The sequence below is a fragment of the Leopardus geoffroyi genome, chromosome B4 (genome assembly GCF_018350155.1).
Source record: "Leopardus geoffroyi isolate Oge1 chromosome B4, O.geoffroyi_Oge1_pat1.0, whole genome shotgun sequence".
Lineage (NCBI taxonomy): Eukaryota > Metazoa > Chordata > Mammalia > Carnivora > Felidae > Leopardus > Leopardus geoffroyi.
The window spans coordinates 132,165,372-132,718,065 of record NC_059341.1 but is presented as its reverse complement, the minus strand read 5'-3'; the positions used below and the strand labels follow the sequence as shown (position 1 = coordinate 132,718,065).

Here is a 552,694-nt window from a genome sequence, read left to right as displayed (position 1 = left end):
TTTCCTCTTTTTTAAAGATTTTTGAAATATTGGTTACTTTTCCTCTGACAGTTGGCCAGCTATGTGTATCCATGGAGACAAGAGTCAACCGGAAAGAGATTGGGTGCTTAATGGTGAGTTCAAAACTAAATATTGTCCGTACTGTTTCCGAGATGGGCACGCTTTCTGTAAAGGACCAGGTAGTAAAGATTTTCTGCTTTGCAGACTCTATGGGGGTTTGTGTCATAGTCGTTCAGGTGTTATGTTACAGCAAAAAGATGGTCAAGAACCATATGAAAAAAATGGTCTGGCTGTGTTGCAGTAAAAGTAAAAATAGATATTGCCAGATTTGATCCATAGGCCAGCGTTTGCCAAACTCTGCTCTTGTTTATTGAATATTAGGGGCATTTTGGCATATCTCTACTGTCCTTTAAAGTCAATAATGCGGGCTGTTTACACTTTTTCATAACTTACACCACATTTTCTTTCATAAGGTCTTTTTTTTTTTTTTTTTTTTTTTTTTTTTAAAGCTTATTTTGAGAGAGTGAGAACGCCAGCAGGGAAGAGGGAAAGAGAGGGGGAGAGAGTGTGGGGCTCCAACTCACTGTGAGATCATGACCTGAGGCAAAACCAAGAGTTGGACACTTAACTGACTGAGCCACCCAGGCGCCCCTAAGGTCTTATCTTTAAAATACATACGTTCACCAGCCTGTAAAGCTCCCCAAACCCTGTACTTCTGGAATTTTTATGGAGGCTTTATAACCTAGGCCTAATTGATTATTAACTCGATCTCCATCCTCTCCTCTGAGGATGAGGGGTAGGGCTGAAAGTTCCAAGCTCTTATAATCATGGCTTGGTCTTCCTGGTGACCAGCCCCCATCCTGAAGCTTTCCAGGATTCCACCAAGCATTGCCTCAGCACAAAAGATACTTCCGTCACCCAGGATCTTCTGAGAGACCTTGGGGTCTGTGTGTCAGGACCTAAGGTCAAAGACTAAGAATAAAAGACTCTCCTAGCATTTCTGTTTACAAGCGTTTTAGGAGCTGAGTGCCAGGAGTTGGGGGCAGAGACGAATACACGTATTTTCTGTTATTTCACAGAGGAAAGTAGGGTTCCTCCTTTCATTTCACATCTTTTAAAGTTGTTTCCTTCTCCTTCCCCTTACTTTTGGTTTTATTTCATGTGAAAGGTAACTTCAGTGTCATAATTTAAGGGCAAAAAATTCTAGCTCATTTAAGTTTTGTTACAAATTGCTCCATAGTTTTAACAGTCCTTTTCAGTAGAGGTAGCTTTTGGTCTGTTGCCTCTCTGCTAAAAGTGAGGAGAGTGAAGATTTTCAAAGAATCACTGTTTTCCTTTGAATTTAAAAGAGCTTGGCATGTTCTTGACACCATCACTTGAAATTTAACATGGTAGAGTGAAAAGGCCAGATAGCTAGGAATGCCTGTGTGTGGTCATTTTTAAAGATAATCATTTGGCCTTGATTGTATAACTTGGCTTTCGTGGTACTATTCTTGTCTTGCAGAGTTCCGTTCAGGAAAGGCTCCCATCCTCATTGCCACAGATGTAGCCTCCCGTGGGCTAGGTTTGTATAGATAGGCGTCTCTGTCAATGGTATATGTATCTTTTGGTTTAAAGATTTCTTTGTCATTTTAAATTAGAGTCGTGTATACATGTGTTTAGATAAATACCTAAAAGAGAAGAACACAAAGTGTGATAATTTCCCTTCCCCCCCACAACTTTTTTTTAACCTTGGTGTTTTTTGTTTTTTGTTTTCTTTTATTTTCAAAGTCTCTTCCTGCTCCTGACAAACAGGCTTTGGTCTGCAGCAAGGCCTAGGCATGACTATTCAAATGGTTAGAGGGGACAGGAGACATTCAGTTGAACAGCTCAGCTTTTTCCTGGTTTTATTCTGTTTTCTGGCTGGATAGGATGAGTCTGATTGAACCTAACTTATTAGAAGCTAGTTTCGGCAGATACTCCCCTCCCTCCCTCCCTCCTTTCTCTCTCTCTCTCTCTCTCCCCCCCCTCCCTCTCTCCCTCCCTCCCTCCCTCCTTCCCTCCCTCCTTCCCTCCCCCTTTCGCTCTCTCTCCCTCCCTCCCTCCTCCTCCCCTGCCCCTCTCCCTCTCTCCCTCCCTCTCTCTCCCCCCTCCCCCCATCTCTCTCTCTGTATATGCATATACATATATATATATACGCGTGTATATATACATATATGTGTATGTGGAGTTCCGATTCCATGAATGCTAACATAATCTTGGTATTTAATGAGTCCATAAATATGTTATCATTCAGTAATTAAATCTGCATTGCCCAATTTTATTTACGGAAGTAAGATAATTGTGTACGCTCAGTTGTCCCCTTCTCCCACCTATGCTCCTATCATCAGTGTGCTGTCTTCCAATTTAAGAACTTAACTTGAAGCTCATGTTCTTTTGGAGGTTTCCACCCATTGTGATTTAAATTGATAGAACTATTTTGCGGTACTTGATCCCATTATTTTCTGAGGTACACAGGTACATCTCGAAATTTTTATGTTAAAAAAGATGACATTATGTCTGTCACAAAGATATTTTTAAATTACTGACAGGTGTTTAATTTCTTGCCCAGTAAGGTGAGAAGTACCATATTCCCTTGTAATGCGTAGCGTAAAGAGAAAGTGTTCAACCGGAATACAAGAGAATGAAGGCTTTTTATACGTTGCATTCATCATTCCCTCCTTCAGAGGTGGTGGCCTGCAGCCATGACTGAAAATTGTCTCTGCCCTCAGAGGTCATGTCTGGATCTGTGCGGTTAGAACTTGGGCCTGTTGGGAGAAGAGGCTGAGGCCTGAAAGCAGTTTACACAAAAGCTTTCAGTGATGGTGGTTTTTAAACAGGCTTGCTATGTGCTGGTAGCTTCTTTGTGCATCTTGCCTAGACAATTAAAAATACTTCCTCCCTTTCCCCTTGCATTTCTAAACGAAATCAATTGGCTACCATTAGAATAACTTAGACTCTTCATCCCACCCCCACTCATCCAAGTGAGGGGAGAGGGAAGGTACCTGAGTCTGTTTCTTGTTACTCAACATCAGTGCTTGTTTTGGGCCCCTTTGTTTGCTGCCTTGTAAAAATCAAAAGGAGGGGGAAAACCCACCAAAATGGCAGAATGCTGACCAAGGTCCTACAAGATCCTGGAAAGTGAAGGCTTCTACCTCATAGACAGGGGTGCAATTTTCAGCTGAGTCACCAGGCCTTTTTTCACTTCCTGTCCAGCGATGGCCTCTTAAATGTTCCCTTCAGGTAAGTTCTTCAATTCCCATAGTTTTATGATAGTCATCCTCAGGAAACCACTATTCCCTTTGCACTGGGATATTTTTAATTTTTCTTTTTCTTTTTTTTTCGTTTAAACTACACACTGTTAAACTAAAAGTATTGAATTGATTTTGTTTTGTTTTTTAACAGAAGCTTTGATATCAGCTGCAGATCACTCAGTACATGGCCGAGGCAAATCTACATTGGCCCGAAGCAGCTCTAGATGAGCCTGTTGGCTAGTCTCAGTCCCTCCCGATTAGTGATTGGGAGGGGTTTGTCAGACAAAAAGTTGTTATCCCGGGCAGCTGGCCAAAACATTAACTTTTCAGTGTCTTACCCTGCTACAGCACCTCCTCTAAAGGCAGCAAGATCATATTGTGGCAGTGCGCAGATCAGATCAGGGCAGGCCTGACTGGAGAAAACCAAATTCTGCGCTTGCTCTTTGGTGCCCTCAGCCAGCTCTGTGTGCACGCACACAGGACCCCTTTCTAGGGTGAAGAACTTGCAACATGTCCGTCCCCTATCGAGCCCCTCCAGAAATACTCCCGACTAAACATTTCTGAACGGTTGACTCCAGTCCCCAGTGCTTTCTGCTAGGAAAGCACACGTCTGTGCCTCCAGTGCAGTAATTCAACTTGCTCTGCTGCCCACGGTCCTACACCGTGGGATTGACTCTGAGGAGCATTACCATAGGTCTGAAGATGTGGTCCTGGAGCGTAATTTCCCAGCCCTTCAGCCCACATCCATCCTAGCCCTGGCAATTTTTAATTTTTCCTTTGTTGCATCAACGACCCTAGCCGGAGACTCACGCTGCCCCCTGTGTGATAACTGCCTTCTCGTCTTTCTGGTGTGATTTCAGGACTTTAGGGGTCAGTAAAGACTGAGGAGCCTTTATCGTAATAAGAAACAGACATAATGCCCCTTTCTTCACAGGCCCTTTAACAACAGCTGAATTTTTTTTTTTTTTTTTTTTTAATCATCTCCCCTTTCCCCTGAAATTGATCCAGTCTGGGCAATAGATGCAGTCTGACCCTTTGGATGTAACTTACATTTTTTAATTAATTATTTTTTTCTACAATCACCCCAATTATCCTTGGGGGAGGCGTTGGAGGACCTGAAATTTTTACCCGAACCCAGGTTCTCCGGCGCTTGGCAACCAAATGGGGCTACAGAGAAGCATCTAAGCCAGTTCACAGAGCGAGCGTGTGTGGGGACTTCTCACTGCCACGGACCCTTGATGCATGCTCCCCGCGCTCCAGTGGTCCCGTGTCAGAAGGCGGAGTTTTCGAAAGGAGGCCGCCAAAAATAAAAGGCAAAGAGACGGGATCGGCTGCAGCGGTTTCCCAAAGGAGGAGGGAGTGTGCATCGGTCTGGTAACAAACAGAGAATGTTTTTTAATTATTTATATCACAAAAATCTGTGTTTTATCTAGGATATTTTCTGAATATTCTTTGTAAAATGCAGATTTTTTTCCACAAAACATTAGGATTCTTTGTTATATTAGACTTGTTTGTTTAAGTAGGTAAAAATCTACATTTAGCTGAAAGCATTACACTAACATTTACATACTTGAAGCATTAGGAGGTTATTCAACCCAATTCCCAGCAGTGGATAGAACATTAAACTTGTGTCTCAAGGTTTCATGGTTTTTCCCACCCTCTTTGGCTATTTTAATTTCCCAGGTTATGTAGACAATCTTTGACAATTGAAGCAAGTACTGAGTTGAAATAACCTTGAGTTGAGCAAAAAAAACCTCATTTGGCAGAGCTGGGCTTGGTAGTACAGTGAAATTTTAGTGTAATGTGCTCTTGTGGTAATTGAACGGGGAAAGATAATTCGGATATTTCTGCAAAGGAAAATAGGTGCGTACTGTACTTTGGCTCTGATCAGTTTTTTAAATAATGAGAGCAAAAGTTCTTTTAATCTATTCTGATTGAGTCTCCTTGAAAATGTAGTAAAGTATATATGAAGTTTCTTTTTTCATTTTGCTCTGTGACTGGTTTAAAGGTAAGTTTGTTATATTACTGGTAGATTTTGCCAGGCTTCTCCCAACAGAGTAGAAGTAATTTGATCTTGCAGCTTATCGGTGGTACCACTTTTTTTCTACATTTCCGGTTTTGAAAAGGAGCTGGAATTCGCTACAACTCCTGCCAGTACATTGGTTAAAATAAAGAGGCAAGAGTTCGGGTGGTTGAATGGGATTCCATTAGGATTTCATAGCTGATAAAGATGCCGCTTCCTGTGCATGTCCCAAGAATCAGTAATCCTCTTTTACTCTGTTGGGATGAGTCTTTTTTTGTTCCTGTTCAGAATGGTTACTAACTTGATCTTCTTTCCTCTTGCTGTCATCTGCATTCGTGCTTCCCACCTGTTGTTGGCATGTCCTTTACCTTCTCTTTCCCTGCCACATCAACCTACACACCGATTCATCGTTGGCCTTGAAGATGTGGAAGATGTCAAGTTTGTGATCAACTATGACTATCCAAACAGCTCTGAGGATTATGTGCACCGTATTGGCCGAACAGCCCGTAGCACCAACAAGGGCACTGCCTACACCTTCTTCACCCCAGGGAACCTAAAGCAGGCCAGAGAGCTGATCAAAGTGCTGGAAGAGGCTAATCAGGCTATCAATCCAAAACTGATGCAGCTGGTGGACCACAGAGGAGGCGGCGGAGGAGGGGGTAAGGGTAAGTCCTGGAGTTTTCCAGGTACTGCCAAGGTATCTTTTTGGGCTCATTGGGCCTTTTTTTGGTTTGTTTAAGTCCTGTGAAGACTTTTAAGTGTTACTGAATAACAGAGGATAGTGATTAATAGGTTTTCATAATTGTTTTCTAAGTAAGACCATGTGATTGGGGCGGGGTGGGGGGGAAGCTGTCATGTTTGGCCTCCTAGCAGCATGGTATTTCCATAGACAGTAGTATAAAACTGACTTTTGTGTTGTGAAGTATATGGTGCATGTTCAAAATTGAGGTGAATTACGGTTATTTTTAATACCTTCAAAAACTTTAGTGTATTAGGCTTTCAGTTTCTCATGTGAAGAGATCAGTAATTTTATATCGTTTTGTGGCAGTAGAAACAGGTATCGTTAACGAATATAAAAATTGGATAGTTCTGGGACACCTGCGTGGCTCAGTTGGTTAAGCATCCCAACTCTTGATCTCAGCTCAGGTCTTGATCTCAGGGGCATGAGGTCGAGCTCCGCCTTGGGCTCCTCACTAGGCATGAAGCCTACTTAAAAAAAAAATTGGATAGTTGCAAAATAGGCTAGGGTCATAGCTCCTGAACTACTACTATTTTGGTATTCTTTTGTCCCAAACTTACTGCATGCTAAAGCTCTGTGTCTGAATTACCTGAACGGTTTTTAAAATACAAGGTTTTTGGTTTATTTGTAAGTGGGTTTGGAATTGAGCCTAGGAACTTCAAGTTTGTGAGATAACTTTGACGCGGCTAGGCCCACGGAGCAACGTCCGAGAGCTGGTGTGCGCTAGTAGACGGTCCTCGTAGGGTCGTACCAACTTGGCTGCTTATCTTTTTGTTTTTAATGTTTGTTTATTTTTGAAGGAGAGACAGAGCGTGAGCAGGGGTGGGGCAGAGAGAGGGAGAAACAGAATATCTGAAGCACGCTCCAGGCGCTGAGCTGTCAGCACAGAGCCCAGTGCAGGACTTAAACTCACGAGCTGTGAGATCATGACCTGAGCCCAAGTCAGACGCTTAACTGACTGAGCCACCCAGGCGCCCCACTGTCTTTTTATTTTTAATCTATGGTAAGTCACCTCAACTTCTTTACCATTGTTGCTACATTTGTGAGATTGTGTCTCTTAATAATCCTCAAAGAAAAGGATTTACAATGGTGAGAAGTTGAATGTCTTTTCGTGTTTACCATTCTTTTGAATATGTCCTATTAAAGAATCAAATGATGGGTATATTTTAAAGTAACGGATTTGGAGGCTGGCCTGGGTAAAAATCAGATCAAGAAAGAACGTTGACTGCTTTTGTACCTGGTAGAAGTTTTTACACGTGGTCGTGTGTGGACTGTATTTCTGGCATTAAAAACTCCTCGTGTCCTCCCATCAGGAGGTCGTTCTCGATACCGGACCACTTCTTCTGCCAACAATCCCAATCTGATGTATCAGGATGAGTGTGACCGGAGGCTTCGAGGAGTCAAGGATGGTGGCCGGAGAGACTCTGCGAGCTATCGGGATCGTAGTGAAACCGATAGAGCCGGTTATGCTAACGGCAGTGGCTATGGAAGTCCAAATTCTGCCTTTGGAGCGCAAGCAGGCCAATACACCTATGGTCAAGGCACCTATGGGGCAGCTGCTTATGGCACCAGTGGCTATACAGCCCAGGAATATGGCGCTGGCACTTACGGGGCTGGTAGCACCACCTCAACTGGGAGAAGTTCACAGAGCTCTAGCCAGCAGTTTAGTGGGATAGGCCGGTCTGGGCAGCAGCCACAGCCACTGATGTCACAACAGTTCGCACAGCCTCCGGGAGCTACCAATATGATAGGTTACATGGGGCAGACGGCCTATCAATACCCCCCTCCCCCTCCTCCCCCTCCCCCTTCACGTAAATGAAACCACTCGAGTGGTAGTGACTTGAGTGGTAGTGACTTGCGCAGACTTAACTACATTTAAAGGAACGCTGTCTTTCCCTTTTATTTCTCTTCCCCTTTTCTTTCTTTTTTTTTATTTTTCCCCCAACCATTGTGATTTGTCTTTCATGCAGATTAGTTAGAATTCACTGCCAGGTTTCTTCTGTCCGCCAAAATGATCCAGTCTGAAATAACAGATTTTGTAAAAACATATATATAGCCGACTGGAAGAGGTTCTTTTTTTTTTCCCCAACTTCTTGCATGTTGAGGATACTTGAGCTATTTTTCATCTTAAAAGAAAAAGTAAGGTATTAGGCCCTTTTGTGGGAGCCCATTTTTGTTGTCCTGAGTTGGGGGTAGGGGGGGAGGGTAGAGGGTTGAATTCTGCAGAAGAAGGTGGCATCTGTGCTTTAGATTGCTCTCATTACTGGGTTAGAAAACCAAGAGGGAATTCCCTGCACATTCTGTAATACTTTTTAATGTTCCTTGGGCCTGATGAGTATTTAAGACAATGCATTGGCCATTGTCATTTTGGCTGATTGCTCGTTAAGTGCATTTGACAGTTAAAAAAATTCCTAATTGGTTTTGTCTCCCTTATATTTCTGCCTTGCCCCTTCCCAATTACTGAAAAATAACCATTTTAGTCAGGTTAGACATTGAATTGCTGAGTCTTGAGTTTCTTAAGTGTGTCTTTTAAAAACCCCAAGTGTTTATTGAAATGGTTAAACGTAGCATCTCGGCGTCTGGGTGGAAGCTGCCTCGTTTTCTTCCCCACATAACCAGGGACCATCTGTGAAATTCATTTTCCAACTACATAGTTGCTTGGGGCAGAATGAACGTAAATGCTCACTGAAAATTTATTAACCAGTTAAATAATTTAACCAGTTACATATGCGTTCACCTGCAGTGTAAAAACCACTTTTAATTATAAACAATATACTCAGTGGCAAAGTTTCTTTTTAAACTCCGTATCTATAAAGCTAGAATAAAAGCAACTCTTGCCGGCTACTCTGCCCTTTCGGCCAAATTCTCTTGAATAAAGAACCTTCGGGGTCTGTTAAGAAAGAACTCTTAATTCTCTTCATACTCTTCTCTGCAGTGCTTTGTTGTAACAGCTTTGGGATGCACATTTTCTTCAGCATCCTTTTGCACTCAGCTTTTTACAGGTAGGTAGTGCTTAAGAGAAGTTACAGAGGACTAAAGCCTAAGTCCTTTCACTTTTCCTCCTTCCGAAGGTAGGTGAGTTTGTCCCCTTTAGAATGATACTGTTTAACTGAGACTTCCTGTAGCACACGGGCCTAGAAAGAATTCTCTGCTCTTGTCACCGTAACAGGACAGGGAAACCAGACAGCCCCAGAAACCTCTTCCATATCCAGTGTTGGACTATTAATTTTTTTATGCTATTGGTATCGTTCATTAACAACGTAGTTAAAGGGGGAAGGCTCCACTGCGTCCTTTGGCTAAGGCCTGAGGGTGCTTGCTGGTTTGTAATATCTAAATACTTGAGGTTCTTTTGTTTTTTTCTTTTCTTTTTAAAATTCTTCAGGGAGAGAGAAGGGATGGTTTCTGAGGGGTTCTGAAAAGTATGGTTGAATGTGCAACATACAGGTAGGTTGTCAGCATAAGCTGAAATCTGTGCATGTGAGAACTTTGACATGTCGTCTCCCCCCAGTCCCCCCACACTTTCTTCTTCCTTTACTTCTCATTTTTCCCCCCTTATAGAAGTTGAGGCCGAGGGAGGATGGCAGGCACAGGAAAACTTGGGCAGAACTGCTCTGTGCTTTCAAACCAAAGTGCCCCCCGCCACAGAAAAATTTTGTCTGAGCACTGACCAGTCCATTGTAGACATTTCTTTCTACATCAGACTTGTGACTATTTTTAAACAGAGGTGCCACTGTAAGGGGTGCCATTTACTCTCTCGCAGGTCTTAAAGCCTCCCTTGGTGGTGAAGGCCTCTGGGCCCGCAAACGGCATTTGGTCTGCCGCTCGCTTCCCTTTTTCCACCAGGGATATTGTGGTCATAAAGTCAAAATAACAGCATATCCCGAATCTCAAAAGCTATCGTGGCCTGAGCGCAGCTGAGATCGAGCAGAGTTTTTCCTAAACGGCTTTAGAGTAACTCTTCTGCCTCTGCGTCTGTCCCTCATAATTCAGGCTCTGCCTTTGCTTCAGAACATGAGCAGAAGAGTCCTCGTGTGAGGCTAGTTACTGCAGTCACGGTTGAAACTCATTTAGGGAAAGGATTTCAATATTAAGCTCTGGGGCTGCTTCTCCCCAGTTCCTCCCTAACCATTCGTTGTGTGGACTTCTCTCATCTAAAAGGTTGGTGGCTTTTGCTTGGGATCAGTGCTCTATTCATGTTCTTGCTGGTCTCTGAACACATTCCTGTTGCATTAAGACTTGAAAGATTTGTAGATGTGTGATGTTCAGGCACAGGATTCTAAGAGCTATGTTACTATTCTTAGTTTGTCAATTGTCCTTTTGATACCATCTTGTTTTCTTTTGTAGGTATAAATAAAACACTGTTGACAATAAGGTGTGAGCTTTTTATTGCTTAAAACTTCTCTGACCACAGGACAGTGGTAGTGGCCTTACAGTTTTTATTCGCTTCAAGACCAAGTTTGGGGCGTGTTGGGTTGAGTAGTAACCTTAGCACCTAAAAACGTGGAAGGGAGGTGGGGTTGATGGGTATTACTGGGAAGATTTGAATCCCAAAGCAACGAGGCAGGACACCTAGTAGGTTAAGGCTTCAGCATTGGTTTCCTCACTGATAGAATGGTCCTCATGGTAGCAGTACCCACCTAGGTTATTGCTTGGATTTAAGTACTCCGTGTGGAGCTGCCGTAGCCGTGGCAAGACGCAAGGCCATTTTAGAGCTGAGGCACACAACTACTGAAGTCTGGCCGAAGCTGATCTATTTGGCTTTTGTCTGGCTTTTGGAGGTGGGTTAGAAGTGAAGTGACACTTCATCCCTGTGAGACTATCAGCTTTGTGTCCCTGCCTAAACTTGGTCTCCTGTCTGGGAAGTGAAAATCGCCACAGCAAGCAGCCTGCTTTTCTTGAAGTCTGGTCTTTGGGGGCATTTGTCTTCTACACAGAGAGACATCTTTCCAGGTGGGACTGACTGTTCCTTAGTGGGAGGCTCACACTAGGGCCATAGAGAGCAAGGTTATTTCACCCGTATATGGGTTAAGCACCTAAGATTTCTTGATGTCCAGCTGACAGGCACCATGCTCGTATAATTGGCCTGGGTTTCTCACTGCAGCTATAATTTAAGGGAGAGATTGGTGAGAACGTCTTCTACGTAGATCAGTGCTCTGCTGAGATATCCCCACTAAGCATTTTTCTGACTGACATTAGGCCTGAGTCCTGTAGAAGTCGTCCAGGAGACTATTTCAAAGAGTTTATTCTGTGTCCTCGTGAAGGCGTAGAACCATCTGTGGGGCCCTCAAATTGGCATTGGAAGACTTAACTTCTTTCCTTTAAGGACTAGGAGAAAATAGAGACGAAATGAGAATTCACCACACTGATAACTCCCTTTTAACTACATAACCTTAGGATCTCTAATGCCCAGGCCACAGTAGCTGCATGTTACAGCCAAGGGAGAAGCTTCATCACGGATTGCCTACAGACTCCCTCACCTCTAAGCCCCACCTATGTTCCTGATCCCACTCTCCCTTAGGCCACAAATGCAGTTGGCCTCCACTTCGGTTTCACATCTATCCAGTTCCTCTCCGCTCAAGGTTGCCCACCCACTGGTGACCTCTTCAACAACCACACCTGCCCCATAACAAGTCTCCCTGCTTCGGCCGCCTTTCACTCTGCCCAGCAGCTGCTGGCTCTGTAAATGAGCCCTCCGGTGGCTGCCCTGTGCGACGCAAACCCATTATTACCCTCTGATCTCTCCAGGTTCATAGATTCTAAACACGCTAGCCTTTCTGTCTTTTAGCACACCAAGCTGGTTCCTGCCTTAGGGCTCCTGCACAAGCTATTCTTTTGGAATGTTCCTTGTATATCTTTCTAACAAGCATTCTGTCCGATGTCCTCTCACAGTCGACCTCTCTATGTATATCGTGTGTCCGTGTCCTGGTCTGTAGTTCTTCATGGTGCTTGTTTCTTTATTTTATTTTTTTTTTCAACGTTTATTTATTTTTGGGACAGAGAGAGACAGAGCATGAACGGGGGAGGGGCAGAGAGAGAGGGAGACACAGAATCGGAAACAGGCTCCAGGCCCTGAGCCATCAGCCCAGAGCCCGACGCGGGGCTCGAACTCACAGACCATGAGATCGTGACCTGGCTGAAGTCGGACGCTTAACCGACTGCGCCACCCAGGCACCCCTATGGTGCTTGTTTCTTAACAACACTTGTTTGTCTCTTCCCACTGAAACAAAAGCACCACGAGGGGCAGAGACTTGGAGCTATGTTCACTTCCCAAGTTCCCTCAACTAGTGAACGGGTGACACCTGCCAGTGCCAGCAACACTGCTATGGCCGCGCACCTACCTTTGGTCACATACAAGTAGAAGAAGTCACAGTAGAAGATGGTTTGTACTACTCCAGACACCACTGCGATTTGGTCGTAGAAGTTCTCAGTCTGGTACCTCCTGATCCAGTTAGCCAGGTAGAGTGCCCGGTACAGCCCGAGAAAGAACAGGTAGTGAGTAGTGATGGTCTCAGCCTCTCCGGTTTTACTGATCATGAAAAGCTGGGGCAGGATGGCCACGGATTCCAGGTAGATTGAGAAAGTCCAGAGGATCTGAGCCAAAGAGGGAAGAGGCCGGAGGAGGCTGATCAAGACCAAGAAGGGGGCCATCTCTTCAGAAGAAGGTAACTACTAAAATGTTCACGGGACAGAATATAACGAAACAAAAAAGTTCCCGAAATGTAATCCATTCCACCCCCTTTTCTCTGTAAATAGGAAATACTTGAAAAGTTCCAAGTAAACTGCTTTTTTTTCACATCACATGGACGTTTTCGAACATAATTTTTTAATCGGAGCAGAACTTTATTGTATAAACTCGCCTTGGTGGAGGCCATAGTTTCTCACAATGCACGAGCATCGCAAGTTCATGTTTGTTGGTCCACAGCCCAGACTTGCTGAGTTACGTTCTCGGCCTGGACTGTGCTCAGGTGTCCACCTTTGGGACAGAAGTTCTCAATAACCATAAGTGGTGCTGTGATGCCTGCTCTGTTTATCCACAGGACTATTTGGATGCGCCCATTTCCAAATGGAGTCGTGTGAATAGCTTATTACCGATTTCTCAACTAACAACAATATACGAGCGATGGTCACGGTTGTACCAAAACACAAGCCCAGACCTTACAAAAGATCAGAGGGAAGGATGTTCGGCAATGTGTTTACCCTTAGCAATTGGTATTCCACGTCCCTTCACTTACCTCCAAGGGAGTGAAACTGTAGTTCTCAAGGAAGGAGAGACCAATGACAGGGACCAGAAGAAATTCCAGGCGGAACGTGTCATTCTCACTGTCAAATGTTTTCCGAAATTTCCCATAGATCATGTACACTGTGACGTAGGCACAGAGGAGAAAAACCACCTAACAAGGGAAAGAGCCACAGGGGAATCCATAATGAAGTCATTTCCCACTCTATTGGCTGGGCTTCCAAGCTACCTTGAGTTGGGACCAGCCTAACTAAAGGGCCAGTGCTCTTGCCCCAAGGGGGAAGAAGTGAAATGTGTACAATTTCTCCGGAGTCATTGCCCTTGATTCCGAAACTAATGACCCTTTTGCTAAGTAACTCCTTGCTTCTAATTAGGACCACTGGCACTACCTGTGTGAGGACCCAAAGGTGCCTGGGCATCTCCTTACTGGAGAGCCTCAGGCAGGAGATGGGGGGGGGGGGTTGGTCTCTGTCGGGGGACTTAGCAGTGGCATTCCAGGGCTCTTAAATGTCAAATTCCTAGATCTGCATCAGTGACCTGTGAGCATTCTTCCACTAGAACTAACGTCCTTTGAATCATTTGGTCATTGCTCCTGCGGAAAAGCACTCTCTTTAAAAAAAAATTTTTTTTTTTAATATTTACTTTTCAGAGAGAGAGAGAGCACAAGCAGGAGACGGGCAGAGAGAGACAGAGACACAGAATCTGAAGCAGGCTGCAGGCTCTGAGCTGTCAGCACAGAGCCCGACGCGGGGCTCGAACCCACGGACCGCGAGATCATGACCTGAGCCGAAGTCAGACACTTACCGATTGAGCCACCCTGGCACTGCTCTTTTTTAATTTATTTTGAAAGAGAGAGAGAGCAAGCGGAGGATGGGCAGAGAAGAGAGGGAGACAGAATCCCAAGCAGGTGCCACACTGTCAGTGCAGAACCCGATGCAGGGCTCAAACTCACGAACCGTGAGATCATGACCTGAGCCGAAGTCAAGAGTCGGACACTTAACTGACCGAGCCACCCAAGCACCCCAGAAAAGCTCTAATTGCAGTAGCCGTCCTCCAGCATGTGACGTTATGGTTTGGCCTCTAACTTTCTAGGCCAGAGGTTCTCAACTTTGTGCATCAGAATCACATAAGTAGCCACCTTTTTTCCCCTCCTGCCCCCAGAGTTACTGATTTAGTAGGTCTGAGTAGGCCTGTTGTATTTCTAGCAGGTTCCTATGTGATGCTGATGCTGCTGGTCCAGGAACTCACTGGCCTAGAGAACTCCTATGTGAACTTCAAAACTCAGTTTCTCACCAGAATGAGGCGAATACACTTGGTGTCACCATAGCTCCACGGGAACATATACGATGTCCCCCATAATCACATGCTCTGGAAATGTCTGTGTACCCGGTCTCTTTCCCCCATTTTCTGTAAGCGGGTCCTGACTGTCCTGTCCACCTCTGAACACCCAGCCCCTAACTCAGGGCCCGGCACAAAACATCCCAGAATGAATGAATGAATCAATGAAGTGGTGATCACTTCCTCACTTCACCAATGCAGAAACTGGCCTCTCTGAGGTTTCTACAACTAACTCATGCTGCCATGCCAAGCGCTGGGTCCTCGGCCCCTCCCAGGACCGTTCGAGTCCGACCCTCAGGCAGAAAAATGAACCGAGCAGGTGGTGGTTGCTATTTCCGTGTTGAATTTAAGCAGACTGTGATTTCAGGACCTCAGACAAGTTCACACAGTTTGACGCCCCACAGGCAACAACATCTTCCATTCCAGCAAGATGCCTGGAATCCCAAAGTCACATCCCTGATGTGGAGGAGAAAGTACCTTCTGGGTGCTAGGCGCTTTACCTAAATCATCTCATACAGTCTTCACCATAGCCCCACGAGATCGGTAGAGTTCCCCATTATGTAGCCTTCCTTCCTTAAAAAGGGAACTGTTAGTGGGGCGCCTGGGTGGCTCAGTTAAGCATCCAGCTCTTGATCGCAGCTCGGGTCATGAGCTCACAGTTCATGAGCTCGAGGCCTGCATCGGGCTCTGCGCCGGGAGTGTGGAGCCTGCCTGGGATGTTCTCTCTCTGTCCCTCCCCTGCTCATGATTGCTTGTGCTCGCTCAGAAATAAACTTCAGGAAAAAAAAAAAAAAAAAAAAGGAACTATTAGATGATGTGCCCAACTGAAAACTACATTTCTCAGCCTCCTTTGCAGATAAGGATGGTCAGTGACGCGCAGTCACTGGCTAGGGTTAGGGAAAGCTCTTTACAAAGGGCTTACCCAGATGGCAGGTACACTGTTGCTCTTTTTTCCTTTCCTCTTCCTTCCTGCCCAGAATGTGATGTGATGGTAGGAGCCCTGGCATCCATTTTGTGACCCTGAGGCAACCTTGAGGCTAGATGCCACATTAGGACTTGCTATCTAACTTGCAGGGCCTCTTTAAAAATTAAAAATTTCAAGGGGCGCCTGGGTGGCCCGGTTGGTTGAGCATCTGGCTTCGGCTCAGGTCATGATCTCACAGTTCGTGGGTTTGAGCCCCGCGTAGGGGTCTGTGCTGACAGCTCAGGGCCTGGAGCCTGATTTGGATTCTGTGTCTCCCTCTCTCTCTGCCCCTCCGCTGCTCGCACGCTATCTCTCAAAATAAATAAACTTAAACAAACAAAAGGAGCTGCCATCCCAGCCCTGGATGGCCCACGTCCAGATTCCACATTATGAGTAAAGAAAAAATAAACCTTCATCTTACTAAAATCACTCTTTTTTTTATTTTTAATGTCTTTATTTATTTTTGAGACAGAGACAGAGCATGAATGGGGGAGGGTCAGAGAGAGAGGGACACACAGAATCTGAAACAGGATCCAGGCTCTGAGCTGTTAGCACAGAGCCTGACGCGGGGCTCGAACTCACAGACCGCGAGATCGTGACCTGAGCCGAAGTCAGACGCTTAACCAACGGAGCCACCCAGGTGCCCCTACTGGGACCACTCTTCTGTTAAGTCTCTGTTACCAGCATCCAAGCAGGAACATTCCACTTCCCTGACTCTGAAACCCGGCCTCCTTCCACTAACCTGTGTTGCCTTAAAGAGTTAAGATGGCTGAGGGAGATGTTCCTGGCGTGACTCTCGATCTGGGGGTCGCGAGTGCAAGCCCCACGTTGGGTGCGGAGTTTAAAAAGACGTGGGATGGCTAATTTGGAAAAAGCTCACCCCAGCGTAACCTCCAACGGTTGTGGCCCGGGGCCCAAGACGTCAGAATGGGACCAAGACATTCTCAGTTTCCCCTGTGAAACAGGACCATGCTTCAAAGCAACAGTTTCCCATCACAAAGTTAAGTCCGAGTTAACCTGCACCCTCCCCCAGCCCTCGGCGGCAGAGCCCCTGCCTGTCCCCTGAATACAGCAGGCTTGATCCCATCTGGGTGGTTTCTGAACCAGCTCTTCTCTCTGCTTGGAACGCTCTTCCTCTGATCGCCTCGTGGCTGGTTCCTTGTGTCACACAGACCTTGGCTTACGTGTCACCTCCTCAGAGAGGCCCCTCCTGGTCACACCCCCTGAACATTTTCCTGTTCCTTCTCTATCACGTAACCCAGGCATTAAAACTTCTTTTATTATAACCAAAGGAGGGGCACCTGCGGGGGGCTCAGTCGGTGAAGCGTCTTGACTTCAGCTCCGGTCATGATCTCGCGGTCCGTGGGTTCCAGCCCCGCGTCGGGCTCTGTGCTGACGGCTCAGAGCCTGGCGCCTGCTTCGGGTTCTGTGTCTCCTGCTCTCTGTGCCCCCTCCCCCGCTTGCATTCTGTCTCTCAAAATAAACAAACATTAAAAAACAGAATGAAAGCCCACGTCACCCTATTTTAATAATATCTGCATAACCTCACCCCTAACCAAAGTTTTGCTGGCCGTTTTATTATCTGTCTCCCCAGTGAGAATGTAGGTTCCGTGAGAACAGGAGCCTCACGGGTCTTCTTCAAGTACCTGGCTCCCAGGAGGTGCTCAAGAAATACGGGTATTTGTCAAATGCATGTCGGACGAATAACCTCTCTGCAAGCTCAGGGAACCAGGTTGGATTTTTGGCTCATTTTTTGGAACCGGCATAATAAAGCGACCCTTTATCGAATATTTGATATACGATGGCTGTGATGTATTTGCATCCATTACCTCATTTCGTGTTCACAACAGAACCCGCCGAGGCGAGTACTGGCTCTGTCTTCAGTCTGAAGGTGAAGTGCACAGGGCCCAGGGCCTCGCCCAAGCCCAGGGCCCCCAGCGGCTGTCAACACAGTCAGGATTCCCATCCAGGTCTGCCCGGCTCCACAGCCCGTGTTCCCGAGGGCACGGTCTCGGTCTGCGGGGCTCAGGGGACCCCGCCACCACGGCCACCCCCCCCACCGCCCTCACCTTCATCACTGTGTTGTAGACGGAGATGAAGTTGGTGAACAGGTCCAGGTACCTGGTGGTGAAGACGAGAGCAAAAAGGATCTGGCTCTTCCCAGAGATGCCTGTGGCCAAACGAGAAGAGGGGAAAATGAGACCCGGACTCCTAGGCCCCACGACACTCAAGAAGCCCAGTGCCCGGGGTCGCCCCCGGGGGGGGCGGGGGGGCTCCGTCCTGTAAGCGTCCAACTCTTGAGCTCAGGTCTCGATCTCAGGGATCCCGGTGTCCCTGCGTGTGCCTGCCCGGATTTCAGCTCTGGAGAGGGTGTGTGTAGTGGTGGGGGTAGGGGGGGTCCGGGCTTCTCTTCGCTCCACCCTCACACTTCCACTGAGTCCCCAAAGTTCTGCCTTTTAGACGGCAACTCACTGAGAGTTGATTCATCAGGGAGACCAGAGCGGGCAGAGGAAGAAGCAGGGCCAGAGGACCATCCTATTTTATTTTCCAAATTTTAAACATTCAAAACGCGGGGTGCCTGGGTGGCTCAGTCGGTTAAGCGTCCGACTTCGGCTCGGGTCATGATCTCATGGTGCGTGGGTTCGAGCCCCGCGTCGGGCTCTGGGCTGACAGCTCGGAGCCCGGAACCTGCTTTGGATTCTGTCTCTCCCGCTCTCTCTCTGCCCCTCCCCCACTCATGCTCTGTTTCTGTCTCAAAAATAAACGTAAGAGGGGCGCCTGGGTGGCACAGTCGGTTAAGCGTCCGACTTCAGCCAGGTCACGATCTCGCGGTCCGTGAGTTCGAGCCCCGCGTCGGGCTCTGGGCTGATGGCTCAGAGCCTGGAGCCTGTTTCCGATTCTGTGTCTCCCTCTCTCTCTGCCCCTCCCCCGTTCATGCTCTGTCTCTCTCTCTGTCCTAAAAATAAATAAACGTTGAAAAAAAAAAAATGGCAGGACTTCCTCCTTTAAAAAAAAAAAATAATAATAAATAAATAAATAAACGTAAGAAATTTTTAAAAAGAAAATCAATTAAGAAAACAAAGATTCAAAATGCTTTTTTTTTCAGCGATAAAAGGAGTGACTATTTTTGCTCTTTGTAAGACAAAAAGCAGCTGATCATAAAGACAGTGCAGAGGGTTCCCATATACCCATCACCCAGCTTCCTCCCGCAGAACATTTACCAAAACTAAGACATTCACCCTCGTATGGCACTATTGACCGAACTCCAGGCTTCAGTCAGGTTTCATCCATTTTCCCACTGACACCCTCCTCCTGTCCCGCGAGCCAATCCAGGGATCGATGCTGCATTTAGCGGTCACGTTCCTTAGCCGCCCTTCGGCCACTTCTGCTACGTCGAGGAGGTGGGGGAGGCAAGGACAGTCTGGACACCTCACCAAACCATCCCCATCGACGATGCCCGCGTGTCTGATCCACAGGTCAACTCACCCAACCTCCCCAGAGGCGGCTGAGGACTGCGTTCAGAACCACATCCTTCCCCGGGCTTCTGCGACTGTCCTCATGGCTAGCTCACCGCCCCTGGCCGCTCCCGTCCTCACCACCTAATCGTTGAGGGCTCCCCGGGCTTCTCCCTGGCCCCGTGCCGTCTCAGGGACGCCCCAGCTCCGGACTCTCCTCCGAGTTCTGACCCCTATATTCCAGCCTGACCAGACTCACCATCTCCCCGCGAGCCCCGCTCGTGTCTCCCCTCCTTCGAGAATGCCACCACGGCCCCCTCCAAGCTCACGCCAGGAAAGCAAGAGCCATCCACCTCCACCGCCCCCACTCCCGTGCCCCTCGCCGGCCCAGCACCCTACCTCAGGGCTCCCACCCGTCTCCCCAAGTCCGTCCTTGCTGCCCCCCCCACCCCCATTCCACTTGCCTACCAATGGGCTATTTTTAAAATAAAATTCCACTTAGAGCCCTTAAGTGGCTCCCAAATGCCCTTTAAAATAGAGACTCATATCCTCCTCGTGGCTCCTGAGGTCCCGCCCAACCTTTCCTGGCAGCCTGCCTGGCCCCATATCTCATCACTGTCCCCCTCAGTCCCTCCCTCCAGTCACGATGATAACATCTGGGTTTTACTCTACGTGTAACCGAGTGACTGGGGACTTTGGCACCCAGAAGTGACATTACCTGATTAAGGGCCCGCTTCCTTTATACGCCTGAGTTGTGCCTTATCTATTTCTCTGGTGCTGCACATTTTGGGGAGGGAGACAACTGCTGACGCCCCCCAATGCTCTGGGGGGCACCGGGCCCCCGTGCCGGCTCTCCTGCCAGTGTGGCGAGCCTGAGCCCCACACTCCTCATCTGTAAGATGAATGCCCCCCCCCCCACGGGTGGGACAGCACTGACGTGAGGCCTACGCAGGATTCAGTGAGGGTGTGAGTGCCCCCTGGGGGGGTCTGGGACTTGGACTTGAGGCGGTGGGGCTGGCTGTGGTGACGGAGCCCACTGCTGGGAGTGGCGCCTGGGGTCCAGGCAGCAATGCCGACCCGAGGCCAGCTCCGGGCCATGCCTGTGGCCACCCCATCTCACTGAGCCCTCCCAGAGGCCTCTCCAGGGAGGTCCTCGGCGCCATTTAGGAGGGTCCAGGAGGCGGCAACCCCGGGGGGGCACAGCTACCCTCTCGGCACATGGCCTTCCTCCCCCCGCTCCCCTCTGCATCCTCAGCCTGCTGGGTTCCTGGGCTTCACTCACACCTCAGTGCTCCAGAGCCCGACAGTCAGGAGCACAAAGGTTTTCATGCTCCTTTGAAAGCAGTGAAACATTTCCACCGAAGGGAGCCAGGCACAGAGACCCGGGACAAGGAAGGGAATGCGAGCCAGTACCTGGCCAGAGTCCCCCCCCCACCCCTCGCCCCGGGGATCCACTGAGCACAACAGCAGCCCTCCTTCCATTTGACGGATGGCAAAACTGAGGCCCGAGGTGACACAGGGAGTCGGTGGCTGGGCGAGACCTAAGCCCCAGTCTCCTACCTTTTGGGGTGGGTCAGTGAGGGTCACACCAGGCTCCGCGTCTCGGGGCAGACGGGGCTGGCGTCCAGGCACCTCACCTCCTCAGATCCCCGCCAGGCGTGTGCCAATCCCCCTGAGTGCGCGCGCGCGCGCGCACACACACACACACACACACACACACACACACGCTTCACCGCCCAGCTGCCCTTTTTCTTTCCCCGTAGCACTTAGCACCTCTAAGAAACCGTATCATTTGCTTGGCTGCTACGACTGTTGCTGGCTGGCACGTCTCCACTGCTAGAAAGTCCCCTCCACCAGGCGCGGGGCCCCAAGTTGTCGGTGTTCCGTCTGGGGGGCCAAGGGCCGGGCGGGGCAGCGTGGGTTGGGGAACAGCGCCCCCTCCCGGTCATGGTTGCTCACTCCCGCCTAGGGCCCTCCGCGGAAGCGCAGGGACAGGTCCGAGCTAGACTCCCCCACACACCCCCACCCCCACACCGGAGCCCCTGCAGGGCTCCTGCCTCACTTCCCCAAGTGGGAACTTGAGGGGCCCAGAGTGCCCATCTCTCCAGAGACTGGAAATCGGAAAGGCCTGCAGGTCCAGGACCACACCCTCTTGTAATGCCTCTCGCGCCAGCACCCAGCCCCTCCTCCGTGGCCAGTACACGAGGGAGTGACCTGCTTCACGTCCCTTCCGAGCCCCCCTCCCCTGCTCCCCACACTTCCGCCGCTCCCCAGTCCCGACTCCCTAGCCTGATCGACAAGGCGCTTTCACATTTGGACCCCCCACCCCTCTGCCACTCATCTCCCTTGTGGACCTCCCCCACATCGGGCTGCTAGCTCTCCCTGGGACTATCCCTGTGGGCTTTGGCACCCCCAGCACCCTCCATACAGCACACCCTTCCTGGTGACAGCCCTCCCATCCTCCAGGACCCAGCACAGAGCTGCTCCCTCCACCAATACTTCAGGGGTCTGCTCTCTGCCTCCTCGGGCCCCCACTCCGCCTGCATTCATCTCTGTATCCCCTGACCCCAGTGCCAAGCACAGGGTGGGCCCCTCCAGGACACCAGCGGGGCAAAGATGGCTGCAGGAGGCCTGAGCAGCCTTTTTGACGCACCGGGTCCTTTTGGCCACCAGCAGTCCCACCCTGAAACGTCTCCAAACCCCCCAGGGAGGGCAGCCAGACTGCTGGGCAAAAGGGGGACTTTTCCTGCCCTCCCGGGGCTTCTGCTACAGGGGCAGGTCCGGGCTCGCCAGGGCCCAGCCTGGTGTCCTTCCTGCCACATCACAGCCTTGTGTGCCACGCGCAGGGAGAGGAGGGAAGAGGGCCCAGCCTGAGGGGATGTCTGGAAGGGGCCGTGGAGAGTGGTGAGGGGAGGAAAGAGAAGCCCCTGAGAACTGGAGGCCAGTCCTGGGTGCAGACCCCCCCTCCACCTTCGGATCCCACTCTGGGCCTGAGTGAGGGTACACAGAGTCACAGGCCGCCAGCTCCTGAGAAGCAGAGAGAGCAAACTGTCCAACAAGCCAGACTAGCGGAAGCAAGAGGGTATCACCTCCTGCACACCCCCTCCTCTTCCCACTGGCAGGGGTGGGGCAGGGGTAAATCACCCTCCCTCCAGAATCTCCGAGGGTCCTCCTTCTTTGATGGGGTGCACCTTTCCATGTTCTCTGGAAGCTGAGCTGTGCGAAGACAGTCTCAAGCACCCCCAGGCCGAAGTCCCCACCCTGAACGGAAATTCAGCAGCCCCCCACCCAGGGCTTGCAGGCAGGCGGCACCGGCTGGGGCCCAGGCGGCCCAGGCCCTCCCTCCCCCACCCCACCCCCCACCCGTCGCACACCTCCGCCCGGGCGACCCTCACCGGAGCAGCACTTGGACCTCCAGATCTTCCCCAGGAGCAAGATCATGGCCAGGAGGTGGCTCAGGTCGCCGAGGATCCGGAACACGTTCATGGTTCCCCGGGCGGGCGGCCCCCACCCCCGCCCCCGCACCGCGCGCGGCCAACTCCTGGGAAACTTTCTGGCGGGAGAGGCGGCTGCCACGTCCCCGGGCCGGGCTCTGGGTCCCGCGCTCCGAGCCCCGCGCTCCCCGCCGGCGCCGCCGCCGCTCCGCCAGCGCACCCTCGGCCGGGCGGTGACGTGGCCAGGCCGGCAGCCGTGCCGGGCGAGCCAGGAAGCGCCGCCGCCCGAGATCCCGCCTCCCTCCCGTCCCAGCGCCGCGGCCCCGGGGCCTCCCGCACGTGACCTTGGGCGGGCCACCGCGCCCCTCCCGCCGCCGGGGGCCCCCTCATCCGCCTCCAGGGTTTATAACTCGGGGGCCAGGGTGGATGGGGGGGGGGGCGGGGCGCGCGCCAGCGTTTGGCCTAAGCCTAGAGGGTTGGCAGCGCCCCGTGAATGTGACCCACTGCCGCTGTCAGCATCCGCCTGGGGTTCAAGGCCTCCCTCCTTTCCCGCGCTCCTACCGGTCCACTGCCAGAGCCCCCTTGTCCTGACCCGCCCAGTCGGGGCGGTGAAGCTGGTGAAAGATGGCCCTCAGGTTTGGGGTCAGGCTGACCTCTGTTCCGGCCTGAGTGCTGTGGGCCTCCCTCTCCCGCTCTTGGCCTCAGGGGTTTCATCTGTGAAAGGAGGTTGCTGTGAGTATGAAAGATGTCCGTCAGGGAGACCGGGGGCCGCGACGAGTGTCTCCCTCTTCTTGGTGTGACAGGATGTAAACCGGGAACACAGGCCGGGAGACTCCGGGGGGCTGCGGGCTGGAGGCTGGGAGGCAGGGAGGGTGAAGGGCCCGCAGGGGTCTTTCCAGTGCCGTGCCACCCTCGCTGGGCCTTGGTCTCTGCATCTGTAAGAGCGGACGGCATGAGCTAAGGCCCCTCGTTACCACCCTCCTTTTGACCCCAGGATCTTCTCTCCCAAACACCGGCCTCCTCCCAGCCTCATCCCTGCCCCGGCCAGAGAGGCTCTGCTACCATGGAATCTGTCTCGCCCCTACTCATCACCCTTCCGTGGCTCCCTCACCATGACTCCTAGGGCAAGGCAGCCCTTTGAGACTCAAAATGCGGTCCGCCGGCCAGCAACATTTGTATCACCTGCTGGGAATGCAGAATCTCAAGCCCCCCGGGGCTCCTCGGGGGCTCAGTCGGTTAAGCATCTGACTTCAGCTGAGCTCACGATCTCATGGTTTGTGGGTTCGAGCCCCGCACGGGGCTCCGTCCTGACAGCGCGAAGCCTGCTCAGGATTCTCTCTCGAGCCCTCTCTCTGCCCCTCCCCCACTTTCTCTCTTTCCAAAATAAATAAATAAACTTAAAAAAAAGAAAAAGGGGGATCTTGAGTCCTACCTCAGGCCCACTGGATCTGCATCTGTGGTTAAACAAGATCCCTGGCTGATTCATGGGCCCACGGGAGTTTGAGAGGCACTGATATAAGCAATACTATGAGGAAGGTACTGATATTACTCCCATTTTACACCCAGGAAACTGAGGCACAGAGAGGTTAGGTGATGTGCTTCCAGTCACGCAGACCCTAAGTCTGGAGCCTGGATTCCAGCACAGTCTGGCTCCAGGGTTTATGTGATTCGTGGCTTTAAAAAAAAAAAAAAATTTGCGTTTAAGTAATCTCTACACCCAACGTGGGGCTCAAACTCACGACCCTGAGATCAAGAGTCGCGTGCTTCTCTTACCGAGCCAGCCAGGCACCCCCCGGGTTTATGCAATTCAATGAATGTACGACACTGTGGGTTGTCAATAGGGGATGATGAGATAGATCCCTGTCACCAGAGGTGGGTGAACAGAGAGTGGGTGTCCATTTGTCAAGGATGCCGCAGGGGGGACTTCTGCCCTGGCAGGGGGGTTGGAGTAACAACAGCCGCCAAGTATTGAGCAGTGACCGGGTGCCTTGCGTGCGTCGGGCATGTTAGTTGCTTCTATCCGTTCAGCCTCCACAGACACCCTCCGAAGCAGGCTTGACATCCTCGTTTTGCAGGTGACAGCTGTGGAGGTCCAGGGAGGTGAGGTGCGGAAGCCAAGTCTTTCTGGAAGGAGGAGCCAGGCACTCCTCTCGGGGCTGTGACAGGTTCTGAATGGGCTGCTCTGCTCTCTCCTCCCCCCCAACCCCGCCACCGCCCCCCCCCCCCCCCGCCAGTCCTGCCCAGATGCCTCTCTTCCAGCGTCGCCCAGAGAAGGCGGTGGTTATTTAAACCCCTCAGGTGTGGCTACGGTTCTCTGCCCTACCAGCTGGCATCTCCTTCTCAGCGCCCACCTCCTCCCCAAGCCAGGGAAAAGCACGTGCATTTGCCATTTGGTGAAACATCTGTCCTCCCGAGAAGCAGCCCCAACTGCCAGCGGGGGCTGGAACAAGGCTAGAATTCTCCTCTTCCCTCTCTTTCTCCAAGCCCCCTCCCCGTCCCAGGGGAACTGGCTGAGACCAGGGTAGGTTTGAGGAATGGCCACCGTGGTGGTGGAGGGGAGAGATCCCAGGCTGGGTGGCCCCTGTGGCCTTGAGCCTCCCAGGGCCCCTCCTTGGGCCTCGCTTTCCCACCTGTTAATGGGGACAATGAAGGGAAAAATATTGCTGACGGGGGACGTGGTCCTCCCTGCCTCTAGTCTCCAGCGTCCCCAGGAAACTGGTACTCCCTAGGTCTCAAGACAGGGAGCTCATCACACCCATTTTACAGATGAGGAAACTGAGGCTCAAACTTGTCTCTTGCTCCCCCAGGTCACGTACACGGCTCTCTCCAAAGTTCTACCACTCTGTTCTTAGTGACCCGCCCTGCCTTTCTCATACTCACCCCATCTTTAAGCTGGAACACTTTTCTTTTTATTTATTTTTTTTTTTTAAATTTTTTTTTTCAACGTTTATTCATTTTTGGGACAGAGAGAGACAGAGCATGAATGGGGGAGGTGCAGAGAGAGAGGGAGACACAGAATCGGAAACAGGCTCCAGGCTCCGAGCCATCAGCCCAGAGCCCGACGCGGGGCTCGAACTCACGGACCGAGAGATCGTGACCTGGCTGAAGTCGGACGCCCAACCGACTGCGCCACCCAGGCGCCCCAAGCTGGAACACTTTTCAAAGCTCCTCGTGGAGAAGAGGGAAAGCCCTTGGCTCTGGCTCATGCCAGCGCTTAGGCCACCTGCACCAGCTGACACTGTCCTTCCCTGATGCTGGGTGGTTCTGGGCACATCCCTCATCCCGGCAAGCCTCACTTTCCCGACACCCAACATGTGTCTGCGGTCGGTGGGTCGGTGCGTCGGGGATGCAGTGGGGGGGGGGGGGCGCCAGGAGGGAAATGTCCTTCAACTCAAAGGGCAAGGGTTCGGTTTTCCTCATTAACAATGCAAATTGGACATTCAGAGTCAAAGGAGAGAGGATGGGGGAGTTACTGAGTTATAGGGGGAAAAGAAAATGGGTGTAACAATCTCTTTTCCTCCCTGGTGCTCGCCCTTTGTTACACTTTGTTACACGCCCAATTGAATAGCCTGCCACCTGCCTCAAATTCTGTGTGGAAGGAAAGTGCGGCTATCAAGTGAAAAGCACTGTCCCGAGGATACCCACCAGTGAATTGGCTGCCTCTCGCTGGGCAGGGCCCTGGAAACACTGGGGAGCTATGGGCCCCAGCTCCTGGGACTCCCTTAGGCATCCGCTATGGCATCCTCTGGCCTACACGAGTGGGCGCCCCCCAGTAGGAGGAATGAAGTCTTCCCAGGCAGCCCCCGGGGCGTCATTCGGGAGGGGCGGACAAGTCCATTCCCTCACCTAATCTGGGTGGGCTTCGGGCAGCCTTTCTCCTCCTGCAGTTCTGCCCAGGGGTGTTCTGGAAGCTTCCCACCCCCCAGTATCTCTTGAGCGACGTTCCGCAGAGCGAGTGCGGCCCTATTTTTAACACAGTGGGAAACCAAGGCTCCAAAACCTCTGCTTTTAGCTCCAAGCACGTTTGTTGAAGACCAGCTGTGTGCTGGTGCCCTGTAGGGTGAACAAAAAGGAAGCCTCAAGGAGCCCCTGGGGCACCGTGGGAGGCGGGGTCCGTGCAAGAGTTAAATATGACACAGGGGAGAGACTAATTACCCTTGGTTGTGGGGGGGAGCCGTGAGGGAGGACTGCAGTTAGAAAGGCTTCAGACGATGCCCCAGTGGGTTTTGCAGCATGAGTAGGAGCTTGCCTGAAGGACAAAACCTGGGAGAAAAGAGTAGGAGTCCCAAATAGAAGGAACGATGTGCCCCAAGGCACAGAAATGGGATACGACCCGCTCTCCCAGCGTATTTTATTTGCATAGATCTTTAAAAGAGGCCAATAAATGGGGGAAAGGGGAGGGGGGTGAAGAATGACCATCAAGGTTAGACAGATCTTTGTTCAAGTCTCAAGTTTCACCACTTACTGAGGAGCTGTCCGAATCTGGGCAATTCGTTTTCTCTTTCCAAGTCACACGGTTCTCATGGGTAACCTGGGTGTAAACCGAGTACTGACTTCATAGGTTAGTTATCGGAGTCAAAGTTAGCTAAGTCTCTAAAGCGCTTTGCAAGCAGGAAACCGCTCAACAAGGGGAACCAGTCCCTGGCTTCCATGAGGGGACACCAAGGCCCAAAGAGGGCCAGGCGAAGCAGAGCCGGGAGAAAAGAAGACAATTCCGAAAATTCCGTGTTCTCAGAAGGCGATCATCCCCTCGCCGGTTTATTCCAGGAGAAGTGCAAAAAAGACAATTAAAAATAACCTCTGGGCCCGAGGAAGCCTTCTGGGGCGCTAGAAGCGTTGTGTGTTTTGATCCGGGCGGTGATCACAGGTTTTATGCACACGTAAAAATCCACTGAGCTGGACCCTTTAAGAGGTAAGTATTACGGCTTGTAAGTTACACCTCAATTAATAGAAAAAGGAAACATACCAAACCTTGCGACACCCCCTCCCTTGGCTCCCGGCGACAGGTGTCCTTCTGAGACATCAAAGGCCACACTCCGCGCGCGCGGTGCAGGCCCCGCGCCCCGCGCTCCGAGAGTCGTGCGCCGCGCGCCTGGGCCGCCGCGAGGTTCCCAAGGCAACCGGGAGCCGCTCGCCGCGTCTCCCGAGTGACGAGGCGTCAGCGAAGACCCGGAACCCGGATCGATGAACCGGAGCCACGGAGCGCGTGGTGCGCGGGGGCGGGGAGGGGGGCGGGGGGGTGGGGAAGGGGTGGCTGGCCAAGTGCGGAGGCGAGCGACCGGTGCCCTTCCTCCTTGCGGTGCCGTTCTGAGGGCATCCGGTAGGCACCTCTCTCTAGCCCTGTGGCTACAAACTACTGAGCGTATACACCCCCGGGGTCCGCTCTCAGCTTTCCCGGCGGGGAGATGGAGGGCTTGGCTGCTCCCCAATATCACAGGGCGAATCAGGGGCCAAGGCAAGCCCTGCACCCCGCTGGCCTGCTTTCCAGCTCGTGCAGTGCAGCCGAGTGGCAGGCGCGTGGAGCTGGGTGCTGGCACCTGCTTGGGCTCCGGCTTCGCCGCGTGGTCTTCCAGTCCCCTCTCCCTCCTGTGCCGCAGAGATGGGACAGCACCACGGATAACTCAGAGTAGCCGCTACCAACTATGTGAAATGACAAGTGTCAGGTGGCTTGTAAACTGCAAAGCGCTGTGCGCATGTTAAGGACCATCACTGCTGCCACTCCAGTGTCCTCTTGTCTTCATCCTCACCCCGCCCCCCCCCCCCCCAGCTGCAGGCCTGGTGACATCCAGATGCCCGGTGAACCTGGGGCTCCCAACTCTCCAGGCCCGGAGGTTTCTGGTCTGCAGTTCCCTCCCGGAATTGCCCCGTTCCCAAGAAGTGGACCCAGGTTAGTTCTCCCAGGCACCAGGGATCCTCTGGTCCCCCCACCGCCTACTCGAGGGATTCGCAGAGACATCGACCTCTACTCACGCTCCTGTACACCTCCTCCTAATCCTCTACTCCGTGGCCGCATCACAGGAGTTCTCCACTAAGTGAGGATGTCTGGAGAGCCCGGGGCGCGCGTGGCTTCTGCACAGAACCCGACGGTAACACCACTCGGGGCTCTCTGAACGCCACGTGCTGGGCACGTGTTTGTCCACTTGTATATTCACGGGCTGTGAGACTGTATATACATCGGGGTGTGTGTGTGTGTGTGTGTGTGTGTGCGCGTGTGCCAGGCATGCGTGCATGCACTGGTGTTTGTGTGTACTTGGGATTCATATTTGAGTATGTGTATGTCAATGTGCGTATTTATGGCTGTGGGTATGTTCTTGCAGGTGTGTGTTGTGTATTTGAGGCATATGTGTTTACCCGTGCATCTATTTGTGTCTTGGGTGGTGAATAGGCATATCTGGGGAGGGGGGGCATTTGTGCGTTTGTACTTGTGTGCACAAGTGGATGTGTAAAACGGTGAGGTCTGTGATGGTGCACGTAGAGGAGTGTGCCGGGGGGGGGGTTGGGGTGCAGCGGCTCTTTTCTCCCCCACCTCCCCTCATCTGGGTGACCTTCCTCCAGCCGAGGACTGTGGTCGAGGCCCCGGGCCAGCCCTTGCCCCCTCTGCAGACCTGTGGCTGCCCAGGTCGTTGGCTTGCCCCAGTGTTGGGGCAGCGTGGCAGCAGGAGCAAGGGTGGGTGGGTGAAGCTGGGTCCAGGGTTCGTGTGCCACCCCCTCCCCTCCTGGCCTCCTCCCCTCCCCACAGCAGGAGCAGCAGCGGGAAAGGTTGGCGGAGGGGGGCTATTTTGGGAGCGTTTCCTTAGCAACAGCTGCCACAGGCCGTCTGTGGCGGTTTTTCTATAGGTGCTAAAATATTCCACCCTGGTGACTACTGAGTGCTGGGGGGTGGGCGAGGGTGGGAGTGGAGGGCGGGAGAGACCCCTTCGGTCCTCCATACCCAGGGCACAGCCTGCTGGGCTGGGTCTTGGCCCGCTGGACCCCCGTGGCCCCTTTCCCCACCGTGGGTCCTCACCCCCTCGGGGCTGCTGGGACTTTAGAGTTCTGAGGCAGGCCAGCTGTGTCCTGGTCTGATTACCAAGCTAAGGGGCTGGGCTGCCTCAGTTTGTCCCATCTGTAGAATGGGCTGGCCAGATGTTAAGGAACTCTCTAAGCCCCAAACCCCTGGGCTCTGTGACTCCGGCATTTTGAAACGGCCCTTCCCGTCCACCTCCCCCATTCTAGGTGTCCAACCTGCTTGGCCCAAGCCCCCTCACCTCCAGTCCTCCCTGCCCTCTGCACAGGCTCTCAAGGCCCCCGTGGGACCAGGGAGGCCTGACTGGGCTCCCAGAGCGAAACAACCAGTGAGCGCCCTGCTGGCCTGGAACGACCTTTCCAGAAACTGGGAATCGGTTCCATTCTAGCTCAGACACTTGCTTACTCTCTGAGTGAGCCTGGGCACTTCCCTCTCTCTGTGTCTTAGTTCAGTTTTCTCACCTGTGCACTAGGGACGCTCGTAGACTCTCCCTCATAAAGACATTGAGAGGATCAAATCTGAGAGTGGGAAACGGGCAGGGGGGCTTTGGCAAAACGTCCAGGCGGACGAAGGTTTCGCCGTCATTACCCGTCCAACTTCAGAGCAAGTCTCGCCCTTCCAGAGAGCTGTCCCTGGCCGCCCGGGGCCCCGCCGCTCACAACAAGATGACCCGTGCCTCAGTTTCCCCGTTGGTAACAAGCGCCTGCACCATAGAGTTCTTGCAAGGATTAAATGGGACAGGGCCCCCGAAGGCCTGTAATATAGTGCTGGGCTAATGGAACCACTCGAGGGGGACCGTTCTACTCGCTCCTTCTGGGACGTGCTTCTGTGCTAGTGAAGTCAAAGCCTACTCACCCTCCGGGGACCCAGTCCAGACTGTCCCACCACAGGTGAGGCTCCCGAGGTCCAGAGATGACAAGCCACGTGCCGGGGGTCACCCAGGTTCTGACATCTAAGCCTCTCTCCCCTGCCCCTTCAGGCCTCTGCGCTCCTGTCTCACATCCCTCCCCCCGCCCCCTCCCCACCCCTGCCCTTCCCAAATATAGCGAATTCTCCCTCTAGTCTCAACAGTGGGGGTATTGTCCTATGATATGATAGGGTATCATACATATGAGGAAACTGAGGCACAGAGAGGAGAGGAGAGCCGCCCAGAGGCGCTCAGGCTTGGGTGTGGGGAGGGGACTCTTTTTCCTGGGGTCCCTGAACCTCTCTCTGGCTGGAGCTGCCCTGTCTGCCTCCTCTCAGTCTGCACCTCCTCTCAGTCCACCGTCGGCCTCCACCAGACCCTCCTTACAGGAGATGAGCCAGAGGGGTCCCAGAACTAGCAAGGTGGCCATGACCAAACGTTTCCTCTCAACCCTATGGTGTCACAGCCACCAGGCCTCCCTCTCCTGTCTCCCAAACGTCACTGTCCCCGAGCCTCTACCTTTTCCTTAAACTTGTGCCCAGTGACCTAGCATCAGGACTGATCCCACAGGAACAGAGGCTCTGGGTCTACAGACACCTCTGTCCCCCCCCCCCTTCTTGCCCCTCCCTTCTTCCCTGGCACCCCGCATTCCCAGGGCAGCCACCAGGCCAGGCCTCTGGCTGGGTGAAGGGACCACACAGGCCATCTGCCTCCCCTGAAATCCTTCCAGTTTCCCTGGAAAGGTGTGACAGTGACCAGGCACTTCTCTGCCACCGACCCAGGATTCCGATTGCTTAAGTTCCCCCAGCGGTTCACACGAAAGACTCACGCGAACCCCAGTCCTGGTTGCCTGCCGGTGAGGCCACCGCAGAGTCATGAGGGAGGGGGCATGGAGTGCTCCCTGGGGCTCTGCACAGTGTGGAAGGGAGGATTGAGAAAGGGCCGGTCGCGTTTATTGAACACCTACTATGAGCCGTGCATTCCTTGTGCAACTACCTCCCTTAATCTGCCCCTGTGAGGGGGCGGGACTGTTAGGGACCCCGTGTTACAAACAGGTTAAATGAAAAATCGGGGCACCAGGGCTGGATGAATGAATGAGTGGGTAATGAAGACTTCTGCTTCGGGCGTCAGGAGGCCCTCCCAGGGGAAGTGGCGGGGAGACTGGGCTCGGAGGGCCCCAGGAATTCTCTGGGCAGAGGAGGAGGCAGGGCACTTCAGGCAGGAAAAACAGCACGGGCAAAGGCAGAGAGGTGCGGAAGCATCTGGTATGTTCTGGAATCTGTGGGAATCAGGGCGTATGTGTGGGTATATAGGGTGCTGGGTAAGGTGGGGCCTGACTGTACATCATGCTGAGGAGTTGGGACTGGATCCCGACTGGAGGTGGGGACGAGGCACGGGGAAGGGAGGCTGTCATGGTGGTTAGTGTGCGGGACACATGCTCCGGGATCAGCTTGGAGGAGAAGCTGGAGGAAATTTCACCTTCAATAAATTCTCAATCCGGCTTTGGGGTGCCTCAGTCTGTCCGCCTCTTAACTGAGACTAGCCACAGATGGCCAGGCTCTCGGGGAAGTTCTTCTGGCTGTCTAACTATAGGTATTCTCTCCTCCCACCACCGGTGGAGGAGCACTTCCCCTCCTCAGAGGGTCGGGGTGGCCAGGGGCGGTGAGGGGCCGGGGGTGTACTCCCCGCAGCCCAGAGTGTGGGGCCCAGACCTGGGGGGACGCCGGGGCGGGGATCCTCCCCTGCAAAGACAGTTCGGAGTAATGCGGGCGCAGAGAACCGGAGACTGGGTTTGGGTCCGGCTCTGCCACCTCTCCGTGACCTTGGGCAAGCTCAGGACCCTCTCTGGCACTCAGTCTCCCAGTCTGTAAAATGAGGCGCCGCTGTCTAGGCGGCCGTGAGGGTCCCTCCAGCCAGGCCACCTCCGTCTCCCCGAGCACGGTGCGTAGGGTCTTTAAGTGCGGGTACTCCTGGAAGGGGAAGGGGAGCGCTGAGCCGCGAGGCCGGGAGCCACGGAACCCAGGACAGACCCTCTCCCACCCACCCCCTTCCCGGCTCGGAGGAACCCTACCGACCTGTCCCTGGGGGCCCGGAAACCCGGGAGCGGATTCTCGGAATGGGTTCTGGGAGGAGCGCTCCGGGAGGGAGGAGGAAAACCCGGGCAGGATCGGGGGCAGGAGCGGGGCCACGCAGCCCCCCGCCCCCGGCCCTGCCCCGCGCGGCCGGCCGACGGAAGGGGGCTGGAAGACCCGCCGGGCTGCGGGGAGGGGGCCGGGCCGGGGGCCCGCGGGCCGCCGGGGGCCCGGGCCCTGGGGGGGGGGGGCGCGCGGCCTCCGCACTGGGGCGCGGGTCACGTGTGAGGAGGGGCGAAAGTCTCGCAAAGCGGGGCGGCGTGCCGCGAGTTGGGAGTTCTCGGCACGCCGCGGGCGGCGGGAGCTCGGGCTCCCGGGCGAGCCGGGGACGCGGCGGAGGCGCGGGCCCGGGTCCGAGACAGCGGGGGCCGCACCGAGAGTGGGAGGGGGAGAGAGACGGCGACGGACAGACGGGGACCGGGAGGAGGACAGATAGAGACGCGCAGGGGAGAGAGACAGGGCAGAGGCGGAGGCAGGCAGGGGAGACACCGGGAGGGCGACGGAGACGAAGGGACCCCGCAGGGAGACACGGAGAGAGCGGCAGCGGGAAGGAGGAGACCCACCGAGCGACAGAGATCCGGGGAGGCGGGCGGGCGGGGGGGGGGGCAGCCGGGGGAGGTGGCGGCGGATCCCGGGCCGGCCGGCCGAGGAGGAAGGTGGGGGGGGGGACAGTGCAGCGGGGCAGGGAGCGGAGCGCAGGGCGGGGGACGGCGCGGAGTGACGGCGCGAGAACAGCAGGGGGGGCGGCGGAGGGCAGGCGGCTGCGGCGGGGGCGGGGGGCGCGAGCGCGGGCGGCCGAGCGCCATGGGCCCCCGGACCCCCGCGCTCTGAGCCGGGGCCCGGCCCGACGATGCTGACGCCCAGGCGGCGCCGGGGGCGCGGCGCGGGGCAGCGCTGAAAGTTGGGCGGCCCGCGGGGAGCGGCGCGGGACGGCCCGGAGGCGCGGAGACCCGGAGACCGACGGACACGTCCACCTGCAGCCGGGGAGGGGGGCGGGGCCGGCCCGCCGAGTTCGCGGGGAGGGGGCGCCGGGACTCCCCTCTCCCCGCCCGGGACGCCGCCCGCCCGACCGCGCCGGGGGATGTAGAGCCCGCTCACCGCCTCCTGGACCTTCGTCGGAACCTCCGCCCCGCGGTAAGCCGGGCCCACGCCCACCGCTGGCGTCGTCCGTCTGTCCGTCCGGCCGCGTGCGTGTCTGTGTGTCCCGGCTGGGCTCCGTGGGCCCCGCCCGCTGAGCCCCTTATCCCCGCGGGTCTCGGGTTCCAGGCGCGCGTTCAGCGCGGTCCGGCGACTCCCCGGGAGCTGGCAAGCTCTGTCGCTCGGTCGGTCGGTCGGTCGGTGGGGAGCGTGAAGGTCTGGGTTGTGGCCGGAAAAGGCCGAGAGAGGTGGGTGGAAGAGGCCTTGACCTCCTGCCCCGGCCACGACCTTTCCCTGCCTCCACCCACCCCCGGTTGTCAGCCCGTTCTGAGGAGCTTCAAGGCAGGTGACTTGTGGCAAAGGAGGGGGGGGGGTCCCCTTTCCGCTTCCCCAGCTGCAACCTGTTTGCAAAGGGCCCTGGTCCTCTGATCTGACAGAAGACGACAACGTCCCACTTCTCATGCTCTGAGCACCTACTTTGGGCCAGGTGAGCCCAGGGTGCGGTCCAGTAAATGAGGTAGAGGCTGTGGAGAGAGGCAAGGGCTGCTTTTCCCTCTCTGGAGGAGAGCCCCAAGGAAAGAGGTCTGAATGAACCCCTGAGCAGGGAAACTTCCCTGCCTCCCCACCGGCATCAACACCACACTTCTGCTGTGGGTGCCTAGGCTGTGAGATGGGGAGAGAATACAGGGAGGTGGTAGGTGGGAGTGTGATGGAGGCACCGGAGGCAGGGCAGCCTGGCTAAGCTGGCAGGTGAGGCCCTCAAGGCCAGTAGGATGCTTAGCAGCGGCTTGGGGGAACCGGGAACTGAGGGACGGAGGTCCCAGGGCCACGCGTACGAGACCCAGAGAGGAGCCAGACCCGTGTGTGTGTGTGTGTGTGTGTGTGTGTGTGCGCGCGTGTGTGTGTGTGTGTGTGTGTGTGTAAAATGTCTGTTCCGCTTCTCCCCACATACAGTCCTGTGACCTCCAGGGCTTCGGCAGTTTGGGGAGCTGTTGGCAGGACTCTGGGGGCCCTGCGAGCCACGCAAGCCCTGCCTTGGCCTGGGATGGGAGGAGCCAAAGCTAGAAGAGGTGGTGGGATAAGGTCTGGGTTGCAACATGGCAGGAGCACGGGCTGCTGGCCGTCGAGCTGACCCATATCCAAGTTGGAGCCTGGAGGGGTGAGCCTAGAACATTCGACCGTTTTCCACAGGGAGGCGGGCTCTTTTGGGGGCTTTCCACGCTGGGCAGGGGGCTTCACATACCCTACATTCAGGCTCCTGGAAATCAGCTCACTAGCTGAGGGACCAGCACCCTGAGGCAGTCACTCTCCTCCCCGACCCTCAACTTCCATAGCCGTGGAATGAGGACACAGCTCCCTGCCCCACTGACCTCCAAGGGCTCAGATGAGCAGAGGGCTGTTCACAGACTCAAGAAAGTGCTGGGCAGACGGCAGTAAGGATTCCTTTTACCTTCAGGAAGGTGAACAGCTAACGGGGAGGGAGTATATGGCCTCCAAGAGAGGATTGACCAAGGAGGGGAATGTCCAGGAGTTAGAGGGGCATCTGGGGCTTGGGCGCTATTCCTCAGGAACCTTTGGGGATCCTGGAAAAGGAAGCTCCTCTCCCCATGAAAGCCTTTGGGGTGACTGGGAACAGGCAGAGCCGGCCTTGAGTATCTGCTGGGTGACCTTGGGCCGCTGGCTCGACTTCTCTGGGCCTCAGTGTCTTCAACCGGAGAATGGGGACGTTGGTACTGACTCCACTGGGTTGCCGAGCGATTTGCCGACTATTTCAGGCCTCTGAAAGCAGCTTGCAAAAGCCTGGAGCATAGTAGGTTCTCAGACATTTGCAGAAACCAGGATGAAGTAGCTCTAGAGGCTGTGGAAAGATTTCTTTGCTTCGGATAAGAAGGAAGGGGAGGAGGAACAGTGTAGGCTTACAGGGCGGGTTGGTTCTTAATGTGGATCTGGGGGAGGCGGGGGCGAGTGCCGAGGGGGGTGTGAGGAGGAGGGGCCCCCTCTGCGGGGACCACTGAGTCACGAGGACATGGAAGCGACATGACAACCAGCAACATGGTAACCAGGAGACTCGTGGCGGTGGGAAACGGAGCTGGAGCCGTGTGTCGGGGAGGGGTGGGGGGTGGCAGTACCGGGGCTGGAGGGTCCGGGGAAGAAGAACCGGGCTGGTCTCCCAGAGTGAGTAGCGGGGAGCCCCTGAGGTCAGGTGGGCTAGGGTGGAGAGAAGGCGAGGGCAGAAGGAGAGGCGACTGTAGGGGCCGCTGGGCAGGGGGCTTCTCCCGCACCTCCCCAGGCTCCTCGCTCCTCTCCTCCACATCTCCACTTTTCATGCCTCTCCCCCTAGGATGCCAAATTTGGCTCACGCAATCTGTCGTCTCTCTTCTGAGATTGGCACCGGGACCAAAGCCGAGTGCATTACATCACCGCCGCTCCCCCTGCACGAGGAGAGGGAGGGACAGAGGGCCGGGGGGCAAGTGGCCAAGCCTCAACTTTCATTCCTGTCTTCCTGCTCACTCTTGCTGCCTCGGTCCCAGGCGTTGGGGGCTTCCGGGGAGCAGGCAAGCAGGGCCTGTAGGCAGGACGAGGGCTCCCATCTTGGAGAGATCCCAGGGCCAGGGCCGGAGGTCAGACCGCGTCGCTGTCCCCCTGGCTAGGTGGCGCCTGGGAGGCAGGGAGCCTAAGTGCAGCACATTCTGTCATCGCCTTGCTGTGTGTGACCTTGGGCAGGTCCCCCCGCCCCCCACCCCCGCCCTGTGCAGTGTCTACATCTGTGTGGAGAACAGTTGGCCACTCGAGAGCTTGGGGACTCTCCTGAAAAAAGATGCCCTTGGGTCCTGCTGCGCTCCTGGGCACAGAGGAGGAGTGCTGCATTTTCAGTGGCTCACTGTGACTTTTAGCAAGACCTTAGACCTGCGTCTCTTCACCTGTCAAACGGGGTCGACAGAGCCCTCAAAGGCGCTAAATGTGAAAGAGGTTCGAGACACACAGGTGAGAGACAGGGGAAGAGACAGGGGGGTCTCTGGCCCTGAAACCACAGACCCTCGGGGAGCCTGTGGCTCCCGGCAGGCTGGGCTGGAGGCGACGGGGGCAGTAGACCAGTATCTCAATACAGACAGAAGGCTTGGCCCTTAAATCACTGGGCTGACGTCCTTGTTTTAAAAAACGGAAACCGAAGCCCAAAGAGGGAAGTGGACCCCCACCCCGAGGCCACAGTGGTGGTTTGCGGGGGAGAGGCAGTAGAGGTGGGGCCTGAACCCAGGGCTCCTAGTTCCCAGCCCTGCCTAGAAGCAGATAGGCAGGCAGGAAGATACCTACCCCGTGGAACACTGTGGCAAGACTGGACAGGACCCAGGAGTTTGAGGGCCCCGTTCTCACTGTCGCCTCCTCTGTTCTCCCTTCCTGCTCCTTGGCTCCCATCATCTCCACCATCCCTGGGCATTAATCCCTCCTTCATTTGGTCTGTTTCAAGAGCTCCCTTTTGGGCTTTTTTTTTTTTTTTTTTAATATGTATTTTTTTAAAGTTTATTTATTTTTGGGGGGGGAGGAGGGGCAGAGAGAACGAGAGAGAGAAAATCCCAAGCAGGCTCCAAGCTGTCAGCACTGAGCCTGACACGGGACTCAATCCCACGAACTGTGAGATCGTGATCTGAGCTGAAATCAAGAGTCGGCCGCTTACTGGACTGAGCCACCCAGGTGCCCCTTGGGCTCATTAAAAAGATTTTTTTAATGTTTATTTATTTTTGGGAGAGAGAGAGAGCACGCAAGCAGGGGGAGGGCAGAGAGAGAGGGAGACCCAGAATCCAAAGCGGGCCCCGGGCTCCAAGCTATTAGCACAGAGCCTGACACGGGGCTCGAACCCACGAACTGCGAGATCATGACCTGAGCTGAAGTCGGGCGCTTAACCGACTGAGCCACCCAGACACCCCACCTTGGGTTCATTTTAAAGTGAGTTTCAAGCCGTCTCAGGCAGCGACAGGCTCGATTTGGAGTTAAGCTAGAAGATCATGGCCCCTTCTAGAAGATTCTCAGAGCTGGAGGTAGAGAAAGATGGGGAGCCTCTGGATGGTTTGTGAAGTAGTGAGCTCCTCATTCCCAGAGCTATTTAAGCAGAACCAGATGAGTACCTGCCAAGACCCAGGGAGTCCTACTTTATGGGTGAGTTTGAATGACAGCCCCGCCTCCCAAATCCCAGGAGCCTTTCCTATCCCAGGAGGGGCTGGGACGCAGCAGCCGTTGCTTGCCCGCTTTCCAGCAAGGAAACTCACTGTTACGCCGGGCATCGGGCTGGGAGCTCTTTGCAAAGACTTTCTCTTGCAATCCTCCCATCAACCCCGCAATGTCGATTTGATGTCCCTGTGTCACAGATGGGGGAGCCATGGCTCAGAGAATCTATGTGATCTGCCCAAGGTCACCCAGCAGGGAAGTGAATGAGTCTGGATTTGAGTCCTGGCCAGTCTGATTCTCGGGGGCTGTCCCTGGGACTTCCTTGAGAAAAGAGCGGAAAAAAGTCCCTCCCCTGGGCCGGGGCTTGGCAAGAGATGATGTGTCGCCCCCACAGCATGACACCCCCTCAAGGATCCTCTGGGGGCTCCATTCTGGAGACATAGTTATAGACGTGCACCCAAGGGAGGACTCACTTTACAAATGGGAAGACTGAGGCACAGAGACGAAGAGTGACCTGCCCAAAGGTGCCCAGAGAGTCAGATTTGGGCCAGGGGTCTTTCCCTGCGCTGGTGAGGCAGGAGGCTCCTTTGGGCCGATGACGGTGTTAGGTCTGGGATTGGAGGTGCAGGCGGCTCAGTGGTTTGGCAGAGGGCTGAGAGAGTGCTGGCTCTAGGCTGGGGCCGTGGGGAGCGAAGTCGGCCTCCAGAACGCGGGAACGCGGAGAAGGGGGCAGGAAGAGAAATCGGCAGGGACAGCGGGTTCACTTCTGTCCTCCCCGGTCCTGGTCCCGCCCGCAGATGTCCATGTCAGACCCCCGGTGAGGTCAGGGGAAACTGTGGGTGGGACCTGCCTGGCAAGAGCGGAGGCTCTTGGAGCTAGCCTTGGGTGTGGCTCCCTGTGTGACCTTAGGTTAGTTCCTCACCCTCTCTGAGCTTGGTGTGCTCACCCGTGTGACCAAGAATCTGGACCGAATGATCCGTTTCCCAACGAACATAGCAGCCGCTGGGCTGTCATCCCAAAGTGCTCCTCCCATCCCCACGAGGACCCTGGGCCCCGGGAAGGGGCAGGCAGGAATCCTGGAGGTTGGCATAACCTTTAAGCCTCCTCGGCGACTCAGCCCTCCTTGCGGTGTGGGGGGAATCTCCGGGCGCAGCCCTTCTCCTTTTCATCTTTATTTTTCTCCTGCTCCCTCTTCCCCTTGCTACGTGGGCTGATCGCTGCTCAAACTTTTAATTCAGATGGTAATTGAAATAATAATATGGGCTGAGGCCCCTCTGCTTGTGACGCTGCAGCTGGTGGAGCTCAGCTATGAATAGACCCTGAGTCACACACGCGCGCGCGCGCGCGCGCGCGCCCGCTCCTGGCGGCGCGCACACGGGGCTCACGGGGTGGTGGGTGGGGTGCAGCGTGGGGGGGGGGCAGGGTGGGCTCATGCCCCAGCTGGCTCTGGGTCTCAGCCCCCCAACTCTCAAAGGCCTGGGACCCTTCTGCCCCCCGCCACCCACTCCCTGGTCCCTGTGGCACACCGGCAAGACTTGGGACATCGGTGGTCCTGATTACCGGAGGGGAAACTGAGGTCCCAGCAAGGGGGAGTGGCTGGCGGGACACAAATAGAAAGGGGCCCGGACTAGGTTTGAGCTGGTGGGTTTTGCCCGGCTCTTAGACCACTGTTCTGCCTTCCGGCGCACAGGCAAATGCGGGAGAGGAGTACAGGGGTGTGGCGCTGTCTCCCTTTGGTGTCCCCCCTGCCTCAGTCTTCCCAGCGCACGCTCGCACCCCCTCTCACACCTTCCCTCGGACGCACACCCAGACGCTCAGCTGCTCCCAGACGCGGTGCTGTTGCTTCCTGGCTGGGCTGCAGGGAGGTTTTCTTGGGGGGTCCTGCTGTAGGAACGGGGACAGACCCCCAAGTGCCAGGCTCTAGGCGAGGCTTTTGTGTTCATGATTTTACTTAATCCTCCTTGTCACCCTCCGTTGAGGAAACTGAGGCTCAGCTAGAAGCGAGAGTTTGCCCAAGGCCCGGCGGGGTGGACTCAGCCGTATACCATCATCCTGCCGAGATGTTCCCAGGTCTAGCCATTCTGGGACCCTCCATTTGGCCTGCTGCAGGAGGAAGTGTGTGTCTCTTCCAGCCTGGGGCTCCCCTCTTCTCCCCTTGCATTCCTCCCTGTGGCTACCTGGCCAGTTGTTGACCAGTTCTCATGCCAGCAGCAGGAAATCCAGTCTCGGTGGGCAGGGGGAGGGGACGCGTCCATGCGGGGCATTGCCAGGCCAAAGAGAGAAGCTACCAAGACAGGCAGTCCTTGGTGTTCCAGACCCCAGCTGGAGCTGTGCAGGGAGAGGGCCTTGTGGTACCCTGTCAGCTGGGAGATTCGGTCTGGGCCTGCTGGGTGTGCCCAGCAGGGGCCTCCGGAAGGGCAGAGGGGAGATGGGGCTGGGCACGGGGAGTGCTGTCGAGCAGAGTTACCCCTGGGCCTGGGACGATGGAGAAAATTCTCCCCAACGTTTTCTGGTGGCCCCGTCGTCTCCTGTATCTGCTCTTTCTCCAGTACTCTGCTAGGACACGGAGCCGCTGAGCCCAGAGACCGCAGTGAACTGCCCAGGGCCCCTTGTGACTCCCCTGCCTCCTGACTCCCCTGACGACACCTGCTCTCTGATTTAATCCCAGTTTAGCCACTCACTTACCCCTTGTGACCTTGACTGGGACGAGGACCTTTGCTCCTCCGTGAAGCAGAGGCAACCTGCGGCGATGGGGGGCTGTGCTTGGCTTTCCCCTTCTGTTCCCCGTCTGCCCTCAGAGCACAGCCCGGCTCCACCTGGGCAGCGAGATGGGAGGGGACCCGCTAGGCCAGGGAGGAGAGGGTGCATGACTGTGCGGGACTCATCCCATTTTACTGATGGGGAGACTGAGGCCTTGGGGAGGGAGTTTGGCCAACCCTGACTTGGTGGCAGAATTGGTACCAGGTTTTACCATCTGGCCTCTGGGATACCCCGCCCCGCCCTCGGCAAAGTCTCTCCCCCACCCCGCCCTGCCGCTCCCCTCCCAACCTCTACCTCTACTCCAAACCCCCACTGTAGGCCTGGAAAGAAGTCCCAGCCCCCTGCCCTGGAATGGGGGCCAGCAATTTGGAAACTCCATGGGGCCATATAGGGGAGGTGGCAGGCACAGAACTGGAGGTGACCTGGCTGTGGGTGGTGAGGTGGGGGAGGGCAGGAGGGGCTCAGTCACTCTGGCACGTGACCCCTCTTGTTAAAAAAATTTCTTTAATGTTTATTTATTTTTTGAGAGAGAGACACACACGCAAAGTGTGAGTGGGGGAGGGGCAGAGAGCGAGGGAGACAGAGAGTCTGAAGCAGGTTTCAGGCCCCGAGCTGTCAGCACAGAGCCCCACACGTGGCTCAAACCTTCGAACCGTGAGATCATGACCTGAGCCGAAGTCGGACGCTTCACCGACCGAACCACCCAGGCGCCCCAACGCCTCTTGCTAGGGAGCTCACCATCTCTTGGGGCAGCCCACTGGGTCTGGAAGGTTCTGCTAATGGGTACCTGCCTCCCTCTTTGGCTTTCGCTCGGAGGGCCCCAGCCTCTTCCCTATAGGAGAGGTGGCCCGCTATCCCGTGCCCCCGAGGCTTCTCTCCTCTGGCCTCCCTGGTCCCAGCGGAGGCCTGTGGATGGGAGACAGATCTGGGTTGAAGTTCACCTCCACCCCTGAGTGGCTGTGTGGCCTCGGGCAGCCTATTCACTTCTCTGAGCCTCTACCCCTGACCTATGGGGTGGGGTGGGCTTGTTGATGGGAAGATCCATGAGCTTTGACTGTAACACGGCCTCTTGTTGCCTGAGCTGCTGTGTGGCCCGAACCGGTCGGTGGCGACTCCTCGCAGGTTTCCAGGCCCCAGGCCCCACGCCTTCACTGGCCGTCACCTTCCGATACTGCCTGTCTAGTTATCTCGGGTGTCAGCGCCTGAACTCTCTGCCGAACCCTCCAGACCTGCCCGGGTGGGGGTAGGGCTGGCTGAGTACCAGCGCCGGGCCGAACAGCTGCAGACCCTCAGGCCGCCTGACCTTGGAAAGAGCCTCTCTGGCTGGGTTTCAGAGCCATCCCCCCCGACACTGGGCAAGAGCTGGGCAACAAGGAGGGGAAGGAACCAGGTGGGGCGGAGAGCAGGCTTGGCCTCGTGCTGGAGCTGGCCTGGGTCCCTGAGGTGACAGGCCAGGAGACAGGAGAATGAACTGCCAGCTATGGGAGGGGGGTTACAATTATCAGCTGCATTAATAGCACGGCAGAGCCTCCCCACGCTCTAGTGGTTGCCTAAAGAGGGGGTGAGCTCCCTGTCACGGGAGGTGTGCAAGCAGCTGCTGAATGACATCTGTTAGGAGGACAGCAGCAGGTTCTCATACAGGGCCAGGGGAAGGGATTAGACCCAGAGCCCAGAGTCCTTGTTGTCTGGGCCTCAGTGCGGAGGCCCCGTGACCCTAAGGGCCTAACAGACCGTCCCAAGTATTCCCTCGCGACCTTCACCAACTCTCCCCACGGTTGTGCCCTCCAAAAGCCCACGGTCAGTATACGGTATGTTTGTTTTTACTCTGGGTCTTGGTCCGAAAGTTTAAAAGCTACTGCCCTGTATAGAAATCCTGGAGGCAGCTCTGGGAGACGCTCTGTGGGCAGATTCCTCTTTCTCCAGGATGCTCAGTTCCTAGGAATGTAAGTGCCAGGAATTGCAGGATGTCACTATTCTGTCCTCAGACCTCCCTTCCCTGGCCCAGCAGCCCGCTTGGCTCCAGGCCGTCCAGTCCCCGCCCCCCCCCCCCCACAACCACCCCCCTCTCCAGGGCCTCCATCCCACTCTCTGCCCAGCCCAGCCCTGGCCCAGCCCTGCTTTTTCTTCTCACTTCCTGCTTGCCCCACATCTTCCTGGGGACCTCTCTCTAAGCCCTCTGGCCTTGCAGACCCTTTGTCCCCAGGGCCTCACCTGTTTCCCCGGGGACCTGGGCAAAGCACGAGGTGTGTCTTACCCGCTTCTCTTCCCCGAGCACGTGGCAGGGGCTCAGTAAATGCTCGCTCCTTCCACAGCGGTTTATAGAGAGCACCGTCCGAGGCCAGGCTCTGTGCTGAGTCGGAGACACACGGGGCAGGAGGGCGGAGGTCCCTGCAGCTCAGCGGACGTTTAGGGTGAGGAATGAATGAATGAATGAATGAATGAATAAACGAATGAATGGAGTCTGCGAGTCTCTGGCCTCAGGAGCCAGCTGGGCGGACGGTCAGAATGGGAAGCACATAGCGCTCTGCCTGTGTGTTAGGCATCCTGCTAGGGACAGTCACTTGTGTCTGTGGATGAGCAGGAGTGTTGGGGTAGAAGCAGGGGCTGGGTGTTCCTGCCGCCGTCTCTTGGCCCTTCTGAGACCTGTCCGCCTGCCCCAGCCTCCCCGCCCTCCTCCTCCGGTCCTTGGAGCTTCTCTTCTGGGCCTGGAGCCCTTGTTGTGAATCGGGGACACCCAGGGGCCCCCCAGGGGACACGTCAGAGAAGCCTATGCTCTGTGGGAGGGTGAGGCGAAGGCCTGAGGCCTCAGACGTCCTGCGCTCCCTCTGGTGCCACAGAAGGTCTCCATCTGGCTCCACTCAGAGACCACCTCCGCCTGAGAGGTTCTCCCTGACTACGGGGACAGGAATAACTCCTCCTTGGTCACATTCTGTCATATCCCCTGCTTGGATCCTTCGCGGGAATTATGGACGAGCTGGAATTAGCTTGTTTCTCGGTCGGTCGTCAGAGGTTTGTTAAGGGTCTGCTCTGTGCCGGGCACCGGAGGTCGGGGGTGAGGCAGAGAGCAGAGGTTCGAGTTCCCTGCACTTAAGGAGGTTGTACATGAGGTGGGCCCGGATCGGATAAATGCCATGAGGATCGGGACTACGAGCATGGGGGGCGGGGGGGAGGGGGCTCTTGTACCTTCGCAAGGTGTGAGCAGTGGCGTCTTGGCGCATTTCAGCCCGAAGGAACGGCCAGAGTAAAGACCGGAGGGGAATACGTTCGCCGCGTTCGAGGAACGGGAAGGAAGGCTGGGCAGGGGTGGGGTGGAGAGGAGAGGCCCAGGGCCGCGTCGAGGGAAGTCCGGAGGGCTCCAAGCCAAGGGGCAATGTGGGACCGCAGCGGGGGAGGCCCTGGAGTCGTCTGGCCACGACGTGGCGTGGAACAGGGAGGACGCTGCAGGCTGGACGGACAGAGCGTGGGGCCATCCACCTTCTTGGGGGAGCTCCCGAAACCCAGGTGAGGTTGAGCGTAACGGCACCCACCTCCGGGGTGAGGGTCAAAGTTGTGGCCAGGGTCTGGCCCACAGCTAACGATGTTAGTCGCTACACCATCATTAGCATCATGGCGATGATGGCGTTGGGGGGGGGGGGGTTGAAGGGTGATGCCCCAGTGTTAGCTGAGCAACCCTCTGGGCCGGGGGTGGGGGTCACAGACTGCGCTGGGGAAGGCTGGGGAGGGGTCGTTGGTCGTCTCGGCAGCGCTGGGTCGGCAGTGCCCCGTTTTAGCAGACGCCGCTGGGGAGCAGGAGGTCACTCTGCCCGTCGCTGCTCCCAAGGACGGGGGGGGGGGGGGGGGGGGGGCGCCGGTGGTATTTTAGGCCAAGGCGGAGCCTGGGAGCTGCAAGAGGTGTGCATGTAAGAGGCTGCAGGAGGGAGAGTGAGGGGGCCATCCGGAGAGGGGCCTTCAGGCCCGGAGCACTCAAGGAGGAAGGCAGGGGTGAGCCAGGGCCTCCCTCAGAGCTGCCGAGCCCTGGAGGGGAACCCTGGAGGGCAACGTGGATGCTGGTAGAGTCACCCCCTTCGAGAAGGGCTTCTGCGCCTTACGGTTTATAAACTCTTCCTGTCCACCACTACTGTTCATCTTCACAGCATGCCTAGGAGGTGGGCGTCATTCCTCCCCATTTTACGGACGTGACTCAGAGAAGTTAAGGCATTTCCCCAAGGCCACACAGCACAGAAGTTAAGGAGTCTCAGGCTTTCTGGGATCCCGGGCCCTTTTGAGGACCTTATGAACGCTCTAAGCCTTCTCAGAAAAATACACATATGTGTGCACTAATTTTAAAACTTTCTATGTGTCTTTTTTTCTGTAGGTAATACATTCATATGGTTCTAAAATTAACAAGACATAAACAGGAATACAGTGAGAATTCTTCCTCCCACCCCATCCCCAGCCACCTGCTTCCCCTCCCCGGAGACAGCCAGTGTCACCAGTTTCCTGGGTCTCCATCCACAGACAAGCCGAGGCAAGCAAATATGTGTGTCTATAAATTTCTTTCTCTCCTTTTTTACACAAATGGTAGATACTACGCTCAACGTTCGTCGCTGCTGCCTTTTTTTTTTTTTTTTTTCCTTAAAAACACATCTTGAAGACCCACATCGCTCCTTCCCAGGCTCCCTTCTCCTTTCCCCGCCGCCCCCCCTCCCGGCTGTGCGATGTGCCGTTCATGGGTGGGCATTGGCTTCTTCCAGGCCAGGCTGGGCATACAGGGCACCTGGCTCCCCATGCGCGTGACTGTCTGTGGGCTGAGGTCCCAGGGGTGCCCCCAAGCGCCCCAGCCAGTCCATCCCGTGCCTCTTCCGAAGCCACCCAGGGCCATGCAGAGCAAGACAGGAAGCAAGCCTGGGACTTGGCTCAGACTCCCCTTCCCTGACCCTCCCTTCTTCCCGACACCTCTTCTTAGGTGTGGCCTGTGGGCCCATCGGAGAATCCAGAGAATCCTGCGCCGGTGTGAGCGAGGGACAACAGCCCCCATGCCCCACAGCTTCAGGGGACCTCCTCCCCCCGCCGTCAGCCCCAGCTCCTGGAGTCTGGTTTGCTGAGAAACCAAGGTTGGGGTGGTGGTCTCCAAGCCTGCCCTCTGCTCCTGCCCCCTGGCCCACCACAGCCGCTGTCCCCACACCTTGCCTTCTCCTGTTGCCCATGTCCTCACTTCACCCCTTGTGGCCAAGGGAGGGACAGCATCCAAGTGGAGAAGGGACATGGGGCCGCTGGCCTTGTGTGGTCTGGGCTGGTCAGGGCCAACTGGGCGGCCCTGCTAAAACCCCTCTTCTGGCTTTGGGGACCCCGCTGTCCTTCTGCTCCTCTGGTCTTCTGCCGTGCTGGGTCCGGGTCCTCTTTCGTGGGCAGGAGATGCCCAGCGGCCCCGGGGCCCTTCCCTCTTCTTCCCGGCATTCTTGCCCCAGGCGGCTGCATCCGGTCTGCACAACTTAAAACACCGCCCCGGGGCGGTCAGCACCTAACGTCTGAGCCCGGACCTCGGGGTCTGACATGCTGTGGATTTCTCTACCTGGACCCCCACAGCCACCGCACGCTGGAAACAGTCACTCCTTAAATCTGGTCCTCTTTCAGCGTCTCGTTACCTGCTCCCAGCACCCCTCTTCCCAGTCGCCCCGCGCAACCTGCCACCAAGGCCCTGCATGGAAATTTAAACGGTCAAACCAGGCAAACCCCAACCACCTGCCCACCTGTATCCTGTGGCCATGAGGATGAACCCCATGATTCTTCCCCCCACCTCTGGGGCCTCATCCCCCTCATCTTGCTCACTTCACTCCCATTACCCGGCCTGCTGCAGATTCTCGAGTCACCAAACTCTTTTCTGGAATGTTCTACACACCCCCTTTCGCACAGACACACGATTCTCCTCACCGGCTGGACTCCCCAGTCACTCCTCAGGTTTCAGTTTCCATGTCACTTTCTCAAAGAGGCCCCAGGGGACCCCCAGCCAACCAGAGGCTCCTGTCCTCTCATGTCCTGCCGAACTTCTCCTTCAGGCAGCTTGCCACAATTTCTGACCCCCCGTCTATGCAGATGCTGTTATGTGTATGGCATCTCTCCGCAGCTGATCCAGAAGGCTGGGTGGGTCCACGGCCTGGGTCTGACCGGCAGCAAGGGTGCAATAAATAGTAATTGAGCAACTTTGGAGGAGGAATAAGCAGCAGACCAGGCTCCTAGAGGCCCCAGTAAGGCCGTGGGGGATCGAATCCCACCACCAATGAGAGAGCTGAGGATGTTCTAGAAACAAGAAGCCTTCAGGGGTCTGCTCTCGCCTTCTAATCCCTGTATAGAAGGAGGGCACAGGTGTTTGGGGACAGTCCCTTTGGTGGGACTGTCTGGCCAATAGAGGGGGCTCCTGCAGGGGTGGGGAGCATTCCGGCAGGGCAGGGGCCGGGCGCTGGTGGTGCAGTAAAGGGCACGTCTGCAGGTGGGAGCAGTGACCCTTGGGTCCTCCAGCCACCAGCTCCTGCTATGTGACCATGACCAGAAGGTAGGAGGCCTCTCTGGACATTCTAGGAAACTAATTTTCTTTCTTGCTTTCTTTCTTGCTTGCTTGCTTTCTTGCTTTCTTTCTTCTTTCTTTTCTTTCTTTCTTTTCTTTCTTTCTTTCTTTCTCTCTTTCTTTCTTCTTCCTCTCTTTCTTTTCTTTCTTTCTTTTCTTTTCTTTCTTCTTTCTTTCTTTTCTTTCTTTTCTTTCTTCTTTCTTTCTCTTCTTTCTTTCTTTCTTTTTTTCTTTCTTTTCTTTCTTTCTTTCTCTCTTTCTTTTCTTTCTTTCTCTCTTTCTCTCTCTTTCTCTTTCTTCTTCTTCTTCTTCCTCTTCTTTTTAAGTGTTTATTTATTTATTTTGAGAGAGAGAGAGAGAGAGAGAGAGAGGCAGAGAGAGCGGGAAAAAGAGAGAATCCCAAGCAGGCTCCGTGCTGCCAGCGCAGAGCCTGATGCAGGGCTGGAACTCACGAACCATGAGATCATGACCTGAGCCGAAACGAAGAGTCGCATGCTCGACCGACTGAGCTACTTGGGCGCTCTGCCGGGGAACTTGCTTTCTAAGCCTGCTCACCTGTTGGCTGAGTGGCCGGGAGGGGGAGCTGGGAGTTGAGGTGCAGAACTGGAGGAATGAACCAGTTCACGTCAACACTGCTCAGAGCCCCTCGGGGAGCCCAGCGTCTCCCGTGTGTCTGGCTCTAAAATCAGGGACCAGGTCCTGGCTCCAACTCGCCCTATGACCCAGCTTCTCCTTTCCCCAAAGGGCTGACTTCACAGAGTCAGACTTGATAAATGTTTACCAACTGGAAGAAATAATGTGACAGTGTTCCTTTGGGGCGGGAGCCTAGGGTGCCTAATGAACGTGCTCTGGCGCCCACTGCCTGGATCCAAAACCTGGCTCTACCGCTAATGAGCTGTGTGACCTTGGACGAGTTGCCGGACCTCTCTCTGCCTTAGTTTTCTTCTCAAGTAGGGATAATAATGGTAACTTCCTCTGAGGTCATGGTGAGGATGGCAAGAATTGATCAGCATAAAGCACTCAGAACAGCGCCGGCCCAGAGGAAGCGCGTGTTAAATGCTCCGCGTGGATTTTGCAATGTCACACCGTTGGCCAGTGGGGGAGGGGGTGCGTGTGCAGTGGGATTTCGGGGTATAGAAGGTGCGAGGGAGGAGCGGCGTTCGCTGGGCACCCCCTGTGGGGCCTGCACGTCTGTGACCGTTGGCAGCCTGCGTCCGGCCCTCACGACCCCCCTGCAAGGTAGGCATCACCACGCTCCTTTGCCAGTGAGGACACCAAGGCCCAGAGAGAGGTCAAGGAGTCTGCTGGAGCGAGGCGGGACCCGTCCCACTTCCGGGTCAGCCTGGGGAGAGTCCGAGGCCACGGCCCTCACTCAGCTCCTCCCTGTGCTGGTGTCAGAAAACGAACCGGGCGGGGCCGTGTGATGGGTGCAGGGCCGGCTCTGGGGAGCTGCGGCTGAAATGCAGGGGAGGAGGTCAAGGGAAGGACTGGGCAGCCCCGGGGAGTGATTTGTACCCACTTAGCAATCATTTACTCCGCGCGGGGCACGTGAAGGGCACGATCCCATTTGTTCCTCATTACAGTTTTATGAGGTAAGGACTATTGTTAGCCCTACCCAGGGATGCGGAGGGCAGGGACCAGAGAGGCTAAGTAATTTGCCCAAGGTCACGCAGGCGGAAACTGGTGCAGAGAGTCCAGAGCTGAAGCCGTGGCAGGGGGATGATGAGGGCTCTTGAGACTCATGACGAGGACATGGTCAGACCTCCTGGGGCCTGAGCAGCAGGTCAGAGCTGAATGAGCCCTCCCCCCCAACCAGGCCGGCCAGGCCGGAGAAGCCTCAGTCAGAGCGGGAGAAGGGGCAGGCCCCGTGCTCCTCGCGGGGCTGGGAAAGGGGGACAAGGGCGTTCATTCCTTCCACGGCCCCCAGGGAAATCCTCCCACCCTCTAGAACCCGTCCTGGGTGCCCTTGAGTCAGGAACCCCTCGGCCCTGCCTCGTCTCTATTGCCCTGTGTCTGCCCCCTCTGGTAGAAGAAAAGAGTCAGCCTCCCTGTCCAAACCCCAGAGGGGTTCAGGGATGAACGGGGCTGAAGAGACTCGGGAGCACCCACCAGATCCCCCGCCTTATTTCGGACTCCGTGCTGGGCGCCTCGTTTCATTATATCTTCCCACTCTCCTGCCAGGGAGCAAACATGGTCCCCCATTCTGCAGGTGGAGGGAAGGAGCGCCTGGCCGGAGCAGCTTAGTGGTGAAGCCAGGGCTTGAAGCTGGGTTTCCCGACTCCCTGTCTCGTCATCACCACCATCTTGGTCAGCAGCACCGCCACCATCGTCCCCTGCATATTCTTCGCATTTTGCCGGCCCGGCGTTTCTGTTCCCAGTAGTTATATCACATTGGTCTCAACAAAGGGCCGGGTGAGGTAGGTACTATCGGCATCCTCTCCGCTTTGCAGATGAGGACACTGAGGTCCGAAGGGGACATGCTGGGAGGTGACAGAGCTGAGACTGACAGCCAGGTTCACCACCCAAACGCGAGGGCTTAGCCAACACGTTATTTTTCTGAAGTCGAAAAGGAGTCGGGTGGTGCAGACAGGCGGTGAGGGCCAAGGGGCTCTGAGAAAGCAGGGCTGCGGCTGGTGGGACAGCCAGGGAAGATTCAGAGACTGGGGCCTGGGGGGGGGGGCGGTGCTGGGCCTGGGGGGCTGGGGGGAGGGGTGCTGGGAAGAGACACAAGGGATCCGCGTTGGTTGCGCAGGGTGTTGTGGAAAGTGAGGGGAGCCGGAAGCCAGACTGGGGACCTGGAACCAGCCGGACCTGAGTCAGAATCCCAGCTCTGCCGCTTCTGCTGTGACCCCGGTCCTCGTCCCCACTCCCCCCACCCCCAGCCTGTGATCCTTCAGCTCGGAAGAGAAATAATAACCCTGCTTGTTGCTGTGATAGGTGCTTAATAAATACTTGCTAAATAAACACAGGGTTGCAGTGACGCTTCGGGGAGATAGACCAGGCAGTGCCTGGCAGGGAGCTGACACTTCCAGAGGGTTCCTTGCCTGGAAGCAGCCACAAAGAAGGAGACAGTGTCAGCTGGGCCCCAGGGCTGAGCAGTAGGACCTCGGGCAAGTCACTCCACCTCCCCTCTTGTCCCATCCAATAACAATTAGATGCATAAAGGCCCTGCGGGCCAGCCTGTCCCTAAGCCGTCTGCCCCCTATGAGAGCCTGCCTGCCTCAGAGGTCTCTGGAGGGGCCGCTGCTGAGGGCTCGAGGGTGGGCTGAGATGTACCCGCAGCCCTCAGTAACTCTCCCGTGAGTGGGGTGGGTGCACGCAGGGAGATTTGCCCTCGTAGCCTGCCGGGGTTGCGGGAATCCACCTGGCCGGCTGTCACTTTAGCAGCTTTTCTTTCTTTCTTTTTAAAGTCTATCTATTTATTTAGAGAGGGAGCGGATGAGGAAGGGGCAGAGAGAGAGGGAGAGAGAGAGAATCCGGAGCAGGCTCCACTCTGTCAACACAGAGCCCAACACGGGGCTCGAACCCACGAGCCGTGCCATCCCGACCTGAGCCGACACCCGGAGCCCGACGCTTAACCCGCTGTGAACCACCCAGGGCCCCCTAGGAGCTTTTCTTTTGCAAAGGAAGTTGTGGGCCAGGAGGGGGGGCATATGGTGTCATAAAATCAGAGGGAAAACAGAGTGATGGGCGTGGGGTCCTCTGGACCCCTGGCAGGCAGGGTGCCCAGCCCTCTTCCGGAAGGAGCAGGCTAGCAATAGCTCCAGTGAGCCGACAGCTCTGGGCCTCACTGTGCCACAGCCCTGCTCTTGGCCTCAGTTTCTCTAATTGTCCAGTGAGGTCTGGTCTAGGGGCTCCAGATTTTGGATGTTTGCAGCACAATCAAATTGAATGGAAAAACGTTTTTTTGGTAACGGATACAACATTGCCAATCCTTCATTTTGCCAAGAAGGGGCGCTAAGTTGCTTTTTTTTTTAATTTATTTTAAAAAATATTTACTTTTGAGGGGCGCCTGGGTGGCTCAGTCGGTTGAGCGTCCAACTTCGGCTCGGGTCATGATCTCACGGTTTGTGGGTTCAAGCCCCGCGTCGGGCTCTGTGCGGAGAGCTCAGAGTCGGGAGCCTGCTTCGGATTCTCTCTCTCTGCCCCTCCGCCACACACACTCTGTCTCTCTCTCCTTCAAAAATAAACATTAAAAAAAAAATTTACTTTTGAGAGAGAGAGAGAGAGTGAGCGGAGCAGGGGCAGAGAGAGAAGGAGACACAGAATCCGAAGCAGGCTCCAGGCTCTGAGCTGCCAGCACAGAGCCCGATGCGGGGCTCGAACGCACAAACCGTGAGATCATGACCCGAGCCGAAATCGGACGCTCAACCGACTGAGCCCCCCAGGCGCCCTGAGACGTTAAGTTTTTAAAGGCAGCCAGCATCTTCCAAAGAAAGAAAGTTTACCATGAAAGGGGTCCCAGGATGCACTCAGAATAAAGGACAGTGACCAGCAGGCGAAGCTGGCCAGGAAGGGGAAGGACTTGTCCAAGGTCACCCTGCGCGGCAGGGAGAGGGGCCCGGCCTCCCAGAGCCTCCGCCCTAGAAAATGTGCTGAGACCGTGTTCTTCCACGTGTGTTCGTTTCGTGGCACCCTTGTTGCAAGAGAATTAGACCAGCTCCCTGCCTTCCAGAAAAGTACGGTTTAATTGGAGACACGATCCAGGCACCTGCACAACCAGGGCGTGCGCTCTGATAAAACGTGTATTCAGAGGAGGGTTGCCCAACTGTCGATGCCTCTCGCTCCTCTTCGACGATCTGTGCCCTTTCTCTTTCGCGCTTTCCCCGTGGGCCCCTGGGCCTTCGCCAGGAAGCCCTGTGTGACAAACAAGGGAAAGAAAACCTGGCCGTCTCCCGGTGGTCGTCACCCGAAAGCACCGTGCCAGGCTGGCACTTCGCACGTTTTGGTCGGGCGTTGTGCGGGGGCAGCCCCCACGTTGACAGGTGAGCCTGTCACTCCTGCCGAGGAGTTAGCGGTGACGGGAGTGTTCGCATCTTTGAGCGGGTCACCGCAGACAGGGCCCTCACCACCCGAGCGTCTTCAGGGGGGCAGGCTCCTCCGTGGTGGAGGGTGGACGGGTCTGGGGGTAGCTTTCCCAACAGCCCCGAGCGGACATTCCCGAGCGTGGCTGAGCGGAGCAAGCAGCGATGGGCGCAGGGTCTGGATCACCGCAGGGGTGGGGGACAGGCTGGGCCCCCACCGGGCTGAGGCGTGAGGCTGGCGGGGATGGGGTGATGGAAAGGTAGGGGCTGGGGCTGAGGGTTGAAGTTGGGGGTGGGGGAGGGTCAGGTGGGGACATGCGGAGCCTCGGGGCTGACCCCAGAGCATGGGGCTGGGCTGATTCCTGCCACTTCCGCTCAGGAAAGGGGGGCGGGGGGAAGTGGGCAGTGCTGGTGAGGGAGGACCGAGAGCTGAGAGCATGCAGAGATCTTCTCCCTCACCCTCACCCCCAGGGCCCTCCTAGAGAGTGAAAGCCCCATAAAGAGCCTTCTCCTACGGCACAAGTCCCCTTGGGCAGAGAGCCAGGGGTCCCCAGCACCCTGGGTTTGGGCTTGGCCTTGGGTAGGCCCTTCACCCTGTCTGGGCCTTAGTGTCATCGGTCAAAGGCCAGGTCACCACACTTTGTCCCCTCTGCCCCTCTTCCTGAGGCATGCGGCCGGTGGGTCCAGGGCATGCTGGGGCCAAGCGGGTTCCCCCTCTTCTCTAGCCCCAAACCGCACTCCAAGTACTCCAGGGAGGACGCCCTTCTTTCCAGGGGCACCCTAACCTTCCAGGAGCTCTGGAGCGGGAGTGAGGAGCCCTGGGTCAGGGCTGGCCCACCCCGCCTCACTCTGGCACCCTTAGCAAATCTGGGCCTCAGATAGAAAATGAGGGTCTTGAAATCAGTGATCGCCCGTTCCTTCTGGTTCTGGTTCCTTCTGTGGTGCTAACGGAGGCATTCAAGACAGTGGGGGCAGAGCAGAGGGAGATGTTTAGTGAAGGAAGACCTCCCTAAAAACTAGAAGGTGCTCCTGATCCCCGAGTTTCTTCAGGGCTACCACTGGGAGCCCTGGCTGTTAGGGTTCTGGGGGAGGTGACAGAGAGGGTCTGGGACTCCCGGCTAAAGTTATGACCTCTTAAGGGCCGGCATTGCACACCCATATTGTCTGTTAGGTCTTTGGACTGGTGGGTCTCACCGGTCCCATTTTCCAGAAGAAGAAACTGAGGCTCACAGCAGCCAAGTAACTTGCCCGTGTTATGCGGTGGATGAAGGACTTCAGTGCATGACTGTGGGACCCAGGGAGCGCCTTCGAGGTGGGGAAAGAAGAAGAACCCAGAGTGGGGGGTGATCGCGGGGGAGGTGGGGGGCAGGGCTCACTCTCCCCAGGCCTGGCCGAGGGAGGGAGTTTCTCCCGGGAAGAGGCGCAGGCAGGCACCAGGCTGTTGATCTCTAAATTATAGCGTTGGCGCGCACTGGTTGCTGCGGCAACCGAGTTGTCCTGAACGGGGAAGTGTATAAACATTGCCACAGATGCACAATTAGATCAGGAAGAAGAATAGAACAGAAAATAGAAACTTCCAGCCTTATATAATTCTGGGCCAAAACGTTACCGGGAGCTCGGGCCCAGGCCCAGCCCTGCCAGCGGCTGCCCTCCCCACCCCCACAGCACCCTGTCTCTGCCGGGGCCCCAGTGGAAGGGAGGGGTGAGGGGAGGGTCTGCCCTCGGTGCTCCCGGCTGGTGCGCCTGCCCCCCGGTGTGGTAAGGGCCGTCCGCCTCCACTAAAACAGCTGAGGACGCTGACAGGTGACTCCTGCCTCTCGCCGGCTTCCTCCCGCTCTGGAGAAGCGGGAAGGAGGACAGCAGGGTGACCCGTTTTAACCGAGCACCTACTATCTCCTTCGGTCCTGTGAGGTAGGGTTCGGATACCCATTTCGCGGGTGAGGAGACCGAGGCTCAGAGACGGGACACGAGTTATCTGAGGCGTCACGGCGAGGCAGTGGGTGTGCCTGCCTCCCTGCCTCTGGGTCTCCACAACCGTGAGCTCGAAGACGCTGACGGCCCCCCGGGGAACTGAAGGTTAGACACACCTGAGTTTGGATTTACGCATCAGCTGTGTGGCCTCGGGCAGGTCACGTCCCCTCTCTGAGCCCTGTTCCCCCCACCTGTGACTTGTAGAAACGTTCTCTGTCCACTCTGTCTGCGAATGGCAGCCAGTAGCCGCAAGCGGCCGCCGAGCACTCGAAATGCGGGCAACTGAACTTACAACTGTATTTAAGTAAATGTCAAAAGCCCCAGGTGGCCTTTGGCTGCTGTACTGGACCGCGTGGGAGGATGTCCAGCCCCAGAGAGAGACCCAAGAGGGCAGAGGCTGGACCCAGGGAGGTGAGCGGGGGGTGGGTGTGCCAGCGCATTCACAGCTCCCTCTGCTCAGGGCGCCTGGGACAGACGGCATGAGGAAGCTCCCCGGCCGGGGTGGGGGCCAAGGAGGGTTGGAGGGGGCAGCGTGAGGGGCTGTCCTGGTGGCCTCAGCTTCTGATCCCCGGAGGCACTGGCGCTGGTCCCGATACTCCCTGCCTGTCTGCAGAAGAGCCTGATGTGCCACATTCTGCGGCGCAGGGAGAGGGGGGCCTGGACCCTGGGCCCTGGGCCAGGCCCCTCCCCTTGTGAGCATCTCTGGGGGGGGGGGGGCCGGGGGGCGGGGACAGGGGAGGGGGAGGGGGAGGTCCCGGGCCACCAGCGTCTCACACCTCTCGGGCTTCTCCTCCCCAGGCCCTGCGTCTTCCCAGGTGACCACGCCGGCTTCAGGACATGCACGGGCACAGCCGCAACGGGCAGGCCCACGTGCCCCGGCGGAAACGCCGCAACCGCTTCGTCAAGAAGAACGGCCAATGCAACGTCTACTTCGCCAACCTGAGCAACAAGTCGCAGCGCTACATGGCGGACATCTTCACCACGTGCGTGGACACGCGCTGGCGCTACATGCTCATGATCTTCTCCGCGGCCTTCCTCGTCTCCTGGCTCTTCTTCGGCCTCCTCTTCTGGTGTATCGCCTTCTTCCACGGCGACCTGGAGGCCGGCCCGGCGGCGGCGGCGGCGGGGGCGGCGGCGGCGGCGGCGGCGGCGGGGGGGGCCCCGCCGGGCGGTGGCGCGGCGGCCCCGGCGGCCCCCAAGCCCTGCATCATGCACGTGAACGGCTTCCTGGGCGCCTTCCTGTTCTCGGTGGAGACGCAGACGACCATCGGCTACGGGTTCCGGTGCGTGACGGAGGAGTGCCCGCTGGCGGTCATCGCCGTGGTGGTCCAGTCCATCGTGGGCTGCGTCATCGACTCCTTCATGATCGGCACCATCATGGCCAAGATGGCCCGGCCCAAGAAGCGGGCGCAGACGCTGCTGTTCAGCCACCACGCGGTCATCTCGGTGCGCGACGGCAAGCTGTGCCTGATGTGGCGCGTGGGCAACCTGCGCAAGAGCCACATCGTGGAGGCCCACGTGCGGGCCCAGCTCATCAAGCCCTACATGACCCAGGAGGGCGAGTACCTGCCGCTGGACCAGCGGGACCTCAACGTGGGCTACGACATCGGCCTGGACCGCATCTTCCTGGTGTCGCCCATCATCATCGTCCACGAGATCGACGAGGACAGCCCGCTCTACGGCATGGGCAAGGAGGAGCTGGAGTCGGAGGACTTTGAGATCGTGGTCATCCTCGAGGGCATGGTGGAGGCCACCGCCATGACCACCCAGGCCCGCAGCTCCTACCTGGCCAGCGAGATCCTGTGGGGCCACCGCTTCGAGCCCGTGGTCTTCGAGGAGAAGAGCCACTACAAGGTGGACTACTCGCGCTTCCACAAGACCTACGAGGTGGCCGGCACGCCCTGCTGCTCGGCCCGGGAGCTGCAGGAGAGCAAGATCACCGTGCTGCCTGCCCCGCCGCCCCCGCCCAGTGCCTTCTGCTACGAGAACGAGCTGGCCCTCATGAGCCAGGAGGAGGAGGTGATGGAGGAGGAGGCCGCGGCCGCCGCGGCCGTGGCCGCAGGCCTGGGCCTGGAGGCGGGCTCCAAGGAGGAGGCGGGCATCATCCGAATGCTGGAGTTTGGCAGCCACCTGGATCTGGAACGCATGCAAGCCACCCTCCCGCTGGACAACATCTCCTACCGCAGGGAGTCCGCCATCTGACCTCCAGGCCCCGCCCTCGTCACGTCCCACAGGAGCCTCTGCCCCGCCCCCCCCGGGGGGGGGGAGGGGGGGACGCCAGGACACGCCCCTCCACGCTCAGGATAGAGCCGACCCTGGCTCCGTGGACCTTCTGGAGGGAGGTGGGGGCTTCAAAGACTGGGGAACCCCTCCCTATTGACTCCAGAGCCCAGGCCTGGGAAGGGCCCAGGACACCCTCTGCCCTGTCAGCCGACCCGCTGGCGTCTCGGGGACCCCAGACCCACCACCCTTTTCCCACTGACACTTCAAGGACGTGCCCCCTTTGCTCTCAGAACCTTGGGGAAGGCGGCTGGACTGCTGGGGGGTGGGCATCATGGGGTTCTGGGGTGGGCAGGGGTTAGTGCAGGGGGGAGGGAGGGCGGGGGTGCGATTCTTTTGCATGACTGTGACCTGTTGTCTTGCCTTTCTTTTGTAAATACCTATAAATGCAGAGTTGGAGGCACCGAATCCACCTTCTGCCATTTGTACCTGCAGGACAAGGAGGTGCGGTCCCTCTCGGTGAACCCCTCTCCCACCCCTCCCTGCCCGTCAAGCCTAGCCCCTTCCCCCTGCCCCGCTAGCTGGCTGGTCCCCAGAGCCAGCCATCTTGGCCCCTGGATGGTGTTGGGTTTGGGTGCAGAGGTGGGACCCCAAGGGGCAGGATGAGGACCGTCCCCACCCCCACCCCCGTGGTCCCTCCAGGTCCCCGGGGTCCGGCCCAGATTGACAATGGAGTTTGTAACTATATATTTTTAATAAAGTATATGGTCCACTAGGGGTAGGCTGGCTGGAGATGGAAAGCTGGGAAGAAGAGTTAGAGAAAGAGAGACCGAAATGATGTGAGTGTGTCTGTGTGTGGTACGTGTGTCCCTTTCTGAGACACTGACCCCTGGAGGGAACTGTATCACCTGCCATTCTCCTTCCTGGGAGCCAATGGGAAAGATCCCGCGAGGGCTTCAGAGGACCTGGGCTTGGGTCGGAGCTTCGCTGCCTCCTAGCTGTGTGGCGGCTAGCAAGTTACCCGGATGCTCTTGGCCTCGGTTTCATCATCTGCAGCATGGGACGAACCATCGCTCCCTCCCAAGAGATGACGGGCAGGAAAGCCCTGTGTGGATGTCAGCTAACCCTTTGCAGCTCGGGGAAGAGCCTGCATCGACACAGCACACACACGCACACACCCCAGGCTGGGCTGGTGAATTTGGCCTCGGGACCCTGGTGGGAAGGGCTCTAGGGGGCAGCTGGGAAACCCGGTCTTAGTCCGACTCAGTCTCTGTCTCACTGTGGGTGGGACCTTGGGTAAGTTCCTTCCTTTCTCCGGGCTTCAGTTAGCCTGAGCTCTACAGCGAGCCACCCCTCAAACCTAGACGACGGTGCTTTATTCTTTCTCGAGGTTCTGCGGGTGGGCTGGGTGCTGCCTTGTCTGGTTTCTCTGGGCTCACTCCAGCAGCAGGGCTCAGCTGGAGCGCCACCTAGGCGGCCAGGCCCAAGCGGGCTGTCCCCCCACGTCAGGTGGTTGGTCTGGCTGTTAGCTGGGGCCTCTCTTCCTCCAGATTCCTTCGTGGCCTCTCAGGACAGCAACCTAAGACGGTGAAGGCAGGAGCTACCAGGTCTCTGGGGCCTAGCCTTGAACTTGGATAACATTTCTACCCCATTCGATCGGCCAGTCGGGTCACGAGGCCAACCCAGAGCCGAAGGATGGGAGATCGGGCTCCAGCTTTCGGGAGCGCGGTGACGTCGCACGGCCAAGGGTGGGACTGTGGCCGTACTTGGTAGTCTATCGCAGAACCCTTCAGTCTGAGCGCTCCTTCCAGCCCTGCCTCTAAGCTACATGCCAACTGTATACCCACGGCGTATAAGGAGGCAGAGGGACCCTCCCTGTTCCCAGGAATCTTCTGGGTCAGGGTGCCCCCACCTCCGGAAACACAAGGAACCAGCAGGCAAGGTCACCTACTGCGAAGTGCGATGAACTCCTTCGTGAACGATCGCCTCCCACCAGTGCTGGCAACATGGGTGCCATTTGGGTAAAACGCCGTGCACCCCACGTGCTCGAACAGCTTAACAAGCGAACCCGGGATCCAAGCCCCTCAACAAATCACTGGTCCTAATGCCTCCCGTTAACATGACACCCTTCACATTCCTTCGTCCGCTGAGTCCTTACCAAATATCAAGAGGCGGGGAGGTAAGGATTGTGGTCTCACTTTACACGTGAGGAAATGGAGGCCGAGGAACTAAGGCGCTGGCCTGAACCCAGGTGAGGACCGTCAGAGGCCAAGAGGCCTGTGTCCCTTTCGCTTCCCCTCTCCCCAGCAGGGACTGGGTGAGGGGGACGGGCTGCCCCATCCAGATTTCCCAGAGTGCACCTGTGGCCTTTGGGGGCCTGGGGTGGGTGGGGGGGGCCTACGGGGGACCACTCAGCAAGACAAAAGGGCAACTTCCCAGTTGCCCGATGCTCTCAGAAGGCCCCTTGGTGCCCTTCTGCCAGGCGGGAGCACCCCGGGGTCCTCACCTCCCACCCAGCTCATCAGAGATGTGCCTCTAGTCTCCCCTGCAGGCTCCTGGGTGGGCCTCACCAATCTCATCCTCTCCTGCCGACCTCACTCCCAGTATGCTTTGGTGCCTGGGTAACCAGCAGTCCCTAAGGAGGACCTCAGACTCAGGCACTCTGAGCCCCCAGAACATATCTTAGAGGTTAACATAAGGGCACGATCTAGAGGACACAGGGTTGGAAAAGCAAGGCCTGTCTGGGGTGTCAAAGAGGAGTGCCGTGCCCGCGGGCAGGGGGCAGGGCCACAGAGCTGCAGGGAGGCTCCCAGGCCACTCGGGCTGCTTGCAAACCCCTGCTTGCTCGGCTTGGTGCTGACTCACCTTCCCTCTCCCACCTGCTCCCCTCTCACAGCCCTCCCACCTGCCCTCCCTCCTGCTGCTGGCAGGCAACTCCTCTGATCTGTCTCACTTCACTTGGGGCTCCTCCGGTAGCAGCACTGAAATGGGGGGGTCGCTGTCTCTGGGGTGGAGGAACCTCAGGTATCATGAAGCCTGGAGTCACAGAAACGGGCTGGCTGAAGGGGGGGGGGCGCTAAGCCCCTCCTCGCTGCACCCCCATCTTCCAGGCCTTCACCTCCCCTGCCCTGCCCTCCCCCTTCAGTCACAGCAGGGGCAGTGGTGGGCGGCTGGGAGGGAAGGAATGGAGAAGGGGATAGCAGGTGGGAGAAGGAGAGGAAGAGAAGGGGGGGCAGGGCGCGAGAGAGGGTGTGGTCTGATGGAGCTGAAAAACACCCCCTCATCTTGCCTCAAATCCCACCTTTCAGGCATAATTCCTGTAAATGCATCTTTGCCAGCTTCTGAAAAACTTACTCCTTGTGAACTCCGCTGTCTCACCTGGTCAAAGCCCCTCCTTATCTTTGCTGGCCCTTCGTTAGGTCACCGGCCGCGATCTGGGGCCCCTTCTTCCTGGATCAGGCTTTTCTCACCGTAGTTTGTCATGGGTGGTGCCTTTTCTCCGTATCGATGGAGTTGACGTATTTCCAATTTTGAATTTTTTTTTTTTAACGTTTATTTATTTTTGGGACAGAGACAGAGCATGAACGGGGGAGGGTCAGAGAGAGGGAGACACAGAATCGGAAGCAGGCTCCAGGCTCCGAGCTGTCGGCACAGAGCCCGATGCGGGGCTCGAACTCACGGACGGCGAGATCGTGACCTGAGCCGAAGTCGGCCGCTCAACCCACTGAGCCCCCCAGGCGCCCCGACGTTATTTCCAATTTTGAACGACTGCATACTGTTCATAGAATCTTAGAGCTAAGCGGAACAGCCCCTCGCCTATAGGTGGGGAAACTGAGGCCTAGAGGGGAGTAGCCCTGAACCCCGCTGTCCTGGATCCCGGCCCAGGGCCCTTGCCACGACGACACACAGAACCGGCTACACAACTGCGGGGTCCCCTGCACCGCGAAAATACGTGTCCCTTGTTCCAAAGTTGGGGAAACCGCCACTAAGGGCACACCCAAAACGTAAAGCTTCTTCCTGTCTTTAGATTACTTGCCTTCTCTGCTCACGTGCCTGCCACGGTGTCTCTTTGGACTTCACTTACGAAGCACAAGTTCAAGGAGAAAATTAAGACTTTTAAGACAGAGACTACGGGGATTAAACCGAGCTCGGGTCCCTCCCGTGAAGCCAGCCTTCAGATGAGCTCTGCTGAGCGAACCCGCCCCTGCGGGATCACCGTGAACGCCAGCTTTTCTCCACGAGAAAAGCTCCGACCAACACCTTTGTACAGCTTTTTGTTATGTTGTTGTTTCTTGTTTGCCTTCATGTGGTTGTTTGCTCAGGCTGAGTATTTTTTTTTTTTTTTCAACGTTTATTTATTTTTGGGACAGAGAGAGACAGAGCATGAACGGGGGAGGGGCAGAGAGAGAGGGAGACACAGAATCGGAAACAGGCTCCAGCCTCTGAGCCATCCGCCCAGAGCCCGACGCGGGACTCGAACTCCCGGACCGCGAGATCGTGACCTGGCTGAAGTCGGACGCTTAACCGACTGCGCCACCAAGGCGCCCCTCAGGCTGAGTATTAACAGAATTCTGGGCTACATTGGCCAGATTGTGTCAAAGTGCAACCCCAGCGTCTCAATCTTTCCACAAGGACAGTACAAACCTGAGTTCTAAGTAAGGATGGCGAAGGGGAGAAGGTTTAAAGCCAAGCTCCCCTTCCACAGCTTCTCTGGGGGCCGTGTGTTGAGACGGGGCGGTCGGGGGGGTGGGGGTACAGAAATGGCCCCGTGGGTGGGAGCTGAGAGCAGAGAGTGGCACCCTTGTGTGTATTTGCCCAGAAGAGAGGCTGTGGGTGTGAGAGCCAGAGGGCCTCAGGCTTGAATTCTCCCCTCTACCACCTACCAGCTATGGGACTTTGGGTCACTTATGTCTCCGGACCTGTGTCCTCGTCTGTGAAAAAGCACCATTCCTACCTCTCTCACATGCTCGTGTGGACCAAATGAGATCTCACGTGGGACCAGGCACGGCATGATGTTGGGCACATTAGGGGGCCCGAGTGAATGTGAGTTGCCTTCCAGAAAAGATTTTGATGGGCTTGCTTTAGGAGACACAGACAGTTTGAAAACTGACCCCTGAGCTTCCTGGCAGCCATGCGAAAAGGGAAACCAGATAGATCACTTAGCTCTCAGTATATGAGGCGTGGGAGGCTAGGGCAAGAACTGGGGTTCTGACTTCCTGTGTGATCCTGGGTGCTCTCTTCCCTTCGCCGGACCTCATTTTCTCCATCTTTGAAGTTAGGGGGTTGGACCTAATGACCTTCAGGATCCACTTTTAACTCCAACCACTGACTGCCTCACGTCTGATATAAAAGTCCCTACGCCAGCCGCAGCGGGAACTCCCCAAGCAGAGGCATTTGCCTGCACCCTGACTGTCAGCTCGCACATCAGCATCACTCTTACAGATTCCCAAGGGCTTCTGTGTCATTCATTCATTCAACAAATACTTGTTGAGCACCTACTATGAGGAAGTAAGGCCCCTGGTCTAGGAGCAGGGGTTCAGCACTGAGCCAAACAAGCACAGATGTAGCTGGGGCCTGGGCCCCCAGACCCCCAACCCCGGACTTTGGGGCTGGGCTGGCAGCCCTGAGGCCTCTGGCCTGGGTCCTGCTGCCCACTCCAGGTGGCACCGTGGGCAGTCGCTGCCCCTCCTCGCTTACGCTTAGGACAGTGAGCAGGATTCCCTGGTCTCCGCCTCCGTAACTGTCCACTGCGGTGACAGGTGCCAGAGCAGTGGGGCAGGTGGGCCGGAGCCCCCACCGGACAGAAGCCATTGCCAGCACTCACCGTGCCTACAGTGGGAGGAAGGCCAGGAGGGGACCCCTGGGTACCTCAGGGACGGGGTATAGACGGGCTCAGGGAGACATCACACAGAGGGGCAGGTGCAGAGCCCAATCCGGGACCGGGCTCCTGACCCCCGACCTGCCCCTAAGATCACCTGCCCTGGAAGTGGCCACTTGGAATGAGGGCCCAGAGGCCAGCACCTGTCCCTCATGCTTCTGGAACCTTCCCTGCCAAGCAGAGCAGAGGCTCAGCTCACCGTCCTCCCTTTTCAGCTCCAGGACTTTTTGAGGCCTGTCTGAGCCCCCCCCTCTGGCCTCCCCTCCTCCGGGGCCTCCCTGTCAACAGGGGCTCAGGGTGAGTCCACAGAGGCGACAGAGGGTTCCAGGGGCGGTGCCCATGCTGTGAGGGATGAAGGGGATATTACACACCGATATGAGAGAAGGTGACAGGGACAGAGCGGCTGCGACAGAGGTGGAGGAGGGCGAGAGAACACAAAGACACAAAGAGACCGAGAGACAGTGAGAGAGCCAGAGACGGGAAGACGAGAGACAGTGGCAGAGACAGAGGCCCGCAGGACAGACAGGGAGAGAGAGCCGGCCAGAGGGAGGCAGAGGGAAACTTCATGGAAGAGAAGAGCTGCCCCGAGAGGAGTCTGAGGAGGAGGTGCAGGGGCGGAGAGAAGAGGTGGGTTGGGTTGGGGATGTGGATGTGGCCTCCCAGCCCTGTGTTCGAGGCCCTGTGGGGCAGCCCCACCCTGTCCCACGCATCCCGCGGGGCCTCTGGTTACAGCGCGAGGTAAGTCTCCCCAGTCCTTCACGGGACAACTGCAACGATGAAATGTCTGCACTTTATAGATTACAAAGCTTTTAAAAAAAATTTTTTTTTTATCTTTATTTTTGAGAGAAAGAGAGAGACAGTGCAAGCAGGGGGGAGAAACTGAGAGAGAGGGAGACACAGACTCAGAAGCAGGCTCCGGGCTCTGAGCTGTCGGCACAGAGCCCGCTGCGGGTCTTGCACTCACGAACTGGGAGATCATGACCCGAGCTGAAGTCGGACACTTACCCAACTAAGCCACCCAGGCGCCCCTACAAAGCCTTAACCTTTGATTTCTCATTTGACATTCCCGTCAGCCCTCTGAGGAGGGACCCTGTTCAGATCCCCACTGCACAGGCAGAGGTTCTGAGAGGCGGTGCCCCCCCTTCCCCAAGGTCTCACAGCAACGTGGCGCTTTCCCCGGGCCTACTGGTGACGGGCTCTCAGTCCCTGAGCCACAGCAGAGGCTGGCTGACAGGAGAGCGGGGCCGGAAGGGGGTGTGTGTGGGAGAAGACAGTTGCCAGGCGAGAGGTGAAGATCTGGGCCTTTCCCTGCAGGCCGTGGGAGCCCTGGACGGTCTTGGAGCAGGGGAGTGAGTGATGGGGGAGGCACTCAGGAAGCCGCGCTCGGGCTGAGTGGGCTGGAGCGGGGAGTGGGCAGGGACGGAAGCTGGCTGTCCAGGGCAGGCGGAGTGGCAGCCCCGAGGGGGTCCGGACTGAGATGTTGCCAGAGGAGCCTCGGCAGGGGGCGGCGGGGGGGGGGGGCCGGGTGGGGGTGGGGGGAATGGAAGGGGTGGGATGGCTCCTGTCTTCGCCATGACAGGTGAAGGGAGGGAGGACACGGGCAATTGAGCCTGGCGAGCAGCAAAGGTGGAAACCTACCTCGAGGATGGACAAGGCTATTTAGGGCCCAGACCCTGCAGGGAAGGGGTGGGTGAGGAGGAGGCCACAAATGACCTCCCCGCCCCAGGGACCGCCAAGAACCCAGGCTGGGGAGGTAGGGGGGTGCGGAGGGGGGGGTGGTGGCTAGAAATCAGTCTTGTTGCTTCAGGAAGGAGGCAGCAGAAAGGGCAGGGTTCTCGAGCCCACAGCCTCCCTGAGCGTCGCAGTCACGTCCCTCCCTTTCTGAGTCGTCCTGTGGGATCTGTCTTCCTCTCGGGGCTTCACCGGTAAGAACGGTAAGAACGACACGGTAACAGCGGCTCTTTCATGGGGACGAGGACATACAGACTAGAGTGACACAGTGTCAGGCAGGTTCTGGGCTAAGCAAATGAGCATTCCCTCTCTGCCCTCGGGGATGGGTAGGCCTCGGTTGAAGACCTGGAGAATGGGTTTGTTGGAGGCAGGGCAGGGAAGGCAGGCTCCGAACGCTCCCTCAGTCGTCCCGGCCCCCTCCCCTCCCCGCCCCTAGCCCTCTGTCAGTCTCCCGGCGACACGTCTCAGAGTACCAGAGCTGGCCAGGCCCGCTGGGACCGGGCCTCATCTCCTTGAATTACAGATGGGGACACAGGGGCCCAGAAGGGGAAAGGACGTGACCGTGGTTGTGTGGTGACTTGGATAGAGGCAGGAACACCCCAGGCCTGACCCTTCTTGGCCTCAGGCCCGTCTGTGGAAAGGGGATGATGGTGGCTTCCCGCCGGGACGGGGCCTGGGCTCCCAGAACTAACGTGTGCAAAGGGCCCCCCACGTAGTAGGTGCTCAGGAAAGGGCTGAGCCTTCTGCTTATCGCGGTCATGCTCACGCACACAGCTGTGGTTAGGAGCGCAGTCTCCGGAGCCACCCAGCCGAATTCCCGGCTCTGCCACTGCTGCTGTGTGACCTTGGGTGAGTGGCTTGGTGTCTCTGAACGTGGGTCTGTTCTGTGAAGTAGGGAAAGCCCCAGCTCCTACTGCCCAGGGCTGCTGGGAGTGTGGAGGGAGGTAATGACTGTGGCATCAGGCTGCCCCCTCGGCAGCTGTCGTCCTCAACCGCTTGCCAGCCTGTGCCCCTCGCCCCACACCCTGCTATCCGTGCCCACACCCTGCCCCTCCTGCCAAGCTGTGGCCTTGGCCTCTCCTGCCTCCTGGTGACGGCCTAGGCCCCCAGGGCCCTTCACCGAGCCGAGGCTGTCTGTTCCTCCTGGCTCAGTTCCAATTCCAATGGAGGGTCTCAGTTCCACTTGGACACCGTGTCTCCCCTAGAGCCCAGGACCATCACGCTGGTCAGGGGCCCCGCGGTCTCCATTGCATTATTCAAACGAGGCCCCCTGCATGTTTCCACAGCCCCATCAGAAGTCCTCCTGGGGGCAGAAGGAAGGAGACAGGACTGCGAGGTTAGGAGTGCCACCATACACCTTAATCATTCAGCCCACAGAACCTTCTCCCCAGGGCGAGGCGCCATTTTCTAACCTCAGTGTCCCTGCACCTGTAGTTTCCCTGCCTGGGACGCCCTTCTCCTTTAGCTCCAACTGGGACTGGAGAGCGGGCGGCCTAGGTCCGCGCCCTGAACCACTCCAGGATCCCTCTGGAAGAACATGCATGCAAAGGGACGGCATGGGCTGAGCAGAGCCTTAGGGAAGAGAGGTCGGCTCTCATGGGGCGGAACATTTTTGGTCTCTGGAGACACCGGGGGACTTGCCTCTTTCCCCCGTTTTCCGGATAAGAAACAGGCACAGAGAGAAGTGCCAAGGTTATACATTCGTGAGTGCAAGAGCCTGGAATGAGAGCCCGGGGTGGGGGGGGGGGGTCTGTCTCCAGAGCCCATACTCTGCGCCCTTTAAGCCTCACATCTGGTGAGTGGGCAGGGAGAGGGGTGGAGATGAGGAGGAGGTGGACGGTGGGGGAGGCTGCCTCCCATTCCTTAATCCTGGGGTGGGGTCAGTCAGCTCCGCTCCATTGAAGGTAAAGGCTGAGGCTCAAACAACATTCCCAGGCCCCACCTCGTCCCCCACCTGGGCTCCAGGCTCCTGGCTGCTCAGCTCCTCGGCAGAAAAAGGAGTCTCAACAGTTCCATCAGAGTCCCAGAATCCTGCCCCATCGGCCAGGCTTGAGTCACCTGCAACCCTGAGCCCACCACGGCCGTCAGGGGCATGGGCACCTGACTGGCCAGGCCTGAGTTGTGGACAGGAAGAGGCGCTTGTCTTAATGGGGGGAAAGACAGCCTCAGCGGGGCGGGGAGGCTGGGGAGGCTGAGAAGAAAGCCGAAGGGAGGAAGGAAGCCAGGCACCAGGGATGGGAGAGGGAGGCGGGGCAGGAAAAGATCCGTCCCCTTCAACCCCAGCCAACTTCTACTCAGGCACGAGCACAGAAACCGGATGTCAGGGGACAGACGCTGCTGGGCTGTGTGACCTCAGGTAAGTCACACCATGTCCCCGAGGCTCAGCTTTCTCATCTGTAAGATGGGGGCAATAGTGGCACCGAACCCTTGCGCTGTTACGGGAGAGTTAAGGGGCTTAAGCCCTTAGTTAAGGGCAGTTGATATTTTTATCCTCGTCCTTCCAAGTTCACCTTTCAATCCCTGCGCGCCGGGTGACCCTGGCTCAGCACCAGACAGGTGGCAAAACCCCTTTCTAGCCATCATCCGCGGGGGAGCCCCCAGGCCCTGGGAGGCACCGCAAACCCCGTCTCGCAAGGCGACAGAAAAGGCCGGGCTGCTGGACCGCCTGCCCGAGGCCCCCAGCTGGTCACAACCCGAGTCCTTTCCATCACAGCAGCTGTTGGTGGAATTGGATAAAGATGGGGAGGGAACAGCTCCTTGCCTGTTTCCCCTCCAGCCGCAGAAGACACCAGAACGATCGCTCCCCAGGGAAGTCCGCGCCAGAGAAGCTGTTAAGAGTAATTCTCACCTCGCCCCCCGCGGGGCCTGTATTTCCCCCCCCCCACCCCCCACCCCGGGGACCCTGCGCGGTTTGCGGGGTCCCTGTCCCACACCGCCGCCCCGTGGCGGCCTCGGGGACTGCAGGCGGCGGGCGCCCAGCCGACGTGGCCCCGGGCGGAGCACCGGCACCCCCTCCCCGCCGGGCGCCGCGGCCGCCGGTCCGCTGGGTCTCCGAGGCTTGAGTCCCGCTCTCCGCCTTCTCTGCGCCACCAAACCTCCCCGCAGTCGTCCTGCCGCCCTGCCACCAACACCCAGCGGGCGCCTGCACGAGGTCTCGGGTGCTCCTCCACCGCCGCGGGGCAGGGCTCGTCCGCCGGTTCCACCCGGGCGCGCACATCCAAGCTCCGGAGGTGAAGGCAACATCCAAGGTCTCGGAGCGGCACGGGGCGCGGAGGGGACGCAGTCAGGATCTGAGCCCAGGTGTGACTTTGTCCCCGTATTTTGTGTGGGGTACCAGAGTTTGCAAAGTGCTTTCCAGAGGGACACTCTCCAGCCCAGCGTCGCCCCCACTGTGCCCCCCCCCACCCCACCCCACCCCCACCCCCCCGCCGCCCAGCCGTCCGGATCAGACTCGCGGGCTGTGCTTTCCAGAACCGCACCCCGGACCCCGCAAAGACCACTCGACGCGTGGCTCATCATCGGAGTTGAGACGGCTGTAAATGTAAAACACGCGCCTGATTTCAAGGACTTAGTGTGTTAAAAAAAAAAAAAAAAAAATTAAAATAAATAAATTTTAAAAAAGCATGCAAGGGGCCCAACTCCTGATTTCGGCCCAGGTCCTCGCTGAGCCCAGAGCCTGCCAAGATTCTCTCTCTCCGGCCCCCTCTCCACCCCCCCGCCCCCCTGCGTCTGCCCCTCTTCCTGCTTAAGCTCTTTCTCTCTCTTAAAGAATAAGTAAATAAATACTCCAAAACATGTGTCTTGGAAAGGGTCTCATTCTTCTCGAAAAAAAAAAAAGCGAAATATCTCCAGTAACTTTTTATTACCGATTACATGTTGAAAATGATATTTTGGATACCTCGGGTTAAATACAATACATAACTAAAGTATTTTAATGTATGTATTAAGTATATTTATTGACTATATTTTGCTCTTAGGGGCACCTGGGTGTCTCGGTGAAGCTTCCGACTTCCGCTCAGGTCATGACCGTGGGGCTTGATCTCACGAAGCATGAGATCATGACCTGAGCCGAAACCAAGAGTCAGGTGCTCAACAGACTGAGCCAGCCAGGCGCCCTTCTTTCTACTTTTTTTTTATGTAATAGGTAGAAAGTTTAAAAGGACAAATGCAGGTCCTGTTTGAGGTCACATATTTCCACAAGATAGCTCTGGAATAGCTAGACAAAAAGTGCCCATTTCCGGCACCCCCCCCCCCCCCCCAGGCCTCTGGCAGCCCTGAATTGTAACAAATCTTTCAAGGGATGCTGCAGACCACCAAAGTCTGAGTTTAAGCTCCAGGATGGCCTCTGGCGTGTTCACCGTGATATTTCTCAGACTCTTGTATGGGGCTTGGCACTAAGTAAGGGCTCGCTAAATATTTGCTGAATTCTCATCGAATCCTCCTAGTAAGTAAAGGAGATAAGACACTTTACCAAATAGTAATTATGGGGTTCTGTGCACCAGCCAGAAACCCAGCATTGACTTCTATGTACTAAGAGGAAAGATGGCCCATATATATTGCTAAAGAACATTATCTATGGAATCCCATCAAACAAGCTATTTTTTTAAGTTTATATATTTATTTTGAGAGAGAAAGAGCGTGAGCAGGGGAGGGACAGAGAAAGAGGGAGAGAGAGAATCCCAACCAGGGTCCCCTCTGTCAGCACACAGCCCAATGACGTGGGGCTCGATCCCACGAACCATCGTGAGATCATGGCCTGTGCCAAAATCAAGAGTCAGCCACTCAACCCACTGAGCCACCCACAGGCGTCCCCAAAATATTTTTATATGAAGGAGAGATGACCTGATCTCTTCCACAAAGTGCAAAGAAAATGAGATACAGTAGGAACCTACAGATGGAGACTTAATTGACCAATTACACCCTGACAGGTTTTGTTAAGATTCCTGACTTAAACAAATGGAAAAAAAAAATGACATTTGATAATGTTAGGGAATTGTCATTATAGGATGGTAATGGGGTTTGGATTTTTTTTTTTTTTTTAAGTTCTTTTAGAGATACATCTTCAGGGGCTCCTGGGTGGCTCAGTCGGTTAAGCGTCCGACTTCCGGCTCAGGTCATGATCTCGCCGTTGGTGGGTTCGAGCCCCACATTGGGCTCCGTGCTGACAGCACGGAGCCTGCTTGGGATTCCCTCTCTCCTTCTCTCTCTGGCCCTCTCCTGCTCACATTCTCTCTCTCTCTCTCAAAATAAATAAATAAACTTAAAAAAATTTTTTAAAAAGAGAGATACATCTTCAAATGTTTAGGGGTTGATTTATATGTATGTGGGATTTGCCTCAAAATAATATGGGATGGGAGAGCTAAAATCGTTTGATTTGGTATGTGTCTAAGCAGGTCGGTGGGTACAAGGAGGCTCACTTTATGTGACTGTGTACTTCTGTAGATGTTGAAAAGTTTCTATAATATAAATACTTATAAAGAAAAGAAAGAAATCGGGTCACCTCTCACTAAGCCAACTAGTCGTAGTTTGTTTGGAGGCAAATAAATTGTCCTTCTTTGGAAAAAGATCACAATCAAAAGACTTTTCACTATATTAATAACAGACAAATGCGGCTTCAAGGCAAAAGCATAATTATTTTTTAATGTTTATTTATTTTGAGGCAGAGAGAGAGAGGGCTCATGCATGAGGGAGGGAGGGAGGGACAGAGAGAGAGGAAGAGAGAATCCCAAGCAGGCTCCAGGCTGACAGCAAGCCTATCACACAGGGCTCGATCTCATGACCTGTGAGATCGTGACCTGAGCCGAAATCAAGAGTCAGATGCTTACCTGACTGAGCCACCCAGGCGCCCCAAGGCAAAGGCATTATTAGAAACAAAGAAGGAATATATAACTCCAAGAAGATCGAACAGTTCTAAACTCATACACCTGGCAACATAACCTCCAAACACATAAAGCAAAACAAGGAGAAATTGGCAAGCCCACTATTCACAATTAGTGATTTTATCTCAACACTTTCGATGACTGATCTATCAAAAAGAGAAAAGAATCACTAAGGATACAAAAGATATAAACAAGACAGACAGCCAGTATCATTAGTAATCAGGGAAACATAAATTAAAGCCACAATGAGTTGGAATTTTACTCCCACTAGCTTGGCAAAAATTATAAAGTCAACCAGTTCCGCATTTGGCAAAGGCATGGCTCAGTGAGGACGCTCACCCACTTTGGGTAGGAGTCAAAACTGGTTCAATCTCCTTGGAAAATAGGTTAGCCTTGCAGAGGGGCAGAGAGAGAGAGAGAGAGAGGGAGAGAGAGAGAATCTCAAGCAGGCTCTGAGCTGTCAGTGCAGAGCCCTACACGGGGGCTCGAGCTCACGCACCCACGAGATGGCGCCCTGAGCCGAAATCAAGAGTCAGACACTTAACCAACTGAGCCACCCAGGCGCGCCTGGATTGTTCTTTAAATTGTTTACCTTTTGCATGCGTGTCTTACCATAAAAACGCTACGCCTGTATATTTGCATATACTACATCTGTATGTAAGGGCACAAGAGGTTGGAAGGAGACCCCAGACTGTTCACAGTAGCTTTGCCTATAGAGTGTTGGGGGGGGGGGGGGGGGGGAGATGGGCAAGCAGAGAATTTATGCTTGCTTCAAATATTTCTGGATCGTTTGCATGTTTTTTCCAGAAAGCAATTGTAAAGACACAATTAAAGCAAACGAAGCAAAAGAAAACCCAGATAACGTTACCACGAGGTGGCAGAAAACGGGCACTGGGGCATTTTAGGAGGCTGACTGGTGGGTTGGGAAGGGCTCGCCGCTGTCTGGCGAGCCACGTGATTTCCTGAAGGCTCCGTTTCCTCCTCTGTAAAATGGGCCTCCTGCGGTCCCGTCTCATGGGTCATGGGGTCTCTGAGGGACTGGATGCGATGGAATGGGTGTAGGGCTGGGCTCAGCCCTGGGCACAGGAAACGTTCCTAAGCCGGGGGGGGGGGGGGGGGGGGGGGTGGCGGGGGGGGGCGGGGCAGGCGTGTTTGGGAGTCTAGCAGAGGGGATGGAGGGCAGGACTGGGAACGCACTTTCAGCTGGGAGGTGCGGAAGGCTTCTGAGGGAGGTGATGTGTGTGTGCCAGGCCCTGGGGACCCGGGAGAACGTGCAGATGGGACGCGAGAATAGTGTATCTGGCGGGAGGACGGGGGTGGGGGGTGGGGTGGGGGGGGGTGGGAGTGAGGAGGAGGGGCTTATACAGGTCCGGGGATGGGGGCAGGGCTGGGGGATGAGGTGGGAGGGGAGAAGCTTTCCTTAGGCCCAGGCAGAAAGGAGCGTGAGGGCTAACGGAGGCTTCCTGGGGAACCAGAGAAATCATGCAAATATATGCAAAAGACCCTGCACGTGAGCCCGGCTGGTGGCTGGTGGGAAGAGGCCCCAGCTGGTGATTTTGTTCCCGAAGTGTGGTCCAGGGCCACCTGTGACAGAATCACCTGGGGAACGCATCCTGGTCCCCTGCCACCCCCAGACCTACCGCTTCCATCCCCCCGGGGGGGGGGGGGCTGCAGCCCAGGAGCCCACGTGTCTAAGGAGCTCCCCAGGTGATTATTTACTTTCGCATTCATTTATTGAGCAAGCACATGGTCATGCATTATAATTATAGCCTCTCGGAATATATGCGCCTCGTAATGCATGATGTAAACATTCAAACAGAAAAGTGAGTCTCCTCATTCTCCGCCCCCGTGCCCCAGAGGCAAGCACCAGGACTGTTCCCCTGTGTCCTTCTGGAGGCTACTCTTCACACTCCCATTTGATCCCCTCCCTGAGCCCCCATTTCCTCATCTGTATCGGATGGCCGTGGCTCCCGGATCTCAGGGCAGCAATGCTGTGGGGTCAGGAGTCTCGCGCAATGGAGCAGATCAGACTCTTCAATACGCGCTGGTTTCCTTCCCGAAGAAAAGGCTGTATCTGGAGCAGAGGCGATGAGAACAGGGAGATTTTTTCAACATAAGCTGGCCAGGCTTGGGGCCAATGGGTGTGAGTTCAGGGTGGGAAGGGGGGCTTGTTATCTCTCCCTGCTCTCAGGCAGAGATCTCTCTCCGCTGGGGTTTTGGGTGCTCTGGGGCCTGGGAGGGCAGCTGTGACCCCCGGCAAAGACCCACCCACTCCCCTTTGGCATTCAGGGCCCCCCAAGGTGGGAGGGGAGCCCAGTAACATCTCCACGTTCACTCTGGGTCTCTCTGAATCAGCCTTCACTTTCTTTTTCTTTTCTTTTCTTTTTTTTTTTTTTTAACGTTTATTTTTGAGAGAGAGTGAGAGACAGAGCACCAGGGGGAGAGGAGCAGAGAGAGAGACACACACACACACACACACACACACACACAGAATTCGAAGCAGGCTCCAGGCTCTGAACTGTCAGCACAGAGCCCAACGCGGGGCTTGAACCCACAAACCGTGAGATCATGACCTGAGCCGAAGTCGGACGCTTCACCGACCGAGCCACCCGGGTGCCCCTAAGCAAATTTATTTTAAGAGGAAACTCTCTTGGGGTGCCTGGGTGGCTCAGCAAAGCCTCGCTACTTTAGTCCAGCACATAATCCAGCCGGCGCCTGCACCTCTCCAAGGCGGGGCGCTCACCAACCCTCAGGGCCACCTGTTCGAGTGACACGACGCCCCAGAAGCATTCCTGGTTTCCCTACTCTAAGTGACCCCGTTCAAGGCACTTCTAGGGGTCGCAGGCTCAGGCCCGAAGGTTTCGGACAGTCAGGGCTCGTCTTCTCTCAGTGAGCTGCCCCGCGTCCGCGGGAAGGTTGGCACCGAGGAGTGCCCCAGCCCCCCCCCTCCGCGTGACCCCGACCGGGAGGCACCGCGGCATCCCGGATGCAGCACCCGAAGCGGCCACACGGGGGCAGCAGGCGAGCGCCCTCCACGCCGCCCGCCGCCTGAGTTCTAGACCAGGGCCTTTGCCTGGACTCTTCAGAGAGCAAAAGCCTCAGGGAGAGGACTTGGGCCTGGGTCTGGCTGTTACTACCTGCTCTGGGCAGGTCACCTCATCCGGGGAGCCTCAGTTTCCCCATCTATCAAATGGACTAGGCTGCCTACAGGGGGCTTTTTTTGACCCTGGCAATCCCTGAGTGAACGTTAGTAACAAACGGAGAGGGGCTCTGTGCCTTGGTGTCCGGGCTCAGACGGTGGGGTCCTGCCTCCAACTGACAGAAGCCTCTTATCCCCAGGTGGAGAAAAGCTGGGAGACGGAGGGAAGTCCCTTGAGGTCACACCTGACCCGAAGCCCAGCCCGGGGCCTGTGGGAATCCCCAGGTACAGATGAGGAACCCGAGCCCCCAAAGGGGAAGCGATGTGCCTGTGCTCTCACACTGAGGACAGGGCAGAGGTGTGCCTCTGTCTCTGACCAGTGCTCCCTGGACCTTTAAGGGACGTTTAAGTCCATTCTGCACACAGAGGGACGAGGGAGAGGCTCCAGAGGCCCCGTGGGAGGTCCTGGACTCAGGGGACAGCCCCCCTTCACAACCTCTGCAGTGTCGGCCCTGCTGCCCAGCACCTGCCTCCCACCTGGTCCCCTTCCAGCTGCCTCCTCATGGCCAGCCTAACACAAGCCCCTTCCATCCCCCGCAAGAGGGAGGACAAAGCTGGGGGCGCCTTTCGAAGCCCCTAGGCATGGCCCCTCTCACGCGCACAGCACAGCAGCTACAGGAGGCAAACGAAGATACTAAGGCTCAGAGTAGCTCAGAGGCAGGCCAGGACTTGAACCTCCCTGTCTGCAGGCCTGTCTACACCATCCAGCTGTCATACCTCAGGGCAGGAAAGAAAAGGCAGAGGGGATATTTGCCGAGCCCCTAACCACGAGCCTGGCCCTGCCCTGGAGTGCTTGCCTTACTGGGTGCTCCGGTCCCTGTGGGACACAACACCAGCACCTGTCCCACTTACAGACGAGGATGGGGCCATGGCCACTACGAGTGAGCAGGCTGGAACCATATGACCCGGGTCAGCCTGGCTGACACCTGGCACTGAGCCTAGGGTCTGCCCCGTCTCCTGGGCAGGGCCCAGCGGGCTGCTTCCCCATGTGGCCTCAGATGGGGCACAGTAGGGGAACAGGTTTCTAGAGTGGCCTGGGTGAGTCAGAACACCTCCCCGTGCCTCAGTTTCCCCAGGCCTACCCACTCACAATGCAAAAAAGTACCGAAGAGAGCCTCCCAGCTGACCCGGGTAGCGTGTTCCAGACAGTGCCAGGGTTGGGGGAGAGCATCAAGGGCCAACCCTCCAGTACCCCCCCAGGTTATGGGGCGGGGGGAGGGAAGGCCACAGAGGGGACAGCCAGGGCCACCAGCATCAAGGACCATGGGGAGGGGCGCAGAGGATGAGAGGCTGGTGGCATGGTGGCGACAGCTGCAGTCCTCCCCCGCCACCCTGCCCTCAGACCCAGGCAGTGCCCAGCCTTGGCAGAGGTGGTAAAAGATGTGATCCTGGTCTGCAGGGACCGCCCTGGTCAGAGAAATGTGTCAGCGGGAAGGCTAGAGATTCCTCCCCCTCTTCATCATCACCGCCATCATCATCATCATCATGGACTTCCAAGAAGTTCAAAGAATTTCCTCCCCTGGCCCCAGTTCAAGGCCACACTATGGAAGCAGGAGTGCTGGGTGAGAAGCCCTCTGGAGGGCTCCACCCGCTGCGGTGGGTGGAGCAGGGGGGATCCTGAAGCTCATTGTGTGATTCTCTGCTGGGAGCCAGGGAGACTTCTCAGAGGGAGTGGCTTGTCCCCCGAGCTTTTTTTTTTTTTTTTTTTTTTAACGTTTATTTATTTTTGAGACAGAGAGAGACAGAGCATGAACAGGGGAGGAGCAGAGAGAGAGGGAGACACAGAATCTGAAACAGGCTCCAGGCTCTGAGCTGTCAGCACAGAGCCCACGCGGGGCTCGAACTCACGGACCGTGAGATCATGACCTGAGCGAGCCACCCAGGCGCCCCCCGCCCCCCGGAGCTTTTTTTAATGTTTATTTATTTTCAGGACCGGGGGGGGGGGGGGGGGGTGGAGATAGAGAATCAGAATGGGGGAGGGGCAGAGAGAGAGGGAGACACAGAATCGGAAGCAGGCTCCGGGCTCCGAGCCGTCGGCCCAGAGCCCGATGCGGGGCTCGAACCCACGAAGCACGGGATCATGACCTGGGCTGCAGTCAGACGCGCAACCGACTGAGCCACACCCAGGCGGCCCCTCTGGGCTTTTAGAAACAGGTCGTATGGTTGTACTCACATGTGGTACCCAGAGGAGTCAAATTTGTACCCAGGGGCCACCACCCTCTGGCTGGGGGGACGGGTTAGTGTTCGGTGGGCACGGAGTTTCAGTACGGGCAGATGGTGGTGGTGACAGGGGCACGGCAGAGTGAATGAATGTATTTAGTGCCACTCAAAAATGGCTAAAATAGGGGCGCCTGGGTGTCTCAGTCGGTTAAGCATCCGACTTCCGCTCAGGTCATGATCTCACGGTCCGTGGGTTTGAGCCCTGAATCCGGCACTGTGCTGACAGCTCGGAGCCTGGAGCCTGCTTCGGATTCTGGGTCTCCCTCTCTCTCTGCCCCTACCCTGCTTGCACTCTCTCTCTCTCTCTCTTTCTCAAAAATGAATAAACATTCAAAAAAAATTTTTAAATGGCTAAAATGACAACTTCACTTTTAAAAAATTTTTTTGATGTTTATTTTTGAGAGAGACAGAGGTGAATAGGGGAGGGGCGGAGAGAGAGGGAGACACTGAATCTAAAACAGGCTCCAAGCTCTGAGCTGTCCGCACAGAGCCCGACGCAAGGCTCGAACTCCCGACCCGTGAGATCATGGCCTGAGCAGAAGTCAGACACTCAACCGACTGAGCCACCCAGGCACCCCAAATTGTTTTCATTTAAAAAAAAAATAAACAAACTGCAGGAAATCAGGCAGGCAGAGCAGAGCAGTTTTGAGCAACTTCTCAAAGTTGTAGAAGAGGAGGGAGAGTGTGTCCCCAAGAGGCAAGGAGACTGAATTGGAAGCACAGAGTGCAAAAGGGGAAGGAAATGGGGCGCTGACGGGGGACAGGCAGGCAGGGCACGGCTAGCACACTCACGACTCCCTTGTCACTGTCATGCAATGTCCCAACACCTCCCAACCCATCCGAGACCCCGACCATCCCAACACAGAGTCACGCTGGGCAAGACACTCCATGCTCCCAAGAGCACGGTCATGGTAACTCAGGGAGTCTTAGAGTCCTCCTGCCCCTACCCCAGCTGTCACGCACACCCTTGGCCTCTGGGAAAACCCTCGGTCATGTCCTCTGCTAAAAACCTTCTGGGACCCCCCATAGTCTGCAAGATATGACCCAGAGGCTTTGTTCTGGCATTTAAGGCTCCTGGCCCCTGGCCGCAGCTGACCTCTCCCGCCACCCCGTGAGGGCCAATGGGCCCCACCACGCGCAGGACCCTATGCTCGCCCTGTGGGCATCCACAACCACCTCGAGGAGCAGCAGCCTCACGGGAGCCCACGTCCTGCCGTTCCTTCCCTCCCTCCTTTGACTCTGGCCTTCCCGCCTCTAGGAATGGCCCCTCCCACCCTCCAAGGCCGACCTTGCCCCCACTTCTGGGTGCCTCCTTCGTCTTCCCCCAAGGCCCTGCGACCTTCCACTGGGCAGAGCCGGCTCCCCACAAACTCCAGGCTCTTCCTGGTGCCAGCGCCCAGTAGGGGCTCCGGCACAATCTGCCGAGAGGTTTGTTTAAAGCGGGCTCCCTGTCCACCCTCTTAACTCAGTGGGAGCAAGTGGGGCTGGCAGAGACTTAAGAGTCTGGAACCCTGGGTTCCTGCCCTGTCCAGATTTGCTGTGTGACCTCAGGCAAGTGTCTCCCTTCTCTGGGCTTTGGTTACAACCTTCTAGGAAACGTAGCCTCCCAAGTAGTCAGTGCCAGGGAACACGTTTGGTCACAGAGTAGTAGAGGTGGGGCCGAGGGCGTCATCAGAGCCATGATCTGAGGGTGGGGCTCAGATGGTGAGACAGCCAAAGTCACCACCGCCACAGGGGGGTTTTCTGGGTGCTCACCCCCACCCCCCAACCCAGAGCTATGCTCGGCACTTAGCTGAGGCTGCCCTGCCCTGCCGGAATGTCAGGGAGGGGCCAGAGCTTTGTCCCTACCACCAACACCACCTTCATCGTCATCATGCCCAACTCCATCATCATCAAGAAGTTCAAAGAATTTCCTTCTCTTCAGGGCATCTCTGGCCAGAGATGAGCCAGCTCTCTGTATACATAGAGGGCTGGACAAGAAGACCTTCCTAGGCCGCTGGAATTGGGGCTGAAGGGAAGCGCCTGTGTCCCTGTCCTCCTCAGGCATGCGAGCGAAGGAGGGGACCCCGCTTTACTGACCAGGTGCTGGGCTTTCTCTCCATAAGCTTCCAGGAAGGATTCTCTGCCCATCTTACGGACGGGAAAACTGAGGCTCGGAGAGGTCAAGCTTGCACAGTTGTGAGTGCACGAGGTGGGGCTTAAACCCAAGCCCTCTTGCCTTCTGTTCGCTCACCGCGATGCTGCTGGGAATGTAGAAAAAGCGAGAAAACCTGCCTCTGAGAGCTGCTCCTTCCACATCCCCGAGCGTCCATTCCCCCTGCCCGTGACCCGGTGTGCTGGGAGGCCGGGGCAGTGCGGCAAAGAGCCAGGCTCTGGGGCCTCCCTGCCCGGGTTCACATCTAGCTCTGCCTCTTACCCGCCCGGTGAACTTGAGCCCCAGCCCCCAGGCTGGCCTCAGGGCTAAGCGGGTCAGTGTGTGGAGAACGATTAGTACAGAGCCAGGTACACAGCGGGCCCTTGAGACGCATCAGCTGGCAGAATTCTCTTTTTCCAGCCGGGCAAACACCTCCTCGTCCTTCAGTATCTTCCTGACCACCCTCCGGGGCCCAGCCCAGAGCTAGCCCCTGCACGCCCTCAGATCTGCTGCTGGTTGAATAGGTGACTCCACGTCAGTTTCCTCCTCCCACTACTGCTGGCCATCTCCTCACCTCCCAGGACTTTGTGGAATCTTCCCTGACCTCCTGCTGCCCCATCTCACAACTCCCTGAACCTAGATTCTCCCCAGTCCGCATCCCTCTACCCTTCAAGCACAGGGTGAGGCTCCTCCTATAATCTCTCCACCACCCTGCACACCTCCTGGCCTCAGTCCTGCTCTCCAGGAGCCTGGAGTCCTGACCTGCCCCGCCCACCGGCTCTGTGATGTTGGGCAAGACTCTGCCCCTCTCTGAGCCCCGGGGGGACGTCAGCTGTACGAGGGGGAAGAGAACCCACACCTCAGTGGATGGCTCTGGGTATTAAAGAGAGAGGGTGGGGAACTCTTCGTAAACTGTAGAGGCCGGTGCACTTTGGAGATCTGTATTAGGGGGTGCTAGATGCTAGATTAGGGGGGTGCTGGGATATCATTCCACCATGGGTTAGTTAGAAACCCACCCCCCCTCAGAAGAACTAAGCTGAATGTCCCAGCTGAGTGGGAGGGAGGCTTGTGTCCCGTGGCCTGGGACCCAGAAGGCCTGGGGTGAATTCATTCCGCCCCTGGCCTGAGTCCTTGCTCTGGGCCAAGACATGTGCCAAGCATTGGGACCAGGTGAAGCCACAGTCTGCGTCCCACAAGAGCAGAGAGCCTTATAGGTCAACAGTTCTGGAAACCCTTCCCTACCAGCCAGTGTGAACCGGGAAGCCGGGGCAGGGAGGCATGACTGCTGTGGAGGGCAGAGTGTGGGGGATCCTAGAGGACTTCCCAGAGGAAGTGGCCCCAGGACCAGACTTGGCAGGAAGCCCCTGCTACACAGAGTGAACCTGACTGGTAGGAGCCTCCAATGCCCCTGGCACTCCTTGGTAAACTCTAGAAAAGCTTCAGAAGGAGGCAAATTAAGTCTTGAAAGAAACTGCCATGATTCAATCGGAAAATAATTTCGTTAATTTAGTTAAAGAACCACTTAAGTTGAGTCAAGCCCCTGGTAAACCTAGCCCAGAATCATTCCAGTCCTATGACTGCTCATTCAATCAGCTTATCCTTTTTTTTTTTTTTTTTTTTTTTTTTTTTAAATAAAGTATCATTCAGGCAAACAATAGTACACTTCGGTCAAATAACCAGAAAGTTCAGGATGAAGCATGGCCGGCACCAGTTGAATGAGAAATCCGTCACGCCTGCTGGCCAGCTGGGGCTGGCACTGTGTGGTGACAGGGCCGATAGGAAGGTCATGAGCCATGAATGTGAGCTAGACGTTGGCTCCCCACCGCACCCCAGCCTTGTAAGCTCAGGGTGTCATTCTCCGGCTCTGAGTCTCAGTGGCCATATCTGAAAAATGGGGAGGCTGCCATGAGGATTAAATCAGGAGACCAAGAAGGATGCCCTACCAGAGGACAACCCTTCTCTCCTGCCCTCCTCCACCCTGGGCCGCCTATGAGAGGCACTTACAGACTGGACACCCACAGAGCCGCTCTCTGTAAGACGGACCCTTAAACTTTGAATTGCATATAATTTTTTGGAATGGAAAATCTTTGCACGTGGATCAAAGTCTGAAAGTTACCAAAAGGGGTACGGTAAAAGTTTCCGTCCCGGGCCTTGCCCCCAGCCCCCCACTTCCTCTCCTGGAGGAGACGGCCACTCAACAGCTTCTGACACGGCCGGCCAGAGATGCACGCGTATGATAGAAACAGAAGAAACTGATGTGCGTTCTTTCTTCTCCCTGCCTTTTTCCATAAAGAGACACCGACGCAGCACAATACTTTGTGTAGCCCTTTCCCCATTTGTAAACAAAGAGCTTCCTCGTTTATGTGACTTCCTTATGGTCCCTTGGATTAATGTTCTATGATTTACTTTCTCAGCCCTTTTACTGATGGACAAAAGGTCCATCAGACACACACACACACACACACACACACACACACACACACAGACTCTGCTATGAATAACGCTTTCGATAGGCCATTTCCCTCCTCCGTGATTATACCTGTAAGATAAATACCTAGATTTGGAATTCCGAGGGCAAAGGAAATGTGCAGTTGTCAATTTGGTAGATGTTACCCTCCTTAGGGGCTGTTCTCATTTACTCTCCCACAGATGAAGGTGCCAGTTCCCCCCGAGACTTGCCGTCAGTGTGTTCCCAAAATGTTGTAACTTTCCTCACCTGCCGGCTGAGTGTGGAATCTCTGTGTAAATTTTAATTTGCGTTTTTCCTATTTTGAATGAGGCAGCAGTCTTGACCTGGGTTTCGGAGACCTTTGTATTTCCTTTTCTGCAAATAGTCTGTTTGTATTCTTATTTTCTTATTGATTTCTAGGTGTTCTTTGTATATGAAGGACAGCATGATTTGCGCACTTTTTTCCCCTTGTGGAGGACTGGACTAGGTGATCTTTCTCCTTTCTAGGGCAAGAGCTAATGACCCCCAGGTCTATCTCCATCCGTTTTTCTTAGGCATTTGAGGGTAGGGACCATACCTGGGTGCAACATCCAGGCCTCACGGTGCGCTGAACGCTAATCTCCAGACTCCTATCCCAGTGTTGTCTGTACTCCTCACTCTGTAATAAGCCTGCATATTCTAAGTATGTGATGGGCCAAACCACACCCTCTCTTCCTCCTTCCCAAAGACACACATTTGTGAGAGTATGACCATGGTGAGGAATGGAGTCTTCGACCACAGCCCAAGTCACACCTCAGGCCTTATTCGTACGGTGGGCTCATTCCACTGCCTTTAGTCCCCGTGGCAAACTCCTACACATACTTGAAGGCCCAGATCCAGTGACGCTTCCTCTGGGAAGACTTCCATGACTCCCATATCTTTTTCTCTTATGGTTCTATACACCTTGTTTGTGTCTATATTTAGCAGAGCAAGAACTGTGTTTTCTCCCCTTATCTGTCGTCTCAAATCTCCTGACATGGATTACCAAGTGACTCATCAAAGACAGGCAGGTTTCTTCACCATTTTGGGCCTTAGTTTTCCTCATTTGAAAAGGGAGATCAGCGGCACCTGGCTCAGTTGGTTAAGCACCTGACTTGGGCTCAGGTCATGATCTCATGGTTCGTGAGTTGAGCCTGCATTAGGCGCTTCGAAGCCTGCTTGGGATTCTCTCTCTCCTCTCTCTCTCCCCCTCCCCCTGCTTGCTTGTGCGCTTTCTGTCTCTCTCTCTCAAAAATAAATAAAGTTGGGGCGCCTGGGTGGCGCAGTCGGTTAAGCGTCCGACTTCAGCCAGGTCACGATCTCGCGGTCCGTGAGTTCGAGCCCCGCGTCGGGCTCTGGGCTGATGGCTCAGAGCCTGGAGCCTGTTTCCGATTCTGTGTCTCCCTCTCTCTCTGCCCCTCCCCCGTTCATGCTCTGTCTCTCTCTGTCCCAAAAATAAATAAACGTTGAAAAAATAAATAAATAAATAAATAAATGTTAAAAAAAAAAAAGAGCAGACTTAGGCTGTGATTATCAATGGATGTTAAAATCACTGGGTCAGATGTGGATGGGTAACTTTATAAGAGACAACGAGGCTAACAACACCTAAAGCCGCCGATCAACGTTACCATCCCTAGAAAGTAGAAGAAAGAGCCTGACAGCAGAGCTCTTATGCACCAGGAAGAAGATGACGTCATCTGTGGAATATTCTTGATAAAATAATTGTATCCAAATCCAATCAAGCCTCCAGCCTCTAGAGTCCACATTTCAATGACCGGTTTCTAGGAAATATGGGGGATAGTGGAACACGTTGAAAGACACCACAGGGATGCAATCAAGCAACTCCAGACTGGGAAACTCAGTCTGGAATATTATTCAGCCACGAAGAGGAAGGATGTACAGACAACATGCTATGTGGTTGAAACTTGACAACATGATGCTAAGGGAAGCCAGACACAAAAGGTCTCATATTGTATGATCTCATTTATAGGAACTATTTCCCACAGGCAAAAGACAAAAGTAGATCAGTGGTCCCCGGGGACTAGGGGAGGGCAGAAATGGGGAGTGACTACCAGTGGGTAAGGGGGTTTCTCTTTGGGGTGATAAAAATGTTAGAGAATTAGGTGGTGGTCATGGCTGCAAACCATGTGACTCTACAAAAAGCCACCAAATTGTACGCTTTAAAATGGTTCATTTTGGGGCGCCTGGGTGGCTCAGTTGGTTAAGCATCCAACTTTAGCTCCGGTCATGATCTCACGGTTCGTGGGTTCGAGCCCCGCGTCGGGCTCTGTGCCGACAGCTCGGAGCCTGGAGCCTGCTTCGGATTCTGCGTCTCCCTCTCTCTCTGCCCCTCCCCCACTCACGTTCTGTCTCTCTCTGTCTCAAAAATAAATAAAAACATTGGGGCGCCTGGGTGGCGCAGTCGGTTAAGCGTCCGACTTCAGCCAGGTCACAATCTCGCGGTCCGTGAGTTCGAGCCCCGCGTCAGGCTCTGGGCTGATGGCTCAGAGCCTGGAGCCTGTTTCCGATTCTGTGTCTCCCTCTCTCTCTGCCCCTCCCCCGTTCATGCTCTGTCTCTCTCTGTCCCAAAAATAAATAAACTTTGAAAAAAAAAAAACATTAAAAAAATTTTAAAAAAAATTAAAATGGTTCATTTTATGGTATGTAAATTATAGTGCAATGAAAGAGAGAGAGAAAGAGGAATGTAAGAGATATATCAACCAGATATAATAGGTAGTAGGCCTTCGGTGGCTCGTGATTCAAACAAACCAACTGGAAAAAGACTTTTTTCTTAAAGTGTTTCGTATTTATTGTGGGGGAGGGGAGGGGAGGGGGGGGGAGGGGCAGAGAGAGGAAATCCCAAGCGGGCTCCACGTGGTCAGTACGGAGCCCAACAGGACACGGGGCTCAAACTCATGGACCATGAGGTTATGACCTGAGCCAAGATCAAGAATCGGGCACTTAACCAACTGAGCCGCCCAGGCGCCCCAGGAAAAAGACGTTTTGGAGGCAAATTAGGGAATTTGAACAGGGACTGCCTCTTAAATAATTTGATGAAAAAAACGGTGTTACTGTTGCTAGGTGTAAGGATGGTATTGTGTGTGTGTGTTGTTGTTTTACAAACTCTTCATCTGTTAGAGGTAATTACTGAAGTATTTATAGGTGAAATAATACATCTGGAATTCCCTTTAACAAAATGTAGGTGAGGGATGGATGAAACCAGAATGGAAAATATTGATGTTTGTTGAAAACGAGTGCTGGGTGCGTGGGTTTGTTACACTATATTCCCTCTACTGTTCAGTATTATTTAAAATATCTAGGGGTTGGGGCGCCTGGGTGGCGCAGTCGGTTAAGCGTCCGACTTCAGCCAGGTCACGATCTCACGGTCCGTGAGTTCGAGCCCCGCATCAGGCTCTGGGCTGATGGCTCAGAGCCTGGAGCCTGTTTCTGATTCTGTGTCTCCCTCTCTCTCTGCCCCTCCCCCGTTCATGCTCTGTCTCTCTCTGTCCCAAAAATAAATAAACGTTGAAAAAAAAAATTAAAAAAAAAAAAAATAAAATAAAATATCTAGGGGCGCCTGGCTGGCAGTGAGGCATGAGACTCTTGATCTCAGGGTCATGAGTTCGAGCCCCATATTGGATGCAGAGATTACTTAAAAATAAATAAATAAACAAACTTTAAAGAAATAAAATAAAATACCTATAATAAAAGGTAAAGCAATAGAGGGGTCGGCTTTTGCTTTCTTCTTTATGTTTTATGGGTCTCTCCAATTTTCTGTAATAACTATATATTGCCTTTATAATCAGAAAAATATATTAAGGCTACAACTAATCAACGAGGCTGAGTTAGCTGACCTCTCAACTTTGGAGCTTGGTCTCTGGAAAGCTCTATCTTCCCTGGGTCCCACCAGTGTGAGTCAGCCTCAAAGTCTCCCAGGCAGGAGGGAAGGACCCACCCCCAGGGAGGAAGGAGGGCATGCTGAGACTCTATGGTTCCCTCTCACAGTGTTTCTCCTCTTTTTTTTTTTTTTTTTAATTTTTTTTTCAACGTTTATTTATTTTTGGGACAGAGAGAGACAGAGCATGAATGGGGGAGGGGCAGAGAGAGAGGGAGACACAGAATCCGAAACAGGCTCCAGGCTCTGAGCCGTCAGCCCAGAGCCCGACGCGGGGCTCGAACTCACGGACCGCGAGATCGTGACCTGGCTGAAGTCGGACGCTTAACCGACTGCGCCACCCAGGCGCCCCTGTTTCTCCTCTTAAAGCCCAAGGATGGACAAGCCCTCTCCGTGGCTCCCTCTAGCCCAAGTGAAGCTAGTAGCCCTTTTAGCCTGGTGGCTAATCAGGAGGGTGCTTAAAAGTGCCCCTTGGCCTTGAAAGAGAGAAAGCATTTCTGACCTTGAGAAACAACCTCTCAGACCTTGGTTTCCTCATCTTGTATCATGAGGAAAATAGTAATTCCTATTATTCAGCGCTATTGCAAGGATTACGTGAAAGGGGCTTATCCTAGATTCTAGTAAGAGCTCAATTAATGAGAACGTTTTATGAAATAAAGGAGCTTTGGGGAACCTGGGTGGCTCCGTTGGTTAAGCGTCCGACTTTGGCTCAGGTCATTAGCGCACGGTTTGTGGGCTCGAGCCCCGCATCGGGCTCTGCGCTGACAGCTTAGAGCCTGGAGCCTGCTTCGGATTCTGTGTCTCCCTCTCTCTGCTCCTCTCCTGCTCATACTCTGTCTCTGTCTCAAAAATAAATAATAAACGCTAAAATAAAGGAGCTTTATAAAAGTGATATAAGCCCATTAGAAGAAAATGCAGGAAAATAGAAGGATGAAAAAGAAGCCTCATAGTGCCCCCACCCAGAGAGAACCACAGCGAGAATTTCTTTCCAGGCTCTTTCCTGTGCGTGAGACTGTGTTCTGCTTTTAAGCGCAACTGTAAGCCTGCTGTCAACACATTTACATCCTGCTTTTCTTCTTGTAATAGTATAACACATTTCCTCATATTATTATAAGCTGTTTGTAAACATCCCTTTTAATGGCTGTGTAATAGTCCACTGTGTGTTTGTGCTGGTCACCCCTGCCCTGGGGTTTTGGACACCTACGCTTACCTCCAATTTTCACCATTATAAAGAACACCACAATAAATAAATAAAGCAAGCAAGCAAGCTATAGGAACACCTCAATGAACATGTATTCTGAATGACTTCCTTAGGTAGATTTTCAGAAACAGAATTGCTCAGGGTGCCTGGGTGGCTCAGGTCGTGATCTCACGGTTGGTGGGTTCAAATCCCCCACGACGGGCAGCTCACAGCCTGGAGCTTGCTTTAGATTCTGTGTCTCCCCCTCTCTGCCCCTCCCCCACTCTCTCTTTCTCTCTCTCAAAAGATAGTACACATTTAAAAAAAATTTTTTTTAATGTGAAAAGAAAAAAGAAAAGAAAAGAAATGGGATTGCTGGGTCCAAAGGTGAGCACATTTTTAAAGCTCTGGATAGGCGAGGCTGGATCGCCTTTTCAAAGAAGCGGTGCCCTTTCTTTTCGCCACAGCCGGCAGGTTGGCGTTTCCAATACAGAACTTTGCCAAATATAAGCAATCTCGCATGATATAAAGTAGATGAAAATAGTTTTCTGACCACAGGTGTCAGATGCCCGATTACCTTTTTCCTAACCCCCAAGGGCTGGAACCACATTTCTTGGTTACTCACCATACACCCCCCATTCTGGTTTCCTTGGCGGAAAGGGTCGGAGGAAGGGTCCTGGGGAAGCACCCAGAGGGGGGTACAAAGAGAAGAAAACACTCGGGGGGGGGGGGGGGCGGGCAGAGACTCCCTCTGTCCCTCGGACGTCACGCCTTACTTCCAGTGATTTGAACCTGGAACCTGCGGACCTAACAGTCCCTGTAAACCCGGGGTGGTGGTGGAGGGGTGGGGGTTGGGGGGGGGCAGTAGGGATCCCCGCTCTTTCCAGGCTTCTCAAAGGGACCCTCGCTTTGGAAAAGTAGTACCTCCCCTTTCAGCCCGCCCACCCCCGGGGGAGCACTCGGAGGCTCCCTTTGGTCGGTGCGGCTGGTGGCTGGGGGCTCCGCCCACGTGGGGCGTGCGGGGCGGGAGGAGTGTCCCCGGCAGCTCACCCCGCAAGCACGACAATCACCACCGCCTGGGGCCGGGAAGCCGGGGCGGGGCCGGGAAGCCGGGGGCGGGGCTGGGAGGCTGGCGTCACGGCCCCGCCCCCGGCCGGCTCCCTCCTTCCTGCGAGGCGCCGCCGCCGAGTCCTCACCTGGAGGGACAGGTGTGCTCATCTCGCGTCTCGGGAGGCCGGCCAGCGAGTGTCAGGTGAGCGTTAGCAGGAGCCCCGGCTGGGGGCTGGGAGGAGGGTCCGGGGCGGGGGGGTCCTCACCGGACGCAGAGGAGAGCCTGGTCAAAGCAGGCTGGTCAGAGAGACTGAGCTGTGCGTGGGTCTGGGGAGGCGCCGGTTGCCCCCAAACTCCTGCGATGCCTCTTGGCTAGAGTCACGTTGTACTGAAAATGTAGGCTTTGGAGGGATTGGAAGGAGAGGAAGTTGAAGTGGAAAACAGCAGGTTTCCAAGTATTTCAGCCACAAAGCTATCATTTTTTTGGACCTGGTATCTTTTCTTCATTTGAAAAGTAATGCGCATGGATTGACTGTTGGGCAAATGGAGCAAAGTAGGAAAGAAATCAGCCGTGGTCCTAACACACGCACGAAACGACTGTGGATGTTGCGGTGTGTTTTCTTCCAGCGTCCTGTTGGTGTGCACGATCGTGTTGACTATCATTTTATCATACTGTATTTACAATTTTTGTGTCTGGCTTTTCTCCTCTTTACATTGTGTCATGAGCATTTTCTCGTGTTGTTATTAGTCATCTGTGTGTGTGTAATCATTATTTTTAATGGCTGCATAATGTTACATTTGAGGGAGGGGCCGTGGCTGGGTGCTCCTCTGAACCCTTGCAGGAAGGATTTGAGGGGGAGACGGGGAAGTGTCAGAGGAAAACACGGGCTCTGGCTCAGGCCAACCTCCACCTCCAACACTGGGATCTCGAGAATGATCTTTGCATCAGTTTCCACATCGGGGAACTGGATCCATAAAGCTACTTCCCCAGAATGTTGTAAGGATTAAGTGAGCTAATTTATGTAGAAAGCCTCCCACATCATCCCCATGGTTCTGGAAGAAAAAGGGTCCACATGTTTGTGAGTTTGGAGGAGGGATTTGGGCCAGCCAGAGCTGCTGAGGGAGTAGACGAAGAGCTGAGGACAGGCTCCCCAGAATGGAGATGTGTCTGGGTCTGGGGCCGATGGGCTCATATCTGCTGTGTGGGGGCCAGGCACAGACAGGACCCTAAGGCAGGGCTGTGACCTCCAGGCTCCTAGAAGGGTTCAACCCCTTGGGATAAGCTTCCGGAAGGGCTTTGAAGTGAGAGGACTGGAAGAAAAGTAGGAGGGGAGGGTGAAGGTGGAGCTTAGGAATCAACCCCTCGTACAGATAAAGAAACTGAAGTTCAGAGAACAGGGGATCTGTTCAGGATGCACACAGGAAGCAGTAACAGAGTAGGTGTAGACCCAGGGCTCCTAACCCCCCCCTCCCCCCCCCCCCCCCCCCCCCCCGCCCCAGGGATCTCTGCAACAGAGACTACGGGATGCTGGGGGAAGGAGGAGGTCAGGGTTGAGTCATCACTGCACTTGGACTAGGCTAAGGTATGCCTAGAGAAAACAGAAGTCTGTTCTTTGGCCTCCGTTTCCTCATCTGTGAAATGGGATAATAACTCCCCCCCACCCCCCACCCCCCCTAGTACCCACTGCCAAGCTTGTCCATTGACGGGTAGCCAGGGCCTCCTTCCATTTTTAGGGCCTGTTCGATCTCTGGTCATATACCCCCACCATGACCCCCTCATCTTCATGGCCCCCTGGCCATCTTCAGAGAGGGATCTGGGTACCTGTCAGCTGAATCTGGTGAGTACCTGTGGCCACATCTTGGTTAGGATGAGAAATTCCATACCTCATCTGTTTCTAGGCCCGAGAGATTTTGCTCTGTGTTTCTAATTTGGCCTTCCTGGAATGTCCCCCTACAGCATGCGACTGCATGGTGGGAGTTTCCCAAGTGCTAAAAAAATCTTGTAGTGAGGGTCCCTGACCCTCTGAAGCCACCTCTTTCTGCCCAGCCTGTCACTCTAGGACAGTAATAAGGCTGTCAGCCTTCCCTAGCAATTTTAGCAGTCTCCGTCTTAACCCTGGTCACACTGATTTCTAATGACTTCTTCTGGGTTCTGGGTCTCCTACAGTAGATGCACTTCCCTAGGGCACAGCCCATCCCAAGGCCCAGGCCAGGCCCAGCTCTGTTCCCTGTGACTGCATTAGTAATAACTGTAGCTGTCACTCAGGTGCCAGACTCCGGGCTGCAGGCTTTATGCATCAACTTTATGCATCAACTCTCGTAATCCAATGGACCTTCCATGTCTTTCTTTTCTTTCTTTTTTTTTTTTTTAAAGTTTATTTATTTTTGAGAGACCGACGGAGCAAGTGGGGGAGGGGCAGAGAGAGAGGGAGACACAGAATCCGAAGCAGAATCCAGGCTCCGAGCCATCAGCACGGAGCCCAAGGCGGGCCGAGCTCAAGAACTGTGAGATCATGACCTGAGCCGAAGTCAGCCGCTTAACCGACTGAACCACTCAGGTGCCCCTCATGTGCGCATTGTAAAACATACATGAAAATAGAATATTTGGAAAGCTAAGATTGGAAACTTAAATAAGAACACAAATTCTGATCTTTCTACCCCAGTAGATTGCCTAGGGAACTTCCTGGGCACTGGCATCTACTTTGGAGACAGCTCCGTTAGTGGTCACCAGAATCCCCTGGATGCTTTTCAGCGTAGGTGAGCAGACTCACGGTGTCCTGAAGAGGAAGGGGACCCATTCATCGGGGCCTCAGATCCATGCAGGTTCCTGTTGGCGTGCCCCGTGGGAAACGAAGGCTGAGTGGGGTACAATCCCTAAGGCAGGGTGAGGCCCCGGGGTGGGTCCGAAGGGTAAATTGGAGTCCTTCCTAACCTTTGTGAATATTAAATCACGTTCTGGGGGCGCCTGGGTGGCTCAGTCGGTTGAGTGTCCGACTTCGGCTCAGGTCATGATCTCACAATCTGTGGGTTCGAGCCCTGCATCGGGCTCCGTGCTGACAGCCCAGAGCCTGGAGCCTGTTTTGGATTCTGTGTCTCCCTCTCTCTCTGACCCTCCCTCGTTCATGCTCTGTCTCTCTCTGTCTCAAAATAAATAAACGTTAATTAAAAAAAATTTTTTTAAATCACGTTCTGGTACATTCTCTCAGTCTCAGGTTTCTATCTGTCAAACAGGTGGGGTGATCTCCCGCTCATAGGCTGGCTGTAGAATTAAGCACGAGCCAATGAAAAGTGCCTATTGTGGTGCCTCATGGTCCAGCAAATTCGAGTTCTCTCACTCTGTCCCCCTTCTTCCTTTCTGTGTGCAGAACTCCAAGCTGTTCTGAGCAAAACCAGTGGATAAATCCCATCTTTAGCTGCTTGCGATTAAAGACCCTTCGTGCCTCCATCTCCCTCGTCAGCCTTCTCCCCCCAGGGAGGGGGATCCTGGGTGCCATTTGACTGGTCTCCCTACGGTGGGCCCCCCCAGCTTCAAATGTCTGAGATTCCTACCGTAGTGTTGGGTTGGCTCGGGCTGTTCCTCTCCACCCTCCAAATCTCCCCACCTTCGAGCCCCTCCTCCTTCTCCCTTCCCCAGGGGCAACTCCCCAATTTCTCCAGGGAAGGGGCTTGGTGGGCAATCTGGTTAGAAGAGGCCTCAGGGACTTATCTGGATGCTCATCCATGTAGCACTTCGCATAAAGTTAGAAACTCCCCCGTTGTGCATTTCACAGGATGCCCTCCCCGGGTGCAGGGTGAGAGGGGCGGCCGGCCACCCCGTGGTGCCACTCCCCCCCACTGACCCCAGGCCACGTGGACGTGACCTGTGGCGCTCACTATTTAGCAGGGCCTCTCCGGGATCCTTCATCCATCTTTTTTCCTGTGTATACCCAGCTGCCCCAGGATTGTCAATTGGAGGCGAGCAGGACTCGGTGTGGATCTCTCAGGCCCCGTGAGGAGTAGGCATCAGGAAATGTTTGTGGACAGACGTGTGACATGGTGAGATGATGAGTCGCCCCAGCTATGCTGAGTCGAGAAGTGTTGCTGTGGGAATTGGGATCATTAGCCGTGGCAATCATCGTAATTCCCGTGGCCCAGTTAATGAGTGGTTGTGCGTCCCAGAGATGGGATTCCTTGGATTCCCAGAGGATGGAAGGAGCGCGTTTTGGAAAGAACTGGCCGCAGTGTGAACGGGGAGGTCGTGTTGAGCCGAGGGGCAGCGAGGCGACAGGCCGAGTTGAAGGAAGGATATAGACAGAGGCGGGAGAGCGGGGGTGGGGAGAGGTGAAGCCGGCGGCCCTTTGGTGATGCTGGGGTGCCTGTGCCTATAGCGACCGGCGTTCCCAGCTCCTCTGGGAGTTGATTCCCCCAACAAAGACCAGTAGCACAGGGAACACTGAGAGAGGCTTTGCCCCGGCGGAGGGGGGGCGGGAACAAGAGCCCACCCCAAGAAGGGGTGGACGGGGTGGGGAGGAACCACAGGATAAGTAAGGCCTGTCCCTAAGGGAAGGCTGTCGGGCATCGGCTGGCCCAGGGATGGAAAGTGCCAGGCCCTCGCCTCCACTCCTACAACCACACACCCGCAGCAGAATTTGCTCATTGTACAAGTATTTACGGGGCACCCATTACCAATTGGACACCCACAGGAGCATATAAGAGGATTTCTCTCTCCTGGAGCTTATGTGTAAGGGCATTCAAAATCAACAAGTTAATGTTTTCAGCCTGTGGTAAGTGCCATAAAGAAAATAAGATGGGGGGGCGCCTGGGTGGCGCAGTCGGTTAGGCGTCCGACTTCAGCCAGGTCACGATCTCGCGGTCCGTGAGTTCGAGCCCCGCGTCGGGCTCTGGGCTGATGGCTCAGAGCCTGGAGCCTGTTTCTGATTCTGTGTCTCCCTCTCTCTCTGCCCCTCCCCCGTTCATGCTCTGTCTCTCTCTGTCCCAAAAATGAATAAACGTTGAAAAAAAAAAAAAAATTAAAAAAAAAAAAAAAAAAAAAAAGAAAATAAGATGGGGACGCCTGGGTGGCTCAGGCGGTTGAGAGTACGACTTGGGCTCAGGTCATGATCTCGCAGTTAATGAGTTCGAGGCCCGCGTCGGGCTCCGAGCGTCAGCTCGGAGCCCTGAAGCCCACTTCGGATTCTGTGTCTCCCTCTCTCCCCGCCCTCCCCCGCTCACACTCTGTGTCTGTCTCTCAAAATAAATAAATAAATAAACATAAAAAATTAATAAACAAACAAAAAAAAAAAAAAAAGAAAAGAAAAGAAAGCAGGATGATCCAGTAGGAAGAGGCAGAGGGGAAGGAGGCCTGCTTAAGATTGTGTGTTCGGGGCACCTGGCTGGCTCACCCGGTAGAGCATGTGAGTCTTGATCTCGGGTTGTGAGTTCAAGCCCCTTGTTGGGTGTGGAACCTACTAAAAGACTGTGTAGGGGCGCCTGGGTGGCGCAGTCAGTTAAGCGTCCGACTTCAGCCAGGTCACAATCTCGCGGTCCGGGAGTTCGAGCCCCGCGTCAGGCTCTGGGCTGATGGCTCAGAGCCTGGAGCCTGTTTCCGATTCTGTGTCTCCCTCTCTCTCTGCCCCTCCCCCGTTCATGCTCTGTCTCTCTCTGTCCCAAAAATAAATAAACATTGAAAAAAAAAAATTAAAAAAAAAAAAAAAAAAAAAAGACTGTGTAGTCAAAGAAGGCCTCTCCGAGGAGGTTACTTTTGAGTTGTGACTTGAACACCAGTCATTGCGTTCAAGCCATTGAAGATCTGGGGGGAGATAATTCTAGGCAGGAGGAATGGCAAATGCAAAGGCCCTGAGGCCTTTGAAATGCAAGAAGAAATGAAAAAAGATAGTTTGAGATGAGGTCCGAGAGGCAGGCTGGGGGCCAGATCATAGCAGGCCTGGGAAAGAACATGAATCGCACGCTAAGGACAGAAACTACTGGTGTATTTTCGGTAGCCGAGGGGTGTGATCTCCCAGGTAACAGACCACTGTAGTAGCCGAGTGAAGGATGTAGACAGTGAGAGGTGACTGGGTTCAGAGTACAGTTGGGAGGTGTTGCTGATGGGATGTGTGCGATGTTTTAAATATGGGAGTGGTGGGGGGAGAAAACCCTTTCCCTCTGAGCCCACATGTGTGTGACCTCGGGATCTCAACAGAGTGCCCCAGATGTGGAATGTGTAGGCCTTCCCCCTCCAGTCCAGCCCTTAGTTTATAGATGGGGAGACTGAAGAAAGGGCCTTAGAGCTCTCCTTGTCCAGCCCCTCAGAGAGGGGCTGCGAATTCTCCAAATTCCTGCTGAAATCCGGTGGCTGAGCTGGGACTCAAATGTGGGCTTCCTGGCCCCTCTACCGTACCCGGCTGCCTCACCACTGAAGCTGGAGGAGGAGGAGGAGGGAGGAACCACTGCCGGAGAAAGACCAGGCATGGCGATGTGGTGAGATCACCAGGAGAAGCATCTAGAGCCAGTGGAGTCTGGAGAGGCCCGGGCCAAGTCCCTTGCAGCTGCCCTGAGAGCAGTCAGAGGTGGGTGGAACATCATGGAAGAGTCTGGGGGCAAGCTGCCAAGGCCTCACTGGGCGAGAAGAATGCAACAGGGCAGCATTTTCAGGCTGGCAAGCTGGAGGAGGACCCCTTGGAGCCTGTGGTGGGTCATTGACCCTCGGGGGTCTTGGGAGAGGCACGAGTAGCAGCTAAGAAGAGGAAGACTCAGAAAACGCCCTGTAGGGGCATCCGAGAGCCAAGGCCATAGGTGAAGACGCAGGGTGGGCAAGGCCAGTGGCTCTCCTGGGCCCCCCTGCATGTGCATACCTCCGCCCACCTCCACTCAAGGGGACGGGGAGGGCAAGGGAAGAAGAAGCCGGAGGTGATGCAGCCTGTGTGCTAGAAGTCCGAGTCAGGTGGTCTGGATATCCCTCCCTGCCCACTCCTCACAACATTTTCAACATCTTCCTCTCCCTCAGGGCCTCTTCTGGGCTAACTTGCCTGTGCATCATCATCTGTATTATCCCCATTTTACAAACGAGACTCAGAGGTTAAGGAACTTTCCTAGGGTCACACGGTTCAAAAGGAGCGAAGGCAGCATTCGAGGCCAGCTTCTTAACCCAGTGGGCTTCCGTCTTGGGCTACCTTTGTGACTTTGAGTGAGGCTCCCTGGGGCTCATTTTCCGCCTGAAGAATGATCGAGCTGGAATCAAGGAGCCCCCTCGGGCTCCTGTGGCTCTTGGTGGGGCCCAGAATTGCTTTTCTAGGAGAGGGGCTCAAGAGTCTGATGGAGGGGCCGGGGACTCGTCTCTGCCCTGTGTTCTCCACCAGCTTGGGAGAAGTGGTTAGGGGCACAGATTCTGTTGGTCTACTTCCTCTGCTGAGGATGGACGTGTAGGTTGGATGTCTCAATGCGGGTAATGTGTCCTATAGAGTGCCTGGCACACAGTAGGTGCTCAATATGTGTAGCTCTTGTTTTGTCAGAGAGAGTGAAGGCTGTCTCTTCACAGACTATTCATTCGCTCATTCAGCAAATATTCATTCACACCTCCTGTGTGCCAGACGCTATTCTTTTTTTTTTTTTAATTTTTTTTTAATGTTTTATTTTATTTTTGAAAGAGACAGAGTGTGAGCCAGGGAGGGGCAGAGAGCGAGGGAGACACAGAATCGGAAGCAAGCTCCAGGCTCTGAACTGTCAGCATAGAGCCTGATGTGGGGCTTGAACTCACAAACTATCAGATCATGACCTGAGCTGAAGTCGGCCGCTTAACCGACTGAGCCACCCAGGCGCCCCGCCAGAGACACTATTCTTGATACTGGTGACCAGCGGTGTCCCCAAAATAGCAATAATGCCCTGCCTTCATGTAGCTTTTATTCTAGAAGGAGACTCAGACCCCCCAAAAAAAAAAATCCAAGTAAGTATCATATAGAATACGTTATAGAGAGATACGTTATATAGAGAATATGTTAGAGAAATGATACATAGAGAATGTATTATAGAGAGATAAATGCCAGGAAAAAATGAAGTGGAGAAAGGGGGAAGTAGTGCCCTAGTGGGGTCAGGATCTTCAGTTAGGAGGACTGGAAGATCTCTCTGTGAAGGGGGTGAAAGCCAAGACCTCAGGGAGGTGAGGGAATGAGCCATGTGGGTGTCTGAGGGAAAAGCATCCCAGGCAGCAGGAACAGCCAGGGCTAAGGCCTCTGCACAGATTGCATAGGGCCATTTGAAGGACCTTCCCTAATGTTTAGTAAACCCCAGGGTGCCCACAGTCAAGACTCAGATTACAGATCCCTTTGGTAGGACTGAAAACTTCCCCCCCCCCCCCCCATCTCTGGTTTCTTCTGCAATATTGTTTTGTGGTCTGGCAGTTCCAGGGCATTCCTTGAGATCCCCAGCCCGGTGCTCCAGGGTGCCAAGGAAACAGTAGGGTCAGATTGGGAGAGTGTTGGGGAGTCTCTCCTCCTGACCCCAGTGCAGAGCAGCCAGACTCCAGGGTGGGGCCCATGTGAGCTGCGACCTATTGTTCAAGGTTGATTGCATCTTCTGGGTGAGTGAGTGGGTGTGCAGGGAGCGGACTGGGGTGAACTCAAGCGGGCCACACCTTGGGTGTTACGTCCCAGGAGGAATCATTGAGAACCTAGTATGAAGACAGAAGTCAGGCCCAGAGGCTGCTAGAACTCTGTAAGCTTTCTCCCCCCCCCCCCCCCCCCCCTTGGAACTGCCTCCATTCCTCCACTCAGTTTTGTGTCACATCTCAGTCTCTCCTTAGAGCTGAGCTGCAAAGCTCTTTAGAAGGACCCTGGGGGGCTAGTCTTCTAGGAGTTTAGGAAAGAGGAGAACTGGGGCCCACACATAGGTAATCAGAGTCTGGGTGTGGGCGGTGGGTGGAGACAGCAGGAGAAAGCCTTGGAGCAGGCCTTAGGGGACAAGTAGATCTTAAGACTGGGTGGCCCAGGAAACTGACCAGGATCCTTCCGTGGGGGGTGGGGGTGTGACAAGATTGGACAGGGAAACCGGGACTTTGTGGTTAATGCGTGCCCTTAGGCAAGCACTGTTAAGAGCCTCAGATGCGGGCTCTGTGCTCTGTGCTGTGTAAACTCAGGGAAAGAATAGAGTAGGATTTAATCTGTTGTTGTCTGAGAGGTTAACCACCTCCCCCAGGGCCAGGTGCTTCGTGGATGCTAAAGCTGGACCAGTCCCTTCCTGGAGAGGGAGGCCATAATTGGGAAGCAGAGCCCAGGTCGGAGGGGTGGGCGGTGACACAGGGGTGCATTCCACCCTTGCTCAGTACTTCCAAGGGCCCTCTGCCTGGGGCCCCAGGCCTGGGCACCTTGTGTCACTTTAGGAGAACATGCAGCCCCATGGAGGGCTGGCATCCTTGGACACTGGAAACAGAGCCTCTGGATTCAGGGTTGGTGAGATTGAGATGAGAACAGATGACAAAGGGCATTGGTATGTATCACAGGGTGGTGGCTGGCCTCTAGGACAGGGTCACACTTGGGGACTTCTAGGGGATGAAGGAAGTCATAAAAATGGATACAACAGACTCACGTGAGGAAACGAGATGGGGGGCTGCTGCCTCGGCCAGCTGAGTGTGGTCACAGCCCGGTGTGAGTTTGGACCCAGAGTTGCCCGTTTTCCCAGGCCTTCAAGAGAAATAGGGAATATGGATCTGTAACATGAAATCGGCCTGTTTACAATACTGGTTATCAATGAACAAAACAGTATAAATAACAAAGAAACGCCCACCACCTTCCCTGGTGACCCCTGCTCTGGCAAAGGGTGTGCTGAGGTCAGGTCCCCAGCTGACTGCTGATCTCCCCTGGGAGAAGGTTTGTTGTCACTTTCCTGCTCTTGGAAATGACCTCATGATAGACTCAGTCTTCCAGGGACATCGGGAGAACAGAGCTATCTCTTTGGCTGTGCTGTGTGGTCCTGAGCAAACCCCTCCCCTCTCTGGGTCCCATTTCCTGCTGTGTGATAGAGAAGAGCCTGGTCTGCCGGGCTCCCACCAGTTTGGACAGTGTGTGACTAAGTCCCTCAGGCTTGAGGGAAGATGCAGTTATTATAGAAGTGACTCTTCCCGGGAACCATGCTTCCGGGATTGGATACAGTGCACTCTGGCATTTTGTGTGTCCGCAATCACAGTTGTGCCTGTGAATGGATGTGTGTCATAATTTGGAGCTGTGCATGGCGCAGTGTCAATATCGTCTTAATAACTTTGCCCTAGAACCTTTCATTGGCTACCCTGGAAGCTGGTGAGAAGCCTTAATTAATTCTCCCAGTGACCTGGGGAGCAGGGTCTTCTTCCTGATTTGCAGATATGGAACCCCAAGCCCAGAGTTGGGAGGTGCCTTAGCTAACCTTGCACCACTGGCGCTCCTGACTCAAGTGTTAGTTCCATGGCAGTGTGTGGGGTTCCTCATGAAACCAGTGAGACCAGGATTAGGGTTTGGGGGTCTGTTTTGTACCCATCACAGTTTGAGCTGCTGGAAAAGCAGGGAGGGAGACGGAAAAGGTCTTTGCCTTTGATCTTTCTATGGGGGGTGGTGGTGGTGGTGAGGATAGCTGAGCCCTGGCTACCTCCCTGGGTCTTTTGTCAACATCCCTATCTCTTGCTGTCCTGCCAAATCATTGACCCCTGAATTAACCTGGACTGTGTCCTCTGCAGTCCTCAGAGCCCCCGAAACATTCTCCTCTGGTTTGAGAGGAGAGAGAACCGAGCAGGTGGAAGAGGAGGCTCTGGGTCTAGAAAACCCCAGCTTTTCGTGCGCCCGCCTCCTCCCCACCCCCACCCAGCGTTTTCCACCTGTGCCCCAGACTGGATCAGGGTGTCGGTGTCTGTGTGTTCCCCGGCCCCACACGTAAGACCGCCTTCCCGCAACGCGCTCCTCGCCAGGCTGGGGGACTGTGTTTCCCTGCCGCGCCCCCCTCCCCCCACCAGCGTCCCCGGGAGCCGAGGGCGCGGGCCCTTTAAATCCTCCGGGGCGGCGGCGGCGGGCCGGGGATGACATCAGCGGTCGGGCCCGGGGCTCAATGGGAGCCGGCGGGCGCGCGCCGGGCGGGAGCGCGCGAGCCGGCGGCGGGGGCGGGCGGGCAGGAGGGCCCGGAGGAGGGAGGTGGCGGCGGCGGCGGCGAGAACCTAGAGCCAGAGCCCGGCCGGGGCCGAGCGGAGCGGAGCGCGGCGGCGGCGGCGGCGGCGGCGGCGGCGGCTGGGCCGGGAGAGGCTGGCGCGCCGGGCGGCTCCGCGAATCCTCCGGCATCCGCCCCGGCGGGCCGCCCCCGCCCGCGGCAGCCCCCAGAGCAGCGGCCCGGTACCGGCGCCTTCCCGGCGGGGTAAATATTGGGGGGCCGCGGGCCCGCGGAGGGGCGCAAACCCGGGGGGAAACGGGGCTCCCTCCGCCTCTTTGTTTTTGCGCGAGAGGGAGGGGAGGGGAGGGCGGACACACGCGCGTTCGCACTCGGGTACGGGGAGGGGGGGCAGCCCGGGCGCCGCCCGCTCGGCCCGGCGAGGACAAAGGCGCGGCTGGGGACGAGGAGGAGGAGGGTGACTATTATTTTGCAGGCTTAACCGGGGGAGGCCCCCCCAGTCTGGCCCGCCTCCCCCTCCCCCAGCTGGACCCTTCAAGGCCCCAGCCGGCCGAGAGGCCACCCCGGGCTGGGATTGGGGGGGACGCTGCGGGGGGGAGGGGGAGGTCCGGGACTAGGGTGCTGGGGCCACCCTAGACTGTTGATACTGTTGATTCGGGCTTCTCGGCCAAACCCTGGGCTTCTGTGTGTTTCACTGGACAATCAGCAGCGCCTCCCCCCTTCTCTCCCGGCTCGGGGCTCCGGACCTGGGGTCAGCAAGGCTGCGCTCCCGTGTGTTGGATGGGGGTGCTCGGGGGGCGCCTGGGGGCCCTGAGGTGATGGGGTGTGTGGTCACTCAGCCACAGATTCTGTTTTCCTTTGTGGAGAGAAAGAAAGGGGTGGGGGTTATTTATCAGATCGCATTCTTCCGTTTCTGCTGGGAGAAATACATGTTTTGCGAGTCTCCGTGGACACAAACTATGTTTTGTCCGGGTCTCTCTAGGGAGAGGATTCCCAAGCTCCTCTTCACGCCCAAACTCAAAGTGGGGTGAGCCCCCTCCCCAACTTTTCCCTTAGTTCTCTTGCTTGTGTTCTCAGCACAACCCTCCTGGGCACAGCCTTCCTCAGGGAGAAGGATTTGGGGAGAAGGGGATCCAGAGTGTCTGAAGTTACGCCCAGCGAATGCCTGTTTGGGGGCTCCTTTGCCTTACTGTCTAGAGCGTCCTTCCAATTTTTATTTTAATGGTCCAGTGATAAGGGCTCTGGCTGGGGGGTGAGGGGGTATCAGAGAGTAAGAAAACTGTCCATGTGCTCTGCTGCTTGGTAGTTTGTGTAATTTTTTTTTAACCAGCTGAAACTCCGGATTTGCGTCTGCCTTTTTTTTTTTTTTTCTTTTTCACTTCGTTTTTTTCCACCCCCCCTCCCACCCCCTACCCCCCCCCCCCATGGGAGAATCGGCAAAGAACTGGAAAGCTTCTCCTTTTCCTGACTCTATCCTTTCTCCTTTCCTCTGGGTGGCTTTTTTGGGGACAGTGCTGGGACAGTCTAGGCTCTCTCTGGGGCCCTGCCCCCCGCCCCGGGTCTGGGTGGCTAGCGCCCAGCCGTGGTTTCCTGCAGGGCTGTTGTTTGCACCCTCTTTTCTTTCCTTCTCTGCCCACAGCCCGGTGAGTGGGGAGGGGCTGGGGGGTCATGTGCAGTGTATTTATGTAATTTATGTAAGACACCCAGACGGAGGGCGCGGGTATTTATATAACCTGGCGTGGGTATTTATGTAATATAGGATGCGGGTATATTTATGTTTCTCTCCTAACCTGCGGCTTTCCTGGCTGCCATGTGTGGTCTCTGAATTGGCGTTGGCAGAAAACGGACTGGGGGGGCAGTGTTTGTGTATGTACACACCCGTGACCCCCCCCCCCCCCGTCCCCTCCCCCTCTGTGCGGCTCACGGTGTGCGTCTGCTTTTCTTTCTTCCTTTGGTGGGTACACACAGGTCGGTGTGTATGTGAAATGTGAGTTTTCTGCAAATGTGGAGAGTGTTCCGCTGGCAGCCGCGGCACCTCAGCCGGGACTGGCCAGGCGTGTGGGCAGAGGCCCTTGGTTGAGAGCCCAGAGTTTGGCTGGCATGGGGTGGAGGCTACTTCCTTGTGGCCACCGGGGGAAGGGCCAGTGGCGGCTCCCTGGGGTTAGGTGCCAGGGCTGGATGTGTGTCCTGGGCAGGAGCTGTTGGCTTCTGGCCTCTGCGGGGCCAGAGAGCTCCAGCCTGGCCATCTGTGAACTAGATCTCGCCCATCTCCCCTCCCAGGTGGGTCTGGCTTTGGGGATAGCGTTTGGCATAGGAAAGAGGCAGGGCTGCTGTGCCTGGTACAGCTGCTTTTCCGTCTTCCTGCTTTGCTTCCCAGGCCTGGCAGGACATCAGTCCTGATTGTGTCAGGTGGGGCAGCGGGAACCCCGTCTGGGTCCGAGGTGAGGAGACTGCCACCAAGTTGCTGCTGGGGAGTGTGGGGCAGGTGATGTGGCCTCCCTAGTTCCCTGTCTGCAAAGGGAGACCCCCCCCCATATGAACACTCTGAGACGTTAGGGATCCCCCGTCTTTCTCCCCATTTGATAGTTCACCATCCCCTCTCCCCTGACTGTAGAAACCATCTCCTGGCCTTTTGAGTTTCTTCTTCTGCAGGCCAGGATCCTGGAGGGCGCAGGGATCCCCACCGGGGTGGCCCCTGATGTCTCATGGGCTTGGCCACAGGATGGGGCACAGGAAGGAGGGGAGCTGCTCACATCAGCATCCTTCCCTCAGACCTCTCCTGCCACCCCAGAGGCCAGTGGCTAAAAACCTGGCTTTGGTTGCCTCAGTTGCTCTGTGGGGCCCTCTGGGGAGACCCTCCTTCTAGTCTTGAAGGAAGCCAACCCCAAACTGTCTGTCCCCAAAACTACGTGCAGCGAGACCTGTGTGAGGTGCTTGGTGTTGTGGGAGAGGGAGGTGACTGGGTGTTCTGGTGGCCCCCTTTCCTGGCTGCCCCCTGAGTTGGGGAGGAGGCCCCTCTCCAGCAGGGCACACTGCACACTGGCAAGTTCTGGCTTCTGGAAAGACCAGGCCAGGCCGTGGAGGCCTCGTGTCCAGTTCCTGGCACTAGAAGCAGAGAAGGTTAGGGGTGGGGGCCGGGGTTAGGGTTCACCTTGTCCTTCCGTCCCTGGAGGTTGGAACTTGCCGGTGGTTGCCATGGTAGCACCCCCAGAACGAGCAGCTCCTGTGTCCCCCCCCCCCCCATCACCCCCTTTGTCTTTGATTTTCCTTTCAGGGTCTTGGCCCTTTGTGACTGGCCCGCACCTGAGAGGCTCTTATTGGAGGGTCCCCAGATGAGTGGCCCCCGAGGAGATGCTTGCTTGGCTCTTTCCTCCCGGGCCTTATCTCCAATTCCGCCTTCTGCCCGGCCACCCTGACATGTGTTCTCAGCCCGCCTCCGCTATTGCTCACATGTGGAGGCCATCAGGCCACCTGACACCTGGATGCCCTCGGGCAAAGCCAGGCCAAATCTCTTCCTGTACAGTGGGAGGGAGAATGTTGGTCTCCCGAGTTCCTTGGGTCTTTCCCTGGCCTTTGGGGGGGGATGTGGTGGGGTCTAGCGGCCTAGGCTCCCTTCCCGGCTCCCCGCTTCCCTGACCCGTGTGTCTCTGCTTCCCTCCGCAGCGAGAGTGAGTCATGGAGCTGCGTGTGGGGAACAAGTACCGCCTGGGACGGAAGATCGGGAGTGGGTCCTTTGGAGACATCTACCTGGGTAAGTGTCTCTGGTTCCGGCCTAGTGGTTTTGGGGCCCTGGGGACAGCGCCGGGGACAAGCAGGAGGGAATGTGGCAGGTCTTCAGGCTCTGAAGCCAGAACTTGGCTTCAGGCCTCCCGTGGCATGTTTGGGCCATTTTGTCCCCAGGGCCATCCCAGGTAAGGAGGGAAGCAGCAGGTTGTGGGGGAGGCAGGCCAGGGGGCTCCTCACGCAGTCAGGGTGGGGTGGGGTGCCCACCTGCTGCAGGCTGGGCAGAAGAGGGTATTTTTAGCTCTGGTTTCCAGCTGCAGGTGACCTGAGTCTCCAGCCGGGCGTGGGAAAGGCCAGGCTGGGGTAGCACCCCTGTTTCTTGCCTCCTGGGAGAAGGATGCTAATAGGCAGAGGAAGCCTGGGCCCCCTCCCTCTGCTTGGGGGGCCCCCTGGAATTCAGCCCAGGCGGGCTTCGGAATAACAATGACGCAGGCTCTCCCAGTAACCTCTGGGTGGGGGTGGGGGGTAGGGGTCTGGCCATAGCGTTCTGGATCTTTCTCTCCGGATGTGCTTCCTGTTGAAAGTCTGAGTTTGTTCCCGTGTTGTCATTTGAAACGAATTGCTCACCCCGTTCCCTGACCTGGCAGAAAAGGGTCTGGAGGGGAGATACTGTGTGGGTAACCTTGAATGGGAGTTGTTAGAGCAGGGTGGCCAGCCCCTGGGGTTTATCCTCATTCCTGTCCCTCTTTTCCTCCTTGGAAAAGCAAGGTAAATAATTTCTGTCCCGGGCAGAGAAAAGAAAACATCAAGGCAGCGTGCTGTGCTCATTGGTTCTGAACTTGGGGAGGAGGGGGTTTCTCTCACCCAGTGGTCTGGGTCTCTGCCCTCTTGGGGTACGGACTCCTTCTTGGTGAGCTGCTGCCTCCCCCATCGGAGGGGACAGGGAGGGGACGTTCTCTGAGCATGTAGTTGGTTCTGGGCAGGGTCCTAGTTGAATGTGGTCGCCCCGCACAGCAGCAGCCTCTAGAGCCGTGCTGTCCCTTCCGCACACATCAAGAAGCAGGTGCGGTACCGTCAAATTGGCCACCCAGGGTTTCTCTTGAACACTAGAAAAGGCAGTCTTTATACCCCACATGAGCGAGAGGGTGTGACAGAACATGAGGGGAAGACGTCAGACAGACCCGAGTTCCAGACCTGGCTTTGTGCAGCTGCAGGAAAGTCGTGTGGCTGCTCTGTGCCTCAGTGTCCCCATATGGGAAGTTTGTGTGATGTTGAGGCCTGGCTGACCAAGAGCAAAAGGCATGGGGAGTAGTTTTTGGCACACGTGCACATCTGCTTCTAGGAGGCATCCAATCCAGGGCCTTCTCTTTGCAGAAGGGAACAGAATGGGGAGAGGCAGGCCAAGGTCATTTCAGAAAGCTAGTGTCCCTGGTCCATGTGGTGGGACCTCCCTGGGGGCAGGACTTCCTGTTTATCTAGTTTATTTTAAAAACCAGACCCAGATTTGCTTCTCTTTGGACAGGCCCTGATGTAAATTCTACCAGGGTGCTTCTCGTATGCCCTTGAACAGGCGATGACCTCTGCCAGCCTTGGCTCCCCTGTCAGTAAAACGGGGTCATGAGGCCCGCAGGGTGGTGAGAAGTCACGAGATCAGAGTGTGCACAACGCCCGCACGTGTCGGCCCAGCGGTAGTGTTTTTATGTTGCCACCCCCCCCCCCCCCCCCCCCGCCAGCCCTCCGTCTTTTTTGGGATTTGCTACTGTCCAAAGGATTTGGGTCCCCTTCGGCCTGAGTGGAGGTGGGGAGCCCGTTCTGCCCTGAGCAGCTGCCCTGTCCAGCCTTTGCTGGGTGCTCAGGCCGAGGGGGTCCTGGCATGACGCCGCGTCCTGCTCATTCCTGGGCTCCTGCTAGTGTGGGGACAGTGGCGATTGTAGGGCCTCCCCGGCTGGCCTCGCTGGCTCCCTTTGTTCAGAGCTCTGGCTGCATTCTTGTCGCTGGTGCCTGTGCCAGGGCCTGACTCCAGATGGCCTCTGCAGGTGGGGTTGGGTGCGGCCTCCAGGCCCTGCTTTCCAGGATCACCCGAAGGCGAGTGCTTTGTGGATATGGCTTCGAGGCCTGCAGCTTCTCTTCCGGTCCCGCCTCCAAGTATCATAAGGGGACAACCAGGAGAGTGGGACCAGCTTTGTCAGGGCCTCAGGTCAGCTACACGGGGTCCAGAAGTGGCCGAGACTGTGCCCACTCTACCACCACTGGCTGTGCGCCCTTGAGAACTCCCTATGCCTCTTAGTGTCTGCTCCTCGGTTCTCAATGGCGAGGGGACGGTGCTCCCCAACAGGTGGTTGTGGGGGTGCTTTCTTCTGCACTTCCAGTCCAGCCAGGTCCCTGATTATATATGTGAGTCTGTGCTGGGGAGAATGAGCCCCCACGTGAGGTTGGTCACCCCCTCTCCCCACCCAGGACTTCCCCAGGCCCCAGATCCTAGGGCTGGCCGGCTCCAAGCCCTTCTCCGTGTCCCAAGTTTGTTTTCCAGACTGGCCCATCCCCCAGCAGGGCCACTGTATCCAACCGCTGGGTCACCTCCACCACCCCTGCTCTGGCACTCTTCACTTAGAATTCTCCTCCATTGCCTCCACAGAAGGTGAGCGGTGTTCATCCAGGGCAGGGCTGCCTCAGTGGTCCAGGGCTCACTGTGTTTGTGTCTGTTGATTGAACGACTGAGCTGCTAGACAGGTGGAGTAGAGAAAAAAAAAAGAGTCTTTGGGAACTAACATTTAAATCCTGGCTCTGCCCCCAGCTAGACCTATGACCTTGGGCCAGTTACGTCACCTTACTGAGCCTCAGTAGCCGAACGAAGGGAGCTCAGAGACAAGGCTTGCAGCTTCCTGATAGAACCCAGAGGCAGCAAAAGGGGCCTTGTGGTGGTGGGAGCCTTTGGGGGCAGGCAGCTGTGGTGGCTTTCCAGCACTCTGCAGGGACACGAAGCCTTGGCCTAGGAGTGAGGTCTGTGTCCTGGGGAAGCGAGCGTGGCATTTAGTCTTTGACCTTTGGTGTTTTAGTTTCTGTGGCTGTCAAGGAGAGATACAAACAGTAGTCCTGGCGGGACTGCAGGAGAGTTCAAAGGAATAAAGGGCTCCTTCCCCTCTCCCCCTCTCCCTGCTGCACACATCTGCTGAATCATAAGAGGCCCCACTTCCAAAGTGTCAAGGTCTCTGCCTCCTGCCTGGCTGGGACCACAGTCAGCTCTTGCCTGGACAGTTAGTTGGAGCGGCTCCTTCTGGGGCTCCCTCGCCCCTCACATGCCCTTCCAGTCCTTTCTAATACGGCGGTGGGTCCGAACGAGGCCGGGGGGAGTACAGATTTATTTGTCCCACAGGAGACGTTTGGCAAGATCTGGGGACATTTTTGATCGTTTCAACTCGGGGAAGAGGAGGGTACCGCTGGCAGCTGGTGGGTGGAGGTCAGAGATGCTGCTAACGGCACAGCAATGCACAGGACAGTCCCCACAGCAAAGAACTGCTGGGCCTCAGGTGTCAGTGGGAAGGCCGAGAAAGCCTGTAATAAGGCATTCATACCTGGCCTGCGGAGTCTCAGGCTCATGGCCAGGATCTTAGCCTGGCATTTGAGACCCTTCTGATCTCTCCCTTGCTCACCTCTTCCCATGTCTTCTTCAGCTACCTCAAGCTCTGGCTGCACCAAACGACTCAGAGTTCGCTGCACCCCACTCCCGTCTGGCCTTCGCAGGTGCTGTGACCTCCCTCTGGCACAGTCCTGCTCACGCATCGGGAGCCCTTGCGGCCTTTCCTCCCACTGGCCTGCGCGTGGTTAGGACCTATGTGGGCTCACCTCTGAAGCCCAGGGGCCGGTACTTACCAAACCCAACTTTTGTTGAGCACTTACTGCGTGCCAGGCGCTCAAAACACCCTCTCCCTTGCCACAACCTTACGGTCCCCCAGACACGTGTGTGGCTGTCCCCAGCGATGACTGTTGCTGTGCCAGAAGCGCTTTACAGTTTGCAAAGGACTTTTTCTCCCATGGCTCCCTGGATTTGGTCCTCTGTTTTCTTTTTCATTTTAGTTTCATTTTACGTGGTTCAAAAATGCAACGACACAAAACCAAAAACCAAAACACAAAAGCATGCTAAGTGAAAGAAGCCAGTCACAAAAGGTCGCACGTCGTGTGACTTCACTTACACGAAACGTCCAGAATAGGCACATCCATAGACACAAAGGAGATGAGTGGTTTTGCCCGGAGCTGGGGTTTGGGGGAGATGTGGAGCGAGTACTGAGGGGTCCTGGTGTTCGGGGTGAACTTGTGAATATGCTGAAAAACCACTGCATTGTATACTTCAGAAGTGATTGGAAGTGTGTGAATTCTGTTCCAACACAGGTGTTGGGAAAAAGTGACCACGAGGAACCTGGTGTCCAGTGTGGTGTCCTTCACCCTTCCGGGGCTAGGGGTCGGCGTAGCCCTGTAGCCCTCCCGGGTCCTTACTGGTTTCTCACGCTTCTTTGCAGTGTTCTCTTACGTAGATACAACCAAACACAGATAGGGACGATCTCGCCACCTCTCTGTTTGTTTGTTTTTAAACTGGAAAGAGCAGAGAAGACATACTATTCTGTACTTTGCTTTTTCACTTCCTGTATCTTTGAGATCTGTCGGCTTGGGCACAGAGAGAGCTTCCTCATTCTTTTTCCGTTGTATTCTGGGTTATTGGTGGGCCCTTCTTTCTTTAACCCGGTCGCCAGAATGATGGCCATCTGGGCTGTGTCCACGTTTTGTTGTTGGAAACAGCTCACCACGGACAGCCTCGTCCCGGGCCTCTTTTGCACTCGCCAGGGTGTGGAGTGCAGTCCCGAAGCGGGAGCGGGGATGCACCTGGGGCACAGTGCCCACCGCCCCACAGCTCTGCCGGGACAGCGCACGCGTCTCACTGTGGCATTGCCACCCGTCAGAGGTGGGAGTGCTTTTTCAGGACCGTGTGCGTTTCTCTTATAAGGGGGCTGAGCATCTTTTCATAAGAGTACGCCATTTTTATATGAATGGTTTCCTCCTCTCCAAGTGTGTGTTCAGATTCTTTACACTATTTCCTTTGAGCCTTGAGTCTTTTTCCGACTGATGCGTAGGAGCTCGTTAACGTAGTAGGGCCACCAGCTCTTTGCCGCTGCGAAGAGTTACAAGTATGTATTTCTTAGGACTTTGTTGCTGGTATTTTTGCCACAGAGAAGGGATTCCCTTTCTGGATGGGACAGAGCCCCCCCCCCCTTTTTTTTTTTAATGGCCTTCGGATTTTAAATCAGGGATTAAAAGGCTTGCCTACCCCAAAGTTAGAAGGCAGTTCTCTCTTCTATTCCTCTAACGTCTCATTGTTTTCTTTTTTTTTTTCACTTTTTAAGATTTTTTTTTTTGTTTTTAAGTAATCTCTACAACCGAAGTGGGGCTTGAACTTACAACCCCGAGATCAAGAGTCACATGCTCCACTGACTGAGCCAGCCAGGCGCCCCTCGATGTTTTCTTTCTATTAAGCGTCGAGTAGGCACAAAGGAATACGTACAACAGATATGCATGGTATTGGGCACCCTTCCCCTCGGGGGAGGACGCGCCTGTCATCTTGCAGGCCCCTGGCACCCCACTGTATCCCCTCCTCTGCTTTCCCCTCACAGAGCGAACCACTGACAATTGAAATCGTTCCCTCTTGCTAAAGAGTTTTATCACGTTTGTATCCCTAGACCTGACAGCGCTCAGCACTGCACGTTTTGAACTGTGCCTGCCTTGTTCTGTCTTCCTCTTTTTTCAGCTGAGGTGAAATGCACATAAGAAAGTTAACCGTTTTTAAAGTACACGGTTAAGAAAGTTAACCGTTTTTAAAGTACACAGTTAAGTGGCCCGTGGGACGTTCCCAGTGTCGTGCCGCAACCACCATTCCTACCTAGTCCCGAAACATTTTCATCACCCCAAAAGAAAACCCTGTACCCATTAAGTAGGTACTCCCTCTTTCCCCCTCCCCCGACCCCTGGCAGGCACCAATCTACTTCCTGTCTCCGCAGATTGACCTATTCTGGACATTTCCGATAACGGAATCATGCAATATTTACGCTTTTGCGTCTGGCCTCTTCACGTAGCGTGTTTGTAAGGTTCATTAGCGTTGCAGCGTGAGTCCGGCCTTCGTCCCCTTTTTGGGCGGGTTAACATCCCACCGCGTGGAGAGATGCATTCAGTGTGTCCACGGGTTCGGTGCTGGGCACTGGGTTGTGTTCACCTTGGGTTCCTGTGAATGGTGCCGTCCCTTGTTCTCTTGTACTGAGTGTGAAGATGCCGGGAGCCGCCCGCCAGCCTTTCCTCTGCACTGCCCTGCGGCATTCCTCTCTCTGACTGCGTCCTGGCTTGGCCGTTCGGAGGTTGGACCTTTGGCTGGTTTGGTGGTGTGCACATTCTTGTCCTCCTGGGGGCTCACATGTTTCTGGAGGGCACACACTCAGGAGTGGGCTTGCTTGGGCGAGGGTTTGTGTGTGTTCAGCTTTACTAGATGAAGAAATGTCAACCTGGTTTTCAAAGTGGCTATGCTTGGGTGCCTGGCTGGTTGAGTCGGTAGAGCATACAGCTCTCGATCTCAGGGTCGTGAGTTCAAGCCCCACATTGGGTGTAGAGATTACTTTAAAAAAAAAAAAAATGGGGGGGTGGCGCCTGGGTGGCTCAGTTGGTTAAGCGTCCGACTTTGGCTCAGGTCATGATCTCATGGTTTGTGGGTTCCAGCCCCACGTGGGCTCTGTGCTGATAGCTCAGAGCCTGGAGCCTGCTTCGGATTCTGTGTTTCCCTCTCTCTCTACCCCTCCCCTGCTCACGCTCTGTCTCTATCTCTCAAAAATAAATTAAATGTTTTAAAAAATTAAAAAAAAAAAAAAAAAAAAGGCTGGGGCGCCCTGGTGGTTCAGTCACTTGAGCATCTGGCTCTTGATTTCAGTTCAGACGGTGATCTCATGATTTGTGAGTTCAAGCCCCACGTCAGGCTCTACGCTGACAGCCAGGAGCCTGCTTGGGATTCTCTCGTTCCTCCCCTCTCAAAATAAACTTGAAAACAAAGGCGGGGGGGGGGGGCAAAGTGGCTATGCTCACCTACACCCCCCACCTTTTTCTTTTTTCTACACACTTTTGCTTCACTTGGGCTTTCTCCTGGTGTGCGGTGTGAACTATGGTGACTTTTCTCGGCCGGCCGGCCGGCTGTTCCAAGGACCCTTATTACAGAGCCTCCTCCTTTCCCCTGACTTGAGACTCAGACCTTCCCTCACCCTAAATTCTTCTCGTGGTAGTGTTCTTTCTGCTCTGTTTGTGTGTTAAGACTACACTGTTTTAGTGGGTGCAGCTACAGTTATAGCTGGCCCATCTCTCAAGTCTAGCCCCCAGACCTCTAGCTCAGTCCACTCAGTATTGGAGCTGGGGAAACTGAGGCAAGGCACAATTTGGATTCGGGTCTCTGTTGAGACAGAGCCTTGCCCTGCCCCCTTCTCTCCTTCCCACACCGACATCCCACTGACCTCACTCCTCTCCGGCTCAGTGGCTCCCATTCACCAGGACAAAATTCCTTTTACGCGACACGTCTCCCTTTACGTCTGGCCTTCCCGCTGCGCCGGCCTGTGGCTCTGTGACATGTCTGCGGTTCTTCCCATCCCTCCCCTCACACATGCTGCCCTTCTTGCTCTGCAGTCGCCTGAGCTGGGCTGGTTCCTGCCCTGTGCCCGCAGCCCCTCCACTTCCCTTGGATGCGGTGCTGGGCCCTTTGCCACCATTCCGGCCTCCCCCGAGGGGTGCTGAACTGCTCCGGGGCAAACACGAGTTAGCCCTGGCCCGGGGCCACCTGCCTGGCCCAGCGTGACCCAGGTCCCTCGTGCTCCTCCCCCGCCCCTGGCAGGTGCCAACATCGCCTCTGGTGAAGAAGTTGCCATCAAGCTAGAGTGTGTGAAAACGAAGCACCCGCAGCTGCACATCGAGAGCAAGTTCTACAAGATGATGCAGGGGGGAGGTGAGAGCTGTCGGGCCCTGGGGGCGGAGCGTGAGGAACTGTGCATGAATATGCGCGTGCGTTCACAGGAGGGCCTACCCTGACCCCCCCCCCCCCCCACCCACCCTCTGGCCCTCAGTGGGAATCCCGTCCATCAAGTGGTGCGGAGCCGAAGGTGACTACAACGTGATGGTCATGGAGCTGCTGGGGCCCAGCCTGGAGGACCTCTTCAACTTCTGCTCCCGCAAGTTCAGCCTCAAGACGGTGCTGCTCCTGGCCGACCAGATGGTGAGCCCCCACCTCCCCTCCCAAGCCAGGGACCGTGGGCTCTGCTGGGCTTGCAGCTGCCCGCCCAACCGCTGCGTCCCCACCGTGCCACTGGGCACAGGGTGCCGGCTCTGCCCGCTGCCTCTGGAGGCTGCCACAGCGGGAGACAGTGACAGGGCCATAGGACAGGCTTGGTTCCTGGACCGGGACCAGGGGTCCTTGACCATTGGCTATAGAATGGAGGAAGGGGTTAAATGCAGATTCCCGGTCCCACTCCAGAAATCCTGGGTTGGGCTCTTGGGGTAGGACCTGGGACTCTGCTCTCGGGTGATTCTAAAACTAGTGATCATACAGACCTGGGTCCTGCCCCGCTGTGGTGACTGTAGGAGACCGCTAAGCCTCTCGGCGCCTCAGTCGTCTCAGATGAGAGTCTCCCCTTTGCTGGGTTGTTCGTTGTGGGGTCAAATGGGACTCCACACGGTGCCTGGACCAGAGCAGATGCCTACTGATGAGCTGTCCTTGGGTCCTGACACCCTGTTAAACTCAGGGGAGGAAAACTCTTTAAAAATATAAAAACACAGAATTTTGGACTCTTACTTTATTTTTAAATTAGCTCTGCGCCCAACGTGGGGCTCAAACTCACGACGCTGAGATCAAGAGTCGCACACTCTGCTGAGTAAGCCAGCCAGGTGCCTCAAAAGCGTAGAATGTTGGACCCGGAATGATACACAGACCTCTTATTAGGCAGGGGTCAGGGTCTGCGGCTGACCTACAGAAAGTCTGCAGGCACCTGCAATTTTGGTCTAAATGTGTGTGTGCAGAGGAGAGTCGTCAGGTTCTCACGGGATGTGACACTCAATAAAGGCTTAGGAAGTACTCAGCCATGCCAAGGGAAGCTGTGGATTTTCAGAAGCCTGAGGTCCAGAAAGGGGACTGACTAGCCAGAGGGTGTATCGTACACGTGTAAGTCAACTTACTTTTCTGACCTGATGTTTAAAGGAAGAGAAGAGTCTGTGTGTCTGCCTGACTTGGGTGTCCTTTGCAAGTTGGGGGACAAATCCTGTCTTTTAAATTTTTTTTTTTTTAATTTTTTTTTTTTTTCAACGTTTATTTATTTTGGGGACAGAGAGAGACAGAGCATGAACGGGGGAGGGGCAGAGAAAGAGGGAGACACAGAATCGGAAACAGGCTCCAGGCTCTGAGCCATCCGCCCAGAGCCCGACGCGGGGCTCGAACTCACGGACCGCGAGATCGTGACCTGGCTGAAGTCGGACGCTTAACCGACTGCGCCACCCAGGCGCCCCCAAATCCTGTCTTTTAGACTCCCATCTCTGTCACCATTGTCGAGGCTTCATTGGCTCTTCTCCCTCTCCCCCTTTCCCCCGTAATTTGGTTGCCAGAACACCCTTCGAAATGCTTCTCTGACTCTGGCTTCAGGCAGCAAAGGCTTCCATGGGGGCCCAGATGCCTTTCCAGGTTTCGTTTCCTATCTTGCTGTCTTTCCCCATCTCACAACAACCTCGGTGAACTCCTCTTTCAGAATTTCTGTATCACTTCCTCCAGGAAGCCTTCTCTGACTTGCCCCTGGAAATCGTCTTACATAGTTGCAGACAGATCTTTCTCCCCTACCCGGGGCAGGGACCATGGATGTGTTTTCTGTCCCTGCCACCCCAGTCCTCCGCCCCCAATCCGGGGCCTGGCGCAGAGTGCTTGGTGAAGGCCCTTCCGTGGACCGCTTGCTGAATGATTTGCTGTCCCCTCCCCAGATCAGCCGCATCGAGTACATCCACTCCAAGAACTTCATACACCGCGACGTCAAGCCCGACAACTTCCTCATGGGGTTGGGGAAGAAGGGCAACCTGGTGTACATCATCGACTTTGGCCTGGCCAAGAAATACCGGGACGCCCGCACCCACCAGCATATCCCCTACCGGGAAAACAAGAACTTGACTGGCACTGCCCGCTATGCCTCCATCAACACCCATCTGGGCATCGGTGAGTGTCCGAGGCCCAAGAGCAGTGTGCACCCATGGGCTGCTGGCCGGGACCCTGGCTTTCTGTGGCCTGGATTTACCCCTCACCACCATCCCCTTCCCCCCCCCCCCCCCCCCCCCGGCCTTTTTTTAAGTTTATTTATTTTGAGAGAGAGATTGAATCCCAACTAGGCTCCGTGCCATCAGCGCAGAGCCAGATGCAGGGCTCGAACTCACAGACTGCGGGATCATGACCTGAGCTGAAATAAGAGTTGGACGCTTAACCAACTGAGCCACCCAGGCACCCAGTTCCCCCAATTTTTGCCCCAAAGTCAGATCTTCCCCTTAAGAAGAAGAACTGTGGCGAGCGCCTGAATGTGCCTTTTTCATCCCCACGGCAGCCTTGGAGAACGGGTGGGGACGGTCCCCTTTTACAGTGTGGGGAACGGGGCTCACAGGTGCAGCACAGGTTGCTTTAGGCTGTGCAGCTTGGTGCGAAAGCTGGATTTGACCTCAGCCCTGGGTGATGCCACGCTTGTGCCCTGCCCGCAGAGTGGGCTGGCGGGGAGGCACCAAGGGTACCCGTTATATACAGTTGCTGGCTGAATAAGTACCTGGGCTGGAGAAACTGCCCTTTTCTTTCCTTTTTCTTTTTTCAATGTTTATTTGGATTGGGGGGGAGGGTGTGTGTGAGTTGGGGAGGGACAGAGAGAGAGAGGGAGACAAAGGATCTGAAGCAGGCTGCGTGCCAACAGCAGAGAGCTCAGACCATGAACCGCGAGATCATCGCCCGAGCCGAAGCCAGATGCGCCCCCAAACTGCCCTTTTCTGCAGAAGCGTTAATAACCTGCACCTGTTTGTGTTGGGGTTGCAGCAAGTGAGCGTGAGGGGGTGCGGGGGCAGTGCCCCCCCTGTTGAGGAGGGTGTCCTAGAGGAGGGGATCCCGGCCCAGGCGGACCCTGCCCCTCACCCCGTCCTCGATTCCATGCAGAGCAAAGCCGTCGAGACGACCTGGAGAGTCTGGGCTACGTGCTCATGTACTTCAACCTGGGCTCCCTGCCCTGGCAGGGCCTCAAAGCGGCCACCAAGCGCCAGAAGTACGAGCGCATCAGCGAGAAGAAGATGTCGACGCCCATCGAGGTCCTCTGCAAAGGCTACCCCTGTGAGTAGCCCAGGTGGGGAGGCGGCCAGCCTGGGGACCCCCGAAGGCCTCTTGGAGGGGAAGACAAGGCCACGCAGCCCACACCGGACCGCTGCCGCCCCCCCCCCCCCCCCCCCCCCCCCCCCGCGCCAGAACCGTTAATCGCATGCGCTCTGTCGCTGCTCGGGCCTCCTCTCCGGCCTCTTCTCGCAAGGGCTGCGTGTTAGGAAAAGCTAGTTCGGCCTTACCCCGGGAGCCTCCTTTGCTACCCGCATAGAACATGTCCCTTCTGACGCTTCTCCCCAAACGCCCCTCGAGCAGTTCTGTGCGACACCAGCTGGGTGTCCTCTAGTGTAGCTCCGTTCGGCCGCCGTCCGCCTGGAGGTTCAGGGCTTGATCCCACGGGCTGTCCTCCTCCTCCCACCTCAGATGCCACTGACAAGTCCAGGTTGCCACCTGCGCCGTGTGTCTGAGGTTCCCACGCCCTGCTCTTCGGCTGGGATTAATTTGCTAGGGCGGCTCGTAGGAGCCCGGGAAACTTACCTCGTCTACCACTTTATTAAAGGCTGTGCTGAAGGGTGTGGACGAACAGTCAGAGGAAGGGGTTCATAGGACAAGGTGTGGGAGGGGCCCGAGCACAGGGGCTTCTGTCCCCAGGGAGTCAACGTGTGTCACCCTCCTGTATGTGGATGCGTCCAACTGGAAGCTGCCCAGACCCCACACCGTTGAGGTTTTTACGGAGGCTTCCTCACGTAGGCATAAACAGTCACTGACTCCATTTCCAGCCCCCTCCCTTCCAGAGAAGTGTTTGGGGAGATGGGGCGTGAAAATTCTAAGCTTTCTAATCGTGGCTTGGTCTTCCTGGTGACCAGCTCCCATCCGTCCAGGAGCCGCCGGGAGCCCGCCCAGAGTCGCCTCATCCGGAACAAAAGATTCTCCTAGTGCTCTTAGCGTTTAGGGCTTCCCCGGGGTTTTAGGAATTCTGTGCCAGGAACCGGGGGCAGAGCCCAGTGTGCATTATGTTTTCTGTTCTCTCACGAGGGGCTCTCCCCACCCCTGCTGTGGGCAGGAGGAGATGGAAGTTTTCCCCCTGTGGCTTAGCGCACCTTGGGAGTTCCCATCGATTGGGCTCTTGGCTGTCCGTTGGGCTTGACAGTTCTTGATCTGCTGTCTGCAAGGCTCCCAGAATGGTCGGCAGAAGCAGGTAGAGCGGTGACCTAAGGCCCTGTGGGGCCTGCTCACCGCGGGGGGACGCTCGCCCCTACCTAACACACACCTCCTCGGCTCTCATCGAGTCTTCGGAGGCTCTGCCCGCGGGCAGGGACGGGTCTTAGTGCCACCTGGACGCCCGGAGATCTGCTCTGGCGCCATCTTGTGTGTCCCCTCCCCCCCCCCCACCCCCACCCCCCACCTTAGGTTGAAAGTATTTGTGGGGACGGTGGGTGGGTGGGACGGCACAGGCTGCTGGGCCGCCCGGGAGCCCGGGCCTCACCTTTTCTGTGCCTTGTGACCCCCGCCAGCCGAGTTCTCAACATACCTCAACTTCTGCCGCTCGCTGCGGTTCGACGACAAGCCCGACTACTCCTACCTGCGCCAGCTCTTCCGCAACCTCTTCCACAGGCAGGGCTTCTCCTACGACTACGTCTTCGACTGGAACATGCTCAAATTCGTGAGTCACGTGGAGGCCAAGGCGGGCTTGGGGGACTGGACGGGGAAGGCCCTGACTCACGAGGCCAAAGTGACCCAGTGGCGGGCGGGGCTCCCGAGAAACGGGAGCTATGAGCTGGACAGCGCAAGCGACCTCGCTGGGGTCCTGAAGTCCCCGCGGCCCCCCCGCTCCGGCCTCATCTGTGCTGACGGCACGTGCCGCTGTGGTCAGCAGGGCCCGGGCAGGGCTCCACCGCCCACCAGACCCAAGAGGACCTGGCTGGGCCTCGAGTCCCTCCTGGGTGCTCTCGGTGGGGCGTGGGTGGCGCTGGCGGGCCCCCCCGCTGTCCTCATTGTCGCCTACACCACCCTGCTCTTGTTCTGCACGTCCCAGGCGGCTGCCTTCACCGTGGCCCCTCTGGCCAGCCTGGACCCATTCATTGTGGTTTCTTTCTTCCTGGTCATGGGACCCTGGGTGTTGCTAGGCGGCTGCTCTGTCTCCCTCTCTTAAGGGTCTTGGGGGTAGGGTGGGGAGAAGCGTGCGCCAGCCATGCCCCGGAGCTCCGGAATCTGTGAAATTGTGTGTCTTGTTTCACATCTCTTCTGGAAAAGGGGGCTTCCTCGAGCCAGGCTCAGCCCCGTGACAGCGAAGCTATTGCACTGCCCTGCCCCCGCCCCTGTCCCTGTGCCGGGCCCACGTACCCACCCTCTTACTGGTAAGGACCCTCTGAGGCCTGGCCTTTCCAAGATTTACCGCTTGGCTGGGCAAGCACAAGAGGCTGAGCCTCTGCTGTGCTCTCTGTCCCTTCCAGGTGCCCGGCGCCCCTGGGCACCCAGGGCCCTCCAGATAGGCCCGTGGAGGAGGTGGAGGAGCTGCCCCCCCAAAACTACTGGCCCGTGGTCTGGACTCCAGGGCCCCAGTTCTGACGTCACCAGGTGTGTCTGAGCCCATCGGGGCCAGGCCTGAGGAGGTGTCCCTTGGCGTGGTGGGGTGCGGTGGAGAGGGGGTGGTGGAGAAGGCCCTGCCGGGAGCTTCTTGGGGATGAATCAGCAGCTGCCTGACGAACAGAGCCTGACGGAGGGATGATGTTCACCGCCCCGGAGGGCCTGGTGGGCCCGGGCGCCGGGAGCGGCTTCAGCAAGACCCTGACGGTGGCCTCTGTATCGAACCTGAACTCATTAAACGCCCCCCACCTGTACTGCACTCCATGCTGGTGTGCCTGTCCTTTCGTGGCGGATCCCCTCGGCTCGCTCTGCCAGACGCTCAGGACGCGAGGCCTTATTCTCTTGGACGCTGGGGTCGGCACTGGGTCTCACGCCCCTCTTCTCTCTGGGTCTCAGGCAGTGGCCTGGTACCGTTCCCCGAGGAGTTCGACAGAGGTCGGGCAGAGAACAGCGGTCTCACAGGCCAAGGGACCCGAGGGCTAGGGGTGGGAGATGGGCAGCGGGGCACCTTACAACCCAGACCTTGCAGCCGGGAGTGTGGCCGAGGGCCAGCTCTTCTCGCCGGAGGGCGTTGCTCGAGGCATCTGGACGCTGGGCGCTCACTCATCTTTGTGGAAAGTCATTCCTGGGTCTGGTTCGGGGATGGGCTTGGCCCTTCCTCTCCGTGTAGCTCCAAGAACGGGTTTTACATTGTCTAGGCTTGTGCCGTGCAGTATGGTAGCCCCTGGCTCCGTGTGGCTGATTTTTAATTAATTAAAACTAAAGCTGAAAATGTAGTCCCTCAGTTGCGTTTGCTGCATTTCAAGCCCTCAGGAGCCACAAGTGGCTGGTTAGTGGCTACCAGATCCAGCAAGGTAGACGTGAACCTTTCCGTCATCACAGAAAGCTCTACTCTAGATGGCTCCTCACAGAACCTCTCGTGGGACCATCTGGCTGGCAACATCTCACGTCAAGCCAGGCCAAGAGCACCCTCCCCGCTCACTGCTGCCACTCTGAGCCCTTCCTGGGGTCCCTTTAGAGGCAAGCTCTCGAGTCGGAAGCTGAGCAGAGGTGCCAGCAGCCTTATTCTGCACCGATCTCTGACTTGGCCTGGGCTGGATCAGCGGGCGCCTTTGACCCCGTCACCATGGTGAGCTCGACCGTCTTCACCTGCCCTTTGGCGGAAGCATCTGCAGACCTGTGACGGGGACCTTCCATGCCTTCACCTCAAGGCCAGGCCCCCCGGTGCCGTTACCAGCACCTTCCTGCAGACTGGACACCGTGCTGGGCACAGAGGGCCACGGGAAGGATCTTACCCTTGACTGAGAGCTTCTCTCCCTGAAGTGGCCGCCCCGTTCAGCATCAGGGCCCTGGAGTCCCTGGATACCTGGAGCCTGGGACATTGCTCTCAGCACACAGAGCCGCTGTGTTCCAAGGTCCAACCAGCAGGCCAGGAGGATACTCCATATAGCCAAGGACAGGGGTCCACACGACAGGGCTGGATGCTTGTGTGACTTTGATGTTGACCTTTTGTGTTTTCTGTGGGCAAATAAAAGCCAAGAAACCTCCCCGGTGTGCATTTCTTGAGGCATCACTGGTTAGGTGGAAACGGGGAGAATAGCTCCTCCTGCTTCGGGCCTGGCCTTGACCCGAGACTGCTGGGGTCACAAAGGGCAGGGTCTCCAGCCCTCTGCTCAGTCGGTCGCCCCAAGGCTGTGCCCCTCTGAAGGGACCACTTGACTTCATCAGCCTCAGTTCCCCCAGGCAGGGGATGAACACATCCCTGGCCTGCCCTCAGGAGGTTTCCTGAGCGGTGCTGCGGCTCTTCTCACAGGCTTGCTTTCGTTCTGGCTGAGTTGCTCTCAGCCAGCTTGTCACTGAGTGGGCAGGAGCCCGGGAGTGGAGAGGGGGTGGAGACTGGGAGTCAGGAGGTTGAACCCTGGTGGTTCCAGGCCTGCCTGCACAGGCCTGTGGGCGGGCGGGCTGGGCATGCGCCTCCCTAAAATGTCCTACAAAGTCCTCTGGGGTGCAGATGGGCCTCAGTGCCTCACTAGGATTCAGGGATCATTCTGATCCCTAGTCCCTACCTCTTGGAGTTGCTTCAAGGCCACGGCCATCCCCAGCCGTCATTTCCCAAGGACAGCAGGGCCTTCTCGGCCATTTCCCTGGGAGAGACACAGGGTCGCAGGAGCCTGCGCCCCGTGGCCTGTGAGCAGGCCCCCCCCCCCACTCAGCCTGCAGCTCTCTTCTCCACAGATGCGGCCCCCCTCCTGCCAGCCCCCTGCCCTTCCCTGTGGACGACCCCAGGACCAACTAGGTAACGCGGCCGGGTGCCGCTCCCACGCCGGGCTCCTTTCTCTGGGCCTTTCTCCTTTCCTCCTGCACTGGGCGGGGGCAGCAGCTGGAGGGCAGGCCCTGGGGGCTCATGTCCCCCCTTCTGCCCCAGCCTGCCTGTTGGGCCTCTATTTCTTCTGTTGGGGCATCTAGCCCGTTCTTTCTCGAGCTCCCCCTGAGCTCTTGTCTTGTCCCAGGGCCGGCAGCATCTGTGTGAGTCCCTGGGCCTCCCCCACAGCACCTGCCAAAAGTCACTGCCTGGTCCAGGGACAGGGGAAGAAGAGCCTTTGACAAGATCCCCCGGCTGGCGCCCTGGTCCAAGTGCTGGCCCTGCCTTTAGCTAGCCTGTTACTCCTCTGGGTCTCTGAACACCTGCTCTGCTCTGTTTGGAAACCTGGAGGGGCCAAGGGCTTCTGAACACAGCAGGGGCCCAGGTTGGGAGGGCCAAGGAGTGCCCTTGGTCTTTGTGGGGCATTAGCCCTCTCGGCTCTGCTTCGGCCCCATGAGACCAGGGCAGAGTGACCTCCCTCTGCTTCTCAGACCCAGCTTCCTCCTCCTTCCGGGCGGTCGTGTGGCTTCGTTTCTCTGTACTGTGTGATCGCGGGTCATTCCCAGGCTTCTCGGGCTTCCTGTCTGGTGGGGAGGAGGTTGGACCAGAGGGTTTCTGAGCTGCGTCTCCCCCAGGTGCCCACCTGGCCTCCTTCCCTGTGCTCTGCCCTGCGTGAGTGCCGGATCTCAGAGCACCCTGAGCTCACAGGGGCTGACCAAGTCTCATCTCCTCCCCACAGGGCGCAGCCCGGAACCCCGAGGACGTGGACCGGGAGCGGCGAGAACACGAGCGCGAGGAGAGGATGGGGCAGCTCCGGGGGTCCGCCACCCGGGCCCTGCCCCCTGGCCCGCCCACGGGGGCCACCGCCAACCGGCTCCGCCCTGCTGCCGAGCCTGTGGCTTCCACCCCAGCCTCCCGCATCCAGCAAGCTGGTGAGCGGGGACCTTGTGTGGTGGGCCGGACCCGGGGGGTGCCGGGGGCACCCGGGGACCCGGACACTGAGGGTGGCTTCCCCCCCCCGCCTCACCCTCTAGGCAATACTTCTCCCAGAGCGATCTCACGAGTCGACCGAGAGAGGAAGGTGAGCATGAGGCTACACAGGGGTGCGCCCGCCAACGTCTCCTCCTCCGACCTCACTGGGCGGCAAGAGGTCTCCCGGATTTCAGCCTCACAGGTGAGCCGCCCTCTCTGCAGTCCTCCTGCACCTCACCACTGTGCCACAGGGCCTTGGCCTGGAGGGAGTCTGGGCTCGGGCTTCTGTTCTCCCCCCTCCGATAACCTTGGAGCAGCCCCTTTTGTTGAGCAGGGACTTGGCTTCCTTTAATCACTCCGAGGTCAGCTTAGCCCCACTGACCGAAGTAGACTGAGGCTCAGAGAAGTAGGTCGCCCCAGCAGGTGGTGGAGCTGGGATCCTGCCTTCACTACTGGGGCCCGGCCTGGGTGGGCAGCAGGGGAGCTCACAGAGCAGGGGCTCGTGGTCCCTGCCATCAGGAAGCCTCCCTCAGGTCAGGGTCAGCACAGGAGTGAGAGATGGGCAGATCCCGTCTGGTGGCCTCACTCAGGACCATGTTTGGACTGGGAAGGCTAGGAAGGGGCAGTCCGCGGTGGCCCAGGGAAGGTGTCTTGGCAGAGTGGGGTAGGATACCTGCTCTGGTCCTTTTGTCTGCCGTGGGAGAGGCTCGGTGCGCCACGAGCTGGGAGTCCGGTGCCTTGCCTCTCTAGGCAATGCTCTTGGCTACAAAGCAGCTACATCCTAAGGTTGTTGAGATCACACCAGCCCTGCCCTTGGCTCCGGGGGCAGTGGCCAGGGCCGGGGCCGGGGCCGGGGGTGCGTGGAACTCCACAATGGGAAGAGATTTGCCAGGTTACCATTACTAGCAGCTGATCTCCTCCCCCCGCTGTGCCTCTCCTCCCAAAGACAAGCGTGCCATTTGACCATCTCGGGAAGTGAGGAGGAACCGCCATCCGACCAGTATTTGCTTAGGTGAGTCCATATCTGCCGTGGATGCAGCCCAGCCAGGTCTAGAAACGCCCCTGGCCCCAGGAGGAGACGAGTCTATGTTGTGGGGTATGGCGGGGAGTGGCAGGGACCCCTAAAACCAAGAGCTCTCAAGAGAATTTAAAACCTCGAAGCCACTTGATTCAGGCTTTCAGTAGGCCTGGCCCACACCAGCTAATTTCTGCCAGAAAACTCTTTGCCATTAGGCCGGTCATCCATCTGCCCACCCTGCCTCCCCTGCCCGCCTCTTTGCCCTAAAGTTGTCCGGAAAGTTAGTTCCTAGCAGAGAGAGTCTCCGGACCCAAACCCTGACCTCCCCTGGGGCTTTAGTCCTGCCTGTCCCAGCCCTCGGGCTGTTTTTAAACACTCCTTTCACACAAAGCACTAGAATAGGGACTTAGGAGTACTTAGGAGTCTACGTGCTGGAATAGAAGGCGCTCGGTGGCCTCCACAAGCCCTCTGGCCAGTGTGAACCTCGATGGGAGTTTATGACCATGTGTGGTCTTCAGGTGGTGGACAGCAGGCCTCTGCTCTGGGGCCTGGCTTGGGGAAGGGGAGGTGGAGATTCTTTGGGGGTGAGGGGAAGGTCCCAGCTCCCCGCGGAGTATGTACATTTCAGGGGGCTCCGCCAGCTTGGCCTGACACCAGGACGCCCTGGGCACGATTTGCTTTGCAGAAATTCGTTCCAGAGACCGAGCTGGGACCTAAAACAGGGCTTACCTTCGTCGGATCTCAGGTCCAGGGACCAGTCCTTCCGTGGCAGGGTGGGGCAGATGTGTGGCCACTCAGCAAGAGGACAGAGGAGGGAGAGAGATTGTGTTCTTCCTGTGAAAATGGAGCACCGGCTGTGTGCCCCAAAGAGGGTCCCGTTCAAAGCCTCAGGGCAAGAGCGTAGGAACTGCAGGTGGTCTGGCGGATGGGTGGCCAGAGGCAGACATGTGCCTGACCTGTCTTTTCTCCTCCTTCTAGTGTCTTCACTGTATTTTCTTTTAAAAAACAACAACAACAAAAAGATGGGGGAAAAAACCACTCAAAAGAACAAAAAGGAAAAAAAAAACTCAGCATAAAACCGACGATGGATTTTGTTCCTTTGGTTTTTTTTTTCTTTTCTTTTCTTTCTTTTTTTTTTTTTTTTTTTTTTCCTGCCAACGGCAAGAAGATGGGAAACCTTCAGCACAGCGGATTCTTGTCCCTCCGCATTTGCCACTGTCCACAACCTTCAGGCTCCCGAATGCTCCCCCAGACACTGGGCTCCACGTGCCAGACGCCAAGGCCCCGCCCCAGCCAACACAGACACCAGCCGGGAGGGGAGATCTCTGTGTTGGAGATGCAGACGGTCCTCCGGTGCCATCAAGAGATGGCCTGAGGAGCTGGGGGAACGGTTTGGCTGGTCGGAGGCAGATCCCACTGGGTGCTCTTGAACCTCAGGACCCCAGGAGACATGCACAGCCCCTCCCGCCCTGCAATGACCGTGGCCGAGTTTCTGCGTTGGGCTTTTACCAGCGTCCCCTGAGCGTTTGGGTCCCTTCTTTGCCTCTCCAAGAAGACTTTGAGGAATGGGTCTCAAGGTGGTGGGGGCCGAGATTCCTTGTGTGCGTGTGTGTCTGTGTCTGTAGCTCCCAGGACAGCGGGTGCCCCGCCCCACCTGCCGGGCCAACGTTTTGTTCTCCTCCTAACAAGGACACAGCGACCTCCACGTCCCTCAAGAAGGCCAGCGGGTCCTCGCCACCGCCGACCCCTGAGACTGTCATCAGCCTGGGGCAGCCCCATCCCACTTTCCTGGTCTTAGGGCAGAATCCGTGGAGACTGCTTCCAGAAAGCATCTGGCTCCTGGGTTATAAATGAATTCTCCGGTCCTGACACCCACTGGGGTCCCACCGTCCCTGGGTCCTGCCTCTCTTGAGGAGGAGCCTGGGGTCAGGGCTGGGCGCTGGATTTATCCACTCCTGGTTAACACCTGTTTTTACTTTCTTTTTGTTTGTTTTCTCCATGTGTGTATTTCCTAATTTATTTACCTCTTTTTCCCCTTTTTTCTTTTTCTTTTTTTTTTTAATTAAAGAGCAAAGCTTTTTATTACTTTGTAATTTAAAAAACTGAAAAAAAAATACTGAAGAACTTTGGGGGGAATTTTGTACTTTTTTCCTGTGTAAATATTGGACTTTTTTGAGCTTTATTGTGGTTGTTAATTTGAAGTAATAAAGTAGAAAAGGATAAAGTGACATGGGCAGCCCTCGGTCCACCTCCTTGCTGGGGCGGGGCGAGGGGGGTTCCCCCCCCTCTTTGGCAGCAGACCTGGGAGCGGGTGTGGCTGGCGGTCATAGGTGCCTCCCTGGGGATCTTTTAAATCAATCTGAAAAACCGCAGACACCAGCCTGCCGGGGCCTCATTCAAGTGCAGATTATGACTCCAGAGGGTTGGTGTGTGGGGACTGAGTGTCTGCCTCCTCACAAGGTCCAGATGATGCCTCTGGCCCAGGACCACAACTGCAGAGGAAGGTTGAAAGCTCTCTTCACAACCTGATCTTAACCTACACTAGAATTCTGAGTGAGGTCCTATTAATCTCCCTGCCTTCAGATGGAAAAACAGAGCACAAGTAAAATCCCTTGCCCAAGATCACACAGCCAGCTCTCCAGCAGCAGAAGCAGGATTTGAACTCCACCATCCACCAGGGAGCCCTGGGAGTGGGGATCCTGGGGTCGGGTTCCAGGGCCAACGGTCACCAGTGACCGTGGGAGGCCTGCCTGGGAGAGTCCGTGGCCCCCCAGCTCTCTGTGTGCTCCCCTCAGGACCTTTCAGGCTGCATATCTGACCTCAAACAGTAAGTGTGGTGTTCCCAACTACAGGCCCTGAGGGAAAATCTGAGGAGCTAATATTTTTTTATAAAAAATCTATATCCTGGGGCGCCTGGGTGGCTCAGTCGGTTGAGCGTCTGACTTCGGCTCAGGTCATGATCTTGCGGTTCGTGGGTTCAAGCCCCACATCGGGCTCTGTGCTGACAGCTCGGAGCCTAGAGCCTGCTTTGGATTCTATGTCTCCCTCTCTCTGCCCCTTCCCTGGCTCACAATCTCAAAAAAAAAAAAAAAAAAAAGTTAAAAAAAAAAATATATCTTTTGCAGCAAAAATCCTAATGCTTAGTAACACTAATGTGTTGTTGTATCCTACAATATACGTGAGTTTCAAAATTATAATGAAAATTCTTTTAGGTTTACTTATTTAGAGAGAGGGTGAGAGTGTGCACGGCAGGCAGATGGGGGGTGGGCAGAGAGAGAGAGAGAGGGAGAGAGAGAGAATCTAAGCAGTCCGCTCTGCCGGCACAGAGCCCGACATGGGACTTGAACCCATGAACCGCGAGATCATGACCAGAGCCGAAATCAAGAGTCGAACACTTAACCATCTGAGCCACCCAGGCGCCCCTCAAAATTACAATTTTAATATTACTATTAAATATATACCTGTGGAGTAAAGAGGTGTGTTTACAGTTTTCGGGGGGATTTTATTGTCCTTGGAATGCATTTCACTAAGGATGTATTGTAAGAGCACAGTGCCCAGAAGTAACTTGAAATTATCCTTTTCTCTGTGGTTATTGTATTGATTTAGGAAAAAAAAAAAAATTTATTTTTTAAAATTTGCATCCAAATTAGCATCTAGTGCAACAATGATTTCAGGAGTGGATTCCTTAGTGCCCCTTCCCCATGTAGCCCCTCCCCCCTCCCACAACCCCTCCAGGACCCCTCAGTTTGTTCTCCATATTTATGAGTCTCTTCTGTTTGGTCCCCCTCCCTGTTTTTATATATTTTTTGTTTCCCTTCCCTTATGTGCATCTGTTTTGCCTCTTAAAGTCCTCTTATGAGTGAAGTCATATGATATTTGTCTTTCTCTGACTAATTTCACTTAGCATAATACCCTCCAGTTCCATCCACGTAGTTGCAAATGGCAAGATTTCATTCCTCTTGACTGCCGAGTAATACTCCATTGTATATATATATATACCACATCTTCTTTATCCATTCATCCATCGATGGACATTTGGGCTCTTTCCATACTTTGGCTATTGTCGATAGTGCTGCTATAAACATGGGGGTGCATGTGTCCCTTCGAAACAGCACCCCTGTAGCCCGTGGATAAATGCCTAGTAGTGTGATTGCTGGGTCATAGGGTAGTTCTATTTTTAGTTTTTTGAGGAACCTCCATACTGTTTTCCAGAGCGGCTGCACCAGCTTGCATTCCCATAGAAAAAAAAAAAAATTTGATGTTTATCTACTTTTGAGAGAGAGAGGGAGGGGAGACACGGAATCCAAAGCAGACTCCAGGCTCTGAGCTGTCAGCACAGAGCCCAACGCGGGGCTTGAACCCACAAACCGCGAGATCATGACCTGAGCCAAAGTCGGATGCTCAGCCAACTGAGCCACCCAGGCACCCCTGTATTGATTTTAACAATGAGTTAGCGCTCTTCCCCCACCCTCGTGTTTTCATTTTATTTTGGAGTTGTTACATAGATGAAAGTCAAGCTATATAAAAAGTGAGAATCGCTCCTGTTCCTGTCCCCTCACCCTGTTCCTACCCATGATCCTCGCTGGTTTCTGGCTCATCCTTCCCGTTTCTTATTCTGTGAGCTAATGTAAGAGGGAGCAGGTGGTGCCTGACAGTCTCTGAGGAACTGACATTTAACTGAGACCAGAGGTGACCAGGATGCGTCAACCATGCACACGGTTTATTTTTATTAAGTTCGCCAGATAATCACCCGGAAATTTTGCCCAGACTGGAGGGGGCAAACATGCCACTTGGTGAATCAATTTCATTCATGCAACAAACAAACATTGACTGGGCTTGTGTGGGAGGGAGCCAGGGAAGCCAGGTGCTGAGCTGAAGCAGAGTAGAGTGCTGGGGTGAGGGGTAGGGAGCACAGGGCTGGAGTCCCGAAGGCCAGCTTGGCCCCTCTGTGACCTTGGGCATTGTCTGGGTCCTGGTTTTTCTGTAAAACGGGGGTGATGATACCTGCTTCAGAGGGTGATAGGATGAGGTGAGATGACAGAACAACATACGGGTTCTCCATGCCACGCCATGTTCCCAACCCTTTGCTCCTAACGATCCTATGAGGTTGGTGGGTAAGGATGCCCGTTTTGTAGATGAGAACATTGAGGCTCAGAGAAACCTGCCTGGCTCCGTAGCCCATGCCTTTAGCCTTCACTACAGCCAGGCACTTTATATGTGCTCAGTAATGGTAGCTATACATCTCAAACGTGAGGTGTGACCTTGGCTTCCAGGGGCTCACAGCTTAGGGGAAAGACTCAGACAGACCTAGCAAATGGTTCATCCCAATCCAGAATCCGGCGTGAGATGTTCAGTGTGAACAAGAGACAAAGGAGGGAGGGGAATGTGTCTGGTGTCCTCAAGGAAGGTGTTTCAAAGGTACTTGACCTAAGCCTTGAAATGTAACAGTTTGTTGAGGGCAAGTCATTCCTAGCCGAAGAAATAGCATGTGCAAAGGCCCAGAGGTATGAACTAGCTTGATATTCCAATTCCAAGCACAGGGAGGGGCGCCTGGGTGGCTCAGTCGGTTAAGCCTCCAACTCTTGTTTTAGCTCCGGTCGTGATCTCACCTTTCATGGGATCGGGTCCCGAGTTGAGCTCTGCACTGACAGTGTAGAGCTTGCTTGGGTTTCTCTCTCCCTCTCTCTCTCTCTCTCTCTCCCCCTCGTTCTCTGCCCCTCCCCCACTCATGCTCTGCCTCTCAGTCTCTCAAAAATAAATAAATGTTAAAAAATTAAAAAAAAAAAAATTCCAAGCACAGAGAGGAAGGAGAAGATCCAAAGATCCACTCCACAGCAGCTGATGCTGGAGGACACAGAGGTGATTCTGTAAAAACTTGGGGAGCAGAAAGCTGTTCTTACTTGCAAGCAACTCATTATTCTTGAGTCTTGGTTTTCTTATCTGTAAAATGGGAACGATCATGCCATACAGAAGCTGTAATTCCCCACAGGCCCGACCAATTCAGTGCCTACTCTCCTGCCTGACTTTATCTGCCAGCACCTACAATGTGAGACACGCCTGATTAGGGGAGAGGATCCCCATGGAGGTGAACTTGAGGGATGTGAATCTGGCACCAGTAGACAGGGAGAAGGGTTAGGGAGCCATGCCAACAACCCAGGCAGGAGGCATCCAGAAGGCAAGGATGACTGAACCGTTTCAGAACACGGTCTGTTTTTAGCTCGCTGAGAGAGACAGAGGAGTCAGGAGGCTGTGAGGTTGCCTGCTTGGACGCCTGAGAGCACAGCAGGAACACCGACAGAAAAGCTTGAAAGCAGGTGGAGGAGAGTTCCAAACCCGGGGCGGGGAGGCGGCCAGCGAGGTGGTGGGGGAAGCAGAGCTGGGGGCGGGGCATCAGAAAGGAGGGCGTGGCCAGCAGCCAGCCGCGAAAGAGCAGTTGAATGGGTGAGGCTGCCGAAAAAGAGAACTTCTGGCTGACCATTTTGAGTTCCTTAAAAAAGGAATATAATTTAGAAAAAAAATGCACGTATCTTAAGTTTACAGCTCCATTGTTCTTCCCCTGTCTCTACACACCTGTGAAATCACCACCTGATGAATTGTAGGCGACTGTCAATACTGCAGCGGGCTCCCTCCAGCCCCTTCCCATTCAGTGTCCCCCACTCCCGTACAGACACAGGACGCCACCCTTCCGGATTCCATCAACAGGTGATCTTCTGACTCCAGGAGGTGGGAGGAGGCAGTGCGCGCGCAGGAGCCCCCACGGGAGGAGGAAGGCCTGGGCCCGGCACCTCCTCGGGTGGGTTTTGAGGGTCAGAGACTTGTGCACCTGTTTGGAGGCCGAAGAACCCTTGGGCGGGGGGGAGGCGGTGACGGGCTGCAGAAGGTTTAGAGGAGCGGGGAGAGGAGGGGACAGAGGGAGAACCTGGTCTGGGACAAAAGGAGGGGCAGGGCCTCCACCGGACTCGGTTCGGTCACTTCCCCTGTGTGGCTGGTCACTCGCAAAAAGCACAAGCCCCTGGTGTCACTGCGCTGCTCCCTCCTAGACGGTGGCCTCCCGTCTGCATTCCTACCTACAACCCAGGGCCTCCCACGGGGAGTGGACCCGGCGGACCCCTGTGGCCAGCTCCGGGGGGGGGGGGGGCGACTCCGGCAGGGCTTTAGCGAAGGGAAGAGCCTTCTACTCCAAGATCCTCTCGCCCTCTGCCGCTCCCCCAGCCATGCCCTAGTTGAGAAACAGATGTGGGCAGGGTTGGAGCTAAGAACGCCGAGCCCTGCGTCACATCCTCCCTCCCAGAGCTCACCACACAAGCGCCCGCAGAAACGCGCCAGTCAGTCCGAGGGATGAACACCTTCCGAGCTCCCGCCTCGCCCGGCCCGATCCCCAGCCTGTACGACTCTCTTACTCACGCCACACTTCTCTGGGGCCGTGACCCTGCCGTGGGGGAGAAGGGGTCTGGTGCGCACGATCGATGTTGCCGTGGTGACACCTGTCCCCGCCCCTCCTCCTCTCCCTCCGGCCCCTCCCCGCCTCCTCTTCTTTCAGCCTCTCTCCAGCAGCTTCTGTGCCCTCCCAACGGCGTGAGGCCGCAGCCCCCACAGCCTCCTGAGGTTCAGGAAGCTGCCCTTCGGGGCCTGGCTTCACCCAGGCTGTGCTGCCCCAACAGGAGAGGCTGTCGGGACAGGGGAGCAGCCCAGCCAGCTTCCCCGGGGTGAGCAGAGTGGAGGGCCCAGCCCTGGGGCACAAGGAGGCTCCCCGGGGACCCCTGGGGACTGTAACCTGGCCTCCTGCAGGTCCCGGGGGAGAATAGCACCCGAGGTAATTACACCTCCCAGCTTTTCATCTCAGCACCTTCAAAGCACCCATGATGAAGGGGCGGCCCCTTTGAAGTTGTACCCAGTCACTGTAGCTCCGAGGCTGGCACAGCCCAGCCTCTTGCTTTCTCCTCTCCTCCCTCTCATTAAAGCCTCTCTGAAGAAACCCTGGACCCTGCCTCCCTAGCTCCCCACCTGCAGTGAACCTCTCTTTCCCAATGGCAGCCCTCCAGGGTAGCTGGCCGCAGCCTGGGATTTTGTAGAGAATCTGACCCATGTTCCTAGGAACTCCAAGGAAACTGGCAGTAAATCCTTCTCTCTGGCCTGCTTTCATTTGCTTGTTTGTTCGTTTCAGCTAGGTAAATTAGAAGTGGGACTCGGCCTCACCTACATGGGAGGGACAGGGGTGTGTGTGTGTGTGTGTGTGTGCACGTATGTGTCTCCACTCAGGCTCTTTTCGCAGCAACCTGTAAATCATCACCAGCCACATCCCTGATTTATACACACACACCCCAGATGGCATCCGAGAAACGGCCTGGCTGATGGCCACTGATGCCCTGAATGTCACCACCCCTACAAGAGAGGCTGTGCAAAGTCGGAAGCATTTTCTCTTGCTGCCCGATTTTCCTAGTCCCCTTTGGGCTGGCATGGGTCCCGGGTTCATGTCACAAACATCCTGTGTGCCAGGCTGCTCTGGTGTGACCTTGGCCTCTCTGTGCCTCAGTTTCCTTATGGCAGTCACTGCTGCTTGTTGAGATGACAAAGAGGTTAGTGCATTGCTGGCTCCGAGTAGATGCTCAATAAATAGTAGTTGTGATAAAGGTGATGGAGAGCACACCCCCGTGTGTCAGGTGCTGGGAATGCAAAGATGATTACGATCTGGTCCTTTTTTGCCCTCCATTTATGGGAGCACTATTCTCCTGACTTCCAGAAATTTTCTGTGCATTTTAAATCACACACACACACACACGCATACGCCCCCCCAATACATATGCCCGTATGTATTTGCATTAAATGTGACATCCAGTACTCACTGTCCTTTGTGATATTTTCTTTTTTCCACTTGATGACATATCCAGGGGAACTGATATTTTATCAAGGACCCGAAAGGAGGGGCAGAAGGAAACGGGGCGGAGATAGGAGTCAGGAACATGTTCCCGGTGATGACAACAGCAGCCTCGAGGCCCTGACGCTGCTAGAAATAGAATCACTGATGGCAGATCAGAATCAGCCCCGTAGAGCCTGTTTTTGTTTTCAATTCCAGACAGGAGTTTCAGGAAGGGCCTTCTTACTGTTTCTATTTGTAGCTACTAAAAACAGCACACACTGAGTGCCCTTAACATGCCAGGTCCTGTGCCAACAGCCTGACTTGTGTTGTCTCATTTAATCCTCACATCAGCCCTGCAGGGATGGATGGTACGGTTAGTAGACCCATTTTACAGAGGAAGAAACTGAGGCTCAGAGAAGCTAAGTGATTTGCTCAAAGTCTCGCAACCTATCCGCGGTGGAGCTGGGATTTGAACCCAGTAGTTTGGCCACTGCACAGACCAAAGGCCTCAGAAAGAGCCACCCCCTCCCGATGGCTCTGTCCTAGTTCCCTCCTGATGGCTCTGTCCTAGTGCCTTCGGTGTCTGCTGTTGAAGTCACACGTCCGCCCTTGTCCTTTCTGGGTGACCCTGGGAGAGCCACTTAAACGTTCTGAGCTGCTGAACATCTGAGGGTTTTCCTCCCCAGACATCCCCTTTTCCTTAACAGACCCTTCCTTCCCTCTCAGTACTTTGGGTTCCTTAGCGGCTGACTCCACCCCCTGGCTCTGGGGGAGGGCCATGATCTAGGCCTGGCCAATTGGAGCACTGCATCTCCTGGCTACAATCATTGGCTCAGAGAATGGAACATGACTCAAGATGGGCCAATCAGAGGCAGTCCTGGGACAAAACTTTTTGAGACTTCTTGAGAAAGAGGTCCTCAGCCATCGTCGCTGTGGGGGGTAAGAATGCCCGAGAACGAGGTCAGCGCGTGCGCGCGAACACACACACACAGAGACGCACACGCGACAGAGAAATAGTGTCCCAATGACCCTGCGGGAAGCCTCCGGTCCGGCTCTGCCTTGCACTTCCTAATTGAGCCCATAAATTCACTTTCTTTGTGTAACTTGAACTGGGTTTCAATCTCTTGGCAAACAAAACGGTCTAATTCAGGTAAAAAGTTAGCTGGGTCTTCAGTGTGGACGGCAGCGCGACCATCAGCGGTGTGCACAGTACTGGGCTGACATTTTCACATCTATTTATCAGGACAATTCTGCCAGATGGGCTGTTCTTACATTCCACCTACTTACTGATGGGGAAACTGAGGCTCCAAGAGGCAAAGCCACATGCCTAAGGTGCTTTGCCTGCCACACCATGCTGCCTTTCCAGGGCACCAGGCCAGGTCCCCCACAGCATCCTTGGGGACAAGTTGGAGACACAGAGGCTGCAGGTAACCTGAGTGCTCTGGGCTCTGGGCTGCTCATCAGCTTGCACTGCTGAGGCCTTCGCTCTTCCCGAATCTGTACTCCCCTGCCAAATGCTAGGAGTGGGTTTTGGATGTGGAGATAATCCAACCAGGTCCCTACTATTGAGAGGTTCTCAGATGCACAGTGAGAAGAAAACAGAAGGAAACAGTATATCATTTATGTAAATAACCTTTGTTCTTATTTCGGAAATATTACGTGCTTTTGCCAACAAATTTTGGAAAATACAGGGAAACTAGGTGGCTGGGGAGGGGGAAGGTAAGGTAACCAAACCAATATTTATAACCCTGCCACTTAGAAGGACCCACTGTTGCCCTGCATCCAGCTCTCTGCTGTCAGCATAGAGCCTGCTTCAGATTTCAGATCATCTGTCTCCCCCCACCCCCACCCCGCTCTCTCTGCACCTCCCCGCCTCACGTTCTCTCTCTCAAAAATAAATATTTAATAAAAGGACCCACTGTTGACATTTTGTCATATTTCCTTCCAATCTTTCTTCTAATCTTTTTTTTTTTTTTTTTTTTTTACAGAGTTCAGACCAGGTTGTCATGCAAATGTATTACTTCCTTTTTACTCATTATGATTCCTAATCATTTCCCCACGTTATTAGAAATGTGTAAAGAGGCTATTTTAATACCTACACAATATGCCATTGTATGGATAGGCCGGAATTTACTTCACAATTCTTTGATGACTTTCAGGTTGTTTCCAAACTTTCTGTTGTGGAGAAGCGAATTCGGACAAGGGGGCAAAGGGGGGGGGGGGATCGAGAAGAAACCAAAAGATGACCTCTGGTACGGTCTTTGAGGGAAGAGTAGCTGTTTGCTGGAGGTGGAAAAAGGCATTCTGCCTTCAGTACCCACTGGGCAGGTATAAAGATGACTGGTGGGCGGGGAACTGTTATAATTGTCCAGAGATAAAGGGACCGGAACCAGGGCAGTGACCCCATGCGTGGAGGGGAGAAGGGACCGACATGAGCAGCATCTTTGAGCCTCCGTGGATGGGCAATTGCATGGACTGGGGAGGAGGCAGAGGGGGTGAACACTGATCTTCATTTTGGAAAGCCTGGGAGAGAGAAGGAGGAAAAGCAGAGAGCAAACAACCAGGGTTCCCACTTCCTCCTGCGAACCTGCCGTGTCACCCGGGCCAGGTGACTTTCTGTCTTCAAGCCTAAAAATACCCACGACTTGTCAATGACCCCACCAGCCTAGGGCCTCCGTAAGTTGAGACCCAAAAGTTAAGTAAGTACCCTTGACGAGCAGGGGCTAAGAACCTGAATTTGGGGGCGGTTTGGCCCAAACACTCTGAGGGGGTTGGCGGATGTCGGAATGTGTCTGCTTTGTAAGGTTTCTACGCTAAGCATAAGAAATAGTGAAACCGGGACCAGAACTTTGCCCTGGAGAGCTGGAAAGTCATACACAGATGATTATAACGCAACCAATAAGGCTTGTTCTGTGTGTTGGGATAGCCGCGAGGAACTTCTTACCTGAGGCTGGGAAAGAATTTTTTTATAGGACTCTTTCTAGAAGGTATTCATTAGTGCTACAGATACCTTTTGAGCGTGTTCTCTATGCCAACCCCAGTACGAAGCACTGGGATTAGATCAGGAAACAAAAAGAATGTACATCTTTGTCCTCATGGGGCTTTTGTGCTACTGACAGAAGACAGAAAAACAGGCAAACTATCTATTAAGATTGAAATTAAGTGATAAGGGGAAAAATAGAGCATAGTAAGAGGGAAATCAGGAGTGCATGTGAGGGACTTGGCAATTTTATTGGTGGGGTCAGGGAAGGCCTCAGTGAGTGAGGAACATTTGAACAAATCCTTGAAGAAGATGAGGGAGGGACCATTTGGATATCTGAGGGAACGGTGATCCTAGCAACTGGAACAGCCAGTGCAAAGGATTTGAGGCAGAGTGTGCTTGGCTTGTCCTAGGAACAGAAAGTGGTCAGTGTGGAGAGAAAGAAGAGGTGGCAATGAGGTCGGACAAACCTCGGTGGATAGAATGTCAAATCAAGCAAGGCTTTGTGAGGATTTGTAAGGGCTTTTCTTTTACTCAGAGTAAAATGGGGGAACAATGGGGGTTTTTTGAGCCAAGAACTCCCATGTTCTGACTTAGGTTTTAAAAGAGTCCCTCTAGGGGTGCCTGGCTGGCTCAGTCAGTGAAAAGTGTGACTTTTTGAGCTTATTTATTTATTTTGAGAGACAGAGTGTGTGTGCAAGACCACGTGTGTGGGGGAAGGGCAGAGAGAGGAAGAGAGAGAATCCCAAGCAGGTTCTGCTCTGTCAGCACAGAGCCCCATTTGGGGCCTGATCCCATGACCCATGAGATCATGACCTGAGCCAAAATCAAGAGTCGGACGCTGAAATGACTGAGCCACCCAAGCATCCCTAAAAATAAAATCTTAAAAAAAAATAATAAAACAAAAGAATCCATCTTGCTCCTATACTGATAGAGACAGGGATGAGGTTGGAATCAGACAACAGGTTAGGAGAACATTGTGATAATCTTGGTCAGTTTGGGCTGCTGTAACAAATTACCATAGACTGGGTGGCTTATCAACAACAGAAATTTATTTCTCATAGTTCTGGAGGCTGTAAGTCTGAGATCAGGGTGCCTGCCAGCACGATTGGGTTCTGATGAGAATCCTCTTCTGTGGCAATAGAAAGATTGCCAACCTTTCTATTCTCACATGGCAGGAAGGCTAGAGGACTCCCTGGGATCCTTTTTATAAGGGCACTAATCCGACTCATTAGGGCTCTACCCTCGTGACCTAATGACTTCCCAAAGTCCCCACCTCCAATACCATCATACTGGGAGTTAGGATTTCAGCATTTGAATTTGCGGGAGACACATTCAGTCTATCACAAGAATATTGCTGTGATCCTTGGCAGAAACTGGATGAGGGTGTTAGCAGTGGAGATGGGGTGGAAGAGATTAGAGTCTAGATATATTTTGCAGGTAGAGCCAAGAGGATTTCCCGCTCCAGTGGGTAACGGAGTGGAAGGAGGGATTCGGGGATGACTCCAGGAGTTCTGCCCTGAGCGCTGGAAAGACAGAGTTGCCAACAGAGGCTGCGAGGGTGTGGGTTTGTATGTGTTTGGAAGGCACGCTTTGAGATGTCTACTGGACCTCAAGTATGAGTTTTTTTGTTTACTTATTTATTTACTTATTTTGAGAGAGAGAGAGAGGCAGTGTGAGTAGGGGAGGAACAGAATGGGGGGAGGGAGAGAGTGGGGCGGGGGAGGAGAGAGAGAATCCCAAGCAGTCTCCTCACTGCCAGGGGAAAGCCTGCGGGGGTGGGGGTTGGTGAAACTGAGCCACCCAGGCGCCCCATCAAGCATGGAAGTGTTGAGTAGACAGCTCAGGAGAGGAGTCTGGGCAGGGGATATAAATACATTTGGGGATCTGAGCACACCAACGCCAGAACTCGATTGGATTTTTTTTCAGTTAAGTGGGTAAGGTGTAGACCCGGCAAACAGCAATGGGATAGGCGGCTTGAATGACCTCTGAAAAATTTTGCTGGTTAGGCTGCCTAGAGACAGGCGGGGCAAGAATGAAGCGCCTCTGTGAATTGGCACGGGAAGAAAAAGTCTCGTTCTCTGCTCTGCAATTTCATCTCGCGTGATTGCATATAGGACTTCAGTACACGTTAATTCCGCATTTCCACAAGCATCCTCACTCGACAAATAGCCATTATATATTGTTCCATCTTCAAAACAGGCCCAAATGGAGGTAATTAGGGTTAAGACAAGTGAAGCGCCAGACAGCCTGCGAGGGTCGGGGACAGACCTCGGAGCCCACGACTCTGTCTGTGCACCCTAAGAAGCTCTGTGGTGGGCAGGGTTGGGGGGTCGAATTGAGGTGGGGGAGACGACTCTTGAGGGTTTGTTTGAGAGCGCCAGGAGAACCTAGGTCTGCCGCACCACCCCGCGGAGAGCTGGGGATTCCGGGCGCGGCCCCTTTAAGGCCGGGCGGGTGATCTCAGCGGCGAGTTCGCCGCCCCGCCCTCCCCGGAGGCGTGCTCAGCGCGCAGGCGCGCCGCGGCGGCACTCCGCTGGGCCCGGGACCCGCCGGCGGCGGCGAGACACCGGGGCTGCGGCGCCGCCCGCCCGTCCCGCCAGGAGAGTCCGGCTGCCGCGCGCCGTCCGCACACGCCACCGCCACCGCAGCCATGGGCTCCTGAGGTACCCAGCCTGGCCGGCCTCGCGCCGAGGCCCCGAGGGGGGTGGCTGCGGACTCCCGGGGGCGGGGGCTGCTCGGTCTTGGAGAGGCCCGCGCGGGGAGCGCCCCACGGGTCGCGTTGGTCGCAGGTCCCGGGGGGGGCGGGGAAGGCACGAAGGTGGCCGGCCCGGCCGACGAGGGAGGGGGCGTCCGCCGCCCAGCCCGTCCCGCCCTGCGCCCCCTCCCCTCCCTGCAGGGTCGCCGGGCTGCCCGTGGGTGTGCCTTGGCCCCTTCCTCGCCAACGTGGCAGGCCCTCGCCTGGAGTGTAATCGGACCTGCCTGTGGGGGTGGCGGGGGGAGAGGGAAGGCCGATGGACAGGCCCTTTGCAAGTGGGGTTTGTGTGTGCCCGGTGGGTGTGCTGGCGCCTGGCACCACCGAGCGGGGGAGGCATCCGTGCCCTGTGAGGGTGGCTGTGATCTGGGAGTATGGTTGGCCTGGCCAGGCCTTCGGGGATGCTTGCATGGAGGGTGTACACGCCTTGCATAGGAGCCAGCTGCTTGGAGGGGCACCGAGGCTAACCTAGGGCTCAAAGGATATTTGTTTGGAAAGGGACCCTAGAGGCTGCTTTAGGGTGTATGTATCCATCCCATGGGTTGTACATTTCCTCTCTGGGCACACTGCTCAGGTCTAGTGCTAATTGACTCCAGGCCATGGCAAGGCAAGAGGGTTGAGGGAGGGGCATGGGTATCTGTTCCCAATTCACGTTCTCCCTGGGGTTGTGCCAGGCCAGATAGCATATAGACGTATGCATGGGTGTGCCCGCACGCCCAGGGCACCATGGCGCAAAGCAGGCGTTTGCACGCCTGATACCCGTGTGTGAGGTGAAGCCCATGTATTATTTATCTGACTGCCGGCTGTTTCGTGTAAGGAAAGAAGCAGCAATCTGTGCCCTGGAGGCCTGTGCGCTGCGGAGCCAGCCAGGCAAACAAGTTCACTTGCACCTGCAGAGGAGATGCAGGTCTCAGAGGTGTGACTTCCTTCACGGGAACCATGGGGTGGGAGGGTCCCAGCAGCCCAAGCCGTGTGCCCATCTGGTCAGCCCTTGGACCCAAACTATTGATGCCCTGGGCTTCCGGGAGCTCTCAGGTTGGTGGAGGGAATCAAACTTAGAAACGAGTAATCACAATGAAGTGAAAAATATAAAGCAATAGAGGGAGTGCAGTGTGGGTTCACTGCTGGAAGAGGGGGAACATGGCCAGCAGCAAAGACCCAGCACATGCGGACGGCTGAGCTGAAGCTTGAAGGATGACGAGCATGCGTCTGATGCTTTGGTGTTTACCACATACGTTTTCCCAGTTAATTTTCTCAGTGGCTGTGTGAGCACAGAGCCGCCGTCATCCCTGTGTGCACTTGAGGAAACTGAGACCCAGGGACAGCACATGACTCACTTGTCTGTGGTGCATGGCAGACCTGTGTGGAGTTGTCCTTGAGCCAGGACCTCTCTTGCTGCCAGAATTGGCTGCCTGGTAGCTGATTGAACATCTACGTGCTGGGCACCGTGCTAGGGGCGCAGGTGTCTGAACATGAATGGGGCCTGGGGCCTGGCGTCAGTCCTCCCGGTCTGCTGGGGAGATGGGCATAGACAGTGACCCCCATTCAGACACCAGGGCCCAGTAGCCCATTCGGGTGGAGAAGGCACCGAATTCCCACCCCACCGAGGACCACAGACAACCTGGGGTACCTTCGTGCGACCTCTGGGGTTCTGGGTGTGTTGTAAGTTGCTCCCACGTGGTGGTGGGCTATACAGAGAGCCCCTTCTAAAGCTCTCCAAGTGGGCGGGAAGGAGACCTTGAAGGCCGAATGGGTGCGAGTGAGCTCCTTGTCCCACTTCACTCGTGTCGGCCGACTCCTGTGGAGTTTGCTCCCCGTCTGCCTTTGCGGTTTTGCTCCTGGTTTCTGGCGGGCCAGCCCAGCTCTTGCCCCAAGAGGGGCTCAGTGCTATTTCCAGTCCCTGCTGTGCTCATTTCTCCCCGTACATTCCCTGGAGTGGAAACAGCCTCAGTCGGGCAGAGTACAGCCCTTCATTGTTTTGAAACGGAGTTAACAGCGAATGCCCGTCTCGCTCCGTGGGGCATTTAGGCTGGGAAATTGGTGCGCGAGTTGTGGAAGGCCCGCAGCCGGGCCCTGGGAGAGCTCTGTGTGAGGCCTGCCGTGGGCCTTCACCGTGGCGGTGGTGGTCAGCACTTGCTGAAGTCCTACTGTGTGCGGGGCTCCTTGCTAGGCCTCAGGGGACAGAGGCCTGAATGGTGCCTTCTAAAAGGCTGTGGTTGGCTGAAGGAGTCCAATGTGTAACAAATATGCAAGACAGTGCTCTACTTGTGGTTGAAACAGAGGCCCTAAAGGGGTGAAGAGGACAATAGGAACAACAGCTTGTTTATTAAGCACTTACTGTGTGCCAGGCACAGTTCAGAGTGCTTTGATGAATTACTGTGTTTCATCCCCCCACCACCTGGTGAGGTGGGATCAGTTACCTTCCCGCTCTGCAGAGTCAGCCTAGCGGGTTCAAGCGGTGGTAACCCCACGGGTGTGGGTGTGCCAGAAGTCTTCTAGAAGCCAGAAGGTTGAGGAGCCCCTGGGCAGAGTGTGGAGGCCTGGGATACCTCGCCTCCCAGACCACAGTGGCCACAGTGGGCCTGGGCATGAAGGTCTTTGAAGGCCCCCTGCTAAGGAGTTTGAACTTGCCCCCCCCCGCCCCCCCCCCCCCCCCCCCGCCGTGTGGTCAGCAGGGAGCCCCCCGGAGGTTGCAAAAATGAATTGAGGTCCCCAGCCGTGGGTTACACACGTGAGGGACAGCATTACCATCTTTTCTCCTTCCCTTATTCCTGCAGAGAACTCCGAGAACACCTGACCTCCCTGTCTCCTTTTTTGCTTTTCCTCCGGACGCTTTTCCCACAGGCATCCTTTTTATTTTAGGCCCAGCTGCCTTCTCCTTTTCTTCCAGCAGCTTCTGGTTTTGACGACCCCGTGTGACCCCGGACAGGCTCTGGAGCCCACTGTTGTCTTGGTGTCTGCCCTCCAACTGGCTTCTGGGACCGGCTGTGAAGTGGCTCCACTGGACCAGAACCCGAGTTCTCCCTGGCTGTCCCGGGTCTTGTGGGTCCCCACTGACTTCCCAAGCCGTAGATCTGGAATGAGCGTGGGCAGCTCCCTTTCCCTGTGGAGAGCTATGGTGGGTGTGCCTCCTCCACAGGCCCCCACGCTCAGCAGCGCATAAATACAAGTGGAGGGGAGTGGGGACAGAGCAGGAGCCGGAAAGCTGGGCTTAACTACGGGTCCCATGCGGGAGTTCACTGGGGAGATGCCTGCTCTCCCTGCCTGCTGTGCAGGATGTCCAGGGGCCAGCATTCACGCAGCTTCTCTAGACCCCAGGCCCCGGGGCCGAAAGATGAGGACGCGTGGCGTGAGGCACCCGCATCGCATCGGGCGTGGGAGCTTGGGGTATAGGACATGAAGGGAGGAGTCAGAAGATTTCTGAACTGGGTGCCTTGGGAGAGGCGGCTGAGAATTCAGTAAGGGGACGAATGGGCACTGACAGCAGAGGGGAAAGAAATGCCCCTTTGGGCACAGGGGTGGGGGGTGGGGCGCGGCTGAGCAGTCCTGGTGGCCTGGGAGACCTTCAAATCGGGAGATGTTCAAATCCTCACTCTCTTGTTAGCCCTGCGGGGTCTTGGGCAAGTCGCTTACCAGGTTCTAATTTCTGTCCTTTAAAAGTGGGGGGAAATGACGCAGTTTCCTACGTCTGTAACGCGGGAGTAAAAATAGTGCAGCCATCACGCAGCTGTCGTGACCTCATGTCTGCACGGAGCTCAGCACGGCATGTGGCACATAGTACATGCTCAGTGAACACTGGCTTTTATTGTTACGTTACAGGCTGCTCAATTTATTTACGCAAGAAGTGTTGCTGGGGCGCCTGGCTGGTTCAGCGAGGAGGGCGTACGCCTCTTGATCTCAAGGTCCTGAGTTCAAGCCCCACCTTTGGTGTGGAGCCTATTTAAGAAAAAAAAAAAAAAAGTATCTAAAAAAACCAAAGAACTGTGTGTCAGTGTGTCAGCGCAGGGAGCTGAGTCCTGCTGGGGAGAGAGACGGCAAACAGGAGCCATGACAGTTGTCGTGGGCACTCTGAGGGAACGTCAGGGCATACCTGCCTGGGCGGGCACTTTTCTGATGAGGTGCCATTTAAGCTGCTGTCTCGGGTAAGGAGAGGAGGCGGGTTCCAGGCAGAGGGAACAGCATGTGCAAAGCAGAGGTCTGAGTTCCTGTCTGTAAAGTTATTTGGCATCGGGTCCTAGTACCTGGTGGACCTTCGATCAATGATCATCGAATGTGATCTTCTCAGCCTCAAAGAGGACAGGAAGGAGAAGAAGTAAAGTGGGAGGGCGCTGCGGAGAGAATTGGATGGTCTTGAAGTTTTGGGGTTACTCCCGTTCCCTCCCCTCTGCTTCCACCGGTACCTGAGTGCAGTGCCACTAAGCTACCAGCATCCTCTACAGGGACCCGTTCTCGGACCCTGCTTTGTCTCAGGACTGGGCAGGGGAGGGGGGTGGGGAAGACCTCAGGCAGAGGGAGTTGAGATGCCAGAATTAGGTTGCACACCCAGGCAGCGTTTGTTCACATTTCTGTTGCTCCTGTGCTCGGGCAGAACTTGGAAGGATGATGCGTGGCCTCTGGTTGGTCGTTTCCAGTCTCGGGTGAACGATGGCTCAGTGTCTGCACAACGCCTTGCACAGAGTAGGTGCTGAATAAGTTTTCGGCTGCCCAAATGAACGACTGCGTGGGTTAATGTCATTGCCACTCAGGATAAAGCTGGAATTATTCTCGAGAGGTGACGGACATTGAGGCCAGGATTAATCAGAACAGGATTGTTGATTAGAGCCAAGCTTCCATCAGGAGCCGATGGGGCACATGGGAGGTCTCGGATCCGGGAGGTCTGGGGCCTGTGCTGAGAGGCAGGAAGCCCCGCAGTCACCTCCTTTTCCTTCTTCGCTGGGGCGGAAACCAGAGCGGGAAGATCCCACCCAGAAAACCTTTGTGCCCAACCTGCCTCACTTCCGCCTCTACTATGTTTTACAAAGTCACACGCGAGTCGTTGAGTATTTAACAGAAAGTTTGCAGGGGTGATCTCTGTCTTTCAGCCTTTGAAAACAATAGGCTTCTCTTGGTTTGGACAACAGTATACTTGTTGATTGTAGTGAACTTGGAACACAGAAGATTAGTGGGTAAGAATAAACATCACTGCCAGTTTCATAACCAAGAAATAGTCACTGTTGACGTGGGGGCATATTTTCTTTCTAGGTATAATCCGGAATTATCTCGTTGTTCACATAGTGCCAGCTCATAAGCATTTACCCATGGAATTAATAATAAGTTAGCCATAGATATAAAAAAAAGTTAGAGAAGTTAAAAAACAGAATCCCTGGGGCGCCTGGGTGACTCAGTCAGGTAAGTGTCCAACTTCGGCTCAGGTCATGATCTCAAGGTTTCGTGGGTTCGAGCCCCGCGTCAGGCTCTGTGCTGACGGCTCAGAGCCTGGAGCCTGCTTTGGATTCTGTGTCTTCCCCTCTCTCTGCCCCTCCCCCGCTCATGCTCTGTGTCTTTGTCTCTCAAAGGAAAATAAATGTTAAAACAAAACAGAACCCCTGCTGCTGTATCTGGTATCTGTGGGAAAGATGATGTCCCCACCCTTTTTGCACTAGGATGGCACTATGACTCTAAGTGGCAAGCAGAAAACTGCATGGAAGTCAGAGAACTGGTGACCTTGGGCAAGTCCCTTGCCCTCTGTGGGGGCTATTTGTACCCGCTCTGCTCACCTGCCGTGTGCCGCAAGGCTCAGGTGAGGTCTGTGGTTATAAAGCCTTGAGCTCCCCAAGGGAGGGCCTGATTTAGAGTAAGAGCAGGTCACGTGAAGACCGGTGTGTGTGTGTGTGTGTGTGTGTGTGTGTGTGCGCGCGCGCGCGCGCGCGCGCATGTGGCTTCTTTTCCAACCTGCAGTTTGCTTGGTGATCCTTCTGAAGACTTCGGTCTCCTCGCTGGTGACCTGTGATCTGTGGAGTCTTGTGCCTGCGTCCGTGGGCGGTCCCTGGATAGCAGGGACAGCCTCTACAAGTTACTGCATCTGTCACAGCGAAGGGATTTTCAGATCAGACAGCCTCCCTGCTCTGGAGGTCATGGTGGAGTTTGGTACTTTGGTACTTGATATTTTTCTCCTGCTACAGCTTCTGTGGACGGCCTGCCCCCGGGGAGGCCCTGCCCCGCTGGCAGGTGGCCGAGAACCTGCACTCTGCTGGGCCGTGCTGTTCCCCAAAGCCCTCTGGGTCACCATTTACAGGAAGGCTCTGAGGGAAAGATAGCTAACTCCATGGCTGCTGCTGCTATAGCCACTGGCAGAGCCTCCTGGTCTTTGCCTGTAGCACTTGGGTTTTTCATTCTAGAACAAACAGAACCTGGAATCCCATCAACAGTCATTTTGGGAGCCTGCAAAGCACAACAGTGGGTATTGGTGAAGGGATGTGTGTGAGGGTATTAAGATTAATCAATATTAGCCTCCTTTAGAAAGGTTTCCTTATTTCTGAGAGCGAGAAAGAGAGAGCGTGAGCTGGGGAGGGGCAGAGAGGGAGGGAGACAGAGAATCTGAAGCAGGCTCTGTCTGGGCTGTCAGTGCAGAGCCCGACGTGGGGCTCAGACTGACGAACCGTGAGATCACGACCCGAGCTGAAGTCGGACGCTTAACCAACTGAGAGCCACCCGGGAGCCCCAGCATCTTAATACCAATGTTACTAATCCTCAGCAGAATTTGTGTAGGGCTTTGCAGTTTGCAAATCACGTTCCACATAAATTATTTCTTTTAATCCTCCCGGTGGTCCTGGAGCCTTGGAATTATTGTGCCTATTTTGGAGCTGGATAGACTGAGGCTCAGAAGGGTGAATTTGCCTGAGATCCTGTGGAGGGAAGCTCACAGGTTTTCGATTTTAATCCTGCGCCCTTGCCGCTCTGAGTGGCCCCCCCAGCACAGCTGTGCTGTGAGACCCTAGATTTACCAAAACAGTACGTGTTGGCTCTACAAAGAAAGGTTGATGCGCTGTGCATTTGTTAGAAGAACTTTAGCGGCAGTAACCTCAGTGCATTTGATTTATAGGAGTTCCTGGCCCTCCGGTCCACTGGAGCGGAGCACGGGCCGGAAACAGGAAGGTTGGTGAGGGTTCTTCCTCTCGAATGCTGTCTTTGGTTTGCCAAGAGGTATCTCCTCCCGTGTTGGGGGTAAGAGACCATTTCCTTCCCACTTCTCCGTAGTTGAGCTGGATTTGTTGCAGGGGGGAGGAAACCCTGCCCTGCCCGCTGTGTTTACCCAGCTGTCCTCACAGGGAGGGCACTAGGCATCCAGAGGCCCGCCTCCATCCTCCACCGGCTGCCCACTTGAAAAGGAGGGTTTAGGCGGCCATTTTGGTCAGACACACGTCATGTCACAGGCCCGTGGTAGACACAGCAGTGAATGTCGTAGAGCATGAGCGTGTCTTGTGTGGCTGTGGTGTCCCTGCGGCCTGAACAAGGGAAGCACCAGGCGCTCGTCACTCGTTTGGGATGGCCGGGCTGGAGATGCTTGATCCTCTCGGGCTCTCCACTCCCACCCCTTCCCGCCAGGCCTGCTCTGTGGCCTGCTCCTCCCCTGGGCCCTGGCACCTATGCCCAGGCGGACCATTTAAGTCTGGGTGTTCGTGGTGACTCCGGTCACCGTCCACCCTTCCACCTGCCCTGGGGCCAGGGCATCAGAGCCTGTCTGCGCTGGGAAGGGCCGAGGGGCTGAGCAGCTCTGGCCCTTCACCCACAGGTGAAGAAATACACGGGGAGGAGGGCGTTGGGCGAGCAGAGGCCGATGCGCTCTGTCTGCCGAACGGGGCTTTGCTCTACCGTTTCTTTGTCTGGGCACTCTTAACAACTACACGTCGTCAGTGTTTTTCCTAACAATTAGGCTTATTTCTTGATGAGGATTTAAACGGATCCCGTCTCTCTGGCAACATTTTCAAAGTCACTTGTACGCGTTCACCCAGCCGTTTGGACTTCCAGGAATTCACCCTACAGGTGTTTTAATATGGGGGCGAAGTGATCTATTGGAAGATTAGTCATTGCTGCCTATTTGCACTAGCAAAAGACTAGAAGGAGCCTAGCGTCCATCCACCGAGGGCCGGGAACAAGTTATGCTGTGTCTAAACCATGGAATACTGTGCGGCTGTGGAAGATAAGGTTGAGACTCCCTGCGTGGATACGGAACCGTGGCCGGCATAGTCTGCTGTGAAAGAAACGGGTGCAGGGCAGCATGTCTGGTGTGCCTCCATCTGTGTAAGTAAAGTGCACTTGCTTATGTGCGTACATGAGGTCTCGGGGGGTCTGCACCGAGTCGGTGGTTATGGTGCCTCTGGGTTCGGGCTGGTGCTGGGAGGCTGTTCGCTAGAGACCCTTTGAAGCATTTGCATGCCGAGTCATGGCGATAGACGATTTTTTTCAAAAAATAAATTAAGGAAACAAGAGCCATAAGAAACGTATTCTTACATCTCCCCCGGTGCGGGAAGGTCAAGGGTCTGGCCACTCCCTCAAGGACCTGCCAGCCTCACTCAGGCTCCTACCACCATCTAATCAAAAATGCACGCTTGGAGCCCCGGGGCTGGCTCGGTCTGTAGAGCATGCAACTCTTGATCTCAGGGTCATGAGTTCGAGCCCCGTGTTCGACACAGAGTTTACTTGAAAAACAGACAGGGGCGCCTGGGTGGCTCAGTCAGTTAAGCATCCGACTTCGGCTCAGGTCATGATCTCGCGGTTGGTGAGTTCAAGCCCCATGTTGGGCTCTGTGCGGACAGCTCAGAGCCTGGAGCCTGCTTCGGATTCTGTGTCTCCCTCTCTCTCTGACCCTCCCCCACTCACGCTCTGTCTGTCTCTCTCAAGAATAAGTAAACATTAAACAAACAACAACAAAACAGACAAACAAAAATGCATGCTTGGGTCTCACAGAGGGGACCAGCTGTGAGGGTTTGGATGTTTCTTGGTAAATACGACCCGAGCCCCAGCCCTGGAGAAACTAGTCACCCCCTTCCTCTGAAACACTGCTATTGGCTGGCTTCTCATTTTATTATTATTATTTTTTTATTTTTAATTTTTTAAAAAAATGTTTATTTACTTTGGGGGGTGAGGAGCGGAGAGAGAGAGAGAATCCCAAGCAGGCTTCACGCTATCAGTGCGGAGCCCAACGTGGGGCTCGATCTCACAAACCACGAGATCACGACCTCAGCTGAAATCCAGAGTCAGATGCTTAACTAAGCCACTCGGGCACCCCCGTCTTGTCAGTTTAAATCCTTGCTCCGATACGCTTGCTTCTTAACCTCTGAAACTGGCAGGGGCTTCCCCACTGACAGCAAAATAAAGTTGAACTCAGCCCTGGGCCTTCTAGGCCCTCTTTCCTGGGCCCCTTCTTGAGCCACACTTGACTAGTTACTTTTTCCTCTGGGCGCCTCCCTGACTTCCCACCTCCGCGCCTCTGCCCATGTAGGTCCCTCTCCCTTCCTGCCCTTCCCTCCCTAGCAGTCTCCATGTGCCCGAATCCTGTCTGCCTTTCAAGGCCTGGCTGCTTTTCCACCCCTGTGGGGCCCTCTGACCTCTGTGGCTTCTTTATCTGTTCCTCTCGGCTGGCAGGTAAGCCTCTTGACATTGTGTCGTAGGTATCTGATTCCCTGCCCGGCTGTGGGCTCCTTTAAGGCGAAATCCAGGTGAGATTGGAAGCTGTTTGGGGCAGGGCCTGGTTCACCCCTGCGAACCTCAGTGCAGCCAGGCTGAGCAAAGCAGGGACATCGGTCTCGTCTCGGGCCGGAGTGCCTGCATGAGAGCTTTCCTTGCGTCCTCACGAGAACCCCTGGGGTGCAGCTGCCATGATGCCCCCTTACAGATGAGGAAGCAGGGCAGGCAGCAAGAAGTTGGATTTGGGCACCCATCTGGCCGCCTCCAAGTCCTACATTGCATCAAGTTTTTCTGTCTCCTCCCCCAAATCACGAGTAATACTGATACCCTGGGCTGACTCACAACCTGTCGCCCTGGCCACAGACAGCCTTGTATTATTTGACTATATTTTCTTCCCCACCAGACTATGAACTCTTAAAGGATTAGAGTCTCGTCTGAGATACCCTTTGGACTTAGCACACAGAAGGTGCTCAAAGATAAATATTTTTGTACTTAAAAAAATTTTTTTAATGTTTTTATTTATTTTTGAGAAAGCACAAGCAGGAGAGGGGCAGAGAGAGGGGGAAGGAGGATCCGAAGCGGGCTCTGCGCTGACAGCAGTGAGCCCGATGTGGGGCTTGAACTCACGAACTGTGAGATCATGACCTGAGTTGAAGTCAGATGCCCAACCGACTGAGCCACCCAGGTGCCCCAATATTTTTCTACTTTTAAAGTTTTTAAGGAGGTTAACTTACTACATATAGTAAAATACATTAGTCTGGGCACCTGGGTGGCTCAGTCCGTTAAGCGACTGACTTCGGCTCAGGTCATGATCTTATGGTTTGTGAGTTCGAGTCCCACATCGGGCTCTGTGCTGACAGCATGGAGCCTGCTTTGGATCCTCTGTCTCCCTGTCTCTGCCCTTCCCCACCCCCTCTCTCAAAAATAAATAAACATTTAAAATAAATAAAGAAAATACACTAGTCTTAGACCTGTAGCACAATGAGTTTTTACATCTGTAAATACCCATATAAACCATGTGCAGATCAAAGTTGCAGAACATTCCCAGAGCCCAGAAGCCTCCCAGGGCTTCCTCCCAAGGTAACCACTACTCACACCTCATCGCTAGTGACTCGCTTTGCCTGGCTTTGACCTTTCCAGAAATGGAATCTCATAGAAATACTCTGAGATTCGTCCAGATTGTGACCAGCAGTCCTTTGTTCTTTTTGCCTGCTGTGTGGGGGCCCACCGTTTGAAATTATCACCATTTAGTTATCCACTCCCCTGAGGATGGGCACTGGGCTTGTGTCCCACCTCTTGCTGTGTGCACAGGGCTGCAGTGAAGGTTCTTGTTCTTGTCTGCGGGACACGTGCACTGGTCGGGTGAACCCCCAGGAGGAACGCTGGCTCCCCCAACTTGGCACGAATTTGCAGGAGTGAAATTCAGGTTGGGATTTCTCACGGAGACACCTGGGGCAGGAGCCAGGTTCCTTGCTCAAGGCACCTCCCGGGTCGGGGCAGGTTCAGGGGTCTTGCTTGGACAAGCCTGCTCACACGGGGCAGTAGGACAGTTGAGGTTCGTGTGTGTGTGTGTGTGTGTGTGTGTGTGTGTGCGTGTGCGTGCACGTGGTGCTGAATGGGGTTTAGCTGGCTGGAAAGGTGGTCACACTTAAGGGGACATAGAGTCAGGCTAAAGAGGCAGAGCTCTGGCCCATCTGTTCGCTGTTTGGGAGAAAACTAGAGTGATCCAGATCTGACCTGGTATGTATTCAACAACAATAACAACAACTTAATTACAAGGCTGAATGAAGTCAGCCCTTGCTGACGAATTTTGGATGGCCTTGTTCGCTTATATTTCTGCTCCACATGAAGGATAGCTACATGATTGGAGGATTTTTCTCTCGTGGTTGGGGGGTTCGTGGTAGCTTGGCCCCGGGAGAAGGGGGAGAGATGAGGAGCCATTGGAGTGGCCTGGCTTGTGGGTGTTGATGAAAGGGAGCGGGGCTGAGAGGGGACCCTGCCCCCTCGTGAGGGCACGTGACCCTCTTCCCAAAGGCTGCCCAGACAGAATTGGCCAGCTCCGGCACTCCGTTCCTCTAATCCCCTCTGATGAAGGGCCAGGCTGCGGGCTGCTGACCTGCTCTGATGTGGGTCAGCCTCCCCCGCAGAAGGCAGCCTCCCCAACCCCCCGGAAGTTCACAGAGCCAAACAGCCCCAGGAGGCAGGAGGGCTATTGTCACTGGCAGGTGTTAGAGTGGGGGCAGAGTGGTCAGTTCAGATTAGCAATTCCTAAGTTCTACTAGTGAGCTATGCTAAGATGGAATGTTTCATATATATATATATATATATATATATATATATATGTATATGATTATATATACATATTATATATACGTTTATAAATATATAGGGGCGCCTGGGTGGCTCAGTCAGTTGAGCGTCCGACTCCGGCTCAGGTCATGATCTCACACTCCGTGAGTTCGAGCCCCACGTCGGGCTCTGTGCTGACAGCTCAGAGCCTAGAGCCTGCTTCAGATTCTGTGTCTCCCCCTCTCTCTGCCCCTCCCCTGTTCATGCTCTGTCTCTCTCTGTCTCAAAAATAAATAAAAATATTAAAAAAATTAAAAAAATATATATATATTTTGGTTTTTTGTTTTTAATTTGAGAGAGGGAGAGGGGCAGATGGAGAGAGAGAATCTTAAGCAGGCTCCATGCTGAGCTTCCAACATGGGGCTCAACCCCACAACCCTGGGATCGTGACCTGAGCCTAAATCAAGAGTCAGACTGAGCAATGCAGGTTCCCCTACATGCATATGTGTGTGTGTGTGTGTGTGTGTGTGTGTGTGTGTGTGTGTGTAATATATATAAACATAATATATATAAACTTTATATATATATGTATATATATATATATATATATATAGTTTATTCTGAGCGAGAGCACGTGTGTGCAAGGAGTGGGGAAGGAGGGACAGGGAGAGAGAGAGAGAGAGAGAGAGAGACAGAAAATCCCAAGCAGGCTCCTTGCTGACAGCAGAGAGCCCGATGTGGGGCTCCACCTCATGAACCACGAGATCATGACCTGAGCCGAGCCAGATGCATAACTGTCTGACTCACCCAGGTGCCCCTCCATATATATATTTTTTATTCTATTTGTTTATTAAAAGAATTTTTTTAATGTTTATTTTTGAGGGAGAGAGAGCAAGACAGTGTGAACAGGGGAGGGGCAGAGAGAGAGGGAGACATGAATGCAAAGCAGGCTCCAGGCTCTGAGTTGTCAGTGCAGAGGCCCACACGTGGGGGCTCGAACCCACGAACCGTGAGATCACGGTGTGAGCCGAGGTCGGACGCTTAACCGACTGAGCCAGCCAGGAGCCCCACCCCTATATATTTTTAAAAATGAAATATATTCGGCAAAAATCCCTCTCCCAGGCTGTGTTAACATCCTGGGGACGAGCGTGTGGACAGGTTGCCAGCTTAGCTTGGCCTGTGGGTGTGTGTGGCAACTGCCCGGATGAGTGCTTCACGGCTGCAGCTCAGAAGGGCTTGGGTCTGAACCTGACGAACGAAAATACGATCTCAGGAGGTTTAAAACAGAGCAAACAATCAAAGACAGGAGGACAAGCCTGGGCGTCAGAGACTGCCGGGCATGTGAACCCCCAGCCTGACCGCAGGATAAAGCGGCTCTTAAATAGGAGAGTCCTTGTAAGAGACAACATGATACAGGGCCAGACCCAGCGCTGAGGGCTTTCCCGTATTAACCTGTTTGCTCCTCACGGCTCTCTCTGAGGCGGGGGTGACTGCAAGCCCATTTCACAGCTGAGGAAGCTGAAGCAAGGACGCAGGGCTCAAGTCCAAGTGGCCTGAGTGCAGAGCCCGCAGCTCACGGATGGCACTTGGAAATCTGTGGATCTGATGGTGCGGCAAGGGCAGTGTCTGCAGCCCTTTAGCCGGAAGCTGTGGGCAAACCACCTTGCCCCACTCCCGCCACCCCACCCCGAGCCTTTGTTTCCTCATCTGTAAACCGGGTGCATTACTTGCCTAAGGCTTCTGCAAGAGAATGCCAGAAACTTAGTGACTTAAGATACGAATTTATCATCCTGCAGTTTTGAGGTCAGAAGTCCAAAATGTGTTTCACTGAGCCCACATCAAGGTGCCGGCACAGCCACGTTCCTTCGGGAGACTCTGTTTCCTTGTCTCCTCAAGCTTCTAGAGGCCACTTGCGTTCTTTGGCTCATGGCCTCTTCCTCCATCCTTAAAGCCAGTAGCCTGGCACCTCCCAGTCTGTCCGCTCTGCGTCCACTGTCACACTGTGTCCTTCACACCCTCAGCCTCCTGCCTCCTTCTTGTAAGGGCCCTCGTGATTATATCCCGCCTCCGCAGATAATCCAGGAGAATCTCAGGGTCCTTAATTTAGTCACACCTGCTGAGTCCCTTTTGCTGCGTGAGGCAACATATTCCCAGGCTCAGGGGTTTGAGATGTGACATCTCGGGGCGGGGGCGGGGGGGGGCATTATTCGGTCTTCGGCACAGGAAGTCTGGGGGTGGGGGAGTAACAGCAAGGTGTCCCCTCCAACATGAAGTGAAATACTCTGAGATGGTGAGGTGTTCTCTGAAATCCCTAACTCCCAAGGCAGGTGACTGATCTCACACACAGCTTTGTAGCTTTTCTGGAAGAGGTGGGTATCTTCAGGAGGGAGTTAGCCAGAAGATGTCTTGCTCAGAGAAGGATGGGGGTAGGGGCTGTATCAGGGGAAGTGAGCATGTGTAGCACTCTGGGTGGTTTCCTAAGCAGGCTCCACGCTCAGCTCCGGGGTGGGGGTGGGGGGCTCGATCCCATGACACTGGGATCATGACCTGAGTTGAAATCAAGAGTCGGGGGGCTCGGGGCACCTGGGTGGCTCAGTTGGTTAAGCGTCCGACTTCGGCTCGGGTCACGATCTCACTGTTTGTGAGTTCGAGCCCCGCATCGGGCTCTGTGCTGACAGCTCGGAGCCTGGAGCCTGCTTCAGATTCTGTGTCTCCCTCTCTCTCTGCCCCTCCCCTGCTCACGCTCTGTCTCTCTCTGTCTCTCAATAAATAAACGTTAAAAAAAAATAAAAAGAAAAGAGTCAGGGGGCTCGATCCCGTGACCCTGGGGTCACGACCTGAGTCGAAATCAAGAGTCGGACGCTTAACTGACTGGCGCCCCGAAGCCTGGCTTTCTGACCCACAAGGTGAGTTCCGTCCAGCCCTGTGGCTTGGTGACCCCCCCTCGGGGCTCTGCTTTCTGGAGCCCCCTGTGGCCTCCCGGGGAACTGTACCCCCGCCTGGATGCTCCAACTACACCTCACGCAGCTGTCAGGAAGGCCTTGTCAATCTGGAGAGCCACAGGTGGTCAGTCAGGCACTGCCTGTCCCCCACCTCGCCCCCCCTCCCATCTGTAACAGGGGCTGGATGCAGAGATTCTGCCCCGGGCGTGTTCCTGACCGAGTGCCTGCCCACAAACTGTCCCATGCCTCTGTTCATGTTGTTTCCTCTGCCCCCTAAGCAATCGGTCAGTAAGTACTCTGCCAGCATGGCATGCGGTCCCTGCCCTCATGGAGCCCAACTCACAGGATGTTAAGGGACCAGATTAGAGCAAACTCTAATAGGTTATAGAAGGCAATACCTGTCGAGGCTGGCGGGGACAAAGATCCGTGGGTGGGAGCAAGAGAACGCTCCACGCCCCAGGGCTGGGCATGGTGGTGATGGAGGGCATCACAGAGGTTCAGAGCTGGAACGAGCTGCAAAGGGCAAACACCCATTCAGCTGTTCCCTTATCCATCCCAAGCGTGGGAAGTGTGAACTACGTCCAGGCTCTGAGACCGGTGCCAGGTCACGATTACACGTAAGACATGACCTCTGAGCTCCTGGAGGTTGCAGGCCAGCTGGGGAGAAGACAGGTAAGAGTGAACCACCCAACGGAGGCTCCTCGGTCAGTATTCCTGCCCCAGGGGACTTCTAGCCTCATTTGATTGGGAGCTTCCTTTTTCTAGAAGCAACCGGAACATCGCTAGATTGTTCCAGTTGTAGAAACATCTGCATCTCAGCAGACCCATCTTTTGCTGCTGCCACCAGGTGGACTGGGGGTGTCTCCTGTTGGACCTCATCGAACATGTCCCTTTGCCCTGGTTGGCGGGGCCTCTCCACTTTGGAAGATGGGTATGGGACAGCGTGATGTAGCCTTCATCTTCTGCCCTCACCCGGCCCCGTGCCGAAGGTCCAGGTCCTTCAGCCAGTGTCTGGAGAGTGTCCAAGGTGGGGAGGGGACCTAGTGATGGAAAGCCTGTGTGGTGTGCAGCAGTCAGCTGATTCATGGGTTCTTGTCTTCCACATCCCTACGATGGTGTCTGACACGATGCCAGGCTAGAGACCGATGACCCAGGCGTGGGGAGACAAGAAGTGTCCCCGCTGACCTTTTAGTGCCACGGAGCGAGCGCAGTGTGGCTCAGCAGGCATGGGCTGGCCCTCGGGTGAGGCCGTGATGCTTAGGATGGCTTGTGAGTGAAGAGGCAGCTCTCCTTAAGAGGCCCAGGGCAGAGTGGAAGGCAAGTTGGCACAAAAGCTCAGGCCATGTGTGTGCGGGGACCCTAAGGGAGGAGGCAGGGGGGGTGGGGGCGAGGCTGGGACTCGGCTGCCAGGGTGCCCCGGGCTTCTCTGCAAAGGAGTCGGAGCTGCAGCCCGCCCACGTCACATCCCGACTCGTTCTCAAAGGACCTCAGGTCAGGAGGAGGGACACGGTCACGTTTGAAAATAAGGGAAGAAATAGACCACGCTGATTCCTGCTTCGTCGAACATCAGCCTCCCTGCAGCTCTGGAGGGCAGCCCAGGCCCCCACCTTCCTGGAATCCAGAACACTCAAAATCCCAAAGGTTCTTCCAAGTCTGCAGCAAACTAATTTTGTGGCAAAAATCTGACCTGAATTGATGTGAGACTAATTATGGTCTTTAAAAATATCTCCTGTTTCTCTATGGAAATACTATGTGTTTGATTTTTTGGGTGCTGCCCACACCCCTCTGGGGTGCCATTCTATGCACACCATATCCCGCACTGTAATCCTTTCTAAGTCTGAAAAAACTCTGAATTCCTAAACTCTTTGGGCCCAGGGGCCCCGGCCACAGCATGGTGCACCCAGGAGACAGGTTCAGAGACACCCAGGCACTTGCCCAGTCACAGCTGGGTGGTGGCTCCGGGATTCCAGCTGTTTCCCTGACTCAGAGCCTAGGACAAAGTACAGACCGTGGCCTGGCTGCTTCACAGCCTGGGGGTTGCGTGTCGGTGCGAGGACACAGGCGTGGAGCGACCTGGCCGGCAGGTGGCTGCCGGGAGAAAGGCGGGCCCAAGCCTCGACTTTGCTTTGTGTCTGACTCAGCCTGGGATGGAGGGAACAGGTGCGACCCCGGGAGAGGCCTGAGGACAGAGAAGCAGAGGCATCGGGGAGGAGAGGGAGCCCCGTCGGCGACTGGCTGCACTTTTCAGATTCACGCCTCCCTGTCGGTAGAAAACTTTCTGGTTCTGGATATGCACCCCCAGCGTATGCATATTGCTCTATACATGTATTGCCTCGCTGTGAGACCATGTACGTCCTAAAACCTCCACCAAAAAATAGGAACCAAAGCAGGAGCTAAAGATGGGATACTTAAAAAAAAAAAAAAAAAAAAAAAAAATTTTTTTTTTTTTTTTTTTTGGTGGTACAAAAACCTTCTGGCTTCGTGTGCTTGATTATTTCTGGAAAGTGTGCTTTAATGCTACAGTTGGAAGGTCTGGCTCTGTGTTCAGTTTGTTTAGATGTTTGGTTTTAATGGCTGCCCTCTCTGAAAAAGATCCCTGCCTGAGACATGTAGCTGTGCACAGAGGAAACGCATCACTGGCTCTCCTTCTAAATTGGGTTACTCGTTTTTCCACCCTGTCCACTGCGTATGCGGAGGATTTGTTGAGATTTGGCTGGTACATTTCCATCCTTCCTGATGCCAATCAGATGTTTTTGTAAACTAAATGGAAGGTATTTTATTTTAAAGTCCTTCACACATGAGTCCAAAACGCACTCCAGTGCTTTGGAAATTTTTAAACAGATTAGAAAATTCTGTTACGTAGGTTTTTAGGAGTTCAGGTCCGAGAGTTTTCTAAGTTACAGACTTGCATTGTTTTCAGTAACAAATCTCTATGGCAGTGGGAACATTCCCAACATCTCCGAATATCCTTTTCCAGAAGGCTCCGCCAGCCTAGGTTGCTTCTCAAAGAGTAGTTCTTCTCCCATTTGTTGTGATAACACGCCTTTCCCACAAAGGGATGTGTTAACCATGCTTAAAGATGGTTCAGAAACTTAACTGGGGAGCATATTCCTGATAGCCCGTGGTCACAGAGAAAGAAGGACAAATATGGAAATTTTTTTGTGAACGAAAGATGTGTTGAAGTAGGCGGTTAGGTCTTTTTGATTGCTTTTCTACAAGATAACCAGTAAATCTCTGAAACAGATGATTTCCTGAGTCACTGCCCATCTCATTACAAATTTTGTGGAAAATTCTGTTCTACTGTCTAAAGCGTTTTATTGTGGAAAATTTCAAACACACAGAAGTAGAGCAAATGATAGAATGAATTTCTGCCTGTCAGTCCCTGCGCTTCAACAGTAAGGAATGTCCTGCCGTCTGGTTGCCTCTATCCCTCTCCCCCTTAAAAAAATTATTTTTAACGTTTACTTATTTTTTAGAGATAGAGACAGAGCATGAGCAGGGGAGGAGCAGAGAGAGAGAGAGAGAGAGAGAGAGAGAGAGAAACAGAATCTGAAGCAGCCTCCAGGCTCTGAGCTGTCAGCACAGAGCCTGACGTGGGGCTTGAACTCACGAACCGCGAGATCATGACTTGAGCCGAAGTCAGAGGCTTAACCGACGGAGCCACCCAGATGCCTCTATCCCTCTCCTCCATTCACAGAGCGAATCCCAGAAGTCCTGTCATTTTTTACCCTTTAATAATTCAGTATGTCTGTCTTCTTGATAAAGACTTTTTTTTTTTTTTTAATTTTTTTTTTTTCAACGTTTATTTATTTTTGGGACAGAGAGAGACAGAGCATGAACGGGGGAGGGGCAGAGAGAGAGGGAGACACAGAATCGGAAACAGGCTCCAGGCTCTGAGCCATCAGCCCAGAGCCTGACGCGGGGCTCGAACTCACGGACTGCGAGATCGTGACCCGGCTGAAGTCGGACGCTTAACCGACTGCGCCACCCAGGCGCCCCTAAAGACTTTTTAAAAAGCTTGTTTTATTTGGAAATAATTGTAGGCTCACAGGAAGTTGCAAAAAATAGTATTCAGAGTACCCTGTGTCCTTCTCTCAGTGGTGACATCTTGGATTGCTGTAGGACGGTGTCAAAACCAGAAGTGGACATCAGTACGGTACTATTAACTATACCACAGATCTCAGTCAGTGTTCACTGTTCGTGTGTGTGTGTGTGTGTGTGTGTGTGTGTGTGTGTGTGTGGCTCTGTACAGTTTTATCACCTGCAGACTCATGTAGCCACCACCACTGTCAAGGTAGAAGGGATCTCGTCACCCGCAGAGAGGTTCCTGTGCTGCCCTCTATTTGTGCACACACCTTCCCCATCTGTTCTGCATCTTTATGGATTTGCCATTTTGAGAGTGTTCTATATAACGGATCTAGACAGGATGTGACCTTTTGCGGTTGGCTGTTTTCACGAAACAGAATGCCCTTGAGCTCCATCCAGATCTCTGCCTGTGTCAGTAGTTTGTTGCTTTTTATTGCTGAGTAGTATTCCATGGTCTGGACATACTGGAGTTTAACCTTTTGCCTGTTGAGGGGTATTTTGATTGTTTCCAGGTTTTGGCAATTACAGACACAGCTGCTGCAAACCTAAGTGTGTAGGGTTTTGTGCGAGCATATGGTTTCACTTCTGTAGGAGAAACATCTAAGAGTGATCATTGGGTTGTCTGGTAAATTGCATGTTAGTTTTATAAGAAACTACCTAACTGGTTTCCAGAGTGGCTCTACCATTTTATATTCCTAACAGGAACGTATGTAAGAACGAGTTTCTTCCTCATCCTTGCCAGTGTTTGATGTTGTCTCCCTTTTGTATTAATGTGTGTATAGTGATGTCTTGTGGTTTCAGTTTGCATTTCCCTAATTGCTAACAATGTTGAACAGCTGTTTATGTGTTTATTGTCCATGTATAAGTTTATTTATTCTGAGAGAGACAAAGACAGCACAAGTGGGGAATGGGCAGAGAGGGAGATAGGGAGAGGGAGAGGGAGGGGGGGGAGAGAGAGAGAGAGAGAGAGAGAGAGAGAATCCCAAGCAGTCTCCTTGCTCCCAGCACAAAGCCCACAAAGCTGCAAGATCATGACCTGAGCCAAAACCAAGAGTTGGATGCTCAACCGACTGAGCCACCTGGGCACCCCTCCATGTATCCTTCTTGAGTGAAATGTCCATTCATACCTTTCGCCCATTTTCTAATTTGTTTGTTTGTTTGTTTGTTTTACTGTTGAGCTTGAACATTCTTACTGTATTCTGGATGCTTGCCGTTTGCTAGATATGTATCTTCTAAAAATTTATAGCCTTGCATTTTAGATTTAAATCTGTGATCTATTTTGAATTAATTTTTGTATATGGTATAAAGGCTTAGGTTAGGGTTCATTCTTTTTTTTTTTTTTTTTTGCCTCTGGATGTCTAGTTGTTCCAGTTCTGTTTATTGAAAAGATGATTCTTCTCCCAGTGATAAGGACGTTTTTGTACCTGCCCTCCACGATCTCACCTAAGAACGATCTCACCTAAGAACGATCTCACCTAAGAATTCCTGTGTGTTACCTATTTCAAAGATATCTTTTCTTCATTGGTTTGTTAGCCTCAGGACCTAACAAAGTCCACACGTTGTATTTAATTGTATCTTGAGTCTTTATTCTGTAATAGCCCCTCAAGCACCTTTGATTATAAGCCACCGATTTGTTGGCGAAACCAAATCATCTGACCTATAGACTGTCCTGTAGTCTGGATTTGCCTGCTGCTTCCTCGTGATATCATTTAGTCTGTCCCACTACCCTCTGTATTTCCTAGATACTGGTCGTAGTTCTAGAGGCTTGTGTCAATCCCATTTCACTTTTGGGTAAGGGTCCTTCTTGGGTGGTGCTCTGTGCTCCCTGTGCATCCCATCAGGAAGCTGGAAACTTCTCGCTGCCCCCTTTTGGGGATGCTGATCTTGACTGTGGGTTCAGAGTTGGACTTCCTCCAGCTGCCTGGTGCATCCCTTATCAAGTTCTCCATCAGCCTGTTAGCCAGGGGCTTTATCATCCATTGATGACCCATGTCTACGTCTAGTATTTGTTTTCCAGTTGCAAAATGGTCCTTTTTATTCTGTTATTCTGTCTCTCTTTATTAATGGGCCTGCTCTAGAGAGGACACACCCTTAGCATTCATGTAGTTACCCTGAAGTATTGTGCATAGGGAAACTGAGGTTCTTAGAGATGAAGTCACTTGTCCACACTAGCCGATGGTGGAGTCTGGCAGGAATCCTGTCGGGTGACCTCAAAGCTGAAGCTTGGCTGTGCTCCTTAAACACTCTGCCCCCCAGTCCCTGCCACTTTGAAGCCTTTCCTGACCCTCTCCCCCCAGCCTTGGCCGAGGCAGGTGACGCTGCCCGAGTGTTTACTTCAAAGCTGCTGTGAGAAAAAACACGAGGCGATGCTTGGGAAGATGATTTGTAAACCACGAGCGCTGCCTGGCGTCAAGGAGGTGGCTGGGAAACCCAGAAGCGCGGCGAGCACGGCCGGGCCGGAGAGCCCTGCCAGCATCGGCTGCCCCTTCCTGCCAGGAGGGTCTCGGGCCTGCTGGGAAGGGGCTGTGTCCGGGAAGGAGGCTCTGGAGCCGAGGGGGCTGCTCACGCGGAGCCCCCACCTCCAAAGGCGCGGGGGCCACAATGTATACATAGGACCTGGGTTTGAGTCCTGGCCCTGACGTTGGGGCGAGTCCCCCACCCTGCTGAGCGGATCTCCTCCTCCTGTGAACTGACTGACCGACACGGGGAGGGGAGCGTGAAAGGACTCAGCATGCCGTCTCTCCGGGGTCCGAGAGTGGGGCGCTCGAGCGGCCCTGAGCAAAGCCCTGGGAAGAAGCTGGGCCTGGGGCCTTCGCCTGGCTTGCCCGGCTCCCAAGAGCCGAGGAGCCATCCTGGCGCGTGTCCCCACCCCGTGCGCAGGGTCAGCTCAGCGGTGCCCCTATGCAGGGCCTCTCAACGCTGCCTTTGGTGGTGAACAAAACAGCCTTTGACCCACCCGCCCGCCCTTGCTTGGAAGCCGCAGGTTTAAGAGTATTTGTACTCCCTCTAGGCGCCTCCCCCCACCCAATTCCCAGTGTTTATTCATTTAATTTGGGATGACAGACAAAGATGATGATTTACAACCCAAATCTTCTTTTTTAAAGAAGTATTTCTGGCACCGGTTTCCAATTTTGCAGCCATACTTACAGGAGCTATTCTTAGACTTGTCGCTGTTTCCTTTTCAGAGCTCGCCACTGCCACCGGTCTTTATATAGACACCTTCTCCAGTTTGGAGTTTCTTTATATAGATGCCTTCTCCACTTTTGATTTTTAATCTGGATTCATCTCTTGGTCAGTGTGTTAGAGATCACTTCTTTGCGCAGGAAAGCAGAAATGCAAAGGGCTCTCGTAGGGTAAAAACTCACAGCTAAGAGCAGAGGTGGCGCGTACGGGGGGCGGGGGTTCTGGAGACGTGGGAGAGGGGCCGGGGGCAAGGCCAGGAGCGTGCGGACACAGTAGGCAAAGAGCCTCTTCGTGCAGGGTCAGGCTGTGGGCCTGGGTGCACCCAGGGCGCCTCTGCTGCGGGGAGATGGCGGCTCCAGGGTGGCTCTGACCAGCCCGTCCGCAGCCGGCAGACCCTAAAGGGACGCCTGTCAGGGCCGCGGGGCTCCGATGCCCTTGGCCACTGCTGTGGCCAGCCTCTCGAGAGTGGCTTTACTCTTTGACAGCAGCTTTTCCTTGGGGGCACCTGGGTTAACTTTTTAATGCGAAATTGTTCATTTGTTACCAGGGGTCTTAGAGTTGCCGCTGGGAAGGGCAGCGGACGGAGAGCCTGCGTGGGGTAACCGGATGGGACCCTAGAACGCCAGCCTGTGTCCCATCCGCTCCCGTCTTTATTTTCCCACCCAGAAGCTCCCGTTATGCCAATCTCCTCAGCTGTTTGCTTCTCCGTGAAAGCCTCAAAAATGTTTTTTTTTTTTTGTAATAAGGACTGCAAATCAACAGGCAATTAAATAAATGGCTTTGGTGCTGAGCTTGGTGCTGGGGACTGAATGATGGAAATGTGGTCTTGCCTCAAAGAGTGGACAGCCCCAGGAGGAGAAGCACACGAGCAAGTGACAGGGCTGCATGTTACACAGAAGCCCAAAGGCATGGAAAAGGGATCGACGTCCCTGATGGGGGAAGGAGGGCGGGCAGGCATTTAGGAAGAGTGATCCAGAAAACTGGATTAAAAGAGCAGTTTGAAGGCCCACAAGGTGGGCCGCAGAGTTTCTAAAGCAGCACAGACGGATGATGAACGGGTGTCAGCCATTAGGGAAGTTGGGGAGAAATGGCAAAGAAAAGGCACAGCCCTTTGAAGAGCTAAAGAAACAAAGTGGTCTTGCTAGACTGGGAAGCGTGCAGGTGTGTTTATCGAGCGCCTGCTGTATGACAGATGCTGGAGAGCCCACTTCGAGCAGAAGGAGCAGAACGCAGGCCCTGCCCTCGGGGCGCTTATGTTCTGGGGAAGGAGGCAGAAAGTTAGCAGGTACATGAGCAAATGTACACTTTGTCAGAGGGCGTCAGGTGGGAGTGAGTGCTCTGGAGAGAAATCAAGCAAAGAGGTGAGGAGTGCCTGGGGTTGGGGAGGCGTCACCATGTGTGAGCGGGTGGCCAGGGCAGAGACCTACAGGCAGTGCAGAAGCGAGCAGTGTGGCTGAGCAGAGACAGCCGGTGCAAAGGCCCTGCGGCAGGAGCAGGCTCGGCACAGTGGAGGAGCAGCAGGAGGCCTGTGTGGTTGGAGTGGAGGGTCAGGGTGAGAATTGTAAGGAGGGGAGATGAGAGCCTTGGGGAGCCGTCGGCAGTCTTGTGGACCATTGGACAGATGGCAGCTTCCGCTGTGAAGGAGATGGGACCTACCAGGGAGTTTTGAGCGGGGGGGGGGGGGGGGGGCAGTCTGGCTAACGGCTGAGAAGCCTCATGTGGCCGCCGTGTGTGGGGACTGGACAGTAGGGGCAAAGGCAGAAGCAGAGAGACGGCTCAGGAGTCTGTTTCATGAATCCAGGGGAGACACGGTAGGGGCTGGGACCATCGTAGTGGCCGGGTCAGGGAGACACGTGGTCAGAGTCCAGTTACATTTTGCAGGTGGACAGAAGAGACCCGGAAGATTGTTTGCAACGCTGCCACTCTCCCGGGAAGGAGGCTAACAGTGCGATTTCCTCTCTTTAGGCCAGCTCCTCGCTTCCTGCAAGAGTTTCTCTCAGGGACCCCCTGCTGCCAGGCACCATGACGGTGAGGGGGGCCGCACTGGCCCCGGATCCAGTGTCGCCCACGACCGTGGCAGCCTCGCCCAGTGTCTCTGTGACCCCTGAGGGCAGCCCCACGGCCATGGAGCAGCCTGTGTTCCTGATGACAACTGCCGCGCAGGCCATCTCTGGCTTCTTCGTCTGGACGGCCCTGCTCATCACCTGCCACCAGGTACCCAGGCCGGTCAGGAGCCTTTGAGCCAGAGAGCCTCTGAAGGCCCTCTGGAAGGATCCTAAGAGGTTTTCTAGCCCAACAGAGTATGAGGCCGAGCTCTGCTGCAGTAATAAATAAGCTGAATCTGGGGGTTCCACCAGGTAGAAGTTGATTCTCGTTCATGTCCCGATCGGTGCGGCTCAGGCCCCACTGTATGGCTCCCCCGTCCTGCAGCTTCATGGTGTCGTCCGTCTGACAACTGGTTGTGGCTCTTCAACCGTCTCAGTCCAGAAAGGACACGCGTCACTTCTGCTCACCTTGCGTGGGGCAGAACGTGTGCAGGTTACACGTGCAGCCTGAGCTGTGGGGGGCCCTGCGTGGACACATGGGCGCCAGCGGCCCCTTTGCAGATGAAAAACTTGAGACCTCGAGATGGGAGGGGGTGCTGGCCTACTGCCGCACAAGTTGGTGGCAGCACCGGGAGAGAAGCCAGGTCTCCTGTCCCCCCATACGCGCAATCCCCACAGGAGGCTGATGTGGGCCGAGACCTGGCTCGGCCGTCCAAGGAAGGAGAAGGTTTGAAGAGGGGAGGCTGAGCCCATTCGGGTCCCCGCCCGCTCCTTACCTACTGTCCTGGGTCCCTGTCCGTCCTCGAATGCGTTGGCTTCCAAGGCAGTTGGCTCGTAGCAGATGGGGAATGTTTTGTTCTCTTCCTCCCGAGCCCAGGACTCGGCGGGGCCAAGTGTGAAGTCACGAGAGTTGGGACGGGACTCTGGCTGCTGGGACTGAGGAGGGTGGCCAGAGCAGTTGTTGGCATTTGTGTGTGGCTTCTATTTTCCCCCGCTTTCTAAAAACCACGCTTCATTCTCCCAGCTTCCCAGTGAGGCAGGCAGCGCTGCCTCTGTGTAACAGATGGGAAAGTGAGACGCAGGATGACGTCACTGCAGCCGCTCAGCCAGAAAGCGCTTCCCCCTTCCATGGAAGCGAGGGTCCCGTCTGTCCCACACACGGGGTGGACGCTGCTGCCCTGAACCCCCTGGGACCAGGCCTCAGGGAGGCCGGGGTGGAGGCGAGGAGATGTAAATATCTCTTCTGTGCCACTCGCCTGAGGTTCCCAGCCCGTCCGTGCACACGGGTCCCCAGGGAGCTTATTATGACTCTAGACTCCCCGGCCATCCTTGACTCTGATCAGTGCAGCCTTGGGCATGCTCTCACGGTCCCTGTGTCTGTGAGTCTGGCCTGGGCACCGCTGAATGCGCCCCTGCAAGCTTTATGCGCCGTCTGGTTTGATGTTCAGAACAGCCCTATGGGGAGTTTCATCATCGAGGAGGGCGCTGAGGCTCGGGGTTCAGCAATGTTCACAGAGCTGGCGAGCGGCAGAGCCCGAGGGCAGAGAGGAGGAGGAGGGTGGCGGCGGTGCTGCCGTGATGGTCGGGGGGGGGGGGGGGGGCTGACTGAGCCCGCCCCCTTCCGCCCCCAGATCTACATGCACCTGCGCTGCTACAGCTGCCCCAACGAGCAGCGCTACATCGTCCGCATCCTGTTCATCGTGCCCATCTACGCCTTCGACTCCTGGCTCAGCCTTCTCTTCTTCACCAACGACCAGTACTACGTGTACTTCGGCACCGTGCGGGACTGCTACGAGGGTGAGGAGGGCGTGCGGGGGCGGGGCGGGCCGGCCGCACACCCCTCCCCCCGGACTCCCGGAAGCCCCCCTCCCCGGGTTCCTCCGGGGCCTGCCCCTCGCTTCTCTACCCACTTCAGGGCTTCCAGCCAGGCCCCAGTTGACAGGGGACAGCACACGTCGTAGCACTCTGCCACGGGGCTCCCACAGCCCCTTTACAGGTTACCTGCAAGCAGGGACCACGCCCCTGGGTCTCCTTTCTCAGTCCGGCATCTCTGATAGGGGTGAGCGGTCAACAAGTTGTCCGTTCGTAGATACGGATGGGTCAGGGGTTTAGCCAGGGGCCCATGGCAGGGCAGTGGCAGGGGCGAGCCTCCCTCCCCCACGTGCCTTAATTCTGAGGGCTTTGTCCCGGGAGCAGGCTCTGCTGTGCCACCCAAGAAAGCGACCCGCTGCCTTTCACGGGCCTCGGGTCTCGTGTGTGGTATGGAAGCTCTGGTGCTGAGCTCCAAGCACCGGCCAGGCCCACCTGCTGGCTGCCAGGCCGAGAGGAGGAAAGCCAGCCCCCTCGGTGCCTGCCTGACCGGCCACCGGACAGGGCAGCTCTCTGCGGGGGCCTGGCCACAGGCACAGGGAGCAGAGACTCAGAGCATCCTGGGCAGACAGGAGAGCTCATGCACAGGGCAAGGAGGGAATCCCTACTCTGCGGGCCGGGAGGTGCGGGGAGCCGGGCTGGGGGCTGGCCGCAGCCAGAAGAGATTAGATTAGATTAGATCAGATTCTCTTTTTTACTGTGGATGCACAAAACTATGACACGACTGGAAATTGCAGGTTAGAAAATCTCTCTGTGGAGGATGGGTGAAGGAGGGAGAGGCCAGAGGCCCTGAGACAGGTCACAGGCCCATGATCCCTGGGCCGGCATAGGCCGGCAGGGGTGGCGGGAGGGGGTCCTTGAATTCAGGATCCCCCACTCTGATGCCCTCTGCCCCTCCTGTCAGGGTCGTGCATTTTTCTCTTTCCTCCCGTATCTGCACTGTTGGTCTCAGGCAGAGTGACCAGATGTCAGGGTTCCTCATGTTGAGGCGGGGCAGCGCTGACCACGACCAGTTGTTCACGTCCCTGACTGCGCGAGGGCTTTGCCTCGGGCCCTGGGCTCCGTGGATATTGGAGTGCAGCGTGCTCACCCCCACGGAAGCGGAGTCTCCCTTCCTGTCCCACTTTGAACCTGTGTATCCCTGAGGTCTCGTGGGCCTCAGGAAGTGCCTTCGGACTTGGCAAAGAAGTGCGGGCGCCTGACAGGAGCGCTCTGGGCCCCTCCTGCCCCTCCAGCCACAGACCTCGCCCTCACCTGCCCCTCCAGCCCCACCCTCGTGGCCTGACCATGCGTGCCTGCTTTGCCCTCTTCTCCCTGAGTAGACTCCACTCCTGCGAGAGCAGGAACGGGCAGAGAGCCCAGGTGGTAGGGCCAGGCCAGGTGCTCACTCAGTCTGTATGTTTGGAGTGAATAAGGGACTTTATCAAACACCTGCTGTGTGCCTTGCATTCGCGTGGGGTCTCACCGAATTCCCGGGCTGGGATCCCTGCCTGGCTCTCGCAGCTGAGAATACTGAGGCCGGGTGGGGACCCGCTCCGGGCATAACTGGGGCTCTAATGTCTGATGTCCCTGGAAGCAGCAGAGTCCAGGGAATCCTCTGGGTCCCCGGGGAGCTGCCAAGGCTGGTGTTGAGAATCCTTTTCTGATCACCAATGTGTGCCCGGGGGCAGCCTCTGCCCGCTGGTTCCCTCAGAAGCAAGAAGGTGTTCCCTGCCGCGGGGTCCTCCCCTGTGTGGTCAGGGGGCCGCGTAGTCTCCCTCCTCTATGGGGCCCAGAAGACTAGGCGCCTGGCAGAAGAGGAGCCTCAGTACCACCCTCAGAGACAGATGGTTGGCTGGGTCCCCCCACCCCAGAAGCCTCTTTGTTCGGGCCCCTCCTGTCCCAGCCTTCCTCCTGGTCCACTTAAAGGTCCTGGTAAGAAGTCTGCCTCCCTGCTAAGCATGTCTCCTAGCAACGCTATTATCCCCCCGCCTCTCCACCTCTCCGCCTCTCCCAGGGAGTTTACAAACAGTGAGGCAGCTGCGGGGAAGTCCAGGCCGCCCCAGGGTTCACCAGCTTTAGTGTTTGAGTTGGTGGGCTTGGCCTTTTCTGCACCTCTGCTCAGCGTCTGGGACCCCCTCCCCTTGTCCTTTCATCTGCAAGATCCCCTGCGGAGTTGGCGATAAGAGTAGGTCCCTTAAAATTCAAAAAGAGGCCCCCCCCCATTCATTCCCCTCCCACCCTTCCTTCTCAGTACCTCCCAAACCCGGGAAGGGACAGGGGGGAACAGGAGTAGGGCTCTGCCGGGCGACCCCTATTTCGGAGCCAGGCAGCCCGCACCTCACTGGGCACTGCACAGATATTGGCTTTTCTTTTTACTTTTTTTCTTAAGTTTTTTTTTTTTTTTTTTTTAATTTTTTTTTTTCAACGTCTATTTATTTTTGGGACAGAGAGAGACAGAGCATGAACGGGGGAGGGGCAGAGAGAGAGGGAGACACAGAATCGGAAACAGGCTCCAGGCTCTGAGCCATCAGCCCAGAGCCCGACGCGGGGCTCGAACTCACGGACCGCGAGATCGTGACCTGGCTGAAGTCGGACGCTTAACCGACTGCGCCACCCAGGCGCCCCTTAAGGTTTTTTTTTTATGTTTATTTATTTTTGAGAGTGAGAGAGACAGAGTGCATGCAGGGGAGGGGCAGAGAGAGAGAGAGAGAGAGAGGGAGACACAGAATCTGAAGCAGGCTCCAGGCTCCGAGCTGTCAGCACAGAGCCCGATGCGGGGCTCAAACCCACGAACCGTGAGATCATGGCCTGAGCCAAAGTTGGACGCTTAACCAACTGAGCCACCCAGACACCCCGATTGTCTTTTTAACAAAATTAAAACAACTAAAAATTTTTTTTTTTTCAACGTTTATTTATTTTTGGGACAGAGAGAGACAGAGCATGAATGGGGGAGGGGCAGAGAGAGAGGGAGACACAGAATCGGAAACAGGCTCCAGGCTCTGAGCCATCAGCCCAGAGCCTGACGCGGGGCTCAAACTCCCGGACCGCGAGATCGTGACCTGGCTGAAGTCGGATGCTTAACCGACTGCGCCACCCAGGCGCCCCTAAAACAACTGAAATTTAAACTCTCATAGTGCACACAGTTGAAAGATAAAATGACCCTGACTCCTCCTCACTCCCAAGTTCACTGCATTTTCAACTCTGTAGACTGTTTTTTTTTTTTTTCCTAGAATAACCTAAAAATATGCTTATACTATTGTTTGTTGATCTTTCGGTTTTAGATAGTGCTACATAGTGACCTCCTATTGTACAAGGCTTTGATTTAGGCACCTTATCCCCCGCCCCATCCACATGCACACACACACAGTGCTCTTTTCTTCATTGTGACTAGATCACCGTTTTTTCTAAGTCTCCATTCAGCATTTGCTTTATTACCTGTCTGTAAATATTGATCACAGCTGAGCCTGAGTTCTGAGACTACATATCCCTGTATAACTTTCTATTTTCCTCTGGTTACTGCTTGTCTTGCTTTTTGGTTTGCTCTGCTGTGTATCTATCATTAATTTGTTCCCAAATGCTTCAGCTGAATAACAGAGAGAAACCTCTCCTCCGTGCAGACACAGCAGTGAATCTGTTAGCTCTGGGTTTCCCTTGCTGGCACTCCCCCGGGCCTTGCTTTTTTTGCTCTGGTCTGGACTGGCTCCTGTCTGGCCTCTTACCACTCAGCTTCTGTCCTGGGTCTCTCCATCACCATCATTCTGGAATCCTGCTTGTCTCCTCTGCTGAATCGCCTGTTCCCTGGATGCCATTTTTTCCCTTATTTGTGGTCTACTCCCCCTTTTTTGGTCAGTACATACCTTCCCAGAGCTTCCTGGCAAAAAAAAAAAAAAAAAAAGTGCCTGAAAAGCCTAAAATCTGAAAATTATCTGTAACTATTTTTACTGTATTTGGAGTTTGACGGGAATCCAGTTCTAAGTAGGAAATCATCCTCCCTCTGAATCTTGAAGACGTGTTTCCCCCTGTATTTTAGCTTTCAGTGTTGTCTGGGGAAGGTCTGCTGGATTCTGATCCTTAATGCCTGTATGTGACCTACTTTTTTAAGGCTTGCTTTTGGGACCGTGCCTTTATCCCCCGTGTTTGAGAATCTCCCAGGTAATGGGACGTTCCTCGTGCGGGGCATCTCCGTGTGGAAACCCCTGTCCTGAGGTTCTGGGCAATTTGCTTGTATGTTTCTTGGTAACTTTCCCCCACCACTTTATCCTCCCTTTCTGGAATTCCTGTTTGTAGGATGTTGTGCTTCTGGATTGAACCTCAGAATTTCTTTATAATTTTCGAGCTTTTTTTTTTTTGTTCTGTTTTCAAGGAGCTGTTGTTTTGGTTTGTTTTGTTTTAATCTTTACCCTTGAGCTTTTCTATCAAAGGCTTTATTTATTTATTTATTATTTTCTTTAATGTTTATTCATTTTTTTTTTAAACATTTTTTTTTTTTAACGTTTATTTATTTTTGAGACAGAGCATGAACGGGGGAGGGTCAGAGAGAGGGAGACACAGAATCCGAAACAGGCTCCAGGCTCTGAGCTGTCAGCACAGAGCCCGACGCGGGGCTCGAACTCACGGACTGCGAGGTCATGACCTGAGCGAAGTCGGCCGCTCAACCGACTGAGCCACCCAGGCGCCCCTAATGTTTATTCATTTTTGAGAGAGAGAGAGTGCTGAGTGTGGAACCTGCTTGAGATTCTCTCCCTCTCTCTCCTTCTCTCCCCCTCCCTCTGCCCCTCTTCCCTGCTTATGCTCACTATCTCTCTTTCTCTCTCTCTAAAAAAAAAGAGAAAATGGGGCTTAAAACTGCTGGCCTCCCAGTTGGGTAACGTGATGTGCCCTCTGCCATTTTTATGCAGGGGAGCAGCGCAGGGGGCAGGCACCAAATGAAGACTTTTTGATTCTGGGCCTGTTTCCCCAGAGAACAGTGTTCTCGCTTCCAGCCTGGGAGGCAAAAGCTGGGCAGGCTGAGTTGAGGGCGCAGATGGGGCAAGGGACCTGGCATCTCGCCCGTCGCATTCAGGCGTTGCCCACTTTCTGGCCATCTCGTTGCCCTCCGCTGAGCCATGTTCTCCGAGGACAGAACCGTCTCCACCTGCTCTGAAAGTACAAACCCAGTAGCTCCATGTGGAGACTTGTAGCTGAGTTTCCCGTTTGCACCCTCACCCACAGCCATCAGAACTGCCCAGCGTGTCCAGTTTTAGGGCTTCTCCGGGGTTCTCGTTGGCCTCCCCCCATCTCCGGGTCGGTGACCGCACTGTATCTTCCAGAGCTGTGGGCAGCATCTCTGGTCGGCTGTCTCCTTGTGCGTGAAGGTTTGTACTCTCCCCTCCCCCACCCCCCGACCTGTTCTCACTTCAGTGGCGTTTCACTGGAGGGGGGGGACAGCAAGTAGAACCGAACCCCGCAAATTGATGGCAGTATTGCTGTCTTCCAAGGTGGGGGTTGCATCTCAAAGAAGTAAATGGCTCACCCAGGGTCACATTTCTCCCATCTGGCAAGGGCTGTGATTCACGTGGCGCTAGGTTGTGCCATCGGGGCAGGGAGACAGAGGAGGGCAGAACGAGCCCCCTGCGTGTATGTAGTGCTCGTGCTCAGGGCGAGGGTAACCCCTAATGATGACTCTGAGACCGCCCTGGGGAGCTCTGTGATGAGGGGTGCAGAGGGGCCAGAGCTCAGAGGAGGGAGACCTGACTTCTCCCATCGCTTTATGCAAGCACTGTTTCCTTTCTTTTTTGTTCCTTTACTTTTTTTTATGTTTATTTATTTTTGAGAGACGGAGAGACACCGCACAAGCAGGGGAGGAGCAGAGAGAAGGGGGACGCAAAATCTGAAGCAGGCTCCAGGCTGTCCGCACAGAGTCCGACGCAGGGCTCGAACTCATGAACCATGAGTTTGTGACCTGAGCCGAAGTCGGATGCTCAACCTAAGGAGTCACCCAGGCGCCCCAAGCACTGTTTTCTTTTTTTTTTTTTTTTTTTTTTCAACGTTTATTTATTTTTGGGACAGAGAGAGACAGAGCATGAACGGGGGAGGGGCAGAGAGAGAGGGAGACACAGAATCGGAAACAGGCTCCAGGCTCTGAGCCATCAGCCCAGAGCCTGACGCGGGGCTCGAACTCCCGGACCGCGAGATCGTGACCTGGCTGAAGTCGGACGCTTAACCGACTGCGCCACCCAGGCGCCCCAAGCACTGTTTTCTTAATCCTGTTTGTGTAGCATTTCAGTTTTACCACCTGTTTTTCGGTACTGTTAGCTCATTCTCCCCTCCCAGTTACCTGGTGGATCTACAATCATCCCCATTTTACACGTGCGGAGAAAAGAATTTGAGTCAGTGAAGAAACTTACGATTACCTAGAGAGTAATTGCCAGAGGCCAGACTCACCCCAGGGTCTCTGGTCCCCAGAATTGCCCTGCGTGTCAGCCTGGGTGGAGGAGTGCAAGATGGGTTTCTCTGGTGGAAAATCATGAGCTCTGGTGAGGAGAGGAGATTTTACGTGCCTGGAAAGACACAGTTCAAGAATGATGCTTCATCCACCCTGTTTCAGATTTTGGACAAACGTTGCTTCCTGGAATCCGGCCCAAAGTGAAATGTCTTCCTAGGCAGAGAGAGTACAGCAGGGTCACCCGAACCCAGCCGAGGGCCACACACGCAGGTGTCACAAGAGACTCACCGGCCAGGGTGCTGCCAGGCACTCGCTGGCTGTGGTGGACCAGGGGTGGCTGTCCAGGGTGCTGCCAGAGCCAGCAATTACAGGAGCTGTCGATCAGAATGAAGAAAGGTATTGAGAGGAAACCAGTCAGAAGAGGCATCAGAAACGGTGATCTGGATGGCAGGAAGCAGCCGTAAGCAGAATTGAAAGGACAGAAAAGCCACAAGGGAGCTGGAGAGAGCTGCTGTTGGAGCAGCTCGGGGCAAACCCCCGGCCCACCATGGCTGCAGCGAGTGGCATCCATTCCTGTCCATGGTGATCGTTGAAAAAGAGGGGGAAGCATGTTCTGAAGCTCCTATTTCCTGAGCACAGAAGATTCTGGCCCAAAGTGGTCAGAATTAAGTTTTCCAGGGGCGCCTGGGTGGCTCAGTCGGTTGAGCATCCGACTCTTGATTTTGACTCAGGTCGTGATCCCAGGGTCTTGGGATCAAGCCCCGCATCTGGTTCCATGCTGAGCACGGAACCTGCTTAAGATTCTCTCTTTCTCCCTCTACCCCTGTGTCCCACTTGTATTCTCTCTCTCTCTAATTGAAAACACATATATTTTTTTTTTCAGTTTTTTTATTTATTTGAGAGCGAGAGAGCGAGAGCTTGTGAGCAAGTGGGGAAGAGGCAGAGAGAATCCCAGGCAGGTTCCGTACTGTCGGCGCAGAGCCCAACGTGGGGCGGCGAAGAAGGCTGGGCCACAGGGCCAGCCGCAGGTGCTGCAGGTGCGTGGAGGCGGCGAGTTTGGAACAGCAGTAGGTTGCCCCCAGGGTCACCGAGGTTCCGCACACGGAGCGTGGCACATCGGAGGTGTCTAGTGAGTGGTTACTGAACGGACAGACAGATGTGCCCGTTTTGACCTGTAGCGGGGAGCTTGTGAGGACTCCTGTCCAGGCAGCTGTGGGTTAGAGAAGCCTCCAGTGAGGAAAGAAGGGCCCGAGTCTCAGGGACAGAAGGGACCTGTAAAGACTAGGTCTCTTAGGAGTCCTTCATAATGTCTGCTAAGAGACTCCCCAGCCTCTGATGGCTAGCTTCCACTGGCACAGAGCTCACGACCTTTCATCTCTGACGATGGCCTGTTGGCGGTTGTTTCTTACATGAGGCCGAAAGCCTAGGATCTGCCCCCTGTCAGACAGGCGGGTCCCGTCCGACTCTCTGGACCACGTCATGTCCTTTATATGAAGAGAGTGACCGTCTCTTCATACGGTCTTTTCTCCGGGCCTCAAGGCTCTAGTATGATCTTGATTTCATCTCCATCTCCATCTCCTTTGCTCCTGCCTGTGTACCTTTGCTCCAGTCCATTTAAGATTTCATAGCTAGAATGGAGCGGAAAGTTCCAGGTGCCTGATGGTCCAGGGCAGGACAGAGAGAAGCACCATCCCTTCCCTCATGCCGGATGCTCCCCCTCTAGACCGGAGGGCCTGGTTTGTGGGTCCCTTGGTCGCTTATGTGTCCGCAGGGCCGAGCACAGAGCCTGGCACCAAGCTGTCGTTGGTATTTAGGGAGGCATAGAGTCACTTTGTGTCTCTGGGGCAGAACCGGAGCTGTGGTCAGAAGGGCAGGCGGGCAACAGCCTGTTGCCTGAGAACTGCACTGCTGACCCCCAACTCAGCAGTTTTGCTCTTCTCAGGCCCAGGGCCGGCATGTTTTCATGTTTGTTCGGGGGAGGGGGGCAGGCGGGGGGGGTGGCGGTAGTAAAGTTGTCCACTGCAGACACCCTTGCTGGGGTGGGGGTAGTGTTTTGCCTAGCTCTGTAATTTCCTAGGAGGGGGTTGATTTGTGCAGATGGTCAATGGGTGCTGATGTGGGCTGTTTGAGTCATCTCGAGGAGATTCTATCTCGTCTCCCTTCTCTAAGAGTGCATTATTGACTCACTGATGATTCTTGAAAGGAAACCGTCAGCGAATTGGTATTTTACAGACAAGCTGGCCCTAGAGCACTGGTAAAAGGTCAAGAACCTTGCACTGAGAGAGAGAGAGATGGATGAAATTTGATGATTCGAGCCAGTCGAACGCAGGGCTGGCTGTGGATAGACAGCTCAGCCACGTTAACTCAGGAGGGTGCTGACGTGTGTTGTGACACAGGAAAGGATGTGAGCTCAGACACCAAGGTCCTCTCAGGAGTGGGTTACAAGACGGCCTGGCTTTGGAGGGTGGTTCCGGGCAAGGGGGCTGATGAGCCTCTGCCCCCGTGGCTTCTCTCGAGGGTTTTTGTCTTTGGGAACCAGAGTCTGATTGCCTGGCGCGGGCGCAGCTGCGCAGCCCAGGAGGGGTGAGCTCCGTGGGTGCAGAACGGGGTGCAGGCCCTGTGCCGGCCCCGCCTGCCCACCTCTCCGAGCTTCACCCCAAGTTGAGGCCCACGTCTGTCTGTTTCTTCTTTCTGTGCTGATTGAGTGTGAGTGCCAGGCCCTCTGGTAGTCAGGGGTAGGCCGCAGTTCCTGCCTGCAAGGACTTTACAGTCTCGAAAGAGCAGTAGGTAACACACTGTGGATTGCTCAGTGTGAGCTCAGCCTTACCAGAGGAGTCACACTCGGCCCTTTCCTCACAGCAGCCCCACAAGGAGGGAGCTGCTGTTTTCCATGGCTTACAGATGACGAAAGCAAGGCACAGAGCACTTAAGAAACTGCCTGAGGTCACACAGCTCATAGGCGGTGGAACCGCCGTCTGTACCCTGGTAGCCTGGCCCCAGGGTCCACGGCTGTCCTGCTTCATTATGCTGCCCCTGAACAGGAAGGATCGGACGGATCAATAGGGAGACTGTGGTGTGCGGAGCGAGCCGGGCAATGGACAGAGGGCTGCCAAGGGAGAGGTGGCACCTCAGGGCCTGCCCCTGGGAGTTAGCAGAGGCATCAGAACAGGCTGCCACAGAGGTGTGAGAGCCCATTCCACATCCTGGCAATTCCAGGACTGGTTTTATATCTCACACACACACACACACACACACACACACACACACACAGGCATGCATGTACATACACACATATGTAACTATATGCACACTTACATGTGTATGTACATGCACACATGTATGCACACACCCACATACATATATGCACACACATATAATACACATATGCACACATGCACATATTGTGTGCACATATATGCACATGTGTACACATGCACAAACATGTGCACGCACGCACACATGTATACACATATGTGCCCACATTATACACACGCACACATATACATATATGCACACACATATACATACATGCATATACACAAATATACACACATTTATGTATATGCATATACACAAAAGCACATGTATACACACATACATACACGTAAATACACATACACACGCGTATATACGTGTACACATGTATATTATATACCCCCATATACAAATATGTATACACATATATGCCCACGCATTATACGCATGTATGCATATTTTTACAACACACACACGTATATACATATATATACACACATACATATATACACACACATATGTATATGTATACATTTACTATGGCTGCATAAATAATCACCCCAGACAGACTAGTGTAAAACAACCATTTCTTTTGTTCATGGACAGTGCAGTTCAGTAATTTGAAAAGGGCAGAGTGGGGATGGTCTGTCCCTGTGCCTTGCTATCTGGGCTTCCACTGGGGGACCTTCAGCTGGGGTGGGATCCGAAGTCCGGTTCACTCATGTGTCTGGCAGTCGATGCTGGCATCGGCTGGTCCTCAGTTCCTCCTGCGTGAGCCACCCTGGGTAGTCTCACCACGTGGGCTGGCTTGGCCTTCCTTGAAACGTGGTGGCTGTGTCCAAGGGCAGGCATCTCCAGAGAAAGAACCAGACGACAGAGGCCTCCTCTAAACCCCAGCGTCAGACGTCTTGGAGTATCGCCTCTGCTGTAGTCACCGCAGTCCCCCAGATGCAGACAGAGGGAGGAAGACCCTGTCTCCCCACAGAGGGGTGTCAGTGTCCCAGGGTGTGGCCATCTTTGGGAAGTACCATTGGCCACAATGTAGCTGGACCCAGCTTGGAATGGACACATCCAGTCTACTTGGCCTTGTGTGGTTTTGGACATTAGCAGACTGCTGTCAGATTTGGCTTGACGCCCACCCTCTTTTAGCCCCAAAGTTCTTGTCACTGAAGAGTGCTTTGGGGCTCGGTGGAGATTTCTGCGGTCCCCACATATCCGGAGCTGCTCCCATGCCAGGCAGGCAGCTTACAGCGCCCTCCGCCCCATCCAGGGATGCTAGCCCTCACGGAAGACAAGCAGGTAAACAGTACTGGCCACCTAGTGAGCACTGCTGACTGCCAACCCCTCTTCTGAGTCCTTGGCGTACTCAGACCACCTGGCAAGGCAGGTACCTTTACTGTCCCCATTTAACAGATGAGGAGACAGAGGCACAGAGAGGCCCACAGCTAACCGGTGGCAAACCCGTGTTGCAAACCCTCTGCGGTGTGTCCATAGAGGGACGGTCACAGCACAGTGTGGTGGGTGCTGTGGGCCGTGTATATTGGGTGCTACCCATCCCAGCTGTGAGCCCTTAGAAGGTTAGAGCAACTGAGTGGTAGCAAGCACCTCAGAAACACTCCTTTTCCCAATTGCTGGAGGCCACTGTTTGCCTCTAGCTCTGTCACCAGGCTCGGATGTGCTCCAGTTCAAGGTAGTCCCGCATTAGTGCCGAGCGCGGTGTCCTGCTCTGGGGAAGAAGTGGGCCCCTTCCAGGGGCCGCAGTCCAGTGACAGCAGTCAGGGATCACTCTCAGCCACACTGTGGGGCGGGAAGTACCGCACAGCGTCTGCGGATCAGCAGTTCGTTGGGTGAGAACCCACCAGCCTCCGTGGCGAGGCCAGAGACTTCTCAGGGGGTCTGATAGGTTCCACGGGGACCAGGAGCATGGAGAGAAGGGCGCCCCAGGTAGGGGGATCGGCAAGGGCAAAAGCATGGAGAACATCATAGCCTGCCGGGAAAGAGGGGTATCTAGTTGCTGGGAAGGGTGGGCGGGGGCCAGGTCGCTGTGGAAAAACCTTGAACGCCAAGCCCAGGGCTGCACCAGGAGCCTCACAGCCTCTGTACTACGGGGGGACAGCAAGGAGCAGATGAGAAGGAACCCTCTGGAGGCAGGGCCACTGGTACCCACCCTGCCCTTCCTGTCCCCTCATCCCATTTGGACCCTCAGTCCATCCTTTGCTGGATGTTCTGGAGTTTCCCCTGCTCTGCTCAGTCTTCCTCCTATGCCTTTTCCCTCTGGCGGCCTCTGCTGCGTTCCTCCTGCTCCTCTCCGCTCTCCCCGTCCTTGCCCCCGGTGCGTCCCCGGGCTCCTAGCACCCGGCAGGCTGCAGCCTTCATCTTGCTGGCCCCGCAGAAATCCTCTGACCAGGAGACCCGCTCACAGCGTTTTGCTAGAATTGTAGCATGGACGACATACTTCTGTGCCGTCGGTCACTGTTGCCGAGTTGTGTCTTTGCGGTGACATCGAGCCGCATCCAGAATGAGCCGGCCCAGCTTCCCACGACGTTTGTGCACCCGCAGAGTTGATGGTGACGTGGGCACACTATCACATCACTGCAGGTTGCTGAACGGACAAAGGTGCTCCTGTCTCAATCTTGTAAAAATTTCTCCTGAGATCCCTCTAGAGAATGTTCTGTGCTTCTTGTGTTGTAAAACTGTGATCCGGCACCACCCAAACGGAAACGTGTCTGAAACTAACAAGCAGTATGAAGCCAGTACCCGTTGAACCCCAGAGTGTGCCCGTGGCTGGCTCCCACCAGCCCTGTCAGCCCGTCCTGGTCTCCCGCTCCTGCGGCGTCCCCACACAATCCGGAACTTTGTGCCGATTGCCTCCCTGTGTTTCTGGTACGATCAGCAGCGTCATGTGCGCGGCCCGAAACAACGTGACTTAGCGTTGCCTGATCTCGGTCACAAATGGAATCCCTGTGTGGGTCCTCACGTCCCTGCGGCCTTGCTGCCCCTGACTGGGGCGCTTTCGTCTCCGCGGCTGTTTAGAATTCCACTATCTGTTTACCCATCCTGTTGATTTGAGTGGTTTTCTCTGGACGCTTTTCACAGCCTTGGTCATCTATAATTTCCTGAGCCTGTGCTATGAGTACCTCGGGGGAGAAAGTTCCATCATGTCAGAGATCAGAGGGAAGCCCATCGAGTGAGTATGAAGTCTCCCTGGAGCCCCCCACAGCACCCCGTTTCCTGGGCCTGTCCTGGCGTCAGCTGGACGCACGGACCGCCTCTGCCCTCGACCTGGCTTTGAGGTGCCCCGCCACACTTCCTGAGCCACACTGTTCACTGGAACCTGGGGGAGGAGGGCCTCTCTCTCTCTCTCTCTTCCCGTCCCTTCCCGTCTGCCTGTTTTTCCCTCTGGCGGTTTTTCCCTTCACTGCTTTTTACCTTGGTTTGTTGCCGCCCCGGCCAGCGTAGCCCCGCTCCCTCGAGCCCTCCCGCAGGCGCACACACCTCCCTTTGTCTCTCCGTGTGCTCGGCCTGGGCTCTGTGCCCCGTTCCCAGCCCCGTCCCCTCCACCCGGACTCGTGTGTATGTGAGGGAGGGCGGCCTTCCCCAGCCCCACCATTCCTGAGTCCTGGCTGCCTGCCCGCCAACCCCCTTCTCCGCCTGTCTCTTCCAGGTCCAGCTGTGTGTATGGCACATGCTGCCTCTGGGGAAAGACTTACTCCATCGGATTCCTGCGGTTCTGCAAGCAGGTGGGTGCCCCCGCGGCCGCCCCGGGCAAGGGTTACCGGCCAGGGACCGGGAGCCCCGGGTTGTCAAGTGGCAGAGGCGGACGTAGGGCCCTGGGGACCCACTTGTGGGGCCGCCACCTCCCAGCCCCGGCACCCACTCCCCACGCTGGCAGGAATGCACGCGCGTTCGCAGGGTGTGCTCCAGGGGGCAGCGGCGGGTGTCCTGAAGATGTCTGGAACGGCCGTGGGGGGGCGCGAAGCGGTCCCATCCTTTTGCTCACTTGGACCAAGTCTCGGTGGCTGGGGGGGAATCGGAAAGCGCGTGGGGATTCTAGAATCTCAGTTTGAAACCTCTCCTCAGCTGCGGCTGGAGGCCAGGAGGGCTTCTGCGTGAAAGACACATGCCAAGACGGGCCTGTGCAGTCTCTGGTCTGTTCCCCATGTCTCCGTTGGCAGACCACCAGCTTCCGGTTTCCTCGGCTGCCTTCCCTGTGGTCTCGAGTAGCCTGGGCGGAGGCAGTGTGGTGTTGTGGTTGAGTGCATGGGCCTGGGTGTCTGCCCATCTGAGTTTGATTTTCAGCTTTTCCTCTTGACTGTGTGACCTTGGCTAAGTTATGTAACCTCTCTGAGCCTTACTTAGCTAGCTTCTCCTTCTGTGAAATAGGCATGATGATACTTCTTGAGGGGTGGTTGAAGGAACAGGTGCGGCGGTGGGTACAAAGCAAGCGACACAGACTGGCACGGAGCCCGCTGTCTCTTGTTCGGAGAGGTGCCACACCTCGCCAGTATGACCTCAATTTAGTCTCCCCTTTGGTGCCAAGACCTCTGCCAGCCCCTCCAGCGCCGCCTAGAGAGTAGTCGCAAGGGGAGATGAAAACCACAGCTGATCACTGTGGCCACCAGAGGGCTGGCCTTTCCGCTCAGCTCTGTGCAGGGCGGGTGGGGGCGGGGGCTGCCTGCAGTGTGGACATACCCACAAAAGCACCTACCTGGACGTACCAGGTCTACACTGCTGCTTCCAGCTCTGCCTTCCCTTGGGTGTTCTAGATCCCCAGTCTCCCTCCTGGGCCCGGAGGGCAAGAGTTAAAACTGTCCTGGGGTCACGGTGGGTGGGGCCTTTCAGAGCCATTGTTTACCAGCCTTCCAGCCGCCCAGGGCCCAGCTGTGACTCACTGCCTTCTTTGATGAGTGTATTGTGTACAAAGTTTTGATCCCATGATCGCTAGCTTGCGTAGCCTTGTTATAAATGATTCCCCAGCCCTGTGGGTTCGGGTCGTCCTGCTGACTTTCCTGGAGGTGGCAGGGAGAGGTCGTAAGAGGAAAGAGGATAAAAACAGCACCCCTTTCGCTTGGGAGAAAGTTTCCTCCCGAGAAACGCAGGGCCAGCGCCCAGTATCTGAATCTCCTGGAGAGCCGGTTCAGGGTAGAGACTCTCTGGCCAGCCACCCCCACCCCAGCCTGACAGAGAAGGTCTGTTAGGGAGCTCCGGGCCCGGAATGTGTTTATAGCTCCGCGGGTGGTTCTGATGTCCAGCCTGGCTGGGAACCACTGACTGATTTCGGACCCGATCCAGGGGTGTGGTTGAGCGAAGGCTCTGCGGCCTCTTCTGCCCCTTCAGCTTCTCCGTGCCTTGGTTTCCCCAGCTGACCAGGACGGCACCGGCCTGTTGGCGGGCTCTTAATTCTCCCTGGGCACAGACTGCTGCTCTTTCCTCTTCCCCGAACGTGCTGGTCCTGCTCCCTCAAGGTGTGAGGGTTGGCTGGTGGCAGCATCGCACCTCTGTCCCCGTCACACGTGCTTCCCCACAGCTCAACCCTCCCCCTTCCCCCGGGACTCCCCACAAACTGCACTCAGGTCCCCGACGGGGCAGAAACTTTGGGTTCAACAAGTTACTGTCCCTGCCCCAGGGTCCTTGCCTGGCTTCGAGCCACACTGGCTTCTCCTTTTTTTTTTTTTTTTTTTTTTTTAATGTTTATTTTTGGGAGAGAGAGAGCGGGCGGGGGGGGGCGGGGGGGGCGCGGGGCAGAGAGAGGGGGGCAGGGGGTCCGAAGCAGGCTCTGCACTGACAAGCAGCGAGCCCAATGTGGGGCTCAGACTCACAAACGGTGAGATCATGACCTGAGCCAAAGGTGGACACTTAACCAACTGAGCCACCCTAGGTGCCCCTGGCTTATCCTTTTAAAGCTGCTCCCACCTCTACCGAAGGGGCCTTGTGGTTTGGCCTTAGGTTTATTGATTTCAAAAGATTGGTGATTTTGGTGGTTTTATGGGCCCCCTGGGTTGTCCTGGAGTTTACTGGAACCTCTGTAGGGCCCTGGGAGGACCCGGTTTAGGAATTCTGCCAGTGGCCTAGCAGATCAGTGGAGGCCTTTATTGAACACAGAGAGTGGGGAGAGCTCCCAGAAGACGCTGCTGTGTCCTTCAGCCCTGCGACGTGGCGCTGGTTACATCCGTTTACCAGTGAAGTGGCCGCTCAGAGGCTAAGTGACCGCTCACTTGAGCTTCCCCAGATGGTAGCGAGGCCAGGATTCAGACTTGGATTCGGGACTCCAGACCTTGTGCTTTGGGCTGGTCCCTTTGTTGTGCTCCTGGAGGTCCCCTCCAGCCCCAGGGAGACCCCCAGCTCGGCATAAACCAGCATGGGGCCAGGAGCCAGACCCGGGGGTGGATGAGGAGGCCTCGAGTGGGACCCTGGCCCCCTTTCTGCCCGCTGTTCATCACCAGCATCTACCTGCTTGCCTGTGTCTGCTCTCGGCCTCTCCGTCTCTATAGGAGCTGCGTGCTCTGCTGTCCTCGTCTCTCTGGCACGTTCCTTCTGACCCCTTTTCTGAGGAGCCCTCTCTGCTGATGGGCTCTTCTGTGCTTCTACGCCCCTCCAGTGGCTGTCCTCCCTCCCTCCCTCCCTTCCTTCCTTCCTTCCGCTCGCACAACTGCCTTGCTGACCCCCATAGAATCTGTCTCCTCTTCCAGAAGGCAGTCCCCTTGGGGCAGGACATGGGGCCCCCCCACCCCGCCCCCCAGCATCCAGCACAGGCCGAGCTGGCCGGAGGAGTGCTTGTCACACAGTTCCTTCACTCATCCTCAACTCTTGACCTTCTCCCCCAACAGGCCACCCTGCAGTTCTGCGTGGTGAAGCCACTCATGGCTGTCAGCACCGTGGTCCTCCAGGCCTTCGGCAAGTACCGGGATGGTGACTTTGAGTAAGCAGCGGGTCCCCCTGAGGGGCGTCGGTGGGGGGAGGAGTGTGGGTGCAGGAGTGGGTGGGCCTGCCCAGAGGCTGATGCCCTGCCTCAGGGAAGGGAGCGGTTGTAGACTGGCTGCATGCCCATGACCTTCCTTAGAGGGGAGGCCAAGCACAGCGCGGCCCTCCTCACGCCTCCCTGCACCCCCGAGTTGCAAGGCCCAAGCCTGGCAGTGACAGCCATCACGCCCGGCCCCGCCTGCAGCCCAGGAGCCAGCCCTCCGCACACATCCCCTTCACGGACGGCCTACAGAGTGGTGCCCCAGGGGTGGGTCAAGAAGGGACAGCGACCACCCCCAAGGCAGGGAGCAAGAAGGTCCGAGCCCTGAGAGGCCTGTCATGAGTCCCCGGGTAGAAGACTTCTCCCACGCGGATTTCATTCCGTTTTGCGGGTTAGTGACGGTGCCCGCGTACCCAGGCCCTGTGCTTGCAGGCGCTTTGTGCAGACCCGCTGTACCCCGCGTGATGGCCCCACCGGGGCAGGTGAGCAGACTGAGGCTCAGAGGGGGACGTGACTTGGCTCAAGAGAAAAGAGCAAAGCCGAACTCTGTGTCACTCTGACGCCTGTTGCCTGACCGTCGGGACGAACCCCCGCCCCCAACCCTGGTGCTGTTGGCTTCCGTGTTGGTGTCCCCACCAGGAGCCTGGGCACCAGAGCCGCAGGCCTGCAGCCTGGACACACCTGTGAGCAAAGCAGAGGCGGCAGGGCCGGCTGCACCCCGGGTGCACACCCTTGGACGCCTCCCCTCCTCCGCCCCCTGATGTTTTGGTCGCTTTGAGCCCTTTCTCAGTGGCTCGTGGGGCACAGCTTGGGGGCCACTGCTGAGAGCCGTGGGGTTTGGCATACTGGAGGGGTAGAGGAGGGAGGGAGACCCCTTGTCCCTCAGAAAGCTCTGTCCAAGCCAGAGAACACTCCGTGTTCCCCACAGTGTCACCAGCGGCTACCTCTACGTGACCATCATCTACAACATCTCCGTCAGCCTAGCTCTGTACGCCCTCTTCCTCTTCTACTTTGCCACCCGGGACCTGCTTAGCCCCTACAGCCCTGTCCTCAAGTTCTTCATGGTCAAGTCCGTCATCTTTCTCTCCTTCTGGCAAGGTGAGCCTCTTCCCAGTCCCTGTGAGGCCAGCCCATGCTGCCCTGTCCCCTAAGATATGTCCCCTCCTCCTGCTCTTTGTCCCAGTGCCCATGGGGCCTGTGCTGTCCCTGGATGATCCCAGCCTGGAGCCCAGAGGGTCTCTGTCCACTGGGCACCTCCTGGCCATGGGGGACCTTCGGTGGGGCCACTTCATGGATGGGGGACCCAGGGAACCCCATGTAACTGGTGACATCTCAGTGTTGGTGGCCAGCAAGTAGCCAATAGAGTGGGGTTTCCTGAGGCCTCAGCTTGGTGTTGGCATCCCTGACCCAGGGGGGAGCAACCGTGGACCCCGGCTGTCATCCTTCCTGGCGGGAGTGACATTCGGGCAGTGCTCCAGGGAGGAAGGGGGGACCAGAAGAGGGGTCCAGTCTAGGGCCACATGCCCATGCTTCCCCTTCCAGGCATGCTCCTGGCCATCCTAGAGAAGTGTGGGGCCATCCCCAAGATCCACTCGGCCCGCGTGTCTGTGGGCGAGGGCACCGTGGCCGCCGGCTACCAGGATTTCATCATCTGTGTGGAGATGTTCTTTGCGGCTCTCGCCCTGCGGCACGCCTTCACCTACAAGGTCTATGCTGACAAGAGGCTGGATGCGCAAGGTATGAGCCAGGGTCCTGGAGATGACTCCCCGGCGGGAGAAGCCTTCCCCGGCCCTGCCCCAGGGCCCCTCCTGCCCCCCAGTGTCTGACAGGTGGTGACAGGTCAGGCGTCTCCAGCTTACTTGTGGGAGAGGGGACACAGGTCGAGGCTCTCCACCCCACCCCCCGCCCCCAACACAAGGTCGCAGGGATGTCCTGGAAGCTGGAGACCCACCTGTCTCTTGCAGCAGGCCTGGAGTATGGAGACCCCCGAGATGCTACAGCACAATATCCCCACGGGAAGGCCAGGGTGGAGACCCTAGAATAGACAAGTTCCTCGGGGCTCCTCACGCCAAACGCGGCTTTGCGTTCTGTGCTGTAATTGCCTCCTCTCTAAAGTTCTTTTTAGCCCGGTTTACTTCTAAGAAACACGCTCAGATGGTAATCGATTTTAACAGCTTTCTTTTTACACCTGCCCATCTTCCTCTTTGTTAGAAGAGGTTGGCACCCGCCGTTGTGCATTCGAATGCCCCGGAGACCCTTTCAGAATCCCATGTGTGAGCCCACCCTCCGAGATCCTGCAATATTAAGTGGTCTGGGCCTGGCGGTAGGGGGTGCTTCCCAAGCCCCCTGGGGCCTGGGGTCAGGGGACCTGCCTCTGGCTGCCGCTGGGCGGAGGGGGGATGGCCAAGGGGGGTGGGAAGAGGAGGCCGGGCTCGCCTGAAATGACTTCTGCGGGTCTGGGGAGGGGAAGCTCCTGGTCTAACACGTCCACCCGGAGGTTGGGCTGCTGGGCGGCTCCCTTCCATGTGGCTGGAGGAGAGAACCCCACGTCCCCAGGCCTAGCACCCAGGCCCACCACAGGCCCCGGGAGTGGGGGTGGGGAGGGCGGCAGCAGAGCCCCTCGGCCCCCTCCCCTTCTTCCTGGCTGGAGAGAGACCCGCTAGATGCCTGTGGACTGAACCGCACACCGGGTCGCTCAACTCTTGTGCGCCCGACCGTGTTCTCCCAGCACGCTTGCCGGCCGAGGGCTGTAGGCACCCCTGCTCGGTGCCAGGCGCTGTGCTGGCCGTGCCCCACTGCTGCCAGCTGGTGTCCCACCCGCTTCCCGCTGGGCCCCCCCCGGAAGGACCTGGCAAACACCCACCCAGTGTTGAGAGCGATGTCCCTTGGACTTGGTCCCGAAAGAGCCTGTGCCCTTAGGAAAGTCAGCATTGTGCCTGGAGCCTGGGGCCATAGCAGAGAACCCTTTCTGGACCCTTGAGGTTTAAAAGGCCCACGTGGTGGCTCTGCCGTGGCCCTCTTCCCACCCACTGCTCCCAGACATCCACCCCAGCGAAAAGGAGCGTGGCTAGAAATCCGGCTCTAGCAAAGACCCCAGGCCAGCCCTACCGGGGAAAGGCAGGACCCCACCTCTGTGCTGGGCCGGGGCCTGTTGCCCACTCGCTAACCCCTCAGTCCTCCAATCAGGCTTGGGTCTAAAGCCGCCTCGACTGCGGGTTTTGCACAAGTAAGCACCCCCCCACCCCCGCCACCCCCCACCGGAAGCGCGAGCCCTGTGGGAGGAGTCATCCCTGGGAGACATGCCCTGCCAGGTGCCAGGCTCCAGGGGGCAGCCGGGGCTGCCCGGGTGCTAGGTGGGGCCTGGCGGGGAGGCGGGAAGGGCGCATGGTTCGGTGTGCCGGCCTCGGTGGTGGGCAGACGGTGTGACTCAGCCGTGTCTCTTGTCTTCTCTATTTCTCTGGCTTCTCTCCCCCTCCCCTCCCCTCTCCGCCCTGCTTTTGCCCCGGGTTTGGCCGCGGGCAGTACCAACATACGGCCCTTACGGTAGGTTCTGCTCTCGGTCTACGCGTCTGTCCTGCACGTCAGTCCTGGTCACTGTCACCAGCATGCCTCTCCCCCTAGCCCCTTCTCTGTGTCCCTGTCTCCCCGACAGGCACCCCCTGGGCAGCAGAGCTCAGAGCACCTGCCTGCCGAGGGCTGCGCTCTGTAGAGTTTGCCTGTTCCACTCTGGTCTCTCATTGTTCCGGAATGTGCCCTGCCGGGTTCCGGGGGCTTGCGAATGGGAAATCTGTGGCCGAGAACGTGAAGGTGGAAAGAGCATGCCAAATTTGAATTTTGAGACCCGGGCTTATCCCTTACCTCTAGGTTTTATGGCCTGGGCCAGTTCTCCCCCCCTTAATTCACGGGGACGGTTCCTTAGAGAGGGAGTCGGGAGGAAGCACGTCAGGGCTGGCGGCTTCCGCCCTCTCGGAGGGGAGCCGGTGAAGATTTACGTCAGCCCCTCTGTGGGCCCGGGCCCCTGGCCGCCTGCCCTGACAGAGCTGGTCAGGCAGACTCCGGTGCCCGTCCCAGAGTGGAGCTGGGCCCCTCCCCCAGCACGCCGGCCTCCCGGGGGCACGCCAGGCTCCTCGTCTGCCGGATGCCATTCTCCACCCTGGGTCCCTTCCCGCCAGCCGGGCTCACGAGCCTCCGGTGGCCGCTTAGCTCAGCGCCCACTCTGTGCCCTGGCCAGAGAGCCATTCCTTTGCCTGTGCCTCCTTGTGTCCGGGACCCCGTTCTCTGCTGCAGGAGGGGGCGGGTTGGGTGACAGAGCCTTGGGGTGGGGGTCAGTCCCCGGACCAGGGGCCTCCTGCTGCCCCAGCCCCTCACCCCTGCCTCTGGGCTCCCACCCTGCAGGCCGCTGCGCCCCCATGAAGAGCATCTCTAGCAGCCTCAAGGAGACCATGAACCCGCACGACATCGTGCAGGACGCCATCCACAACTTCTCGCCGGCCTACCAGCAGTACACCCAGCAGTCCACCCTGGAGCCCGGGCCCGCCTGGCGCGGCGGCGCCCACGGCCTCTCCCGCTCCCACAGCCTCAGTGGCGCCCGCGACAACGAGAAGACTCTCCTGCTTAGCTCTGACGACGAGTTCTAGGCGCGGCTGCTGGTGGGGAGGACTGGCGCCTCGGCTCAGGGCAGGCTGTGCTCCCCTCCGGCCTCACGCCCGGGCCGGGAGGCAGGCTGGCACAGCTTTGGTGTCGCCCGTTAATTTATTGGACCAGAAACACTCACATGTCGCTTCCAAAAGAACAGCCAGAAGCTGTCTGCCCGGGGGACAGCCCAGGCTCACGACGAGCCTTCAGGAATATTTATACAAGGCCACCCCCGCGCTGCTGGGCGAAGGACAGAGGATGCGAGGAGCGACTCCCGTGCCCCCGTGGCGCGTCCTGCCATGTGGCCATGGTGGACCGGCAGCCGCAGCCCTCTCAGCCCCGACGCGGGTCACACGCTCCCCCGCGAGACTTCCAGCCCTGCCCCCAACACCGTGCAATACTCTGACCTGGGCTCTTTCCTGCCTGCTCCCTCCCCTGTGCCCTCTGTCCTTGCTAGATTAGCCTCACCTCGGGCAGGAGGGGGAGGAGGGAACCCAGATGCTCCCGGTGGCCTCTCCTGACCCAGGGCCTGCCTGGCATGCTGCAAGGACCAGAGCGACACCAAGAGCCGCGTGGCCCACGTCAGAAGGGCGCTCAGGTGCATCTGGGCCCCTCCTCTGTTGACGAGACCTCTCCAAGCAGGGGTCTCTGGGCCCCTGGGTGTCCTCTCCGTGGCGGCCCCTCCTGCCTGCCTCGTGCCCCTTCCTCCTGGCCTGCGGAGGGCAGCCAGCAGCCCAACTGTCCTTGGGGTCTGTCTTCTTGAGAGCATTTTGGGCAGGGCCCTTGCTTCCCGGCTGCTCAAAGCGTCGGCGGCTCCCAACCCTCCTTCGCGGGCTGAGCAGTGAGAACCTCCACGGGGTCCTGGCCTCTCCCTAGGGCTTCTCCTTCCCACCTCAGGGGAAGGGTCTGAGTGTCCACATCTCAGACCAGCTTCTGGAGGAACACGGTCCTGTGGGAGGGAGGACAGAAGGATGGGGCATGCAGCAGGGAGCTGGGAAGTGGGAATGGTAACCCCAGACTCCTCTTCCTGGCGCCGTATCCACACAGGGCCTGGTGTCCTGCCTCGGCTGGCCCCTGGGCCCATCTCTTCTGTGCCTTAGTCACATACGAAAGCTCCCCCTTCCTAGGCCCTCAGTCTGTCTGGCCGCAGACAGCCCCTGGGGGCGCCCTATCAAGCTACTGGCGCTCAGGATCCTGCAGTGCTGGGCCACGCACCCTCGGACGGGCCTTAGGGGTGGCCAGGATCACCGGTCCCCTCCCCTCGCTCACCTCCACGCCCATACACCTGGAGCCTCCTAAGGCCGGATCCCCCTGCCCCGCCAGGCAGGCAGGGCTTATGCCGGCCACTGTCTTTCTTCCGAAGAGCCTCTGGACAGATAACGATGTAACGATCATACAGGCGGAGCCTTCTGTCCTTTGACACCCAGAGGGCGCTGGGGGTTTGGGCTGTAACAGCCTGGAGAAGGTGACAGGGTGAGGAGGGCCCTGCCCTGTGGCACCAGAACTTCACCGTGGAGTCTCTTCCTTTTCGTTCATTACTGGAATGAACTGTGCCAAGGGTCTGCTGGGATGGGGGTGGGGGTGGGGTCCACGACAGCCGTCTTCCCAGGCTTCCTTTGGCCCTTGTGGCCCAGCCGGCCCCCAGGTCACAGAGGCCTGCGTGCAAGGGTCCCGGAGACCAGCTCTCGGGCCCTGTCTGGTGGGCCTGGCTCACTGGGACCAAAGTGCCCAGGAAGGCAGTGAGTGGGAGCGGGCTGTCTGAGGAGAGTCTCCTCCCCCACTCCCACCTCTGCTTTCGCGAATCTGTTTCTCTGACTCTCCCTCCAGGCCAAACTCCCTGCCGACTCCCTGCCCCCTGGGTCTCTGCCCGCCCTGGACTGGCCGGCTGGCATGGTCCGTGGGGGGGGACACGGAGGGGGACTCAGCGGCAAGGAGCTAGCGGCCCCCCGGGGAGATGAGGGCCTAGGAATGCGGGCCCGCCCACTCCACCCCTCCTTCCTAGGATGCATAACCTACCTGTCTTTTTTGTTTTTGTTTTTGTTTTTTTTTTTTTTAATTTTTTTCCCCAATAGAGTAGCTCTTTGTACATAAAAGATACTTGAAAAATTAATTGTATGATGTATGAGAGGACAGAGTCCCCTAGTTTTGTATCTCGTGTATGACTGCCATGAGTTCCACCAGAAAGCCGCTCTATTTTGGTCTCTGACATTTTAAATGCGTGACAGAAGTGAGCAAATAAAGTGAGAGATCTATATATGAGATAATATAGATTGTATTGAAATCTCTTCTGCCTGTGGGTGAGGTTTTTTTTTCCCTTCCTCTTCCCGGCCTCCGTGTTCGTGCTTGGGGGTGGGCCGAGTGGTCGTGGGCAGGGGTATCCTAGGAGACGGGATGTGACGTGTAGGTAATGGGGGGGAAAAAAAAAACACATTGCCAGAGGCTGACACTGGGGTCCGGGCTCCCACTGGACCAAGTGTCTCCTCCTCCTCCAGCCGGTGGGACACGGTGGCAGCTTTGGTCCCAAGGGGCTCCCCCTCCCCACCCCACAGGGCTGGTGCGTGCAGAAGCTCCCCCTTCTGCCAGCCAGCCCCCTTTGGGGGGCCCAAACGCTGGCAGCCCCATTCCTGCAGGTTCCCCCCAGGGGTTGAAGGGATTTCCAGGGCAGCTGTTCTTTCCAGGCTATCTTCCTGCCTCCCTGAGCCCACCCTCCACCGTGGGACCCTAGGTACCTCCCCCTCGGGGTAAGGAGGCCCAGAGCAGGGCCCACTGGGCATTGGGCTACCAGGCCAGGTGCCTAGCCTCACGGGGCACCACCGGCCTTTGGGGAGGAGGAGCTGGCCTGCTGACAGGAGCGCTCAGGAATGCGGCGTGGGTGGGGGGACTTCCCAGCCAGCCACTAACCTCCACTTGTCCCGGCCCCTGGCTTCCTGCTGCCCTTTCGCAGGCCTGAGCTCGGCATCATCCCGGGGTCAGGGATCAGGATCGAGGGCCTCAACCTGAGAGGGGGAGAAAGGCCCGAGGTTGGAGCCAACCCATGTGGTCCGGCCCCTCCCCGACTTTCAAAGCGGGCAGCTTCCCCAGACGTGTCCTTCCCCGAGCCCAGCCCTGCCATCTGTGTGGACAGAAACCCTCCTCGCTGCAGCTGTCTGTGCCGCTGGAGACATTTGCTCTGCATGTTCCAGCCTGCAGCCCCCCTCGGGTGCCTTCATCGTACCCGTGGGCAAACCCAGGCTGCCAGAAGCTAAGTAAGTCACCAAAGGTCACGCGGATTCAAACCCCGGTCTCCCTGACCCCTCCTTCTCAGGGTGACCCCGAAAGGCAGGTGGATTGGGTCGAAGTGAATGACAGCGAGTTCGGAGCCCAAGATGAGACACAGGGTTGCCTTTTTGGCCTGCAGGCTGGGACTGAAGAAGCCACTTCTCTCTCGGCCCCCCTGTGCCTTCCGGAACATGGGGAAAATATTTTCTACTTGGCTGTAGAAAATCAGACCTCGGTGGGAAAGTGCTGGAAAGATTACTCTTAAATCCGGGAATTTTCCTCTGGGCGGGACTGTTTATTCACTGAAGGGATGCCAGGGAATTTAACCCTACATTTCATTGTCCTTCTGGTATTTTCTTCCCCTGGGAGGCTCCAGGCAACCAGACGGAAGAACCAAGGTTTTGGCATCCGCCTGCCCTCTGAGCTCCCAGTGCTAGTGAGCGAGCGAGGGCTGATGGCGCAGTTTTTTCACTTGCGAGTTGGAGCAGAGGGTTCCCGGCTGGGGTTGAAAGCTGGACTCCAGCTTAGGCCCCTCGTTCAGAACCTCTCCCGCCACCCCCTCCCCCAAAAGACCGTAGCCCAGAGACGTATACTTCTCCGTGGAAAAAGAGAACTCGACTTTATTCAGAAAGTCTACAAAATACAGAAGGCGGATAAGTCGCTTACTGTAAGTCAGAAAATAAATAAATTCTAGGGGCCGGGCGAATTTTTTGCGTTTTTTTTTTTTTTTTTTAAACATTTTTTGGTCGTTGCCATCCGGCTTTCCCTAAATATAAGATAAAATGTGATTTATTTGCAGATATAAAATATAAAGTCCAGCACAGGGCCACACACCGCTTTTCCCAGGGAGTGGGTGCTAGGTTTCTGGCTGGGGAGAATAACTTAGACTCGTGCAATAAATAAACAGCGGGGAGGGACAACCGTATTGTGGGGGGGGGGGGAGGGGGGAGAGGGAGGCGCAGGGAGGGTTGGGGCTGGGGCTGGGCTTCCCAGGAGAATGGCAATCAATGACAGTGGCCAGCCCCTAAGCCACGGTGGACATTCCCAGGGGGAGGGGTGGGACCCTTCCCTTCTCAGGACCCCCACCCCTGGCTGCAGGACTTGAGCATCTGTCTTCCCACCTGCCACAGTGGGTGGTCACCTCCTTGGTCCCCTTTCTCTTTGGCTGGCCAGCTCCTTCCATCTCTTCCATCTGTATCACCTTCTCTGGCCTTCTACTTCTCTTCCCCTAACTCACAGAGGCGGCTCCCGGGTCAGGGAGGCCCTTCCATCACCCTTTCCAGTCCGTGTCCACAAGCCCCCTGCCAACCCCCGGCGGGATCCCCTGGCTGGAATCTCGGGGCAGCAGTAAGAAAGCCTAGCTTTTCCAGCTCAACCACTACGCACGGATGGCCTTGGGCACTGGCATGTCTGCTGGAGGACTGTGTCCCCATCTGTTAACTGACCTTCCCTTCTCAGCCCCGGGAGACGACATATTCCTAAATCCTGGGGGGAGGCGGGGCTGTGGCACGATCTGAGCAAACAAGTTTACACAATGAGGGGTGGCCCTCTTCTCCCCGACAGCCCTTCTCTAATCTGCTCTGTATTCCATCCTCCCAGTCCAAGAAGGCAGGACTCTCCGCCAAAAGAGACCCCAGGCGCCAACCACACCCTACCATTCTCACCAAAGGTGCCCCACCCCAGGGCCACCTATTGGGTCCCGGTTATAGGGGCTACAACGAGGAAGACAGCAGGCTCGGGAGGGAACATGTGTTCACCACAAGAGCTGGTGGCTGCAGAGAAATGGCACCAAGGGACAGAGACCACGCTTAGGCACTTTGGGAAGGAAGCGGGGGGGGGGGGGGGGGGGGGGTCGGAGGGGCGTGGCCTGGAATGGGCGTGGCCGGCACTAGGAGCAGGCGGCGGGGGCGGGGGCGGGGCCGGGGGCGGGGGCGGAGGCGGGGCCCGGGCCGGGGGCCGACTTGACGATGGTGATGACGCTGGCTGGCGCCACGAGCGCGGCCGGGCCGCGGGTGGCGGCCACCGAGCGCGCGAAGCCCTGCAGCGCCTCGCACTTGCCGCGCAGCGCGTCGAGCTCCAGGCGCATGGCCGCGTTCTCGCGCGCCAGCTTGTCCACCTCGCGCTCCAGCTCCGACTTCTGCTTCTGCAGCTCCTCCTTCTGGCACACGCGCTTCACGCGGCAGCTGGCCGCGTAGCCGCGGTTCTTGAGCGTGCGACGTCGCTGCTTGAGCCGCGTCACCTCCTCGGCCGAGAGCCCGCGCAGGTGCCGGTTCAGCTCGCGCACCGACAGCCCCATCAGGGCCTCGTCTGACAGGTGCGGCGTGTTCTCGCTCAGCTCACGCTTGATCTGGGGACAGCACGTGGAGCGCATGGGGAAACTGAGTGACCTGCTCGCCCCCCCCACCCCCACCCCCACCCCCCATCCACCTCCCTGGGCACACAGCCTGTGATCAGGCCTCTTGCTTTCCAGCCCACGGCCCTTCCCGGGGCCTCACGAACACCTGAAGCCTGCTGAGCCACCCTTGAGGATGCCAGTAACTGAAGAGGCAGTTGGGATGGGTCAGCCTAAGCCAGAAGCGAGGGGGAGAACAGGGACAACAGAGGCAGCATCCTCACCTTCAGGGCTTTGCTGGATAAGGGGTCCACAGACATGTTTGCAGAAGGTGCCCTCTGGGCTGAGACCTAGGAGAGAGAGAGGAGACCGAGGTTACTTTCTCCTCTACTTAGAATAAAACTCAGACTCACTGCCTCGGCATTCAAGGCCCCTGCTGTTATGGAAGTCCTGTCATACCACCTTTCTCTGTCCCAGGGGTCCATTCCAGCCTCAGGACCTTTGCACGTTCTGCTCTCTTTACTGTTCTCTTGCCTTTCATCTTCCCATACCAGCCATCCTTCCACATGGGGTCCAGATATGTCTATTTGATTGTTTTTAACTTCTCACTGAAGTATAACCTACATACACCAAAGCACCCAAAACATATGTGGGGCACCTGGCCGGCTCAGTCCGTAGAGTATGTGACTCTTGGTCTCAGGGTAGTGATTTCGAGCCCCACGTTGGGTATGGAACTTACTTAAAAAATAATAATAAATAGGGGCGCCTGGGTGGCTCAGTCGGTTGAGCATCCGACTTGGGCTCAGGTCATGATCTCGCAGTTTGTGAGTTTGAGCCCGCATCGGACTCTATGCTGACAGCTCAGAGCCTGGAGCCTGCTTCGGATTCTGTGTCTCCCTCTCTCTCTGCCCCTCCCCTGCTTGCACTCTGTTTCTCTCTCAAAAAGAAATAAACATTTAAAAATAATGAATAATATAAATAAAGAAACTTAAAAAAAACCCAAAACACCCAAAAAAAAAACATAGTCCCCTCCTCCCTCTTCCCCAGCCCAAGCCTTCCTCACCAAAGTTTGTCTTGGAGAAGCTTCCTCTGCCCGGCAGCCGCGAGCACGAATTCAGCACCACCCTGGCCAGACAGGGCGGTCATACCTCAACTGAGGAGGGGCCCAGGGGCCTTCAGTGTATCCTCCATAGGCCTGAAACCTCCATGTTCGTTCGGCAACTATTTATTGAGCATCTACGGTATGCCAAACACTGACATGGGGGAGCTATGGAGAATGCATTCCGGAGGCCAGTGCCCACGAAGGTGACGGTCTCCCCAAGCCCCCTTTTAAAACAGCAGTCCTCTCTGTCCCTGCACATCGGATCTTCTCCCCCATTCGTTGTTAGCCCGCACTTCCTCATCTGTTACCACCCACAGGGAGGCAGTGGGGGGGGGGGGTGAGGAGCACAGAGGACAGGGCGGGGAGACGCCCTGTGACCTCAGATGCAGCACCCCATCGATTCTCATTAGCAGTACCCAGTATGACCGCAGGGGCAAATGAGGGCAAGCCCTGGTTTCTGGAGCTTTCTGAGGGACACACCTCACAGCCTCAGCTCAGCCTCAGATACCTTCCCACGGGCCCCGAGAAACGCAAGTGCCGGGACCCGGGTGCCAGACACACTGGGAGCTTTTTGATGGCTGTTCCACTCACTACCTCCGATTCTGGTAGATCGGGTAACTGTTCTGTGCCTCAGTTTCCCCCACAGAGTGTGTTAGGTCACTCATGTTACTTCTCCCTCGGGACCCTCCCGTGGCCCCCATCTCTCTTGGGAGTCAAAGTCAAAGTCATCACGGTGGCCCACAAACCACTGCATGATGTGGCCCCAGCACATGCTTCTGACTTCAGCTTCTGCTTGGCTCCCCTTCCCTGGCGCTGCTCCAGCCACACCCTCCTCCTTGCTGTTCCTCAACAAACCACGCCCACTCCTCCCCAGGGCCTTTGCACTGCCTGTTCTCCTGGCCTGGCTTTCTCTTCCCCTAGATGGCCACAAGGCTTGCTTCCTCACCTTCGGGGCTCTTTTCAAATCTCATGTTCTCACTCCATTTAGAATTCCCAGCCCTGGATACACACACACACGCGCGCGCGCATACACACACACACACACACACACACACACACACACACACACATTCTCTCTCTCTTTCCATTTCCCTTTCCTACCTCACGTTTCTTCATGGTACTTTCCACTATATGTAATTGTTATGACATCTATTGCACATATAGGTTCAGTGTCTGCCTCCCCATTGGAGCGCGAGCTCCACGACAGCAGACATTCCGTCTTGCCCTCTGCCTGCGTGCCAGTGCCCAGGGCCTGGCACACAGCAGGTGCTCACGTATTCCTGCCGAACTACCGTTGGAACTCTCACTGTGACTCAGGCCGACGTGCAGAGAAGCCCCAGGCTTCTCCGGAGCCCCCCAGCAGCTCCTGGGGCCCGTATAGCCAGGGGCTCTGGCACCCCGGAGGGAAGCAAGGAGTGGGACAGGAGGGGGAAGGTGGCACTTGAAGAGATCCCCTGAGAGGGGCAGCCACCGTGGCCGTTGGGCTGGGAGGGTCCTCAGAGCCACCCAGGCTCCTTGCGGTGTAGCTGAGTTCCAGAAAGTCCCAAGTAGGACCCTGGCCTTTCACCGACACTACCCTGAGACCCTCCTACGCCACCCCTGCCAATCCTGCCTTTCAACACGGGCCTCTTAAATAGCCTGGGAAGGGCCTAGAATGCTTCTCTGCTGGCCTCCGCTCATCCTCTTCACAGCAACTGGAGGTTCTTTCCACCGGTGACTGTGGCCACGTCACCACCCAGATGAAAACCTTCCATGGCCCCTTACTATCCCTGAACAGGGTCCAGGCCCACCTGCGTGGCACCTGAGGCCCGTCTGCCATCACTGCCCGCCCCCATCTGGCAGCTCAGCCACGCGGAGTTTCTTTCACTTCCTCCCTCCCACACCGTATGGCCCCTGGGCAACCCCACGCCCCGTGACACGTCTCCCCCTGACTTTATCTGGCAGGCTCCTACTCATCCTTCTGCCCTGGGCCCAGACAACTCCTCCTCCAGGAAGCCCTCCCTGATCTGTAAGAATGTCATGGGTGCCACCCACCCTCGCACATTCCTCCCCCCCCCCCCATCTTGTGATCGTCTATTTCCTCGTTGTCTCCCCACCTGACAGGGAGCTCTGCGGCAGAAACGGGGCCGGAGCAGTTCTGGGTGCCGAGGCCACCAGGCCACCCGCCCCGGGCCCGGCAGGCAGCAGGCGCTGGTGAAACGTGGGTGGGTGGTCTGACACCACGACCCGGCTTGTCAGTGTCCGAAGCGAACGCCCAGCCCGAGCCTAGCTGAACACTGTCCAGGAGAAAACCTCCCTGTGCCCGTCTCCAACTTTTCCTCCGTTCTACCTGCCGCCTTCTTCTGCCTGGCAAGAATAGTACACAGAGGCTAGGGAGACGAGAAGGGGCAGAAGGGATTCTGCCCTCACGATGCTGGGCCCCCAGGTGGGCTGTGGGAAGGAAGGAGCACGGGATGGAGTCGAGCCTGGGTTTGAGTCCCGTCTCTGTCTTCTCCGGGTTGTGTGGCCTCGGGCAAGGCACTGCACCTCTCTGGGCCTCCACTTTTCCTACTGTGGGATCAGAACGATACCCGCCGAGCAGGGTTTTGGAGGAACCAAGTGGTATAGAACGCAGAGGTCACTGAGCACCTGGGGGTCATTAGAATCGCTGAGTCCGTCCAGGAGGGGTCAGGCTGGTAGCCCGCACTGGGACCTTGCTTTGACTCAGGGTCCCCAGGCCGGCTGGAGTCACACGGGAAAGGCCCTGGGAGAGCATCCAGCCATCCTCACTTCACCCACGAGGAGGTGGAGACCCACGGAGGGGCATCTCTTGCCTGAAGTCACACGGCAGGTGAGTGGCTGCCTCCCCCCCCAAGTTGGCGGGGGTTGGGGGGGGGTGGATTCTGAACACGTGTAAAGGACCCAGAGCTGGATCCGGACCCCTTTCATACCAGCATCAGCCTGGTCCTCCTGACGGCTCTGTGAGGTTAATGCCCAGAGAGGTCAATAGGGTAGCCCAGGGTCACCCACAGAGAGACTGAGAGCCCGTTGGGTGCTAGGTGCTGAGCCCTGGGTGCTGTGGCTGATGCAGAACCTCGGAAGCACGGCCTGACCCACAGACAAGAGGGGACTCTCTGGGCCTTGGTTTCTTCACTTGTAGCACGGGGACAATCATAACAGTCTAAGCACGTAAGATACAAGAGACTTAGACAAGGTCAGGAGCTGCAAATGGCTGGCTTACCTCCCCATCGCCCCCACCCCCTCCACTCTCTCTGCAGGCATCACTAATCAATCACAGCACTGTTCCCCCACTGAGCTTTGGGGTGGGGGTGGGGGGGCGCCTGGGTGGCTCAGTCGGTTGAGCGTCCGACTTTGGCTCAGGTCATGATCTCGTGGTTCGTGAGTTCGAGCCCTGTGTCGGGCTCTGTGCTCACAGCTGAGAACCTGGAGCCTGCTTCAGATTCTGTGTCTCCCTCTCTCTCTGACCCTCCCCTGCTTGCACTCTGTCTCTCTTTCTCTCAAAAAAAAAAAAAAAAAAAAATATATATATATATATATATAATAATAACAACAAATAAACATTTTTAAAAATTAAAAAAAAAAAAGACAGCCTCAGAATCCTTCTCAACACGGGGCGACAGGGTGGCTCAGTTGGTTAAGCGACTGACTTCGGCTCAGGTCATCATCTTTCACTTTGTGAGTTCGAGCCCCACGTCGGGCTCTGTGCTGACCGCTCAGAGCCTGGAGCCTGCTTCGGATTCTGTGTCTCCCCCTCTGTCTACCCCTCCCCTGCTCATGCTCTGTGTCTCTCTGTCTCCCAATAATAAATAAGTGGTTAAAAAAATTAAAAAAAAAAAAAAAGAATCCTTCTCAATACAACACACGCCCAAGAGGCGGAAACTGTTGGCCATCTGCTATTCTATAGAACGGCTGAAGTTCCCATCCACTCAGCTGACTGGGATTCTAAATACTTTCAGTTTCTAGGGACACTGTAAACCTGTTCTTCCCTCTTCTCCTCCTCCTTCTCCTGCTCTAGACTCAGCCCCTTCAAGCAAATCCTGGATGTCAGCAGAGGCACCTTTGTTTGCCCAGGAATGTCCCGGCTCAGCAAAGTCAGGTAATCACAGAGGGAGAGTCACAAGAAGGGGGAACTGTAGGGGCGCCTGGGTGGCGCAGTCGGTTGAGCGTCCGGCTTCAGCCAGGTCACGATCTCGCGGTCCGTGAGTTCGAGCCCCGCGTCGGGCTCTGGGCTGATGGCTCAGAGCCTGGAGCTTGTTTCCGATTCTGTGTCTCCCTCTCTCTCTGCCCCTCCCCCGTTCATGCTCTGTCTCTCTCTGTCCCAAAAATAAATAAACGTTGAAAAAAAAAAAAATTTAAAGAAGGGGGAACTGTCTGATAACCTCAGGCTTTCACTCTCCCAGCCCAGGCCAGGGGTCGCAGGGCTCTAAGCCAAGGGGCGTGGGTACTCCGCCAGGCTGCCTCGGCCAGTCTGGGGGACCCTGGGCCGGAGACAGCAGCAGGTCCAACCAGCTCTGTAACTGAGGCAACCAAGCGACTGTTTGATGGCAGTGATGGGCTGGGACCCAGGGGTCCCGATTCCCAGGACCCCCAGCTCGGGGCCCTTTCTTCAGGGCCGGCCACCACATCTCCCCCCACCCCCCCCCCCTCCTCAGTTTCTCCTTCTTCCCTTGGAGGCCAGCAGAGTTGACCTCCAGGGTCTGCAGGTTCCCAACATTCTTTGGGAGGCATGAGAATGAGTTTACTCTCGGGGATTGATTGACAGCTGCCTCGCCCAGTCAGCAGCTGCCAACCCTGCTGCACCCGCCCCCCTCCCGGGCCCCCTAGTCCACTCCAGAGACATCCTGCAGACGGCCCACCCACTGGCATGGGCTCCTCTCTGGCTGCTGAGCCATTCGGCTTCCTCTGTGAGGACAGAGGGAAAAAATGTGTTTTCCTGGGCCTTGGCCGCCAGCGCTGGTTGGAGCCTCCTCCCTGCTGGAAGCCGAGCAAAGCTGGGAGAGCCCAGCACCCCATGGAAGCAGGGCCCTCGCATTCTAGCTCTGGTTCTGCCACCCCCTCGCGCTCACCAATGTGACTTCAAATCCGTCCCTCCCCTCTCTCTCTGGGCCTCAGTTTCCCAACATGCCGAACTTCCCCCAAGCCCAATGTACCTCCCAGCACTGATGATTTGGGAGTTTTATAGAGTGTCAGATTCTGGTCCAGAATGGAGCTCCAAAACCACCAGCAGAGTGGACACCCTGGGAAAGGAAATCAGTGAAGGCTCCCTGGAGGCAGGGGCATGAGAACACAAGCTCGGAGACCATCGGCCTTGACCATCCCTCTGCTCCACCTGCACAGCCAGGGACCACTTCCCCTTTCAGCTGAACCAGGACTGCAGCTGCCTCCTCGCTGGCCTCCAGTCTGGGCTGCCTCCAGGGCCGGCCCTGCCATCTGTCCCGCACCGAGTGCTGCCCGAGGGTCTGCTCACTTTTGAGAGGCTGCTTCAAGGACCTTACAGCCCACTCGGGCTCCCTGCTTCACTGGAAGTTTCCCAGGCCTTGTTTTCCAAGTGCTGTGGAGTTCTTTCGGGACACGGGCCTAGTGTTCATTCCTTCATTCAGTCAGCAACCATCCAAGAAGCACCTACTCTGTGCCAGGCTCAGTGCTGGGTCCCGAAGGCCCAAAGATGAATCACAGTCCCTGCCCTTAAGGGCCTCATAGATGACCATCACGCCATCTGAGAACCCAGCTCACTGGTCACCTCCTCGGGGAAGCCTCCCTTGATTGCCCTGGCTAAGTCGGAGCCCTGTTTCTATGCTTTCAAATCACAGTGCCTTCTGCCCCGGACTACCCATCTCAGCCATGGTTCTGCATTGAGTTTGGTAGCTCTTCCTTCAGCTTTGGCTCCCCCGCCTCGATTGGAAGCTCCAGAGGGATCTGAGTTGCTCACCATCTCATCCCCAGCATCTGGCCCATGACAGGCTCCATCGCTGGGGGGTGCCTGGTTCCTGTGCTCCTGGCTACCCTATACTCCTGGACATCCCTGGGTCCAGCCTGGGGCTGTTGGCTCTTCCTTTTCTCCCATAGGCTGCATGTGGAGCCTGCCACACCCCACCCCACCCCACCCCCTTCTACACCCATCCTGCCGCCCTGCATGTTGCCTAGTCCTTGCTGCAGATGGAGATACTGAAGTTCCGAGCTGTGGGAGCAGGGCTCACCAGGGCTCAAAGATTCAAGGTTAAAAGTTCGTCCGGTTCCTCACCCCCTCAAGCTCAATCACTGCCCCCGCCCCCCACCACCCCGCGGATGATTCTGAAGCCCTGTGGTGGGAGGGGGAGGGCAGAATAGGACCAAGGACTCCCTAGACTCCATCCCGTTCCACGAGGCTGATGCGGACGGGGGTTGAGTTCCTGGCCCCACCCCTCAGGACCAAGATCACCTGTTCCACTGCCTGTTGACCATGCCTAGCCCAGGGTGAGGACTCTGGGTCCTAGGCCTGGCCCAGGCCCTCAACTAGCTCCTCAGGTCCAGCCAACCATAGGTCTGACTAATCCCACCTGGGAACTGAAACCACCAGGAGAGCAGAAACCAGCTCCACCCCATTCTCCCCGTCTCACCCTTCCCAACCCAGCAGGTACAACCTCCAGAACCAGGACCAGCCAGAGGAGCCACCAAAGAGAGGAAGCCACGGATTCCTTCCTACTTCCCAGCTTTGTGGTGGGTTCTCAGGCCCTTCCTGTTCCTCCCGAGAGGGAGGGGATGAGCAACCCTGGGGAGATGAAGGAGAGTCCCTAGGGTCTGCCTTCCTGGGGCAGCTGGAAAACCTGGGGACAAGGACAGAGGCATCAGGGTGCTGGGGCGGGGGAGGGGGGGGAGGGGTGGCCCACTCATCTCACCCCCCAGCCCAGCCGGATGGGGCCTTTGATACTTTGCCCCACCCTAGGGCTGCAGGCGCCGGCTCTGGGCGGGAGACAAACACCGCAGTCACATGGCCGTGTCCCTGGGAAACTCCGGGGACAGCCAGGGCCCGGCCGAGGGCTGGACGAAAGGGGACAGCCGGAGGGAGAATTCCCGTACCCCCGTGTGACCTTGGAACTGGCCACTTCCCTCGGTCGGGTCCTTATTCCACATTTATTCATGCGGGCGCACTCTCTCCAAGGCACACACAGGCCCCGGGGTCTTCACCCCCCTGGGAGCGCGCGCGGCGGACACACCACACACACACACACACACACACACACACACACACACACACGCACGCACCGGGCAGGATACGCGGGACACTGGCCCAGGAACACATACGCACGCCCGCCTTCGGACGTAAACAAACCGCGCACGCACTGCTCGCGGGCACCGGTCCAGGGACTGTTCTCACCGAGTCACGTACGTGCACACACCGCCCCCGGTCCCGCCTGGGCGGACGCTGACGCTCGTCGGCCTGCGCTGCCCCTTCCTGCCCCGCTCGGCCGCCTCCCCGCGCGCTCCCCCAGAAGGGGCCCGTCACCACCGCACCCCGCCAAGCTCGCCTGGGCCCCGTCTCGGAGCTCCCGGACCTCTGGCCCTCGCCCCCACCCCCACCCGCCAGCCGTCCGGGCGAAGGACACACCAAAGCGCCGACGGAGCGGGGCCCCGGCGCCCCGCCCTGGGCACGTTCCCGGGCACGGAGACCCTGCCGCCTCGGGTTTCGCGCGCCCGTCCCCGTCTCGGACCCGCGTCCCTCACCCGCGGCCGCTTCGCCTGGCGCCCCGTGCACGCGCGGCTGCCGCTGCCGTCCCGGCGTTGCTGTCTCGGCCCGCGCCCTCCTCCTGTCCGATCCCCCTCCGGTCCCGACCGCCGGTCGCTCCGAGCCGGGCTCCCGAGAGCGCAGCGCCGAGTTTTGTTGTGGGGCGGGCGGCGCGGGGGGCGGCGCGGAGTTGTAAGGCGAGCTTCCCGGAATTACTCACTCACAGGATTCCTTTCATTCATAAAAACCCAGTCATGCGGTGACGTCACCGCCTGGCGGCCCCTACGGCCCCGGAGCGGCCTCCCGGCTCTGGGCCCCGCCCCCAGGCGGCCCCGCCCCGATCGGGCCCCGCCTACACAAGGCCTGATCTCCGGGCCTCCGCGCGGCGGGCGTTCTCAACCCCAGTCAGAGGCGGCTGGGTGCGTTCACGTGATACCTCGCGAGAGCCGCGTGGGCGGAGGTGTCATTTGTCTCGTTTTTGCAGTCGACAGCCCCGTACCTCTTCTCCTTTCACCCTACACCCTCTGCCTTGATCTCATCCAGTCCCGTGGTTTTAAATGCCATCCATATGCCCAGGATCCCCATAGAGCTTCTCCAAAGAGTTCGAGACTACCCACTCTGCACCTCCACCCGGGTGCCAGAGGAGGACCGCAAAAATCCAATTCCTGACCACCAACACTACCTCAGCTCCCCCACACCCCCAGACTCCCCGATTTCAGTTGTTCAAGCCCGATTCTAGGAGCTTTGCTCCATTCCTCTTTCTCCCTTCCTCCCCCCCCCCCCCCCCCCCCCCCAGTCAGGCTGGCTCTCCCTCCAACGCCGCCCTGCATCTGCCCACTCTATTCCATCCCCCGTCCCCCCACCTGGTCCAGGCACCCTCAACTTACCTGGACAATGGTAGCAAGCTTCCTGATGGCCTCCCCACTTTGCTCCCAACGGCTTTCTTCACGCACCAGAGTTCTTCTTAAAACAAGGATCAGATTGTTTCACACACTTCCTGCTCTCTGGCTTAATTCCCTCAACGGCTTCCGTTGGCATTTGAAATATAAACTGTACTCCTCCTTTTGGTCTATAGGGCCCTAAGCCATCTGACCTCTACCCAATTCTGCAGCCTCACCTCCTTCCACTCTCCCCTCACCTACTATTCTTCAGTCACACTGCCCTTCTTACTGTTTTTCAAACACGCCTAGCGCGTTCCTACCACAGGTCCTTTGCACAAGCTGTTTCCTCTTCCGTTCGCTGCCAGGCTCTTTCTCATCTCTCAGGTCGGCTTAGAGGTCACTGTCTCAGAGAGGCCTTTCCTGACTGCCCTAGCTAAAAGAGCCCCCACTTCTGAAATAGGTTTTTATATTACCTTAATATCTCCTATAAGGTGTTACCTTGCTTATATAGTTGCTCACTATTTAATGTCCTGTCTCCCCAACCAGAATGTAAGTTTCTTGTCTACCTTGTTCACCACTGCATGTCCTGAGCCTAGAACAGTGCTCAGCACATAGTGAGCCCTCAACAAACCTATACTGAGGACATATATGAGTGGAGGCTCAGAGAGAGAAAGTGACTTTCCAAAGTCACCTAGCTAGGAAGTACCAGAACTGGAATTTGAATCCAGACTTGACTTATTCCTGGTCCAGACGTTTGGCACTATACCCAAATGAATGGGTCCCAGTATAAACGGGAGGGATGTATTCAGTGCCTGGAGCTCCACTCAAAAGGGGCCGTTTGGGGGGCAGCTGGGTGGTTCAGTTGGTTAAGCATCCGACTCTGGATATCGGCTCAGGTCATGATCTCATGGTTCTTGGGATCGAGCCCGGCACTGGGCTCCAGAATGAGAGAGCCCTTGTTATGCCTTCCCGCCTCTGGGTCCAAAGCCTTGGGTTTCCTATGCAGATTGGCCCACTAGCTTCCCAAGTGACCAAATGTTGTGGTGAATTTGTCTTGACGCTTAAAGAACCACACCCCCCAAGAGATTGCCCACTTGCCCTACATTTACATGTCTCGCAGAGCCCCTCGTGTTACCCCTGGGGTACAAAAGTTCTTGATTTTACAAACTGCGCCACTGTGGCTGGCGGTCTTTCTCTCTCCCCACCTCCATTTTCTAAGAGCATCTCAAGAGCTGAGGCCATAGTAGTGGATGAACTAGTGAATGAATCCCCGGTGGCCTGCACGACACCCCTGGACACCATGCTCCCTGAAGCCTTTGCTCCCATCCCCAGCCTGCCCTCGTCAGGGGGTCAGCACTTCAGTGCCCGCACAGCAGGGACTGCTTCCCTGAAGACATGGTCCCCTTTCTGGTCAAGGTCGAGTGACAATGTCATTTTTTATTTTTTATTATTTTTTTGCTAATTTTTTTTAATGCTTACTTGTTTTTGAGAGAAAGAACATGAGCGGGGGAGGGGCAGGAAGAGAGCGGGAGACCCAGAATCTGAAGCAGGCTCCAGGCTCCGAGAGGTCAGCCCAGAGCCCGATGCGGGGCTCGAACCCACGCACCGTGAGATCGTGACCTGAGCCAAAGTCCGAGGCTTCACCCACCGAGCCACGCGGGTGCCCCCAGCAACGTCGTTTTTAAAAGCAGCAGCTCTGTGGCTTGAAAGGGGGCTCCCACAGGACAAATCTAGGACAATGTGAACATCAAAATAAATAACAGTAATGATGATCAGAACCCATTAAATAAAAGGAGAATCGATGAGTCTATACTAATGTGAATAAATGAATGAATGGATAGATGAATGAATGAATGAATGAATAAATAAGACAAAGCTCCTCCTTCCAGTAGAAGGAATGACAGGGTGAGAAAATGACCATTAGGCAAGCATTCTAGTAACAATGGATTCCAAGAAGAATCGTCAGTGGATACGAAGATTTGATGAGCAGCGTGAAATTGTGTAGCCTCCAAGTATTGCCCTAAATATGATTTTTAATTAGAAAAGGAACGATAGTAATCCTACAGTGGAGAAACCCGGCCGATACCCCTTTCACTAAGTGATCAAAGTTCCTATGCGCAGTGAGGGGACAAATCGACCCGTGCATCCCCTAAATGATGCACTGAGAACGACGCGGCATCCAAACACTCCTGGTGAAGGTGATCGTGAGGAAAACGTGTGACAACCCTAACGCTGAGAGACCGTACGTTTGAAAGAAATGGCGAGATCACGAAAGACGAAAAGAGAGGGCAGCTGTTCCAGGCTGACAGGAGACACGGCAACCGGCAACCGAAGGCGGTGTGGGGTCCAGGATTTCCTGCTGGTATGAAGGACGTTGTGAAGAGAGCTGGTAAAACCCCAGTGAGCTCTGGAGACCAGCTAATAGAATCTCACTGGTGTTAATTTCCTGATCTGGGGTCCTTGTCCTGCTGTCAGGCAAGAGAGCGTCCTCGATTTCAGGAAACATGTGTGGGCATATTTGGAGGTGAAGGGGCTTGCAATTTACTCTCAGATGGTTCAGAACAAGACAGGAGGGAGTTAGAAAGATAATGTGATAAAATATTAACAGCTGGGGGATCTGGGTGAAGCACATACAGAAATTCTGTCATTCCTGCAATTTCTGTTTTAATACCATTTTTTTCCTTTGTTTTTCTTTTTCTTTCTCTCTCTCTCTCTCTCTCTCTCTTTTTTTTTTTAAGTAGGGGCTCTCAGGGTAGTCTGCCGGCTTCAAATCCTGGCCTCCACCCCTCCACGGGCTGAGTGACTTAACCTCTCCCTGCCTCACTCTCCTCCTTTGTAAACTGGGTTTACAAATAGTGCCGACCTCATGGGTTGAGAAACAATTTAATGTGTTCACACTTAAAAGCATGTGGCCCGGTGCCAAGTGCGGGATAAGAGACTGATAGATATTGGGTGAGAGAAAGAGGAGTCCTCCGGGGTCCCCTAGAGGAACCTGCTTCCTCCCTGGGCGAGTGACACAAAGACAGTGAGGACCCCGCCCCCGGGGCCAGAGACCCCACCCCCTGCCGGCCGGCTGGGCGGGGCCCTGTTGCTAGTTTCTAGGGAAGGAGCATTACAGCCAGCTGAGTCAGGCAGAACACTGACTGCGAAGCTCAACCCCCCTGTCGCCTGGCCAAGACACCAAATAGCACCCAAGCACATCTCCGTGGGACCCCAGCCCACAGGGCGTGCCTTGCTCAATAGCAGGTGCGCAGTGACAGCTTGACCCAAGCCGGGCTCTCAGCTCACTCGCACCCCTGGCTGACCCCGGTGTGGGGCATTCCTCGCTCCCAGCCTCAGCTTCCCCATCTGCAGTGACAGCCTGGGATTAGGTCAATGATTTTGAAACAATCTCAAACCCACTAAACTTTCTTCGAAGGAAAGTTGACTCTGCCGTGTGGGTCCCACGTTGTAAAATAGCCTGGAGGCTCACTGCCGAGGGGGATCGGTGCTGGCTTTGAGACTCCCGGTTGGGGTTGGTTGGTCGAGTGTTCTCTGGAGGCGCTTCCTGCGCTGAGATTTGATTTCCAGGCCCCTAAGACCTCCTGTCCCTGGACACTGGGGCCTTCCCAGCCCCCCTTAGGGGGGGCAACCCTCCATCAACTGAACCAGGTGCCGCATTTCGGGTGCATTCCTCTGCTGGGTGGGAGTGATGTCACGGGGATCATTTCTGGCCCTTGTTCCCAGTTCTTCACCCGTCGCGTGCCTCTTACCACCTTATTACTGCTTAGTATTCATCACTATCACTATGTTTAGGGGACGCTTCCTATGTGCCAGGCACAGCACTAAGTGCCTCAGACCTGTTTGCACCGTGTGTATTTCCCCGGATCTTTTCTCCCACTGCTAAATCCACCAACCAACCCCCCCCCCCCATCACCTGTGCTTTTATCGCATTTCAGCATCTTTATAACTTCACTTTCCTTCTCACAAAAGCCCTCCACGTGGCAGGCGGGCAGTGGGGCGCAAATGATCAGCCTCATTTTAAAGGCGAGGACACGGACCAGTTTACGGGCTCGCCAGCTGCCCAGAGGGGACCCCGTTGCTGGATGTGCTGGGCCTGATTGCCACAGGTCCTCTCCACCATTTGAGCAGCTAGGTGTTATCATCGCCAGGCGAGAAATCGAGAAATCTGAACGCCAGGAGGGGAGGCAAGACCACCAGCCCAATATCCACGCATCCAGTCGGTGGCAGAGGACCCATCCCCACCCCCCCCCCCCAGCTCCCGTCCACTCCCTCAGCACCGACATTTTCCCCAAGCGGCTGACATCACCAATCCCCACCCCGCCCCCACTTTTTACCCCCCCATCACCCCAGCCCCCAGCCCCACCTTTTCTTCCCTTTCACAGCCAGATCTCTCTCACCCCCTCTGTGCTTTCTTGCCCCCTCGCCTCCCCAGGACCTCCTGGTTACTGAATCCAGATTCCCCTCCCGTCCCAGTCTTGTCCTTGGACAGCATTGGACCGTGTGGCTCCCTCCTCTCCGTTTTGAAACACTCTCTTGGGGGGCGCCTGGGTGGCGCAGTCGGTTAAGCGTCCGACATCAGCCAGGTCACGATCTCGCGGTCCGTGAGTTCGAGCCCTGCGTCGGGCTCTGGGCTGATGGCTCAGAGCCTGGAACCTGTTTCCGATTCTGTGTCTCCCTCTCTCTCTGCCCCTCCCCCGTTCATGCTCTGTCTCTCTCTGTCCCAAAAATGAATAAAAAAAAAAAAAAAAAAAAAAAAAGAAACACTCTCTTGGCTCTCCCTCTAAGGCTTGGGCTTCCCTTCCTACCTTTTCAGTCTCTATCCCTGCTTCCCCATGAGCTCAGTGATTAGTGATGCTCCTAGCTGGCCTCTGTCTGCTCTTGCTGTCCCTGGGGAATCTCATTCCCCTGCAAGATCTCAGGGGCCATCGGTGCTGATGACTCCCAGATCGCTGTTCACGACTGCGACATTCCCTAGGCTATCCCTGCCTGGTCCCGTGGAACACGATCCCTTGTCATTTTGTGATTTCGCCAGGAAAATCAGATTTGCCTATAGTCCAGGGCTTTGTCACAATAAACAATGACCTGTGTATCTGGGGCAAGCGTGCATGAAATTGTGAACTCTAAGGACAGGAACAGAAGGACCTTTCGTGTCCCCACCCCGCCAAGAGTGAGGCTGTGCACGTAGTAGGTGCTTTATCCGTACTGGCTGGAGAAACTGAAGTGAGGAGCCCGGAGAAAAAAGAAAGGGAGGAGACCCCCACGTTAGACCCCCATCCTGAGAGGCTAGACTCCGCATGATCACTGGCACAGGTCCCACATCTTTGCCCGAGATGCCCTCTGCCCAGCCTCTGCAAACCCTCACCAGCCTTCAGGATCCAGGTTCAGGCTAACTTCTTGTCAAAGCGTCCCTGGCCCTCTGGCCCTGAGGCCACGGTCTCTCCTGTGAGCCCCTGAGCTGGGCTGAGGGGCCCCTAGAGCGGGGACGTCCTGGCTTAGCTGGCCAGGACCGGCTTTCCTCCTTGGGATGGGAACACACGTAGCTGCACAGCCCAAGGTCACCTGCACTCATTTCCTTCCAGAAGAGGGCACAAGACCCGATGCCTCCCACCCCCCCACCCCCTGCATCAAGTCAGAAGCCATGTAATTGGTGTAATCATTACACAGCTGCCTGTGACCTCTGTGCCCTCCAGTCACCTCTCTCATGTAATCAGGGGGATTTTTTTTTCCCCCACGTCAGTTGTCTGCTTGTAACCCTTCCGGGGCTCCCAATGCCTGCAGAACAAGATCCGTATCCTCAGCCTGGCACTCGAGACCCTTCACGCTTGGCCTCTGTGGCTCACTGCCCACTCACTTGGTCACACATCAGATTCCAGGAGTGTTCAGCCTCTTGCAGTTACCCCAAACGATCCGCACAATCTTATGATGTTGACTTTTGCTCATACGGTTCTTTCCATCTGGCATGTTTTTTTCTTTCTTTCTTTCCTTCTTCCTTCCTTCCTTCCTTCCTTCCTTCCTTCCTTCCTTTCTTTCTTTCCTTTCAACAGAGAGAGACAGAGCATGAGCAGGGGAGGGACAGAGTTAGAGGGAGACACAGAATCAGAAGCAGGCTCCAGGCTCTGAGTGGTCAGCACAGAGCCCCACGTGGGGCTCGAACTCACGGACCGTGAGATCATGACCTGAGCCCAAGTCGGTCGCTCAACTGACTGAGCCACCCAGGCGCCCCATGTTTTCACTTTCTTAACCCAGCTGGCAAACTCCTATTCAACCTTTGAAACCCCGCTTAAGAACAGGGGTTAGTGGAGGCACCTGGGTGGCTTGTTTAGGTGTCCAACTTCGGCTCAGGTCATGATCTCACGGTCCGAGAGTTCGAGCCCCGCGTCGGGCTCTGTGCTGACAGCTCAGAGCCTGGAGCCTGCTTTGGATTCTGTATCTCCCCCTCTCTCTGCCCCTCTCCTGCTCACTGTCTGTCTTTCTCTCTCAAAAATAAATAAATATTAAAAACAAACAAACAAAAAAAAAAAGAACAGGGGTTAGTAAATTTTTCTGTAAAGGGCCAGGGAGAAATATTCCAGGCATTGTGGGCCCTATGGTTTCTGTCACAATTACTCAAAATTCTGCCGTTGTAGAAAGCATAGGCGTGTGAATGAATGATGTGGCTGAGTTCCAACAAAACTTTGTTTGGAGGACCAGGTGGTAGGGGGGTTATTTTGCCCGCCCCCGTTCAAGAATCATCTCACAAAGCTTCCCACTGGACAGACCTCACCAATGCCTTCTTGCAATGCCCTCTACACCTTACGCATTCTATCATGACACAAACCCCAATCGTAATGATTCTGTGGTCGTGGTGATTGGATGGGATAACGGGCCATACCGTCGTCTCTCACCCCAATTTCTATAACAGCCTCCTCACCGGCCTCCCAGTCTCTGCTTTGCCCCTTATGGTCTAATCTTGCCCGAACAGATAATGATCTGTTAAAATGTAAATCCAATCAGGTCACTGTGCTCAAAAAACGCTCCCGTGGCTCCCCATTTCCCGCCAAGTGAAAGCCAAAGTTTTGAAGCGGGGCTCGATCCCACGACCCTGGGACCACGACCCGAAATCAAGAGTCAGACCCTCAACCGACTGACCCACCCAGGTGCCCCTTCCCTAGCTTTTTAATTATAAAAATGTTCAAACACACAGACAAGGGAGGGACTAACACGACGGCACTCACATACACAACCCCAGATTCAACACGCAAGGTATTTGGAAAGATGCTAATAACATCGTGACACTTCACCCGAAGACTCTAGCAAAACACACTCCGTGTTTGGCTTTATCTTATCATCTGTCTTCCCACCACAAGACTGCAAACAGCACAAGGGCAGAGATTTTTACCTATTTTGTTCAGTGTGGTTTCCTCAGCACCAAGAACATTACTTGGCACCCAGTGGGGACGTCTACAGAGTAGGGAAAGAAAAGAGAAGACAAGGTCCTGATTCTGCTTCTGCCTTTTATTGACGCGTGACTTGGGAGATCATTTCGCACTGCAGAACCTAGGTTTCAGCAACAACAGAGTAGGGGGCGCGCCTGGATGGCTCAGCTGATTAAGCTTCCTGGGTCTTAAATCCCACTCAGGTCTCCATCTCACAATTCATGGGATCCAGCCCTGTGTCAGGCTCTGCGCTGACAGCTCAGAGAGATTCTCTCTCCCCCTCTCTCTCCGCCCCTTCCCTGCTCATGTGTGCGCTCTGTCCCTCTCACAATACATAAACGAACATTTAAAGAACACAATAAAGTGGAGGATAATAGTAACTACTTCTCAGCATTGTTGTGAGGATCAGACAAGGTAAGGGTGGAAAACTGCACCATTCGGTAAATTTCAGTTACATTTCCATCCAACTCTGAGGCAGAGGACTTGGTCTAGCCTGATTCTCTGGCTCCTGGGCTCCTGGAAAGCAGACCTTTTGCTCTGCGATGTTTGCAGCTGCCAGCCCCTCCGAGATGTTTCTAGCACAGCCCCTCAAGAGAAGTTCTTGGACTTGAATGGCCCCAATGCAAAATCCAACAGAAAGCCAACGGAGTGCATTCCCTTGCCTACTCATTTGCCCCCGGCCCTCCCATTGCTTGATCATTCAGTGCTACCTAATCATCCCCTATACTTCATCTCCTGCTTTAGCCACTCCTTTAACAGTTTTCACCGGAAGTACCTAGAGGAGGGGCACTCGATTTCATCAGGCCCTGAGATTCTACTTTGTGAATTTCTTTCATGGATCTCTGAGGGTTTCTAATAATTGATCCGGCCTCCCTTGGCCTTTTCTGCATTTCAGGTTCGGTTTGTGCGTCTACGTCTGCGTTGCCAAACTTGTCTTTCAGACCCACTTTGAATACCCGAGTGGGTGTTTGCTGAAGAATGGGACTCGTCCCGCTGAACCTACATGTTGTCTTGGGTCAGATTACTCCGCAGAGGGAGGAATGCCTGGCCTTTTGCAAGCTTCCTGATAACCATCGCCCTAGCTCCACTTGTGTGGGGCGTGGAGAGCAAAATATTTGCAGTGAGAAGTCTGAGTCTTCACCTGGTTCTCTCGACTCAAAGCTGAAACTCTTGAGCAAAATTCAAATTGTGGTTTAGGGACATTTTCTTCACCTGTAAAATGCAAACCAGAGGAACTGCAGGGGCACCTGGGTGGCTCAGTCGATTGAGCGTCCAACTTGGGCTCAGGTCATGATCTCATGTTTTGTGGGTTCAAGCCCGGCGTAGGACTCACTACTGTCAGTGCAGAGGCTGCTTCAGATCCTCTGTTCCCCCCTCTCTCTGCCCTTCCCCTGCTTGCACTGTCTCTCTCAAAATGAATAAGTAAACTCAAAAACAAACAAACAAAAAAACAAAAAAGAAAAAGAAAGAAAGAAAGAGAAAGAAAGAAAAGAAACTACAATTCAGAGATGATGAATGTGAAGTCAAATTATTTTGTAATGGGTATTAGTTCACGTGATCTGCTTGGTCACAAGCAAATCTGTCACTACAACCCAGGCTCCTCTCTTCTCTTCTGTGTCCCTTTCTCAGCATTACTAATCATAACAACGACCATTTGTTGAAATTTCACTATGTGCAGGCACAGAGATTAATTTATCTCCAGGTCACAACATCCTTATTAAGGATGAGGAGTCCACAGAGACCAAGTCATTTGCTCAAGTTTCTACTAAAAGATATTTCCCGAAATTAGCTTGCTATAGGGCTGCCAGATAACAACGAATACACACACACACACACACACATATATATATACATATACATATATATATTCGTATATATATGTATATGTATATTTTTTTAGCACAAATGCACTTAGTGTTTTTTTATTTAAACTACAAAAGTATTGGTGGTTGAGCCAAAATTCAAATTTAACTGAACGTCTCATATTTTTATTTGCTCAATCTGGGGGTCCCCCGGCAAAACCAAAGCAAGTTCCTCCCCGCGACGCCCTACGTCTCCCTGACACTAGGTTCAGACTCCAGACCTCCGGACCCTTTCCGGAGGCGGAAGGCGGAGAAGGCGGAGACTCCTGCCCCTCATCAACATGTCCACCAACGAACCGGCGCGAGGACCTTCCGCCCCGCACAGACGTGGCCGCACCGCGCCGCGGAGGATTGGCTCCAACCCAGAGCCCGGCCTTCCTTGGCGCTGGGAGCCCCTTCCATTGGACAGTTATAAAACATGGCGGAGCCCCGCCCCCGCCTTCCTCGCACCACCCCCTCGCGGCGCGGGGGCGGGGCCGCAGCGGCGGCCGGGGTAGGGGTTTCGGTGATTGGCGGAGGGCCGTGGCCGGACCGTCACGTGGCCTCGGGCACGTTTGTTTGCGGAAGTAGGAGGAAGTAGATGTGCTGAGTAAGCCGAGGTGAGTGACGGCCCAGGGGAGGCGGGCCTTGAGGGCCCTTCCCAAACCTCCTCCGCGCCCCAATTTCGGTGGTCTCCACCCGGACCCTCCTTCGGACCTCCTTTGTGTTCCCCGGTTTTTAGTCGTGTCCTCCTTTGGCCCTCGTGTGACCCCCCGTGAGTGCCCGCAACTTCCGCCCTTTGATCCCTCAGCGTCCCCAACTTCCATCTGTGACAGCTCTTGTCTCATCTCGAGCTTGTGACACCCCCACCCCCTGGGTCGCCACCTTCGACCCTGGGTCCGGCCTTAGTACCCCGGTCTCCTTGATGTGTCTCTCCTCTTTCCTGACTTCCTTAGTGAGGCCTTCCCCGTCTCCCTCCAGCTCTGGTGCCTCTCAATGCCCTCAGCTTTTTTCACTCTGGGCCGCGTTGATTGACCCGTTTCCTTCCTGTGCCTTTGTCAGTACTCCCCACTTTTCTGCCTCTGTATTCCCACTTGATCCCTCATTTCACCTCTTTTCTGCCTTTCTCCATTTGTGTCTCCCTTGTTGTCCATTTTACTCTCCCCCATTTCTGACTCGCTTCTCCTTGCTTGTTGTCTCTCACGTGTCTCCAGATTTCATCTGTCCCTGCTCCCCACCAGGTTCCCCATAGCTTCCTCACCCAGGGTCTCCCAACCCACCAATCCGTGTCCAGCTCCTGCTCCCAGAGATGCCCTGACAGGGCATCTGGTGGCAGGGAGTGCATGACCTGTATGACCATGCAACTGAGATGGGCAGGCCCGTGGGTGTGGGACAAGGAGGCCACAGGGCTCAGGGATCTGTGCCCATTTTTTTTTTTTTTTTTTTAGTGGACTACGCATAAACAAATACCTTCCCTTCCCCTGAGCTTCTGGGTCTTTCCCTCACCTGCCCTTTCACCCACCCAACAGGATGTTAGGCAGGTTTGGGTTGGCAACACAGATGCCCCACCCTTGCGCTGAATGCAATGTTTCTGTTATTGTCTCTGCTTTAAAATGTTCCTGGAGCGTGGAGGCTGTTTTCTGTCCCAAGTGTCAGTTTCCTTATCTGTGAAAGGGGGATTGTATTTCCTGCCCTCAGAAGGCTGCCGTGAGGTTGAAATTTTGAGAAAATGTAGCAGATGAAGCTTCGTAATCGGCCCGGTCCTGTACAAACGCATGGGTTGGCTATTGTGTCATAGGCGGGAAAGGGAAAGGCATAAAAGGACAAAAAGCAAGGAGGGAAAGGCAAGTAGGAGGAACATTGTCTTTCATTTAGCATTTGGCCGTATTTATGGCTCATCTGCTGTGAGTTAGGCTCTTTCGTGTGTTGCTGCTTTTACCATCCGTTCATTCCTCATTTATTGAACAACTATTTATGGACTGTTTATTACGTTCTGGGCTCCTCTTGACGTAGCCAATGTCATTCCTATTTCACGTAAGGAAGAGAGGCACCGGGTGTTGAGAGGAGACTGGAGTCCCACCCTGAATACTGTACTTTATAATGCCCGTGTGATTGCCCTGCTGGGCAAGGGTCACTAGTGTTGTCCCAGGGCCCAGGGCACTTTTTCTCCCTCCTGTGGATTGCTTTCTCGTTAAGGGATAGCATCCTCAAAGGAGAATTTCCTTTTCACTCAGCAGAATGACGTCACCAAGAGAGAGGAAGTGCTGTGTGTGGGTCTGCAAACATGTGCTGGGTGTGTATGGACGGGGTGAGGGGGTGTAGTGAAGGGACTGTGTTACGAGCTTCACTCCATAGAGGGTGGCTCCTGGGAGAACATTTTAATAGACCCGTGCCTTAAATCCCTCTTGTCTTTTTTGATCCGTCTTCATTTTTGCGGGCGATCTCATCCGGTCTCATCGCTTTAAGCACCATCTCTACTCTGACAACTCCCAAATTTATGTCTCCAGTCCAGTCTAGGTCTTTCCCCTGGGTGATAGACTCACCTGGCTTGCTCAACACCTCAAATGGAGGCCTTTCCAAGTTAAAAGCATTCAGAATTAAGCTCCTGACGTTCATCTCCTGCGTCCCCTTCGGCCCTGCCCCACCTTCCACCAAAATCTTCCCTTCGTCCCCGCCCCTTACTTTCCCATCTTTAGGAAATGGCAGTATTCTTTTTTCTTTTCTTTTCTTTTCTTTTTTTTAAATTTAAGTTTATTTATTTATTTTGAGAGAGACAGAGACAGTGTGAGCAGGGGAGGGGCAGAGAGCGAGGAAGAGAGAGAGAATCCCGAGCAGGCTTCCACACTGTCAGCACAGAGCCCGACACGGGGCTCAAACCCACATACTGTGAGATCATGACCTGAGCCGAAGTCGGACGCTTAACCCGCTGAGCCACCCAGGTGCCCCTTCTTTCTTTTTTAACGATATTGTTTTGTTTTGTTTTTTGTTTTTTTCTAAATTTATTATTTTTATTTATTTATTTATTTTTTCAACGTTTATTTTATTTTTGGGACAGAGAGAGACAGAGCATGAACGGGGGAGGGGCAGAGAGAGAGGGAGACACAGAATCGGAAACAGGCTCCAGGCTCCGAGCCATCAGCCCAGAGCCCGACGCGGGGCTCGAACTCACGGACCGCGAGATCGTGACCTGGCTGAAGTCGGACGCTTAACCGACTGCGCCACCCAGGCGCCCCTCTAAATTTATTTTTGAGACCGAGAGAGACAGAGCACAAGTGGGGGAGGGACAGAGAGAGAGGGAGACACAGAATCGGAAGCAGGCTCCAGGCTCTGAGCTGTCAGCACAGAGTCCGACGCGGGGCTCGAATTCACAGACCGCGAAATCACGACCTAAGCCGAAGGGGGGACACTGAACCAAACGAGCCACCCAGGTGCCCCAGAAAATGGCAGTATTCTTCTTCAGTTGCTTAGACCAGGGCCGTGAGGTTATCCCTGAAGCCTCTCTACACCCTGCCGTCCAGCCAGTGATCTGTTAATGTTGCTCCTTTACTCCAGGCCTTGCAGTGGCTTCTCCTCTCACTTGTACATGCCTGGCGCTCCATTACCCCCCTGACCTCATTGGCTCCCTTGCTGTGCCCGGAATTCATCAGGCATGCTGCAGCCCCAGGGCCTTTGCACTCGCTCTTCCTTCTGCTTGGAAAACTCTGCACCTGGGTGTCCGTACCATTTCTGCCCTCATTTCCTTTTAGTCTTTATTCAAGGTCACGTCCTTCGTCAGGACTTCCCCGGTCACCCTGTCCAAAATTTCAGTCTCTACCTCCACACTTCCTATCCCTCTCCTTTGGTTGACTTTTCTTCTCAGCTTCTAAGTAGCACCTAAAACCAACGTATCTGTGTTGCCATTTATCTTTTTTTTTTTTTTTTTTTTTAATAGCTCTCTCTAAAATAGAAGTTCTAGGACGGCAGGGGTTTTTGTCTATGTTGCTCACACCAGCGGAATCTCTGCTGTTAGAACAATGCCTGCCACAGAGTAGGGCCTCGATAAATATTTATAGAGTGATTCATAAAATGGGCTACCCTGTACCTAGGCACGAGCCCAAAGATCTCTTCAGGCGATCGGTGTCTCCCGTCCTTGGGAGCCCCAGCAACACATCTGGGGCAGCCCGCTGTCAGCTGTGGTCCAGCCAAGCAGAGCAAATGACGAAAGAAACCTTCTCCTCCCTTGAAGGGCGTTTGCCTCTGGCACGTGTGAATGGCGCTGCATCTTCAGACGTGAGCCTTAGCTTTCGGAGGACAAGAGGTTGACCGTCGAGCCACTCGGCCACTTTCCGTTCAGGCTTTCTCCTTGAAGGCAGTTTGAGGATGACGAGATGGCGTGCCAGCGGCCGACCCCTTGGGTGCAGAGCCTGGCAAGTTACATAACGTCCTGTGCCTCAGTTTCCCGTGTGCAACGTGGATAGAAGTACACCTTCTCTTAGGAGAGTCGTGAAGATTAAATGCGATAATTGCCTCAGCCACATGGTGAGGTGCTGGGTGCCCCGTGGGTGCTGAGTGCACGTGGCAGTGTTGTTTCCTGGGTACAGGGACGGGAGCCAGCTCTCCTCGTTCCTCACTCACATCAGGAGTTTGGGATGCGCTGGGATCAAAGAGAACATCTGAAGAAACCTTTTGGTTTGGAGGCAGCTTTGGCGGTCCAGAGCCTGGAGGGGGGATGGAAAGAAAGGACATTTGACCTACCCCCACTTTCATCCAGTCTTGTCTCATGCACTAATGGAGCACCGACTGTTTGCAGGCCCTGTGCATACCGCAGTTCAGGAGTCCAAAGAAGAAGCCACCAAGGGCCACCTGCCTGGGTGGCTCAGGCGGTTAAGCTTCCGACTCTTGATCTCAGCTCGGGTGTGGATCTCAGGGTCGTGAGTGCAAGCCCCGTGTTGGGCTCCGCCTGGGGCGTGAAGCCTACTTTAAAATTAAAAAAATTAAATAAAAGGAGAAGAAGCCATGAGTCCAGCCACCAGGCAGTACCTCCCACTTCTTTTCTCTGGGCCTCGGTTTCCCTGTGTGCCAGACAGGGACAGCACCCGCACCTTCCTTCCTTCACAGGTGTTTGTGAGCTTTGGGACAGCCAACAGAGGTGGGACATGTTTGCCAGCCATAAAATGGGGTGGTCTCGTGAGAGGGCCCCATGAGGCGGTGCGCTCACGTGTTGAGAGGTGCGGCCGGCGGGGCCGAAGGAAGGAAGGCGGTGCTCGGCCTGGGCTCGGTGCCCTGACCACCCTGCCCGGGCAGTGGACCGGGGGGACACATCAGCCGCACAGGAGGGGTCGCTGGCCCGTGCCAATTGTTCCAATCATGGGACATCCTGTCCTAAGCAGCCGGGGCTCAGGAAGCCTGATTTACAACTCGAGCGGTCCTGTGTGTGTGCTCCCAGGATCCCCCACGAGGCCAGGCCTGTGAGGTCAGCTTCCTGGCCCGGCTGCCTGTGGGATCCTGTCACGCACCTCTCCCGGGCAGCTGTCCCGGGGCCTCTGGCTGGGCTTCGTCCAGAAGGGAGCAGAGGGCTTAAAGAGGTCCCCTGCTTAGACTCGGAATGAGCTCAGCTTCAGGTGTACAAAGCCGGACTTTCCAGACCAAAGCTCGGTGCCCGTGCTCGTGACCTGAGCCGAAGTCAGACGCTCAGCCGACTGAGCCACCCAGGCGCCCCGAAACGTGTATTAAAGATCCACTATTCATTGGGAGCAGCGTGCCATGTGCTTGGGTAAAAAAAAATAGAGGATAGCAACCCAAGCCAACAGATGCACCGTCATCATCACGGGAGAAACGCTCCTTTGGGGGAGCCGCTGGGCCGTGTGAGGGTGCCTGCAGGGCTGAGAGTAGGAGAGGCTTAAGGTATGACTTTTAGATGCGGTGTCCTGTGAGCCGGTTCTTGAAGGACGCGGAGGGTTTTTTCGTTTGTCTGACGGTGCGAGCGTACCATGAGGCAGAGGAGGAAAGCAGGGGAACACAGTCTAGGCAGGGGTGTGTGTGCAGGTGCGGGGAGGCCCGGCGGGGGAGGGGGGCGCATATTCCAGGAGGTCTCTGGTGCAGCGTGGCTGGAGGAGGGGTGCGGGACGTGGGCTCGGCCAGCTCCTGTGGGCGCTTGCCTCCCTGGCCCGGAGCTTGGGCTGCCTCTGGAAGGTGGTGGGAAGTCTGTGGGCAGGTGGGGGCATCCGATCTGCATCCTGCGGTGGGCACAGAGGGGCTGTAGGGCTGGACAGGCCGACCTGGCTTTCGTGTCGCACGGGCACCCAAAGGATATAGTGCAAGCTGGGAGTGTTGCAGGGGGGACCTGTGTGGCACCCTGAGTCTTCACAGGGGGCAGCTGGGCCTTGAAGGACAAGCAGAAGCTGTGACAGAGATGAGAGTGGTGGCGGGGGCAGGGAGAGGACGATCCAGGTAGGACGGGTAGACAGTTTGAAAACGCGGGGCCAGCCCTGTCTCTGAAAGAGAGAACTGTCCCAAGGAGGAGGACGGGGGATGGGGCCCAGGACCTGGCGGCTTTGCACTTCCTCCCTTGCTTGACCCCTGCCTGGGGTCCCTCGGGGACTTCCCGGCAGAGGTGGGACCAGACATTTGGGGACGGAGTTCTCCACAACCACCGCTGTAACCAGCCCACGTGCTCCCTGCTCCTTATGGCACTTCCTGAGCTGTGTCGTCTGCAAGCTAATCAATTAATTTAGAGAGAAGAGAGCGAGCCGGGTAGGGGCAGAGAGAGGGAGGGAGAATCCCAAGCAGGCTCTGCGCCGACAGCGGGGAGCCTGACGTGGGGCTCAAACTCCCAAACCGTGAGATGGTGACCTGAGTCGAAACCCAAGAGTCGGAGGCTCGACTCACTGAGCCTGGCCCCCGCCCCCCAGGCGTCCCCCGAGCACGGCTTTAAATTAGACGCTGGCAGAGTGGCTCCGTGGCGACCAGTCTTCGTGTTGATCCAGCAGTGCCCGTGGTGCCCATCCATGCCGCCCAGGCCCCGTGAAGGTGCTCGTCCCCGGACACGTCATACGGGCCGTCTCCCTATCTTCCCACAGGTTCTCTTGTGCTCCGTCTGTGGGGTGGCCTTTCACCCGGGACCCCACTGCAAAGTTCAGCTCAAGAATCACATCGTGCAGTCCTCCTTTCCTGACTCTTCCCCCCCCTCCCCACCCCCCACCAGGGGACAGAGACTGGGCTTGGGTCCCGCTGGGACTACTCATTTTATGAACCAACCGGCCGCTTCCGGGGAACTCACCAGAGATGCCACCCATTGGTTCCAATCTGCCTGTGACCCCAGTACTGTTTCTTTTTTTGTTTTGTTTTCTTTTTTGGTGGACATCGGTATGTCCCACTTGAACTTGCCCTTCCCACACCCACAGTCTGAGGCCTCCCCGGGCCTCAGTTACTTTATCTCTAAAATGGGGACACTAGGACGCGTCCTTCCTGCCTGACAGGTCCTCTCCCCTAGGGGCGCCTCACCCAGCAGAAGAAGACTTTCTGAGTCTTCCCTGAAGAAACCAAGCAGGCGGGCTGGGCCTTTGACAGGGGATGGGTCAGCAAAAATAAGGAGAAGAGGCCAGACAAATCCGGCCTCACTGAAGGGAAGACGTAGGTGACACCCGGAAATCGCAGGAGTGCAGAGGCGGGACTGTCAGCGTCCCCCTCACCACAAAAGCTCTTGCTTTTCTGCTTGTGGCATCTGAGAGCTGCTCAAAGCCTTAGGTGCCCAGGAGTGGACAGTCCCTGTCAGATGACCTTGGTGTCCCCTGCGCCACCACCTATGTGCAGGGAGCAAGCCCAGGTGAGGAGCCGTAGAGACCGGGTGTCAGCAAATGAAAGCGAATGTTGATGATCTGGGGAGGGAGGTCAAGGGCAAGTAGCTGTGAGAAGCCAGAGAGGGGAGGAAGGCAGGGGTGAGGGGGTTGGGGGGGGGGCGCTGTTCCCATGGCAGCCTGCTCCCCAGCCCCGCGTGCTCCCCGCTGCAGCCGCGTGCTCCCCCCTGCAGCTTCGCTGGAAACAACGTGGGCTCCAAGGTCAGGGGCAGGATGGGAGGGAGAGCGCAGAAGCGAAGCTAGAGGGAAGCACAGGCATGCTCTCTGTCTGCTTCTCACTTGCTGCTTTCCGGGCTGGTCTGTTATGATTGTTCCAGGATGTGGCCCAGGGGTTTCATTTCCGTTCTTCTACCTTGTGATAACAATGGCCCCTGTTTGTGTGCCCACGGTCGGCCAGCGTCTGGGACGCTTTCCCTCCATTGTGTCATTTCACCCTCACGCCCACCCTGGAAGCCTCCGGGTGATGGCCAGACCTGTCCTTTCTGTGGCCAGGCTGTCGTCAGCATGTGGGAGGCAGCCCGGCCACCAGCCCCAGGACCCTGAGGAAGGCGTCTTCTCCTCTGGGGCCGGATGTCTGCTTTTCCATCCAGCTGGTCGCCCGTGGTGACTCTCCCCTCAACCTCCAGTGGGCTCATGGGCGCTGGTGCTCTGGACTGTACCCACTGCCTCTGAGCCCCTCGCCTGGTGCCACCCGCCTGCTCTCTGGGAAGCCTCTGTGCTGCTTTTCTTTTTTCTTTTTTTTTCTCTTTTTAAAAAATGTTTATTTTTTTTTTGAGAGAGAGGGAGAGACAGAGCATGAGTAGGGGAGGGGCAGAGAGAGAGGGAGACACAGCATCCAAAGCAGGCTCCAGGCTCCGAGCTGTCAGCACAGAGCTCGACGCGGGGCTCGAACTCACGAACCGCGAGATCGTGACCCGAGCCGAAATCAGAGGCTTAACTGACTGAACCACCGAGGCGCCCCTGTGTTGATTTTCGAAGCTGGTCCTGACCCCCGTGGGTCCCCATGTCCCCAGCTGTGGGCCCCAGGGGCTCAGCCTGCACTCCTACTTTCTTTAAAAAAATAGAATCATCACACACACAAAATCCTTTTCCATTCCATTTGACAAATAGGAAAAAGGGGGACAAAATGGCCCATAAACCCAATATCCTCATCTCCCCTTAGTATTTTGGTGTTTTTCTATCACTTCCGTCGTGGTTGTTGCATAATTTTTACTCAGTTAAATTATGTTTTAACAGGCTTGCTGTGGGCCACGCCTGTGCCAGGGGTGAGTGCATGTTGGTGAAAAGACCAAGCACCTGTCCTTAAGAAGCTCAGACTCTCTCTAGAGCCAGCCTGTCTGGCTCTAACTCTTGTTCCTTCACCCACTAGCTGTGTGACCTTGGGCCCGTTGCTTTACCTCTCTGTTCCTTGATTTTCTCATAGGTGCAACGAGGATGATAACGGTAACAATTTCATAGGGTGGTGGTGGAGATTGAAGATGAATATATGTCAAGTTCTTGGCCCAGGGCCAGAGAGCACAGACAGGCACATGAGTGTTTGGTCTGGCTGGTGTGATGTCAGGCAGGAGGATCAAGGAGAGGAAGGACATAGCAGATAGACAGCTCAACAGTGGACAGGCAAGGCGGTGCGAGACAGCCCTGCTTTCTGGAACCTTGTGAGGTTTGGAGCTCAGTGGGTGGGACCGACCGGGAGAGGCTGCGCGGAGAGGCAGGGGCCTTGCGGTCAAGTTTGCAGTTCACAGACAGCACAGGGAGCGTCGAGGACTCGACGCCACAGAGCCTGTGACACCACCGCGTGCTTCCTGAGCTGTGACGGTCACCATCACTGTCTCTCGTGACTCCAGGGGCTCTCTGGAGTAAACACGGCGGAATTTACAATTCCTGTAATGTTGGGCGTAGAAGTTACTTCCGTTTCTGGGTGAAAACAAACATTGTTGCCGCGCACACTGATGCGTGTGCCACGCCTTCTGTCTCGGAGGCGTCTTTTCCAGGGACAATTTCCCATGCCGTCTTTTGGGGTCCCTCCCGTCTCCTCTGGCTATGGGGAGGGGCGCAGGCCCCCCCCCCCCCAGCACCTCTGTCCTTTCCGCTCCCAAGGGCAGGAGAAAGAAGGACCTTGGCACAGGTCTAAACATTCTTAAGGAAGTTTTCATTTAACCTCAGAGCACACGAGAGGTGAGCGCTGTCCTCACTTTAAAGGGGACACTGAGGCTCACAGTTTGCTCCCGCCACATCTTATTACCGATCATAAGAGGAAGGGTGCTGCACAGCTGTAGAGCACTTTCAAAACACTGCAAGCACGATCTCCGAGCCTCAGTTTCCTTATCTGTCAGAGGGAGGGCGATCGGAGTAAAGAGGACTAATAATGTTTATTGAACGTTCGCTGTCTGCAGGTTCTGTTACTGGGCACCGTTACGGTTCTCACGGTGCGCATAAGGACACTGAGACACAGAGAGGTTAAGTGACTTGCCCGAGGACACACAGCTGGTAAGGATTTGAACACAGTTTTGCTCCGGCACCCTGCCTCGTGTGGTTTTCTCAGAATGGAATGAGACAGTCACGTAAGATGCTTGGCTCAGGGCCTGTTGCCCAGTCAGTCAGGGCTCAGTAAACGTCCCCTGGTGTAATTATCGTCATTGACCCTTGTTCCCTTCCTAGGTCGTTCTTCGTAGGCTTCTTGTTCTTTTTATCCCCAAGCTCGATCCTCTCCTCCCCCGGGGTGCCCACACTCCCATTCTCTGTCCTCTATGTCTGTTCTTCTGGCAGGTGACTTCCCGACCCGGAGCCAGAGGGCAGCCTGTAGCTAAATGTCACCCAGCTTTGGTTGGCCCTGCCTCAGGAATGCAGTATGCTTTCTGGGAGCCTAGGCAACAGTGAGACGTCTGATTCTGTCATCCCAACTGGGAACAGTTTCCACGGCAGAAACCATGACCCTTTGAATGTGACACGTAAATGTGTTTCCATCCAAACACACGTTTGTGGTGTCTAAGTCTTGACGTTCGCGTTCATTGCCGAGGCACTTGGGAAGCCGAGGCACTTGGAGACAAACGCTGCCAGTCCCCCCACCCCCGATGGAGTGTGGGACGATCCTGGTCCCCTTGCGGCTTCTTGTAGAGACGGGACGCTGGCTTCGTTTGCAGAATTGAAATGACTCATGGCAAGCTTTCTGAATGCTGAAATCCTGACTCTGAACCTCAGGTAGCAAGAACCCCTCCATCTGGACAGAGCAGTATCGTCTATGTGTATTCATGTCTGCCATCTTCTTCTTTTTTTAAGTTTCTTTATTTATTTGAGAGAGAGAGAGAGAGAGAGAGAGAGAGAGAGAGAGAGAGAGGGAATCCCAAGCCGACTCCATGCTGTCAGTGCAGAGCCCGACATGGGGCTCGAACTCGCGAACTGGGAGATCATGACCCGAGCCGAAATCAAGAGTCAGACACTTAACCGACTGAGCCATCCAGGCGCCCCTTTGTCTGCCGTCTCGTTGAGTGATATGGCTCCACACTGCAGACGAGGCAACTGAGGCTCCGTTGGGGAAACTGGTCAGGAAGCAGGAGGGTTCTGGTCCCCTGGGTGTGGTGGCAGCTTCCCATCAGGCCTTCTGACCCCCTACCCAGTGTCATTTCTCTTTCTCTCCCTCCTTTCCAGGTCCCTCCAGGCCCAGAACCAGCAGCACTGGTGGGGAGCGATCTGGGAGCCTGTGCAGGAAACTGCTACCCTTGGTGAGGTGGGCATGGGAGACCGAGCCCAGCTGACCAGAGACCCTGTTTTCTTCCAGACCGAGGGGGCAGGTGGCAGGGCCTCCCCACCTGCCCCACGGAAGATGCAGTTCTTTGGGCGCCTGGTCAACACCCTCAATAGCGTCACCAACTTGTTCTCAAACCCGTTCCGGGTGAAGGAGGTGGCTGTGGCGGACTACGTCTCGAGTGGCCGGATTCGGGAGGAAGGGCAGCTGGTTCTGTTCCAGAACTTTCCCAGCCACACATGGGATTGCATCCTGGTCAACCCCAGGAACTCACAGAACGGATTCCGGTGGGTGATGACGGGCTCCCACACGCACCTCTTTCCTTTGACTCCTCGCACTGGAGGTCCCTTGGGCAAAAAGCAGCTTCTTTGGGCCTAACATCTGAGGGCTCTGGAGTGGGGGGGGGGCACCTCCTAGTCTCTGCACCTTCTGGCCTGTCAGGGGCCCCGCAGCAGGGGCGTGGGGATAGGAGCCTAGGCTTCGTCCTGCCTCCAGGCTGGACCCATGCTGCGGGAGGGAAGGAGGAGGGACAGGAAAGCCGAGAAGGGTCAAATCGGGTCGGGTCCAGGGATCACCTGTAGCCCCGGATCTTTAAAGGCGTGACTGTCCTTGTAGGGGCCGGCCAAGGTGCGGGAGAATGTGTAAGGAGTGGACAGCGCTCACTTTTCAGGGCATGCTGGGTCTCCCGTGGGCTGGAAGGAAAAGGTGGGAAGCCAGGACAGGGCCAAGAGAACTGAGCCAGCTGCAGAGCCGAGTGGCGCAGGGGTGGAGAAGTGGCCGAGCACCTGAAACGCAGGGTCCAGAGGAGCCTGGCAGACTGGCACTGGGCTAGTGCTGATGGGCCTTTTGCCATCCGTTCGTCCATCTGGCCGGCCCACTGTCCATCCCTTCACCACACACCGGGCGTCTCCGGTGGCTCGGGAGTCCCGGGCCCTGGGCCAGGCCCAGCTGGCGCTGTGAGACACGCTTCGTGTCCTTACGGAATGTGCAGTCTTCGGGGGAGGCCACGTGCACAGCCAGGCACCATAACAGCCACGTGCGGAGAGCCGTGGCAGGGGCGGACAGTGGGGACGCGGGAGGTGATCGCTTCCCGATGGGCTACTCCAAGCCTAGAATGGGTAGGAACGTGCCCGGCAGAGGAGAGTGGATAAGGTCATTCCAGACGTGCAGAGGCGTGGAGGTGGGGGGCGCCTGCAGGCTGACAGGCCGGGTCGGATCCCCGGTGCGTGCGAGGCTTTGGTGAGAAGTGAGGCCGGAGGGAGCCTCCGGGGCCGTTCCGATCGAGGAGGCGTGCCAGCAGGATCTCAGCGGCGAGCTGGGGGGTCAGTGTCCAGCCAACAGGAGGAAAGTGGAGGCCGCCTATCAGGGGAGAATCCAAGTCTGGCTCTACAGAGAAACTGAGGCAGAGGCCCCCACAGTGGGCAAAGAACACAGCTCAGCAGCCAGTGGGGACACGAGTTTTAAACAGCAGAGCTAGTCCACACGCCGGGCACAGATGGGCCTGAGCGGATGGCCATCCTGCTGGCCTTGGTCAGGACAGGGCAGGCAGGCTTCCTGTGGCTCCAGAACTCCTCCCCAGGCCCGCAGCTGAGGGTGGCCGGTGGGGAACGCACAGCTGAGCAGGCGGTGGGTCCCCTCTTTGGAGCACCACCCAGCTTTGCTTTTGGGGCACCCAGCCCTGGGAGCTCTCCCAGCCTCCCCCATCACCCAGGTCCTGTCCGCTACAAATGTCCTTTGACGGGGTTCCAGATCCGACTCAGCAAGCTCGAGCCCCACTGTGGGCACACTTCCATCCAGGGGGTTCAGCCCTTTGCCAACAGCTTATTAACTACATGTTTATTTTTTTCATGTATTTTATTTTCAATGTTTATTTATTTGTTTAACAAATAAATAATTTATTTACAAGCAGGGGAGGGGCAGAGAGAGGGAGACACAGAATCGGAAGCAGGCTCCAGGCTCCGAGCTGTCGGCACAGAGCCCGACGCGGGGCTCGAACTCATGAGCTGTGAGTTCATGACCTGCGCCGAAGTCGGATGCTTAACGGACTGAGCCACCCAGGCGCCCCAACTACGTGTTTATTTACTACCTTTAATTAGGGGGCCACTTTATACTACTTTCACATATGGTACATGAGCACATCCTCCAGTGACCTTTAGAAGGAAGCAAGGAAGGCAGTATCCCATTTTATGGGTAGGAAAACTGAGGCTCGGGAAGATAAGGGAGTCATTCAAGGTTGCACGGGAAGCAGTGAAGAACGGAACCTGTGTCCTCTGGTTCCTAAGCCTTTTCTCTCCCCGCGCCGTTGTGTTTTTCCGAGCCTTTAGACGGAATAGGGAGCGTCGGGTGTGGGTTCGAGCCAAGCGCGCGTCTCCTCTCAGAATTCCTGACCTCCCTCACCTGGCCCTGGACTCTTTCTCCTCTCCATCTGACCTGCTCCCACCCAAGCGTTTCTGTCTCACCAGATGGCATCACCATCCATCTGCGTGGTTGTGCAATCCAGAAACCCAGGAGCGATCCTTGGTTCCTCGGGCTCCGTCACCCCCAGATCCGGGTCACGACTGAGTTCTGTCGGGTGCCCCTCCCAAGCACGTGTTGAATCTGCCGCTGCTTCTCCGTCAGTCATGCTGAGGTTTGGCCTGAGTGATTTCTCCCAAGTGACAGCCACGGCAGACAGCTCTGCTCTGCAGAGACCCCAGGGGCCCGGGCTCTTGCTGTCTTGTTCTACCGTGGGTGGCCTTCATTCTCTAGGTCACCACCTGGTCCCAGGTGGGCCATGCCAGATTCAGCCATCACGGCCGTCTTCCCAGTCGGCAGAAAAGTGAAGCACAGGGTGAAAAAAGGCACCCTTCCTTCTCAGGGGCTTCCCGGAAGTTGCACAGAAGCCTTTCACCTGAATCCCTTTGGCCCGGACGTGGTGGTCACGTGGCCACAACTAACCGCAAGGGAGGCTGGGAAGCCGAGCCTTGTATTCCAGCCGCGTGCCAATCCCAAATCCGGGGCTCTGTTATTCTCCATTTTGCTGCCGCCTCTCTTTCCAGGCCGTGGTCATTGTACACACAGACTCCAGCTGCACCCCGCCCCCCCGCCCCCCAGCCTCTGGCTCTCCTCCCATCCTCTTCCAAGCTGCTGTCAGAGCAGAACTTTCCAGAGCACAAATCTGATCCCTCCTTTCCCTGCTTCCCTCTTCAAGAACTCCCTATTTCCTTAACTCATCAGCTGCTTAGCCTGGCTTGAAAGGACCAGCGTGGTCAAGCCTGGCTCCTCCCTCTGGTCTCAGCTCTTGCCACCCTGTGCTCCTGGGTGTGTGAGGGCCAGAGCCCAGGGGTTCTCCTAGAGGTAGTCATCGCGGGGTCTCCCCCACTGCTCCCAATCCCCTGCAGTTCGTAGAAGGAAGGTGTGGTGTTCTAGACTTCTCCGGGGTGCTGACGTCCTGCCTTTGAAAGGCCTCCCCCGCCTTTGCTCGCCCAAAGGGCTCCGAACTGCCCCACGGCACACGACCCCGTTACAGGTAGCCAGGGAGGCTGGTCAGTCGTAGAGCTGGGGTCCAGACCCAGCATTCTGGCTCCGGGACCCAGGTCTTCCTTCCCCTCCCCCCGCCGGGCCACCGTGCAGTGCGGAGAGCTGGGCGGGACTCTGCTCGCCTGGGCCCGTCCTGGGCACCCCGGGCCTGACGTATGGTCGGTCCAGAGCCGTGGCTCTTCTGGTAGTCTCTGGGAGCGTTGCGTGCCCATCCTGATAACATCCAGACTTACGTTCCTGCTGCGAATTCATCACCTACTCCTGCCCCTTGCTTGTGACATGTGATCTTTGCTTCTTGAAAGGGGACTGATCTTCGAGGCAGCCCCCCCCCCCCAACACTGGGACCTCAGACAAGCTGAGTGGCCTGTATCCTGGCTTGCTCCCTCCCTATTCATCCAGCCCACAGCCCACCCTCTCTGAACACAGCACACCTTCAGGAGCTCACACAGTGGCAAGGAAAGGTAGATCCGTACCCAGCATGCAGCGGGATAAATGTTACAATAGGAACGAGGAAAGCTCTTACGTTCCCCAAACAGACCTCCCCCTTTGCCCCTGCCTTCTCTGTCCTCACTGCCGCCGCTCTTCCCCACCCCATCTGCCCGACCCTTGGCTCCCTGCTCTGTGGGCGGGTCGTCCCCCACTCTCTTCTCCCTCGTCACTGTCCATGCTTCTGTCCACCCCTCTTGCCTGGGATCGCTATGCGTCTGTTTGCACCCGTGTCTCCCAGCAGACCGCAGAGGTCCCGAGGGACAGCGCCTGGGTCAGAGTCATCTCCCCGAATGCCCGTGGTAGTGCCAGCCAGGCACTCAGGTGCGTGAGGAATATTTGTCGCGAGTGTGGTTGCCCCCGCGTCCACTGAAGGTAGATGTGTCTTTAACAGGAGGGGGGGTTAGGGGCGCCCGGGTGGCTCAGTCGGTTGAGCGTCCGACTTCAGCTCAGGTCACGATCTCGCGGTCCGTGAGTTCGAGCCCCGCGTCGGGCTCTGGGCTGATGGCTCGGAGCCTGGAGCCTGTTTCCGATTCTGTGTCTCCCTCTCTCTCTGCCCCTCCCCCGTTCATGCTCTGTCTCTCTCTGTCTCAAAAATAAATAAACGTTAAAAAAAATTTTTTAACAGGAGGGGTTGGAAAAGGCCTCTCGGGGGCAGTTGGGGGAGAGATGGGCCTAAAAGGGGGAGGAGGAAGATTTCACCTGGAGGAGACGCTGAGAGAGGGCTCTGCAGAGAGAGGCACGTCACGTGCAGAGAGTTTCTCCTCGGTGCCGAAGGGCTCGTGCTCAGCTTTGAAACTGGAGAGTTAGATACCACTCTAGCCTAATGGTTCTTGCCCATGTTTTGGTCTAGGACGCCCTTGAAAGTCCCAGGGTACCTCTCCCCCCCCCCCCCCTCAAATGCACGGCATGCGATTTCCTGAAGTTCACGGAGCCCCTGAGGCACATCTACAGCTCACTTGCAGCCAAGGCTGAGGCTTCCCAGAGCTGATGCCAGGTGGTTTTTGTCTGGGGGCTCAGTTCCAGAAGAGAGGGAAAAGACAGCCCCACGAGCCCTCTCGGTGTTCAGTCTTCTCTCTGAATCTTGCACCCCTGGCCCTGACCCAAGGCTGGCTCTCCCTTGAAAGCCTCAAGAGTTTTCTCTCCCGGTCTTTCCCCTACTGGGCCTGGAGGAGGGACAGGGTGCCCCTTGCCCCCCAGCCTTGAAATCATCATCCTGTAGTATCCACACTCTGTCCCGGGGTTCCCCACACCCTTGGGGACGTGTGCCCCTGGCCCAGAATGCCCTGTCACCATCACTACCTGTTTTGATGCTCGGTGACTGTGAAATTTGCAGGGCGCCCTCCCCCCCTTACACCCACGGCTCTTGGTGCCAGACCTCCCTCAGCCCACATGGCCATTCCCTGGATCTTGTCATCACCAGTAACCGCGGCTCTTCTGCAAATACAAGCCCCCCACTTGCCGCCCTTGCTGCTGTCTTTCCCGCTCCTTCTCCCTAGTCCTCTCAATGCCAAGTTCTCCCCCTGCAGACACAGACCGAGGCGTCACCCTGCTAGGGTCCCCGTCCCCTTCATGGACTTCACTTCCTGCCCTGCTGAAACTGTCATTATGATCACACCTTGCATACCCTCTCTTCTTTCTTGCTTCTCTTTCTTTGTCATATTTGCTTGGCAAAACCCCAATGCTGGTTAATTCCAGTTCTCCACCATGGCCTGAGGAGCTCCCCTCCCTGCCGATTGTCCTCACCCCAAAAGGCCAGCAGGTATGTCTGACCCTGTCCTCCACCTCCTTCCCTCCCCACCCCCTTCATGCTCACCTGCAGCTGGTTGTGCCTCCACCCTGTCTGCCCGCACCTGCTCCAGCATTCTGGGCCTTCCCTGTTGTCACTGCAGAGGCCAGTCCCCGTCAAGGTCAACATCCCCTCATCCACCTCAGGACATCACTTCAGCAATTCTTTCCTCTCTCCTGGGTAATTTCCCCTCTTGACCAGGTTTTTTCCATTGCTATACAAACGTGCTGTTTCTTCTTTGTTCCTTTTTTAAAAAAAATTTCATTCTTGACTTCATTTCCCCTCAGGCACTGCCTCTATTCAGCCGTCCCCAATTCCCTCCTCCTGTTCTCTCTCTTTAAACTTGTTAAAAATAGTGAAATATACCACACATGGAAAAGTACGTGCAGCTCGATGATCACAAATACCTCTGTAACCAGCACCCATGTCAAAAGATAGAACATTGCAGCACCCCGGAAGCCCCCCTTTTGCTCCCTTGCCCCCCTAAGGGTAACCATTAACCCAACTTACTGGTTATTGCTTCTGTGCCTGCCTTGTTTGCACAGCCTTTTGTTAGTGAGATTTCCACATGTTTTTGCATGGAACTGGGTCCGGCTTCTGTGCAGTACAATTCTGCTGTGTTAACTACATCACAGCTCACTTATTCATTTGTGTGTTGGTGGGAATTTGGGCTGCTTCTGGTTTTCTTGGTGTGTATATGTGTGCATTTGTGGTGGGCATCTATCGGGGAGTGGAACCAGCTCCCCAGCTGAGGCCATACACATCCTGAGCTTCAGTGGATAATGCCCATCTGGTTTCCTGTCAGCGGTGAAAAGAGATTCCTGTTACTTCTGATGTATAGTGTTGACAACTTAAAAAAAAAGTTATTCTGTTGGATGTGTAGTAGTGTCTCGTTGTGGCTTTCATTTGCCTGTGCCTGATTACATACGAGTTTGAGCACCTTTGGATAAGGTGATGAACCATTTGGCACGCCCTTCAGTGAAGTACCTGCTCCATGCTCTTGAACACTTAAAAAATAAAGTTCTTTTTCTTACAGTTTTAGCATCTATATTCAAACACACACCTTTTGTTGGTTATGTGTGTTGCAGCCATCCCCTCTTGGCTTACCCTTGTACTTTCTTCTTCTTTTTTTTTTTAATGTTTATTTGTTTACTTAGAGAGAGAGCACAACTAGGGGAGGGGCAGAGAGTGAGGGAGACACAGAACCCGAAGCAGGTTCCAGGCTCTGAGCTGTCAGCACAGAGCCCGACGCGGGGCTTGAACTCGTGAACCACGAGATCATGACCTGAGCTGAAGTCGGACGCCTAACCTTTTAAATTTTTAACATTTATTTGTTTTTGAGAGACAGAGAGACAGAGCATGAGTGGGGGATGGGCAGAGAGAGAGGAAGACACAGAATCCGAAGCAGGCTCCAGGCTCTGAGCTGTCAGCACAGAGCCCGACATGGGGCTCGAACTCATAGACCGAGCCGTGAGTGAGATCATGACCTGAGCTGAAGTCGGACGCTTAACCGACTGAGCCGCCCAGGTGCCCCAACCCTTGCACTTTCTTAATGCTATCTGTTGATAAGAAAGAATTCTTAGTCTCAAGGAAGTCAGAGTCTCTGATCTCTTATTGTTTGCTTTCATGTACTGTATAGGAAAGTTCTTCTCTACCATGAGGAGTTGAGGATATTTTTCTGTAGTTCTGTAGTATCTTCCCGAAGCTTTATTATTTTGCCCTTTGTAACTAGTTTCATTATCTACCTGGAACTGATTCCTAGGTCATAATATCTACTCTCAGGGTGTAGAAGCTCTGAGGCCTCAGCTGAAGGCCTTGGTTTCACCAGGCTCCTTCCACCTGGTGGGCCTCGAACTTTAATCTCTGTTTTCTAACTACTGAAAAACTGCCACAGTTTCTGCTTGGCTCTGTAACCTCTCTGCTGCTGTTTTCTGTTTGGTTTCTTTCTTCTTCCTCTTCTTTTTTTTTAAATGTTTATTTATTTATTTTTATTTTTTAAATTTATTTTTTTTTCCAACGTTTATTTATTTTTTTGGGGACAGAGAGAGACAGAGCGTGAACGGGGGAGGGGCAGAGAGAGAGGGAGACACAGAATCGGAAACAGGCTCCAGGCTCTGAGCCATCAGCCCAGAGCCTGACGCGGGGCTCGAACTCACGGACCGCGAGATCGTGACCTGGCTGAAGTCGGACGCTTAACCGACTGCGCCACCCAGGCGCCAAATGTTTATTTATTTTTGAGAGAGAGAGTGAGCAATGGCAGTGAAGGGGCAGAAAGAGAGGGGGACAGAGGATCCAAAGCCAGCTCTGTGCCGACAGCAGCAAGCCCTATGCGAGGGCTCGAATTCATGAACTGTGAGATTATGACCTGAGCTGAAGTTGGATCTTCAACTGACTGAGCCACCCAGGTGACACTGTGGTTTCTTGACATCTTGCTCCGCCTAGCTTAGGAGAGAAAATTGCTTGCAGAATTTTGGGCTTACTTCCCTGTAATTCCCTCAAGTTCTGGCCTTCTTGGAAAACTCTGAACACTGGCTTCTCTTTGCCCATCCTAGCGGGAATTCTGGCAGCGTCTGGCTGCCTCCCAGCCTTTGTATCCTTTATATCCTGCATCACAGGTCCCAGAGTGCCCTGAGTAAAAATGTGGGGCATACCTCAGTGTGCTTTCCTCTTCTCTACAACCTTGGCCTGTATTCTCGTCTGCCTTGGGCTCCCTCCAACACCTTCATGTACTCATTTGCATTAAGTCCTGGTTTTCTATTTGTTTTCAGCAGGAAGGCTAGTTTGGTATAAGCTCCTCTGTCCTATCCAGAGGTAGAGGTTCCTCCACAAACTTGATAGAAAATGTTTACATTATCACTGAGTCAGGATGTTTGCCAAATTTCCCCATGACTTCTTGTTTGAACCATAGATAGTTAAAAAAAATTTTTTTTAAGTTTATTTATTTATTAAAACAATTTTTTAATGTTTACTTATTTTTGAGAGAGAGAGAGAGAGAGACACCGAGTGTGAGTGGGGGAGGGGCAGAGAGAGAGGGAGACAGAGAATCTGAGGCAGGCTCCAGGCTCTGAGCTGTCAGCACAGAGCCCTACACAGGGCCCAGACCCACAGACCATGAGATCATGACCTGAGCCAAAATCAAGAGCTGGATCCTCAACTGACTAAGACACCCAGGCGCCCCATTAAAAAAAAAAAAAATTTTTTTTTTAGGTTTATTTGTTTTTTTTTTTTTTTTTAATTTTTTTTTTTTTTTCAACGTTTATTTATTTTTGGGACAGAGAGAGACAGAGCATGAACGGGGGAGGGGCAGAGAGAGAGAGGGAGACACAGAATCGGAAACAGGCTCCAGGCTCCGAGCCATCAGCCCAGAGCCTGACGTGGGGCTCGAACTCACGGACCGCGAGATCGTGACCTGAGCCGAAGTCGGACGCTCAACCGACTGAGCCACCCAGGCGCCCCTAGAAATGTCTAGTTTTAAAGATTCTATCAAGTTTGACTTTATTCTGGAGATTTATTATGAAGTGCATATTAACTTAATTGTCATATTTTCCTGGTGGGTTGAAACTGTCATCATTGTGAATTGTCCCTCTTTGTTTCCAGTAAGGCTTTTTACCTGAAACTCTATTTTGTCTCTTATCATTATAGCTTCACCAGATCTTTTAGGTTAGTATTATATTGTATAATATATAATATATAACATAATATAACATATAAATATAAAATAAATATAAAAATGTATAAATATTCTCTTTATATACATTTGTATATATACATTATATATACATTTATATATATACATTATATATATGTGTGTGTGTATATATATATATACATATATATAATGTATATATATACATTATATTTTCCTTATATTTTTAATCTTGTTAAGAGTATAGAGTTGACTTTTTTCCCATATTATCTTTGTCTGTTATTCCTTACATTTATTTGGAACATTAAGTCTCTTTCTACTTCATACAATTCTGATATATTTGGGTCTAAATCTGTCATCTTGTTATTTTCTTTGTTGTTGTTCTACCTATTTTCTTTATTCCTTTCTTTCTTGTCTTCTTACACAGTTTTATTTCTGTTTTGTTTTAGTTAGCTTTACTGAGATGCGATTTACAAAAATGAGAAATTTACCAACTGTAAGTGTAGCATTTGGTGAGTTTCGGTGACAGGGCACACCCACGTGCCATCACCACAGTTAAGATACAGAACATTTCTGTGGTCTCCAAAATTCCCTCCATGCTCCTTTGTGGTAAGTCCCTGGCACCCACCACAGCCCCTGGCAAACACCGATACGCTTTCTGTCACTAAGGTTTTGCCTTCTAATCACACAGCATGTAGTCTTATGACTTTTTTTTCCACTTAGCGTAATGGTTTTGCAATTCATGATCGTTTTCTTATTATTCCATTTGTCCCCCTCTGTCAGTCCAAAAGTTATGCATTCTGTCATTCACTCTCTCTCTCTCTCTCTCTTTTTTTTTGTCATTCTCTTTCAGTGATAACTGTTGCGGGACAGTTCTCTGTGGGTCTCTCGTGTGTCTCGCAAGCAGAGACACCGACTTTCTCTGTTTCGGGTTATCTTTACAAGGAGGTTAATACAGCGAACAGCCTTAGATAATAGAGATTGGGTCTTTCCCTAGAGCAGAGGGGACATTTGCTTACTCTCTTGTGGAATAAAAATCATATCATCCTCCAGGGCAAAGCTGAGACAGGTTTGCTTATTCACAATGGTAAAAGATTCAAGTTCCCTACACTCAGGGTTTCTCTCTTCTAATGCAACGTGAGCAGGTGTCACCTGACCCTCTTCATGTCACCCTGTGGGAACTGGATCCCAGGGAACTGGCGCACACGCTGATACTCTGGCTACTGCTGTTGCTGTGAGTAACAATTTGGCCTTTGTCTTGGATCCAGGAATCTTGTGTCTTCTGCCAGCATCCATGAAACTCTGTCAGGCTAACTTGTTAGTTTGCAAGTAGGGCAAAATCGGAAACCCTTCCCAGTTCTTGATAGAACCCTAGAGGTCGGAACACACATCCTTGGACTGACTGAAGTACAATTGGTACGTTAGTGTCTCCCAGAACAACAAACGGGTCCTGGAACTTTTTAACCCCATTTGTTCCTCTCTAGGCTTCTATACTATTTGTTTTTTTAATTCTATTTTTATTTTAAACACAAGACATGATGCCACTAACACTTATTTAGTTTCACCCACAAAAATGCCATTTTCCTGGTACTTCATTCCTCCCCCCTCCCCCCTGCCCCGTATCTTAGGCCATTGATATGGGATCAAGTTCCTTCTATCTGGAGAAAATCCGTTTCTGTTTTCTTTTGTGTAGGTCTGCTAATGACAAAGCCTCTCTCTCTTTCTCTTTGTGTGATGAGTGAAATGTTTTAATATCAGCTTCCTACTTAAAGGGAAGCATGCTGGTATGGAATTCTCATTGACATTTATTTTCTTTTAGCTCTTTAAGATGTCCTTCCACTGTCTCTGGCTTCCATTGCTGAGAAGCCAGCCGCCAGTGTTTGAAGACAACTTTTTCCTCTGCTATTTTTAGTATTTTTCTCCACGTTTTGTTTACAGCCGTTGTAATATGGTGCCTGTCAGTTGCTGCTGTGTTTCAGTATGTTGACGGATGTGTGTCATCCTGTTACTGCTGTGTAACAAACGACCCCAGGACTTGCCTTAAAACAACAATCAATTGTGTATCCCACACAAATATGCAATTTGAGCCGAGCTCAGTGGCTAAAGCTCTCTTCTACTTTGCATGGTATTAGCCAGGGTGGCTTGACTGCAGGGTCCAATTCTAAGATGACTCACTCACAGCTGGCAGGTTGGAGCTGGCTGTTGCCTGGAAGTTCGTCCAGAGCTAAGGGTCCAAGGTCAAGAGTCATCCCTGTGGGTTGTGTCAGTTTTCCCATAGCATGATAACTGGGTCCCCAGAAAAAAGAGGTGGAAACTTCCAGTCTCTTAAGACCTTGCTCCAGAAACTAAAGTGGCATCACCTCTGCCATATTCTATTGGCAAAACAGTTACAGGGTCAAATTAAAGGGTAAAGAGCCATAAGCCACCACTACTCAATGGGAGCAGTGTCAAAGAATTTGGGGGCCATGTTTTAAAAACCTGCACGAGGCCCCTAAGTGTGAATTTCTATTTTTGTGTTTGTGTGGGAGGGCGCGTAGATATTTTCAGTCAGTCTAAAAAAAGGTTTCATCAATTTTGAAAAGTTCACAGACATGAACTCTTCAAACATGGCTTCTGTGCCGTTCTTTTTCTGTTCTGCTTCTGTAGTGCCACTTATACGTATGGTAGATCTTTTCGTTATATATTCTGTGTCCTTTTTCTCCTGTCCTGCCTTTTCATCCTTAGGCTCTTCAGGCTTTATTCTGTTTACTCTTTTCCGGCCCATGTTCCTATTCACTAGTTTCTCTTCAGCATTTCCCGGTCTGCTTTTTTTTTTAAGTTTTTTTTTTTTTAATGTTTATTTTTGAGAGAGAGAGAGAGAGAGAGAGAGAGTGCGAGCAGAGGAGGGGCAGAGAGAGAGGGAGACGGGGGATCTGAAGTGGGCCCTGTGCCAACAGCCAAGTGCTTGATGCAGGGCTCGAACTCTCGAACCACGAGGTCATGTCCTGAGCCAAAGTCAGACACTTAACCAACTGAGCCACTCAGGCCACATCTAGTCCGCTTTTATATTTGGCCACTGGGTTCTTACTGTTGGCAATTGGATGTATGTATTCATTTATTTATTAAGATTTTATTTTTATTGATGTATTTGTAATTTTTTTAACGTTTATTTATTTTTTGAGAGACAGAGAGAGAGAGCATGAGTGGGGGGAGGGACAGAGAGAGAGAGGGAGCCACAGATTCCAAAGCAGGCTCCAGGCTCTGAGCTGTCAGCACAGAGCCCGACACGGGGCTGGAACCCATGAGATCATGAGCTGAGCCAAAGTCGGACACCTAACCAACTGAGCCACCGAGGTGCCCCGAAGCCTGGCCTTCTGTTTCTTTTATGTTTGCTTCTCCCAGGTACCTGGTAGCATTAGCCCTTCAGGGTGCCCACCCACGGTAAGAGGTGGCCCGCCCCTGGCCTCCGGTCCCTGTCCCCCGAGCCCACGAGGTTGTCAATGCTACGGTGTATCCCTCCGGCCTCTCAAGTGACAGCAGCCTTCAACACCAGGCTCACTTCCTAGATTTCCGTAATCCGTCCAGCCTGGCACTTCATCGCAGTCTACTTAGGTATCCAGCGCCTCAAGCAGATGGCCTCTTATATTTTGTCGCGCATTTCTGGTTGTCCCGAGGAGGCGCTCCCGTTCACATTACCTAGTCTGCCGTGGGAGTGGGAGGCCTCAGAGAGATCCTGTTTTCTTTTGGGTTCTTCTCACCAGAATTCAAATGCCTGCTTCCACCTTCCCCGTTAGCTACCTCTGCTTGCTCCCCTCTACAGCAAAACCCCTCCAACATACTGTCTGTACTTCTCCAGGTTCTTCCATTCCATTCCTTCTTAAGCCATTCGAGTCAGGCTCTGCTTTCCACCTAAAGTGTCTTGTCAAAGTCGCCAATGGACGCTAAGCCCAATGATCAATTTTCAGCGTCATTTCTTTTTTTTTTTTTTTTTAACATTTTTATTTATTTATTTATTTTTTTCAACGTTTATTTATTTTTGGGACAGAGAGAGACAGAGCATGAACGGGGGAGGGGCAGAGAGAGAGGGAGACACAGAGTCGGAAACAGGCTCCAGGCTCTGAGCCATCAGCCCAGAGCCTGACGCGGGGCTCGAACTCATGGACCACGAGATCGTGACCTGGCTGAAGTCAGACGCTTAACCGACTGCGCCACCCAGGCGCCCCACATTTTTATTTATTTTTGAGACAGGGAGAGACAGAGCATGAACAGGGGAGGGTCAGAGAGAGGGCGACACAGAATCCGAAACGGGCTCCAGGCTCCGAGCTGTCAGCACAGAGCCCGACGCGGGGCTCGAACTCACGGACCGCGAGATCATGACCTGAGCCGAAGTCGGCCACTCAACCAGCTGAGCCACCCAGGCGCCCCAATTTTCAGTGTCATTTCTAGTTGTCATTTAGTGTCATTATACCCGACAGAGCAACAGCATTTAACGTGGAGCACGCTGATGTTAAGAGGTTGGCAAGATGAAACAAAGAGGAGCCGAGGAGAATGAGGAATAACTTCCTTCCTTGTCCTCTCTTCTTTGTTTTTTCTATAGCACTCATTCCGTGGCAGTTTGTTTAATGTACTTTCTTATTTTGATTTTTACCTTACTCATTGTGTTGATCTCGCCCACAAAAACATGGGCTCCGGGAAGGCAGGCCATGTCATCTGTTTCGTTCATTAACTTACCCCTCCATTTAGAACAGTGGCAGGGGTTTGGGGCGCTCGGGTGGCTCAGTCGGGTAAGTGTCTGAATTCAGCTCAGGTCATGATCTCGCGGTTCGTGAGATCGAGCCCCGTGTCGGGCTCTGTGCGGACAGCTCAGAGCCTGGAGCCTGCTTCGGATTCTGTGTCTCCCTCTCTCTCTGCCCCTCCCCTGCTTATGCTCTGTCTCTCTCTGTCTCAAAAATGAATAAAACATAAGAAAGAAAGAAAGAAAGAAAGAAAGAAAGAAAGAAAGAAAGAAAGCGAGAGAGAAAGAAAGAAAGAAAGAAAAAGAGAAAGAGAAAGAAAATAAAGAAAATCCTGACTCCATTTAGAGGTGTGTGCGTGCATGCGTGTGCACGTGTGCGTGGTGGAGAGGGGAGTCCAGCTGGAACAGGTCAGTGCACAGCCAGAGGCAGGCAGTGAGCCGTCCGTGGGGACCCAGGGCTTCTGACTCCAGCGAGGGTGTGGGCTGAGGCTGGCTCATTTCTGTGTCGTCCTCCTGTGCCCTGGCTCCACAGACTCTTCCAGCTGGAGAGGGAGACGGACGCCCTCGTGAACTTCCAGCACTACTCTATCCAGCTGCCGCCCTTCTACGAGAGCTCCAGCCAAGTCCTGCACGTCGAGACCCTGCAACAGCTGACCGACCTCATCCGCAGCCATCCCAGCTGGTCGGCGGCCCATTTGGCGGTGGAGTTGGGCATCCGAGAGTGCTTCCATCACAGCCACATCATCAGGTGGGCCAGGAGGGCCGGACCCTCAGGAAGGTCCCCGGGTCTGTGTGTGTGGACGGGCGGGTCTGGGGAGTCTCTCAGCCCTGCCTCAGTTCCCCTCTGTGGGCCGGTGTCGCCTCTGAGTGGGGAGTATACGAACGCCGGACTGAAGCCAGAAGGAGAAACGTAGGGCCCACCTGGTGTGTTATACCCACCATGAACTTGAATCCTTCCAATACCCGCATGAAGGGTCATCAGCCCCCCAAGAGACTATGTGGCCCGTGCAAGGTCACTCCGCTGGAGACGGCCGAAGAGGCCTCAGATCCTGGCATCTCCTTCCAAGGAGACGGGTGCCCTCCTGGTGGCTGGACCGCTTTCTTGCATATGGCCCCTCAGCCAACACTTCCGTCAGTGGAAGTGCCCCCCGAGAGGGACCATGTGGGCCCCGCCGCAGGACTCCGGCTCGCCTGCTTGCCCTGAGGTGACCGCAGCTCGTTTCAGCTCCCAGGCCCTAGGCTCAAAACTCCTCACTGCCCTTTACAGCCTACGGACCTGTTCTTGCACACCATCATGGTGTTTCACTTCCCAGTGCTTCTGTCCATTTCCTAGGGCGGGCGCAGCTGCTATTATTGTTATCTTTTCGTAGATGAGGATATTGAAGCCCCGAGAGATTAAGCCCGTTGCCCGAGGTTAATGAGATTTCTGCCTTCCGGCCCTCTCTACCCCACCCTGCCTGCCTCCCACTTCAGGCTGGCGTGGGCCTAGGACGCGTGTCTCGTACGGATGTGCCACTGAACAACTGATAAGATCCCATCAGCCACAAATAAGTGGTTTGAACCAGGCAGCCTGAGCACGGCGTGAATGCCCCTGAGCTCCCAGCCCACTTCCCTCTTCTGCACTTGAGTTTCTCAGCACCCCTCCCTCCTTCCCTCCCCCGCCCACCACAGCTGTGCCAACAGCAGGGAGAATGAGGAGGGCTGTACCCCCCTGCACCTGGCCTGCCGCAAGGGCGACGGGGAGATCCTGGCGGAGCTGGTACAGTACTGCCACGCCCAGATGGACGTCACGGACAACAACGGAGAGACTGCCTTTCATTACGCCGTCCAGGGGGACAATTCCCAGGTGCTGCAGGTGAGCGGGGGTGACCGGTGCTGGCCACACCCCACTGTCCCCACTTGGCCCCGAGCTCCTTCCTGGAGGGTGTACCCTCTCCTCCCTTCCCTCCTCGTGCTCGCCAAGGAGAGACACATCCTTGGTCACTGTACTCTGACCACCCTCGGGAGGTCCTCCAACCCAGGAAATGAAATCAGAGGTCCAGTCCAGCCAGTCAGTTTAGTTCAGCTTGTCCCAAGCACCCACCAAGCCTGACCCTGGGCTGGGTGAATTCATTTCAGCCTTTCCTGGAGGGGCTCATGGTCCGGTGGGACCAGATCTCCAGTGCCCATCCCTGGGAACAACCCCCTTTTAAGTTTCTCAATTCAGAAAATTTTTTTTATTTAATTTTTTTTAATGTTCATTGACTTTTGAGAGAGAGAGAGAGACTGAGACAGAGACAGAGTACATGCGGGGGAGGGGCAGAGAGAGAGGGAGACACAGAATCCCAAGCAGGCTCCAGGCTCCAAGCCGTCAGCACGGAGCCCGACGTGGGGCTCGAACCCACGAACCGTGAGATCGTGACCTGAGCCGAAGTCGGACACCCAGCCAATTGAGCCATCCAGGCACCCCCAGGAATTTTTCCCACGAGCCACAGCAATGGCAGACCAGCCCCCCAACCGGCTGGCACAGACCTCCTTTCTCCGGGGCTTCCCTTAACGTTCCTACCCGTGTTATAATCCTACCCGTGTTATCTCATCGGCAGACTTCCCTTCCCCTCAAGTCGGCGGACCGGGTTGGCCTGGAGGGTGTTGGGGAGGGTCATGCAGGGGGCTTGCCTCTGTCAGGCCCCAGCCCACCCCACTCTCCCTCTGTCAGCTCCTAGGGAAGAACGCATCGGCCGGCCTGAACCGGGTGAACAACCAAGGGCAGACCCCACTGCACCTGGCCTGCCAGATGGGGAAGCAAGAGATGGTCCGAGTACTGTTACTCTGTAATGCTCGGTGCAACATCATGGGGCCCAGTGGCTACCCCATCCACACAGCCATGAAGTTCTCCCATAAGGGGTAAGACCACCCCCCCCTGCCCCTCACCCCCCGCCCCATTGGCTGGCTGTCTAGCTCTGACATCTCTTGTCCTCACGCCCAAGTGAGCAGTGGCTTCCCCAGACTCATTAGATGTGTATCAGATGCTGGTGCCTAGGGCCAGCCTGGCACGAACAGAGTGCTTGATGAACGTGTAGCAGCTGTGAATCTCCGTCCAGAAAGTCAGCTGTGCAAAGAGCAGAGCTTTCAGATGTTTTCTGTAACGCACCTTAATTTCTGGCCACGAACCTCCCTCTCCCAAACTGGAGAAGAACGATCCAAATCCTCCCCGGGGCTCCTCCCCTTTCCACCTCCCCCAGGTGGTCCTCCTGGGCTGGAGTCACACGCAGCCCCGGGGAGGGGCCCACCCGACCTGGGTCCTCTCGCACCCAAGCCCACCAGCCTGATCCGAACCCCTTCCTGGCTACAGTGCTGCCCTGTGGCTTCTGCAACTTCCTGGCTCGAGGCCCAGGAATGCTTGGCAAGGTGGCCCAGAGCCACCATCTGCCCCATCTTTCCTGGCTGGTGGCACCGTTGGGAGGCAGGTACCAGGCGCATGCCGTGGGGAGCCCCAGACCAATCTGGGGCTTCTTCCCTTCTCCCGAGACCTGGGAAACCCTGTTCTTGGGAAGATTCTCCATGTGGAGTGTGGGTATGTGTGTATGCGTGTGTGGGGTGGGGGGGGGGGGAGGGGTGAGAAAAGAGAGGAATATCTTAAAATGTGGCCCAGTGGGAACGCTGTCTGGAATGGCTGACTGAATGAATGAACGAGGCAGTCGGTCCCGCGGTCTGGACACTGTGCTAGGCGCTGGCCTTAGACGGAAAAGAAAGCAGCTCTGGGACAGGAGACACAGAGGTCACCCGGTCCTTCTGGGCTGTGCTAAACAGGCAGGGGGAAGAGGAGAGAGGGCTGCACGCACATGGGGGCGGAGGCAAGCCTGGCGGTCCCTCAGGTTCTTCCTCTTCTGGAGTCTGCCCCCACCGTGCCGGCCCCTCTGGCGACGCCATCCCCTCAAAGGTCTGGTCCAAGCTTGGGCCAGCCCCCCTTGCCATGTCCTCCCCAGCACAGCCAAGATGGAGAAGAACTTTCAGAACGACCTGACCAAACGGTTGGAGACAGTACTGACACCTCACCCCCAGGGGTCAGGTTCCCCGGGGGCAGGTTGCAGCCGGAACGGGCACGGGTGGTGGGTGATGCCGTGTCATAGCTGAGACGTAGCATGGCGGCCTCCCTCTTGCTCAGCTCAGCCTCCCCAAGCCTTGCTGTCCAGGGGCCTGGAATTGCCCACGTTGTGCCTTCCTTGGACACCCCTAGCCGCATTCCTCTCTCCCCTGCCAGGCCTCCCCTGTGGGGCTGGCAGAGATCGCAAGGGGTCGTCGCACATTAGACGACGCAGGGAGCCTCACACCTCGGGCGTGTCCGACTCCTGCCACAGCCGCGTCCTCCCAGGGCCCCGGCGGGGCCATCCCTCTGCCACCGCGCGGCAGCTGGTGGCAGCGATCACAGGTGTTAGGGCCACAGAGAGGGGTTCCGTCCCCGCTCCCATCTGGGAGCCCCTCCGCTGTTAGCGTCAACTCGGCTGACCTTCACAGAGCCAGGTTGGGGCCAGGGACTCGACTTTTCACTTTGCCAGCTGTCTTCAAGGGCCGTTAGTGTTGTAGCACGTATCAGAATTCCCTGCCCTTTTAAGGCAGAGTAATATACGGACGGACCACATTTTGTTTTCCCCTCCATCTGTTGACGGGCACTTGGGTTGTCTCCCCTTTTGGCCGGCGTTGCTAGGAATGTGGGGGAACGAGTATCCGTCTGAGTCCCTGCTTTCCGTTCCTTTGGCTGTACACCCGGGAGTGGGGAGTCGCTGCAGCCTTAATTGCTGTGCCTGTGCTTCCCGCAGGACGCAGGTCACTTCGTGGAACAGCAGGAGCGGAGGGAGGGCCAGGGGATGGAGGGCGACCGCGTGCCAGGCGCAGAAATGAAATGTCTTCTCTCCCTCAACCCCCACGAGTCGGCTAGGACCGCGCCCGTGTTGCAGACGGCCTCAGCCACTTTCCAGAGATCACCAGGGAGGAGGCTGGGGCTTGACCCTAAAGCCAGCACCAGTGAGAGTGATCATGGCCGATTGCTGCTATCAGGGAAGGCTTCCTGGAGGCGGGGGCTTGAGCTGTGTGTAGGGGCTCAGGATACCCTGGACATACCCCGGTACACGTGCTGGTTGTTTTGTTGCAACTTTATTTGCAGAAACTCTTCTTCCCCAGTGGTTGAAGCCCCCAAGTCGTGGCCTTTTCCAGCCATCCCCGGGCCACCTCCCACCATCCCATGGCCTTCTATACTGCCCCTTGGCTCCTTTTCCCCCTAGGTGTGCTGAAATGATCATCAGCATGGACAGCAGCCAGATCCACAGCAAAGACCCTCGCTATGGAGCCAGCCCCCTCCACTGGGCCAAGAACGCAGAGGTAGGCAGAGTCTGAGGGTGAGTGGTGGGGGGGAGGGGGCAGGGTCCCAGGGCCCCCTGTTCCTCAGCTGCCTGCAGGAAGGAGGTCCCTGAGATGATTCTGGGGGGTTGATCTCATAGTGGTCCCGCAGGCTTTGCTGCTCGTAGGCTCAGGGTCCTGTCTGTGGGTTCTTTGTGTATGAATTGGGGGTCGTATGGCCTGGCTTTGGAGGCGTGAAATCAGCGAGGCGACGTGTGAGAAAAGGCTTTATAAAGTGCCAAACAGAAGTTGGTGCTGGTACTGGCTGTGCCCACAGAGAGCCTGGTGGGGCAGCGATTCCACGGGCCACCCCTAAGCCAAGCTCCATGCCCCTGGGAGGGTGGAGGCCTCTGGTCCCTCACCTCCAGGAAGCACAGCTCAACAGGGCCCTGGATGCCCCAGAGATTGTGGTCCGTTGTGACGGGTCAGGAGGGAGGAGATTGCCAACTTCTGCAGGGTACCTCCTTCCTGCCCTGAGCTAGACGCCAAGTCCGGCCTTTCGTGTTCGAGTGCACGAGTTGTCATTCGTTGTCACCCCTCTGTGAGGTAGGGACTTGCATTTCTATTGCCACAGAAAACTGAGGTCCAGAGGGTGTGACGGCCTACCCAAGCTCCCAGGGCTGGGAGGAAGTAAGGCTGAGCTGTGGGCTCAAGACTGACCGGTTCCAAAGGCCACGCCCCTCGCCCCGTCCCAGGCTCCCAAGGCCACGCCCCTCCCCAGGGCCCAGGCTCCCAAGGCCACGCCCCTCGCCCTGTCCCAGGCTCCCGAGGCCACGCCCCTCGCCCTGTCCCAGGCTCCCGAGGCCACGCCCCTCGCCCTGTCCCAGGCTCCCAAGGCCACGCCCCTCCCCGCGTCCCAGGCTCCCCAGGGCTGTGGGGCGTGCAGGGGCGGGTGTCGCCAAAGCCCAGACTTTGGCAGGATCCCAGGGAAGGTCACAGGGAGCAGGGCAAGTTGTGGGACTTTGCTGAGATGCGTGGGGTCCCGTTAGTTCCAGGAAAGGACCCGGGAGCCCCTTAAATCAGCCAGCACAAATCAGCTCTTTGTCCTCTACCGTCCTGCCGATGATGTGGGAGCCAAGATGTAGGGCCACCCCCAGAACTGGGGCCTGCCACCTCAGTTCTTGTTGCTAGTGCTTTCCGGAGGCCCGATACCTGACGGCCGCTCAGGGCGGCAGTGGCAGCCCCCAGGTGTCGCCGGCCCTGCTGCCCTTAGTGACTGCCTCCTTGGGCGCGGACCCTTTCTCCCGCAGATGGCCCGCATGCTGCTGAAGCGGGGCTGCGACGTTAACGGCACCAGCAGCTCGGGGAACACAGCCCTGCATGTGGCCGTGATGCGCAACCGCTTGGACTGTGTCATGGCCTTGCTGACCTACGGGGCCAACGCCAACGCCCACGGAGAGCACGGCAACACGCCGCTGCACTTGGCCATGTCGGTGAGCCTGCAGGGGTGGGGGGGGGGCTACCCGTCGCTCCCTCCCTTGACACCCTCTTCCTTTCCCCGCCTCTCAGAATCTTCTTACCTGCCTATACTCCATTCAGACCTGCCTTCCCCCGTAGGAATCTTCCGTGTCCCCCTTTCAGCCCAGAGTGTCGTCTCCTTCCTCTATGCCCCTGTCCCTCTGGCTCCCGCGTCCCCCATGTGACAAGTGCATGGTGCGATGGCTCTGGCTACCCGCTGTGGCCTTGGGCAAGTCACGTCACGCCTGTCAGCCTCGATTTCCTCATCTGGAAACCGGGGTGTCGGTACTGGCTGCGGAGTGAGCGGTGGATGCTCGGTAACCCCAGGAGGAATGTCCAGACGACACATATGGTACCTGGCACCAGTGGGCAACCCTCAGATGTCACTTCTCCTCTCCTGCATTAGGGAAAAATACCTGTCTGCATACTGTTTCTATCTCCTTGGGGGTGCTGTAAGCTCCTGGGAGGCAGGGTCTGCTTGTACATCTCCGTGGCCCATGGTAGGTGTTGGCCGCAGCTTTTGGTTTATTATAGAGCAGAGTTCCCCCCTCCAGTCTGGATAGACAACTGGAGTATGAACATAAGGAATTCAGGGAAGGGACTCTTACTACGTTACGGATGTGTGTGTATTCCCATTCTGTAGCAATACCGTGTATACATAAGTATGTTCAACAGATTTCCAAGTGATGGAGTTGGAGAGGCATCCGGGACTCTAAAAGTAGATTTGGGGCACCTGGGTGGCTCAGTTGGTGAAGCATCCGACTTCGGCTCCAGTCATGATCTCACGGTTCGTGGGTTCGAGCCCCGCGTCGGGCTCCGTGCTGACAGCTCAGAGCCTGGAGCCTGCTTCGGATTCTGTGTCTCCCTGTCTCTCTGCCCCTCCCCTGCTCATGCTCTGTCCCTCTCAGTCTCTCAAAAATAAGTAAATGTTAAAAAAAAATTTTAAAGATGTAGATTTGGGCAAACTCAAAGACATCCTGTTTTATAGCAAAGGCCATCACTGTGGTGGAGACACTGTTACCCTGGGAGGTGGAAACTGTAAATAAAACCGTGGCCGTTTTCAGCACTGAATGAGCCATTAGAATGATCTAGTCCATCAGTTCTCAAAATTTTGGGTCTATGTGGTCCCTTTATAGTGTTAAAAATTAATTATTGAAGATCCCAAAGATTTTTTTGTTTATATGGATTTTATCTATCTATATTTATTAGATTGGAGTTTAAACATAAGACGTTTTCAAAATGTTAATTCACTTATTAAAAAAATTTTTTTTAATGTTTATTTTTGAGAGAGGGACAGAGCATGAGTGGAGAGGGACAGAGAAAGAGGGGGGAGGCACAGAATCCCAAGCAGGCTCCAGGCTCTGAGCTGTCAGCACAGGGCCCAACACAGGGTTCGAACTCACGAACTGTGAGATCATGACCTGAGCCGAAGTCAGACGCTTACCGGACTGAGCCACCCAGGTCCCCCTCAAAATATCGATTCATTTAAAAATAACAATTCACCAATCACAAGCTAGCCAAATTAAATAACATTTTTATGCAAAACAACTTTATTTTCCAAAACAAAAAACAATCCAGAAGAGTTGGCATCCTTTTACATCTTTGTGAATCTTTTTATTGCCTGGCCTCAGAGAAGACATACTGAGCCTCCTATCTTCTGCTACATTTATTCTCTTGCAATATGTTGTTGAATATGTGTTGGGGGATAAGAAGAAAATCTGGCCTCCCAATGCTATGTTGGAAAAGATGCACAGTTGCACCTTTTCAGAGAATCATGGATATTCTTTGATGTTGCACCAAAACCGGACAAGGGTAGTTTCTGACAAGTCAGTTGCAGTGGGCAGAGAGCCATCTCCAGGAGCTTTTCACACTTTGTTACATTAAATACTTTATTCCACTGGTATCTCTTGCACTTGGCATGGATCTCTTACCCATGCGTAATTTCCTTGGAAAATACCCGCTCACCATGTATGCGTAGAAACGGCGACCCATTTCATCAGATGCTATCAAAACCCCACATTTGTAAATATCCCCACTGATCTCATCAGAAAAACCTTTCAGTTTGGGGAAGCCGTCAAAGCTGTCAAGCCCACTTGTGGCATATACAAGTTTTCTGGAATTGCCATTTTTGTTTGCAAGCTTGAATTTTGTCATTGGCACAAAATATCGTCAGATGTTTTTCTTGAAGTGCCAGGCTCACTGCGATCATTTTTGAAAACACGTCTTCTGGATACCCAAGGCTGAACAATCGTAGTTTGTCAGTCATGGTCTCAAATAAAAATGGTGTTCCCGGGGAAGAAAACGCGTGCTTCTGCTCACAACTCCAGCAAATTGCCTACGTGCTTTTCCTCAAGATAACAGTTGTACTCTGGTATGCCACAGAAATGCCCAGGCTTTCTCTCTATCTTACAACACAAGTACACGATGTCAAATCGTAATAAAATTCATTCTTACTGCTTCATGAAGGGCATTCCAAAGTGAGACTGGCTTTTTAATTAATTGGCTGATTTTTTAAAATGTCTTTATTTATTTTTGAGAGAGAGAGAGAGAGAGAGAGAGAGAGAGAGAGACAGAGTGCAAGTAGGGGAGGGGCACAGAGAAATGGAGATACAGAATCCAAAGCAGTCTCCAGGTTCTGAGCTGTCAGCACAGAGCCCAACGCGGGGCTCAAACTCAGGGACCATGAGATCGTGACCTGAGATGCTTAACCTATTGAGCCACCCAGGCGCCTGTTAATTGGTTGATTTTTTACTGCTAGTGAGTGGCAGAGAAGAACACCACAACGGTGTCACCGTCTTGCTATGGCACTAGGAGCTTTATCCATCATTGTTTTTATGCCATCAGAGCTAAAGTCAACACAATGCAAGAAGCAAACACCATCTTGATAGTCTTATGAAAGCAGGTTTTTTTTTTTAATTTATTTTTAGTAATCTCTACGCCCAACCTGGGGCTCAAACTCACAACCCCAAGATCAAGAGCTGCACACTCTTCCAACTGAGCCAGCCAGAGGCCCCTGTGAAAACAGTTTGAACCTCACAAAACCCTCTAGAGGGTCTCACACGTTTGGTGGGGGGCGGGGGGGGGCACACGTGTCACTTTGAGGACTGCTGACATTCACTGGTTCCCATACCTCAGGAACTTGCAGACCGGCCTCACATGTTTTGGCACGTTGATGTGTCACTTGCACAATTAGTGCTTAATCATTTCTTTAAGTTGGTTTGCTTTTATTAACTTATTTTTATAAAGTTTTTATTTATTTATTTTTAGAGAGAGTGAGAGCACATGTGTGCACCAGCCGGGAAGGGGCAGAGAGAGAAAGAGGGAGAGAATCCCGAGCAGGCTTCACGCTGTCTGTGCAGAGCCCAATGCTGGGCTCGATCTCACAAACCGTGAGACCATGACCTGAGCTGAAATCAAGAGCCGGCCGCTTAACCCGCTGAGCCGCCCAGGCGCCCCTAAGTTGGCCTGCTTTTAAATCTTACTTAAATTTATTTCAAAGGAGATGGTCTGTCGCCACCGTAAGGGGTAAACCAGTGACACGAAAAGAAGGAAACCAAGACAGAAATGCGTAACTAATGACTCAAGCATGCATAATCACCAGTGCCCATATAAATCCTAATGTACATGAACCGCTATTTGGAAAACTGCATTCTAGACACAAGTCTTCATTCTCCAGGCCAGGAGATCAGGCCCCAGGAAGAGGGAGGTGATAAGACCAGAGCGCGGTCTCCAGGCAGCCAGTTGATTGGCTTGTTCTGGGAAACCACGCCCCACCCTGCCCCGCCCAGCCTCCGATGTTAAATGCACAATGCGCTTTGGAGGCAAGCTGCCCTTGGAGGTTGCTGTCAGGGAGGACCTGTGCCCAGTTACCCCCTCAGAAGTGGCACCCTAGACCTGATGGACAAGACAGCCTTCCCTTTCCCCGCTCACCCTTTGCTGCTGCTTCTGGAAGTGATCAGCAGCTGACCCTTCAGTGGCCCCGTGGCCCCTGGGGCGGGGGTCATAGATGCACTGATTCCTTCCAGGAGCTGGTGGGGCTGGCACCTGGGGTGAGTCACTTCCAGCTTCTGCCTGGGTTATTAAACGGGTGGGGGACCTGAAGGGTTCTAGCACCTTCTGCCGTGCCGTGAGAGGCCCGCCGAGTCGGTAGGCAGAGCGGAAGAGGCTGGCGTCCTTTTTCTCTTCCTTTCCCTGAGCCGTTGGATTTTCCCCTCACTTTATCCCCAACAGAAAGACAATGTGGAGATGATCAAGGCCCTCATTGTGTTTGGGGCAGAGGCGGATACCCCAAATGACCTCGGAGAGACTCCTGCTTTCATAGCTTCCAAGATCAGCAAACGTAAGTGCCCTGCACTCCGGTCCCAGAGTTGGGCGGGGGTGGTGGTGGTGATGCATGCACTGGGGAGGAGGGGTGGTCCCAGCAGCCCGGCACCAGCATCCTGTCCGTACCCACCCCACTTGCTCCCTGCTTAGGGTTTCCAGGAGCACCTGGGAGCCAGAGAGGGGAAGCTTCCTGTGCCCGAGCACAAGGGCCATAACCAGTAGGTGGGACCCTCCAAGGGGCTTGCCAGGCCAGTGTCCTCTTCTGTGCCGCCCTCATCCCACCTCCGGGTGCCAGGACTCGGGGGGGAGGCAGGTGGGGGAGGCAGTAAGTAATTCCCGGATGGAGCCACTCGCAGGAAGAATGGTGGGTGGATGCATGCCCGCTACACGAGTGTGTGTGCACGCGGGCTTGAGGCACACACTGCATGCTCGCTTGGTGAGCCCTGGCATCAGGGCTGGAGAAAGATCATCCTCAGCAGAAGCCCGGGCCCCCTCGGGGGGTTTCAGGGAGCCGTGGAGGCTGCCGTGGGCGCGCAGGTGACTGTGTGTGCGCACGTGTGTGTGTGCTACTTCCTAAAAACATCCTTTTTAGTTACCCTGTCTGTTAGATGAGGGTAAATGCCCACGGACTGGCTCGTCCCTTTCGAGCCCCGGGAGGGACTCGGCATTCGGCAGTTTTGAGAATTGCCGTACGTGCAGCCCCGACACGGGGCGTGATCCCACAAACCACAAGATCATGACGTGGGCCCACATCACGAGTTGGACTCTTAACTGACTGAGCCACCCAGGCGCCCCACTGTCGTGTTTTTTTTTGTTGTTGTTGTTTTATTTTTTACTGTTTTTAAATTTTTGATTTCTGACTGTTCACGGTAGTTTGTAGAGATGTGTGTATGGAGGGGGGAGTCCTGTTTTCTTGACCAGAAGTGAAGGGAAAGAGGGGGACCCCAAATACCCAGACTGGGTAACCTCGACCCCTTTCCAGATTCTGTGGTTGACCTCAGCACCTGCCCTGGGCCCCAGGAAGCTATTGGGCTACAGGCGACTGGAGTCAGCACTCCCTGTCGGGGTGGGGACAGGCCTCCCGGGCGCCCAGTTCCCCCACATACCCAGGCTGCCTGGTAGATGAGAGAGGGGACCGTGTGTGGAAAGGAGGGGCCTCTCACTTGCTTGTTGACATCATTTGTGATCCTGTGCGATCTCCCCTCCCCCAAACCTTACTAGTTGTTACCAGGAAGACGCTCTTAACTCTGCTGAAAAACGTAGGGGCCGACCACCGCCTCCCACTCACCCAAGGGGCCCCCTCGGAGCAGTGTTCCACTGCGACACATCACTCCTTGTTCTCCCAGGAAAGATCTCAGCCCCCACCGATCAGCTTAAGCAACCTAGGTAGGCCTCTTTCCTGCCACACTCCCTCCTCTCCAGCTGGTCCCCAGGCACTGGGATCGGAGCAGTCCTGATCCGAAGGAAACGGGGCCCAGGGTAGAAGTTGTTGAAAGGAACGAGGGAGGTTGGGGCAGGATTCGTCAGCCTCTGGAGGCAGCCAACACCCATGGAGCCCAGAGGCCTGGGGGGAGAGGGGCCCCTGGCTAATGGCCCGCAGTCCGTTTCTCCTGAGACGATGTCCTGAACATGGTCTCCGGTCTGGGCGTCCCCGTGGCACCTTTGGGGTGAGGACTGTCTCGGCCTCTTGTGCCCTGGGAGCTCAGGGTGGGGCGGTGAGGAGTGCTGTTGGGGTCCGGCACCCCTGGCCCTCTGGCTTCAATGAGGAGCGTGTCTGCCATGCTGCTGTATCTCTGTCAGGCCTGGGGCCTGTGTGTCTGTCCCCTGCTGGCCCTTTGGTGACCTACAGGCTTTTGAACAGGGCCAGGCAACCTGCATCTGCCCCTAGGTGACCTTGGTGCCCGTGGACATGGCCCCCAAGGAGATGGGGTCCCGTCTCTGGGCTTTCCGTGGGCTGACCCAGCCACGGCCTAGACTGTGTGAGAGCCGGGTCCCCTGGATAGGGCTGTCGGCAACCAGTCCTCGGCAAGCTGGCCTTTCTCCCCGCTGCTGTGGAAGCAGACACCAGCACCTGTAGCCTGGATGGCTCAGCCTAGCCAGGAGTCAGGAGAGCAGAGCCCGCGGCCACAGTTTGTCCTTCTGGCTCCTCCTCTCCGCTCCCCTGCCCGTCCCTGTCTAGGACCTGCCCCCCCTCCCAACCCCATCTTTATCTCTCAATTTTACAGGTAGGCAGTCACCCACGCCAGGCTGGATGGTGGGCCTGGGGCGCAGCGTCCGATGGGTAATGCCCTGGGCCTGGAGGGGCTGCAGAGCCTGCCCAGCCCCGAGTTAGCTGTAGCTCTAGTGCCCTCTTCTCAGCTTCCTGCCCGAACACATGAACCATCCTTGCCACCCTCCCCCTGGCACTCTGGCCGCTGCCTCTCCTGGCCGGTCTCCTGGCTTGTCTCGTCCACCCTCTGGCCACCCGCTCTGGTGAGGGTAGATACACTGCCTTGCAGCCTGCCTTCCTGCTTTGCTGCTTCTAGACTCTGCACAGCGGTGGGGAGGGCAGTCAGAATCCGATGGCATGGCGGTGCTGGGCCAGGCCCCCGGGGCCGGACTGCTGGCCAGGAGGGCAGCCAGTCCATCCGGGGCACGGGCTCGGGCCCAGAGGAGAACATGGGCAGAGGGGTGGGTGCGGCTGGTCTGAGAGGCCGCTGAGGAAAGTTCCAGACGTGGGATCAGGACGAGCAGCCTCTGAAGAGTGGTTGGTTATCTCCCTTTGCTCATGGGTTTAAACCGAAAGGAGTGTCCTGACTCACTCCTTTTGGCTAAATGACCTTGGACGAGTTTATGTAGCCTCTTTGAGCCTCATCTGTAAATTGGGAATAAGGATTCTGGTGACGGCGGCTGTCAGCAACTCCACTTGCCCGATGCATGAACAAGTGCTCTGTGAGCTGGAAACACCGGCCACGGAAGGGGTGCTTGTGCTCTGGGGCTTTGGGAGGAAGGCACCGCGGAGAGTCTGGGAGGTGGCCGGGCGGGGGTGAGGGATGCTTCCCAGGGCAGGGGGCCACCCTCTGCACTCGAGCCCGTTTCACCCCAAGGGGCCCGTGGCCTCTGGCCCAGCTGTGTCTTGGGACAAAGGGCCCTTCCTGGTGGCAGGGGGCAAGGTGCGCCCCCTAGGGCCAGCAGGGTGAGGGCTCAGCTCCAGATTTGCTCAGGGCCCGTGGGATTTGGGGGGGGGGGGCTTGGCACCTGCGTGGCCCCAGCCCACTCTGCCCTGTGCCTCGCAGAACTGGAGGACATCATGCATATCTCCCGGGCCCGGAAGCCGGCGTTCATCCTGAGCTCCATGAGGGACGAGAAGCGGACGTAAGTGCCGGAGGGAGGGAGGGGGACCGCATGCACCAGGCCTCTGTTTGGTGCCCTCCGGCAGGCTCGGGGCTGTTGTCTAGTGCATACCACAGCCCTGTGAGGTGGCTTGTGTCCTCTGTAGTTCACAGCCAAGAGACTGGGTGTTCGGAGAGCCTGGGTCTGCTCTCTCATCAGGGACCGTGCGGGCTGTGGGTTACACGATAGAGCTGGCTGCAAGCCTGTCCCGTCCCTCCTGACCTTGTGTTGGTTTGTTGGGGAAGGTCACCCAGATCCCCACTGCGACGCTGAGCCTCCTTCCCTCTGGCTCCACCCTGGCCCCTGCCCTGCTTCCCTCCACAGAGCTGGTGGGCCGGGCGGACTTCCCGAGCACCTGCTGTACGTCCAGGCCCATTCTTGGAGGCAGGCCTGCGTGACGGGCACAAAGAGCAGAGGCCTTTGTCCTTGAGGGCGGTCCCTGGGGCCTCAGAAGCGGTGCCTGCCAGCACGGCAAGTTCCCGGCACAAACGTGTGTGCGCTCGACTGCGCTCTGCCTTCCTTTCCGTGATAGAGTTGCTTTCTTGTTCTCCGTTTGCGACTGTCCCACGTCCCTAACAGCTTTCCTAGGGAGGGATTAGGATCCTTGTTTCGCGCAGACAGAACCTGAGTCCCCGGGAGGCGAAGTGCCTTGCTCAAGCTCACACCATGAGTGTCGGAGCAAGACTCTAGTCCCCGTCTCCCGAGTTCCTGCCCTTTCTGCTGCCGCAGGCACTCTCCTGGCTGCCTCAGTAGTGCCGGCCCCCGCAGGGCAAGCTCTCAGGCAGGAGCCCCTGCTCCTAGGGCCAGGCAGTGGCAAGTGGTTCTGCCTCCCCTTGCCTGAAGGGTTGGCTTCCCCTTGGTAAGTCCTACTTGTTTCCAAGGCCACCCTGTAACGTGCCCCGTGGGGGTGTACCTGCTGCATCAGCATTGTAGTTCTCTGCTCCCACTGAACTTCCTGCATGTACGCGCACATGTGTGCACGCACACACGCACACACGCACACACACACACACACACACACACCTGCACAGGGGCTGAGGAGGGTAACGTCCCGACCAGTAAGGGAGGAGGCAGATTCTCCAGCAGGACTCAGATGGTTTGCAGCAGCCTGAGTACTCTCCCTGGAGGTGGGACTGAGGCGACAATCAGGACACCCCCGTGGGGACCTTCCCACGAAAGGCTGCGAGCCTCGTAGCTCAGCCTTGCTCCCTGGGGGCTGACATCTCCGTTGTAAGCCCCACATCCTCAGAAGGGTCTCTTGCGTTTTTGCTCTGGCCTCCCTGGTCACGGGCCCTCCCCTGCCACGCTCTGGGCTTGCTGCGGGGCTGGGCAGCTTGTCCAGAAGAAGGACCCTAGAGGTGGGCCACCCGGGCCTCCTTCGTTCACCAGCTAGTCCATCGGACGCCTCCCGAGTGCACTGGAAAGGCAGCGCTGCGCGGAGCAGGGCAGTCCCTGCTCTTGGAAGCTTCTGTCCCACCCACTGGGGGAGAAAGTGAACGAGGGAAAACCGCCTGCTTATGGGAGGGAGAAGGGCTGTACAGCACGAAAGTGGGTGGAGAAGGAGCCGGCTGAGCCGGAGGGTGCTAATGGCATCAGAGCAGGCTTCTCCGGGCGGTGACATTTACGCTGAGATGGAAGGATGAGGAGGCCAGACGGAAGCTCCCTAGTCTGAGCACAGACAGTGGAAGCCTTAGGGCAGGGAGCTGGGCACGGCAGGACCGAGGGAGACGTGTCGGGTCGTGTTGCCCAGCAGGTGACTCGGGAGTCAGCGGACCCTCCCCTTCCCCCATCCCTGTCTGGGTCCGGCCACATCGCTTCCCCATCTCGTGACTTTGGGTGGTCACCTAACCTCTGAGCTTCACTCCTTCCCAGACGTGCACAGGGGTAGCAGGGAGCGTCTGCCTCCAAGGGGTGTGGGACATCTAAGTGAATTCATGCGGGTGAAAGCCCCTCAACAGCTCCTGGCACAGAGATGGTGCTTCCTCCCTGCCCCCCTCCTCCCTCTCCACCACCGTTCCTGGCTGCAGGAGAGCCCTTCCCCCAGCCTCGTTTAATTCAGACAGACTTTTCTCAGGGACCTGCGTCCGGTCAGGCCCCCGACTGGGAATCTAGGCCCGACCAAAACCCAATGGGAGAGATAGACCCAGGTGTCTGCTCAGGTGACACCTGGCCGCTCCCTTCATTGTTCCTGCACTTTCCCCCTCCTGAAATACTATATGTTTATTTCCTTACTGACTGCGCTCCTCCTACCTGCCCTCCGCCCCCACACACACCCCTAAAAGCCCAGTAGCACGAGCTCCACAGGGCCTTGTCTCACACACAGATGCTCAGGGACACGGGCCCACGTAAGGAGCTGGGCTCTAACAGGCCCTCTTCTCTCCCACTGCTGTCCCCACCACAGCCACGACCACCTGCTCTGCCTGGACGGAGGGGGCGTGAAGGGCCTCGTCATCATCCAGCTCCTCATTGCCATCGAGAAGGCCTCGGGCGTCGCCACCAAGGATCTCTTTGACTGGGTGGCGGGGACCAGCACTGGAGGCATCCTGGCCTTGGCCATTCTGCACAGTGAGGGCGGCCCCGGGGGCGGTGGGGGCGGGGTGTGGGGGGGGGGGCGGTTGGGATCTGCCCTCAAATTGGGCTCAGCTTCTTTTCAGAGCTTTGCAAAGAGAGTCACTGGGGACGGGGAGGCCTGTAAGCCCTTTGCGGGGCGGGTGAGGGTGTTGGGGTCTGAGGCTCGAAAGAGAAGGGCTTGGAGGCAGGCTAAGGGCATGGTGCCCTGCCCTCCACGGGGGACAGAACTGGTTGCCTTTCAGTGTAGGAACCATTTTTATGTCAATTGCCTCCACCACTCCTGCCCATAGCCTTGTGAGGCAGGCACCTCAGGGCCTCAAAACCTGCTGAAAATAAGGAAAACCATCCTGATGGTGGATGGTCTCAGGGAGGAGGAGCCACAGAGCCACAGAATGCCGGAGCCCAGGCCTGCACGTCTCATTTTACCCCCAGAGACGTTGAGGCCCCGGTGGGAGAGGTGACTCAAAGTCACATAGCCCACCCATGGGGTTACTGGGGCTAGGACGGTTCCCTAGACTCTCAGCCCAGCACTTCCCAAGGCCACAGGGCCTTGCACTGCAGCGCCCTGCATACCAGATAGGCTTCTGGGTAGTTCTTGTCTCCACTCAAGCTGGGCTGCCTGTGGGCGGCCCTCCCAGAGCCAGCAACCACCCAGGCAATTGTCCTCTGCCTTGGCATCCCTAACCTGCCATCCTTGCCCCAGTGCCTGGCGGATTCCAGGCTCTCCAAGCCCCCTGCCCCCTGCCCATGTCTTGAAGGCACCAGGAGAGGACCTTCTTGCCCCCAGGCAGGGCTTGTGGGTCAGGTGCAGGCTCCAGCTCAGGGAGCCCCAGTCCCCTGGGGGAACCACAGGTACCTGGGTATTCACTGTGTGAAGAGGCCACGGGCCAGCAGTTCAGAGTGTCAGGGCCATGGGGCAGCCTGCTCAGCCAGTGGCTGAGAGCAGCGTCCCATCGAGCTCCTCCGGGACGAGGAGGATTATCAGTCAGTAAACTGCTAGCGTCAGGGGGCCCACATCCCCTCTCTGGTCTCCAGTTGTGCCTTCCATGAGAGCAAAGCTATCTTGGATCTGCCTCTGCTCGGTGGGGCAGGAGGTCCGCGGCGGAGGTTCTGGCCTCCTCCAGAAAGGGTCACTTCCTTCTTTAGACTCCCAGGGGCTATGGGAGAGATTTGAGAAGTCTCATACGGGCAGACCCCCTCCTCTCCGCAGCCCCCTCTGCGCGCACAGCCCAGGTGCGGCCTGCTCCTTCTGGCTGTCCACAGAGGCCCACAGGACAGGGCTGGCCCTTCTGTTCTGAGCCACATGAGGTGGCTCTAGATTCAATTTACAAGCTCTTACACTCTCAGGGCCCTGTCTAAGGAAAATAATACAAAGTCGGGAACACAGAATTAGGCCCAGAGCCGCGGGGCTGCTGAAGGAGATTTCTGCCTCTGCGGAAAGTTTCCCAGGAGGGGCCCAGGAGCCCAAGCCTGGGTAGTGCCTGAGTCAATCCGGTCCCCTCCTGCCATCCCCTGCCGGCCACCGTGGTCCTGCGGCTGTCAGGGCGTGGCCCTCGTGTCTCCCCGATCTTGTTCTAGGCAAGTCCATGGCCTACATGCGGAGCGTGTACTTTCGCATGAAGGATGAGGTGTTCCGAGGCTCGCGGCCCTACGAGTCGGGGCCCCTGGAGGAGTTCCTGAAGCGCGAGTTTGGGGAGCACACCAAGATGACCGACGTCAAGAAACCCAAGTAAGGCTCCTCAGCGGGAGCGCTGTGGCCGTGGCCCCGGCTAGGCAGCCGTTCGGCTGTTCCCCCGTGGGGCCGAGGGCTCCCTGTCCTGGTCTGGTTAAAGCTGAGGGGCCGGGGAGGCGAGACGCTTCTTCCCAAGTGAACCGGGGGCTTCTGGAGGACATTGTGGACACTCTCAGCCCAGGTCGGAGGGGGTCGCGTCTGGTCCACCATACACTCAGGACCTTTTTGCTGAGCAGGGCTCTGCCCCAGGCATCGCATGTGCGCGGTGGGGGGTGAAAGGTGCAACCACCAGGCGGAAAGGCTGGTGCACCATTTGCAGGCTGGTTGGGAGGTAACTGACCTGAAAAGTGACAGCCACGCAGGGCTGCCCGTGCTTGCGAAGTTCCAGAAGAGCCTGCAGCACAGCTATTTCTTTGTAGTACTCCCCACCCCAGAATTACTTTCTCGTCCGTTTCTTGCCTGTCTCCCCGCCAGGCTAGAGCTCCCTGAGGCAAAAACGTGGCCGTGTGTTTCTTCTGCACCCCCAGCATCTGGCACAGTGCCTGCCCCAGAGCAGGGCATTGAGAAGTGTTCATGAGCTGACTGACTGTCAGAGAGCAAGAGAGAGAGAGACAACGAACTGAGGGCCTGAGGGCAAGGTGGTCACGGGGGCTTCCTGGAGGAAGTAACATATCAGCAAGGCCCTAGAAATTTAGGGAGGATTTCTTTTCATAATAAAGCTTTTTTTTCTTTTTTCTTTTTCTTTTTTTCCATTTAAGAATAATACCTAGTCTTTTTTTTAACAAAATCTGGCAAATACAGAAAGTAAGAAGGAGGAAAATCTCATCCACGTAGTAAAACCCAAAAGATAACTGTTTTTGTTTTTATTTATTTATTTATTTATTTATTTATTTATTTATTTTAAATCTTACTTAGTTTGAGAGACAGAGCAGAGGAGGGGCAGAGAGAGAGAGAGGGAGAGAGAGAATCCCAGGCAGGCTCTGTGCTGTCAGCGCGGAGCCCGATGCGGGGCTCCATCTCACCAACTGTGAGATCATGACCTGAGCCAAGACCAAGAGTCAGGCAGTTAACCGACTGAGCCACCCAGGCGCCCCTTAAAGATAACTGGTTTTTAAAAAAAATTTTTTTTAACGTTTTTATTTATTTTTGAGACAGAGAGAGACAGAGCATGAGCAGGGGAGGGGCAGAGAGAGAGGGAGACTCAGAATCCGAAGCAGGCTCCAGGCTCTGAGCCGTCCGCACAGAGCCCGACACGGGGCTCGAACTCACGGACCGCGAGATCACGACCTGAGCCGAAGTCAGACGCTTAACCGACTAAGCCACTCAGGCTCCCCAAAGATAACTTTTTAAAACATTTTTATATATTTTATCCTAGACATTTTTGCTCTTTTTTCTTATGGTGAAATAGAACATTTAGAAAAGTACATAAACCAGTTCAGTGAATAATTACAAAGCAAACACCCACGTAACCACCAGCCAAGTCCAAAAGCCCTTTGAGCACGTCCCCAGCCCCATCACAACCCCTGCCCTGACGCTTGGGGGCGCTGTCCTCCTGACTGCGGTCATGTGGATTTCCTGTACAATTTCACCGCCTGTGACTGCAGCCCTGAACAGCGTGGTTTCGGTCTTGCCTGTCTTTGGACTTGGACGGACGCATTTTATGTTCTCGCTTCCCTCCGTCCATGCCGCATTTTGTCAGCGTGGCCCCCGCTGCTGGGCGAAGCTGTGTTGCATTCATTTCCATTGCCGTGGGGGACTCCCCTGGACGGCGATGCCCAGTTTGCTTCTCCCAGTACCTTCCATCAACATTTCGGTTGTTTCCACTTTGGACCTCTGGGGAGGAGTCCTGCAGCGAACACCTCCGGACCTGATTTCTGACCCACGACTGTACATGTCTCCACCTGTCAGAAAATGCACGGCTTCAGCTCATAGATTCGGACCAACTCTTTTTTTCAAAGTGCGGTTTCTGTTTTCTCTCTCGTTAAGCCATGTTTGGGAGTTTCTGTTGCTCTGCATTCTTGTTTATGTTTGGTTGTTATCCAACGTTTTTATCTTTACAAATCCGGGGATGGGGGTGGGGGTGGTGAAAGGTGGTGTCTCCATGTGGCCTGAATTTTCATTTTCGTGATTTACTGCGGAGATTGAACACGTTTGTATGTTTAGAGGTTGTTTGCGTTCCTCTTTTGTAAAGTTCCTGTTCAGATGGTTTGCCTATTTTTGGTAAAATGGGGTTGTGGGATTTGGGGGTTAAGAGGCTTCTATGTATGTATGTATGTATGTATGTATGTATGTAGGTATGTATCTATTTTTAAGTAATCTCTACTCCCAATGTGGGACTCAAACCCACATCTCTGAGGGGTTAAGAAGCTTCTTAATGATTTTTTTAATTTTATTTTAGAGGGAGAACGTGAGCAGGGGAGAGGGGCAAAAGGAAACAGAAAGAATTGCAGGCTCCATGCTCAGTGTGGAGCCTGATGGTGGGGCCCGATCCCGTGACCCTGGGATCACGACCTGAGCCAAAATCAAGAGTGGGACACTCAACCGACTGAGCCACCTAGGTGTCCCAGTGATATTTATATCCTAAAAACTAGTCCTTTGATGGGTATATAGATGTGAAATCTTGTATATAGATTTGAAATCTTTTCTCCCACTCTGTGGCTTGACCTTTCATTCTCTTTACAGCGTTTTGTTGATGAATGGATTTTTTTTTTAAGTTTATTTGTTTATTTTGAGAGATAGAGGGAGAGCATGAGCAGGGGAGGGCTGAGAGAGAGAGAGAGAGAGAGAGAGAGAGAATTTCAAGCAGAATCTGAGCAACCAGGGCTGAGCCCGATGCAGGACTCAAACTCACAAACCACAAGATCATGACCTGAGCCCAAATCAAGAGTTGGACGGTTAACGGAGCCCCCCTGGTGCCCATGATGAACAGATGTTCGTAATGTGGTAGAATTTATAAATGTTTTTCTTTTTATGGCTAGTGCTTTTTATGTCTGTTCAAGAACCCTTCCTTAACCTTGAGGCAGGGAGCGATTTTCTTGTCAGCTCAGAGATCTCTCAAGATCTGCCTTTCATGTTTAGGGCTTTATCAACCCCACTGGGTTTTGTATCAGGGGAGACCCAATTTCACGTTTCCCACATGAACAACCAGTTTCCCCAGCCTCACCTGTGAAGAAGCCCATCTTTCCCTCCATTTCTGCAGGCCATGCTTCCACAGAGGTGGCTCGGGGGTCCTTGCTTGGTTGTTTCTGTGTTCTGTTCCATGGGCTGGGTCCCTGTGCCCATGCCCTGACTTTCCCGTTGTTCAACTTTCCCGGTATCTGGGAGAGCAAGGCCTCCCACCTTGTCCGTCCCCAAGGGTATCATGACTGTTCTTAGAGACACCATAGAGAAGTAGTTAAGAGCACATGCTTTGAGCTCCTGGGTGGCTCAGTTGGTTAAGCATCTGACTCTTGATTTCAGCTCAGGTCATGATCTCACGTACGTGAGATCGAGCCCCACGTCAGGTTCTTTGCTGACAGCGCGGAGCCTGCTTGGGATTCTTTCTCTCCCTCTCTCTCTCTGCCCTTTCCCCACTCTCTCTCCCTCAAAATAAATAAATAAAACTAAAGAAGAAGAAGAAGAAGAAGAAGAAGAAGAAGAAGAAGAAGCAGCAGCAGCAACAGCAGCAGAGCAAATGCCCTGAAGTTTCTTCTCAAAAATAGAAATAATGTAGACCTGCCTCGTGGGGTTTCCAGGAGGAGGAAAAAAGTTACTATGTAAAAGCATGTGGCACACAATGTGCGGTTCAAGGGTTACTTTGTGCTTTCGGAAATGGTAGCATCCGATCGTCAAATTCTACAGAATATCAACTCCTACTGGGATTTTGATTAAGATCGCATTGAATCTGTACGTTTATCTGGGGTGGGGGGAGAAATGACATCTGAAAACGGGGAGCCTTCCAATCAGAGGATATAGGAAGGCATTCCGCTTGTTTGAAGTTTCTCCACGTGGTTTTATAATTTTCTCTGTCGAGATCTAGCACGTGGGGTGTTTGTATCTGTTTCAGGTACTTCATGTGTTTTGTGCTACTGTAAATTACCCATTTTTAGGGATACCGCATATTTATTTTACAGTGTTGAATTGTGGTAAAATATACCTAACATAAAATGTGTCATCTGAACCATCCGAGGTACAGTTGACGAAGTGTCCAGCAGATTCACACTGGTATGCAGCTGGCCTCCCAGACTTTTTAATCCCGCAAAACTGAAACTCTGTTCCCGTTAAACACCTCTCCATTGGCCTCTCCCCCAATCCGTGGCAACCGCCGTTCAACTTTCTGCCTCTATGATTTTGATGACTCTAGGGATCTCCTGTAAGGGGACCGTACAATATTTGTCCTTTTGCAGCTGACCCCTTTCAGGGAACATAACATCCTGGAGTTTCATCCGTGTTGTAGCACGTGTCAGAGTTTCCTTCCTTTTTAAGACCGAATAACACGCCGCTGTCTGGATACACCACACTGTGTTTATCCATTCATCTGTCGATGGCCTTTTGGGTTGTTTGCATCTTTTGAGTATTGTGGATAACGCTGCTATCCACAGGGGTGTACAGGTACCTTTCCTAGATCCCGCTCTCAATGCCTGGTGCCTTGGACAGAGAGAATTCTGGGGGGCTCCGTCGGCTAATAATATTTTGTTTAGATTTTGCATCCCATGTTCATGAGTGAGCGGGACGTGTGTTTTCCCATTGGGGGCTGCTGGGTTTTGGTTTTGACGGAGAGTTTCTCATTTTCTATTTTCTGGAAAAGTTGGTCTAAGAAAGACTTAATTCTTCCTTGAGTATCTGGTAGAATTTGCCAGGGAAGTCACCAAGGCCTGGAGTTTGCTTCGGGGAGGATATTTGATGATGGGATTAATTTCTTTAGTGGTAGAATTTCTAAATGTCTTCTTGAGTTGGTTTTGGTTATGTTTTTCTAGGAATATGTCCATTTCATCAGATCTTCAAATTCATTGGCCTAGAGTTGTTTAGAATATTCTCTTATTATCTTTTTAATGTCTGCAGCATCTGCTGTGATGGGCCCTTCAGTCCCAATTACGTACACCTTCTCTCGTCTTTACCAGTTCTGCCGCAGGCTTTTCCATTGGACTGGTCCTTCAGAAAACCAGTTCTTGGATATTTATTGGTTCTCTCTTGTGTGTGCTTTTGGGTTCGTTTATTTCTGCTTTTATTTTTATTCCTTGCACTCTCTTTGGTTTTATTTCAGTGTTATTTTTTAACTCCTTGATTTTTAACCTTCTGTTCTTAAAACTACATTTCTCAATTTCTAAACTTAGGGAATTCTCCGGTTGTATTTTTGTTATTACTTGCTTTGTGGACTTACTTGTACAGTCAATTCTTATAAATGTCCCACATCTAATTTGAAAGAATATGGATTCTGCATTGGGCACCAAGTACTGCACAAATCGATCAAGTCATATTGGCTAGAAATGTTGCTGAAAGTTTCCAGGGGCGTCTGGGTAGCTCAGTTGATTGAGTGTCTGACTCTTGATTTTGGCTCAGGTCATGATCCCAGGGTTGTGGGATCAGTCCCTGTGTCAGACTCCACACTGAGCATGGAGCCTGTTTAAGATTCTCTCTCTTGGGGCACGTGGGTGGCTCAGTCGGTTGAGCGTCCGACTTCGGCTCAGGTCATGATCTTGTGGTCTGTGATTTCAAGCCCCGCGTCGGGCTCTGTGCTGACAGCTCAGAGCCTGGAGCCTGCTTCGGATTCTGTGTCTCCCTCTCTCTCTGCCCCTCCCCTGTTCATGCTCTGTCTCTCTCTGTCTCAAAAATAAATAAACATTAAAAAAAAAAGATTCTCTTTCTCTCTCCCTCTGCCCCTCTTTCCCACTCACATGTGCACTCTCTCTCTAAAATAAAAAAAAATAATAACAAAATAAGTGTCCAAATCTGCCATATCCTTAAGAGTTCTTTGTCCACTTCTTTTATCGATTATTGAGAGAGACATGTTGAAATCTCCTACTCTGGGAACTTGCCCTTTTGCCCTTTAGTGCTGTCAATTTTTCTTTTAATATTTTGACACGATGCTATTAAGTGCATGTATATTTAAATTTTTGTGTATTTTTCTAGTGACTGGGTCTTTTATTATTATGGAGCAGCTCTCTTTACCTCTAGGAATGCTTTTTGCTTTAAAGCCTGTTTTGTCCTGATACTCATACAGTGACATCAGCTTTCTTTGGTTATATTTGTGTGGTAGATCTGTACTCACCCTCTAATTCAAACTTCTTTGAATCCTTCTGTTTTAGAGATATCTTTTGTACTTTTACTTGTAATCTTTTACTCTTTGTTCTTATCTAGAGCATTTAGTCCATTTATAGGCTTTAAATGCATAGTAATATATGGATTTAAGTCAACTAGTTAAGTCTGATTTAGCTGATTGATTTGACTATCAGAAAGTTCATGTGGTTAATCTAATAGTTTATATGGCTGGTCCATTTTTATTTATATGATTACTGATATATTTGGGATGATATGTGCCATCCTATTTTGTTCTCCATTTCTTTTCTCTTTCTTACCTTCTTTTAGAATTGCTGAATAATTTTGATCATTATATTCCTCCCCCCCATAGTTTCAAGTTTGTGAACTCATTTCTTTTTTTGTTAGTGAATACTTTACTTATGAAAGCCTAAATTTAATTGATACCATTACCCTCCCCTCAGATAATCAAGGATTTTAAAATAATTTAATTCCATCTTGTTTTTTTTTAAGCATCACAAGACATTATTATTAGCCTTTGAAGTTGGTTTTCATTTAGATTTACCCTTTAGACTTACCCAGTAGTGTGCTGGTAAACCAGATCTCTGGGGGGAAAAAGTTCTGATTTATAGTGTTCGCTAATTCCCATGGCATGAACACTCCCACCATGGCCAATTTCAAGTTACCAACCATTTAGTAACCACCTTGTGGGATTTAGCAATAGGTTCTTACAAGCCAGTATGAGCTGGCTTCTGCACACCATTGGCTCTGTGTGTGTGTGTGTGTGTGTGTGTGTGTGTGTGTATGCATATGTGTGTGTGTATTACATCTTTGCTCTACAGTGTTTCTTGCATCTCAAACTTCCATCTGTGACCACTTTCCTTCTGCCTAATATGAATTACTTCTAGTTTAACCTGCATGGCATTTATTAGGCTTGAATCTTTGGATTGTTTCCTTTCTTCAGTTCTGGAATCCTGAGTTGTTATCTCTTCAACCCTTGCCTCTTCCTAATTTTCTCTCTCCTCTCCTTGTGGAACTACAATTAAACATGTGCTAGACCTTTTCTGTCTTCTGTTTCTATTAATTTCTCCTGTATATTCTGTCATTCTGTCTCTCTGTGTTACATCCCAGACAATTTCTTCTTACCTGTTTTCCAATTACTAATTCTCTCTGTAGCTTTATCTAATTTTCCATTTAACCTATCCATTGATTTTTATTTTTAAATTTCTTTTTTCAACGTTTTATTTATTTTTGGGACAGAGAGAGACACAGCATGAACGGGGGAGGGGCAGAGAGAGAGGGAGACACAGAATCGGAAACAGGCTCCAGGCTCTGAGCCATCAGCCCAGAGCCTGACGTGGGGCTCGAACTCACGGACCGCGAGATCGTGACCTGGCTGAAGTCGGACGCTTAACCGACTGCGCCACCCAGGCGCCCCTCCATTGATTTTTAAAAAGTCTATTGCTTTTTTACTTTTTAATTCTAGAAGTTCTCTTTGGTTCTTCTTCAGTTCTTCTGGGTCATTACTGATAGTTCCTATTCCTTGGTGATTTTATCACACTTGCCTTTGATGTCTTTAAACATTGTAGGCATAGCTGTTTTATCATCTGTGTTCAAGGACTCAAATATCTGCAGTCTTTATAGGTATATTTTACTGTTTATGTTGGTTTATACTGGTTTTCATTTATGATGTTTTATTTCATTGTGTGTCCTCCCCTCCCTTTTTTACTGTGTGGTGTTCCTTAGTGTTGAAATATAATATGACTAGATTCTATGAGGCCTAGAATGCAAGTATCTCCCTCCAGATTGTTTTGTGTTGTCTCTTCCAGGTACTAGGTACCCTACCATCTAATGCCACTATAACTAAATTCTTGACATAAAGTTTGGGGACTTCCCCGAGGTGATATGAATTTAGACCACAAATCTGCAGGAGGGTTAGCTTGTGGTTATACATTTTCAGGAATTTTTTTTTTCTCTCTCTCTCTCTTTTTTTATCCAATGCCAAAGCAACTTTCTTCACAGGCTCTGGGGTGGGAAAGGGGCAGATTTATTTCTGGCTCACCCCTACCCAAGAGTGTAGTCCTTTGGGGTCCCAGCCTAATGTGGGGGTCTCCCATTAGACCCTGAAATTTTGGTGGGCCCTGGGCTTTGACTTTTGTCTCCCAAGTCCCATGAAGCCATCAAAACTGAAACTCAAATGTACTGAGTTTGGTATCTGCCTCAGGTCAAACCTAGGTCTATGCTTCACTTACCTCTCTGGATTTTTGCTTATCCTCAGAGCTTACCCTGGTATTTCCTTTCTGTCTTGTCAGGTCTCCTGTGTTTTATTTTTACTCTTTTTTTTAATGTTTATTTTTGAGAGAGAGAGCATGGGGAGGGACAGAGAGACAGGGACAGAGGATCTAAAGTGGGCTCCGTGCTGACAGCAGACAGCCCAATGCAGGGCTTGAACCCGGGAGCGGCAAGATCATGACCTGAGTCGAAGTCAGATGCTCAGCCGACTGAGCCACCCAGGAACCCCTAAGGGGATTTTTAAAAGTAATTTTTCCAGCATTTCACTTTTTGTTCAGTGGGAGGTTGTTCAAATAAGCTTTCCACAGTATTCCCAGAAATGAAAAACTAGTATATTTTTCCTATGCAAAGGCAGAGTTTTTGTTCCCTTTCCTGTGTGTTGTTGTTGTTTTTACAGCATAACAAACGTATTTCTTTGTTAGTCGGCTGGCACAATTTAGAGTGGGTGCAAAACATTTACTTACCCCTTCTCTTGCTATTGTTTATTTTTTTTTTAAGTTTATTTTTTTTAATTTTTTTTTCTTAATGTTTTTATTTATTTTTGAGACAGAGACAGAGCATGAGCAGGGAAGGGGCAGAGAGAGAGGGAGACACGGAATCAGAAGCAGGCTCCAGGCTCCGAGCCACCAGCACAGAGCCCGATACGGGGCTCGAACTCACTGACTGTGAGATTATGACCTGAGCCGAAGTCGGACGTTCAACCGACTGAGCCACCCAGGCGGCCAAGTTTATTTTTTTTTTAGTAATCACTATGCCCAACATGGGGCTCGAAATCATGACCCTGAGATCAAAAGCTGCACGGTCCTCCGGCTGAGCCAGCCAGGTGCCTCAGACCGGGCCATTTTTTACTGTAATAATTACACTGCAACCAGTAGCTTTTTGCAAGAAGCTCTTACTGTAGCTCAGATTATTCCTTTGGGATAGATTTTCCAAGATGGAATTCTCAGATCAAAGAGCCAGGATATTTGTAAGATCTTAGTACACATTAGCTTCCCAGGGGGCTATGCCAGTCCGCCCTCCCTGCACTATTTAAGGATGCTTGTCTTGTCTGAGACAAGTAAGAGTCTTCTTTAATAGATTATAGACTCACACAGTGGAACGTTGAAGAGGTTATCAAAGGTGACACGGTGAGAAGTCTCCTCCCACTGCTGTCTGTGAGCTGTAGCCACCGAGCTGTCCCCTGCCCTAGAGGCAGCTCATCGCTCCTAGGTTCCGCTCATGAGTCCTTCTGACCAAGCCAATAGGCACATCAGTTTTGGGGGTTTTGTTTTCAAATAAATGGTGGCATGGTACACGCACTGGTCTAACCCTTACTTTTCGCACTTAACTGTAAACCTTGATGCTCACCGCCTATCAGCTCATCAAGTGCTTCCTCAGTCGTTCTGCAGTGACACAGACCCCACGGAGTAGGGGAGCCGCGATGCATCGGCCCATCCCGTTGGTGGACCTTTCAGCTGCTTCCAGTGGTTTCCTCTGTCCACCGATGCCGCTGTTGACAGCTTTGCGTGTGTCCGTGAGAATGTCTTAGGATGAACTCCCAGCACTAGGACCGACGGGTCCAAGGATAAGGCCTTCAGTGATTCGGACGCAGACGGCCAACGTGGGTTTTCAGGGGGTGGGGAAGTCAGGGACTTCAGCTGTCTTGCCCTTCGTGTCTCTCCAGGGTGATGCTGACGGGGACGCTGTCTGACCGGCAGCCTGCTGAACTTCACCTCTTCCGGAATTACGAGGCTCCGGAGTGTGTACGAGAACCTCGTTTCAGCCAGAATACTAACCTGAAGCCTCCGACTCAGCCCTCAGGTGAAAACCATGTTTGCTGCATCTGTGGGAAACAGTCGGCCCGAGAGGCCGCGGGGTGGTGGGTGGGAGTCGTAGGCTTGCTGCTGGGCACCCCCAGCCCACCACCGTCCCTCACACTGCCCTGAGTCTTTATCGGCTGAGGGCAGGCCGCACCGGGGCGCTCTCCAGTCTCAGGCTGGAGGAGGCCCCTGGAGGTCCTCAGCTGCACCCTGCCTTCCACCGGGACGGCGGGGCCAGAGAGCATGGCCTGTGGGTCCTGCTTCAGAAGAGTCCCCAGCCTCTCCACCTCTCCCTACAGACCCGCACGCGCACAGGCACGTGCACCCTGGGACTGCATGGGTTTGCACCGGTCCCTCGTGCCACTGGGCCACCCTCTTCCCTCACCCCCAGAGCAGCTGGTGTGGCGAGCTGCCCGGAGCAGTGGGGCGGCCCCCACCTACTTCCGGCCCAACGGGCGCTTCCTGGACGGCGGGCTGCTGGCCAACAATCCCACGCTGGACGCCATGACCGAGATCCATGAGTACAACCAGGACATGATCCGCAAGGTGACAGCGCCGCGGGTCAGAGGGGCTGGACGTGACCGTCCACCGTAGCCACCCCTGTTTCAGCAAATCTTACTAAGGACGGACTCCTAGGAGACCAGATGGCACTTACTTTCGTGCTCATTCGTGGGTGCCCTTTATCTCACGCTCGAACTTGCTTGATCTCACGCTCGAACTTGCTTGATGGGCCGTGTCTGCCCAGAGCTCTGTGCTAATCAGAGGGATTCTGAGGCCCAATCTGCACCGAGTGGTGAAGGGCGGCTAGTGGGCAGCACGCAGAGTGGTCCATGCCTGCCGTGGTGCTGGCTACCCTGCCCAGCCTGGGGACACACGCTTGCCCTGTGTAAGCAGGGCTATCTATAAACAAGGATACGCCCCTCCAGGGGTTTGGGGTGCTGAGATAGAGGACCGCGCAGGAGCCCAGGAGGAGGATAGCCTGTGCTGGGAGACCTGGGGGCTTGCAAAGGGCCCGTGGAGGAGACCTCTAGGGAGGAGACCGTGCAGAGTCCGTGACCCAGAGGAACGGAAGTGGGCCTTAGCCCTTAGCGCAGAGGCGGGGCTAGGCCCATGTGTTACCAGCAGAGGTGCCGAGACGTGGGCTCAGGCCTCGGAGCCAGATGGCCTCAGGGTCTGGGCGCTGGCTCTGCCTGTGCTTCGCTCCAGCCACTGCACGGGGGATGGGTGGTACCGGCATGGGGACTGTCATGAGGCGTCCGTGTGCTTTTGTGTAAAATGTTTAGGACGGTGCCTGACCCCTAGTGGGCCATATCCTTGCCGGCTGTGGTTCTCACTGTGGTCATCAGGAAGCCCAGGATGCAGACCCTGTATGACACAACAGGGGTGGCGGTCCGAGAGGCAGGCGCCCTCTAGCGGCCAGGCCGGGCAGGGCAGGCTTCCTTGGAGGAGGAAGGGCTCAAAGATTTGGATGGGGAGGGTCATGGGTCATCCTCTGTCTGAGTCGCCTCCTACTGCAGATGAGGACCTTGGATGGCGGGGAGACTTGTCAAGGTTGCCCAGCATGTTGGAAGCGGAGCTTGTTGGGGAGCAGAAGAGAGGACAGCACAGGCTCTGGCTCTGCCACCTGGGGAAGGGTCCGCTGGTGGGCAGATCCCCTCCAACTACCCCTGTCCTGTCCCCAACAGGGCCAGGAAGGCAAGGTGAAGAAGCTCTCCATCGTGGTCTCTCTGGGGACAGGGAGGTCCCCACAGGTGCCCGTGACCTGTGTGGACGTATTCCGTCCCAGCAACCCCTGGGAACTGGCCAAGACTGTTTTCGGGGCCAAGGAGCTGGGCAAGATGGTGGTAGACTGTGTGAGTATGGGCCCCTCCCCATGTCCTCTCCCCTCTGGATCTCAGCCCCCTGGGACCCGGGGCGTCAGGGAGGCTCCGTTGAACCTCTTTAGCCGGCCCAGGGGAGGGGGTTCCTGATTCAGTCTCAGTGCTGGCAGGGACCCTTAGTGGCCACCTACACCTGGGGCTTTTCAAACACAGCCCCCCTTCAAACACAGCCCCGTGCGGAAGCCCAGGATATCAGACGGACAAAAGCCTGTCCCCCTGACCCCGGTCAGGGGCTGCTGAACCACCTGAGAAAACCTCAGACCGCGCCCCTGTGTGACACAGCTGGGACAGTCATGGCGGCCCAGGCAGGGGGACTCTGCCGAGGAGTGGCTAAGCCAGACTAGAACCTGGGGGTCCCTGGGCAGGCGCTGTGGGTAGAGCGTGTGTAGGACGCTCACACAGACTGCTTCTTGCCAGTGCACGGATCCGGATGGGCGGGCCGTGGACCGGGCCCGGGCCTGGTGTGAGATGGTCGGCATCCAGTATTTCAGGTGAGGCCTCAGCTTCGGCTCCTGAGCCTCGGCCCCAGCCCCGTGTCCCGGCCTGGCCAGACCCAGTGAACTAACCCACCCAGCCCTTGGTGTGGATGTCCCCTCGCCCCACGCGGCCACTCCGTGCCCCAAGCCCTCCCCAGTCCTAGCTCTCGTCCCCAACCCAAGCCGAGCCTCGTGGGGTGACCCCCTCCTCCTTGACCCGGACAGATTGAACCCCCAGCTGGGGACTGACATCATGCTGGATGAGGTCAGCGACACAGTGCTGGTCAATGCCCTGTGGGAGACTGAGGTCTATATTTATGAGCACCGAGAACAGTTCCAGAAGCTCATTCAGCTGCTGCTGTCACCGTGAGGCCGCTGGGCACCCCCCGCCACCCCATCCCACCCACCCAGCCCTTGATGGAGAGGCCAGGTGACATCTAAGCAGCACGCCACTGGGCAGAGCTGGGCCTCGGCGGCTCTGCATCTCCAGACCAGACAGACCAGGCCTCAGAGGGCACTGGGCTTCCTGCCTGAGGCTGGTCCTGGGTCCTGCCCACACCGTCCCCGCCTTCTGGCACTTTTTGTCATTCCACGCTTAGAAATCCTAGAGCCTCACTGGGGCCCTCTCCCTGATGGCCAAGGACAACTGACGCTTGGGCCCCCAGCCCTGTTAGCTCGGACACCAGGCGTTCTCCCAGGTCCCCTGGCGGAGGGGGGATGCCAAGACCCCTTCCACTCTCTGTCCTCTTCCCTGGGGTGGGGGGCTTGGAGAAACAGGCCTCTGCCCACCCATCAGCAGGGGAAACCCAAGCCCCGCCGACTCTGCCCTCAACACACATGCGGCCGCCTGCACCCCTCGGAACTGCCCCACCCTGCGAGCTCCCCTCAGCTCTCAAAGGTCACTTCTGTGACTTCGGTTATTCCTCCCGACCCGAGGTGGTTGACGGGTGGGGCGGGGATCCAGAGCCTGCCCTTAACTGAAATAAACGGTTTGATTCAAGCTCACCTGTGTTGTGTGCACTGTGCTGAGTCCCCCAGGGCCCCGCACCCACCAGCTCCCTTCAGCCTTGACTGTCCTCTTCCTGTGCCCCCTTGGATGAATGCTGTTTCCCGGGCTCCCCTGGGGATACTACTTCTCTGCTCCAGGCCCCCCCCAAATCAGGCCGTGAGGGTGTTCAGAGGCGGCAGCTAAGTCCACTTGCCCACGGTGGGGGGTGAGGACGAGCCCCAGTTGCCGGGGCAGGCAGAGGATGAGACCCAGAAAGGGCAGGGGGCTTGGGCACGGTCACACGGCCAGTGCGGAGGGACAAGGGCTGGCCCGGGTCTGTGTGGCTCTGGGGCTTGTGGTACCGCCTCTCCAGCACGAGAGGGGCTGGGCAGGCTTTGGCAGATGTGGGATCCTCAGCCCTTGAAGCGCGGGTGTGAGCGGCTTGGGGTAGAGAAGAGGCCAGAGAACGGCGATGCCCAGTGGTACGTTTGGCCTCAGGGGAGGGTTCTGGGGGAGGGCACCCCCGCAGCTCTGGCCCCTCTAACTTGGACAGGGCCCAATGCGGGCAGGCGGGAGGGCGGGGGTCCCCCCATAGCCAGGGGTCCCTGCGGGGCCTGGGGAAAGCTCGGCCTGGAGGAGGAGGTGACCTAAGAGAACGGCCCATCCACGCGTGCCCACCAGCCCACGGCTCACAGGGGTAAATAATTGAAGGGCAGGTCACACGAACCTGCCCGCGTCACAGGATGCCTTCCCCCCGGGTCTGGTTACGCCCCAGATCACATTCTGACATCCCTGGCTGGTGAATAATTAAGCTGCCACCTCCCCGGCCACCGCCGGCAGGCCCTCACCTCCGTGCTACTCTGCAGGATTCTTCACTCCCTTAGAGCAGTGGGCACTGGAGGGGACTGACCCTCGGCGCTCCCGACCCTGCCAGCACCCCCAGCCTCCTGCTCGGCACCTGGGTCGAAGCCCACTCCATGGCCCCCGAGATGGACCAGTTCTACAGGTCCACCATGGCCATCTACAAGGTGAGCGTGTGTGTGTGGCTGGGGGCCCGGGGCCCGAACATCCGTTCCCAGGGCTGGAGGGTGGAGGGTGTGCGTGGGCGCAGCATGGTCTGTGAACCAGTCTGGCTTGTGCGCATGACATGGGGATCCCTGGGCGCAGCCAGCCTTCTCACCTCTTCCCCAGACGCGGCCCACCGGCCATCAGGGTCTGGGCACATGCAGACCGAAGGCCCCCACCCCAGCCCCAACCTGAGGCTCGCAGGGCGGGGGTTTGTCCACACAGTTACCCAGGGAGCGACAGGCCTGCTGAGACAGCACTCCTAGATGCCGGACAAGGCAGGACAGGACCCAGGGTGGCCAGAGGTGGGACAGGGGGGCTGGAGAGCCACCTGGCCCACGACTGGAGAGTCGCTCTCTGTCTGTCTCTATCTTCCCGTCTCTGTCTGTCTCTCCTTTCTGAACCCCTCACTCAAATTTTCTGCTTCACTCCAGAGAGGTTGCTGTAGTCTGCATAGACTTTTATTGAGCACCTACTGTGTACAAGACCCTTTCACAGATAAGCCTCATGGCACCCTGCCTGTAGGATAGAAAATAATCACCCCAAATGATAGATGAGAAAACCGAGGCCAGCAGGGTTAAACAGCTTGTTCAAGGTCACCAGAGATCCCAAAGAGGCTGCTGGGATTTGAACCAAGACCCAAGTCTTAAGTCCATGCCCAGCGCCCTTTCCACCATGGAGGGTACTCTCCTGCTGGCCATGGCCTGAGGTGGCCTATGACCCAGCCACAGCCTTGCTCCCGAGGGGCTCTTCTTTGGGAAGGGCGAGATCTGCCCTTGCCCCTGAGGTGACTGTCGGCCGCCTGTGTGTTCAGCCCAGCGGGGCCTGGACCCAGGGCAGGGTTGAGCCACACCCAGCTGGGGGCCCATAATGGACCACAGCCTTCAACCCAGTGGGAGGAGGAGAACCTTCCAGGCGCATTGTCCTGGGAACAAGTTCCTGCCGGGGCAGGCGTGTGAGCCCAAGGGATGGCCTCTGAGGCCCCTGCAGCAGAGTCAGGATCCTGGGTGACTCCGCATTTCTAGATGGGTTCCCCTAGGGTCGGGCTTCTCTCTGGGTCCGGGGGCGCCCTGCTTCCGAGGCCCAGTGACTTGCCTCCCTGCCCATCAACGTTTCTTCCTCTCCCAATCTATCCCCCATCACCCCTTGCCCTCCGGCTCCAGAGTATCATGGAGCAGTTTAACCCTGCCCTGGAGAACCTGGTGTACCTCGGGAACAACTACCTCCGGGCCTTCCATGGTAAGTGCCCAGCCCAGGGCACCCAGCCCCTCGGCCGTCACTGCCCGCACCCACCCGGTCCCTCCGTGCACTGGTGTCCCCGCCCATGTTCTCTGCACACCACAGCACACGCTCAGCTCAGGCTCAGCCCTACACACTCCTGTCCACCACCCTCACCCACACCCCCCCACACCCTCCTCTGCCCACTTCTTAAGTGCCCTCAGGATGCTCCCAGAGACGCAGAGCCAGGCCCTGGTGGCCGACACAGCCCCAGCCACACACACAGTGATGCTATAGGTCGCCTTGATGCTATCCGCGGAGCCCGCTGCTACACCCAAGCCCTCCCTGTCCTTTCGGACCTCAGAGTCAAAGCCTGCTTCCCCCCCCCCACCCCTCAGCAACCTCAGCCCACCCCTACCCTGCGCATCAGAACTCGTCTTCCATACGGGTACACGCAGGTGCCTACGCCCCTGCCCATGACAAACCCCCGGATGTCCGGCTCAGCACCGATCCCTGTGCTCGGTGCATCCGCCCTGGGCCCTGCCTCCGCGGGGGGTGGGGGGGAAGCCCACCCCCCACTCCACACCCGCTTTCTCCCCTGGCCAACGCCACCTGTCCTCATGCACCACCCAGGACACCCCTCCCTGTCACAGACGCCTATGGCAGACCCCACAGTGTCCCCTCCGCGTGCCCTGTCAGGAGAGGTCTCCAGAGGATGGAGATCGGGGGGCGGGGGGGGGGGGGGGCTGGATCCGGACCCATCCCCCATCCCCACGCAGCTCTGTCCGAGGCGGCTGAGGTATACTTCAACGCCATCCAGAAGATCGGGGAGCAGGCCTTGCAGAGCTCCACCTCGCAGATTCTGGGTGAGGCGCTCCCCCTCCCACTACACCCCCCCACTCTCACTTGGGCCTGGGGGTGCTCTCCTCCTAGCCCTGCCTCCACCCCAGGCCTCCTCCTGCTGTCCAGGCCCCTCTGTCTCCCTCCTGCCATCCCTCAGGCCCGAGGCCTGCCTCGCCCACCGTCCTGAGATCGCGGGGAGCGTGCCCGCTATGTTCTTGCCCTTCCAGGACATCTCCCCAAGACGCAGGCCTTGCGGCCACGGCCCAGACTCCTTGGAGCCCAAGCCCCTCCCCACCACTCCCTGCAGGGCTCTTCCGGGGCTGGGACAGGCACTGCCATCCTCCCAGAGCCATCTGGGAACTCCCTGGACTTTGGTCCCCAAATCCAGCCTCTGGCAGCCCCCTGTAGCAGCTTCCGGCAGGAGGAGGGGTGGGCGGGGCGGGCCGCCCCACTGAAGCTGCGGCTCCCCCTGCCTCCAGGGGAGATCCTGGTGCAGATGTCAGATACCCAGCGGCACTTGAACTCCGACCTGGAGGTGGTGGTGAGTATCAGACTGCTCGGCCTGGGGGAGACTGGGCTGTGTTCCAAGGAAGACCGGGGTCCCGACCTCCCACCTCCTTTCTCAGGGAGGCCTCCCTGGGACCCTCGGTGACACACGAGCACTGCCCTTCTGGGCACCCGCCAGCGCCAGGCTGTGCTGGGCGTGTTTATCTGCCATATGTTGTGCAAGCCTCCAGCAACCCTGGGAGGCAGGAAGCGCTTCTATCTCTATTTTACAAAGGAGGAAACTGAGTTTCGGAGATCCAGTCCCTTGCCCCAAATTCCAGAGTGAGTGGAGGAGCTGGGGAGAGAAAGGACCCCTGCCCGGGCGCATCCGGCCGCGCCCTGCCCCCTCCCTGGCTCCGCGGCCCCTCCCTCCACGCTCCCAAGAGAGTAGCCAGGCACTTGACCTTGTCATGCCCATGAGGAAAGCCCTTCCACCCCCGGCCACCCACAGAACCAAACCCAGTCTTCTCGGTGAGGGATTCCAGGCCCTGCTGAGCCAGCAGTCCCCCCGTGGCGCCCCCCATCACAGCCCAGCACCCCCAAAGAGCTGCCCTCTGCAGACGCGGCCTGGTGCCCTCACCGCTGGGCTATCTTCATGCTGTTCTGTCAGCCTAGAACCACCCCTACCCTTGCCGGCCGGCACCTTCCTGAGCCTCCCTTGACCCCTGGGCGTGTTCATCACTTCCCCCTCTGGACTCCCAATGCTGCTTCTATCCGTTCTTAGCACATGGTCTGCACTTGGGCTTATCTGCGTGTGAAACGAAAACGGCCGTAAAAACCGCTGGCAGGATTCTCGTGAGGCCTAAGCGACTTCCTATGGCCTGGCACCCACCTGTAGCCCTCCGTGCGTCTCCGCGGTGACAATTAGAGGCAGAATCTACCACCCCGTCTCTATCCCTGCGGAGACTCGGATCCCTGCAAGGGCTGGGCCGGAGCGTGGCACCAAGCAGGGCTTTGCCCAGTCTGGACAGAAAGAGCGAGCTTTGAAAAGGGGGTGAGGCCTGGCCGCAGGGAGAGGAGGCGAGAGGGCATTCCCAGAGGGGGCCGGCGGGCTAGGCGCGTGTGTGGTGGGCAGAAGTGAGCCAACGATGGGGAGCCGGGGCGGAGCAAGAGAGGACCTGATGGTGAGGGGTCTCGGAAAGCTCCGGAGGAAATGTCAGCTCATTGCCACAGCACGTGGCTCTCAAATGTGGGGTGGGGGCCGGGAACCGCTGGAAGTCAGGGTGCTCTTTGGGGGAACGCTGTAAAAACACTCAGCAGTTTGGTCACTATGTCAAAATGGGGAACGACGTCACGAGCAGAGAACACGCATCCTGCACAGGAGGAAACCCTGGTCCTGGGCGCCCGTCTGGCGGCCACCCGCAGGCTGGGAGCCCAGCCGTGCCCCTTCCTGGGGCTCAGGACGGGAGTTACGGAGCACACCTCGTGCGGGGAGCCGGTGACTTCCGATTCTCGGGTTTGATGACTCTCCGTGTCACTTGTGGCACATCTGGGCTGGCTAGGGACAAGTGTCATCCAGGGCCTCTCTGTAAGGAGAGCTGCCCTCTCTGGGTACCAGTGTCTTGGCTGTGACAGCCAGGCAGGGCCTTCGGCCAGAACCGTACCAGACCCAGGGCGCCAGAGGCCGCCTCCCCCTTGGGCTCATTCATTCGACAGCCATTTGCTGCCGGGTGCCAGGCACTGTTCAGGCACTGGGGAGACCCTTGCCTTCCCCAAGAGAGGAGACGGACAAAACCCTAGACTAGCAAGTGACAGCTTAGATGCAAAATGTGCTCTGGAGGAAAGAGCAGGGAAGGCGGATAGCAAGTGTTGGAGGGCTCCAATTAAAAAAAAAAAATTTTAATGTTTATGACAGAGAGAGAGAGAGAGAGAGAGAGCATGAGTGGGGGAAGGGCAGAGAGGGAGAGGGAGACACAGAATCACAGAATCAGAAGCAGGCTCCAGACTCTGAGTTGTCAGCAGAGAGCCTGACACGGGGCTCGAACCCACGAACCTTGAGATCATGACCTGAGCTGAAGTCAGACGCTCAACTGACTGAGCCACCCAGGCGCCCCCAGTATCATAGACTTCAACACATTTGATGTATTTTAGTCCTCTGTGATTATTGTCTTTGGCAAAGTTGAAAATGTCCCCTCTTTGGCCAGTAGAAGCTTCTTGAGTCTGGCTCCTGACTCTTTTGGGCACAACCCTACTGGTTTTGATAGCTTGCTGGGTGTCTTGCTTTGCTCAGCCTCTTCTGGTATTACACCAGCATCTCCTTTGTTCCTGGTCTTCATCAAGAATCCTGCTTCTCGGGGCGCGTGGCTGGCTCAGTCGGTTGAGCGTCCTACTGTGGCTCAGGTCACGATCTCACGGTTTGTGAGTTCGAGCCCCGCGTCGGGCTCTCTGCTGTCAGCTCGGAGCCCACTTCTGATCCTCTGTGTATCTGTCGGTCTGCCTCTCTCTCTTTCAAAAATTAACATTAAAAAAAAAAAAATCCTGATTCTCAAGGATACAGAGAAGGAAAGCATTCAAATATCCCAGTTGTCTTCTGGCATGGAATGTTGAGTGTTGCTGTTGAAAGGTCTGATCGTCTATTTTTTCCCATCGTAAATCACTTACTTTTTTAACCTAGATGCCCGAAAGATTTCTTTTCTGTTTCTTAAGTTCAGCAATTTGTCTAGATGTGTCTTGATGTTGATCAGTCTGGGTCAATATGATCAGTTATATGATATACTTTTTCAATATGTAGTTTTAAATATATATTTTTAAATTTTAGGCATCTTTTTTTTTAATTTTAGGCAGTTGTCTCGAATCCCAGTTTTTAGAATATTTTTGTTCTCTGTCTTTGCCTTTCTTCTTCAGGGACTCCTATTATCTGTATGTTAGATCTCCATAGCTTATCTTCAATATCTGTTTCTTCCTCTTGGATGTTTTTACTTCTTTCTTCATTTCTTTTTTTTCTCCTCCACTTCCAGATATTATGATTTAATACCTAGAGCCCGAATGGAGTCCGTAATAGAAGTCCTATCATAGTTGTATATGTATACACAACAATATATATTATCATATATAATATAATATATATTATGTTATTGTACATATGAATATAAATATATTATATATGATATAATATATTATATGTTAAATACACAATATCAGCTTGAAATTCACCTTTTTTTAAAGTTTATTTATATATTTTGAGAGAGAGAGAATGAGCAGGGGAGGGGCAGAGAGAGAGGGAGAGAGAGAGAAAATCCCAAGCAGGCTCTGCACTGTCAGCACAGAGCCCCATGCTGGGCTTGAACTGATGAACCATGAGATAATGACCTGAGCCGAAGCCAAGAATCAGACGCTTAACCAACTGACCCACCTAGGCACCCCAAAATTCACCCCCTTAAAGTGCACGATTTAGAAGATTTTAATGTACTCACAGAGTTTTGAAACCATCCCCACTACCTAATTTTAGGACATTTTTGTCACCCCCTTCCCCAAAACACCATTCCCATTGGCAGTCACTCTCATTTCTTCACTTTTCCTTAAAAAAAAAAAAAAAAAAAAAAAAGGTTTCTGGGTGGCTCCATCGGTTAAGCATCTGACTCTTGATTTCAGCTCAAGTCATGATCTCACGGGTTTGTGAGATCTAGTCCTGAGGCGTCAGCCTCCACGCTTCAATGTGAAGCCTGCTTAGGATTCTCCCTTTCTCCCTCTCTCTCTGCCTCTCTCTCTCTCTCAAAATAAAGAAATAGGCTTTTTTAAAGAATTTTAAAAAGTCTTCCTCCTCTTTGGCAACCACTTTCTGATTTCTATCTCTAGAGATTCATTTTGCCTGTTGTTGGACTTCATACGAGGGGAATCGTACATGAGTATCCCTCTGCGTCCCACCTCGTTCCCTCGGTGAAGTTCACGGGCATCGCTGCTTTGTTGTTTGATTGCTTAGTATTCCACTGAACGAATATACCACAATGTGTTTATCTGGTTTTCCCGTTGATGGTTGTTGGGGTTGTTTCCAGTTTGCGATTATTGTGAAGAGGGCTGCTGCGAACACTCTTATACAAGTCTTCTGTGGATATACATTTTCATTCCTCTTGGGAAAATACCTGGGAGCAAAATCTGTGGGTCGCAGGGTTGACATATATTTAGCTCTAATAAGAAATCGTCAAAGAGCTCTCCCAAGCTCTTGTGCTAAGCCGCACCCCTGCCAGCAATGTTTGAAAGCTGCTGCTGTTCTATGCACTCGCCAGCATTGGATGTTGTCAGCCTTTTTCATTTTAGCCATTCTAGACGGTATGGAACGGTACTTTATTGTGGTTTCATTTTGCATTTGCCAGTGACTGAAGACTTTTAACAGGCTTACCAGATATTTGCATATCTTGTCTCATGAAGTGTTTGATTAGTACTTTGCCCATTTATCAGGTAATACTTACTGTTGACTTATAGGAGTTCTTTGTATAGTCAAGGTCTGAGTCCTTTGTCAGGTATATGCATGGTGCGTAGTTTTTTGCCCAACCTATAGCTTGTCTATTCATTTTCTAAATAGTGTCTTTGGTGAACAGGAAGTTAGACTTTTAGGAAACCCAATTTAGCTCTTTTATGTTTTTCATTTTATAAAAGGTGGAATCTGTTTAAACTCAGTAAACTACCTTACAGGTCATGAGTCAATGCTATGGCAACAGCAAACACCAAAAAGAACACCTGTCTCTACTAACTTGACAATTTTAAGAAGTGGCTTGTGCTCATATCTTATTTAAGAAATCGTTGCCTACCCCTTTGGCAAAGATATTCTAAGTATTCTTGTAGAAGCTGTATGTTCTGGGCTTTACGTTTATTTCTATGACCCACCCTAAATTTGCTTTTGTGTATGAAGTGACATAGAGTCAGGGTTCTTTCCCCGCCTGTGTAGACATTCGATTGTTCCAGCACCGTTTCAAAAAGACTTTGCTTTCCCATTGAAGTCACTTGGTGTCTTAGTCAACAAATTTTTTGTTGTATACGTGTGGGTGTATTTCTGAGCTCTCTACTCCGTTCCACTGATATATATTTGTCTATCCTTACAACCATACCACACTGTACTACTTGTTATTGCTTTATAGTGAGTCTTAAAAATCAAGTAGTCTAAGAATTTTGTTCTTCTTTCTCAAAATTATTTTGGACATTCAACAATGTTTGCATTTACATATTTAGAATCAGCTTGTCAATTCAAGAAAGTCTGCTGGAATTTTGAGAGGGATTGCATTAATCCATAAATTAATGGTCATCTTAATATTGAGACTTCTGATCCATGAACATGGTATACTTCTCCATTTATTCATTTCTCATAGCAACACCCTGTCATTTTCAGGGTAGCAGTCTTGCACATCTTTTGATAGGCTTATTCCTATGTATTTGATTTTTTAGCCATTATAATTGGAATTTTTAATGTTTCCTTATTTATTTTGAGGGGGCAAGAGCATGTGCATGCACACATATCAGTGGGGGAGGGGCAGAAAGAGGGGAGGGAGAATCCCAAGTAGGCTCCTCACTGTCAGCACAGAGCCTGATGTGGGGCTTGATCTCATGAACCTTGAGATCATGACCTGAGCTGAAAGCAAGAGTCAGACATTTAACTGACTGAGCCACCCAGGCATTCCTACAGTTGGAATTTTTCAATTTCGGTCTCCAGTTGTTCATTGTTTGACATTATTTTAGTAGGATCTCTCTGGCTCCTGTACTAAGAATAAAATATCGGGGCGCCTGGGTGGCTCAGTCGGTTGAGCGACCGACTTCGGCTCAGGTCACGATCTCGCGGTCCGTGGGTTCGAGCCCCGCGTCGGGCTCTGTGCCGACAGCTCAGAGCCTGGCACCTGCTTCGGATTCTGTGCCTCCCCCTCTCTCTGCCCCTCCCCCGCTCATGCTCTGTCTTTCTCTATCTCAAAAAATAAAATAAAAACATTTAAAAAAAATTATCAGCAGTGGAGGACAAAAGCAAAAGCAGGAAGACCAGTTTGGAGGCTGTTGCAATAATCTAGGGGAGGACTGAAATAACTTGGGAAAGTGGCAGCACTGGTAGTGTTGAGAAGAAATCAGATTGAATGTAGAGCTAATAAGACTTTCCGATGGAGTAGACGTCAGTTGTAAAAGAAAAGGGAATGTCAGAGTAACTTCAAGGTGTTGTCCTGATCAACTGGAAAGTGGAGTTGCCATTAGCTGATGTGGGAAATATTGAGTGTGGAGCAAGCAGTTTGGGTGGAGGGGAGAGATCAGGGACCCGGCTTTAGATATGATAAGTTTGCGATGCTTATCAGAAAACCAAATGGAGTTGTGGACATCAGTTGTATGTATGAGTTTGGGGTCAAGGTCTAGGTTCGGTTGTTCGTCTGGGAGTCGTGAGCGCATGGACAGATGCGCTCATGGAGGTAGTGGGTGTAGGAAGGGAAGGGAAGAGGCCCTGGGAGATCAGGAGATGAGGGGGAATCAGCGGGACAGACAAGAGGCAGTGAGGGTGGCGAGTGGGAGTGGAGGTTAGGGAGTGTGAGGAAAACCAGGAGAGGGCGGCTGGAAGCCAAGGAAGGAAGGTGTTTCAGGAGGAGGGAATGGTCAACTGTGTCAGATGATGACCACAGGACGAGTCAGATGAGTCCTGACAGCTGGCTTTGCACTGTGGAGTGTCAGTGATTTCAACAAGGACATTCTTGTTGGCATGGTGGGGCACAGACTGACTGGAGGGGCTTCCCGAGCAAACGAGAGGGCAGGAGTGGGATCAGCTCACAGGGACAATTCTTTCAGGGGGTTTTCCTGTGTAGGCGACAAAAAGATCTCTTGTAAGTTACTGAAAGAAGTCAATACATAGAGCTTACAGTGCGTGTTTTCTACAGTGGGTCTGCTCTCAGCTTCTGTACTGAGGTGCTCACAGGACCCAGTAATGAAGGATATGCCAGGAGAGGAAACTCTGGGAAGGGCAGTCTCTTTTCTGACCTGCTGGGAATCTGACCTGCCCGGGGTTGATGACTTCCTTGTTTCAGAAGCCACCTGCTAATAGTCCTATGGTTTCCCCATAACAAGAGCTCAAAGTTCACATCAGTTATCAACCTCTTAATAGATTCGTTTCTGATGGAGCCTGACAAAGACTTTCCATTAACCCATTGGTGCTTGGGCCCCGTCTTAATGGGACATCCTGGGTCTGTGCCCTCTACCCCTTTGGCGATCACAGCCAAACTGTGGCGATGGGAAGAATTACAATCCAGCCGCCCTGTTCGAACACACATATCCACGGTGTGACTCCGTTCATACGTGACAGGAGTGACATCTGATCACATGCAAGGTTAGCTTATTTACAGCGACATCTCCCAGGTGAGAGTGGGAAAAGGCAAACAGAATTAGGAGGCGGGGAAAGGCCCCCAACTTGTCTCCTGCACTGACAGCAAGAGCCCTTTGATCTGTATTTTAAGAACATTTTAAAAGAGCTCCTGCACTCAGGCCTCCTTGGGGAGACTGCTCCCAGCCACCCAGGGCCCTCAGCTGGGGGCAGGCTGCACAGCCTCCCTTGCCTACCTTTGTGACAGTCCTACTTCCCCCCATCCCCTACCCCCCTGCACGGCTCAGCCTGCCAGCGCGGAGGTAATTCAGGCGGAGCTGCCTCGTCCATTCTGTCGGGTTTGCGCATTGCAGATATTTTCTGTGGCCTTCGGCGTGGTTCAAGTTCGTCTCCAGGTACCACTCATCCACTTTATTAGTGCTCTGCTAACAAAGTTGCCGGGCTTTTTGAAGGTCTGCTCCAACCCCTCATCTCCCCCAAGCCCCGTTGTTTATTTTGGGCGATTTGTGCAGATTTTCAAGAACATACGCTCGGAGTTCAAGCACAAGTCTTAGACTGCCCGGTCAGGGGAAAGCAGGGCCCGGGGAGGGGCAAGTGAGGCGCCCCGAGGGCTCCACTGGGAGGTCCCGCAGTGCAGGTTGAGGTGGCTCACTTCCTTACTTCCTGGATCCAGCAGATAAGGGCAGAAACGTGGACTTGGTGCCACTCATAACACTGACCCCCTCCCCCCCCACACACACACACTCACCAGCAGCCACAACTCAGGGTTCAAGGCGTGGCCAGTCCCGAGGGGGCCACACTCAAACTCCCCTACAGACCAGCCGTTACCAGGGTTTCAGAAACAATTATGGGAGGGAAAAAAATGTAAATTTTGCAACTTTAAAAAAAAAGTTGGTTTATCTATTTATTTTGAGAGAGAGAGAGAGAGAGAGCGAGGGCGGGGGAGGGGCAGAGAGAGAGGGAGAGAGAGAGAGAATCCCAAGCAGGCTCCGCACTGTCAGCGCAGAGCCCGACGCAAGGCTCGAACTCACGAACCACGAAATCATGAGTCAGACATTTAAATGACTGAGCCACCCAGGGGCCCGTAAAACTTGCAACTTTTATACTTGGCTGGTTTTCCCCGCATACGAGGAGAAGATTACCAGCATTCTCTTTCTGGGCAGTGCCCTGCCCCAAGGGACAGAGCGCCCACAGCACAGCGTGGGGACCCCTGTGGCAGCAGGCGGCATCCACTGAGGGTTCTTGAGCAGGTGCTGCTGAGGGGAGAGGGTGTGCAGACAAGGCTGAGCAGAGACGGGAGTGGCTGCGGGGTGGGGGAATGTGCCGGGTGACCACCAAGGCCCATAGCGTCAAAGCTCTTCAGGTTCATAAAGCTCAACCTTCAAGAGCATCCGGCCGGGGCGCCTGGGTGGCGCAGTCGGTTAAGCGTCCGACTTCAGCCAGGTCACGATCTCGCGGTCCGTGAGTTCGAGCCCGCATCAGGCTCTGGGCTGATGGCTCAGAGCCTGGAGCCTGTTTCCGATTCTGTGTCTCCCTCTCTCTCTGCCCCTCCCCCGTTCACGCTCTGTCTCTCTCTGTCCCAAAAATAAATAAACGTTGAAAAAAAAAAAAATTAAAAAAAAAAAAAAAAAAAAGAGCATCCGGCCGAAACTCCCCTGTTATAGATAGGGAAACAGGCCCAGAGAGGGGCAGCATCTTGTCCAAAGTTACAGAGCAAATTGGAGGCTGAACTACTAGAAGGCAGGTTTTCTGAGCCTGAGCCCAGTAGCTTTCCCCGGCCTCCTGGCCGCGCAGGCGGTCAGCCGCCTCCGTCCCAATTGTCACGCGAACCGGCCACCCCTCAGTGAAGACCTCTCAACAGCTGTGAGCGCTTTCCCTGGGTCGGGCCCTGCCCACGGTGCTGGGGACACGGAGATGGGTCAGACGACGTTCGTGCCCACAGCGGCTCGCTGCATCTCCAAAGGGGCTGCGACCAGGGGCGCAGGAAGAAATCTGGCCTATGGCTCGAAGAATGAAAAGTAAACGAACAAACGTATACACGTTCCAGAAAGAAAACGGGAGAGCGGTGGATTCCGCTGGGGAAGTCGGGAAGGCCTCCTGGCAGAGGGGGCAGGGAAGCTGGTATTTCAAGTTGGATAGCACATTCCAGGCAGAGGGTACCGCATGACCAAAGCACAGACTGAGTCTAAGAACCAGAAGACGTTGCTATGCGTATCGGACCTTGTGTTGCGACCCAGTTACCGCACTAAGTGTTTCGCATTTTTAACCATTCAACCCTCCCTCCCTCCGGGTGCTTTTATTATGACCGTGTCTCTGACGATTGGGCAGGTGCCTGGGGTGTGAGGAACGCGGTGGGCTGTATTAGACTGGGCGGTGCGAGGGATGCTGGGGTCTGGAAGGATCGGGGCCACCCTGCCCACCCCCACCCTGTACTCCACACAGGTGCAGACGTTCCACGGAGATCTGCTGCAACACATGGAAAAGAACACGAAGCTGGATGTGCAGTTCATCAAAGTAAGTCTGGCCACCCACCTTGGCCCCCACCCCCAGCCCATCACAGGCAAGACTGCCTCTCCCCATTTGATGGATGAGCACACTGAGGCCTGCGCTGGGGATCGACTGGCCCCAGGCTGTACGTGTTCCCAGCTGAGCCCCCGCTCCCCCTCTCTCCACGCCACCCAAGGACAGCCGCCAGCACTATGAGATCGAATACCGCCACCGAGCCGCCAACCTGGAGAAGTACATGTCTGAGCTGTGGCGCATGGAGCGCAAGAGGGACAAGAATGCGCGGGAGATGAAGGTGCGTGGGCCGGGGGGGCCAAGCCGGGCTCTGGGGGGGACGCCCTGACAATCCCCCTTCCCCCCTGCCACCCAGGTCCCCCGCCCAGTATTAGCCCAACTCTAGGAGGGCCACTTGCCATGCCCTGTGCCGTGAGCAAAGCCAGAGCGCTCAGCCAGCCCCTGGCGGCTGGGCACCACCGGCCCTCCGGGGCCACCCTCAGCGCTGCTCCCTGTGCTGTCACGTCCTGGCCCTCCCCAGGCCTCCCGCCTTCCACTTCACTGAGAAAACCGAAGGCCCTCAACCATGCTGCTCCTGGATAGCACAGGTCCCTGCTATCCTCTCCTCCCTCCTGCCCCCGGCTAGGCCCGGCCCTCCTCCCCAGCTCGGCGGCCCTGGCCCTGTCCCTGACCGGCCTCTGTCTCCAAGACCTCTATCTCCTTTCCTGTCTCCTCGTCTATCTCCTTTATTTTTTCTTGTAATGTTTATTTATGTTTCAAGAGAGACACAGAGCAAGCAGGGGAGGGGCAGAGAGAAAGGGAGAGCGAGAATCTCAAGCAGGCTCCGCAAAGTCAGCACAGAGTCCAGCGCGGGGCTCGATCCCACGACCCCGGGATCATGACCTGAGGGGAAATCAAGAGCTGGACGCTCATCCCACTGAGCCACCCAGGCGCCCCCAGTCTTCTGGCTCCTTCAATAAGCTCTTACCTCTCAGAACCTCTTCAGAATCTTCCCTCCCAAGTAAGGGCTTATGAATCAACTCATTCACATTTTCTTAAACCAACCTCCCCGGGCCCCACTCCATGCTTGGCCCGGTGCCTGGAGCTAGGGAAAGAGGCATGGCCGGGAGGAGTTCCCCGGGCCGGGCGGACACAGAGCGCGAAGATGCCCATGAGAGGTGGGCCTGGGAGCCAGGATGGGCTGGGCGCTCCAGGGAGGGCCTCCAGGAGGAGGTGGTTCAGGAAGGACAGGGGGGCTTCGGACAGCTGGCACTGGGGGGAGGGGGGATGTGACAGACACCCACCCGCTGCCTCCTGCTAGAACCCGCTTCTCCCCCAGGAGAGCGTGAACCGGCTGCACGCACAAATGCAGGCCTTCATGTCCGAGAGCCAGCGGGCAGCTGAGCTGGAAGAGAAGCGGCGTTATCGTTTCCTGGCCGAGAAGCACCTGCTGCTTTCCAACACCTTCCTGCATTTTTTTGGCCGGGTGAGCGGGGGCCAGGGCCGGGCTTAATGGGGGGCCTTCCTCAGGTCTGTGCTCCCTGTGAGCTGGCTACCCCCAGAGAGGCCCCTGCCTTTGCCTTCCTTCCTTCCTTCCCCTCTGTAGATATTTATTTTATTCGTTTACTCTCCCCATCTATTTCTTTGTTTGTTTCTGGGTTGATTTGTGTCATCAGCTATTCATTCATTGATTCCTTCGTTCATGACTTTGCTTATTCTCACACTCCTTCACTCATTCACGCCTTTCTTCGTTCACGTAGGAACCGTTTACTTTCTCCTTCCTGCTTGCAGATGCTATTTGCAAATTCATTAATTCATGGGCGTATTGAGTTATTGCCTGTAATTTTACCGTATTATTTAAATCCTCTGTGCTCTTGCTCTGTTCTGTCTGCTAGACCGATCAGAGAGTCTTTTGTTTTTCACCGGGTTTCTTTTTTAAAAAATATTTACTTATTTATTTTAATGTTTATTTCTTCTTTTAAAAAAAAAATTTTTTTTTTAATGTTTATTTATGTCTGAGACAGAGAGAGACAGAGCATGAGCGGGGGAGGGGCAGAGAGAGAGGGAGACACAGAGTCCAAGCAGGCTCCAGGCTCCCAGCTGTCAGCACAGAGCCCCCTGCGGGGCTTGAACTCACAAACCGTAAGGTCATGACCTGAGCGTGAGTCAGACGCTTAACCGACCGACCGAGCCACCCAGGCGCCCCTTTCATTGGATTTCTAATGGATTTTGCTTTCCATGTTCAGCTGCCCTGTTGATTAGTGCTGTTGGGTTTATAACTATCTAATCTTCTCTGTAAATATTACCAGTTATGTATTTAAGGCCTCTCAGAATCCAGTCTGATGCTTTTCGTTTCACTTTGCCTGAGATTAAAATGACCCTCCTTTCTCTTCTGTTATCTCTTTAAGTGTGTTTTCTGTTACTAACATACAGCTCAGTTTGATTTTTTCACCAGTGACAGTCCACATCTTCCAATAGCAGAATTCAGTTCGTTCCCATTGAACCCAAGTGATACACCTGTTTTATTCTTTCTGTATAACTTGAGTCAAGCGCATTTCCTTTTTATGTTTGTTGCCTCTTTTTCTTCCATGCTCGTCCTTGCCTCTGTGGCTATGTTACTATACATTTCCTTTTCCCCTTTATTTTTTTTTTTAATTTTTTTTTAACATTTATTTATTTTTGAGACAGAGAGAGACAGAGCATGAACGGGGGAGGGTCAGAGAGAGGGAGACACAGAATCCGAAACAGGCTCCAGGCCCTGAGCTGTCAGCACAGAGCCCAACGCGGGGCTTGAACTCACAGACCGCGAGATCATGACCTGAGCCGAAGTCGGCTGCTTAACCGACTGAGCCACCCAGGCGCCCCTCCTTCTCCCCTTTATTAGTTTGCAAATCCTACTGTCCTTTTCATCTCTACTCACGATGACCTCACTTTGTGACCCTCATGGTAATCGATATTCATCTATTATCTTTTCCAAAATATACGGACACCCCCCCCCCCCCCACCGACACTACTCTGTCCATCGAGCACCCTCCCCAGCCCTTAAGATAAGGCCTTGGGAAGAATTTTCCTGCCCTCCCCGGCACTCTAAGATGTGGCCTTACGCCTCCCTTCATCCTCCCCAACTCCGGCTCTTGGTTTTGCCAAAAAACTTCGGGACTTTTAGTTCCAGGCTCTCACTCGTCATTTCTTTGCATCATGACCCACGTGACCAGATACACCGCTCGCCACTGTTTTCATTCCTTTCCGTTCCCACCGTCTTGAGGTTTCTGTCCCGATTAACTGAACATGTTCTGCAGACACATCGTCTGAATCCGTGCATAGCTGCAAATGTCCCACTTTTACCCTGACTGCCGGGTGGCACGTTAGCTGGTTACAGGACTCCAGAGCTGTGGCCCTTTGCTCCTGTGGCCCAAGATGATGTTCCTCCGGCTTCTAGCGCTCCGTGTTGCGGACGCTAAGTCAGGTGCTGGTCTGTGTCCTGCCCTCTTATGCAACTGGCTCTTTCTCTGGATGCTTGGAGATTTTCTTGGTGTCCTTGGGACTCAGAAACTTGTCTGGTTACCCATAGACGAGCGCCTGTCCGGGCCCCTCCCTCTGCGGGCTCAGGCCTATATTCAGGTCAGGGGAGCTATTTGCTCTTCTGGTTCCTAAATTATTAGCTCTCTGCCGTCATTCCTTTTCCTCCTTCTGGAACTCCACATCTACGACCCCTCCCTCCCACGTGTTCATCTCTTCTTGGTCTGTATTTTGAGATCTTTCTCCCCTTGACTTGTCAGGCAACTGATTGTGTCCTCAACAGGACTACTCTCTCTTAGAGTTCATCTGTTCACTGTGTTATTTTTTTAGGTTTATTCGTTTATTGAGGGAGAGAAGGAGGATGAATGAGCGGGGGAGGGGCAGAGAGAGAAGGAGAGGAAGAGAATTCCAAGCAGGCGCCACGCTCCAAGCTGAGCCTGACGCGGGGCTTGATCTCACAACCGTGAGATCGTGACCTGAGCCGAAATCAAGAGTCGGACGCTTCACTGACTGAGCCCCCCAGGCGCCCCAGTTCATCCGTTGAATTTTAAAGCTTACAGTCCTGACCTTTGTCTGGGTAGGAAGGTGTTTGCTATGCAGCAAAGGCTCCGGTCAAGATCTTGTTAAGCTTGTCACCCCTTCTTTCAGCTGCCTGGGTGGTCTGCTGGGTTCTCCTCCCTGACCACTGGGTCCTCTTAGGTACCTTGTTTCTTTCCTTTGCCTCCTCATGGTCCTCTTCCCATTCTGAGGTGAGCTGCAAGGGCTCAGGCAGAGGTACTGACAAATGTGGGGGGAGGGGGCAGTGGAGCCATCTTGACCCCAGTGGGACCCCATCTCTAACTCAGGTCTTCCTGTTGCAAATCAGCTCTCACTCAGCCTCAGGAATAGGGATTAATGTAGCCTACCCATGTGGAGAACCCCCGCAGACAGGGCTGCCGGGGAAGGTTGTGCAGGTCGTGCACTGCACAAGGGTACCTGGTTGAGAGTAGGAACTATGCTCTATCCTCAAAACTCAACACACTCGTGCAGACTGTGTTTCCCTGGAGAAAGGAGCATTTCTTTCTTTCTTTCTTTCTTCCTTGACATTTTTATTTTATTTTATTTTTATTTTGTATTTAATTTTATTTTTTTTTTAACTTACATCCAAACTGGTCAGCAACAATGATTTCAGGAGTAGATTTCTTAATGCCCCTTACTCATTTAGCCCCCCCCCCCAACCCCTCCGTAACCCTCTGTTTGTTCTCCATATTTAAGAGCCTCTTGTGTTTTGTCCGGGAGCACTTCAGGCCCCTGCCAGCCCAGCACTGGTCAAAGTTCTGTCCTGCTGTCTTCTCTAGGTCCAACAGGGGCTGAAGCCTCACAGTTCCTACCTGCCTGGCCTGGTCTAGCTATTGACCCCTCTGGGGGGCGGGGGGTGGCTGGTGGGATATACAGAAGGAGGTGCCAAGGACACTGGGACATGATATTTCCACCGTGCCTTCATAAATTGATGACCTTGTCCCTGCATTTTCCAATATCGTTTGTTCTTTCATTTATGTATTTATTTTTTTTTAAGTGGGGAAGGAGCAGAGAGAGAGAGAGAGGGAGAGAGAGAGAATCCCAAGAAAGCTCTGAGCCGCCAGTGCGGAGCCTGATGCAGGGCTCGAACTCACAAACTGCGAGATCATGACCTGAGCTGAAGCCGGACGCTTAACTGACTGAGCCACCCGGGTGCCCCTCATTCACGTATTTAATAAATATTTTTAAAGCCCCGCTGTGTCTATGAAATAGAGGCTCTGTCTCTATTTCCATCTGGGTCCCTGACCCACCCACCCAGGCAGCTTCTCTATTCCTGATGCCCCCAACAGGGCTCCTCCCCCCGCCCCACCCCCCCCCACCCCCCGCCCCAGCCTCATCCCTCTGTCCAATGCTTCCGGTTTCTCTGCATTCTTATTTCGTTTCTATTTCTCTTTCTTCGTAGTCTTGTTCAGTTTCCCAGCCTCTGTGCCCCGGCTGCAGACCTAGCAAGTGATTTCACTTCTCTGAGTCTCATTTCTTCTCTGGCAAAAGAAGGAAATAATCCCCTCTTCACAAGGTTGATGTAATGATGTAAGTTTCATGCGAAGGAGCCCAGTGGAATTAGGTTCTCCCCGCCCCTGCTCTCTCCCCACCCCCCAAAGATGAAAACAAAAGCTACCCTTCAGGAGATCTGTCTGCTTGCAGTCGGCTGCCCCCCACAGCCAGCAGCAGACTCCCGCCTCCCCGCCTCAGCCAAGCCCCTTCCCCAGTCTCTGAACCCAGGGACCCCCTGGTGCTGAGCAGAGGTGGGAGACGCTGTCCCCACAGCCAGCCCCAAGCTCAGGGCTCAGCCTTCTCCCCCTGCCCCTCTAGTCTCCCACGGACTGGGGCTGCATTCCAGAACTGTTTTACCTTCTTTTAAATGGTCTTCTTGAGATCTAACCCACACAGCACGTAATTCATGAATCATGCGATACGTGGTCCCTTGTGACGGGCTCCTCTCACGAAGCTTCGCGCTTTTGAGATTCATCAAGGTTGTGGCAGGAATCAGTACATCATTCCTTTTTTACGATTTTTTTTTAAAAAGTTCATCTATTTATTTTGAGAGAGAAAGAGAGAGAGAGAGAGAGAGAGAGAGAGAGAGAGAGAGAGAGAAAACATGAACAGGGAAGGGCAGAGAGAGAGAAGGAAAGAAAGAATCCCGAGCAGGCTCCACGCTGTCCGCACAGAACCCCACACGGGGGCTTGAACTCACAAACCGTGAGATCGTGACCTGAGCCGAAATCAAGAGTCGGACGCTCAGCCGACGGAGCCACCCAGGCGCCCCGGTACATCATTCCTTTTTATTGCCAGATAACATTTCATGGTCTGGATAGACCACATTTTATTTATCCATTCACCCGTGGATGGATATCTGGGTCGTTTCTACTTTGCGGCTATTAGAAATAATGCCAGCTGGGATATAAGTGAAAGTTTTTGTGTGGACATGTTTTCACTCCTCGTGGCTCTAGGGGATGGATTTGCTAAGGATGTGGGGTAGGTATCGTGTTGCTCTACCCAGCTGGTTTTTAGGACACACAAGATCTAACTCCCGAAGATAGTCAAACATACGTGTTTACCTGTCACTCTTGTCTATAAACAGAACGCACAAGACTTGGAACAAGCTTGAAAGAATGATGAGGGGCGCCCGGGTGGCTCAGTCGGTTGAGCATCCGGCTTCGGCTCAGGTCACGATCTCACCGGTCGCGGGTTCGAGCCCCACGTTGGGCTCTGTGCTGACAGCTCGGAGCCTGGAGCCTGCTTCGGATTCTGTGTCCCCTCCCTCTCTCTCCGCCCCACCCCTGCTTCTGCTCTGTCTCTCTCTGTCTTTCAAAAATGAATACACATAAAAAAAAATTTTTTTTTTTTAAAAGAAAGAATGATGAGGGCCTGAGCTCAGCAAGCGGTCATTCTCACGCGCCTCCCGTGACCAACCCTGGCTGAGTCTGCGTCTGGTCAATAGCATGCCTCTCGGCCCACCTCGCCCTTCGGGCTTCTCCGGGCTTGTCGCAGTTGTGCGAGCGTATCTCCAGGATACATTCCTAGGAATGGAATTGGCGAGCCCAGGGACGTAGGCATTCGTTGTGCCAGTTTACCCTTCTGCCAGCAAACTAGGAGATCCTCTTTTCCTCGATGACAGCGTGACGGCAAACTTGTCCCTCTTTGCCAGCCAGCGAGGTAAAAATGGTCTCTCCAGACGTGGTTTCATTTTATCCTCGTCTTACAAGTGAGACTGATACCTTTTCATGTTTCAGAGCCATCGGACGCCCTTCACTGCGATATCAGCATCGTTTCCTCCATTTTTCTTATTAGTTTCTCGGAGCTCTTTATATGTTACTGAGATTAGAGCTTCCTTGGTGATGAGAGGCACATATCTTCCCAGTTTGTCATTTATCGCTTGACTTTGCTTATTGTAGGTTTTGCCATGCTTAAAAAAATTACCTTGACTTAATCAAATGTATCCGTCTTTTCTAGCATAGGGGGGTCCGTATCATACTGAGACTGGCTCTCCCACTCCATCCCTGTTTTGGAAATCCCCCCACGGTCTCTTTATGGTTTTGAAAGCCTGCGCGGTGTTTCTTCCCGACCCCTGGCTATGCCGCCCGGAGGCAGGGCTGACGAAACCCAGTAAAATTCTGTGCTGTTCAGGCTGGGACTTGGTGCCGGGACCTTTCCTCCCAGAACGCCCTAGCACCCGTGACAAGACAACGGAGGGGCTGTCCACCTAGTGACCCGCTGGCCACTTGCTCCTGTGACGGAGTCGCTGCTGTTTGGCTGCCCGAGATCCCCATGAGGTTTTCAGCAGCTGGCCCAGACTGAAGGGAGGAAGCGTCCAAAGCTGCCGTCCCAGGAAGCTGCCTCAAGATGGACTAGTGCAGGCCACGCCGAGGCTCACTGGCTGTGAGACCTGGGGCCAGTCATTAACTGCTCTGACCCTCAGTATCTTCTTCGATAAGATGGTGGTAATAGTGACATCTAATTCCCAGGGCTATTGCGAGAATCAAATAAGATGATACGGGTGAGGCTTGAACACTGGGCCTGGCGCAGAGTAAATGCTCGACAAAGGGAAGCTTTGCTTATTCCTAAGGTGACGGTCTTGAGCTTGGCCTTGGGGGAGGAGATGTTTGACTGGAAAAGGGAGAGGCCTTTATTTATTTATTTTTTAATGTTTGTTTACTTATGTATTTAGTTTTTAAATTTACATCCAACTTAGTTAGCATCTACTGCAACAATGATTTCAGGAGTAGATTCCTTAGTGCCCCTTCGCCACGGAGCCCCTCCCCCCTCCCACGACCCCTCCAGGAACCCTCAGTTTGTTCTCCATATTTAAGAGTCTCTTCTGTTTTGTCCCCCTCTGTGTTTTTATATTATTTTTGTTTCCCTTCCCTTATGTTCATCTGTTTTGTCTCTTAAAGCCCTCATAGGAGTGAAGTCATAGGATTTTTGTCTTTCTCTGACTAATTTCACTTCGCATAATACCCTCCCGTTCCATCCACGTAGTTGCAAATGGCAAGATTTCATTCTTTTTGATTGCTGAGTAATACTCCACTGTGTGTGTGTGTGTGTGTGTGTGTGTGTGTATACACCACATCTTCTTTATCCATTCATCCATCGATCGACATTTGGGCTCTTTCCATACTTTGGCTATTGTCGATAGTGCTGCTATAGACATGGGGGTGCTCGTGTCCCTTCGAAACAGCCCCCCTGTATCCCGTGGATACATGCCTAGTAGCACAATTGCTGGGTCGCAGGGTAGTTCTATTTTTAGTTTTTTGAGGAACCTCCGTACTGTTTTCCGGAGCGGCTGCACCAGCTTGCATTCCCAGGGGGAGACCTTTGTAACGGAAGAGAGCACGGTGTTTCGATCATACCTGGGATTTAATTTATAGAAGTGACTGAGTGACAGCACAGAGAGGTCAAGGCCATTGAAAGACGGGATGGTTTGAATAATTTCCCTGGGCTCTGGGCTCTAGGGGTTGGTTCTAACTGTCTGGCACCTGGCTCTGGGGTGATTGAGGTCAGGGGAAATACCAGCTCGGTGTGTGTTAGATAAGGGAGGTGGTTAGGGATGTGGGTTTTGGACCGGTTGTTTTGCATACGTGCCTACTGGCAAGTTGCTTACTATCTCTAGGAATTATCGGGCCCCGGGAGGGACAATCTGGGCAGGATTAACAAAGCCCCGGGGATGTCGACCCATAAAATACAGAAAATTAACACAATGATGTTTTTTTTAATGTTTACTTATTTCTGAGACAGAGACAGAGCATGAGTGGGGGAGGGGCAGAGAGAGAGGGAGACATCGAATCCTACGCAGGCTCCAGGCTCCGAGCTGTCAGCACAGAGCCCGACGCGGGGCTTGAACTCACCAACCGTGAGATCATGACCCGAACTGAAGTCGGTCGCTCAACCAACTGAGCCACCCAAGCACCCCCTAAAAAAATGATTAATGCACACAGCAGGTCTGACCTTTAAAGCCCTCTCACCCCAGGTTGTTATGAATTGCGGGGTCAACTGCTGAGTTTCCTGTCCTTGAAAGTATTCAAACAGTTAGATGCCTATGTACCAGGGGCACTAGGGGTGCTTAGGTAGACTAAAAGGAATAGACTGGAAAAACTGTATTTGAAGGGCCTCTTTTAGGAAACCACTCAAACTGGCTTACCCAGGAGAGGTATTTATCCCTTTGGTTAGTTTATCCCTTTAGTTCAAGGGGTTCAGGTATGGCTGGATCTAGGAGCACACGTGTGATTGGAAATTTGCCACGTTTCCTTAGCTGTGGTTTCCTGGGTTGGCTTCACGCTATTTAGCGAACCCTATGAGGTGACCCCGCCGCCATCTCTGGCTCCTTCCGGCTTGACGATCCCGTCATCCACAGCTTGCAGGGCCCGAGTTCCCGGGCCTAGGGTGTCACTTTTGAGTCCCCAGCTCCGATCTGGCTGACCCCGGTGTCCCCCCCGCCCCCCCCCCCCCACGCGGCCAGGCCCGGAGCACGCTCCAGAACCGCGTGCTGCTGTGGAAGGAGCAGTCGGAGGCCAGCCGCAGCCCGTCGCGCGCCCACTCCCCCGGCCTGCTGGGCCCCGTGCTGGGGCCGCCCTACCCCTCGGGCCGCCTGACGCCCACCCGCCTGGACATGGTGAGGCCCTGGGCGCCCCCGCCGCTGTTCGCGCCCCCGCCGATCCCCGCACCCGCCACGGCGCCCTGGGGCCCGAGGCCCCCCCCATGGAGCCTCCTGCCCCCCAGGCTCCCCGTCTACGCAGCGCCCCTGGGCCGGCCTTTCCTCCCCGGCGCGGCCTCGGCGCCCCCGTGGTGGCTGGGCCGCAGGCCCCAGAACCCCTACGCCGACGTCTGGGACTGGGGGTGGGGGCTGGACTAGGGCGCCGCGGCCCACCCCTCCCCTCCCCGCCCCACCCTCCCCTGCCCGTCTCCCCTCGCAGCCCCAGCGGCCGCTCGCGGAGTTCAGCTCCCCGCGCAGCCGGCACGGCTCCGGCTCCTACGGCCCCGGCCCCGAGCCCGCCGCCGAGGCGAGGTCCGCGTCCCAGCTGGAGCCAGACCGCCGGTCGCTGCCCCGGACGCCGTCCGCCTGTGAGTGGCCCCGGCGCCCCCGGAGCGCAGAGGGAGGGCCGGGGACGCGGGGGCCGGGAAGGGGCCCAGATCGCGGGGGAGAACCCGCCACCCACGCGCCGCCGCGCTCTCCCCGACCCCGGCAGCCTCGCTCTACGCCGGCAGCACCCAGCGCTCGCGCTCCAACTCCTTCGGCGAGCGCCCGGGCGGCGGGGGCGGCGGCGGCGGCGGCGGCGGGGGCGCCCGGAGAGTCCGCGCCCTCGTCTCCCACTCGGAGGGCGCCAACCACACGCTGCTGCGCTTCTCGGCCGGAGACGTCGTGGAGGTGTTAGTGCCAGAGGCCCAGAACGGCTGGCTCTACGGCAAGCTGGAGGGCTCGTCCACGTGAGTGGGCGCCCCCGGGGCGCAGGGGAGGGGGGTGGAAGGAGCCCCCCCCCCCACCGCCCCGCAGGCTTCCTCGCCCCCCAACCTCCAGCCCCAGGGCGGTAGACGGCTCTCCCCTTCTCCCGCGCGGCGCTCCGTTTCCTCGTCCAGTCCAAGGGGGTAGGAAGAGCCTCCCTGCCGAGTACAGGGCGGTGGCCCTCGAGAGGGACGAACGGGAAGGTTCTCTCTTGCGCTGCAGAAGGCTGCAGCAACCCCACTGCTTGAGCACTTACTGTGGGGGCAACAGGGCGGCCCCTCTTTACCCGGGGAGAGCGGCAGCAGAGCGCAGCAGGCTGTGGCCCCCCGGGGCCAGGCCCAGAGGCCAAGCTGGGACCGAGCAGGCCGACAGGCCCAGGGGGGCGGTCGCGTGCCGTGCAGATCCTTAAAGAAGGCAAATTGGGGGTCGGTTTGGACGCCGTGAATGGAAGCGGGGAGGTGGGGAAGTGCTCTGTGGTCGTGGAAAGAGAGTGTGCAAGGATTACTCTTTCTACCAAAGAAAAAGGGAAGGTGGGGGCTTGCTAGAGCCAGGCAGTGACCCCCCCCCCCACGGGGCCTTACGGAGACGGTGTGGTGCCCACTCGTGCGTGCGAGGGAGAGAAGGGAGGAAGGAGGGCAAGAATAGTGGCCTGAGTGAATGAATGGAGGCTTAGAGGGAGGAGTCAGCAGGTGCGTGTCAAGGTGCTTGCAAGAGGATGTGGGGTGCATCCGTAGACTGAGGGGTGAGTGGGGAAGCATGTGAACGGGCTGGTAGAAGGGCAGGCAGGTGGAGACGGATTAGGGACTGGCGGTCCGTGGGTGGCTGCCCATGTGGATCCTGGATGCGGGAGGCAGGGTGGGATGATGGATGGATGGAGGAGTGGAGGCCCGGGGACTACTGGATCAAGAACGGAAGGCCGTGCTGACGACGTAGGGAGATGGCTACAACCACCAGGGTTGGAAACACCTGCCTCGTGGACCCGCACAAGTCCCCACAACAGGCGTGTAGCAGACTCCCCCCCCCCCCCCCCCCCGGACCTGAGTGTAAAACCACCGGGGGGCCGGTGCTCTCCACCCACGTGCCCGGGACATTTTGCCGTTCCCTCTGTGCCTCACAGGTCGGGGAAGAAGGTGGCAAGTTTTATCCGTAGGCACTTTACGGTGAAGGCGGAAGCAAAACGCGTGGAAAATGCTTCTGGTCTGTCGGTTTGAGGTGAAATAGCTCCTAGTCACCTTCAGGCGAGAGCGCTGTTGGTTGGGTCTGGAGGTCTAAGGTGGCTTTTTGTGGAGAACGCTTTCCAGAGTGCTTGCAAGAATCCGCTGGGCTCCGCGGGGTCTGAAAAAGCTAAGGAACGTCGCGCAAAGTGCCTCTCCCCGAACCCTGGCTGTTCGGGAGGGGCGGTGATGAGCCTCCAGCCAGGCACGGACTCTAAGGGCAGAGTGCCCGGGGTCCCCGGAACCAGGGTTCTAGGGTGGAGGGAAGGGGCAGGGCTGAGGAGGAAAGGGCACAGGCTGGTATCAGGCACCTTAGGCTCGAGTGCCCTTTCCCCTGGCTGGTACAGTTGCCCGTGATCCCCGGGCCCCCCACCCTGTCCCCTGTCCCCTGGTAATCATCCGTCTGTGGGCCTGTCGGCCAGGCCGGGGGCCTCCGGGGAGCGGGAAGTGTGTCGGGCTCTCTGTGGGCCCTCGCGTGGTGGGTACTCAGCGAGTAGCCAATGAAGCCGGTCACCATATGTCCTCGGACACGTCACTCTCCTCCTTGGACTGCAGCTCCCCCCAAGGTGACCTAGCCCCTGGCCGGACATGAAGCTGGACAGCTGGGCTTGAAGGCGGAGAAAGGTCTCCTGGAGGGGATTCAATGAGTTACTCTGGGCACAGCCTTTCGAGCAAGGCCTGGCACACAGCGCTGCCCGGTAACTGCCCTCGGAAGCGTTCTGTTGGGCACGGTTGTTGGGCCTTCTGCCTATGGGACCCTCTGCCTCCACCCTGCAGGAGCGGCTGGTTCCCCGAGGCCTATGTGAAGCCTTTGGAGGAGGTGCCTGTGAACCCCACGAACCCCTTGACCCCAGTGACCTCCATGAACTTGATGAACCCTATGAATGAGCTACCTTCCAGGTACCTGGGTGGTCGGAGGTGGGGCGGGGGTGGGGACTTCCGGGGGAGCGGCCCCACCCCCCAGGGGGACATCTGTGAGCAGCAGTCCTGAGTGCACCCAGCCTCCTTCGGTCCCCGGAGGAAGGGGACCCTCACCTCTCCACATGCCAGAGTCACTGCCTCCGTCCCTCTGCCTCCAAGCCCTGTGGCCTGCCCCCCCCCCCCCCCTGCAAGGGAAGAAGCTGTAGGATGCTGAGGGGCCCAGCAAGATCGGGGGTGGGGGAAGCAGCAGGGGCCTGACACCTGACCCCCTGCCCGTCCCTCCTTGCTCTGGACTCAGATCCTACCCCCTCCGGGGCAGCCACAGCCTTGATGACCTCCTGGGCCGGCCGAGCAACTCTACAGCACCCTCGGAGTACTGGGACGGCCAATCCCGCTCCCGAACCCCTAGCCGGATACCGAGCCGCGCCCCCAGCCCTGCACCTCCTCCCTTGCCTAGTAGCCGCCGAAGCAGCGTGGGCAGCATGGGGGTGGCGAGTGACGTCAAGGTGAGCCCCCTCCCCCCTGCCCCCCAGCCAGTCCCCAGCCCTGGGCTCATCCAGCAGGCTGGGAGACTGGAGACCCGGTGACCCTCCCTGCTTTGCCACTGGCTGGCTGGAGGGGGGCCCTCCCTCCCCAGCCTCAGTTTGCCTACTTGCAGGGAGGTGTGGGATGGACTTCTGAGCCTGGGGCAGGGGGTGGGGGGAAAACATTCCTCTCAGGGACTGGAGCCCCCGTGGTCCTGCTGGGAGCACTGGAAAAGGCCCGTCCTTCCCACCTCCCGGGAGAGGCAAGGCCAGGGTCCTGGGTCGGACGGAGCCTGGGCTGGGGCTGGCTGGGCAGGACCGGGGGTGGGGGGTGGGGGTACAGGGAGAGCAGCTGGTGCCCTGGCCCAGAGGCTTCTCAAGTCTGAAACCCACAGAATTCTGAGCTTCGGAATGCCCGAGGCCTGATTTCCCCGAAGCCTGGCCTGCAGGGGCCTCTGGTCTAGTCGTCTGCCTTCCTGGAATGGGGAGTTGCAGGGGTGGGGGCTCACTTGCCCCTTTCCCCCCCTAAACCTGGCCTTTCCTCCACCCTCCCTGCAGAAACTTATGTCCTCGGAACAGCACCCTCCAGAGCTCTTCCCTCGGTGAGTCCTAGGACAGGAGTTGGGGGCGGCGTGGGGGTGGGGGCTCGGCAGGGGTTCTGGGGAGGGGGGAGATGAGGCAGGGGTGAGAGGTGACCAGTGGGGGCAGGAGGTCGGGGTGGACATGGCTCAGGCACCTGGCGACCTTCCTTGGAGCCAGAGCCAGCTGGGCGGCCGGGGTGGGGGGGTGGGGAGGGAACCTGGGCCCCTCTCACCCCGACCTCTCCCCTCGCAGGGGCACAAACCCCTTTGCCACCGTAAAGCTGCGGCCCACAGTCACCAACGACCGCTCAGCGCCCCTCATCCGCTGAGGCGCCCTCCTCCATCCGGGGTCTGAGCTCGTCCCCACACCTGCCCAGGGGCTGTCAGGAGCTGGTGGCAGCAGCAGAAGCAGCAGCGGTGGACCCAAGAAGCCGGGGCCCTGGAACTGGGGGTGGCTGCCCCTCCCGGGGGACTGACCTGGGGTCTGGGACCTTCAAAGTAAAGCAGGCAGAAGGGGGGACAGGACAGTCTCTTCCCCTCCAAGGGCCCCAGGACTCTCCCTGGGGGCCTGCCTCGTGCACCCCACCCCCTTTCCCCTTCTCTGCCCCAGGAGGGAGGAGCCCCGCACACCCCCTTCCCCACCCCCCCATACGTCCTCCTGTTTAACTTTTGTAAACGGGGAGAAATAAAGCAAGGAGACACAGCAGCAGGACTGGCGGTGTCGAACTGGGGGGACGGGTGGGGGGTGGGGCATGGAAGCCTCCCACTGGAGGACGGTGTCCAGGAAGTCCTGAAGGTCACTAGGAGTTCCCCGAGAGGACTCGCTCACTCGCAGCCCTTTACATCCCTCTTTTTTTTTTTTTTTAAGTTTATTTATTTATTTTGTGAAAGAGCGAGTGAGGGAGGGGCAAAGAGAGAGGGAGACAGAGAATCCCAGCACAGAGCCCGAGGCGGGGCTTGAACCCACAAAACGTGAGATCGTGACCTGAACCGGCAAGAATCGGCCGCTCAGCAGACTGAGCCCCCGCCCCGGGCACCTGTCACATCCCTCATTTTAAGCAAATCTTTAGGTCTGCCCTGAAGCCCTCAGGGTCTATCCACCCAGCTCTGGCCCAGTCCCTTTGCTGCTGTGGTGGCCTCTCCAGAGGCGGAGGGGTGGCAGTGGCCAAGGTCCAGGACCACCAGCAGTCACCCTGCCACAGCCTGGGACACAGCACCCTTTGTTCTGGCCCCTCCGCCCCGCCCCGCCCTCGGTCCCAGGCTCTCTGACCTGGATTAGCCTGATCCAGGGGAAAGCCTTCGAGGCCCCTCCTGGAATGTGGTCTGGGGGTGGGGGGCAGGCGAGGCGCTGAGGTGAGTAGGGCTGGTGGGGTCTCTCCAGGGCAGGGCTGCGCCCCCAGCCCCAGTAGGATCCTCCTCCCCCATCACCACCAGAGCAGGGCTCTCTGTGTGTCCTCTGCCCAGTGGAGGGGCCTCATGATCTCTCTAGCTCTGCTGGGAGGGCCTGAGACAGGGACCCCCACCGTGGGGTCCAGCCTGGCCCTGTGCTGTGGTCACTGCCCAGTCCCTTCTCCCTTTCCAGGCAAAAGCCTCTTAGCGGGGTGGGGGTGGGGAACACTCTAAGCTCCAAGCCTGAGGGAGTGAGCCGTGGGTAAGTCTGGCCAGCGGCTGATCTGTAGGCAAGTCTGGGGGGGGGGGGGTCTTCGGCTGTGCGCCCCCCTCAGGCTAGGCTTCAAGGGGGAACCAGGGTGGGGAGGGCAACCCCTCCCGGAAGGCCTCGGGAGATGTGAGGCTGGACGCCCAAACCCACAGGACGGCTCAGGTGAGTGTGGGGGCGAGGACCACCCCCTTGTCCTGGCCTCCAAGTGGCTGTGGCCACGGTGAGGGGACAACAGGCAGGAAAAGCCAGGACCCCGTCCTGGTGAGAGGGGGTCAGAGTCCCAGATTCCCACGGGTATCTTGGTGTTCCCCAGTGCCGGGAAGGAGACCCCACATGCAGAGGGGCGGTGGGAGGGAAGGAGGCTTCTGCCCAGCTGTGGGTTGGTCCCCCTTACTGGGGAGGCCTACCAGCCTCGTCTGTTACAGGGGTGCATGAGGCTGCTGTGTGGACCCCAGCCAAGAGTGTGAGAGGCCGTAGGGCTGTTTTCTGCTTGTGGAGGGTCGGGGGGGGGGGTGGTGCGGGGGGAGGGGGGCAGACTGCTAGGGATTTGGAGAGCAGAAGCTCTCTTTCTTGGTGCCCCCTCAGAGGTCCCTATCTGCCGAGTGGAACCAGAGATCTGATCCCCTCCCCCGCCGCCCCGGCACCAAGACTCCTGGTTGGCCTGGGATAATCTGTCACCCATCTTACAGGTGGCAAAACTGAGGCTCAACGAGGGAAGGGGAACTGCCCAAGTCACAGAGCAAATCCATGGCTAAGCCGGGGTGAACCGGAACTCGGCTCCCTCGCTCCTGAAGCAAGGCTGATGTTCTTACATGTTCTTGGGTTTTTCTTTTCTTCTTCTTCTTCTTCTTTCTTTTTTTCCCCTAAATGACAATAGTCATTTCTGATCATTGAGAAAAATTAGGAACATACGGCAAGGCCAAGGAAGAAAATAAGCCCCACCCATTTTGCAGCTGGCACCTGCTGCTCTGTCCCACACGTGGGGTTAGTCCCTCTGTGCTGAGACCCTCACACCTGCGCACTGGGGACACTGGGGATTCCCAAGCACATAGGGCACACGCTGGCCGCCCAGCTCTCCCATTCACCAGCACCCCCTCTCCTGCCATAACTAGGTCCCTGGGCAAGGAGTCTTCCAGAGGGAGTCTTCCTGAAGTTCAGGCTCAGGTGGGAGCGATTCCATTACCACCGCCCCCCCCCCCTTCATCTTTCATGGGCCCCTTGGAGGAGGGGAGACTTGGCGTGAGGTGTTGCCTGGGTTTCCCCTCTTGGCTCATTCCTTGAGCAGGGTTCACGTGGGTAGCCCCGTGCCTCGGTTTCCCCCACGCTGGGTCTCCATCCCCCTTTCTGGCCTGGGCTACAGACCTTCGCTGCTCCCTCTCGTCCCCCTCCGCCAGCAGAGGCAGCCGCGATGGGCGCTGGCGGCCCCCGGCGGGGCGCGGGCCCCCCAGACGGCGGCTGGGGCTGGGCGGTGCTGGGCGCCTGCTTCGTGATCACCGGTTTCGCCTACGGCTTTCCCAAGGCGGTGAGCGTCTTCTTCCGCGCCCTTATGCGCGACTTCGGCGCGGGCTACAGCGACACGGCCTGGGTGTCCTCCATCATGCTCGCCATGCTCTACGGCACGGGTCAGCGCCCCCTCGCGGGTCCCTCCCCCAACCCCGGGCCCAGGATTGAGAGCAGGGATCAGGGACTAGGAGACACGGACCCCGTGAGCCTTCCCCAGACCCCTCGGGGGAGGGCGCGGGAACCACTTTCTTCCCGTGAACACTGGCACCAGAGAGAGGGGACGAAAGGGCAGGAAAGGAACAGTGGCTCGAGGAAGAGCCCACACACCTGGCAAGCTTGGCCAGCCGGCAGGACCTCTCCAGTTCTGCCAAAAGACCTGCGCCCGCCTATGTTACAGGTGGGGAAATCGGTCTAAATAAGATTCCGGCTCCCCGCTCCCCTGAGCCCTAACCACCTGTTGCGGTGGGGGAAATGCTGGCGTTATCCTGACCAAGCCTCGCGGAAAAGAGGAGGCTTTCCTCTTTCTTCTGGAAAGAGCCTGGGCAGCCCAAGGGGGCGATTCCAGCTGTGCAGATAAAAAAAAAAAAAGGGAGTGCGGTCCACCTCTTCTGCTTGGGGTTCCCTGTTCTCAGGAGGACTGGGGATGGATGGGGGCACTGGACCAAGACGGGTCCCTCCCGTGAGTCCTTGGCCGGCCGCTGTCTCCTTGGTCTGGCTGGCCCAGCCAAGCAGTGTGACCTTGGCCAGACGCTGCCCTCTCTGAGCCGCTGGTGACCTTATCCCTTTGAGCCATTTTCTGGGGCCAGGAGGTACAAAGCCCGGAGTGTCCACGGGGAAAGGAGGTTAGTCCGACCGGAGCGGTGACCGTGCCCGGCCCACAGGTCCGGTCTCCAGCATCCTCGTGACCCGCTTTGGCTGTCGCCCGGTGATGCTGGTGGGTGGGCTATTGGCCTCGGCGGGCATGGTGCTAGCATCCTTCGCCACGCGCCTCCTGGAGCTATACCTGACGGCTGGGGTGCTCACAGGTGAGGGCGGCCACTGCTCACCTCCCCTACGTGGACGGGGCCCGGCCGTGAGGTGGGGGGGGGGGGAGGTCGGGAGTCCTTGTGGCAACGCCTTCTGTCCTCAGTTTCCCCGCAAGGCCTTCTGTCCTCAGTTTCCCCTCCAAAGGCGGTCCTCGACGTCCCTCGGCTCAGTTTCCCCCGGGGGTCTGCCTGCCCCGTCGGGGCCTCCCCCTCCCCCGCTCCCTCCTGCCCGGGGCTGGGGTGGGGGCGCCCTCGGGGACCCCGGCACAGCGCCGCCTCGCCCCGCAGGCCTGGGCCTGGCCCTCAACTTCCAGCCGTCGCTCATCATGCTGGGGCTGTACTTCGAGCGGCGGCGGCCTCTAGCCAACGGGCTGGCGGCGGCGGGCAGCCCCGTGTTCCTGTCGGCGCTGTCGCCGCTCGGCCAACAGCTGCTCGAGCACTTCGGCTGGCGCGGCGGATTCTTGCTGCTCGGCGGCCTCCTGCTGCACTGCTGCGCTTGCGGCGCCGTCATGCGGCCGCCGCCGGGACCCGGCCCGCGGCCGCGCGGGGACAGCGCGGACGACGCTCCCGGGGAGGCGGAAGCGGACCGCGCCGGGCTGCGCCTGCGCGAGGCGCCCCCTGGCGGCCGAACCCGCCGCCGCCTGCTGGACGTGGCCGTGTGCGCCGACCGCGCCTTCGGGGTGTACGCCGTCACCAAGTTCCTGATGGCCCTCGGCCTCTTCGTGCCCGCCATCCTGTTGGTGAACTACGCCAAGGACGCGGGCGTGCCGGACGCCGACGCCGCCTTCCTGCTGTCCATCGTGGGCTTCGTAGACATCGTGGCACGGCCAGCGTGCGGCGCCCTGGCGGGCCTGGCGCGCTTACGACCTCACGTCGCCTACCTCTTCAGCCTGGCCCTGATGGCCAATGGCCTCACGGACCTGAGCAGCGCGCGCGCGCGCTCCTACGGCGCCCTTGTCGCCTTCTGCGTCGCCTTCGGCCTCTCGTACGGCATGGTGGGAGCGCTGCAGTTCGAGGTGCTCATGGCAGCCGTGGGGTCGCACCGCTTTCCCAGTGCTCTGGGCCTGGTGCTGCTCGTCGAGGCTGTGGCTGTGCTCATTGGACCCCCCTCTGCCGGTGCGCCCCTCGGGAGGAGGGGGTGATGGGCTAATGTCTCTAGATGGAAGAAAGCGCCCTCTCTGTCCCAGATGGAGCTTCCAGGGATGAAAGGAAGAGACCCATTAGCCGAGACAGCCTGGGGGTGGGGTCGGGGGTGGGGCTGCCCCTGGCCAATTAACCCCTCCTCCAAGCCAGTACTACCAGCCCTGGGTGGGGACGGAGAGGCCAAGAAGGCCCAGGAAGAGCCCGCCATCGACGGCTGCTGACCTGCTGGGTCATCTCAAGCGTTGGCACAAAGGCCTTGTGAAGTGCAAATGCTTATTCTCCTTTTGCAGATGGGGGGAACTGAGACACAGAGGTCTAGTACAGGTGCAGTCCCCAAACTGAGCAGAGCCCTGCCCAGTGCTAGACGCCCTTAGTTTGGAGCACTGCCTCCTAGTGCTTTAGCATCCCCAGCCTCTAAGGGTGACCAGGATAGGGACATAGGGACGGTGTGTTTGAGGAACCAGCCGTGAGACCAGGAGCAGAGTGGGGGTGCTCAGTGTGCACATGGGGTGGTCACCCAGGGGCCCAGGGAGGGGCTCCCTCCTCATCTGTCCAGCGGGCCACGACCAGGCCCTGCCCTCGCTTGGTGCAGCTGCTGTGCCCCGACACGATCTGGGCCTTCCACTGTGCGTGCCCCCTGGGCACTCTGCAGTCATTGCCTCTTGGAAATTGCCATGATGAGAGGCCAGGAAAGGATTCTTGCAGAGGCTGGCATGAAGGCAGCCTCACAGAGCAGGGTAGACCCCACAGGAGAGGACACAGGACGGCATAGGGCACGTTTAGGGGACAGTGTTCCTAAACTATGAGGCAGTTCTCAAGTGAGGCAGGAATTGAGCTTGGGAAGGGGCGGGGCGGTGGCTATTAGGGTTCTCCAGGGTTGGCAGGTCGTCCCTGAGACAGCAGGGGGCCTGCCTGTGAGCAGCGCTGTGGTCAGGCTGCGGGACGGAGGGGAGCCACCTTTGCTGGGACCCAGGCTGCCCCTGAGGTGGAGTGAGCTGTCCCTCCTTCCAGGGCTGGGCTGGCAGAGTGGCCTCATCCAGCTCTGTCATCTAACCTGGGTGAGGGTGGCCTCCAAGCCCCCCACCCACAGCCACAACCCCCACCCCCACCCACCACCTGCAGAGGCTCAGGGAGCCCTCTTCCGTTTTCTCATGTGACCTGGGGGGGTAGATCTAATAGGGAGTGAGACAGTGAAGGACAGTGCAGGGCCAAGTGTGGGAGGGGCAGGGACAGGACTGGCGGCTGGCTGCACAGGGCAGGAAGGCAAGTTTGGGACTGGTGCTCAAAGAGACTCAGGTAGGCAGCCGGCCTGGGTGGGGGGACACAAGGAAGCCTCCCCGAGGTCACAGAGCTGTAGACCAAGAGGTCACAGCCTGGGGCGGTCAGCCACAAAAATGCCAAGAGAGGACGGAGCCCACAGAGTCTAGGGAAGCTCAGTCGAGGGAACCGGGGCCTCCTGGCAGAGGCAGGAGAGGGCTCAGGAGGGAGCTGGAGGGAAAGCTGGGCCAGGCCCCTGAAGAACGGGGTGGGGGGGGGGCGCGTGGAAAGAACAAGAGCTGGGGACCCCCAGGAGGGCAAGGCTAAGCGCAGTGTCCCCTCCCTACTCCTTAGCTGGGCAAGTCACAGGGAACGTGTGGGGCTTGGATCTGGGGGTGGAGGGGGTGCCCTGTAAACTGAAAGGTGCTGCCTCCCCAAAGAGTCCACACGCCTTAAGAAATTGAGGGAGGCCCCAGGAGGTGGTGACGTTTTTAAGGTCTCAGATGGCAAAACCCCGGTGGTGTTTTGCGTTTGTAAAACGGGAACAAAGACCGGGGTGGGTGTCTGCGTCCCTCAGATGTAAACCCACCAACTCCAGGGAGGGCACTGCCCTTTATCTGAGGTTGTAGGGAAGGGCAGTGGGTGGAGTCCCCCCCTTCCCCCGCTCTGGCAGACCCTCACCTCCCCTTCCCTGCCCCCCAGGCCGCCTGGTGGACGCCCTGAAGAACTACGAGATCATCTTCTACCTGGCCGGCTCTGAGGTGGCCCTGGCTGGGATCTTCATGGCTGTGGCCACCAAGTGTTGCCTGCGCCGCTCTAAGGACACCCCGCCCAGCCAAGGCGCCCAGGGCGGGGCCAGCGACACTGAGGACGCTGAGGCCCAAGAGGACGCTGAGGCCCTGACCGCCGGCGCTGAGGAGCCCGGCAGCCTCCGGGCCCTGGAGGCGCCAAGCCCCGGGGCTGGGCCGGGGGAACCAAAGGAGGCGGCAGAGCCAGGCGTGGACCCCGAGTCTGTATAGCTCGGAGGGCACTAGGCGAGGTGGCTGGTGACTTTGGGAATGGGGCCGACCCTCTCAGAGCCCTGGATGTCCCGAGGGGGCCTGGAGCACTGCAGGCTGCTCTGCAGAGGTCGCCCCTGGGGTCCTGGGTGGGCCGCCTCCCTCGTCTGCCCAGCAGGCCGTGGCCAGGCCCTGCCCTCGCTCAGCTGCGGTGCACCGCCAGGGGCCAGGCCTGCGTGAAACTCAAGTGCATAAAGCTCCGCTGCGAGACCGAGTCCTGTTCCTGCGTCTTGGCGGCTCTGGCTGCCCCCCCACCCCACCGGGGGTCGGGGGTGGGAGGGGGGTGGTTGGAAGGAGACCGGGAGGCTCTGCTCAGGGCCCTCTGACCTGGAAGCTGTTGGGGGAGGAAGTGGCAGAGAGGGGGAAGGGTGGGGTGTGGAGGGGGAGGTGTTCTCAGACTTCGGGGCACTAGGGTCTCTCTTGCACTTTGACTTTTGACCTCTTGCACTTTGATCCAAGTGCGGGGAGCCCTCCCACAAACCTGACACCAGTTTCTCTGCTTCTCTCCCTCCCAATCGTGGGTGTGGGGACCAGGCCCAAGCGTGGGAAGAGCCTTCCCACCACAGACCCGGACTATCCAGCCATGGGCTCCAGAGAGCCCATCCTCCCAGTGACCCCCCCCCCCCGCCCCGACCTCCCTGTTGGTCTCATTTTCCATCCAGGCCCTACACAGGATGTGGGGAGCCCTCCAGGTGCCTGGCTGGCTCACACAGGTCTGAGGTTCCCCCCCGAGTCACTGGAGCAGGGACTACGTTTGATCTAACACTCACAACACTCACGGCGCCCAGACTGTGCCAGGCACTAAGTCCTTTCCAGGCGTCACCTCCTCGGATGCTCAAAATAGCCCACTAAGGCAGGGACCGTTATTGGCCACGATCACAGACGGGGAAACCGAGGCACAGAGAGGTCAGGGAGGAGCTCAGGGTTAGAGAGGCTGTGACTGGAAGCCAGGTGGTTGGTTGCAGTCTGTGCCCTTGGCCTCCACACTGGCTGTTCCTTCAGAGAGGCGGTCTGGTCTGGCAGCTCCGGGGGACCTGCGTGGACTCGTAGCAACAGCCCGTCCCTCCCTCCACGCTTGACAGTCCCATTCGGGCTGTTGCCCGTGACCCGTGAACTCACAGCTAATAAGCAGAAGGCCATTCTCCCCCCGCCCCATGTTAGCCTCTGGCCACCTCCCCCCAGACTCTTCCCTCGTCGGGATGACCGTATAATTCAGTGTCCAAACAGGGACACTATCAATTACACGGGACCGCAGGTACAAACTGATGCGTGGCTCACAGGACACACGGCCACCCTGCAAAGACACGGGGTACGAGGGTGGCTTTCTCCACCGCCCTTCTCCCACGGCCCTGGCAGAACAGGCACGGCCGGAGGGTGGGGGCACCCTACGTTCTCTCCCCGACGTGGGGCCTTGGGGCCTCCTGACTCCGTGTCTGTCCTGCCCTTCCCCAAATAAAGGCTGGGCTGCTGGCCGGAAGCACTGACAGATCAAAGATACGGGAGGACAGAAAAGGCTCCCCAGAGCCTCGGGGACCCGACAGATTGAAGTCCAAAGCCCACCCTGTCCCTGTACGCTGGGTGGCCCTGAGCAAGACACGTCTCTAGCCTCGGTTTCCAGTCTGTCAACGGGGACGGTAGTGCCAGTCACAGAGCTAGTGCGAGGAGTAAGTGACATATTCGAAGGGAAAGTCCATAAATCTTGTCGCCCACCCTCCCCGGAGACCGGGGAGGCAGCAGGCGGGGCGCCGAGGGGAGGGGGGTCTGAGGCCACTGCGAAGAGCCCAGCTCCGTCTGGGTTCGTGTTTATTCGATACAGGCCCGGCGCCCAGCCCCTCCCCGGGGAAGCGGCTGAGCCGGGGGCACGAAATAAATAAAGGCCGCCGAGGTGTGAGTGTGGGCTGCGGTGGGGCCGCCCCGGGCGAGGTGCGGGTGTACGTGAGACGCTGGCCTCAACCTCGGCCGTCCACCCACGGCCCCCCAGCTCCGGCAGGCTCCAGGTGGGGACAGCGGCGCCGCCCAGGGGGGACGGGTCCTGGACTTCCTGCCGCCTCCCACCACTCCTCCTTTCTGCCCCCTCTCTCCTTCCTAAGGCAGTTCCAGAGGCCAAGCTCTCCATCTGGCTGGGGAGGGAGGGGAGAGGGGGCCGGTGTCCAGGGGCCGGGCCTTTTCCCGGACGGGGGCCGGGCCCGCTGAGCTAGGACAGAGGAGCAGGGAGGCAGGCGCCCCAAGCCAGCAGGGCCTTTAGGCTCCGCCCTGTCGTGCGGCGGCCCCGCCCCCGCTTCCTGGCGCTGTCCTCCCGCTCACCCTGCCCCCCCCAGCTCTGCACCCCACGGGGGCAACTCAGGAGCCACACCAGCTCCCGCCCTGGTCCAGGGGCCCGGCGGCCCCTCGCGCATCCCTGGACGGCTCCCCAGCTGCCGTGTCCTCGTCGTCTTCGTCCTCCTCGTCCTCCCCGTCGGTGAACTCATCCTGGCTGAGGCCGTAGGCCAGCGTGGTGTGGGCCAGGTCCACCTCGATGGGGAAGACGTCGGCGTCGCGCAGCACCGCGTAGCAGTCGTTGTAGTACTGGGACATGGTGGATACGAAGCGCTGCAGCTGGAACACGATGTCCTGGACTGGGGAGGGAGGGCAAGCGGACGGGCGCCGGTGGAGAAGCCCCTCCAAGCCTGCCCGGGCACCCCCCTGCCCCTCCCCCCGGGCTTCCCGTCCGCGCCTCGCGGAGGCCTCGCGCCCTGGGAGCGGGCAAGGCCGGGTCTCCCAGCTCCCGCGTCAGGGAAACGGGGAGCCGGGCCCGCACCCCACTGCGCCCACAGGGCGTGGACCAGCCCCACTCGGGCCAGACCCCAGGAAGGGGGCTGCGTTTCTGCCAGGACTGTCCCTCTGGGGTCGGACTCAAAGCTCCGCCATGGCCTGGCCGTGGGACCTCACGTAAGTGCCTACCTGTCCAGGCCGCGGTTTTCCCAGCTCTGAGATGGGGAGAAGCCGGTAGCCCCCGCCCCCCGCCCCCACCCCGGAGGGCGGTACAGGGCTGGGGCGGGGCATGCCCCCGAGGCCCCCAGCGCCCACCTACGCCCCTCACCATGCTTCTGGTCCAGCAACTCCACCTTCTCCAGCACATCTTTGCGCATCTGGGAGAAGCGGGCACGGGCCTCCTGGCGACAGCGCAGGATCAGGCGATACTCGTAGTTGCCAGTGCTCACGCGGTACAGGGGCTCCCCCAGGGCCTGGGGCGGGGAGGTGACCGTCAGGGACCTGGCAGGGGGCGGGCGGAGCCTGCTCTGGGACAGATGGGGGCAGGGGGCAGGAAGGCTGCAGAGCCCAGCCGCCAGCTCACTCCCCGGCACCACAGGGCACTCGTCAAAGCTACCACTGCTGAGGACGCCAGGGATGGCTAGAAGCACCTGCTCATACCTTTGGCGGGTGGGGGGGGGGGGGGGGTGACAAAAAACCAAACGCTCGCCACATTAAATAACGAACATCTAGTCCTAGGGTGGATCCTGCCATCAAAAATATGAAAAATTTAGGGGCGTCTGGGTGGCTCAGTCGGTTAGGCAGCCGACTTCGGCTCAGGTCAGGATCTCGCGGTCCGTGAGTTCAAGCCCCGCGTTGGGCTCTGTGCTGACAGCTCAGGGCCTGGAGCCTGTTTCAGATTCTGTGTCTCCCTCTCTCTCTGACCCTCCCCTGTTCATGCTCTGTCTCTCCCTGTCTCAAAAAATAAAAATAAAAATAAAAAAAGTTAAAAAAAAAAAGAAAAAAAAAAAAGAAAAATTTAGATCAAAAACGCCTCTTGGGAGGGAGGAAAGTCAGGTTTTCCCCGCAAGAGCCTCACAGGGCCCAGAGGGGCTGGTTTCGGGGGGGGGGGGGTCCTACGGCAAGCTGGCCAGGGTTGGGGCGCAGAGCCCCACAGCTCCAGAGACAAAAGCCCGGCCAGACCCCAAGCCTCTCCCAGGTAGGCCTGACCCCCCCCCCCCCACCGGTGCCCCTGGCAGACCCAGGACATTCTCGGGCCTGGGAGACAAGCAGGGGTGCGTGCAGCCCCCTTTCCCACACCAGGGCCGCCCGACAGCCCCTGAGGACTCACGATGCAGCTGTACTCCTCGTCGTCCATCTCCTTCACCTTCAGGCAGTAGGACTGTGTGGGACGGGCGAGGCAGCGATGTCAGGGCGGCAGCACCTTCGGGCTGCCCACCCTGTGCCCCACTTCCTCCCACGCCACAGAACCCCTCCGCCACCCCCCCCACCCCCCCCCCACCCCCCCCGCCAAGGAGCAGCCACGCCAGGCCTCCTGGGCCCTGCGCATCCTCAACGAGGATAGGCTGAGACATGTCGGGGGCAGGCTGGCACCTCACTCGGACCGGCCCTTGCTCGGGGAGGCCCGGGGCGAGGTGCACGCGGGAGCGCGCGGAGCGAGCACGCATCCGGGAGGCTGGCAAGGGCCTGAGGAAACAGCCCAGCATTTACTAAACTCAAGATGCTCTGGGAAAAAAGGGATTCCGTGGTCAAAAGAGCGTGGGAAGGCCCTTGAAGACTCAAGCTACGCATAGGCTTGTCAAAGGCTCTGAGAAGTCCTGCAGCAAAGGAACCTTGGCTTGCTTCACGGAGCATTTTCCCTCAACTCCTTTGACCATGAGAATTATTATGTAAACATAAAACTCAATAATGTCCCTTGGCACCTACTTTATAACCACTGACCCACTGGTAAAAGTGACCCCAAAATCCCAAGAGGTCAGAGTGGTCCAGAATAAGCCCTCTGCCTACCCCAGGCTCCCAGCCTCCCAGAGTCTCCTCTCAGCAGTTGGGGCCAGTGTCCAGGCTGCTGCTGCCCAATTCCAGTACCTCCCAGGTCCCTGGTCCCACACCCTCAATCAGACACGACCGAGGCTGGCCCCATCCGGCTTGCCACCCTGTGGCCCACTAAGGGGCAAACCTCCGGGGGGGCTCTCTCCCCGTGGTGCCAGACCCTTCCCTCCCCAGAGACTGGAGACTCCACTCACCAGATACTCAAACTTGACGTCCAGGTACTTCTTGATGGTGAGGCGAGTGTCTGGGATGGCTTTGTTGAGATAGGTGTTCAGGTCTGTCAGCATCTGGAGGGGATGGAGGGGGCGGATGCTCAGTCCCCCAGGGGCAGGGGGCAGGCTGGCCAGCTGACAAAGCATGACACCGATCCGTCAATCCTTCTAGTGGACTCAGGCGTCAGAGCCAAAGGGCGCTCCCAGACGGCTCTGTCCGCTGAAGGGCGAGAGGCCAGGCCAGGCCAAGGGCAGACTTAACGAGTGAGTATGTCAATGCCGAGTGAGGCCGGGGAGACAGAGTGACTTACCCCCAGTCAGCCACGTCGGCGACCAAGCCAGACCCGCACCCCAGGGTTCCAACTCCAGTACGGGACCCTTTCTGCGTGCCGCGCTGCCCCCTCTCTACCCTCACAGGCTGACACACGCGTGCTCGACGTGACCTACCGGCTTGATGGTTTTCAGCAGCCGGATGCCGAACTTCTCGATGCTGCGGTGGGCGTCGGCAAACTTCACAAAAGCCTCGCTCGCAGCTGGCTGGGGCTCCCGCACCCCAATCACAGAGAACACGTCCCCAAAGGCTGCAGGACAAGTCTGCCCTGAAGGCTGCCCCTACTTGACCCCTTCGTGGAGGAGCCCGGGATTTGGTGGGGAGAAGAAGCAGGGCAGGGGGGCCCGGCAGGCTGAAGGCCAAGGTCCGCATGAAGTCTACAAACCCAGGTAGGTGGCTCTACGCCGGAAGCGAGTTGGGTCCGTACCCCCTAAGGGACCCGGGGCTGTACCCTCGTTCCCCAGAGTGACCAGCGCACGAGGGAAGAAGGCTCGGTCAAGGTTGGAGAAGCCAGCGTTGCCTGACAGCGGAGAACCGGTCTGGGAGTCTGGATGCCTGGGTCCTAAGGCCAGCTCTGCCCTAAGGAGCTGCGTGACTATTTCCTCTGTCTGGGCTTCATTTTCCCAACTGGAAACGGGGCTTAACTGCAGCTGCCCTGCCCTGCCCAGCTAACAGCCTTGTAGGAAATGAGACCACAAGTAAAAAAGGCCCCGTACGCAGTAAGGCAGTACAGGTAAGACTGGGCAGGGCCCAGACGAGAGCCTGGGCCCCCACAGAAGACCGGCTGGTCCACACGTTCCCGACTGGCCTCCGTTACTGCTATATCCCAGCATCTAGGCAAGGCCCGGCCCGGAAAGGGCCCGAGGTCAGGTGCTGTGGGGTCCACCCGAGTGGGGGCATGAGGAAGGTCCCGGGGAGGGGATCAGCCACACCCTCACCGTACGGGGAAGGACTGAGCTGACGAGGGAGTGAGGGTCTTCCCGGGGCCACTTGGCAGGTTTGGGGGTGCCTTACCCCGGTGGGTCTGTGACAGCTCATAAAAGGCCCGCAGGAGATTCTTGGCGTGTTCTGTCATTCCTGCGGGAGAAACCCAACCAGAGGGGAACGGGGGCACGTGGTGAGACCACAAGGCCCCCCCGGGACACGGCCTCCAACCCCCACCCCCAGGCCCTCACTGTTCCTGAGCTCGCTGGCTTTTCCCACAGTCACACTAGGGCCTGGGGTCGAAGGCTTAGCCCCCAGCGCCACCCGAGAGGAGCCGCCGTCAGACAGGGGAGCCAGGACTTGGCGGGGGCAGAAGGTGAACGAGGCCTTCTATGGGCTTCATCTCCGGGAGACGGCGGGGCTCTGAGAGACTCTCGCCTTGTCTACGCGTGCCACCGCTCGACTTTTTGTGGATGCGTGTTACTTCCGTAGTCAGAAAAAGGAAGTGATGAGAGGCTTCTTTTTCTGAAGAGTTCCTAACGGCCGCAGGACCCTAAAGCTCTACCCCAGGGCGGAGCTATGCTGGGCACTTACCGCCCGGCCGGGCACACCTCCCTCCGGGCACACGGCCGGCGGCCAGAGTGCGCCCGCTCACCTTTATACAGCTCGGCGGTCCGCTCCAGCTCCTCCAGCCTCTTGACAAGCCCGTCTGCGGGGGTCAGAGGAGAAGGTGAGGCCAGTGAGTCTCGGCGAGCGTGGGGCGAGGAGAGAGCCAGGGGCGGCCTGAGCCAGGCTGGGGAGGGGAGAGGCAGCGCCCAGAGGAGAAGCAGGACTGGCACGGGCCGGGGTCCCAGGGGCGGGGGGTCTGGCATCTCAGCCGGTCCCCGACGTGTTTCGTAGCGACCCAGGCCACCCAAACCACGGGTGAGCAGAGGACAGGCAGGGCCGCCCCCGGGGCGGCTCTTGAGATGAGCTGTCCCCCGACGCCCCACGCAGGGCGGGCACATCAGAGGGCCAGAAAGGCGATGGCCACGGAGGCACCAGCGCGAGTCACCAGCGAAAACCGGCTGGGCCCTCCCCGAGGCCCAACCCGTGGGTGGCTCCCCACTGCCAGCCAAAGGCGGGCCCTCTCGAGCAGTCAAGGCTCCCGTACGTCTAACACAAACCCTGCCGACAGCCAAGGAGGAAGGCAAGAGCCAGAGAGGAGCTGTTTTGACAACTCTCACGCAGGCACGGCGCAGCCCCTCCCGCAGAAGCCATCGCCATCGCCATCACGACGGCTCAGAAGGTTCGGGCTCAGAAGGGAGAACCATGTGGGGCAGGAAGGCCAATTTGGGAGGGGCCTGGAGGCAGACCGGCACCGGACCTGGGTGGACATCTCCACCCACTTAACGGCTGTGTTTCTCAAGCACCTTCCATGTGCCGGAGTCATGAGCTCCAAGTCATGCCCTCGAGGCTCACGGTCCAGCAGAGGGGGCGGGGGGGGGGGGGGCGGTGGGCAACAAATGACCAGAGTAACCTTGAGGGCTGTTGAGTGACAGGAGGGGACCAGAAGCAGAGTCCGGGCAGAGACAGTGGCTGCGTGTCAGGGGGCGGGGAGGAGAGTGGGCTCTGGGGGAGGAGGGCATCTGGTTGGGGGCATTCAGGAGCTTGGCCACCGGCCGGCCCCCAGGCACTGGCTCCCCGGAGCCCTGGCACCTGGCCAGCCTGGCAGGAAAGGAGCCACGTAAGGGCTGCGCTGTTGTTTTTAGCTGGGTCATGGGACATCATGACAGCTTCAATTTTAGAAACCCTATTTAAGGCTGGGGAAATTGCAAGGTTTGGGGGGAAAAACACAACAACCAGCTCTAATTTCGTCTCAACGCATGGTAACTACAGTAACCGGGATTTATAGACACCAAGAAGCTGAAAATAGCAGCTTCCACTTTTGTAGCCGTTTGGAACGGGCTCAGACCCCACCCCCACGTCCCAGCCAATGAGGCCCAGCTGAGCCTACCATATATATATAGGCATTTATATCCGCCCCCACATATATATACGGCAGAACTGCTATTTATAAATCCGGGCTGGGGACGGTCGGAGCAGGACCAAGTGTTTTGCTGGCCACACACATGCGTGGGTGTGAACGTGCGTGTCCGTGGCTCCCCGCCCCCACCTCCAGTCCCGGGCAGAAACCACCAAGACGAGGGCAGCAGCGCCACCTTCTGGAGAAAGGTAGGCGCGAGGTGGGCGGTACAGGAGCAGGGAGCCGGGGCCACACTGGAGAAGAGGGCACGCGGTGGCTGCGGCCAACGCTGTGACAGCAGCCGGGGGCAGTGGCGAAGGCGCCAGCTCGGGCTGCTGGAAGGAAGCACCTCCGTACTGTGTGTTGCTCTCATCTGTGACCCGGGCCCGGGATCCCCACCCATGCCCATGGGGCGTGGGGGCCATGGCCGCCTGGGCGGACGGCTGCGGGCGCTCTTGGGGAGGCAGAGAGGCCCATGGGCAAGTGGATGGTGACCGTCAGCCCCACAGGCAGCAGGACCCACATCAGCAACGTGGGCAGCCAAGGCGCCCCTCTCTCCGGAAGCCTGGGCCTGAGACCTCGTCCCCGGGGCAGCTGGGCGGGAGGACAGGACTCACCATTGCACAGGATGGCCCGGCTCAGGCCCAGGGCGTCCGCAGTCCCCGAACTCATGTTCTCTACCAGCCGATGCTTTACTTTCTTCAACACTGGGACCAGGCGAGAAAGGGTCTCAGTGGACTCAGTGACAGGTAATCTACAGCAGGGCCCCCAGGCCATCCCTGCCCCAGCTCATCTCTCACTGCAAGCGACGGCAGGGGCTGAGGGGCCGCGCTGATGTTTAGCGCAGGGGTGAACGTGGAGTGGGGAGAGCCCCAGGAGGGCGTGCTGGGCCCCCTGCCCTATTCACTCCACATGAGGGCAGTGTCGGGAGCTGGAAGGAGGTAAATGCATGTAATGCCAAGAGGCAAACCAGGGAGAGCCTCTTGTCCCTTCCACATCTGGGAGCGGAGGTGCCCTCAACCACGAGTGGCCTCAGACCCCAGACTCAAGTATCGTATATGTGTTCGTATACTTAGTCCCTGGAAGGGGACCGGGATGGCACCACAGGGCTTTTCTAGGGAGAACCTTCAGGACAGACCTGACCTGCTCTTAGCCTCTTTCCTTTAAAAACAACAGGAGGTGGCTACGGCCCTAGGGTGGAGGAAAAGTGTGCCGGGCTCCAGAGCCCAGAGATCTGCGTGTGCATTCACCCAGGGGACGCAGAGCCCTCTCTGGGCCTCAGGCCTTGATGCGGGATGAGGCGGCTGGTCCAGAGGACTTCGAAGCTGCTGTCCAGCCTGGAGTTTTGAAGTTGCTACAGAGCCAAACCCAGCCCCCCTTGCAGGAGGCAACCTGTCCCAGGGAATGCCGTGGGAGGAAGGGCTGGCCTGCGACCCAAGGCCCGAGGCCTGAGGTCCAGTTCAGACCTCGAGCCCTCCTGGGAGTAGGGAGGCGGAAGAGGAGGCCAGGGCCGAGCAGGGGCGTGCGGGTGGTCATGGGGCACCATGCCTCATTGTGAGCCGCCCTCCCTTTTGGAAGGGTGAGGGGCTGGCCTCTAAGGGGCCACCCTACGGCAGCAAGGTCCCAGAGGAGGTGGCCAGGGGAGAGGGCTGAAACACGGGGCAGAGCGAAATCAAGGACTGATTCTTGGGAGCCAATGGCAGGCAGGAGAGCATCGTGGGTCCTCCCAGGCCCTCTGCACCGGCTTGGTCAAAAGCCACATAGCTCCTGACACACTGTCATAAAGAGGCAGAGGAGGGGCCAGGTGCCTGTGGGGTCCCTGCTCTGGCCCAGCTTACCAATGTCCAGGGACATGCCCTGCTTGGGGTCCGCCTGCAGCTTGTTGTAGTGAATAGTCACCTCCCCCTGGAAAAGCAGGATAGGCAGAGTTCAGATGGAGTCTCCTGGGTCCCAGGCCCCTTCCCTGGGGAAGGCCTGTCCGCCCCCAAATCTGCAGTCACGAGAGAAATCCTGAGCCCTGGGAAGGACCCAGACCAACTATGGATTCTGCCATGCCAGGCCAAGGGCTGTGACTCGGCCCTGCCTTAACCGGTTTGTTTCCAGTCCCTCCTTGTCCTGCTATGTGCCAGGCCCCGGGGAACCAGCGGGGACAAGGGCAGACACAGTCCCTGCTGCCACAGAGCTCACGGCGTGGCAGTCCCTGATGTCCCGTGCTCCAACTGGATCAGGTGCCCCGCCTCCCCGACGCACGCCATGCTCCAAGCCTTCGCTACGCCATTTGCCCCACGTGGAGTGTCTTCTGCGCTCGAAGCCACCCCATCCTGAGGGGGTCCCTCCATTCACTCAGCTAGTATGTCTGCATACTTTCTCTGTGCCCGGTGTTGGGGCTCCAAGGAGCAGGTGCAGGGCGGCCCCAACCTCCCAGGGACCGAGGCAGCAGGGAGGCCGACACACGTCGCATTCTACATCTGGAAGAGAAGTGCCCGGCTTCTCCTGAGAAGCCTTCCCTAACCACGTGAGGCCACCACGGGCACTCTCATCCACGCAATCCTAAGACCCTTGAACTTGGGGCAGGATCCGTTCAAATGCAAAACAGAATTTCAAAAATGAGTCCTGAAGGGGAACCAAACTGGCCTGACGCCGTCAGAGTCGCGCAGATGCACGAGGCTCTCTCTCGGGCTGCAGCAGAGCATGCCGGGGCCCCAGGACCGACAGCGGCTGGAGCAGCGGGAGGCAGACCTGGGCTCTGGTCCCGCCGTGTGACCAAAGCCAATCCCTTCCTCTCTCTGGGCACCAGTGAAATGGGGACGGTAGTCCCTGCCCGCACCCAAACACGGGAGCCGGGAGATCCTTGTGTTGATGTCAAGGCTGTGCACACACAACAGCTCTCATCCTCGTGGGCACCATGGGGGGCTCAGAGGACGGGGGGGGGGGGGGGGGGGGAGGGGAGGGAGTCTGTGAGCCCAGGAGGACCCAGGGGACTGAAAGTCCCTACAGGGATGGGAGGGGGGAGCTTCTCTTTCCTCCTTCCCCTCCCAGGCCCAGCATGGCCCAACTGACATTTATCGAGGGTCTACTGACCCCGGCGGGATCACCTTGGACTTCCAGCTCCAGCTCCAGCCCTGAGGGGGGACACGCTGGCTTGCCCTGAGGCCCCGGTTCAAGTCCGACAGCTCCCCTGGGAGCTGAAGGGCAGGGGACCGAAAGGTGCCCACTCTCCCACCAAGGCAGCGCCAGTCCTCGAGTAGGAGTGGTATTTACTGACCACACGCGGGGGCCACCGAGGGAGGCTGGAGTGTGGCCCAGACCCCGGCGCACCAAGGAGGTAGCCGAGAGAGGGCCCGTCTCCTTGCAGGCCCGCCGGGGCTGGGCGTCCCAGAAGGGTGCCTGTGTGCCCACCCCCGCGGCAGGCTTACCTTCACCTCCTGAATCATCTTCGCCACCTCCACCTTCGTTTTGCCTTTGATTGACCTGCCGTTGACGCCGGTGATCTCGTCGCCAGCCGCCACAGTGCCGTCCAGGGCTGCCGGGGTGTTGTCAAACACCTGTGGGGGCAGGGTGGGGGAGGTGGGCAGAGCGTCACGCTAAGAACACAGGGATTATTTCTTTTTCAATTTTTTTTAGCGTTTATTTATTTTTGAGACAGAGAAAGAGACAGAGCGTGAACGGGGGAAGGGCAGAGAGAGGGAAACACAGAATCGGAAACGGGCTCCGGGCTCTGAGCTGTCAGCACAGAGCCCGACGCGGGGCTCGAACTCATGGACCGCAAGATCATGACCTGAGCCGAAATCGGACGCTTAACCGACGGAGCCACCCAGGCGCCCCGGGGATTATTTTTTAAAAACTGATAAGGGAGACCGCACCAGCGAGAGGATCCACCCGTCCTTGGAAGCTGGACAGTGGGAAGCCAAGGGCCCGCAGAGGGGCTTTAGTAAGAGAGATCTAATCTTTGCCGGAAATTGCCAGAGGGTCGGGAAGCGGACCTCTGGAAACAGCCACAGGTGGGTAGAAGGCAAGGTGTAGAAAGTAGGGAACGGACTCAACTCTGGGCTCCCTCCCTGTCCACACGGCCGCCCACTCCCCCTTCTCTGGGCAAGATGGAGATGGGCTTCCCCAGAGAAGCTCCCGACTCAGGCCCAGGGACCGAGGGGGGTGGGAGTGAGGCACGAGTCTAGACAGATTCAGGTTTAGCGAGTCCCAAAGCCCTCTAGCCCCACTGGGGCCCCAGAATGCCAGCAGCCAGGCTTACTGCCCTTCCCCGAGGGAGACTGGAGGCCCCTGCCCTGAACGGCCCGTCGATGTAGACACCGGGAGATCCCCCCACAGCTTGCCTGATGCCCGACCGCCCCACGGGAAGCCCACCCGACACGGATCTTCATGGTAGTTCACTCCTAATGTAAGGACGGGCACTTGAGAAAGGTGCCCCACATGAAAAATACTTAAACAGAAGAAAAGGAGCCATAGGAAGCAGCGACAAAGCAGAGGTAACAGAAAACCAAAAGGAAAGCCATAATTAACATCTTCAGGGTGATTAGAAAAAGGAAACCAGGAAGACGTAAAAGGATCGACTCGGAAATAGGAAAGATGTCTTAGCAATGCAAAATCTAACTGAAATGTACAATGTCAAAGAAGCTACGGAAGCCAAGCCGAGGAAACTGACAAACTGGGCAGCCAGAAGAAAAGAGAAAGAAAAATATAAGAAGGTCCATTCAGGAGGCCCAACACCAACCAAGAGGAGTCCCACTAGAGGGAACAGAAACCAGAGGGCGGGATCTCATCAAAGAGCTAATGCTCAAGACTCCCAGGGCAGAGAAAGACACGAGGCTCCCTGAGGAACACACCCTCTGAGGCTCCGGCACAACAGACAGAAAAAGGCCTGTGCCGACAGCCATCGTCATGGCCCTTCAAGTTGCCAAGGACAAGAGGAAGTTCCCAAGAGTCTTGACATTTCAAGGACAGAACGCATTACAGATAAAGAGTCACAGATAAGAAAAGCATCAGACAGGGGCGCCTGGGTGGCTCAGTTGGTTGGGCGTCCGACTTCAGCTCAGGTCACGATCTCGCGGTCCGTGAGTTCGAGCCCCGCGTCGGGCTCTGGGCTGATGGCTCAGAGCCTGGAGCCTGCTTCTGATTCTGTGTCTCCCTCTCTCTCTGCCCCTCCCCCGTTCATGCTCTGTCTCTCTCTGTCTCAAAAATAAATAAACGTTAAAAAAAATTAAAAAAAAAGAAAAGCATCAGACATAACAACAGTGCTTGTGTCTAAAGATAATAAAATGCCATCGAATCTCTAAGTGAAAAATTATTTTCAAACTTGTCATTCTTTTTTTTTTTTTTAACATTTGTTATCGAGAGACAGAGAGAGACAGAGCGTGAGCAGGGGAGGGGCAGAGACAGGGGGAGACACAGAATATGAAGCAGGCTCCAGGCTCTGAGCTGTCAGCATAGAGCCGGACACGGGGCTCGAACTCACAAACCGCGAGATCATGACCTGAGCCGAAGTCAGTCGCTTAACCGACTGAGCCACTCAAGCGCCCCTCAAACTTGTCCATTCTTGAATTTGATCTGGCCAAGCGTCAGATGGAAAGAAAATGAAAATCACAACAAAGACAGGATAATGGCATTTTCAGAGACACAAGCTCTCAAAATATTCACCTCCCCGGCAGCCTTTCTCAGAAAGCTACAGGAGGATGTGTTCCAGCACGATCAGGAAGTAAGCCGAGGAAGGCGGCTCCTGTCCTGGGCAGCAAAGGAAAAAAATCAACAAAACTAAAAGGCAACCGACGGAATGGGAGAAGATATTTGCAAGTGACCGATCTGATAAAGGGCTAGTATCCAAAATATATAAGGAACTTACAAAACTCAATACCCCAGAATCAAATAACCCAATTACCAAATTGGCAAAAGACACGAACAGACATTTCTCCAAAGAAGACATCCAGATGACCACCAGGCACATGAAAAGATGCTCAACATCACTCACCGTCAGAGAAATTCAAATCCAAAGCACAATGAGATACCACCTCACGCCTGTCAGAATGGCTAAAATCAACAACACGAGAAACAACAGGTGTTGGCAAGGACGTGGAGAAAAAGGAACCCTCTGGCACCGTTGGTGGGGATGCAAACTGGCGCAGCTGCTCTGCAAAACAGTGTGGAGGTTCCTCAAAAAGTTAAAAATAGAACCATCTGATGATCCAGCAATCGCGCTACTGAGTATTTACGCAAAGAAAACAAAAACACTAACTCTTTTCTTTTTCATGTTTATTTATTTTTTTGAGAGAGACAGAGAGAGAGTGTGAACGGGGAAGAGAGGCAGAGAGAGGAGAGAGAATCCCAAGCAGGCTCCACGCACAGCAGAGAGCCCAATGTGGGGCTCGATCTCACGAAACGCGAGATCACAAGCTGAGCTGATATCAAGAGTTGAACGCTGAACTGACTGAGTTACCCACTCACCCCACAAAAACACTAATTCACAGGGATACGTGCACCCCTATGTTTATAGCAACATTATTTACAGTAGCCAAGATATGGAAGCAGCCCAACTGTCCATCGGCCAATAAATGGATAAAGAAGATGTGGTATATAGAGACACAATATGCAAAGCCATAAAAAAGAAGGAAATCTTGCCATTTGCAAAGACATAGATGGATCTAGAGAGTATGATGCTGAGCGAAATAAGTCAGAGAAAGACAAATATCGTATGATTTCACTCGTATGTGGAATTTAAGAAAAAAAACAAAAGTACAAATGGGAAAAAAGAGAGAGACAAAACAAGAAAAAGACTCTTACCCCACTAAAAAGGAGAACTACAGACCAATTTCTCTGATGAACACGGAAGCAAAAATCCTCAACAAGATTATTAGCCAACCGGATCCAACAATACATTAAAAAAATTATTCACCACGACCAAGTGGGATTTAAACCTGGGATGCAGGGCTGGTTCAATATCCACAAAACAATTAACGTGATTCATCATATCAATAAAAGAAAGGACAAGAACCGTATGATCCTCTCAGTAGATGCAGAGAAAGCATTTGACAAAATACAGCATCCTTTCTTGATAAAAACCCTCAAGAAAGTAGGGACAGAAGGATCATACCTCGAGATCATAAAAGCCATATATGAACGACCCAACGCTAATATCATCCTCAAAGGGGAAAAACTGAGAGCTTCCTCCTAAGGTCAGGAATAAGACAGGGATGTCCACTCTTGCCACTGTTATTCAACATAGTCCTGGAAATCTTAGCTTCTGTAATCAGAAAACACAAAGAAATAAAAGGCATCCAAATCGGCCAGGAGGAGGTCAAACTTTCACTCTTTGCAGCGACATGATACTCTATATTGAAAACCCAAAAGATTCTGCCAAAAAACTGCTAGAACTGATTCATGAATTCAGCAAAGTTGCAGGATATAAAATCAATGCACAGAAATCGGTTGCATTCCTATACCCCAATAATGAAGCAACAGAAAGAGAAATCAAGGAATCGATCCCATTTACAGTTGCACCAAAACCCATAAAATACCTAGGAATAAATCTAACCAAAGAGGTGAAAAATCTATCCACTGAAAACTATAGAAAGCTTATGAAAGAAATTGAAGACACAAAAAAATGGAAAAAGATTCCATGCTCCCAGATAGGAAGAACAAATATTGTTAGAATGTCGATACTACCCAAAGCAATCTACGTGTTCAATGCAATCCCTATCAAAATAACACCAGCATTCTTCACAGAGCCAGAACAAACAATCCTAAAATTTGTATGGCACCAGAAAAGACCCCGAATAGCCAAAGCAATCTCGAAAAAGAAAACCAAAGCAGGAGGCATCACAATCCCGGACTTCAAGCTATACTACAAAGCTGTAATCATCAAGACAGTATGGTCCTGACACAAGAACAGACACTCAGATCGATGGAACAGAACAGAGAACCCAGAAATGGACCCACAAACGTGCGGCCAACTAATCTTTGACAAAGCAGGAAAGAATATCCAATGGAATAAAGACAGTCTCTTCAGCAAGTGGTGCTGGGAAAACTGGACAGCGACATGCAGAAGAATGAACCTGGACCACTTTCTTACACCATCCACAAAAATGAACTCAAAATGGATGAAAGACCTAAATGTAAGACAGGAAACCATCAAAATCCTCAAGGAGAAAGCAGGCAAAAACCTCTTTGACCTTGGCCGGACAACTTCTTACTCAACACGTCTCCGGAGGCAAGGGAAACAAAAGCCAAAATGAACTACTGGGACCTCATCAAAATAAAAACCTTCTGCACAGCGAAGGAAACGATCAGCAAAACTAAAAGGCAACCGACAGAACGGGAGTAGATACTTGCAAATGACATATCAGATAAAGGGTTAGTATCCAAAATCTATGAAGAACTTATCAAACTCAACACCCAAAACCCAAATAATCCAGTGAAGAAATGGGCAAAAGACATGAATAGACACTTCTCCAAAGAAGGCATCCAGATGGCCAACCGGCACATGAAAAAATGCTCCACATCACTCATCATCAGGGAAACACAAATCAAAACAATGGATACCACCTCACACCCGTCAGAACGGCTAACATCAACAACTCAGGCAACAACAGACGTTGGCGAGGATGCGGAGAAAGAGGATCTCTTTTGCATTGTTGGTGGGAATGCAAACTGGTGCAGCCCCTCTGGAAAACAGTATGGAGGTTCCTCAAAAAATTAAAAATAGAACTACCCTACGACCCAGCAATCGCACTACTAGGCATTTATCCACGGGATACAGGGGTGCTGTTTCGAAGGGACACATGCACCCCCATGTCTACGGCAGCCCTATCAACAATAGCCACAGTATGGAAAGAGCCCAAAAGTCCATCGACGGACGAATGGATAAAGATGTGGTATATCTAGACGATGGGGTATTACTGGGCAATCAAAAAGAATGAAATCTTGCCATTCGCAACTACGTGGCTGGAAGCGGATGGTATTATGCTAAGCGAAATTAGTCAGAGAAAGACAAAAACCCTATGACTTCACTCATATGAGAACTTTAAGAGACAAAACAGATGCACATAAGGGAAGGGAGGCAAAAATAATGGAAAAACAGGGAGGGGGACAACACAGAAGAGACTCTTAAATATGGAGAACAGACTGAGGGTTGCGGGAGGGGCTGTGGGAGGGGGGGATGGGCTACATGGGGAAGGGGCACTAAGGAATCTACTCCTGAATCCATTGTTGCCATATGCTAACTAATATATAGCCGCTAACATCTTTGGATGTAAATTCATTTGGATGTAAATTTTTTTAAAAATTATAAAAAAAAAAAAAGAGAGAGATGTTCAACCGACCGAGCCAAAAAAAAAAAAAAAAAAGAAAAGAAAAGAGAAAGAAACAGACTCTTAACTACAGAGAACACACTGATGGTCACTGGTGGGGCAGATGGGTCAAACAGACATGGGGACGAGGGAGGGCACTTGCCGTTTTGAGCACTGGGTGAGACGTGGAGGTGCCGTGTCACTACATTGTACGCCTACAACTAGCATTACACCGCATGTTAACTAACTGCAATTAAAATAAACACTTTAGGGGGCGCCTGGGTGGCTCAGTCGGTTGAGCGGCCGACTTCGGCTCAGGTCATGATCTCACGGTCTGTGAGTTCGAGCCCCACATCAGGCTCTGTGCTGACAGCCCGGAGCCTGGAGCCTGCTTCCGATTCTGTGTCTCCCTCTCTCTCTGACCCTCCCCCGTTCATGCTCTGTCTCTCTCTGTCTCAAAAATAAATAAACATTAAAAAAAATTAAAATAAACACTTTAGGGGCGCCTGGCTGGCTCTGTCGGAGGAGCAAACAACTCTCGATCTCGCGGTTGTGCGTTTGGCCCCATGCCGGGTGTAGAGACTGCTTAAATAAATGAACTTCAAAATAAACACATAAAATAAAATAAAGACTTTAGAAAAGAAGGGGGGCTCCTGGAGGCGGGGGAGTCCAACACAGGGGAGGGAAGGGGAGGGTAAGCGAGGACCGGCTGCAGCACAGGTGGGGGGAACAGAAAGACGATGGGCAAAGTCCGCCTGAGGAAAGGGCCCTGAATGTGTGAGGAGAGTGTGAAGGGAGAAAACCCAGGAAATGACTTCATTTTTTAATTTTTTTTTTAAGTTTATTTATTTTGAGACGGAGAGAGCATGAGCGGGGGAGGGGCGGAGGGAGAGGGAGAGAGAGAATCCCAAGCTGGCTCTGAGCTGTCAGCACGAGGGCTCGAACTCACAAACCATGAGATCCCAACCTGAGCTGAAATCAAGAGTTGGGCGCTGAACCGACCGAGCCACCCAGGTGCCCCCCAAGAAACGACTTCAAAAAAGAAAACTGAGTTAAGAATGGAGACAGAGGTTCCTCAAAAAGTTAAACACAGAGGCACCGGGGGGCCCAGAAATGCCGCTGCCACTCCCAGGTACGCACCCCCTAAAAAGGAAAGCGCGTGTCCCCACAGAAACTGCGCGTGCATGTTTGCGGTGGTGTCCTTTGTAACAGCCGGAAGGTGCAGACAACCCAAATGTCCACCAAACGGGTAAACAAATTGTGGGGTATCCACAAAATGGAAGATTAGCCGTGAAAAGAATGAATTACTGAAATATGCCACAGCTTGACTGAAATTCAAAAACATTATGCTACGTGAAAGAAGCAAGATACGAAAGGTGACATGTGCAGATTCTTTTTATATAAAATATCCAGAAAAAAACAACCTCTACAATAACCAGATGACCAACCAATCGAAAATCACCGGCACGCGGGGTGCCTGGGTAGCTCAGCTGGTTAAGCGTCAGGCTCCTGATTTCAGCTCAGGTCACGATCTCGTGGTTCGTGAGATCCAGCCCCGCGTCGGGCTCTGCACTGACACCACAGGGCCTGTTCGGGATTCCCTCTCTCCCCGTCTCTCTGCCCCCCCCACCCCACGAATGCTTGCTCTTTCTCAAAATAAATAAACAAACTGTAAAAAATAAAATAAAATAACCAGCACAGACGCTAATTTGTGCGTCTGCGTCTGGGCAGAGCCCAGTGTAGGGCTTGAACTCGTGAACCGTGAGATCATGACCTGAGCCGAAATCCAGAATTGGCCACTGAACTGACTGAGCCATCCAGACGCCCCTTGAATAATTTTTTTAAAAAGCACAAGAGGATCCCTAAGCTCAGTATGCAGAACAGCGCATTACTGTCCTCCTACAACATGAGCTAGGGAGGACGGGCTCTTTATTTTCTTCACGTCCCGATCCCTAGCGCCCACCCTGGAGCCAGGCCCGCCGCGCTGACGGTGGTGACAGTGGGTTCGCAGAAACTGCAAAATCACTATGCTGGGGGGCTGGGGTGAGAGAAAGCAGAGGGGTTCTGGAAGACAGCTAACGTTCCCATCCACCGGACTGGGAAAAGTTGACAGATATTTACAAGTGACAGACCAAGAAGTAACAAGATAAGCATCTAAGTGAGAAAAATGGAAACGCACCGGAAGAAACAGCTACAAGGGAGGAAAAGCGGTGCTGCTGCCGGATGGGGTGGGGGAAGGGCGGATGGGGGCGGGGAAGGGTGGTAAGAAGGGGTGGAACAGGTGGGCTGTTATTTGACACAGGCCTTCCGGTGCTCTTGACTTGTCCAGAGCAAATCGGATAAGCTTTGATAAAAATACAATTCAATTTCTGTTGAGAGTGGGGGGCGGGGGCACAAGTGAGCAAGGGGCAGAGAGAGAGAGACAGACAGACAGACAGAGAAGCAGGTCTCACCCAAAGTGGGGTTTGCGTTTTTGTTTTCGTTTTTGTTGGTTTTTTTTTTTTTTTTTTTTACCTGCAGTGGGGGCTCACGTTCACCCGATGTAGGACTCGAACTCACAAACCGTGAGATCATGACCTGAGCCGAAGTCAGATGCTCAACGACTGAGCCACGCAGGCACCCAACACAATTCGATTTTTAAAAAACCAAATTCTATGAGTATATAAACCCAGTTTCTTTTAAGCAAACCTGACTCCAAACAGGTGAGGAGGGGGAGGGGGCAGGGGCCCAAAAGGCACATAGCAAGGAGGCCAGGCCTGGGCCAGGCCTCCCTAACACCTCCTGGGTCACAGGAGACCAAACTGCTCGTGAAGGCAGCACCCTGAGCCTGAGCAGGCCAGGCCAGATCCCGGGAATCTCGGTCGCCAAGGCCCAGAAGCCACTCTTGCAAGATCCTGGGAGACTAGTCTCCCATCTGCCATCAATGACTACCTAGCTGAGAAAGTTAGATCAGGGTAGAAGCCAGGTCAAGTTTACATCTGAGGTGGCAAGTTTCCTTCCGAGGCTACCGAAAAACCAGTCACTCCTGACCAGCCACGGGGTAAAGAAAACTGTCCCCACTCCTGAGTCACGGCTGACAGAGTATCACCAGGGCAGTCTCTTTGACAAGAACCACGAAACTGTTCAGCACCTCCGGGAGATCGTCTGGGAGGACGAACGGCCGCCATAAACATAGTAACAGCTACTACTTCATGAGTGTTTACTGGATGCCAGGCACTGTTTGGGGCATTCTGTTTAACCGCCACCGTGACCTTCACATTTTACACCATCACCTTCCAGGTGAGGAAACTGAGGCGCAGAGAGCTTAAGTAACTGGCTGCTAAGCAGGGAAGGTGACACTTGAACTCAGACCGTTATTACTTCACGGACTTGCACACCCCCCCCCCCCTACACTCGACTTGCACCAGGACTCGGGGCGGACTCGGTTCCGTGGATTCATGAGAGGCATTTTTACCGAAGGTCGACCCCGCACCAGGAACGCCACTGGGTGCTGACTGCGGTAACAAAGCAAACTCGGCTCCCGTCCTCACCGCGCGGAGTCTGGGAAGCGGCTAGATAGAGAACGACTAGCGGGCAAACCCGTGATTAGAGACGGTGACAAGTGCTGAGAAGGAAAAGAACACGCTGAAATGACAAGAAAACCAGGGCACGCCGGCTGGAGGGGGAGGGGTCAGGAAGGCCTCTCTTGAGGCCAGACCTCAGCGATGGGGAGCCAACAGCTCTGCAGAGTGGAGGATGAACCTGCCCTGGTCATGCCCCAGTAGGGAGGTGGCTCGCCCCTTCCAGGACCTCACCCCCACCTCCAAGGCAGCCAGTACCTGGACGATGTAGAGGCAGGGACAGTACTGGGCCCCTCCTCCTATGCTGATCCCGATCAGGTTCTGAGCATCCTTCTGGAGGGTCACCTTCCCAGGCACAGTAGGGATTCCGCTAGAAAGAAAAGACATGAGACTGCTTCCCCAGGAGGAAGGATGACCGAGGGCACAGGGAAGGCTCCTGTTAAACTACCCGTCACCCATCTCTCGATCACTCTGCTCAATTACCTCTCAGCTTTCACTACAAGGTTGGGCTTATTTATGTTTTGTGGAAAAATATTTGCCTTCGCTCACTTCCTCGTTCAGCAAACGTTGGCTCACAACCTATTGACGTCGAACACCGTACGAAGCACTAAGGACACGGGCAGCGGAGTGATGGGGAATACATTTTGGTAAGGAGGCGAACAATTTTTAAAAATCTGTCCCACTCATCATCTGTGCCGGGGAGCAAGTTACGTTTACGAGATTCCTGTTCACCTTCAAAACCTGGCTCAGTGGCCACCTCTTTTCGAAGTCTTCCCTGAACATCCCAGCAAAAGCCCTGGCCCATCTGATCTCTCCTTGTCGCCAGGCCATTCTCCATTAGTGCCCATGTGGCCCTGGAATATCATCTGCTAATGTGTCCACAGCCCCCTACAGAGGGTGAGCTCCTGATAGGGCAGGGTCCATTTCTGCTACAGGACAAGACCCAATCCCCCCACCCCCACCCCCACCCCGGGCTGAGAGGCAAGGGTCTCTGGACCTGGGAAGTCTGGGGATCTGGAGGCCCTTGGGGCTCGTGCATCCCTGGGACTTGAAGGGAACAAAATACTCACAGTTTGTCCTCCTCGATGTCATAATCCAAGTCTGCAAACATGGTTCCGAGAGTTGAGGGGGGCTGGCTAACTGCCCAGCTCGGCAGAGGAATGGGGAACTGGATCAGGGAGAGAAAAGAGCGTAGGGTTTAGGGACCCGCAGTGCCCAGATGTCAACCTCCACCGCGGCGATCCGGGAGAGCCGGACCCTCCCCCTTCCCTCTGGCCGGTGGGGGGAGTCCCCGGGGCTTGGGGGCGGGAAGGTAAAGGGTTCTTACTAGGTACAGGGGGGAACTCCAGGCCAGGGCGGTGGACTCAGACCCCAGAGGCCGCCCCACGGGTCTCCAGGCCCTTGGGAACTACCGCGGTCGCTCACCGGAAGCGTCAGTCCCTCCGCCGGGTCCAGGCCAGGCTGGCACCTGAACCCACCTGCCGTTCCACCTGTCTGCGGCCGCGACTGTTGCGTCACTTCCGGCGAGACGCGGAAGTCCCGCCTTCTCCACCACCCGGGTATCTGCCCCGCTCCCTGCAGACAAGCCTTCCTCCCGGGCTCCCTGGGCTCCGAGAACCAGAAAAGAGAACAAGTATTGGCGGAAGCTCGCCCTTAGCATGAAACAGCGGAAACAGAGGAAAGGTCTGGACGGGCCGACAGCGCCCAACCCCGCCCCCCCGCCCTGTGGCCGCCGCCATCTTGATAAGGGTAGGGTTCTTCCCGGCTTCCTCAGCGGGACGCGGGGGACCACGCCGGCCGGGCGGTTGCCTGGCAACGGAAGCATCCTTGGGCGCGGAGGCTTCCGGCGAAGTTCAGTGGAATACAAACCCTCTCAGATTTTCAGCACCCCGTCTTAGGGTGCTGTTTGTTTCTCCTGTGCTAGAATGACAGTCTCCGAGCTTTTAGGACCCCTGGAGCCTAATCCCAGTTCTGCGACCAGGAAACTCAATGCCAGAGAAGGCAAGGGATTTTTGGTCCGGAGCCACCCCCAGGTGTTATAAGATCTAGATCTTGACCCTGAGATTCCTGCCACCGGGTTCAGCGCCCTTTTAAGGCTTGCACACTTGTATTCAGTGGCTCAGTTATTGACTACAGATTGGACAAGTTACCTTCCTTTGCTTTTGTGTGCCCCCTTTCCCCCCATGCAAACTAAGAGCATTGAGGCACGTGCTTCTGCGGTATTTGGCGAAAGGCCCCTCACACCTCACCTCCCTCTTTAGTCCTGGGGAGCAGCCCCGCTGGGGCCCCACGGAGGGTCACAGCTTCCTCCCAGGGGCAGCGGAGGAAGGAGAGACACAGAAGGATGATTATCCGAATATCCCACCATCCGATGGGATCCCCACGCCACCCCCTCCTTAGGAAGATAATCTGAGCCTCAGCAAATGTGCAGAATGCCACACGGGGCGACCTCCCCGTGTTCCCACTGCTCTGCAGTTCAGGTTACTCACGGGATTTCCAAGTCCAGCACGACCCTGTGAGAAGAGGACAAGGATTGTCAGCCACAACTGTGCAAGTAAGGAAACTGAGGCTCAGAGAAGCAGCTTCCCTCGGCCTCACAGATGGTCGGTGGCAGATCTAGGGCTGGAACTGCCAAGCCCTGTTCAGGCCAGGATTTTCGTTTTAAAAAGCAGCAGCAGCCCCATGGGGCGCCTGGGTGGCTCAGTCAGTTAAGTGTCTGAGTTCAGTCCCGATCTCACTGTTTGTGAGTTCGAGCCCTGTATCAGGCTCCGTGCCGACAGTTCAGAGCCTGGAGCCTGCTTCGGATTCTGTGACTCCCTCTCTCTCTGCCCCTCCCCCACTGCGTCTCTCTCAAAAATAAATAAAACATTAAAACATTTTTTTTTAATTTTTTTAACGTTTATTTATTATTAGAAGACAGAGGAAGTCAGAGCGTGAGCAGGGGAGGGGCAGAGGGAGAGGGAGACACAGAATCGGAAGCAGTCTCCAGGCTCTGAGCTGTCAGCATGGAGCCCGACGCAGGGCTCCAACTCACAAACCGCGAGATCCTGACCTGAGCCGAAGTCGGACGCTTAACCGACTGAGCCACCCAGGTGCCCCCCAATTTTTTTTTTAAAAGCAACAGCCTTCAGGAGCACCTGGGTGGCTCAGTGGGTTAAGCGTCTGACTTTGGGTCAGTTCGTGATCTCTCAGTTTGTGAGTTTGAGCCCCACTCTGGGCTCTCTCCTCTCAGCACCAAGCTGGCTTCAGATCGTGCTGGTGCTTTGTCTGAGGAAGTTTTTCCTCCTTTAAAATTGGGGCTTCAGGGCTCATATCTTGATAAATTGCGAACTGCCTCTCCCTGATTTCCTTTTCTGTACCAACGTTATAATCCTTGGCATTCCCACCTTCCAGAGGATGCTAGGAATCCATCGATGGGTGGTATTACCGTGACAAACAAGAAAAAGAAAATCGGATTGCTCTGTAATGCCTAGTAGTGTGAAAATACCATGAACCACTTTATCAGTGAGGGGGGTCTCCTGGGTCAGCCCACGCAGCAGGGAAACCTGTTCCAGTAAGGGAGTAAGGTTGGGACCATGAATTTGAAGGGGAAAAAAAAAAATCAAGTAACTTGTTCCATCACCAAAGTAACCACCTCTTGGCTTCCCAGCCAGACGGAAAGCCCCTGGGGGCAGATCTTGTCCTCTGCACAGGCATAACTCGGAGATATTGCCGGCTCAATTCTGGACCACAACAAAGCAAATACAGCAATAAGGCAGGTCAAATGAACTTTCTGATTTCCTAGTGCCTATAAAAGTTATGTTTATATGACTTCACTCCTATGAGGATTTTAAGAGGCAAAACAGATGAACGTAAGGGAAGGGAAGCAAAAATAACATAAAAACAGGGAGGGGGACAAAACATAAGACTCTTAAATATGGAAAACAAACAGAGGGTTCCTGGAAGGGTTGTGGGAGGGGGGAATGGGCTAACTGGGCATTAAGGGGCATTAAGGAATCTACTCCTGAAATCATTGTTGCACTAGACGCTAACTAACTTGGATGTAAATTTAAAAAATAAATTAAAAAAAATGTTTCAAGTTATGGGGGGCGCCTGCGTGGCTCAGTCGGTGAAGTGTCCAACTTCGGCTCAGGTCACGATCTCACGGTGGGTGGGTTTGAGCCCCACGGTGGGTGGGTGGGTGGGTGGGTTCGAGCGTCAGGCTCTGGGCTGACAGCTCAGAGCCTGGAGTTTGCTTCCGATTCTGTCTCCATTTCTCTGCCTCTCCCCTGCTCGTGGTCCGTCTCTCTGTTTCTCCCTCTCAAATATAAAATAAAAAAACAAAAAATAGATACCTTAAAAAAAAGTTATGTTTACACGGCAGTGTAGCCTAGTAAGTGCAGTAGCATACATCTGAAAAAGCAAAGTAAATACCGTAATTAAAACATACATTATCGGGGCGCCTGGGTTAAGCGGTTAAGCGCCTCGGTTAAGCGTCCGACTTCAGCCAGGTCACGATCTCGCGGTCCGTGAGTTCGAGCCCCGCGTCGGGCTCTGGGCTGATGGCTCAGAGCCTGGAGCCTGTTTCCGATTCTGTGTCTCCCTCTCTCTCTCTGCCCCTCCCCCGTTCATGCTCTGTCTCTCTCTGTCCCAAAAATAAATAAAAACGTTGAAAAAAAAATAAAAAAATAAAACCTACATTATTGCTAAAAAAAAAAAAAAAAAAAAATGCTGACCATTATCCGAGCTTTCACTGAGACATCATCCTTCATCACAGATCGCTGCAAGAAATATAATAATAATCAAAAATTCTGAAATGTTGTGAGAATTGCCAACACGTGACCCAGAGACACGAAGTCAGCCAATGCTGTTGGAAAAATGGCGCCGACAGACTCAACTGCCATTGACCTTGGATTTGTAAGAGACGCGGGTATCTACAAAGTGCAGTAAAGGGGTGGGGGGAAGGGGTTGCCCGCATCTCCCACAGAGCCGGGCGTGGTACCCAGCTTCGGATGAAATGCCCTAGAAATGGCTGTGACTTTTTCTGAGATGGGGCATTTTCTGGGCCCTGGAGGAGAGGATGCGGATAGGCAGAGAGAAGCGATGACTGAGGGCCTGAACCTGAACCTGAACAGTGGCAGTGGCCCCGAGCTTCCTCCACGGGGCTGGGATCATCACAGCAAGTTGTAGGTCCTGAAGTTTGGAATTTTGGTCTTTAGCAAAAACGAGCACGTTCGGAGCAACCTCCAAACCCAGAGGTTTGATCATTAGACTGCCGACTCCCACCCGAAGACGGTCCCAGCTCCGATCTGAGCTCAGCCCTGCTGTTTGGGGGGGGGGGGGGGGGAATCCTGGCCACGTCACCCTTTGCCTCTGAGCCTCAGGTGTCTGTAGAATTGGGGATGATGATCCCTCCCAAGAGAGTAGTTAAAAAGATGAAGATTAAAAGGAGAAGCAGGGCGGGGTGGGGGGGGTGGGGTGGGGGTGCGTGGGTGGCTCAGTCCATTTCGGCTCTGGTTCGTGAGTTGGAGCCCTGCGGTCAGGCTCTCTGCTGTCGGCACAGAACCCATGTTAGATCCTCTGTCCCCTTCTCTCTGCCCCTCCCCCACTCATTCCCTCTCTCTCAAAATAAATAAGCTTAAAAGAATTATTAAAAACTAAATACATAAAAGGAGAAGCTGGTGTGCAAGTACCTCGCAAGTGACTCAGATATCAGGGGTTTTTATTGTGCTTCATTGCAATGATTTTGCCCAACTGCCTCAGCGGGCAGAGCCAACGGCACACTAAAGGGCCTTGGGATGCTCCGGCCTCATCCGGGAAGTGTCTTACGTGCAGATTCCGGGGCCCCGGTCTCAGACCTATTCAATCAGAGTCTCCGAGGGAGGGCGGATCTTGGAGGCTAGGCTTCGGCAAAGCTCCGCCCATCCCTTCGAAGCCTACTGCAGTTTGAGGACCACCGGGTCACAGGCTCAGGATGTACAGTGTCTGTGCGGGCTGGCCCTCACTCTCCCAGCTTCCTCCTCCTCCTTTTCCTTCCCTCTGCTTCCTCCAGGCAGGCGGGTGACCCGTCACCTGGCCAGGCCCTGCCCCTGAATGCTGTGTGACCCTGGGAAAGTCCCAACTCCTCTCTGGGCCTGGGTCCCCTCCAAGATTCCCGTCGTGTGTTCCCAACGCTTAGGAAAAGCTCCTCTCTTGCCCCCATATTCCTGGAGAAGTGCTGCCACCCAGTGGCCATGGGGGAAAAACACCTCCTGGGGCGCCAGGGCCCTAGCGGGAGTCCCCACCTCTCCAATCCAGTCACTGCCACCACCCGCCGCCCGGCTCTGGTCTGGCTGGGGAGACCAGGAGTCTCTGTACCCTGTGGGCCCTGAGTGAGACCGGTCATACGCCGGGCTGTGACCAAGGTGCCCGCCCCTCAGTGCCGCTGTGGCCCCAGCACAAGGCCTGACGCCTCACCGACCGCTGGCTTCAAAGACCCCTGTGGAGGCCAAGAAACTGGGGGTGAGGGGATGAACTTTGGTTCAGTTGAGCAGCAGCACAGAGATTTGGAGTGTGGGTTGGAGAATCGAACATAATAACAGTAGTCCTGGCAGCTGACACTCATTGGGCCTTTGCGTCGGGCCCTGTTGCCAAACAGTCCCCGTATGTTAGCCCAGGTAAGGTCACTACAGTCCTCGGAGGTGGCCGGAGACGCCCGAGAGGGAGCCGAGGGGCAGGATGTTCCTGTGGCGGATGTGAGCGGACATCTCCGAGGAACAGAAAGGCCAGCGTGGCTGGAAGGGGTAGGGCGGAGCGCAGGAAGCGGTCAGTGAGGTCAGCGGGGGTCAGAGCCAATGTTATTGGCACCCCTGTTTCCCGGACAAGGCTCTGAAGGGTTAGACACCTCTCAGGTCATCGCGGGTAAGGCCAGGGTTTGAAGCCAGATGCGTCTGACCCGGAGCGGCTCTGTGATCGGGCTGTGTGGGTGTGGACGGGTGACCTGGCCTCTCTGAACTCAGCCTCCTCAGCTGTACAAGGAGGGTAACACCTCCGACTTCGGGGCGTTGAGCGAGGCCCCGAGTCAAAAGGGGAGCCCAGTGGGAAGGGGCGTGATTGTAGATTTGTAGGGAGCTGGTGAGGGGGGCTGGACAGACCATTGGCTCAGTGGTGGCCATGTGACCCTGGAAACCTCACTTGACCTCTCTGAGCCCTGGTCTCCGTGGGTAAAATGGGTACCATGAGAACCTGAGTGTTGGTTCTAAGTCAGACCATGACAATCCCCTGCTCGAACCCCTCCGCCATCTTTCCAACACACGCGGTCTTCTCCCAGATCTGGGCCTGGCTGCTTCTCTGGCACATGGCCCCGCTTTCCTCTCTGTCCGCATTCTGTTCTAGCGCCTTTTGCTGTTCCTGGAACGTGTTGGAATGTTTCCACCTCAGGGCCTTTGCCCTTACAGCTCCCTCTGTCTGGAGCATTCTTCCCCGGGTACACTCACCCCCTCACTTCATCCGTGTCTCTACTCACAGGTTATGACCTCAGGCAAGCCCTCCCTGCTCGCCAGCTCAAGCGCAGCCCTTGGCTGGTCTCTCTGAACACCCACTCATTCCCCAGGACTACAAGTTGCCCGCTGGCAGGAGCCTGGCCTGTCCTGGTCACGCCTTTCGCCAACACTTAGCACAGTGCCCAGCACGGATAACATTTGATGCACATCTATTGAATGAATGAATGACTGTATCATCGAGACCGCCGCTCAGAGGCTGGGGAGTGGCCAGAGACGGCGGAGGGCTCAAAACCCTCAGAATCAGGGCCCCAGACTCCATCTGCCTGGGCAGTCGCAGGTGCCTAGCAGAAGAGCAGAACAGTCAGATCTGTAGGTGGCTGGACCCCACTGGCTACTGCTGCAGGTCGGTGGGGGTGGGGGGAATCTCCCCTCCCCTAATCTGAGCAAAGTGGGGGAGCAGGGCCCAGGAACTGCACGGCAGACCCACAGACCGGAAGCTACGATGCAAGGCAGAAGGGGGCCACTCGCCCAGTGGGTCAGCCTGAGGGCGATGGGTCTGTGGAGGCCAGATCGCCAGATCCTCCTGGGGACAGGAACGTCCCTCCCGCTAGGTCAGCAGTGGCCGAGGAGGAGAATTAGCATTGCTCACAGGCATTTGCATCCTTCCAGAAGCCCCTTAGCGGCTTGGATGGAGCCATGGACCTCCCTGCCCTCCTCTCTTCTCAGTGGCGTCCTCCAGTAGTGGGCTGTGGGCTCCCGTGGGGCCCTGAGTCCCCCCAGCCGTCCCCAAACCGGCTCTATTCCTGGCTCGGCTTGGCATGCAGTGGGCTGACCCCTGACCTCCCCCCCCCCACACACACACACACTGCTAGTGCTCTGCCCCCAGAGTTAGGTCAGTGATGAAAGCCTAAGGGGGTGGAAGGAGAGGGACAGTGCCTGATTGTTCCCCACCCCTGGCAGCGAGGCCCCGCGGGCCTCAGTGTGACTGGCTCTGCGCGCTCTTGCTTTCGCCCGCCACCCCCACCCATCATTGCCTTTCCCTTTCTCTGGTTCATGAGGTCTCGGGCTCAAGTGGGAAGTTAGCAGTCGTGTGGATGCGGGGACATCCCCAGAGATTATGAATCAGTAGGTTCGGGAGTGGGGGGCCCATGGTTCAGACACAGGGCAGGGACCCCTGGGAGGACTCCCACTTTGGAAAGAGCCTAGGACCAGAGCCAGAAGACCTCGGGCACCACTGGCCTCCTCCGAGCCTCTGCCGAGTGTGAAATGGGACCTTGGGATGCTTAGGAGAGATCCAGCCCCACAGGAACGCTGTGAGGGTGACATGTGACACAGATGTGAACGTGTCTGCTCCCCCTTCCCCTCTGATCTGCCACGGCCCCGCCTGAGTGTCAGTCTCTCTGTCTTGCCCCATCCGCCGAGCGGTCCAGCTCTGTTCCAGCTGGCCTGATCGCTATAGCTTTATAATAAGCCTTGATGTTTGCAGGGTAAGTGCCCTACCTCCTTCTTCCGTGAGAGTGTCTCAGCTACTCTTGGTGCTTTTAGAATCCGCTTGACAAGCTCCACCGAAACCCTGTGGGGGGTTGATCAGGACTGAATTGAATCTAGACATTGATTTGGGAAGAAATCTGTGATATTCAATCTCCCTGTGCAGGTTAATGGCTATCTCTCTGCATTTGCTTAGAGTTCTTTCTTTTATTGAAAAAAAAAATTTTTTTTTAACGTTTATTTATTTTTGAGAGAGAGAGAGACAGAGCACGAGCAGGGGAGGGGCAGAGAGAGAGGGAGACACAGAATCTGAAGCAGGTTCCAGGCTCCGAGCTGTCAGCACAGAGCCCGACGCGGGCCTCGAACTCACAAACCGTGAGATCATGACGTGAGCTGAAGTCGGACGCTTAACTGAGCCACCCAGGCGTCCCTCTTTTACTTTTTATTAAGAAAAATGTCAGGTGTACAAAAAGACAGAGAGGAGGGTAACAGAGAACTTTCTACCCCTTACCCTTCGTGACCGCTCTGTGTTCAGCCATAACCCTGTCCCTTCCTGCCCCTTCTCCCTTCCCAGCATTCCTTACTTTCAAGCAAGTCTCTAGGGTCTCCTTTAAAGTCTTCTAATAGTGTTTTTGATTTTTTTTTTTTTTTTTTTTTTTTGGTCTTACTTTTTGTTTTCAAATAGTCCTAGATTGACAGGAAGTTGCAAAAACACTATAGAGAGTTCCTGGGTACCGGTCACCCGGCTTCCCTTAGTGGTGACATCTCACTTTATCCAAACTGGGAAACTGACATTGGCCCCACCCACAGACCTCGTTCAGCTTCCATTCGTTTTACGTGCATTCGTGAGCGTGCGCACATGAGTGCGTGCGTGCGTGCGTGTGGGGTTCCATGCAGTTTCCTCCCTTGTGTGGACTCGCGTAATCACCACCACGAGCCAGACGCAGAGCTGTCCCACCAGCTACCATCTCCCTTCCCTCCCTCCTCCCCAACCCCTCCAACCACTAATCAATTCTCCCCTTCTCCCTCTCGCTCCTTTCGTCACGTTGAGAACGTGTCACATTCGTGACCCACACAGCATGAAATCTTTCAAGATAGGCTTTTTTCATTTCCCATAATTCCCTCGAGTCCATCCAGGTAGTTGCGTCTGTCCATCGTTAGTTCCTTTTCTATTGGCAAGTGATATTCCACGGTCTGGATGTACTAATTTTTTTAACCATTCACTCACTGAAGGGCATTTAGATACATTTAGATTTTTTTTTTTTTTTTTTTTTTAGTGAGTTCTCTGCCCAACGTGGGGCTCGAACTTGCCACCCCAAGATCAAGAGTCACCTGCTCTACAGACCGAGGCAGCCAGGAGCCCCTGTTTCTTATTTTTGACTATTACAAATAAAGCCGCCGCGGGTAATTGTGTAGGTATTTTCACGTGGATATTAGTTTTCTTTCTCTATAACAAGGACCTAGATGTGCGGTCTCTGGGTCAAACGCTAAGGGTGTGTTTCGCTTTTTCAGAAACTGCCAAGGTATTTTCCAGGCGGGCTGTACCTGAGTAACGTTTTGTGCTTTTCTCTGTAGGTATTTTGTCAGATTTCAGTTTTGTTACTATTGCAAATGGAGCATTTTTAAAAATTACACTTTGCTCTCATGCTTATAAACGTGACTGCTCTTTATTGAGATCTAATTTACACAATATAAAAGTAATCATTTTATTTTATTATTTTTTTTCTTAATGTTTATTCCTTTTTGAGAGACAGAGACAGAGTGCGAGCAGGGGAGGGGGAGAGAGAGAGAGAGGGAGACGCAGAATGCAAAGCAGGCTCCAGGCTCCAAGCTGCCAGCGCAGTGCCCAACACAGGCTCGAACCCACGGACCGCGAGATCGTGTGACCTGAGCTGAAGTCGGACGCTTCACCGACTGAGCCACGCAGGCGCCCCATAAAAGTAATCATTTTAAAGTGTACAAGTCAGTGGGTTTTTAGTATATTCCTATTGATTGGATATTGGAATATTCTATATATCTGTTACATTTCATTCGTGGTTCTAATAATTTGCTTGTAGATTATTTGGGGTTTTCTATGTAGACAATCCTAGCATCTGCAAATGATGCTTTCCAATCCATACACCTTGTTGTTTTATTATTTTTTTTTTACTCTCTTATTGCCCTATCTAGGACCTCAGTTACAATATTAAATAGACGCATGGATGCAGGCAAAATTGCCTTGCCCTGGATTTTAAGGAATTTTGTCTACTGTCCCGTAAAGAACCGTATTTGTGCTGGGTTTTGTCAATAATCTTTATCAACTGAAGGAAGTTCCTTTCGATCCCCAGTTGGCTAAAACATGTTTATTATCGTAAGCAGAGGTTGAAATTTATCGCCAGTGCTGAGAGGATCATATGACTTCTCTCCCTTAATTTATTAACGTGATGGATGCCATTAATAGATCTTTCGAATGTTGAACCACCTTTGCATTTCTGGGGTAAACCCGATCGGTCATGATGTATGTATCCTTTTGATTCATTGCTGGGTTTATTCTGCTACTGTTTTATTTAGGGTCCTTGCATTGACTTTTTCGCAAGTGGGACTGGTCTGGAAGGTCCCTTTGAATATAGTATGCAAATGGCAAAGAGCCGTCTCTGAGCTCAAGTGTCTCTCTCAGGAGGCCTGTGTCTCTTCTGTCGCTCTCAGGGTCCCTCTCTGTCCCACCCCGTACACACTGCTCCTGCGGCTGACCGAGGGTGGGAGCCACGACCAGATCCCCGAAGCAGCTGCAGAGGATGGGAGCTAGAGAATCGGGACCTTGAGCTTTGGAAGATTCTGCAAGGCTGCGACTCCCGAGACCAGCCAAGGGGCCCCTGGGCCTCTCATTGAAGACGGAGGCTTAAGAGCAATCCCCCCCTCCCTTCTTCTTCTGGTGGGGAGAGCCCTCCAGAGGAAGTGGCTAAGAAGGGCCCAGGGTCAGGGGTTAATGACCCCATTGTGCTCAAGGCTGACGGATGGCCCAGCGTGTCACCAGGGAGACCCCTTCCCCCTCCCAGCCATCATCTGAGGGAGGCATCCCTGCTGGCCTTTGATAACCGCTGAGGGCCACCCCCTGCCGTGGGGGACGCCAAGCCAGCCTCTTTGGTGGGGTCTGGTGTGCTGGGGCCCCAGAACGTAGGTCTCTAACCCCTCTGCTTCGCACCTACCCCTATTCCCCACCACCAGGCACTCTAAGTAGTGGGGTTGCTGACCAAAGGCGCTGGCCATGACCCTCCCCCCACGTCTCGGACACCCAGTACAGCCGGTCCCGTGCCAGCCCCGCCCCTCTTGTAAATGACCACATCCTCAGAAGTGACCCGATGTGGCCCAACATTTTGGATGGGACCCGGGGACGCCTTGGTCCAGGCTGTCCTCAGGACCAGGGGTACACAGCCAGGTCCCCTGACTTCCTGCTCAAACGTGCCCCTTCTGAGACCAAGGCTGGATGCTGAGGTGAATCCGATACGTCCTCCCTTGAGGGGCTCACAGGCCAGCAGGGAGCAGCTGGGGGCGGGGGGGGGGGGTGGGGGGTGGGGCAGTCGGAACATGAACATCAAAGTAGAAATGTGGTAAGTTCGGTAAGCCCAGAGTACTCTGGGGTGTCAGAAGAGGAACCCCTAGCCCAGCCAGGAGGTCAGGGAAGCTTCCAGAAAGAGATGATGCTGGGCTGACTCTAAAAGGGTGAACAGAAGTTAGACCAAAGGGCGTGGCGGCGGCAGCAGCAGCAAAGAAAGGCATCCCAGGCAGAGGGAACAGCATATGCGAAGGCACAGAGTAAACCCGGCGTGGTGGGTGTGTGAGCCACAGCAGTTCAGTGGTGAGACGTGAGGCTAAGCGGGTCGGCAGGGCCAGGGTTTCCAGGCACGGACAGGCCATGCTAGATGTTGAGACTTGGCAGTTTGCCGCTCGGGCGGGGAAAAGAGCTGAGAGCCGGGTTCTAACTGTGCCCCCATCCATCCATTTAGTCTTTATTCATCCGGCTCCCCGAGCAGCAGCGTGACTGGGGCAGGTCACTTCCTCATGAACAGCCCCCCACGAGCTGGCCCCCTCTGAGCCGCCTGGTCCCAGCCCCCAAGTGGGACCTTGGGAGACACAGCTGGATGATGAACACAGACATACCGCCAGTGAGTGCTGTGGGCAGCGGCTGGTCGCAGTCCCAGAACTGCCATAGGGTGTGGGGGACAGAAGCTTGAAAGAGATGGTTTCAGGGTGAAAACAGGTCTTAACAACAGCCTCTCGGAGCCACACCAGCCCCGGATGTGAAGGGGGACTTCTTGGTACAGGGGAAAAATACAACCCTCCCCCCCACCCCCCGCCCATGTCACTGGATTTTCTGTTATTTGCAGTCAAAACGCATTCCTAACTGACCCAAGCTCCTTACCTCAAGCTGAAAAATATATAAATACACTCCAAGATCTCGTATATTCACATAAATAGATCTCCCAGAGAAACAGGACTCCTTCTTAAAGACAGGATACACACCATGTCTTCATTTCAAATAACTTTATTTTTTTTAACTAATTTTATTCTTTTGAGACAGAGAGAGACAGAGCATGAGCAGAGGAGGGGCAGAGAGAGAGGGAGACCCAGAATCCGAAGCAGGCTCCGGGCTCCGAGCTGTCAGCACAGAGCCCGACGCGGGCCTCGAACCCACAAACCACGAGATCACGACCTGGGCCGAAATCGGACGCTCAACCGACGGAGCCACCCAGGCGCCCCTACATCTTGGTTTTCACTTAGGATTACACGGAAGACATTTCCTCGGTCGTTAAAAATTCGTCGTAAACATCACTTTCAATGGCTGCGTCACGCTCTGTCCCCGGACCGTGACCCTCCCCTACTGCTGAGCATTAAGGTGGTGGCCAGTCGGTCATATTCTACACGAGGCAACAGACCTCTTTGCGCGTAACTGCTGATTCATACCTGGTTTGCTCCTACGTGTCCTCCCTTGAAATCAGGCGGCAGATGCTGTTATCTACGAGGCCAACTCAGCAACTCTGTGTTTTGTTTGTTTCTTTTGTGATAACATCAGATCGACCCTCTTGGCGAATGTTTAAGTTTAAGCAACAGTTTCTGCCCGCCTGCGCGGTCCCTCCGTCCACACCCTTTCTGATGACCTTCCTCTTATCCTGCCCTGGCTGGGCTCAGAAATCAGAGCGCCGAGGTGTTGAAAGTGTGTCAGATTGCGGGGACGGGGTCGGGAGAAGAGCCGATGGGTGGGGGGAGGGGGGCCACCGCGAGGCCTGCCCTGGGAGTCTGGTCCACTCTGCGCCCTCCAGGGAGGGGGTGAGGGGAGCTCGGAAACGTGGGGGGTCATGTAAGCACCCAGGCCCAACTGTGTGGCCAACTGGGGCCTGGCAGCCAGTGGGGGAGGAGGGAGGTGCAGCCCGCACCTGGGGGAAGGGGGCTGGCGGCCATAGGAAGCATCTGGGAGCCGCTCTGCCCCCTGCCCTGGTGACAGGCTGCCCAGGACCAGGGCAGGAACACGTCCGGAGAAACTGCAGCTGAGCCCCTGGAGGACAGACCCGCAGCTCCTCGGGACACGAGCACCTGGCCAGCGCTCAGAACACCCAGAGGAGAAGGGACATTGCCATTTTGGACCCCGGTCCCCCTCAGGCAAGAGGCTGCCTGTGCTGGGTCCTCTTCCGGCTCCACCCACCCTCTCTGATCCCCTAGGCTTCCTTCTTCCAGGGCTTTCTGTGGAGACAAGAACCTCAGGACCCCCTTGCCTCCCCAGCCCCCCTCCTCCATCGCAGAGAGGAGAGGCCCCTTGACCTCCCCTCCTTCAGCCTGCAAATGACTTTATAGACCCCATCTCATGCCCTTCCCTCCCTCAAGCCAGGGTTCCCCCGCTCCATCCAGCTCAGGACCGCCCCACCCCCACTCCAGGAGCCCCTCCCCCCACTCAGCCCACCTCGGTGCCACACCCTCATCATCTCTTCTAAGAACGACCCACCATCCTCCGGTCCCCTTCAGCTACTGCCCTCTATCTCCCCTTGCGTTTGGCTTCCCTGAAGCCCTGTCTACACCTGCTGTCTACACTTCTTCCCTGGCCGTATGCTCCTCCGTTCTCCCCCCAGTCCCCAATCCTGCTCTGGCGAAGGCTCCGTGGCACTGGACCCCCTCCCCCAACTCCCTCCCTGTCTGTCTGGGTTACCTCGCTGGCCACCCGCCCTCTGTGACAGTGTGTCTCCTTCTCTGACCCCCTCCGCCCGCTCTCAGCTGGGTGCCCACTCTCCCCAGGGCTTCATGACGAATCGGCTCCTCTGACAGCCCCCCCCCCCCCGCCCCACCAGACCCCAGGGTCCAGACCCACGAAACCAACTGTCTCCACCTGGGGGGCCCTCGGGACCTCCAACTCCACCTGCCCACTGCCGACCGACCTCAACATCTGCCCCTACCTGACACCCCACCTGTCAAGCCACACCCAACAGCCACCAGTGTCCCCAGCCATGCTGCCGCCCCCCACCGTGCCGTCGGTCCAGCCCATCTACGCCTCTCCAACGTTTATTTATTTTTGGGACAGAGAGAGACAGAGCATGAACGGGGGAGGGTCAGAAAGAGGGAGACACAGAATCGGAAACAGGCTCCAGGCTCTGAGCCATCAGCCCAGAGCCTGACGCGGGGCTCGAACTCACGGACCGCGAGATCGTGACCTGGCTGAAGTCGGACGCTTAACCGACTGCGCCACTCAGGCGCCCCTACGCCTCTCCAGTCAGTCAGAGCCATGCTCATCGTCCCTGACTGCTCTCCAGGCCTCGGCAGCCTCTCTCCCAGCCCTCGCCATCTTCCCTGGCTCCCACTGGCCGCAAGAGAGAGCCCCGTCACAGCGACAAGGTCAGGGGCCCGTGGGTGGCAGAGGTGTGGGGGAGGGGAGCCGACCGAACCACGCATGGAAGGGGCAATGAGGCAGGCCACGCACGCTCCTCCTCTCTTCTTCAGATGCCCCCACGTCGGCTCGTACCCGGGCTGCCCTCGGAGCCTCTCCACGCGTCCCCACCCCGGGCCCGGGGCCCTGGTCCGTCACAGCCTTGGGCCCCAGGGCAGTTAGGACGTCTCACTCTCAGCTGCGGCGTGAGGCGAGGGTGGTAAGGGTGCCCCTCACAGGGTTCATTGGGAGGATTTAAATAAGGTGATACGAGGGCTTAGGAGAACGTCTGGCACCGAGCACACGCTATAGAACGTCTGCTGTCACCGCTCTTATGCGTCACCACCTCCGGGCGCTGGGGCTCCTCTGCGCCACCCCCCCCCCCCATGCCTCCCACCTGCCCCAGGAGCTCCCTTCACCCTCGTCCAGACCCCCAGCCCAGACCTCCCCGGCATCTGCCCCCAGACTCAGCGCGTCCTCCCTCCCCGAGCCATCCCGTCCCGCTGTGTCCCTCGCTCGGGAAATGGAGTGACCTCCCACCTAACCAGTCTCCGTCACCAGCTCAGTGGTCACAGGCCGGGCGCTGGCGTCTGGCTTCCGTCCACGGCTCGCCAGCCTCAGGGTCTCGGGCGGATCACGTCGCCTCGCTGCACCTCGGTGTCCTGGACGACAAGACAGGGGTGACCATAATGCCTTCTCCGTTAGCCTGTTTTCGGGATTATGAGAAAATGTATGGACAGCGTAAGCCCTTGGTGGACGTGGCCATTGGCGCATCCTCTCGCACCTGGACAACTCGGCCGCTTCTAACCCGGTCCTTGCCCCTGTCTTGCCCACAGCACGTCTGCACATGTGTCGTAAAGGCCCCAGTCGTGGAGCGTGACCCCATGCAGGACACTGAGCAAAGTCCTGCCACGAGCTCGATCCCTCAACCATTTCGGCACCTCCAGAGACAGGGGCTGTTACCCTCGTTTTACAAACGAGGGAGCTGAGGCCCGAGACCCCGCGACTGGAGTTAACCACTACCTCAGGGTACACCGGCGGCATTCATGCATTGATCCAAAACATTTATTGAGCGCCTGCTGTATGCCGGGCACTGAGCCGGGCGCTGGGAAAACAGTAATAAACCAGACTGGCACAGACCCAGCCCTGACCCCTTTAAAATCCTTCAGCGACCACCCCACTATCCCTCGAGACCTCGTCCGTGTACCTTATCGGGACATCCACAGCAGGAGCCCCCCTGACTACCCTCGGCAGCCCACGTGGTTCCTCCCCCTACCCACCTCTCCCACCTTCCCTGTCCCCACTCTGCTCTGGCACACGGGTGGCCTCTTTACCCCATCGCACACCATTCACCTTCTTCTCAGCCCCAGCCCCACCCCCTCTGCCAGCTCCTTTCCTACCTTCCGTCTCAATTTCGTTGCCTGGTTAACTTATCCTCGTCTTTTCAGGCTCTGTCCTTGGTCCCCTGCTCCAAGAAGCCTTCCTGCCTCAACCTCCCAGCCAGTGGTGAGCTCCCAGGCCCCCTCTCTGACAGCCCACTGGCTCTCTACGGCTGTAGCTCTCCTCCTGGACTGTGGCTCCTTGAGGGCAGGCCCAGGGGGGTGTATTCAGCTCTGGATAAATCTTCGTGCCCTCTCTGTTCCCCCCAGCTGCCCATCCACCCATCCCCAATCTACCCATTTTACTTCTCGCAGTGGCCCGAAGGCCCCAGACCCAGCTCAGTGGTCACAGGGGAATATACATCACGGGTACACGCGGGTGCTCTGTTTCACATCTCTGTAGACACAGGGACGGAGTGTGATAGGGGAATCGATGGATGTTTGAGGCACCCGAATACAACATCCTCAGGGCTCTGGCTCCTGTGGTTGCAGAGGGGGTGGCTGGGACTGCTGTGACCCACCTAAGTCCCCTCCCCGAGTCCCTGGGCCTCTCGAGGGGTGGGGAGCGGCCCCGGAAAGAGACAACAACCAGAGCTGGAATCTAACCGGGTGAGCGCCGAGTCCTGGCCCCGGATCCTCTCTGGGCCTGTTTCCTCATCTGAAAAATGTTGTCGTCAGCCTGTCCCTGCCTGCCTTGCAGGCCTGTTGTGAGGAGGCAAGGGAGGGGACAGTGGACAGAGACCGTCTTCCCTTGAGAGCAGACACTTCAGTATCTGACCGGCTTCCTGACACTCCCATCTCGGGCACAATCTGTTCCGTTTGCAAAAAAACTCCAGTATATTTGGTTTTAGGCTTCCTCTGGTGGCCCAGATCCATCTCGGCGTATCCCATGGGTCAGGGCACATTCTGAGGGCTCTTTCCTGGAGAGGTTTCAGGGGAGGAGCACGCAGCTCCGTCTAGCTGCAGCATCTGCTCACTGAGCCCCTGGTGGGGAAGGACACTTACCCCGCTGAGCCTCAGTCTCCACCTGTGGAAGACGGGGTGTCACTCCCGCCCCTTGGGCTGCTGTGCGGGTCAAGCGAGATGGTGGATGGGAAGGTGTCTTGTCTCAGTGCAAGGAGGCGGCCCGGGTCAGGGTGGTGGGTGGGAGGGTCCCTCCCCCCACTCCCTGGAGGACAGGAGGTGCACCACAAGACCTCCTGCTGAGCCCCAGCCACCCCACTGTGGCCTCCCCAACCCCGCAAGCCTCACGGAAGCCCGGGACCGCCTGGAATGGCCGCTCTCAAAATGGCCGCCGCGGCCACAAGGCCCCTTCTCCTCCCTGGGCGCCTTGAGAGAGGGAGGGCACCACAGCCAGACCATGGTCACTCCTCACAGCCCAGGGGTGCAGTGTGGGGCGGGAGGCGGGGAGGAGGGAGTTGGGGTGGGTGGGGGGCCGGGGAAGAGCCAGAGAGAGGGGCAGGGAGAGGAACAAAAGGTCCCTTTGTGGAGCGGAGCAGGGAGAAGAGGGAGCGCATTACCCAATGCCCAGAAGCCATGTTGGTAACAAGAGAACCATTCTCTGCTTCACTTGGAAAACAACTTGGAGCAGAGAGAGACAGGGAGAGATTTAACCCCATGGGCGCGGGGCGCAGGGGCCTGAGGCCACTGTGGGAGGCGGGGAGGGAGTGAGGGTATGCTAAGGGGGTTTTTGGGCCCTGAGCAGGGCCATTTCCTGTCTCCCAGGCCTAGTCTGTGGTTCATAGGTCCAGAGGCCCAATATGGCTGCTTGGCCAAGTCCCAGAAGCCTTTGGACCCAGGGACTGGAGCCATGGCTTCTGTTGCCCGGGTCTGGTCAGACGGGTGACCCATGCCTACTCCAAGTTCCAGGGCCTGGCCCACCCCAACCCTGGGGAGGACTCCCCTGAATCTTTACATCTTCTGGCTTCGGGTCCTAGGGCTGATTGCTTCGGGTTCCAGAGCCACCCAGCCTCCACTTGCCTCCTTTTGCTGACAGGGAGCATATTTCCTCCTCGGGAAGTCCCTTCCATTGGTGCAGTTTTGCCTATTAGAAAATTTTTCCTAAAATGTAATCAAATCTCTTTCATCCCTACCCAGCTTTCTCCCCTTCCCCCACTTTCCACCCACCAGCCCCGGTTCTCAGGCTCCTAGAGACTCCATCGGTTAATAACGCACGTAAGAAGAGATATTGCTCTGGGCACTCAGTATGTATTCACTAAATGACCATTGCTACCTTGGGGTCAGCTGGGCTCAAGGGAGCTGCTGTCCCCTCTGCTGATGCTCTCATTCTAAAAGCACCTAACAGAGGGCCACAACATGGGAGGCACTCCATGGATATGCAGAAGAAAGAGGTCCTTCCCTCCCTCCCTCCTCCCTCCCTCCCTCCTTCCTTCCTCCCTCTCTCCCTTCCTCCCTTCCTTCCTTCCCTCCTCCTACAAATATGAGTTGGGCACCAGCCATGTACCCAGCACTGTCCCAGCTCTGGGGTTACAGCAGTGGACAAAACAGACACCCCTGCCCTCGCGGAGAGGATGTTCTTGTCAGGATCGACGATAAACAAGTGAATATACAAGCTACTGTCAGGTGGCCACGGGCTCTACGATGACAAACAAAGCCGGGTCAGGGGAGGGAGGGACAGGAAGGGCATACATTAGACACGGTGGTCAGGGGAGGCCCCTGGAAGGGTGTGTGCCGTTTGACAAAGATCTGAATGTAGAGAGCAAGAGTCTCTGGGAGCAGAATGTTCCAGGCACTGGGAGCCGCACGTGGGAAGGCCTTGAGAGGGAACGTGCTGGGGATTCTAGGAGCCGAGAGGAGGCCAGAGTGAGGGGAGCAGAGGGACCAGGGGAGATGAGGGAAAGGGGGTCAGATCACGGAGGAATATAGAGAAGCCTAGACGTGAGGGTCCCACAGGAGCTTGGGGCAGGGGCGGGGGTGTGGTCTGAGTTCCATTTGGACAAGGACATTCTGGCTGCCATGCAAGAAATAAACTGTAGAAGGTCAAGGGTGAGGGCTAGAGACCTGCCAGGGCTTTTGCCACAGCCCCCCAAGCCCTATGTGCTCCCATCCCTGGTGGCTACTCACCCCCACGTTGCCCACCCTCTCATAAGTATGGTCCCGTCATTCTTTGAATTAGTGTTGACCTAGCGCCTGCTATATGTTAAGGCTGGGAACAGGCAGGTTCCTAAAGAGAACAAGGTTGCCCCCAGGGGTGGTTCATAATGGTGGGGTTCCAGGCCCCCGCAGTGGAACCATTGGGAGGGTGAACTTGGCCGTGGACACCCTGGTTTAAGAACAAAGCCTCTTCTTCGGGGAGTTTTCAAAGCTTCACCAAGAACTCTCAGGACATTGCCCCCCTGAGCCCCACACGGTGCTGTGACATTGCAAATGGCCCAGCAAAGCAGGGGCTTGGTGGCCTACCTCCCGCCCCCCACCTCAGGCAGGTCCCTGGCTTCCCAGAGCCTCAGTTTCCTCATCTGTAAGACCACACACACCTTGCAGGTTTGATACGTGCATAAAAAGGCGGCAGTTCAGGGCGCCTGGGTGGCTCAGTCGGTTGGGCATCTGACTTCTTTTTTTTTTTTTTTTTTTTTTTAAATTTTTTTTTCCACGTTTTTATTTATTTTTGGGACAGAGAGAGACAGAGCATGAACGGGGGAGGGGCAGAGAGAGAGGGAGACACAGAATCGGAAACAGGCTCCAGGCTCTGAGCCATCAGCCCAGAGCCCGACGCGGGGCTCGAACTCACGGACCGCGAGATCGTGACCTGGCTGAAGTCGGACGCTTAACCGACTGCGCCACCCAGGCGAGGGCATCTGACTTCAGCTCAGGTCATGAAGTTGCTTCCGTGAGTTCGAGCCCCACGTCAGGCTCTGTGCTGACAGCTCAGAGCCTGGAGCCTGCTTTGGATTCTGTGTCCCCTCTCTCTCTCTACCCCTCCCCTGCTTGCTCGTGCGCTCTCTCTCAAAAATAAATAAAGATAAAAAAAATTTTTTTTTCTAAAGCAGCAGTTCATTCTTCTGGAGCAGAAACTGGGGCTTGAAGAGGTAAATGATGGCTCAAGGTCGCCACCCGGTCACCACCTGGGGAGGGGCGGTGCCTCCCTACCCCCAATGCCAGGGCTTTCCCTCCACCCTCTGTGTGCTCCCAGTACAACTGTGGGTACCTCGGCTCAGCCCCAGTCAAGTGCCCGGAGTGGTGATGTGGGCCGGAGCGGGACGGTGGCTTCTGAAACTGGCGACAATATCAGGGGACCCTCCAACAGCAGACAGGCCGGCGGGTGGGGAAGGAAGGCTGCATGGCCCAGAGGGCCAGAAGCAGGACGGACTTTGGAGTTCCAGGTGAAGAGAAAGGAAATATGCCCCTCCTAGGCCCCAGCCTGGATCTCGGCACTTGGGGGGAGGGGGGGGGGTGCAGGTGGCAGAGAGAGAGCGAGGGAGAGACAGAGAGAGAAAGTGCAAGTGAGTGCCGTGTCCCTGTCTGCTCCCCCCACCAACTTGCTGTGGGTCCCTTGGCCTCTGGGACCTCTGCATCAACTGCCTGGCCTCATCCCTTCTGGCCCCTTAGAACCCTAGCGAAGGTTCTGGCATATGGGAGGCTGCTATGGGTGGTTCCTGCGCTCCCCGCTGGGTTCCAGGCCCCGGGCACCATTTACAAGATAATCCCTCACCATGGTTGGTGACAGGCTGACAAAAGAGAGAGAGGGAGATGGCCCCGGCAGGGGGCAGGGAAGGCTTCCCAGTTGTAGTTGGTATTTCCAGGGATGGGCAGGGCTTGTACGCAGAAGGAACCACCCAAGTTAAAGGCACAGAGCAGGGAACCAGGTTGCAGAGCGGGAAGTGAGAGGCTGGAGAGGCAAGATAGCCCCCCAGGCCAGGCCAGGACCCCAAGTCTCACCTCCACCCCTCCCAGCCTCGGCTTAAAGCTCCTGGCCTCCACCACGTGTCTCTGCTGGCCAGTCGCTGTCTAGAGCCACGCACTGCGGCCCCTCTGAGAAGCCCTCCCTCACCCCAGGCCAGGTAGAGAATCACTGCCCTGGGAGTAGTTCATTCAGTCCCAGGAGGAAGGAACTATGATTGTACCCGTTTTACAGAGGAGGAAAGTGAGCCTCAGGGAAACAGCAGTATGGTCCAGGCCAGGCTTCGGGCTCGCGGACCAGGGTGCGGGCAGTTCTGGAAGGCAGGAAAGGCAGCCAGTGGGGACAGCGAGCCCAGCGTGGCCAGGCCTGGGGAAGTCGAGAGACAGACGGCCTGTGGCAAGGCAGCAGGCCCGAAATGGTGTTGGGGGGGGGGGGTCCCGCAGGAGGAAGGGGAACCGGCTGTGGACCCTTCCAGCTGTGGACCACAGACCGAGCCGCGAAGGGGCATCTGGAGAGGTCAGAGGGGCTGGGAGAGCAGGGGAGTCACCGCACAGAGCCCTGGCGTTCAGCGCTCACCCCCCAACCCCCCGTGCCCTGCTCGGGTTTGGCCCTAGGTGCCCGCCCCTGGGGCTTGTGCTGGGAGTGGGGGTCAGGCGACGGTCACGGGCCTCTCTCACCCCACAGCCAAAGGGGTCAGCCCCCCGATGGAAAGTGCGCCAGAGTCAGTGCGGGTCACGCGGGAAGTCACCCAGTGTGGGCCCAGTGCCCTGGCCCACGTCACACATTCGTCCTGCCAGCGCAGGACGGAAGCCTCGAGGCCCTTCCATGTGGCGCTGTCGTCAGTCAGAGGAGTCACATGGGGGGCGGGCAGCGGGGGCCACGGCGCCTTCCTGAGGTCTCCCCGCCTCCGCCCCGCCCCTCGGGATCCTGCCACAGCTCTCCGGAAAAACAACCGGGGAAATCGAGTGGAAACACAAATCCGCCACCCGGTCCCTCCTGCTCCCTCGGGCCCGACCCCCACCCCGTGCACCCAGGGAGGGGCTCTACCCCAGAGGCTAGGCCAGCCCGGCAGGGCTTGCCTGGGTCCCAGGATGCCAGCAGCTGGGCCTGTCCCTCGATCTGGGTCGCACAGAGCCGGCCCCTCCCCGGGAGGACGTGGGCCCTGGGGCTCGAACCCCTCCCTCCTTCCCTTCAACCTCCAGGGTCGGGCATCCGGGGCCGGGGAAATTCCAGGCCTCGCTCTACCGAGGACTAGCTGGTCACCCTGGGCAAGTCCCTCCCTCTCTATGAGCCTCAGCTTCCTCATCTGGAAAATGGGATTGAGCAGTCCCACGTCACAGGGCTGATAAAGAAAGACGAGGAACTGGGGAAGGACAGCACCGTGTAAACTGTAGAGGGCAGTGCCACGGACTGTCCCTTTGATTTTCACAGAGAGGAGTTGCCTCCCAGGGGGAAGAGTCTATTCAGGGGACGTGAATTACAGATGGGAGTAAGGGGTCCCTGCGGTTGCTTCCCTCTGACCAGCAAGGGCCCCTCCGCGGCCCACCCAGCCCTGCTCAGCCTCCCTGCCTCCCACCTCGGGCAGCCTCACCCCTCCCAGCACCGGCCACCCCAAACACCTCTCCTTCCGGAGCCCTCTTATAGCTCCTACACGGACAGGCTGCTTCCGGGCCTGAAACACCATTCTTGACAGTTTCTCCGTCTTCAAGAGTCAGACCAACTGTCTCTCCCCCGCGAAGCTTCCCGATTCAGGGGCCGAGGGAGCAGCCCCCACCACCCCTGCTACACCCCACGGTAGGCGCCAGGGCTCTGGCTAACCCCTCCGGAGTTCCCGGCCCACACTCAGCACCGGGCCCAACAGGTGTGTGAGCAGGTGCAACCTGGGAAGCGGACCCCCAGACTCCACTCAGGGCCCCTCCCCCTGCCTCTCCTGGACCCACCCGGCCTCCCCTGCTGACAGATTCAAGGCCTGCTAATCCCCTGCCAGGTGACAGGTGTGCCTTTCCTGGAGGGGACATGACAGCTCTGCTGGGAAGATGGCTGGGAGGGGAGGGGAGGGGAGGGGAGGGGAGGGGAGGCCGGCCGGTTAGAAAGTGGGCAACAGCTGGGGCGCCTGGGTGGCGCAGTCGGTTAAGCGTCCGACTTCAGCCAGGTCACGATCTCGCGGTCCGTGAGTTCGAGCCCCGAGTCGGGCTCTGGGCTGATGGCTCAGAGCCTGGAGCCTGTTTCCGATTCTGTGTCTCCCTCTCTCTCTGCCCCTCCCCCGTTCATGCTCTGTCTCTCTCTGTCCCCAAAATAAATAAACGTTGAAAAAAAAAATTTTTTTTAAAAAGAAAGTGGGCAACAGCATCCCAGGGGGTGACCGCGCTACCAGAGAGGGGACAACGGATGTGAGCAACATTTTGAGGGAAAAACTGTCGTGGCTGATGATTAGCCGTGAGGGGATGAAAGGGCGGATGAGTCAAAAATGACTCCGAAGTTTCACGCCTGGGTCACTGGAGAACAGTGGGGCCATTGATGGAGCAGGGCAGTGGGGGGGGGGGGGGAGAGGGGGGGCTGGTGGGGGGGCAGGATGGTGACTTGGGCTTGGGACATGGGCTCAGCTTTTGGGGGAAGAAGTAACCCCAGAGGTCATCCAGTTCACACATGAGGAAACCCCGGCTCGGCGGGGAGGGGGGGAGCGGCCACTTGGCCAGGACACCAAGCTGGTGGGTGTCGGGGCCGAGGCCAGGGACCCGGCCAGGGTCAGTCCCTCACCTAACACATAGTGTGAGGCCGGTGCCAGGCTGGGTCCGGGATGCGCTTGGGAGCCCCGCAGGCAAATCAGACCCAACCCCCCACCTTCAGGGGTTCCCTATCCGGTGGAAGGGACACGGCCATGATTACCACCTGATCGACGGGGTCCCCACAGGGCATGGTGGGGACTCAGAGGCCAGGCTTCCCGGGGAGGGACAGGGGGAAGGAGGGAAGGGGGCGTAACTAAGGAGGGATGGCAACACCACGATTCTCAGAAGCGGGGGGTATGTGCCAAGTGCATCTCGTGGCGCCAGCCAACAAGCTACGAGGTATCGCTGTTCCCATTTTACAGATGAGGTTGAGAAAGACTGAGCAGATTACCCAGGGCCACACAGGTTCCCGTGCTCTTAATCCCTGCTTCCTGGAAAAAGGGCGCTGGAGCTGAGGCCTGATGGACGAGTAGGAGTTTTCCAAGAGACAGGGAGGGAGAGGGAGGCACCAGGAGGAGGAACCGACATGTCTCAAGGCCCAGAGGCGCTGGTGGTCTGTAGTCCGGGGCCACCCATGTGGCTCTCCCTGTCCCACGCCCCGTCCCCGGTCCCCTCACCGCACAGGCTCCCGAGGCCTTCCCAGCGCAGTGCTCTCCCACCCACACGTCCCCCTGCACCCTCACTCCAGCCCACGACGACCCTGCCAAAGCAGGTCAGCCCAGAGGAGCGAGGGGTTGGCCTGGGTCACCCAGCACGTGCGCAGCGGAACCAAGGCTCAAACCCACAGGTCCTGGGGTTTCAGAGGCCCCTGAGCTTGGACAGACCACAGAGTGGTTCCTCCGGGGTGGGTAGGTCTCCATCCCCGGGGCCCCACCCCTGGCAGGCCCCGCTGGAAAAGCAAACCCGGAGAGAAGGGGAATTAAGCACTGGAAATCACAGCTGATAACCCTGGGTGACCTAGTGCCCAGGAATCAGCTCACCCCAGCATGGGCGAGCCAATTGTTACATTTTCTGGAACCTTCCAAGCCCGTTGGGGTCAGCCGGGAAGCCCGAACCGGGCCCTGGTGGGAGTTCTCACACTGTGAAAGTCCACCCCTGTATGGCCACCCTGTCCCGCAACAAAGCTGGCTGTTAAGCACACCGCTGTCTAGGGGGGGCCCTCTCCTGGTTCCCCAGGAGGCTTCTGGGTTCTCTTAAGGTCCCGGCCCAGCCTTGGGCTCTTGAGGGACTTGCTCTCGCACAGAATCCATTAGCATTTTCTGCTCGCCCCGGATTAAGACCCAAACTTCTCCCTAAGAGCCCTTCCAGCTCCATCACCAGCCAATCTTTCCAGCTGCGCCTTCAACTGCTCCCTTCGCGCCCCCCCTGCTCCAGCCGCACAAAATAAGATGCTACGTGTTGAATAGGCCCTCGCTTTCCAGAAGCCACACCTTTGCTTGTGCCGTTGGCTCCCCCTGGCACGCCTTTCTTTCCTCTTTGCCTCCTGAAATCCTAACCGCTGGGTAAGGTTTATTCACAACTGGCGCTCCATAAATGTTCTTTGAGTGGCTCACCCTGCCACCAGGCTGATCCTGGGGCCCCAGGAGACCCTGACTCCTGTCCCCTGGCTCAGGACAGAAGCCCACCAGAACTCCCTCGCCATCCCAGTCGGCTTGTAGTCTCCCGGAGAATGGGGCCCTCGTGGAAGACAGGCGGCCCTCAGGTTCATCCTTCAAAGCCCAACTCGGATGCTACCTCGGTCAAGCGGTCTTGCCTAGATAATAGTCCTCCATTAACGCTCACCCTGCTGCCTTGCACGTGTCCGGATGGTCACACTCATGGCACCGGGCGGTGCTTATCTGTCTGTGCGTCCATTGCCCCACCAGACCACAGCCAACTGAGGCAAGACAGGCCCTTCTTTAAGGCTGAGCTCTCAGCCTGGTGCCCCACGGGCTTGAATTGACTCCGTCGCGGTCTTGGGCAAATCATCCCTTGGCCCCGGGCCTCAGTTTCCCCCTCCTTACAAACTAGACTTCGGTGGGGTAACCTCCAAAGACTTTGTGCCCTTCACAAAGGATTCTGTGCATATGGGCCCTCCCTCTCCCCATCGTCTCTAACCTTCCAGTCTCCTTCTGGAACCTCCCAGCCCTCCCTGGCAGCCTTCACCCCTTCCCCCCCCCCCCCCACAACAGACCACACCGCTCATGCCTCAGGTGCCTGAACTCCAGGTTCCTGGGCGCTCTTTTCTCTCAGGCTCTGGGTTCCTGAAAGGGCAGAGGCCTTGCCCGCCCACCCCTGGCCCTGCCCAGTCGGCACCCTTAAGGGCCCGTCAATGGGTTGCAATGGAGCGAGCAGCCGGGGCCTGCGGGGCCTTTTGTGAACCTGGGAGTCCCTGTTCAGACAGGCCCAGAGTCGCCTGCCCATCACAGCGGGGCTCCCCCTCAACCCCCCCTGGGCCAACAGCCACATCTCGCTTTCTGCCTGTTCTGCTCCAACCTCGGGAGGATGTGTATGTTCGGGAGCGTGTGGGGTTAGACGGCCGCCCATCCTACACAGAGAATTCCGGGGGACCTTGTGGCCACTGTCCTCTCTCAATCTCCGCCTTCTCCTTCATCTCCGGAGCACCCCCTGAGACAGATGTGCACAGGCCAACCCACACACGGGCCCACCCAGAGACTGACGCGTGTGCCCCCACCAGTCACCCGGTACTGACACTTGGGGCACCGGGAAGGGTCACTCGTGCCATCGGGTCTGTTGACTGCCGGGGAACCACGTGAGGTTGCTAGAAGGGGCTCTGAACGCCTTGCTGGTCCTGAAATCCAAGTACCAAACGCCTCCCACCCCAGCCCTGCCTCCCTAAGTAACCGGAGCCCCTCAGGGCTCTCGTGGGGACGACCCCCTTCAATCCGGGCTCTCACACGCCCCTGGGCAGAGGCAGGGCTCAGGATGGGAACAAGCTGCAGGACGGCAGGAGAATCTAGGGTCGGCCAGTCCATCCCGGGAGGCTCCAGGGAGCGGGCGGCCTCTTGGGTGATGCGGGTAGAATGGTTTAGAGCGAGGACTCTGACGCCTCCTCCCCGGGGGGCCAGGTGACCGTTAGCCAAAGCCCAACCTCTCTGGATCTCAGTGGCCCCGTCTGTAGGACAGGGGTAGGTAAGAGCGCCTACCTCGTGCAGCTGTCATGCCTGGGCGAGCGAGCGGACGTCGCCCGCAGGGCCTGGCACCCAGCAAGTGTTCGCTGAACCTCAGCCGCTGCCGTTAGGAGGTTAGACGAGGGCTGTGCACTCGCCCTGGGCTGGGTGCTGGGGAAAGCACCCAAGGCCCCTGCCCTCGGCGAGCTCGCGAAGATGGGAGGGGAGGTGCAGACAGGGGGAGAGCGGTGCCCCGTGCAGAGGTGCGTGGATGCGGGCGCGCACACGTGCGCTCTCTGCAGGTGCTGCGGGAGACCGACAGGACGGTTGAGGGGCCAGGCCCCTGAGCGACCAGGGACCCCCCCCCCCCCCCCCCGCAAAAGAGGAGAGGCGTGGCCCCAGAACAGCGATATGCTGAATCCGCCGGTTTCAGGACCCTCGCCGCCAGCAAGGGAAGCTGCTACCAAGCCCTTTCCCCCCTCATTATGCACGAGGCCCCCAGCCCCACGCAGGGCGATGCACCTGCTTCTCGCACCTCCGCACCCGCAGCCTTGTCCGTGCAGCCACTCCCATAGGCGCCACCTCCCCTAAGAGGTACGTGACCCTCGGGGGCTTTGCTGTAATCATTAGCGCCTGTCTGTCCTTGACCGCTAGTTGAGTGAATGAATGAATGAGCGCGCGCGCAGCACGCACGCACGCACGCACGCAGGAAGGAATGGAGTCACTGCCACATGCCCCCTAGACACTGGTGATTCACCTGATGACCGACACCATCCCGCACCCCGTGACTGCACCACACACGCCACGGGAGCTCTGGCTCACATCCAGCCGGGCCATCACCACCCTGGCGAGCCTCGTGGAAAGCCGCTGTCTCTGGGCGGGCATGCCCCCTCCCCATCCATCCACCCCCCCCCACCCACCCACGCACACTTTCCCTCTCCCCCGGGGCAGCTGGTGGGAGGGTGGGGGCTGGGGTGGGGCAGGACCAGAGGGGCCTCAGAGGCAGCAGGGCAGGGGGCTGGGGGAGGCTGGGAAAGTCCAGGCTGTCCCTCCTGGGGGGCGGTGGGCGGCGTGGCGGGGCGCTCACAGGGATGAGGGAGGGAGGAGGGTCGCCGGCCCGGTACAGCTGCGGTCCCCTCCCCAGCAGCCTGCCCGGGTGCAGAAAGGCCTCTTTGTTCTCCGCCTTTAAAGGGTAAGAGAAACACTTATGCATGGCAAATTAGCCCAAAAATGTATTTCTCTAAAACACCCAATTGTCTCACCAGGCCTGCAGCTGCGGGGAAGTTCCAGGGAGCCGGGGGAGGGGGAGGCTTTGGGGTGACCCTGGGGGACAGGGAGAGGCGGCGGAGAAAGAGGGGCCATCTCGCCTTCCCGCCTCTGCTATCAGAATCTCACAGGTGCAGGAGGGCACAGCTGGGGAGGGCCCTGGGGTCAGGGAGACAACCCCTGGTGTTACAGAGAGGGAAACTGAGGCCCAGAGAGGTGGCGTCACGGCGGCAGAGTGAGTGCTGGCCCTAGGGAAAGGGTGGCTCCCGGGTCTCTTGGACTCTCTCAGCTGTACGCACCGCCTTGTCCTTGCTGAAGGGGAAGGGACCCTGCTGTCCCAGGGTCATCCAAGCCAGCCGCCCTGGGTGGCTCTGCTCACAAGCTGCTCGCCCAGCTTCAGTGCCCAGGAAGATGGGCAACTAAGCCCCGCCTCATCTCCAACCGGGTACTTCTGAAGGCCAGCATGCCTGGGGACCGTGGGGGACGCAGGCAGAGGCGCCCGATGGGATCCTCCACGAAAGTCTTCTCCCAGGAGCAGGCAGGGGAGCCCCCTTGGTCAGGGAATTGAGCCCAACACATGTGCGTGCATGGTGCTCCCACGCCAGGCACTCTCTCCAGGAGCCAGCGCTGGGTGGGGTCTCGGGAGCATCTCTGGGCTCCCAAAGGCGAATCAGAGACAGCCCTGTCCCCACGGAGCTCCTAGTCCCACAGCGGAGACAGAAGAGTAAATAATAACTACCTATCATGACCGTCCCACGGAGAGGTGAGCTCCAACAGAGAGCCACAAGCATGGAGGACAGGGTGTGCGGGGCGGTCCTGAGAAGGGCCCCCAGGTTGGGCCCCGAAGGGCACGTCTGAGAGTGAGAGGGTGCCTCTAGGCAGCAGAACAGCACAAGGACACAGCGGTGGGGGGGGGGGGGTCCTGAGACCACTCCTCTGACATCAGAACTCAGAGGCGCTGATTTAAGAGCATTCGTTGAGCATCGTCCGAGTTCCAGCCCGAGTGGGAGACGCAGGAGAAGGAGGAAGCGTGGTCCTGACCCCGGGGGGGGGGGGGGGGGGGGGGGGGGGGCGGGGGGTCTTGCCAACTTGACCTAGCGAGCTTATGACACCCACACAAAAACCACTGCGCTGCCGTGAAAAGTCCCAAAAGGAGGGTGCAGAGTCGGGGCCCCCGGACCCTCAGCTCCTGTGAGACCCTCAGCAACCCAGGCTCCGTTTGTGCATCTGTACAACGGGGTGATGACATCCACTCAGGAAGACGGTCATGAGGAGTGAAAAGAGCCAAAGCCATTGTCTCAGCCCCTCCAGAGATCCTCGGTAAACGTTAGCTCTGGTCCCCAGAGAAGTCTGGAAATGAGAGAGATGGGCGAACGGGGGAGAAGGGGGACGATGTGTGGAGGGGGGGCGGTGAGCGTTGTGTGCTGTGATTGCGCGCAGAGGCGTGGGTCTGAGTGCGGGTGTCGTGAGCGTGTGCGTGCGTGAGTGGGTGAGTTGTGCCTGCGTGTGAGTGTGGGTTGTGCGCGAGCACGCGCGCGTGTGAACGAGCGTGCGCGTGCGTTGTGCTTGTGTGCGAGCACACGCGCGGGGGGCACGGGTGCGTGCGCGCGGGGGCACGTGGGGGTGAGCCCAGGAGGGGGCGTGTGAACACGGGAGTCCGGGTGCACGTGGGGTCTGCCGCGAAAGGATCGCTTCTGGAATGTTTTCCCGGAAAGGGGGCTGAGCCAAACCTCAAAATGTCCAGAAGCCCGGCGCCCTGGAGAGCGTGCTCTCAGGTGGCTGGAGAGGCCAGAAAGGAGACCAGGGGCCTCCAAGGGGCCAGGAAACACCAAGAAGGGGGACACGTGCCGTGAGGTGGAGGCCTCCTCTCTACCCGGCCTCCCCGAGTTCAAGGTGGCCCCAGCACTGGAGCCAGACCCCCGGGGAGGAGCAAGTCTTACCTAGTGTCCCCTCCCCTCCCTCCCACCCCCATGCTTATCAGAGGATCTCTGAGCCTTCGCCCGCCCTCCAGGAGAGACCCAGGTTCCCCAGCCGGGTCAGCCACACCCTCCAGGGGCTGTCCCTGCCCCCCCCCCACTCTCCCTGCTCCCCTCCTGCCCCCCAGTCTCCTTGACGCCCCCCCCCCACACACCCAGTCTGTGCAGGGACTTCGGAGACAGCCTTCCGCGGCCCTGTAACGTCTCGTGCTCTCACCTGTACGCGTCGATGACGGTCCTCATGGCACGCGGTAATCCACAAACCCGTGATTCCCAAACCATGGGAAAAACTTGTCCAAACGCTCTCTCTCTCTCTCTCTCTCTAGAAGGCATCGGGAATGGGAAGCAGGGACTCGAAGGGATATTTGCACACCCGTGTTCCCAGCAGATGACTCGCGGTGGCTGACAGGTGAAGAGAACCCGGGTGCCCGTCACCAGGCGAATGGACGACCAAACGTGGTGTGTGCAGGCAACGGGCTGCCACTCGGCCACAACACGGACCAACCTTGAAGACATCACACTTGGCGAAAGAGCCAGACGTCAGAAGCCGGATACCGTCTGACTGCACCCACGTGAGGTACCTAGAGCGCTTAAACTCACAGCGACAAAAGACGGCAGTGACTGCCAGGGCTGCGGCGGTGGGGGGGCGGGGGGGGGGGCGCAGAACGGGGAGTTCGTGTCCCGGGCCCAGCGCGGGGTGTGAGTGGGACAAAGGGACAGTAACAAATGGCTTTTCTCGGACGAGGTTCCCTCGGGCCCTCCTGTGCACTCTGGGGTCACCCGTCACCACCTCCGACCTCAGACCGGGAACGTCCCGAGTAGGGGTGGGACATCCCAGGGGAAACACGGAGTGACCCGGTGGGGTGCAAAAAGAAAGTGTCAGAATCTCTTTCCGTGTTTATTCTTTCCCTCGTTATTTTTTTTTTTTAATTTTTTTTTTAACGTTTATTTATTTTTGAGACAGAGAGAGAGAGAGAGAGAGAGAGAGAGCATGAATGGGGGAGGGGCAAAGAGAGAGGGAGACACAGAATCGGAAGCAGGCTCCAGGCTCCGAGCCATCAGCCCAGAGCCCAACGCGGGGCTCGAACCCACGGACCGCGAGATCGTGACCTGAGCTGAAGTCGGACGCTTAACCGACTGAGCCACCCAGGCGCCCCTTCCCTCGTTGTTTTGAAACTTCTACCGTGTGTGTATTTAATACAATAGTACTTGTGAATGATCTGCGAATAGATAGGCCTTGAGAGCTGACTTCGGAACTAACTAGATCCTGAGAAATTCCTTTTTCTAGCCTTCACTTTCCGAAACTCAGGAACCACACGTATTTCAGTGATGGCCTCAGGACTCACACCCCGGCGTCTGATTCTTGCCCTCCAGATTCAGGAGCCAAACCACCTCCGATGTGAGGAATATTTGTACGTGTGCCGGGACTTTGTGCCCACATGTTTTCACGGAGGAAGCACCATGAAAAACGGCCAAGTCAGCCACGTAGACCAGGGGGGTGGTGAAGCCTCGTGGCCCCGCTTAGCAGCCGGGAGAAGCGAGACCGTCGTTCCCGCGCGGCCAGGAGACAGAGGCCACCAGCCCGCTTTTGTAGGTGACGAAAGCAAGGCTCAGGGGGTTCGTGAGCTTCTCCGGGTTACGGGGCTGGAAGGTGTCAGAGCCGAGACTCAAACCCCCAGGTCTCACCCGCAAACCACGCTGTTCCTGGCAGAGGTCCTCCCTCACCAGACCATGAGGAAGAGCTTGGCAAAGGCAGCCCCCGTGGCCACGTTCCCTTTTTGCCAGCAAGTTCAAGGCTGCCCCCCACAACACACACACACACGCACACACACGCCCTGCCTGGCCAGTTCTTCCTTGGCTACACACCTTAGTTCAAGGTCACCCTTCCGTAGCCGGGGCTCCCCTGGCCTGGCTTTCCCGTGCTGCTCATCCCCCCCCCCCCCCCCCGGGCGGCAGAGGGCTCCCTGAGGCCTCTCCTCTGTGGTCTGGTGCACAGCAGGGCTCAGCGCATGGTCGTGAGTGGGGGGCAGGTGCGACGCACACACAGAGGAGCCCTCCCTTGGCCGTACGTGTGGGCGCAGGACTGAGGCCCCTTCTGGCGCCGACATCCCACGGCGACCCTGACTCCGAGGTCCGCGAACATGCAGCCAACCAGCAGACCAGAAAGAACCCAGGGGTAGGAGATGCTCAGAAGGGGAGGAGAAGGAGAACAGAGAGACACAGGGGACGGGGGGCAGAGACTTCAAAGGGGCACCTTCCCCCTCTTCAGCCCCTGGAAGGTGACAGCAGAAAAGAACCAAGAAACAGATCAGTGTCAACGGGCAGGTCCGGCCCCGACCTTCTTAAAAGGCCGCTGCAGACCTCGGCGGCAGGGGCCCCACTCACACGACGGGGGCACGCCGCCCTCCCCCCTGCCAGTGGCCTGACTTCAGCTGGTGCCCCAACTCCGTGTCCACCGCTGCCCTCCCACGGGACCCCTCTCTGTTTGCCTGGGGCGGCCCTCCGTTCCTGGGCAGGTGCCGTGCTCGAGCCATCTGGGAGGAAGGCTGTGTGGTCCGCGGGGGTCACAACCAGGACCCCCAACCTGAGAGTCTCCCGCCAGCAGGCAGCGGGGCACAGGCCCTCAGCTGATGTGTCGTCCAGGGCTCAGATGCCGGTCACGTGGGACGGCCAGGACCCTCAGGGGACGCAGCGGCTGGGGGCTGGAGGGACCGAGAGGACGAAACCTGGTGTCATCCTCCCCCCCCCCCGCCCATCCTGACCCTGCCCACAGCCACACACGTGCCCCTAGACACCTGTGCCGTCGTCAGCACACCCCCAGACACAAGTACGCCCCCACTGACACCCTCCCAGCACACGTGAACGCACACAAGTCCACTCGTACATTCATATGTCACCGTGCAAAGCACGTCTGCCCACGTGCACAGGAGGAAGGGCCAGATGCCCCCAAGACTGCCCTTTCCCTCCTGTTCGACCCTCTTCCACCCCTTCCCGCCCCTTCCCACCCCTAACAATCTGTTGGCAATCCCCAGGCCAGGGGGCTGGCTCTCGGGCCCCTGAAGAGTCAGGATTTCACGTGCCCAGGCCATCCTGGTCCTCCAGAGGCCAACCCCTCCCCCGCGTCTAACCCCCAGCCCCTCATCACACACAGCACGCCCTGGCCTCCTCCGTGGGCTACCTGGAGCCAGGACCTTCCTCCCTGCCCTGCTGTGCTCTCCTGGCACACCCGGGTGCTCCCGGGTCCGCTGAAGGCTTCCAGAGATCGGAGTCTGCCAGGAAAACCTTGGTGGACGGAGCTACTAGGGAACAAGACGCAAAAAAACGCATCTGTTCAGGAGGTCAGCCCCAACGCAGGTCAACTAACACTCAAAGACAGAGCCTCAGAGGGAGCCCCGACCCTAGCTAGGGAGCGTCAGTCAAACCTGGGTGATAGCCTCAGCCCTGACCCCAGCCTGAGCCTAAGGCCTGACCCTGACCCTGGCCCCGGCCTGTAGCCTGAACCTAAACTCAAAATGAATGCGTATAAGCCTCGAACTTGGCCACAGACTGGACCCTGATCCTGACCCCCAAAATAGGCCCTCATCCTGGTCACAGCCTGAGCCTTGACTCCAGAAGGAGCCGTCTGTGACACTGTCTATAAACTGAGCCCTGTTGCAAACCCTCATCCTGACCCCAGACTGAATGCTTATCCCGGCCTGAGCTTGAACCCTGATCTTGACCCCACTCTGAGCCCTTGCCCTCTTCCAAAATGAACCTTTGCCAGAGCCACAGCCGGAGCCCTGACACCGGCCCCAGGTTGAGCCCTGGTCCTGCCCCCAGCTGAGTGCTAACTCGGACTGCAGTCTGGGTTCTGAGCCCATACACAGCCTGAGCCCCGGTCCTGCCCCCAGCTGAGTATTAACCCTGATCACAGCCCGAACCTGAGCCTTAAGCCAATCTTCTCGAAATACTCTGCCTTTATTCATATGAGGAATGGTCCTCACCGCTTTCTCAAGCACAGAAAGTCCTAGCTGCAGTCTGAGAAGACCTGGAGAACTTTCTACAGGACCCACACGATAGCCATTGCCATGTGGCAGGACGGGGCCTATCGTTCCCATTTTATAGGTTCTCAGGGAGGCTAAACTTGTTCCATGTGGTTCCGATGAATAGCCCTGGAACCAAAAAGCAGAAGCAATAAGGAGACAGATTTAAAAAGAACTTTCCCGGGGTACCTGGGTGGCTCAGTCGGTTAAGTCTCTGACTTGGGCTCAGGTCATGATCTCATGGTTCGTGAGTTCCAGCCCCTCGTCGGGCTCTGGGCTGACAGCTTGGAGCCTGGAGCCTGCTTTGGATTCTGTGTCTTCCCTCTCTCTCTACCCCTCCCCCGTTTGTGCTGTCTCGCTCTCTCTCAAAAATAAATAAACACTAAAAAAAAAAAAAAAAAAGAATTTCCCAAAAGTCTGGGCTGGGCCAGGACCGAAGGAGCCGCGTGTAGACTGTGGATCACTGGAGATGTGCCAGCAGAGGTGGGTGATTTGCTGCCGGTGCTACAGAGAGGCCCAGGAAGTGGCAGGGACAGGTCCACAGCCTCCGAGGGCTCTGCCAGCCCCGAGATGTCGAGGGGGCGTCACGTCTCATTCAGGTGCCCTGTACTCTCTCCCCTGTCAGCCCAGCAGCCAGACCTGGAAGGGCCTCAGGGTCCTGCCAACTGATGAGGGAGAGACCCAAGCCAGCCAGGTGGGACCGGAGTTCCATCCTCCCCTGTTCAGGCTCCTCTCCCTACGCCCCTGCCCCCCCCTCAAGGCCCGGACTAGGCCTAAATAGGAGACGAGGCCCACCTTGCCAAGTTGGCACTGGGCCCCATCACTCTGGGAGCAGTGCTGGGCCATCTGTCCGGTGGACCTCTGCCCCAGGCTCAGAGGTACAGACCCAGAAGTGGGGAGGAGACGCCACCGTTTCCAAAATGCCAAGATAGCCCTTCTCCCCCAACATCCCCATCGCGGACCCTGGACATCGAGACCCAGAGGGGTTTAGTGACCTGCCTTGGGTGGCACAGCCAGGCAGGGGCACCTCGGGAGGCGGACCCCAGACCTCGGCACCTGCCCCACTCTGGCACGGCCCGACAGATGCCCAAGGAGGGCTGGGGGGTGGTAGGGGCACCTGGTGCCAGGCAGCAGAGGCCGGGGCGGGGGGCTGCCGGCCCCTCGCACCGCCGCCCCCTTCCCCCTCCGCCCGCACCCCGGCCTGGCTCCATCCACCCGAGTGCCCAGCTGCCGGCACATCCGCCCAGGCCCAGACATCAATCCACACCAGGGCCCTCGCTCCCTCTTTCTTTTCTGCCCTCCTCTTCCCTCCCCAGCTCACGTCTTTTTTTTTTTTTTTTTTTTTCTCCTCTCTCTCTTCCAACATGTCATTACAGTAGAAACAAAAAGCGCGGGAACAATGCGGGCATTGACGGCGGCCCCCTCTCGGCCCCCTCCCCCCGCGGTGCGTGCCAGCACTCTTTCCACCCGCCCAGGGCTGGAGCCTCTGCCAAAGGAGCCCTGCTAATAAACAAGAGGAACCAGATAAACCAGGAACACAATAGAGGGATTTGTTGCACTTAGAATGGTGGGAACAATGTCAACGTCGCGCGCAGCTGCTTCTAAGCCCCCACCCCACCAAGTCCTGCCAAGCAGCCCCCTCGCCCCCAGCCCCTCTGATTTATGAAAGGTCAGAGGGCATCATGGCTAAAGGGCCCCTTCCTCGCATCCCTCATCCCTTGTTAACCCTTGGGACACAATGGTCCCTTCTCTGGGAGGTGGCGGTGGGGGCGGGTGTCATGCACAGCACTTCCTGGAGCATCCTGGGGCCGGCTGGTGGTGGCGCAGAGGGAGGAGCCGGCTCCAAGATGCCTTGGGGCCTGGGGCTTCGTCCAGAGTGAAGGCCCCACGGCAGGAGGCCGTCTTAGTGACCCCCAAGGGTGTGGCCAGAGCCCACAATGAAGTCTACAATCTGGCAACGCAGGCTGCTGCCCGAGCTGTGTGTTCAGGGCCAGAGATCCGCTGATGCCCTGGTGGCTGCCGAGTCTGAGTCCCTCGCTAGAGGCTGGGTTGTGGGGATGAGTGAGACACGATCCCTGATTGGGGGGAACACAGGGGATGGGTGAGTGGGAGCCCAGGCTGTGGGCCTGATGTTGCTGGTGCTGGGCAGGTGGACGGATGGATGGTGGGGACAGTTCTGGGGGGGGGGGGAGGTGATGCTCCAGCGAAGGGGGCAGCACCAGCAGAGGCAGGATAGATGGTTCCCGCAGAAGTGGGAATCCGACCCCCCCTCTGCCCCTTCACCACCAATCCCTCCTTACTAAAATGAGGATGATAGTAATTTCTACGTCACAGGTACTTGGGAAGATCAAACGCTGCACGTAAGATACGTAGCACAGAGCCTGGCACATGGTTGGGGTCAATAGCGTGGCCCCTATTATTACTGTGGTGGTGGTCGTGGTCATGGTGGATGTTCACAACCACGCTGAGGCCCGCCTGGGGCAGGGTCTTCTCTCTGGTCACACAGCTGGCATTTACAGAGGCAGGATTCCAACCCAGCCTCCATACTCCCAATCCAGGAATCTTTCTTGCCTACTCGACTGCCCTGGGATGGACACACCCAATACTAGGAATCTGGGATTGAGCGACAGAGGAATGCTAACCCACCTATTTGGGAGCTGATCCCCAAATTGGCTTTAGCCCGTCTTCCCTCCTTAAAAAAAAAAAAAAATCACATGAAATCCTTCACATTGAAGCCCAAACTGGAAGAAGGAGGACACGGAGGAAAACCTCCCGTCACCCACCTCTCACCTCTGCTGAGCAGGGGCCTCCTGACAACAGTCTGACTCTCACCCCCTGCAAACCACCCCCACCATCCCTGCTGAGGCCCCAGGCATCCTGTGTGGGCACCGGCGCTCTCTCCGACAGGGGAAAGTCAGTGTTCGTACTAACCACTAAACTCCAATCCTTTAGAAAACCCTGTTAGATTTATTTTCAAAACACATCCAGGATGCCCAATCTTACTTGTTTCCACACTGTCCTGGAAAGCCTAGCCAGTGCGATAAGGCAAGAAAATGAAATAAAAGGCATACAGATCGGAAAGGAAGAAGCAACACGTTGGGCATGGAACCTAGTCACAGATAAGTCATGGGGACAGGCTAGAATAGACACTGGGGAGCTAGAGATGGAACTTCATTGCCCTCTCCTTGATTGTGAGCCGGCCTCCGTGACTCATTTCCAACAGAGTATGAGAAGGGCATGTGGTATCTTTACGGTGGAGGAATCTGGCAAACACCGTCTTCACCCAGTTGGGGTTGATGTCACCGTGAAGGTGTACCCGTGTCCTGTGTACCCCCTAATATGATGCAGCGAGAAGGGCACGTCCTCTGCGCCCACATGGTGTTCTCCCCCCAGATCCATCCTTTCAGTCTAATGATGAGAAAACACTAGAAAAGCTCAAATTGAGGGGCATTCTAAAAAATGCCTGACCAGTAAGTACTGTTCAAAAATGTCAAGGTCATGAAACACAAGGAAAGATGACTAAAGAACTGTCACAGATGGGAGGAGGCTAAGGATGACAAATTAAGGCAATGTGGGAGCCTGGCTTGGCTCCTGGGACAAAAACAGAACATTGGAGGAAGCTGGGTGAAGGGTATACAGGGACTCTTTGTACTGTCTTTACAACTCTTCTGTCAGTCTAAAATTATGTCAAACTAAAAAGTTAAAAAAAAAAAAGCCTATCACTTAATATAGCATAAAAATACAAATGCTTAGGGATAAATTGGACAAAAGATGAAACCCATAAAACATTTTGCTGAGAGAAATGAAGGAAGGCATCAATCAATGGAGAGATGAAACCCGTTCATTGATGAAAAGACTCAATGTTGTTAAGATATCAGTCCCCCCCCCCCACCAAATTGTTTTATAGATTGCATCGTATCCCAATAGGAATTCCAGCAAGCTATTTTGGAAAAACTGACAGCTGATTTTATTTCTTTTCTTTTCAATACTTATTTTTTTGATAAGCACAAGTAGAGGAGGGGCGGAGAGAGGGGGACAGAGGATCTGAAGCGGGCTCTGCACTGACAGGCTGACAAGCAGCAAGCTGACATGGGGCTCGAACTCGTGAACCGTGAGATCATGATCTGAGCCGAAGTCAGACGCTCAACTGACTGAGCCACCCAGGCGCCCCTGACAAGCTGATTTTAAAACTGACATGGATGGTGAGTGAGCACTGAATAAAGCATGGAATTGTATCACGTTGGCCACCTAAGACTAATAGAACATTGTATGTCAACTATGCTTCCATAATAAATTTAAAAATAAAAATGAATAGGGGCGCCTGGGTGGCTCAGTCAGTTAAGCATCTGCCGTCAGCTCAGGTCATGATCTCGTGGTTCATGAGTTCAAGACCCACACTGGGCTCTGTGCCGACAGGGCAGAGCCTGCTTCGCATCCTCTGTCCCCCTCGCTCTGCCCCTCCCCTGCACGGGCACATGGGTGCACTCTCTCTCTCAAAAATAATAAACGAACATTAAAAAAAATTAAAAATTAATAAAAATCACAGGGAAATGCAAAAGATCAAGACTAGTCAAAGTCAGAAGAACTATACGACCTGATCTCAAGACTTACTCTAAAGCTATAATAATCAAGACAGTGTGGTATTAGCATACAGACAGACATATAGATCAATGGAAAAATAGAGAGTTCAAGAAGTGACCCACACAGGGGTGTCTGGGTGGCCCAGTCAGTTGAGCATCCAACTTCAGCTCAAGCCATGATCTTGCGGTTCGTGGGTTCGAGCCCCACGTCGGGCTCTGTGCTGATGACTCAGAGCCTGGAGCCCGCTTCAGATTCTGTGCCTCCCTCTCTCTGCCCCTCCCCCGCTCATGCTCTGTCTCTGTCTCTGTCTCTCTCTCAAAAATAAACATTAAAAAATAAAAAACAAAAAAATAAGAATACACCACACATGTGATCGACTGATTTTCCACAAAGGTACAAAAGACAAGTCAACGGGGAAAGGAGAGTCTTTTCAACAAATGGGCCTCAAATAACTGAATGGCCACTTGCAAACGAAAACTAAACCAAAACAAAACAAAATGCAGTGTGACCTTTATCTCATGTAATATACCAAAAAAACAAAACAAAACAAAACAAAAAAAACCTCAAAACAGATCACAGACCTAAATGTAAAACCTAAAACTATAAAAGCTCCAGGGGACCCCGGCTGGCTCGATCAGAAGAGCATACACCTCTCAATCTGGGGTCGTGAGTTCGAGCCTCACGTTGGGTGTAGAGATTACTTAAATAAAACTTAAAAAAATGAAATAAAATAAATTAACAATTAAAAAAATGCATAAACCTCTAGAAGTAAATAGAGGAGAAAATCTTGGGGACCCTAGTTAGGAAGGATTCTCTAGATACAATTTTTTTAATTTTTTTTTTAATGTTTATTCATTTTTGAGAGATTGATCAGGAGCGGGGGAGGGGCAGAGAGAGAAGGAGACACAGAATCTGAAGCAGGCTCCAGGCTCTGAGCTGTCAGCACGGAGCCTGACGTGGGGTTCGAAGCCATGAACCTTGAGATCAAGACCTGAGCAGAAGTCGGACGTTTAACCGACTGAGCCCCCCAGGCACCCCTCCCTAGATAGAATATTAAAGGCACAACCCATAAAAGAACAGATTGATAAGTAGGACTTCATGAGAATTGCAAAAATCTGCACTTCAAAAGACCCAAGTAAGGGTGCCTGGGTGGCTTTGTCAGTTAAAAGTCCCACTCATGGGGCGCCTGGGTGGCGCAGTCGGTTAAGCGTCCGACTTCAGCCAGGTCACGATCTCGCGGCCCGGGAATTCAAGCCCCGCGTCGGGCTCTGGGCTGATGGCTCAGAGCCTGGAGCCTGTTTCCGATTCTGTGTCTCCCTCTCTCGCTGCCCCTCCCCCGTTCATGCTCTGTCTCTCTCTGTCCCAAAAATAAATAAACGTTGAAAAAAAAAATTAAAAAAAAAAAAAAAAAAAGTCCCACTCATGATTTCTGCCCAGGTCATGATCTCACGGTTTGTAGGATCGAGACTCGCATCGGGCCCCGTGCTGACAGCACGGAGCCTGCTTGGGACTCTTTCTCTCCTCTCTCTGCCTCTCCCCTGCTCGGGCTCTCACTCACCCTCTCTCTCAAAATAAATAAATAAACATTAAAAAAAAAAAAAAAAAGACACAAGTAAGAGAATGGAAAGACAAGCCAAAGGCCAGGAGAAAATATCTGCCAGCTGTATATTTCATAAAGGACTGCAGTCGGAATACCTGAAGTCTCCATACTCAGCAAGAAAACGATCCAGTTTTTTAAATGGGCAACACATTTGAAGAGGCACTTCGCCCAAGAAGATACGCAGGTGGCTAAGAAGGCCGTGAAAGGATACTCGTGGTGGCCGGTCATCAGGGAAATGTCAACTGACCCTACCAAGGGCTGTCCGGTCTCAGGCGCTGCTGGTGGGAATGCCAAATGGCACAACCCCTTCGGAAAAGAGCCAGATGGTTCCTTGAAAAGTGAAACACACGCCTACCGCGCAGCACAGCCGTTTCGCACCTTAAGCATCGACCTGCTCAAATGAAAGCACCCGTCCGCACAACGACAGGCGCACAAATGCTCACGGCCGCTTTGTGTAGAATCGTCAAAGTCCGGAAAGAGCCCACCTGTCCATCAACAGGTGAACGGATAAGCAAATCGTGGTCGATCCGTCCAACGGAATATTCTTTGGTAGGAAGAAGGATACACTGTCGATACACACGTGAACATGGATGAATCTCAAAACAACTACTGTGAACGAAAGAAGACAAACCAAAAAAAGACTCTCTACTGTATGATTCTACCTAGCGACAATTCTAGAAAATGTGACTGAATCTATCGTGACTGAAGGCAGATCCATGGCGGTCTGGGGAAGGCGGCGGGAGTTGGGGGGGGGGGGCCACAGGGAGAGACGACCAAGGGGCAGGAGGGATGTTTTGGGGTGACTGCTCCTGTCCCAACTTAGGGCCTATGCCGTGGCTGCTCCCTCTGTCTGGAATGTTCTTTCCCAGGTACCCATATGCTCAATTACCTGAGCAACCTTCACCCCACGCCGCCTTCTCAGCGAGGCCTGCCTTAATCACCGCGCTTGAAACTGCGAGCCATGGGGCGCCTGGGTGGCTCAGTCGGTTAGGCATCTGATTCTGGATTTCGGCTCAGGTTGTGATCTCGAGGTTCGTGAGTTCGAGCCCCGCCTCGGGCTCTGTTCTGAGAGCATGGAGCCTGGAGCCTGTTTCAGATTCTGTGTCTCCCTCTCTCTCTGCCCTTACCCCACTCACACTCTGTCTCTCTCAAAAATAAGTAAACATTAAAAAAATAATGTAAAGGGGCGCCTGGGTGGCGCAGTCGGTTAAGCATCCGACTTCAGCCAGGTCACGATCTCGCGGTCCGTGAGTTCGAGCCCCGCGTCAGGCACTGGGCTGAGCCTGTTTCCGATTCTGTGTCTCCCTCTCTCTCTGCCCCTCCCCCGTTCATGCTCTGTCTCTCTCTGTCCCAAAAATAAAAATAAACGTTGAAAAAAAAATTAAAAAAAAAAAATGTAAAAACAAAACCAAAAAACCCTGTGAGCCATGCTTCTCTCTACTCTAGACACCCTCTTCCCTGCTCAACCTCCTTCCCACCCCATATCATACCATATAAAACTAACTTACTTCGGGTTTGGTTTGTTTCCCTCAACCGGAATTTGTAGTTTTGTTATATAAGTCAGTGTTGTAGTCTAGGGGCCCCAGGTAGGTGTTCATAAACGTTTGTTAAAGGAATGGGTTTTTTTTTGTTTTTTTTTTTACTGGTTTTATTTTTTATTTTTTTGGATTTACATCCAAATTAGTTAGCATCTAGGGCAACAATGATTTCAGGAGCAGATTCCTTAGTGCCCCTTCCCCATGGAGCCCCTCCCCGCTCCCACGACCCCTCCAGGAACCCTCAGTTTGTTCTCCATATTTATGAGTCTCTTCTGTTTGGTCCCCCTCCCTGTTTTTATATTATTTTTGTTTCCCTTCCCTTATGTTCATCTGTTTTGTCTCTTAAAGCCCTCATAGGAGTGAAGTCATAGGATTTTTGTCTTTCTCTGACTAATTTCACTTCGCATAATACCCTCCCGTTCCATCCACGTAGTTGCAAACAGCAAAAAAAAAAAAAAAAACTAAAAAAAGAAAAAAAGGAATGTTTAACGCATACCAGGCACTGTTCTGAGTGCTCATAGGTCACGATCATCCCCAGAAGTGGTGCTATAATTCTGCCCATTTTCCAGATGGGGGAACTGAGATGTGGAGAGACTTAAGCACGCTCAAGGTTATTCCAGACCCTGTGCTCTTAACCAGCATGCTCTGCCGTCTCCCCAGGGCTGGGGTCACCTGATCGGAGGTCCTGATCACCCCTGGCATCTATAACCAGATTTCTCCTGCCAGGCCCCCTCTCCCAATTCCAGAGGTGGAACCACATCTTATAACGGCAACAGGAATAATAACCCTCCCTAGATTCCCCTGGGTGTTCTCTCTGCCTTGGTCCAAGAGGGGCGTGAAGAGAAGGTACGTAAAATACAAATGGCTTCGTTGAAAAGGGGCAGAGGAGTTACAGGTGGGAAGACGACGGGGAAAGGTGGGCAGGGTCCCAAAGGGCAGCGGGGAATACACAGACCACGCTCCTTGTGGAATTCAAATCCTGCTGGCCATTTGGGATGGAAATCGGCCGCGGCTAAACTGCTTTTAGTTCCCTTCCTCCTTCACGTAGACATTCATTTATTCACTATCCATTACTCAGCATTGTCGTGAGGGGCCCACGCCAGGCACCGCAAGGACAGAGGCCTGCCAGCCTCTCTCCCTTGTCACTGAGACTGCTCCCTTCCCCCACCCACTGCCCTCTCAGGAGGTGCCCCCCTCACAGCCGCAGTCCTGCTGTCAGGAGACCCGCTGAGGAGGGACTGAGGGTGCCAGAGACATGGTCCCCACCGTCCGAGTGCTCCCATAGCTCCTCGAGGGCTCCCGGGTGCCCCGCACTGTATGTGCGACCTCAAGTCAGGAATCAGGGTCAAGTTCCACTCTTGGACTTGACCCTGGTCTGGTGGCCTCAGACGCACCCCTTGCCCTCTTTGGACCTCTTGCTTTTATTCACTGAGAAATAGAGCACTTATAACTAATAAAACCCAGTTCTCTCCAGGGGCACCTGGCTGGCTCAGTCAGTAGAGCAGGCAACTCTTGATCTCAGGGTTGTAAGTCCGCACCCCATCTTGGGTGTAGAGATTACTTAAAAATAAAATTATTTTTTTAACGTGTATTTATTTTTGAGAAAGCTCAGGTAGGGGAGGGGCAGAGGGAGAGGGAGGGAATCCCAAGCAGGCTCCACGCCGTCAGTGCAGAGCCCGATGTGGGGCTCGACCCCCCCGAAACCTTGAGATCATGACCTGAGCCGAAACTAAGAGTCGGACACTTAACCAACTGAGCCACTCAGGCGCCCCCCCCCCCCCCGCCAAAAGTAAAATGGGGCGCTTGGCTGCCTCCGTCAGAAGAACGTGCCACTCTTGGTCTTGGGGTCGTACGTTCAAGCCCCGTGTTGGGCGAAGAGATTACTTAAAGCCAACTTTAAAAATAAAAAAAAGAAAAGACAATCTTAAAAAAAAAAAAAAAAAAAAAAAAAAACCCAGGTCCTTCCAGATTGTTGTGAGCCTGCAGCTTCCCAGAACCCCTAGAAGACAGGAGAGGCTGCACCCAAGGAATCCCAACAGCGATCCCAAGTCAGCCTGCTGCCCCCTCCCCTGAGTTGAGAGCTGAGTTGACCCCCCCCCCCCGCCCCGCCCCGCCATTTAGGACCGGAGTAAGAAGGTATCAGCTCCAACTGGACAAGGACAGATCTGGCTCCCTCTCCTCCGTATTAAAATGTGCTCTGGCTGGGGCGCCTGGGTGGCGCCGTCGGTTGAGCGTCCGACTTCAGCCAGGTCACGATCTCGCGGTCCGTGAGTTCGAGCCCCGCGTCAGGCTCTGGGCTGATGGCTCAGAGCCTGGAGCCTGCTTCCGATTCTGTGTCTCCCTCTCTCTCTGCCCCTCCCCCGTTCATGCTCTGTCTCTCTCTGTCCCAAAAATAAACGTTGAAAAAAAAAAAAAATTAAAAAAATAAAATGTGCTCTGGCACCTGTCCTGTGTTGTATAAATAAATGGCTGTTGAATGAATGACCAAAGAAGTATGGCTAGAAGAAGACGGACCTCACTATGGGATCGGCAGCTGTGGTCAGCTACGGCCGATGACACTGACCCTCTGACTCTGATCCCAAGGTCCCTTGGGCATATGCACAGCCACCCCCACCCCCCGCTCCCTGCCTTCTCTGACCGGCTCACTACCCTCCCTGGACACCAGCTGCCCATTTGGACCACACGTCTCCAGCTCACTGGAGGGAAGGACAAACTTTTTTTTTTTTTTTTCGAAACCCAATGCTTTGTGGACCAATACTTTCGTCGATTACAATAAAAATGAATTACTGGGGCGCCTGGGTGGCTCAGTAGATTGGGCGTCTGACTTCAGCTCAGGTCAGGATCTCACGGTTCGTGAGTTCGAGCCCTGCCTCCAGCTCCCTGCTGTCAGCGCAGAGCCTGGATCCTCTGTCCCCCTTCTCTCTCTGCCCCTCGCATGCTCGCTCTCTCTCTCTTTCCCTCGAAAGATAAAAATAAACATTAAAAAAAGTAGGTTCGAAAAAATGAATTCCTAAAATGTCATCCCTCCCCCCCCCGACCCCGAAATCATACCTATGTCAGATTGTTCCAGGAATTTCTAAGGTACCAGTCTGTAGACCTCACTTGCAGGGGCGCTACTCTTGGATTCCCTCATTTCGGTGACAGAGTCACCCCTCCCATCCCCACTTTGCCTGACAACCCCTCACCCCGCCACCTACACAGACCAATGGATCACCAACTCGTTTCCATCCTGATGTCTCATTGGCGGCACCCTTCATCCCTGGCACCCCAGCCAGAACCCCGCTTTCCCATCTTTGGCCTTGGCCCCCAACCCCGTCCAGGGTGAGCCTGGCAATGCTCTGAAGTGTGTCCCACAGCCCCCGAACTGAAATCCCTCGTGGTTCCCCTTTAGGGCTTGGGCTCTTGGACCTAACGTTCCTTCCGGAAGCCGGACCTGCAGGCTCCCCAGCCCTGTCTCTTCCTCACTCTCCCCGCAAACCCGGCATCCACGCGGACCACCGCAGCCACAGGTTTACACACGCTCTTCACATCAGGACTGCCTCCTGCCGGAAATACTGTGGCCCCAGCTCCTCTCCAGCCAGCCCTGTCCTCCCCATGCTCTCGGTCCCAGCTTCTCCGCACCCCGCCCCGCTCCCTTCCTGGCAGACCGCTGGGCTTCCTGCCTCTGTCCTCCGAGCTCCAGAAGCCCCCGTCCCGGCCACTTATGAGGAAGTGGATGCCCCAGCGGGCACAGTTATCATTTCTGCACATGAACGTGCTCTCCCCCAACAAACCCTCTAAGGGACTGCTGAGAAGGCCTCGTCTTCCCCTGCGGACGTGGGCGCCCACTCAGAGCCATCCTTCGTTCGTCACGCAACACTCTCTCTCTCTCAGTCACCAACAGCTCTGTCAAGTGGTTATCAGCCTCTTCACCCACAGGGGAGATTTGAAACATTAAGGGACTTGCCCAAGGCCTCACACCCAGCGAGTGCCAGAATCCGGATTCCAGCTCCGTTCTGTTGGCCTCTGGAGTTAAGCATCTACACGGTAGGGGCTCCTGGCTGACTCAGTCGGTAGGGCGTATGACCCTTCATCTTGGGGTTGTTAAGTTTGAGCCCCACATTGGGCATGGATCCTACTACCGCTAATAATAATAATAATAATAATAATAATAATAATACTATCTACACTGTATATTTGTTTGCTGATGGTAAAGACACCAAGCAAACACAGTCAGGGCTTGCAACCGTATGATACAACAAGGTTAAAGTTAGGCCAAGGGCATTAAAAGTGATGGGAATATGGACTTTATAAGGCTAAACATTATAAAGATATTTTTTTTTAATTTTTTTTTTCAACGTTTATTTATTTTTGGGACAGAGAGAGACAGAGCATGAACAGGGGAGGGGCAGCGAGAGAGGGAGACACAGAATCGGAAACAGGCTCCAGGCTCCAAGCCGTCAGCCCAGAGCCCGACGCGGGGCTCGAACTCACGGACCGAGAGATCGTGACCTGGCTGAAGTCGGACGCTTAACCGACTGCGCCACCCAGGCGCCCCTATAAAGATATTTTTTAATGTCTATTTATTTTTGAGAGAGAGAGAATGAGCAGAGGAGGGGCAGAGAGAGAGGGGGACAGAGCATCTAAAGCAGTCTCCACGGCCCGGACCCTGACGTGGGGCTGGAACTCACGAACCATGAGATCATGACCTGAGCCAAAGTCAGACATTCAGCCCACTGAGCCACCCAGGTGCCGTTATAAAGATATTTTTAAATATAAATATTGATGCACCAAATAATAGCATCAACATCCACAAAGCAGAAACCATAAGAGGTTCATCCAGAAGATACGTCACAGAACGTCTGGGGCCCGCGGTGAGCACCCAGGGAACTGCACTGGGTTGGATATTCCCAGCCGCCTTCCGGTCTTTCACTCCAGCCACTGCCTGACGGGTTCTCAAATCTCTCCTCCTCTCTCCCCTCTGACCCTGTCCCAGGCCAGGTCCCACCATCTTTCACCAGGATTCACATCTCAGCCTCCTAACTGGCCTCCCTGTGTCCGGCCTCTTCCAGCACCTCCCTCTTTCCTAGCCCAGCAAGCATCTTCCATCATGTTTTGAGAATGAACTTCAAAAAAAAAAAAAAAAAAAAAAGAGGGGCGCCCAGGTGGCGCAGTCGGTTGAGCGTCCGACTTCAGCCAGGTCACGATCTCGCGGTCCAGGAGTTCGAGCCCCGCGTCGGGCTCTGGGCTGATGGCTCGGAGCCTGGAGCCTGTTTCCGATTCTGTGTCTCCCTCTCTCTCTGCCCCTCCCCCGTTCATGCTCTGTCTCTCTCTGTCCCAAAAATAAATAAACGTTGGAAAAAAAAAAAAAAAAGAAAGAAAAGTCTAACCAAAAAAGAAAAGTCTAACACTTCCTCCTTCTTAAAGCTTCTCCATGATTCATCGTCCTCGGGATCGAGCCCCTGCCAACCTTTCTAGGGTCACTCTGGCCCCTCCCCTGTTCTCCACACCCTAAGTCCAAAATATCTTGCATTCATTCCAAATATCTTACACTTCTCCCAAATTGTCCATATGCTTCCCTCTCCCTGAACTTTTATTCATACATCTCTTTTTTCTTCAGTTACCACTAGGCCACTTTTTCCTCTGTTCAGACCTTACTGTTTAAGGTTTGACCCACATATCCCCTCCCCTGGGAAGCCCTCCTTGATTGCCCCAGCACAGCTCCCTTTGCCGAGCAACCTCAGTCCCTGGTGCACAGGATCATTTCCTAAGAGCCTTGTAGGTGCCAGACTGACCCCACATCACATCAACATATTAAAAAGTACCCCCAAGGGGCACCTGGGTGGCTCAGTTGGTTAAGCATCTGACTTCGGCTCAGGTCACGATCTCACAGTTTGTGAGTTCAAGCCCCGCCTCGGGCTCTGTGCTGACACCTTGGAACCTGGAGCCTGCTTCAGATTCTGTCTCCTTATCTCTTCCTCCCCTGCTTGCACTCGGTCTCTCTCTTTCAAAAATAAACATTAAAAATAAAGTAAATACATAAATAAGCATTTAAAACAGAAAAATTTTTTAGGACCCACATCACATACTAAGAATAATTGTTTGGGTACAAATAAGTTTCAAGAGATTTTTGTGATTTTTCGTGTGACATTTTCATTAATTTCTACTGTGCTGTTTTCTTTGTTTATTTTGAAGCTGGTACTTTTTGGCGTTAGTTCTCAAACATTTTTGTGGGGTGATCAAAAGCCTCCGGGCCCTGGGCCCTGAACTCCCCCTGCCAAAGGTTAAGAAGAATGCACCCAGAGCTGGCCGCTGTTGGAGCAAGGTAGGTGTTTATCGACCTAGCTCCTCTGGCGGACCAACGGGCCACAGGAACCAGTGCCTGACCCCTCTCTGTGTCCCTGGTGGCCAACAGCCAGCCAGCACAGGGGGGTGCTCAGGCACCGTCCATAGGATGAATAAATTCAGGAATTTCCCCTAAACATCTTTCCTCGTTATGAATCTAACATAATGCAACTTGTATTTATTTCCATATCTGTCAATTGTGTCCCTATGAAATATTTCTACAATTTATGCCCATCCTCTCCAAAGATCTCTGTTCACACACACCGTTTTTTGTTTTTTAATGTTGATGTATTTTTCGAGAGAGAGAGAGGGACAGCCAGAGAGGGCAAGCATGAGCCGGGGAGGGGCACAGAGAGAGGGAGACGCAGAATCCGAAGCAGGCTCCAGGCTCCGAGCGGTCCGCACCGAGCCCGACGCGGGGCTCGAACCCACGAACCGCGAGATCGTGACCTGAGCCGAAGTCGGACGCTTCACCGACTGAGCCACCCGGGCGCCCCTCATGACACCGTTCAAGTGCTCAATGTGTATGCGGTCAAGAGCCTCCTATGCGCCCACGCGCCACCTCTCCTGAGCCTCAGGACGGCGAAGGCTTCGCGAGGTAGATCCTATCGTCGACGTTTCACGGGTCATAAAACTGAGGCGCAGGACAGGGAACGAGCTGGCAAGTAAGAGGTCGCTGGAGTGAGGAAATCATGAACGACAGACTGTGTGATTCCCCATGCTCCTGCCTCCCTCAACACCCCTCCCCTGCCGCTCGCAGATCCCACTGCCAGCCATCACTCCTGGCCTGCTCCCCATCCGTCCCTCTGCTTCCAGGCAAGATGCAGACCCCTCCCCTGCACCAAATGCATCATCGTGCCAGCCGTGGGGCTGTCTGAGCGCTCCGCCCCCTCCCACCAACGCTTCCTGAGCACCTCCGACGCGCCAAGCACTGTGCAGAGAACCCGCGCTAAAATAAAGAATGCCAAGGTCACCTGGCTATGAGCTCCTGAAGGGCAGAGGCTGAGCCCAGAGCAGAGGGACGGCGGGCCCTCACTAGCCCACCCTCTGCTTCGAGGATGTTGGAGGATGTCACTTGCAAACACCCGCCACCTCTCAAGCCAGGCAGGGAGCCCCTGGGCCGCCCCGTCTCTCACCCCTGTTGAGTGTGGGTGGGGCAGCCTCTGTGCCGGGGGCACCGGCCACCCTCGACCCCTACACGGCATTTGTCGAAGGACACAGAGACGGGCCTGGTCCACCCGCCACCCTCTTCCTGGAGTCTCTAGGCCAGAGGGGTCCCAAATTGACCCTCCTGAAAAGTCCCCAAATATAGAGCACTTTTCAGTGGGCAGGAGGCGTTACCTCCTTTCTTTCAGCCGATGGGATGTTCCCATCCCAGGTGTGGGTGAGGAATCATTCAGGTCCCCTTGGCTCCTAGAGGCAGAGTTCAGGCCGGGACCCAGGAGTCCCCCAGCATCTCAGAAAGGCCCCTCTCTCTCCAAAAACTCAGCTCCCTGTATGTGCTCTAAGGGGGGTGGACCGGACAACCTCTAAGACCCCTTCAGGCTTCAACATGGCCCAAAGCCTGCCTGGTGAGGGAGGCTGGCCATGTTACAGAGGAGGAAACTAAGGCCCAGATCTTTCCAGGCCCCCGACGGCACGCTGGTGGTTTTCAGCGCCTGCACCCTGTCCCGGCACCGCTCCGTCGGGGAGAAAGACAGCACAACCCTCCGGGAAGGGCAGAGCGAGTCACCAGGTGTGGAAGCGAGACCGGCACCAGCAATGGGATTCCTCAAACCCACCCAAGGGGGCACGGGCTGCCAGGCACAGATTCAGACAGCGACACAGCACACACAGGGTGCCTTTCGGCCGGAGGTCAGTGGCGATGCCCACACCTCCAGTAGTAAGGATCAACACAATAAAAAGGGCAACACACTCAGCGGCTTGGCCTTTCAGCTCAGCGGCCTGGAAGGGCCTCGGGGGGGCCAGAGTCAGGGCACGGGGCCGAGAGGTGACCCAGAGGGACGCAAGTGCCTGCCAGGGGCCTCAGCCGGCTCGTGTGTAAAACCAGGAATGGGACCGAGAGCTTCACCAAGGCCCTTCCTTAGGCCGTGACATTCAAGATGTCTCCAGAGGCCGGCCGGCCTCGCCCCCAGGCCACTGCTGAGGCTGCCGAGGTGCGGGGGCTGTGCCCCTGTGGCTGCTGACATGCCCTAGGGCCTCCCACGTGCAGGCAGCTGAAGGTGCCTGCGGCCCCTTGGCAGGAATGCGTCTGAGCTGAACCTGGAGCCACGCCACGGACCCTGGGACACAGGGTACAGCACAGGAGCCCAAGCTGGCACTCCACAGTGCCGCCCGCAGGGCTGTTCCTACAGGGAACAGTAAGGACCCCTAGGCAAAGATGGGGACAGACGAGGGGCACCCGGGAGAGCAGGCCTGTCACCCGCCCTGACAGGCCCACAGCCTGGGCTGGGCACCAGGCCTCAGGGGAGACAGTCACATGGGGGCAGAGGGCGTAGCCATCCTGGGAAAGCGGGAAGGCAGAAGGAGGAGACCCTTGGTGAGGGAATGACAGGAGGGGTCCCCATCCCAAGTGGGAACAGGGCTCTATCTGTGATGAAAAGCAGAACTCCTATCTTAGGGCCGCGGGCCACCCGCCAGGGCGGACCCTGATGTCCTTCCTTTGACATCTCTGCCTCAGGCCTCTCCCCGCACCACCCCCACCAGCAACTCTCTCTCTCTCTCTCTCTCTCTCTCTCTCTCTCTCTCTCTTGCATTCCTCTGGGAGCTGATCAGGGCTTGAATGACACCCCAGATGACTCTTTGCTATTAATTCCCACACACAGAATGGGCTCCTTGTTCTCCTCTCCCGGAGGAATAGCCGTGGCCAAAGCCATCCCAAGAGTTCCTGACTTAACCCTTCTCCCGGCTGCTCCCCCGCGTGTCCCCACACCCAGGGCCACGGGGCCGGCGGGAGGCGGGATGCAGAGAGGGAGTCTGGGAAAAACAGGGACGCCTCCGGCCCAGAGGTCCTGGAATGAAATCCCCAGAACAGGCCAGCAGGACCACCCAACCTCCCCAGGGATCCTGACCCTAACTCCTCGCCTGAGGCTCTCAGCCAGGCCCTGGTGGCCAGAAGGCCTCACGACCCAAGTGTGGGAGGCCCAGCGCCTTTGGCCTCGCCAGGGCCGGCCTGATGCCTCTGGACCCCAGGGAGGCCCCTTCATGGGGCAGCTGGCAGGCTCAGCCCTCGGCCCTGCCTTGGCCCTGAGGGGGTTAACAGGACCGGAGGCAGGACGCCACCCGACCAGGCAGGTCACTGACAGAGACAAGAGGTGCGTGGCCTTTTGAGCCTTTTGAGTCTGGAGACGGAGGAGGAGCTGGTCTGTTGAGTCAAAGTACACCCTGTCTTCTTCGCCTGTCCCCACCCCTCCAGCGTGGACAATGGGAGCCAGAAGAGCCTCAGAGGTGATCGAGGCCAGTCACTCCCTGCTCAGATGGGGAAACTGAGGCCCAGACCGCGTGGCCTCCGTCCCTCCACACGGTAGTGGCACTCACGTCAGGACTCAAGTCCCTAGCTTCTAAATCGAGACCCTTTCTCCTTCTCTATCCCCTCCATTCCCACTATCCCCCCTCTCCCTGCCACTGACCCTCTTCTGCACGCCTGCTGTGTGACCTCGAGCGCCATCACCTTGGCTCTCTGGGGGGCGGAAAGCTCGTGCGTGAAGGGGGCATAAACACCTGCCCTACAGTCAGGTCAGTGCCTCTTGCCCCAGGACAAGGTACAAATCCCCGTCTGCAGCTCAGTGAGGACCACCCCAGAAAGACGTGAACCCATCCTGCCACCTCTGCCTCCTCCCGTCCCCCCCAGACAGGGCTGTGGGAGGGTGGGGAGGCAGGGAATAGGAAGAGGGGGTCGGGGTGCTGGGCACAGGCCCCAGGGAGCAGCAGGGCGGCCAGTGCATGGAGGTGGCCAGGGCCAGGCGGCCTGGGGAGCGGCAAGCGGAAACGTGGCCTGGAGCCAGGCCGGCAGGACCTAGAAGGTCAGGGCGGACGGCCCGGGGCCCTGAGACCCGAGGGCCGCCCTGCCCTTGTGTGCACACGTCTTGGTCCCTCTAAGTTGTCACCTCTGACATCTCCCTCGTTTTCCTGGGGCCCTCCGCCCCCTGGCAGCCTCCCCAGATTTCCAGGTAGATGGGGCCAGGGCAGGTGAAGGATGGCCAGGGGAGTGGGGGGAGGGGGGGGGCAGAAAAGAGGAGGAAGAGAAAGCAATGGAGACAGAGGAGGAAATCAAGGCCGAGAATAAGACTAGAGGCAGAGACAGGCGTGGAAAAAAGAGAGCAAAGTCTGGAGGAAGACGCGGGGAAGGGAGGAGGAAGGGGGCCCTCTCAGGCTCCCCTGAAGCTCCGGCAGGTCCCCGCAACCCCCGCCCAGCCCCTGATCCCTGCGAACACCGAACACCGAACACCGCGCTCGCACAGCAGGGAGGAGGGCACCACAGAAGCGCAGAGGGACAGCCTGGCCCGGGGGGTGGGCGTTGTGAGACTGGGGAGGGGGGACCCAGAGACCATCTATTCCCCTAGTTCCCCCACCAGCTGTACCACAATCACATGGGGCTTTTAAACAGAGATTCCCCAGGGTGCCCGGGGTCGGGGGGGGGGGGGGGCTCCATCGGTTAAGGGTCCCACTCTTGGTTTCAACTCAGGTCATGATCTCACGGTGTCGTGAGTTCAAGCCCCACATCGGGCTCTGCGCTGGCAGCTCGAAGCCTGCTTGGGATTTTCTCTCTCTCTCTCTCTCTCTCTCTCTCTCTCTCTTTCTCTCTCCCTCGTCCCCTCCCCCACCTGTGCTGTCTCTGTCTCTCTCTAAATAAACAAATGAACTTAAAAATAAAAACAGAGTCCCACCTAAGTCTATGATTTGGAATGGGACCTGGGAATCTGTATTTACAACAAGCTCTCCCATGAGCTGGCCAGCGACACGTGGCCCAGATGTGGGCCATGCGGACAGATGAGGGGGACGCTGATGGCCACACAACAATCCCCTACACGGCCAAGCCTCGCGGTGAGGCCCCCCAGGTCCTAGCCCTGGGGGCTGCAGGGTGTGGGTCCCGCAAGGTGCCAGGCACGCGGGAAGGGCTTAAGGGGACAGTGCCCCCTTCCTTTCCCTCTGTCCCTCTAGCCTCAAGGCCAGGGCCCAGCTTTTCAGGGGCTGCCAGGTCAGTCGCCATCCTGAGGCCCAGAAAATGAACAGGGAGGAGGAAGGCGTTGGGCCAGAATAGGATTTCTGTCCCCCCTTCCCCCCCCCCCCGCCCCCGTCCCCCTAGTGCCAAGGCCTGGGGCTGCGAGCTCTAGCCAGAGATGGGGGCGGAGGGCGGGGCAGGAGGGAGGAGGGGAAGACCCCCTTGCTTCCTGCCCCCCCCCCACCTCTTTCCCTTGGCCTCCTCGGACTCGGGGCTGGGTCCCCTGGGGCGATGGTGTCTGAAGCTGACAGATCTGCCCCTGTCCTTCCTGCCTGCTGGGGGAAGGGGTGGAGCTGGCAGAGGAGCTGGCTGAGATCCCCCTTCCCTGGGTCCTCAGGGGCTTGGCGACTCACTGAACCCAGCCCGTCCCTCCAGCGGCCCCAGTTGCAGGAGAAGGAAGATCCCGGACTGGGAATCAGGCCACCTGCCTCTCCTGCCTCCACCCCGTGAGAGACCTTGGACCAGTCTCCTCCCTCTAACCCTCAGACCCAGCCTCCTTCCTTGCTCTCTTCGCCTCTCCAGGCCTCCCACCCCTTCCTCTACCGGTCCTATCCCTTCATTCATTCATTCATTCATTCATTCGCCCATTCGTTCATCGGGCACTCAGCCGATCGCCAGCGATTCCCAGAGGTGACATCCTTGTGGGAAGACCATGAATAACTAATCTCACAATAAACACAACATCGTAAATTGCAGGGAGTGCTATAAAGGAAAAGGCCGGACTGCTGTCTGGGAATAACCGACGCTGGAGAATCGGGAGGTGTCTCTAGACCCGGCCTTTAGGCTGAGCCCCCAGGAGGAGCCAAGCGGGGCGACGGTGGACGCGTGTCCACTGGAGGGAGGACATTTGCGGGCGCTCGGCAGCCGCTCTGGCTAGAGTTTCGGGACGAGCGTGGGGCGAGGACACGAGGGCCAGGCTGAAGGTCTGGGATTTGGATCCTAAGAACCGTGAGCAGGAAATACTTACCTGATCCGTCTGTCATCGGAAGTATTATTTCCCTACGTGCACGGGTGTCTGCCCCATCTGTGTGCTTTAGGCCAAATAAGCAAACAGCTGACTGTGGCGTGAACTTGTGGGGCTGATGGGGATGGTGTGACCAGGCCTGGGGAGAGGAGAAGTAGCACAAGGCATCCGGCAGATTCTCTGCCTGGTCAGGGGGGTTCGACAAGGGCTGGTGGGGTGCCGGCTGTACACTCACACGTCCAGGCCCTGAGCAGCTGCCCCCGGGGAGACAAAACCAGATCGGGGCCTTTTCCTATTATAGAACGCCCAACCCCCTGCTAGGAAATCTGAAAGAGCCCCCAGGGATCTGAGGCCAGCTCTCTCACTGGGCAGAGGAAGGGACACCCACGCCCAGAGAGGGCCACCGATTGCCCCCAGGTCACACAGCAAGAGTCTGGACCCTCGGCAGGGCTGGGAGCAGCAACTCCCACTGCGCCTGTCAAAGCGGAGATTGTTCCACTCTGGGTTCCAGCCCCAAACGGGAGACGTTCAAACTCTCTGACTTCTCAACCTGCCACCCGGTAGGGAGGGAAAACAGACAAAATCCCCACGTCCGGCAGCCTCGCGGATACATTACACTTTCTGCTTGAACCGGAGCTCCTGGACACGTGAGCACACCCCCAGGGTTGTGCCTGAGCCCCTTGCTTTCATCGCGGTAAGTACGTCTCCTCCCCCTAGAAAGGGGAGAGGTTTTCCTGAGCGTATTATCTCCAAGGCATTATCATACCCAATACGGTAGCCATCCGACCTGAAAAGCGCTGGACACCAACCAGCCGATGAAAGAAGGTCATGACCGTGTCTGCCTTTTGTCTCAGGCACCGTGCAAAGTCTTTGCTATTTCTCATTGGGTTTTTGTTGTTGTTGTTGTTGTTTTTCATCTTTGCGACATTCCCAGGAAACGAGAATTGGTATCCTCCCCTGACGGAGGAAGACATTGGTTACAGAGATGCGTACGCGGCCCAATCCCACAGCAGATTAGTGGGGCACGACTAGATTTGAACCCTGGCCTCTCTGGCTCCAGATCTCAAGTTCATCACTCAGTTCCCTTGTCATTGTAAAGTGACCTCCGCGGGGCGCCTGGGGGGGCTCAGTCGGCTGAGCGTCTGACTTCGGCTCAGGTCATGATCTCGAGGTTCGGGAGTTCGAGCCCCGCGTCGGCTCTGTGCTGACAGCTCAGAGCCTGGAACCTGCTTCGGATTCTGTGTCTCCTTTTCTCTCTGGCCCTCCCCTGCTCGCTCACTCTCTCTCTCAAAAATAAACACTGAAATAAGTAAATAAAGTGACATCCTCAAGGGGTAAACTAACCTTGGGAAGAGGCCCCTTTGGGCCCATGCAAACACTGAAATCCCCCTGGATCACCCTGTTTTCACTTTCAGAGGACAGAGGGGAACTTTGCAAGAGCAGAGACGCGTTCACAATACCAAGCTCAAATGGGTGACCGTGCCTTCCTTCACGCCCAGCCCGGTGCCCTGTCCCTCGGTATCCATAGCCCCGGTCCCTGGTAATGCCCTGGATGACGGAGCGAAATGACAGGGGAGCGGGCATGGGCAGACAGTCACCTCCGAAACTGGGCACTCTGGACAAGCCGCTGCCCAAGTGACGGAAGCTCAAAGACCCTCGTTAGCCCACGTGGCCCACCCCGTTCTGACAGTAGCAGCCCCTCCGGGTCAATCCCAGGGTCCCCGCTGGAAAAAAAGCCACGCTCGGCCCTCCCCCACCCTTCCTTTCTTTCCTCCACCTTCCCCACTCCGCTCCCTCCCGTCATCCTCACTCGTGTCTGCGCCTTGTTGCCCTAATACGTGCGTGGGAAAGTATGGATGGGTGACCCAACTCCCTGCTCATTGACAAGCTCCCCGATGACAAGCGGAGCATTCACAGACAGCAGAGCCTGGCCTAGGGGGTGGGTGGTCGGGAAACCCAGGGCACAAAGTCATGGCAGAGAGGTCATGTTCCAAGACCAGATGGCCATGTGGCCTCAGCCAGTCCCAGCCAATCCCTTCCTTTTCTGCTTTGCTCAGTGGGATGATGATCCTCCCCGTGTTGCCTCCCGTGGCCAGGGGCTGATGGGAGAATGTCCAGGAACAGCAACAGCACTTGGATGGGAAAAGAAGCAATGACTCCTATCAAACCCAAGGTCAACGGACAGCCGCCCTCCCAGGGCGGGTCCCTGGATGCTGATGACAATACCTGCCATTTACCGAGCCCTGTAACGTGCCAGGCACTACCCTAAACGCTAACATGCATCATCCGGTTTAGCCCTCCCCACACCACCGAGACCCAGAGATGTTAAAGTCGTTTGCCACAGACACATAGCTAATCAGCGGGGGTGCGGGGATTCAAACCCGGAGCCCGTCTGACTCAAGAGCACCACGGGTGGCTGCCGACGTTAAGTTCACCTACCGGGAGTCGTTCATTCATTTGTTATCACTGTGGGCCTTCCACGTGCCAGGCATCGTGGTCCACACCCCAGCAGGGACAGTGTCCTGCTGGAAAGGTGAGAGAGGCCGGGGCCAGGCCAACAGGCAAGGTATCCGGAGCAAAGGCTTGGCCTGCTGGGGCCTGGGCCATGGAGCGGGGGGTGGGGAGAGTGCCCACGGCAGAGGGGTCGGGGGTAAGTATTTTAAGCAAAGATCCACTTCTTAACTGCAGAACTTAGGGCCCTCGACCCCCCTACCAGGCCCTGCGTCTCTGAAAAGAGGACGTGGAAACCAGTGTTTCCGTAATTTGCTTGCCCACCAAACGGTCCTTTCAAGAAACGCCGATCCGGGTCTGAGGAACACCAAGTTGTGGAAACATTGGGTCACGGGTTGGCCTCTTGTTTTGAAATACAATTCATGGGCTATCAAATCTGGAAACGCCCTCCCAGAAAACCTAGTCTGCCCCTCATTTTATGGATGGGGAAACTGAGGCCAGGAGAGGGCAGAGGTGGCCGAAGCAACAAAGGGCCTCCATAGCCCAACTGGGACTTGAGCCCAGCCCTCGGGGGTCCTCGTCACCCACACAGCCGTGGAGGCTCTCGGCTGTGCCAAGGAGCCAGGTTTGCGTGTAGGCCTCTCCCATCAAACTCTGAGCTCCCGTGCTCCCTACAGAGAGTACATTCCCGAAAGTTCACCTTAGCCTGAGAGATTCAGGGCAGACACCAGGAAGGGCTTTCTAGCAGCTAGCTGGGTCTGGAGGACAGGAACAAGCAGTCCCTTTCTTGGAAGGCTACTGAGAAGAGGGCAGAAGCCAGTCGGCCCCCTCCAGCCTCTCTTTTCCTCCTCGGAACCCTGACAGCAACTCAAGAAAGACTCCCTGAGGTCATGCTGGGCCTTGGGAAAGGGGGCGGGCTACGAGCAGGAGCAGTGACAGGGAGTGCAGAGAAAGTGCGAAGGCCCCTTGGGGCCAGAGGGGGTGGGTGGGAGGAGGCCGGGGAGGCCACAACTGGCCTGTGGCCGCACCTGGGGCCTAGTGGCAGGAAGGCAGAGCGGTCAGAGGCCGGGCTCAGGAGGTAAACCGCAGGTGCCAGCATATTCCCTCCCATCCCTGGCTGGGTGAGGTCGGGCCTGTCAATGAACCTCCCGTGCCTCAGTTTCCTTCCCCCAAGGAGAATACCAAAAGCGTCTACTCCCTGGGTTGCTGAGACAACAGAAGCGCTCAGAGCTGGCCTGGCCCCAGGGAGGCCCCGGGCAGGGTGGGCACAGGGTAGGGGAGGCCCATCCCCCCCACCCCCCGTGGAGCTTACCACGCACCCCCCTGGTCTGACGCTGGGGTTCAAAGGGCAGATTATAAACTCCTAAAGGCAAGTAAGTCCACAGGGGCAGCTCAGCGAACACCCGTGCACTTGAACTGACGCGAGCACGGCTCCCTCCTGCCAGCACATAAATCGCTACGGCACATCAAACACAAACACTGAGCTAGGCACGCGCGTGCACGTATGTATCGTTATTCAATTCTCCCATCCTCTTGGGGACGCAGTGACATATAATATCAGCATTTTGCAGAGGCGAGGCCTGAGAAGTCAACTGGCATAAATTGCCCAAGGCCACGAGGATGCTAATGGCAGGACTTCCTGACTCCAAGTCTGGCGCTCCTTCCACGCCACTCCAAACCGAGAACAACACCGCCTGTCCAGAGGTGGTGGGAGCATAAGAAATGCTCGAGGGAGCTCCCATACTCCTCATGCACTCACCCAGACAGAATAAGCTTCTGAACCGATTCGCGGCCATACCCTTGACCCCTGACCTGTGACCCCTGAGCCCTCCCTCTCCCCAGTGCGTAGCTCCTCCCCTGCCACATCCCCCAACTCCCCACCCAGCCCAGTGGGACTGCACTTCTGGCCTCTAGCTCTGGGGTCCAGAGCCCTGGCTCCCTCCCCTCTCCCTGGAGATTTCAGGCTCTGCAAGGGGTCACGACAGCCTTAGGGTCCCAGAGACCCAGTGAAGGACAGCAAGGGTCAGGGAGTTCGCAAAGCAAACACGTCTGGATTCCCCACCCCTGATTCGGAATTAGCCAGTCTGGGGTGAGATCCAGGCTTCTGTATTATTATTATTATTTTTTTTTTTTTTTAATTTCACACATGATTCTAAAGTTCAGCGAGAATTAGGACCAACTCTCTAGACAACTGCCTGGGAGCTGGTCAGAAAGGCAGCCTCTCAGGTCCCATCCCAGACCTGAAGGATGGGAGCCTCCGGACCAAGCAGGTGCCTAAAGGTGGTAAAGTGCTTTCCCCAGTGTCCCCTCTTCTGGTCCTCAGTCAGGAAGGGTCTCATGCCCACCCGGGGAAACTGAGGCTGGAGCAGAGCCTCGACCTGACTGGCACCACCCCTCGCCCCTGCACAGCCCCTGCCCCACCAAAGGGCAGATCTCGCCTGAATCTCCACCATTACACTCACAGGGCGGGCCCCTCTCTGTTGGGGACAGAGCGCAGGTCACAGAGCCCACCGGCCACCACACCTCAGTGAGGACGAGGACGGGCGGGCTCGATGGGGGTGTGGCTGTTCTGCCAGGGGCAGAGGCCAGGGGTCTTCATCCAGGATCCCTACCCCCTCTCCAAACTCCCTGCTCTCCAGGGATGGCTACGGGGCCTTTGCCCTCTGCTGGGAAAGCTGGGCCCCTGGGGCCTGGGATGGGATGGAGGGGGTCCCAGTTGCCAGCACAGGGGTCGTCACAGCAGGGGGGTCCCCCCAGGCCCACAGCTCTGGGCACCCTTCCCTGCACCCCTGTAGGCCCACCTGCCTCACCCAGCACCTCTCGGCAGAGAGCCCGAGCACGGCACTGAGGAAACAGGAGGAGAGGGGGAGAGAGACAGAGAGACAGAGGGAGACAGAGGGAGGGGGAGAGAGAGGCCCCCTCTGTCCAGTGTGGCTCCTCGGTAGACCCAGAGCGCCCACTGCTACCCCACCCCCATCCTGGCACAGACGGGCCACGGAGAGTGAGGGAGGAGGCGGGGAGCCGGAGAGGGGCGCTGTGGGACCCCACACCCTGCTTTCTACCCTGGGCCCTCTCCCGCCACAGCCGCCCCTCCCGCCCCAGGGGGTCTCAGGCCAAATGGCAGCCGCGGGGAGCAGGGAAGTCCTTCCCTCTTAGAGGAGGAACCGAGGACGGAAGGATGAGTGGGGACCCACCGGGATCGAGAGATGCCGGGCAGGCGGGCAGCGGGCAGCCAGCAGCGAGTGTCGGAGACTGCTGCGGGCAGCTGGACGCGACCGGCTGGATGAGCGTCCCTCCGTCCCTCTGTCCATCCAGGGCGGCTCCTCTCTGGGCGGTTCTGAGGCCGGGCGGGCGCTGTTAAAAAGCTTTTTATGTGTGTGTGTGTTAATCACATGATTGCCGTTCACCTGTATTTCGAACAAAGACAGCTCACTGTTTCAAGGCCCCGAACAAGAGTCTGGGCACAGGGAAGAGAAGGGAGGCGGGGGGAGGAGGGTTGGCAGCGCTGGGGGTGGCGTCGAGGAAAACTGGGGGGAGATTGTCCAAGGCCGGCAAGCGAGAGAAAGAGAAAACCCTTATCAAACTCCTAATTCACTGGGCTCCGAGGCCCCAGACACACTGGCCCGATTGTCTGGCTGGTTGTGTGTGCGAGCATGTGTGTGTGTGTGTGTGTGTGCGTGTGTGTGTTCCAATGTCCGCTCCCCCCACCCCCAACATGCTTTTGCCTCGTGTGACTACCTCATTGTGTCCCATTACCCACCCCCCCCCACCCCCTTGGCCTTTCCCAAGCATGAGGCCTTGCCTAGACCCCCTTTGCAGCCCCACTCCAGACAAGACTCCCTTGGGGTGGGCCTCGGGCCTGGCCCAGCCGCTGAGCTCAGAACTGCACGTGGCCGCCAGCATGGCCCGGGCTCTATCTGCCGCTCCCTCGACACCCACCCTCCGAGAAGAGAGAGGGGCTGTGGCCTTCGGGGGAGGGATCTAGGAAAGAGGAGGGGAACGGGAGCCTTGGGTGATGGGCCGGAAAGTAAAAGGAGGAAGGTCACCCCACTGGGGAGGTGGCTGAGCACAGAAGTGGGCAGAGAGGCGGGAGAGGGAGGCAGGGCACCTCCCCACCCTTCGGGCGTGGGGTGGAGGGGTGGGAGACTAACGGGGGCCGAGACACCCCCCCCCAAACACACACCAAGAGAGCATGAACTCCAGCGTGGAGGGAGTTGGGGCCCAGGAAGTGGGGCCCCAGACGCCTTTCAGACCTACTTGGAGTGGACCCCCAGCCCAGCCCCCTGGCCAGCCTCCTGGGAACTTGAGTCCCGCCTCTGTACCTGAGCCAGCCCAGCCCTTACATGTGCTGGGGGTCTGCTGAGAAGGGCCCAGGGGTGGAGCAGGGGCCTCTGCACTGGGCAGGGGGTGGGGGTGGGGGGCCCAGCTGCCCTACCTCACCAGGTATGGGCCTGCATGCTCTCTCTCTTGCCATATGAGCTGAGGCAGAGGGCAGCCTAGGCGGGGGCAGGAGGCAGGTGAGGCAGGCGGAGGAGAAGCCGCGTCCGGCCACCCGTAGGCACTCTCCGTAAGATGTCTTAAAGGAAGCGACACAGGCCAGCCGAGTTCACACGTCGACAGAAAGTTCACCCGCGTTCTCACGCAGCCCCCATCCTTTGCCACCTGCCCGTCCCACTACCTGAGGTGGAGGCTGGGGGTCCCGGTTGGCAGAGGGTAAGGGGTCCTGCAAGCAACCGGTTCTGACCCTGCCCACCTACATCCCTTGGCTCTCCTGGCCTGACCACCCCCGTCCCTCCATCTCCCTAAGTCCAGGCCCCAAGACGGGCCTGGGACAGCAGCGCCTGGAGCTGGGGTGGGGGGGGGGGGTGCCTGGCGGAGGAGCCCTGAGTGTTGGGGATGAAGGACAGCGCTGGAGGCTCCACCTTCTGCCCTTCCCTCCCTCCCCTCCCCCTCCCCCTCTCCCCCTCCTTCCTTCCCAGCCCTCCGCAGCAGCTCAGTGCTCAGTCAGTCTCAGGCTGTCCGGCCAGGGTGGTTGGTGGTGAGGATTCAGGCTCCGTCCTGACGAGGCCGCGGCCTGAGGCTCAGGGCCCCCCAGCCCCTCCCTCCCAGCCCACCAGCGTCACCCCCCAGCCCCGAGCTGGACCGCACACCTTGGGACACGGTTTTCCACTTCCTAAGGACGAGCCCCAGACTGGAGGAGAGGTCCGAGGAGGTGAGTGAGTGCACAGCCCGCTCCTCGGCTCCTGCCTTCCTGGGCCCGGGCCTGGGCCCCTGCGGGGTCGGGCTGGGTGGGGAGTGACTGACACCCGTATCTGCCCCCCCACCCGGCTCCTCTAGACTCCATCGGGGGGCAGGCAGAAGGGAAGCCGGAAAGGTGAGAGAAAAGGTGGGAAATTCCAGGAGCCAGGATTAGAGCAGAATAAAGAGTCCGTTTTTCTTCCTTTCCATCAACAAACCTCCACCCAAAAGGAGGTTTAAAAAAACCCAAACCCACCCACACCAAGAGACGGTTGGGACCAGGTGGTGGGAAGGCGAGGAGGGCGGGCGCTAGGAGGCCGAGCCCGGGGCTGGCATGTGCGCGGGCCCCAGGGGCTCCAGCGGGTGCCGGGGGAGCAGGGCGGGCGCCACCTCGGGGCTGTGCCCGCGTCGCGTCTCGGGGCCGCCGTCGGGGCTGCGCGTCCCGCCGCTCCATCGCTCCCTCCTTCCCGTCCAGGTGGGCGTTGGACTCTTCGCCAGGACCCCGGCGGCGGGCCCCGGGGAGGCGGCCGAGGCGGCGGCGGCCGGGGGCGACATGGCGGAGGAGCAGGACCTGTCCGAGGTGGAGCTGAGCCCCGTGGGCTCCGAGGAGCCCCGCTGCCTGTCCCCAGGGAGCGCGCCCTCGCTGGGGCCCGACGGCGGCGGCGGCGGCGGCGGCGGCGGCGGCGGTGGCGGCGGCGGCGGATCGGGCCTGCGAGCCAGCCCGGGGCCCGGCGAGCTGGGCAAGGTCAAGAAGGAGCAGCAGGACGGCGAGGCGGACGATGACAAGTTCCCCGTGTGCATCCGCGAGGCCGTCAGCCAGGTGCTGAGCGGCTACGACTGGACGCTGGTGCCCATGCCCGTGCGCGTCAACGGCGCCAGCAAGAGCAAACCGCACGTCAAGCGGCCCATGAACGCCTTCATGGTGTGGGCGCAGGCGGCGCGCAGGAAGCTGGCCGACCAGTACCCGCACCTGCACAACGCCGAGCTCAGCAAGACGCTGGGCAAGCTGTGGAGGTGAGCGCCCTCGACTCGCCTCCGGGGAGCTCCCGCGGGCCCCCTGGCTGCGGGTGGATTCAGGCTGGACGGGCTCTGCCCGGGCCCCGCTCCCGGGGTGGGGGGGGGGGGGGACCACCGCTTTGATGGGCCTGGAAGACCAGGTGTGGGCTTCGGGCCCGCCCTTCCCCCACGAGTACCCCCTTGGGGTGGCGCTGGCTTAGAACTCTTGCGGCCTAGGCACCTGGGGCAGCGGGCTCGAGGGCGCCCCCTCGTGGCTGGAATTCTGTCGGGTGGCGGGCGAAGCGTCTGAGCTTCTTCCTGGGGGAGTGAAGGCCAGGAGGAGGGAAGGATCCCGAGCGGCCCACACCAAAGGCCTTCACTCATGGCTTTCCCGCAGGCACAGCACACTCAGCGGTGCCACGGCCACCAGTCCCAGTGGTCAGGGGGATGCCCGAGGAATGCTTGGGGAGAGAGCTGAAGGCCTGGCTGGAGAGGCAGGGAACCTGAGGCAGCCAGCTGGAGCATGAGGGGGCAGCTCAGGAAAACAAGGAATTCGGACAGGAGTCTTTGAAAGAGTGAGGGACGAAGAACCACCAAGGATCTGTCACTGCAGGACCCCGTCCCGTCCCAGCTACCTTCGCGGTGCCTTCCTCATCCTCTCCTCCTTCGGGCTGGGGAGGGGAGGAAGAGGGGGGGGCTCTTCATTCCCTAGGAAAGGGGACACACAGAAAGAAGTCTCCCCTCCCACCTTGTCCCAGAGCTGCCGGGCCTGCCTCTCCCTCCCTCCCTCCCCGCCCCCCTCCCAGTCCAGCCGCCATTTTCTTCTCCAGGGCCCCACCCAGCATTGAGTAACCTCCTACCCCTTCAGCCCCAGAGCTGGCGCTGAGAGCCCTACCCAGGAGGAAACCCTGGCCCCTTCCTACCCAGGGTCCCTCAGAGTCCCGGGTTCCCTGGGGCCAAACCTCTGGGGAAGAACATGCCCCCCAAGGAGGAAGTCGGGGCCCCCCTCAGCTCAGGTCTGGGGCTCAGCCCGGCCCCTTGGGATATGTTGAGCAGGGCAGCAACCCCCGACCTCAGGCATCCTGGGCAGCTCAGAAAAAGAACAGGGGCTCCGGGAGGTACGAGCCCGCAGAGGCCACCTGATTCCCCAGGACGCTGCCCGAGAGACAGGCCCACAAAGGCAAAGGGATCGCAAAGGCCGCGTCACAGCTGGTGGCAGAGCAGGGCCAAACCCAGGTCTCCTGATTCTTCATCTGGAGGTCTTCCCCCCACACTGTCCTTGGTGACAGTGGCGGGTTACCCCTTCACTCTAAGGTGTGGTCAGGAGTGAGGCGGACAGGCAGAGATGGGGAGGGCAGGAGCGAGGCGCACCCGAGTTTCAGAAAGTCTGGGCTTCTCAGGGGAGCCTGCCTCCCTCCTGCTGCTGCCGTCCCCATGCTGGCCCCAGCATCATGGAAGGGTCTAGAAGGCCAAAGGTTGAAGAGGGCCCCCAAGAGACCGAGAGGGATTCACATCCAGTCCCATGGCCCTGTCCTTGGCCACGTGTTTGCTGACGGCCTGGTAGTCCTTCACCTCCCCGTCTCCGCCCTCGGCGCTCTGTTCATCCTGGGCAGGCAGGCCCTGGGCTTAGTGGCCAGCCTGCTGTGTGGACCCAGAGGCTCCAGCTCTGCCCAAGGTCCATCCGCACCCAGGGAGGGCTCAGCCCGGGGCCAGTTTGGTACAGAGAAGAGCAAAGGAGAGCCAGAGAGCCAGGAGGGAGACAGGCAGGCAGACGGAGCAGGCCCTGGGGATTGTCAACAGCCCACAGCACCGGCCCAGTGATAGCATCAGAGCAAGGATGGACCCCCACGTCTCCCGCACCCCTTGCGAAGGATTTAAGACTGCACCTTCCATTGTCCCTGTCCCCGTTCCCCCAGACCAGAGCCCTGGGCTCGGGCTCCCTCAGGAAGACTGGTTTCTGGCCATCATCGATTGACCTCCAGGGCCACGCTAGAGTTGGGCAATCAGGAAAGCAGGCACTGTTTGCCCAGGACCCAGCCTGAGGGGGCAGGAGGGTGGCCGGACTCTGACAAGGATCCAAGGCCATGCCCACGCCCAGCAGGCTATGAGGATCCTGGCTGGGGGGTCCTGAGAGGCATCTAAAGATGGGCTGGGCTGGGCTGGCCAGTCCCTCCAGGGGCTCCTCCTGAAAGCCCTCCCAGGATCAGGACTCCCAGGCCATCAGGAAGGGGGATGGTTAGACAGAACGGGGAAACGGGGGCCCTACACCCGAAAACAGCAAGACATGCAGACAGACCGTGTGGGGTGCTGGAAGTAGGTTGGGGTCAGACACACCAGCGTCCAGGTCCTGGCTCCTAAGTGGCGACGTGAGCTCCGACAGTCGAGCTAACCTTCCGTGCGCGCCTGGGAAAGGCTTGTTAGATACCGATCGCGTGGTGACGGCTGTATATGGGCTGATTTGTCTGGAGAGAATAGAGTCAGGAGACTAGAAAGGGGGTCACAGGCTGGAGCCTCTCCTGACCCCCAAGCCCACAGGCCCCTTCCCTAACAGGAGAGCAGCAGTGAGCGCCCCACTTTGGGAGCCCCCCCACCCATTGGCCGGGGTTTCCAGTTTTCCTGGGGTGGGGGGAGAACCAGGCTACCCTCCATATCCTCTATTCCAAACTCTGAACACGTAGAAGACAGAGGCCGGATGGCAAATGAGGATCGGGTTTGCAGTTAGAGCTGTGGGCACCGCTGGGGCCTGGGAGGGGGGCAATGCCCGGTGAGGCTGGTGTTGGGGTCAAGATTAGATGTGAGAGGGTTTGCAAGGTGGGGCCGGATGATGGGCCTGGGGTTAGGAGGGAGTGAATAGAATTGAGGTCAGTGTGAGGTTGGGGTTGGAGCCATCCGACAACCGCGCGTGGGGGTGGGGAGGACTGAAAGCGCGGATTCTGTCAAGGTGAGGGTACTGCTGGGACCCAGCGTGGGAGGCGACAGTGAGCGCGGTACTGGAAGCTTCCCTCTCTTCTGGCCTGTGCCCCCGCTCCGTGCCCCCTGCCATTTTCTTGCTGAGTCACGCCCAGTTGCCAGCTACACAGAGGGCACAAGGAAGAGTTAGGTGGGACAGGAAGCTCAGGGTCCCCAGCCTTTCCGGAGCCTCCGCGCTGGGGTCTTGGGCCTGCTCTGCGCCCTCTAGTACCTGTCTCCCCGCCCCCAACACGCACACCCCCTTCGGGCCCGCCCCACCCACTCCACCGGCCCAGCCTCCCAGGGGCCCCGGCCTGGGGCTACAGCCCACTCTCGGACCCCTGGGGCGCTGGCCTGGGGTCTCCATCCCATCACTCAGTCGCAGGGACCCTTGGCGAAAGCCGGGCTACGCTGGGCTGGGTGCCGGCAGCCTGGGGGGAGGGGGGCAGCCGGGGAAGCTAAGCCGCACAGGAATGCTGCCACCGGCTAGGAGGTGCCTGGTATGACCACCCCCTCCCATCCTGGGCAGGAGGGCTCGGCTTCTGCTGACTGGGGGAAGAGAGCACCCACTGGGGAGGGGGTGGGCAGCTGGAGAGGCCCTTTGGGCAGAGGGACAGAGCCGCGCCCACAAAGTCCCTCCTGTGTAGGACTCAGGAGGCCGTCCTTTCCCCTCCGCTCCCTCTGCAAGGTACCCTGTCCTGCCCTCCTCACCCTGGGGCATCGGAGCCTTAAACATCACCTCCTCCACCGTCCTCCAGCCCGGGGCCCCGAGGCTGGAGCTGGGAGGGCAGGGGCACTGCCTTCAAGGCTTTCCTCCAAGCTTGGTCTCAGACTGGGGAGAGGGTCTGTTTGCCTCTGTCCCAGGGTCTGGGGAGAAAGTCTAGCTTCCTCTACCCTCTGTCACCCCCTGGACAAGGAGATAGGATCTCCCCCAGGATGCAGTGACCCCACAGAGGGAAGGGGCTCACGTCCTGCCCCTCCAGCCCCACCACACTGGAATTCACAAAATGAGCACTCCAGAGTTGAGAGGGCCTACCCCCAGCATTGGCACGGCACCTGTTCCTCAAGGTGCCCACCCTCCCCGCCCCCAGGCCCAGTGCAGAGTGCTTCACGCACGCTACCTTGGCCAATCCCACACCCAGGGAGGTAGGCTTTATCATCCTCATTTGATAGGAAGAAACTAAGGCTCAGAGAAGTGATTTGTCCACGGTCACACGCTAGCAAGTAGCAGAGACTGGGCTCTTCCCCCGCACTCTGCTGCTTCTCGGCTCGCATACCTCCAGCGCCAGGGAGCTCACCCCCTAAGGAGGCAGCCAGTGTTCTACCCGCGGACAGCTTTGATGACGAGAAAGTTTTTCCCTTCCTTGAACTGAGCGAAGCTCTGCGTCCCTCAGATGCTCTATTCCTACTGCTAACTCCATCATCGGGGGCTGCCAGAAGCAGCAGCCTAATCCCGCTCTCACACCTCTCTCGCACCAAAGCTCCTGAGTTTAGGGACAGAGATCGCAGCCTTCTGAGCCTGTGGTTCCTTGGGCCTCACATCTTCCAGACTGTAAATCAAAGAACCAGGCCCTGCCCGCTGGGCTCCCCATCCAGGGACCTCATTTCTTCCAGGGCAGATACTCACTCTGGCCCCTCTGCTGTCTCCCCCAACTGTACTGCCCCAGGCTGCTGAACGAGAGTGACAAGCGCCCCTTCATTGAAGAAGCCGAGCGGCTCCGGATGCAGCACAAAAAGGACCACCCGGACTACAAGTACCAGCCCCGGAGGCGGAAGAATGGGAAGGCGGCCCAGGGGGAGTCAGAGTGTCCCGGCGGCGAGGCCGAGCAGGGTGGGGCCGCCGCCATCCAGGCCCATTACAAGAGCGCCCACCTGGACCACCGGCACCCCGGAGAGGGCTCCCCCATGTCAGACGGGAACCCTGAACACCCCTCAGGTGAGCGCTGGGCCGATGATGAGCTTTGGGTGGGGACAGCCTGGGTGCTGGGGAGGGGCGAAGGCTGGCCGTCGTGAGACTCTGATGACCCACAACCGCCCTGGACGCTGGGGAGGCTCGCGGCGCTGTGCCGTTCGTTGTCCCAGCTGGGGTGCAGGGGCCCAGAGGGACCTCAGTGGGAGCTGAGGCGCCAAAGGAAGTGGCTGGGCAAGATGGCTCTGGCTGATGGAAGAGGGCGCTGCTGCTGAGCCAAGAGGCCAGTTAAGGAGGCCAGGGAGGCGCAGGGGTGAGTTACAGCAGGGAAAGCAGAGACAGGATGCTTTTGAGAAATGGGAGATCAGATGGAGGAGAGACCCTTGCCTCTTTCCCACCTCTCAGTCTGATGGGGGCGCCACGGCATGGGATGTTGAGATCGTGCCACGGAGGAACAGACATAGGGCCATCTTGTTTCATTTCCATTAGCGCAAGTAAGGCTGACATTAACCGAGCACCTGCTCGGGGTGTACCAGGCACCCTGCTAATTGCCATACTGAGGATTAACGCAGTCACTCCAAACTGTGATTAGGGCAGCCGCGCCGCCTGGGCTCAGAAGCCTGCGTGAGCACAGCTCTACCTTCAGAAGACACACCTGGCGTCCCCCTTTGTGCCCGGCCTGGGAGCAGACACCAGGGGCATCAACAAGAGAAGCCACCACGGTCCCTGGCGGTGGGAGTCCCCACAGTCCAGAGGGAGGGGCAGGGATGAAAACAAATGAATGAAGAAGACACAAGTAGGTCAGAGACGGTAGGCATTTCCCCAGAATCGCACAGTGACAGAGCCAGGATTCAAACCCAGGCGGTGTCTCAAAATCCAGAGCGCTTGGCCGGGGCACGACTTGGCATTGCCTCTGGTCTGAAGTGGTGGGAGAGGCGGGGAGAGACACAGAAACGCCCTCAAGGAGCCCCTGGCCTCGTAGACTGTGGACGTGTTCTCTCTCTGAGGGGATCCCCGGTCCTGCCATCTCTCCCCCACACACGTATGCTTTACTTCAGAGACTCAGGGACACACACACACACACACACACACACACACACATCAGAAGACCCTGGACCAGGTACAGAACCACCACCCCAGGCTCTAACTGTGGGCATGGGCTTTTTTTTCTCCAAGGCCCAGCTCAGCTGCCCCTCCTCAGTGAGACCTTCCCCAAGTCCCCAGGGCAGGTGGGGGATGGGGGTGGCATCTTCCTCTAGTCTCCTGAGCCCTCTGCATACCCTGTAACTTCTGATGCTGCCCTCCACTACTGTGCGCGTCTCTGGATCTCCCCCAAGACTCTGAGCTTATGAAGAGAGGATCCACTTGATTTACGTTTGTATGCCCTGTGCCTGGCACGCTGCCCCCCCCCCCCCCGCCCCAAGCATCGGGTGAATGACAATGTGAGTGAGAAAATAGACATTGGAAGAGGGGTGGAGCAAGTCAGCTAGATATCTAAGTGTTCTCCTGATCCAGCAAGGAAAAGCTGCCGGAGGGCTGGGGGCAGCACAGCTGAGCATGGCGTGGGGGGACAGAGCGTGGCTGGTGGGGCAGAGTCGGAGGGAAGGCTTCCTGGAGTGAGGGGCACTTGAGCTGGCTCTGGCAGGAGGGATGGGGCCGGAGGGGACACATGGCTGTTTGGGGGCCAGGGGTGGGGGTGGAGGGTGGGGGAGGGGGCCCAGGCAAGCTAGCAAAAGTGAAGCAGTCAAGAGCGATGAGGGCAGGAGAGGTCGGCACCAAGGACAGCAGCTGGCAGAAGCCAGGCATGCGCAGAAGAGAACAGACAAGTGCAGACCAAGGGCCAGACCCGTCGGGGTCGACAGCGAAGGGGCAGGGGAGCAGGGCGGGGAGCCGACATCAGCCGATAATGAGGAAGAACTCCCCAACAGAGAGGGCTTTTCAAAATGCAGCAAGCCTCTCCAGGACATGGGTGACGGAGGGAGCCCCCGCTCTGGGCGGGAGGCAGGACACGCCCCTAAGAATGGGGAATTTCAGAGACAACTGGAGACCAGCCCTAGACCATTAAATAAGTGAACTGCCCACTCGGGCTGCCCAAACACGCAGAACCCACGAGGTCACGCAGTGATCGGTCCTCGGCCTCCTGGAGGCAGCTTTTCTGAAGGTGAGCCGTCAGGATCCAGAAGCCTCTGACCCGGCTTCCCGCTTGCTTTCTGTCTCCCTTCCCCCCAGGCCAGAGCCATGGTCCACCTACCCCTCCGACCACCCCAAAGACAGAGCTGCAGTCGGGCAAGGCAGACCCCAAGCGGGATGGGCGCTCCATGGGGGAGGGCGGGAAGCCTCACATCGACTTCGGCAACGTGGACATCGGTGAGATCAGTCATGAGGTAATGTCCAACATGGAGACCTTTGACGTGGCCGAGTTGGACCAGTACCTGCCACCCAACGGGCACCCGGGCCACGTGGGCAGCTACTCGGCAGCCGGCTACGGGCTGGGCAGCGCCCTGGCTGTGGCCAGTGGACATTCCGCCTGGATCTCCAAGCCACCAGGTGTGGCTCTGCCCACGGTCTCGCCACCCGGTGTGGATGCCAAAGCCCAGGTGAAGACGGAGACCGCGGGGCCCCAGGGCCCCCCGCACTACACCGACCAGCCATCCACCTCGCAGATCGCCTACACCTCCCTCAGCCTGCCCCACTACGGCTCTGCCTTCCCCTCCATCTCCCGCCCCCAGTTTGACTACTCTGACCATCAGCCCTCAGGACCCTATTACGGCCATTCAGGCCAGGCCTCTGGCCTCTATTCGGCCTTCTCTTACATGGGGCCCTCGCAGCGGCCCCTCTACACGGCCATCTCTGACCCCAGCCCCTCAGGGCCCCAGTCCCACAGCCCCACGCACTGGGAGCAGCCAGTATACACGACGCTGTCCCGGCCTTAAAGGGGGCCCTGTCATCACCACCCTGCCCGGCCCCTCTGGGTAGCATGCCCCGTCCCCCAGCCTTTGTGCCCTGTTCCTCGCCCATCTCAGACCTGGTGGTGGGCCATGGAGGAGGGTGCAGAGGCTGACAGCGGAGAGAAGGCTTTCTGTCTGGCTCACTGCCTTTGATGACCCCACCCCGTCCTATCCAGGCTCCAGCCCAGGCAAAGCCGCGGGCTCCTAGGCTGGGCAGAGGAGAAGGAGGTTGATTGTCACCCCTAGACTGAACAATGAGGGGCCGCACCTTCCCACCCCCCACCCGCCCCCACCCCGGGAATGACCCTCATCCCAGGACCTGAGAAAGACCCACTCTCACCCTCCTCTGGGGGTGGGGGAGGCAGCCGGGGCTGGGCAGGAACCGGAGGCCTTGCCGTACCTTGTGCCCATGTTCGCGCTCTCGTGGAGAATGAGGGGTCTGACATAGCCCTTGCCACTGTGCCTAAGATCAAAGCCAGCCAGAGACCTGCATGACGCCTGCAGTGGGCTACGTCCGCCCTGGGGGGTGGGGAGGACAGCTTTGAAAGCCTGGGAGGGGAGGGGTCTCAGAGGGAGGTCTCCTTATCCCCTCAGCGCCCCCTCCCCTTCCGGACACAGGCAGGAGTTGGTACAGAGGCCTCGAGATGCAATTCTGTGCCCACCAAACCCCCTTCTTCGTCTAACGGAGAAAGAGGCCCCGGTCCTCCTCCTCCTCCTCCGCCACAGCCTCCCAGACCTGGAGGCACAGCCCAGGTGAGGAGGCAGGGCCCCAGACAAGGGTTCAGAGACAATTCACAGAGCCTTCCTCCCAGGCTCCCCGCCGCCTCACCCTCACCAGGCTCTGCGGTCCCTGCTCTGTCAGCCCCAACTCCTCAGGCTTCCCAGAGTGTTGTAGCTGCTCAGGCCCCGACCCTCAGCTCCGGGAGGAGACGCGGGGCCCGGCGCCCAGGTGGCTGGGAGCAGGCCGAGGACACTAAACTCCCGACATGTACATTCTGCCCTGGCCTTTTGCCCTATGCTTCCCAGTGGTATCTGAATAAAGTATGTAGCTCTGTCTGCCCCCATCTTCCTGTTCTGCAGCCCCCACAGTCCACATGTAACTCATGACTGCCCCCTTTTATTTATCTCAGTAGCTCCCTCTCCCCTCGCCCCCGTCCTAGGTACTCCAGCCCCTATTAACTCTGCATTAAGCCTTCCACATAATAAAATTAAAGGTTCCGGTTACCTGCTTGGTGGGCCTGGCCTGGCCTGTCTCTTGGTTTCTTATCCCTCAACTGGGCTCCCTCAAATGCTCTCTGGAAGTGGCCTAGGGGTGGAATTCAAAGGACAGATCACCCAAAGGACTCCTCTCTCCCCTGAGAAGGCGGAGGCCAGGCAGGGTATGGGGACGGCCGGCATCCCCATGGGCTCAGCGTTGAGTTCGGGGTTGAGGCCTCAGCCGGGAGCTCTCCCCCAGCCCGGCTGTGCCCACGCTGCAGGTGGCTCATTTGCCGTCTAGCTGGAACTCAGCAAGAGCACCTTCCAAGGAGCCCCTCTTACTTGCCTGGCAGAGGGGGTGGGAATTTGAAAGAGGGGCGGGAGTCAAACCTGACGTCTGGCTGCCTGCAGCCAGCAGGCCTGTCCTTTAGGATGTGTCGATGGGCCTTCGCTCACTGCGCCCCTCTCTGTGCCCCCTCTCCCCTAACACACACACACACACACACACACACACACACACACACACACACACCTTGGTCCACTCCAGGATCAAGCCAAGTCTTCGTGGCAGCTGCCCGTGTCTGGGTATAAACCCAGGATGGCAGACACGCGACCTAATACTCCAGGGCTCATTTCCCAAGAGCTCTCCCCTTGGTGCCATTCCAGACAGTTCTCAGGACCAGGGAAACCTCTTTACTGCCACACTCCACCGATGGATGGCTCTGGCGGTTGGAAGTCTTCCTTAGACCCCGCGCGTAGCAACAGCAACAGCTACCATGCACTGAGCGCTCCCTGGCCAAGTGCTCGGCCAAGTGGTTTCTGCCATTCAGGCCTAGGAGAGAGTGGACCCGCTCATTCTCCCTATTTTCCCCGTGGGCAGCTGCGAAACTTCGAGAGGTGGGTGCTGAGAAGGGCTGGTGCCAGAATCTGAAGCCAGGGGACTCCGGAGCTTGTGCTCTGAACCACTGTCACTTTCACCTGCCCATGGCTTGCGGGCCACACTTCTGCTTGTAATCTGGTGATATTTCTCTTGCTGCTCCAGACCAGCATCCCCAGCCCCCTCATCTGTTTCTTCGATCTGTGGGCTCCAGCCCAAACTATACAGAAGCTATTCTCTGGGGTCTTCGTTTGTTATGTTGTGGGTAAATGCAGGACTTTATGCTGATTTTTAATAGATTTCATCTTGTGGGATCTGACCATTTCCCCACCTCTATTAAGTCTTGGAATTCTGGGTCCAACTTATTAGCGCTCCTTCCGAGCTTTATGGATCTGCAGACTTGAATACCCTAAGTCACTAATTTAAAAAAAAAAAAAAAGGTTGAAATGAACAGGGACAGGCCCGTATACACTACTGAAGATTCTCCATCATCGGTTCTATTATCTGCACTCTTAGGGGAAGACTGTCAGATCAATTTTGAATCTATTTAGAAGTACAAACTTCTCCATTGTGGCTGTATGCAGAGACTGGCCTGATGCCTTGTTAAAATCAAGTTTCGCTCTATCCCACCAACCTACCAGACCAGTAACCTTTGAGAAAGGGAAATGTGGCTCATTTGGCGATATTCTTAGAAACCCTGACAGCTCCTGGTTCTCCTCTTTATTAGCTATGTGTTTTCAAACATGCAACAACCTGTTCTAGAATTTTGTCTGGGATCAGTCAGTACTAACCTTAGGTGCTCGCAGTTTTTACAACCCACCCTTTCCCCTCTATTGAAAAGCAGGTTGTTGGTCCATTTCCAGTCCGTTCACTGCTCCTGCTGTCAGTGGGGTTGTGGACACAGAGCCAGCAGGGCAGAGGGGAGGGGCCTCATCGAGATGAAACCGCCACCACCAGGACCCTGCCTCTCATGAGACAGAGATGGACTGGGAAGTCACTGGGGATACGGGAGGAGGGAAAGTGGCCCCAGAGAGGACAAATGACCCTGGAGAAGTTGGAAGGCCTGGCTTGTGCTCACCCCTTAGACCTAAGGTTCTGGATGAGCTTGGGCCTCAGCAAGGCAGTGGCCCCATGTGCATGGAGATGGGGCCACGTGTTTCTGGCGAGGACTGAAGAGGCTATGCCCCAGCCTGGCCAGCTGAGCAGCAAGGGACGGACTCCACGAAAGAGGGGAAGGGAGACAGGAGGAAAACCACCCTTTTCCATCTCCCTTACACCCTATCCCCTAAGGGTTAACCCCCTACTCCCTCTCCCATCCCCTTCTCTCTTCCCCCGCCCAAACCCCATCTCCCTTTAATCACATCTGATACTGAGCGGCCCAGCAGGAACAAAGAGACCATTTAGAGGATCGGGGCCGAGAAAGTGACCCCGCGCTCTGGGGCGGCCGCCTGGACGCCAGCACAAAGGCGGCATTTCAGAGCTGGAATTTCAGCACCCAACTTGATTAAAGGACTCCACAGGCTTGGAGGAGGGAGGAAGGGGGTGCGAAGTCCACTGCTCCCCGGATTAACCCTTCTTCAGAGTGGCAAGCACCCCTCCCGCCCCCGGGGACGCTCATTACTCCCACTCTGTCCACAGAGCACCCACCCAGGAGGCCCTGCCTCTTGCAGAAGTCAGGCAAGCCTGCCCCTCTTTCTCCTGGAAGGGGAGCTGGCAGCAGAATGGAGGGCAAGGCTGGAATATTCAGGGAGCCAACCGTCCCCTCTATCTCTGTTGGTATCAAGATACACCCTCTTCCTGTCCCCACAAGGGAGAGGGGAAGCAACGTGATTGGCCTTACTGCAAGCTGGGTAAGCAGGGTGAAGAGAACAGGACCCAGGAGAGCCTAGGGCAGAGGAAGGGGAGCTCCAGTCCCGATTTAATGTCATACCTGGAACCCAGGAGCCCTGCTTCCCTGCCCACCATCATCCCAGTCAAGGTCTGGGAGGAGCACGGGCCCTACCCAGAAGGGAAAGGACATCTTCCAGAGTTGGGGAAGGAGAGAGGATGGCGGAGGCGGACCAGAAGGCCACGGAAGGCAGTGTACGTGTACGGGCGGTGACCTGGGGAGTGGGGACAGGGCTGGGACAGGGGTGGGCAGGTGTTCAGTCCTCGCTCCAGCTGCTGCCTTGCCCAGCAGGGCTCTGCCTGGGGAGGGCGGGAGATCACTGCATCCCCAAGCTTCCTGCTGGGGCACTAGCTCCTGAAAGGGGATCCGAGCCCACGATAAGAGGCTCGAGGCAGGTCCTCAGGAAACAATGGGTGGCTTGATGAGACCTGCTCTGTGATACTCCTGAGAAGGGAGAAGCCCCTGAAGCCAGTCCCCACTGGAAAGGAAATTGGGGGTTTCCGTGGCAACCAGTTCCCTGGGCACAAAGACTCGTCTGTCTGCTGGGAAGGCAGCTGAGGTGTCTCCCTGCAGCAGCCTTTGCGCTGGTGAACAGGGAGACGGAGGGAGGGATGCGGGGGATCCACAAGGAGTAAGGCCCCTGGTGCTTCTTGAGCTGACAGTCACGGGGCCACAGGAATGGGTGCACCCGCCAGGCAGCAGGGTGCTATCAGGGAAGGAGCGAGGGGGCATCACAGAGAGCTGGAGGCAGAGGGGGATGAAAGGTTGAACGGTTTATTATTTACATGTATAAAGAATGTGAAAATAGAAACTAGGATGAGGCACAGTCAGGAAGATGATTCCAGCTCAGTCGGTGATGATGAGCTCGTCTACCCCCCAGTCTTCATAGCTCCCGTCTGGCAGGTAGCGGCGAATGATGATGGGGATCTTTCGGGCCCTGTGGCAGGGAGAAGTCACAAGTATATGAGGGCTGGTGACCCGAGCTCTATAGCAGAAGGGACACACAGTGTGCAGAATGCAAGGGGAGGGAAGTCGTAGCAGCATCCTCTTAGGACTAGGTGTGGAAAAGAAATTACAATAAAAAGAGAGTTCCTGCATCCCAGGGACGGTGGCTCTGGAAAGGCTCTGCCATCCGAGGGCTGAAGAGGGGAGGAGGGGAAGTGTGGAGGGATACTGGTAAGGCCAAGTGCAGCAGGAAGAGGGAGATTCTGACACACAGGAGAGGACCCTGCCTCATCAAAGCCCTCCCCCTTTGCCTGCCCCCTCCCACCCCCCTGCCTGGCGGGCTGACTCCAGAACAAACTAAGGACCAAGAGGAACAAGAATCTCACCTCCCAGGCAGGGGTGTGGGGCAGAGGTGTGCAGCAGAGAACCTGGGGGAATACCTCGCAGGGCTCAGGAGCAGTGAACCACGATCTGGGTGACTTACTTGAGCTCTTTCATGGCGATGAGCAAGGGATCTGTCTCCCCCTCCAGCTCCACCATCACAGGGGCACACATCCTGTAGGTACAGGGACAGGTGTTGGGGGAGAAGGGCCCAGCAGGAAATCAGGGGGCTCACTTCACAGACAGGATCAGATCAGCATCCCAGTCCTCACCTAGAAAGGTCACCTTCCAGGGAGACAGGCAGGCACGGGAGGGTGGGAACGTGTTCAGGGGCACTGCCATAGTGAGGAGAAGCAAGTGGGAACCAGGAGACTGGATTTAAATTCTGCCTCCAAAGACACACTGAATTTCTCTCCACATCTCAGTATCCTCATTTGAAAATGGGAGACAGTCCTGCCTCACCTACGACACTAAAACGTTACTAACAAGTAAAGGCTCACTAAGAACCACATGCTGTTCTCAGCTCTTTATGGGGATGACCCCATTCTGAGGTAAGTACTGCGATTATTTCCATTTTACTGATGGGGAAACTGAGGCACAGAGCGATCAGTAATCTGCCAAGATCACACAGCCATTTGAATCCCGCATGTTCCTACCCACTGTGCTGTAATGCCTCCCACTAATAAGTTAAAGATCCGTAAGTTAAAGATCCATGCACTTAAGAAAGGCAGAGCCGATCACAGACTCCTGGGCCCGGCAACCACGGCAGAGTATTCCAGCACAAAGGAATGGCCAGGCAAAGGCTCGCTCTAACCCAACTCCTCAGGCCTGCCTCAGGGCCCAGCCAGCTCATTTTCCTTCTCTACCTTGGCGACACCCCTCGCCGTCCTACTCTTCCAGCCTCCATACGGGGCCTGCGATCAGGCACGCACCTGCCTACAACCCTCCATGGCGCCCCACGGCCATCAGCCAGAACCCAGTCTGGCTCCTGCTCGTCCTTCCAGGCGCACCTTCTCATGCTACTTGCCTGTACTTATCCCACGTTCCCGCCTTACCACGCCCCCACGGCTCCCTGTACACACCCTGCTGTTTCCCTTCTGCATCCTCTTGTAAGCTCTTCCTCTCCCTACAAGCCTCGGAGGGGCTCACGTCTCCACTCTGGAAATCGTCCGCCCTGAAAATGCTCAGCGCCCTGACTCATTTGACACAAGCTTCTCGATCTCACTGTACTGTAGCTGCTTACTTGAAGTTTTCTGCATTAGACCAGAGCACCTTGTGACCCAGGGCCACATGCCCTAACAACAACTGCTCTTCAGAAGAGGCTCTAAAAATGAACAGGGGGAATGCCAACTCTAGGCCTACCTCCTCTAGGAAGCCACCATTCATGATTTCAGCACAAGTTTATACTAACGGATCCCCAACCTAACAATCACCAGAATTACTAGGAGAGCATGCTAAAAATACAGGCTCGCAGCTCCTGCTCCAGACCCCCTGACCAGAAATTCTAGTGAAGGAGCCTGAGAACCTCCATTTGCAAAGCTTACCAGGTGACTCTGATCATCAGCCGGTCTGAGAGCCACCAGTTTACACAATGTAATTGACTAATCTTATTACTATTTTGATTTCTGTTACTTCCAAAAGCCCTGAAAATTTCGCAGGGGCAGGGACCAAATGTTTAACTTTCCCTATATCCCCTTCTCAAGTATGTAAGTCCTTCCCTACATTTAAAGCTTTAAAAAATGTAGCAAACTGTTTTTCCTAATCTGCCTACACCTTATTTCTTTCAAGATAGGAATAATCCAAGTTCATTCATCCAGCCTTGTGCACACAATGTGCGAATCATGAGTGTGCCCTTAGGTATTATGTCTGCACCAGTGACCCCACAAACTTAGCAACGATCCTTAGGAAGTGGCTGTGCCAAACATCAGCCACCAGGTGGTGCTAAAAAACCAGAGTGAGACTTCATCCAAAAAATCCAAGAACTATTTGTTCAGCACCAACAAGCTGCAGCATCGCACGCCTGGTACTAGGGGACGAGATCCAGCCCTTGGCTGTCTGAGGGCTTACGGCAAGCTGGGAACCACCAGACGGCATCCTAACCCTTAACTGGAAGGGGCACAACAGACCCAACTAAGTTGAACCAAGCTTCTCGCCCAAAGCAAAGCAGGACACGGGTCTTGGTAGCGTGCTGAATGTCCGCCTCCAAACTTTCAAGTGCCCCACCCTGTCCACCAAACGCATGCCGATCCCCTGAACCTGTCATTCAAGGCACTGGTGACATCTTTTCCAGCCCCTTGTGCCCCTAGCTACTTGCCATTCCCCCACCACAATCCACGCTTGCCTGTCTTTCCTCGCACTGTCTCTGGCACCTGGGTCACCCTCAAAACCACCTGCCTTTCCCCATCCCCTCTTGAATTCTAATCCTTTCATGAGGCTCTCCCAGTCACCCCTACAACTACTCCCTTCTCTTTCTCGTGCCTTCTGGAAAGCACTGCTCCCGTCTGCCTTGGGTTCTGGTTATTTGTGAGCCATCTCCCCCAAGGCAGCAAACACCTGGAGGACTGGGCGGGGGGGGGGGGGGGGGGGGGGGGGGGGGGGGGGGGGGGGGGGGGGGGGGGGGGGGGGGGGGACTGTGGCCATCTGGAATCATCTTTGCATCCCCACCGGGTGCAAGCACACTACCTCAGTCAGCACTGAAAGACTTTAAGCTTGCATACGATCATTCTATTTGTTTGAAAGATAACTGAGAAGTTCTTCTTTCTGCTGGATCATTTTTAGCCTAGACAAGCACTGCCCACTGGCATGTTCTGCAATGATGGAAACGTCCTCTATCTGCGCTCTCTGTTATGGAGTCCTAGCCACACGTGGCTACTGAGCACCTGAAATGTGGCTAATGAGACTGAAAACCTGAACTTTTCATTTCACTTAATCTTGCTTAACATAAATGGCCACATGCGGCAGGTGACTGCCATAACTGATGGTGCAGACCCACAGGATCCTGACCCAGCGACTATCCCAACTGTCATGCTCAGTGCAGCCCTAATTCCGCCCAGACCAGCCAAGAGTACAAGCAGGCTAGGGAGAGGTCTACTGCTTTAGAGAAGGTGAGGAACAGGGTTACCCACCCATAAAACCCTGTTCGAAGTGCACATGGTGGTCATCTTTACCCCACAGGAGTAAGGGGGATAAAGCCCAGTGCTATTTGAAAACAAATGAGGGAACACACAGATTAGAATCTCCTTTAGCATCAGCACTCCACAGAGTGGACCCCAGCGTTTCTGGCCAATTCTCCACGATTCCCTACCTGATGCACCCATCCGACCAGACACCCATCTCCCAGCTTGTAAGACGCTGGGGTGGGGGTTCATTTCCTCAGCCTTGTCTCTCCCTGGGGAGGACATTCTGTTAGAGTATGCAGAGCACGTGTGCCCTCCCTCTGTTCCCGGACTCACTGCTCCGTAGGAAGGAAGAGTAACTCCCAAGAGGGAGTGTGGGAGGAAAAGCGTCCGTGGCCCAGCGTCGACAGCCCCTGCTTTCTCAAAGCCACCTGCCCACAGAGAGGGTGCTTTCAGGTCTGTTCGCCCACAGCCTTGGCAGGCAGGCTGGCTGGCCCCTGCAGACACAGGCTCCGGATGCCCACAGTGCCTATGGCCGACAGGGTGAATGGGCAGCCATCGGACATTTTCACGTTCAGATGACAGAATCACCTGTCCACTGGCTAGTTCCTGAACCTTCTCATTCTTCTCCTGGGTTCAAACTTAGGAGAAAGGCAAGGCTGCTCTGTGCTTTCGCTCCTCTAGCCTGGCCTCTACACGGAGGGCCTCCCCACTCCTCTGGGCTGGCCACCGTCCACGTCGGGTCAAGAACCACCTTAAGCCAGACAGGCGCTGCCACAGCAGCCCTGATCCACCAGCCCACGATGGCCTATAGCTCCCTGAACTCACACTTTTTTTTCTTTGTTTTGCTTCACTAACATAATAGGCACCCAAGTTCTGTACTTTCCTTATGTTTCTATTGGACTGTTATTTGGCTCCTCAGATGTTCACGTCCTATTTCTCCTACTGGATCACCAACTCCCTGAGGGCAGGAGTCTAGAACAGTGCCCAGCACACAGAGACAGCACCACCCTTGCTTAGCATGTGAGAGCAGGGAGAGTGTTTTCAGGTGCCGGCTGGGCCACATCAATAGCTCGGAAGCTTACTGTGGCCTGACCGACAGAAAAGATCACGAAAGGGCATATACTCACGCGATCTGGAGGGCTCGGGTGCCCAGCACACGGGCTCGCTCATACTTGGTCATATACGGTGTGGTGATTCGCTTCTGGTTGGCCTGTGGTCGCTCTCCAGAGGGGAGGATCTCGACGTTCTCCTGGCCCTCCTGGACGCCAAGACAGAAAAGAGGGAAAGTCTCAGGTGTATTTTCTGGGTTGAGGGGCAGGACGATAATGACAATGATTACAATCCCCCCTACCATGACTGCTTATCACGTGCCAGCATGCACACCCGCAGTTAGTGACACCTCCTTTAATTCTCGCAATAACCTTACGTGGTGGGCATTATAGTGCCTGGCTCAGAGCGTTAGCTAACTTGGTCAAAGTCTCAGACCTAGTAAAAAAGAAGAACCACGACTGGGATTCCAGAGCCAACTGCCTCATCCGGAAGAAGGAAGCAGATGGCCTGGAGATGGGGTGGCCCCAGAACATTAGCCATATGCCAAGAAGTCCTTCAGCACAGACAAGTCTCTTTAAGTAGGGGGCAAGGAATAAGCACCCCATCTTTCAGACAGGGTAACTGAATCAACAGGTCAAGTGGCTAAAAAGTCAAAGTGAAGGCAAGGATACACAGGTGCTCACGTGTATTCAACAATTACTTATGAAGGATCTGTCATGTGCCAAACATCATAATGGATGATAAGACAGCAAGTGAAACATTTCTGCTGTCAAAGAATTCAGTCAGGAGAGGAGACAAGAGTAAACAAAGCAGCAGGTGCTACAAAGGTCGGCAAGTGGACAATGAAGTTCACGAAAAGGTGGGGGGGACATCAAACTCATGCTGGGGGTTAGGAAGGCTGTCCAGAGACGAAACAAGCAACTCCAGAAGGAGTAGGAGCTGCCAAGCCAACGAGAAAGAGAAGGGCATTCCAGGTAGGCTGAGTTGCAGGCACAGAAGCACAGTGGTGGGAGACAATGTATGAGTTGTGAAGTGTGATTAGAGCAAAAGGTGTGCAAAGGGCTTTAGGCAGGAGAATAAATTCTATAATAAATAAAGAATTAGGGGCGCCTGGCTAGTTCAGTGGATACAGCATGTGAGTCTTGATCTTGAGGTTATGAGCTCGAGCCTCGTGTTGGGTGTAGAGATTACTAAAATAAACATAAAAAAAAGAATTAAATCAACAAATATTTATTGAGTGCTTACTACGTGTCAGTGTTCTAAGTGCCTGAAATAGAAGAGTAAGACAGATAAAAATTCTTTCCCCTATAGAACTTATATTACAAGAGATAACAAAATTAACAAGTAACATACGTGGTATAAAAACTAAAGAGGGGCGCCCGGGGGACTCAGTCAGTTAAGCATCTGACTCTCGATTTCAGCTCAGGTCATGATCTCACGGTTCAGGGGATCGAGCTTTGTGTGAGCTCTGCACTGACAGCATGGAGCCTGCTTGGGATTCCCTCCCCCGCCCCCGCCCCCCAAGTAGATAAATACACTTAAAAAAAAAAAATGTAAAGGTATCCCTACAGATGCTCTGTTGAGCATATCCTGTAGAGGGTAAGGGCAGAAGCAGATCATAGAGGAAGACGAGTAGTAAGCAATCAGGTAGGCAGGTAAGAGAAACTGTGGCAGCAGAATGGCCAATCCAGCAGAGTGGTGGGAGACTGACGGCAGGAAAAGCAGTAACACATTTCCGCAGCAAAGTGAGTGAAGCGGAATAAAGACCTCAGCCAGGCTGAAGCACTGAGAATGGAGAAACAAACAGGGCTGGACCATGTGTAGGAGGCAAAATCAACCAAATAGGGATGGTAGGGGACCAGGACAGAGGAGGGCGTTTCTGACTCAGCGAATAGGTACCCGAGAGTGCCGTGCAGAAGAAAGAGAAAATCCAAAAATGGGGGCTTCAGCTTCCAAGCCTAAAATAATTGAGGGATCACTCCCTTTCCAGGAGCCATAAAGCACTTCCTCCATCAGTCACGGCACAGAAAGCCCAATGTCATTCATGAAATTCGTAACCCATCCACCTGGTGACACAAGTCAGAAACCTGGGGGTCACCCTTGTCACCTCCCACTTTCTTAGTTCCATCTCCAATCCACCAAAAATACCTCTTTTGTCCATTTTCTTATCACTTACATTACCAGCACCCAAGTCCAAGGGTTTCTTGCCTAGATGGAGAGACTCTCAAGGTCTCTGTCTTTAACTCCCGCTCCTCCCCAACTCACTCGTCACTCTGACGCCAGAATGCCCTTTCTAAAGTGTACACGGGATAGTGCCACTCCCCGGCTCAACACTTGTCGGTGGGAGCGCCTGGCTGGCTCAGTCCGTAGAGAGTACAACTCTTGATCTCAAGGTTGTGGGTTTGAGCCCCACAGCCCCACACTGGGTGTAGGGATTACTTTAAAAAAATAAAGTTAAAAATATTTTTAAAAACCACAACACGTGGTGGCTTCTAAGTGCCTTTAGGCTATAAAATCCTGCCTGATGTGGGCCCTTACCTCTCCAGCTTTATCCCAGATCACTCTCCTCAGGGCTCCTTAAGTAAACCCTGCCCATAGGGCACCTAACACATAACAAACAATCAACACACGCTTGTTGAATGAATGAAGGTGATATTTCACGCATCAGTAAACTAACTGCCCCCAAAGCCACAGGCTATGGCCCACCCCGTAGGACTTTTCCTCCACCCAGGACTGGAACACTGCTCACTCTAACTGGGGTGCTTGTGGCAGGGGATGTGACCCGCAAGGGGCAGATTCATTCAGGCGATTATCACCGGCCGGGTTATTTGGCAGCTTGGACTGCAGAAAAGGGGAGTCCACAGCTAAATACTGACCTCCTCGGCATTCTCCAAGTCACCCAGCCCTTCATCCTCCTCCACATCATCAAAGTCGTCACCATCAAAACTGTACAAGAAGAAGAGGGCAGTTAGTTGGAGCATCACTTACTAGAATCAAAGGCAGCAGAGGGGCGCCTGGGTGGCTCAGTCGGTTAAGCATCCGACTTCGACTCAGGTCATGATCTCAGGGCTTGTGAGGTCAAGCCCTGCATCAGGCTCTGTGATGACAGCTCAGAGCCTGGAGCCTGCTTCAGATCTTGTTTGTCTGTCTGTCTGTCTCTCTGTCTCTCTCTCCCCACCTCCCCCGCTCAGACTCTGTCTCTCAAAAGTAAATATATGTTAAAAAAAATTTTTTTTAAGACAGCAGATACCCGTATCTCACTCAGTATGTAGAACTGACTCAATAAATAACTACTTAATGAGTGAATCAAACTTCTCTTCCATTTTACTCCTTCATCCTTACCCCCATTAGCCCCCAAATTTCGCTAGGACTCACTCATCATCACTGTTTCTCTACTGGATCATTCCCATCAACATATAAACATGTAGTTAGTTTCCCATCTTAAAAAATAAACATAACTTATTTCTCTTGTACCCCTCCCCCCCCCCCCCCCCCCCCCCCCCCACCGAGCCCTATGTCCATGCTCCTCTTGGGAGCCACATTCATGAAAGCTGTCCCTCTTCTGTCTCCAGTTGTGTCATAATCTCATGCCAGAAAGGCTTTTACCTCCACAGGTCTAGCAAAACCAGCCTTCTCAGGTTCATTAATGGCTGCCACGTTGCTAAATCCAATGGACAAGGCTTCTTCTCCTTTAGCTGAATCTATCAGTTGGCATACCAGCCCACCCCCCCCCCCCACACACACACACTCCCCAGCTCAATACTCTGCCCTCACTTAACTACAAGGCCACCTCTCTCTTGGGGTTCCCCCACCTCACTGGCTGTCCCATCTCAGTCTCCTATGCTGGTTTCCCCCTCTCTTCCCCACAGGCACTCAATGCTGGAATGCCCTAACAGTTCCCAGCCATCTCTTCTTCTCTACCGACACTCCCCTGAGGTTTTCACCTGATTCTTAGTTTTGACTAAAATACAGTATACTCTATTTCATATACACACTGCTGATGACTCCACTATTTTCATCTTCATAAGACGCATCTCCTCCGACCCCACGTATCAGGAAATCTTTGGGCTCTACCTTCAACATCGATCCAGAATTCAACACCACCTGCCGTCACCACCTCTCCTAGTGCCACCCCAGTCCAAGCCATGACCTTCTCACCGAGATTCCTGCAACCCTTCCAGACCTTTACCACCCCCCGAGTCTCGCCAGACTCTCCCCTGGATTCCTTCTCTACTACGTACGGCTACCACGTACTCTCACACGACCCTGCATTATCTGTTCATGGGCCTGTCCCCTCTTCTAGAAAGGGCGCCCCCGGGGACGAGAGACTATGCCTAGTTCACCTCAATACTCTCATTACAAGACACGGAGCCCGGCTCGCTGGAAGTCGGCTGAAAGACCTTTTTCACTGCTCCTCGAGCCAGGCCTCTGGATGGATCTTTCCTCCCGGCCCCCCGCCCTTCTCCCCCGCAGCTCCGCGGGCCCACTCAGCACCCGCAGTCCCCTCAAGACACTGCCCCTCGAGCCTGGCTCCTCGGCCTCCTTCGACCCAGGCTCCCGCTTCACCCGCCCCTTCCCAAGCTCCCGCACTCACTTGTCCTCGTTATCTGACATGACGTCGGCGCCGCAGCGACCCCACTCCGCGCCAGGGACCCGCGCGGAGACCCGAAAACAGCGCGCCTCCGCCTCGAGCGGCGCCACGCGTGCTCTGCGCCTGCGCCCTGACCCAGAGGAAAGTACTTCCGGTAGGCAGGCCGAAGCCATAACTGTGCGCACGCGCCGGGAGGCGTGTGCCCGTTCCCATGGTAGCCGGAGCCGCTGGGGGCGGGCTCTAGTCGCTGAGATCCGGGGGGTTTCGCGCGGGGTCCAGGCGCCGCACAACCTCCGCGGGGCCGTGGTTACGGTCTCCCGAGCCCAGCTGCTCCCTGTGGGGAGGAGGCACCAGCGGGGTCTTACTTTAGGGTGAGGTTTCCATTTTGGTTTATCCCCCAACGGGCTCTGTCCGGACCACGGCTTATCCTAACCGCCCCTTTCCGCCAGAGAGGGCTTCCCTGCCACAGGCGTCGGGTCAGGATGAGGTCTCCGTTCACGTGTGAGGATCTGCCTGTGTATCTGTTCGGGGTGGGGGGGGGGGGGGAAGGGCACTATCGCGATACTGACGGCAACGAGTCACGTTTTTGCTGAGACTCGACCCCCGCTCCCGGACTTTGGGTGGCGTCGAGGAGGTTGGGGGCGCGGGAGCAGAAATTGGGCCTGGGAGACAGGGGTTGTCATTGCGTTTTTCCCTCCTCAGGGCCCTTCCATGGCTTCCCAGGAAAGGGTGGAGGCAGTGACCAAAGGAACAGGGTTCTGGCGCTGCTCCAAGCCAGCCACTTACACCCCCGGGACCTGCAAGCTGCTCAGAGGTCAGTGTGTTTAAAGGACCGGAGAAGAGTGGTGGTAGCAGGTACCCTCCGTAACTCAGTTATCCCTTGCATGATCTGTGCTTAGCAATTGCTACTTTTATTTTACAGATAAGAAGCCTGGGGTTCAGAAAGGTTTGGGGATCCTACAACTTGCAAGTGGCCAAAAGTCAAAGAAATAAGAATTTTGAAGTGATTAGCTCCTGCGCATCCCTCAGATCACGCTTTCAATTTCCCCAGGGAAGCCTGATCTCCTCCCCACCCACCACCACCGTGGAACCAACAGTTCAGTGCTTTCACACTACCAAATACCCTTGCCCTCAATGGGCAACACAACCTGGAGTCAGCTATGTAGTTGTCTCCCACTGGATTAATATCCACCTACCCCTCTAGATCACGAACTCCATTAGGGCAGGGATTGTGCCTGTTTGGGCTCAACGATTGTAGCTCCAGCACCTGGCACATGCTTAATAAAATACTGTCCATTGGTTCACTCACTCCAACGACAAAAAAAATGTTAAACCTGCTTAATGTGCTTTAGACATTGTTCTAAGTGCCAGAGACACAGCAGTGAAAAAGAAAAGAAAAGAAAAATGGAGCGCTTGGGTGGCTCAGTCGGTTAAGCGTCCGACTTCGGCTCAGGTCATGATCTCACGGTCTGTGAGTTCGGGCCCCGCGTCGGGCTCTGTGCTGCCAGCTCAGAGCCTGGAGCCTGTTGCAGAATCTGTGTCTCCCTCTCTCTCTCTGACCCTCCCCCATTCATGCTCCGTCTCTCTCTGTCTCAAAAATAAATAAGCGTTAAAATTTTTTAAATTGGGGCGCCTGGGTGGCTCAGTCGGTTGAGCGTCCGACTTCGGCTCAGGTCATGATCTCGCGGTCCGTGGGTTCGAGCCCCGCGTCAGGCTCTGTGCTGACAGCTCGGAGCCTGGAGCCTGCTCTGGATTCTGTGCCTCCTTCTCTCTCTGCCCCACCTCCCCACACACACACACACACTCTGTGTCTGTCTCTCAAAATAAATAAACGTTAAAAAAATTTAAAAAAAAATTTTTTTTAATTAATAATAAAAGAAATGAAAAGAAAAAAAACAGCAAAAAATCTTGCTCTCCCATGAGCTCATATTCTAGTAAGAGTGACAGTAAGTACATAGAATTTCAATGATAGTGTTACAGAAAAAACAATGAAGCAGGAAAGGGAGGGAAGGGGTACTGAGGTGCGGAATGGGGTTAGGAGGGGATACAATTTTACACTAGAATAAGGTGAGATGAAGGGCTGTGTCTGCCGTCCAGGAGACCTCATAGCGGTGCTTTATCTTTGCAGTGATGATGAAGGAATCCAAACTGACAAACTTCCAACAGCGACACATCATGGACACCATGAAAAGTAAGAGGCAATCCACAGAGGCTTCCTGGGCGGAGGGACTCTGGACCACACTTTTTTTTTTTTTTTTTAATTTTTTTTTTCAACGTTTATTTATTTTTGGGACAGAGAGAGACAGAGCATGAACGGGGGAGGGGCAGAGAGAGAGGGAGACACAGAATCGGAAACAGGCTCCAGGCTCTGAGCCATCAGCCCAGAGCCCGACGCGGGGCTCGAACTTGCGGACCGCGAGATCGTGACCTGGCTGAAGTCGGACGCTTAACCGACTGCGCCACCCAGGCGCCCCTGGACCACACTTTTAATGCTCCTCCATATTCCCGGGTTGGGGATCTCGTTTAAAAGGACCAGGGGCACCTGGGTGGCTCAGTGGGTTGAGCGCCTGACTTCGGCTCAGGTCATGATCTCACGGTTCATGAGTTCAAGCCCCACATCAGACTTACTGCTGTCAGCGCAGAGCCCCCTTCAGAGCCTCTGTCCCTCTCTCTCTGCCCCTTCCCTGCTTGGGCTCTCAGAAAGAAAAAAAATCTCTTAAAGACCACAAAAAGGGTTACCTGGGTGACTAGGTTGGTTAAGCGACTGACTCTTGGTTTCTGCTCAGGTCCATCAGGCACCACGCTGATAGCCTGGAGTCTGCTTGGGATTCTCTCTCTCCCTCTCTCTCTCTGCCCCTCCCTGGCTCGCTTGCTCACTCTCACTCTCTCTCTGTCTCTCTCAAAATAAATAAATAAGCTTTTAAAAATTCTATTAAAAAAAAAAAAGACCAAAAAAATTGAATAGTATTTTTGACCCTTGTTCCTGGGGAATTGATCATTCAGGGCCTTTGTTTCTTTCTGGGACACAGGTCCTAGCACAACAACAAGCCTCTTGCCATCTGTCTCCAGCCATCCTTCCAAGAGATCACAGCCCAGCTGAGACGTCCTGCCCGACCAAAATAGTCTCCACGTGGTCATGTCTGCAGCCTGTTACACACATACCATATGAGCTCTCCAGAGGAAAGGACTCTGTGTCTTACTCCTACTTTTATTCATTCACAGCTTAGCTAGTAGAAGCAAGACAAGTGGCAGGATTCCAACATAGGAGGAGTATTTAAAGGCCTCCCACCGCTCACCTCTGACTACCCCTTGTATTAGTTATTTTTAAGGAAAACAACAAAGTGTAAGTACATGGGCACGGTAGCACGGTGCGCCCTGAGATCTTGAAAACTACCCTGCTTTCTGAGGTTTCACTGAATCAGCATTTAATGGATCGGAACAGAGACCTGTGAAGTTGCCTCTGAGAGAGACAACGTCAGAACCTTCTCTATTGAATCTACCAGAAGCGATTGCCTTACGTACGGAAGAGGGTGCCTGTGGGAGGGCACCTGAGCAGCCACAGAAGCGAAGGGAAGAGAGTGTCAGAGAGGCGAATATTAGCAGTGCCGGTCCAGCAGTGGCCAGGGGACTTACTGGGGACAAGGACAGCCCAGGCCGTCAGAGCCTGGTCCCTTCACACATCTGCATCATGTAACTCTGTCTCCGCACTCAGCAATCCACTAATAATCTGGTGGCCCCTCTAGCAGGACTGCAAAGAGAATGTGCTAGAAATTCCAATAAATTCCAGGAAACGAAGGACTATGTCCGCCTTGTTCACCGCAGGACCCCCAGCACCTAGGTGCTCGATATTTACTGAAGGACTGATTTCATTAGGCAAGTAACTGGTTTGCCTGACAGTTCTACTCTCCTAAGTTTTCTTTTTAAAAACTTGTCTCCAGACATTCCTTTGTGTTGGGTCTGCTTTCTTCTGGAATCCCGTCTCTTTTTCTCTCCTCTTAACCAAATCCTACTTGCGTTGAGGCTTCATTCAAATTCTGTTGCTAGCCACAAATTCCTCTCCTTCACCTGACCTCCCAGAATTACTCAGGCCATAATCATCTGCTGAGGGTCGGCCGGGGGATGGGACGGCACACTGCACCGGACAGGCGGAGGGAGGGAGCGGAGGGAGCAGGAGGGACAGTCTGGGAAGCACCGCGTCTCTCCAGAGAAGAGCAGGAAGGCCGTGGTGTGGCTCTAGGTAGAGGGTGTGAGAAGGGGCTGGTTTGTGGGGGAAAATGGCAACTCCATCTTCCAGGCCTATGGGACAGACACCTCAGAATCATCCCTGACTCCTCCTCGTCTTTCTCCCTGACCCCACATCCAACCTATCAGTGTGGGTCTGCTTGACCTTCAAACCATATCCTGACTCTGACCACCTCTGCCCCGGGCCCCCCCCACACACACACACACGGTACTTTCAGCAGCAACCAAAGGGTCATGTAACTCCTCTGCTCCAAACCCTCCGATGGTTTCCCACCTCAAAGTAAAAGCCAGTTGATTTGGGCCCAGGTCACGATCTCACGGTTCGTGAGCTCGAGCCCAGAGGCGGGCTCTGCGCTGACAGCACGGAGCCTGCTTGGGATTCTCTCCTGTCTCCCTTTCCTCTCTGCCTCTCCCCTGCTCTCATGTGCTCGCTCTCTCTCAAAAAGAAGTAAACATTAAAAATAAACAAACATTAAAAAAGAAAAAGTAAAAGCTGGTCTTTCCGGAGGCCTGCAGGTCCCTTAACTTCTCTTGCCCTCCCTGACCTCTGACCTCTGCTCCCACTGTACTCCTGCCTTGCTCACTCCATTCCCGGCCCCCTAGCCTCGGGCTGTTGCTCAGACATTCCAGGCGGCCTTTGCTCTGGCTGTTCTTTCTGCCCGAAATGCTCTTCCCCGAAATATCTGCACGACAGAGCAACTCACCATTTTGGGGGCTGCCCTCATCATGAGGCCTTCCCTGCCTCCCCTCTTTGAAATTGTAAATTCTGCTCTGACCCTCTCTGTTCCATCCCTGTGCTGTCACTAACCAGCTATGTATTTTACTTATTCATCATCCACACTCCTCCGACCCCAAACGTAAGTGCCGTGAGGGGACTTTGTCTTACTTACCCCTTTGCCCCCAGTGTCCTAGGCCTGGCACAGAGCAGACACTCGGTACGTATTTGCTGGGTGGGTGACAGAAGGCTGGAAAAGGTGGGAGAGGTAGATGGGGGGGCCAGATCAAAACGATGCAGGGGAGGGGCTGCTCCGAGCTGGGCTTTGGGGCAATTGAGAGCAGGGGCCAATCAACCAGGTAGGAGGGGATACACTTGGCTGGCCTGGAGGGGGATCCCCAGATCTGGGCCGAGACAGCAGGGAAGGACAGTCAGGGGGACTGGCGTGTATCACCATCGAAACCATCCCTCCCTGCCTAGAGACCAAGCAGCTTTTAGGAATCCGCCTATAGAAATAAAAGCAGCAGTCTAGAAGCTTGATGCACAAGAATGTTTATTGCAGCACTGTTTGAAGTAGCAGGAAAAAAAAGAAAAGGAAACAGCCTGAGTTTCTGAAATTAAAAGACTAGCTGAATAAATAATGTATCCATTCTACGAACTAGTATATAGCTATAAAAAATAAGTTCTATATAAATGAAGTGATCTGGAAAACTGTCCATGATCAATTGTTAAGTGAAGAGCCAATTACTGAATATAATCCAGTATGATCCAGTGTTTGAAAAACGAAGCTCATATATGCACACATATCTTTGAACATGTTTGTATTAACATCAAAAAATTTGGAACGAGACCACCAGATTATAAGTTGCTCGTTATGGGGTAGGGGTGGGGGACTGGAGGGGAGAAGGGAAGACTTCTATACTGTTTAACTGCTTGTAACAGGCAGGTATGACTTTTATAAATTAAAAAAAAAAAAAAAAAAAAAGCCAGGTGGGTCCCCCTCCACCTCGAACCTTCCTTTCCCAGGAGGAGACACTCTGCCCCTACAGTGCAGCCCAACATCCAGCCAGAGGGTCTTGCCTCCCAAACAGCCGGCCTCGGCCATCTACCTGCCTCCCATCCTGGTGGCCCGGCCCCACCTCCGGCCTGCCAGTGTGTGCCAAGCCGGCGGGGCCTATAGCCGGGAACCATTCAAGCCTCAAGCCACCCGTAAGTGACAGGGCCTCGAGAGCCCGTCTTCCACCTCCCTCCCCGAGGGGGCCGGGGGCCAAGCGGCCTGTAGGGCAGGGCAAGTGTCTAACCAAATTCTCTCACTGTTTGTACTAATGTACTTGAGCCTGGGCACCTGTTAGCTTGGGGGTGTTCAGGGTGTAGAGGAAACCGATGAACAGGTCCTTTTTCATTTTTTTTTAGAATTCTGTAATGATTAACTAGAGTCCACCAGTCCCTGACGAGTGTTTGGCTGTCAGATCTCAGGGCCCCTGCTCTCTTAAGGTCACACAGTCCCACACAGTAGGCACGCCAACCTACTTCCTGGAGCCTTTTGCCTCGCTCCCTACCTGGCATCCGGTGTAGCTCTTGGCCCAGACCTGCCGACAGCTCCACGTGGCCTCTACACGCAGGCCGCCTCCACGGCGACCACAGTTTTCTTAGCCTCGCTCTGCACCAGAGCGTGTGGGTTCCGACCTTAGTTCTTTCGGCCCTTCCCCCTCCCGCCTGTCTGGACAGGACAAACTCAGGGGTTCCCGGGGTTCAAGGCGCCGGGACCCTGGAACAAGCATGCCCAACCGGGAGCTCAGACCACGAGTGGGGTGCCTCGCCTGCCTTAACTAGGCCATTTCTGGGCCCTGTAGGAGATCTGGAGAAAGAGAAGCGAAGACTCCAAAACATTTTTGCCACTGGGAAGGACTCCGAGGAACGGAAAAGGAAGCCCCCTCCGGTGCGACAGGAGGACCCAGCCCCTGAGCTGGACCGGTTTGAAGAATGTAAGCCACCGATGGGCCACCTAGGCCGGGAAGGTGGGCAGAGGGGTCCACAATCGGGGGGGATGGAGAGTAACCCTGAGGGCCAACGAGTGGGGAACACGGACCGCAGAAACGCTTCCTCTCCCCAAGGGAGCAACCCGTTGTCCCCGCCACCCCTCCCGGGAGCCTGGCGGCCCCCGTTGCCCTGTACACTGACGGCCCTTCTCCCCTGTCCAGTGGTAAAGGAAATCCAGGACAGGAAAGAATTCCTGGCCGACATGGAGGCGCTGGGACAGGGCAGACCGTACCAAGGGATCATCCTTGCGGAGATCTCCCAGGTAGAAGCCACAGGGAAGGGGGGGAGAGGGTCTGCTGTGCGTGCGCAGCATGAGACGTGAGTGGACAGGGCACCCGTGGCCCAGGTTTGGGGCTCCTCAGGTCCCGGCCCTGAATCCCAGCTTTCCCCGATGCCCTTTGCAGAAACTGCGGGAAATGGAAGACATTGACCACAAGAGGAGTGAGGAACTTAGGAAGGCTCTTGCCACCCCTTGATCTGCCTCCAGAGACAGGAGCAGAGTAGCCCAACCTGGACCACTGGAGCCCCACCCCATCGCCTAGCAGGCTCCCCCGCCCACCACCCCCCCCCCCCCATCAGCCCACCTACCCTGGCCTTCAGCCACGTCAAATGGCCACACGGCACTGCCCTGGCCCGGGGAACCCTGGGCACACGCAGCACCCTAGAAAATGGCCCAATCTCCGAGAATGAGCTGATTCTCCTCAAGGCTCTGCCCAGGGAGCCTGGGTCGGCTGAGCCACTGAGACCGACAGTGACAGTCACAGACATGCACGAGTGAAGGCGAGGCCCAATCGCACCCTCTTGGCCACGTGTCAGAGGGCATCCCACGGGCCCCTTCCTCCCCACCCAGCACCCCCTGTGTGCCCTACGCATTTGCTTTTCAGAACCCAGGAATGAATGGGAGTCCTTTCGACCTACCTGTCTTAGGACCTATTTATTTGACTTCTTACAGCCTCGGGCAAATGTTTAACGACTACCATTAACTGGCCAGTAAGACACCTCTACCCTAGGTCATCACACGCACTGTTTTGTTTTCAGAGGGAAGGCTTATGTGTTCAAGGAGTTAGGACTTTTCAAGCCCGGATGGTTTTTAGCCATTTGCACGTCTCAAGTGGAAATGAGAACCAACACCTCTTGAACACCCCATGGCCGGGCACCATGGCAGGTGCTGAATTTCACTTGGTCCGTTTGCTCAATAAAGCCCTGGGACGGCTTGCTACCCACTGTGTGAAATCTGAGGCTCCCCAGGACACCGTAACCAAGGTCATTCAACTCAAGTAGCCCACTAAGGGTGAGAAGTTAGTTCTCGGTCTTTCCGCTAAACCCGCGGCCCACAGAGACACAAGGGTGGGAGACAGCTAGACCAAAAGAGCCCGGCTTTGGAGCTCCGATCCCAGCCTGTGCTCTGCGAGCCTGGGCAGCACCCCAGACTCCGCTCCGACTGCTCATTGGCGAAGCCCTGCCTCAGAGGGCTACGGAGACCTCCGACCACAAGAACAGCCCCCCAGGCCTGGCACACGGCACATGCACGTCCCCATTTCTTCTCACAGCCACGAGCCCTACGTTCTCCGGTATTCTGACACTTTCCTCTCCCCACACGTCAAAATATTTTGGAAATTTAGGCCACTCTTCCTACCCACGGGTCCCGTCCCCGTGCTTTAACAAAAGCCCCCTTTTCACCCCCCAAAAAATTTTTTTGGCAATTTCAACCAACACTCCCACCTGGAGGGATGCATATCATCCTACAGGCCACATACATGACCCAAGCTTTGGGTTGCAGAACAAACATGGCCCCGTAGCCCCGAACAGGTAAAGTAGAAGAGGCCAGATGAAGGGCTGGCTCAGGAACATTTCCATGGGAGGCCTGTGTCCACACACCCTCCAGAACCTGAGGGCAGAGGGTATAATATGACAAGGACAGCTGTCCTCCACCTCAAAGGGCCCCTCACATAGCCCAGAGGCAGCAAACTGGAGAATGCCAGGACAAATTTGGCCACCCGTGACAATACAGCCTACCCTTGATTTAAATTCAGATCCGTTGCCAACGTTTACAAATCACACGCACACGCAATCTGGATTTCTAGCTTCTTTTGAGAAATGGAAGAGTCTGGCAACACTGGGCCCACGTTCCCACAAACTACAGTTGACTTAAGTAACGAAGAACTTCCCCCTTTAGTTGGGGGCATAGACACCCCAGTTCACCCCAGTCCCCACCACCTGAGTCTCCAGACACCCAGACAGCCTGCCAGAGCCACTCCGCAGGTTATACCCCGCCTGGTCACGCATGTGACCTGCCTGGCCCCTGAAAGCCTTTGTGGAGTTGGTGACCAGCTCCAGGTCAACAGGCACGTCTGGAAGGAGACCGCCAGGGGCTGTGCAGGTGTGGGAGCCACCTCTCCCAGCTGCAGAAGAGTCCTGCCCACTGGCAGGCACTGAGGACCAAGGCTCCCTGGCAGGGACGGCCCCACAGGTCCCGCCCAGGTGACCAGAGATGTCCGGCCACGGCATGCGGCAGACACAGGGAAGTAGGCAGACCTGGCTAAGGGCAAAGCACCCAAGGCTCCAGGGCACCGGCAGCTGAGGTTGTCTCCATTTATTGTTGGCGAGGAAAATCCTCGTGAGTTAATACAGTGCGTACTTTCCCCAGAGGTGTGCTGAGGGGGGTGCCCTGGAGCACCCCAGAGATAGCTTATAGCAACAGTGCTTTGACCGAGAGCTGCTGGACACATTCCCTGGGGAAAAGGCCATTGTCCCCATCGGCTCCTCCTCTCCCCTGGCCATCTCAGTGGGGTAAGTGGCCATCAGTCCTTCAGGGGAACAAGTTAGGAGAGAACGGACAACAGTCGAGTGTGAGTAGACAGACTGGTGACGGCCACACGCAGGAACAGGCCCACCATCCCCAGCCCTGGGGGAGGTGGGGGGAGGTCTAAGTGAGGGGTCAGACTACAATGTGTTAAGGAACCAGGATTAGCACCTCTGTGAAACATCCTCCCTCGGCTGATGATCGGGGACCGGAACTGCCACGGGGCCTGCCTCCCAGAGACCCTCATCCACCCGGGGTGGCCGCCCAGCCCCGTGGCTCGGGGGGGGGGGGGGGTTAGGTTTCCTATGGAACCAGGGGAAATGAGAGAGGCCCCTCCTAGAACTCTGAGGGACAGAGGGAGGGATTTGTCCATCAGGCCCGTTTGTGTCTGAGGACACAGTAATGAGCTCAAACCTAATTAGACTTCATAAATAGAGCTCCTGAGTGAGGAGAAACAGATTCAGGGCCACCTGCACTGGAAAGGAAAACGGGGACGCAGAGCCAGGGCTGGGGCAGGAAGAAGCCAGCGCCACCAAGCCCTGAGTGCTGGCCTGCCAACAGCAGCAGAGGCCTGAAGGCAGGAGACCCCGGCCGGAGGTCCGCCATGGGCAGACCACGCGGGCGGAAGGACCTCCAGGTCAGAACTGTGACAGCTAAGAATCCCATCTGGACACAGTACAGAAGGGAAGAGGAGGGACCAAGGGGCTGCCCGTCACAGCAGGGGCTGGGTGGTGGGCAAGGCGGGTGTGCTGGGCCGCGGCCCCTCCCTAGATCCTGGACCCAGGACCCTGCTCGCTCCGTGGGTCAGAATCACCAGAACCAGACTGGGCAGAGCTGAGCCACAGCTGCCTATGGCTCAGAGAAGGGGGAAGAAAACTCTTTGGCCCAGACCAGCAACAGGACCCTGAGGAGGGAGAGGCTGTGACCGAGAGGCCCCCTCCCCTTGCATCATCTTTCCTCAGGACTGATCCTGATGGGAAGCAGGGAGCCCCCCACCCCCACCCCCACCCCCCGCCACCCTCGAGTGGAGCACAGCCCAGGGGCCGAGCCAGGAGGGGTGAAAGTCCTAGCTGGCTGCCCTCGCTGTTAGCTCTTGTCCCCCGGGGACTTGCTCTTGGTATCACGCTTGTTCCCTAGCAGCTTCAGCACCTTCATGGTCTTGAACTTCCCCTTTTTCTTGCCCTCGGGTTCAGCCTCCCTCTGGAACTCTGCAGAAGAGAAAGGGGGAGTACGTCGGGAGAGGCCAGGGGCCGTGACGGAGGCCCAGCTCCGCCCCTCCACCTCGTGTGGAACCTTGGGCAGGTCCCTTCACCTTTCTGGGCCCACAGGATGGGGTTTCTGGCAAGGATCCGGAAATCAACAAATGTGAAAACAGTCTGGAACTCTGAAGCATGGCCAAGATTTATCATGAAAAGGCCCGACCCCTAGGCTGGTGCTCAGCTCTGTGGGTTACAACGCAAACACGGACAGAGCTGGAAGGAACCTCAGAAATCATCTGCCTATAGACAACGAGAATGTGGGCCTTTGAAATGAACTAACACCAACAGAGCTCTTTGCAGTTGCCAGGCCCCGGGGCTAAGTGCTTTGTTTACATGCATTATCTGAATAGCCCTCCCGTGAAGGGGTGCCCCTATCACCCCCAATCTGCAGACAAGGAGGGGGAGGCCTACAGGGCTGAAACGGCTGGGGCTCCAAGTCACCCAGCTAGTAAGTTCCAGATCTGGGACTGGAACCCAAGCAGCCTGACTAGAGTCCAGACCCAACCACAAAGCCACAGAATGAGTCACTGGTGGAACCAAGATTAAACCCAGGTCTCCTGACTCCGCGGCCAGTGCCCTTTCCACCATTCCAGGCACTGTCTCATCTCTGGTAGGCACTGCTGTGTGAGGCCGCCAACTCCTCCAAGATCAGCTCCAGATGTCAAGGAGGAATGCCTGGCTTCAGGCAGCCACCCTAGGAAAGTGCCCCTTGCCCACCACAGCCCTCCCCGTAGCCCCCCACTCCCAGCCCGGGCCATAGGCCTTCTCGCCACACACGGCCCTCCCGGCAAGAGAGAGGCTGGGAGTCTGCACACAACGTCCCTGTAGCATCCGCTCCGACCCTCTGTTCAACCTGCCCGCCAACCGTTCTGGTGAACCAGAGCCCCAGGAGGGCCTCACCTTTCCTCCTGATCATGGCTTCCAACATCTTGTCTTCCTCTTCCTCCCTGAAACGAGAAGGGGAAGCCGAGGGTCCCACAGGAGGAAGGCCCGGATATTCTCAGTCCCCTCCAGCCTCTGAGTCCCTCCGACAGGGTTGAGCAAGGGTGCGCTGGGATCGCTGGCAGTGAGGACAGGGCTGGCCGGGCCTGCTCCTCCGGACCCCTCCGGCAAGGAACCCCAGGGGGTAGCCCTTCCCCAGCCATGTCACCTCTGCCGGTCCTCATCCAGGCAGTTGACGATGGCGTTGCGCTGCTCGATGAGGGTCACGAGCTCCCGCATCAGCACCTTCTCTCGGCCCCGGTCCTCCTCTGTCCAGTCCTTTTCTGCCCAGGGAGAAAGGTCGGGGGCGTGAGTGGTGGGAAACCCGCCTGCCTTCCCAGGAAGCTAGGAACCAATGCCTAAGTGCTGAGGCGGCTGCGGGCTGAGACAACAGGGGACTCCTAGGTCCTTGCACAGTAGAAGCAGTGTGTGGCAGTGTGTGGACCCAAGTGGCACATCGGGACCTTAACACAATGCCATGAAGGAGGGCAGATTAGAGGGGACAGGAACTTAGGGGCGGGGAGCCCAGCCAGGAGGTGTCCCTGAGGTCTCATGTACCTACTGCCCCTCCAGCCTCCTCCCAAGAACCCGAGCCATCCCACAGGACCACCCAGGGGCCCACCTGTGCCTTTTTACCTCTCATCCAGCCCATAGCTTCCCAGGGGAAGGGTGCCCACACTTAGCCTTCCCTCCACGACATCTGGCACCACAGGCCTCCCTGTCTCGAAAGAAACATCCTGAGGCCCCCTAGTCCTGTCCCAATGTCCTAACACCTCATCTTGCCAAAGCTCAGGAGCAGGTGGCCCAGCACAGTTCTGGGGACAGCACGGGCTTCTGAGTCACGGCCCAAATCAAATCTTACTCTGACGCTTCCCAAACCTTGGGCCCAGGGAGGTTATGTCCCTAACCTACATGTGGGGAAACTGAGGCTCAGGGAAGTTAAGTCCTTGACCAGTATCACACAGCAAGGGGAGAGCCAGGATTGGAGCCCGGGGAACCTGACACCCCCCAAGCCACAGCCCTTATGGTGTTTTGTGGGTCCCTACCCCATCTGGGGCCTTATAAACCAAAGGGAACAGCTCTGCAAAGGCAACATCTGGGACAGGATGACAAGCCCAGGACGTGCTGCCATCACACAGAAGGCTGGAGAAGCAACACAATATGCCCAGGCCCAGGTTGGCCTGGGGGTGCAGGTGCTGCGCCCACCCCAGCCACAGAATGTCACTGTGGCTCCCTCTGCATGGTGGGGGGTGGGGGTGGGGGCTGTGCCCCAGCCTCCAGGAGATTTGGGAATGAGTCACAGATGGCAGTGGAGTGGCTTTCAGAGACACTCCTGCCTTGGGTCTCACCCAAGCCCCCCAAGTTCCTCAGTCAGTGGAGAGGCAGGGCCACTGTCCCAGCAGACAGGAAGGGCTGTGTGTCCAGGAACAGGCCAGGGTCAGAGACCTGGATTAGAAGCCCAGCCCCCCCACCAGTGGGCAAGACTCTCAACCTCCAGCTTTCCATTGCCTCATCTGTGAAATGGGAACAGCGAGGTCCACTGCCTGGACCAAGAAGTGGTCAAGAGCCCTGATGCCTCTAATCTCTCTGCCTAGCTGTGGCTCAACTACACGTCATGGCCAAAGACCCCAACTCGGCCACAGATAATAACCATCAACCATCAGCCCCTCAGAGGGCACGGAGTGTTTCCATACCCACTGTCTCCTGGTCCCAGAATATCCTACAAGGTGGGTACCTTCATCCTGTCTTACACTTGAAGCTACTAAGACTCAGAGAGACTAAGAAACCTGCCTAACCAGCAACCCCCCCCCCAACACCCCATCCTCTGCTTCCAGCATGTTTTTTTAAATTTTTTTAAATGTTTATATTTGAGAGAGAGAGAGAGAGAGAGAGCGCGCGCACAAGCAGAGGAGGGGCAGAGAGTTGGAGATGGAATCCGAAGCAGGCTCCAAGCTCTGAGCTGTCAGCACAGAGCCCGATACGGGGCTCGAACCCACGAGCCATGAGATCATGACCTGAGCCCAAGTGGGACTGCTCCCAGCCTGTTAGTGGCAGAACACAGGACCATGTGACTCCACACACACCCGATCCCTCCCGCTGCCCTTCCACCATTCTAGGCCCTTCCTGCCTCTCCCAGAGCCACTCCCAGGGTCCCGCTGAGCCACACTGTGCAGGGGAGCCACCTTCCCTCCCACCGCTGGTGCAATCTTGCCATGCTCTAGCCTGATGGCCAGGCATCTGCTGTCACCCACTCACCTGGGGCAGCCCCGGGCCCTGGAGCCTGAAGGCCCTCCCCAGTGGGTGCCGCTCTACCCACAAGTTCCAGGAGAGGGAGCAGCCCAAACAGGCCAGTCTGCTCCCAGGCCTGGTGCTGCCTGAGAGCCTTGTCACCCCTGATGCCACATGAGTCCACAACCCCACACCGGCCGTGCTGTTCCCTCTCCTGCCATCGCTCGAGCCCGTGTACCACCTGTTACGTGACCCAGACGACACCCCCCGGCGCTCTCCTCCTCTGGCCCTGCTCCCGGTGTCCGCCTATCCCCAGTCTGGAGGGTCAGCACCCAGCCCACTCCTAAATGTCGCCAGGCCCCCAGGCGGGTGCCAGAGGAGCACGTGTGCCTATACCCACCGGGCTTGTTGAGAAGGCACCGCAGCTCGTACTCCACATCCGCCTGGCGCTGCTCCAGGTTCTGCTGCTTGAAACTAGAAGGCAGGAACATTGACTGTTAACCCTGCCCCTTGCATGGCTGCCCTGCCCTGCGCTGTCAGCGACGAGGGAACATAGGGAAGATTCTCCGTTGTAAACTCTGCGGATTCTGGGGACCGGAGCAGGGGGCCAAGTTGGGGGGGGGGGTGCGGGGGGGACTCACACATAGATGAGCTCAGACTCCCGCCGCACCAGCAGATGCTTCTCATGGATGAGCTTGAACCAGTCCACCAGCATGTCGTCCTCACGGCCCTCTGGAAGCCAGATGCCCACTGAGGCCAGGGCTGGCGGTGCTTCCAGCCCCCAAAGAAGCCATTGGGGCTTGCCCCCAGGGAGAGAGGCTCCCGTCACCCCTAAGTCCCACCCGCCAGGCCCTCCCAGCAGCCCCCGCACCATTTACTCCGCCACGAAGCTTCTCCTCCAGCAGGACCCCTCGGTGTTCCAGGGCATCCAGCTGGCGCTCAATAGTGTCCATCTCTCCGTGGATGTCCTCCTCGGGGATGTACTGGTCAGCCTGGACCTGCCCGACAATGCCCCGGTGACCTGAAGGACAGCCCATTCCTCCCACCTGCCCGCTTCCAGGAGCTTTAGCCATTTCTGGCCAGCATTGGCCACCACAGACCCGGGCTCTAGGCTGTGTCCCACCCCCCAGCGTGGCCAGGTATAGGATTCCGGTGCAGGGAAGGGTGGCTTTGGGGTAGCCACAGCCCCTTGATGCCCCTGGTCCCAGCCAGCGCCAACAGGCACACCCAGAGGGAGGCACAACTTCCTGCCTCTCGTGGCAACCCTCCCCCGGCTTCTCTGCCCTTCCAGAAATGATACCACAATGTGAGAGAGTGACCCTAGTGGACAGATAAACTCGAGAACGCTCTAATCTGTGTAACTAGAAGTATATCATGTGAGTGCTTTGATCCTTGAACTATTATTAGTAACAAGTTAAATGCACCACTCATTGCGCCCGGTTGAGAACAGCTGGTCTGCTCAAAATCCCCCTGGCTGCAAGCTAAACCTCCCGACCAGGCCACCCTCGGGCATCCGAGGGCAGCTGCCCAGACAGCCCATCCTCTGGGAGAGCCCCAGGGGATGCCTGAGGCGGCCAAGGGAGGGGTCCCCAGGGCTCAGGCAGCCGAGTGGCTGGTACCTTGCGCTTGATGAGTGGGAAGCCGTGTCCTGGGGCAGGTGGCCTGGCTGGCTTGGATCCCTTGGTGGCCTTCTTTGTGGTTGGGGATGCTGTGGGTGATGCCTTCCGGTTAAAGGGATTCTCCTTGCAGGAAGACTAAAGGCAGGGAGAATGGCAGAGGATAAGTCTGGGGAAGAGGCAGTAAGACAAGCCCTGCCCCCCTCTGCCGCCCCCTGCGTGGCCTGATCACTATGGGACTACGGGACCATGGCCTGGAGCCTGGGAGGAGGCAGCCCGGGCAGAGAGAGATTCCCAGCATTCAGTCTCAGATGCACTGAGGCATTCAACAAACATTTCCACTTCCAAGCACCTGCCACCTGCCCTGGATGCCTTTCTACACTCTTGTTCTCACAACCTCTCTGCGAAATGGGTATTGGAAGGCCGATTTTACAGCGGAGGACGCTCAAGTTCAGAGAGGTTAATTAATTGGCTCAAGGTCATGCACTTCCCAAGGGCCCAAGCTAGGGCCAGGGCAGCTGTCGAGCACCGGGGCAGTGGTCAGGACATGGAACGTAGGGCCAGACAGCTCACTCAGGCCTCACAACCACCCTTTTCTAGCAGGCACTCGGGCTCAGAGAGGTAAACGAAGCTCCTTGCCCAGCACCGCCCGGCCAGGAAGTGTGAAAGCAGAGATCCCACCTTCCATCTGGCCAGTAGATGGAGGAAAAGAGTAGCTTCCTCCCTGTCCAGGAAAGACCCCTACCCTCTCTCTGCTGCACCCCACTCCACGTATCCACAGCCCTGCATCTGTCTGACCCTCTGCGGAGACCCCTGCCCCCTCCGAGGCCAGCACAGCCAGGCCGCCCCAGCACTGGGACAGGGCCTCGCCTGCCCATACGAGCGGCGCCAGCGTCTTCCAACTGCTCTCCCCAGCTCATCGGAAACAGAGCGGTCATTGTGGGCCCCACGGAAAGGTCTCACTTGAGGCCTGCAGTGCTCCCAGGAGCGTTTACCTAACTTTCTCCAAGCAGCTCAGGGAGGCTGGAGGGAGCCCTGCTCCCCTCACTTGTGCCAGCCCAGGGATTCGTTTGGACTGGCAGTTGCCCTGGGATTTCTAAAAGCAGGGAAAGTACCAGGGCCTGAGTCCAGGCATGGCAAGGAGACAGGGTTTGGTTCCCACAGGGCAGCGCCCGCAGGGGCCCAGCAGGACCAAACAGCCCGAGGCCCCCAAGCTCCTCAGGGTTCTCAGCCTTTCAGCACCAACTGTCAAGCCAACCTTACACACACCCCAGGATGGGAAGAAGACGTTTCAAAGGAGCTGCCTGAAGGGGGAGGTGTCCAAAGTTGACCTCTTCCCCTACCTGCCCCTCCTAAGGAACCCTGGGCCTCCCCAGAGCAGTCCGAGGCCCACAGAAGGGGCAGGGCCTTCTCAAGGTCACACAGCAGGTGGGTGGCAGAGCTGGCTAGGACGCCGTTGCACAGGCCGGGGCAGGTTAAATTGTCTGGACCGAAAGCTCAGCCCTCTCTCCCCAGACTTATCCATCAGACCATGACGACGGCCACCACCCCCCACCCCCATGAGCTGTCCTGCCACCCTGCCCCCGGGGCTGCACGAGCCTTGGGCCCCAGCGGGCTACAGAGAGTGTGCAGATGTGGACCATCAGAACCTGGTGGCCCAAAAGGACTGTGGCTACAAGAGAGGTGCCCTCAGGAACTAGCCGCCTAGAGGAAATGTCCTGATCCCTAATGACCCCCAGTCCTTGGCACGGGACTGAGAAACAGTTACACAAACAGGCACGAAGGTCACCTGGAAAACGAGCCCCCCTGCCCACTCTACCCCCAAGAGAAGACAGAGCCTGGGGTGAGCCCGGGAGGGGGCCTCTGGCAGAAGCAGGGCCTCAGAGAATGGAAAGGTGGACAGAAGGATATGAAGACAGACGGTGGCTGGGTGAAGGGGTCCCGATGGGACAAGTACATGGGACAGGCAAGTAAACAGGGGCCTGGACGCATCACTACATGAAGGGCCAGGCATGGGGACAAGGGAATGGACGCACGGGTGGACGGGTGGATGAATCCGTGCCTCCGCAAATACAGTCGTGAATGGGCCGAAGGACACATCCGGGTCAGCAAATAAGTCAGACCACAGGACAGATCCACCGGACAGGACAGCAGCTCTTAGCAAGCGGGGAGAACTCACCTTTACCTGGAGCTGCGGGGATGAGGTTCCAGGAGAAGGCACGGGGCTCTTGTCTCCAACCAGTAAGAGAGGCGTGGGGGCAGCGCCACCGCAGGGCTTGGCTGGCTGGGGCCCCGGGCTGCCCCTAGTGTCGGGAGCGAGGCCAGGGCTGGCTTGGGGTATCCGGTCTGTGCTGGGCTGCACCAGTTCCCCAGAGGAGGAGAGAGAGGAGTTGGCGAAGAGGCTGGCAGAGGTCGCGGGGGTGCCAGGGGCATGGACTGCAGGCTCTGAGGAGCTCTTGGGCACGACCGGTGGCTCCAGAAGCTCCCCAGGCGGGGTCTGGCCGGGGCCCTCGGACGACAGGCTCTCCACGCTGAGGGCTGGCGACGGGGTAGCCGAGGGAGGCTCCGAGTGTGAGAGGCGGGAGGTGTGGAGAGCTGGGCATACCAATGAGCACGTGAGCGCCACACGAGGAGGTACAGCCTCACCTCACGCCCCCCACTCTCCCCAGGGCTGGGGGTGGCCCTGGAAACCCAAGTCCTCCCGCGTCCAGTCGAGGCCGGGGCCCAGAGAACAGCAACGTGCTAGGACCCAGGTCGGGAGGGGCCAAATCATCCGCGTTCATCCCCCACACTCTGGGATGCGCTGTGCCACCTCGGGGCACACCTGTCGTGCTGGGTTTCCTCATTGTTCCCCACTTCCTCGTGCACATGGCGGCTGCCCCTACTTCCCCGCCCACGTCCGATCTGACCCAGGGCAAAGCCCAACGGAAGGGGCAGATCTGCCAGAGGAGGGGAGGGCAGACGGAATCAAGGCTGGCCTCTCCTCTGCCTCGACCAGCAGGAGAGGGAAGGAGCCAGCAGCCCTCGCAGCGGCCGGCCCTGGCCAGGCACCGCCCCGTGTCGCGCTAGTCCTCACGTGGATGATGGACACCGTGCTTCGAAGTACCACCATCTGTGTTTTCCAGATGAGGCCACAGACCCAGAGAGAAGGCACTTGCCCGGGAAGGGCTGGGATTGACACAGCCATGTGGGACTCAGCACTCATCCCGCCCGAAGCATCCGGAAGCTGCCAGCCACCCTTAATTCCAGGGTCCCAGGGCTCCAGCAGGGGCCGGAGCAGGGAACTGAGCACGTGCTCTCAGTCCCACCGTCTAAGGGGCTCCCGCTGAGGTCCTGAGGGCCACCCCCCAGCCGCGGTGGGAGGCGACCAGGCCCAAGGCCTGAGAAAACCGCAAGACAGCGAGCGACAGAAACTACGACGTGCCTGGACGCGAGAGGGCGCAATGGGCGGAGGGAGCACAGCGCCCTGGAGCCGGCCCGCCACCTCCATCTTCCAGACGGGGAGACTGAAGACGGACACAGGGAAGGAACCGCTCAAGGTCATTACGCGTGTGTCACACACAGCCAGGTCAGAGTCCCAGGTGCCCGGCAACTGGAGGGTGGTGACTAGACAGGCGGACTCAAGCCAACCCCTGCCGCACGCTCTCCGCGAGCCGGGCTGCGCTGAACCCCTGGCTGGGGCTCACATAGAACCCTCACAACCCCTCACCTGCGGGCCACTACGAAGGGTTAGGAGTACAGAGTCTGGAGCCTCCTGCCTGACACTCTACTGCTTATGTGCTGTGAGGCCTTGGGTAAATCACTTACCCTCTCTGTGCCCCAGCTCCCTCACCTGCAAAATGGGAGTGTGACCTCCCACCTCACCGGTTTGCTCTCAAATTAAATGAGAGGACACACGTGGCCCCTGGCCCGGCGGGGATCCCACCGCACCACCCACCCTTCCCCAGCCCTGGGCTGACCCAGGCAGCCGAGCCCCGAGTTTTGTCCGGGGGGCCCCCAGAGATGGCACTCACCGAGTGGGGAGGCGCTGGGCGCTCGGGGGGCAGGGCGCTTCTTTGTCTTGGGGCTGCTGGTGGGGGTGATGCCATACCAGGGGTGCAGGGACTTGGGTGTGGACTCCGAGTGGGCCAGGGCGGGGCCTGTGGCCAGACCGGGTGCAGCTGGGGACGCCTCCTGCTCCTCCTCCTCCTCCTCCTCGAAGGGGTTGTAGGGCTTGGGCTCCAGGCCAGCTGTCTCCTGGCTCGGCTGGGCCACCTCCGCCACGCCTCCGTTCTCCACCCGCCTGCTGTCCCGGCTTGGAGGTCCGGGGCTGCTGCTCGGGGGGAGGGGGGCTGGCTTCTTCTTTGGCTCTGCCTGCACCAGTGTGATCCATGGGGGATCCTTCCTGGGGGCTGGTGTCCTGGACGGAGGTGGGGAAGAGGCAGAAACCATTAGGGGGCGGGGGGACAGCAGCCTCCTCTCTCTTGACAGTTCCTTCCAAGGAGGTAGATGAGAAACCGCACCCTTCTCTCCCAGCCCAGGGGGGGGCCAGTCTGGGTCCAAGGCTGAAATGCACTGTTACAGTCACACGTCGGCTGGGCCCCTTAAGGCCCAGAGAGCGTGAACCTTCACATCACACAGCCTCCATGAGCCCAACCCAGGAAAGGACCCACAGCGGCTCTCTGCATGAGGCTGAGAAAGTCACCCAGCCTCTCTCCACAGTCGCCCACCTATGAAAGGGGGACAATAGTCTTCACTTCACAAGGTTATTATAAGGATCCAATGGGCAGAGTGCCTTGTATACAGCAAGCGCTCACTGAGCGCACTCCCATGTCAGCTGGGGCCCACCCTCTCCCTCACAGACCACACAGGGGAAGCACAGCTCCAAAGAACAGTTGGAAATAGATGCCCGCACGCAGGACGCAGGGTCCCGGGGTGGAGGGCCTGAGCCAGGGACAGAGCTGAGCTTTTCTGGGTCTTTCTGTACTCAGCTGCCAATGCTCACAACAGTTCTCTGAGTGAGGCCTCGCTCTCCCATGTTCACAGGGCAGCAGAGGCTTCGAGAGGTAAAGGGGCCCCGGGGGCACTGTCTCCACCAGACTTCTGCCCCAAAGTGGGGACCCCGGGGGGAGCCTCGGGGAAGGAGAGGCGGGCACAGCGCTCCTACCCCACCCAGAGTGAGCCTTGCGCGTCCTCGGGAGCGTGTGCTGGTGAGTCATGTGCCCACGGGAGGCCTCGCCCCCCCCAGGCCCCAGGAACACCCCCATTCCCACCACCAGGGCCTCCGATGCCAGAAAGCCTCCCAGAGCCAGCGTACCTCTCAGACAGCTTGGGGGTCCCTCTCGGCTTGGGGACGGGGGGTTCGTGCAGCCTTCCTAGATGGGAAAGGAGAGTGAGACAGGCCTCCACGGGCGGCTGTGGGCAAGGCGGCAGAGTCGGGCACTGGGGAACCTGGGGCGCCCTCCCTTTCTGCCTGGCAGATCCGGGACTCCAGGTAGCTGTGGCGACCTCACCTGCAACCTGGCACCTCCAAGGCCCGGCACTCAGGGACATTAGATAAGCACCAAAGGTGACAGGTAAAGAATGGTCACAGGGGCCAGGCCAGGGTACCCGGAAACCCCATCTGCATTTCAGCTGAGAAGGGGGAACGCGAGTGGCCCGCGGACACGTCCCCAGTGCGGACAGGAAACACTGCCTCAACTCAGGCCCAGCATCACCTTCTCCTCAAAGCTCCCCCTGACCCCCAAGTGGCCTCCATGCAACCCACAACAGCCCCCCCTCCCCCGTCGTGACAGGCTCCCACATTCTCCAGAAACCCCTCCATCTGTGCCCATCTCCCCCTTGACACTGGCAGTGCCTCGAAGGCACAGATCGGCCTCAGCAGGACGTCCGGGCCCAGGGCCCAGCTCAGGCCTCCACGAGTGCTCCCAGTGCACACGCACAGTCAAAAACCCCAGACACACCCCTGCAAGCGCCCGGCCCCCCACCGAACCCTCGCTCACCATTTACTAAGCCGCTGCCACCACCCGGCTCCCCCGGGGTCTCATGCTGCAGACTGGACCGGGGTCGGGGCGTGGGGGGCGTCGGGGCCGTGTTCTCAGACGCCCTCCTCGGGGCAGGCGTGGGCCGGCCGGCCGGAGAGCTGCCCAGCTCCTGTGGTTTGCTTGGAACCCGGGGCTTGGTGGGGATCTGGGGCCGGGCCTCGGGGCCGGCCTTGGGCACATCCACCTCAGCCACGACAGGTGCAGCAGGGCCGGGGCCGCCTCCGTCCACATCCTCGGCTTCTTCTGCAAGTTGCCGCTGCTTCGGCTGCAGAGGCGGCCCGGCCTTGGTCCCCGACCGCCCACCCGGGCCCAGCCTGGCACAGTGCTCCGCACACACGAAGGTGCCTTCCTCGGGCCCACTTCGGTAAGCTCCAGGGAGCAGCGTGCTGGAGCACCGCCGACACCTGCCGGGGAGAAGGTGGGGTGGGCGCGTCGACTTAGCCGGGCACCCGGGCCGGGACCCCGGCTACTCCTCCCCCAGTAGCCAAGGCCGTTCCCTCCCTCCCCTCCTCCCACCTGCCAGCCTGGATTCTGTCTCAGTACGCTGGACTTCCAGGCAACGTGGGTTTTGTTGCTGGTGTTGTTTTATGAAATAGAATGAAATACGACACATCAGAGTGTATCGCACAAGCGAGACTATATCGTTTTAGGGAACTCTAATGCCAGCTGCGCACCTGTTTACACAGGTTTTTATTCAGGCACGTGTCAGAACTCTCACAGTGTCAAACGTGTTTTCCACTGGAAGACACCGTGAAAAGTCTTTAAAACACCGCGCTCGTGGCCAAAGGTGATTGTGCTGGTGTAACGATGGGCCGGCTTGAGACTTTTCCCTCGTGACACCTCAGTTCTGCCATCAGGCCCCTGGGGTTCCAGGCCCGGCCATCATGCGACCACACACACGCGCACACACACACACGCGCGCGCACACACACACACACACACACACACACACACACACACACACACACAGGCTCACATAGACACAAATTAACCCAGAGTCGAATGCATGTTGTGTAACTCAGTTACTGGCTTCTCGACTATTTTCTAATTGCTTTTTCGCAACATATAAAATGTTTTCCCGGGGCGACTGGTGGCTCAGTCAGTTAAGTATCTGACTTTGGCTCAGGTCATGATCTCGTGGTTCATGGGTTCGAGCCCCGCACTGGGCTCTGTGCTGACAGCTCAGAGCCTGGAGCCTGCTTCGGATTCTGCGTCTCCCTCTCTCTCTCCTCTCTCTCTCTCTCTCTGCCCCTCCCCTATCCACACTCTGTCTCTCTCTCTCTCTCTCTCTCTTTCTCTCAAAAAATAAATAAGCATTAAAAAAAATTAAAAATAAATAAACTGTTCTTCTACATTTTCTAAGTTATCTGTCTTTTCCTTGTCTCTTATTCCATTTTCTTTAAACTTGACTTCCCCTGGGAGCCACACGTTGAAAACAAGTCGTGATTTTTAAAAACCCTTTTTGTTTTTCTCAAGGGCATTTAAGGCAGCTCCTGAATTGTCAGTAGGTCGTTAGCCTCAGAGAGCTTTGGCGCTGGAGGCAGAACCCCTGAGCTCAGCTCCTTCTCTAACTCCGTGACGGCGCAAGTCTTTTCCCCTCACTAAGCCTCAGTGTGCTCATCGGTAAAATGGGGATAAGGAAGATGTTCCGGCACGAAGAGCCCCACGATGTGCCTGGCCCCCTGAGGTGCTGAATCCATGGAATCTCTCTCCCTGGAAATGGGGTGCTGGGGGGGAGTGAAGCCCGCTGCCCCCCAGGCTCCCCCCGCCACTCACCGGAAGCAGTGCCTGTGGTATAGTTTGCCCTCGGCCAAGTAACGCTGCACGAGATGCACGTGCTGTTGGCAGGCCGCGCATGTGCTGCTGGGGGTCCGGTGGGCACCCTGCTCTGACAGACTGCCGGAGGAGAGCTCCTCACCCTGCAGGGACAGGGTGGGCAGATGGTGGGGGGGGGATAGAGGTGTGGTCACCAGCCAGCCCGTTTAAGAAAAGCCCCCTTCCGGGGCGCCGGGGGGGCTCAGTCGGTTGAGCGTCCGCCTTCGGCCCAGGTCATGATCTCAAGGTGCGTGGGTTCAAACCCCGCGTCGGGCTCTGGGCTGACAGCTCAGAGCCTGGAGCCTGCTTCGGATTCTGTGTCTCCCTCTCTCTCTCTCTCTATCTCTGCACCTCCCCTGCTCACACTCTGTCTCTTTCTCTCTCTCTCTAAGAAAAATTTTTTTTAAAGAATAGTCCCCCTCCCCTCCAAAAGCCACTGCCCCTCCACGTCCGCATCAGCTTTGCAGTAGTAATGTACTTCATCAGAGCCCCGGAGGAGCAGAGGGAGACAGTCACCACTTTGCAGATGAGGAAACTGAAGCCCCGAGACGGGGAGAGACTGGCTCAAGGTCACTGGGTCAGAATGGAAACAAAAATCCTGACTTCCGGTTTCTGGGGCCCTCCTGGCCAGAAAGACGGCTCCTGGCTGTATTACCCCTTCCCCTCTCTCATCCCCGCAGGTTGGCCCCTGACGGGTGACTGTCCTCGTAGGCCCACCTCGTCTGCCTTCTCTGCCTCCCCTCCTGGGGCTGCAGATTTAAATCCCGGTTTCTCCACGTCCAAGCACTGTGACCTTGAGGTTGCTTCTCATACCCTCTGTGCCTTGGGTTCCCTCCTGCAGATGGAATCCTAGAACCCCTGACTGTCTCAGCCCCAGCTCACCGGGCACCCACACTGCACCAGCTCCCCGTCCCTCAGGAGCCCCTCCAGCAAGGGGAAGCTGGGAAAGGGGAAAAGCCCTTTGCACACCGGGAAGAGCTATCCACATTTGAAGTGTGGCTCCTCTAAACATCTGGGAGCAGGGGACCGGCCTTGGACAGGTGACGAAACCTCTCGGAGCCTCAGTTTTCTCGACACATAATACCGACGTCCCAGAGGTGTGGAGAGGATACAATGCAATCATGCTGGGAAGCTAAAACCCTGTCTCAACAGGAACCTGGGGAGTATGCGCTCTATGATAACGTGTAAATCCTGCCAGCGCCACGAGGGCAAAGTCAGTGTTGCAGACTGTCCCGTGCCCCCTTCCCAGGCCTGGCAGCTCCTGATTCTACCCCAAGCCCTGGAGAAAGAGAAGGAGCTCCCTGCCCACAGAACGGGACTGGAATCTGACCCATGCCCCCTTACCCACCCTGGCCAAGGAGGCTCTATGGCCAAAGCCAATGGGACAAGCACCAAGAATGAGCCCCGCAGTGACCCCAGCCCGCCCACCCCAGGCATCTGCCTACCTGAGCCCTGTCTCCTGGTTGTGCTGGAGTAGGTGCTCCGGATGGCGGGGAGGAGGGTGCCTGGGCCTTTCTAGGTGATGAGACACTAGCTGCCAAGAGACAGGAGGGAGACCCTGAGGCAGGTAGAGACCCTGAAGTCCTAGGAGGCCCCCACCTGGCCTACAACTTGAGCTCCACAGCTATCGCCTTTGGGCAGACCACCCAACACAGCTGGACCAGAGCAGGCCCCGACTTCACACTGGCCAGCGGACACCGCCTCTTCCGAGCCAAGGGCAAGGGCAAGCTAGTTAACCTCCCTGAGCCTCCACTAAGTGGGACAGTGACTCCTACCGCTCAGGGGCAGCGTAAACGCTAAGGCAGCAGTAGGATCACAGAATTAGCAGCGCCCAGTATGCGGCAGGACCAGTGGCTCCCTTCCCACCAGGGGAAGGGGGTTGGAGGGAAGGAAAAGAGAGGAGCCACGTGGCGCTGGTCTGAAGATTCAGGAAAATGGGCTGGTGTGGCCCAGAACCCTGCTTGCACTCCCTCAAGCAAAAAAAAAAAAAAAGACCCACCGTACCCCACCAGCCCCCTCTGAGACTCCACTCCTTTATGATTTCAGCAAATATCCACTGAGCGCCTACTCTGTACCCCATGATTCAAATAAAAACCTGGGGTACCTGGGTGGCTCAGTGGGTCAAGCGTCTGACTCTTGATTTCAGCGCAGGTCACGATCTCAGGTTTGTGAGATCGAGCCCCATGTTGGGCTCTGTGCTGACAGCACAGACCCTACTTGAGATTCTCTCTCTCTTTCCCTCTCTCTCTCTCTGCCCCTCTCCCTGCTCACGCTGTGCGCAAGCTCGCTCTCTCTCTCTCTCTCTCAAAATAAATAAATAAACATGTAAAAATAAAATAAAATAAAATAAAATAAAAATCTAAAATTCAGAAAACCATATACCCCAACAAGTCAATTTTACGGTTTGATAATTTTAAGACTAAAACCCAAGTTCCTTACTGTGGTCTAAAATATCACTTGACAAACTTTATTTTTTTTTTTTTTAAGAATTATTTTAGGTTTATTTATTTATTTGGAGAGAGACAGAGAGAGGGAATCCCAAGCGGCCTCCACACCATCAACACAGAGCCCGACACGGGGCTCAAACTCACAAACTCTGAGGTCATGACCTGAGCTGAAATCAAGAGCTGGACGCTCAACTGAGCCGCCCCGGCGCCACGGCCGTGGTGGTGTTTTTTAAGTACTCTCCACGTCCATCGTGGGGCTTGAACTGACAACTCTGAGATCCAGAGGCACGTGCTCTACCTAATGAGCCAGCCAGGCGCCCCTGCGTGGATCACATGTCATTAAGGGGAAGAATCGTTTCCTGAAACTTGGTTCAGTGACACATACATGCGTGAACTTGGACTGTGATGGGAACGTGTGTGATGAGTCACCGTCAGAGATTCTGGAAGCGGGGCAGCCTAATCGAGGAGCACCCTCCATCATCCCCCTCTGTCCTCATCCCCTCTGTCCTGCCCACTCCCCGCTGAAGCACACAGGCCCCTGTGCTGCCCCTTGCCTGGAACATTCCTCCCCAGATCTTCAAATGCCCTCCCTCTTCTCTCTGTCCAACGCTCAGCTCAGATGTCAGCTCCTCAGGGAGACCCTCCGTGACCACTCGTCCAGTAGCCTCTTCATCCTCCCACTGGTTTTGACCCCAGTTCCGTGATTTGTCTCCTTCATCAGACTTCTTTGCAGTTATACTACCTACTGTTAACCTGTGCTCTCTCTCCCTCCCTCCTGTTCTCGGCTCTCTCCCCAGCACCTGGCACACCCCCTAGGGGGCTCGGTAAATATTTGTTAAATGAATGATCAAGTGCCAGGTGTTGGGGCTACGTAGCCATGAACCGGACAGAGATGGTCTGCAGGGGAAGAGGGAGGAGTGATCAAAATATTATGAACAGAGTCTGATGTGTTCACCACAGGGCAGGGAGCCACCAAGAGCACCGGGGGGGGGGGGGGGGTGGTAAATCAGGGCAGGCTGCTTAGAGGAGGCAAAATGTGAAGATGGGAAGGTGGGTAGGAAAGAACGTTGTGGGTGGGAAAAGTGGAACGAAGATGGCGTTTGGGGCTGGGGAATCACCACGAAGAAAGGCTTAGCAGAGAAGGGATGTGATGGATTCAAAACACAAAACAATTCACTATGACTATGGCTGGGGCAGCGAGCGGCTCAAACTGAGCTACGGGAGAGACCCTCAGGGGCCCCACTAAGAAGGATGACCCTCACCCGTGCCACCCTGTGACTGCCCATTTCGCACAGCCACCGGGCTTCCTTCACTCACACTCTGGTTCCAGACCACGCCGTGGTTGCTGGAGGGCAGGGGTCAGCTGCCGTGCCCAGGGTCACTGGCACCACGGAGCCTGGTGCAGGGGGAACATTCGGCACGGTGCTGTGGTGTCTTAGCCAGGGCCAGGTTCCAAAGCTACCCAGTCCAGCGAAAGTCAAGTCTAGTCAAAATCGCCCTTGAAATCCTTCTACTTGCCCAGAAAGTACAGTATAGGACCATCTGGGGAAGTCTGACAGCCAGCTTTGCCCCCAGGGTGGGGACACACTGCTGTTGTTTCCGTGGGTTGAACATCAGGTGGGATACAAATGGTTTGCATTTAGGGGCCAAGTTGTATGAAAAGCACCAACTGTGCCTTTAGCAATAAGAACGGGGGTGATCCCACCCAGACGCAGCGAGGGGAGCTGGGCCCACCAGGGTCGCCCGGTGAGGACCCAAGAATACAGCGGGCACGAGCAACAGTATTGTGGAAGGCCCTTCCCCACCCCTCCCACCTCACAGGTCCTCGGAAGGGTGGCCCTCCAGAAAAGAGCTCGGTTGAAAGAGATGAGGGTTTGGAAACAAGGGACCTTCCAGAAGGTAAGACTGAATTGTAATTCTAGGTAAACAGGCTAAGACTCTAACCAACGAAATAGAGAAGTCATAGTATCAACCTTGAGTCCTAAATAAGGACCAGACAGGTTCGCAGGTCCTCGCTCCTCACATCAATCCTAAGAGACGGGTGCTACTCTTATCCCCATCGCAAAGGAGAAACTGAGGCAGGCAGAGGGCCATGGTGGCCCACTGTCATCCAGAGAGTCAATGGCAAAGCTAAAGTTCTAAGTCCGTGCTCTTAATTCCCACCCTACTGCCTCTCACCAAGGACTCAGTGCTCAGGAAGTACTTTCATTTTGATTTCTACCAAAACACACATAATGGTATCTGTTCAATTACACTATCGATCTCTATGGCTGGGTGGGTAACAGATTATTTTCATCTTTATGCTCTTCTCTATGTTCTCCCTTTTCTACAGGAAGTATGTTTTACTCTTAGCAAGAAAAAAAAAAAATCTGTCTTTATAGAACACTTTTTTTTTTTTAAAGAGGTTGTCTGGGATGGTCCACATGGAGAGCGGAGGCAAGGCCCCCGGGGACCCAGCACAGGTGTCAGGACAGCTGGATTCTTGTCCTGCCATTCAGCTCTCCTGTTATGTGACTTTGAGCTCCTCGCTTCCCCTCTGGGCCCCTGGGCCCATTTCTTCTCAGCAGAAGGAGAGGCCCAGCTGTCCTCAAGGGAGGTTTCTGCAGGAGGATGCCCCGGGGCAGGGGGCTCAGCAGCCAGTAACCTCAGGGCAGAGAAGTACCCTGTAGCTCCCCCAAGTTCCTCAGCCCCACCCCCAGTTCCCCAGCCTCTCAGCGTTCAGACCTTGAAGGTCTCGCTGGCTTGGGAGGAAAAACCCCAGGGAAGTATCAGCAAACAGGAAGTGAGGGCGAGTGCCAGAGAGGTGAACTCACAGGCAGCGAATGAACTCGCCCTGCTTTGTCGCTCTACCTTCATTTTGTTCGGCGATTGGTTTGGGTGTTTTTTGCCCAGGAGACTTGTGAGCTGCACGAGGGCAGTGAGCGTGAGCGGCTGCACCCCCGGGGCCCAGCGCGGTGCTGTTGTACTCGGTCCATATGTCAGTGCCTCAATGAATCATCTGGTGAATAAATGATGTGCTGCCTCCCCGGCTGCCCCTTTGAACGCTCAGAAAAACAGTCCTGCACATCCCCGGCCCCACCCCCAGGACCAGCCTCCCTGTAGGGCTGGTCCCCTCTCACCTTGGCCCGGGCTGGAGAAGTGGTTGTAATACTGGGACACGTAGGTCATGATGCTGAGGCAGTCAGGGACACTCATGGAGACCATGTCATTGGGGTCCAGGAGAGCAGGGATCCCCAGCTCCTTCTCGGCCACGTCAAAGGCCTGGGGTGAGGGCAGGTGTGGCGTGGGGGGAAGAGGGGAGGGTGCAAGGGTAGGAGTGGGGGCAGGGGTGGGGGAAGGCGGAGTCGTAGAGGCAGTGCGGGGAGCGGGGGCAGGTGCACGAGTGGGTATGAAAGCAGCCACAACAGGAAGAGGAGGAGGAGGCAGGGTTAGTGGGTGCCCCTCAGCCTAGGCCCAGCTCCCCTCAGTGGGATGAAGGGTCTGAGACTATAGGCTCCCCTCTGGCCCCACATGATGGCCTGGAGGAGGGCCGGCTGGTAATCCAGACACAGGGGGGCCAGAAGGAAGAAGGGGGTGGGGAGAGGAGCAGGCAGGGCCCCAGTGCAAAGCAGCTTCTCAGGGAGCTGGTCCACGATCCCCTTGCCTCAGCTCCTGCCCTGCAACACCCCTGCCCACTCCCACCCCGCTCCACACGCCCACAGGCTCTACAAGCCCACAGAGCTTCCATCCGCTTGCGGACTCACCAAACGGTTGTTCTCGAAGACATTGTCCTTGGAAAGCGCATCAAAATCTCTGTAAAAGGTAAAGGGGAGGAGGAGCGTTGAGGAGGTGACTGGGGCAGGGGTATGGAGTCTGGAAGGAACAGTGGCCCCGACCTCATCCCCCCCAGTGTGGGCCTCAGCAGGGTTGGGGGAGGGGTCTGTGGACAGTCAAGGAGGAAACCAAGGCAACGGGCACATGTTCACAAAGCCAGGTCTGCCAGGAGGGGGCAGAGGATGAGCTCATGGCCCCCTCTGGCATCCCAAGCAGAGGCTGGAAATCACTCTGAAGGGGCGGGGCTCAAGTCCAAGCTTTCAAGTTTAAGATCCCTCCTCTCACTGTACCAGAAAGCCGAGTCCTGAGTCAGTGGCAAAGACAAAAAACTAAGGGGCGCCTGGGTGGCTCAGTCTGTTAAGCGTCTGACTCTTGATCTCCACTCAGGTCATGATCTCATGGCTTGTGAGATCGAGCCCCGAGTTGGGCTGTGGACTGACAGTGCTGTGCCTGCTTGAGATTCTCTCTCTCTCTCTCTCTCTCTCTCTCTCTCTCCTTCCCTCTCCCTTTCTCAAAACAAATAAGCTTAAAAAAAAAAAAAAAAAAAAAAAGACAACACTAAGACCAGGACTAATGTTTGTAACAACAGGAACAGCCACAGATAGCTGACCTGTGCCGAGTTCCTGTCTGGAATTTATTTTTGTAGCAACTCTATTTGGCAGGTATTTATCCCATTTTACGGATGAGGTCCCTGAGACCCAGAGAGGGGAAGCCACTCGGCCTCGAGAAGCCACATTTCTGGACTTTTCCTCTGCATATCACAAACCCAGAGAGGCCACACCAACTCGCACAGCCTTCCTGCGCGTCAGCCTCCCGGGTGCCCCCCCCAAAAGCCTTGCCCTTCTATGGATGAAAAGTGCCGCCTTGACTCTCCCCGACGGTGGGCCCAGAGGCCAGAGCAGGCAGCACCACCTCCAAGGTCAGAGTCCCAGGCTCTGCTCTTCCGGGCCTGGCTGTGTGGCCTTGGGCAGGTCACCAGTCGTCTCGGCCTCCCTTTTCCCATCTGTATGTTGGGGGAGCTCTAAGACCACCTCCCAGGTTGGTGGGGAGGGTTAGGGTTGAGTCTGGGCGGGGTGAAGGGCGGGCCTCGGTGATACAAGGGAGCGGGCAAGCATGCCTTTCTCCTCCTGCCCCAGACAATGAACCGTGGGCAGAGGCAGGAAAGGGGAGCCTGAGAACCCCAGAGGGAGGTGCCCCAAGGCTGGGTGGACTAGGACAGGGGAGCTGACTACGTATGAGCCTCAGCCCTTTTGCCACATCTGGCCAGGTCGCTTCCCTCTCCCCCGACCCCAAAGCCGGGTCCCTAAGTCCTCTTACTTTGCCACTGCCTAAGAGTCTGGCCATAAGCAAGCTATTTCACATCCCTAAACCTCAGCCTCCTGCTCTGTGAATAGGTGAGCGGTCGCCAGCCCAGCCCCAGCAAAGGCTTGTTCAGAGACCCAATGAGACAAAGGCAACTAGTCTTGGCAGTTTATTTCAGCCTCCCTGGCAGTGTTCCTAGAAGGCTGGGGTCACATTTTGTTCACCCTGTGCCCTCAATGCCCTGTGCCATTCCCAGTACTTCATAAGTGCTCGATAAATGTTCACTGAATGAATAAATTCCGGAAACGGTGTGAAAACTATAAGGGCCTCTGAGATACTAGTTTGTCCTCCAGCTTCTTCCCCCACCCCCATCTCTGTCCCTCATCAACATCTGGACTTTAGTAACAGAGATATTTTCTAAGAGTTTTCAAAAACCCTGGGAAGTTCTATTTGGCTCTGGGGGAGACGAAGGACCGAAAAATGAAACCCACATGGTCTCTGTCCTCGAGGGAGGGGGGCAGGGGTGGGGAACAATGAACCAGCCCCTTCAGGAGGGCAAACCCCACCCCCTAGCGGAGGCAGGGCCCACAGCTCCAAGAGCTCGAACCTTGCAGATGATTCTTGCCCTCGGCCCTTACCCTGCCCCTACTCTCATGGAGATCCTCCTTACGCCTCATGTGGCAGCTGGGCCTCAGTTTCTCTGCTGTGCAATGGGCTGGTAGCCCGGGCACTGGCCTGCTCTACAAATGAACGTTGAGACAGGATTCCGGATCTCTTCTCAGAAGGGGAGCTGCCCTCCCCTGCTTAAAACCCACAAAGCCCCCCGTGGCTCCATCCCCCCTCCTGAGCCAGCAAGCCTGGTGCTCCGGGCCAGCTGTATCTCCGGGTCCCCCCTGCCACGCGTTACAGGCCCCAGCAGTGCTCCCTCCCCCGGTCTCTGCTCAGGTGGCCCCCTCTGGCTGGCACCTGCCATCACCTGGCTCCTGCCATCTCCGCCACTAGGCAGGACCCAGCACAGAGTGGTGACTCCGTAACACTGTTGAGTAAAGGAAGGAATAACACACACTCATCATACTCGACTCTCTAATCACACAACTTACAATAACTACTGTTAATTGCACGCTCGTTGCCTCACACCAATCCTGTGACGTCGGTCCTATTATCAACCCCACTTTACAGACGAGGGAACTGATGCCCGGAGGGGGGTCTAGTGATTTACCCAAGGTCACACACTTAGAACACGTGGGAGCTGAACAAAGCCCAACAGCCTGCACTTTGATACTGGTAACCTCAGGCCCAACAAGCTTAGCTTGACTCTCAGGTCCCTTCACACACTGGCCCTGTCCCCTGCCTGCCGCCTCGCGGCCCGCCCCCAGCCCAAACAGAAGATCCTGTGAGCCCTCTTTTCCAACACACGGGTCCAATGTGGGTGCCCCTCTCCTCCCTCCTTCCAAGCCCCACTCCTGAGCTCACCCACCCTGTGTCTGTGTTACTGCAGCTGTCACCTGTCCCACGGCAGGCAGAAGCCCGTGTGCGTCTCCACCTCAACTGCTTCGCGTCCGCGTCCACGTCCCCCCAAACCCTCTGCTCCAGGGTCCAACACAGGGCCCCAGGGCACGCAGACGTTGTACCCCCCGGTACAGAGTGAACCACGCGCCCCTGCAGCATGGAATCCTTGTGGCAATCCTCTCCTCCCTTCTCTCCCTCATCAGAGCCCCCCCAGATGCTCCCAGGGGGAGCACAGGTCTGCAGTAGACACGGAAAGATCGCAGAGCCTGCCTGGCCTGGGGAGCCCTGTCGGGGGCGCCGTCCACAAGAGAGGCAAGGACCTCTTGGTCTCAAGTTGCAGATGAGACAGGAAGCCCAAGAAGTGGCGGGCCCCAGCTTAATTTTCACTTGGTGTCTTATGAATGAGTGAATGAATGAATGGAAGAGGTTCCAGGGCCCAAGGCAGGACCAGCTGAGGTCAAAGCCCCAAGCCAACTGCGGGGGGGGGGGGGGGGGGTCGGAATAAATTTTTCCATGAGAACCCCACTGGGCAGCTGGGGGTAAGAAGGGGCCATTCCCCACCCTGGAGCAGCCCCGTGGTGGCTGTCAGACTGACCTTATGAGCCTTCACTCAGCCACCCTGCCCCACTGAGGACAGCAGGGCTGTGGGGCACACACTTGGGAGGCAGATGTGTGTCCTAACTGCCGTGGGAGGTAGGGGGTGTATATCCACCCGTCCAACCACTCTTAACGGGGGTCTCCTCTGTGCCAGGGCTGGAGACAAGACGGCCTGGGGGAACCACAGAAGTGAGCAAGGGGAACCCCTCACAGAGGGGACGGGCCTCAATGCCTCCCTCTCCGGGAGGGAGGTGCTCAGTGCGCCTGTTTGAGAGCACTGTGGTGCGGGGAAAGGCCCAGGGTCCCCAAGGAGAGCTCGGTTCCCCTTCAGAGAGTCAAGGCCTACGGGGGCTCAGCGTCCCTTTGGCGGAAATCAGTGCCCTATGGGCGGGGTCGGTGCCCCTAGGCCACGGACCAGTATGGGGGACAGGTTCGGTGTCCCAGTGGGCGGGGCGGGGCCTCGTGGGGAAGGGGGGGCCCCCCTGGGTGGCGGGTGCTCAGTGCCTCCAAAGTCTTTCGGGGCCGTCGGCAGGGTCGGCGTCTCGGTCTCCGGGGGGCGGCGCCTGCCACCGCCCGGGCTCCGCGTCACTGAGGGGGGCGGGGGTCCCCAGCTCGGGCCCGCGCCGCCCTACTCCCCGGCCCGCCCGCCTCCCCCCACCCCGGCACTCACAGCAGGTCGGGCCGGTGCCGGTGCAGGATGGCGCAGAAGGCCAGGCCGTCCCGGAAGGAGCTGCTCAGGTCGCGGATGTCCACGCCGCGGTAGCCCTCGCACTGGCGGCGGCACCAGGCCAGCAGCGCGCCCCGCGGCCCCGCCATGAGCTCCGGGCGCCGCCGGGATCAGGCTTCACCCCCGGGCCCCGCTCGGGCCGGTTTCCGGCGGCGGCTCCGGCTCCGGCTCCGGCGCCGCTCCGAGCTGCGGGCGCCGACCCGCGGGCGGCGGGCGCAGGGCGGGGAGGAGGCGGGGCCGCGGCCTGGGTGACCGCGCTCCGGCTCCGGCGCGGGGTCCCGGCTCGGCTCGCTGCTCCCTGCCCGGCCCTGCCCGGACCTGCCCGAGCAGCCGCCGCCCGCGTGGCCCGGCCCGGCCGCCCGCCCCCCTCGCTGTGGGCCGGGCGCGGGCGCGGGCGTCCCGCTGGCCTCGGTCCCCGCCCGCGGCCGCCGGGAGCGGGGGGCCTGGCGCCCCACCCAGCGGCGGCTCCGCCCCCAGACGCGCCCCCGCCCGCCCGAGGGCCCGACTGCCCACAGCCCCCCTCGGCTTCGCGGTCCCGGTCACCGCTTCCCCTCGGGAAGCCCTCAAGACAACTCCGGGACAGCCCCGTCACCTCCTGGAGACTCGCCCGGCCCACAATGACTTCTTCCATCCCACTACCTCCACCACGATGCCCCCCCTGGAATTCTCCTTTCTGCTCTCTTCCCACGCTTTGGCCTAAGGACCTGCATGCAGATCCCCTACACTGATTCCCCTCAACCCGCTCAGCTCTCCTGGCCCGAAACTTTGCGCCGGCATTACCCCCACGTCGGGTCCCTCGGGTCGTTCCCCTGCTGGCCGCAAAGCGCCCCCCAGATGGCCACCAGCTTCCCCGACCCTGTCTCACCACTCCCAAACACCCCTGACCTCCACAGCCCTGTCTGCCACCGTCCCCTCCCCCCATTGCCTGCCCGGGAGCCTCCATGCCCCCCCCCACCCCTCCTCCCACCCCACCCCCCATCAGCCTAGGTGTCCACTCAGCGATGTTTTGAGCCTAGCCACGGGTCGTCCAGGGTTCTCTCCCCCTGTGTAGGCTCCGGGATCTCCTCCTCACCAGCCCGGATTACAGTGGTGGCGGGTGGGGCCCCCGTGGGCCGGACCTGTGGGAAGCAGGCCCTTGTCAAGCGGGGCTCTGGGCCTCAGCCCCAAGCCATATTCTGCTCCCCTCTCCAAGACCCGGGTCAGGGACTCCTCCCCAGAGGCCCATCCAGACCTCAGATGAATCAGCCTCCCACTCAGCTGCCATGGTGGTGACGTCACCCTGACCAATGTAATAGTTAGCTGGGATGGGTCTGTCGCTCCACCTCCCAAGGGAAGGGGCAGGGTCTTAGTCACCTCTGCCACCCCTCAGTCCTTGGAGGTTGGAAAGAAGGGGCCTTTGGGGGTCCTACCACCCGGGCTTGGAATCCTGGCTTTCCCCCCACTCACTCAGCCCAGTGATGGGCCTCCCTGAACTTCAGTTTCCACATCTTAAAAACAGGGACAGGGGCACCTGGGTGGCTCAGTCCATTAAGCAGCGACTCTTGATTTCGCCTCAGGTCCTGAGCTCACAGTTGGTGAGTTTGAGCCCCGAGTCAGGCCCTTCGCTGATAGCATGGAGCCTGCTTGGGATTCTCCCTCTCCCTCAAATAAAAAAACATTAAAAATTTTTTTAGGGGGCGCCTGGGTGGCTCAGTCGGTTAAGCGTCCGACTTCAGCTCAGGTCACGATCTCACGGTCCGCGAGTTCGAGCCCCGCGTCGGGCTCTGGGCTGATGGCTCAGAGCCTGGAGCCTGCTTCCGATTCTGTGTCTCCCTCTCTCTCTGCCCCTCCCCCGTTCATGCTCTGTCTCTCTCTGTCTCAAAAATAAATAAACATTAAAAAAAATTTAAAAAAAAAAAAATTTTTTTTAGGGGCTCCTGGGTGGCTCAGTCGGTTAAGCGGCCGACTGCGGCTCAGGTCACGAACTCGCGGTCCGTGAGTTCGAGCCCCGCGTCGGGCTCTGGGCTGATGGCTCGGAGCCTGGAGCCTGCTTCCGATTCTGTGTCTCCCTCTCTCTCTGCCCCTCCCCCATTCATGCTCTGTCTCTCTCTGTCTCAGAAATAAACGTTAAAAAAAAATTTTTTTTTAAATAAGGATAATTCCTGAGTAACGTACAGAATTGTCGAATCATTATATCGTGCGCCTGAAACTAATATAACACCGCGTGTTAATTATTCTCCAATGGAAAAAAACATAGGGATAATTCTTGCTTTACAAAGTGGCTGAGAGGATTAAGACATAATGTGCCAGACCTTTCGGGCATCACTCATAAATTCTAATTATTGTTATCTGGTAGGCGGTAAACATGAGGTAAAATGGATTAGAAACAGTTTGTATCCAGTTTCTTACCTGGGCCTTTTGGTAAATCGTGGAGGAGAGAAGCCCACTTGGGGATTCCCACCTCCTCAAGGACTTTCGGAGCCCCAGCCCAGAATGCCATCATGACCCCAACCGGGGCCAGCCTCACATCTTAGATCTGTTCAAGGCCGGAAGGCACATTCTTGGCCCAGAATGGGGACTCTCAGGCCACGTAGGAAGTGGATGCCATGGGACAGCCTGCCTAGCCAGACCTCTTGGCCCCTCACCAGCCCTGAGCTCTGTACATCCTGCCCTTTCCCCTGTGGGAAAGCAACTCCAGGAAAGGAAGGTTCCTTCACTAAATCAGAGACTTGGCCTCAGGACCCGCCCTGGCCCTCAAAGGCCGCCAGGACTCTGTCTTTAATACCCAAGAGGGCTTTTAATTTTTTTTTTTAATTTTTTTTTAATGTTTATTTATTTTTGAGACAGAGAGAGATAGAGCATGAATGGGGGAGGGTCAGAGAGAGAGGGAGACACAGAATCCGAAACAGGCTCCAGGCTCTGAGCCGTCAGCACAGAGCCCGACGCGGGGCTCGAACCCACGAACTGCGAGATCATGACCTGAGCTGAAGTCGGACGCTTAGCCGACTGAGCCACCCAAGCGCCCCCCAAGAGGGCTTATATCCCTGTACTCACCAGCCTAAGGGGCTCCCTTCAAGTTCCTGAAGACAGCCCCAGATCAGACCTTGATCCGGTTGCCATAATAATAACTTATACGGCACAGCCCTCTGGGCCCCCATTAGTCCATCTGTGGGTAGCCCATTTATAAGCTCGTTATCTGAGTCAGCTCACCACGATAGGAAATAAGGACCTGCATGACCACAGCTGTATGACGCAGCCCAGACGAGTCACCCCCACGAGCCCCAGTTTCCTACCCTGTAACATAGGGATAATAAACTTTGCCTTCCCTGAATCCCAGGGTGGTGGGTAATCAGGTGAGATAATGGATAAAAACCTGCTGTGCATGGGGTGCCTGGCTGGCTCAGTCAGTGGAGTATACGACACTTGATCTTCAGGGTTGTGAGTTCAAGCCCCCTGTTGGGGGTAGAGCTTGCTTAAAAAAACGAAGAAAGAGGGGCGGGGCGCCTGGGTGGCTCGGTGGGCTGAGCCTCTGACTTCAGCTCAGGTCATGATCTCACAGTTTGTGGGTTCAAGCCCCGCGTCGGGCTCTGTGCTGACAGCTCAGAGCCTGGAGACTGCTCTGGATTCTGTGTCCCCTTCTCTCTGACCCTCCCCTGCTCACGCTCTGTCCCTCAAAAAATACAAACGTTACAAAAAACTTTTCTATTTAAAAATAAAAGCTAACGTTCCTATTTGTCTCCCTCAATCCCGGCCCCAGTTGTCAGTTTGAAAGGGACCCTTTCAGACCTTACACATGCATTTGTATGCAAACATGGACTCAAGGAACACCTGGGTGGTTCAGTCAGTTAAGCATCTGACGTCGGCTCAGGTCATGATCGCGCAGTCCGTGGGTTCGAGCCCCGCAACAGACTCTGTGCTCCAGCTCACAGCCTGGAGCCTGCTTCAGATTTTGTGTGTGTCTCTCTCTCTGCTCCTCCCCTGCTCACGCTCTGTCTCTCTCTCAAAATAATAAACATTTTTAAAAAACTAAAAAAAAAAAAAAAAACGAACTGAAAGCGGTCTACTTCTAAAACCCCATTAAAAAAAACAAAAACAAAAACCCACCCATGGTTTCAACAAATATTTACTGAGCACCTGCTTCCCAGCTTGAGCACTCAAGGGGAGATAGGAGTAACAAGACAGGATTCCTGCCTTGATGGAGCTAGCTTTCTAGCAGGGAAGGCAGGCAGGGGACAAGAAAACAAATCAACAAAGATAATTTCAGATGGTGAGTGGTGCTGGGAAAGAAAACACGGCAAGACACCGTGATAGAGCCATGGAGACAGATGGGGCAGCCAGGGAAGGCATCTTTGAGCTGGGGATGCCAGCTGAATGACACCCATCCCCCCAGAAAGCAAGGTGCATACAAGCCAGTGAGAGAGGTCATTGCAGGTAGAGTTGGAAACTTTTTTAGTTTATTCCAGAGCAACAGCTGCAGGGGTCCCAGGAGCAGGGCAGGGGCTGGCTAGTCTGGTGCGAGAGACAGACTCCTGGATAATCTTTGTCTAGCATGATAAAGGGCAGGGGAAGGGAAGCCAGGTGTCCAGAGGAGCTCCCAGACCACTTTGGGAATGGCCACGCCATTCCCACTGGCCATTCTTCCTGCCAACACGTTCTGCAGAAGGGCTGCGGAGGAGGCAGAGGCAAAGACAGGATGCCAAAAACAGAACCAGGTTAGGTAGAAAAAGCTAACATAGGGGCGCCTGGATGGCTCAGTCGGTTGAGTGTCCAAATTCGGCTCAGGTCATGATTTCAGGTCATGGATTTGAGTCCCGCATCAGACTCTGCGCGGACAGCTGAGCCTGGAGCCTGTTTTGGATTCTGTGTCTCCCTCTCCCCTGCTCACTCTCTCTCTTTCTTTCTCTCTCTCTCTCTCTCTCAAAAATAAACAAACATTAAAAGAAGCTAAGATAGAATGAACGCTGGTGGTTATGAAAGGGCAAGTGAATGACCAGGACCTCGTTTAGATTTGCTTTCCCACACAGATCACGAGGTACCTTTTGGAAAGATAAAAAGGGAGAGGGCTTGGAGGCACCCGGCTGGTTTAGACTCTTGATCTCCAGGTCAAGAGTTGAGCCCCATGTTGGGTGCAGAGATTAAGAAAAGGGGAAGGGGGAGGGGCACCTGGGTGGCTCAGTAGGTTAAGCATCAGGCTCTGGTCATAATCTCATAGTTTGTGAGTTGGAGCCCCGCATCGGGCTCTGTGCTGACAGCTCAGAGCCTGCTTCTGATCCTGTCTCCCTCTCTCTCTCCAAAATAAACATTAAAAAAAAAAAAAAAAAAACAGGTGTGGGGGGGCGGGGGGCAAAGGATTGCCCTGGAGGGGACGTGGAGAAGCTATGGGGAGAAATAATTTCATCATTGCCCCCGGGCACCTCTGCCTATTGAGTTCACCTGATTCTGCGTCTGTTTGGAGGCAGGTGGATTGCATCTAAAAGCCAGTGGTCCAAGGTGTGTGTATGTATGTGAGTTCCTGGGTGTGGGAGGGGATGCCTGCTGGCCCCATTTCACCCACCACCTCTCTCCCCTGCAGCCTTGCCAGAAGACCCTGGACAAAGATGTCATCTAAGGTTCAATGTCAACACCTATAACACGTGGAGAGGATTCTGTCCTCCAAAATACTATCCCCGGGGCCCTGGGATGCACATACAAATATGTTCTTTGCTGACAGCAAAGCACTGGAAACAACCTAAACGCTCATTAGGAAGGGACTGGGTAATTACGTTTCAGCATGCTTAAACAACAGAAAAGCACACAACTGTCGACAAGAATGTCATGGAAATACATCTTCAAATGAAGTGAACAAAGCAAACTGCTCGAGGTATATAATAGGATCCCATTTTTGCAAAACAAAATATATATGTATATGATAGATCTAGCACATACATTTCTGCATCTAAACATTTACATGAGCATACATATGGAATGTCTTTTTTCATAGGGAATTTTTAAACATCAGGAAGAAAGGATGCCTGCCCAAATGCTGTGGGTGGTTAATTTGGGGAGGAAGCCTGGGGACATGGCAAGACTCACTTTTTGGAAGTCATTATGGTTTGAATTTGTAACAGCAGGTATAGTTTTTTAAAATAACAGCTTTGAGGGGCGCCTGGGTGGCGCAGTCGGTTGAGCGTCCGACTTCAGCCAGGTCACGATCTCGCGGTCCGTGAGTTCGAGCCCCGCGTCGGGCTCTGGGCTGACGGCTCAGAGCCTGGAGCCTGTTTCAGATTCTGTGTCTCCCTCTCTCTGACCCTCCCCCATTCATGCTCTGTCTCTCTCTGTCTCAAAAATAAATAAACGTTAAAAAAAAAAAATTAAAATAACAGCTTTGAGAGAGAATTCACATATCGTGAAGTCCACTCTGTTAAAGGGTACAGTGGTTTTTAATATATTCACAGAGTTGTGCAACCCTTACCGCTATTTAGTTTGGAACGTTTTCATCCATCCCCAAAACTCTGTACCCATTGGCACTCACTGCCAACTTCCTCTCCTGCTCCTCCCAGCCCCAGGCAGTCACCATCTTACTTTCTGACCCTCATATAAGTGGAATCACACAGCATTTAAGTGCTAAAGTCTTATTCTGCTCATAGTGTTAACCAGTCATCGAAAAACAATCACTTTAACTTTCTCCTACCAACACAAAACCTTGTTTACAACGTAATCGGCATTGCTAGAAGAAAAGCGGGCTCTCGTTCTAAAACAAAACTGGCCTCGGGGCACCCGCGTGGCTCGGTTGGTTGGCTCAGGTTCTGATCTCATGGTTCACGAGTTCCAGGCCTCAGACGGCCTCTGTGCTGACAGCTCAGAGCCTGGAGCCTGCTTCCGATTCTGTGTCTCCCTCTCTCTCTGCCCCTCTCCCGCTCGTGCTCTCTCAAAAATAAATTTAGAAAACACTAAAAGAAACTTACAATTTTTTTTAAATAAAGCAAAATTGGCCCCCAGGGAGGAAATTCGTCCACAAGGCACCAGGGGAGCAAGGCGGATCACTGGAAAGATGAGAAATCTGGGTAGATCCGGGGGAACAAGTACAACTCTATAATGAAAAAATTGAAATAAGCCAAGGGAGCGGGATGTTGGAGCGGGGCCATCCCTCCCGTCTGCACCGCCTGGAGCCTCAGTACCCGTGGTTTTCTCATCGTACGCTTTCCTCCTCCTAAGCGTCTCTGCCTGCCGGATTCTACGGTTCTCCAAGTTCCATGGAGGTCTGACGGCTGTGCTTTTCTGCCCAGGCTGTGCCCCCAGGAATCAGGGCCCTGCCCGGGCCCTTGGCTCAGAGCTGCTCCCTGGGGGAGCCTGGCAGAGGTGTGGACAATAGGAGCATTGTGGGACCTCAGAGCTGGGGCCAGGGTGAGCTCGGGGCCCTGGAATCCCAGCTATCCCAAGCCTTTCTTCAAAGGCCATGCTGCTCCCCACATATACCCATTCAGGGAAAGCCCTCTGGGACTAGGCATGAGGGCTTGTATCTTTACCCTAAAACCAAACAACCTTCCAACTAAACTCTCCAGAACAGAGAAGACCACGTGCTGCCTGTCATTGGGAGAGTGCTCTGAGCCAGAAAATACTCCTACTTTGCCATCAAAGTAGGGGGCGAGGCGGGTCAAAGAAGCCATTAAACATCCAAGCTGGCAAGGACCATCAGGACTGAATATCCACCTAGCAAAGCCCCCTCCTAACACGGACAGGAGAAACTAGAGCCCAGGGAGGGGACGTGCTTGCCCAGAGTGGTAGAGGCACTTAGAGGGGACGCTGGGACTGTACCCCATCCCCCTGACCCTCACTCTCTGTGCTACAGGCTGCTACCGTGCCCCTCACCCCTTCTGGCTGCCCCTGAAACACCTGTGGCTGCTGTTCTAAACCTGCACAGGCTTCAAGGCCCAGCTCTGACATCACCTCCTCCCTGAAGCCACAACTCCAGGCCTTCTCACAGAATCTCACCCTTACAATTAGATGGAACCTAGAGGGGACACGCGTGCTGATCTCAGTAAGGAATTTCCACACGCCTCCCCTGGAGGCACTGGCAGGCCAGTGTGGAAGACAGGTATGTAAACAATTGCAATGAACATTCACAGAAAGACAAGGGATACGATGGAGAAATAAGAAATAAGAAACAAGCAAAGGGCAACAGGGCTTCCAGAGGGAGCCTCTCATCTCCTGCCTGGGGACTGACGGTATATCCCGGACGGCTGCATGGAGAAGGCGGTATTTGGATGGTTGTTCACACTGTGTGGCATTTATTTGTGCATATATGTCTCTTCCCAGTAAAATGTGAGATCCTCCGTAATACTGACAGCTCACTTTTACTCAGCACACATCACATATGGCAGACATTGTGTGTGTGTGTGTGTGTGTGTGTGTGTGTGTGTGTTGTTTTTGTTGTTAAAGTGCATGACAACTCTGTAGGCTTGGGGCTATCACATGATCCCCATTTACTGATAAAAAGGATAAGGTTTTGAGAGTTTAGAGCCTGTTTGAAGCCACACTGCCTGGCTCTAACTCCACAAAGAACTTTCACCACGAAGATGTGTCACTGGTGTACTGGGGCAGGCAATGTGTCCGGTTCACCACGGCACAACTAAGTTTGCGCCTCAATTCACTCCTTGTTACCTACCCATGAGCTTGGTGAGCAAGAACCCTTCCCAGATCCCCAGCTCCAAGCCTCCAGAGGCCCTGTCCACAATGCCAGAGGCCAACCCTGGACAGGGAGCCCCCAAGGCCTCCAGCCCAGGCGTTTTTGCGACTTTCCATCTCGCCTCCGACTGCAATAAACATGATTCTTCGAGCAGGGCTCCTGCTCGGATGCTGATCTAGCATTCAAGACCCTAACAGCTGGGTTCCTGCTGCTCCCCAGGAGGGACTCTGGGGCAGAAATTTGACAGGAAGGAGCCGCAGGGAGACTGGAAGGCCTGACTTAGAGCGGCGTCGGTCAGCAAAGTGGCCCTGCTAATGCTTGGGCTCTTCGGCAGCAACCGGGGGGTTATGGTGGAGATTGGGAAGGCTGCAGCCCTCCTGGCTGCACCTCGTTACCCACCTGGCCAGCTCTGCGGGTGAAAAGCAATTGCAAGCAGAATAGAAAATGGTTTTGGAGCCTTTCTGACACAGGAAGGCCACCTCTCCCCCAAGGACCAGTTGACAGGGAAGGGGACTGTCGGAGCCTGGAAAAGGACTGTTTGTCTCCCACTTACCTATCTACACAGAACTGCAAGCAAGGCAGCTCTTCCTGTCTGAAACAGAAAGTGACACTTTTCTGGTGGAAGCTCTGAAAGTTGCTCCTTCCTCAGAACAGAGGTTAGAGAGGGTACGCCACACCTCCAGGCGACACAGTACAATGCAGCTGGGGACAGGTGTGACACTATACACCCTCCAGCTTTATATGCTAAGGCCGAGAGGGCCCGGGGAAGCAGGTGGGGGAGAATTACTGAGGACAGAATGACTCTCCACTTCTGAGGACAGAAGCAGAGGCTCGCAGAAGTTGAGCAACGCACCGGAAATGTCCCTGCTTACCAGGGGGGCGGTGTCGGGACTGGAACCGAGGCTCCCTGCCCCATCCTAACCAAGACTAGAGAGGAGTCCACTGGCCCCCGGGGGACATAAGGGGTGGGGGTGAGGGCAGAAGGGAAGTACCTTGATCTTGATCAAGCTGCTGCATGAGGGATGGGTGGGGCCAGAAGTAAGGAAAAGCTGGGAATTTCAGCTGCAGGCTTGACAGGAATGTGGAGCCACAGGAACCAGGATCATTTGCAGCTTCCCATAGCCCCTTCCCTCCGGAAAACATCAGGAAATTGCTGGTCAGGCTATGGACCTTCAGGTTGCCACCCCCCTCCCCCGCCCCAGCCTTTTCCTGATGCCCTTCCCCCACAGTGAAGGCTGGCTCCCGGCTCCCGACCAGAGCAACAGCTCCCTCCAGCCCATCCCCAGGCTGCAGGGCAGGCTGGGGGTGGGGATGAAAGGCCACTGTCAGGAGCCAGTGCAGGCACAGCCACAACTTCCATTGGCCAAAGACTGCTGGATAGTACAGACATTCATCCTTTATTCATTCTATGCCTCTGCGTTCTAGAAAGGATTTAAGGCACACTCCATCACTTACTCATACTTACATTATTTCATTCAATCCCCTCACTCCCTCAGGTACTCACCGTTCATTCAACGAATTCTCATTATGCAAAGGCCACTGCTAAGCCTGGTCTTTCCTCATGTGTTCTTGGGACTCCTGGCCCACGTTACCCAGAATGCTGCAGCCCTCGGGACAATAGCTGGTCTCACTGCCTCATTTTGCAGACAAGGAGGCGATCGGTAGCCACCCAAGGTCAAGGCCGTATTGGGAAGAGAAGCCCCATCTTGGGCTCGCGGCCCAGTGTATGAGGAAGCCAGAGACACCGTAGAAAGGAAGCCAGGGCCTCCAGAGGCTGGTCTATGTACTGAGAAACGAGCTCTAGCGTCGGGGCCTGAAGAACGGGGTTCCAGCCCCAGCTCTTCACTGCCCAAATCCTTACACCCTGGTCATCTCCACCTGGATGCCCCACAGGACCCTCGAACTCGTGTCCAAACCCAGGTCTCCACGCATGCCTCCTGCTCCTAACCTGCTCCACCTACCCCCTATCTGAGTCCACGATCTTCCCAGCTGCAAAAGCCAGAGGACTGGGCATCTGTCTCCCCTCCACATCCACCCATCTACCAAGTCCTGTCCTCTGTAACCTCCCCAGATCGCTCCTGAATTCTTCCACTTCCCCCCATGCCTGCTGCTGCCACTACACGAGGCCCAGCTCCTCTGTGGCTGGGCTACTCTAGACAAGTGTCTCAGCCTTTCTGTGAACTGGTCTCTTCAGCGTCTCTACACACACCTGCTTTCGGGGCACGGAGAACAAGGAACGGAGGAAGCCCCTAGGTGAATCTGGAGGCCAGGGGTCCCAGTTCCACCATGAACTAGCCATGTTGATCCACACGTGACTTCCAAGGTCGCAGCCAGCTAATAATGGCCTTCACTGCCTAATCACACAATGGCCAGGCGCTAAGAGCTTTGTGTAATTTAACCAACAAACAATCCTGAGGTAGGTGCGTGAGATAGTGAGGCGCTAAGTAACTTGGCCCACGATTACAGTTTGCGGAGTCGGGATTCAAGCCCAGATCTGACCAAACCCAAGCCCACACGCTTTGCCATGCTGCCTTCTCTCACCGGCGCACAACTTTGGTAACTGGCACCACCCAGCGCTCTCCGTTGCCTACCAAAACCTGTGCTCCCCTTATGTGTGGGAGGATTATAACCCTGCTTCTTCCATTCTGGGCAAGCTGGAATAAAACTCCTGCAAGCTGGCTGCAGCTGCCGAATGCCCTGCATTCCTCGCGCGGTACCAGGCGGAGTTCAGCTGTGCCTGCCCCCTCCCGAGGGCTGCTGGCTGTCCAGCACGGCTGCTGGGCCTGGACCAAGCTACTGGGAAGTGGCCCCGCGCCAGGCGCTCACACTGGGTCTGTGTGACCTTGAGCTCCTGAAATGGCCCGTCTCCTGGCACAGTAAGAAGAGTGCTGACAGGCTGTGTCAGGCACAGCACACCTTGACCTGGCACCACTTTAATGACGGAGACCGGAGACTCTGACATGAGCTACAAGAGACTCTGGAGTTGAATCCAAAACAAGTTAGCCCCGGGGGCGGGGAGGCGGCTCAGGTGTGTCTAAACTCCTGAGCCACCACAGCCGAACATCAGGACTGGCGGTGGGGGAACGGCCTCCGAGGCGGTGCTGGGCCAGGGCACCAGAGGCAGGCACTGCAGTCGGGGGGAAAGGCCTGGCTGGCACCGGCCTGGCAATCACGACGCGCGGCAGGATCCTGACTCTGCCACTTGTTAGGATCCAGCAAGGTTAACAGATGAAGTGCTTGCAAAGCAAGCAGGAGCTCCGTGAATGTTTGGACTTATTACATATTAACAGAGAGGCGGCTTTGGGTTTTTTCCCCCTCTTTGGGAGTGGGGCCAAGTTGTCGGCTGGCTGTCCCAGAGACAGTGCAGGCTGTAGAACTGGGCTGACCCGGGTTCAATCCTTGGCTCCACTCTAGCTCCGGCCTGGTGAAAACCTCCCACTCTCACTCACTCTGTCACCGTCCTCGTAGCCTATACCTGACCGGGAGCCTCAGCCGCCTCCGGCCTCCCTTCCTCCGGCCCCCTGGCTCACCCTGCTCCAACTGGCCTTTTCACATTCTCTCAACACACAAAACACGCTCTGGCCTCGTGGCCTGTGCGCTCGCAGCTTCCTCTTCCTGGTACACTCCTCCCACAGGTGGCTCAACGTTTGCCTCCTCGCCCCCTTCAGGTCTCTGCCCAAATGACACCCGGCAGCGGGATCTTTTCTAACGAATCCTATTCAAAACGCCAACTCCTATCTTTGACTCTCAAGGAGGGGCTTCCGCCCTGAAGGCCATACTGGTGCCCACCTCAGGGTGACCTGGCACTCCCACAGCCGTTCCATCGCACGACCTGGGAAGACAGCTTCATTTCCAGACAAGGCTGACGGCCCAGAGGGGTCACACAGCATACCAAGGACACAATTCACACTTGAACTCAGGTGTCAATGGCTCTTTCCATGTTAAGCTCCCTCACAATCTGAAAACTCAAACAGAACCAATCACACACCAGAAGAGTGCAGTCTAGCTTGAGAATTCCCAGCAACCCAGTCACCAGATACACGGAGCAGCCTATTTGTGTCCTTCCAAGTTCCAGGAAATATGCCTTCACTTTAGGGCTTATGTGCCATGTAGATTTTTATGGCTGGTCTATTGCTGTTTCAGACCTCTCCCTGCCGGCCTCAGGGTAGGACTTTCTAAAGTCAAAGTAGGTGTGTGACACAAAAGATCTGTTTTCACTACCCAAACTATTTAGTTTGGACAAACTATCTTGGACATACTATTTAGTTTGGACTGATCTTGGACAAACTATGTAGTTACCCCAAGTCTCTTTTCCTCAACAATAAAATCAAGATACCTGGCTCCAGGTAAGTAAGTATCCAAGTAAGATAATGCATAAATTTTATACAGACCTGAGGATTTACTCATGAATACAAAGTTTCTGCAGCAACAAGAACCCCTGATCTTTTGGGGCGCCTGGGTGGCTCAGTCGGTTAAGTGTCTGACTCTTGATTTAGGCTCAGGTCATGATCTCATGGTCCTAAGATCGAGCCGCGTGTAAAGCTCTGCACAAATCTGCTTGGGATTCCCTCTCCCTCTCTCTCTGCTTCTCCCCAACGCGTACGTGCTCTCTCTCTCAAAATAAATAAACATTTTTTTAAAAAAAGACTTAAAGAAAGCACATCTGATCTTTGACTAGGTCAGGTGAGATGCCAGAGATAACCATCTTCAGTGAAATTTTCAATAATCATAGATCTGTATTATCTGTGCTGTTAGAAGATTAGAAATTGGTTCTGAAAACAGTGTAGACTGCTAGGTTTGGAGGTAGCTCTTCTCAGAGAAGCCCCCAAGATGGCAGATCCCATGTGGGCGTGTTAAGGAAGAAATGGCAGAGAGAGTGAAAAACAGACCCTACTCGGTCGTGACTGGCCATAAAGGTGCTGACAGGCAGCCATTTCAAACTCATGGAGGGTAGGAGAGGCTGCACACAACACAGGTCAAGGTTTTCAGTGGGAGGAATCAAAGACATGGCAGAAGATGGCCGAAAAAAGTAGTCTGGAGCCGAGTCTTGGCTTTTTTATAACTATATGACCTTGATCAAGGCACTTTACAACCCGAGTCTGTTTCCTCACCAGCGAAGTGAGGATACTATTGCTGAACCCGCGCTGTAAGGCGTGAGCAGCATATACAGCTTCCTCTTAGCACGGTTCAGGTTCAGGACAGTAGGAGGGGTCCAAGTTTCTCCCCAAGACGCAGCACTTCAGCTTTCATGCATGCGAATTGTGACAGGTCACTAACGCTCACAGGATTCTTGAGAGGGGTCAATCAGATACCAACCGTGAAAATGTCCCACAAACTGTGAGTTCAATTTAAACACCAGTAACCGACGCATCAGGAGAAAATCAGAGGAAATCACATACCGTTGCCCTCAACCACAGATTCCCCCCAACAATGATTAGATGACAAATCTGGCTCCAAAGAAGATCTTTTACTGAGGCCTATTTAAAACATTTCAGTCCTGAATTCAAATAAACTTCAACTCAGCTGAACAACTGATGGCCGATCCAGGTAAAGGCTTCACGGTGACAAAAATACACCCCACCTACAAAGACATCAGAGTAGGTTCCTGACTAAGAACAGTGTGAAAGTACTCAGGGTCTCTGTCCCATCTTCTTCAGAGTTCGATTGAGCTAGAAGAAAGAGAAAAGCAAAATTAGCTATGGAGATTTCACCAACCCTGTTCCTGCAGGGCAAACGATCACCAGGCCCAGCCCCTGGGCCGCCCTTCTGAAGTCAGGGAGGGCGTCTCTGATGCGGGCGTAGGTGTCCGCTGTGTGTGTATACAGCCTCAGTTAGGGGCTCCAATCCTGACACCTGTGGCCGTGCGCAATTAATTCATGCAGACTGGGGGCTCCTGGGTGGCTCAGCCAGTTCAGCGTCCGGCTCGCTTTCAGCTCAGGTCATATCTCATGTTTCGTGAGTTCGAGTCCCACATCAGGCTCTAAGCTGACAGCACGGAGCCTGCTTGGGTTTCTCTCTCCCTCTCTCTCTGCCCCTCCCCTGCTTGTGCTGTCTCTCAAAATAAGTAAATAAACTTAAAAAAATTTCATGCAGACTGTTCTTCTACCTGCCCTTCACACAGAATGTGCGCGCGCGCGTACACACACACACACACACACACACACACACACACACTCCCTACATGGCTTGGCCCATTTTCTAGGCCTCAGAGAGGCTAAGCCTGCCAGGGCCTCCTGCAGGAGGAGCCAGGTGACACGGACCACAGCGTTTAACAGTGACCTCTGCTGGAGGACTCAGAACACCAGGACGAAGTGGCTCCAGCTATGGCCACAGAGACCCCCACGCCGTTGCACCCTGCACCCTCCTAGTGTTTGGCCTGACCCACAAGACCTCTCCCAGGGCAAGATGTGGAATGCACCCAGTCTGTCAAAACACAGCTTCCTGTCCCCTGCCTGCAGAAACCGGCCAGACCTGTCTAAGAGAGTTACTGCCACATGGGGAGGGATGGGTAAGAGCAGGCAGTGAATCCGCCCATATTAGGAAATACCAGGGAGGCAGAGAGAGGAGAGCCGGCCACCCGCAGAGAGGGATCTTGGAAAGAGATGCTCTGGAGAAGGCTGACACAGCAACTGCTACAGGCCCAGCCCCACTCCCCAAACCCCAAGCAGCCAGCCAGTCTAGCTCAGAAACTTCAAGGGCCAACTTGGGGCTTTGTTGAAATGAAAAATTTAAAAACTTCCTAACTCCCCAACCAAGGTCCTAACCTCGGTCCCCAGCCCACACACCACACTCTCTCAGATTTCTCACCTCCTCAAATTTGTGAATCTGCCGGATGAAGAAATCCCCATAGCGCCTGGCAACCTTGGTGTCTGCGATGTGGATCATGTCCTGTGGAAAAAGTAGAATCAGAGAGGGGCAGTGAAGTAGAGCCACTAATGGACTCGCAAGTAACCACGCTGCTAAATAACCCCCTACAGTGCTTTTCAAAAGCAAATAGGTGTGTGTTGGGGGGGGGGGGCCTATAGGGGAGCGTAACCAGTTGATAGCAGCTTTCTTTCTTTCTAAACGGTTGATTTTTATTTTCTTCCTGTTAATTCATTGATTTTTATTTTCTCCGTTTTAATTTTTTTTATTTCAGAGAGAGAGAGAGAGAGAGAGTGTGAGAGAGGGCCTGCGTGCCCATGAACTGGGGGTGGGTGGGGAGGGGAGAGGGAAAGGAGAGCAAGAGCCAGAGAGAGGGAGACCGACAGGGACAGAATTCCAAGCGGGCTCCATACTCAGCACGCAGGGCTCAATCCCACAACGCTAGGATCATGACCTGAGCCAAAATCAAGAGTTGGACACTCAAATGACTGAGCCACCCAGGCACCCCATTTATTTTTACTTTCAAGGTTTTTTAAATTTTATTTTTATTTATTGTTTTTATTTTTTTAATGAATAGGACTCTTTCGGCAATAAAAACATTTAAGACAGTATTTTATTCTTTTTTTTTTTTTTTTTAAAGATTTGTTATTTTAGTAATCTCTATACTCAACAAGGGCTTGAACCTACAAGCCTGATATGAAGAGTCCCATGCTCCACTGACTGACCCAGCCAGGCATCCTCAACATTTTATTCTCAACACTGTTTGGGAGTGTAAGTTTCAAATTAGTCCAGATTTTAAATTGTATGTTTTAGCTCAGATGGGGTTGAACACCAATTTACTTGTAAATTCCTACATAATCTAGGTTAAGACCCGAGAACCTTCTGAATCTCTTCGAGAGGACTTTTTCAAGTCAAGGATGAAAAAAGAAAAGCCAGAAAAACAGAAAGCAGGGGTGCCTCACTGGTTCAGTCAGTGGAACATGCAACTCTTGATCCTGGGTTATGAGTTCGGGCCCCAGGCTGGGTGTAGACATTACTCAAAAATAAAATCTTTACTGAGAACAAAACAGAAAGCAGCATTTTGCCAAAGATGAACCTGAACCAGTAAGAGGAACAATAATAAAAGAAAAATATCCCCGAAATTTTTTTCACATACAGACTTATTAATCAGTATTAACTTACAATATGAATATAACAAATCATGACAAAATTTTATCTGTAATAACTAAATGGCTAATTCTTGGGAGAAGCATTTACTTGTATCTGTGTATGTATATATATACATTACCATATATATCTACATACATGTTTCTTTACACACACACACATTTATATAAAGAAAAGAAATCTCCATGCCCTACGTGGAACTTGAACTCACAACCCTGAGCCCAAGAGTTGTATATTCTACTGACTGAGCCAGCCAGACGCCCCGGGAGAAGTATTTTATTAAAGGCCATCCAGATAGTTGGAACTAGTTCAGCTGGGTCACAAAGAGACGATGGAGGGATGGACCAGGTTACTGACATTGCCAAAGAATGTGTATATGTCAGGTACTGGGAATAAACTCAAAAAGGACTTTAGGTAGTTGATGTAATGCTGCAAGGGACAGTTTTGACTTTTTTTTTTTTTCAACGCTTATTTATTTTTTGGGACAGAGAGAGACAGAGCATGAACGGTGGAGGGGCAGAGAGAGAGGGAGACACAGAATCGGAAACAGGCTCCAGGCTCTGAGCCATCAGCCCAGAGCCCGACGCGGGGCTCGAACTCACGGACCGCGAGATCGTGACCTGGCTGAAGTCGGCCGCTTAACCGACTGCGCCACCCAGGCGCCCCCAGTTTTGACTTTTAAAAGCACGAATAAAACATTGGAAAACTTCCACTTCCGATGTTTCTACTTTGGTTCACGTCAGAGATAGCTAAGTTCTGCCAAACATTAAGTCTTCCAAAAGTCATAAACTCCGAATGACACAGTTTGTTTAGCAAGATGAGCTTTCAAAACAAACTACCCAAACTGACCCAGCAATTCCACAAGTAGATATACACCCAAGAGATTATGTGCACACAAAAATTCACAGCAGTGCTATATCCACAATACCCAAAAGGCGAAAACGATTCAATGTCCATCAACTGATGAATGGATGAATAAAGTGGTATATCCATACGGTAGAGTATTTTTCGGCCTTGAAAAGGAATAAAGTACTAATACATGCTACAACCTGGATGCAACTTGAAAACACATTCAACGAAACAAGGCAAACACAAAAGGCCACATATTTTATGATTCCATGTATAGGTAATGTCAAAAAATAGACAAATCCAGGGGCACCTGGGGGGCTCGGTTGGTTGGGCACCCGTGATTCTCTCTCCCTCTCTTTGACCCTCCCTTGTTCGCATGCGTGCTCTCTCACGCTCAAATAAACTTTAAAAAAAAAAAAAAGTGAGAGAGATAAATCCACAGAGACAGAAAGCAGACTACTGGTTTCCCAGGGACTAGGGTACAAGGGGAACTGGGAATGACCACTAATGAGTAGAAGCTTCTTTCGGGGATGTGGGAAATGTTGCAGAATTAGACAGTGGAAATGGTTGTGTGACACTATGAATATACTAATAACCATGGAATTATACCCTTTTTTAAAAAAAAGTTTATTTATTTGAGAGAGAGAGAGAGCGCGCAAGCGCATACACATGAGCAAATGGAAGGACAGAGACAGAGGGAGAGAGAATCCCAGGCAGACTCCATGCTGTCAGTGCAGAGCTAGACACGGGACTCGAGCTCAAAGTTCCAAACTGTGAGATCGTGGCCTGAACCAAAATCAAGAGCCACGCAGGCACCCCGGGAATTATACCCTTTAAAACAGTGAAGTTTGGGGCGCCTGGGTGGCTCAGTCGGTTAAGTGTCCGACTTCGGCTCAGGTCATGATCTCTCGGTTTGTGAGTTCAAGCCCCGTGTCAGGCTCTGTGCTGACAGCTCAGAGCCTGGAGCCTGCTTTGGATTCTGTGTCTCCCTCTCTCTCTGCCCCTCCCCTGCTCATGCTCTGTCTCTGTCTCAAAAATAAATAAAACACTTAAAAAAAAAAACAGTGAAGTTTGTTATACAAATTATACCTTAAAAAAACTCCCCAAAAAACAGTATGTTTAGACCAGCACGCTTTCTTGAAACAACCAAAATACAAAATGATTTTTAAAAACCTCCTCATAACATCAGGGCGCCTGGGTGGCTCAGTCGGTTAAGCGTCTGACTTCGGCTCGGGTCATGATCTCACGGTTCGTGAGTTCCAGCGCCACGTCGGGCTCTGTGCTGACAGCTCAGAACCTGGAGCCGGCTTCTGATCCTGTGTCTCCCTCTCTCTCTGCCCCAACCCGCTTGCGTGCTCTCAAAAATGAGTAAATGTTAAACAAAATAATTTTTTTAAACCTCCTCATAACATCAAAGAGCTGACAAGAGAATACAGAGCTGCTTAAGAGAAAATAAACCATCCTAAGTAAAACACAGAAGCCCCCTCTGCACTGAAGACATTCGCTAATCAATCCTAGAAGACCTGCACAGAGGGGACAAACCAAGGCTGGGGTGTCTTACAGAAACCCCTCCCTGCACTGCTGGGACCCTGAAGGGCTACACCCTGAAGCTAAAGGCGGACACGGACAGAACTGCCTGCTCCAGACATCAAGCAAAGCTCACCAAATTGGCCAAGGAGCATAACAGAAAGAGACCCATCCCCAACATACTATAAACACGAGGTGATTCTTCTGACAATCTGCAGCTGCAGCCTGGGCTTGCTACCTGAGGTTTTGGTTTATGGTGGTCCCGGACCAGTAATCTCCCTAGGCACCTTGAAGAGGCAAAAGCAAATCCCCTCTAGGAGAATGAACAGTCCTAGGTTTAAAAAACAGAAAAGGCATCTAAGGAAACACTGAACCGTGAAAAAAAAAAAAAAAATCAGAGAAAGCAAAAGCAGAGCTGAAGACACGAACAGGGACAGAACAATATATCCAAAGGAAATTAAGCAGAACAGAGGGGAAAAAAAGATGGAAGATGTGACACAGCACCCACCCTGTTCCCTCTCCAGCCTTCCTTCGGCCACAGCCTCCTCTCACGGGCCGCTCCAGCCACACCAAAGCTGTCCCCTCGCTCCTGCCCAGGGCCTCTGCTCCCTCTACGTGGACGGCTGTTCCCCCAGATGTGCGTTTGGCTAATGTCTTTACCTTCCTCAAGTCTTAGCTTCGATTTCTCTTCCTCAGCACAGGCTGTCCCGAGCACCTTAGTCAGTCCTGTGACCCCTGCCTCCCACCACCACTACCGGTAACTGGGTAGCACTTGATGATTCTAACCTACCACAAAATAAAGGAAAAATTTCACCTCTCCGTGTTTGTGGACCCTGCTCCTGGGCTCTCAGGGAAGCTATACTTTAACCCTTACCTAAGGTCAAAATGACCTGACAAAACCTCAAAGCACGGGTTCTATTTCTGCCCCAAGCAAACTCTGTACATCTACTTCATTTAAAAAAAGAGAGAGAGAGAGAGAGAGAAGCATTCCAAACATAAAGATAAGAAATAGAAAAAAAACAGTTAAAAAAAAAAAAAAAAAAGAATGTGGGCTGAAGAAATAGAAAAAAAACTCCCGGATTCCCGTAAGATTAAAGTCATACAGCCCTGCACGTAACATAAAGTCTGTAACTCTCTGGAAGGTCATTCACTGCGACTTATAACTCAACAAAACCATATAGAACTCTCACACCAAACGTTCGTTCCCTGGAGCATTCTCTACGTTGTGGAGACTGTGCATCGCAGGCAGCTGTCTTAACGCGGACTCGAACAGAACTTTTTTCCTTAAAAAATTAGATGGGTTTACTCATCTCGCATCGGCACCTACTACCTGACTCGCTGCATCAGAACGCTTAGTGTCTATTTTCTTACATTAGTACCTCAGCACGAGGGCAGAAATCTTTGTGGATTTTGTTCACCGCTAAGTCCCAAATGCTCAGCGCGGTGGGCGCCCGGTCAGTGTTTATCGCGGGGTGCGTGAACAGAGGGCCCCAGAGACCCAGGCCGGGGGGCAGCCGTACCTTATCAATGTAGAAGTCCACCTCAGAGGCCGACTGAAACTCGCCGTCCAGGGCAGAGATGCCACTGGTCCACACCAGGTTCTTCATCTTGTGTTTGAAGACGAGGAGCTGGATACGGAACTCCTGTTCCGTGAGGTCCAGGAAGCCGGCCAGCTTGGCCACGGGCATGGTGGTGTAGAGCTTGAGGAAGCTGCGGATGGTTGAGAGCTGGGCCTGCTGCTGCACTTCATCGGCGAACACCTTCAGCTGCTGCAGGAAGGGCTCCTTGTGGTAGTTCGGGTGCACGTTGTCGTAGTTGGGCACCACAGGCGACAGGAATTTGGGGCACGAGTAGCTGAAGAGCTCCTCATAGACCTGCGGGTCACCTTTCTGCATGCGCAGCATCTTGTCCCCGTATTTCTCCCGCAGCTGGAGGTGAATGCTCTCGTCAATTCGCATGGGGTACATGGTGAGCGCGATGGCCAGCAGCGCGTGCATCTGCTCGTTCTGCTTGTTAATCTGGGGGTGGGAGAGAAATCGCCGCAGGGTCAAATGCCACGGACTTTCGGAAGTCCCTGCGGCCGTCGCCCCCACACCCTCCAGGGCCGTTCACTTTCCCACAGTCTCTCCCAGTGTGCCCTCTAGCTCCAGTGAACCTCCCCAGCCCACTTCCAGGTTCTCCTCAGCTGGCTCCTGCATTCTCTACTGGGGCCTCCTTCTCCCTGGATCACCCCACACTCCACCAGATCAATCCTCCCACACCACTTCCGACCGAGTCACCCAGAAACTTGGATGGCGCCGTAATGCCTGTAACGATCAAACAGCTTAGCTGGGTGGTGAAGGCCACTCCAGAACCTGACACCCCAATCTGACTACTCTCCTGCCCCCCCCGCCCCAACAAGAGAGTCCATCGTGGTGCTACATCACCATACTTCTAAGTCTCGACACCTTTTCTCTGCCCAGAAACCTCAATGCTGTGCACGTCTTGGACCCACCCTCCTCCACGGCAAACTGCGTGAGGGCGGTACCCACATCTAACTCCTTTTTAAACACCGACAGCCCAGTGAACGCTCAGCAAACGGTTTTTGAATACACGTAGGCACTGTCGAGGGACAAAAGTAAAATGGAAGATATTGTCCCTATTGTTAAGGAGTTAATGATCTGAGATAAGAGACACAAAGAAAAGAAACTTAGAGCATGCCAGCTTGAAAAGGCATACAAAGAGCAACGTTTTGGATGACGTTTCCCCAAAACTGCTGGCACAGGTGCCAAGGGGTCAGGCCGGTCGGAGGCTTCCTCACCATCTCATACTTGTATGTGGTCCTCTGGAACATGCTCTTGGTCCTCTGGATGTAGAGGAGGATGTTGGCAAAGACCCGGATGGCATCCTGGTAGCGACGCATCATCAAATAGGCAAAACCGACGTAGTAGTAAGTGGTCACCTGGCACTCGGGCACACGAGAGTACATGCTCTGCGGAAGAAGGGAGAAGCACCCATGAGTCCCAGAACCGATCCACCCCAGAGAGTGTCTGGAGGTTGGCAGGGCCCAGTGTCAGCTGAGGCAGAAGCCCTGGACCACCCAGGGGAAGCCCTGGCTCGAGTCAGAGGTTCTGAGTACAGACCATACCATTCACCGATTAAGTTCTAGGACCTGAGAACCTCATTTTGTTAGATATTTTAAAGGGGGGGGGGGGGGGGAGGGGCTGAATCAGGTAACCTTAAAATTTCTTTCAGATCCAAATCCCTCTATACCTCAGTCACATATTCCTCCTTGCTTTCTACTCCTTGCTTTTCCAGATAAACTTGATAGAGGAACAGATAAACAAAGACTGGAAGATACACACATGTCAAAAAGGCACCAATTTTTCTGTGGCTAAGAAAAACCACCACAGCTAATAACCATTATCTAACCATCTTAGAACTAAATCTTCTGTTAATTCCTTAACAAGTGAAACCTGAATGGTAAAAATCTGCCATTGTCATTCTGTTTTGAAAACAGAATCAAAGACTGCTGAATAGTTCAAGTGTTACTAACTAACACAGAGAAAGCACCTTGCCCAGGCTCAGATTTTCATTACAGTGGTTCCCCCAGTTCTCAATTTTCAACTGGCCTGGGGATGAATCCTTTCTTCTCCCTGAAATGTATCCTAATAGATCAGAGTGTCTCTTGAAGCAGACCCTCTGGCTCGGGAAGGGGGTGGGGAGGGGAGGGAGGTGCAGGTAATCACCTTCTTATTCAGTTCGATATTCTCCAGCACCTTGATGGCCTGGTAGTAATCCCCCAACAGGGAGTGCAGACGCAGGAGCCCCACCAGGCTGAAATACCCAAGCATCTTGTAAAGGGAGTGCCGTCCATACTCCCCGGCCACACTCTCGGGGTCACCTGAGAGAAACAGATACCGTGAACACTTCCACAGGGGCAGGTGAAAGGAGGTAAGCCTGAGCCCTGAACGTCACTCGGTGACCTCTTCACCTACCAGCGGCCTCTAAAGCTTCCCGCAACAGAGATTCACTGCCCTCAAAGAAATACCAAGAAGCAGCACACTTGACCTGATGCTAACCTTTTCTTTTTTAAAGTAATCCCTATGCCCAACGTGGGCTCGAACTCATGACTTTGAGATCAAGCATCACATGCTCCACCGAATGAGCCAGCTAGGCCTCCCTGGCCTTAAACTAATCTTAAATTTACCAACAAGAGTTGCCTGAGTGGGGTGACAGTTTTTTGGTTTGGTTTTTTTTTTTTTTTTTTGGTCCCAAGACACCTGAGAACACCGAGATGGCCCTTTTTATCAGGAGCAGTTTACTCACCAAGGCCACTGCTTTCAGGAAGTTCTGGAGGCCAAAGCTATTTTCCTAATAACACTAAGACGCGATTTGTCTTTCTCACTGAACTGACACTTGCACCGAACACCCGAGAACAACATGGGTAACACTACCAACAACTCAGCATAAATCAGGCAGTGGCATGCAATTACTGTATTCTTTCCCACCACATGCAGTAAAAGAACCAGCCACTTTTTTCACAAAATACTATTTTTACTTGAAAGAATGGCCCATAAATTCAGATTGGGGTGTTTAGCAGACACGTTCCAAAACTGAACGAAGTGAACCTGTTACATTTCAACAACAAAATGGACAGTGCTCACTTCACTGCCAATGAAAATGTGAGCTTTTAAGCAAAAACTGTAGTCTTAAAGAACTTGTATCTGCCACTATGAGTTCAACGCCTTCCATATTAAGCCTTGTCTGATGGGACTGTGACAAAAGTAACAGATGTGGTCTTTAAAAACTGTCTAATAAAAGGCCTGGATGGCTCAGTCTGTTAAGCATCTGACTTCAGCTCAGATCATGATCTCACAGTTTGTGAGTTCGAGTCCCGCACTGGGCTCTGTGCTGACAGCTCAGAGCCTGGAGCCCACTTCGGATTCTGTGTCTCCCTCTCTCTCTGCCCCTCCCCAGCTTGCACTCTGTCTCCTTCTTTCTCAAAAATAAACATTTAAAAAATTTTTTAATTATATAATAAAATCTGTCAACAGAAAATCTTTATAACTCCATGAACCAGTATTCTACAAAACCATGCAGCAGTAAAAAAAAAAAAAAAAAGAAAAAAAGAAAAAAAGATCCATTCAAGCTGCAGGATAAACCTATGAACTTTAATATAAGAAAGTAAAAGTTCACTGCTAACGTTTTCAGAATCCTCATGAAATTAACAGGTATGACTCCCTCGCTGTCAAGTTTTGATGTAGCAGCAAAGAACGCAAAGACTGAAAAGGCTGCTGAGATACTCCTCCCTTTCCGGACTCCATGTCTGGATGAGGCCCGGTCTCCCTCATCTACTGCAACTAAAACAGACTGTAACTGCAACAGACAGAAGGCAGAAGCACACAGAGCTCTCTTCCATGCAACCCGGTGCCAAAGTGATTTGAGAAAATGATACTCTTCTCACAGGGGCAAAATGTATACAGCTCAACTTGCTGATTCTCAATCTTCAAAGACTGCAAAGTGGTCCCGACACCAAAAACTTGGGAGAATCGCTGATCTAAACAAAGGCCCTGGAGACAGTACAAGTGCCTGCAAATGCTGGTCTCACGAGTGCCGGTTCAGTCTGTCGGCGACAGGCTGCCAAGCCGCACAGCCCCCGACATCAGCACTTGGCTACTGCCCATGTCCAACACCAAACGGGAGCAGCCGGTTCCCTAAGCCACAGCGACCCCTCTGAGGCCTCTCTTCCCCGGGAACAGATGGCAAGCAGCACTCACCTCCGCTCGTGTACACCTCCAGCTGCCGGTTAATGTTCGACTTGTCTACTAGGGAGTGAAGGACATTGAGGACGCTGTGAACGTTCCAGATTTTGGGATTGGAACGAAGGAAGTCAATCTCCTCCTCTGACTTCTTGGCGGTCTTACAGCGGTACTGACTGAACGACTGAAACTGTCGGGAAGAAGGGAGAGAGACAGAGTGGCGCCCGGTGCAGAACATGAGGCCGTGGGGAGGGGGGCTCTGGACCGGGAGGGGAGGGCCGGGGCTACTGCTGCTCACGCCAAACTGTTCTGTGCGCTACCTGTTTTTGCAAAGCCATCTTGGTTTAAATTGAATTTTGTTCGTTACTGAGCACGTTAGTTCTTCCTCGGCTAGCTAAAGATCTCTAAGAGGAAAGTTAGTTTGTAAAACAAAAAAACACATTCAGTTTGGTATCTGACTCCAGACTTAAGTGTAAAGTCTATGAGCTTTGCAATGCAGTCAACCTGGCTATCAGAACCAGGTGGCTTGTAACAGATCTACTCTTAGATGGCTGTGCCATGCCCGAGTCAGGATTATGAATGCGGTGGAGACAGGGCAGGTGTCTGTACGTGTGTCTTCCCTACTGGAGTTCACCATCAATTCACCTAGGACAGGAACCCACTCTGAGTCACCTCTGTACCAACCACAGACCCTAACCACCCAGCGTAAGGCACATAGAGGGCCCATACCACAGGTATTTTTTGAGGCAGTGGTTCCATCTGGGACCAGCAATGGGCTGGGGCTCCATCAGTCACCCAGAAAATAGCACAAGAGACCTACGCAATTAGTTTTTAAAAGCTCCTTGGTTGATTCTGGTGCACACCAAGTTTGGAAACCAGTGACCTAGAATCTAGGTCCTAGATGACCCAAGAATGTTCTTCAACTCCAAAATATCATCTTCCTCTAAGAATGTAGGAAAATGTTTCCAGATTTACAATTAACAGAAGAGTATCCAGAATACTGTTGAACAGATTCTATGTCAGTAAGAACAAGATAATCCAATGGAAAAATGGACAAAGAACACTGATGGTCACTTCAAAGAAAAATAAGATTGGTCAATTAACAGGGAAAACGCTTGATCTCTTCAGATACCAGAGAAACGCAAATTAAAATGAGATCACCATTTCTTTCCCATCAAACAGACAAAAATTAGACCAGTAACATCCACAGCATAGAAATTCTCAAATACTGCTGACAGCAGTGTAATTTGACACAGCCCTCGGGGAGGGCAAGATGTTACTATTTCTTAAAATCCAAAGGGATTGCATGTTCTAGATCTCTACAGCGGTGGTGTACACATTTGTCAAATCTCATCAACAGTGCACTTAAAATTGGTATTTTACTGTGTGCAAATATTGACTCTATAAAGCTGATTTAAAAAAACATAAAAAGCAAATATCCTTCAACCAACAATTCTACCTCTAGTGATCTCTAGAGATGAACCTATGTGTAACATAAATGAGGATATTTACTAACTCACTGTTTGTAGCAGTAGAAACTGAAAACCTAAATGTTCATCACCAAAAAGGTAGTTTACACAGATCTTGTAGTAAGCAGAAAAAAACAAAGCTGTCTCTATGTAGACATGTTAAGTGTTCCATATCATAACAAATTACATAAACATATTATTGAACCATTTCTAAATGGAGTATTTTTGTATGTATATAACCCTGAGAAACATTAACATGGTGTCTATCTTTCCAGACAATAACTGATGCCTCCACAAAGGAGAGGAAGACACTTTATCTGCAATCTGAAACAGACAAAAGTTTTTAAACAGTAACGATATATACATGTATTACTTGTACTGATAAAAGTAAATGAAAGCAGAGTGACGGGAAAGAGCCACTTACCCGTGTGACATCTACCTGGCCAGGCAGAATCCCACCTGGCCCTCACTGGCCAGGCTTTGTTACCGGTGAGAGCACTTTAAGCCCCTTAAGAGAGCACCAGCTAAGCCCAAGGGATTATGATAATCTTAAGAAGGATGAAGAACCTTAGCACAGATGATCCTCCTTGACCTGCTGTGAGTCAACAGGACCACCAACCTTCTAAAATATGCCAAAGGGGCTGACACAAGCCAAGAAGCCAGAAAGGGCAAACCAGGCCAGTGTGACTTGTGGCCCTCACTGCACAAAAGGCACCAAAGCCTCATCTTAAGCAGAAAACCTCTCCCAAAGGGCCCTGGGAGGGCTTTCTCAGCCCACCAATCACAACTTGCCAGCACTTTCTAAGTCTCTGGTCTGTGCAGCTCAAATAACAGCTTTATTAAGAATCTGATTTCTCCGGAACTTCCCAGTGAGAATTATCCAGTCCTCATAAAACTCACAGGAAACAAGTATCTCCAAATTCAATTATTCTGTGTTTTTTAAGTCTATATTCTATTTTTAAAGAATAAAACTGACCTAAAAGAAGGTGGAAAAGAATAATGATAATATTGACCATCACAACAACCAGGCAACATTTATTAATTCTTCTGTGACAGGCACTGCACTAAGCACTTTAGATGTCATTTCCCGTAATCACCCCCCAGATCCCGCTTTTAGAGAAACCAAGGCAATGTGGTTAAGTAATTTGCCCAGGGTCCCAGGTTAGTGAACAGCAAGACTTGAAAAGTGTACCCCTGGGCTACACAGCTGCTGTACTTGACATCTGACCCAGTTCTTGGTGGAGCCTCCATAGGAGCACTCCAAGACAGGCAATGTTTCCGCCTCGATGCTAATATTCTACTTTATTCTTATCTAGCATAAAACCACTATCACAGTCAAGGCATACAACATTTCTGTTTCCTAGGAGAGGAAAGTAAAACTTGGGAGGGCTTAAACAACATGTCCACGTTAGAGACTACCAGGTGGGAGCCCCCACACCAGCACCCACTCACTTCTACCTGACTCCAAAGCCTAGGAAGCCTTTATTCTCCCTATCAGACCAACTCTCAAGGTCAGGTAAGAGCTTGATGAAAGTCAGCTCGACTACCAAATTGATACCCAGAGCTCTTATGCGTCACTGACTCTTCAGAAAACCACGACACTGAGGACCGCCACCAGGGGATATCCCCAACCATGATGGGGACATTTTTATCCCAAGCATCTTTTTAACAATGCAAACAATGGTAACCGCTGCTCCTTTGTTGGACTAGTTATTTCAAATGAGATCACGGCTGGCCAGATACCTGATAGATGAACTCATCAATGATATCCCAGAGCCACTGGTTGGGTAGTTCAAGGGGAGCAGGACCATCGGCATCTGCGTGGGAGATCACAGCAAAGTCAGATGCAAACTATGCCCACTTGGTAAGGCTATATATAGAATACATTTTCTAACTTTTCTCTTAAAAAGACCATGAATAACAGGACATCCCCTCTTCTACTTGCATATTAAAATTCTGCTAACAAAAAGCTAGAGGCCAGCACTGGGCCTCATCACAGCCTCACACCCTTAACCAAACTCAAACTCACTAAGAATGTAGTTGAAGAGATTGCAGTAGTTGTAGTAGGATTCAAATCTCTGCTCCAAGGAGGGCCCTCCCTGTAAAAAGAAAGGAGACATCAGCACAGATGTTTAATTTAAATGTGTTTTACTCGGGGCCCCTGGGTGGCTCAGTTGCTTTAGCATCAGACTCTTGATTTCAGCTCAGGTCATGATCTCACGGTGAGTTTGAGCCCTACACTGGGCTCAGTGTTGACAGCATGGAACCTACTTGGGATTCTCTCCCTCCCTCCCTTTCTCTGCGCCCCTCTGCCTCCCTTGCATGAGTGCTTTCTCTCAAAATAAATATTAAGAAATAAAACATATGTATTTTACTCATGGTCTACCATGACGGCTAAAGACCCATGAGAACTGACAGTGACTCTCTCCTTCTGAGGATGCAAAGAGCACTCAAGTCAGAGGGAAGACCGTAAGAGCTAGAGCAGTTCAAAGGGGCACTGAATATCAGACCGTAATGTTCAGGTTTTACGGCAACAACCCCAACTGACCATTAAAGAACAAGCATGCAGATCTAGTGAAGCAGAAAGACAGAAGTACTGGGGCGCCGGGGTGGCTCAGTTGGTTAAACATCCCAACTTTGGCTCAGGTCATGATCTCACAGTTCATGAGTTTGAGCCCAGCGTCAGGCTCTGCGCTGGTAGCTCAGAGCCTCGATAAAGCCTGCTACAGATTCTGTGTCTCCCTCTCTCCCTCTCAAAAACAAACATTAAAAAAAAAAGGAAAGAAAGACAAAAGTACTAACAAAAGCAAAAAGGTAAGATCACAGTGCTCAAAGAATGGTGAGAGCAGATAACGCTACACTAGGCTACACGAGACTAGAAGAGGCCAGGAATGCAGAGGTCTTTCAGGTCAACAGAAATCTAGGCCAGAGGGGTCAGTAAATCCACCATCACCTGTTTTTGTCAATAAAAAGTTCAACTGGAACAGAGCCCTGCACTCACTGTCTACGGCTGTTACAAAGGCAGTGTTGAACACATTCAACAGAGACCATGATGGCCTCAAAGCCAAAAAAAAACCCATCTGGCCCTTTATAGTGAAGGCTGCTGACCCCCAATCTAGACATCATGTTGCTGGCAACGGAGAACCACTGACGGTTTCTGAGCTGGGGAATAACACGATGCTATCTGTAATGGGGGAGAAAGAACACAGCCCTGGAGTTTTAGCCCCACTGCTTACTGAGCTTCTGACAAGGTACTCAACGTCTATGTAGAATGAGACTATGTCGTAAAAGTGCCCAATATAGTTAAGTGTTCTTTCAATGAAACGCCCCCACAAGATTTAACACTGGCCACATATATGAATGTACCCCATGTGGTACCTAATGAAGAGGTTACAAGATCAATAAGCTTCTGCTGAATCTTTATTACAGACCAAAGGTAAGATTGGACGTGGTAGAACCACTTGTACTATGGGTTCTGATGCCATGGTCTTCCCAAGAAAGCCGTGTTATATAGGCTAGCTAGACTCAGCATGGCCCACATAGTACCTGAGCCAAAGCATCAAGTGTAGGAGGGAATCTTCACTTTCCCTCACATAAAGTAGTGACAGCTCTCACTGGGATGCCAGAAAAGCACAGCCCCTGCAGTACTCTGACAACGGGAACGCCTCCAGCCGGCACTCACGGTGGCTCCCACGGCAAAGCAAGAGCTTGCTAGTCAGGTCAAGCTGACCCCTCAGGGGGACGAGAATGAGTTAACTGTGAGCAGGCAGAAATACTCTAAGGAGAGATCATGGTGCCAGTTTCCTTCATTTACACATGCACACGCATGCTCCAACAATTAGCCTGTCACCATCAGTGACGAGGCACAGGATTACAGCCGTGAACAAGATCAAGTCCATGCCCTGGCAGAGTTTTACCCTCTAGCGGGGGTAGCAAACAAAAACCTAGTCAACAAATAATACGATGTCAGCTAGTGATGTACATACGCTCTGAAGTGTGGCCAGGAGGATGGCCCGAGGATGGCCAGGAGCCCAGGAAAGGAAGGGAAGCCAGATCAAGCAGAACTATGACTAAGACTTGGGATTTTATTCTAAGTATGACAGCAAGTCACGGTAGGATTGGGAGGCAGGGTGTGACTTGGTGAGACTATGTTTCAAAAGGATCATGCTGGTTATAGGTAAGCAGCTACACAGTCCAGGCAAGAGATGATAATGCGTTGAACTAGGATAGCAGCAGTGGTGGCGGTGATAAGTGGGTGGTTTCAAGAAGTATGTTGAAGATACAGCTGAACAGGATTTGCTGCAAGGCTAGAAGTCAAGTGAGACAAAAGTCAAGAAAGAGGCCAAGGTTTTCAGTCCAAGTCACCTGGATGCACGGTGGTATTATTTGCGAGTTGGCTGACATGGGAAGAACAGGTTTAAAGGGAAAAGAAAACTTCAGTTTGGGGTATGTTACACTTGAGATGAGATGACCAGAAAGACAACCAACTGGAGACGTGGAATAGGTAGCTGGATATGCAAGTATGGATTTAGAGACACTGGGGCTAATAACAGACATTTTTAGTCATCATGTGTATAAATAGTACAGATCGTATTTTAAGAGACTTAGGTCATTCTAAAATTCAGAAATCAGAGAAGAATCAAACAGGTGCCCCAAGTAGGGGGAGTGTGGCAGAAAGAACACTGGTACTCCAATAAGACAGGCCTGAGTTCAAGGAGTCTGGCCACTTACTAGTTGTATGAATTTGAGAAAAACCACCTCAATTTGCCTGCTCTGCAGGATTACGGTGAGGATTAGAATATAGATGCATGTCAAGTGCCAAGCATTATGCTTGACACACGGTGACAATTTCATGTATGTTTCAGAGTCGAAGACTCCACGGCAATGCACTGGAGTTAAAAAAAGCAAGGACATCACAGGCAGAGACAAAAGAAGGTGCTCAGGGGGCCCCAGGGTGGCTCAGTCAGTTAAGCATCCAACTTCAGCTCAGGTCATGATCTCACAGTTCATGAGTTTCAGCCCCATGTCAGGCTCTGTGCTGACAGCTCAGAGCCTGGAACCTGCTTTAGCTTCTGTGTCTCCCTCTCTCTCTGCCCCTCCCCTGCTTGTGCTCTCTCTCTCTCTCTCAAAAATAAACAAACATAAAAAAAAAAAATTAAGGCGGCACTCAGGAACACACTATTAGGATGGCATCCTACAACCCAATCAATGTGATGAGTGCAAGTCAGAAACTGTGGGGATGGAGACATTAAAACGGACAGCAAAACTATCACCTATTACAGTTTGTCTGGAATAGATACCCAGCTTGCTAGATTCAATCATTCCCTCTGTTATTATTATTACTATTTTTTTAGTGTTTATTTTTTTTGAGAGACAGAGACAGAGCATGAACAAAGGGAAGGGCAAAGGGAGAGGGAGACAGAATCCGAAGCAGGCTCCAGACTCTGTGCTGTCAGCAGAGTCTGACACAGGGCTCGAACCCACGTACTGTGAGATCAGGACCTGAGCCGAAGTCAGACGGTTAACTTACTCAACCACCCAGGCGCCCCCCGCCCCCAACCGTTATTTCTTAAAAGAACACTGAGAACACATGCCAACCACTCTTGGACACTGAACCAATATAAACCAGTGGTTGTGCTCCAAACACAAAAACGACACACAGTTTAAAACAACGCTAACAACACTTAGATACTCACACTGACTTTGGCATATATGTGCCTGTAGTATAATTCTTTGTACAAAATCAGGAAGACAGCATCTGAAAGAGATGGCAAAGGCGTGCTTTAGTAATCCACAAACAACCAGGGTCTTCAGGCAGTTCTAGCCCCTTTGAAGGGAGTAAAGGGATAAACATGATTTAAAAGACTAAATGAGGGGCGCCTGGGTGGCGCAGTCGGTTAAGCGTCCGACTTCAGCCAGGTCACGATCTCACGGTCCGGGAGTTCGAGCCCCGCGTCAGGCTCTGGGCTGATGGCTCAGAGCCTGGAGCCTGTTTCCGATTCTGTGTCTCCCTCTCTCTCTGCCCCTCCCCCGTTCATGCTCTGTCTCTCTCTGTCCCAAAAATAAATAAATGTTGAAAAAAAAATTTAAAAAAAATAAAAAAATAAAAAAATAAATAAAAGACTAAACGACATCTACATTTTAAATTTTAACACTTACACCCCAAGAATACGTGCAACAAGAAAATTCACCTTGTTTTATCTTTCAACCTCATCTTCATCTCATTCAGACTCATTTCCCGTCATCATTTAAGGTATTTTGCCATCCAGTTGTTTAATAAACCAACACATAAATAAATAGTAACAGCTCCCAAGAAAGCAATGTCACATTATCAAAATCGGAAATATATGGGTATCTTTTATTTAGAAATCCTATTTAATTTTTTTATATTTATTTTTTTTTTGAAAGAAAGAGAACACATGGGGAGGGGGGAGGAGAAGGAGATGAAGAAAAAGGCGGACAGGGGGAATATCCCAAGCAGGCTCCACGCCCAGGGCAGAGACTGACTCAGGGCTCAATCCCATGACCGAGATTGTGACCTGAGCCAAAATCAAGAGTTGGATGCTTAACTGACTGAGCCACAAATCCTATTTTAAAGAACTTATCCTATTAATATGATACAACCACTAGAAAGAAAGAAAGAAAGAAAGAAAGAAAGAAAGAAAGAAAGAAAGAAAGAAAGAAAGAAAGAAAGAAAGAGGAAGGGAGGGAGGGTTCTTTGGACACTGACACTGAGCAGAAAAGAGCTAACAAAGCAGACGTGAGACTCCTATCCTTTGGCTGGTAAAGTTGGTCCTTGGCTGGCATCTGGGACTGGATTTCAGGAAGGTCCTCACCACCCTGATAAGAGTGGTCTGCTATGCCTAAACTGTGCAACAGTGGTTCATGCTGAACTCCTGCTTTCCTTCTGGGGGTCTGGAATTTTGGTACGTGCTAGGCAGAGGATGTGCCCACATAACCAACACCCAATAAAATCCTTGGACACCAAGTCTGTAAGTAGTCTCTCCGACAGACAACTTTTCACACGTCACAATTCCCTGCTTGCTCGAGGAACAGCACATCCCATGTGACTCCACGGGAAGGGACTGCTGGTAACATGCACCTGGTTTCCGTTAGATTCCTGTCTATGTCTTCTTTCCCCTTGCTGATTTTGCTCTGTATCCATTTGCTGTAAACCTTCATAGCTGTGGATACAACTATACCAACCACCAAACCTGGGGGTGGTCTTATAAATCCTGGAGATACAGGGGCGCCTGGGTAGCTCAGTCAGTTAAGCGTCCGACTTCAGCTCAGGTCATGATCTCGTGGTCTGTGAGTTCGAGCCCCGTGTCGAGCTCTGTGCTGACAGCTCAGAGCCTGGAACCTGCTTCGGATTCTGTGTCTCCCTCTCTCTCTGCCCCTCTCAAAAATAAACATTAAAAAAAAAAAAAAATTAAAGGAAAATAAAAAAGAAATCCTGGAGATAGAGAATACGCTCCAAAAATATAATTAACTTTAAAAAGGAAAAAAGGGGCCCCTGGGTGGCTCAGGCAGTTAAGCATCCAACTTCAGCTCAGGTCACAGATCTCGTGGTTCATGAGTTCAAGCCCTGCACTGCGCTGTCTGCTATCAGCACAGAGCCTGCTTCTGATCCTCTGTCTACACCTCTCTCTGCCTCTCCCCCACTCACACACACATTCTCTCTCAAAAATAAATAAACATTTAAAAAAAGGGGGGGAGGCACCTGGGTGGTTTAGTGGGTTAAGCATCGGACTCTTGGTTTCGGCTCAGGTCATGATCTCACAGTTTGTGAGTTCAAGCCCCATGTTGGGGTCCAAACTGACAGGGCAGAGCCTGCTTGGGATTCTCTCTTTCCTTCCCTCTGCACTTCCCCCACTCATTCTCATTCTCTCTCTCAAAAAAAAAAAAAAAAACCTAAGAAAATGATTTAAAAAAATTTTTTCGGGGCGCCTGGGTGGCTCAGTCAGTTAAGCAGCCAACTTTGGCTCGGGTCATGATCTCACGATCCGTGAGTTCGAGCCCCACATCGGGCTCTGTGCTGACAGCTCGGAGCCTGGAGCCTGTTTCAGATTCTGTGTCTCCCTCTCTCTGACCCTCCCCCATTCATGCTCTGTCTCTGTCTCAAAAATAAATAAACGTTAAAAAAAAAAAATTAAAAAAAAATTTTTTCAAGGGAAAGAAATGGCATTTAGTCTATGTAAAAAAGAAACAAAAGAGGTATTCCTGTTTGCTTATGTATGCATAGACCATCATGGGAAGGATAAGAAAAGAAAGTGGTAGCACTAGACGGCTCTAGAGAAACTGAAGACTTGAGGATGGAAGGGGAGGGAGGTGATTTTTATACCAAATCTCTTTTTTCACTATTAGGTCCTGTGATTACTTTCCTATAAAATTATACACAGCTGACCGTTGAACACTGTAGGGGTTAGGGGCAAGAACCACCCCCTGCACAGTCAAAAGCCCACACAAATAACTTCTGACTCCTCAGATATTTGACTGTTGAACTTTAATAACCTACTGCTGACTGGGAGCCTTACCAATAACACAAACTGTCAATTAACACATATTTTGTATGCTATGTGTATTAGATACTGTATTCTTATAATAAAGTAAGCTGTAGAGGAGAAAACATTAAGAAAATTTTAAGAGAAAATACATTTACAGTACTGTATGGGAGCGAAAATAATCCATGTACAAGCAGACTCACCCAGTACAAACCTATGTTGTTCAAGGGTCAACTGTATTACAGGACTTTGTAGTTAATACACACAATGTTACGTTCTTATAGGCAGTATATTAAACAAAGAAAAAGGTCTGAGCACCACAGAAAATAAACTCTCCGAGAGCGACTTCTAAACAGAGCTGAGTAAATGAAAAGACACTACATGCCCATAAATTAGAAGACTTAAATATAAAAGCAACGTACCCCTAATTCTATTTTCAGAGTCAACACCATCCTTATCAAAATCCCAGCTGGCTTTTTGCCAAAACTGACCAGCTGATCCTAAAACTCATATGGAAATCCAAGGGACTCAGAAGAACCAAAACAATCTTGAAAAAGAACATAGTTGAAGGACTTACACTTCTGGTTTCAAAACTTACCACAAAGCTACAATAATCAAGACAGTGGGGCCCAAGCATAAGGAAAGACATATACATCAATGGAGTTAAAATGAGAGTCTAGGGGCGCCGGGGTGGTTCAGCCGGTTAAGTGTCCAACTCCTGATTCCGGCTCAGGTCACGATCTCACGGTTCATGAATTCGAGCCCCGCGTCGGGCTCTGCACTGACAGTGTGGAGCCTGCTTGGGATTCCCTCCCCCAACCCTCAAAATAAATAAACCTTAAAAAAAAAAAAAAAAAAAAAAAAGGCTGAGAAGGGCACCTGGGTGGCTCAGTGGGTTAAGCATCCAACTTCGGCTCAGTTCATGGGTTCTAGCCCCACATCAGGCTCTATGCTGACAGCTTAAGAGACTGGAGCCTGTTTCAGATTCATTCTCTCTCTCTCTCCCTCTCTCTCTGTCCCTTCCCTGCTCGTGCTTGCTCGCTCTCTCAAAAAATAAAACATTAAAAAAAAAACAAAAAGCCTGAGAGTCCAGACATAAACCCTTACATTTACATGATAACCAATTTCAACAAAGGTGCCAAGACAACTTAATGGAAAAACAGTCTTTTTGAAAACTAGTGCTAGGACAGCTAGTTATCCACATGTAAAAATGTGGAGACGGATCTTCCTACATCACACCATATATAAAAAAAACCATCATAAAGTGAAAGGTGGAAGGAAGCTGCCAGAGAGCCCATTCCCAAGCGACTATAATGACCTCCAAAATTACAGAGGGAAATGGAAACAAGTCAGGACAAAGATCTCAATTTCAGCTTCACCACATTTGAGAGGTCTCTGTCCCCTCTTTGTTTATTCAGGCTTCATTCAACAAGTTCTTTACTAAGGGTCTAAGGTGTACGAAGTCCTGGGGAAACAAAACAGTGAGTGAAAGGCACAGATCATTTGAGCCTCCTAGTGACCCCTGAGTCGCAGGATCCCACCCAGCGCGCAGAACACAAAGAGCTCATACCTACCGTTTCCAACCTGTGGAGCAATGGCTTCAGCCTCAGGCCAGGGTGTATTCTTGAAGAATCTTTCAGTCAACTTGGTCCAGCTGAAAACCAAGCACAAAAATTCTACAAGTCCGAAACAGGAAGGACCTGAGAAGAAGAAACCTTCACATTTTACAGATAAGGACCCAGGCTCACAAAGGGGAAGGCGTCACAGAAACGAAGCCAGGGCCAAAGCCCTCCACGTCTACAACTTTCCTATACCCAACTCTGCACCTCAACTTTTCTCAATACGGTAAACACTCGTTTTTATCACTTATGGGGCAGCTGGGTGGCTCAGTCAGTGGGGCTCCAACTTCGGATCAGGTCACGATCTCACAGTACATGCGTCTGGGTCCCGCACTGGGTTCTGCGCTGACAGCTCAGAGCCTGAAGCCTGCTTCAGATTCTGTGTCTCCCTCCCTCTCTGCCCCTTCGCCACTCACGCTCTGTCTCTCTTTCAGAAATAAACACTAAAAAAAATTATCAGTTAGGCAACACCGTGCTCTTCAGGATCATTTCCGGGCTCCGTGTCATGAACTCCAGTCATACTTGACAGTTTGCTGTTCCCTGATCTGATACCTGTTTTAGATACTCCCACCCTTCTCCCTTAGCAATATTTTTCCTACTCTCCTGGAGCGCCGTGTCTCCTCCTCCTTTCCAAACTTGGAAGCAAATCTGTCTGTTTGTTGTGGTCTGATGCCATCACAGACCTGCAGCATCCCACCCAAACACCGCTGCCCACGATGCTTCACAGCCCTACAAGAGGTTTCCGTTCAATTTCCCTCCTGATCCCCTTAGGAGCTACTTCAACTTTCTCCCACTCTCAACTCCCACCTCTCTCTCTTCTCCAGATCTTTCAGTTCAGCACAGAAATATGCTCAAGTTCCTGCTTCAAGACATGCGACAAAACACAAAGCATCTCAACAACACTTATGTCCTCTACACTTGCTACCTACCTCTCCTTTGTCATCCTCCATTTCTCACCCTCTGCCATCTGGCTCCTGCCTCCACCACTCCACTGAAACGGACCTTGCTGGTGATCAAAGGACTTCTCAATTGCCAAAATCAACCGGCTCCTTCCTTGACTCAATCTCACCAGAACACTTAACGTTTGTTGACCCTTCCCTTCTTCAAAGTCTCTTCTCTCTGGTTTCCTGTGCCACTTCTCTCTGCTGACTTACTACCTATTTTCCTGACACTACTCTCTAGGCCTATACTATCTAGATTTTCTTTCTGCCCTGTCTCCTTTACCATTTCCTCCCTTTGCCCACTCATCTGCAAAGGAACATACTTTCCAAGGCGCCAGATATTCTCCTCACCACACATTCTCCTATGGAAATGTGTACCACACGCTTGGCTCCAACTCTGTTTGCCACATGTGATTACTGTGCTAAAGAAATGAATGTCAAATTTTAATTTTAATTAAAAAAACCAATATCTAACTCAGTTTCTGGAAAACTTTCAAATATATTTAGAATTATTTAAGTATGTGAATCTGATTTTTCAACTGTAAATGTTATGAAATCTAAATAGAAGGAAACCTGGGTGGCTCAGTTAAACATCCAACTTCGGCTCAGGTCACGATCTCGCGGTCTGTGAGTTCGAGGCCTGCGTCAGGCTCTGTGCTGACAGCTCAGAACCTGGAGCCTGTTTCAGATTCTGTGTCTCCCTCTCCCTCTGCTCCTCCCCAACTCATACCTGGTCTCTCTCAAAAATAAACATTAAAAAAAGAAAATTTAAATAGAGATCAAGTATTTCCAACATATACAAATTGAGTTGTGCTATAAATACAAAATATAGAATTTAGAATGCGTAATACTAAAAAAAGTAAAATAACTCATTAACGGTTTAATTCTGATTATGAGTGGTAATATTTTAGATGTCGAAATAAATTATTAAAATTAATTCCCCATCTTTTTACTTATTTTTTAAGTCTTATTTATTATTATTATTTTTATATTTTTTTATTCATTTTGAGAGACGAGAGAGAAAGAGAGAGAGAGAGAAAGAGAGAGGGGGGGGGGGGAGGGAGACAGACACAGATTCGAAAGCAGGCTCCAGGCTCTGAGCTGTCAGCACGCAGCCCAACGCGGGGCTCGAACCCACAAACCATGAAATCACAACCTGAGCCGAAGTCAGACACTTAACTGACTGAGCCACCCAGGTGCCTCTAAAGTTTTATTTTTAAGTGATCTCTACCCCCAACGTGGGGCTCAAGCTCACAACCCTGAGGCCAAGAGTCATAAGCTCCACCAACTCAGCCAGCCAGATGCCCCTCTTTTTATATTTTTTAAACATAGCTGATGAAAAAAACTGTTACACATGTGGTTAGCATTACTGTTTCTATGGGACAGCACTGAGCTACACACTTTTAACTAGGAAGATGTGAGGAGGAAGGAAAAAACAGTTCAGGGATTAATTCTATTCACTGATCCAATAAGCCTCTGGCTATCAGTTTTGTCCACCCCTCCTCTCAGTAATGGTTTAAATTCTGCTTCCTTGGTGAAGTCATTCCTGACTATCCTGACCCTGACTGACCTGTCTCATCTCTAATGCCAATTACACAAGGGCAATCCCCTGAAAACCAGTCAAAGCGTGGCTCACCCTGTTATGCATTAAGTTGTGCAGTAATGTGGGGCATCTTGGGGGGCTCAGCTGGGTGAGTGTCCAATTCATGATTTCCGCTCAGGTCACGATCTCTCAATTCGTGAGACACAGCCCCATGTCAGGCTTCACGCCGACAGCGCAGAGCCTACCTGGGATTCTCTATCTCCCTCCCAAGCTTGCGTGTTGCACACACGCACTCTCGCTCTCTCGGTAAATACACATTAGGAAAAAAAGTCGTGCAGTAATTTAAAAATTGGGCTCTGCTGTCAGAATGTGCAGGTTCAAAACTCAAGTAGCCATGTGACTTATCCTTTCTGTGCTTTGTTTCCCTCATCCATAAGATGAGAAACACAATACTACCTACTTCATGGGGTTACTGAGAAGCGTAACGAGTAAAACACAGGAAAAGCATTCTGAACGTTGCCTGATTTACACTGGTCGCACATACTACTGTAACTGCTGCTATAATTACCGATCACGGTGTTATTATTTTAGACCCTGTATGAGTTTGGTTTTTTTTTTAATTTTTTTTTTCATTTAATGTTTTTATTTATTTTTGAGACAGAGAGAGACAGAGCATGAACAGAGGAGGGTCAGAGAGAAGGAGACACAGAAACTGAAACAGGCTCCAGGCTCTGACCTGTCAGCACAGAGCCCGATGCAGGGCTCGAACCCACAAGCTGTGAGATCATGACCTGAGCCGAAGTCAGAGGCTTAACTGATTTAGCCACCCAGGCGCCCCAGACCCTGTATGAGTTTTGGCAATACAGTCCAACAAAGTAACGTGTCTCCCCCAAGGAATCACAGAAACCCCTCGGGCTCTCTCTTTACAGAGAAGTGATTAGACAGCACCCTTTTCAGGGGCTGCATCGCTAAACCAGTCCACCTAGAAAGAGGGTCATTTCAGCCAGCAGTCTGTACCTGTTCTCATAGATGTCTTGGATCTCATACACCTTCTGGTCAATGACGTCGCTGGACACGCGACTGGCCTGCAGCTCATACACCTTCTGGTCAATCAAATCTGAGACGGTTTTGTGGAAATACTGGATGAAGTTTTTGATCACTTCAGGGATCACCTGATAGGTCTGCTGTTCATACTGACGTTCATAAGCCAGATCCTGCTTTGGATCTCCTAAAGGTTGGACAGAACAAATACTTTACCAAGTGCTTTCAAACCCACATATATTACAAAACGAAAGGGCAAGCCCATCCTCTAAATTAAACTAAAGTCTACAAATCAGGTATAATTCCCTTTTAAGCACTCAGAAATATAACTGTCCCCAACTCACTCTCGATCCCGGTACGCGGTTTCTTCAAAAAACGCACCACTACTTAAAATTATGTTTGTTCAGGGGCGCCTGGGTGGCGCAGTCGGTTAAAGCGTCTGACTTCAGCCAGGTCACGATCTCGCGGTCCGTGAGTTCGAGCCCCGCGTCAGGCTCTGGGCTGAGGGCTCAGAGCCTGGAGCCTGTTTCCGATTCTGTGTCTCCCTCTCTCTCTGCCCCTCCCCCGTTCATGCTCTGTCTCTCTCTGTCCCAAAAATAAATAAAAACGTGGAAAAAAAAATTTAAAAAAAAAAAAAAAAATTATGTTTGTTCATAATCTCTTTCCTCCACTAGAACCTGAAGCCTAAGAGGGCAAGAACCTTGTACTCAGTGTACCTTCAGGTGTACCCACGTGGTTATATGTGTGTTAGAAGAGAGAAGACGACTGTGGGAAGGGAAAGTAAGTAGTAGGCACTTAATATTTTTTGGATGAATGAATGAATGACTGCCATTTTCTACCAATACAACAGTGCAAGTTACCAAACTTCTCTGCTCTGTTTTCTCATCTGCCAAAGGGAGACAACTTTAATTTAGGTACTTTATAGAACTGTTTTAAGGACCAAATGAAACACTTTGGACAAGGTACCTGCAACAATGCACGGCACTTACTAAGTCAAACCAACTCACTACATTTCAGGAAACCCCAAAAATACTTCACTTGGGCTTGGTCTGAATTTCTTTAATTTTTCACAACAAGATTTTCGTCTTCAGCGAATAGTCTGACAAGGAAACCACATCCAGGATAGTGAGCTTTCTCTTCTGAGACTCGGAGGTGGAACATGGAAAAGACCTCGTTTATTAGGCTCTATACCACCCTCCTTCTGAGAACTAGTAACTGACTCCACACTGGGACCACGAAGAAAGAGCGTTTAACAGATGCCCGTCAAAGCTGTTCTGAGACCTTCAAAAAGGTGCCAAACCCTAGAAGTGCCTAGCTAGCCAGACAAGTCCATGGTCTCACCTGTGTGCATGTCATAGTCGCCTGGGTAAGCATAGGGATCATAAGCAGCCTGTTAAGGAAAGAGACGGAAACGGTCACCAATTCGTGAACCCAAAACGTTCGTTCGACAATGTTTAGGATAAGCAGGGTACTAAGAATACGCAAGTGGATAAAACACAGTCCCTGCCTTGGAGAAACTCACACGCTTGTGAGAGAAGGGAGAATAAACAAGACAGCGATACAACGTTACGGATACAAATAAGGTAGAGCAAAGCACAAGAGGCCGCGGGAACCAACGTTGTTTTACAAGGGGCAGCCCAAACCGTAAGAGCTAAGTTACAGAAACACAGAATCCTTATGGGATTCCACAAGCAGCCTCCGTCTCCGGTCTCGCAAAGGGAGAGAACGAGGAGACCGGACATGCGAAGTGGGCGGGCCGAGACGGGGCTGGTGAGTAGCAGCAAGCAGTGGGAACAGCATGAGGGCCGCGCCCGCAGGGAGGCAGGCCGGAGGCGGTCGCGGCCCGCAAGGGCTCCCAGAGAGGCCCGGACGCCGTCTCGCCGCGGGGCCCAACATCCAAAGAACTCTGCCTCCTTCGCGGAGCTCAGTTCACGCGCAGGGCCAGCCTTACCTCGGACTCGTAATCATCAGCGGGATAAGACATGGCTGCGGCACTCACGAACACAGCCAGAGAGAGCGAAAACTGCGGCCCGCGCCTGCGTCGTGAGGCCGGAAGTTCAGCCCCTACCGGGCCTGCCGGGAAACCGGAAGTCTTCAGGGAGCCGCCACGTCAAGAAGGGCGGAAGCGGGAAACACTTGCATTTTTCTTCCTTCTTCAAATAGAGGCTGTATAAGGAAGGGGGAGTCTGTAGTGCTTGCGTAAATTCAGTAGAAAGAGTGAACTGCTTCGGCATGACAAAGAATGGGCAAAGAGAAACCAGAAATGATGCCACACAAAAGATGGCTGACAGCTTCCTCTGGCGACTTCTCGCAAGAAAGGAAGTTCGGGTATGGGGGCCTGATGTTGGATTTAGGTGTAAGCAGTTTGCCTGCAGCAAGGAATGTTTTCAAATGTTTGGCTTCGAAAGACTAAACTTACTGGTTTAGAAGTTGAGACTTGGTCCCATGCAGCTAGAGGTCATTGACACAAGGCGCCTGCCAACTTTGGACAATAAGGTTGGAGCAGGCAATGGGAGGCCCACTGTGATGTGGGGCCCTAGAGGCGGCCCTGCGACCCACCCATGCAGCTTCCGAGCTCGGGTTGTGGTCTTTTTCCAATCGGCAGGTAGGGTGGGTGCGCCTCCTGGAGAAGTCCTCGAGTTAGAGATGGGGTTCTAAAACAAACCAGCGAAAACCGGCATGTGGGCCACGGGCCTTAGTGTGGTCATCTACGTAGCCACGACACCTAACAGAAATCTGGATTCCAGTCCCTGCTCAACTGCGAATATGCTGTGTGACTAGGAGTGTTCCTCACCCTCCTTAGGCCCCAGCCTCTCCTTCCTCTTTTAAAACAGCTACTCCAGCTTTTTCCCTGCCAGGCACAGTCCACCTCGGGTTTTTCGCATTCACATTTAACCTGGTGTCGCTTATAGAATGCAGTCCTCCCAGATAGGTGCAAGTTTCGCCCTGGTTCTACCTTCCGTTCTATGAGCATCCTATTTAGAATGGCGATGCCCTGCCCCATCCCAGCTCTTTGTGTCAGGTTTTTGCTTTGCCTTCCCTTGGAACTATCACCAAGAGGTGATAACCATCACGGTGAGACAGGGAAACTGAAGGGACCCCATTTTTAGAAAGACTGCTTCTCTGCTGTTTTTCTGCTAGGCCACATTTACTTTTGTTTGTATTGCACCTTGCGTCTCAATAAACCAAAGAAGCTGTGTTCCCACTCCAAGGGGAAAGCAAGAAAGTTAATCATTCTCTGAGTTTCTTCTTAGGCCCCCAAACACCTGATAACATGTAAGAAGATGAGGACCCCAAACATGTTCCAGAACATCAGCTTCAAACAAACCTCAGCCAAAGCTGGCATCAGTCCCTCCTACCTAAAGTGATTTATGAAATAACACCTGTTGTTCACCTGTCACTCGCCTTTGTCATCCTCTTCCTGGGCCCTTTTCTGATATAATAAACAGATAACCCCAAGCAACAGAGACTCGCTCTCCTTTCCTTTCCAGTCTCCCAGATACTTCATCTACTATACTCTATCTCGTACACTTTCCAGTGAACTGTTTTCATTTCCTCCTTGCTCATGTTTCATGTTTCCTCCTGGCTCTTGGTTTCATGTTTGGGTCATGCCCCAAGCCAAGGACCCTCTTGGCTGGTCCTGCAGGGCCCCATCTGGGTCCTCAGACCCAGCCGGCCAACATCAGTAGAATTAAAGCTTAAAATTTAGGGACCTTCGGTTCCCCAAGACTCTTCTGTGGCTTGAGGAGGGTCTCAGCAATGTGCTCATATGGTCCTTTGCTTCTGTAGATTTTCTTTTTTAAAAAAATTATTTATTTAAGTAGTCTCTACACCCAACGTGGGGCTCGAACTCACAACTCCGAGATCAAGAGCCACGTGCTCTACCAACTGAGCCAGTTAGACACCCCTGTTTCTGTAAAATTTGCAAAAGTACTGTTTTTACAGCAATTGCTGAAACCTCTCCATCTAATCTGATTTCTCCTGTGTCATACTTCCCTGTGTCATATTTAGTGGCGTTTGGGACTCAGCTAGAGGAAATCCAGCTGGGAATCTCTGAGTTTAGTAGAATATACGTATGTGATTCTCTTCTGTGTGTGAAGTTTTTGCTGGCCTTCCAGTGTGTAAGATATACCCACTGTAATCAATGAGTGTCTTCAATGAAAGGATTATTTAAGGTTAATCAGGGCACTAGGAAGCTTGAAATTACCTGAAAAATTACATTTCATATGACAAAAATTTGATACAGCTTGCCCCCAACTTTGACAATTCTCAAAATGTTCATGACGTTACTGAAAAGGAATTGTGGCATCGGAAGAAGTCTTCCTAAATTATCAATAATAAACATGTTTACACCTGAAACTAATGTAACACTGCATATTACCTATACTGGAACTTAAAATGAAAATAAAAAGTAATTAAAAATTTTTTGATCTAACATGCTAGAGGAAAAATTAAATTATTTTTCCATTCTCATTATCGAAAGTGACCATACAAAATTGTTGTTATCTAAAGAGGTGACCAAAGCATATTCAGCTTAAAAAGGAAAAAGAATTATTCAGCTTAAAAAGGAAAAAGAAAACTAACAAATATGTTTCTTTTCTGGATTTTGTGACGTTTGTGTTATTTGTCAGATTTTAAAAATGTATTTCTTTTGAGAGAGACAAAGTGCGAGCAGAGGAGGGGCAGACAAAGAGGGAGAATCCCAAGCAGGCTCCACGTTGTCAGCGCAGAGCCCATATAGGGCTCGAACTCACAAATCCATGAAATGATGACCCGCGCTGAAATCAAATGTTGGACCTCAATGGACTGAGCCACCCAGGCGCCCCCGTTTGTCAGGTTTTTAAGGTCACAAATTGCAATCTATAATGGCATGATTTCTTGCACAATTTGTGTTGTGATTTCTCGTTCTAAATAGTTTCAGGGTGCCTGGGTGGCTCAGTGGGTTGAGCATCCAACTCTTGGTTTCGACTCAGATCGTGAACTCAGGGTTTGGAGTTTGAGCCCCGGTGGGACTCTCCCACTGTGGAACCTGCTTGAGGTGATCTCGCTCCCCTCCCCCACTCGTGCTCTCTCTTTCTCCCTCAAAATAAAAATGAACTCAAAAAAAAATAAAATAGGTCTCTCTCCTACCTAGTTTTGTTTTTGTAATTTCCTATTATTTTTAAAAATTATTTATTTGTTTATTTATTTATCTTAAGTAGGCTCCACGCCCAGTATGGGGCTTGAACTCACAACCGTGAAATCAAGAGTCACACACTCTACGGGTTCTCTATCTATATCTCTATCTATATAGTGTATATCTTAACATGTCCCAATGGAGCTTCTGACTTTCTGCCTCAACCTTGTTCCTCCCTCAGTATTTCCCATCTTGGTTAGGGGCAACTTTAATTTGTTCATATGCTGAGGCCAAAGTCTTCAGAATCACCCTTGACTTGACTCTTGTAACACACGTTCAGTGCATCTGCATTTTGGTGGCTCTACCTCCAAAATGTTCCCTCTCAATTCTTACCACCTTGTTTCTATCATTCTTGTCCAAGCCACTATCATCTCACTTGTATTGTGATAACTAGCTTACCCTTCCCCCTCGCACTTCTCGGCCCATATTTGTAGAACTGCATTTGAGTTGAAACGTAGGCCATTGCCTGGCAGTATCTTAAGCTGGCTTAGAAACACAACTTTGAAAAAATAATAAATAAATATGGAACCCCATTACAGACTATGAAATGTCTGATCACAGGGTATTTGATTTTGCAAGGCTCCCCTGTTAATGGAAAATCAGTACTCCAAAGCCAAAGAAACTGTGGACAGACCAAAGCTCCTGGAACAATTTTACCCGGGGGAGTCGTCGAGAGGGTTCAGCCACTGAAAAGCTGCCCTGATTCTCTTGATCTTCTTTTGCCTGGGATTTGACACCGGAAATTCTCTGACTCAGAAGAGCCATGACTTATATTTTGCAGTTGGCCTGGTCTCTTTGACAGGATTCCTTTTGAGCGCCACTCCCCGAGAACCCCGCATTTGTCTGTAGATCACTCACTGTTTCATTCTCCGGGGCATGGTCTCACAAGCCCCTGTCACCCACGTTTACTGCAGTGATATGTGGGCCCTGGGAGATCAGTAGCTCTCAGAACTAGAGGCTCCTTAGTACATGGAGTCCGCTAGACAGAACAACACAACACAAAACAAAACAGTGAAGCATCAGGCTGTTTCCTGACATGTTAAGTTGTATCCCTTCTATCACCATGAACATCAAGACAATCGTTCTTGCCCACTGTTCCCAACAAAAATTGACCTGAGTAAATTTAAAGATCAAATTGACTTTATTCAACAATTCATCAATGGGGCGGTAGCCCATCTAGCAATAGAGAAGAGCTTCGCTGGGCCGCAGACAAGGAAAGGTTTTAAAAGGTGGAGAGGAAATCATTAGCAAAGAATGCACACTTTGGGGGCACCTGGGTGGTTCAGTCGATCAAGCATCCGACTCTTGGCTTCAGCTCCGTTCATGATCTCACAGTTTGTGGGTTCAAGCCCACATCAGGCTCTGCTCTGACAGCGTGGAGCCGGCTTGGGATTCTCTCTCTTCCCTCTCTCTGTGCCCCTTCCCTGCACTCTCTCTCTCAAAATAAATAAGTAAACTTAAAAAAAAAAAAAAAAAGAATGCAACTTTGGGCAAGGTCTCCTTGTTAAGGGGAGCAGCAGATTATCTCACTAGTCCTGACCAGGTAACTGGTTAAAGGCTACATTCCTGGGGCAGGGAGTGGGGGTTGAAGCTGCAATTAGCTTGGGTGTTGAGTCTTGGTTTGCCAACATAGGGCTTAGCACAAGTGACTCCCTTTGGGGCCAGTTGTCTCTTTTTTAACACCAGAAATAAATAACCATGTTTCTGAAAACACAGGGCCCCCTCTCTGTAGCCTAAAAGAAAAATTCTCAAATTGTTGAAAATATCATTGTCACGTCTCTATCTTGATTGGGGTGGTTGTTACATGAGTATACACACTTGTAAAAATCATCAGCCTTGTACACTTCATATGTGGGAATTCTACTGTAGGCCATTCATACCTCAAAATTTTTTATTTTTATATTATAAGTAACATTAGTAACAAATAGCTAACCAAACAATTTTGGAACTTATGTGATGACAAAACGTTAGCACCTTTAAGAAATTAAAAATACGATTCTCCAAACTTTGTAATAAATTATCAGTTGTTAAAAAAATGATTATAATACCCATAAAGAGTAAGCTTACTTAATCGTTAATGAAGGAACCAACAGTATGACAGAGCTGGTTTGGAAAGAGTTGGAGAAGAGTTAAAGGAATACTGAATTATGATTGCCAATCATATTTCATACCCTATAGGATAATAAAACTGTAACCTTTGGGATTATTTTCTCCATCAGGTATGCAAAAATGATTGCATCTTATCTGTTTCCTCCAAGGGAACTTCTAACTTTACAGAGTTGGAAAACATCACTGGATCCTCATCAATTGTTAGGGTTAAATTTCCCCAGAGTCAGATGGCTCTTCTGTGGGTTTGCGAGCAATTCTCTAGCATGATATTGAAAAGGCACACAATCACCATATGACGTATTTCCAGGTACAGAGGAGGGCTTGAACTCATGACTGTGAAATCGAGACCCAAGTTGAGATCAAAAGTTGGAGGCTTAACCGACTGAGCCACCCAGGCACCCCATATCTTCCCATGTTTTAAAAACTCTGGAAATAAAAAACGTTATGTGAAACTTTCAATTTTTAAATGTTGGCAATCAGTTCAAATGGCTCTAAGATACTGCGAAGGCCAACAGGGTGAGAGAAAGAATGAAAGGAAAATCCTACTGAATCTGGCCTGAGCTACTGTCAATATCTGACCTATAACAATACCTTCTTATGGAAAGACTGAGGCCCAAAGAAAGGAGATACTTAACCCCACATCACAAGGTGAGTTTGGGCCAGACAGGACTTAGAGCCCAAGTCCCTGGATTCCCAGGTAGAAGCTTTTCCCACAAGGCAAACATTATAGGTATTTTCTTTGTCTCCCACCAAGTGTTTCGTATTTTTATTTGCTGATTAACCAAATAAAAACGACTAGTGTGAATGCTTGTAGTACCCTTAGGTTAAGTTCAAGCCAGTGTGATGGACCCACTGTTGCACAGGATTCGTATGGCCCTAGCCTGCATCCTACCCGTATTTATTATAATAGCAATACCTACCATTTTTTTGAGCATTAACTCTGTGCCAAGCTCTGTGCTTTACTCACATTATATCATTTAGTCTTGTGATAACCACATGCTGTAGGTACTACTATTACCTTCACTTTATAGGTGGGAAACTGAGGCTCAGAAGGTAAAGTCACTTGCTCAAAGCCATGGCCCCACATATTCATGGCTCCAGAGTTGATGGTTTCAACCACTGGGCTATACTATCTCCATTCATTCATTTATTCCTTCATTCATTCATTCAGTCAGTCAGTCAAATAGCTACAATGTGGTGTTGCCAGTTGCTAAGCCAGGCAGCATGGGAGAACACAGCTCAAGTTCAAGTGTAAAGCCCTGAGGCTATGGCTAACTGGATCCACATTCAACCCACATCCTATTGTTCTAATCCAAAATAACAAGTGGCTTTCAAACACACAGAAGGGTGGGCTATGTAATTTATACTTCAACAACGTTGATTTAGAAAGGAGAAGTAACAATCGCCTCTAAATGTGTAGAGATCCTGCTCAAATTAAAAGATTGTGACAGTGCACGCATATTTAGTGGACTAGATGGCTTGAGGACCAGACGCGCTCGTAGGAGGAAGACAATGGCTGTCTGCTAGGATAAAGGGTTTGCACTTTAGTCTGAACTCAGTGGGTAGGCAGATCCTACAGACAAGAAAAGAATTATGTGTTAGTCAGCATGTGCACCTTGAATTCTACAAAGAGAGACTAGAGGGAAGGAGACTACCTTGGAGGTTATTACACGGGAAAAGAGGAGGAATGAACAGTAAAGTTATTTCCAGATACATTCAGCAGGAGTGAGATATAAATACCCAGATGTCACTTAAACTCTCTGGAGCCAGGTTTCCAGCAGGTTCTTCGTTACAGAAAACTGTGTGATAGAGAGGGCTGTTCTGGCCTCAAATCCTACTTCTTCAACTTTCTAGCCCAGTACCCTTGGATAATTCATATAACATCTCAGGACTTCAATTTCCTGGTCTGCAAAGTGGGTGTAACATTATCTACCTGCTAAGACTCTTGTAGGGGAGGAATAAATGGTGCAATATATATCAAGCACTTAGTAAATGACACATGTTCAGTGTTTACCTCTTTTCTAGGTTTCCTTCTAGCTACAAGTGGATTTAGCATATATGTACTTATCAGCTAAGGGGCAGAGGAGAGCAAACAAACAGTATTTTTCTCCATTACAGTACCATGAGAAACCTCACAGTGTTGTTCTGAGAGCACTACAAATTCTGAAAGTGCTTTTCAACTGTCAGAGAAAGGTTACCTTCAATGAGAAGGAAGAACTTTTGTCTGGACCAAAGCCCTTGTCCAAAGACAGCTGGGCGTCCATAAACAAGTCCCTTGTCTCTCTGGCTTCAACTCCTCGTTTGTGAAATAGGGATGGTCCTCCTTGTCCACCTTATAGGAGTGTCTATGGGATAGTGGGTTGTGCGAGGGGGTTGCTAAGCTCATTCACTGCGCGCGGAGCCCGTCCGTGTTTCCGGCTCCATCCACCCCCACAGGGCTGTGAGCATCTCATCGAGCAGCGACTCTGATCTTGGGTCCGAAACTGAACACAGAGTTACCTGGCTCCTAGCGACTGGCTCTCGGACTGCAGTGTCGCTGTGGGGCAATTACGTTAAATTACAATTCTTTGTAAATCAGTGATCAACGCCGGGCTTACGGGAGAACCCAAACTAAAGGGATCTTTCGCATTTAGAAGCTATTACTCCTCGGTTTGCGGTAATAGCCCTCAATTTTAACACATTCTCATTTTCCTACTTACACTGGGCACTTCCCACCAGGAAGTCCTTTTTTTAAAAAAAAAAAAAAAAACTTCATTGCTTTGAAATGAAACCGTATGCATCCCCATAGTTCGGCTTCTTAATTTTCCTTAGAGAGTGGTTGCAGATCACCTGAACGGGATTGGTTAAAGCTTCTGCCCGTTATCTTTCCCTCACCCGATGGGGGTAACGGAGGGGGGAAAAGTAAGGGTGTCTTAAACTTAGCTGTTTTACTGGCTCCGGCGGCGACGTACGGCGAGAGCGTAGGCCGTTCAAATTTGTGATTGGTTATTATGTCCGTCAATCGCGCTGCCGGAAACCAATTCTATTGCCCCGACCGTGCCCGGTTGGCTGCTCGCGACAGGAGTCCGCCCCCTCCCCTTCGGTTGCCGTGGTTGCAGGCCGGACCCGCCCGCTCGCCCGCTGACAGCGAGGCTTAGGGCGGAGGAAGCGGGTCGGTTGGTGGGTCGGGAACGAGGCTCCGGCGGCCAGGCCCCGCGCAGAGCCGTTGCCATGGCAGCCGCCGCCGGGGGCGCGGACGATGAGCCGCGCTCCGGACGCTCGAGCTCGGATGGGGAGTGCGCCGTGGCCCCGGAGCCGCTGACGGGCCCCGAGGGCCTCTTCTCCTTCGCGGACTTCGGGTCTGCTTTGGGCGGCGGCGCGGGCCTCCCCGGCCGGGCGTCTGGCGGGGCCCAGTCCCCGCTGCGCTACCTGCACGTCCTGTGGCAGCAGGACGCGGAGCCCCGCGATGAGCTGCGCTGTAAGATCCCTGCCGGCCGGCTGAGACGCGCCGCCAGGCCCCACCGCCGGCTCGGGCCCACTGGCAAGGAGGTGCACGGTGAGGAGCGCGGACACCCCGGGGCCCTGACCTCCCCCGACTTCTCCGGACGGGGTCCTCGGACGGCTGAGCCCAGGGCCCCGAGCGACCCCTCCCGAGTCGAGTCTCCTTTCAGTAGGAATCAGGATGTTAGCGCGGCTAAGGACCGTGAAGGTGAAAGAGACTGTCTTTAAGCGCTTGGTAATTCCTGAACGGAAACTTTTCATGACTCCAGGAGGTTATCAGTAAGTAGGTAATGAAATGGAGCACTGGAGACTACTTTTAGTATCGGAGAGGGGAGGCAAGTTTTACCAACTCGTTGAAACGCACAGACCGGGTGTGGACCCCTGTGCCTCGTTTAAGCCTTAGGCGAACTATAGAAGCTTTAACAGCCTTAGTTTCCCCGTCTGTAAAAGTGAGTACAGTACTTGCTTTGTGGGATGTTTGGTGAATTGAGGAAGGTGATGAACATGCGGCGATCACTCTGCTTTTGTTGTGTGCCAGAGCCTGTGGGGCGGTACGTGATCATTTCTGATCCTCACAATGACTCCAAGCCATGCAGAAACCGTTCCCATTATGTGGAAGAGGAAACTGAGGCTCAGAGAGATTGCCTTGCTCCAAGTCACATACCTTTCAGAAAGTGGCCGTGTTGGAATGAGAACCCATGTCTGCCAGACTCAAACTCCTACTCTGATATGTCCATTGTATTTTTTACACTGTGTGGGTGACATGGAGAGCCAGGAGCTGACTCCAAAGGCCTTGAAGGATTTGCGACACAATGTGCCTTTCGCATTTGCCGTGCCGCATTTCAAGTTTTTTCCTTGTTCCCAGGGTAGTGTCTCTTGTATCCTGGTGCTTTTCTGTCCCTTTAGATGCTATCGTGGGTGAATGGTGGATTAGCTAGGAAGCCATCCACTTTCGGCTTCATCATGACTTGTTTTGTTTTGAACTGGAACTCTCTTACTCTCTTCACAGCTCTGAAGAGGCTGAGGGACTCGGCCAATGCCAACGACGTGGAAACAGGTGAGTGTGCAAAGCAGGGCTAGCCCTCTGGGCTAGGGGAAGAAAACTCGAGGCAACCAGTTCCTGGGAAGACAGTGCTTGAATTCAGTATGCCAGCTCACCCCTTGGACCGAGCTCATAGTATATATTGTATAACTGTAATTCACTTGCAAGAGACAAGTCTGGCTTACATGCTTCCTCTTCCCATGCAACCCTGTCACCCTGAACTTCCCGATGTCCTAGGGTTCATCGCTCTGTGGGCTCCCTGAGGTTGGGACCAGGTCTGCTTTTGTATCCTTGGCACCTGGCAACAAGGGTAGGAGCTTTTTAGAATTTCTGGCTAACGGGAACGAACTGTCAACTTTAACTGCCAGGAGAGCCGCCGTCTGAACAGAGCTGAGGCTTTGTGGTAGTTGGGTCAGTGGTTCTCAGACTTGTTTCGTTGACAGGACATGTGAAGGGAATGGGAGGGGCTCCTAGCAGGACACCACTCTGGGTTTTTTTTTTTTTTTCTTTTTTTTATTAAAAAAATGTTTTTTTAATGTTTATTTATTTTTGAGACAGAGAGAGACAGAGCATGAATGGGGGAGGGTCAGAGAGAGGGAGATACAGAATCGGAAACAGGCTCCAGACTCTGAGCTGTCAGCACAGAGCCCGACGTGGGACTCGAACCCACGAATTGTGAGATCCTGACCTGAGCCGAAGTCAGACGCTTAACTGACTGAGCCACCCAGGGGCCCCACCATTCTGGTTTTTTATTGTTGCTGTCCAGCGTTCATTGGCCGACAGGGCAGTGGCAGCATCGGAGGTAGAAGGGCCAGTTCTAGAGGAAAAAAAAATCAAAGTTTATCCGTATATTCGTTGTCCACGGCTGCTGCAACAAATTACCACAAACATAGTGGTTTAAAACAACACAAATTTCCTTTTTTTTTTTTTTTTTTTAAGTTATTTTACTTGGGGAGGGGAGGGGCAGAGAGTGAGGGAGAGAGGATCCCAGCGCAGAGCCCGACGGGGGGGGGTGGGGGTGGGGGGTCGAACTCAGAAACCGCGAGACCATGACCTGAGCGGAAGTCGACTGAGCCACCCAGGCGCCCCAACCCAAGTTCCTTCACATACAATTCTGGGGGTCAGAAATCCAACACAGATCTCGCCGTGCTGAAAGCAGGGTATCCGCAGGGCTACATTTCTTTCTGGAGGCTCCAGAGGAAACTCGGTCTCCCTCTGCCTTTTCTCCCTCTGCCTCCACCCACATCCCTTGGCCTGGAGTCTTCTCCCTCTAACTTCAAGGTCAGCGACAGTAGACGGAACCCTCACGCTGTTGTCTCTCTGTGCTGACGGCTCGGGAGCCTGGAGCCCGCTTCGGATTCTGTGTCTCCCTCTCTCTCTGCCCCTCCCCCGCCCATGCTCTGTCTCTCTCTGTCTCAAAAAGAAATAAAAACATTAAAAAATTTTTTTAAACCATGGGCCTTGAAATGGTTCCATTACCCCTGGCGTGGCCTAGTGAACAGGCCTGGAAACTGGAGGCCTTTTCAGCTCTCTTCGCTTTGGTCCCCTTTTCCGTGAACTTGAATATTTTGGAATACTTCAGCAGCAGCCCAGATAGCTTTTCAAGGAAAAAATGATGTGTTCTCTTTTTAAGATCGCTAGTGTGTGGCCAGAGAATATTTGAATTACGCTTCCCTTCCACAGAAAGCCTAGTTCATCTTGAATCAGGTACTCACATGGTTGGTGGTTTCATTATACTGAGAGAAATGCTGTAATTTTCCAGAGTCTCTGACATACTCCTCTTCAAATCTAAATGGCTCTTAGGTTTACCAGGCTCTTGCGAGGCTCCGACGGTGACTCTGTAGGATTAGCCTCTTTATTGCTTTTCTCTCTATGGTCAGCATTTCCTTTTCCTTCTCCGCATGTTTATTGGGTTTTTGCTGTAGTTTAGCAATTACCGTGGGCATAAAATTGATGTCCTGCTATTGTTAAATAATAACATATTTTCACATATATGAAAATTATATACACATTTAAAATATTTGAGAGCTTAGGGAAATATACAAGAAAAACACCCATAAGCAGCAAAGGAAATAATCTCTGTTGATATTTTGGTGACACTGTCCCTTCCCATCCTTTGTCCTACGCAGAGAATTTTTCTTTATGGGCTTGCAAACTGTGCTGTATACACAATTTTGTAGGCTGGGTAATTTTTCACAGTCTTTGTCGCCATTTGTTTTCTCAAAATGGAAATGTCATTTTCTCCCTCTTTGTAGAATGAATACATGGCTGTATGGGTTGTTTTTTTTTTTAAGCTTACAAGGTAAAAACCAAAAATTACTGTAGCATTCCATTCTCCAATCAAAACCACAATTTTTCAAAAGCTTTTTTTTTTTAATGTTTATTTATTTTTGAGACAGAGCATGAGCAGGGAGGGAGAGAGAGGGAGCCAGAGAATCCAAAGCAGGCTCTGTGCCGTCGGCGCAAAGCCTGATGTGGGGCTTGAACTCAAGAACCGCAAGATCATGGCCTGAGTCAAAGTCGGACGTTTAACCGACTAAGCCACCCAGGCGCCCCACCACAATTTTTAAAAGATGCCCGTCATGCCTTCAGAGGGACAAAGCAAGGGTTATTTAGTTAGTCACATATTTGCACAACAGTTTTTCATTTTTAAGATAATTTCCCAGGTATGGGGTTATCACATCAAAAGATATGCATATTTTTTTTGTTGTTTTTTGTTGTTGTTGTTGTTGTTTTTAACATATTTTTTTAACGTTTATTTATTTTTGAGACAGGGAGAGACAGCATGAACGGGGGAGGGTCAGAGAGAGAGGGAGACAGAGTCTGAAACAGGCTCCAGGCTCTGAGCTGTCAGCACAGAGCCTGACGCGGGGCTTGAACTCACGGACCGCGAGATCATGACCTGACCCGAAGTCGGATGCTTAACCGACTGAGCCACCCAGGCGCCCCAAGATATGCATATTTTGATGGCTTCTGGTAGATACTGCTGTAGTGCTCTCCAAAAAGACTGGACTTGCCCAGGGCACCTACGTGGCTCAGTCGGTTGGTTAGTTGAGCATCTGACTCTTGATTTCCGTCCAGGTCACCATCCTAGGGTCATGGAATTGAGCCCCACATGGGGCTCCCCGCTGAGCGTGGAGCCTGCTTGAGACTCCCTTCCTTTCTCTTTCTCTCTCTCTCTCTCTCTCTCTCTCTCCCTCTTCCTCTGCCTCCTCCCCCCTTGCATTCTCTCTCTCTCTCTCCCTCCCTCTCTCTCTCTCAAAAGAAAGAAACCAACCAACCAACCAACCAACCAACCAACCAACCAAAAAGACCATACCTGCACAAATCACGAAAGAGAATGGACTCTTTTAGCTTTGTCTTATCTCTTTGATACGGGTTGTCTTTTGGTGAATGTACTGAGATGGCTTGAAGCCCTTACTTCTCTTCCACTCTCCTAATCCTTTTCCTACCACCTTCATGCAGTTAGTCAACAGCGATCCTGGAGCTGCGCAAATCCCGTCTCGATCCTAAGTATTAAGTAAGATGCACGAAACAAAAAACCTACAATATAATTCAAGAAAAAGAATATAAAGTGATCCCTTTTCCAAAATAAACCTCCCCCTCCCCCCCCCCCAAAAAAAGAAAAACCTGAGGTGATGTGTTTAGTTGGAGAGGTCTAAATTCTGGAGAGACCAGAGAAGTCTGGGCTTGTGTCGCAGCTTTGCCCCCCGATAGCCGGGTGAATGTACCCGGGGCACATCACATAGTGGGGCGCTTCTCCTGGCTTGTAAGATGGACGTGATACCTGGCTGGGGGGTCACCGGGCTTAGCAGTCAGGTACCTGGTGCCAGGCTGGTGCTCGGCCTAGGGGGACGATATCCAAAACCAGCGCAGCTGGTGAACTAGAGCAGCGAGGTGAACTGGGCACTGAGGACCCGCGCATGATGGAGTGGCTCCCTGAGCTTGAAGTGAAGGAGGAGGAGGAGATTCCGGGCTTCGTCTGGAGTCCTTGAGAGGTTCGCTGGCGGAGACTAAAAATGTCAGTTGCTCTAAAATGATGTTTGGCAGCAATTTCTCCATTTCAGCTGGACACACACATGTGTCACATAATGCCTCACATTTTATAATGGCCCCATACTTTGCAACGAAGAAATTTCATATCCATTATTGTTATTACAGCAGCTCTGGAGATTGGCAGGGCGGAGATTATTCCCATTTGCCGGTGAATCGGGACCCAGATTCAGGCCTTCCTGCTCTGAGCCCCGCTCTTTCCACTGCCCCGTGCCGTTGGCAACGTACTCCTTTCTTCGTTACCCAGCTTCGCCTGGGACTTAGTCTTTGTGGCTCCAAACCTGTGCTCTGGCCGCTCACTCTAAAAGGCCACCTCCCAGGAGCAAAGTGAGCGCTGCCCCGCAGCTTGGGCTGCTGTGTCCAACTGGAAAGGGTGTGTATCCAAATGGATGTGGGGCCCAAGTCTGTGTGCCGGGGATTTCTGTGATTCGAGAACTCCTGACGCTGAGGGCCAAGATCCTTCTATGATGTTCTAACCCTAGACGTAGTGTGAGCAGCCCGAATCGGGGGTTCCCAGTGGTGCCCTCAGGAGAGTAAGTCCCTTGTCATGACATTCCCTGTAAGGCCGGCATCCAGGAGGAGCTCGCTCTCCCATGGCTTATCGGTGCCTTGCCTGCAGGGTCCCCTGAGCATCGTGTTCACCCCCGGGGGCTGCAGCGTAACTAACACTACCTCTCTGTCGCCCTCCCTCCCTCTGTCTTGGCGATGTCAGTGCAGCAGCTGCTGGAAGATGGCACGGATCCCTGTGCCGCTGATGACAAGGGCCGCACAGCTCTGCACTTTGCCTCCTGCAATGGCAATGACCGGATCGGTGAGTCCCGGGGAGGGAGGGGAGAGGGGAGCTGGGCAAGCAGCCTCTCTCTAGAGGTGCTGGGGGTGGGGGTGGGGGGGGGCCTCCTCACTCCCTCGGCCTGTGGAACTAGCACTGCCAGAAAGGGGAAAGAATACGATTGAGTCTGTGGTTGGGGCCAGGCCGCCAGGACATTCAGGCGACATTTACTCAGCGCCAAGCGCAGCAGCAGGGGAGCCCCTCCCTCCCCCTTTTAAGAGTCATTTTTGGATGTGGTTTAACTCACGAACGGTGAGCTTTCTGTATGTATGCACCACCCAGATCAAGCTAAAGAAGATTAACACGGGTGCCTGCCTGGCTCAGTGAGTAGCGCGCGTGACTCTTGATCACATGATCAAGGTCGTGATCCTTCGAGCCCTACAGGGTCGTGAGTTTGAGCCCCACATTGGGTGTAGAGCCTACTTTAAAAAAAAGGAAAGAAAAGAATATTTTCAGCACCCTGGCAGCCTACCTTTCTGCTCCTTAGCCCCACGTAGACCTTGAGTACCATAGGTTCGTTTTCCTGTTTTGTTTTTTTTAATTTTTTAGTATTTATTTATTTTTAAGAGAGAGAGAGACAGAACGCGAGCAGGGGAGGGACAGACAGCGAGGGAGACAAAGAATCCGAAGCAGGCTCTGAGCTCTGAGCTGTCAGCACAGAACTGGACGTGGGGCTCAAACCCATGAGCCACGAGGTCATGACTTGAGCCGAAGTCGGAGACAGGGTGTGAGTGGGGGAGGGGCAGAGAGAGAGGGAGTCATAGAATCCAAAACAGGCTCCAGGCTCTGGGCCGTCAGCACAGAGCCCGATGCGGGGCTCAAACCCACGAACTGTGAGATCATGACCTGAGCCGAAGTCGGATGCTTAACCGACCGAGCCACCCAGGCACCCCAGTGAACCCAAGTTCTTAATTTTAATGAACCCAATCTATCGATCTTTTCTTTTTAATGGTTAGCATTTCTTTGACCTATTTAAGGATTTCTGTGACCTTGCCTATCCCGAGGTCGTAGAGATACTCTCTTGATTTCTTCTACCAGCCTTTCAAAAGACTTTCAGCTTTTACATTTAGGTCTAAGGTACCTCTTGCATTGGTTTCTGTATGTGGCATGCGGCTCAACCCGGCCTTGTCACATGAGTTAAGTCTGCCTGCACATCCATCTGGGTAACTGATAAGCCCTCAATACCACGACCCACCTTTCAGAGGGCATAGAGACTCTCAGGGAGGGGGATGTTCAGCATCTTCTATTGGCCTAATTCCCACTATGGCACTTGACTGTGGAAAGAGCAGAAAATGTCCTTGGGAGCCCTTACTAGTAGCCACTGCTGTTGGAAGAACTTTCTTTTTTTATTTTCTTTTATTATTTTTTTAAATGTTTGTTTATTTTTGACACAGAGAGAGAGAGAGAGAGACAGAGACAGAGCATGAGCAGGGGAGGGGCAGAGAGAGAGGGAGACACAGAATCTGAAGCAGGCTCCAGGCTCTGAGCTCTCAGCACAGAGCTTGATGTGGGGCTCGAACCCATGAACTGCGAGATCATGACCCGAGCCGAAGTTGGACGCTCAACCAACTGAGCCACCCAGGTGCCCCATCTTTTTTTAAAATGTCTATTTTTGAGGGGCGCCTGGGTGGCTCAGTCGGTTAAGCGGCCGACTTCGGCTCGGGTCATGATCTCGCGGTCCGTGAGTTCGAGCCCCGCGTCAGGCTCTGTGCTGACAGCTCAGAGCCTGGAGCCTGTTTCAGATTCTGTGTCTCCCTCTCTCTCTGACCCTCCCCCATTCATGCTCTGTCTCTCTCTGTCTCAAAAATAAACAAACGTTAAAAAAAAATTTTTTTTTAACGTTTGTTTATTTTTGAGAGAGAGAGAGAGTGAGCCAGCAGGAGAGAATCCCAAGCAAGGTCCGCACTATCAGCACAGAGCCCGATGCAGGGTTTGGTCTCACAAACCGTGAACCGTGAGATCGTGACCTGAGCCGAAACCGCGGTTGGACACTTAACCAACTGAGGTGCCCCAGAAGAACATTCTCTAACCCTTAAAAATCTCAGTCTTTTCTGGGTGCTTGAGCAGCTCAGTCAGTTAAGCGTCTGACTTTGGCTCAGATCATGATCTCATGGTTCATGGGTCTGAGCCTGGCGTCGGGCTCTGTGCTGACAGCTCAGAGCCTGGAGCCCGCGTCAGATTCTGTGTCCCTGTCTCTCTGTTCCTCCCCAGCTCGTGCTGTCTCTCTCTCAATAAATAAATTTGAAAAATTAAAAAAAAATCTCAGTCTTTTCAAACCTGCATGGGCCAGGAGGCTCTCCCAGAATCCTTAGTTCCTGGCCCTCAGAATCCTGCACATGAACCCTGTGAGTAAGTGGATGAATGAATGAACGAACGAACGAACGAACGGATGTATGAAACAACCTAGAGAACCGTATTTGCTTTCAATATTCCATACTTTGAAGAAGCCTCTTTAGCTAGGTAGGGGTGGCGGTTAGAGTCCTTGTGGGTTTTCCTGTTTCCAGTGCAGCTGCTCCTGGACCACGGGGCTGATCCCAACCAGCGAGATGGGCTGGGGAATACACCGCTGCACCTGGGTAAGCCTCCAGGACACCTCTCTCTGCGGCACAGATAGGCTCCTTTGATGGAGAGCCCGGGGGCCTGCCTGTAAGTTCCCAGTAGGATCTCCTATCATCTGGGGAGAGCTCGAGCCCCTACCACCACCCCCCAGTCTGCCTCTCACGGACTCCCCCTTGGGTCACCGGTTGGCTGGGTCCTGGGCACAGCTGCCTTAGCAACCTCAATGGCTCAGCAGAGCTCTGCTAGGGAAGGTGAGACCTGAAGCCTGTTCCTGCCCCGTGGCCGACCCACACTATGGCTCGCGGTGCAGCAGGTCCGATCCCCAAGGCTCGGTCTCCCTAGCTGAACGGGGAGGGAGTTGGACCCGCCCCGTTGCTGCCTTGGTGCAGGCACACCTGGAGGCACAGTCCCAGCGACTGCAGCCAAGCTGGCACACAGGGCCAGGCCCTGGTGTCCCGGACTCTCAGGTCCCTGTTCTTCTTCCTCAGCGGCCTGCACCAACCATGTCCCCGTCATCACTACACTGCTGCGAGGAGGTACGTGCTCCCCGCCCCCTCGCCCTCCTCTCTCGCCCTCACCCCCAGCACGCTCACCTCCGCCTGCTCCCGCAGGGGCCCGTGTGGATGCTTTGGACCGAGCTGGCCGCACGCCCCTGCACCTGGCCAAGTCAAAGCTGAACATCCTGCAGGAGGGCCACTCCCAGTGCCTGGAGGCTGTGCGGCTGGAGGTCAAGCAGGTGAGTGCCCTTCACGCTGGGCCAACGGCACAAACAAGCGCCGGACAGGTGCCGCCCGGACCACAGACAGACACGCCTGCCCGGGCGCACCCGGGCGCCTGGGGTTGCTTCACACCGACCCCATCCGGCCACCGCTCCACTGGGCTTCGCGGCGGCGGCGGCGGCGGCAGCTCTCTCTCTCTGCCACCTAGCGAGACCCCCAGCAACTCAGCCCGGCCCCTTGTTCCAGATCATCCAGATGCTGAGGGAGTACCTGGAGCGCCTGGGGCGGCACGAGCAGCGGGAACGGCTGGACGACCTCTGCACCCGCCTCCAGATGACGAGCACCAGAGAGCAGGTGAGCTGCGTTGGCGGCAGGGCCAGACCCAGGGCCTGGCGGGAGCCTCGGGGCCGGTGCCACTCTGCTGTTCTACAGCTAGACGTTCAGAGTAGAAAGAGGCCGCGGCTGGGGGGCTGTAGCCCCCTGTGGCCCTCGAAGCCCCTGTCTGCGTCCTTGGACGCCACTTGGGGCCCTTCTCTCTGGGACAGTCTGAGACCAGCTGGAGTCCAGGACTATCGATCGGACAGCTGGTCCACAGTCAGTGAAGCCACCACGTGCCCCGGGAGACAACGCCTACCCTCCCGAGTCTGTGGCATCAGGGTGGAGATCGGGGGCCGAGACAGCTGGCCCCGTCGTGGCACCCGTGACAGAGCCGTGGTTTTGTCCCACAGGTGGATGAGGTGACCGACCTCCTGGCCAGCTTCACGTCCCTCAGCTTGCAGATGCAGAACACGGAGAAGAGGTAGCAAGAGAGGCTCCCCGCCTTCCTGCTCTGCCGCCACTGCCCTCCCCCTGCCCCCGCTGCTCTCTCATCACAAAGGAAAAGCCCGAACCTGGGACTTTGGAGCCACACGTGTCTGGTGAGGCCTTGCCCCCAGATGCTACGGGGCAGAGACGCACTCTCACAGAGGCTCTGTGACTTCAGCGCCACTCCCAGCCACGGTCTCTGTCATCTCTGTGGGCGGGGACCACAGCCCCCAGCTTCCCCCTTCGCTCCCACAGCACAGCAGCCACACCTCAGCTCCGGCCGACACGCGCTGTCCTAGCGGGCCTCACTCGTCTCGCGGCCTCCCTGCCCCCCGCGGCAGGCCCCAGAGCCTTCCCTGTGTCCCTTCCGGGCCGTGGGCTTGTCACAGCCAGCGGGGTGTGGGCTGAAGGCAGGCACCCTCGGGGGCTTCTTGGCTGGCCCTGAACCCCTCACCAGCAGTTAGATTTCGACTTGCCACCTGACTTTCAAGGAGACATTGCAGTGAGTGTCTCCGGTTGGAAGGGAGGGTTGGTGAAGCCCAGCCCTTAGAAATACAAGGCTTGGAAGGACCCTGCTGAACCCGAGGCAGAAAAGGCCCACCCTTTTTCTCCCAGTCTTTGAAATACCAGCAGGCGGAGTGGTCCCTTCTGCAGCCTAGTTGTAGTGGGCTGAATAGAGGTCCCCTCCCCCGCCCCAGATGGCCGCGTTCTTATCCCCAGGGACCTGTGAACATGACTTTATCGGGCAAAAGGGACTTTGCAGACATAATTAAATTAACGGTCTTTGGGCAAGGCGACCCTCCTGGGTTACCCAGGTGGGCTTGATGCAATCGCAGGGACCCGAGTGACAGGAAAGCAGGTCAGAGAGGACGGAGGAGACACAGCGGGAAGGGGTCAGAGGAACGCAGGCGCCCACGGAAGCCAGAAAAGGCAAGGAAATGAGATTCTCCCCTCAGATCTCCCTGAGGGAGCCAGCCCTACTGACACTTTGACCTTAGCCCAGTGAGTCTGACTTGAGAATTCTGACCGCCAGAACTGTAAGAGAATAAATGTGTGTTGTTTTAAGCCACCAAGTTTGTGGACGTCTCTCTGTGGCTGCAGCCTCGGGAGACTGAGGCACTCGAGGAGGCGCAGGACTCACTGTAAGGGAGGTACCCCACTCCTGCCCCTGCAGGAGCAGACTCTGCCCGCGTTGTGGGCAGTGGACACGCTGAAGGCAGGGCGCCTCACGGCAGGGGTCTGCCACAAAAGGGGGGACGCGGGGTGGGGGGGGGGGCACCGCCTGGCCCTCTCCAAAGCGCTGACTGCGGAGTAAAGACAGACTCCGTCCCCCCACCCCCCACTCCCGTCACCATCCACGTCCACCCTGGCTCTGCCCCGCTTGCCCTCTCACCTCATCGGGGCCCTGGCTACTTTTCAGAAGGGAGCTTGTCCCCCAAAGCCCAGCTTGATCGGATCGGAATTGAACCCGCGGAGCCCAGCTGCTCCCCAGGCCCCGAAGAGAAAAGATCTGTGTGGGTAGGAGCTACCGGCTGGGGGCCGCCTTCAGGACCCTGTGAGAGGAGAAGCCCCACCAGGACGGCAGGGGTGGGGAAGGGAAAGCGTGCTAGGCCCAAGACCGGGGAGAGCGAGGGGCCGATGAAGCAAACGAGTTTCCCCGGAGCTCAAGCTGCTGCCGCGGAGTAAACGGACTGCCTGTCTACGTGGTTGAGGGAGGGGAGGAGCGCGCTGAGAGGAGGAGCCCCGTGAGGGAGGGGTGCGCTGAGGCGGGGTGCCGGGGGGAGGGGGGCGGTGCTGAGGGGGAGGGGCGCGCGGAGGGGCGGGGCGCCGTGAGGGAGGGAGGTGCTGAGGGGAGGGGAGCCGGGAGGGAGGGAGGTGCCGAGGGGCGGGGCGCCGTGGGGGTGGGCGGTGCTGACGGGAGGGGCGCGCCGAGGGGAAGGGCGTTTGTGGGAGGGCGGTGCCGAGGGGAGGGGCGCGCCGAGGGGCGGGGCGCCGTGGGGAAGGGCGGTGCTGAGGGGAACTGTATTGCTGAGGGGAACTTTAGTGCTGAGGGGAGGGGCGCGCTGTGAAAGGCAAGGAGTGAGGGGCGGAGTGAGGAGAGGGGAGTGCGAGAAGTACAAGGGTGGGCGGCTTTTCTGCCTCTGAGGAACCCTGCCCACTCAGGTTCAGGAGCACGTTTGACTTTGCCCTCACTAGAGGCTCTGCTGGGGCTGGTGCCTGCACACAAGCCCCTTGGGCCATGAGCCCGGGGGTGGGGCTGGGCAGGAGAGGGTCAAGGCAAAAGGGGAGGCAGGGATGGGAGGGCATGGACCTCAAACTCAGTGGGCCCATTCTCTTGGGACCCGCCCCTCTGGGCCTCCATACCACACCCTACCCCTGGGGCGATCACCCTGGAGAGAGTTGAAGCTGTTTCTCAGCTTCAGGGCTAAGGGGTTCAATAAATGGGTTCTCGGAGAGGCACGAACCCCCAGAAACTGTGCAAGATTTTGTGTGAAGGGTGTGCATGTGTGTTTCCGATAAAAGTGGCCATAGCTTTCATTCGCAGCAGGGTCCACACTCAGAAAAAGTTAGGAACCCTTGCCACAGAACTTCGGGAGCAGGGGCGCCTGGGTGGCCTGGGTGGCTCCGCGGGTCAAGTGTGCCGCTTCGCCTCAGGTCACGATCTCGAGGTTAGTAGGTTGGTGCCTCCTGGTGGGCTCTGTGCTGACAGCTAGGAAGGAGCCTGGAGCCTGCTTCCGATTCTGTGTCTCCTTCTCTCTCTACCCCTCCCCTGCTGGCACTCTGTCTCTCTCTCTCTCTCTCTCTCTCTCTCTCAAAAACAAATAAACATTAAAAAAAAAAAAAAACAACAGGGCGCCTGGGTGGCTCAGTCAGTTGGGCGGCCGAGTACAGCTCAGGTCATGATCTCGCAGTCTGTGAGTTCGAGCCCTGCGTGGGGCTCTGTCCTGAGCGCTCAGAGCCTGGAGCCTGCTTCCGATTCTGTGTCTCCCTCTCTCTCTGCCCCTTCCCTGCTTGCTCTGTCTCTCTCTCTCTCTCTCTCTCTCAAAAATAATAAACAATAAAAAAATTATAAAAATAAATACATACAATAAACACTTAAAAATTAAAAAAGAATTAAAAAAAGAACTTAGGGAGCAAAGGGGTAGGAGACCTGCCAAGGGCATCCTAGGCACTTGGGTACCTAGGTACTTCTGAGACCAGCCATCTCCCAGGGCAGCCTGCTTTGCACTGGCAGAGCTGAGAGGGTGGACGGTTCTGGGACTTTATGAAATTGCCCTGAGATGACTTCAGGTGTTTCTAGAACAGCCTGACAGAGACTCACTGGCTGACTCCTAAAAAGTCCTTGGCCTGGACCAAGCCATCCCCACCTGGAGAGCAGGATGCATCCCTCCAGCCTCCTCCTGGCCTCACCCACCCACTCCTGGCCCTGTAGCCACAAAACCAGGAGAATGGGTCACTGGGACGAGTGAAGGGGCTATGGTCCACTCCCTCCCCAGCCCGATAGGCCAGTCATCAAACACTTGCCAGACCGCTAGGCAGTCAGCCAATCTGCCTCACCCCATTTCCAGCCAGGAAATGTCTGCAACCCCAAGTCTGTCTGAAGAGCCAGCCAGTTAAAGTCAGCGCCAGACATTGGCGTGAGTCGGAAAGCACACAAGTGGGCCCTAAGCTGGCTGAGCTGGGCAGGGGGGGTAGGATGGGGAACTCTGCAGAGGTTACGGGCACAGGCGTTAATTCTATTACCGGCTGCTCTGGGAGTTACTGAGTTGCAGGCAGGGGCGGGGTGGGGGGTTGTGGAGCAGGAAGAGGGGAGGATGTGGGGGCAGGCAGAAAGAAGAAATCCACATCCTTTGATGTCACCTTCGGGGTCGGGTCCTTTGCTTTATATCTCACGTTTCATTCACATTAGAAATACTTATTGCCGGGCGCCTGGGTGGCTCAGTCAGTCGAGCGTCCGATTTCGGCTCAGGTCATGATCTCACAGTTTGTGGGTTCGAGCCCCGCAGCAGGCTCTGTGCTGACCGCTTGTTCAGAGCCTGGAGCCTGCTTCGGATTCTGTGTCTCTTTCACTCTCTGCCTCTCCCCCGCTCACGCTTTGTCTCACTCTGTTTCTCAAAAATAAATACATGTAAAAAATAAAATAAAATAAATACTTATTGAACACTGGCTATGGTCTAGGCAATGTTCTAGGTGGGAATACAGCAGTGAACAAAAGGACAAAAACCCTGGCAAACAGAGGTTAAGTGCTTGGAGAAGAATATTCACACGTTCTCACAACCATCCGTCGAGATAACTAGCCTTGCTACTGCTTTTGATGGCGAGGAAAAAATACGGCTTTGCCAGACGGATCCAACTGGGCAGCTGGGCTCGAACCTGGGCCCACCCCCAACGCTCGCCCTGTTTCCACCATGCCTGAAATTAGAGCCTTCTCGGAAGCAGAGTTTCCTAAAACTAAGGGCGAGGACATTGGCTGAGCTCCTACTACGTGCCAGCAGGCCCTTTATACGAGTCCTTTGATTTAGTGTTTGCTAGAAAATGTAAGATAGCCAACATATTGCTGCCGCCATTTTCTAGATGCACAAAATTGAGGCTCAGCGAGAGAAAGTAGCTTGCCGGGGCCCAGCCCAGGTCTAACATAATCTCTGCCAAGATTTCCAAAGTGCCAATGTCCACCCGTGTCCCCCGGGACTCAGTCGGGATGAACGGGACATCTCAGTCTCCATGACCAGTCTCGGGTGTAGGGAGGGTCCGGCCCTTTGCTTGCCAGGCACGTGATACGGCATGCTTGGTGGACAAGGCAGGCATCTGGTCACCTGGGGGTAAGAGAAAGGACAGTATGAGGTGGCAGGGCTCCGGAGGGGTCCTTGGTGACCTTTGGTGGTTGCCTCAATTACTACAAGCCTTCCAGGGTGGTTGCAGAGCTGGGTGGGTGGACGAAGCAGCGTGAGCCAGGCCTGGGGGCTGGAGGACAGGCGTGAGCTGGTTGTGGGACCAGGAGACTGGCTGGAAAGTGCTGGGCCCAGGAGGGCGAGAGGCCGGCCAGAGGGGGACGTGGCTGCAGAGGTCCCGAGGTCTGCAGATGTGAACCGGGCGAGGCAGGCTGTCACCTCCTGGAGGTCAGGGGCATTCTTACCCAGAGAGGGCACCATGAGCTGCAGGGGAAAAGTCTCTCTGGGAGAAAGCCACTATCCCTACCAGTCCGCTTCCCAGACTGCTTCAGCTATGGGGCCCAAGGCAAGGTTAGGAGGTCAGGAAGCTGGACTGATGCCCGGGCAATCCCAACAAAGTCCCTGGCTCCCCGCCCCCACCCCAGCTCTGCCTCCCAAAGGGAATCACACACAGCCCCAACCCGCCCCCCCCTCCCCCCCGGACACTGGCTCGCTCTCAAGTGAACACTGAGGCCTCTCAGCGTTTCGGGGAGGTATGATCAACTCGTTTTATACATAAAGAAAACAGGCTCAGGGAAGCAAAGGCATCTTTCCCGAAGCCCCAGCCCAGGCACCAGGGTGTCCTCTTGTCCCTGTGATTGGTCCATGCCAGCCTGGTGACTCTCTCTCCCTCCGAAAGCCTGGGAGGACAGCACTTGGTGGTCAGCGCGCCCAGAGGGGCACAGGTGGGTAAGTCGTGCCTCCTCAGCTCGATTGTGAGGGGTGTGCTGGAGACGGGGACCTGCCTGGGAAGCCCTGACAATGTCGCATACACTTGGTAGCAGCCAGTGGGCACCCCAGGGTGGTCTGCCTCGATTGGGACCTGGCTCCGACAGAGCTCAGTTTTGTGGGTCACCGAGGCATAGAGAGGTCAGAGACCGGAAGTGCAGTAGCCAGGATTCAAACCTGACAGTGTGGCTCAAAGTCCGGGACTTTTTTTTTTTTTTTTTTTTTAACGTTTATTTATTTTTGAGACAGAGAGAGACAGAGCATGAACGGGGGAGGGGCAGAGAGAGAGAGAGGGAGACACAGAATCGGAAACAGGCTCCAGGCTCTGAGCCATCAGCCCAGAGCCCGACGCAGGGCTCGAACTCACGGACCGCAAGATCGTGACCTGGCTGAAGTTGGACGCTTAACCGACTGCGCCACCCAGGCGCCCCTCAAAGTCTGGGCCTTGACCCCTGCGCTGTGCCGCCTCTCTGAGTGGACCTGGCAGGTCCATGAGATGCTCGGGCCGGCACCCTCCCCAGCGTCCCCTACCATACCCCCCAATGGCCCCTAAGTCTCAGGTACTCCAAGCTGGTACCCTTGTCCCCCCCATCCCTCCACGCCACCCCTCCTCCTGCTTCGGTATCACCCCTACACAGAGCCTGAGCCCCTAAAACAACCTCGCGGCAAGCAGATGCCTCCATAAATCAGTCTTGTCCTCTCACCCGGGACACAATCCCACCCCTGCACCGCCCGTTTCTCCGGCCTCGTGCCTCCTTGGATCCAGCCAGCGGCTCACAAATGAGCCCTGCGTCAGGGCTGAGGAACTGATGTTCATTAACAGGAAGTCTCGGGGTGGTTAATTGGCATTTGTGTCCCCAGGCACACACCTCGAAGTTGATAGATGATGCTGTTCCCGCCAGCCTGAAGCCGGGTGAGGGGTTCAGTAGCTGGGCCAGGGCCCTCACCTCGCCCACCCTCCCCAGGACCAAGTTTTAGCCCTGGCTACAGTTGTTACACAGGGCCGGGTGAGGCTGGGGGTGACCTTTGCACATTCAAGTTCCTCCCTCTGCTTCAGCCAACCCCTTCCTGCCTCTTCTCTCTAAAGACCGTGGAACCGAAATCAGGCCCAAGGTAGACCCAGCTCTGTTTGGGGCTAGCTCTGTGATCTTGGGTAAGTTACTTAATCTCTCTGAGCCTCAGTTTCTCCATCTCCAAATTCTAAAGCAGATGAGACACAATCCAGGGCCAAGTCCAAGGCCTGAGCGTAGCAGGTGCCCTGTGGACACCCCCTACCATACCCCCCCCCATGGTCCTGAAGTCTCAGCACGTTTCCCCCTCAAGCCTGTGCCCCTGTTATCCCCACTGCCACCCCCAGTAGCCCAAGCCAGAAGTCCGGGATGTCATCTGGGACACCAAGTCCCAATGACTATACCTTGTAAGTGGTTGTCCTGTCTGTCCATACCTCCTTACCCACTGTCAACATCTTGGATGCTTTCATCTATGCAGATTCTCACGCCAGTCTCCTCACTGGTCTCCCTGCCCCACCCCCCCTTCTGCCCCCACCCCCCTGAAAGCCTGCCTTGCAGCCAGAAAGTTCCCTAAAGGGTAAATCTGGTAAATTTACCCTTTTGTTTACAACCTTTCGGTGGCTCCCTGTTGCCCTCAGGACAAAGGGCAGCCTCAGTTTCAGACAACATTTACAGAATCCTTTGCAACTGTCCCCACCTCTCCCACCTCCCTTCCTGCTGAGGCTCCCCCGTACCCTGTCCCAGGCCCCTGGCCCCTCACGCTGTGCCTGACTCCGGGTGGCCCATGCACATGTGTGTTCTTCCGTCTTTCCCTTTGCCATCTGCCCTAATTAACTCCCACTTCAGGACTTGGCCTGGGCACCAGCTCCTCTAGGAAGTCTTCTCTGCTTGCCCCAGCTGGGTTACGGTCTTCTGGGCTCCCCCCTACCCCCATGCTTCTGCCTTTTTTTTTTCTGGCAGAAGAAGTCTGTGCCTAGCAGGCGCTAAGGCATGAGCGCTGCGGGCCCATCCCTAAGAGGTTTGCACAAATAGGAAGGTAAGGAGACTGCAGAGTTCAAACCTCCCTCCAACTAAGCTCCCACCAGGACCCCCAGGCTGCCTCAGGCTCAGCCTGAGATCCTGCAGGGGGCTCGGGTTGGTGGATTCTTCTGGGCCTCAGAGGATGGCCAGGGCTCATTCAGCCTGTCCTCTAGCCCCCGGCGCCTGCCTGTGGCCCTACAGGACTCACAGCTCTCTCCTAACCGAAATCGAAATCCTATGACTATCTTCCAAGCATTTCATTAGCCCTCTGAAGCAGACCCAGGAGCCTCCAAGGCCAGGCCCGAGGCCAGCAGCAGGCCACCAATCTTCCTGCCAAATCCAGGCTCACTGCACCCAGCTTCCTGGCCTCCCAGGCCTCACCCTGCCCTGCTTCGGCTGCGCAAGCCCGCGACCGCTCCCAGCTGTACCAGCCTTGGCATGGGCTGTTGCTCCACCTGGTAGGCCCTTTTCACCTTTCTTTTAGGAAGATGCATATTACATGGGATAATTAAATGCGTATTAACTCCTGTGGGACTCCTACTTGGCTTGCTCAGGAAGGCAGGAGTTTCCTCCTCTGTGCCCGTTCAGAACTGTGGGTGTTCTCCTGTTCTGGCCCCATCACGTGGTGCTCTCGTTTCTTCTTTTGTTTTGTTTTTTTTTTTAATTTTTTTTTTCAACGTTTACTTATTTTTGGGACAGAGAGAGACAGAGCATGAACGGGGGAGGGGCAGAGAGAGAGGGAGACACAGAATCGGAAACAGGCTCCAGGCTCTGAGCCATCAGCCCAGAGCCTGATGCGGGGCTCGAACTCACAGACAGCGAGATCGTGACCTGGCTGAAGTCGGACGCTTAACCGACTGTGCCACCCAGGCGCCCCTCTTGTTTCTTCTTTTGATATGCAGCTCTCCAGCTAGACTGAGAACTCCTGGAAGGCAGGGACCAGGTCAAACTCCTGCCCTCTCTGTCTCCCCCTCGTGGCATAGCTTTAGGCAAAGCACTTAAATGTTTGTGGGGGGGTAAAGGAAAGAAGGAAGGAAAGGGTCATTTCCATCTTCAAGTATCCAAATACCTGCTCTGTGCCTACTCTGGTCCGGGCTATACTGTCCTCCATTAGTTGGGGCTTCTGGGCTTCCTCTTCTATTGATTGATAGAGAGAGAGAGAGAGAGCGCGCGCAAGCGAACAGGGTAAGGGTCAGAGAGAGAAGGGGAGAGATAATCCCAAGCGCGGAGTCCGACACGGGACTCCAACTCACGAACAGCGAGATCATGACCCGAGTGGAAGTCAGACACTTTTTTTTTTTTAATTTCTTTTTAATCTTTGTTTATTTTTGAGGAAGAGAGAGAGAGAGAGACAGAGCGTGAGCAGGGGAGGAACAGAGAGAGAAGGAGACACAGAATCTGAAGCAGGCTCCAGGCTCTGTGCTGAGAGCCGGAGGCGGGGCTCGAACCCAGGAACTGCGAGATCATGACCTGAGCCGAAGTCGGACGCTTAACCGACTGAGCCACCCAGGCGCCCCTCTCCCCATTCTCCTCCGTAGGCACTCACCATTGTCACGCGGCGAACTTCAGATAGTCTTAGATGTTCTCCCAGTGCCTGGCCTGCCATGAGAGCCTTCTGTCCGGCCCAGTTAGGATCCCAGCTCTGCCGCGAATTTGCCATTTGACTTTGACCAAGCTACCTCATCTCCTGGAGCCTCAGTTTTCCCTTCTGAAGAGGGAGGTAATATCTCTTGTCTGCGAGGCACAGGCGAGCCAGCGGAGCTGTGAGTGAGGGCCTCAGGGAGGTAGAGGCCGTGCTGGGTGCTGCAGAAGCGGGCAGCATCGCGCCCCTGCCGTCCCGGAAACACTCCCACTGCTGTGGCCTGAGTCAGCCGTGGGAACCTTAGCAGACATGTGCGAGAAGGGACGCTGGCCCAGGTGTCAGGCCCCTGCGATTGGGCCCTTGAAGCAGCCACTTCCCCCAGCTGGTCTCAGCCTCCCCGTGTGAAGGGTGACCGACACTGACCCCTGGGTCTGCGGCAGGTGGCAGGCAGCGAGGAGGACTCAGCAGCCGCCTACTGTCAGTGAGGGACCTTCCCAGGGTGCCCGGCAGCCGGGAGGTGTGCCAGGGGGACGAGGAGGCCGTTAAGATCTTAGGCCTCAGCCTGAAGCTAATATATATTATTGGCGTGTGGCGAGGCGGCGGGGGAGGGAGGGAACTGGGTAGTTCTGCAACCGTCAGGACTGATTTATTGGTTAATTAGGAGGTTTCCACAGTCACCGACTACCCTGCTGTGTGCATGGACGGGAGGGTGGGGGCCACAGGGCAGCCGGGACTGCTGGGAGGCCAGCTGGGACCCGAGTGGGGCTCCGTTTCTCACCTGATCTGGGAGCACCAAATGGCTGAAAGAAATAATGCAAGGGGCTTGGGTCAGGCCGTGGACCTGGGACTCGGTAGCTGGGATAAGCCCATCAGGACTTGCCGGCCCGAGTACTGAACAGAACTGTCCCAAAGAAGAGAACTGGGAACTCTCTGAGATTTCCAGACATCGAGTCAAACGTGGGAGCTGCTGGTTTAGGGAAGAGGGCCGATGCAGGATCAGGAGTCAGGAAGAACCAAGGACAACCTTGGAAACCTTGGAAACTGAGAGCCAAGGCCCCCAAAGTGGAGAAGGCCGTTCCACTGAGCAGAAAAAGTTAAATAGCGGTGGGTTTGAATCCAACTTCTGCCAAACACTAACTATGTGAGCTTGGACAAATCACTAAACCTTTTTCTTTCTTTCTTTCTTTCTTTCTTTCTTTCTTTCTTTCTTTCTTTCTTTCTTTTTCTTTTTTTTTTTTTTTTTTTGAAGATTTTATTTTTAAGTAATTGCTACACCCAGCATGGGGCTCCACCCCACAATCCCGAGATCAAGAATCACACACTCCACCGACTCAGACAGGCCCCCCAAATTACTCAACCTCTCTGATTCTTGGTTTCTACATCTGCAGAAAGGGAACTAATTATGTATCTACCTTGCAAAGCTGCTTCGATAATGAGATCGAAGAACGTAGCACCGCGTAAGATGCACAGAAAATGCTTCACGACTCTTTGCTAAATCAGCTGCTAGGGTTACATTACCCAGGCCACACAGCCTGGAAGGGAGAAGCGGCTTCGCAAAGGGTGGTTGAGGAAGCAGGGCCTAGAAGGTGCTGACCGGGTTGGAAGGGCGGGCAGAGGAACGGCCCTCCCGCCAGACCGGCTGTGGACAGAGTCTGGGGGCTGCCTGGCCAGGGGGCTGCGCTTCGCGGGGGTGACCCAATTTCACCGCCCAGGGGCATCCACGGGGGCTGGGGCCCCAGCTCGGCCAGTGCGTCTCAGAGGACCCCTGGCGTTGGCGCGTCCCCTCGTCGCCGTCGTGCCCTGGGGGGGAAGCGGAATGACGGAAAGACGGTCATCCGGCAGAGCGGAGGCGGACCGGGTTTATTCCGGTCCCGGGGCCGACGAGGCTCGCCCGGCCTCTCCGACGCGGGCGGGCTCCTCCCCGGGCCCCCCGCCCCGGCCGCCGCCCACCGGCAGCCTCCCGCGAGGCCGGGCGTCCCCGGGGCAACCGGCAGGGCCCGCGGTGGCGGGGCGGACGCGGCGGTGGGCGCGGCGGGCGCCCGGGGGGCAGCGGGCGTGGCGGCAGCGGCGGCGGCGGCGGCGGCCGCAGGGCCACAGGCGGCGGAAGCGCGCGCGGAAGTGGCGCGAGGCGAGCGCGTAGACGAGCGGGTTGAGGCAGGAGTTGGCGTAGGCTAGGCAGTGCGAGGCCAGGCGGCAGGCGTAGGTGGCCGGGCTGAAGGCGAAGCGGCCGAACCAGAAGCAGAGGATGAGCGCGTGGTGCGGGCCCCAGCAGAGGGCGTAGAGCGCGGCCACGGCCAGCATGGTCCGCCCCGCGCGGCCCGTGGCTCTGCGCCGGGCCTCCGCCGCCGCCGCGCCCGCGGGGCCCACGGCCGCCCACAGGAAGCGCAGCGTGCGCGCGTAGGCCAGGCTCACCACGGCCACGGGCAGCAGGTAGCCGGCGGCGAAGGTGGCCACGTCGAGGGCGCGCCGGCGCGCGTCCTCCCAGGCGGGCACGCAGAGCTCCAGCGCGCCGTAGCGCACGGTGCCGTAGTAGCTGAGATAGGGCGCCGAGAAGAGGGCCGCCAGCAGCCAGACGAGCCCCACGGCGGCGCGGGCGTTGCGCGGCGTGCGCAGGGCCCGCGAGCGCAGCGGGTGCCGCACGGCCAGGTACCTGCGGGCGGGCGCCGGGTCAGCGGGGCAGGCGGGGGGCGGGGGGTGGCCCACACCCGCGCCCTGGCCCCCGCGTGGACGCTGCGGCCGCACCTCTGGGCCGGCGGCCTGGCCTTCCGCGTCCGGACAGCCGGAGCGACGGCGCGACCAGCCTAGCAGGGTGGACTGCGGGGGTGAAGGGAACCCACACGCCAGGCGCTTAGAGCGGTGCCTGGCCCCTAGCCGGGTTGGCTTAGAGGCTCGGAGGGAAGGGGCTTGCCCCGGGGGGGGGGTCGTCAGCTCGAGAGTGAGCCTGGGTTGCACCCCAAGTGTCGAACCGCGAAAGCAGGTGAGACCGCACCCTGGCGGGGTGTGCTCCTTCCTAAGAGATCTGTTCAGCCCACCCGAGCCGGGCCCCAGATGCAGCGCACCTGTCCACCGAGACCGCGGCCAGCGTGAAGCTGCTGGCGTACATGGTGAGGTAGATGAGCAGGTGCACCGTCTTACAAACGAGGGCCCCAAAGAGCCAGGCGTCCAGTGTGTAGATGGCGGCCTGGAAAGGCACGCAGCACAGGATGAAGCAGAGGTCGGCCACCGCTAGGTTGAGGATGAACAGGTCCGTAGTGCTGCCCGGCTCCTGCCAGGCACTGGGGCTGGGCTGCAACAGCACGGCCAGCACTAGCCCGTTGCCCACTGTGCCCAGCAGGAAGATGATGGCAAAGACCACAGGCACGGCCACGGCCCCCACACTCCCCGGGCCGTCCAGCGAGACGTTCTGCGCATCAGCCATCTTTCCCTCCGACGGGCACCTGGAGAGAAGCAGCTGGAGTGCTCAGACAGGAGCCCCCAGCTCTGGTCACGTGACCCCGGGGTCTCGATCGATCCCCGCCCCTAGCTTGGGCCTGGCCAGGTCTCCGGGGGGGGGGGGGGGGGGGCGGGAAGCTCATGGGGGATGGGGATGGGAGTGGGGAGACAGAGCCAAGAGTGACCACTGAGACCCACGGGGCAAGCCTGGCAGTCACGTAGGTGTCTGAGGTGGGTTTCTCCGTTTGCTCGGGGACACCCCCACGGCTCAGGGCACAAAGGTGATTACTAGGTGGGCGCCTCCAGGCAGAATGCGGTGAGGACACGGCGGATGGGGGAGGGGCCGCTCCAACCCAAGGTGCTTGTCTATCTAACTACCTTATTTCCCCGTGGGGATTTGAAGCGCCGGGGGGGACTCTTGGACGTGGGTCAAAGGCAGCAAAGCATGGGTGGTATCCCTGAGTCATTGCAAAGTCCGCTTTGGTGAGAGCCCCACAGTGGCACAGCTGGGAAAACCGTATAGGTCACTGCCCCCTCTTTGCACAAGAGGAAATTGAGGCTCACTCGGAGAGGGGACACGGGAGGCTGAATAGCACCCTTGGCGTGGCAGATCGGGGCTGCTGCCACCGTGGTGCCCTGACTCCCAGGCCGGAGTGCTCCACCCACAGCCTGTAACAGGTGGTGCCTCTGACCGCGTGCAAGTACTGGCACGTGCATTTATGCGAGCGGCGCCCGCTCTCACCCTTGCCCCACCCCGCGGCCCACATCGGCTACTACCTGTGGATCCCCCTGCGTGCCTGGGGCTTCCCGGATGGTGGGACAAATTAAGGGCGTGGGGTGGTGGGGGGTGGGGGGGAGCGGCAGGGAGGAGGGAAGAAAGGGAATACCTGCGCCCCCAGTCCCCAGCATGCAGCAAGCCCCCTGAAGGTCAGAATAGACAACACCCACCTCAGTTCTGGGCACTGGGCCCTGCTTGATCCTGGGTGAACGGGTCAGGCTGAGGCTGCCTCTTGGCTCTTGGCTCAGTGGCTGCCCCTTGGCGCCTCCCTGCAGGTGCAGGTCTGCCTCCCACTTCTCTCTTCTCCTTTAAGGCACCTCTCCTCTGCTGAGCCAGACTTGAGCACTCCCTCCGGAGTAGCCACTAGCCGCTGCCTGCCGCTGCCTCCTCCCCCTCCTCCTCCCCCTCCTCCTCCTGCTCCTCCTCCTCCGTCCCTGATTTCCCCCAGGTGGCATGCTCTTCTGCCCGGTTCTTTTCTGCCTCCCTGCGCTGCTTCTGCCTCTTTCTGCAGTGAGTAACCCATTGATTCTCTGAGAGTCGCTCTGGAGTTAACCCCTCCGTGTCCAGGGCCCAGCCCATTCATTGCTGGTACTCTCACCTCCTGCCTAAACGACTCCGTCTTCCCTCCCTGCTCCAAGTAGAGCTCTAACCCAAGCTCAGAAAGGATTCCTCATCTTGAATGGAGTGCCCTAGGCTAGGAAACCAGAGTAGGAGTCTCTCTTCTGGAGACCAGATGGGACTCCTCTCCCAGGCCCTTGGAATCCCGGGGCCCATCAGCATTCCTGAGCTCGTTCCAGAGATTCAGTCTGGCTGAAGACGAAGGGGTTTTGTGCCCATGCGGAGTTTGGCTTTAGCCTGAGGGCAATGAGGACCTAGTGAAAATTTTAGAGTGGGGACAGGATCTGCGCGTTTTCGTTTATAATTAGTTTATTATGGCCTGGGGTGAAAAGGATGGGCGGAAGGGGAATGATTTAATGCCTAACCCGTTAGGAGCCTCTTGTCGGGGCAAAAGGCAGAGAGGTTAATTGGTCTTGGTAAATGGCTGGGTAATTCAGTCAGTCACGCGTGGGCTTCTGCTTGGAACTCTCGGAGGAGTAGGCCACATGGCCAAATGCTTCCGGAAGGTTAGAGAGACGAGCCCCTTGGAGGGACGAGGCACACCGGATTTCACGACAATGAGGTGGTGGGTAAACTGGACACGTGTAGTGGGGGCAGAAGACAATTTGCAATAAGTGAAGGGAGAGAAGAAGCGGCAGGGACTGAATGTCTTTCTGGAAGCTGGGAGGTTGGGGGGAGGGGACGCCAATAGGAAGTCTGTGGAAGCGGACAGAAAACAGAGGGGACCCTGATGGAGTCAGGACTTGCATTCAAGGCCCAAGGAGCTGGGGAAGAGACTTTTCAGGCTAGCTCCTCCCACACCCCTGGGATTTTCACCAGTGCTCAGAGGTTGTTTCTTGAAAGCCTGATGTCACTTACCCCAGAAGCAGAGCATCCCCGAATCTTTGGAAGCAGACATTCACTAACCAGAAGATATTAGGGATCATACCTAGACTGTCCGGAATTCAGAGCTATCAGAATTGAATGAAGGAATTAGAACTGTAGAATGTGGGGCGCCTGGGTGGCTCAGTTGGTTAAGCATCTGACTGATGATTGCCGCTCAGGTCATGATCTCACAGTTCGTGGGTTCAAGCCAGGGCTCTGCGCTGACATTGTCTCTCTCTGCCCCTCCTCTGCTTGTGCGTGTGCTCTTTCCCAATAAATAAATAAACTTTAAAACTTAAAAAAAAAAAAAAAAAAAAGGAGGCGGGGCGCCTGGGTGGCTCAGTCGGTTTAGCTTCCTACTTTGGCTCCAGTCATGATTTCACAGTTTCTTGGTTCGAGCCCCACGTTGGGCTCTGCGCTGACAGTTCCGAGCCTGCTTTGGATACCTTGTCTCCTTCTCTCTGCCCTTCCTCTGCTCACACACTCTCTCTCTCTCTCAAAAATAAAAACATTAGGGGCGCCTGGGTGGCTCAGTCGGTGAAGCGTCTATCTTCGGCTCAGGTCATGATCTCACGGTCTGTGACTTCGAGCCCCGCGTCGGACTCTGTGCTGACAGCTCAGAGCCTGGAGCCTGCTTCAGATTCTGTGTCTCCCTCTCTCTCTGACCCTCTCCCGTTCATGCTCTGTCTCTCTCTGTCTCAAAAATAAACATTAAAAATAAATAATAAAATTTTTATAAAAATATAAAAAAAGTTTATAAAAAAATAAATAAAAATAAAAACATTAAATGAAAAAAATTTTTACTGTTTATTTTTGAGAGAGAGACAGAGACAGAGTGTGAATAGGAGAGGGGCAGAGAGAGAGGGAGAGAAGCAGGCTCTGGGCGGTCAGCACAGAGCCTGACATGGGGCTCGAACTCACGAACCGCGACATCGTGACCTGAGCCGAAGTCGGACACTTCACCGACTGAGCCACCCAGGCGCGCCCCCTAAATTTTTTTAATTAAAAAAAAAAAAAAAAAGTGTAGAATGTCATGATCACTGAAAGGCAGCATTGTAGGATCCTAGCCTCGGTGTGCTGAAGTTTTAGAATCCTTGACTGGCAGAGGGCTACAACCACCCTGAACCCGGAAAGCCCTCAAGAGCCCTGACACACTACCCCCCCACCCCCACCCCCACCCCCACCCCCGCCATCCCCTCAGGAGCCTCCAGCCTGGAAGGCTTCCCCCCCCCCCCCCCCCCAGGGCAGGGCTCTGGACGGGCTGCTGCAGAACTAGGGCAAGAGCTCCCAGCAGGGCAAGGCCGAGCCGCTGAGAGAGCCAGAGCGAAGGAAGGAAAGCGGGAGGACCGAGGGAACCACAGAGGGCCGGCCACGGGGCCGGCCGGAAGTACGCGAGGTCATGGCCGAGCCCCGCGCACCCCTGGCGCCACCTCTAACCTTGCTCCAGGCGGCCGGAGCCTTGAACCTGGAGCCCAACGCGGAGGACGTGTGCAGCGCGCGGTGAGAGTGGTCCCTCAAGCTCCCCGCCCGCAGGAGGCAGAAGTGCGGCTGATCCTTGGCCGGCCTTCCGGCCCTGCGCCGCCTGTCGCTGACATCGGGCCGCCACCAGTGGGCCTTAACACGTGAGCCCAGAGCTGCTGCTGCTGCTTCCTACCAGCCCTTCTGGACGGCGGCGGACGGGAGCCGGCGCAGCCCCGCGAGCTGTCTGACGCCAGGGCGCGGTACTTCGGCAAAACGGCTTAGGGTGTTGCGGCCGTGCCGCTGCCTCCGCCGGCCGCCGGGGGGAGCAATGGCAGCGGGGGCGCCCAGGAGCCCTTGGAAGAGGCGGCGCGTGCTCTGCGCCACTGGCGGGTGGGCCCGGGCCCCGCGTTCTGGCCTCGCTGGATACGCCACACCTGCTGCCGGGACGCGTAGCCCCGCGGCCGGCTGTGGCCACCCGGTCTCATCCGCCGGCCTATGCAGATCGCGCACATCAAGCTGCTGGCTTGGCCCGGGGCTGGCGCCAGGGCTCCGCTGTATGCGCCCGCGCCAGGTCCACTACCCTGTGGCAGCGGCTTGCAAATACCCCAGCTGCTGATGTGGCCACAGCAGTCCTCTTCTCTGCCCTGCCGTCTCCCAGCCCCTGGAGCTCCTGATTCCCAGCCTCAAGCTCCTCTAGACCACAAGCTAGGATTCCCAGAATCCCAGTGAATTGGCCGCAGCTCCCCCAGATCGTTCGTTCTGACATCCAGGCTGAGGGCTGGGACGGAGGTGCGAGGGGACAGAGAGGACAGACAACTTCCCTGTTGTTAATGAAGGTCCTTTTTCACCCTCCCTCCCCTACCCCCAGCGAGGTGCGTGCTTCCCGAGGCCACACCACGCCGAGGCTGGCGCTGCCGTGAATCAGCCCCCATCCTCCCCGGCGCCCGACACCGCGCCCATAAAGCTGAGTGGGGAGGCCAATGGAGAGGCAAGGACCAGGGACAGCGACTGCGGGAAGGGGGTTGTCATCACGTCCACTAGGGGAGCAGCGGGCCTTTGTTGGGGACAAGGGTGGACGGGGCCTTGGCAGCAGCAAATCGGCTCTCCCGGGCTGCCCAAACAATTGGGAGGCCAAGCCCTGGATGGTGGAGGGGGCGGGGCGATAGCAGCCGGCGCCTGGGTTCGCTGCGCCCCCTGCTGGCCGATCAGCAGGCCAGTAGTCCTCGGAAGGAGCGCTATGGAAGGACCCGGAGTCATCCATTAACATCCGCTCTCGGTACACTGGGACTGAGGCATACACAGGTGAAAGGCTGGCGAAGGCCACAGGGTCAAAGTGGGCTAGAATACATGGTTCCAGACTATCAGGGGCCTTTCCTATAGTGACCCACATTCTCTCCTTTGGGGCTAACTCCTCTGCCCCTCCTTCCACACATGGGGTGGGGTGCCCCGCCCCTTCTGATCTGGGCAGCTGGCAGCCATCCTTTGGATAGGGAGCAGGAAAGGAAGTGTCCACCAGGGCTAAACTCTGGAGGCTGCGGAGTAAGTAGGGTGGGTGGGGCGGGAAAGGGCCTGCAGGGCTGGGGCTCAGCCAGCCTTTACAGCAGCACGGAATCCAATTGTGTCACATGGTGGCCCCCGCCTGCATTATCCCAGCTGCCTGGGTCTCATCTTAACTTGGGGTAGGTGGTCAGCTCTGAGATCTACCCAGGAGCCTGCCCTCAGAAGCCCAGCTCCTGCCTGATTCTTCAGCTGGTCACAGGCCTGGGCCTGTTCAGAGAGAATAAAGCACACCAACATGTCAGCCCAGTTTCACACTGTTGTTTGACACAGGATCACGAGCACCGGCCATGCCCCAGCCCAGTCCTAGGACTCTGACAGGGTTCAGAGCGTCTGGCCTGGGCTGACCAAAGGCCCCTTTCGTTAATGCGGAGGGAGGGGGACCTTGAAGTGCCTGTCACCACCCAGGTCAGGGTAGTGCCCCATGCAGCCTCCCCACCTCCACGAAGGCCTCCACACAGCGGTCGATGTCCTCCTCGCTGTGCACTGCTGAGATCTGCACCCGGATCCGGGCCTTGTTCTTGGGGACCACCGGATAGCTGAACCCGATGACAAAGATGCCTGGTAAGGCAGAAAGGGTCAGCCTGGGGCTCAGCGGAGCCAGGCAGGCTTTGAGGGGCATGACACACGGGTCCTACTTTCTTGACGGTCACAGAGGGCAAGGGAGGTGCTCAAGGTCTCGCAGACATGCGACCGCGTCACGGCCTGGGATTTTCAGCTTGGAGAGACAGCAGGTTTAAAACGGGCGGTAGGGTGAAGGTATGGGGGAGCGTTCACAGTTTAGGGGTTCCCTTCTCTTTTCTCTTAGGACCCCTGGCTGGTCCTCTTGTCCCAGTTTCCTTACCTCTCTTTAGCATGTCATCTGCCATGCAAGAAGCCAGCCGGGCATCACCCAGCATCACAGGGCAGATGGGGTGATTGGCTCCCAAGATGGTGAAGCCAGCAGCCTTCATCTTTCTGCGGAAGCTGTGGGGCACAGCTGGGTGTCACAGGTAGCCAGGGGGCTGTGGGGCGTTCACACCCACTCCTGCTGGGCATGTGACCCAAGATCTGTGCCCAAGTCTGCAGGATGGACCAAGAGAGACAGATGCAGACCCAGAGAGGCAGATGGAGAGACGGGCAGAGAGACAGGCAGACCAAAACGGCGGGCAAAAAGACAGGACTGACAGGGCGGGGAGACACAGCAGCGTTCTCAGAGAAATGCACCAGGAAATGGAAGGAAAAGGCAGAGGCAGAAGAGGGAGGGGGGCGGGCGGGCAGCTTTTGGCTAAAAGGGCTGAATCCCGGTGCAATCTGCTGGGGACACGCTAGGGGCAGAGGCAGAACCGTAGGCATGGAGCTATGGGCCTGGGCGGGCACACAGGGGCAGCTCCCCGACCCCAACCTGCCCCACCCCTGCCAGGGACCGCACCGCTGGGTCTTGGCCGCCATAGACTGGACAATGGCATTGCTCTCCATGAGCAGGTCCAGGGCCTTGGAGGCACAGCCGGCGACAGCAGGGGGCAGGCTGTTGGAGAAGAGGTAGGGCCGGGCGCGCTGCCGGAGCAGGGACACCAGGGGTTCAGGCCCTGTTGTGTAGCCCCCTGAGGACAAGGGCAGGGACGGAGGTGGGAGTCAGAGGCCAGGTGCCAGAGCCTACCCTCCTGAGAGGATGGTCCATGCTGCTCTCTTCCCCAAGTCTCTCCTCACCACCTTCCCGGAGACCCCTCCAGGGCTCTGCATGTGGATAAGGGGACCTCAGAGGCACAACCCGACAGGTACCTGAGGCTCCACCCAGTGCCTTCCCCAGCGTGGAGTTGATGATGGTGACCTGGTCCGTCACACCCAGCAGCTCATCCGTGCCCCTGCAAGGGAAGCTACCACTGTCACCACTGGCTGCCTGAGTGCCCAGGGATCACGCGTTAGGGGCTGGCTTCCTGGTTTCCCACCCGCCCTTAGAAGCCTGACCCAAGGCCCCAGGTGATGCATGCTCCCACCGTCCTGTGGCCCCCAGGAAGCCAGTAGCATGGCATTCATCCACAAAGACCAGGGCACCATATCGAGAGGCAAGGTGGCAGATCTCCTGCAGGGGTGCGATGTCACCATCCATGGAGAAGGCCCCATCCGTGGCCACCAGGCGCAGTCGATGCTTCTGCAGGGAAGAAGACATGGACAGGTGATGGCTAGTGTCTCACGTTGTGCCAGTCTACCCATTCTCTGTGCTGCTTCAGGCTCTAAGAGCTCACCTTGCCCGGTGTCTGGGACAGAGGTAGGCACATAAGCATACTGCGCTGGGGCTGGAACATCCCGTCCCTCCCCTGTGCCTCTCTGAGCCTTGTCCACCTCTTCAGGGGCAGTCCTGGTCAGCGAGAACAGCTCAGTCTCCTCTCCGAGAGGGAGGGTGGGGTAGGGCAATTTCTATCCCTGAGCTCATCTCACCTATATGCCTAGCAGGCCCTGCCACACATAAGGTGCCAAAAGTCAAGGCAGCATGGTACAATGGAATAAAGCCTTGGGGCCAAGGGATTTGGGTTCGGATCTTAATTCACCGGTGGGGAGGCTGAAGAGCTGGGCAAGAGCCCAGTTCTTGCCTCTGTTATCCCTGGGCCTTGCCCCTCCTGGGCCTCATCCCACCTGGGCCTCCTGCAGCTTGGCCTCCAAATCAGCCATGTCCAGATGGCGGTAGCGATACTTATGGGCCTTGCAGAGACGGATGCCATCAATAATGGAGGCATGGTTCAGCTCGTCCGACAGGACCGCATCCTGGGGGGTCAGCAGGGCCTGGAAGAAGGCAGTTGGAGGAGAGCTATCACCCAACCACCTAGGGGCTCTCCCTCCCCATGTCCACCTGAGTCAAAATTTCATTGCCATCCAGGGCATTCCTCTGGACAGGGAGGCAAGGAGCCCCCATCCGCCTCTATCTGGGTCCCCAGGGCCCCACGACTGGGCCAGACCAGGGCCCTGCTCCAGTGAGAGCAGGGAAGAACATGTTCGGTGGGGCCCTGGCCCCTGCTGCCCCCAGCCTTCCTGCTGATGTAGGTTATCCCCCCAGTGCCCTGCAAGCTGGCCCCACGAAGGCCCCAGGATTCCTCCTAGAGCACCTACCTGGCCCAACCTTAACCTCCGTAAGAAATGGGCACTGGAGCGGCTAGGCATGGCGCTGGCATCCTGCCAGGTTCTGCCTGTCCACTCCCAAGCCTTCCACAGCCTAGCAGTCCTCACCAACTCCCACCTGTGGCCCCCTCACACCTCAAAGAGGCCAGCGTTGGCATCAAAACAGCTAGGGTAGAGGATGGCATCCTCCCGCTGGTGGAAGCGGGCTATCTTTGCTTCCAGATCCTTGTGGATGCTCTAAAGAAACAGAGCGAAACAGGTGTTAATGCCCGCGGGGTCGCACGAAACAAGCTCTGGGCTCCCTTCGCTGCGAGGGTTCCCCCAGAGCCGACAGGACTCTGGCGGATGGTTCTCACTGAGGAATCAGGGACTCCCTAGGTGTCCCTTCCTGGTTGGATCGTTGTAACCGGGGTCCCGTGTGGAATTATGGGTGATACTGGCAAGGGAAGAGGTCTCCCCGACCTCAAACTAAGTGCCTTTTTTGGTTGCTTAATGGCAAAGAAAAGGATTACATAGGTTCCTGTGGGCCTCGGCTTTTTATATTTGAAAGCTGTCCAGTCTGGGTGAGGGTTTTGTTGGAAAGTGCCCTGGCTGGGAGTTAGGAGTTCTGCCTCTGATATTGATTTCACTTCACCCTCCCCTTGCTCAGGAGATGGGTAGTAATAATCAATAATCTTGAGCCCAGCCGCGTGGGTTAAAATCCCATTTTAACAGGTGTGTGCCCTCGGGGTAAGTCATTTAACTTCTCTGGGCCTTAGCGTCCTCATCTCTGTAACAGAGACAAGAATATCACCCGTCACTTAACGACTGACAGGAGTATTGATAACGAGTGAACACCTAAGCGCTGTTTCGCATTTACATATGTTTATTTTGTAACATTCACAAAATAAAATAGTCCACATTTAGGGAGCATTGGTATGTGCCGGGCACTGTGGCAGGCATTTTTACACGCAGGTGGGAAAAGGGATGTTCAGAGAGGTCAAGTTGCTCTTGCAACAGAGCAGAAGCCCGAGCCCGGCCTCTCTGGTGTAGGGCACCAGGCTACGAGAGGGCCCAGGGCCCTGGGATGAGCTGAGCTGGCTAAACGGGCCCTGCTGACTGTGGGAAGCAGATAGTCGGGGTCAGTGCCCAGCGCTGGGGACAAGGTACCCTCCAACCCCCGCAACAGCCACTGGGTACCTGGGTCCCGCAGATGAAGCGAGTGGAGCTAAGGCCGGCTCCAAACTCCTCCAGGGCCTGCAGACCTGCCTGGATCACCTCGGGGTGGCTGCTCAGGCCCAGATAGTTGTTGGCACAGAAGTTAAGGATTCCTGAGGTGGAAGAAGGTATGGACACAGCAGCTCAGGGCAAGAAAGGGCTTAGAAAAGTGTCAGTGCCAGGCCCTGGGGACTCAGGAAACGAACATGGATTCACCCTTGAGGAGGCAACAACCACACAGTACGATCCATTCTGGGGCAGGACGGGAACTAGGGGCCCCTAGGAAGTACCAATAGCCACAGGACAGGGAGGGTCAGGAAAGGACTCTCAGAGTGGTGCCTTGAAGGGTAAGAAGTTGAAACTCTGGTTCTGAATCACATTCCACCCAAGGAGGAATGTAGCCCTACCTCACTGGCTTCTCCTGTCCCTGAAAACTACCAGCAACCCCCTCATCTGGGCCTTGGTTCCCTCGTGGGTAAAAAAGGGCTGGGTCAGGTGCCCTCTGTGGACCTCAGACTCTACACAGTTGACTTTGCTGCCTGGTAAGAATCACATGCCTAAAGTGTGTGGCGGGGGGGGGGGAGGGGGGGTGTTTCTGAGACATCAACTCCTGAATTATAAACCCGGAAGTGAACACAGCTGGCATGAGGGGGACACTGAGGCCCATAGGGGGCGAGGTTCATTCAGCTTAGGAGATGAGAACCTGTGCCTCCTAACTTTCCCATGTTTGGACCTGCCCCAAGCTTCCCCTGAGGGGAAGGCAGAGATCTGGGGGGACCTCAGTCTACAAATGAGTACAACAGCACCAAGGATCCAGGCCGATTTCCTGAGCAGAAGGCAGGCTTGGGAAATTATTTGTAACCAGCACCCACCTGGGTCCTGGCACAGACAAGATAGATAGCGACTACCGGTTAGACAGAAATGAGGGAGGTGCCTGGGTGGCTCAGTTGGGTGAGCGTCCAAGGCTCTTGATTTCGGCTCAGCTCATGATCTCACAGTTCATGGGATTGAGCCCCGCACCGGCTGGGATTCTCTCTCTCCCTCTCTCTGCTCCTTCCCGACTCGAGCACACTCTCTCAAAATAAATAAATTAAAAAAAAAAAAAAAAAAAGAAAAGGAAATGAGGAAGTCCCAGTGGACGAATTCATGGTGTGGCTTCTGCAGCAGCCCTCAGGCCCCTTGCTCGCTGTGACTCTGGCCAGGCATTTGGCTTCTCTGACCCATTAGGTGACCTTCCAGTTCCAATGTACCAGAGGACCTGGACCAAAGCCCAGCTCTGCCTGCAGCTAGCAAGGGCTTTGGGGCAAAGCCATTTCATATCTCTGAGCTTCAGCTTCTTTGTCTGTAAAATGGAATTCGTTATCCCCTGGATCGGGGTTTGCAGGAGCCCACGTGCTGAGCAGTTGGGAGAGGCCAGCACAGGACAGCAGCCCCAGAAACGCAGGGCTTCTGGCCCCACCTTCCCTCCACCCTTCCTTGAAGCAGCCAGGTGGGAACCAGCTAAGTGTCTCTCTTTTTTTTCTCACGTTCTCACAGGACTGGGCCTCACTCCAGTCCCACCGTCTGAGTCAAAAAGGTGCTCAAGGGCAAACCACCCTCCTCCGCGCGTAAACAGGCTTAACTGGGTTAACACCTACCACTGGCAAGTAAAGTCAGCCTGATAGGAAAGGCGCCAGTGGCTACGTGTGCAAATACTCCCACCTGCCCACTGCCTTCAGGCCCTCCATTCCAGCGCTGGCCTCGCAAGGGCCTTCGAACACCCAGCCGGGTCCGAAGACTCGCAGGCGGGGGGTTACCTCCGGAGACACCGTCCACGTGGATGCGCGGCCCCTGACGGGACGTAATGACCCGCTCGCTCTTCCAGGTGCCAGCCCCGCGGATCGCTTCCAGCTCCTCCTCCAGGACGCCACGCAGCTGGGTCAGCGCCGACTGCGCGCGGCGGCCGCGGGGGGCTGCGGAGAGACCAGCGTGGAGGAGGCGACAGGCCCACATCGCGCCTGCTTCACCCCAGCACGCCAGCCCGTCCAAGAGCAGCGCGCAGCGATGGCGCCTCCTGGTCACGTGCCCGGGGGCTGGGCCACACCAACCAATCGGAGCAAGAAGGCTGTTAAAGGGGCGGGGAGACGGGCCCAGGGAAGGGTGGGGGCGGGGCCTGGCGGGATCTGCAGAGGATAAAAGTGGATTGATGTGTAAGTGGAGACTGGAGCGCTCCTTGGGGGGGAAGGGGAGGCGCCTCCGCGGAGGGTGGCGCGTCAGGGCCCAGCCCACCAGACCCCCCCCCCCCAGGTCCCATTCCCTGCCTACACACCCACCGCTTGGAAGGAAAGGGGGGTGCACTCTGGACCCCAAAGGCAAGAGCCTAGAAGCAGGCTGAGGCACGCTCTGTACTCTGCAGCCCAGTCCCCCGGTCCCTGTCGAACTCTTGGAACCCTCTCCCATTCTCAGGTGCAAACGTCCCCGGATTTCACCCCTGCTCGCCCGCCCCATTGCTCCTCATTCGCCTCCAGCCTTAAAAAGGAGGAAAAACGCACCAACGAGGTGTTTTCATTTTTCGATTTTATTTTAAAGTTTTAAAATTACAAAGACAGCAAATTCTTCCCGGCACAAATAACACTTGTTTAAAAAAGGGGGGGGGGGGGGGAGGGCGTTTGACCACGTGCAAGGACGCGTTTTCCTATTTTATTAAAAATAAAAGAAGACTGTACAGGTTTTTTTCTCCCAGCTCCCGGGTGTGAAACGTTAAGTACTAGCCCTAGATATGTATATATACATATACACACATACACACAGACCTAGCTCTGTGAAGCTACTTAGCAATTCAAAATTGACTGCAGTATGTCTTACTGTCCACTCCCCGCCCACTCCCCCCCTCCCCCATCTACAACTACTTATAAAAGACTCCAAAGTAAAGAGGTCAGGAGGTTTTTAAGTGGCGGGTGGCAGGGTTGGAGCCCCACCAGGCCACCAAGCAAAACCACCTCTTGTACAGGAGGAACCAAAAACCAGGGGGAAAGAAAAAAAAAAAAAAAAGTCCTATGATACAATCCAATTGTGTGGAAAAACCCAAGTTTTAACAGGGCACACTGAGGCACTTGGCTGACTGAGTCCCCACCCTTCCCCTAAAGTTTCCACTCCATTTTAACAGGAGACTTTCTGAAGCCACAAAGACCCCCCAATGACTAGTTTCCAGCTGCCTGAGAGAAGCCACAGCTTCTCAGACCAGCTGTCACATGGACCCCCCCCCCCTTCCCTAGGACAATAGGAAGGCCACAGGGGCAGCCCAACAGTGAGGAGGAAACTGGATTTGGACCCCCCACTGCTCACTATTGGAAGATGGAAGTCAGCCCAGAGAGGGTTCCCCTCCCTCCCTCCCTCCTTTGCCATCCAGCTGCTGCCACCCCTCCCTTCTCCCCGCCGAGATTCGGAAACTCTTCACAGGGGTGAGCAACCTAGAGAAAGCTAGCTCACCTCAAAGATACTCCTACAAACCTTACAATTTCTGGGCTCCCCCTCATCTAGTCAGAACAAGCTGCCTTGCCCATTCTCTCCTGTCCCTCTACCTTCATAGTGAACAAACCATCCAAACAAAACACACAGACCCACCCAAATCCCCAAACCCATTAAGTAGATTAATAACAAGTCAACAGAACAAAAGTACATTCTCATCATTACAGAGAGATTTGTTGTTGCTGTCTTTGCACGATTGGTTAAGGAAAAATGAATTATTCCCTAATGTCTGAGGAATCCAAATTCTGTCTCTTATACAGTCAGGATAGAAAGGGGCAAAGGATTGCAGGTGAAGATCAAGAGAAAAGAAAGGAGAAAAGTATTTACAGAAAACAGGAGACAGGCAGGAGTGTCCACAAGAAAAGCCTCATTGTCACTTCTTCTTGCCGGCCCTCTTGGCACTGGACTTGGCTTTGGGCTTCACTGGTTTGGCCTTCTTAGGCTTTGATGCTTTGACTGGCTTGGCTTTGACAGTCTTGGGTTTTTTGGTTTTCTTGGGCGTGGCAGCCGGCTTCTTCTTGGCCTTCTTGACTGGGGTGGCTTTGGGCTTCTTGCTGGGAGCTTTGGAGGCAGCCTTCTTGGGCTTGGCTGCCTTCTTTGGGGTGGCCACCTTCTTGACTTCCTTCTTCGTCTTCTTGAAGGCCACCGACCTCTTGGGCTCATCGCTTTTGGCCAGCCGGAAAGACCCCGAGGCACCCACCCCTTTGGTCTGCTTGAGGACCCCAGTGGTGACCAGGCGCTTGATGGACAACTTGATCTGCGAGTCGGCATTCTCACCCACCTTGTAGTGGCTCTTGATGTACTTCTGGATGGACTGGCGCGAGGAGCCAGCGCGGTTCTTCTCCGCCTGGATGGCAGCCACGATCATATCTGAATACTTGGGGTGGTCTGTGGACTTCTTGGAGGCCTTGGCCCGCTTGGGCTTGGCCGCAGGGGCGGACGTGGAGTTCTCGGTCATGGTGGCCTGTCTGGTCCTGCGGTTGAAGGAGGCGCCTTCAAAAGGGCCAGCCCTCGTCGGAGGCCGAGGAAAGCCTTACTCGGGATCTGCTCTGGCGCTCCCGAGTCCCCGGCCAGTCCGGGCCCCGGCTCTCAGGGACCTGGCTCGGGTCGCGGGAGGACTCGCCGGGCCGGGTCTGCGTGGCCCAGCCCCGCCGGTCTGTCGGTCGGTCGGTCTCGGCGCCGGGCTCTGGCTCGGGCTCGGTCTCTGGCTCGCGCTCTGCCTCCGCCTCCGCCTCCTCTGCCTCCCCTTTCCCAGCTCCGCGTCTGGCGCTCGGGCGGCGCATCCGGGTATTTAGCGGCGGCGGGCGGACCGCGGTGAGGACAGGGCTGCTGGCTGCCTGCTCCCGGCCCGGAATGGCGCCGCGCCGCCGCCATCTGTGTTTCTTCCGCCGAGCAAATCCGACCTTTCCCCCCGGCCCGGGCCTCCCCGCTCCCCGCCGCCGCCCGGGACCGCTGCCTGGCTCCCTGGGCTCCCCCGCCGGGCATCCCGCCGGCCCGGCCGCCGCCCCCCGCGCCCGCCACGCGCCCCAAACGGCGCCGAGGACGGCTGGTGCGCCTGCACATTTCCCCTTTGCGGGGGGCTGGCCCTGCGGGGCCTTGGAGCCCAGGTGCGGGAAACCCCCCGTAGCAAAGCTCCCCCCTGGGGCTACCAGGGATCCCGCTCCCGGGCCGCGGCGGTGCCCCCCGGCCCGGCGGAGCGGCTGGAAAGCGGCCCCAACTAACACACGCTGCCCCGAGCTGGGCGACTCCCAGCCGGGCCGAGCCGGGACAGGGGGGAGGGGTCGCTCCCCCAGGGTCCGGTCACCTCTCGGGGGTCATCCCACCATCGGGCCCCCGGCACCTCTACCGCTTCTCAGTCCTTGGGGCCCCCCCGAGCAAACTTTCCCTGGAAGAGTTGGAAGGGCACTTTCAAACTTTGTCCCTTCCCCCTCCTCTGCCTGCTCTCCCCCAGCGCGACCCCTGACCTCTGCGTGGAGGTTCCCTCCTGAGGCCGAACCCCCGGTGCTGCCCGGGACCCCTGAGGGAATGAGGCGAGGTCTCCCGGGTCTTCTGCTCTCCTCAAAGACCCCCACATCTCCCGTATATCCCAATCGGGGATTCATTTATATGCCTCTCTCAGCCTGGGAGTTTCAGGGTCTCAGAGGCAGAACCTTGCTGTCCCTACCCCTGAGGCACATCCGGGGGTCCAGTCCCCCTCCCAGGGCCCCTTGAAGGCAGTGGGGGGTGGGGTGGGGGGGTCTGCAATGGAGGAGCTGTCCCAAAGACTCCAGCAAGAGACTGTCCCCGGGGCCCCTGGGGTGGAAGAGAGGCGCTGAGTGCTTTGGGAACTTGCGAGAATGGGGACTCTGGGGGAGAGGGGGAGGAAGGGGTCATGTTCCTGGGGTCCCGAAGAATCCTCAGAAAGTGTGCAGTTGTTCGGGGAGCGGTGGCCGGGGCCACCGCCATTTTGCCGGGAGGATGCGAGGTCTTTGTTAAAATGTATACGTCTTTTCCGTGCTGCTTGGCAGGTATAGATGAAGCGAACGGGGGCATCACCGTCTGAAGGGAGTCTTGAGAGGCTCTGAGGGGCTTTAGGGGCCCAGAGGCCAGCAGAAGGGACGCCAGAGTTCCTGGGACCCCTTGTCTATGACACACATCCTAATCACGTGCAGGGCCCGCTTGGCAGGGGCCCTGGGTTGAGATTCTGGGATGCTCTCTCCCTGAGCCCCCCACCCACAACAAACCCGCTTTTATTCCCTAAGCAAAGAGGCCCGGCACTCTTCACGTAAACAATGCCCTGGGAGTGGGGGGTTTATAGCTGGTCAAAATGATGAACGTGCCTCTGGTATGGTCGGGAGCTGTTTGCAGACACTGGCTGTTGGGGAGGGGAGAGGGGGATGATTGGAGTATTTAGATGGGGGATGGGGGGGGGCTCGTAGCTGCTCTTGGGGGGAAGGGCTCTTACTGGACCTGGGGAGTCTCTGAGGCCAGGGAAATTAATAGGTTTCCCCCACATACACCAAGGGATGGATTAATCCAAATGATTGGGAGGCGGGAGAGGGAGGCCTGAGACTCTGTATCAGATGCCTTCTCCCGGGCTTATCTTGGTGGCACAGGCAGGGGAAGGAAGCCACCAAGGGCCAGGTTAGTTCAAAAGGTCAAGGTTCTTATTTGGATGATGTCAATTACCGCCGAAGTTTCCTGATTTGAAAACACAACATTCTGGTGGGTTCGTTTTGGTTATTTACAAAGACAATTCTCCTGGTTCCCACTATGATCTGGACGGGGAAATAGGCAAATCAAATAGCCAACCCCGGGTACGAGATGTTGCACGCCCCCCCCCCCCCCGCCCCCCTCGCCACGTCCCTGTCCCTCGGCGTCTTAGAATAAGGACTAGCTGAATCCTTTGGCACGATGATGAAATAATTTTATTTACACAGCGCCTTACAGTTTGCAAAGTGCTTGCTATCGTTTCTTGATCCTTTGAGCCTCCAGCCTGGGGAGGCGGCCAACGTGATCACTCCCCCCGACTACTCCCATTTTACCGTGGAGACTGCCGGATTCGGAAGGGTGGATATGGGGGTGCACTGTGAGACTCAGCTCCCGGTGCCCCCAGGCCTTCCCTTCATTTTGTGGCTCTCACATCCCATACCCCCTGCCCATCCCAGAGACCTGTAAATTCTCTCCCGGAACCGAAGCCCCAAATGGAGAGAAGGGTCACCTCGGAGTCGCCCGGGCTTCCCGCCGGGGCCGGCGGATAGCCCACGTTCCCGCCCCGGGGCTGCGAGGTTCACCGCCCCCCTCCTCCTCCCCACCCCCCGCCCCCCGCCCCAGTTAGAACTGGAGGGGAAGCGAGGGGGCCGGGAGTTGGGCGCAGAGTCCGAGGCAGAGGGGGACAAGATGAGGAAACGCCGCCTCCAGATTGGCTTGGCCTCACCTCGCCCGGCTGGTACTGTAGGGTCTGGGGGCTTCTTGACTCCGGCGGGGCACCCCCCCCCCCCCCCCCGCAGGCCGCTCTCGGGTCCCTACCAAGCGCAGAGCAGAGCGGTTTTCTGGCCGGCGGACGGCGGAACTCCCCCCGCCCCCTTTAACGCGAGCCCTTTAAAAAACCAGGAGCCACAGAGCTGCGGGCAACTCCTCCTGGGAAATGTAGTCCCCCGGCGCCCGCCGAGCCCCACTCTGTCACCCCCCCCCCCCTTTCCCCTCGCCCGGGGACCCTTTAGAGCATCGGAATCGCCGGTCAGCCACGGCGTGGGGAGGGGTCAGACATCATCTGCCCAGACCTCCTGGCTGTTTTTCCACCTGCCATTGTTTCCACCTGTAAAAAGGTGAAAGGCCGCGGATGATCTGTCCTACCTACCTCTGGGGCTCTTGCCAGGGGGAAAGAACGAGAAATCCTGTATGGAAAAGTGTAGATGGCATTAGAACGCCAGGGGTCAAGTTTTCCTAGTGTTCATGTGTTTGCACGTGCCAGCCTTTATTGAGCCCTAGGTACAGCTATAACGTCTCCGTTTTCCAGAGAGGTGGTCTAGAATGGCTGAATGGCTTGTCCAAGGTGGGTCAGCCTGAAGGTGGGTGGCAGGGTGACGTTCCCAAGCCAGTGACTCCCACTGCGCCACCTGCGATCTCATTCTGGGCTTTGAAGCCCAGATAAGTGCCAGGCACTGGGGTAGGCAGTGGGATACAGCTGTGAACGAGAGATAAGAGATTCCTGCCCTTGTGGAGCTGACATTCTAGTTGAAAAGACAGATAAGCAACAGACCAAATAAAGAAGTCAATTATGCAGTGTGTTGGAAGGCCATAATTGCAAAGACAAAACTGGAGGAGGGTAAGGGGGAGGTGATGGGCAGTGCTGAGAGGCGGTGGTTTACAGTTTTCAACAGGGTGGTCAGAGGAAGCCTCATTAAGAAGCTGACGTGTGGGGCGCCTGGGTGGCTCGGTCGGTTAAGCGTCCGACTCCGGCTCAGGTCGTGATCTCACGGTCCGTGAATTCGAGCCCCGCGTCGGGCTCTGCGCTGACAGCTCCGGATTCTGTGTCTCCCTCTCTCTCTCTCTCTCTCTCTCTCTCTCTCTGCCCCTTCCCCACTCATGCTGTCTCTCTCAAAAATAACCAAACAGAAGGGGTGCCTGGGTGGCACAGTCGGTTAAGCGTCCGACTTCAGCCAGGTCACGATCTCGCGGTCCGTGAGTTCGAGCCCCGCGTCGGGCTCTGGGCTGATGGCTCAGAGCCTGGAGCCTGTTTCCGATTCTGTGTCTCCCTCTCTCTCTGCCCCTCCCCCTGTTCATGCTCTGTCTCTCTCTGTCCCAAAACTAAATAAACGTTGAAAAAAAAAATTAAAAAAAAAAATAACCAAACAGTTAAAAAAATTTTAAAAAAGAAAAAGAAGCCGCCTCGTGAGCAAAGATTCAAAGGAGGTGACGGAAGGAGCCGTTCTTTTTCTCGGAGGAAGAATCTTCTAAGCAAAGGAGACAGCCAGTGCAAGGGCCCTGGGGTAGGAGTGTACGGGGTGGCTGAATTGAGGAGGACAACAGGAGGAGATGAATTTTAAAAAGCTAAGAGCTGCCGAAGTGAAGGAGGCACAGGCCAGATGGGGTTTTACGGAACTTTGGCTCTTCCTTGAATGAGATGGGAGCCATTGGAGAGTTTTGAGCAGAGGAGGGACATTCTGGGATCCACAGTCAAAAATCAACCCCGGTTAACTCTGGTCGCTGTGCGGGGAAGAGGCTGCGGAGGGCAAAGACAGAAACGGGGCTAAGGGGTTGTTGAGATAGCCCAGGTGAGAGGGAATGGTACTCTGGCCCAGGTGGCAGCAGTGGAGGGGATAGGAAGGGATCAGGTCGCAGGGGCACCCCAAGGACGTTGGCTGGAACACTGGGAGACGGAGCTGTGGTGAACTGAGGCAGGGAAGACTGAAGGCGGAGCGGGTCTGAGGGGTCTGGCTGTGGGTTGGGTTTGAGATGTCTCCCGGGTCTGTGCGTGGAGATGCTGAGAAGGCAGGTGAGTAGGAGAATCCTGAGTCTGCGGTTCAGGGAGAGAGTCTGAGGTATATCAGATGCCCATTTGGGGGCAGGCAGCTGGCGTTTCAAGCCGCGGGCTGATCAGAGGGAGAGCACATCAGAAGAGGACAAAGGCCTGGCCCTGGGGACACTGACCTGGGGAGGTGGGAGTGAGGAGGAGACACCGGCAGCGGGGACCAAGAAGGAGCAGCCGGGGAGGTAAGAGGCAGATCTGGGGAGGAGGGGTGTCCTGGAGGCCAGTGAGGAAGGAGAGCGTGTCAAGGTGGGGCGGGGGAGAGGCCAACCTCTCAGGTGCCACCAGCCAGGGCAGCAAAGGCCGTCATCTGCCCTCATGGAACCGGAGACCCTCGTGGAACCCTCTTCTGGAGAATGAAGACGTTTGACCGGAGAGTCTCGAAGAGGCTTTCCAGCTCTCTGGGACTCAGGCAGGGCTTGGGGGGGGGGGGGGTTGAGGGTGAGGGGGGGGGGGGTAGTGGGGGGTGTGGCCCTGCGGTCAGATGGAAGAGCAGAAGTGAAGGCTGGCCATGGGAATGTAGGTGACTTTACAGGCGGAAGGGAGGTGACTGAGTGACTCAGGCAGAGATCGGAAAAGAGTGGGACCCAGGCCTCGCAGCTGGGCAGAAGGGGCATGGGACGTTTTTGTGCAAGGGGAGTGTGTGTGACGTGATCAGGTTGGCATTTATTTTTTTAAGTGAGCTCTAGACCCCACGTGGGGCTTGAACCCATAACCCCAAGGTCAAGAGTCGCATGCTCTACCGGCTGAGCCAGCCAGGCGCCCCCAGGGTTGGCGTTTTAGAAGGAGCTCCGGCTGCAGTGTGATGGTGGGCTGGAGGGCAAGTCTCCTATCAGACCAATGTGAGGGCAGTGACACCAGTTTGGGGGGGTGGAGGGGAGGGGCTGGATTTCAGTGACATTTAAGAGATCACACCACCAAGTCTCAGAGGGGGACGAGGGGGAGAAAGCTGAGGGTGTCAACACGGAGGCCAAGATATGGGCTGTGCTGGGGAGGGGAGAGGACTACTCTGGCCACATGGGGCCTGCAGAGCCTGGAGGGCTCCGGGTGGAGGTGTCTAGGGGCACCTGGACAAAGAGTCAGGGGCTCTGGAGAGAGACGGGGGCTGGAGACGGGGAATTGGAAGGGTTTGCAGCAAAGTGCCGCCCTTCTCAAGGGAGAGGTGGAGAGAGAAGGGGAAGGGGCCACGGAGGTGAGATCCCAGCATGTCAGGATCCGGTGGAGGAAGACGAGCCAGCCAAAAATGTTGGGGGTGGGGTGGGGGCGAGCGCCAGGGCGGACGATGACCCCACTCCTCTGGGATCTCAGCCAGAGTCAAGGCGCAGCCCCTGGAGCGCCTCCTCCAGGAGGCTCGCCTGACTTCCCAGTCTCCAGAGCTGCATGTCTCAGCTCAGTGATTCTCAAGTGGAGGCAATTTTGCGTTCCCCAAGGACATTTGGCAATGCTGGGACACATTAAAAAAATATTTTTTTAAAGTTTATTTATTTGGAGAGAGAGAGAGAGAGAAGCAGTGGGGAGGGGGGCAGAGAGAGAGGGGGGACAGAAGATCCAAAGCAGGCTCTGCGCTGACAGCAGAGAGCCCGATGCGGGGCGCGAACTCATGAACTAGGAGATCACGACCTGAGCCGAAATCGGAGCTTAACTGATGGAGTCACCCAGGTGCCTGGGCCGGGACACATTTGTGATTGCCACAGGTGTGGGGATGCCACTGGCTAGAAGCCAGGGATGCGGCTGGAACGCCGGGCGGGGCACAGCACAGCCACCCCCACCCCCAGCAAAGAATGATCTGGCCCCACGTGTCCATCGTGCCAAGGTGGAGACACCGAGGCAGTCAGAGAAAATCAGCGAGGTCAGGAGTTCCCTGAGGGCGGGGGATCGTGCCTCACTTGTTCTGACGGTCCCCATGCTGAATATAGGAGTTCTCTTACCAGAGATGCTCAGAGGTTGTTAACGGACGCAGGGGGAGCTGAGACGAGCCTTGCTGCTGGGAAGGACACACGGGTTCGTGTGTCCAAGCACTGGCCTAGCTGAAAATTCATTAAGTCTTTTTTTTTTTTTTAATGTGTATTTACTTTTGAGAGAGAGACAGAGCGTGAGCAGGGGAGGGGCAGAGAGAGAGGGAGACACAGAATCTGAAACAGGCTCCAGGCTCTGAGCCATCAGCACAGAGCCTGACGCGGGGCTCGAACTCACAGACCGCGAGATCATGCCCTGAGCCGAAGTTGGACGCTTAACCGACCAAGCCACCCAGGCGCCCCATCCGCTGCTTTTTTTTTTAATTTTTTTTTTCAACGTTTTTTTATTTATTTTTGGGACAGAGAGAGACAGAGCATGAATGGGGAAGGGGCAGAGAGAGAGGGAGACACAGAATCGGAAACAGGCTCCAGGCTCTGAGCCATCAGCACAGAGCCTGACGCGGGGCTCGAACTCACGGACCGCGAGATCATGACCGAGCCGAAGTCGGACGCTTAACCGACTGAGCCACCCAGGCGCCCCAGGAAGGAGGGGGGCGTTTGTAAAGTCCCTGTTAGATTTCCGGTGCCCCCCAAAGTCAGTTGGTTTTCAGTTTAAAAGGTCTAAGCGACACCTAGCTCACGTGGGTGGGTGGGTGGGGAGGGGCAGCTCTTATTTCCGGCAGGTTCCCAGACAAAGAATTACCCCCAGAACCTTGTTGACAGGCGGGAACCCTGCCCTCCCGGGTGTACTGGCCAGCCCTCCCGAGTGAGGGGACCACCGTCCACTGACCCTGTCTCCTCCCCCACCCCCTTCCCTCCGGGCCTTGTTTGCTGTTCTTCTGGAGACTTCTTCCGCCTCGTGCAGCTCAGAGTCTGAGACCGTACAAGTTAAAACCCTTCAGGAGTCGGGGAGCCCCAGGGGGTGCCAGAACAGACCCTGCCCTTGGCCTCTTGAGGCTCAGAGTCCAGTGACGGCGCAGGGGGCAGGGGGAGTGGCATCGGTAACATCGCAAATTGGGATGGTCAGGCTCCACGCAGGAAAACAACAGGGGCCGGTGAAAGGGGGCGACGGGCGCGTTTACGCAGAACAGGTGCCCGGGGAGGACTGTGCAACTGGATAGAGACGGTGCCCGCGTCGGGGGATGTGAGATGCCATCAGAGGTGAGCAGGCCGGAACACGTGGCGTTTCGGGTCACAGCAAGGGGCGTGGATTTGGTTCCAAGCGAGAAGCCACGGCAGAGTTTTCCAGCTTAAAATTTTAAGTTGTTTTAAAAAGTTAATCCGGTCGTTTTATTTTATTGCATTTTTTTTTTTACTCTGTTTTTTTCTTGAAGTTTATTTATCTATTTTGAGAGACAGGGAGAGTGAGTAGGGGAGGGGCAGAGAGACGGGGAGGGAGGATCCCAAGCAGGCTTCTCGCGGTCAGCGCAGAGCCGGACTCGGGGCTCGAACCCACGAGCGGAGCTGAAACCAAGAGTCGGGCGCTCAGCTGGCCGAGCCACCCGGGCGCCCCGTTCCAGCTATTTTATTTTATTTTATTTTATTTAAAAAAAATTTTTTTTTTCAACGTTTATTTATTTTTGGGACAGAGAGAGACAGAGCATGAACGGGGGAGGGGCAGAGAGACAGGGAGACACAGAACCGGAAACAGGCTCCAGGCTCTGAGCCATCAGCCCAGAGCCCGACGCGGGGCTCGAACTCACGGACCGCGAGATCGTGACCTGGCTGAAGTCGGACGCGCAACCGACTGCGCCACCCAGGCGCCACCCGTTCCAGCTATTTTAAAACAAAAATTTGAATTCTAACGACCATCACTCATGCAAGAGAGTATGCGACATATATGCAATTCTAGAGGTAATACGGGAACAAAAATCTGTGTTTCACCACTCAGGTTCACACGCCACGCGTCTCCTGTCCCTCAGGAGCCCCCTCTGTACTCCTCCTTGATCACATCTCTGTGGCCTCTATCCTGAATTATGTAAAGAATTCTCTCGTTTTCTCTTTATCGTTTTCCCATATATGTGTGCATCCACGTACACGATATAGCTTACTTTTTATTTTATTTTTTTACTTTTTTAGTTTTACTTTTTGCCTGGGTTGGGGCCACAGACAAATGTCGTCTTCTGTGACTCGCTTCTGTGACACACCAGTATTGTCTTCTGTGACTTGCTTCTTTTCACTCGGTGTATGTTGGAAGGTCATCCACGTTGGTGCAAATGGTTTTCGCTGCTGTGGTTGGAGCACGTTCTGGGTTTGTAGGGCTTGAGGTTTATACAATCTGGGAGGTTCTTTTAGAAGTGTATATGGGGCGCCTGGGTGGCGCCGTCGGTTAAGCGTCCGACTTCAGCCAGGTCACGATCTCGCGGTCCGTGAGTTCGAGCCCCGCGTCGGGCTCTGGGCTGATGGCTCAGAGCCTGGAGCCTGTTTCCGATTCTGTGTCTCCCTCTCTCTCTGCCCCTCCCCCGTTCATGCTCTGTCTCTCTCTGTCCCAAAAAAATAAAATAAAACGTTGAAAAAAAGAAAAAAAAATTAAAAAAAAAAAAAAAGAAGTGTATAAAGTGGGGGGGGGGGGGCGCCTGGGTGGCTCAGTCCGTTAGGCGTCACCTGCAGCTCAGGTCACGATCTCGCGGCTCATGAGTTCGAGCCCCACCTCGGGCTCTCTGCTGTCGGCACAGGGCCTGCTTCAGATCCTCTGTCCCCCTCTCTCCATGCCCTTTCCTGGCTCACGCTCTCTCTCTCAAAAATAAATGAACATTAAAAAGAAAAAAGCATACAAAGTTAGAGGGGCGCCTGGGTGGCTCAGCTGGTTGAGCTTGGACTCTTGGTTTTCCTCTCAGGTCATGATCTCGCCGTCAGGAGATCAAGCCCCGCCTCGGGCTCTGTGCTCTCAGCAGGGAGCCTGCTTGGGATTCTCTCCCTCTCTCTCTGTCCCTCGCCAGCTCATGCTCACTCTCTCTCTCTCTCTCAAAATAAGTAAATACACTTTTCAAAAGGCATAGAAAATTATACTACAAGAGGTAAAATTAGGTAAAAACTTTATTTAGAATGAGAAGAGAGTTCACAACAGATTACAGATTTTTTTTTTTTTTTAAAGCTGGTAAATCGCACAAGCATCACAAAATCCATAAATGTATTCTTACTAATGAACCATCTGACCCACATTGCTGGTATCCCTCTCAGGCCTTGCAAGGGACCTGGGGACACCTCACGGGACCACGTCGGGGGGTTTTGGCAAGGAAGTCTTCAGTGAGGTCCGCTGCCCAGGGCAACCGTCCCAGGGCGACTGTTTCGTCTGTTCTACTAGAGGAAAAGGCCACAGTTTGTCTCCGTTCTCCTTGTGATAGAACGACTCCTGAAGACATCCATATCCTAGTCCCTGGAACCTGTGTACGTGTTCTGTTACGTAGCAAGGAGGAATTAAGGTTGCTGATCTTGACATGGGAATTAGCCTGGATTATCCAGGGGGTCCAGTGTCATCATAGGGGCTCTTAAATGGGGGAAGTGGGAGGGGGAAGAGCCTGAACCAGAGTGATGGCATCACGAAAGAGGCTTGACCCATCATTGCTGGCTTTTAAGATGGAAAGAGCCCACAAGCCTCCCTCCCTTTCTTCCTTCCTTCCTCCCTCCCTTCCTCCCTCCCTTCCTCCCTCCCTCCCTTCCTCCCTCCCTCCCTTCCTCCTTTCCTTCCTTCTTCCTTCTGTCTTCCTTCCTTCCTTCCTTCCTTCCTTCCTTCCTTTCTTCCCCTTTCTTTCTTTTCCAGAGATGAACATCTATTAGATGCTGGGTGTATACATAAGCTCCCATATTTAACTCTTAAGCAAAAATCTATATAATGGGTATTATTAGCGATTTGTAAAGGGAGAGGTTCAGTAGGAACCCTGGTCTGTCAGCCTCCCACACCTGTGCCATCTTCAAAATGTCCGATCCTGACAGAACACAGGGTTTCTGTGAGCCAGGGGTCCCCCGAGCTGCCCCTGTTGGAGTGTTTGGTTCCGGGAAGTCTCTGGAAGCTGGAAAAGGCAAAAACCAGATCCTCCCCTTAGGGCCTCCAGAAGGAACACACACCCGCTGACACCTTGACTTTAAGCCCAGTGAGACCCATTCTGGACTTATTAAACATTAAAAAAATTTTTTTTCAACGTTTATTTTTGAGAGACCGAGAGAGACAAAGGATGAGCTGGGGAGGGGCAGAAAGAGAGAGAGGAAGACACAGAATCTGAGGGAGGCTCCAGGTTCCACGCTGTCAGCACAGAGCCCCACTCGGTGCTCGATCTCATGAACCGTGAGATCATGACCTGAGTCGAAATCAAGACTCGGATGCTTAACCCAGGCACCCCTGGACTTCCGACCTCCAGAACTGTGGGGCAACAGGTTGTGTTGTTTTAAGCCACCAAGCTGGGGACACTTGTTACGGCAGCCCCAGGAGACTAATACACCACCGTATTGGTTGGGTATTTGGGTTGTTTCCAGTTTCTGGTTTCTTGCTTTCCAGACCGGGTTGTTGTGACTCTTCTCCAGCAGGTGTCCTGGTGCAAACAGGAAGGAGTTGGCAAAAAGCGTAGCTGCAGCTTTGCCAGGTGGTTCCAACTGCTTCTCACAGGCTGCAGTATGGGTGATGGGTGAGGCAAGGGCAGAACGGATGGGGGGTGGGCCATCTCAGCTGTGCGGGTACTGAACTAAAGAGGCGGCCCTAGAAGTGGAAAGAAGGAGCAGACATGAGAAATAGTTAAGAGAACAAGTCCACAGGGCTTGCTAAAGGGTTTGTTGTTGGGGGTGAGGGAGGAACCAGAAAGACTCCCAGGTTCCTGGAGCGGAAGCGAGGATGGGGTGGGTCCCACGAGGGTCGTGGCCGGGGATTCTGACACCAGGATCCTTGCTTGGCTGGCCTTCTCCTTTCCTGCCCTAACAGACAGCTCTCCCGGTCCCTCCTCATGCGGTGGAAGCTGACCTCTCGCCCACTGCTCCCGTGGTGGGAAGACATTTGCAATCCTGTGTGGACTGAGATCAAATGATGGGGAGAAAGACAAACACTCCTGAGACGCAGGAATAAAAATGCAAGGGACAGCTTCACAGTCAAACTTGAACGAACTTCCTAAGATTTAATACAACGGGAGGCATCACCAAGGAAAAGACTAACACTTTTGACTTTACGGAGATGGCTTAATCTATTTCACGGAGGCTATCCTTTGGAGGGCTCTGCGTCTCTTACACAGGTGAGGAGGCTGCATGAGGAGACGTGGGAAATGTCTCTGGAAGGCTGCTTGAGAAAAGCAAGCTAAGAAAAATGTGTGTGGGCGATCTCATTTTTACAAAATAGGGAAATTAGAGAGATCCTATATGTGTTGGGTATAAAATAATAGTTCACACTTATTGAGCAGTTACTACGTGCCGGGGGGGGGGGGCTGCGCTAAGTGCTCTGTCCATAGTGCTGATGTATTACCTCTTCTATTATTGTCCTTTAACAGATGGGGAAGGAACTTGCCTAAAGGGGTCTGGCCCCATGCTCTTAACTAACTGTCAAAGCTGACCCTCCCTTAATCTGGGAATGAAGCGGGCACACTTGTAGCTGGCCTGGGAGCCCCGGGAGGAGCGAGCCCGGGTGCCCAAGTTCTCCCTTGTGCCGGTCAGTGGGTCAGATTAGCTGCCGTCTGAATTGGGAGAGTCCTGACTGAGGTCAGCCGGCAAAGAGGACACCTATGCCCCCAGAGAGGGAATTCACTCTGTGGGAAAAGGGGTGTGGCCAGGTGACCCAAGCCCAAGGCATTTCACAATGCCTCACGGTGGGTAGGGGTGGGGGGCAGACTCCATGTGCGTCTGGGGCTGGAAGCCATGCTGGACCCACCCAATTCTGGAGTCATTCCCACTTCAGGGAGCGAGGACTAAGCTCCTGGTATAAACGAGAGGGCGGTAACCTCGGGGCTCAGGGGCAGGCAGGACGGGGCATTGTGGAAGTGAGACCGACCTCCTCTGGACTGCGTGATCCCCTGGGATTATCAGACTGTTCTGGAAGAAACCTCAAGAGGGAGACACTGGGCTTCTTACCAGTAAATGTGCGCCGGTGCCTGAGAGATCGGTTAAAGAGACAACCGCACAGCACTGTGGCCAGGGTCCCAGCTGGGCGGGGGGGGGGCCATGGATGTGTGCGCGCTTACCCCCCACGGTATTCCTGCCCGTTTTCTCGGACGAGCCGACCTGCGTCATGATGGGCTCTGAGTTTTTACTTTGTACAGCTCTATTCTTTTAAGTTTTTATTTAAAATTGTTCTATAGTGTTTTCAATTTGGTACACAACACGCATGCATTTTGCAGGGATGGGCTACATGGGCAAGGGGCGTTACGGAAGACGCTTGTTGGGGTGAGCATTGGGTGCCATACATAGGGGATGAATCACTGGAGTCTGCTCCTGAAATCATTGTTGCACAATATGCCAACTAACTTGGATGCCAATTAAAAAATAAATAAAGTGGGGCGCCTGGGTGGCGCAGTCGGTTAAGCGTCCGACTTCAGCCAGGTCACGATCTCGCGGTCCGTGAGTTCGAGCCCCGCGTCGGGCTCTGGGCTGATGGCTCAGAGCCTGGAGCCTGTTTCCGATTCTGTGTCTCCCTCTCTCTCTGCCCCTCCCCCGTTCATGCTCTGTCTCTCTCTGTCCCAAAAATAAATAAACGTTGAAAAAAAAATTTAAAAAAAATAATAATAAATAAATAAATAAAGTGAGGGGCGCCTGGGTGGCTCAGTGGGTTCAGCGTCCGACTTCGGCTCAGGTCATGATCTCGCGGTCTGTGAGTTCAAGCCCCGCGTCGGGCTCTGTGCGGACAGCTCAGAGCCTGGAGCCTGCTTCGGATTCTGTGTCTCCCTCTCTCTCTGCCCCTCCCCTGCTCACGCTCAGTCTCTCAAGGATAAAGATTAAATAAATAAATAAAAATGTTAAAAAAAAAAGGCATAACCGGGGTGAATAGCGGCCTGTGGCGACAGCACAAATTTACAAACCGCACAAAGTATTTTTGGCGTCCTGTGATTATTTTCTAAAATAAATACTACTGCTTTTCATATATTTTATTTTATTTTTTTAAACACGTATTTTCGAAAGACAGAGAGAGACAGAGCACGGGCAGGGGAGGGGCAGAGAGAGAGGGAGACACAGAATCCGAAGCAGCCTCCGTCCAGGTTCCGAGCCATCAGCACAGAGCCCGATGCGGGGCCTGAACTCACGAGCTGTGAGATTAGGACCTGAGCCCAGGTCGGACGCTTAACCGGCTGAGCCCCTCGGGCGCCCCAATAATACTATTTTTTAAATGTGAGACTTTGACAAAAAAAAAAAAAGAGAGAGAGACTTCATAATGTCCAAAAACATACACATGATGAAAAGGCAAAACATAATACGGAAAAGAAACCCTCCGGAGTAAATATGATGAACGGTAAATATCTGTAGCGTAGGGAATAATGCTTACAAATCCTTAAGAGAAAAATGGTACCCGCCCCCCACCCCCCACCCCCCACCCCGGCAGCGGGAGAAAAGACACGAACAAATCATTGATAGACAAGTCAATACCAGCAGCTCTTTGATCCCGTAAGTAAGCAGAGGTGTGCACTTGTACCCCACAGAAATATCACCTTTGTCACCTTTGGGGTTACGTGAGACTTTTAGAAATGATGACAGTCCCGGAGCCGGGCGGGCACCCCTCCCCCAGGTCACAGGCACCTGACGTTAAGTCGACACGCCTGGATAACAGCTTCCCCCTGGGAGCCAGGAGCCTTAGACCGTTCAAACTCAGCCTGGTTCCAATCATGAGAAAAACACTGGACAGACCCAAACCGAGGGACGTTTTCCAAGGTGACAGGCCTCGACCCTCCGAACACGTTAAGTCATGAGAGACGGCAAAAGGCAGGAGGCGTGTTCCAGGTGAAAGGAGACAAAAGAAGCTCCCCAACTAAACGCAACGCGCGATCCCTGATTGGGGCTCGGATTCTATTTTTATTGTTTTATACTATTTTATTTCTTATTTGATGTTTATTTATTTGGGGGAGACAGAGCGGGGGGAGGGGCAGAGAGCGAGAGGGAGGCACGGAATCCGAAGCAGGTTCCCGGCGCTGAGCTCGTCAGCACGGAGCCCGACGCGGGGCTCGACCTCACAGACCGCGAGATCGTGCCCTGAGCCGAAGTCGGACGCTGAACCGACTGAGCCCCCCAGGCGCCCCTGTTGTGCGATTCTTGCAGCTCGTCTATAGGTTTGAAAATGCACAGAGTAAGTTGGAGGACAAGTTTGCAAGGCCGAACGCGGCACCAAAGCCTGTTTTCGGCTCCACACCCGAGGGACAGAGGCAGGGTGCCAGCCGAATGCCATCCCCACCTGCCTTTGCTCTTCCCAGTCCTGAGAGCCCCACCCCTTGGCACCTCCAGGCCGGAGACCCCTTGCAGGCTCATGCCATGGGCTGTCCCCCTCCCCCACCCGGGCCCCCACTCCAGAACCCCTGAGCCAGCCCTCGTCCCACATCAATCTCAGGATGAGGCCAAACCCCAGCCTTGTCCCGAGCTCGGCGGTCGCGCCTGGCTTCTATTAAGGACAGTGAGTCTCAGCTCTGCCTGTGGGCTTTGCCTGCGTCTCCCGCTTAGCCCTGCTCTGGGACCTCTTCCTTGCTGGACTCACCCACCCATCTTCCCTCGTGCTCAGGGTTTGGGTCTTTTCCAGCCATGGGCAAGCACTGGCCGGACAGGACAGTCACAGCCAGGAAGTTCACGGGAGGCCCTGGGGGTGGGGGTCTCCCAGAAGAGGCCCCGGAGCGCGCTGTCCTAAGCCTGGGGCCCCGCTTCTGTCACCCGGCATACGGGTCCTGCCGTTGAAGCCCAGGGCACATGGATGAATCGTTCGCGTTTCTTTTCTTGTTGTTTTTTTTCAAAAACACCCAATGTCAGCACCAGCTTCCTAACCTCAGGACATGGGCTCTGCCTCTCACAGCGGGCAGCTGGGCTTGACCTTGGGGCCCCTCACGCGAGCCAGAGCCCATCTGGAGGAGGAGATAAGGAGGGGTCCCTGGGTGGGGGGACTAGGGCACTTGAAAGTAACACACAAAACAAGCCCGGAGATTCCAGGACAAGATGGCAAAAGGGTCACGGTCCCTGTCCCCTGAGAGGCCTAAACCAGCTACCTCCCAACGCTCCAGTGTCCTCCAGGCAGAAGGAGCCATGACCTCCCTTAGCCCCAGCTTTTGGCAACGAAAGGCAAAGAGTCCTCGAATCCAAGATATCCAAATAATCAAATTAGGGAAGCCGAGAATTCTATACTCACCGTATGAGAGTTCTAAAATGTAAAATATTGGAGTCGCGATCTCTCACGGCGTAGAAAGTAGACGCGCCTGGGCGGCTCAGTCGCTTAAGCGTCCGACTTCGGCTCAGGTCGCGATCTCGCGGTCCGTGGGTTCGAGCCCCCGCGTCGGGCTCTGTGCTGACAGCTCAGGGCCCGGGGCCTGCTTCGGATTCTGTGTCTCCCCTTCTCTCTGCCCCTCCCCTGCTCGTGCTCTGTCTCTCCAAAATAAACATTGAAAAGATAAATCAATACAATGAACACTGTAGAAGGCAGTTCGGGTGGATGAAGCACCCAAATCGGCTGTGTGACCCAAAGTCGCTTTCTAACCCTCTCTGGGCCTGTGGGTTCTCTCCTCGAAACTCAGGGGACCTCATCCACCCACAAGAAATCCACAAAGTCTAGCATAGTGATGAGTCCCAAGCACCACAGATCCATGTTGTTTGGGTTTAAATCCCAGCCTCACCACTTACAGGTATGAGGCTCTTGGCAAACTGACCCTTCCGTGCCTCAGTTTCTTTTCTTGTAAACTGGGGAGAATCGTGGCGCTTGCCTGATAGAGTTTCCATGAAGACTAAATGTATACATACGTGTATACAGATATGTGTATGTAATAGGTATATAATGTACGATATATATCACGTGATACATCAAATGATGTATATCATGTATATATCACTTAGAAGAGTGCCTGACACGTGATCAGTGCGGTTTAAATGTCACCGCTTGTCCTCATTGTTGGTATTTCAGACACCTGGACAGAAATGATGTGTTTACCCACAAGAAGGCTGTAGAGACTCATAAGCATGCTGAGTGTCTTTCCTTTTGGCTGAGATGTACGTCAATTCAGTGTGGGAGCTGTGGATTTTCTCCCGCTCCTCCAAAGCTTTGGCAGTTCCATATGGCTTTGCTTAATTTTTTTTTAATGTAGGAATTTCTTATTTCTGAATGTAGTTTGAGAGATCACAACTTTTTAAAAAAAATTTTTTAATGTTTATTTATTATTGAGAGACAGAGAGAGACAGAGCATAAGCAGGGGAGGGGCAGAGAGAGAGACAGAATCGGAAGCAGGCTCCAGGCTCCGAGCTGTCAGCACAGGGCCCAACGCGGGGCTCGAACTCACGAACCGTGAGATCAGGACCTGAGCCGAAGTCGGACGTTTAACCGACTGACCCAGGAGCTCCTAGAATTCGGGGTTTTTAAAATAGCCTATGTGTAGTGCGAGCCTATGAAGAGTATGTACATTTTCCATGAAAAGAACCACATAAGAATGGATAGCTATGTGTGTCCATAGGATCATAGAACAAACTGACAAGATAGTTGACAAAGCAATGAAGTTGAGCTCTAGGGGGTGGATTTATGACGATCCTTTCTTCTCGTTAGCTCATTTGCTCATTCTCGCTTTCGAAAATTCATGTAACTCACTTGTATGGTAAATAACGGTCTTTTTTTTTTTTTTTTTTTTTCAGTAGGCTCCATGCCCGACATGGAGACCAAAGCGGGCTTTGAACTCATGACCCTGAGATCGAGACCTGAGCTGAGATCGAGAATCGGATGCTCAACCGACTGAGCCACCCAGGCGCCCCCAAACAGGTTGGATTTTAAAGAGCATGCCTTTCACCATCACCTGGTCCTTCTCACTCTTCCGCTGAGCTCTGGGCAGCGGGAGTCACTGCCGGCCCCTCTCTGCACAGGCAGTACGGGCCGGGGTGCCACTAGAGTCCCTCCTTCTTTGGGTACAGGTGATGTGTCCCCAGCCCGACAAAGGCTTCCCGAAATGCTCTCTGCCTCTTAGACGGCTGAGTTAGCAAATACTGATAATGTGGAGCCAACACCCTGGGCCCCCTCGGAGCACGGTGACACAGCCTCTCGGCCCAGGCCCACCTGAAGCGGAGACTGCCTCTCCCAGGTTCTTTCCGGCTGGAGTGACCCTGTGACCAAGTTCTGGCCAAAGGAATATAAGTGGAAGTTTTGTGCTAGAACTTCCCCGAGAGAAAGCTGGCTTAGGCCCTTCGTCCGTTCTTCGCTTCACTTCTCCTACCTGCTGGCTGGGGTGCAGATGTGTTGGCTGGCGCTAGGGCAGCCATCTTGGGCCATGAGGTGCATTTGTGAATGGAGGCTGTGCATGATGGAGCCTGGGTCCTAGATCTAACTATGTAAACAGTGGATCCCAGATGCTGTGGCTCAGCCTGGGATCCCTCCCTTCAAACTTAAAAAAGAAGATGTTTATGTATTAGTTTTGAGAGAGAGAGAGAGATGGTGCGTGAACAGGGGAGAGGGGCAGAGAGAGAGAGAGAGAGAAAGAAGGGGGGGTGTGGAATCTTAAGCAGGCTCCATGCTCAGCGTGGAGCCAGACGTGGGGCTCAATCCCACAACCCTGGGATCATGACCTGAGCCAGATTCAAGAGTCAGCCATTCGACCGACTGAGCCACCCAGGCACCCTTCCCTTCAGACTTTTCGGCATAAAATAAATAAATATCTTTCTCTTTTATTGTCATTGCCACTCACAATCAAATACATCCTCACTAATCCACTCCCTGACGACCACTCTGCCAAAAGCTGGTTCTGGGGACAAAGGCAAGTCACGCGTGAGCCCCGTCTTCACGAAACGCACAGCTCAGAGGGGAGGGGTGGACGAACTGGCCAGCCCCCAAGGCGACTCTTCGGAATTCCACACGACTTTTGTCTACAGGAAGTCAACTCTTGCCACGAGCTGGGCCCCCTGCTCGGCACCAGGCTCCGTGCCGGGCGCAGGGACACCTGTGCCGGCCCTCGACGGGCTCCCAGGCCAAGAACACGCTCCGTGAGCCTGGAAGCTTCGCGCCCTCCAGAGCAGCAGCCTCTGCCTCAGTGGCTCTAGAGTGTGGCTCCTGGTCCCCCATCGGCCTGGGTCCATCCTTCTCATCAGGTCTGCGAAGGCAGCTGAGAGAGAGAGAGAGAACGTGGGCCGGGGAGGGGCAGAGAGAGAGAGGGAGACACAGAACCCGAAGCCGGCTCCAGGCTCCGAGCTGTCAGCCCCGAGCGCGACGCGGGGCTCGAACCCACGAACCGCGAGATGGTGACCCGAGCCGACGCTAGAAATCGTACGGTGAACAGCCGTTGGCCGGTACAGGAACTGCCTCATCGAATCCTCAGGTCTCCCCTATGAGGTCGGTGCTGTTATTGTCCCCCGGTGAGAGGGGAGGGGACGGAGGCACAGGTCCAGGGACCTGCCTGGGGTCACACAGGCAGTCCACCGTCCGTCCCCGGCCCACACCCTGACCCCCACGCCTTCCTGCCTCCCATCCAGGCCCGTGCGGGGCCGTGCACCGGGGCAGGGGAGCGTGGGCGAGAGCGTGTGTCGGACGGGCCGGGGGTGCGCGCAAGGCGCTCGCGACCGCGCATCTGTTGCCGTTCGCGCAGTGTGGCTACAGGTGTGTCCAGCCTGGTCCCCCAGCCTGGACCCCCCTTCCCCCCCTCTGTCCCCTGCCGGGGCCTCCTTATCTTCGGAGACCCCGGGGGCCGGCGTCCCTTCTGCCTGCCGCCCGCCCGGGATCCTCTAGCCCGGACGGTTGTGCCATCAGCCCGCGCCGGCGTTGTTGTCCCCAAGCGGGGCGAGGGTGTGTCCCTTCACTTCTGCGTCACCCGGGCGCCCGGAACAGGCCCGACCAGGACATTAACAGGGATGCCAAGGGCTGCCGCTCAGCGGGCAGGCGTGTGCGGGCCCAGCGCCCTCGTGACCCCGCCCGATTCCATTTGTTAATCTCCTCTCAGGAGAGACGCAAACGAGTCAACAGAAGGTCCGTGGCTGAACCAGGCTCCGGCTGTGGCTTCCCCCTCCCAGGCTCCTTGGGGGCTCTTTCATTTTTTAACTGTCACTTATTTTTTTTTTAAGGTTATTGATTGGCTTGGAGAGAGAAAGAGCGAGCGAGCGAGCGAGCAGGGGAGAGGCAGAGAGAGAGGGAGAGAGAATCCCAAGCAGCCTCTGTACCATCAGCACGGAGCCCGACCCGGGGCTCGAACCCCCAGACCGTGAGATCACGACCGGAGCCGAAATCAGCAGTTGGATGCCGAACCGACTGAGCCACTCGGGCGCCCGGCTTTTATTTATTTGGGGACACGTGTTGCGTGCACCTGAAAAACAGTTCAGGCCAAATGAAGGCATATGATCTCGGAATGAGTGTCCTTCCACCTCTGTGCCCCCTCCCCCCCCCCCCCCGGCCTTCCCGCCCCCTCCCAGAGGCAAACACTGTCCCAGGTTCTTGTGCGTCTGGGACCCCTTCGCGCTGGGTTCTCTCACTGTGGGCGGGGGGAGGGGGAGGGGGGCGTGTGGGCGTGAAACTCCCGAGAGATTTTAAACATGGTGGCACGCGTGGGGGTGACTTTCCTATTTCCGGTGCTGCAGTGCATGGTCCTGTGTAGACCCGGACAGCCACGGAACGGAGGAAAAGAGGGAAGAGGCGAGAGACAGCAGGCGGTCGGGGCCCGAGTTCTGGGGGGGTCCCTGGGCATGGGGCTGGTGACACCGGCCACCTGTCTCCCCCTAAGGAATCGGGAGCACGTGAGAACCAGCTGGAGGCCGGGGGGTCACAGCTAGCTGCCCCCCCTCTGCAGGCTGGGGCCTCGCTCTGGAGACGCCTCGACCGAGGGCACAAGGCCAGCGGGTGGCCAAGCCAGGACTCATGCTGGCCTTGGGGAGCCACAGGGGAGCTTGGAGGAGGCAGCCGACTGCCTGCGTCTAGGGCGGCCAGAGCCGGGAGGGTCCGGCATGGGAGTGGAGAGAGCGGGGCCGGGGGTCTAGGCAGGGAGCAACATGGAAAGGGCTTTGGCATCTCCCACGACACGTGGGGTGAGTCTGGAGCTGCGGGATGGTGAGGGGACGAGGGCCGGCCAGGGACGCGGGCACCTCTGGAAACCCCTCTTGTCCTTTCTGGGGACCCCCAGCCTTCCTGGTCCCCGGGGGGAGGAAGCTCTTGCTCTGCTTTACTAGGGAAACTGAGGCAGGAGCGTGGAGCCCGTTCCAGTCATCCCAGCAGAGGTGCGCCCGGACCTCGCCTCACACCTACGCCCCCAGCTGGGGGACCCGGAGCACCTGTTCTCCAGGCAGCGTCCAATGGGACGCCCTCGGTCAGCTCAGGAAGCCCCCCCCCCCCGGGCGGGGAGGCCCCGGGGACGCAACCAGTGACCGGATGACTCGTTTTGCTGCCCTGAGTCTCGGGCCCCTCAACTCGAAAGTGGGGATGGTTGTGCCCCTGCCTCACCGGGCCGACCAAAGGCAGACTCTGCGACAGGTAGAGGGGAGGCGGCGCTGGAGACAGATGGGCCGAGATGTGAGCCTCTGAATTACTGACCCGGGTGAGTCACGTCCCCCTTTTGAACCTCAGTTTCCTCTGGAAAATGGGGACAGCAGCAGGTGCTTACTTCAAAGGGTTGTTGTGAGCCTTAACAGGGATGCTGTCCAGAATGTTTGCTCGCGGCGGGAGCTCGGTCAAAGCCAGCCGCCCCTCCCCCGCCTTGGCCTCCGAGCCTGCAGGGCCCTCATAAAGTCCAGATGGGACGCTGGGGTGACAAGGGTGACTCAGAGCTCCACCCCGGGGCCCTGCGAGGTGCCAGAAGCTGCCGTCCGCTCCCAGCCCCTCGGGCCGGCTGCCAGGCGCCCCGGTCGGTTTGCGAGGAGACCCGGCCCGTTGCCGTGTGCCCTGTGCTGGGCCCTGGGGAAGCAGAAGAGGACCAGAGCTGGTCTCACAGTCTGGGAGAGCCATGTGGAAAGAACACGTCCAGTGGAGGAGCTGTGGAAGCCAGAGCCGTCAGTCAGCCCCAACTGGGGTATCTGGGAGGGCTTCCCGGAGGTGGCAGATGATGACTGCTCCAAGTCCCGACTCTACCAGGGGAGAGGCAGGGAGTGGGCAGGTAGGTGTGGAAGAGAGCAGGGAAGGCAGTCAAGGACATGGCTGGTCCCCCTCGGGGGCGGCAGGGGGCCTCCTGGGGAAGCCTGGGGCCCAGGGAGTCCAAAGGGGCAGGCTGAGGGGCTCGTGTGCCAAGACTTGAGGGGACTGGGCAGGGCTTCGTGAGGGGAAACGACCGCCAGCTCTGTTTCAGAAAGCCCACGCTGGTGGGGCACCTGGGTGGCTCCGCTGGTTAAGCCTCTGACTTTGGTCCAGGTCATGATCTCACACTCCGTGGGTTCGAGCCCTGCCTCGAACTCCGCGCTAACAGCGCTAACAGAGCTCTGCCTCGGATCCTTTGCCTCCCTCTCTCTCTGCCCCGCCCCAGCTCTCTCGCTCGCAAATAAATAAACATTAAAAAGAAGAAAAAAAAAAAAAAAAGAGGGGCGCCTGGGTGACTTCGGTTCGGGTCGTGATCTCATGGTCCGTGGGTTCGAGCCCCGCGTCGGGCTCTGGGCTGACAGCTCGGAGCCTGGAGCCCGCTTGGGATTCTGGGTCTCCCCTGTCTCTCTGCCCCTCCCCCGCTCATGCTCTGTCTTGCTCTCCCTAAAATAAATGGATGTTAGGAAAAAAAAGAAAAAGTCCAGGCCGATGGGGCGCAGATCGGACGGGAGGGGAAGAGCAAAGCGTCTGGGGACGGGAGGAGGGGAAGAATGAACAAGGATAAACCGCCGCATCCAAGGGCGGGACGCAGTGGGGAGGAAGGGTCGCTACCCGCTGGCCAGGCCGGACTCCCCCCAGGCTGCCGGGTGCCCCCCCACCCCCCGCCAGCGGTGGTGATGGCGCGAGAGGCGAGACGTCGTGAGCTCCTCGACGGGACACTCTCCGAGACTATTTTTTGCACTGAAGGGTCTGGCCTCGGACCCGGCAACACGTCCTGCCCTGAGAGAGAGGGAAGTGACAGGTGGGAACCGGGCAAAATGGAAGGAAGAGGTCTGGATGCTCGCGGGCCTTGGAATTGGGGTTTGGACCAAGTTTAACCAGACCTCCTGGGGCGGGCGGAGGGCGGGGGCGTCCAGCTGACTTCCGACTGCAGACCGCGCAACAAAGGCTGCGGTTTTCGAAATGCGCCCTGTGTTCCAGGCCCCGGGCTGTACGTCTCACTCCTGTTGTCTCAGGGCGTCCCCGTGACCCCCAGGAACGGTGGCAACCGTCACAGGGACAGCACCAGCCGATGCTTGCATGACGCCGCTAGGCCCTGCCACTCTTCTCAGCCTTTTACGTGGATTGGCTCATTTTGGTGTTTCACGATACTTGCGTGAGGCACGCTCGGCTATCTGCAACTTGCAGGCGGGGAAACCGAGGCACGGAAAAGTTCTGTAACTGGCCACGCGTGGCAGAGCTAGGAGCGAGGAGGTGATGGAGGCTGGTGGCCCGTGGACTGGGACGTGGGCCTGAGATCTCACCCCCGCCTCCCCCCGGGGGGGGGGTGCCTTCCGCAGGTGTGTGCGGGCCGAGGGAGGGGCATCTGGGCTCAGAGCAGGGGAGAAGGGAGAAAAGGGAGGATGGGGGAGGGGGAGGGTCTGCAGGGGTAGTGCTTCCTGAGGGGGGGGCCACTGTGAGGTGACATTGCCCCACCAGAGCGGCCGCAGGGCCCTGGAGCTGAGAGTGGGTGAGGGTCCCAAGGCCCCGAACGTGGTGGGGCTGGGTGATTGGAGGTCTAATAAAGGGAGCCTCGTGGGTGTCAAGGAAGTGACAGAACTCTGTCCTCCCTGAGAGGACCCCGTACCCCACACTGCTTCCCACCTTCTGTAGCCTGACAAAGGTCGGTGGCCTCTTGGTGGGCCTTTATTTCGAGCCCCTGTTGGCCACTCCGTTCTGGAAGCATTCGCGCGTGCTCTGGCTGCTGTGGAAGTTCCGGCCTACGTTTTGCCCCAGGCTGCATACCCCCCACCCCCCCTCCCCCAGCCAACCCTCGGCCTTCTCTACCCTCTACGAGCTGAGGACACCCACACCCCCATCTCCACCCAGGCAGCTGTCTTTGAGCCAGGGCACTGCCCACCTAAAACTCCCTTGTGGCTCCCCACCGGGTTAAGAATGAAGTGAGAGCTTGGATCCATGGTCCCCACCGTCTACGCAGATGGGTATCTAGCTCCAGCCTGACCCTCTGGGCTCATTTCGGATCCCTCCGTGCATGCCTCTAGCCAAACCCAGCTGCCCTGTCCCATCCCAGAATGGGCTTTACGTTCCTAGGTGCCTTTGAACACGATGTTCACCCGACCTGCAATATGCTCTCCACCCTCCTAGCCTAGCTAGTTCCCGCTCAGCACCAGCACGGCCTCCTCCAAGAAGCCTCCCCTGACCTCTCAGCCTGGGTTTGCTGCATCCTCTGTGCTGATTGTGGCTCCCTGTAACTAACTGAAGAGCCACAGATTGGAGGGAAGACAGGGCCTTGGCAGTGGCCTCGAGACTGAGGCTGCTCAGGTCTGGCGTTCCTGAGAACGGTCTGGGCTGGAGACGGCCAAGAGCCAACGATGAGCATTCAAGGAGAACAGGTGGAAGGTGGCAGGAGAGCTGGGGACAGACTCTGGGGAACTCCGACATCAGAGAGCTGGGCGGAGGGACACAACTCCAGAGTTCTCGGCAGGAGTGGGGAAGAAAGATGGCGCCCAGCGTTCATGCCCTGGTGTGGTCCCCTCCTCTTGAATCTGGGCTGGCCCCGTGACCTGTTTTTGACCGATGTGATGGAAGTGACGCCACAGCACTTTCGAGCCTCAGTCGTAAGAAGTTTGTAGGTGGTA

The 552,694-nt window shown here is 55.3% G+C and overlaps 21 protein-coding genes, 3 long non-coding RNA genes and 1 other non-coding gene across 82 annotated transcripts in view; 12 read left to right on the top strand and 13 right to left on the bottom strand.

Annotated features, from left to right (window-relative positions):
• The window catches only part of DDX17 (DEAD-box helicase 17), a 20,662-nt gene extending 10,257 nt beyond the window's left edge, over window positions 1–10,405 (top strand). For 2 of the 3 annotated variants that reach the window (XM_045465168.1, XM_045465169.1), the window contains exons 10-13: window positions 52–113; window positions 1,505–1,564; window positions 5,718–5,954; window positions 7,348–10,405. In XM_045465168.1, the coding sequence (XP_045321124.1) occupies window positions 52–113; window positions 1,505–1,564; window positions 5,718–5,954; window positions 7,348–7,853 (865 nt within the window). In that variant the 3' untranslated portion in view covers window positions 7,854–10,405. Of the gene's footprint in view, window positions 1–51; window positions 114–1,504; window positions 1,565–5,717; window positions 5,961–7,347 lie in introns of all 3 variants that reach the window. The other variant, XM_045465167.1, reaches the window with a different exon arrangement.
• KDELR3 (KDEL endoplasmic reticulum protein retention receptor 3) lies at window positions 10,403–22,531 on the bottom strand. 2 transcript variants are annotated; one of them, XM_045465173.1, is made up of 5 exons: window positions 22,424–22,531; window positions 17,643–17,743; window positions 13,267–13,425; window positions 12,373–12,625; window positions 10,403–11,359 (listed from the first exon to the last, which is right to left on the bottom strand). In XM_045465173.1, the coding sequence occupies exons 1-5, from the start codon at window positions 22,512–22,514 to the stop codon at window positions 11,319–11,321; spliced, it is 645 nt and encodes a 214-aa protein (XP_045321129.1). In that variant the 5' UTR covers window positions 22,515–22,531; the 3' UTR covers window positions 10,403–11,318. The 2 variants fall into 2 exon arrangements, with proteins under 2 accessions (XP_045321129.1, XP_045321128.1); XM_045465172.1 differs by having other exon boundaries at window positions 22,403–22,514.
• On the top strand, window positions 18,150–18,234 carry TRNAR-UCG. The gene has a single exon. It is a non-coding gene; the product is annotated as a tRNA-Arg (tRNA).
• Window positions 22,468–24,145, top strand: LOC123591218 (formin-like protein 5). Of its 2 annotated transcripts, none has more exons than XM_045465171.1 (2): window positions 22,468–23,194; window positions 23,457–24,145. In XM_045465171.1, coding segments are annotated over exons 1-2 (729 nt in total). In that variant the 3' UTR covers window positions 23,459–24,145. The 2 variants fall into 2 exon arrangements, with proteins under 2 accessions (XP_045321127.1, XP_045321126.1); XM_045465170.1 differs by having other exon boundaries at window positions 23,490–23,774.
• Window positions 24,146–31,373: 7,228 nt separating this feature from the next.
• Window positions 31,374–35,971, bottom strand: LOC123591896 (basic proline-rich protein-like). Its single transcript, XM_045466514.1, has 3 exons — window positions 35,774–35,971; window positions 32,451–33,938; window positions 31,374–32,345 (listed from the first exon to the last, which is right to left on the bottom strand). Exons 1-3 carry the CDS (start codon window positions 35,969–35,971, stop codon window positions 31,959–31,961), a joined length of 2,073 nt encoding a protein of 690 aa, XP_045322470.1. The 3' UTR covers window positions 31,374–31,958.
• On the top strand, window positions 33,214–57,096 carry KCNJ4 (potassium inwardly rectifying channel subfamily J member 4). 6 transcript variants are annotated; one of them, XM_045463858.1, is made up of 2 exons: window positions 33,214–33,641; window positions 54,900–57,096. In XM_045463858.1, the coding sequence occupies exon 2, from the start codon at window positions 54,939–54,941 to the stop codon at window positions 56,301–56,303; it is 1,365 nt and encodes a 454-aa protein (XP_045319814.1). In that variant the 5' UTR covers window positions 33,214–33,641; window positions 54,900–54,938; the 3' UTR covers window positions 56,304–57,096. The 6 variants fall into 6 exon arrangements, with proteins under 6 accessions (XP_045319814.1, XP_045319817.1, XP_045319815.1 ...); XM_045463861.1 differs by lacking the exon at window positions 33,214–33,641 and adding an exon at window positions 34,687–34,803; XM_045463859.1 differs by lacking the exon at window positions 33,214–33,641 and adding an exon at window positions 36,469–36,629.
• Window positions 57,097–71,520: 14,424 nt separating this feature from the next.
• LOC123590833 lies at window positions 71,521–85,716 on the bottom strand. The gene is made up of 2 exons (XR_006709001.1): window positions 85,530–85,716; window positions 71,521–71,883 (listed from the first exon to the last, which is right to left on the bottom strand). It is a non-coding gene; the product is annotated as an uncharacterized LOC123590833 (long non-coding RNA).
• Window positions 85,717–86,060: 344 nt separating this feature from the next.
• Window positions 86,061–121,320, top strand: LOC123592180 (casein kinase I). Of its 14 annotated transcripts, none has more exons than XM_045467195.1 (12): window positions 97,084–97,297; window positions 100,715–100,802; window positions 108,678–108,788; window positions 108,907–109,055; window positions 110,801–111,029; window positions 111,999–112,169; window positions 113,669–113,817; window positions 116,976–117,036; window positions 117,842–118,034; window positions 118,137–118,276; window positions 119,021–119,086; window positions 120,261–121,320. In XM_045467195.1, the coding sequence occupies exons 2-11, from the start codon at window positions 100,727–100,729 to the stop codon at window positions 119,035–119,037; spliced, it is 1,296 nt and encodes a 431-aa protein (XP_045323151.1). In that variant the 5' UTR covers window positions 97,084–97,297; window positions 100,715–100,726; the 3' UTR covers window positions 119,038–119,086; window positions 120,261–121,320. The 14 variants fall into 14 exon arrangements, with proteins under 14 accessions (XP_045323148.1, XP_045323156.1, XP_045323159.1 ...); XM_045467194.1 differs by having other exon boundaries at window positions 120,071–121,320; XM_045467196.1 differs by lacking the exon at window positions 120,261–121,320 and adding an exon at window positions 119,778–120,104.
• A 12,099-nt stretch (window positions 121,321–133,419) lies between these two features.
• On the top strand, window positions 133,420–183,306 carry TMEM184B (transmembrane protein 184B). Of its 2 annotated transcripts, XM_045466069.1 has the most exons (10): window positions 133,435–133,595; window positions 157,816–158,064; window positions 159,527–159,692; window positions 172,522–172,612; window positions 173,090–173,165; window positions 176,253–176,344; window positions 177,315–177,484; window positions 177,929–178,123; window positions 179,909–179,929; window positions 180,782–183,306. In XM_045466069.1, the coding sequence occupies exons 2-10, from the start codon at window positions 157,873–157,875 to the stop codon at window positions 181,021–181,023; spliced, it is 1,245 nt and encodes a 414-aa protein (XP_045322025.1). In that variant the 5' UTR covers window positions 133,435–133,595; window positions 157,816–157,872; the 3' UTR covers window positions 181,024–183,306. The 2 variants fall into 2 exon arrangements, with proteins under 2 accessions (XP_045322026.1, XP_045322025.1); XM_045466070.1 differs by lacking the exon at window positions 179,909–179,929 and having other exon boundaries at window positions 133,420–133,595.
• Window positions 183,307–185,013: 1,707 nt separating this feature from the next.
• MAFF (MAF bZIP transcription factor F) lies at window positions 185,014–196,423 on the bottom strand. 4 transcript variants are annotated; one of them, XM_045466079.1, is made up of 4 exons: window positions 195,415–195,661; window positions 189,810–190,059; window positions 186,896–186,961; window positions 185,014–186,626 (listed from the first exon to the last, which is right to left on the bottom strand). In XM_045466079.1, the coding sequence occupies exons 3-4, from the start codon at window positions 186,929–186,931 to the stop codon at window positions 186,168–186,170; spliced, it is 495 nt and encodes a 164-aa protein (XP_045322035.1). In that variant the 5' UTR covers window positions 186,932–186,961; window positions 189,810–190,059; window positions 195,415–195,661; the 3' UTR covers window positions 185,014–186,167. The 4 variants fall into 4 exon arrangements, with proteins under 4 accessions (XP_045322035.1, XP_045322034.1, XP_045322032.1 ...); XM_045466078.1 differs by lacking the exons at window positions 189,810–190,059; window positions 195,415–195,661 and adding an exon at window positions 196,303–196,423; XM_045466076.1 differs by lacking the exon at window positions 189,810–190,059 and having other exon boundaries at window positions 195,415–195,658.
• A 9,629-nt stretch (window positions 196,424–206,052) lies between these two features.
• Window positions 206,053–263,801, top strand: PLA2G6 (phospholipase A2 group VI). Of its 8 annotated transcripts, none has more exons than XM_045466052.1 (17): window positions 206,053–206,175; window positions 217,166–217,419; window positions 231,819–232,034; window positions 232,958–233,141; window positions 233,982–234,169; window positions 236,545–236,641; window positions 237,910–238,092; window positions 242,348–242,456; window positions 243,662–243,826; window positions 245,716–245,794; window positions 248,214–248,377; window positions 249,962–250,112; window positions 260,305–260,441; window positions 260,832–260,986; window positions 262,126–262,293; window positions 262,738–262,811; window positions 263,022–263,801. In XM_045466052.1, exons 2-17 carry the CDS (start codon window positions 217,211–217,213, stop codon window positions 263,164–263,166), a joined length of 2,424 nt encoding a protein of 807 aa, XP_045322008.1. In that variant the 5' UTR covers window positions 206,053–206,175; window positions 217,166–217,210; the 3' UTR covers window positions 263,167–263,801. The 8 variants fall into 8 exon arrangements, with proteins under 8 accessions (XP_045322008.1, XP_045322013.1, XP_045322014.1 ...); XM_045466051.1 differs by lacking the exon at window positions 206,053–206,175 and adding an exon at window positions 213,067–213,359; XM_045466054.1 differs by lacking the exon at window positions 206,053–206,175 and adding an exon at window positions 214,812–215,877.
• A 770-nt stretch (window positions 263,802–264,571) lies between these two features.
• Window positions 264,572–292,188, top strand: BAIAP2L2 (BAR/IMD domain containing adaptor protein 2 like 2). The gene is made up of 14 exons (XM_045466059.1): window positions 264,572–264,812; window positions 266,013–266,088; window positions 266,847–266,933; window positions 267,390–267,451; window positions 277,172–277,243; window positions 277,413–277,529; window positions 278,568–278,714; window positions 287,262–287,414; window positions 287,716–287,863; window positions 287,989–288,226; window positions 290,234–290,356; window positions 290,676–290,883; window positions 291,460–291,503; window positions 291,736–292,188. Exons 1-14 carry the CDS (start codon window positions 264,762–264,764, stop codon window positions 291,809–291,811), a joined length of 1,602 nt encoding a protein of 533 aa, XP_045322015.1. The 5' UTR covers window positions 264,572–264,761; the 3' UTR covers window positions 291,812–292,188.
• A 663-nt stretch (window positions 292,189–292,851) lies between these two features.
• Window positions 292,852–299,336, top strand: SLC16A8 (solute carrier family 16 member 8). Of its 5 annotated transcripts, none has more exons than XM_045466064.1 (6): window positions 292,852–293,304; window positions 294,255–294,306; window positions 294,540–294,764; window positions 295,527–295,670; window positions 295,959–296,786; window positions 298,773–299,336. In XM_045466064.1, exons 3-6 carry the CDS (start codon window positions 294,551–294,553, stop codon window positions 299,087–299,089), a joined length of 1,503 nt encoding a protein of 500 aa, XP_045322020.1. In that variant the 5' UTR covers window positions 292,852–293,304; window positions 294,255–294,306; window positions 294,540–294,550; the 3' UTR covers window positions 299,090–299,336. The 5 variants fall into 5 exon arrangements, with proteins under 5 accessions (XP_045322020.1, XP_045322018.1, XP_045322016.1 ...); XM_045466062.1 differs by having other exon boundaries at window positions 294,537–294,764; XM_045466060.1 differs by having other exon boundaries at window positions 294,255–294,764.
• Window positions 299,337–300,914: 1,578 nt separating this feature from the next.
• On the bottom strand, window positions 300,915–321,933 carry PICK1 (protein interacting with PRKCA 1). 3 transcript variants are annotated; one of them, XM_045466067.1, is made up of 13 exons: window positions 321,679–321,933; window positions 321,324–321,421; window positions 320,512–320,623; window positions 310,817–310,945; window positions 309,239–309,305; window positions 308,018–308,107; window positions 306,051–306,104; window positions 305,486–305,548; window positions 304,588–304,721; window positions 304,123–304,215; window positions 303,210–303,260; window positions 302,208–302,352; window positions 300,915–301,743 (listed from the first exon to the last, which is right to left on the bottom strand). In XM_045466067.1, the coding sequence occupies exons 2-13, from the start codon at window positions 321,362–321,364 to the stop codon at window positions 301,469–301,471; spliced, it is 1,254 nt and encodes a 417-aa protein (XP_045322023.1). In that variant the 5' UTR covers window positions 321,365–321,421; window positions 321,679–321,933; the 3' UTR covers window positions 300,915–301,468. The 3 variants fall into 3 exon arrangements, with proteins under 3 accessions (XP_045322023.1, XP_045322024.1, XP_045322022.1); XM_045466068.1 differs by having other exon boundaries at window positions 321,732–321,933; XM_045466066.1 differs by having other exon boundaries at window positions 321,581–321,837.
• Window positions 321,934–322,485: 552 nt separating this feature from the next.
• Window positions 322,486–381,851, bottom strand: LOC123591592. Its single transcript, XR_006709417.1, has 5 exons — window positions 381,298–381,851; window positions 351,620–351,804; window positions 350,166–350,776; window positions 336,628–339,510; window positions 322,486–322,766 (listed from the first exon to the last, which is right to left on the bottom strand). It is a non-coding gene; the product is annotated as an uncharacterized LOC123591592 (long non-coding RNA).
• A 1,246-nt stretch (window positions 381,852–383,097) lies between these two features.
• Window positions 383,098–393,367, top strand: SOX10 (SRY-box transcription factor 10). Its single transcript, XM_045466065.1, has 4 exons — window positions 383,098–383,315; window positions 383,817–384,355; window positions 388,954–389,222; window positions 391,425–393,367. Exons 2-4 carry the CDS (start codon window positions 383,895–383,897, stop codon window positions 392,126–392,128), a joined length of 1,434 nt encoding a protein of 477 aa, XP_045322021.1. The 5' UTR covers window positions 383,098–383,315; window positions 383,817–383,894; the 3' UTR covers window positions 392,129–393,367.
• Window positions 393,368–396,863: 3,496 nt separating this feature from the next.
• POLR2F (RNA polymerase II, I and III subunit F) lies at window positions 396,864–406,334 on the bottom strand. The gene is made up of 5 exons (XM_045466074.1): window positions 406,195–406,334; window positions 404,477–404,546; window positions 401,678–401,808; window positions 397,535–397,606; window positions 396,864–397,042 (listed from the first exon to the last, which is right to left on the bottom strand). Exons 1-5 carry the CDS (start codon window positions 406,212–406,214, stop codon window positions 396,952–396,954), a joined length of 384 nt encoding a protein of 127 aa, XP_045322030.1. The 5' UTR covers window positions 406,215–406,334; the 3' UTR covers window positions 396,864–396,951.
• Window positions 406,335–406,415: 81 nt separating this feature from the next.
• On the top strand, window positions 406,416–414,407 carry CB4H22orf23 (chromosome B4 C22orf23 homolog). Of its 3 annotated transcripts, none has more exons than XM_045466072.1 (7): window positions 406,416–406,538; window positions 406,894–407,005; window positions 408,320–408,382; window positions 412,175–412,357; window positions 413,002–413,133; window positions 413,350–413,450; window positions 413,593–414,407. In XM_045466072.1, the coding sequence occupies exons 2-7, from the start codon at window positions 406,903–406,905 to the stop codon at window positions 413,662–413,664; spliced, it is 654 nt and encodes a 217-aa protein (XP_045322028.1). In that variant the 5' UTR covers window positions 406,416–406,538; window positions 406,894–406,902; the 3' UTR covers window positions 413,665–414,407. The 3 variants fall into 3 exon arrangements, with proteins under 3 accessions (XP_045322028.1, XP_045322027.1, XP_045322029.1); XM_045466071.1 differs by having other exon boundaries at window positions 406,418–406,562; XM_045466073.1 differs by lacking the exon at window positions 406,416–406,538 and adding an exon at window positions 407,114–407,287 and having other exon boundaries at window positions 406,893–407,005.
• An 854-nt stretch (window positions 414,408–415,261) lies between these two features.
• On the bottom strand, window positions 415,262–440,684 carry MICALL1 (MICAL like 1). 4 transcript variants are annotated; one of them, XM_045466049.1, is made up of 17 exons: window positions 440,253–440,683; window positions 436,105–436,153; window positions 435,481–435,622; window positions 431,360–431,448; window positions 429,876–430,018; window positions 428,058–428,503; window positions 427,373–427,430; window positions 426,090–426,475; window positions 424,256–424,671; window positions 422,080–422,214; window positions 421,332–421,458; window positions 421,102–421,192; window positions 420,861–420,934; window positions 418,401–418,515; window positions 418,151–418,197; window positions 417,141–417,199; window positions 415,262–415,995 (listed from the first exon to the last, which is right to left on the bottom strand). In XM_045466049.1, the coding sequence occupies exons 1-17, from the start codon at window positions 440,396–440,398 to the stop codon at window positions 415,990–415,992; spliced, it is 2,529 nt and encodes an 842-aa protein (XP_045322005.1). In that variant the 5' UTR covers window positions 440,399–440,683; the 3' UTR covers window positions 415,262–415,989. The 4 variants fall into 4 exon arrangements, with proteins under 4 accessions (XP_045322005.1, XP_045322004.1, XP_045322003.1 ...); XM_045466048.1 differs by having other exon boundaries at window positions 415,262–417,199; window positions 424,262–424,671; window positions 440,253–440,684; XM_045466047.1 differs by having other exon boundaries at window positions 415,262–417,199.
• Window positions 440,685–454,405: 13,721 nt separating this feature from the next.
• On the bottom strand, window positions 454,406–482,525 carry EIF3L (eukaryotic translation initiation factor 3 subunit L). Of its 2 annotated transcripts, XM_045467118.1 has the most exons (13): window positions 482,170–482,525; window positions 481,560–481,608; window positions 480,195–480,405; window positions 476,649–476,728; window positions 472,267–472,328; window positions 468,600–468,669; window positions 468,314–468,387; window positions 465,120–465,291; window positions 463,089–463,243; window positions 462,161–462,331; window positions 460,881–461,378; window positions 455,761–455,841; window positions 454,406–454,622 (listed from the first exon to the last, which is right to left on the bottom strand). In XM_045467118.1, the coding sequence occupies exons 1-13, from the start codon at window positions 482,200–482,202 to the stop codon at window positions 454,584–454,586; spliced, it is 1,695 nt and encodes a 564-aa protein (XP_045323074.1). In that variant the 5' UTR covers window positions 482,203–482,525; the 3' UTR covers window positions 454,406–454,583. The 2 variants fall into 2 exon arrangements, with proteins under 2 accessions (XP_045323074.1, XP_045323075.1); XM_045467119.1 differs by lacking the exons at window positions 476,649–476,728; window positions 481,560–481,608; window positions 482,170–482,525 and having other exon boundaries at window positions 480,195–480,273.
• An 8,066-nt stretch (window positions 482,526–490,591) lies between these two features.
• ANKRD54 (ankyrin repeat domain 54) lies at window positions 490,592–502,058 on the top strand. 5 transcript variants are annotated; one of them, XM_045463035.1, is made up of 8 exons: window positions 490,598–491,038; window positions 491,993–492,040; window positions 496,791–496,889; window positions 499,412–499,483; window positions 499,856–500,002; window positions 500,078–500,202; window positions 500,432–500,539; window positions 500,914–502,058. In XM_045463035.1, exons 1-8 carry the CDS (start codon window positions 490,714–490,716, stop codon window positions 500,986–500,988), a joined length of 999 nt encoding a protein of 332 aa, XP_045318991.1. In that variant the 5' UTR covers window positions 490,598–490,713; the 3' UTR covers window positions 500,989–502,058. The 5 variants fall into 5 exon arrangements, with proteins under 5 accessions (XP_045318990.1, XP_045318991.1, XP_045318993.1 ...); XM_045463037.1 differs by having other exon boundaries at window positions 490,599–491,038; window positions 499,955–500,002; XM_045463038.1 differs by having other exon boundaries at window positions 490,925–491,038; window positions 496,796–496,889; window positions 499,955–500,002.
• Window positions 492,691–510,838, bottom strand: LOC123590160. 8 transcript variants are annotated; one of them, XR_006708633.1, is made up of 5 exons: window positions 498,103–498,339; window positions 495,849–496,866; window positions 495,345–495,568; window positions 493,741–493,986; window positions 492,691–492,842 (listed from the first exon to the last, which is right to left on the bottom strand). It is a non-coding gene; the product is annotated as an uncharacterized LOC123590160 (long non-coding RNA). The 8 variants fall into 8 exon arrangements; XR_006708636.1 differs by lacking the exon at window positions 492,691–492,842 and adding an exon at window positions 500,820–500,929 and having other exon boundaries at window positions 493,265–493,986; window positions 498,103–498,181; XR_006708635.1 differs by lacking the exon at window positions 492,691–492,842 and adding an exon at window positions 500,060–500,173 and having other exon boundaries at window positions 493,265–493,986; window positions 498,103–498,181.
• Window positions 510,839–512,118: 1,280 nt separating this feature from the next.
• On the bottom strand, window positions 512,119–513,791 carry GALR3 (galanin receptor 3). Its single transcript, XM_045466513.1, has 2 exons — window positions 513,318–513,791; window positions 512,119–512,908 (listed from the first exon to the last, which is right to left on the bottom strand). Exons 1-2 carry the CDS (start codon window positions 513,674–513,676, stop codon window positions 512,119–512,121), a joined length of 1,149 nt encoding a protein of 382 aa, XP_045322469.1. The 5' UTR covers window positions 513,677–513,791.
• A 5,418-nt stretch (window positions 513,792–519,209) lies between these two features.
• Window positions 519,210–525,327, bottom strand: GCAT (glycine C-acetyltransferase). Of its 2 annotated transcripts, XM_045463046.1 has the most exons (9): window positions 525,055–525,327; window positions 523,241–523,371; window positions 522,197–522,298; window positions 521,582–521,728; window positions 520,945–521,099; window positions 520,730–520,812; window positions 520,380–520,551; window positions 519,813–519,934; window positions 519,210–519,529 (listed from the first exon to the last, which is right to left on the bottom strand). In XM_045463046.1, exons 1-9 carry the CDS (start codon window positions 525,248–525,250, stop codon window positions 519,378–519,380), a joined length of 1,260 nt encoding a protein of 419 aa, XP_045319002.1. In that variant the 5' UTR covers window positions 525,251–525,327; the 3' UTR covers window positions 519,210–519,377. The 2 variants fall into 2 exon arrangements, with proteins under 2 accessions (XP_045319002.1, XP_045319003.1); XM_045463047.1 differs by lacking the exon at window positions 519,210–519,529 and having other exon boundaries at window positions 519,916–520,030; window positions 525,055–525,300.
• A 470-nt stretch (window positions 525,328–525,797) lies between these two features.
• LOC123590167 (histone H1.0) lies at window positions 525,798–528,053 on the bottom strand. The gene has a single exon (XM_045463048.1). The coding sequence runs from the start codon at window positions 527,721–527,723 to the stop codon at window positions 527,139–527,141; it is 585 nt and encodes a 194-aa protein (XP_045319004.1). The 5' UTR covers window positions 527,724–528,053; the 3' UTR covers window positions 525,798–527,138.
• Window positions 528,054–552,694: the final 24,641 nt, after the last annotated feature.

Bases quoted from the DNA above. Each gene is read 5' to 3' on its own strand.
- BAIAP2L2 (XM_045466059.1), top strand. From the start codon at position 264,762: ATGGCCCCCGAGATGGACCAGTTCTACAGGTCCACCATGGCCATCTAC. The intron at 267,452-277,171 runs GTGAGTATCAGA...TACTCCACACAG, and splicing joins ACTCCGACCTGGAGGTGGTG to GTGCAGACGTTCCACGGAGA. The intron at 278,715-287,261 runs GTGAGCGGGGGC...CCACGCGGCCAG, and splicing joins TCCTGCATTTTTTTGGCCGG to GCCCGGAGCACGCTCCAGAA.
- KDELR3 (XM_045465172.1), bottom strand. From the start codon at position 22,514: ATGAACGTGTTCCGGATCCTCGGCGACCTGAGCCACCTCCTGGCCATG. The intron at 17,744-22,402 runs GTGTGCGACGGG...GTTTGGCCACAG, and splicing joins TGAGGGTCGCCCGGGCGGAG to GCATCTCTGGGAAGAGCCAG. The intron at 13,426-17,642 runs GTGAGGGCGGTG...TTCCCTTGTTAG, and splicing joins TCTACAACACAGTGATGAAG to GTGGTTTTTCTCCTCTGTGC.
- PLA2G6 (XM_045466051.1), top strand. From the start codon at position 213,309: ATGACCTTGGTGTCCCCTGCGCCACCACCTATGTGCAGGGAGCAAGCC. The intron at 260,442-260,831 runs GTGAAAACCATG...CCTCACCCCCAG, and splicing joins GCCTCCGACTCAGCCCTCAG to AGCAGCTGGTGTGGCGAGCT. The intron at 260,987-262,125 runs GTGACAGCGCCG...TGTCCCCAACAG, and splicing joins ACCAGGACATGATCCGCAAG to GGCCAGGAAGGCAAGGTGAA.
- SLC16A8 (XM_045466064.1), top strand. From the start codon at position 294,551: ATGGGCGCTGGCGGCCCCCGGCGGGGCGCGGGCCCCCCAGACGGCGGC. The intron at 294,765-295,526 runs GTCAGCGCCCCC...CCCGGCCCACAG, and splicing joins CGCCATGCTCTACGGCACGG to GTCCGGTCTCCAGCATCCTC. The intron at 295,671-295,958 runs GTGAGGGCGGCC...CTCGCCCCGCAG, and splicing joins GACGGCTGGGGTGCTCACAG to GCCTGGGCCTGGCCCTCAAC.
- LOC123592180 (XM_045467192.1), top strand. From the start codon at position 100,727: ATGGAGCTGCGTGTGGGGAACAAGTACCGCCTGGGACGGAAGATCGGG. The intron at 109,056-110,800 runs GTGAGCCCCCAC...TCCCCTCCCCAG, and splicing joins TGCTCCTGGCCGACCAGATG to ATCAGCCGCATCGAGTACAT. The intron at 112,170-113,668 runs GTGAGTAGCCCA...GACCCCCGCCAG, and splicing joins CCTCTGCAAAGGCTACCCCT to CCGAGTTCTCAACATACCTC.
- GALR3 (XM_045466513.1), bottom strand. From the start codon at position 513,676: ATGGCTGATGCGCAGAACGTCTCGCTGGACGGCCCGGGGAGTGTGGGG. The intron at 512,909-513,317 runs GTGCGCTGCATC...GCCCGCCCGCAG, and splicing joins GCCGCGGTCTCGGTGGACAG to GTACCTGGCCGTGCGGCACC.
- LOC123590167 (XM_045463048.1), bottom strand. From the start codon at position 527,723: ATGACCGAGAACTCCACGTCCGCCCCTGCGGCCAAGCCCAAGCGGGCC.
- LOC123591896 (XM_045466514.1), bottom strand. From the start codon at position 35,971: ATGAAAAGTGGAGATGTGGAGGAGAGGAGCGAGGAGCCTGGGGAGGTG. The intron at 33,939-35,773 runs GTACTGCCACCC...GGGTGGAGGCAG, and splicing joins CCCCGGACCCTCCAGCCCCG to GGAAAGGTCGTGGCCGGGGC. The intron at 32,346-32,450 runs GTCGGTAGGGTT...TTCCCCTTCCAG, and splicing joins TTCCGGGCCCCCAGGGACAG to GAGTACCCGCACTTAAAGAC.
- PICK1 (XM_045466067.1), bottom strand. From the start codon at position 321,364: ATGTTTGCAGACTTGGATTATGACATCGAGGAGGACAAACT. The intron at 306,105-308,017 runs GTGAGTCCTGTC...TGACCCCCGCAG, and splicing joins CCGGGCCATCCTGTGCAATG to ACGGGCTTGTCAAGAGGCTG. The intron at 304,722-305,485 runs GTAAGGCACCCC...CTTGTCCTGCAG, and splicing joins GCTGTCACAGACCCACCGGG to CCTTTGGGGACGTGTTCTCT.
- LOC123591218 (XM_045465170.1), top strand. From the start codon at position 22,468: ATGGCCAGGAGGTGGCTCAGGTCGCCGAGGATCCGGAACACGTTCATG. The intron at 23,195-23,489 runs GTGAGTATGAAA...GCCTCCTCCCAG, and splicing joins ATCTGTGAAAGGAGGTTGCT to CCTCATCCCTGCCCCGGCCA.
- MAFF (XM_045466078.1), bottom strand. From the start codon at position 186,931: ATGTCTGTGGACCCCTTATCCAGCAAAGCCCTGAAG. The intron at 186,627-186,895 runs GTGAGGATGCTG...TGCTGTCCCCAG, and splicing joins TATCCAGCAAAGCCCTGAAG to ATCAAGCGTGAGCTGAGCGA.
- GCAT (XM_045463046.1), bottom strand. From the start codon at position 525,250: ATGTGGGCCTGTCGCCTCCTCCACGCTGGTCTCTCCGCAGCCCCCCGC. The intron at 520,552-520,729 runs GTACCTGTCGGG...CCTTGTCCTCAG, and splicing joins GGCACTGGGTGGAGCCTCAG to GGGGCTACACAACAGGGCCT. The intron at 519,935-520,379 runs GTGCGGTCCCTG...TGTGCCCCACAG, and splicing joins ATGGCGGCCAAGACCCAGCG to CTTCCGCAGAAAGATGAAGG.
- TMEM184B (XM_045466069.1), top strand. From the start codon at position 157,873: ATGACGGTGAGGGGGGCCGCACTGGCCCCGGATCCAGTGTCGCCCACG. The intron at 177,485-177,928 runs GTGAGCCTCTTC...TTCCCCTTCCAG, and splicing joins CTTTCTCTCCTTCTGGCAAG to GCATGCTCCTGGCCATCCTA. The intron at 178,124-179,908 runs GTATGAGCCAGG...GGCCGCGGGCAG, and splicing joins CAAGAGGCTGGATGCGCAAG to TACCAACATACGGCCCTTAC.
- ANKRD54 (XM_045463034.1), top strand. From the start codon at position 490,714: ATGGCAGCCGCCGCCGGGGGCGCGGACGATGAGCCGCGCTCCGGACGC. The intron at 496,890-499,411 runs GTGAGTCCCGGG...TCCTGTTTCCAG, and splicing joins CAATGGCAATGACCGGATCG to TGCAGCTGCTCCTGGACCAC. The intron at 500,003-500,077 runs GTACGTGCTCCC...CTGCTCCCGCAG, and splicing joins CACTACACTGCTGCGAGGAG to GGGCCCGTGTGGATGCTTTG.
- MICALL1 (XM_045466047.1), bottom strand. From the start codon at position 440,398: ATGGCGGGGCCGCGGGGCGCGCTGCTGGCCTGGTGCCGCCGCCAGTGC. The intron at 430,019-431,359 runs GTAGGCAGATGC...CTGTCCCTGCAG, and splicing joins AACCAGGAGACAGGGCTCAG to GGTGAGGAGCTCTCCTCCGG. The intron at 418,516-420,860 runs GTGGGTATAGGC...CTCCCTGGGCAG, and splicing joins GTGCCTTCTCAACAAGCCCG to AAAAGGACTGGACAGAGGAG.
- SOX10 (XM_045466065.1), top strand. From the start codon at position 383,895: ATGGCGGAGGAGCAGGACCTGTCCGAGGTGGAGCTGAGCCCCGTGGGC. The intron at 384,356-388,953 runs GTGAGCGCCCTC...GTACTGCCCCAG, and splicing joins ACGCTGGGCAAGCTGTGGAG to GCTGCTGAACGAGAGTGACA. The intron at 389,223-391,424 runs GTGAGCGCTGGG...CCTTCCCCCCAG, and splicing joins GAACCCTGAACACCCCTCAG to GCCAGAGCCATGGTCCACCT.
- EIF3L (XM_045467118.1), bottom strand. From the start codon at position 482,202: ATGTCTTATCCCGCTGATGATTACGAGTCCGAG. The intron at 468,670-472,266 runs GTGAGTATCTAA...TTCTTTTTACAG, and splicing joins ACATATATGCCAAAGTCAGT to GGAGGGCCCTCCTTGGAGCA. The intron at 468,388-468,599 runs GTGAGTTTGAGT...TCTCCCACGCAG, and splicing joins TCTCTTCAACTACATTCTTA to ATGCCGATGGTCCTGCTCCC.
- KCNJ4 (XM_045463858.1), top strand. From the start codon at position 54,939: ATGCACGGGCACAGCCGCAACGGGCAGGCCCACGTGCCCCGGCGGAAA.
- POLR2F (XM_045466074.1), bottom strand. From the start codon at position 406,214: ATGTCAGATAACGAGGACAA. The intron at 397,607-401,677 runs GTGAGTATATGC...CTGTACCTACAG, and splicing joins ACCCGAGCCCTCCAGATCGC to GATGTGTGCCCCTGTGATGG. The intron at 397,043-397,534 runs GTAAGTCACCCA...TCCCTGCCACAG, and splicing joins ATCGCCATGAAAGAGCTCAA to GGCCCGAAAGATCCCCATCA.
- CB4H22orf23 (XM_045466072.1), top strand. From the start codon at position 406,903: ATGGCTTCCCAGGAAAGGGTGGAGGCAGTGACCAAAGGAACAGGGTTC. The intron at 407,006-408,319 runs GTCAGTGTGTTT...TTATCTTTGCAG, and splicing joins GACCTGCAAGCTGCTCAGAG to TGATGATGAAGGAATCCAAA. The intron at 408,383-412,174 runs GTAAGAGGCAAT...TTCCTTTCCCAG, and splicing joins CATCATGGACACCATGAAAA to GAGGAGACACTCTGCCCCTA.